Source organism: Oryctolagus cuniculus, chromosome 7, assembly GCF_964237555.1.
Source record: "Oryctolagus cuniculus chromosome 7, mOryCun1.1, whole genome shotgun sequence".
NCBI classification, from domain to species: domain Eukaryota; kingdom Metazoa; phylum Chordata; class Mammalia; order Lagomorpha; family Leporidae; genus Oryctolagus; species Oryctolagus cuniculus.
Window position 1 is genome coordinate 7,988,802 of NC_091438.1, and position 432,517 is coordinate 8,421,318.

The following is a 432,517-nucleotide window of genomic DNA, read 5'->3' on the forward strand; positions in this document are numbered from 1 at the left end:
CTCTCTCTTCCTTTCAAATACATATATTTTACAAGGTGTTTCATTTTCAGTGGGTATATAAGGGCCTTCTGAGCACCCTAACGTTATATACCATGTGCATGGATTGCTCAGTAATGAGTGTCTTACACATACACAAAACATGATCTCCTTTCCTTACAGTAGCTAAGATCTTGGCCTAGTAGCTAAGATCTTCCTTAGTTTCGCTTGATGGAGCCGCTTCTGCATCAAACATCCAGGACCCAGACTGTAACTTCAGGCTACACCATTCTTACTGTCTCTGGTGTAAAATCACAAATTTCCACAATAACTACCTCACAACCCCTCAGTGTGTTCAGTGTATTTAGAGATGTGCCGCCCTCTAGTGGTGAGTTGATGCAACAGGAAAACCACGTTGCTCACCTATGGGTGTTTCCAACGATTAAGGGAATCCCATGTTCTTCGCATTCAGGCTCATCTTCTCTTCTGACTTCCACCCATTTCACTCACCACTCATCAAGATATGCTTAGTTCTCAGAAGTCCTACCTTTCTAACAGGAACAGAACCAGACTTTCAAAGTTGCATTCAGATTTGCTAGAAAACTGTTCTGTAAACCATATCAACAAATCCTGTGGTGTTCGTTGGGTGTAGACAGTGGCCACTGTCTATACTAGGAAAAAGGGAGCCGGTGTCGTTGTGCAGGTTAAAAATGTGGCTTGAGACGCCAGCATCCCACAGTCAGAGTGCCAGTTCGAGACCAGGCGAGTTCACTTCCAATCCAGCTCCCTGATACTGCGCCAGGAAGGCAGCTGATGTTGGCCCAAGGACGTGGGCTCCTGCCACCCATGAATGAGACCTGGGTGGAGTTCCTGGCTCCTGGCTTCAGCCTGGCCCCAGTCCTGGCTGTCGCAGGCACTTGGGGAGTGAACCAGCAAACGCAAGATCTGTCTCTGCCTTTCAGATAAATAATCCTTAACACGTTCTACCTCCCTACTGACAACAAACAAGAGGAGGGCTGCCTACATTTAGACACGTTCCCAATGACTGGGTTAGGAGCAATTCCCAGAGCTGTGTTTACTGCCCCACTCTTTCTCCCCTACTTAAGTCCCGGCAACCCGGAGCGGCTTGGCTACTCGGCAGCATCTGCACCATACCGCTCCACCGACAGCCACAAACACACCCGCGTCTCCCAGGACTCTTTCTTCAGTTAACTGCTAAACAAGGGCAGTTTTACTTCCCACCATGAATGGCCACATGTCCATTTCCTGGGAACTTAAACCATGAATCAGTCAACTGGGTACAACCTAGCGGTTAAGATAATACTCTCATATCAGGCCTGGCATTGTGGCATAAAGAGTTAAGCTGTCTCCTGCAATGCTGGCAACCCACATGGGTGCTGGTTCGAGACCCAGCTACTCCACTTCCAATCCAGCTCTCTGACAATGCGCTTTGGAAAGCAGTGGAAGATGGCCCAAGTACTTGGGCTGCTGCATCCACGTGGGAGACGTGCTAGAAGCTCCTGGTTTCGACTTGGCCCAGCTCTGGCCATTGCGGCCATCTGGGGAGTGAACCAGCAGATGGAAGATCTTTCTTCCTCTGTAACTCTACCTTTCAAATACATAAATAAATAAATCTTTAAAAAAAGAAAAGAAAGGTGCCCATGCCCCATGCTTCCTGACTTGTTTCTTGCTGATGCAGATCCTGGGAGGCAGTGGTGATGCCTCCAAGTAATTGGGCTCCTGCCATCCACATGGGAGGCCTAGGCTAGGTTCTTGGCTCCTGACCCCAGCCCCAGCCATGGAGGGCATCTGGAGAGTGGACCAGCGGATGCAGGTTCTCTGTCTCTAGATCACTGCCGCCTAAGTAACTTAAAAAAAAAAATCAGTCAACTGAGAAGTGTTAAGATTTATTTTTGATAATAACCAGACAAGTAACTTGAATAAGGCACATTCTTCAACATTTGTAGAAACAAATGCAAAGGCAGTAAGAAAGGGGAACGCACAAACTCTGGCATTAATACCGGCACAGCCCGTTTTTCTCATCAAGTACAAAACAGCAAGATTCAGTTAGGTTCCAAGACTTTGGTCAGAAGGACGCAAATACAGAGCTGACGCATCACCAGCTCCCGCACGTGCCACGCTTGTCCCAGGATAATGTCAGCGCTCACTGTGTTTCTGCTGTTGAACAGATCAAAGTAAAAGTCAAGCAGCTGCAAGCTGTCACAACCCGCGCAGAGGCCGGCGCTGCCCCGCCGGGCACAAGCCGAGAGGGCGGCAGAGGGCGGCTGTGTGCGCCCCACGAACCAGCAGAAGCTTGGGGGCCCCCAGGTGAAACGAGTCCAGATCGCCTTGCTGGTTTCAAACACAGAAATGGCGGCACTACCACCTTCCGTGGTATGGACTCTCTGGCACTCCTCTGCCAGATCCGGGAAACTGACTGGAAGCCTACATCTCCAGGGAAGGGGGTGGGGTGGGGGCGGGGAAGAAACTCAAGTCCAAAGGCAGTTCCCCTATTTGTTTCCACGACTCTTAACGCTCAAGAAGTGACTGATGATACTGATATGAAATATAATAAAGGTTGTTCCGAGATAATAATTCAGTGAGTTTAGGAATCACGTGTGGTTATCAAATCCCCACATTTTTCTAAGTCAAAAAAGGAAATTACCCATTACAATACTGAAAGATGAACTAACACACAAAGGGAAATGTAAAGAACTTAAAAAATGTAAATAGAAATTAACCCAAGTGTACATTAGGTAATAGATTATAAACATTTGTAATTTTTACAAATATAGTTTTATGTTTTAAAAATAATCATTTTACTCATAAGATGACTCAGAGCTAATTCACTGCTACTGAAAATCATTTTGAAATAGTGGACAGAAGACTGACAACAGCCTCTGTTGATTGCACTTACACATGGAAGGAAAAGGGTTTCAAACAAAGACTGAACAGCAGAACAAAGCTGGGACTGTCGGGAGCTGGCATTGAGCGGAAATGCAGAGGAACCATATTGGGCTGGGCGGAGGAAGCAGCAGCCCTGACTCCACGGTGAGCCGTCACTGACAGACGTGGACCGAACACGCACACTGCTTCCTGTGCACACGTGAGGTAGCACGGGCCAGCTGGCCCACACGACAGTTCCACAAGGCACCACTGGCACTGTGATGTCACACTCGCATGCAAGGGCGAGAAATACAGAAAACCTGCGTTGAATTCATGAAGAGTTCTCTTCAATTTCCTCTCACTGTATACCGGATGGACACTGATAGTACATTCACTAAGTCTTTTCTCAGACCCACTACACGATTCCTCCAAAGACCCAAACGTAAACGACTTCTCCAGGTCTGCCCCACACTCGCTGAGCGCAGCTTCAGGCCATGGTTAAAGTGGACTTACATGCTTTTCCTGTGACAGATATTTGCAGAAACATTCCTTCCCATGTCTTTGTCAACATTGTACGCATCAACAAAGAAACTATCCTTAGTGTTTCCTAAAATCCTTCCACACTGTAATCACGACTTCTTTAAAAAGAAAAAAAATAAAAATAAAAATGGGTGTCTGTGTGAGCTCTCATAGAATCAGATGAAAACCTAGCTGAAACATTGCAGGATCGTGGTGACAGTCCACGTAATGGAACAGACGGAACAGAACCCCTGCTAGGGCAACACCGCTTGAGTCTACTTTCAGAACTCAGATGCTAACCAGCAATGACTGTCCCCTCACAGAACACGGCCCAGCAATCAATACTGGCCATTAAAGCATTTCAAAATCTACGATTTCTACTTTCTCTAAGTATAACATCTTTAACATTTCTCTACTTCCTAATCTTATGGTACTTCCAACCAGCTGGTCAAGAAATGAGCTAGGTTATATAATGTTCCATCACTATGTAGCAAATAGAATTTACACTGATGTCAAAGTGACCATATAAAATCTACTACTAGATTAAGATCTGTTCTGCTGAAGGGGCACTCAGCCTCTCATCCCAGACAATTACAGAATTCCATTCGGGGAGACAGAAATAATGATGAACAGAAGTAATCAAAAGCACCAGAAACTTCTGCCCATTAATGCTAGCTTACACATGCTGCTGTTCACTTAAACATCATTAGCTTCCACAAATAGTGCATCTATGCCCTAAACCTGCATTTTATCCTCTTCCTACGTGTTTTAATACATTCATTTTTTTCCTATCCAGTTCCTGTCCTCTACTTTTCTTCTTGTTTCACTTACTCAATGGTTTTTAGACTTTATTAACCAGAGAAGCTTTTTGTTGTAATGAAATCTTACAGAGAATCCCAATATCAAGGATAAAAGAGTCAAAGGGAGAAACACTCTGGGGTAAGGGGTGGGGGGCGCTGGCTGACACAGCTGAGGGTCACTGCTCTGAAGAATTCAAGAAAGCGGAAGTAAAGATACAGCCAGCTGGAATTCTGTCTCCTCCCCTTATAAACAACTTCCCCATGGATTCCAATTTTTAAGAGCCGCCTTTGAGTACAGCTGCTTTTACCTCGGCTCATTAACGGAATAAAAGCGTAGTGCTTCGCGTGTAGTATTTCGGTAACTAGTTGATGGTGTCGATTTTTATTTCCTTTTTTCATACTCCTCAAAAGTGCAAGTTAGTAGAAAATGTGATCCCACAAGCAGGTTATGAAAGTGAGTTTTAAAATACTTAGCAGGTGAATGAGTTTTTAAAACGACCATGGCCCCACAACTCTAACTGCTTTCATCCACGTCCAAACACCACCCAGAAGGCTTGTTACTCTCACTCAGGAAAACAAAAACCACTCTGCAGTTTCCTGTGCGATGATTCTGTTGCTATAACTTTGGGATTAAAGATGATTCCTCAGTTTCATAGACCATGCTGTATTTCAAACCTGATTTGCTTTATAAAAGGCAAAGGAAAAAAAAGGTCAATATTTAGCATCGTAGATTAGAAAGAATTATGGCAGAAAATGAAAACCTTTGTCTGTGCTTCCCAGGCTGTTTTTCTGTTTGCCAGCCCCTTCCACACACACACAGACGGCCTTACGCACTCTGCCCACGCCTGGGCCCCCCAGCACGCCCCGAGCTGAGCTCACAGCAGGCACCCCCGCTCCTCTATGCTCCTCACGGGCTGCACGGGCAGCACCAGGTGTGAGATCCGGCTCCACAGCCCACTCAGCTTGTCGGAGTCCATGTGGTTGAAGGAGCTGGGCGTGTCCGAGTTGGTAAACTTGGCCCAGAGCAGATCCCTCACCTTTTCCTCCGTCTCCCTCGGGCCCACGCTTGCTTCCAAGGTCTCCTCCTCCAGGAGGACGGTCAGGACCAGGGCCACGTCTTTGAAGGCGGCATTCTCATGGTCACAGTACTTGTAGAAAATCAAAGTGGAGCCTGCAGGAAGGGATTCGAAGCGGTGGACCACGGCAGCCTTGTGGCCGTTCTCGAAGCCCGAGCTCAGCTCCAGGTCCACCCACAGCTTGACCGTGTCGCTGTCCTGCGAGGCTCGCTCGGCCCCGTCGAGCTGAAGGGCAGACACCTGCTGGGAGGAGGTGTAGGCATCCGCGACGTGGTGGCTCAGGCACCTGAGGGTCTCCCGCCCCTCCCGGGCCGCCGTGAATATGACGGTGGCCGGCTCGCTGGGCTCAGAGGCGTTGAGGTGTTTCTGCAGGAACTTGCGCCCTCTCTGCCACAGGAAGGGGCTCTGCCCTGGGAACTTCTCCTTTAACTGGCTGAACTGAGCCAAGAAGGCCTCCAGGGCTGGGTTTTCTGGCACGTGCTGGGCTGGAGAGGAGTAGTAGCTGTTCACAGAACTGAGCACAAGGGCCGTAACCAGGAGGCCCAGAAAGACAGGACCTGCCAAGGGATGAGAGCAGAGGTGAGGAGGGAGAGCGCGAGGCGGAGACGGGCCTGGGGCAGAGGGAAGGGATGCGGGCCTGCCGCCAGGTCTTATCGTTATCGGCAGGGCTCACTTTCTTCTGCCTAAGCCATCGCAGCTTTTTTTCGACCAGATATACTTTTCTTCTCATCTCTCCTCAGATTTAATTATTTGAAGATATAATACAAGGGGGCCTTCAAAAAGTTAGTGGAAAATGCATTTTACAAAAACTATGCATAAATGTTTTAAGTTTTTTTCTACACCAAAGTAAACATCTTTTAATTCCATTTTGCCATGGGCGTTTCGAAGCCCTAACTGTGTTTGTTAAAGGCAGAAGCGAAGTGCGTGTGTTTCATGTTGTAACTAACGATGTGACTTTAGAAATGAGCTATCAGGATTTTCTTTCACTTTGAAAAAATACCTACCACCTACAGCAGACCAGTATTTTGCAGGAATCAAAACCTAAAAATGCCACTTGAGACATTAATACCCTAACTGAAAGGGAAATTTTAGTTTCTTATAAGCCCATCCTTCTGTGGGAATTTCCATATTATTAAGCACAGCAAAATATCAGTGAGCACCTCTAGTGAAAAATCCCTAAACTCTATTGTTGTACTCTGCTGTTACTATCAAACATTTAAAAAAAACATGTATTAGTACAGTGTTAAACCTGTTTAAATTGGGACCGACACTGTGGCGTTGTGAGAAAAGCTGCCGCCTGCAGTGCTGGCATCCCACAGGGCCCCTGGTTCCAGTACCAGCAGCTCCACTTCTGATCCAGCTCTCTGCTATGGCCTGGGAAAGCAGCAGAAGATGGCCCAACTCCTTGGGCCTCTGTACCCGTGTGGGAGACTCAGAAGAAGCTCCTGGCTCCTGGCTTCAGATCGGCACAGCTATAGCCATTGTGGCTATTTGAGGAATGGAAGACCTCTCTCTGCCCTCTCTCTCTGCCTCTCTGAAACTTTAAAAAAAAAAAAACAAAAAACAAACAAACAAACAAAACTAAAATTGTTAAATTTCTAGGTGTTTTCTAGTATGAATCAACTCTACACTGAAAGCGTGTGTTCTCACCATAGCTCCACAAATCCTTTTTATTAATCTTTCGTATGGTGTCCTGTGCATTCTCTTTGTTTTCCTCTAGTTTTTGTGATTCCTGTCCATGACTTCTGGCGTCTGGGGGGAAAAGGAACAATATTATTTTCAGACTGTACACCAATGAAGACCGTGTGTCCCTTTTATTTTTCCCACCAAATTGTTCCACCAAAAAGATTTCGACACTTTATATTCTTTTGTAAAAAGTAATATTATAGATGACCTCATTCCACTATATTTTAAGTTACTTCCCATACATAAACCGCATTTTTTGAATAACATTTTCTCTTCAACCAACAGTGAACCCACATAATGGTGAAATTCTGATGACAGATATGGTCTATAGAATCACATTTATTCACCCATTCAAAAAATATTCATGGGGGCTGGCATCATGGCACAGTGGGTAAAGCCGCTGCCTGTGATGCCAGACTGTCAAATGGGCACTGGTTTGTGTCCTCGCTGCTCCATTTCCAATTCAGTTCCCAGCTAAAGCCCTGGGAAAAACAGTGGAAGATGGCCCGAGTGCTCAGGACCCTGCCACCCATGTGAGGGACCTGGATGGCCACCCACATGGGAGACCCAGAAGAAGCTCCTGGCTTCGGCCTGCCTCAGTCCTGACTCTTGGACCATCTGGGAAGAGAGCCTGCAGACAGGAATCTCTCTCTCCCTGTCTCTCCCTCTCTAACTCTGACTTTCAAATATATAAATAAATTTTTTTAAAGATTGATTTATTTATTGGAACGTCAGAGTTACACACAGAGAGAAAAGGAGACACAGAGGGGGAGAGAGGTCTTCCATCTGCTGCTTCACTCCCCACTTGGCCACAAGGGCCGGAGATGCACAGAACCATAGTCAGGAGCCAGGAGCTTCTTCCAGGTCTCCCACGTGGGTGCAGGGGCCCAAGGACTTGGGCCATCCTCTACTGCCTTCCCAGGCCACAGCAGAGAGCTGGATCAGAAGTGGAGCAGCCGAGACTTGAAGCGGCACCCATGTGGGATATGGGCAATGCAGGTGGCGGCTTTACCCACCACACAGTGCCGGCCCCATGAATAAATCTTTAACGAAGTATATTCCTAGAGTTGATCTGTGTGCTTATTGCCAGAGGTACACGATGAGTGCAAAGGACACAGCTCTGCTCCCTCTCCAGTTACGTCTACTCTGGAGATGAACGAATGACAGCCCTACCGGAGCAGCCAGGATCTGACCCCCGCGCCCCGTATCAGAGGGGATCTGGGCCAGGCTCAAGGGCCTTCATCTGTGAGACACCCAAGTTCTCGGAGAAGCCCCTGACCTGTGCTGCATCCTCCGTAACAGCACCACACCCCTGGATGCTCCTGCGTAGATTCTTACCTGCTGCGGGCTGTCGCCTCCTCAACGCGTCCCGGCTGTCCAGACCTGCGCTGCGAGGACCGGGACCGTGGGCCTCCTGGGAGGCTGCGGCGGGCGCCCCCAAAGCAGCCGAAGCTCCGTCACTCGCTCCCTCGGGGAGGGCCACAGAGCTGCTCCCCGGCTGTGCACCTGCTCTCCCTACCTCGTCGCTTGGAGAACAGTTGGGATCCAGACACAGGGGTTCTCCCCCCAGACTTCCCCAAGGCACCTGATGTCCTTGTTCTCCATCCGGGACACTGGGCTTGCTCTCAGGTTCTGCTGTAGCCTTGGGATGGTCTCCAAAGTCTGCTGGACCCGGGCCCTCTGCTGTGCCGCCTGCGTCTGCACTTTCTGGACCCTCTGGGTGCCCCTCTCTGTGGTCTTTGTCAAGATCAGAGGCAGGAGGCAGGGCCTGAGCCTCTGCAGGGGGACTTGTGGTGACTGTGGTCTCCTGCGCGTGAGAATCCACTGACGGCTCACTTTCCAAATCCTTTGGAGAGTCTACCGGGATAAAAATTCACAATTTTTATTGGAGAAAATGTCTTCCTATTTTTATATTTCAACAAGGTCCTTGATAAACAACTATATTTGTGGCTATAAGGCATCTTCCTAAATATTATTTCTCTGGGCTCTCAATAAAGATAACACTAATGTAAAACTATTTCAAGTGATCAAACCAATTCTTGGTAGTATTAAATATATCCCTTCCCTAATAAAAGGCAATGACCATCAGCGGCAGCTAAAACTATTCGTGTAAAAGGTCAATCCAGACCGAAAACCGAAACCACTGATCAACCTTAGCAGCACAAAAACAGGAAAAGCCAGATACCATCAGTAGCAAGGACACGATTCCTCCTGTGAGGTGTTCTTGCTCAACAACTGGACTGCAATCGCATCATCTTTTAGGACTGACCACCAGTTCCCCAGAAACGCAGGGTAGAGGAACGTGTCTAATCAAGCTTCAGGAATGCAACCAGCACAACCCCGAATGTGGGAAAGTCCAGGAACAAGCCTCTGCTGGGCTGGGGCTGCGGACGCTGCGGGCACCTGCACTCCCTCTGGGCGCTGGTTTGGGTCCCAGCTCCCCTGTTTGCCATCCAGCTCCCTGCTCTTGTGCCTGGGGTGGGGGTAGCCCTGGTGCTTGGGCCCTGCACTCAAACAGCAGAGCCAGAAGCAGCTCCTGGCTCCCGGTTGCAGCCATCTGGTGAGTGAACTAGCAGATGGAAGATCACTCTCCCTTTCTGTCTCTGCCTCTCTGTAACTCTGCCCGCCTTTCAAATAAATCACTAAATCTTAAAAAAATAAAAAATTTGTTTCTTTAGTAAAGACAAGAAATAGAAACGAATGACAGAAAAGGGTAAAAAAGGCGGGTGATCTATTGAGTGATCCCATCAATCAAATGTTCTGAGTGTACAATGATGCTTACATTCTTAGATAAATCATGACAGAACATTTAGGAGACCATCAACTTCATTTATTTTTCAGATAGAATGAATATCTTGGTTGTGATAATGATATCTTGGTAAATTTTTTTTTAATTAATTGGATCTTTCAGGGACTGCCATTGTGGCACAGTGAGCAAAGCTCTCACCTGACACTAGCATCCCATATGGCCACTGGTTCAAGTCCCAGCACCTCCACTTCCAGTCCAGCTCTCTGCTAATGGCCTGGGAAAAGCAGTGGAAGACAGCCCAAGGGCTTGGCCTCCTGCACTCACATCAGAGCTGGATGAAGCTCCTGGCTCCTGGCTTTGGCCTGGCCCAGCTCTAGCCGTTGTGGCCATCAGGGAGTGAACCAGCTCCCAGATGAAAGAGCTCTGACTCTCCGTAATTCTTTCAAATAAATAAATCATTTTAAAAATAAGAGGCTGGCATTGTGGCACAGCATGTTAAGCCTTTGCCTGCGATGCCAGAATCCCATATGGGGGCCAGTTCAAATCCACTTCTGATGCAGCTCCCTGCTAATGCACCTGGGAAATCAGAAGATGGTCCAAGCCCTTGGGCCCCTGCCACCCACACAGGAGACTTAGATGGAGTTCTAGGCTCCTGTTCTGGTCTGGCCAAGCCCTGGGCATTGTGGCCATTTGGGGAGTCAATCAGTAGATGGAAGATTCTCTCCCTCTCTGCTGTAACTCTGCCTTTTGAACAAATAATTTTTTTTTCCAAAGAGGGGAGGATGGCATTATGGCACAGCAGCTTAAGCTACCGCCTGCACTGCTAGCATCCCCTATGTAGTGGTTTGAGATCTAGCTGCTCCACTTTGATCCAACTCCCTGTGATTGGGAAAGCAGTGAAGGATGGCCCAGGTGCTTGGCCCCTGCCACCCGGGTGGGAGTCCCAGACAGAGTGCCCGCCTCCTGGCTTCAGCTTGGCCCAGACCTGGCCGTTCCAGCCATTTGCAGAGTAAACCAGAGAATGGAAGATCTCTCTGTCTCTCTCTCTCTCTCTAACTCTTTCAAATAAATAAATACAATTTTTAAAAAATGATAATAAATAAAAAATACAGAATCTCTAAGACATAAATTTTTACAAATAACATGATATGTTCTGAATTTATAATAATCCTCAGCAGAAAACAAAATTAGCATTATGTTGACAATAGTTGAAGATGGATATTGAGAACATAAGGAATGTTATACTGGCCTACTTTATAGATTTAAAAACTTCCATGGTACAGTCCAGCATGGTGGCATAGTGGGCTAAGCCTCCACCTATGGCACGGGCATCCCATATGGGTGCTCGTCCATGTCCCAGCTGCTCCTCTTTCCATCCAGCTCTCTGCTAAAGGCCTAGAAAAGCACTGGAAAATGGCTCAAGTGCTTTGCCCCTGCACCCTTGTGTGAGACCCAGAAGCAGCTCCTGGCTCCTGGCTTCAGATCAGTTAGTGCAGCTTTGGCCACTGCAGCCATTTGGGGAGTGAACCAGCACATGGAAGACCTCTCTGACACTCCATCTCTCTTTAACTCTGCTGCTCTCAGACGAACAAATATATTTTTAAAAAATAAAATTTCATTTTTTTAATTATTGTTTATTTGAAACTCAGAATTACACAGAGAGTGGAAAGGCAGAGAGAGAGAGAGAGAGAGAGAGAGAGAGAGAGAGAGAGAGATGCCCTCCATCCGATGGTTCACTTCCCAGCTAGCCACACTGCTGGAGCTGGGTCCATCCGAAGCCAGGAGCCAGGAGCTGCTTCCGGGTCTCCCACAAGGTGCAGGGCCCCAAGGGCTTGCGCCATCTCCTGCTGCTTTCCCAGGCCACAGCAGACAGCTGGATGGGAAGCAGAGCACCCGGGCCTCAATCCGGCACCCATAAGGGATGCCAGCGCTCCAGGCCAGGGCGTTAACCCGCTGTGCCACAGCACTGGCCCCAAAAAGAAAACTTCCAGAGTAAAAGATTTTAAATAAAAATGTCCACTTTCCCTTCTGAAAAATCTACTTGGATTATTTTGACCCTCTCATACATTCCTATAGGATGAAGAACTTAAGTTCCAGCTTTACCCATAACTAGTAACATTCCCTCCAGCTTTATTTCACAACTCTAAGGATTGTCTGTCATCTCCTTTTAAAGATGCAGTGTATTTGCCGATATCAGGGCTGTACTGTTGAAGTCTCCAGAACATTTGTCTGCTCTATAATTAGGATCTGGCACTGTGGCTAAATTCAGTCGATATGAAAGAACAAGGCTAATCTAACAAATTAATCCACTGAGTGTGATTTCACTTCAGACCTCCAGGTTTCGGTCCCAGAGCCCCTCTTTCGGCCCAGCCCTAGTTTCCTGTAGCACAAACCCCAGTACTGGCCTAACTAGCATAGCAAGTAAAGCTGCCACCTGCAGTGCTGGCATCCCACAGGGGCCCTGGTTCCAGTCCTGGCTGCTCCACTTCTGATCCAGCTCTCTGCTATGGTTGGAAAACCAGCAGAAGATGGCCCAAGTCCTTGGGGCCCTGCAACCGTGTGGGAGACCCAGAAGAAGCTCCTGGCTTCGGCCTGGTTCAGCCCTGACTGTTGAGACCTTCTGGAAAGAGAGCCTGCAGACAGGAATCACTCTCTCCCTGTCTCTCCCTCTCTAACTCTGACTTTCAAATATATAAATAAAATTTTTTAAAGATTTGTTTATTTATTTGAAAGTCAGAGTTACACAGAGAGTGGAGAGGCAGAGAGAGAGAGAGGGAGAGAGAAAGAGAGAGAGGTCTTCCATCTGCTGGTTCACTCCCCTGATGGCCGCAATGGCCAGAGCTGTGCTGATCCGAAGCCAGGAGCCAGGAGCTTCTTCTGGGTCTCCCACATGGGTGCAGGGGCCCAGGGACTTGGGCCATCCTCTACTGCCTTCCCAGGCCACAGCAGAGAGCTGGATCAGAAGAGGAGCAGCCGGGACTTGAAACGGCACCCATATGGGATATGGCCACTGCAGGTGGCGGCTTTACCCACCACACAGTGCCGGCCCCATGAATAAATCTTTAACGAAGTATATTCCTAGAGTTGATCTATGTGCTTATTGCCAGAGGTACACGATGAGTGCAAAGGACACAGCTCTGCTCCCTCTCCAGTTACGTCTACTCTGGAGATGAACGAATGACAGCCCTACCGGAGCAGCCAGGATCTGACCCCCGCGCCCCGTATCAGAGGGGATCTGGGCCAGGCTCAAGGGCCTTCATCTGTGAGACACCCAAGTTCTCGGAGAAGCCCTGACCTGTGCTGCATCCTCCGTAACAGCACCACACCCCTGGATGCTCCTGCGTAGATTCTTACCTGCTGCGGGCTGTCGCCTCCTCAACGCGTCCCGGCTGTCCAGACCTGCGCTGCGAGGACCAGGACCGTGGGCCTCCTGGGAGGCTGCGGCAGGCGCCCCCAAAGCAGCCGCAGCTCCGTCACTCGCTCCCTCGGGGAGGGCCACAGAGCTGCTCCCCGGCTGTGCACCTGCTCTCCCTACCTCGTCGCTTGGAGAACAGTTGGGATCCAGACCCAGGGGTTCTCCCCCCAGACTTCCCCAAGGCACCTGATGTCCTTGTTCTCCATCCGGGACACCGGGCTTGCTCTCAGGTTCTGCTGTAGCCTTGGGATGGTCTCCAAAGTCTGCTGGACCCGGGCCCTCTGCTGTGCCGCCTGCGTCTGCACTTTCTGGACCCTCTTGGTGGTCTTTGTCAAGATCAGAGGCAGGAGGCAGGGCCTGAGTCTCTGCAGGGGGACTTGCTGTGACTGCGGTCTCCTGCGCGTGAGAATCCACTGACGGCTCACTTTCCAAATCCTTTGGAGAGTCTACCGGGATAAAAATTCACAATTTTTATTGGAGAAAATGTCTCCCTATTTTTATATTCCATCAAGGTCTTTGATGGACAACTATATTTGTGGTTTATAAGGCATCTTCCTAAATATTATTTCTCTGGGCTCTCAATAAAGATAACACTAATGTAAAACAATTTCAAGTGATCAAACCAACTCTTGGTAGTATTAAATATATCCCCTTCCGTAACAAAAGGCAATGACCATCAGCGGCAGTAAAACTATTTGTGTAAAAGGTCAATCCAGACCGAAAACCGAAACCACTGATCAACCTTAGTAGCACAAAAACAGGAAAAGCCAGATAGCATCAGTAGCAAGGACACGATTCCTCCTGTGAGGTGTTCTTGCTCAACAACTGGACTGCAATCGCATCATCTTTTAGGACTGACCACCAGTTCCCCAGAAACGCAGGGTAGAGGAACGTGTCTAATCAAGCTTCAGGAATGCAACCAGCAGACCCCGAATGTGGGAAAGTCCAGGAACAAGCCTCTGCTGGGCTGGGGCTGCGGACGCTGCGGGCACCTGCACTCCCTCTGGGCGCTGGTTTGGGTCCCAGCTCCCCTGTTTGCCATCCAGCTCCCTGCTCTTGTGCCTGGGGTGGGGGTAGCCCTGGTGCTTGGGCCCTGCACTCAAACAGCAGAGCCAGAAGCAGCTCCTGGCTCCCGGTTGCAGCCATCTGGTGAGTGAACTAGCAGATGGAAGATCACTCTCCCTTTCTGTCTCTGCCTCTCTGTAACTCTGCCCGCCTTTCAAATAAATCACTAAATCTTAAAAAAAAAAAAAAAAAGACAACTTTTGTTTCTTTAGTAAAGACAAGAAATAGAAACGAATGACAGAAAAGGGTAAAAAAGGCGGGTGATCTATTGAGTGATCCCATCAATCAAATGTTCTGAGTGTACAATGATGCTTACATTCTTAGATAAATCATGACAGAACATTTAGGAGACCATCAACTTCATTTATTTTTCAGATAGAATGAATATCTTGGTTGTGATGATGATATCTTGGTTATTTTTTTTTTTTTAATTAATGGGATCTTTCAGGGACTGCCATTGTGGCACAGTGAGCAAAGCTCTCACCTGACACTAGCATCCCATATGGCCACTGGTTCAAGTCCCAGCACCTCCACTTCCAGTCCAGCTCTCTGCTAATGGCCTGGGAAAAGCAGTGGAAGACAGCCCAAGGGCTTGGCCTCCTGCACTCACATCAGAGCTGGATGAAGCTCCTGGCTCCTGGCTTTGGCCTGGCCCAGCTCTAGCCATTGTGGCCATCAGGGAGTGAACCAGCTCCCAGATGAAAGAGCTCTGACTCTCCAGAATTCTTTCAAATAAATAAATCGTTTTAAAAATAGGAGGCTGGCATTGTGGCACAGCATGTTAAGCCTTTGCCTGCGATGCCAGAATCCCATATGGGGGCCAGTTCAAATCCACTTGTGATGCAACTCCCTGCTAATGCACCTGGGAAAGCAGCAGAAGATGGCCCAAGCCCTTGGGCCCCTGCCACCCACACAGGAGACTTAGATGGAGTTCTAGGCTCCTGTTCTGGTCTGGCCAAGCCCTGGGCATTGTGGCCATTTGGGGAGTCAATCAGTAGATGGAAGATTCTCTCCCTCTCACCTGTAACTCCCTCTTTTTTTTTTTTTTTTTATTTTTTTTGACAGGCAGAGTGGACAGTGAGAGAGAGAGACAGAGAGAAAGGTCTTCCTTTGCCGTTGGTTCACCCTCCAATGGCCGCCGCGGCCGGCGCGCTGCGGCCGGCGCACCGCGCTGATCCGATGGCAGGAGCCAGGAGCCAGGTGCTTTTCCTGGTCTCCCATGGGGTGCAGGGCCCAAGCACCTGGGCCATCCTCCACTGCACTCCCTGGCCACAGCAGAGGGCTGGCCTGGAAGAGGGGCAGCCGGGACAGAATCCGGCGCCCCGACCGGGACTAGAACCCGGTGTGCCGGCGCCGCTAGGCGGAGGATTAGCCTAGTGAGCCGCGGCGCCGGCCTGTAACTCCCTCTTTTAAATAAATAATTTTTTTTCCAAAGAGGGGAGGATGGCATGTGGCACAGCAGCTTAAGCTGCCACCTGCACTGCTAGCATCCCCTATGTAGTGGTTTGAGTCCTAGCTGCTCCACTTTTTTTTGACAGGCAGTGTGGACAGTGAGAGACAGAGAGACAGAAAGAAAGGTCTTCCTTTTGCTGTTGGTTCACCCTCCAATGGCCACCGTGCCTGGGGCGCTGCGGCCAGCGCACCGCGCTGATCCGAAGCCAGGAGCCAGGTGCTTCTCCAGGTCTCCCATGGGGTGCAGGGCCCAAGCACTTGGGCCATCCTCCACTGCACTCCCTGGGCACAGCAGAGAGCTGGCCTGGAAGAGGGGCAACCAGGACAGAATCCAGCACCCCGACCGGGACTAGAACCTGGTGTGGCGGAGTCGCAAGGCAGAGGATTAGCCTATTGAGCCACGTCGCTGGCCAAGCTGTTCCACTTTGATCCAACTCACTCCCTGTGAATGGGAAAGGATGGCCCAGGTGCTTGGCCCCCTGCCACCCAGGTGGGAGTCCCAGACAGAGTGCCCGCCTCCTGGCTTCAACCTGGCCCAGACCTGGCCGTTGCAGCCATTTGCAGAGTAAACCAGAGAATGGAAGATCTCTCTGTCTCTGTCTCTCTGTAACTCTTTCAAATAAATAAATACAATTTTTAAAAAATGATAATAAATAAAAAATACAGAATCTCTAAGACATAAATTTTTACAAATAACATGATATGTTCTGAATTTATAATAATCCTCAGCAGAAAACAAAATTAGCATTATGTTGACAATAGTTGAAGATGGATATTGAGAACATAAGGAATGTTATACTGGCCTACTTTATAGATTTAAAAACTTACATGGTACAGTCCAGCATGGTGGCATAGTGGGCTAAGCCTCCACCTATGGCACGGGCATCCCATATGGGTGCTCGTCCATGTCCCAGCTGCTCCTCTTTCCATCCAGCTCTCTGCTAAAGGCCTAGAAAAGCACTGGAAAATGGCTCAAGTGCTTTGCCCCTGCACCCTTGTGTGAGACCCAGAAGCAGCTCCTGGCTCCTGGCTTCAGATCAGTTAGTGCAGCTTTGGCCACTGCAGCCATTTGGGGAGTGAACCAGCACATGGAAGACCTCTCTGACACTCCATCTCTCTTTAACTCTGCTGCTCTCAGACGAACAAATATATTTTTAAAAAATAAAATTTCATTTTTTTAATTATTGTTTATTTGAAACTCAGAATTACACAGAGAGTGGAAAGGCAGAGAGAGAGAGAGAGAGAGAGAGAGAGATGCCCTCCATCCGATGGTTCACTCCCCAGCTAGCCACACTGCTGGAGCTGGGTCCATCCGAAGCCAGGAGCCAGGAGCTGCTTCCGGGTCTCCCACAAGGTGCAGGGCCCCAAGGGCTTGCGCCATCTCCTGCTGCTTTCCCAGGCCACAGCAGACAGCTGGATGGGAAGCAGAGCACCCGGGCCTCAATCCGGCACCCATAAGGGATGCCAGCGCTCCAGGCCAGGGCGTTAACCCGCTGTGCCACAGCACTGGCCCCAAAAAGAAAACTTCCAGAGTAAAAGATTTTAAATAAAAATGTCCACTTTCCCTTCTGAAAAATCTATTTGGATTATTTTGAACCTCTCATACATTCCTATAGGATGAAGAACTTAAGTTCCAGCTTTACCCATAACTAGTAACATTCCCTCCAGCTTTATTTCACAACTCTAAGGATTGTCTGTCATCTCCTTTTAAAGATGCAGTGTATTTGCCGATATCAGGGCTGTACTGTTGAAGTCTCCAGAACATTTGTCTGCTTTATAATTAGGATCTGGCACTGTGGCTAAATTCAGTCGATATGAAAGAACAAGGCTAATCTAACAAATTAATCCACTGAGTGTGATTTCACTTCAGACCTCCAGGTTTCGGTCCGAGAGCCCTTCTGTCGGCCCAGCCCTAGTTTCCTGTAGCACAAACCCCAGTGCTGCCCCACCAGCCTTACCCTCTCGAGGATCCCTAAATCCACTGTCGGCCATGTCTGTGTCCTAGCTCTTCAGACTTGGGGATCCTTTTTTTAGTGTCTAGAGTTCCTTGTGAAGATGTCTTGCTTTCTTCTGGCCCCAAGTCCCAACAGGCTCATGCTTCCGGTAGACCCAGGAAACAAGGTAAACATACAGTGACTAAAATAGAATGAGAAAAATTAAATGACTTTTTATCCATTCAGGAAATGCCCCCCCACCCCCACCCCCAGCATTGCTTGTTCAGTCTGTCTGGTTTGTGCTCAGGTTCTCTCGGACTCTGTCAGTGAAGGGAAGCGACTCCCCATCTTTGGCCACCCACAGGCCAAGCTGACTGCCCTGGGTGCTAGGACGTGCACGTCTGGAGCTGCAGCACTGCCTCCGAGTAGCTTTCTCACGCTGTTCTTTTATGAATAGAAGGCAGCTATCTTTTTACATAGGATCTTCTCATGTGATCAGAGAGGGCCGAGAAGAACCAAGAAGTTTTTACAAAACATATCAAAGAGGCAGTTTATTAGCAGTAAACCCTTAATTATATCCTTTCATAGTTAAATCTTATTTTCTGTCAAAAACAAACTCATCAGGCCGGCACTGCGGCTCACTAGGCTAATCCTCTGCCTGCGGCACCAGCACACCGGGTTCTAGTCCCAGTTGCCCCTCTTCCAGGCCAGCTCTCTGCTGTGGCCCGGGAGGGCAGTGGAGGATGGCCCAAGTGCTTGGGCCCTGCACCCACATGGGAGACCAGGAGGAAGCACCTGGCTCCTGGCTTCGGATCAGCGCAGCACGCCGGCTGTAGCAGCCATTTGGGGGGTGAACCAACGGAAGGAAGACTTTTCCCTCTGTCTCTCTCTCTCTCTCTCACTGTCTAACTCTGCCTGTAAAAAACAAAACAAACAAACAAAAACAACCAACATAAAAAAAAATAAAAATAAAAACTGATCAGTAAGTTTCCAGACCCTCAGTATCTATAAAAATGAGATTCAGGGTTACTCTAAGGACTATATCCCCCAGCACAGAAGACTTCTGTAATGAGTCATTTTTTTTGACAGCCCAGTTGACAGTCAGTTAGCCTTGTTGTGTGTTTTTCTCACAGTATTCTTTTGTAAAACTTAATTTTACAAATTACATCTTTTAATCCAAAAGTCATAGCAAATGCCCGGTGTGGAGTAAGAACTCCACTATTTACATAAAAAGCCTGTAAAAGCCTGAGTGGCTGTGAACAGTGACACTGGATCTAGCAGGAGAGGGGAGGGGTGGGGCCGACCCCCTTCCCTGCTGGTGTGCACACCCAGACCACCTCAAACTTGGAGCGGTCCTTGTCACCCCTCTTATCTTGTCCCCGAGACTGGGCTTTCAGGCTCCTTTAACTTCCCATCATATGAGACAGTGAGGTTTCTTCTCTATCCTACTTCATGATAGAAAATAAAATGTTGCCAGTCCTTTTCAGGTTTCTTTAAAAAATATATTTTTTCTTTAGAGCTAAAACCAAGAAAACAGTGAGGACCAAGTTTCCTGTGTATCAGTGATAAAAATTCTAGAAAGCAGAGATGCTAAGCACAAAAACCACAAGGTATCTAGTAATAAAACTGAGAAAAACTAGTAATAAATCTAGCAGGCAGCAACAACTTCAGAGAGGTGTGTGCCAAGTGCACCTCAATAAAGTTGCTTTCTACAAAAAGACCTTCAACTACCTAAGTATAAAACTACTGAAGGATCTAAAAAATCCTCAGAGACATCAGGTGCATACAGACAGACTCAAAATCACTGATGCAATTTCCAAAATCCATAAATTCAATGTAATTTGAAACAAAATTCTCAAGTTTTTTTGATTACTGTTGCATTCTAGTGGAACAGACAAGCTGATCCTAAAATCTACAGAGAGCGAGATCATTCTGAGGGAGAAAGGAGTCTCTCCCTTTGCCAGATTTCCACTTGGTTAACTTGTAGTGATAAAAACAACGGGGCACTGGTGCAAAAACAGACAGTACACAGACTAGAGAGTCGAGATCCACACACACGGAGCGGAGGAGACTGGCTATCTGCCAACAGAGAAGGAGCCGTTCGGCAACAAGTGATTATTCAAATGGGGAAACTTTTTACCTCCCACCTCACACAAACATCAATTCTAAAGATGTAAAAAGCAAAAACAGACTCCGAGAAAAAATTACCAAACATCTGTATAACCTCGTGTTCCCTAAATAAGGCATAAAACAAACCAAAAAGGAAAATTTGACTAATGTGATGATCGTTCACTTTTAATCTCTACACAAGATATCAAAGGGAAGTCACCAATTAGAAAAAAGTCTGCAGATTAATATCCAGAATACACAAATAAGTGGAAGACAAATGTTATGCAAAGGTGGGCAAAAGGGATAAACAAAGATTTGAACAAAGAGAAAACTTCAAAGTCTAATAAATACGTATGGAAAGTAATCAAGGAAATGCAAAATGAATGAATGATGAGCCACTGTTCACAACCATGAGACTGGCAAGAAATTAGAATTCAGGCAATGCTGGCTTCGGTTAAGGATTCAGATACAGGGAACCATTAGACCCTACTGGCAATGAAGCAGCCTGTTACTGCAACTTTGAAGAGCAACACGGCAAGTCAAGGCAAGGCACGCATACTCCACAAACCAGCAATCAGCTTTTAGATGTACGCCAGATAAGCCCAGTCACATGCCCAAGGCTATCTTTCACAGGATCGCTGAACATGAGGAAAGATGAGGAGCAGGCATTCGGCCCCGAGGTTAAACTGCAGGATGGGGAGCCAGCACCCCTTATCAGCCTGCAGCCCGGATCAGAGAGCTGGCTGCATTTTCAACTCTAGTTCCCTGCTAATGCGTAACCTTGGAACAGTGCGGATGGCTCCAGTGGGTCCCTGCCACCTGTCTGATACATCTGGATTGAATACCCAGCTCTACGAGTCAGGCATTTGCCCACTGCACCACTGGCTGGACAGAAGCTCTGGTATGTCTGTCTGTCTCTCAAAGAAGTCTGAAACCATGGAGTTAAGAGATATCCTTATAAGCTGAGGAAAAATTGGAACCTGGAGGTTCACTAATGAGGGAATTTTTTTAAATTATGGTGATGGACATTTAGCTTAGCAGTTCATATGCCCATGTCCCACACTGGGGGTATGTGGGTTTGATACCTGGCTCTAGCTCCTGACCCCAGCTTTGCATTATTGCAGAACCTAGGAGGCAGAAGTGATGGCTCATGAAATTGGGTTCCTGTGTGACAGACCTGAATTGAGTTTCCAGCCCCAGCTGCTGTGAGCATCTGCAGAGTGAACCAGTAGGCAAGGGCTTTGTCCAGCCGGCGCTGCGGCTCACTAGGCTAATCCTCCGCCTTGCGGCGCCGGCACACCGGGTTCTAGTCCCGGTTGGGGTGCCGGATTCTGTCCCGGTTGCCCCTCTTCCCGGCCAGCTCTCTGCTGTGGCCAGGGAGTATAGTGGAGGATGGCCCAAGTGCTTGGGCCCTGCACCCCATGGGAGACCAGGAGAAACACCTGGCTCCTGCCGTCGGATCAGCATGGTGCGCTGGCTGCAGCGCGCCAGCCATGGCGGCCATTTGGAGGGTGAACCAACGGCAAATAGGAAGACCTTTCTCTCTGTCTCTCTCTCACTGTCCACTCTGCCTGTCAAAAAATAAAAAATAAAAAAAAAAAAGAGCTTTGTCTCTCAGGCATATTTATCTTTAAAACTGTGGCATAATCTTATATTTAAAATGAACTGATTATCTCAAAAGTTGTAGCAGAATTACAGCGTTTACATAAAATTCAAGAAACATAATACTACAGAGTAACTCAAATAAAGCAACAAAATGAGTCAAATACCAATACATGCCATAAAATGAATGAAAAAAAAAAAGACTGAAATAAACCACACACAGAAGACTGTCAAATGATTCTATTTATAGGAAGTTCTAGAATCAGCAAGTGATTACGATCTATGGTGTTAGAAAACCAGCGATTACTGAGGGAAGGAGTACAACTTTGAAAACAGTATGAGAAAATCTTTCTCAGTAACAAAATTTTTTCATGTCTTTATTGAAGCCATGGGTCCATTTGTGATCATATAAAAACCTGTACAATTATCAAAAACTTTATTTGAAACAAACAGAACTGAATCCCTTCAAAATTTTATTATTTGTAAGTGGGCAGTTAGCCCAGTGGTTAAGACGCCCCTGTCACATCACAGTGCCTGGACTTGATCCCCCGGCTCTGGCTCTTGACTCCAGCTTCCTGCTAATGCAGACCCCAGGAGGCAGTAGGGATGACTCAGTAACTGGGTTCTTGTCACTCACATGGGAGATCCAGATTACATTCCTGGCTCCCAGGCTTTGGCCCTGGCCCAGCCCAAGGCATTGCAGGAATTTGAGTGAACCAGTGTAGTGCTCTCTAATAAATGAATTATAGAAATATAATTTTAATAATGCATTCCTTAGTGACTGGGTTGCAAGTAAAATCTACAAAGGAACCATCACACATAATCATAAATCTTATACATACTTCATAGACACTTTGCCTGTCACACACCCATCCCGTGCCTTCATTCAGCCCCTTTGTCATGTTCATAGTGGAAAAGGTATTCACTCACAGCTGCAAGGAAGAAGTGTAACAAACACTGAGAGTTTTTAAAATTTTTATTTATATTAAAGGTTGAGTTACAGGGAGGGAGGTTCTTGACACATTCTCACCAACAGCGACATGGGAGGGTCTCTGGGAGATGTGGAGGCCTCTGGTTCAGAGGTGGTGACCCTTCTGAACTGCATGCGGTCCAAATCAGATGTATTAAGAACCTCCAGACTGGGTAACAAGAGGCAGATGAAATGGGATTGCTGGAGATTTTCTGTAGCTATAGGAAGGAACATTCCATAAGCATGTCCAAAAAAGGTAACTTTGCTAGTCTGCAACAAGAAACTGATGAAAACCTATGTAATTCATTCGGCACCAAAGTCATCAGCTTTTGGTGAATCCCTTACAAGTTCAATTGTGAAATGCTGATTTGCCCCATAGGTAGAAGTGATGATGGTTCGTTTTCCAACTTAAATGAAATTCAGCCTCATCACCAACAGTCACCTCCACTTTCCGGTAACCCTAAAATCTCCAACAGAAATTGATCGCCTTGCTTTAACTGTGCATCAGGGCCTGAAACAGGTTCAAGTTGTAAAGTTTCATTCTCCATCAATGGGGAATGCACTGGAGGGTAGGCTGGGATGCCGTCTTTAATTTTTATTTCCTGAGACTTTTCTACAAAACAAAGGGTCACAAATTTGTCTCCCTGTGTCCTTCCCAACTTTGGCCGCCCTGCACTTTTAAGATGTACCCCACTGCTTCATCTCACTACACAATGGCACATGCTTTAAAAAACCTTTGTCCTGCAGTCACACAACCAAGTTAGAAGACTCCAAAACACAAAGTGAAGTGCTGTAAGGGTAACTAAAAATTGATGTGTAGTTTGTTTATATATAAACTTGATACTAATGAATTTTTATTCAGGCATTTTTCTGGCTCTGTTTATTGTTTACATTACTGTATATGATTTAAACACAAACACAGGGGGCCGTGCTGTGGCGCAGTGGGTAAAGCTGCTGCCTGCTGTGTCGGCATCCCATATGGCCACCGGTTCGAGTCTCAGCTGCTCCACTTCCGATCCAGCTCTCTGCTGTGGCCTGGGAAAGCAGTAGAAGATGGCCCGAGTCCTTGGGCCCCTGCACATGCCTGGGAGACCCGGAAGAAGCTCCTGGCTCCTGCCTTCGGATCAGCGCAGCTCCAGCCGTTGCGGCCATCTGGAGAGTGAACCAGCAGATGGAAGACCTCTTTCTCTTTCTCTGTGCCTCTGCCTCTCTGTAACTTTGCCTTTCAAATAAATACATCTTTAAAAACAAAAAATCACAAACACATAAATGGAAAACATACAAATCAACTTCCTTTCAGCACTTGCTTCTGCAAAACTGAGTGTCAACTACAGAAGTTTCTCAAAAAAAAAACTAAGGTGGCAAAATGGTAATATATTTGAGATTGGGTACACAACTGTTTTGCTACTTTGTGTACTTTCTGTATGTTTGGTGCACTGATTTTTCAAATGAGTAATAAACTAGCCTCTGTAGGAAAAGTATCAAAGGAAAGACCTGTGATGACAGCTCTCCGGAGTTCAATGAATACGACCTCAACCACAGCCTCCCAGTTTTGCTACAATCAGCTGGGAGGAGACAGGACAAGGAAAAGCAGCCTGCAAGAGCAGACCTGTGGCTGAGAGCACAGTGGAACCTTACTTATTCTCCACTCCATCCGCAAGCCTCCAGTGTTGCCAGGGGGACCCAGGAACAGAAGAAGAGAACATGGAGGCCTGGACGATACCTGAGGAGCAGGGAAGGAGCAGGTACCAGGAGGCACCAATCTTTGTATTTGTCAAAAAGGGAGAAAGGGAAATTAGAAGTTTCAACAGCTAAGGGGCAGGTGTTTGGTCTGGGAGTTAAGACTACTGCTTGAGATGCCCATATCCCATAGCAGAGTGCCTAGGTTTGAGCCCTGGCTCCACTCCTAATTCCAGTTTCCTGCTAGCGTGCACCTTGGGAGGCAGGCAGCAGGCAATGGCTCAAGTAGTTGGGTCCCTGCCACCCACATGGGAGACCTGAATTGAGTTCCTGGCTTCAGGAAGACCCAGTCCAAGATATTGTGAGCATTTGGAGGGTGAACCAATAGATGGAGGAGCTCTCTCTCTGCTTTTCAAATGAATAAAATAAAAAACTTAAAAGCTTAGCAGTGGGGCAGCGTTGTGGTGAAGTGAGCAAAGCCATCACCTGCAGCACCAGCATCCCATACGGGCCCCAGTTTGAGTCACAGCAGCTCCACTTCTGATCCAGCCCTCTGCTAATGGCCTGGGAAAAGCAGCAGCAGATGACAAGTGTTTGGGTCCCTGCCACACATGTGGGAGACCTGGATAAAGCTCCTGGCTCCTGACTTTGGCCCGGCCCACCCCTGGTCAACGTGGTCATTTGGGGAGTGAACCAGCAGATGGAAGATCTCTGTCTCTCCCTCTCTCTGTAATGCTTTCAAATAAATAAATATATCTTAAAAAGAGTCCAAATCAGGACAGAATTAGAACCCAGCTAGCTACAAGGCTGTACTTTTACTTTTGTATAAAGCATTTGAAAAGTCCAGGAGACCAGGTACTGCCACAGGAGACTGGAAAGACGAAAGGGGCAGAATCACGTCACTGAGCCATGCAGACCGCCAGCTGCATCTCGGGAAGCCATGGACTTGTTTCTGCCCACCTGCTTGTCGGGCCTTCCTTCCTTAACTCAGGTCCCTCTCCAGATCATGTGTCATTAGAACTAATTTTATCAACATACTTACATTTTAACAAAATTCACTACTCATACTAACTATGGGATATTCTGGAATAATCTGTAACATTTTAAACCACATGAAGTTGTACCTAAAAGACCTAAGCTGAAAAACTACAAATACTTTCTAAGTTTTCTCCTTTGCTCAATTTTATGAGCTCCACCACATAATGCTGATTTCTGAGCGCTGACTATACAGGTATGTGATATTATTCACATTTGAAGGCAAAATAACTTTAACCTTAAGGTTAATATGTATGCCTTTCTATTGCCCATAGTCTACATAGCTTGTGAGGAGGTCTAGAATATCTTGATTAAATGGTCTGTACCAGTAGAGCAAAGTACAGCAAGTACAGGCTGAGTCCTCCTTATCTGAGCTGTGTGGGACCAGAAGTATTTCAGGTTTCGGTTTTTCAGATTTCAGAGTATTTGTACAGACTTTCAGACAAGCACCCTTGACCAAAAACCTAAAATTCAAAACCTGACACTCAATTTTCAGATTCTGGAGCATTTCGGATTTTGGACTAGGGACAGAGAACCTGTAGCACTAGCATGCAGTAGGAGTGCTCAGCTCCCATCCTTTCAAGATAAATACACTATGGACATGCTGCTACAGTTTCTCAAAGTCTGGTCCATAAAGTGGTGGTGTGAGAATTTCCTAAGGTACTATTTGTGGAGTGTTTCTTAATATGTGTCCTTGGAGCATGAGCATTCTCTAACCAATGAAAAAAACAGTCCCACCATCCTCAAAAGCTCTATCTTAAAGTAAATTTTCACTTTTTTTAGGAAGAGCCTTTAGATAGCGAAGGAGTTCTTAATTAAGGGTTAATGATAAACTAACTCGTCTTCAGTCGGTTCAGCAGTCCACACAGTTTATTCAGCAACGTAACAGAAGAGAACCTCCAGGATGACAGACATAAGGCAGGTACAGGGTGGATCTCTGGGTTACATTCTTTAGACAGACTAACAGGTAACTTTAGCTTTTACAACATATTGCAAGTATGACTTGTTGCATGCCAACAGCCATTCATTCCCCACTATTCCCTCCTGGAAGAGCCCCACCCAGGCAATGCCAAGCCCCAGCACCCCTTTGCCAGCTTTCCCAGGCTCCCCTGTGAACCAGACCAGTACCTTCTGATGAGATGGAAGAAGCAACGTGCTAGAGACTGTTGAGACAGATTTTATTCCCAACTGAAAGATGACTTGAAAGGACAAAGCCTCTGCTCCTTACTTCCACCCTTTGGAAATGCCTGGTGCAGCAACAAGCCATATGGTCATCACTGAGGAAATATCCATGAGGACAAAAAGCAAACAAAGATCCCAGAGGGGAAGCCTCGGCAACACTGTGGACCCGCTACTTAAGCCCTGGATTACCCAGCATCTTAAATGCGATTTCAAAATTGTCCAGTGGCCTCTGAGATGTTTTCAGCAACTCTGTCTCAACTGCTTAACTTCAACTCATTGTTCCAAGTTCATGTTCACATGAACATGTGAAGGCCAATGTCACCAACGTCCAGCAAGATTTTCTTAACTTCTAAGAAGGCAGACTCCCGCAGACTGCTCATAATTTTTAAGGAATCAGGTTTGATAGTTCTCTTTGTCACATAGCTGATCAGTAACAGTAGTCTTCCATTTCCAGGGTAGGGGACACAGCAAGTTAGGCACCCACAAAGACAGGATAGAATTTTTGTGGAGCCAAGTTAGTGCAGACATTAGTCTACATTAGTTAGTGTGGCATTTCTACAAGGTTTTGAGTAACTTATGGAGGTTTTACCCAACACAATGTAACTTCTCTGAAGGTGACCAATTATCAGTATGGTCAGAGCCACAATAAGGACGGGCCAAACAGAGCCAATGATGAATAAATGTTTATATATGAATAAATTATAGATATATAGCCAATGATCAACATGTAAGAGATAAAACTTAGAACAATGTAGTTTCTTACTAAGATTTTCAGAACAATGTAGAATCCAGCTACAATGAGGATGTGTCCCTACAAAAGTTATTACTAGAAATACCATTATAAAGTACGTAGTACAGGTTCTTCTCTAAGACTCTCTTGCCATACGTCAGTGATTAGGCTGTGGAAATTTTTGGGTGGGACAAGCTAGTTCCAATATATCACTGATAGAGGAAATAGATTATTCTGGTTCTAGATGAACAGTCTGGCTGGAATACTGCCTAAATTCATGCTGAACAAAATGTATGTGGGCCACGGAAGCAGATCCAACAGCTGGTGCAGTTCCCCAAAGTACTGAGAACCTGGGTCAGATTTAAAAAAGTTATTTTTCCATATTTGTGGAGACTCTAGAGTCTCCATGATCTTGACTGTCACAGAAATTACTTGCTTTGACCAAGTTTTTTGTTTAAAGTTTTGTCGGTTCTGGTCAAGATCAACTGTAAAGCAGGGTTAAAACCAGCAATTCTGGAGTCATGGATCCTTTTCCTAACCAGCGGAGGACCCAGAAGAAATGGGTGACAAGCTTTTTCAAAGGTCCACCTGGTGAGGTTTTGTGGAGCCCACTCAAGGGGGAAAGACCACGGAAGAACAAGGCTTCTATTAGCAGGATTATCAGGGTAACACTCGGGGCAATAATCAGCCCTGTTGATGCGGTCTAAGAACACTTGGTAACACTCATTTTCAACAAGCTCAGTTTGGTACAACCAGTGGCCTAGTTCTAGACTAGGGAACCACTGCTGTCCGCAATCAGGGCAATGCGAATTATCTGAGAACATCTGGACCTACAAAGACAGCACAAGTAGCAATGTAACAGCAAGAGGCAAATATGACAAAGACAGATACCCAAGTGACCAGTCCTATTACAGGTTTGCTTTAGTGATCTCTCAGTTCAACCAACTTTACTTGGAGAGGGTTAAATCTGGCTTGCACCCTGATAAAATGCTTCAAGATTTTGTAGTCTATGTTTCACTCAATTGTAACGCAGTCTCTGACCTCAGGGATCAATCCAGTCTATAAAGTTATCAGTCACTTACTAGCAGCCCAGATCTCAGAATAGCTCCTTCAAATCCCAGCTTCTCAAGAAACAACAGGGTTCTAGCCGAGGCTGGTGGTATCGCACTGAGGCACTTGGCTCACTGTAGATAAGGTTCTGTCTGCTTGGTGAAACAGCAGAGCTGACTGATCCAATGGGTCTGTTGTCAGCACCGGTACTCTTGCTGTTGTAAACGTACCCAAGTCTTAAGGCCTTGGCACTTTACAGAGATGTAAGGGGGTCAGGAAGACCTGGCAGAGTCCTCTTGAGCGTGGATCCAGTGGAGTTTGTCTTGGGAGGACCTTAACCCGGGCCCAGTCTGAGAAGGAGCTGATGCCGAGTTGGTTGCAGGGTCTGGGAATGCGTCACACACCTGTAAATGATAAAACTTCAGACGACTCATATGGGCTTGGCAGTTGCTCACATCATCAGAAACATGCATGTGAAAACTACTTGGGTCACTGTGGATAAGAACTGTCTCAAGGGTTTTCCCTCGTCAATTTAATGCGGGTTCAAACTAATTTGTTTCGTGGGAGTTATTCTTATGCTCATATGGGCATGAGAAGGGTTTTGGATCATTTATGATTGACAATAGCACCAGTTACTTTTTGGAGGGGTGCTGTGTTTCCTTTTTCTACTCCTTTTGCACTTTAGGAATAATAAAGTCTAATTATGCTTATATATTAGTAAAAGCTTGGAATTGCTGCATTTTTTGTGTATCTCCTCTGTGAAATGGGTGCCATATATGGTATTCCCATAATGTGTGGGACACATGACTGATGACAGCCTTGCCATAATAGACTTGAATTTGTCCATGGAAAAGCTTACAAAAATGTTAGATAATCACCAGAAGTTGGATGAAATCCTTTTGAAGCCTGTAAAGAAACTAACCGGGGAACATCTCATTGCAGTTATTTTTACAGGTTTATGCATATGGTCATTTTGAGTAAGCAGAAAGGCATAGCCCTAAGGATTAGTCCCAAGTTGTTTTTGAAAACTGCACAGCCAATCAGCTGGAATTTGCAGATGCTATCATTACCCTTGTACAGCCTCAAGACACTAACTGTAACCCGTAAACAATGTGGAATAACAGGATATAGGGAATAACCTAAGGAGGGTCACAGATCATCAAAGTACAATATATACTCCCTCTGTCTCCAGCGTTTCCATATATTCTGAATGAAGCTCAATCTTGTGAGAGTAAAGGGATGGCCATGCAAAGTGTGGTGTTAAAACTGCATAAATACTGGGGCCGGTGCTGTGGGTAAAACTGCCGCCTGCAATGCTGCCATCCCATATGGGTGTCCAGCTCAAGCCCCAGCTGCTTCACTTCCCTGCTAATGTGCCTGGGAAAGCAGGGGAAGATGACCCAAGTGCTTGGGTTCCTGCCACCCACACTGGAAACCTGAATGAAGCCTGGCTCCTGGCTTTTCCCTGGCTGTTGTGGCCATCTGGAGAGTGAACCAGCAGATGGAAGGCCTCTCTGTCTCTCCCTCTCTCACTGTAACTCTGCCTTTCAAATAAATAAATAAATCTTAAAAAACAAAAACAGGAACAGAATAACCATATACAGATCTGGCTTGAAAAGGAGGCGTTATAGCCATGGTTGTTTCAATCAAAGCCTTTTCCTTACAGACTGTCAGGAGGAGCTGTGATTCTCAGAATTTAAAACAGCAACTGAAGAGCCTCTGACGGTGCTACGTTACAGGACTCATATTTTGATAGGAACCTGAAAGATGAACTAGAGTCAGCCTAGATGAGCTTTTTGAGATTCGTTAACAACATACGGGTGAGGACGACCAACTCAGCTCCTGGGGCGGAGTGGACAGGGCGGTGGCTTCTGATTCTTCCACTTTATATTTGGTGGTGACAGCTTAGGAATGATCGATTCCCCTGAGGTGTGTTGACAAAGCAGCACCAGGTGCTTTCATCCCTGAAATTCAACCTTGGGTGTCTTGTCATGATACAGATGACTAATAAAACTCACAGACATGAAGCGTTTTAACATAGTGCGAAAGTTATGACTGAGTCTGACATTAAAAAGACATTGAGTTTTTAATTTCCAGGGTGAAAAGAGGAAAATGAAACTAAAACCCAGCAAGATACTATTTCATATCTACCACAGTGGCAAAAATTAGGCTTGACAACAAGGACTCCACATACTCTGGGCAAAATCATCTCTCCCCCAGGATTCCACACCTCTACTGCCGGCGTCTAGAGAAAGCCCTAAGGCTCCAAGTGCTCAGAATAACTCTACCCCCAACCCCCCAACATCAAGCCAGCACCCGAACTGCAAGTATTCCTCAATCAAGGGAACTCCACAGTCCATATACTTCAGCCAAACTAACTGCCTTTCCCCCGGCCCTTCAACTCAGGAAGATGGCCGAAGTGCTTGGGCCCCTGCACCCACACAGGAGACCCAGATGAAGTTCCAGGCTCCTGGTTTTAGCCTGGCCCAGCCCCAGCCATTTGGGAACTGAGCCGGTAGATGTAAGATGTATCTCTCTCTGCCTCTCCCCGACTCTGTAACTCCGCTTTTCAAATAAATAAATCTTTTTTTTAAAAGGATAAATATGCAATAAAGAAAATCAGGAAAAAATAAGTACAAAACTCAGGATAATTGCTACATCTGATGGGAGGGACAGGGATGGATGGAGGAGACATTCGGTGAGTCTCAAAGATAATCATAATTTTTCCTCAGGTGGAGCCAGAAGAATCTTCACTATATCTAACTCCTAATAACCACATCTCCATTTGGGAAAAAAAAAAAGCGTATAATGGAAAGTGAAACTCGCAATGGGATACAGAAAGACAAAAACCAGTTTCTCTGCTCAGAGGCGAAGCAGGTGACATGACTGAGATAAAGAGGAACCCTACAGAGAGATATTGATCTTTGTTTCTCACGAAGTTCTAAGCAATCTTCTCTTCAAAGAAAAGTGGAAAAGGTTTAATGCCGGCATGGCATACTCCACAAAGGCAGGAATCTGTGTGCAGGGAGGCTGCTACTTCACACAGCACTTCAGAAATGAGAAAAATGCACTGTCCCTCCAGGCAGAGGCAGCCCGACAACCTCACGCGGTCCGTGGTCAGCACTACACAGTAACCCTGTTACCCCACTTTTGTTCTGAACACTTTATATATATTACCTCAATTAACCCTTACAATAATCCAATGAGGGATTATGATCCTCATTTTGTGGTTAATGAAATAAAGTTAAGTAACCTGACCAACATCATATAGGCAGCTGCAGAGAAACCAGATCTGAACCCAGACAAACTGGTTTCAGAAACTGTACTCCCAACTGCCATATAAAATAATGCCTTTTCTAAAGCAGTGACAGCTAATCTTCATAAAGTCTTTTCATGAGCTGTTTGCAAAGCTACAAGACACTCTTCCATGTATATACTCAAGTGGAGATGAGGGAAATCACCCTACATAAATTTTCCACTTCCACACAAAAAGATCCAGAATAAGTTTCAGTCTTAAATCCCTCAAAATTGCACATAAAAATTTTTAAATGTAAATTTCTTCTAGAAAGATGTTCATATTTCGTTGGACTCCCAAAGGAATCTGAAATGGTTCAGAACCATTAGGCATTAACAGTTCCTAATCATTTTATTATCAAAGGCAACTTGTATTCCTAGCACCACTCCCTCCCCTCCAATCTCCTTTGAAAGCTATCCAAAAAATTTGCACTCTAGTGAAAATTTAATTCTCATTTTCATGAATCAGACATGTAAATGTGCCCATCAGAACTTCCAATAAGATAAAAAGCTTGTTGAAGGCTGGAAAAGATTTAGCTGTCCTGAACTGACGTCCTTCCTCAACTCCACTGGCATCACAAGCAGTTGATTTAAGGTACGATTCGCAATTAGACTAAATTTCAAGGTCTGGCCCATTTCTCTGCCCATATCCATTCTCACATGCTGAAAATACCTCGAGAACTTCCATTACTCTACTGATATTAAATATGATTGTTTAAGTTATTGAGGAAACCACCACATGCTGGGACTGATGCCAAGTATTATGGCTACAAAGCAAATCTTTTAGGACTTTAAGATGTCCATCAAATCAAGAATGGAACTATGTTTTGGGTGGAGTCTAACAGCTTTTAGATGAATTAAAAAAAAAAAAAAAAGATTGCTTATGGAGATCAGAGGAAATTTAGAAAGCCCAAAGGTGTTAGAATACCTATGTTTTCGGCAGGCGCCGTGGCTCACTAGGCTAATCCTCCGCCTTGCAGCGCCGGCACACCGGGTTCTAGTCCCGGTCGGGGCGCCGGATTCTGTCCCGGTTGCCCCTCTTCCAGGCCAGCTCTCTGCTGTGGCCAGGGAGTGCAGTGGAGGATGGCTCAAGTGCTTGGGCCCTGCACCCCATGGGAGACCAGGAGAAGCACCTGGCTCCTGCCTTCGGATCAAGTGGTGCGCCAGCTGCAGCGCACTGGCCGCGGCGGCCACTGGAAGGTGAACCAACGGCAAAGGAAGACCTTTCTTTCTCTCTCTCTCTCACTGTCCACTCTGCCTGTCAAAAAAAAAAAATATATATATATATATATTTTCAAACAAACCTTGTGAACAAAAACAGTGGGCAAAAGATCACAAAGTTCAAAGAGCTGCACTACCCCCAAAATAATGCACAAAAACAAAACACGAATCGGGCTTTTGTTTGTAAGAACTAATGTATTCTGAAACTTCATTAGGCGAAAATGTAGAAAAGAAAATGGCACTTTAATATAAAAATAGAAAACGCAGTTCTAGTTAATCTACTGAAATTTAACATCAAATAACCTTGGCAGCTTTATAAATACTAAATAACTACCTTCCCAAAATATTCTGATCCTACTTCCTTCTTTGCTATTAAGCAAACTCAGATCTGCCTTTGAGAGACAAAAATTCCCTCCTTTTTAGTGGTAGGATAGTTTCAGATTGGGTCAGGATTGTGGCGAGTTTTCTAGGCAATATAGCCCTTGGACTTCAGCTTCAAACAACTCACAGGACATATAAAACGAAACCTAGGTACACAGAAAAACTACAAATGCTTTCAACCATCTTGAATACCCGTTTTAAATATTTTCTTCCATCAGGTATCATATCTTAAGGCTATTCAGTGATCCTAAAGGTCTCTTTTGTATGCAATTCTCCAATAAGTCAAACATACAGTGAAATCTTAAAATAGATTTATATTTTCTAGCTAATTTTGAATTTGGATTATAGGAGATTACAGAATATAAAAACAGAATCTTCTTTTTTAATTCCCATAATCTAAATTTTTTGTTGAAAATAGAAAAGTACACCTGAATAAATCTTCAATTTTTTGTGAGAACTCCGTTTGATTTGGCAGTCTTGAAAACACTGAGAAGACAAGGCATAGCCATCTTCACTCAGTACTATGAAGCACACACAGTGTTCCCACTTACGAACATAGGTCAAATGAAAAACAGGATCCAGAAAACAGCTGTAGAATGTTCTCTCTCATGCCAGGAATTGACAAGCAAAACAGGTGTGTGTGTGTATCTGTGTTTTAGCATACTTTCCTGGCAGTGGGTGGGTGGGAGAGAAAGACCATAAGGAGAATAGCTTAGAAATATATGGGTACATTTCCATCTAAGCCATCCTAAAGGACCAAAAGTCCACAATTCAAATTCCTATATTTTTACTAGCTATTTGTGTCTGTGTTCAAAACTATGCATCTATGTCTTACCCATTCCTCTGTACCACAGCCTGGCATTACTATTCTCACACTCAATTCCCACTAACTGGTGATTTATTCCAGATTTTTGAAAGAAAGCTTGAAAAAGTACTAAACTAGGAACAAAAAGCAATGCCATTACTCCTTAGGGAATTGTTTTTTACAGACTAGATGCCTGGAGTAGTTGTTACTAAACCCTGAGTACACAAACTCTTCTGTCCCTACTTAGCCCTCTTCCTACCTCCTCCCAACCCAGGACCCCACACTGCGTTTAGTCATTACTGTTCTTAGTCTCCAATCTTGACAGTTCTCAGCCTTTACTTGTCTTTGGGACCTTGACATTTTTTAATACTGGTCATTTCGTAGAATGTCCCTCAGTTTGGCTTTGTACAACATTGTATTATGATTACAAAGAGGTTATGTATTTTGAGCAAGAATAACAAAAACCACAGAAATGATGTTTTGTTTGCATAAATCTTCTACCGGTGATGTTAACAGTGATCAGTTGATCAATGTGGTGTCTCTATTGACCACTCAGTATTTCCCTTTCCAAGTTAATAATTGCCTCAGGGGAGAAAATCAGACCATGTAAATAAGCTGGTTTTCTCAAACTTCCACCCACTAGCACCACAGGTGGATTTTTTGGACAATAATCACTATGGTGCTATTTGCCTAATGGTGACTTTTCCATTTTCCTCCTTCCTTCTATGTTTACTGATTGGGATTCTTCTAAGAAGAGTTCCTTCTCCTCTGCTTACTCAGCTATCGCAGTGGGGACTTCTTTCTTTTTATGGGTTAAAATCCTATACTTCACTATTCATTTTGTTGCTCAAACTGTCCCAACTTGGTCTTTGGGAACTCCTTCAATCAGGTTTTTGAAGCACCCTCATAATTGTTTCCTTACTAAACTAACTAGCGAGGAATCATTAATACCACTTGGGAACTTGTTAGAACTACAAATTCTTGGGCCCCACCCCAGGACCCACAGACCAGAATCCTTGTGTCTCCTGCAGGAATTTGTGTTTTAACAATTTGTCAGAGGATTCCGGTGCTCACTACCATGTTTAAGGGGCATCACTTTAAAGCAAAGTTAGTCTACCCTCATTATAAACCCTAGTTTAAATTATGTCCAGTTAAACAAAGGAAAATTTAGTCCTAATAACTCCCCTTGTCTATAAATCATATTTTTCGGTCGGCACCACGGCTCACTAGGCTAATCCTCCACCTGCAGGGCCGGCACCCTGGGTTCTAGTCCCTGTTGGGGCGCCGGATTCTGTCCCAGTTGCTCCTCTTCCAGGCCAGCTCTCTGCTGTGGCCCAGGAAGGCAATGGAGGATGGCCCAAGTGCTTGGGCCCTGCACCCGCATGGGAGACCAGGAGAAGCACCTGGCTCCTGGCTTCAGCTAGGTGCAACGCGCCGGCCATAGCAGCCATTTGGAGGGTGATCCAACCGAAGGAAGACCTTTCTGTCTCTCTCTCTCACTGTCTAACTCTGCCTGTCAAAAAAAAAAAAAATCATATTTTTACTATTTTAAGTAAAAAGACTACAAATGAATGGCTTCATCTCTTAACACACTACATACTTCCCTATTTTTATTATTTTCAAAGTAGTTATAAAGTACAAATACTATTACTTTTATAGAAGTTGAAAGTCATCCTCCAGGATCAATTTCTGTGCACATATGTGACTCAACATTCAAATAGTCAGTCTACAAATACAGAATTCAAACAGCTAAAATCAGACTGCCTAGGCCCAAATGAGACTGTCCTGCTTCTGACACGATGAACTCATTCTGTGCCTCTGTTTTCTTAACCACAAATGGATTAACACCATCTAGACAAAAGAGACAGTGTGAGCGTTCAGCCAGATAATGTACAACACTTGCTATGGAGAGACAGTGTGAGAGTTAAGCCAGATAATGTACAACACTTGCTATGGGGGCACGAAGTAAGTTTTCAAATAGTTCACCATTATCACTCCAACTACTAAAGAAAAACACAGCTAGAGTTTTTACTTTCTGGAATGGGGAAAGCAAGTGGAAAAGTTCTGCTGCTGCTCCACCAACTGGTCAGAATAAAGAACCGGACAGGCCGATTCGTATGATTAACAAACTAATGATTTAAATTCAACTTTTTAGGTATCATGGTCAAGGGACAGAGAGAAACAGGAAAAACATCTTGATTTGTTTGGAATTTTGGTGAATTTTTGTCCTTTCTATTTTGATTACCAAAATCATGTGCCAACTCCTTTAATATTAGTGAGGAGGAAAACCCAATCAATAATGTTTCCAATGACTGCATCCTTAAATATTCCACTTAGTATTCCAAATGACCCAATGAATTTCCACTTAACTAGGGAGTAAACGTGCTCACGGTGACAAAGTGAACTGCTGAGTCACACTGCCAGAACCAAGCTGACTGTGAAGTCCACGTTCACAATGCCAGAGACCTCCTTATTCCCAAATATTGATCTGCTGTGTAAAATCTATGATAAACTATAACTACCGCGTTGAATTATCTCTTGTGGGACACTTTAATCAGCAATTCATAAAATATGGAAATAATGTGAAACTTTGACAGAATTTTAGATGCAAAAATTTTTTAAAAAGCCAAATTTTAAAATTTCTTGGAGGGGCTGGTTCTGTGGCATAGTAAATTTAAATTCTTTGGAGGGGCCGCTGCCTGCAGCTGGTATCCCATGGGCACCAATTCGAGTTCCAGCTGCTCCTCTTCTGATCCAGCTCCCTGCTGATGGCCTGGGAAAGCAGCAGAGGAGGGCCCACACACTTGGGCCCCTGCACCCGCGTAGAACTGGCTTCAGATCGGCCCAGCACTGGCCGGTGCATCCATTTGGGGAGGAAACCAGCAGATGGAAGAGCGACTGAATTCTAACTCTCTCTTTCTCTCTCTATTTCTCTCTCTGTAACTCTGCCTTGAAGTAAACAAATAAAATCTTTAAAAAGAAAAAAATTCGTGGAGACTGTAGAATCTCCAAGTCTGCTTTCAGGGCTGGCTTGGAGCATAACCTCCGGGCAGACGAGGCGTCCTGAGCAAGGCATCCTTCAGAAAATTCAAGCTGCACCTCAAAGAAATGTGGGTGTAACGGGGTTTAAGCAAAAATGAACTGCATCCAAGACACAATGCACTATTAAAATACCTAACAAGCTTCTATTCGCTGAATTCTGGTTACCTCGTTAATTATTGAAGTTGTCCGGCCAGTATTATCTGTACATCGGGACAGAAACTAAGTAAAATGAGTCACGCAAGGTTGCACAATACACCTGCAGCAACACCGATAACCAAGTTGCGGACTCTGCATTCCGCATAGTTAACATCACTGCAGAAGTTCTCTCTTAACGCTTTCATAGCGAACCTTAGTGTTTCCAACTGTTCTAATCCCAAGGGCTTCCAAGAACCTTGAAGTTCTCTACCCTAAAGTTCCTTTTTCGGTAAATAAGTGTCCCTGGACCATTAATAGATTAATCATGTGCTTAAAAAGACAAAACTGATAAATATGGCTGACTGCCACAGCCGGCCTTCGTTTTTTAAAAATAAGGACAAGGAAAGGCGCCCTCACATAGACCTAAAATTGAGAAATGTAAAACCTGCGGACAGGTAAAACACGGCTAGTTTATTTAATCAGAGGAAGGTAACTCATTTCTGGAGCTGTGTACACAGTATGAAGTTTAACAGGCAAGGGGCAGGCGCTGTGCCGAGCGGGCTGAAGCCGCCGCCTGCGGTGCCGACATCCTGTCTGGCCGCCGCCGGTTCGAGTCCCGGCTGCTCCACTTCCGATCCAGCTCTCTGCTATGGCCTGGGAAAGCAGTGGAAGATGACCCACGTTCTTGGGCCCCTGCACCCGCATGGGAGACCAGGAAGAAGCTCCTGGCTCCTGGCTTTGGATCAGCCCAGCTCCGGCCGTTGCGGCCACTGGGGAGTGAACCAGCGGATGGAAGACCTCTCTCTCTGTCTCTGTCTCTCTGTGTCTGTTTGTCTGTCTCTCTCTCTCTCTGCCTCTCCTTCTCTCTGTGTAACTCCTTCAAGTAAATAAATCTTTAAAATAAAGGAGTTAACAGGCACTACTCCCTCGAGGGACGAAGAGGTATTAAACACTACCGCCAGCAGGACAGTCAGTAAGAAGTCACCAATGTGGTCAAGGCGGCGTCCGGCTACAGCTCCAGACCCGGTCTATTTAGCTCCAGGACGGCTCTCTGAAAAGCTGTTTCAAGGGTTAAAGTGACGAACGCCTGGGCCCCGGCGGGCACGGCTGTTAAGGGAGGCGTCGCCACCGAACCCTGGTCACACTGCACGTTCAGCTTTCGAACCTTCAAGGAATGCTGTCTTCGCTCTTCCGGCTCCAATCAGGAACTCGCTCCCACTTTCGCCCGCTTATTAGACACCAGATCCTATTTCGCTTGTTTTTCTTTAACTCCAAAACCAAAAACATGCCCTCAACCTACCTCGTTCACTGCGCGGTAGGAGGTGGGGGTGGGGAGGGAGCGTTTCTCAAGCCCTTCCGAGAGGAGAAGACACGCAAAAGCGGTGTTTCCGTCCCGTCTACTCACAGATCCCGGCGGTTTCCCACTTGCAGAGCCGTCAGTCCGCGCCAGCAGAGCCCCTCGGAGCTTCTGTCTGCTCGAAGACGCCGGGCTGCACCCCACTGCCGCCGCGGCAGAACGTCCTGCGTCGTGGCTCACGTGACTGTGAGCTCGCTTGGCCGCGCCCGCGGAATGCCGGGACGGGCGGCCCTCGGCCCCGCCCCCGCTCCGCCCAGGCCACGCCCCTCCCCTCGCCCGCCAGGCGCCCAGGGCCCGCCCCGCCCCCCGCCGGCCCGCCTGCCGCTCCGCCCCTCCCTCGGCCCCGCCCCGCCAAGGCCCCGCCCCCTCGCCCCCGCCCCGCCCGGGCCCCGCCCCCGCCTGGCGCCCCGCCCAGGCCCCCGGGACAGCGGGAGCTTACGCCCAATGGCACCCGTGCCCCGAGGGGCCGCCGGACCACCTGCCCCGATGCCGACCAGCAGTCCACACACTGGAACCACCCAGGAGGCCGACACACGGAGCAGGATGGCGGCAGGCACCGAACACGACCCGGAAGCCAGTGTCGGGGCTGCTTCGTCTAACACTTGGCTCCTGAGCGCCTTATCGCATAATTGAATGATGTGTGCGGGGATGACGTAGCGAGAGCGGATCGAAAACAGCGATTATTACGGCCGTGACACTGAGGGCTGTGAGCAGTTTACCAAGAACGCAGTGGGCTAGGGACAACGTCAGAAGCCCTGTCCCTAGCTTCAAGGCAACGCGCAAGAAGTCGTGGATCGCTCTCCGCTCCCCTCTACATAGCTTTGCTGACATTTTTCCCGCCTGTCGCCTTTAAGAATGGGAAGTGGCCGTATCCAGCTCTAGGTCTTCCGTCCACTTCCCCCTGTGTAACACCTGGCGCTGGCGCTGTGGCGCGGCGGGGTCAGCCGCAGCCGGCGGGGCCAGCGTCCCCAGGCGTCCGGCCGAGTGCCCGCTGCTCCTGCCCGACCCAGCTCCCGGCCGGTGTCGCTGGAGAAGCAGCAGACGGGTCCGTGCAGATGAGGTCTACCGGCCTCGCCTGCCCACGAGGGCCACCCGAGCGTCCCAGCGGTGGAAACCTCGCTCTGACTCTTCGCAACAAAACCGCCTTGTCAAAAGGGACCTATTTCTATTAATTATACCCTAGTTATTTATTTCCCTGACCAGGAACGTATTATGCACAATGCGTTCACTGAGACCTTGTCTTTAAATAGCTTGTTTATATGTACCCAAACAAGAAACTCCTGCACAGAAACTATGTGAAAGTAAGTTCCATTTTAAATAGTGGCTCTGTATCGTGAAAACAAATTACCTATCTCACCCTTCTCCAAACTTTTGTTTTTATCACGAGCAAGCCAGATAGGATAAAGGATTGTAAAACAGGTATGTGATGGGTTTTGTCCCCGCCTGGTAACTGAATGCCAATCTGATTGTCTAGTTTTTTTTTTTTTTTTTTTTCCTTCAAAGGTTTACTTAAAAACCCCAGAGCCACGGGGTCCTTTGGGGTTTTCCTCTCTTGGAAGCCCCCTCCATGCCGCTCCAGCTGGAGGTCATTGATTCTCATCTTGTTAAATCTCAAAAAATAAAATAATAAAGTAAAATAGCAGCTTTGGGGGGGCATCTGGCCTAGCATTTAAGACTCCTGCATCTCCTCCTACTCCAGTCTTCCTAACAATGCTTACCCTGAGAGCAGTGGCGATGGTGAAGTCGCTGGGCCCGGCCACTCACGTGGGCAACGCAGGATGAGTTCCTGGCTCCCAGCTCTGCCCACCCCGGGGTCCCTGTGGGCATCTAGGAGAGTGAATGACCCCTCACACAGCTCCTTCTCTCTGCTTCTCATATAAAATCAGCTGCTTTATTTAGAACTCCAGTGTTGTGACAGGATTCTAGACCTAGCCCTAACAGCTAGTTATGTGAACTAATGCCATTCAACATGAACTATAAATTTTTTTTTTTTTGACAGGCAGAATGGACAGTGAGAGAGAGAGAGAGAGAAAGGTCTTCCTTTGCCATTGGTTCACCCTCCAATGGCCGCCATGGCTGGCGCGCTGCGGCCTGCGCACCGCGCTGATCCGAAGCCAGGAGCCAGGTGCTTCTCCTGGTCTCCCATGGGGTGCAGGACACAAGCACTTGGGCCATCCTCCACTGCACTCCCGGGCCACAGCAGAGAGCTGGCCTGGAAGAGGGGCAACCGGGACAGAATCTGGCGCCCCGACCGGGACTAGAACCCGGTGTACGGGTGCCTCAAGGCGGAGGATTAGCCTAGTGAGCCGCGGCGCCGGCCTGAACTGTAATATTTGATGTGTATCTGCCTCAATATGTGGTGTTAGAGTTGACCGCCCGAAAAACGTCACCAAGAGACACGTCTCTTATGCAAACAGCACAGGGAAGTTTTTATTGATTATCCAGCATGCTGGGGCTGTCTGATCATCATGAGCAGAGCAGCCCCGAATAACCAAAGGTTAGGGTTTATAAAGGCAAAAACCGCAAAATTGGGAGGGTGGAGAGAATACACGGTTGCTAAGCGGTTGCTAATATCTTACAATCAGCAATTATGACCTTAAGACATAGACAAATCACATTTTCATTATTAGCTCAGGTAACCCAGGTGTAACCTTTTTAAGCTTGAGCAATCATGCTAGGGGTTTTTGTGCGTTGCCAAGGGTGATGTAGTGCACTGCTATTGTCCGACTATTTGAGATCACAGTTTCAGATCAGAGTCTCGGGGGGGGGGGGGGGGGGGGGCTTTCCCAGAGTGGAGTCTCAAGTGCTCCAAAATGGAGTCCCTACTGTCAAGGTGCTACTTTGTTTTATTTTTCACAGCTGTACCAGGAAGGTTTAAACCTGTAAGCTTAAACTTAACTTTTACACCTGCACATATACAATTTTAACTCTTCAGTGGCAGGCACTCCGAGTCACACTGTCTTCATCTTTGCTGGCACAGAAGTTTAATAAATATTCTTTGTAATAAGCATTTCTTCTCTTTTCTCTGTTGATTCACTGAATTCTCCACACTACAAACTCCTGAACTGCTTTTAACACCCAGAATTCAGGCTTCCTCAAGGCGTTGAGGGCCAGACAAAACCTTTAAAATATTGGTTGAGTCTACAGTCTCCCTAACGTCACCTCTTTGGGTCACCTTTATGGTCTGGAGAGCACCAACAGGAGAATACTTGGCCGGCGTTTGGCTTTACTCCACAGTGAGGGGTCAAAGTCTGCAAGCTTGCTGGGTGTGGGGGACGGTGTTGGAGCCAGGATGATGTATCTGACTATTCTGGGGAAAATTCTACGCCAGTACATGGGCTAGTGTTAGTTACTGTGAGGTTCTCATCATTCGTATCTTGGAAAACCTCCCGTTTTAATGACAAAGTAAGATGTACTGATTACTCAGTAATCTGCGAATCTCACCTCTGATGGGTCAGGACACAGAACCTCTCCTCTTTAACAGGCCCCCCAAATCTACGTTTTACAAGCCTATATAGAAGTCCGTAGTCACCTGTACCGGTACATGTTTTAATAAGCCTCTTAATGTATGCATTAATGCTCATCATATGAACCTTAGTAACCCTATAAAATTTACATCTTTTAATAATTGTAGTACACCTGTTAAAAGAGCTTTCATTATTACGTGGTAATGAGTAAAGCAAAAGCCACCTCACAGAGAAAGCAGTACTTACTTAACACATAAATAAAAGCCAGGTATCACCAAGTGCCAGTACTTTCCAGTATTTTTGTCAGAAATCAGTCAAGTGCACAAGTCACTCCCAGCATCAAATGGATCGCAACGTTACTAAGAAGGCGTTCGGTTCTCACGGCACACAGGCAGCGCCAACAGCCTCCCTAACAAAGCCAGGAGCAGGCGCACGTCTGCTACCAGCACGCTTCGCCGACGGAAACCCACCCAGCGAGAACGCCAACATGTCGCACCTGTCCAGCAGGTGTTTTGCGTTTAGCCCTGGGTAGCCTTCTTCATTAGGGGTTTGAAACTAAAACTCGCCCTGAACAGATGCCCTAGGCAAAAAGTATCTGATCCTCTCACCGTCGTGGGGGCACAGCCAGGTAGCTGTCAATCAAAAAAAAAAAAGTGGGGGAAGGGGTTCCAGAAAAAGTGCGCAGCAGGCGGGGCGCGAGGACCCTTGCACTGGCGCTTGCAAGTCGGCCCGGCCCGGCCGCGGCTCCTTCGCCCCGCCGCTCCCTCCCTCGCGGCCCAGGACAGCGACGTCTTCCTCCCCCTTCTCCTCCTCTTTGGTGCCTGCAGCCAAGAGGCGGGAGTGACCCTCCGAGCAGCTGACCCAGCCAGGCACTGCCTCTAGCACAGCCCGCAGGACACACCATGGGCCCAGGGGCAGCTTCGCGGCACAGCAGCGACGACGCAGGCGGCGGCCCCGGCGACTCTCAGCTGCCTCCCTGACCACCGCGACCACCGCTCGACACCCCCCCACCCCCAAGAGGCGCCATCGCCACCGCCGGCGGGAGACTCTCGGGACCGCAGAGCCATCTTCGCAATCCACTCGAGCTACGTCAACAACCATGGCGGGCGAGGGGCGGCGGGCGGAGCTGGCGCGGGAGGGGTGGGGGCTGTACGTCACGCCCAGGGCCCCTCTTCGGGAGGGACGGCCTCGGCTCGCCCCGCAAAATGGCGGCGGCGGTGACGCGCCTGCGCACGGAACGCTTCCGTCGCGCCAGGGCCGACGGGAAGTGAGGTTTTCCGAAGAGCCGCCAGAAGTGTACGGCGACTTCGAGCCCCGGGTGGCCAAAGAAAGGTCTCCGGCGGGAAGGCGAGTCCCGTCAGAAGAGTTCCGGCCCGGTTCTGGGAAAGAGGAATTGAGAGAAAGCGCCTACTACCTCCGGTCTCGGCAGCGGAGGCCGCCGCGACCCCGGGACGCCGGGGAGATGAAGACGCGAAGGGCGACCCGCCAGCTGCAGCAGCAGCAGCATTCCCCGCAGCCCCCGGCCCAGGCGTCTCCGATTACGACGCGGAGAGGGCTGCGAGACTCTCAGTCCTCTGAAGGTGCGCGCGGCGGAGGGAACGGTGCCGCCGCCGGCGGGGCGGGCGCGCGCCATGGGGCCCCCTCGGCCCGCGGGTCGGGGAGACGGGGCGAGGGGGTCGTGCGGGCCCCCTGCGCGGGGCCGGCGAGCTCTGCGCGTCCCTGGCCATCGCTTCAGGGGGGTGGGGGTCTCCTCCCGGGCCGGAGGGGCCGGCGGGGCGGGCGCGCGCCTTGGGGCCCCCTCGGTCCGCGGGTCGGGGAGAAGGGCGAGGGGGTCGTGCGGACCCCCTGCGCGGGGCCGGCGAGCTCTGCGCGTCCCTGGCCATCGCTTCAGGGGCGTGGGGGTCTCCTCCCGGGCGGGGCGCTCCTCCGGCTCGCTTTCGTTTCAGTTCCCGCTGATGGGTTCTGGCGGAGCCACTTCCATTTCCTTTCGTGCCCCGAGGAGTCGGGATCGGATCTAACGCTCTAGTCCGTTCCCCTCCTCCATCCGCGTGGGGAGGGAGGGACGGGAGGTGGGGGACGGAGAAGGGGCGCTTCGCGGGAGAGTGCGGTGGCTGAGTGGAGACCCCGCCCCAAGTGCTTGCACTGAGATGGAAGTGAGGACCCGGGCTGCCCCCTCGGCGGCCGCTGGGCAGGGGGCGTGTGTCCGCGTGGCCCGCGAGCGTGCGGCACAGGAGTGTGGTCAGCCCCCACGGTGTCCGCGCGGCCCGCGAGCGTGGGGCACAGGAGTGTGGTCAGTCCCCACGGTGTCCGCGCGGCCCGCGAGCGTGGGGCACAGGAGTGTGGTCAGTCCACACGGTGTCCGCGCGGCCCGCGAGCGTGGGGCACAGGAGTGTGGTCAGTCCCCACGGTGTCCGCGTGGCCCGCGAGCGTGGGGCACAGGAGTGTGGTCAGTCCCCACGGTGTCCGCGTGGCCCGCGAGCGTGGGGCACAGGAGTGTGGTCAGTCCCCTCGGTGCCCGCGAGCGTGGGGCACAGGAGTGTGGTCAGTCCCCTCGGTGTCCGCGTGGGGCACAGTCAGTGTGGGTCAGTCCCCACGGTGTCCTCGTGGCCCGTGAGCGTGGGGCACATGAATGTGGGTCAGCCCCCTCGGTGTCGGCGTGGCCCGCGAGCGTGGAGCACAGGAGTGTGGTCAGTCCCCACGGTGCCCGCGAGCGTGGGGCACAGGAGTGTGGTCAGAACCCACGGTGTCCGCGAGCGTGGGGCACAGGAGTGTGGTCAGTCCCCTCGGTGTCCGCGTGGGGCACAGTCAGTGTGGGTCAGTCCCCACGGTGTCCTCGTGGCCCGTGAGCGTGGGGCACATGAGTGTGGTCAGCCCCGCGAAGCCCGGCCCTCGCGCCCACGCCCGGCCGCCAAGGCGCGGGCAGGGGAAGCTGAGGCATCTGTGAGGTGCGCACGGGCCCTGTGATGCAGACAGAGGCCGAGGGTCAGCCTAGGTCAGCCCAGGTCAGCGGGCCGGCTGCCGGGTCGTCGCGTATCTGTCAACAGTCGGCTGACGCCTTTGAAGACTTCTTGGTCTCGGGTATAGACACCCAAGACCGTCTGCCACCTCTGTTAGCCTCTCTCTCTCCGAAGATTAGAGACTTGTTGAAGGCGAGGGCCCTAACACATTGACTAAATAGTAACTTAGGGACTTGTGTTAATTTTGTTTCTCCTCCCCTGCTGGGCACCTGGTAGGCCGGCTAAGCACCTGTTACCTCGTGTTGACTCCCCCCCCCCCCCAGCCTGATGCAGTGAGCACTTTTCTAAAACATATAAAGAATCGATCTCTATTTTAGTATATCTTCTCAACATTTCACTCTTCCAGCTGCTCTCTTCATCATTTTTGACACTATAGTCCATCTTTTCTTTTAAAAAATGGTTGTAAAGAGAACAATTTCATGTATTTCATAGGTACAATTCTAAGATAACCATTCTTCCCTCCCGTTTAATTTTCTAAAGTATTTTCTGTTGTACAGCAACAATAGCGACTAGTTTATTTTTATATTTGTATGAATTATTTATACCCTGTCCCATACAAGAATTCTAATTCCTAAGTAAACCTAAGTGTGTGTTTCTAAAGAAATTGATTATTTATATTTTTGTTATATTTGCATATTGCTGTTAAATATGCATAACCTGTGTCATTCTCTCCAATGTCACATATTCTGAATGTTAACTCTGGTTCTGTCTGTTCTTTAGAAGATGAACCATCTTCCCAAACTGTTTTAAGTCAAACAGACTCAAAGAAAACTGTCAGGAGAACACAAGAGATTCCAGGTAAGCGTAACTTTTTGTTTTTCTGTTTATCTGCCAACTTTTTCTTAGAAGCAAGGGAGCATCATTTTCTCCTTTTTTAATGATTTCTTTCTTTTAGAAGCAAAGTTACAGAAGTGGGGGGAGACAGAAATTTTCCATCCTCTGGTTCACTCCCCAGATGGCTGCAATGGCCAGAGCTGGACCCGAGGAGCCAGGAGATACATCTGGGTCTCCCACAGGAGTGACAGGGACCCAAGTATTCAGGCCATCTTCCACGGCTTTCCCAGGCACGCTACCAGGGAGCTGGATTGGAAGTGGAGCAGCCGGGACTTGAATTGGACACCCATATGGGATGCTGGGATCACACACAGGGCTTAACCCACTATGCTGCAATACTGCACACACACACACACACCCTTTTGTTTTTTTCTGGAGGGAGAGCAAGCTGTCACCTACTGACTTATTTCCTAAATGCCTGGCTTGGCCAGGGCTGGGCCAAGGGCTGAATCTGGGAGCAGGAACACAGTGCACATCTCCCACATGGGAGGCAGGAAGCTGGAGTCGGCCGCTAGAGCTGGGGTTTAAATCCAGGTACTTTGATGTGGAATGTGGCCGTTTTAACTCTAGGCTAAACACCAGCTCATTTACTTATTTGAAAGGCAGAGTTACAGAGAGGCAGAGAGAGAGAAGTCTTCCATCTGATGGTTCACTCCCCAGATGGCTGCAGTGGCAAGGGTACAAGCACTTGGGCCGTCTTCTGCCGCTTTCCCAGGCCACAGCAGAGAGCTGGACTGGAAGTAGAGCAGCCAGGACGCAAACTGGTGCCCATATAGGATGCCGGCACTATAGGTGGAGGTTTTACCTGCTACACTACAGCACTGGCCCCTCCAGATTTTTAAAATGCACATTACAGATGGCCGTAGTGGTATAGCAGGTCAAGCCACTGCTTGGGATGCCCACATGCCATTGTCAGAGTGCTGGTTCAAGTCCTGACTCCTGCACATCTGATCCAGCTTCCTGTTGGTACATCCTGAGAGACAGCAGATGATGGTTTAATTACTTGGGTCTCTGCAACCCCACATGGAGTTCCAGGTTCCTCTTGGCTTTGGCCTGACCCAGCCCCGGTTATTACAGGCATTGGGGAGTGAACCAGCATATGCCAAAACTTCTTTCTGTCTGTCCCTCTCTGTCAGCCTGCCTTTCAAATAAATAACACTTTGGGTGCTGGCATCGTAGCACAGCAGGTTAAGCCACCATCTGTAACGGCTGCTCCACATCTGATCCAGCTCCTTGCTAGTGTGTCCAGGAAAGCAGCAAAAGATGGCCCAAGTGCTTGGGCCCCTGCCACCTACATGGGAGACCTGGATAGTGTTCTAGACTCCTGGTTTTGCCCTGTCCCAGACCCGGCCATTTGGAGAGTGAACTAGCTGATGGAAGATCTCTCTGTCTGTCCCTCTTTCTCTATAACTCCGCCTTTCAAATAAATAAAATAAATCTTTAAAAACAAAGACAAAGAAATACTTTTAACAGACATTAAAATTAAAATTTGGTGGCTGGCGCCGCGGCTCACTAGGCTAATCCTCCGCCTTGCGGCACCGGCACACCGGGTTCTAGTCCCGGTCGGGGCGCCGGATTCTATCCCGGTTGCCCCTCTTCCAGGCCAGCTCTCTGCTGTGGCCAGGGAGTGCAGTGGAGGATGGGCCAAGTGCTTGGGCCCTGCACCCCATGGGAGACCAGGAGAAGCACCTGGCTCCTGCCATCGGATCAGCGTGGTGCGCCGGCCGCAGCGTGCCAGCCGCGGCAGCCATTGGAGGGTGAACCAACGGCAAAGGAAGACCTTTGTCTCTGTCACTCTCTCTCTCTCACTGTCCACTCTGCCTGTTAAAAAAATAAAAAATAAATTAAAATTTGGGGAGAGAGGATGCTCGACCTAGTGGTTAAGGTGCCACTTGGGATGCCCACATCCCTTACTGGAGTAACTGGGCTCGAATTCTGACCCTGCTCCCAACTCTAACTCCCTGGTAATGCTGACCCTGTGAGGTACCAGCTCAAGGCTCGAGTAGTTGGGTCCTGCCAATCACGTGAGAGACCTGAATTGGGTCCTGCCTGACTCCCAGCTTCAGCCTGGCCCAGCCTCATCTGTTGGGGTCATTTGGTGAGTGACCCAGCAGCTAGGGCTCTGGCTTTCTCTCTCAAATAGATACATAGATGATTATTTTATATATATAAATGGTTTTTTAAGTATTGAAAGTATTTTGAAAAGCTGGGGAAAAGATTAAAATCAGATTAGGGGCATGCGCCATGGCGCACTCCTCCACCTGTGGTGCCAGCATCCCCATATGGGCGCTGGTTCTAGTCTTGGCTGCTTCTCTTCCTGTCCAGCTCTTTGCTGTGGCCTGGGATAGCAGTGGAAGATGGCCCAGGTGCTTGAGCCCCTGCACCCGCATAGGAGACCGGGAAGAGGCACCTGGCTCCTGACTTCGTATTGGCACAGCTCCAGCCATTGCGGCCATTTAGGGAAAGGAAGACCTTTCTCTCTGTCTCTCTCTCCATGTCTGTAACTCTACCTGTCAAAGAAATAAATAAAATCTTTTTTTTTTTTTAAGATTAAGTTCAATTAGTTATTCTTTGTCTTTCAGTTCCATTTCTTTGCAATCTGCTTGTTTATTGATATAAGGAAGGTCACACAATAATAAGTGATTACAGCTCTATTGAAACTGAACATTCTTGGTTTTTATTACTCAGATCCTGGCTTATTTGTATCTAATAAGATTATACTGTATAATTTGAACTATTCTATTCTTGATTTGGAATCAATTTCAGTTTCAAATGAACAGTTATTTGCTCAATTAACTTATTGAAAGATTTATTTATTTGAAAGACACAGCTTCAGAGAGAGGGAGCCCTTCTATCCAGTGGTTCATTCTCCAAGTGACCACAGCAGCCAGGACTGGGCCAGAGTGACGCCAGGAGTCAAGAATTTCATCCAGGTCTCTCATGTGGGTGTCAAGGGGCCTAAGCGTTTGGGCTGTCATCGGCTATCTTCTCCGCTGCATTTAAAGGAAGCTGGACCAGAGCTCTCTGCTATGGCCTGGGAAAGCAGCAGAAGATGGCCCAAGTCCTTGGGTCCTTGCACCCGCATGGAAAACCCGGAAGAAGCTCCTGGCTCCGGATCGACGCAGCTGTGGCCGTTGCGGCCATCTGGGGAGTGAACCAGCGGATAGAAGACCCTTCTCTCTGTCTCTACCTTTCTCTGTAACTCTGTCTTTCAAATAAATAAAATAAATCTTTAAAAAAAAGGAAGCTGGATCAGAAGCAGAACGGCCAAATCTGTAACCAGCACTCTGATATGGGATGTAGGTGTTGCAGCCAGTGGCTTAACCTGCTGTGCCATGGTACTGGCCCCTGCTTAATTCCTTTAATAGACCATGTTAGTGGTTTTAAGATTATAAACTGGGGCCAGCACTGTGGCACAATGGGTTACAAGCCCTGACCTGCAGTGCCAGCATCCCATATGGGCTATGGTTCAAGTCCTGGCTGCTCCACTTCTGATCTAGCTCCCTGCTAATGCACCTAGGAAAGCAGCAGAAGATGACCCAAGTGCTTGAGCCCCTGCACCTCTCTCTTTGTCTCTATTTTTCTCTATAACTCTTTCAAATAAATAAAATAAATATTCCCCCCAAAAAGATTATAAACCATCTTAGAAAAATGTTATATGGAAAGCTATAATCAGATTTTGCAAACCATTTGAAAAAGCCGTAATTTTGAACTTATTTACAGTAGATTCAGTTCTGTGTCCCTTACACTTGAAAAAACAAAAATATATTAATTTTTCAATCCAAAATAAATTTTAAGGAATTACAGAGTTAAGTGCTGGTGTAATGAAGACTGTTGAGCGCCAGCCTAGACCATGGTAATACTGTTAGAGGCTGAGTAGCTTTTATCTGAAATGGTTGGGACCAGAAGTGCTTGAGATACTTTGTTCAGATTTTGAAATATTTGCCTGTATATATAATGAGATTCCTTAGGGATGGAGCCCAAAGTTTAATCATGAAATTCATTTATGTTTTGTATATACACTTTTTGTACATAGCCTGAGGTAATTTTATACACTATTTTCATCATGACCTGTCATATGCAGTTAGCTGTGGAATTTCCAGTTTGTGGCATCACGTAAATGCTCAAAAAATTTCGGATTTGGGAGCATTTCAGATTTTCAGGTTAGGGATGATCAACTTGTATATAATCAAAAATCTCGAACAGTCTTTGGAATGTGTATTAGGCCTGTATTTCAGGGCTGCTAATGAGGCACACGGCTTGCATAACGGGGAGAGAGCAGAGGACTCCTGCCTTGAGCCATGGACTTTGTATTATTTACCCTGGGTAACTCATGGGGCCGCTGGAGACATGAGTTGCACAGGCGAAATCACTTTGTACACTGGAAAACATAGATCATAAGGGATTTGTTTTTATCATAGAACTTTACAAGAGATGTGAGGTTCATCAAATTTTGCTTAACATATATTTCCATTTCTCAAGAAATCTTATCATATAAATGGAAATTGAAAAGACACAACCTTTCCCAGTATAGATAATGGATTGAATGGACCCCCCTGCCCATCCTCCACCCCGTGTCAGTAGCATAGTGCAGTCAGTATAATCAGCAATAAAGATATCCCCATCTGGGGCTGGCACTGTGGTACAGTAGGTGCCAGCATCCGTGTGGGCATTCCACTTCTGATCCAGCTCCCTGCTAATGTGCCTGGAAACGCTGTAGAAGTTGGCCCAAAGGCTTAGGCCCCTGTACTCACATGGGAGACCCAGAAGAAGCTCCTGGCTCCTGGATTCAGCCTGGTCCAGCCATGACCATTTGGGGAGTGAACCAGCAGATGGAAGATCACTCTGCGTTTTCTTTTCTCTAACTCTGCCTTTCATATAAATAAATACATAAATCTTTTTTTTAAAAGAGAGAGATGTCCATATTTGGGAGATTTGTGAGACTCATTGTCTCTTCCTCTGAAAAGATACTTTTTAAAATCTAACTACAGCTAATATTTGGCATATTCCCACTTCATGCATTTCAATAAAAGGAAAAACAATTTAGGGAATTATTAAATAAATGCTTGTAAAGTGTTAAGAAATAATTTAAATGGGAGTAACTTCTTGGTGGAGATCTGTGTTAATTAGAAGTTTAAAGATAGGCCCTTTTTCCTTGTAAAATTGTATACTTTAAATTTAACTTTGGCTTTCTTTTTCCTTTTTTTTTTTTTTTTTTTTTTTTTTAAGATTTATTTAATTTGAAAGGCAGAGTGAAGGAGGGGGAGAGACAGAGAGATCTTCCATACACTGATTCACTCTCCGAATAGTTGCAACAGCCAGGACTGGGCCAGGCCGAAGCCAGGAGCCAGGGACTCCATCCATGTGTTCTGCATGGGTGGCAGGGACTCAAGTACTTGAGCCACCTTCAGCTGCTTTGCCGGGTACATTAGCAGGGAGCTTGATGGCAAGCAGAGCAGCCAGGACTCGAGCCAGGATGGCAGCATTGTAAGCCCCGGCTTAACCCACTGTGCCACAACATCGGCCCTTAGCTGGTTCTGAAATAGCACTAGAAGTGTACATGGGCCACTAGTGTTATCTGGGAGGAATTTATGCAAAGATATCTTCAGAATGTAAGACCTGGGCCAAAGGATCATATTTCAGCCTGGTAAAAACTGTGTCATTTGTTAACCTGTTTTTAGAAAACCTGAAATATTGATTGATTATATTCATACTAGTTTAGAGTATGGATATAGTTTGAAATCCCAGGTTGCTTAATCAATTCAGTCTATATATATATACATACATATACTATTGCACATCTATAGCCAGATTCACTCCTTCTGGGAATCATGAAAGTAATTTTATAATCTAAAAATTATTAGGACAAATGTCATTTACTCTTCCTACCATTAAATAGGCATTTTTGTCCTACCAGTTGTGATTTCCAGCCACATGATCATAAATATTTTTGAATACCTATTGTTTTGTCAAGAAGGCTTGATTCTATAGCTGCATAACATTCATTCATTCTCCAGATTTTTATGTGTGTGTGTGTGTCTCCCTCTCCCTCCCTCCCACTCTCCACTCTCCCTCCCTCCCTCCCTCTCTCTCTCTCTGTCTCTCTCTCTTTCTATACACACACACACACACACACACACACGATGAGGCAAAGAGAGAATGGGAGAATACCTCCAATCCAGTGATTCACTCCCTAAATGTGCACAACCACTGGGGCTGGGCTGTTGCTCCCCCATTCGTGGAGGAACGATACAGGACCCTGCGCTGTTCTTTTGTCTGCTCGGCCCTTCCCGGGTTTGCTGCTGGTTCTTCCCAGATTGGCTGCCGATCCTTCCACCTCCATGGAAGGGCGGCTCCCCCTGCCACTTTCCCCACTTCCGCGGGGGAGCGGCACACCGCCGGCCGGCTCTCTCGGGGGCTGCTCAGGTGTTATCCGGATGTTCCCCTTAGATGTTCCTGGTGCATGTTGTCTCTCTCCTCCTTTATAGTCCTCTTCCACCAATCCCAACTCTGCTACCCACACGCCGAGTACGCTGCTCTCCTCCAATCAGGAGCAGGATCAGCTCCTGCAGGTCATCACTCAAGTTGGCGAGAGGCAGCTGCATAGAAGTTGTTTACTCCCTTCTCAGCGCCATATTGTGGGAGAGCAGATGCATAGAATAAGTCTAAATTCCAGTAACTTAGTCTAGTCCGAGTTGCTCCCCACACTGGGCCGAGGCTGAAGCTGGGAGCCAGGAGCCTGTAACCCAGGTCTGCTGCATGGGTGGTGGGAACTCGAACCATCACTGTTGTTTCCCAGGGTCTACACTAGTAGGAACCTGAAGTCAGGAACCAGAGCTGGGTATCAAACCCTATTACAGGGAACAGGTAGAGCTGCCAGGCTAAATACTAGTCTCATCTAACAGTTTCTAAACATTTTATTTAGTGTTCTTTTCCTTTGGTGCAAATCTGGTCTGCTGAGGAAAAGCTGAATTTCTCCATCAAGACCATGATTTTTAAAAAAGAGTTATTTATTTGAAAGGCAGAGTGATAAAGACAGAAGGAGATCTCTTTCATCCCCAGGTTCACTCTCCAAATGCCCAGAATAGCCAAGGCTGTGTCAGGCTGAAGTCAGGAGCCAAAAATTCCATCTAGGTCTCACACATGGGTAACAGGAACCCAATCGAGTACGTGGGCCATCATCCACTGCCTCCCTGGCACATTAACAGGAGACTGGATTGGAAGCATGGAGTAGACAGGACTTGAACCAGGCATTCTGATACAATATGCAGATGTCCCAAGTAGCAGCTTAGCCCACTGTGCCCCAGTACCCTCCCTGATCATAAATTTCATATGGCAGGAAGCTTGTCTCTGGTTTACTGTTGTCACTAGTTTGCAAGAGGCTGTCTCTTAGCGAAGAAGCCTGTCTCTGGTTTTCTAGAAAGCTGCATAGGCTTTTGATACATAAATATGGGAATGATTGCATAATCAATCTAGTGTGTTTCACATTTTACTTACTTTTAAATGTGTTCTCTTCCTGTATTAGTGTTGAGTGAAGATCCTGTAATCAGCCTCTGTAGACCCCCTCTAAGAAGCCCACGATCTGGTAAGAGATCGCTTTGACTGTTAAAACTTTTCTACAAATGTAGAGGACTACACGTATTCAAAACTCAAAATGGAGATTTAAGGAAATTCACTTATAAATAATCTTTTTTCTCCCTTTTTAAACACAGATGTAGGTCTGTTGAGTACTCTTTTCTGCACCTTCTTGATTCTATTTTTATTTAGCATATGTCAGGAGATTCATACCAGTATAAAAAAGACTTCCTTTGTTCTTTTTCAATGTTTATTTCTTATATGTTGATGTGGTTATTTGTTGGTAACAAGACTGAGGCTTTGTGGCTAAGAGCTGCAGACTTTCCCTGCCTGTTACATTTCTTTTTGACTAAAACTTTACAAAATATATTTACAATATATAATGGGTTCATGACTCTGAAAGAAAAGTATTAAGATCACTCAAATAAATCTACTTCTACTTAGTTTTCTGTGTTTATTGGATGCTTTATCATGAGAACTAAAAAGGAAACTTATCTTTATGTTACGTTTCTGCTGCTTCTCAGCCTTCTCTTTAAGAATTACGTTTTTTTTTTTTTCCAGTAGATGGTTGACTCCTTTTAAATGCTGTAATGATAAAATCTGTTAAGGTTTTGATGCTGAAGCTGTGGTCAAGAACCATATGATGCATTTCCTGTACCATTCTAATCCTTTCCTTGTTCTCTCTTGCAGATTCAGCAAACAAAACAAATGAAAATACTAAAATGAGTGAATTAGGTTCGTTTATCTTTTAATTCCTACAGGTTGTTTTTGAGAGTTCTGCTTATCAGTAGAATGCAAGAGTACACGTTTGGGCACTGGCTTTAGAATGTTACTTCATTCATTATCTCAGCTTGTAGGTACTGTCCTGATCTTACTACCCTTGCTTTTTGTTCTGTCTGTAATTATCTTATTTAAATTTATACAAGAGTATGGTAACAAATGAACTTAGTTTTGATTAATATAAAGAGAATAGATTTCACATATTTCATAGGTACAGTTCTGAGATGATAACCAAAATTCCCTTCCCCCCACTCCCTCTCTCAGTCCCCCTCCTTTCTTCCTTTTTTTCTTTAATTTTTTCAAAGACGTGTTTTCAATCTCTGTAATCACGGGCTCAGTTTGCCACTAACATGATATTCAACAAGTGAAAGGTAGGAAGATATCACACAGTTCCACAGGAGTGCATACAAGGGCTAAAAACAGCAATCATAAACAAGAGGTCTGGCTGGTCCCTATGCATCTTTTTATATTCTGTATTAACTGCCATATGCCAGAGAAAACATATGATATTGGTCTTGTCTTTCTGGGACTGATTTGTTTCAATAAGTGTGATAGTTTCCAGTTGCATCTGTTTTGTTGGAAAAGCGAGGATTTCATTTGATTTCATTTATTTACGGCTGAGTAGAATTCCATAGTGTATGTGTATTATACCACATTTTCTTTGTCCAGTCACCAGTTGATGGACATCTGAGTTGCTTCCATGTCTTAGCTATTGTGAATTCAGCTGCAGTTTTCTGGGGGTACAGATAGCTCTTTCATGTGCTGATTTCATTCCATTTGGGTAAGTTCTCAGTCAGGAGTAGGATGAGGAGGGCATCCATTTGCAGATTTCTGGGGAATCTCTATTCTGTCTTCCCTATGGTTGTACTAGTTTACATTTCTACCAACAGTGTATTAGAGTACCTCTTACCCCACAACCTCACCAGCATTTGCTGTTTTTTGATTTTTGGATGTTAGCCATTCCATCTGGGGTGTGGTGAAACCTCATTGAGTTTTTTATTTGCATTTCCCTGATGACTAGTGATCCTGAGCATCTTTTCATTTATCTGTTGGCCATTTGAATTTCATCCTTTAAAAAATGCCTGTTCATGTCCTTTGCCGTTTCTTAAATGAATTATTTGTTTTGTTGTTGTTGAGTTTCTTGAGCTCTTTATATATACTGGATATTAATCCTTTATTAGTTACATAGTTTGCAAATATTTTCTCCCATTCTGTCGGTTGCCTTTTCACTTTGTTGAGTGTTACCTTGGCACTGCAAAAGCTTCTTAACTTGATGTAAACCCATTTGTCTCTTTTTGCTTTTATTGCCTGTGTGTCTGGGTCTTTTCCTATGCCAGTGTCTTGCAGGGTTTCCCCAATGTTGTCCTCTAGTGACCTGGTGGTATCAGGTTGTAGATTTAGATCCTTGATCCATTCTGAGTTGATTTTTATATAAGGTGTAAGAGTTAGGGTCTTGTTTCATACTTCTGCACGCATAGATGCAATTTTCCCAGCACCGTTTGTTGAAGAGACTGTCCTTTCTCCAGGGATTGATTTTAGCTTGTTTGTCAAAGATTGGTTGGTTGTAGCTGTGTGGATTAATTTCTAGGGCTTCTGTTCTGTTCCAGTGGTCTACATGTCTATTTTTGTGTGAGTAACAAGCTGTTTTGATTATAACTGCCCTGTAGTATGTTCTTTTTTTTCTTTTTTCAGATCTTATTTATTTATTTATTTGAGAGGTAGAATTACAGACAGTGAGAGGGAGGGACAGAGAAAAAGGTCTTCCACCTGCTGGTTTACTCACCAGATGGCTGCAACGACTGGAGCTGAGCTGATCCGAAGCCAGGAGCCAGGAACTTCTTCTGGGATACCCATGCGGGTGCCTAGGCCCAAGCACTTGGGCCATCCTCCACTGCCCTCCTGGGCCATAGCAGAGAGCTGGATCAAAAGAGAAGCAGCTGGGACTAGAAGCAGCACCCATATAGGATGATGGCGCCGCAGGCGGAGGATTAACCTACTGAGCCACCGGGCCAGCCCCCATACTGTGTCTTTTATTTATTTATTTTCTATTTTTGACAGGCAGAGTGACAGTGAGAGAGAGTGACAGAGAGAAAGGTCTTCCTTTACCGTTGGTTCACCCTCCAATGGCCGCTGCAGCCGGCGCACCGCGCTGATCCGAAGCCGGGAGTGAGGTGCTTCTCCTGGTCTCCCATGCGGGTGCAGGGCCCAAGCACTTGGGCCATCCTCCACTGCACTCCCTGGCCACAGTAGAGAGCTGGCCTGGAAGAGGGGCAACCGGGACAGAATCTGGTGCCCTGACCGGGACTAGAACCTGGTGTGCCGGCGCCACAAGGCGGAGGATTAGCCTATTGAGCCACGGTGCCGGCCCCGATACTGTGTCTTGAAATCTGTATTGTGATACCTCTGTCTTTGCTTTAGGTATTTGGGATCTCTTGTGTTTCCATGTGAACTTTAGCATCATTTTTTTCTAAATCTGAAAAGAATGTCCTTTGTATTTTGATTTGGATGGCATTGAATCTGTAAATTGATTTTGGTTGTATGGACAATTTGGTGATATTAATTCTTCCAATCCACAAACGAAAGATTTTTCTCTGTGTGTGTGTGATCTTCTATTTCTTTCTTTAATATTTTGTAATTTTCGGCCGGCGCCGCGGCTCAATAGGCTAATCCTCCACCTGCGGCACCGGCACACCAGGTTCTAGTCCCAGTCGGGGCGCCGGATTCTGTCCCGGTTGCCCCTCTTCCAGGCCAGCTCTCTGCTGTGGCCAGGGAGTGCAGTGGAGGATGGCCCAAGTGCTTGGGCCCTGCACCCCATGGGAGACCAGGAGAAGTACCTGGCTCCTGCCATCTGATTAGCGCGGTTCGCTGGCTGCAGCGCGCCAGCCATGGCGGCCATTGGAGGGTGAACCAGCGGCAAAAGGAAGACCTTTCTCTCTCTCTCTCTCTCTCTCACTGTCCACTCTGCCTGTCAAAAAAAAAAAAAAAATTTTTGTAATTTTCATTGTAGAGATCTTTTATATCCTTGGTTAAACTGATTCCAAGGTATTTGAATTCTTTTTTCCTTTTGTAGTTACTGTGAATGGGACTGATCTTGCCTCCTCTTTCTCAGCAATGGCATTGTTTGTGTATACACAGGCTATTGATGTTTGTGTGTTGATATTTATATCCTACAACTTTACAAAACTCTCTTATGAGTTCCAGTAGTCTCTCAATGGAGTCTTTTTTTTTTTTTTTTTTTTTTTTGACAGGCAGAGTGGACAGTGAGAGAGAGACAGAGAGAAAGGTCTTCCTTTGCCGTTGGTTCACCCTCCAATGGCCGCCGCAGCCAGAACGCTGCGGCCGGCGCACCGCGCTGATCCAAAGGCAGGAGCCAGGTACTTATCCTGGTCTCCCATGGGGTGCAGGGCCCAAGCACTTGGGCCATCCTCCACTGCACTCCCGGGCCACATAGAGAGCTGGCCTGGAAGAGGGGCAACCGGGACAGAATCCGGCGCCCCGACTGGGACTAGAACCCAGTGTGCCGGCGCCGCAAGGCAGAGGATTAGCCTAGTGAGCCGCGGCGCCGGCCAATGGAGTCTTTTAATTTCCTTACATATAGGGTCATTTTATTAGCATTTGTTAAATTCACATTGTCAAGAAAAAGATAATGATTTAATAATTAAGATTTTTCTCCTTAATTTAGAACCTATATTGAGATATTTTCAATAAAAATTAGTGTCTTTTGCCATGTGTGTTGATCTGGATTAAAATTTTTTCAGCATTTGTCTTGGTATAGGACATAGAATGCCAAGATCTTGGCTTTAAGTGGACCCACATTAAATGTGGTTGAACTTAGTTTTAAATTTCCTTTTCTAAACTTGTAGATGAGGCAAAAAGAGGAAACTGTCATTTTTCTTTATAAGTAGTTGCAACTTCCTCTATTAAATTCATCTTTTGCTTAAGCTCAGGCTGATTTCCTTAGAGATTAAGGATTTGTAGTATATGGGTACTGAAAATGATCCTCGCAGTGTGCAGTTGCTCGTGTGTACTTTAACCCACCAGTTTCCCAAGGGTACTGTTTAAAAACTCAGTGTTTTAAGCCATACATTCTTAGTTGGAAAAGAACTTGGAGTTGAAATAATGCAACACTTTTCCTTTGTATGCAAGATTAGAAATCATTTTTATAAATGATGTATAATACAAACTACTTAAAAGTGCTTTCCATTTTAAAGTAGTTTTCTGTGAGATTGATATTACTTGTATAGTGATATTAGTAGTACATTTTGAAGTATGAAATGACCATTCATGGGGTTTGAATACTAGTGATATCCTCAGACTTTAATCTCTCCTTCACGTGGCCTCATGATGACTCTGTTCTCAATATAGACTGAGCTTCCCTATTCCAAATAATCGGAATGTTCCAAATCCAAAAGTTTTTGAGCATGGACAAGACACAAGTGGACAGTTCTGTAACCTGAGACTGTTTCATGCTCAGAGTTCTTTTGTTATAGAAAATTAGTTTCAGACTACGTGTGTAACAGTTGTACATGAAATATAAGTGAATTTCATGATAGGTTTGAGTCTCATGCCCAACATATGTCCTTATGGATGTGCAAATACTCCAAAATCCAAATAAACCCCAAATCTAAAACGCACCTGATCCCAAGCATTTCAGATGAGGGGTGCTCAGCCTGTAGTATGATTGACCACGAACAGTCTTCAAGGTGTCCGTACCAGGAATCAGGAAACTATGTTCTCAGGGTAAAAATCTCCCCATGATCTGTTTTGTATAGTCTGTGAACTAAGGATTATTACATTTTCAGAAAAAAATTCTTGTGACAGACACTGTATGTGGATTACAAAATCCAGAATATTTACTGTTTGACCCTTTATGGAATCAGTTTGCCAACCTTTGATTTGTATCAATGGCAGGACTAAAGTTTGCAAATCACCTAAATTGCACTTGGTTATTCTGAGAGTAAATACAGTTGTTACTATACTTTCCTGGATGCCTATTTATTACACCATTCCTACTAGCTCATGTTGACAGCAGAACGAGAAAGGAAATAAAACTCTTGTCTTCTGTCTAGTCTTCTCTTGATGAATCACAGCAACTGAACTTCTGGTATTTTCTTAGCTTCGCCCCAGACAAAACACAGGTTTTGTTTCCTTGAGTCCCATTTATTGTATTTTCTTGAGTACCATCACTCCTCACTCCAGGCGCATCCCTTGTGTCCCTGGAAATAGTAAGAGCTGTAGCGGAACTGTAGATGCTTTCAAAATATCCAAGTAATTTTCTGGGTCTCAGAGGCTGGGATATAGCTGGAATTTGGTATTTTCCTTTAAATAAAAAAATAACGTGGCCACACAAAAAAAGTGAACAGAAAGAAGTTGGCTTCTACCAAAGAAAGTAATTGACTGCAGGTGATTTATTCTTAAACATAAAGGTCAATTTGGTTGGGGTTGTTGGAAAAGTAACTGCTCCTCCTTAACAGCGTAGTTTATTGCCATTTATCCGTGTATTTATTAGAGCCACAGCCTTTGTAATCTCTGAAAGTAACTTGTTGTTGGGGATGTTTTTGCCCCAAGTAAGATTTTAATTTCTCAAAGCTTCTGCATGAGCATAGGGAAGAGTAATACCTTTTTTTAAAAAAAAATTTTAAGTGCGTTAACCTTCTACACATAGCCACCAGTTTTAAAATAAAGGAAGCTGAGTAATGAGAAGGAAATGAAATTGTAGTCATAGATGGCTATGATTCTTCATCAGATTGTGTTTAAATATTTATGTATATGTTGTTTGCAGCTTAGGTTAAAATCATGAAAATGAATGAAATGGTTACTTGTGGAAATTTTCATCTTTTTATTTTTATTTAAAAGGCCAACTTAGAGAGAGAGAGAGAGAGAGAGATCTGCTGGTTCACTCCCCAAATGACTGCAACAGCTGGAGCTGTGCCAGGCTGAAGCCAGGAGCCAGGAGCCTCTTCTGGGTCTCCTACATGGGTGCAGGGGCCCAAGCTCGTGGGCTGTTCTCTGCTTCTTTCCTAGGCACATTAGTGGGGAGCTAGATCAGAAGTGGAGCACCTAGGACTTGAACTGGCGCCCATATGGCTGCCAGCATTGCATGCAGCAGTTTAACCCACTGTGCCACATCGCTGGTCCTGCAAAATTTCCTCAATGATGTTAAGGATATCAGATAACTTTTTTTTTTTTTTTTTTTGACAGGCAGAGTTAGACAGGGAGAGACAGAGAGAAGGGTCTTCCTTCCGTTGGTTCACACCCCGCCCCCCAAATGGAATCAGATAACTTACATGAAGATGTTTTTGAAAACTAGCATCTACAAAGTTGTATTTTGGACTTAGTAAGATGATGACTGACTTTTTTAAAGCTTCTGTTTGCATGCTATATTAGTAAAGAAATGAATGATATAAAACTGAAGCATTATCACAATGATACTGAAACAAAGAGTTTATTTGGGAATAGTGGGGGATTGCAGTCTGGGTTGTATGTGCTGTAGTGTTGCAAAGGCACACCGGAGAGGGCTGGGCAAGGGGAAGTCCACAGGGCTGTGTTGAAATAAACCTCACTGGCTACAGGAACTCATTGCAGGAGTTGGTGATTACTCATTTGTAAGACTGAGATATCTTCATAGAAATGACTCAGAAATTTTTAAGGATTTTTTTTTTTTTTTAATCTGAAAGGCAGAGTGACAGGGATTACAGAGAGCTTTTTCATCCACTGGTTCACTCCCCCAAATGACCACCGCAGCCAGGCCTGGGCTAGGCTGAAGCCGGAAACCAGTAACTCCATCCAAGAGAGCAGGGACGGGACCGACACACTGGCGCCATTGTCTGCTGTTTCCCCGGAGCGCTGGCAGATTAGCTTGGATTGGAAGCAGGGTGGCCAGGACTTGAGCCCTGACTCCAGTATGGTGCGCCAGTGTCACAGTGGCGGCTTGCCCTGCTGCGCCACAGTGCCACCCCTTACCTGGAGTGTTTGCACGTGCAGATAGGCTTTGTGCTCTCAGCACGCGCTCACACAGCCTCCCAGTCACTCTGTTTGGCGTGGGTTGCTCCGTTGTGGTACTGACAACTTATGCCCCCTTTTAAAGAGCAAATAGAAGTTAAAACTAAGTAGAGATGGAAGCTGAAAAGAGACATCCTCAGCTTTTTGGAGCAGTCTGGACCATAGACTTGTCCCCGTTTGATCACTCAGCAATGTTTCAGTGTAGTTACGCAATGCTCGCGTTTTGGCATATCGCCCTTTATTTTATGTTAAAGGGGTTGGGGTTAGCAAAGCCCGAGTAAACATACTGCATTTAAGAGTTGACGTTTTCTGCTCGTTTATCTCTGTTCAAATTGTCAGTTGCCCTGAGAAACAGTGATGTGTACGGGCCTACTGGAACTAGAGAGGGTGTCTGACCTGACTTCCTCTCTGGCTGCACAGGGCACTAGAGAACTGATCTGTCAGTTCAGCAGGGTGAGTCAGGCTTCGCACTGAGTGTGGGCAGCCTGGCAAGTAGAGTGAGAATGCCAGCGCCAGGGGATGGAGTATGTGTCACTGCACGCACAGACGTGCGACTGATGGGAAATTGATTCTAGTTTGTGTTGGGCTTATTTTTGAGATAGAAGGAAGTAGATTCTTCATGATTTAATAGAGTTTATTTACTGTGTCTTGGTGTTCATTTTCATAAATTACTCTTATTTATAAATAAATAAGTTACTATTATTTAATAGAAAAGTTACTCATTCATAAATAAGCTTTAACTTTTGATGTTTTATACAACATGTTTGTTTTTCTCTTCTAGAAGCCACCATTATCCAACCAAAGGTCAATTTCTCTGAAGAAGGTATTTCTTTTTAAGTATCATGCAGTATATTATAAGTATTTTTCTTTGTGTAAGAAGCTATTTTGGTAGGTACATAGGAAGTGAGAGCAGAAAATGGTATCTTTTGCTTCAGAAAAAAAGTTTATACTTACCTGAACGAATAAAACAGAATATAGCAGGTAGACTGAAGGACAGCCTTTCTGAATTTTAAGCTTTTATCTGAGTTCAGTTTAACAAAGCTGGTGTTTTTTGTTTGGGACATGTGATGTCCTTTGATTGTGGTATTAAAATGAGAACTTTTCCAAATTTTTATAACCAGTCTATGTTTGAAAAGTACAAGAGTAGATTTTAGTCCACTGTTGAGCCTGTACAATCCGAGATTAGTCACCTCCATACTGAAATGTTTGTGTGTGTGTGTGTGTGTGTACACTACCCTCCCCAAAGTGCACATTTAGCAGCACACATACAGTCCCCACTGCTCTGGTCTAGATTTAGTTACTAAGTGGTTCCCTCCCCCATGGAGTAGAATTGTTGCACTGTTGAATGCTCATGTGTTCAGTTTTACTCTGTATTAAATCCCTGATAGTCTGTTAGCTACAACTCTGAGTATTTGTTGAGGAGATAGTCATGTGCCCCAGAGAACACAGAACAGTCGAGCTACTTTTAACTCATTTAGGACTTTGTGATTCAAAACAGCGAGCATAGTAAATAAGCAGCAGTTCTCTAGCTGATCTTCTAAACGTCTTCATTTTGTTGAATTGCTTGTTTAATTCCAGTGTTTTGAGCACTAGAATAACGACTACCGTGATATATTGTTGGCTTCTCTGTAGGAGAAACTGAAGATGACGATCAGGAGAGCTCTTTCAGCGATGTCACCACTGTCAAGGTCAGATCCGGGGATTCTGTTGACTCTGGAGGTAATACTGCTTTCTGTATGTATGACTCTTCTCATAGGAGCTAACCTTTAGGTAAAATAGAAAGGTACTCTTTAAATTTTCTTTTTGAGAAAAATACTTCCAGGTTTTTGTTTTTGTTTTTGTTTTTTAACTAATTTGTTAAGGATAGGCATTTGGGCTAGCAGTTAAGATTCCTGCATCCCGTATCAGAATGCCTGGGTTAATCCGACTCCAGATCCTGATCCTGATTTCCTGCCAGTGCAGAACCTGGGAGGCAGCAGTGATGGCTCAGGAATTGGGCTCCTGCCTTGCATGTGTTTGAGTTCCTAGCTCCTGGCTAGGCTGTAACCATTGCAGGCACTTTGGCAATGAGCCAGCAGGTAGGGAACACCCCCCTCTCTGGGTGTCTCTCTCTCAAACAAAAAAATTGTTAAAAACGTACAAACTTTGCTTTTGATTATCAAAGTCATTCCTTGTCTGTTTCACATGGCTGAATAATAACTAAACAGACCATGAGATGTCATGTACTATCTAAAGAAAGAAAACACTTTTCACCTACTTTGATATTTAGGGAATATTAGATATTTGTATTCTCCAAAGAATAGTTGCATGTTTTAATTTTGTAGAGAAACTGATCATATTGCAAGTGAGACTCATCACACTATCAGAATTGTTACTTATTTTTAGGAAGTTCTTTAAGATTTATTTGAAAGGCAGAGTTACACTTTTACAGAGAGAGACTGACCTTCCATCTGCTGGGTCACTCCCCAGATGCCAACAACAGCCAGCCCTGGCCAGGCTGAAGCCAAGAGTCTGGAACCCATCTGGCCCTCGCACATTGAAGTAACACCTTGACAGTAGGAACTCCATTTTGGAGCACCTGAGACTCCATTCTGGGAAAGCACCTTCCCTCTCCCACCATGAGTCTCTGGTCTGAAACTGTGATCTAAAACAGTCAGACAATAGCAGTTTACTACGTCACACTTGGCAAAGCATAGAAACCCCCTAGCATGATCGTTCAAGCTTGGAAGCGGATAGGCTGCACCTGGGTTAATGATAAAAATGTAATTTATCTATGTCCTACATAGGATTTAAGCCGAGAGCTGGATTAATGTCAAGATTATAGTTGAAATTGTTAAGAGTATAATTGATATAGTTTCTCATAGGCTTTAGGTCAGCTTGACCCCAGTAACCATGTATTCCTCCCGATTTTGTGGTTTTCCGCCTTTATAAACCCTGTTGCTTTGGGCCTTGGGGTTAAGAGCTCTGGGGCACGAGCCCACTCTCCACCACCGGCAATAAAGGACCATCAGATTGTATCAGTGTGTGCTGCTCCTTTGTTTGCACTCGCTCAGGAACAGCAACATGGGTGGCAGAACACAAGCATTTAGGCCGTCATCAGCTGCCTTCCCAGATGCATTAGCAGAAAGCTGGATCAGAAGCAGAGTAGCCAGCACTCCAACCAGTGCTCGAGTAGGCAATGTGATGTCTCAGAGAAAAACATACTAATTTGGGGGCTGGCATTGTGGCAGAGTGGGTTAAACTACCACCGGTGACACCGGCATCCCATATGTGCACCTGTGTGAGTCCCAGCTGCTCCACTTCTGATCCAGCCTCCTGCTAATATGCCTGGGAAAGTAGTACAAGATGCCCCAATTACATGGGAGATCTGGATGGAGTTCCAGGCCTGGACTGGCCCAGTCCTAGTTATTGTAGCCATTTTGGGAAATAAATCAGTGGAAAAAAATCTCTATGTGTGTGTGTCTCCATCTCTCCCTCTTTCTCTGTAATTCTGCCCTTCAAATAAGGACATTAATCTTTAAAAAAAAAAATACCTATTTGGGGCTTAAGAGCATTCTGGGCAATTTTTTTTTAAAGATTTATTTATTTATTTGGAAGAGTTAGAGAAGGAGAGGCAGAGAGAGAGAGAAAGAGAGGTCTTCCATCTGCTGGTTCACTCCCCAATTGGCCACAACGGGCAGAGCTGAGCTGATCCAAAGCCAGGAGCCAGGAGCTTTTTCCGGGTCTCCTAGTGGGTGCAGGGGCCCAAGGACTTGGGCCATCTTCCACTGCTTTCCCAGGCTATAAGAAGAGAGCTGGATTGGAAGTGGAGCAGCCGGGACAAGAACTGGTGCCCAAATGGGGTGCTGGCACTGCGAGCGGCAGCTATACCCACTACGCCACAGTGCTGGCCCCTCTGGGCAATTTATAAACCCCATAATGAGTAACTGTTGGGGTCTTAAGCCTGAGGCTGGCCCCTGACCAGCAGGGAACAATACAAGCACTCCCCGACAAGGTGAATGGGAAGGGTAAGGTCGACGGGTGAAGAACACAGCAAGCACCTGTGAATTCTGTCGAAGCAGCAACTACTTTATTGAGGAAGTGTGCAGGCTTATAAAGCTTACGAAGGACATGCGCAGCAGGGGAGCCAATCAGCGAAAAGGTCACGCAGGCGTGGGTGGACCACGCACAGGGGCACCTTAAGCAAAGTATAGGGATCACGCACTGTGCACGTGTCCAGGACCAAAGCAGACCTATCCCTGCCGGTGGTCCAATCTTATGTGGCTTAACCGCAGCAGCTGCAGACACGCCCTCGAACATCCGTCAGGCACCACGTTGTAATGGAGGTTTTAGGCAGTGCCAAATGAGTAACTTTATGTTTTAGTCCTGTGGAAAAGTAACTCTTCCCTGCCCCCTCCCCATCCCTTGAGCCTTCCTGGAATTCCTGAGTGTACTTCATTATTCCACTCTCAGAATAAGCCCAGACGCTGGTTTATGGGCATTTGGTATCTGAGCACGTCCCACCCATCCTTTCCCCCTTCTTTGCGGATACGAAATCCTGACAAGGAGAAATGCAGCACCTGAGCATGACTAAGAGCTCTGGAGCCACACGCTGGGTCCCAGTGCCGCACTTGCCAGGTACACACCCTCAGATAACTGCCTGTCTTCCACGTTCCTCAGTCTCCCATCTGGGTCATTATCTCATGTATCCAAAGCCTTTAGAAAGTCTGGCACATGGTAGACACTCAAATTAAGTGCTGTCATTAGTTTCTTTTTTTTTTTTTTATTTTTTACAGGCAGAGTGGACAGTGAGAGAGAGAGACAGAGAGAAAGGTCTTCCTTTTGCCGTTGGTTCACCCTCCAATGGCCGCCACGGCCGGCGCGCTGCGGCCGGCGCACTGCGCTGATCCGATGGCAGGAGCCAGGAGCCAGGTGCTTTTCCTGGTCTCCCATGGGGTGCAGGGCCCAAGCACCTGGGCCATCCTCCACTGTACTCCCTGGCCACAGCAGAGGGCTGGCCTGGAAGAGGGGCAACCGGGACAGAATCCGGCGCCCCGACCGGGACTAGAACCCGGTGTGCCGGCGCCGCTAGGCGGAGGATTAGCCTAGTGAGCCGCGGCGCCGGCCTGTCATTAGTTTCATATATGTGTACCTGAAGCTCTAAAAAGTTAGATACCAAGTAAACTATTCATGTAGCCAAGAATTAGCTACCATTGCTGCCAGCATATAGCTATTTGGAACTACATAAATCCCAGGTCCTGTGTCTTTTTAGAATTCTAGTAAGTCCTTGTGCCCTTTTGAAGCATACATACCCAAATGCAAAAGAAAACTCTAGCTCAAGAACAAAATATTGAGAAATATTAAGAAGAATACTAGTTTCCTAGGTTTGTTCTGGGCCAGTCTTCACTAAAGAGATATAAGACAATCCATAGGAATGTAGAAAGAAAGTGTCCAAATTTCATATGCACTTATTTTTTATTTCATTCATTTTACATGTATATTTTTGCTTTACAATATACATACACATAACACATTAGTTAATACATTATTTCTAAGTGCATATATATGTGTGTGTGTGTATGTATATATGTGTATATATATATATAGTATTGCTAGAAAAATGCTTCAGGGATTGATGATAAAAAATGCTTTTTAGCTTTATATATTTTCACTGCATAGAGACAGAGATAGTTCCTCAAATTCTGGCAACAGCTAGGGCTGGGGTAAGCCCAAGCCAGGAGCTGGAACCCAATCCAGGTCTCCCAAATGGGTGACGGGGACCCAAGTACCTGGGCCATCACCAGGATGTGCGTTAGCAAGGTGCGCTGCAGCAGAACTGGGACACAAACCCAGGAATTCATGTACGGGACCCAGGCATCCAAGTGCTGTCTAACCACTGAACCAAATGCTCCCCAAAAATATTTTTAGCAATAGAAATAAATACATTGTCAAAAAGTTTTAGCCACCATACTTTATGTGTCAAATGCGGTTTCCAAAACAACAGTCTCATCACTTCTAAACAAATGTAATTTTAAATTATTTTATATGGAAAAAATTTTTTTGGTTTTTTTGTTGGTTTTTATTTTTTAAGATTTATTTATTTATTTGAAAGAGTTACAGAGACAGATCTCCATCTTCTGGTTCACTCCTCAGATGGCCACAGTGGCTGGGCTAGAACACACCACACCGAAGCCAGGAATCAGGAGCCAGGAGCTTCATCCAGGTCTCCCACATGGGTGCAGGGGCCCAAGCACTTGGGCCATCTTCCAGTGCTTTCCCAGATGTATTAGCAGGGAGCCAAATTGGAAGTGGAGCAGCCAGGACTCAACCCAGTGCTCATTTGGGAAGTCTTAACTCCTTTTACCACAATGCCAGTCCCCCAAAAAAATGTTTTTAAGAGTAGACTAAAGCACATAATGTATTACCTACTTGAGAGAAAAAAATTTTAAGGCAAAAATGGGTATTAATGGTTTCAAGAAGACCTATTGTTATACACTTTGAAAAACTATCCCCAACTCAAGTATTTCATTATTTCCTTAGCTCATGCCCATGTTCCGTATCTTACAGGTTTTCTTGACAGAATAGTTGGAGGAGGGTTGGTGGCTGGCGCAGTGTTAGGATGCTATTAGAGATTCCTACTCCCACATCCGCATCCCTGGGTTCACGTCCCCGCTCTGCTACCAATTGCAGCTTCCTTCTAATGCACATCCTGGGAGGCAGCACCTAAAGACTTGAACGGTTGTGTCACTGCCGCTCATTGGAAGACCCAGATCTTGTTCCTGGCTCGTGGCTTTGGCCTGCTCTAGTCCCAACTTTTGCAGACATTTGAAGAGTTGAATGGCAGTGGGAGATCTTTCTGTCTCTCTCTCTCTGGCTCTCTGCCTTTCAAATAAATAAATAAATAAATAAAACTGTTTTAAATGAAGAAGTTAGGGGGCTGGCAGTATGGCACTGTGGGATTGAACTGCTGCCCATGGCACTGGCATCTCAGTGAGTGCTGGTTTAAGGCCCAGCTGCTCCACTGATGCACTGGGAAAGCAGTGGAGGATGGCTCAAGTCTTTGGGCCCCTGCACCCATGTGGGAGACCCAGATAAAGCTCCTGGCTCCTGGCTCCAGCATGGCCCAGTCCTGGCTGGTGTGGCCATTTGGGGAATGAACCAGCAGATGGAAGATCTCTCTCTCTCTCTTTTCTATAACTCAACCTTTCAAATAAAATCTTAAAAAAGGCAAGATATAATTGATTTTTAGATAAAATATGGTTCTTTAAAAATCACTGTTTTTTGGTAAATTATGTGCTGAAGTATTAGATTCCCTAGGATTTATCTATTTTTGCTCTTTTGACTAAATATTCATTGTTCTCTTATAAAATGTGCATTTTTAAAGTCATGATTTATAGTACATGTTTTGCTTGTTTTTAGATCACACCACCAGATCATCTGGTCATCATCCAGAGTCATTTTGGCAGTCACCACAAAGTACGTACAGACGTGTTAACCGGAGTATCCATAGGCCTGGTCAAGCACTGCTCTCACTTTCTCAGAGTTTTACTTCCTTTACTTCATTCAAGAGCCAGGCAAGAGTCCCATCACTGGTCTTGAAACAGAGCCAGGACTCAGACCCGGCACTTGGAAATGGGATTACAAGCATCTTAACCTGTGTCTAAACTGTTAAGCCAAATGCCTGCTTCTGGGGTGGGTTTGTTTGTTTGTTTGTTTTTAGATTGATTTATTCATTTGACAGGCAGAATGAGAGAGATGGAAGGAAAGAGAGAGAAATTCAGCAAATGATCTTCTATCTGCTGGTTTCTTCCCCCGATGACTGCAATATTGCCGATCGAAGCCAGGAGCCCAAACCACATCCAGTTGTCCCACGTGGGTGGCAGGGGTCTAGGTGCTTAGGCCATCAGCTGCCACTTTCCCAGGCCCATTAGCAGGGAACTGGATCTGAAGCAGAGCAGGCGTGACTCAAATCGGCATTCCCATGTGGCAGGCACTTAACCTACTGTGCCACAATACCAGCCTCTTCTGTTTCTATTTTTGAAGATCCTCTTTTGCAATTTAATATAAGTGAAATTTATACATGCACAACCTCGTTTATTATCTCCCTACCTCTCTAATTTGTTTCGAGTTATTTTATATTACAAACCTTAGTTTCCATTTACAAAACAAGACCGTTTTCTGTGATTTGTTCAGTGTCTTTGTTTGCACTATAAATGTATGATTGCTTTTAGATTGGCTAGTGTAGTGGTTTGAGCCTACCTATATAGGCATACTCTAGTAGTTATAAAATGTTTTGTGTATGTGATTGTAACTCTTGAAAAAGTGTGCAAGAATGAATAAATCATAAAGCACATGTAGTAAAAAAATGGATGGTAAACCAAGTGGTAGGCATGTGAGTATTCATTACAAAAGTCTTACAACTTTGCTGAGACTTCTGTCTCTGCCTGTCAAGTAAACAAATACATAAAAAGTTTGAAGTGATTGGGAAGAAATGTACTGAGTGCCAGCAGTGATTTGTTCAGGATGATAAAATCATTAGTGACATTTTTTGTTTTAGTTCATTATTTTTGGTATTTTGAAATTATCTACAGTAGATGTATGTTTCTTAGGTTAAGCAAAATAATACTTTTAGGATTTTTCTGGCATTACATTTTTAAATCAAGTCCTAGAATATGAGTTACTTATTTTTTTTTTCAAAGATTTATTTATTATACTTGAAAGTCAGAGTTACACAGAGAGAGGAGAGGCAAAGAGAGAGAGGTCTTCCATCCACTGGTTCACTCCCCAGATGGCCACAATGGCCAGAGCTGCACCAATCCGAAGCCAGGAGCCAGGAACTTCTGCATCTCCCACATAGGTGCAGGGACCCGAGGACTTGGGCCATCCTCTACTGCTTTCCCAGGCCACAGCAGAGAGCCAGATCAGAAGTAGAACAGCGGGACTAGAATTGGCACCCACATGGGATGCTGGTGCTTCAGGCCAGGGCCTCAACCCGCTGCACCACAGCGCCAGCCCCCCCAAAAATACATATTTTAATATCATGGTATCCCTAACACTTAGTGTTTTGAACATAGTAGGTACTTAACAAACATTCATGAATTTTATGTTATGCATTCCTAGAATGGTACCTTTTTATAGATAGCATGTATTTCATTTGAATTCAGAAAAAATAAATTTCCGTTGATACTTAATCAAGAGTGGGTAAAAATAATTTACTTCTTCAAAGATAATTTGAACATCTACTTTTTTGTAATTTTTAAATGTTATTTTCTAATTATTCCATTGTACCATTTTAGCATTATCCTTAAATACCATTAAAGAACTTGAAATAACATTTCTGCATAGCTACTTTGTAATGTCCACAAATTTACATATATATTACATACTGTTCTATATGGCATGATATTTAGTATGGACTGCCTGTACATGTATCTCAACTACTTTCAGATACATGACCTTGATAAAATTACGAGTTTGTAAAAAAGATAATGATAGTATCTCCCACACATAAAGCATAGGAACTAAGTAAATTTACATTTGACACCTGGTAAACATATAACACATTGTCATTATTTTGATGGTAATGATCCTAAAACTGAGTCCTTGTTATTGTCCACTTGCTGGTCATTTTAAAGTTTAGGAAGGGGAATACATACATTTAGTGTTTATGTTTGGGATTGGTGAGAGAAGGGTTTGACTTTTTGTATGTGTTTGGTATCTGCAGTAGTGAGCAGTGTCTGTATAGCCTATTTTTTGTTTCTATTCCGAGTGTTTCTGACCTTACCCCTGTCTCCTGCCTCAGGTGGAGATGTCAGAGCCCGTGACAAGCAGCCTGCAGTGCTGAGTAAGTGGTTAGTGGCTGCCCCTCTCTTCAAGCGGTCAGTTCCAACCCCACGTTACGCTGCCAACAAAAGATCCTGTTGGAATTTTAAGTCATCTTACCCTCTTTGCTTTTCTTCTCTGACACACATCGGTACTGCATGTGGTAATTGCTCTGGGCAAGAGGTGGTGGTGAACTTTTCCTCCAAGTCATTCTCATAGACCCCTGCACAGGACTTACACACAGTTTTTTCTGTTGGGTGGCGATGCATTTGTTTTGCTACCTGTTTTGTTATAAAAAGTGATTCAATCCTTACTGATACACTCCCTTGAAATTATCTTTTACTTCTCAAACTATTGCTTTCATTGTTTTCCTCTCCTACTTTATTTAGACTTCCTGATAGATATATAACACAAGAATATAATATGTTAACTTTCAAAGTATATGAAATGATATTTTGATATATGCATTTGCTCTAGGCTCGGGATATCAAAAAAACCCTCAGGAATGGGGCGAACAAACCTTAAGAATGAGGGTTGGGATGCAAAGTAAGTAGCTCATTTGCTGTTTTTCTTGATTTCCTCACATACAGAAACATTGAGTGCTTTGATATGCATTTAGGTCACTTGTGATTTTACAGATGAAGGGTGACTGTGATTACCAGTTTAGGGATTTCCATTTCCTTGGATAGGTAACATAGGACTGGGTATAGAATGTAGGAAGGTACTTCAGAAACTTCATGGAAAATGAAATTAACAGAGAAGTTTATTTTGGTGTGAAATCCATGCAGAGATTTTTTGTAATTTTCATTTTCCAGTGAACTTTCTGAAGACCCTTTGTGAACAGTGGTGTGAGACAGTGCGTAATGATGGGTCTAAATGTGACAAGCTGTCAGTTCTAGCAGCATTGCAGTCTGTGTAGGATAGAAAATTCCACTTTTTTACAATACCTGCTTTTTGTTATTAGCAGACTTTTTAAAATAACCATTTGGAGACTCTTTTTGAAGGTTATAAAGAAAAACAAGATACACTGCTGTAGTGATGTCATTTACCAAGCCAGAAATACCTAAATTAACCTTATCTTCATAATGAAAAGTCCTTGCATGAGAAAGAAAATCATGGCTTTTCCATTTCTAACCAATGAACTTGTGAATGGCTCCAATTCTTTGGCTTTGTTTCTTTTAGCCAAAGTCACTAAAATTGTTAAGATATAAAGAAAACACTTGGATTAATCAAAGAAAAAGAGTTTAAATATGAAGTTTATAACAGAGTACAACTAAGAAAGTAAATTTATTTAAATTACTAAAATAGCTAATTTTTTTGTAGATTTATTTTTTTATCTGAAAAGCAAAGCTAGAGAGAGAGAGGGCGCGACAGAGAAATCTTCCATCCTGTGGTTCACTCCCTAAATGGCCACAGCCGTCAGGGCTAGACCAGGCCGAAGCCAGGAGTTTTATCCGGGTCTCCCACATGGGTACAGAGGCCAAAGGACTTGGGCCGTTATCTGCTGCTTTCCCAGGCCGTTAGTAGGGAGTTGAACTTGAACCGGCACCCACATGAAATGCTGTCATTGCAGGCGGCAGTTTGACTTGTTATGCCACAGCACCAGCCACAAATTACTAAAATAGCTAATTTTAAAGACATTTACAGATCAGCTACTACAGTTTTTTTCCTGAAAGACCTAAGTAGCATATTTGAAAATTATTTGGGTCAGTGTTGTCACAAACATTTGTTTCTCTGTATGATATGTATGTATAAAATAAGCCTTTTCAAAAATTCCTGTTTTATAGCCCTCATAAATCAGGTGATCTGACTTTTGCTAGTCATCACGAGTATCATCACACAAAATAGCACTTCAGCATTTTCACATGCATTATGTCATTTGATCTTTGCAGCCATGTAGAGAGATATTCAAGGTAAACATCTGATAGGTTTGGGATGTTTTGTGTGGTTAGATTTTATAGGTCCTTTTTTTTTTTTTAGCAATACAGTTGTAACTTTGGTGGCCTAACTTAGAAGCTTCTTAATAAAGTTTCCTAAGCTAAAAACTAGTGATTAAAAAAGAATATGTCTCTTAGAGTTAGGATTGATGTCATTTTCTTACTTGGGGTGTTGTCATATGAGCAAAAAGTATTTTTATATCTTTGTGGTGCTTTTTTTTTTTTTTCATAAGATTTATTTATTTTGTTTGAAAGCCAGAGTTACAGGGTGAGAGGGAAGGAGAAGAGAGAACCATCTGCTGGTTCATTTCCCAAAAGGCCGCAATAGCCAGGGTGGGTCCAGACCAAAACCAGGAGCCCAGAGCTTCTTCCTGGTCTCCCATATGTGTGCATGGATGCAAACACTTGAGTCGTCTTCCACTGCTTTCCAGTCGTGTTAGCAGGGAGCTGGATCGGAAGAGGAGCAGCTGGGACTGGAACCAGCGCCCATATGGGATGCCAGCACTACAGAAAGGAGGCTTGACCCGCTATACCCCAGTGGTAGTAATTTTATTATTCTTGTTTTATGCAGTGTTTCTCAAATGAAAGCTATTGATAAACTCCAGGCAGATCACATATATACAAAAGTTATGAAACTGGGTCTGGCACTGTGGACTAGAGGGCAACAAAGCCACCACCTGCAGTGCTGGCATCTCATATGGGCACTGGTTTGAGTCCCAGCTGCTCCTCTTCCGATCCAGCTCCCTACTAATGCACCTGGGAAAGCAGCAGAAGATGGCCCAAGTACTTGGGCCCCTGCAACCATGTGGAAGACCCAGAAAAAGTTCCTGGCAGCTTCAGGTTAGTGCAGCCCAGCCACTGCAGCCAGCTGGGGACTGAATCAGCAGATGGAAGACCTCTCTGTCTGTCTCTCTTTCCAACTCCGCCTTTCCTTTTTTTTTTTTTTTATATAGAAATTATTTTTTTTTTAAGATTATTTATTTCAAAGTCAGAGTTACACAGAGAGAGGAGAGGCAGAGAGAGAGAGAGGTCTTTCATTTGATGGTTCACTCCCCAAATGGCTGCAACGGCCAGAGCTGCGCCAATCTGGAGCCAGGAGCTTCTTCCGGGTCTCCCACATGGGTGCAGGGGCCCAAGGACTTGGGCCATCTTCTACTGCCTTCCCGGGCCATAGCAGACAGCTGGACAGGTAGTGGAGCAGCCGGGTCTCAAACCGGTGCCCATATGGGATGCCAGCGCTTCAGGCCAGGGCGTTAACCCACTGCGCCACAGCGCCGGCCCCCCAACTCTGCCTTTCAAACAAATAAAGCTTAAAAAAAAAGTTACGGAACTCCAGGCAAATGACACAAGGCGGTACTGGTAAATGTAGCCATACACATAGGATAACTCAGCCTCTGATTCAGAACCCTATCTCTTGCCATCCCTTTCCTCCCATTGAGATTTTTTTGTTTTAGATTTATTTATTTGAAAGGCAGAGTGACAGAGAAGGAGAGACAGAAAGAGATCTGTCATCTAGGTTCACTCTCTAGATGGCTGCAACAGCCTGGGCTGGACCAGGCCAGGCCGGCTGAAGCCAGGAGCCCAGAACTCCATCCTGATCTCCCACGTGGGTTGCAGGGACCCAAGTGCTTGGGCTATTTTCCACTGTCTTCCCAAGCATATTAGCAGGGAGCTGTATTGGAAGGAGAGAAGTAGAATCTCAAAGCCACACTCCAATGTGGAATGCCAGAGTCACAGGCAGTGACTGAACCCACTGCACCACAATGCAGGCCCCTTGCTTACATGTTAAAGTCTGCTACTACGAAGGATGCAGAGGAAAAGAAATGGCCGGGACACTTTTTTTTTTTTTTTTTTTTAAGATTTTATGTGTTTAAGAGGCAGAAATACTGGTCCCTGCCACTCATGGGAGACCTAGATGGAGTCCTGGCTCCTGGCTTCGTTGTAGCCCTTGTTAGGGATGGAAGATCTCTTTTTGTCTCTGTCACTCCCTTTCTCTCTGTCATTCTGCCTTTCAAAGAAATAAAATTCATCTTCAGATCACATAAAAATTGAATTTTATATCAAAACATCTTATCCAGAAGGCTCAGTAATCCATAATCCACATTTTATCCCTTTCCCCTCTCCAGCATCTTCACCAGGCAACAGTGCGGAATATGGCCGTGTTTCAGACGGTACAATATGTTTCCTTGTATTACGGTGTGCTGATCTCCTTCGTCCTCTTAACTTCGTCCCAGAAGTTTACCTGTCCCATTAAGTAATCCTGGCTGAAGTACATGAGCGCTTCCTCACAACTGAGTCTGAAGTGTATGCTTCGTATCAGAGCGCGGCACGCGGAGCCTAACTCTGCGGGGAGCAGGCTGCGTCTCGGAGCGGCAGCCTCACGGGCACGCTCCTCTGCTGCTTCCGGCTGGTCTCCACTTTCTCTTCGTGCTGCTTGTGTCTTCTTCCTGCAGTGGAAACAAACACGGAAACTGTGAAACCTACGTTTACGTTAACCGTCTTTTTATTTCTCCTTTCATTAGATAACAGGATTCAGAAGTCAGAGCTTGGATTCAGAAACCAATCCCCGGTAGCCTCCAGCCAGCGTAAGTTTGTCAGTTTTTATTGAATGAGTCTCTAAAATTGGTGGTCCATAGTTGAACAGTAAACTATGAAACAACATCTGGTTTTCTCCTTTGCTTGTCCAGAGACCAAAACTAAAGGTGCTTTAACTGGATTGGAAGCCTTACTTCTGTAAAGCCTTGGGACAGATTCCTTTAATTTGCTAATCCTGTTATCCTGAAAATGTGTACTAAGAAAATTAGCAGTTAATCTCAAAGTTTGGTCTCAGATACCACTTTGTACTAGTAAAGTAGCCCAAAGATCTTTTTTTGTTAAAAAATATATACATTATACCCATCTGCATTTACTTAGGAATTCAAGTTGAGAAACATTTTTAATGTTTATTAAGTTTTTTAATGCTTTTGTAAAAAGAATGACAGGTTATTTTGTGTTTTATTAGAACTCTTTAATACCTGAATTAATAAAGTGTCCCTATGTTCTTTCTTTCTTTTTTTTTTTTTTTAAGAATTATTTTATTTATTTGAAAGGCAGTTACAAAGAGAGACAGAGATAGAGAGAGGGGTCTTCCATCTGCTGGTTCATTCCCCAAATGGCCGCAGTAGCCATAGCCAAGAGCTTCTTCCAGGTCTCCCACTTGGGTGCAGGGCCCCAAGCACTTGGACTGTCTTTGGATGTTTTTCCAGGCCTTAACCAGAGAGCTGGGTCAGAAGAGGAGCAGCCAGGACTCAAATAGGCAGCCGTATGGGATGCTGGCACTGCAGGTGGTGGCTTTACCTGCTGCGCCATAGCACTGGTCCTCTCTGAATTCTGAAATTTGCTTCTGCATATTCAGCCTGTTACAAAATATTGTTTTGGCTGACATATCTTCAGAAAATCAACTCCATACAAATATGAAGAATTTAATACCCTTTTCAGATAATTGTAGATACTCTCTGATAATCTCTGAAACCCACAAGTGATATTTGTTCAATGTTATTTTGAAGTATGAAGGTATACCAGTGAACTTGTACTCTATTACATTAAAATTAATTCATCTTTATTATACTTTGAATGGAGTATCATGCACTGGACATTTGGGTAATACTGGTTCACTAATATATATAGATCTTCCCAGTGCTGACACCTTCATAACATAATGTAAAAGATCACATTTGTTAATACTGCCAGCAAACTTTAAAAAAGCTTTTAAGTGAGGCTGGCGCCACGGCTCACCAGGCTAATCCTCCGCCTGCGGCGCCGGATTCTGTCCTAGTTGCCCCTCTTCCAGGCCAGCTCTCTGCTGTGGCCCGGGAAGGCAGTGGAGGATGGCCCAAGTGCTTGGGCCCTGCACCCCATGGGAGACCAGGAAGAAGCACCTGGCTCCTGGCTTCAGATTGGCGCAGCACACCAACCGTAGCAGCCATTTGGGGGGTGAGCCAACGGAAGGAAGGCCTTTCTCTCTGTCTCTCTATCTCACTGTCTAACTCTGCCCGTCAAAAAAAAAGCTTTTAAGTGTTTGGAGCTACCAAACTCACAGTGGCAAATTTATATTTCCAGAGGCCTAATATTTACTTGAAAACTTGAATGTTAAGTCCGTTGCCAGTTGTTTTCCCAGAAGTAATAAGCTTAATTTGTTCATTTAAAAAGAAGTGTGTAGCAAATACCCAAGTCTGACTTGCTCTGTCAGGTGAAAATGGTATTGCGTGAGAAAAGCACAGAGTCGTTTTGCAGCTCAGGTGCACAAAGTTCTTTTACTTACGACAGCCTTTGTACTGTGCTATGCAGTGGAAGTACTCTGTCTGCTTCCCAGTTCTTCACACAGAGTACTGAGGTGGTAGTACTCGGGACTGGGATTTAACGAGGGAATGGGGACATTAATTAAAACTGACCGTCCCCAGAAAGAGCTCTAGTACAAATACCCTCAGGCAATCAGCAACAGGTGTAAAAGTGTTATTGTTACTATCATAATATAAACTGATTCTATGAAATAGTTTTATAAACTGAAAAGTACTAAATTAATATAAATTGATATTATTATCAATAATTAGGAATGAGTTGGAAGCTAAATTTTACCGGTGTTAACTTGCATATCACAAAAAGGTAGGCATTAGTGCAGTTAATATAAGGAACAGCTAGCTGTTATGAGGGTACGTCAGAAAGTTCATAGAAAATTTAATTAAAAGGGAAGTTTTATTTTGAGGCAAAATAAATCCTTGCCTCATTTTTTTATAATGTACACTTTCCACAAACGTTTTGAAGACTCAAATATGCATGGAAATGTTCACTTTTATTACAGCCTTTTCTTTATCCCCTTTATTTACTTCAGAAATATTCTGCCTTGGATAATAAACCGTATGAACTACTGATTTCTAAATTAGAAATTTTTATAGTGACTTTTAGTACTATTGACCTCCCCAGCTGTCAGCAGTGGCAGTGATCGTTTTGCTTTATAAAGTGTGCTCCTCGGGCCTGTCTCCCTCTTCACGCCGGGGAGGCGGGTGTCTGAGGTCCCGGAGCCTGGGGAACCGGTAGTTACGGGCGCCTTTGTCTCGGCAGAAGCGAGCGGACCGGCGCGGGAAGGGAGGAAGTGGTGCTGCGGCCTGCTGGCCCTGCTGGCGGCTCTGGCCTGCGCGGCGCTGTGGCTCTGGCCCGCGCCGGCTCCCGCGCCCGAGGCCGCCGCGGTGCGGCAGTTCCAGGCGCAGATGCAGCAGCTGAAGCGCAGCTACCGGGGCCAGGACGAGGCGCTCTGGAGGAGGAGCCAGACGCTGCTGGAGCGGCACCTCAACGCCTCGCGGCCGCGGCCGCAGCCCGCCATCCTGCTGCTGGCCGCCGCCCGCGACGCCGAGCCGGCCCTGCGCTGCCTCGGCGAGCGCATCGCCGACGCCTACTCGGCCTTCCGCAGCGTCCGCGCCATCCGCATCGACGGCGCCGGCCAGGCCGCCCGCGACAGCGACGCCGTCAAGCAGGAGGTGGACCGGGAGCTGAGCGAGGGCTTCAGGAACGGCCGGAACGCGGCCGTGGTGCACCGCTTCGAGTCGCTGCCCGCGGGCGCCACCCTCATCTTCTACAAGTACTGTGACCACGAGAACGCGGCCTTCAAGGACGTGGCGCTAGTCCTCACCGTCCTGCTGGAGGAGGAGACGCTGGGCACCAGCCCCGGCTTGAAGGAGGTCGAGGAGAAAGTGCGGGATTTCCTGAGAGCCAAGTTCACCAGCTCGGACACACCCAGCGCCTACAATGATATGGACGCAGACAAGCTGAACGGACTCTGGAGCCGCATCTCGCACCTGGTCCTGCCCGTGCAGCCCGAGACCGCCCTCCGAGGGGGCGCCTGCCTGTGAGGGTCGAGAGGAGGAAGGCGCGCCTGAGCCTGAGAGCTGGCGGGCCTGCTGACCAGACGCCAAGTGCAAAGCTCTGTGTGAAACCGCTGGTTTCCTTTGAGGAGGTGAAGTCCTCTGTAAACATGGGACATCTAAGTCATGTGTCCAGCCAGCTCACGATCGGTTATTTGAGAGGCACTCCCTGCTGACGCTGAGAGCGGGGTCAGGGGATGCAGGTCTGGCCACACGCGGCCCACCGAGCGCTCCTGCCGAGCTGCCGGGGGTGGCCCGTGGGAGGGATGAGGCTTCCTTCTGGGGAATCAGCCTATTCCTTTAACTTGGATTGCTCACGGAGTTTTGTTGAATTATTATTAGTAAGGCAGCTCCCTAAATGTAACCGAGGGTTTTCCCATTATGTTTCCTTTTAGGGTCATTCAGACATGAGTTCCTCAGTCAGCTTCTGCTTATAGGAACAAGTGTAATGAAAGGTCATGTGTGTGTGTGCGTGTGTGTGTGTGTGGATTCTATTTTCCGCTTTGTTTTTGAAGGGTAGAGAGGCGGCGGCAGCAAAGGGAGAGAGAAGTGGTGACCTGGGGAAGGGTGGAGGTGGATTTGCAGGAAGACATGTTACAGTAAGCCCCTGAGGTAGGATGGTCAGCACAGGTGTCTGAACTCCTCCCTCAGCCAGTTCTGCTGGGGCTTGTTTGTTACACAGCCTTTTCTCTCTCCCCTCTCCTCCCCACCCCTTCAAGAATGTCCTAGACCTTTCGAGGTTTCTCAAAGCCTGTGTATCACAAGGCTTAATATATTTGCTTATTTGGCCCTGAAAAGTGGGTAAATCCCGAGCAGTTTACTTTGTACTTACCCTGAAGCTATTGCTTTGAATTAAGAAATGTAGTTTCAGGAATTTAAACTTTCTTCACCAGCTATTCCTGGGCTGCTGAAGACAGATGTTAATTTCCTGCGCAGCCTCCTTTAATCACACTCCGTAGCAAACAAAGATGTACTATGCACGTGACAAATTCTGTTGAGTGCCTCAAGCCACAAACATAGTGACCTTACCACAGAAAAAGAATGGTAAAACTATTTCTGTACTGTTACAGTATTTTAGTTGTAACTTGGCTTCCATAAGTGAGCTTTCTCATCTGTCAACTGCTTTGGTTTTCTTAAAATCTTTTCAGTCTCAGTCTGCCTCATTTTGTCATTAGCCATAGACCCTCAAATGAAAATATTCTTTTTAAAGTATTAGAGCTTCCTCATTTACCCTCTGAGGGTCTCACAACTGGTAATAGATAATGGGCTAAGTTTTGCCACTGAGAATTACCAGTTTTTGTAAATTGATATCCCTGATTGTAGTTTGTTCCTATCAGAAGTCAGATCATCTGATTTGTTTTATAGAGGATTATAAAACAGGAGTTTTTGAAAAGGCTTATTTTATATATATATATATTATACAGAGAAACAAATGTTTTTATTAAATGTCTCACTAACCCAAATAATTTTAAAATAATATGTTACTTCTAGCTTTCAGGAAAAATAATTGCAGTAGCTGATCTGTAAATGACTTTAAAAGCTATTTTAGTAATTTAAATAAATTTACTTTCTTGGTTTGTACTCTGTGTATTATAAACAATGTTTAAACTTTTTTCTTTGTTTAATCCAAATGTTTTCTTTACACCTGAAAATTTTAATGGCTTTGACTAAAAGCCAGAGAATTGGAGCCATTCTCAAGTACATTGGTTAGAACTGGAAGAGCCAGGCCGGCACTGTGGTACAGTGGGTTAAAGCCCTGGCCTGAAGTGTCAGCATCCTATATGGGCGCTGGTTCTAGTCCCAGCTGCTCCTCTTCCGATCCAGCTCTCTGCTGTGGCCTGGGAAAGCAGCAGAAGATGGCCCAAGTCCTTGGGCCCCTGCCCCTATGTGGGAGACCCAGAAGAAGCTCCTGGCTCCTGGCTTGGATCGGCACAGCTCCAGCCATTGTGGCCACCTGGGGGGTGAACCAGCGGATGGAAGACCTCTGTCTCTACCTCTTTCTGTAACTCAGTCTTTGAAATAAATAAAATAAATCTTTAAAAAAAAAATGGAGAAGCCAAGATTTTTGCCAGGACTTTAAATTAAAGATGGAGTTAACTTCGGTATTTCTGACTTGGCAATTGAATCTACAGCAGTGTTTCCTTATTTTGCTTCATTGCCTTCCAAAAGAGCCTCATTAGATTTTTTTTTCCTAATCATCCCTTTTCCTGAAATTTTAACATCAGACATATACTTATGTATCTGTTTATGAACTATATATATTTTTGTGCTTTTACAAAATGGGCTTTTTTTTGAACCTCCCAGAACTTTTACCCCCACTGGGGATGCGTGATCAAGACTATCTGTATTTTAGATAATTTCTACCTAAATCATTATTCTGTTTTCCATTCATATTATAATCCTTCTAGAAGGAGGAATTTACTAAGTCACCAGCTTGAAAATAGAAAGGAGGGTCTACAGGAAGCAGGCACTGCTGTGTTGGTGACAGCAGTGGCTCTGGGGAAAACCACAATACAGTACTACATTGGCTGATTGATTTGAGAGACAGAGAATGATCTCCCATCTGAGGGTTGGTTTTCCAAATGCCTCTAATGGCCAAGGCCAGGTAGGAGTCCGCTACTAACAGCCGGGAACTCACTTGAGGTCTCTGGATGGGGTGACAGGAACCCCATCACTTGACCCCTCACCTGCTGCTTCCCAGAATCTACAAGAGGAAGCTGGACTTGGAATCAGAAGCCAAAGTGGGATGTGGTTGTCCCCCCTGGTAACTTACAGGCCCCCTGCCTCCTGAGCCCTGGAAGTGACGGAGGTGATAAACGTGTGGGTCCCTTGCCATGCATTGCCCTGTCACATATTAGCATACTGCCACTGCCATACGCTTAGCTTACCGAAAGCAGGGCATTGTCATCGCTGATCTCAGTGCTCCGTCTCAGAGGAAGCCCTGCCTACGTAAGTACTTGCATTGTTCCCTGCAGTCCTTTGTCCGTTACTCCTTTCCAAAAGCTTTATAAACTGTCAGCTTGAATGTAGTGTACAGTGAATGGGGAAAAGGAAGAAGAATCCGAGTGGTGGGGGGAAACTGGCGCAGTGAGCGTGAGTGAGGTCCCCAGGGAGAAGGTGAGTGTCCAGGGGAGAGACTCAGAGTCCAGGAGGTCTCACGGTGAGAGTGGGCATTTGGAGTTTTCTTAAAATAGCTAGCAGGTTTATTTTTTACTTGAGAGTCAGAGTTACACAGAGGAGAGGCAGAGAGAGAGAGAGAGAGAGGTCTTCCATCCGATGGTTCACTCTCCAGATGACCGCAATAGCCAGAGCTGTGCCAATCCGAAGCCAGGAGCCAGGAGCTTCTTCCGGGTCTCCCACGTGGGTGCAGGGGCCCAAGGACTTGGGCCATCTTCTACTGCCTTCCCAGGCCACAGCAGAGAGCTGGATAGGAAAAAAGAGCAGCCAGGACTAGAACTGGCACCCACATGGGAGGCTTCAGACCAGGGCGTTAACCTGCTGCGCCACAGTGCGGCCCCTCCTTGCGTGTTTTTACATTGCCTAATGGTGTTATAATCCTGATAATATGGCTATGGGTGTGGAGGGAAGAGGGATAAGAAAAGTACTTGAGAGAACTAGAATTAGAACAGCGTTGAGCCTTGCATGTAATGATCAGGACTCGGTAAAGTACTGTACTACTCTTGGCTCATGCATCTTCTCTCTCCAAAAACCAAGCACAAAGTGGCAGACTGAGTGCTCATCACTGTATGTCTATATGATGATTGTTAGCAGTGTGAAGTGGAGAGTGTCACACATAATTAGACAGCAATTGACTAGAGAGTAAACACCTTGCCCAATCAGGAAAGGAGAAAAGGAGGGCTGGGAAGAGGCCTGGAAAAATACTGACTCCAAGACAAGAAACATCGGGGTCTGAAGACTGATTTTTTTTTAAAGATTTATTTATCTTTTAAATAAATAGGCAGTTACAGAGAGGAGGAGAAACACACACATGGATCTTTGATCCACTGGTTCACTCCCCAAATGGGCACTATGGCCAGAGCTGGGCCAGTCTGAAGCCAGGAGCCAGGAGCTTCTTCCAGGTCTCCTACGTGGGTGATAGGGACCATCTTCTGCTGCTTCCCCAGGCACGTTAGCAGGGAGCTGGATCCGGTGCCCACATGAGATGCCAGCACTGCAGGCGGCAGCTTTTACCCACTATGCCACATCACCAGCTCCCAGAGATCGATTTTGGATGTAAACTTCCTCAGTTATTCTCCTGGCCACTGGAGGGCCTCTACCTATTAGCAGCGCCCCCTTGAGAATGAAATGCCAGGAAAGTGCCCGCTGAGAAGAAGGTGTGGTTATACACAGCTGTCAGACACAGTGTTTAGCTAACAGGTTAGGATGCTGGCACCACCAGTGCTGCCCCCACCTTTTTTTTCTTCAAGATTTTATTTATTTGAAAGGCAGAGTTACAGAGAAAAACAGGTCTTCCTTCTGTTGGTTCACTTCCCAAATGGCCACAACAGCCAGGACTGGGCCAGGCTAAAGCCAGGAATTTCTAGGTTTCCTCTGTGGACTGCACTTTTTTTTTCATAAAGATTTGATTTTTATTTGAAAGAGTTACACAAGGAGAGAAGGAGAGGCAGACAGGTCTTCCATCTGCTGCTTCACTCCCCAATTGGCCGCAACGGTTAAAGCTGCGCCGATCCAAAGCCAGGAGCCAGGAGCTTTCAGGTCTCCCCCACAGGTGCAGGGCCCAAGGACTTGGGCCATCTTCCACTGCCTTCCCAGTTCACAGCAGAGAGCTGGAACAGAAGTGGAGCAGCTGGGTCTTGAACCAACACCCATATGGGATGCTGGCACTGCAGGCAGAGGCCCTACCTGCTACGCCACAGCGCCGGCCTCAACTGCACACCTAATTTTGAATGTATGGGTTTGACCTAGATTGAGTTCCCAGCCCCTGGCTTCAGCCCACACCATTGTGGGCATTTGAGGAGTGAGCCAGTGGATTGATTAGGAGCTCACTGTGCCTGCCTGCCTATCGGCTAAATAACATAGAAATGGTTTAAAATGGGGAAAATCACGTAGCCACTATCTTACAGTGTGGTGGGCTGCAGGAATTAATATATACAAAGCACATTGGCCGGCGCCGCGGCTCACTAGGCTAATCCTCCGCCTTGAGGCGCCGGCGCACCGGGTTCTGGTCCCGGTCGGGGCGCCAGATTCTGTCCCGGTTGCCCCTCTTCCAGGCCAGCTCGCTGCTGTGGCCCGGGAGTGCAGTGGAGGATGGCCCAAGTGCTTGGGCCCTGCACCCCATGGAAGACCAGGAGAAGCACCTGGCTCCTGCCTTCAGATAGGCGCCAGCCGCAGCATGCCGGCCGCGGCGGCCATTGGAGGGTGAACCAACGGCAAAGGGAGACCTTTCTCTCTCTCTCTCTCTCTCTCTCTCTCTCTCTCTCACTGTCCACTCTGCCTGTCAAAAAAAAAAAAAAAAAAAAGCACTGAAAATGTGCCTAGCATTTCAAAAGGGGACAATGTTAACCACTCTTACTTATTTGAAATCAGAGAGCTATCGCATTTACTGGCTCACTCCTCAAATGCTAGCAGTGGCCTAGGGTAAGCCAAGCTAAAACCAGAAGCCAGGAACTCCAGGTCTCCCATGTGGGTGACAGCAACCTGACTAGTTGAGCCATCCCCTGCTGCCTCCCAGGGTGCACCTGAGCGGGAAGCTGGAACCAGGAGCAGGGCCAGAACTCGAACCCAGGCACTCCAGAGTGGCTCGTGCGTGTCCCAAGCAGCATCTTCACTACTGCACTAACCACGTCCCCCCATTGTTGCCCACCAAATTTTTACCACCACCAATTCTCCCCTTCTCTGTGGCGTCAACTGTGGCTGCCTCCCACGTCGACCTTCTCATCATACAGAGTACTTGGGATTTTTTTCCCAGTTACCACTTCCATTGCAAACTACAGTTTTCACTAAACAAAGGGCCTTGATCCACCCTCCCCCAAGATCAAGGGAGAACAAGAAAGCTTTTCCATCACACACAGAGCTCCTCCCAATGTCCACGGCTCCTCCTCAATCAGCTTCACGGTCCTACTGTCATCCTTAGGCACCTCTTTCTTTGATTCCAGCAACAGTAATTTGCTGCTATTTTCCACGTGTTTCTTAGACTGCCCTGTGTTGAGCACAGAGTGCCACTCTGATCCTCCTTCAAGGAAGAGTTCAGTGCACAGTGCTGGGAGGCCTCCACTGTCAGCTCTTCATGGATTGCCCCGGCTGTGGAGAACCACCTTGTGTGAGTCCGTGCCTGGGGAGGAGGGAGTGGTGCACATCCAGTGACTAACTGAGGGCATACAGAGGCTTGGCTTGCTCAGCCATTGCACTCCAGAGATTTCCACCCCACCCCCGCCCCGCCCCTGGGGTGGTGAGTTAGGGGGATGGCTGAGACTCTGAGGCCTATGTTAAACATGACTTCCTCTCCCCCACCCCGCTTCCTTCTCCTTTCCACAGGTGTTGCTACCAAAGATACTCTAAGAGCCTGGGGCAGGCGCTGTGGCATAGCAGGTAGAGCCGCGGCCTGCAGTGCTGGCATCCCATATGGGCACCGGTTTGAGACCCGGCTGCTCCACTTCTGATCCAGTAGAAGATGGCCCAAGTCCTTGGGCCCCTGCACCTGGGTGGGAGACCCAGAGAAAGCTCCTGGCTCCTGGCTTCAGATCAGCACAGCTCTGGCCATTGCGGCCAACTGGCAGTGAACCAGTGGATGGAAGACCTCTCTCTGTCTCTCTCTCTGTCTCTCTCTCTCTCTCTGCCTCTCCTCTCTCTCTGTCTCTCTCTCTCTCTCTGCCTCTCCTCTCTCTGTGTAACTCTGAATTCAAAGAGAACCCCACCCATGTGGCACTCCCACTTTAATGTAGTCTATAAGTTGAGTCAGTACACTTAATATACACCTGGCACTGCGCGTGTAGCATCTCACTTAGTCCTCCTCCGGGAAGAGGGTGCGGCCTCCTTGTTGCAGAGAGGAAATGAAGACTCGGAGCTGTGCTGTTGATAACTGATAGCGCCGTGATTCCAACTCCAGAAGCTCTATTTTGATTGCTATTTGAGAGGCAGAGAACCAGAGTTGTCACCTGTTGGTTTACTCCACAAATGTCCATAATGGCCAGGCCTGGACCAGGGCCTGAACTTAGAGCTGGGGACGCGGTTCAGGTCTCACACGGGTGGCAGGGCCCAGCTGCTTCTGCATCAGCATCCAACTGGAACTGGGAGCTGCAGCCAGGCTCTGAAAAAGGTTTAATAACCAGTCCTGGGAGCTACATTGTTTTCTTTTTAAGATTTATTTTATTTATTTCAAAGACTGAGTTACTGAAAGAGGTAGAGACACAGAGAGAGGTTTTGCACCCGCTGGTTCACTCCCCAGATGGCCGCAACGGCCGGAGCTGTGCCAATGCTAAGCCAGGAGCTTCTTCCGGGTCACCCATGTGGGTGCAGGGACCCAAGGACTTGGGCCATCTTCCACTGCTTTCCCAGGTCATAGCAGAGAGCTGGATAGGAAGAGGAGCAGCCGGGACTCAAACAAGTGCCCATATGGGATGCCGGCCCTTCAGGCCAGGGCTTTAACCCACTGCGCAACAGTTCTGGCCCCAGGAACCTGCATTCTTTTTTTTTTTTTTTTTACAGGCAGAGTGGACAGTGAGAGAGAGAGAGAGAAAGGTCTTCCTTTGCCGTTGGTTCAGCCCCCAGTGGCCGCTGCGGCCGGCGCACCACGCTGATCCGAAGCCAAGAGCCAGGTGCTTCTGGTCTCCCATGCAGGTGCAGGGCCCAAGGGCTTGGGCCATCCTCCACTGCCTTCCCGAGCCACAGCAGAGAGCTGGACTGGAAGAGGAGCAACCGGGACAGAATCCGGTGCCCCGACTGGGACTAGAACCCGGGGTGCCGGCGCCACAGGGGGACGATTAGCCTATTGAGCTGCAGCGCCGGCCGGAACCTGCATTCTTAATCATTCTACATCGTGTCCCATCATTATACCCACTTAAATTGGAAAAATATTAAAGTATATATTACAAACTGTAAATATATAATAAATAATAAATATGAGTTGTGGAAACATTTCCTGATACATTGACTTGTTGGATTATCTGGTGGAACTCATATCTCCATGGAGAGAAAAAATTGGGGCTGGCATTGTGGCACAGCAGGTTTAGCCACTGCCTGTGACACTGGCATCCCATACTGGGAGCCAATTCAAGTCCCACCTGCTCTGCCTCTGATCCAGCTCCCTGATAAAGTGCCCGGGAAGGCAGCACAGGTATCTGAGTCCCTGTCAGGCACATCGGAGACCAGGATGTAGTTCTTGACTCCTGGGTTCAACCTGGCCCAGCCCAGGCCATTGCAGCCATTTGGGGAATGAACCAGTAGATGGAAGATCTCTCTCTGTCTCTCTCTCAAAAATAAGAAAAAAAGACTTAAAATGTTTGGAATTCTATTGGGAATAGTGGCTTTCTAATAATAAAGGCCTATAATGATTCTGATTTCCTGATATGAATTGAATGTAGGTTGAACTATATATAAAGTCTCTATGCTGATTCTATAAAGTTGGCAAAGGTTAAAACAACTGAAAGAAGTACAAGCCCAAAGTATTAAGCTTGACGTCTCCTGTGAAAGAGTCTTTATGTCTTGTAGTCCACGGGCCTGCCCATCGTTCAGGCCATAGTTGAGTGATGCTGCTTGAAAAATAACACCTCGGGGCCTGGCGCCTGACGCACTAGGTTAATCCTCCGCCTGCGCCGCCCGCATCCCATATGGGCACCGGGTTCTAGTCTTGGTTGCTGCTCTTCCAGTCCAGCTCTCTGCTGTGGCCCAGGAAGGCAGTGGAGGATGGCCCAAGTGCTTGGGCCCTGCACCCACTTGGGAGACCAGGAAGAAGCACCTGGCTCCTGGCTTCGGATGGTTGCAGCGCTGGCCGTAGCAGCCATTTGGGGAGTAAACCAATGGAAGGAAGACCCCCCCCGTCTATAACTCTATCTGTCAAATAAAAATGAGTAACTTTAAAAATAAGAAAATAAAAATAACACCTCAGTGGACAGATTCCAAGCAAACCTTCTCCTTTGGACAAGTTCCAAAGATTTATGTTTTCTGCTGTTCACTGGTAGGGTCCAAAGACCAAAGTTCTGCTCCTCTGAAAAATTTTTACTGGCCTTGGAGAAGCAGGTCGGCAGAGGGGACGGAGCCGCGCCACGCACGGGAAACGTGGCCAGCTCCCATCTCTACGTCCCCATCAGTTTCACCACTGAATCAGCAGCTCTCTTGTTGTAATCGTCTGGGTATTTCCAAGGTGGCCCCTTGACCTCTGCTGTTTCCCTGAGATCACTGTGTGTGTGTTGGTTGGACTATAGGCTAAGTTCAGATTTAGTTCTAAGCAACTAATCTTTTGCCCTTCTATCATCTGTTATCTTGTTCCTCTAGAAAAAGGACACAAACATCAAAATTTACAGCAATCTCAACAGCTACCTTAAATCCCTCACAAAAGTGTTCAGGGAGGGATATAAGTATATATATTTGTGTGTGCTAGAAGTTGTCTGTTAATATGAATAAGCCGTAAATCAACAAGAAGGATGATGGACAAGGCTAACAACATGTAGCTCTCACACTATAGCCAGCTCCCATAATTAGAAAATTGTCTGCGTTCTTTTTTGTTTCAAATCCTCATCACAGCAGAGTTTAAGTAAAAAAAAAAAAAATGAACTTCCAGCTTACCAGTTTCTTCAAAGCATCAACCCTGCTCAAAACAACGCTAGCGGCACAGTAGAGTTAAACTGCATACAGTACAGACGGGCAGGAAGAAAGCTAGCGAGCAAGTTGAACAAGCAAAGCCTGGAATAAGGTGCTGGGATAATGAGAAAGCCTGGTAAAGTTCACGTCTCAGACACTATGAGGTCATGCTTCAGATAGCAAAATACTTGTGGCGCCTGTCATCTGGGTTCCCCAAGTGCTTTGCTGACATTATCTAACAGCAAATATTATTACCCCCACTTTATAGGTGGAGAAACTATGTGATACTGAGAGATTAAATGACTTGCTTAAGCAAGCACAGTGAGTTGGGGATGGAACAAGAAATGCCAGGAATCTAATCTGCTTTTCTGTTTGAATCACTAGGTCTGCTTTCTAGATACCAAAAGACATTTATTGACATACATTTTCATTAAGTGTGCTTTCCTAAACCGATTGTTATCTTTTGTAAACAATTCAATTAAATATTTGTGTTGTAGATCATGGTTGCCTTTTTTGTAGGGCAAATTTGAGTGGTAAGTTAGAAACATTTTCCCAGGTTTGAAAAGATGTTCACATTAAGTTTAGGGTATTGAATACAACACACTTTATTTTTTACATAGTTATTTAGGGGCTGACACTGTGATACAGCAGGTAAAACCTCTGCCTGCAATGCTGGCATCCCATATGGGCGCTGGTTCCAGTCCCGGCTGCTCCTCTTCTGATCCTGCTCTCTGCTGTGGCCTGGGAAAGCAGGCTTGGGCTCCTGCACCTGTGTGGGAAACCTGGAAGAAGCTCCTGGCTTCAAATCGGCCCAGCTCCAGCCGTTGTGGCCATTTGGGAAATGAACCAATGGATGGAAGATCTGTGTGTATGTTTCTTCTCCTCTCTATAACTCTGCCTTTCAAATAAATAAAAAAAAAATCTTAAAAAAGAAATTTATGCTAGGAAAACATATTTATTCCTTTTGAAAAGCAGAGTGAAATAGAGATAGAGTGAGAGACACAGAAAGAGAGAGAGAGAGAGATTCTCCATCCGCTGGTTCATTCCCCAAATGGCCTTAACAGCCAGGACTGAACCAGGCTGAAGCCAGGAGCCAGGAGCTTCTTCTGGGTCTCCCACCAGAAGAGCCTAAGCACTTGGGCCATCTTTTGCTGCTTCCCCAGGTGCATAAGCAGGGAGCAGCACCGGAAGTGGAACAGCCAGGTCTCAAACCAGCATCACCATATGGGATGCCAGTGTTGCAGGTCATGGCTTTAACCCACTGAGCCACAGCACCAACCCCGTAAAACACACTTCAGATCACTAGTACAGAACCCTACTGAAATCACATCAGTGAGTGCCCAGAGTCCCAATGGCTAGTGTGTGTGTGTGTGTGTGTGTGTGATGTTATTTTGGGGGGCATGGTGCACAGGAGTTTTTCTATATCCCCACCTAACTCAGAATTGTCCGTGAAAATACTGTAATGTCTATAGGATTTATTATGGGGGGAGGGAGCAGTTCTTGGTTACTGTCTTCTCCCAATTGTTACTCTCACTGTTATCCCATATCCCAGCTCCTGTAAATCTTTTATAGTTCGCATTATCAATATGAACTTTCAGTGTGTGCTTAAGTTACTACTTTTTTTAAGATTTATTTATTTATTTATTTGATTGGCAGAGTGGACAGTGAGAGAGAGAGACAGAGAGAAAGGTCTTCCTTTACCGTTGGTTCACCCTCCAATGGCTGCCGCGGCCGGCACACTGCGGCAATCTGAAGCCAGGATTCAGGTGCTTCTCCTGGTCTCCCATGCGGGTGCAGGGCCCAAGCACTTGGGCCATCCTCCACTGCACTCCCGGGCCACAGGAGAGAGCTGGACTGGAAAAGGAGCAACCGGGACAGAATCTGGTGCCCTGACCGGGACTAGAACCCGGTATGCCTGCACCGCAGGCGGAGGATTAGCCTATTGAGCTGTGGCGCCAGCCAAGATTTATTTTATTTTATTTTATTGCCTGAAGGCAGAATGAATGACGGAGAGAGATATCTCGCATCCCCTGGTTCACTACTGAAGTGGTACAATGGCTGGGGCTGGGCCAGGCTGAAACCGAGAGCCTGGAACTCCCTCCAGGTCTCCCACGTGGGTGCAGGGGCCCATATAGTTGGACCATCATCTGCTGTTTTCCTAGGCACATTACCAGGGAGCTGGAGCAGAAGAAGAGAAGCCAGGGGTCAAAATAGCTTCTGACATGGGATGCTAACGTCTCAAGTGGCAACTTAACCTGCTGAGCCACAGCACTGGCCCCTCATGTTGTTACTAATGACAAAAATCATAAATAAATATAAGCTGCTCATAATCCAGTATTACTAAATACTTGCGCTAAAAGCAGGCTATAATCACAGAGTAAAAATAAGGTTTTATAATAAGTGCATATAAACTGAAACTATATTTAAAATGTAAATTTCACACATTTCTCCCTCACTGTGACCCGAGCTCAGGATTAAAGTTGCTCATAGGAGATCAAGTTAATTTAGGGTCAATAGCATATAGACATCCATGGAACAAACATCCTTGCCTCTTCCCTTGTGGACTGGCTAAAAAGGTGGCCAACTAGTGGGCGGGAAGAGGGATCCTCAACTCAACCCAACAACCATTTCTCACTTCAGTCACTCACATCATTTTGGGCAAAGCTCAGAATTCCACACCGCAGGGCGTTCAGCGGCTTTGTGCAGCTGCATGGTGTGGTGAAATGTTCTGGATTCAGACGACAAAGTTTAAGTTCTAGCTCTCCCACTCTCAACCTTGTGACCATGAGCAAATCACTTCCCTTCCCAAGCTTCAGCCTCCTCCCTGTGAGGGACGGATGAGGGTAATGTTACAGATTTTATGAGAAGTAAACCAGACGTTGTGTGTGCAGGGGCTGAGGTCAGCAGCGGTGGTACAGGTGTTGACTCTGTGTGTGTTGTATTAGTTACAAGATAACCACTTACATATCACAATATTGAGAATTAGAAAGCCCATGCATTTATTAAATAATCAGCATATGTTGAAACAGTGTGGGGGCCGGCACTGTGGCATAGCGGGTAAAGCCGTCACCTGAAGTGCCGACATCCCATATGGGTGCTGGTTCGAGTCCCAGCTGCTCCACTTCTGATCCAGCTCTCTGCTATGGCCTGGGAAAGCAGTGGAAGATGACCCAAGTCCTTGGGCCCCTGCACCCACATGGGAGACCTGGAAGAAGCTCCTGGCTCCTGGTTTTGGATTGGTGCAGCTCCGGCCGTTGCAGCCAATTGGGGAGTGAACTAGAGGGTGGACTACCTCTCTCTCTCTCTCCCTTTCTCTCTCTGTGTAACTCTGACTTTCAAATAAATAAATAAATCTTTAAAAAAGAAAACAGTTTGTACATTTGCTTTGCCCAAGTTTCTCAATTCATGTTTAACCATAAGAGTTTGGGGTCAGCCTTGTGGTATTTTGGGTAAAGCCTCCACCTGTGGCACCAGCATCCCATATTGGGCACTGGTTCATGTCCTGGCTGCTCCACTTCCAATCCAACTCTGCTAATGGCCAAGGAAAGCAGTAGAAAATGGCCCAATTCCATGGGCCCCTGCTATACATGTGGGAGACTTGGATGAAGCTCCTGGCTCCTGGCTTTCACCTGGCCCAGCCCTGGTCATTGCAGCCATCTGAGGAGTGAACCAGCAGATGGAAGATCTCTGTCTCTCTGTCTCTGTCTCTGTCTCTTTCTATCTCTCTCTCTCTGTAACTCTGATTTCCAAATAAATAAATAAACCTATTACAAATGAGTTAATGCAACCACTTACATTTCCAAAATCAGCTACTCGTCTTCAACATCATTCTTATTTCTGTCTGTGAATTTCTCAGCTGCTTATGATACTTTCTGGCCCTCTTAATGCAATAGGATTTGTAACCAAATGCTCACAGGGTCTCGTTCCTCGTTCAACAGGTGGGTAGCACCGAGACCCGGGATTCCAGAAGTGTTTTGAGTGGCTGGTGAGCCTCACTAAACCTGTGGCTCTTCTCCCAGGCTCAGCACCCAGCTGCCTTTTTCTATTTTTGCAAGGGTCACAGAAAACCTCCTGTCAAAAGTGTAAAACTTTCCACCGCCTGTGAGTGCGGTGGTTCGCCCCTTGCAGAAGATGGCCCGGCTTAGTGACAGAGAACCTCACGCTGACTTGTCCTTCAGCTTTTTTTAACATCGCAGCTGTCTTGCTACAAGAGTTTCCATTGCGTATTTCGTTCGCATTATTAGTCCGTAAATCAGCAGAGAAACAGAGAGATGCTTTAAAGAGAGACACTCTCCTGTGACTTCAGAGTGTTCATGGGAAAAGGGGGTTGATGTAGCCACAGGGATTAGTGCATCTGTTAGCAACACTATTCAAGGGGATCCTAACAGGGAGAATACTAGAGAAAAAGGGGCATGCGACATCAAAAGAACCAAATCTTGGAAGTTTTCTGGTGGTTAAATACAGAAGAATGTAATGTTTAAAACTTAAAAGCATTCTAAAAATCACACACTTCAGGACTCCTGTCCTTACTTAATCTGGGGAGGGTAAGACAGAGTTAATACTCAGATGCCAATATACTCGTCGTCTCATTCACAAATCTTAAAGAAATCTAACAAAATGGAAGCAAATCACAGACCAAAATCTGGCCTCAGCCTAATCAGGCTTTCTTCCAAAAGTTAACTAGTTTATGTATTGTTACGTATTTTACTTGCATAAAGAATTACTTTGTTTTTAATTTACATAAGCATCTGACTACAGGCATTCTTTAAACAACTTGCTTTTTTTTTTCATTCAACAATGCTTTTTTAGAAAGTTTCTGAGGTGGACCTATTTTTTCTTATGTCTCACAGTTGCTGAATGAATGAGTCTTGGATTCTAAGCTTCTATTAAAACAAAAACAGAAGCAACCTCACATTGGTGCTAAATCCTTACTTTTGACCCTACCAGAAAGAAAGAGAGGGGGAAGAAACTCCCTCCACAGCCCGCCTGTATTCTGAGAGCACTTCCGCACTCCCCTTGAGGGATTAGCCATCGACAGTGAGGGTCTTCCAGATCATTCAATCCCCCAAGTGACCTTGATCTGAACAACCAGATATATACAAAGCAGATTTTGCTCTGCCTGGGATTTCCCGCTAATTCTTCCTAGTGTACTTCACTGATGAGCAACTCACCCATCCACCCATTGCATGCATGTTTACACTGTTAGCTAAAGGCATTGTGCAGTTTTAAACTGCTTTATGTTTTATTTTTGATTGTAAAAAATTAACTTTGTAAAGGACATCTCTTTCCTTTTCATGTCAACTTCACACGCTCCAGAAGGCACCTCCTAAATCCTCATTACGTTTACCAACCACTATGAACGAATGACTCAAAAATAGGGTGTGGGGGCCGGTGCCATGGCCTGGTGGGCTAAGCCTCTGCCTGCAGTGCTGGCATCCCATATGGGTGCTGGTTTGAGTCCTGGCTGGTCCTCTTCTGATCCAGCTCTCTGCTATGGCCTGGGAAAGCAGTGCAGCATGGCTCAAATACTTGGGCCTCTGCACCCACATGGGAGATTTGGAAGAAGTTCCTGGCTTCTGGCTTCGGATGGGCCCAGCTCCAACCGTTGTGGCCGTTTAGGGAGTGAACCAGAAGATGGAAGACCTTTCTCTCTGTAACTCTCTCTCTCAAATAAATATAAAAATCTTTAAAAAAAAAAAAAAAGGGGGGGGGGCCGGCGCCGTGCCTCACTAGGCTAATCCTCCACCTTGCGGCGCCGGCACACCGGGTTCTAGTCCCGGTTGGGGCACCGGATTCTGTCCTGGTTGCCCCTCTTCCAGGCCAGCCCTCTGCTGTGGCCAGGGAGTGCAGTGGAGGATGGCCCAGGTGCTTGGGCCCTGCACCCCATGTGAGACCAGGATAAGAACCTGGCTCCTGGCTCCTGCCATCGGATCAGTGCGGTGCGCCGGCCGCAGCGCGCCGGCCGCGCCGGCCGCGGCGGCCATTGGAAGGTGAACCAACGGCAAAGGAAGACCTTTCTCTCTGTCTCTCTCTCTCACTGTCCACTCTGCCTGTCAAAAAAAAAAAAAAAAAGGGGTGTGTGTGTGTGTGTGTGGGAGAAAGTGTAGGTTCTACCACTGATTTAGCTGTTTATTCCATAGTTTCATCAAATCTTCAAGTCAGACTCTATACCTCATAAAAGATATATACTAGCATTGTGGCGTGAAGGTGAAGCTGCCACTTGCCGTACATCATCCCATTTGGGCATCGGTTCAAGTCCCAGTTGCTCCACTTCCAATCCAGCTCCCTACTAATGTGCCTGGGAAGACGTGGGAGAAGCTCCCGGCTCCTGGCTTCAGCCTGGCCCAGCCCCAGCCATTGCAGCCATCTGGGAAGTGAACAAGCATATGGAAGATCTCTCTCTCTCTCTCTCTCTCTCTCTCTCTCTCTCCCCTGTCTTTCTCTGTAACTCTGCCTTTTAAATGAATAAAATAAATCTTTTTTAAAATTTATTTGACAGATAGAGTTACACAGTGAGAGAGAGAAACAAAGAGAAAGGTCTTCCTTCCGTTGGTTCACCCCCAAAATGGCCACTACGGCCAGAGCTATGCCGATCCGAAGCCAAGAGCCAGGTGCTTCCTCCTGGTCTCCCACATGGGTGCAGGGGCCCAAGCACCTGGGCCATCCTCCTCTGCCCTCCTGGGTCACAGAAGAGAGCTGGACTGGAAGAGGAGCAACTGGGACTAGAGACGGAGCCCATATGGGATGCCAGTGCTGCAGGCGGTGGATGAACCAAGTGAGCCGTGGCACCAGCCCCAAATCTTTTTTTTTTTTTTTTTTAAAGATATATACCTTAAAACCAGAATCCGCTGGCGCCACGGCTCACTAGGCTAACCCTCCGCCTTGCAGTGCCGGCACACCAGGTTCTAGTCCCGGTCAGGGCGCCAGATTCTGTCCCGGTTGCCCCTCTTCCAGGCCAGCTCTCTGCTGTGGCCAGGGAGTGCAGTGGAGGATGGCCCAGGTACTTGGGCCCTGCACCCCATGGGAGACCAGGATAAGTACCTGGCTCCCGCGGCGGCCATTGGAGGGTGAACCAATGGCAAAGGAAGACCTTTCCCTCTGTCTCTCTCTCTCACTGTCCACTCTGCCTGTCCAAAAAAAAAAAAAAAAGAAAAGTATCTGATCTTATTCCTGAAGAGTGATGCCTTGACTTTCTCAGATGGTAATACATATCTTCCCTAGCAGTAAGACAGAACCAATCTTTTTTAATATTTACCAACAAGAGGTTGTAAGGAAATTAAATGAGGTAGGGGTGGGCTTTTGGCTTAGCAATTAAGATGCTGGTTAGGATGGACATGTCCTAAATCAGACTGCCTGAGTCTGAGTCCAAGCCCCACCCCCAATTCTATATCCCTGCTAACCTGTACCCTGGAAACCAGTGATGTCGCAAATAGTTGGGTTCCTGTCCTCCATGTGGGAGACGTGGATTGGGTTCCCCTCTCCCAGCTTCCATCCTATAGCTGTTACAGGTGTTTGGGAGTGAACCAGCAAATAGGAGCGCTCTCCTGTCTCTGTCTGCCTCACAAATAAAGTGTTTTAAAATTAAGTGAGGAAGGGCCAATGCTGTGGCACATCAGGTTAAAGCCACCGCCTACAGTGCCGGCATCCCATATGGACACTGGTTTGAGTCCCGTCTGCTCCACTTCTGATCCAGCTGTCTGCTAAGGCCGTAGAAGATGGCCCAAGTCTTGGGCCCCTGCACCCATGTGGGAGACCTGGAAGAAGCTCCTGGCTCCTGGCTTCGGATCAGCACAGCTCCAGCCATTTCGGTCATCTAGGGAGTGAATCAGTGGGTGGAAGTCCTTTTTCTCTCTCTCTATCTCTGCCTCTCTGTAACTCTGCCTTTCAAATAAATAAATACATAAATATTTAAAAAAGAAAAAAAAGAGGTTGTTGTCAGCCTCTGTCAAATAGTAAAAAAATAAATAAAAAATAAATAAATAAAATTAAGTGAGGAAAAGGGCCCCACTTTAATTTTGCTAGACCAAATTTACTCGGAATTTCTCATCTTCCAAGCTATGATTCTACTCTCTGCAATGATCAGGTAGCTTCATGTTAAGAAGGGTGAGATTCTGAGCCACTGGTGAGCTCAAATCCAAACTCCTGTTTTTCTAGGGGGTAGACAAACACCACTTTTTACTGATGTATTTTATCTATGACTACTAATGGCTGTATGCTCAGATAACTTCATGGTTTTGTACTGGAGTATCTGGCCCACAGTGCCCCAATCATAGGTCCTCCTGTGGAATCCCAGAATCTCAGGGCCATGCCTCTGAGCTGAGTCATGGGCTCGATACTGAGTGGCATCCGTTGGGAGACAAACACCGTGCTGTTAGGCTTCTCCAGTGCAAACGAGACTCTGCTCACATAGTCCAGTGCAATCTTACCAGAGGCACATTCCTGCCAGGGTTTTCTTCGATAGCTGTCAGGATGATGAAGCAAATGAGCCACAGTCCACCAAAAGCACTACAGCTAGGTGTCAGACCCACTTTCTTGCTGATACCTACTGATCTGCCCTGGTTTGCTTGTGTAAATACTAAAATAATTCTATACAGATTGGTGATGGACTGCTGTCCTTAAGCTCCTGATTCCTGAGATCTACCAACCAAGAAGTTTACACTCAGCCCAATGGGGTGGGGCGGGGTGGGGGTGGGGAGAGCTCTCATCCTGCTACACTCTGATTGGCTCCCATTCTTACTGGTTAGTTACATTTTGGTATTAATCCTTCCCAACACGAATGTGCACCTAAAGGTAAATGAAATAACAAATGCGTATGCAGTCACTAGAGTTTACAGATACCACTTCTGGGTACATATGCTGCACAGCGAATTATCCTGAAACTTGGTGGCTCAGAATGACAATGTTTACGTACAAGTCTACATGAGGGTAGGACTTGGTGGAGCAATGTACCTTGGCTCCAGCTGGTGTTAGCTGGGATGGCTTGCAGGCTGGTGTCATAGTTAATGTCATGTGTCAATCTGGTTAGTTCACGATACCCAGATATTTGGTCAAACATCAATCCAGATGTTGCTGTAAAGGTAGTGCTATTTTGTTGCTGTTTTTAAGGTAGACTTTGAGTATGAAGATTACCCTCCACAATGCGAACGGGCACCGTCCAACGTGTTGAAGGACTTCAGAGAAAAGACTGAGAAAATAGCAGACTGCCTTTGGACTTGAGCTTGCAACGTCGGCTTTCCCCCAGATCTCTCACTGGCTGTCTCCCCTGCAGAGGTTGGACTGGTCAGCCTCCACAATGCTTGAGTTTCTCAGGAGGGCACTGACTAACATAGCTGGAGACTAGACCCACCACTGCATCGTGAGCCTGGCAGGCAGTGCCAGGAAGACTTGAGCTAATTGAGACCAGGGGTCCCTGGGGTTTCTTGGCATGTGGCATTCCAACGGGGCAGCTTCCAGTGAACTTCTTTCATGCCGGATCAGAATTCCCAGTGTGTCCCTGGAGACAGCACAAAGCAGAATCCGTATTGCTTTTGATGACCTCGCCTCTGAGGACACACTGCTGTGTGCCCTTCTGCTGGTCTACTGGTCTACTGTTTGAGGGAGTTACAAAGTTCTCACCAGGCTCCAGAGGAGGAAACACAGAGTCCATCTCGCACTGGAGGGGTGTCAGTATCACACTATGCGAAGAGCCTGTGGGATGAAACATACTGGTGTAGCCATCTTTGGAAATATATATATATATTTTTTTAGAGTAGGTTCTTTTTTATTTTTTTATTATTTTTTTATTATTATTTTTTTTGACAGGCAGAGTGGACAGTGAGAGAAAGAGACAGAGAGAAAGGTCTTCCTTTGCCGTTGGTTCACCCTCCAATGGCCGCCGCGGCCGGCGCACCGTGCAGATTCGAAGGCAGGAGCCAGATGCTTCTCCTGGTCTCCCATGGGGTGCAGGGCCCAAGCACTTGGGCCATCCTCCACTGCCCTCCCTGGCCACAGCAGAGAGCTGGCCTGGAAGAGGGGCAACCGGGACAGAATCCGGCGCCCCGACCGGGACTAGAACCCAGTGTGCCGGCGCCGCTAGGTGGAGGATTAGCCTATTGAGCCACGGCGCCGGCCTGGAAATATATTTTCTGTTTAGAATTACTATTACTCAAGACTCTAACTTTTAGAGTGGATCTACTTATTGAATAATTTTTCTTTTGTGACTGGAAATATTATTAAAGAAAGACCTGTGTACATGGAAACTTAATTGGAGGTTTTAAGGCCCCTATATTTTAGTATCTTGATTTTTTAATTTTTTTAAAAGATTTATTTCTATTTATTTGAAACAGTTACAGAGAGAAGTAGAGTCAGAGGGAGAGGTCTTCCATCTGCTGGTTCTCTCCCCAAATGATCGCAACAGCCAGAGCTGAGCTGATCCAAAGCCAGGATCCAGGAGCTTCTTCCTGGTTACCAATGCAGGTGTGGGGCCCAAGGACTTGGGCCATCTTCTACTGCTTTCCCAGGCCACAGCAGAGAGCTGGATTGAAAGTGGAGCATTCAGGACTTGAACCGGTGCCCATATGAGATGCCAGCACTGCAGGCGGAAGATTAACCCACTGCACCACAGCACCGGCCCCTTGATTTTTTATTTTTAGTCACATAAATTAAGTCCAAAGTAACACTATGAATTTTTCACATGACTATAAAGGACTAGAAAACTATCTTATAAAATAATAGTGAAATCAATAAAGTTACCATAGAAGATAATTTTTAATACATTAAAATTTTAGTTTTTACTTGAGATGCAGAGAAGAGGAGAAACAGAGACAGATGGAGAGAGAGCGCGTTTGCTGGTTAATTCTCCAAATGCCCCCTGTAGCCGGGCTGGATGAGGCTAAAGCTGGGAGCCAGGAACTAAGGCCAGGTCTTCTACATGGGTAGCAGGAACCCGACGACGTGAGTCATCGACACTGCCTCCCGTGGGCTGCACTGGTGGGAAGCTGCAGCCAGGTATGGACAAACACAACTCCAGCATCTTAACTGCTATGCTCAGTGCCCGCCCCCATGGAAGACAATCCACTTCAACAATGTTAGTATTATTTCAGCATTTCATTTCTTTTTTTTCTTTCTTTTTTTTTTTTTTTTTTTTTTTTTTTTTTTTTTACAGGCAGAGTGGACAGTGAGAGAGAGAGAGAAAGGTCTTCCTTTTGCGTTGGTTCACCCTCCAATGGCCGCCGCGGCTGGCGCACTGCGGCCGGTGCATTGCGCTGATCTGAAGGCAGGAGCCAGGTGCTTCTCCTGGTCTCCCATGGGGTGCAGGGCCCAAGCACCTGGGCCATCCTCCACTGCACTCCCTGGCCACAGCAGAGAGCTGGCCTGGAAGAGGGGCAACCAGGACAGAATCCGGCACCCCTACCGGGACTAGAACCCCGTGTGCCGGTGCCGCAAGGCAGAGGATTAGCCTAGTGAGCCACGGCACCAGCCAGCATTTTTTTTTAAAGATTTATTTATTTATTTGAAAGTCAGAGTTACAGAGAGGCAGAGACAGAGAGAGAGTTCTTCCATCTGCTGGTTCACTCCCCAGATGGCCGCAAGGGCCGGGGCTGGGCTGGTCTGAAGCCAGGAGCCAGGAGCCTCCTCCAGGTCTCCCATGTGGGTGCAGGGGCCCAAGGGCTTGGGCCATCTTCTACTGCTTTCCCAGGCCATAGCAGACAGCTGGATCAGAAGTGGAGCAGCCAAGACATGAACTGATGCCCATATGGGATGCCGGCCTGCAGGCGGCAGCTTTACCCACTACCCCACAGCGCCAGCCCCAACAGTGGGAATTTTTGTTCACTTCTAATAGCCATAAAAATTGGTACAACAACTTTGGAGAGTATTTTTGAAAGATGCAATAAAGTGCAAGGTGTGCCTATGACCCAACAATTTCACTCAGAATCCACATTCTCAAACTTGTTGTTACTGGACCATAATAAGATGAAGAGCTGGTACAGGATGTAATCAATGACATAACTAAGCATACTGCTTCGGTTAGCTGACCTTTCTAAGACAAGACTATCTGATGCAGGAAGAGCTATGTTGATTTTTTTTTTTTTTTTTTGACAGGCAGAGTGGACAGTGAGAGAGAGATAGAGAGAAAGGTCTTCCTTTGCCGTTGGTTCACCCTCCAATGGCCATTGTGGCTGGCGCACTGTGGCCGGCGCACCATGCTGATCTGAAGGCAGGAGCCAGGTGCTTCTCCTGGTCTCCCATGGGGTGCAGGGCCCAAGTACTTGGGCCTATGTTGATTTATAGTCTGACATAGCTCCTTATCCCAGCATATACTGTATTAAACAGTTCACAGCTATCAGAAACCAAGGTACACAAGGAAAGTAACTAACAACATTTTTTATGGAAGCATTGTGTATTATAGCAAAAAATTGAAAATAATGTGTTCATCAATAGGAAAATATATAAGCTGATATTCACACAATGAGATACTAAGCAGCAGTTAAAGTAAGTTAAAGAAAACCTCACAGAACTGGTACAGATTACTTAGGGATGCCTACAAATGTAGTGAAGAGTTTGTAAATGCTACAGAATAAAAAACACTGAAATCAGGAAGGTGGTCACATCTGAGGGAGCAGAGGGGGATTCATATATGGTCAGGATGACCACAGGAAGCTTCAGCTGTGTTGGTGACGTGTTAGTAAGTGTGGGTACATGCAGGCATTATTACTCGTTATAGTTTGCATTTCTAGGTGTTACATAATGTGCTAAAATGAAAGTAAATAAGAAAATATCATTTTTAAAATTTATGTGAGGAACAGGCAACATGGAAAAGGAAAGAGGTGTGAGAATAGAAGCTCACCCAGGGGCCAGCGCCGTGGTGCGGTAGGTTAATCCCCCGCTTGTGGTGCAAGCATCCCGTGTGTGTGTGCCGGTTCTAGTCCTGGCTGCTCCACTTTCAATCCAGATCTCTGCTATGGTCTGGGAAGGCAGTGGAAGATGGCCCAAGTCCTTGGGCCCCTGCACCCACGTGGGAGACCTGGAAGAAGCTCCTGGCTCCTGGCTTTGGATTGGCACAGCTCCAACTGTTGAAGCCAATTGGGGAGTGAATCAGTGGATGCAAGACCTCCCTGTCTCTCTCTCTGCCTCTCATTCTCTCTCTGCGTAAGTCTGACTTTCAACTAAATAAATAAATTTTTAAAAAAGAAATTCCCACTGCTGGGGACAGACACTCATTTCAGTGGTTATGCTGTCACATGGGATATGCACATTTAAATCCAAGTACCTGTTTTTATTTTTTTAAAGTTTCTTCTTTTATTTTTATTTATTTGAAAAGCAGAGCAGCAGATACAGATACAGATAGAGATAGATCTATCCAGTGGTTCCTTCCCCCAAATGCCTGCAACAGGCACGGCTAGGCCAGGCAGTAGCTAGGAGCCTGGGATTCAATCCAGATCAGCAGTGGGGTGGCAGGGACCCAAGGACTTGAGCCATCATTGGTGTTTCCTGGGATGTGCACTAGCAGGAAGCTGGATCAGAAGCAGAGCTGCCAGGACCTGCCCAGGTACGCCAATATGGGATGTGGGCGTCCCAAGCGGCAGCCTCACTGGCTGTGTCACAACGCCTACCCCAGTGAGTGCCTGGGGTAAAGTGCTGGCTCCACTCCCAACTCCAGCTTCCTACGGTGCATGGCTCGAGTACTTGGGTCCCTGCCACCCATGTGAGAGACCCAGGTTGAGTCTGCAGCTCCTGGCTTAGGCCTGTCCCAGCTCCTGTGAGAAAGAGAGAGAGAGAGACAGGGCACTCCCATTTTCAGATTCACTTCTCAAATACTCCTGTGCCCAGTTCTGGGCTGGAGCTGGAGCCAGGAGCCAGGAATATAGTCCCGGTCTCCCATATGAGTGGCAGGAGCTGATTACTGAGTAATCATGGCTCCTCCCACATCAGTGGGAAGCCGGAGTCAGGAGAAGAGCTGCAGCTGGGGATTGAACCCAGAACTGCACTTCCCAGGTGCATCAGCAGGGAGCTGGATGGGAAGTCGAGCAGCCAGGACTTGAAGTGGTGCCCACATGGGATGCTCGTGCTGCAGACTGGGGCTTTACCTGCTACGCCACAATGCCAGCCCCGCCACTTTTACTTTTACTTCTACTTTTCCTTTTCTTTTCTTTTTTTATTTGACAGATAGAGTTAGACAGTGAGAAAGAGAGACAGAGAGAAAGGTCTTCCTTCTGTTGGTTCACTCCCCAAATGGCTGCTACTGCTGGCAGTGCGCTGATCCAAAGCCAGGAGCCAGATGCTTCTTTCTGGTCTCCCATGCAGGTGCAGGGCCCAAGTACTTGGGCCATCCTCCACTGCCCTCCCGGGCCACAGCAGAGAGCTGGCCTGGAAGAGGGGCAACCAGGACTAGAACCCGACGCCCATATGGGATGCCGGCGCCGCAGGCGGAGGATTAACCAAGTGAGCCACGGCGCCGGCCCCTCCACTTTTTCTGAACACAAATAGTAGAGTACTATTCATGTGAACTTCTTTGTACAACAAGAATGATTTTGCAATGTATAATGATTCTTTTTTTAATATTTATTTCATTTATTTGAAAGAGTTATGTAGAGAGTTAGAGAGAGAGGAGAGAGAGAGGTCTTCCATCCTCTGGTTCACTCCCCAAATGACTGCAATGGGCGGAGCTGAGCTGATTCGAAGCCAGAAGCCAGGAGCTTCTTCAGGTCTCCCACGTGGGTGCAGGGGCCCAAGGACTTGGGCCATCCTCTACTGCTTTCCCAGGTGCATTAGCAGGGAGTTGGATCAGAAGTGGAGCAGTCAAGACTTGAAGTGGTGCCCATAGGGGAAGCCAACGCTGCAGTCCGGGGCTTTAACCCGCTGCACCACAGCACTGCCCCAGTATAATGAAAAAAAATTTTTTTTTTTGACAGGCAGAGTAGACAGTGAGAGAGAGAGACAGAGAGAAAGGTCTTCCTTTTGCCGTTGGTTCACCCCTCAATGGCCACTGCGGCCGGCGCACTGCTCCGAAGCCAGGAGCCAGGTGCTTCTCCTGATCTCCCATGCAGGTGCAGGGCCCAAGGACTTGAGCCATCCTCCACTGCACTCCCTGGCCACAGCAGAGAGCTGGCCTGGAAGAGGGGCAACTGGGACAGAATCCAGCACCCCGAATGGAACTAGAACCTGGGGTGCCGGCGCCGCAGGCGGAGAATTAGCCTATTGCGCCGGCCGGTATAATGATTCTTTAGTTAATCGGTTCCTTGGATTCTCCAGTAACCCTTAATGTCCCTCGTACTGTCCTCTACTCTGCTGCCACAGTTGCTGTACCTTTCAGGCCTGAAGTCAGCCCCAGGCTACTCGACCTCCCAGATTCTGGTGCAGGTAAACAGCTCTCTGTGCTGTCTCCAGCAAGCCCCAATTGCTAGCTTGGGGTACGCGGCAGCTCCGTCTGCACCCAGTGCTTCACCTCTATGAAGAAATCTTCAGTGCTGTGAAACTAGAATTTATCCATTCTTTCCTATCAGTGACCAGGTGGAAGGGTCTTTCATAAGGGGTCCAGAGGTCACTTAAGTGGGCTTATATTTCTCCTTTGAAAATGTGTATCCTGGGGCTGGCACTGTGGTATACCAGGTAAAGCCACCGCCTGCAGTGCCCGCATCCCATATGGACCCCAGTTTGAGTCCTGGCTGCTCCACTTCCAACCTAGCTCTCTGCTGTGGCCTGGGAAAGCAGTAGAAGATGGCCCAAGTCCTTGGGTCCCTGCACCCATGTGGGAAGATTCTGAAGAAGCTCCTTGCTCCTGACTTCAGAGCAGCACAGCTCCAGCTGTTGCTGCCAATTTGGGAGTGAACCAGCGGATGGAAGACCTCTCTCTCTTTCTCTCTGCTGCCCCTTTTCTCTCTGGGTAACTCTGACTTTCAAATAAATAAATTTTTTAGAAAAAGATAATGTACATCTTGAGGGTCCATTGTCACAACTTAATTTGGTTGCTGTTACCAATTTGTCTTAGGACCTCACTCGATAATTCCAATTTTAATATCCTTGTATAGTCAAATACAGTTAAATGCCACTTTTATAGAAATTCCTCTCTGTGTTTGAGACATTTAATTGGTTGAGTGTTCATGTACACAAATTCACAAGTACATACAAAATGATACTATCATCATCATCTATCTATACAACTATTTTATTTTATTGTCATAGAAAGTTCTTACTGATCAATTTTACTTTTTCTGCAATTCTGACCATCAGAATACCAAATCCCCTAGAAAATTTCAAAACTAAACACAAACACTGAGTCTAAAAAAAAAAGTAACAACTAAAGCCATCCTTAACTTTGGTGTGTGCACAGTTAGACTGGCAGACAGCTGGGGCTCTGACTGAAAGGTGAGGGACAAGATTACAGAGTAGGTTTGCCACTCAGTCTTGACATTTCATTAGGACTATTTCTAATGAACCCTGACATATAACTGTATTCGGTTAACAACAAATAGTGAATGGGGATGGCGCTGTGCCATAGGCTGTAAAGCCGTGGCCTTCAGTGCCAGCATCCATATGGGTGCCAGTTTGAGTCCCAGCTGCTCCACTTCTTCTTCTTCTTCTTTTTTTAAATTTATTTGACAGGTAGAGTTATAGACAATGAGAGAAAGATAGAGAGAAAGGTCTTCCTTCTGTTGGTTCACTCCCCAAGTGGCTGCTACGGCTGGCGCTGTGCTGATCCGAAGGCAGGAGCCAGGTGCTTCTCCTGGTCTCCCATGGGGTGCAGGGCCCAAGCACTTGGGCCATCCTCCACTGCCTTCCCGGGCCACAGCAGAGAGCTGGCCTGGAAGAGGAGCAACCAGGACAGAATCTGGTGCCCATATGGGATGCTGGCGCCTCAGGTGCAGGATTACCAAGTGAGACACGGCACTGGCCCCGCTGCTCCACTTCTGAGCCAGCTCTCTGCGATGGCCTGGGAAAGCAGTAGTAGTTGGCCCAAGTACTTGGGCCCTTGCACCTGTGTGGGAGACCCAGAAGAGGCTGCTGGCTTTGGATCGGCTTAGATCTGGCCATTGTAGCCATTTGGGGAGTGAACCAGCAGATAGAAAACCTTTCTCTCTCTCTCTCATCTCTATATCTCTATATCTCTATATCTCTACCCCTACCCCTACCCCTACCCCTACCTCTACCTCTACCTCTATCTCTCTTTAACTCTGCCTTTCAAGTAAATAAATCAAATCTTAAAAAAAAAAAAAAGAATGACACCATTATATTATCATAGGCTATCTCGCCACTATTTCTCAACATGTTGTCTAGAGATCAATATCAAATTTCACATTCCCAGGAGAAAAAAAAATGACTATTCACTCAAAATTTGGCTAAATTAACAAATATTCAATTTAATGCAATAAAAATTGAGTGCCTATGTAAGACACTGATTCAACTTGTTAAAAATAACCAGTATTTCTTTTTTAAACATTGATTTTTATTTATTTATTATTTGAAAGGCAGAGTTAAAGAGAGAGAGAGAGAGAGGTCTTCTATCCTCTAGTTCACTCCCTAATGGCAGCAACAGCTGGAGCTGGACCAATCTGAAGCCAGGAACCTGCAGCTTCTTCCAGGTCTCCCACGTGGATGCAGGGGCCCAAGGACTTGAGCCATCCTCCACTGCTTTCCCAGGCCATAGCAGAGAGCTGGATCGGAAGTGGAGCAGCTGGGACTTGAACTGGCGTCCACGTGGGATGCCAGCACTGCAGGCAGTGGCTTTACCCGCTGCGCCACAGTGACAGCCCCTATTTATTTATTTTAATTTTATTTGAAAGGCAGAGAAAAGGGTTGGGGGGAGAGAGACAGACACAGAAACAGAGACACACATGCAGCAAGAGAGCCTCCATCTACTGATCCACTTCCCAAATGCCTACAGGAGCCAGGGCAGCGCCACACCCAAGCTAGCAGCCTGGAACACAGTCCAGGTCTCGCATGTCAGGGAGGGGCCCACGCACTTGAACCACCCCCTGCTGCCTCCCTGGTAGCTGCATGAGAAGTAAAGGAGTCAGAACTTGAATCTCACGTTCTGATACAGGGCGCGGGAGTCCCGAGTGCCACCTTAACTACTGTGCCAAACGCCTACCCCAATCACCAACATTTCTCAACATCAGTTACGTGCCTTTCCGTGTTTTATTCCTTTTAATCCTCATAGAGCTCTATAAGATAACTTGCATTGCAATCTCCAGTGTATAGACACAAACACGGAGGCACAGAGGTCAAGTAACTTGACCTAAGCAGTGTGGCTGGTAAGTTTCTAGCTAGGCTTCAAACCCAGTCCTGTTTGACTCCAGAGTTCACGTGCTTAGTCCAGTATAAGGAGACAAAGGGCTTTACAATCTAGCACGATGATGATGTGTAAGGTAACGCAGACTATCCATGGTAGACAGGGCCCTAAGGGAGACGCACAGCCTTATGGAGTTCAAGGGCGGGAAAGTGCCTGCGAAATGTGAGCCATGGTGCCATTTTTCTGTAGCAGGTAGTCTCTGGGCTGGTACTTAAAGACTGTGGCAAAAACTGCACTGGGGTCATGCACAAGGCTCCCACGTGTGTGGCAAGGACCCAATTACTTGAGTCATTGCTGCTGCCTCCCAGGGTCAGCATTAACAGGAAGCTGGAGTCAGGGTCAGGAGCCAGGGGAAGAGAACCCAGGCACTCCAAAAATGGATGCAGGTGCACTAACAGGTATCTTAACTGCCAGGCCAAACACCTGCCCTGATAGGGGTTATGTACAATCCTAAGACGACCTGACAAGGCAGCTGTCACGAGCTTTGCTTTGCAGACAATAAGATGGACGTTCCTGAGAGGTCACAGGGTAGGTGAGTGCCAGAGCCAAGATGTGCATCAGATTCTTCCCGACATCACACCACTGCTTTCCTGCCTGTTACTGCCCTGCTTCAGGGAGATGGAAACACAGAGTGGTGCCATACTGAGAAAAGCCGCGATGGCTGAGGTGAGAAGTTTTTATTTAACTTGGCAGGTTGAGATAGGGCAGGGACAACACTCAAGCTGGAGTCTGGGAATTCTATGAAATCATTGGGTCAGTGGGAGTGAAATGGCTGAGTTAGAAGCAGTGGTGCAAGTGAACAAAAGGGGAGGATATACAAGAACTCTACACTGATGGCATTTAGAGACCTTGAACTCTACAGTGATGGTATTTAGAGACCTTGTAATCGCAGGACAAAGGCAAGCACACAAAGAGGTATAGGGCCGCCGCTGTGGCACAGCAGGTAAAGCCACCAGCTGCCTGCGGTGCTGGCATCCCATATGGGTGCCGGTTCCAGTCCCGGCTTCTCCACTTCCGATCCAGCTCTCTGCTATGACCTGGGAAAGCAGTAGAAGATGGCTCAAGTCCTTGGGCCCTGCACCTGCGTGGGAGACCTGAAAGAAGCTCCTGGCTCCTGGCTTTGGATTGGCCTAGCTCTGGCCATTGCGGCTGTCTGGGGAGTGAACCAGCGGATGGAAGACTTCTCTCTCTCTCTCTGCCTCTACCTCTCTGTAACTCTGCCTTTCAAATAAATTAATTAATTAAAAAAAAAAAAGAAGTATATAACATTTCTGAACTTTTGAGCCTCTTGGTTCTCAATGGCCAGCAATAGAAATGCAGGGGCCAGGGGCCGGTGCCGTGGCTCACTAGGCTAATCCTCCGCCTTGCGGCGCCGGCACACTGGGTTCTAGTCCCGGTCGGGGCGCCGGATTCTGTCCCGGTTGCCCCTCTTCCAGGCCAGCTCTCTGCTGTGGCTAGGGAGTGCAGTGGAGGATGGCCCAAGTGCTTGGGCCCTGCACCCCATGGGAGACCAGGAGAAGCACCTGGCTTCTGGCTTCGGATCAGCGTGGTGCGCCGGCCGTGGCGGCCATTGGAGGGTGAACCAACGGCAAAAGGAAGACCTTTCTCTCTGTCTCTCTCTCTCACTGTCCACTCTGCCTGTCCAAAAAAAAAAAAAAAAAAAAAAAAAGGCAGGGGCCAGGAAGAAGAGCTGGCTTTGTAGGAATGCAGAGAGACAAAATGGTAAACTTTAGTCATGGTATAGTGTTGGACAGATTACTTCATTAGAACCCATTTCTTATTTTTTTAAAAGTGAGTCTACTGAATAAAGTGGTTGTACACATTCAGGAAAACACCATGAAAAACATCTCCACTGCTTGATACCTCAAAGATGGGAAAATTCAAATAGCACTTTCCTTAGGTGATGTTTCTGGCTACCACGCGGAGGGCTTGGGATCTCCCTATTTCCTGTCTTCCCCCGGGACACACTACACGTTGCACACGTGCGTGGGACTGCTGTGCCTCCCCACTCAGCTCCCACTCGGGCCCTACAGACAGGGGCCAGTTCGGCGTCATTTGCAGAGAGATGTCTCCGACAGGGGACGGAGTTCCCCACGCACAGACCGGGGACGTGTGGACACACATCCCAGAAACGGCGCCGACCCCTGAGGGTTTCTCAAGGCCAATGCCGACGAGGGGGGACTCCGTTCTCCTTGCTCTCCTCTTACGCCGTTAGCCAGGGCCCTGGAACCCCGGCGATCAAAGCGTCACAGACAGCAGCGCTAACTGCATGCAGCGCCGCAGAGCTGCAATGACCCCGAAGCCGACTGGGGTGTGCGATTTATCCGGACGGCGAGGGACGAAGCCCCGTCAACTCTCCGAGGCAGACTTCAGAGTTCATCCCTGTCAAATCCCCAGTCGGCCTCCTCCGCCCGCCCGGGGTGAACTGCGCAGCCAGAAGGCCCAATTAGCGGGGTGGGGGTGGGGGGTCTCCTCTGCGGATAGATTTTGGCTCCTCCCGAGTCCCGCAAGGCTCAAACCTCGCCACACCAAACATGGCCGCCTCGCGAGTCCCCGCCCCTCGTCCTCTCACCTCGCGCCCGCCTTCTGGCCACACTAAACGTGGCCGCCGTCGAAGGTTGCATTCCTGAGGAGCCGACTCGGGACAGTTCTCGCGAGGCTTGCCTGGGCCGCGACTGCTCCCGCCCTGCCTCGCGCCGCCGCCACCGCCGCCGCTGCCGGCGCCGCTCCTCCTCCGTGTCAGTTGTTGGGCTGTAATGGCGACTGGGCCGCCGCTGCCGAAGTGACTCCCGGGCGGAGGGGGGAGCGGGGCCAGCGCTGCGCCAGCGGGAACTGCAGAGCGCCGCAGCTCAGGGGCTGGCTCGCCGCGGGGGCAGGGAGGCCGCCCTCCGCCTCGCCTTCCTGCCCTGCTGACCGGCGGAGCCCGGGGGCCGGTGCGAGGCGGGCACTCGGTGCGTCCCCGGAGCGGGGAGGCCACAGGCCGGGCAGCCCTGGGGCCGGTCGGGGCGGCGTCACCGCACCCTCCGCCAGGCCCCGCGGGATGCACCGTGGGAGCCGAGGGCGGAGGCGACACTCTCAGGTGAGCCGCGGGAGGACCTGGCGCAGGGCGCCCGCTCGGTCTCGGCAGCCTCTGTCCGCGGTCCCGGGTCCCCCCGGAGGCGGGGCGCGGCGCGGGGAGCCCCGGCCGGGCGCGCAGGGCGGGCCCCCGGGTGACTCTCCCGGAGGCCCGGGGCTTGCGGGCGAGGGTCGTCCTGACCCCCGGGTCCCGGGTCCCTACCTGCCCGCGCGGCTGCAGAGAGGCGCGGTCCGGCTGCCCTCTGGTCCGCGGAGAGGTGTCCCGCCTGCGTCTCGGAGATTTGGGGAGATTCCTGGGGACTGGCCGCGGTGGCGGCGCTGACCGGTCTCGGTTCCCTCTCGGTGAGGTCGGCAAGGCCAAGTACGGCGTAGGGAAAACTTTGAGGTGCCGGGATGGCTTGGGGGGGGGGGGGGAGAGCGAACGGGCCGTGCGCTGTGCAGGGAAGTTGGCAGGATTGAATTAGACGCAGCCCAGTGCGCTCAGGGGTGCTTAGTGTCGCAGGCGTGGGTTGGCAGGGGCCTGGGTTTCGGTTTTGCAGCTGGGAAGTTGCCCGTAGGGGCAGGTGTTGATGGGGTGCTCTGGGGAGAGCGCAGGTGATGGGGTGGCGACCCCTGCACTCCCCCTGGGTCTTGTTGTGAGAAGTCGTTGGCGTTGCCATGCGAGCCGCGCCTCCCGCCCTGTGTTTAAAGGGAGGGCAGACCTGGTACCGAGCCGAATGGTTTTGTGGAAGCAGTGATGCGAGTCCAGAAGCTGCCCTTCATTTTTTAAATTTATTGGAAATACTGTGTTTAAGCAAGGCCGGGTGCTGCTGACGACCGGCGATCCTGACCTTGGGGGATCAGCTCTTAGACCTGTGCTGGAAGTTACTTCCAACTCATGGGCTTGTAACTGGTTTTGGTGCGCTGAGTTGATGGCCAGTGTAATGAAATAAAGCCGAGCTACTGAGCTGTGGTCGCGTTAGATGGAAGATACTTTGATCAGAAAGTGAAGGTTGCGCTAGAATACATTGTATGTGTGGATATGTCCATGTGTATCCCGCCTTCCCGGAGGAGCAGAGCTTAGTGCGTTTGGAGATGCATGTGTGAGTTCCCCCGAGTTTCTGAGCTGTGTTGGTGTGTTGAGCTACGTAAGAAGGCTGATACTTGAGCAATCAGCCTTCTGCGGAGTCATCAATTCATGAATCATAAAGTTTTGAACTCTTTTCCGCCCCTGAGTCTTGGCCCATTTTGTATCGCTTCTGTCATATGGGCACAACGACAGAGATGTGGCTCCTGCATGATAGCCATTCTTGTTAAATTGCTATAAATTATAGCGAGAGCAAAATAAAAAACCGTTTTCTGGAATAGCTGACATCACCTTTTCGTGTGCTTCCATATACATTATTTTATTTTGTCTTCACAGCAGTCTCCTGAGGTAGATATGCAAATTATCTTTTATGTTGCAGTTGTGCAAACCAACAGCGAAGTTCATTTACTTACTTGACTGCTACTTTAATTTCTGCAGATAACCTAGGATTAGTTTTATTTTAAATTAAATATTAATATAGATTCTTCTGTCACTTGATCTTATTTTTAAATATAAAAGCATTCTATTTTTGTTCCTTTTCACATGCCATTTGCTCCTTGTGTTGATGATTGTCAGTTCTTTAAAAAACAATGGTTTTGTAATATTTTGTTAATTATTAACAAGTCATGAAATTGTTATAATGGATCACTGTCTCCTATATGTACTTTTTGCCTGAACAAGGTTCTTAAGAAATTATATTTGATTTATTGTCTTTCATTTTGTTCAGCTGTTCAGTTCTGTCATTTTTGATTCTTCAAATCATTTATATTCTTGGTTATGTAAAACAGATATTTAAGCCACATGATCAATAGCATAACTGAGAAGTAACTTCTTGATAAATGTTGTTGTAGAGAAAACTGATGAATTACAAAGCTGTCTGCAGTTGGCATTGTCAGTTTGCAGTGTGGCACAAGTTGTGAAGTAGTTTACTGCCTTTTCTCATGTCAAACAATTTTTAGTGGCACAGATAGTAAAAAAAAATAAACAAAACAAAAAAATTAAAAGCTTGCATCATGTTTTTTTCTGTGCTGATGCTTGTTCATTGTTGCCGTAAGTGTAGTTTTACACCCTCTCGGGTATTTGGGGTTGTTATATGCCTTTCTCGTCTGCTGTGTAAATTCCATGACGACTGTTCACTGCTGTGCACCCAGTGTCCAGCATGTAGTAAGACAGTCAGCACATTATCAGTCAAATAAATTGAATGAAGTGTGGCCCCAGGACAATATTTTACAAATAAAGCAAAATCTGGTTCCTGGTTCCTGGGCACATCTCAGCTCTTCTTAGGAACGTGCTCTGGGGAGGTATGTTTAAATTTGCTAGGTGGCAGGGGAATGTTAGCCTGGGCTTACAGAGCCACTGAGAATGAGCCGCAGGTGGGTCTTGAACATTTTACTGACTGTTTTGATGACTTGCCCAGGTGCCCTGGCAGTAGGTGCTGTGCTTCAGAGAAAATAGAAGCTAAGGCCCTAGCCTGTCACACCAGAGCTGTGATTACAGGTTCCTGATGCCTGAGTCACGTCTGAATCACAGCATTGGGAGTTTTAAATCTTAAAGATCAATACGCACATTTTTTGCATTAGAAAACAGAGGATCCTATAGGGATCTTACCCATCTTGGAAGAACCCACTATGCACCTGCTAAGTCTACATTTGTTTACTGTGTCTGATCAGATCAGAGGGGAATTGTGATCAGCCTGGCCGTCTGTTTTGTACCAGTATTAATTAAAAACTGAAAACTAACCTCTTTGCATGATCTTAGAATCTCCTCTCCTCTCTCATTGAGACTATAGATTGCTCTAGGTAGTACAACCTTCTGAGACAATTTGACATTATGTATCAAAATTTAAAAAATATGTATTTGGGGCCTGGGTTGTGGCATAGTGGATCAAGCTGCTACCTGGGATGCCAGCATCCCATGTGGGTGCTTGTTCGAGCCCTGGCTGCTCCACTTCCCATCCAGCTCCTGCTAATGGCATGGGGAAAGTAGTGGAAGATCCCTGCACCCATGTGGGAGACCTGGATGAATCCCCTGACTCCTGGCTTTGGCCTGGCCCAGCCCCACCAGTTGCAGCCACCTAGGGAGTGAACCCCAGCAGATGGGAGATCTCTTTCTGGATCTCTCTCTCTTTCTCTCTCTCTCTCTCCCTCCCTATGTGACTCTCAGGTAAATGAATACATCCTTTTTTTTTTTTTTTTTTTTTTTTTGGACAGAGTTAGCAGTGAGAGAAAGTTCTTCCTTCCGTTGGTTCACCCCCCGCTCCCCCAAATGGCTGCTACGGGTGGCACTGCGTCGATCCAAAGCCAGGAGCCAGGTGCTTCCTCCTGGTCTCCCATGCGGGTGCAGGACCCAAGCACTTGGGCCATCCTCCACTGCACTTTCGGGCCACAGCCGAGCCATGGTGCAGGCCCCAGTGAATATATCTTTTAGAAAAAAAATTAGGCGCCGGCACTGTGGCTTAGTGGGTGAAGCTGCCGGTTGCAGTGCCGGCATCCCATGTGGGCGCTCCACTTCTGATCCAGCTCTCTGCTATGGCCTAGGAAAGCAGTAGAAGATGGCCCAAGTCCTTGGGCCCCTGCACCTGCGTGGGAGACCTGGAAGGAGCTCCTGGCTTTGGATTGACACAGCTCCAGCCATTGCTGCCATCTGGGGAGTGAACCAGTGGATGGAAGACCTCTCTCTCTCTTTCCCTCTGCCTTTCAAATCAATAAATAAATCTTAAAAAAAAGTCATTAGTTGATTTCATTGTTAAGAAAAAAGTATACCTGTTCTTTAATGGAGTAATTTAGTTTTTAACTCTTACATAAGTAAGTTTTAACATAGCATGAGAATAAATGTATAACTATTCCCTTACTAATGGACATTTTCATTATGTTGTTGAAGAATTATATATTCAATTATATAATGCAAAAATGAAAAATTTTAAAATTATATGCTGTGAGCCACTAAAAAGTTTTTAGTAGGTTTCAGGATCTTTTAAAAAATATTTATTTATTTGAAAGTCAGAATTAGAGGGAGGGCGGCGCCGCGGCTCACTAGGCTAATCCTCCGCCTTGCGGCACCGGCACACCGGGTTCTAGTCCCAGTCGGAGCGCCGGATTCTGTCCCGGTTGCTCCTCTTCCAGGCCAGCTCTCTGCTGTGGCCCAGGAAGTCAGTGGAGGATGGCCCAAGTCCTTGGGCCCTGCACCCCATGAGAGACCAGGAGAAGCACCTGGCTCCTGCCTTTGGATCAGCGCGGTGCACCAGCCATGGTGGCCATTGGAGGGTGAACCAACGGCAAAAGGAAGACCTTTCTCTCTGTCTCTCTCACTATCCACTCTGCCTGTCAAAAAAAAAAAAAAAAAGAAAAAAGAGAGAGAGAGAGGGAGAGACAGAGGGGGAGATCTTCCATCTGCTGGTTCATTCCCCAAACGCCTGCAGCAGCTGGCACTGGACCAGCTGGAGTCAAGGACCTGGAACTCTCTGAATCTCCCATGTGGGCAGCAGGGACCCTTGAGCCATTATCTGCTGCCTCTCAGGGGCACTCGCAGGAAGCTTGAGCAGAAGCAGAGGTGGAATTGAATCTAGGAGGTATCAAAGCAGCGTCTTAAATGCTGTGCCAGGCGCCTGGCCCCACGTGTATTTCTTGGGAGGGGGAGCAGTGGAGTTGGTGCAGGTTAAGCTGCTGCTGGTTCGAGTCTTGGCTGTTCGGCTTCCAGTGCAGCTTTCTGCCAACGTGCCTGAGAAGGCAGCAGATGATGATGCAGGTGTTTGGGACGTGAATCGGTTCCCACATGGGACTCAGATGTCACAGGTGTTGGCTTTACCCGCTGTGCCACAATGCTGGCCCTTAAATAAATCTTTTTAAAAATATATTTTTGAGTCTATTTTTTTCAAGATCTACAGATTTTGGAACTGGTGCTGCGGCTCAACCAGTTAAAGCCCAGGTGCAGTGCTGGCATCCCATATGGGCGCTGATTTTAGTTCTGGCTGCTCCACGTATGATCCAGCTCCCCGCTAATGCACCTGGGAAAGCAGCAACAGATGGCCCAAATGTTGGGCCCCTGCACCATGTGGAAGACCTGGAAGAAGCTTCTGGCTCCTGGCTTCAGATTGGCTCGGCTCCAGCCATTACAGCCATTTGGGGGAGTGAACCTGCTTATGAAAGACTTCTCTCTCTCTCTCTCTCTCTCTCTGTATCTATCTCTGTAACTCTGTCTTTCAAATAATAATAATAATAAATGATCTACAAATTTCATTAAGAGAATATTACATGATTAGGTCCTGTTTCAACACTTGTTGATGGAAGTTTTAATAATATGTATTTTTAATAGATTTATGACTTTTATTTCCTTTTTAAAAAAAATATTATTTACTTGAAAGGCAGAGTTACAGTGAGGCAGAGGCAGAGAGAGGTCTTCCTCTGCTGGTTCACTCCCCAAGTGGCCGCAACTGCAGGAGCTGGGCCAATCAGGAGCCAGGAGCTTCTTCTGGGTCTCCCACATGGGTGCAGGGGCCCAGGGACTTGGGCCGTCCTCTGATGCTTTCTCAAGTGCATTAGCAGGAACTGGACCTGAAGTGGAGCAGCTGGGACTCGAACCAGCACCCATATTGGATGTCGGCACTGCAGGCAGTGGCTTTACCCTCTATGCCACAGTGCCGGGCCCTAAGTTTTATTTCTTAATTGACAAAGTAAGCCCATAGGCTAAATTAGTGTTTATTTGTTTTGTTTTCCTTTTTTATTTTTTTGAGCCCATAATTTAAGAAACTAAATTATTTATTTGAAATGCAGGGAGACAGATCTCCCATTTCTGGTTCATTCCCCAGATGCTCACAACAGCTGTTGCTGGACAAGTTAAAGCCAGGAGCCAAGAAAATCTGGGTCTCCCATGTGGGTGACAGAGATCCCGTACCTGGGTCATCGTCACTGCTGCCCTCCAGGGTGCACATTAGCAGGAAGCTGGGATGGCAAGGGGACCCAGAACTCAAACTCAGGGCACTCTGGTCTGGAGTGCAGACGTTCTGAGCAGAGGCTTAACTGCTGCACCAAACTCCTGCCTCAGAGCAGTGTTTCTTAAACCCAGGCCTCTCGAACTTGGACTCAGCTACCATGCAGTGGTGTAGCGAATTCACCTGGACACTGGGAGATTTCGAGGATTTCAAGGGAAGCATGGTGATGTTTGACGGCTGTGTGATATCTGTGGAATTGAGGTAGCACATATGAGATTGTGCTGTGATTATTTCCATGACACTGTGTCTTCAGAAAGCCAGGCTTTGGCTGGCGCCGCGTCTCACTAGGCTAATTCTCTGCCTGCGGCGCCGGCACCCCGGGTTCTAGTCCCAGTCAGGGCGCCGGATTCTGTCCCGGTTGCCCCTCTTCCAGGCCAGCCCTCTGCTGTGGCCTGGGAGTGCAGTGGAGGATGGCCCAAGTGCTTGGGCCCTGCACCCCATGGGAGACCAGGAGAAGCACCTGGCTCCTGCCTTCAGATCAGCGCGGTGGACCTGCTGCAGCGCGCCGGCCGCAGCAGCCATTGGAGGGTGAACCAACGGCAAAGGAAGACCTTTCTCTCTGTCTCTTTCTCTCACAGTCCACTCTGCCTGTCAAAAAAAAAAAGAAAAAAGAAAGAAAGAAAGAAAGCCAGGCTTTGAGCTTTGAGGCTGGCAGCCGGCATTGCGGTATAGCAGATAAAGCCGCCTCCCGTGATGCCAGCACCCCATATGGGTGCTGGTTCATGTCCTGGCTGCTCCAGCTGCCTGCTTGCACAGCTGGAAAAAGCAGCAGAGGATGGCTCAAATGTCTGGGCTCCTGCCAGCCACGTGGAAGACCCAGATGGAGTACCTGGCTTCTGGCTTCAGCCTGGCCTAGCACTGGCTGTTGTAGACATCTGCGGAGTGAACCAGCAGATAGAAGGTAGCTTGCTCACTCTCTCTCTCCCCCCCTTTTTCTGTGACTCTGATTTTCAATAAATAAATACATCTTTTAAAAAAGCAAAACACTAGAGTGGGATGGGGAGGCAGGCTAGTAGTTGATGTGACAGGATGCCCATGTGCCATGTGCTGGGTTTAAATCTGGCTCTTTTCCATTATTTTTTCCCTTAAAAAAGTGGAGCACATCTGCTTTTTCAAAATTCAGAAACATATACACTGAAAAAAATGGTTCCTATCCTAGACACTCACTCTCCCTCCTCGGAGTTAGCCAGCAGTAACAGTTTTGTGTGTATCAGGGAAGCTGTTTTACACCTTAAGGCAAAAAATAACCCTGGTTTGAAGACACTAAGATACTTTTTTGGGGTATGTTCCTTGAAATTCATCTAGGAGACAACTAGGTAGTGGGTAAGTGAAGTGTGGGCTTATTTTTAGTTCTTTTTTTCTTTCTCCATTTTGGTTATTCCTGATCCTGTTCAGTGCTACAGTGTTCCTTAAGACTGCTGATACCTTTAGACTGTAGTTTCCCTCTGTTTTATGTCAGTGTGGGGCATTGTTTTCTGTTACTGTCACTTTGCCTCTTATGCTGCAAGGATCAAGATAGTACTGAATGTCACATAGTTTCTTACGGGTTTCCTGAATTGCACTATGTCAGCTTTGTTTTTGTAAAAGTTGTTGAGGCTTGTATTTTTTTTCTTTTTTAAGAAAGTTTTATTTATTTTCTTAAAAGATTTATTTTTATTTATTTGAAAGAGTTATAGAGAGAGGTAGAGACAGAGAGAGAGGTCTTCCATCTACTGGTTCACTCCCCAGATGGCTGCAACGGCTGGAGCTGCGCTGATCCGAAGCCAGGAGCTAGGAGCTTCTTCTGGGTCTCCCATGTGGGTGCAGAGGCCCAAGGACTTGGGCCATACTCTACTGCTTTCCCAGGCCATAGCAGAGAGCTAGATGGAAGTGGAGCAGCCGGGACTCGAACCGATGCCCTTATGGGATGCTGGCACTGCAGGCTGGGGCTTTAACCCACTGCGTCACAGCACTGGACCCAAGAAAGTTTTATTTAAAGTAAAAATACTATTTGGAAGGGGGTGCGGGAGAGAAAAACAGAAAAATCTTCCATCTGCTCCTAAATACCTGCACCGGCCAAGGCAGGCCAAAGCCTGGAGCCTGGAGCTCCATCTGTGTCTCCTGTGTGGGTGGCAGGGACCCAAATACTTGAGCCATCATCTGCTGCTTCCCAGGGTGTGCAGTGGCAGGAAGGTGGCTTGGAAGTGGAGGTGGGACTTGAACCCAGGTACTTTGATATGGGATGCAGGTGTCTCAAGTGATGCCAGAGCACCTATTTATTTTCTGATGTTTTTAAAATTTTCTAAAGAAATATTTGACAGAGAACAGAGAACTCCCATCTACTGGTTCACTCCCTAAGTGTCCAGAACAGCTGGGGCTGGGTCATGCCAAAGCTAGGAGTCTGGAACTCAGTCTGGGTCTCCCCCGTGGGTGGCAAAGCACCCGACTACTAGAGCCATCACCTGCTGCCTCCCAGGTCTGCATTAGCAGAAAGCTGGAACAGAAATGGAGCTGGGGCTTGTACAGAGGCAGTCTGCAGTGGAACGCAGCTGTTGAGGCCAAACCCAACCCCAGGCTCTTGTTGTATGTGTAAACAGCTAATGCTAAACTCAGGTCATTTGTACGGATATACTGTTCTGTATTACGGAACTATTGGTTATTCTGGGAATTTACTTAGAATAATAGATTTGACTTGGAATATTTTCTGTTTTTCCTAGTCTGGTCCCTACTAAATTTACCATTTGAAAATAGATAGTAAGACTCATAGGGTTATCTGTTCTTAACCTTTCAGGCAGAGACTGTTACTATGTAGGATCTGATACATATGAGAGACCTGAAATGTAGGAAAGAGATGGGAAAGGATTTTCTGTGAAGAACCGAAGCAAGATCATTTCTTTCATCTTTTAAACCTAGTGCCTGGCACTTGGTAAAAGCCCAGTAAATACTGAGCAGAATGGTGCTATGTGCCTGAAATGAGAACACTGTCATAAACTTGAAAGGAGTGTTTGCTGCTAGAAAATTCTTGAGAATGGCTATTTCATAGTCATATCGTAGTTGTCTATATACCCCAAATAAGATGTATAAGAAATACATTCACACTTTTTGATATCAATATTACTTTATACGCTTGAGTTACTGAGGACTTGAGCTCTTGTTTATCTGGGACGTATCTTGATATTTACTGTATTCAGACATTTTAATGTACTTATTTTTGTAATGATACACATTTGATGTTAAGAAATAATATTTTAAGTGAAAATGACTGTATTTCTTTAAAAAAAAACCAAAAAAGTAACACTGTTTGACATTTTCCAAATCTTCTTGTGTGGCTTAGTAGAAGACATCTAGCTCTCATCTGCTACTGCATTCAGTCTTTTGTGATATGTCATGTGTCATATGGCCTTTGGAAAACTCCATTATACACTCACAAGAAAATGGGAATAAAAAGACAAATGCTGTCTTCTTATTGTGGAAATAGTTTTGACTTTAAAGACATGTTGGAAGGGTGTCAGAAGCCCTCAGAGAGTCCTAGAACACTCTTTGCGAGCTGGTGGTGTAGATGGTTATGTAAGTTCAGAGCAGACAAAGTCCTTACAGACACAGTCGCCTCCTCGTGTAGGTGTTTCTGGCTTCTGCATCTGGATGACTGAGGGAGGGAATCCCTCAAGTGTGTGTTTGGGAATCATCATGAGGTGGCTTTTGGAGATGAGGTCACCCAGTGAGAGAATATAGTGTTAGAAAAGAAAAGAGTGCTGTTTAGGACATTTGCCATTCTATGGGTCTGCTGTGTATCTCACTTCCCATGTTGGATCATTCTCTCCCTTTTTGATTCTATCAGCTAGTATTTGCAGACACTATTCTTGTTTATGTGATCCCTTTGGTTCTTAGTCCTATCATTACGATCAATTGTGAACAGAAATTGATCACTGGGACTAGTGAGATGGCATTGGTACATGCCACCTCGATGGGATTGAATTCGAATCCCCTGGTATGTTTCTAACTCTACTGTTTGAGGTAAGTCAGCTTGAGCATGTCCCGAATTGCACATCTCTTCCCTTTCTTATTCCCACTCTTATATTTAACAGCGATCACTTTTCAGTTAAGTTTCAGCACTTAAGAAGAATTGTGTATTGATTACAGTATTCAACCAAAAGTATTAAGTAGAACAAACAAACAAAAAATACTAAGAGGGATAACATATTAAGCTGTTCATCAACAGTCAGGGTGAGGGCTGATCAAGTCACCGTTTCTCATAGTGTCCATTTCACTTTAACAGGTTTCCTTTTTGGTGCTCAGTTAGTTGTCACCTATCAGGGAGAACAACTGGTATTTGTCCCTTTGGGATTGGCTTATTTCACTCAACATAATGTTTTCCAAATTCCTAACAGGGATCACTTTTCAGTTAAAATTTAAACACCTAAGAATAATTGTGTGTTAATTACAGAGTTCAACCAATGGTACTAGAACAACAACAAAAAAATACTAAAATGGATAAATGTCCTAAACAGCACTCTGGCCTCATAATCAGCCCTTAAGGCATGCGGATCCGGCTGAAATGCCCATGAGAGTATTTCAGGCATGGAAAGCCAAGACACTCTGGGGGAAAAAAAAAACCTAAATGAAAGATCTCTACGAGTGAGATCCCAGTGGAAAGAATGGGTCATCAAAGAAGGAGGTACCTTTCTCTGAAGGGAGGAGAGAACTTCCACTTTGACCATGGCCTTGTCTAAATATGATCAGAGTCAGTGAACTCAGGGGGCTTCCATAGCCTTGGCAGCTCATGACAAGAGCCTAGGGTGATTACTGATGCCATAAACAAGAGTGTCAATTTGTTAAGTCAACAACAGGAGTCACTGTGCACTTACTCCTCATGTAGGATCTTTGTCCTTAGTGTGCTGTACATTGAGATTTAATGCTATAACTAGTACTCCAACAGTATTTTTCACTTTATGTTTCTGTGTGGGAGCAAAAGCAAACTGTTGAAATCTTTACTTAATGTATGCTAAACTGATCTTCTGTATATAAAGAGAATCGAAAATGAATCTTGATGTGAATGGAAGGGGAGAGGGAGTGGATAAGGGGAGGGTTGCGGGTTGGAGGGATGTTATGGGGGGGAAGCCATTGTAATCAATATTCTGTACTTTGGAAATTTATATTCATTAAATAAAAGTTAAAAAAAATGGAAAAAAAAAAACAAAAAAAAATAAGAAAAGAAAAGAGCCCATTGTCAGAACCTTTTGAACTTCAAGATCTGAAGCCAGGAGCCAGGAGCTTCTTCTGGGTCTCCCATGTGGGTGGAGGGGCCCAAGCACTTGAGCCATCTTCCACTGCTCTCCCAGGCCAGAGTAGAGAGCTGGATCTGAAGAGGAGCAGCCAGGACATGAACCTGTGTCCATATGAGATGCCTGCGCAGCAGGTGGAGGCCTAGCCCACTATGCCACAGCGCCGGCCCCAAATGTGGTTTCTGTTACTCCTTGTCATATTTGACTTTAGTCTGAACAAAGCGCTAATGTTCATATATGCTTTGGCTTCTGCATGAAGCAAGTTGTTTCTCTACAAGTTGCCAGTTCATCTCATTGTAAAACAGATATTGGAATAACACTCTTAAGTCTCTTAAATGAATGATAAAGGTATTACATTTTAAGAAAGTTGCAGTATTGTAAAGAGACAAAGTATAGTAAAGTAATGAATACTGTACTATTGGTTTTGGAAAACAATGTAAGGATGTAAGAAAGGGCGATCTTTTACAAACGCAGATGTAGGTGCCCGTGTTGTGGTGCAGCAGGTTAAGATGCTATTTGCAATGCCAGCATCCCCTATCAGAGTGCTGCTTTGTGTCCTGGCTCCTTCAGTTCCTATCCAGCTATCTGCTAATGCGCTTGGGTTGGGAAGGCAGCAGATGACGGCTCGGGGATTTGGGTCCATGCCTTCCTTTTGTGAGACTCAGGTGGAATTCTTGGCTCATGGCTTTGGCCTGACTCACACCTGGCTGTTGCAGCCATTTGGGTGGTGGATGGAAGATCCATTTCTCTCTCTCTCTCTCCCTCTCCCTCTCCCTCTCCCTCTCCCTCTCCCTCTCCCTCTCTCTCTCCCTCTGTTTCTATAAAATAATCAATAACATTTTAAAAACAGAAACACAGATGTGATCACTTCCTATACCTTGCATTATATTGATCTCTTCCTGCTTCACTTCCTGTCAGTTTTCTTCTTGAACACATGAGCCATTTTGGTTTCCAAACGATGTCGTGTTCTTGCCTCAGAACCTTCCCACTTATTGTTGCTGCTCCCTGGCAAGTTCTTTGCTGACCCTAGTAATTCCTTTATCCATCCTTCAGGTCTTAGCAGATGAAACTTTCCGCTCTGCTTCCCAGATTAGATGAGTTCTTTGTTACCTGTTCCCACAGCAACTGCATTTTTCCTCATTTTGATTCCATTTGAAATACTTGAGTATCAACACTTAGGTTCCTTGAGGGCAGGAACCATGTTCTTTTCATTGCTGTGTCCCCACTGCTTAGCCTTACTTGCACCTACTGCATACTTGGCACTCAGCAAGTGTGAATGAATGGCACAGATCTGATTTTCTCTGGCTGTGGAAGAATGCTGTCACGCAGCAACGAGGGGACTGAGGAGCTGGCTAAAGCGACTTACTGTGCTGTTTAGGAAGGAAGGGAGAATAATAAACTTTATCTCTGGGTGTGTGTGAGAGTCCTGTCCTTTGGGGTGAGTTTGACAACAGTTGAGGCACATAAGCTAAAGGAGCATTTTCTAGAGAAGTGAAAGTGCACTGACATTAATGGAATAGAGGTTTTAAAGAGTATAGAATCTGAAGTAGGACGGCAAGGTGACTTGCGATGATGAGATTAGGAGAGAAGCTAGAGGATTATGCTGTAGATGGTAGCTGAGCTTGAATATTAAAAAGCATTGTGGGGAAGACTATTAAAGGCTTTCAGAGGTTAGAGAGATCTAGATTTGATTTGTAGTTCTGTTACTAGCTGAATGACCTTGGGTTAGTCTTATAGTTTCTTTATTATGCGGGAAACAGTATGGTTTTGGCCTACATAGAAGAAACATATAGTGGCTTTCATTATTGTTGGTCATCCCCCTTGTGTTTCTATAATTTTGGCTTCTGGCTTAAAGGGAACGTTCCTGTCCAGTATTCTGGTGGTTCGGAAGACAAATATTCTCTGATAGTTGGATAGGATTAGCTCTCTCCGCTCGTGCTCATCTTTATGGAATCAGCAGTTTTCTTGGAAACTTAGGCTTCAGGGAGTAGAATTGAAGATAATCTCTAGAGCTGTAGATTGCAAATCTGGCACTATTTTGGAATCCTTGCAGACCTTTAAAAATACAAGTTTTTAGGGTCCTTCTTGGACCTGCTGATTGAGAATCTCCTGGAAGTTGAGCCTGGGCATTCTTAACTAACCTTAGCCTGTTGTTCAGATCGGTTTTCCAGAGCTGCTTCCGGCTGCTTGGAGGAAGGCATTGTGTGGCTGCTCTGAAGCTCACTTGACGTGGGAATGATTGGGAACGTTATGTGTGAGTTATTTGGGAGCATTGTCGTTACAACAGAGTTAAAACTGGCTGTAGAAGTGGAGTGGGGAAGTGTAACTTTGAAGCACTATATTTAAAAGACATTTAAATATAAAGGAGACTTCCTGCGTCTGTGTTTACCTTGGATTAAACAATTAGTAGATATGATGAATTTATAACTAACTGAAGGTCATTTTGACAGACTAGCATCTTTATTATTTATTTATTTTGACAGGCAGAGTGGACAGTGAGAGAGAGAGACAGAGAGAAAGGTCTTCCTTTTTCGTTGGTTCACCCCCCAGTGGCTGCTGTGGCCGGTACACTGTGCTGATCCGAAGGCAGGAGCCAGGTGCTTCTCCTGGTCTCCCATGCGGGTGCAGGGCCCAAGGACTTGGGCCATCCTCCACTGCCCTCCCTGGCCACAGCAGAGAGCTGGACTGGAAGAGGAGCAACTGGGACAGAATCCGGCACCCCGACCCGGACTAGAACCCGCTGTGCTGACGCTGCAGGCAGAGGATTAGCCTATTGAGCCGCGGCGCCGGCCTATTTATTTATTTTTTAATTTACATGAAATGTAGAGTTACAGAGAGAGGAGAAAAGACAAAGAGATTGATTGATCTTCTATTCACTGGTTTACTCCCCAGATGACTGCAAAGGCTGGGGCTGGGCCAGACTGAAGCCAGAAGCCTGGAACTTCCTCAGGTCTCCCATGTGGGTGCAGGGGCCCAAGCACTTGAGCCATCTTCAGCTGCTTTCCCAGGGGCATTAGTGGGAAGCTGGTTTGGAAGTGGAGCAGCTGGGTCTCGAACAGGTACCTATATGCGATGCCAGAGTCACAGGCAGGTGCTTAACCTGGTAGGCCACAATGGCGGCCCACTGGCCTCCAAAGGTAAATAGTTTGCATATTGTCTTCAATACCAGTTTGCAGCATGTGTCCTAACATTCTTTTTTAAAAGAAACTAGGTATGCTATATTTCAGTCAATGTATATTCACATGTTCAGAATTTCCAGTGTGATGGAGGTTTTGGGTCTTGAGAGAAATTTTATTATGTTGTAGTTTTATTCATAGAGGTACCACCTTTTTTAGATACAGAAACGTGAGTAACGGAAAATCAAACTTAGTCTTGTTTTTTTTTTTTTTGAGCAGGTAGTCGTAAAGATGTACAGTACAGATTTGAAGAGTATATTTTAAAAACAAAAATTAAAGTGAGGAAGGGCAGAGAGGAAGTCAGATAAGAGATTTTATGTGGAAAACAGAAAATAAGTGAATGGGAAAAATGTTAAAAGGAAATTGGTGAATGAGAAAGGGGGAAAATAAACTACTAATATTTGAAGAGAATATACCAGATTTGTTTTTTCAGTGTGTGAATATAAATATTTCCCTAATTTTAAACAAATTTTCTTAAGTGAGACTATAATAGTGGATTGGAAAACCAGGGATTATTCCTATTAAATATTTTAAAAATATTAAAAGCTATTAAAAATATCTTATTGCCTTACTTTTACATGTAGGATTTTAGGAGAAGGAATGGTATGGTATGAATATTTGGAGGAGTATATTAAGCTTGCTGATTAGATTAATCACATATGATCTGTTGGGTGGAGAAGGCTGCATCCTAGAGTCCTTGTTAGTGTTTCCATGTAGGTCAGGTAGGGTTCGGGTTTGCTAGGAGGAGGTACTTGAGGACATCACTGTACTTCCAGAATGAGAGAACTTGGTTGTCTAAAGAGATGGAGTTGTTATTTTCCTCCTCCTCTTCCACATTTAAACAAATTTATTTAAAATACACAGTTTTCATGTATTTCGTATATACAGATTTAGGAACATAATGATACTTCCCACCACACCCTCCAGCCCAGCCCATGCTGCCACCCTTCCTCCTCCTCCCTGTGCATTTAGGGTTTTTTTTTGTTTTGTTTTGTTTGTTTGTTTTGTTTTGTTTTGTTTTGTTTTGTTTTTTTTGGACAGGCAGAGTTAGTGAGAGAGACAGAGAGAAAGGTCTTCCTTTTCCGTTGGTTTACCTCCCAAATGGCTGCTGTGGCCGGTGTGCTGCGCCGATCTGAAGCCAGAAGCCATCTCCCATGTGGGTGTAGGGCCCAAGCACTTGGGCCATCCTCCACTGCCTTCCTGGGCCACAGTAGAGAGCTGGACTGGAAGAGGAGCAACTGGGACAGAATCCGGCACCCTGACCGGGACTAGAACTCAGGGTGCCGGCGCTGCAGGCGGAGGATTAGCCTAGTGAGCCGTGGTGCCGGCCAGCATGTAGAGTTCTTAACAAGGCAGCTGTGTTTGCAGAGTTGTAGCCTGGCACTCAGCAGTGGTACCCCTCTGGTAGTTCCCACAAAGAATTTTTTTTGGCTCTGATTATACCATTCCTCTTAAACTGGATTTAAAAAAAATATTTATTTATTTTGAAAGTCAGAGTTAGAGGGAGAGATAGAGAGAAAGAAATCTTCCATCTACTGGTTCACTCCCCAGATGGCCACAACAGCCAGCAATGGGCCAAGTCAAAGCCAGGAGCTTCATCCAGGTCTCCCACATGGGTCACAGGGGAACAAACACTGGGGCATCTTCCATTGCCTTTCCCAGGCCCTTAGCAGGAAGCTAGATCAAAAGTGGAGCAGCCAGGACATGAGCTGGCACCCAAATGGGATTCTGGTGTCACAGGTTGTGGCTTTACCCGCTGCACCCCAAGACAAAGATTTTTTATCATGAGGTTGAAGCCGCGGGCCTGGTAGTTAATCCTGGTTCAAGTGGGTAGCTAGGAGAAATGTCTTCCCTATTTGAGTAGTTTTCTCCTGCTCAGTGAATCTAGATGGCAGTGTTTCATTGAATGAATGAATTATATGTGTGTATATGTAATGAAAAACGCTATAAAAAATGAACAGAGTGCTGTGGGACATGGATGAAGTAATAATTTGATTAAGGAACAATCTGAGAAAAATTTTGGTAGACATTAGAATTTGGCCTTGAAGGTTTTCTGTGGGTTTCCAACCAGACAGAATATAGGAAAAGAGGATATAGAATAATGAAGTTTTCTGTGTTCAGAAGGTGCACTCTAGGCGTGGCTGTATGATAGGAACAGTTGGTATCCATGAGGATGGCAAGGGATGAGACCGTCAGTGTTGGGAAGAGCTCCTGGTGTCGTCGTGCTAAGCAGTAGGGGAACTTGATCCTACAGTTGATAATAACTGCAAAGTTACAAAAGCAGAGTTGCTAGTTCTGGTTTAGAAAGATAACTTTGGCCAAAGTTTGGAGAATGGATTAGGAGTAAGATAATTTAGGAAGTTAACCATAAATTAGGCTAAGACTGATTTTCTGAACAGAGGCAAGAGAGAGAAGGATTATAGAGATATCTTTCCCCCTAAGTTTTATTTATTTATTTCAGATGAGAGAGAGAGAGTGCAAGCTAGCTCCCATCTGTTGTTTGACTCCCCCAAACACCTGTAATGGCTGCGGCTGGGCAGGAGCCAGAGCCTGGAGCCAGGATTGTAGTTGAGGTCTCCCACGTGGGTGGCATGAACCCAGTTACTTGAGCCAGCACCACTGCCTTATCACTGCTGAGGGGGATTCTTGGGGACGACGTTAGAATCTGGGCTTGACGATTTTTTCGTGGGTTTCTAGCCAGACGAAATGCAGGCACAGAGGGGCAGGTGGTGTGATGCGTGTGTGAAGCTGGTGCTTGCAATGTTCCAGTCCCAGCTATTCCGCTTCTGACCAGGCTTCCAACAGATGTGTAGGGAAGGCAGCAGGAGGTGGCCCAAGTGCCATGGGCTCCTGCCACTCAGGTGGGAGACCTGGATTGAGTGCATGGCCTCTGGCTTTAGCCTGGCTCATCCTGGGCTGTTGTGGCCATTTAGGGAATGAGCCAGCAGATGGAAGATTGATCTCTCTCTCTCTCCCTCTCTGTGGCTCTGCCTTTCAGATAAATCTTTGAAAATTAGTTATATATTAAAAGGGGATTTTTAGATAATAAAATGTTCTGAATGTTTAGGAAGTGTACTCTAGTGGAATCTGAATTAATGTGAAGACTTGTGAGATTTATCATGCCATCACTGCTGCCTCCTAGGTCTTCATTGGGAAGAAACTGGGATCAGAAGTGGGAGCTGGGAACTGAACCCAGGTCCTTCAGTGTGGAATGCAGGTGTCCTGAATGCTAGGCTAAACACCCTTTCATCTTACTTTTTTTTTTTTTTAAGATTTATTTATTTATTTATTTGAGAGGCAGAGTTAGAGAGAGAGAGAGATAGAGTGTGTGTGTGTGGGGGGGGGGTCTTCGCTTTGCTGGTTCACTCCTCAAATGGCTGCAATGGCCAGGTCTGGGCTGATCGGAGGCCAGGTGCCTGCAGATTCTTCTGGGTCTCCCATGTGGGTGCAGGAACCCAAGGACTTGGGCCATCTTCTACTGCTTTCCCTGGCCACAGCAGAGCGCTGGATCAGAAGTGGAGCAGCTGGGACTTGAACTGGTGCTCATATGGGAAGCCGGCACTGCAGGCGGCTTCACCTGCTACACCATAGTGCCAGCCCCTCATCTTACTTTTTGATTTTAAAAAATGTAAAAGATTTTTGGAGGCATAATCTATATTGTCATAATAGAGAAATATTGTGAAGGTAGAAATGACTCGGTAACTCAGTGTATGTGATGGAGTAAGGGAAAGGCAGGCATGCCAAAGATGAGAACAAGAAGGAATGATTTTGAAGGTAGATGGTAATGAATTTATTTGGTTTTAAACTTGATAAAATTGAGTTGACAGTGGTATTTGGAAATAGGCTTTCAGGTTGAAAACTTAGATTCAGAGCTCAGAGAGAGATTTAGGAAAGAAATACGACAGTTAGGAAACAGTAAAAGCCATGAAAATATGAGTTTGCCTCAGAAGAAGGAGTTAGAAAAGAAGCGCCCTGGTAATAGAATCTTGGGGAATGTTAGCAGTGATGAACTTAGTAGACGGAGAGAGGTCATCCAATCAAGTGGGAAAACAGCAGGTGGTAAGGGAGACAGGAGAGGTGAGTTTTACTAATCCCAGGAGTAGTGAACGTTTCATAAAGAAAGTTTGAAATTCAAAGTGTTAATGCTAGTAATATAATGCCCATCCATTGGAACATCGTGATACCAGAAACGCATATTTCCTAGATAGAGTGTTAGACTGTGCCCTGGTTTTTGTTTTGGAAAAAGAGATTTGTTAATTGAAGGACTATTTATAAGATCCGGAATTTAAAATATGAAGTGAAAACTTTACCAGTAGATTAAGAATCATGATTTTTGGTGATTAGGAAAAGCCCTGCATGGATCTCTGAAAGGAGACTGTCACAGAGTTTTTGAAGTTTTGCATGTTTCTCCCCTAAACAGTACTACCCTTAACACATTTTCTGTAGTATATTTGAAATGAATTTCAGATGGGTCTGCCTACCTAAAGTCTCCTTTGGATGAACTATATTCTCCCTAACAAGGGTCTGTGTGGCATCCCAGCTGTAGCTGATTGGATAAGGAGTGAGGATTGATGGAAGGGGAGTCTATCTAGTCCTTGGTAAAAGAGATGACAGAATTTTAGAATTGTGAAGCGTCTGAGCTGATGTGAGGTGCTATGCTGCAAACTCATGATGAAGAAGCAAGAGGATGATCAAAGAAAATAAGTGGGAAACCATGTGGCTTCCAAAGAAAAGGAAAAAATGATCTTGTTCTTGACAGTTTTCCAGTTCCTGTATTATCATTTCCTCTTTTTCTGCCCTGAGAATTCACACTTGTAGCACATTCATACTTATTTATTGATTTTAGAGACACACACAGAGAAAGCTCCCATCTGGTAGTTCACTTCCTAAATACAGCAGGTAAGGCTGGGCAAGGCCCAGGCTGGGAGCCAGGAACCCACTCCAGCTTTTCCATTTGGGTGGCGGGAAACCAGCTGCTTGAGCTGGCACCTGCTTCCTCCAAGAGTCTACATGAGCTGTAATAAGGAGTAGAGCTGGAACTTGGAACCGGGTACTCTAATAAGGGGTGTGGGCATCTTAACTGCTAGGCCAAATGCCCACCTTTACTTTTCTCTATTTTGTAGTTTCTATAATGTAATTATGTACTCTTGTTTCTGGTATTCCTCACTTAATGTATTTGTGGTATTCAACAGGGCACATCTTAGATCCTGTGGCCACAGTTAGTACATTCACCTTGTTAATGGCGAATATGCTGTAATTTTAAAAAAATATTAGGTATTGTTGTGACCAATTCTTTTTAATTTATTTTTTTGAAAGGTAGAGTTAGAGAGAGAGAGAGTGAGTTAGAGATCTTCCACCCTCTGGTCACTCCAGATGGCCGCAACATCTGGAGGAAAGCTCCACTTCTGATCCAGCTCCCTGCTAATGTGCCTGGGAAAGCAGAGAGGATGGCCTAAGTGCTTGGGGCCCTGCAACCAAGTGGGAGGCCTGGAGGAAGCTCCTGGCTACTGGGTTCAATCTGGCCCAGCTCTGGCCCTTTGTGGTCATTTGGGGAGTAAACCAGCAGGTGGAAGATTTCTCTCTCTGTTTCTCCTCTTTCTGTATCTCTGCCTTTCAAATAAATAAATAAGTCTTAAAAAAGAAAAAAAAGATGGGCAACAGACATGAACAGGCAAAAAAAAAAAAAAAAAAAAGGAAGGATTAAAAGAGAATATGCAAACTATCTTAATGGTTATATTAGGAATTTAAAAGTAGGGGATGAGTTTTTCTCCCTCGATTTTCCAGACCTTTGGTGTTACTATTACATGACTTTTATTACAGAATAATTCCTCTATATTCATGGGAAAATAGAACTTTTGTCATTAATCCAAATGCAGATCATATTCTTTTCTGTTTGAGTCATGATATAATTTTTCTGTCCATTTTTTTGTTGTAGTAAAATACAACATAAAAGTTACCACCATAACCATTTTTTTAAAAGTAATTATTTGAGAGGTAGAGTTACAGACAGAGGGAGGGGGAAACACAGAGAAAGGTCTTTCATCCACTGGTTCACTCCCCAGATGGCCACAACGGCAACAGCTGTGCTGATCCGAAGCCAGGAACCAGGAGCTTCTTCCAGGTCTCTCACTGGGGTGCAGGGTCCCAAGCACGTGGGCCATTTCCACTGCTTTCCCAGACCATAGCCGAGAGCTGGATTGGAAGAGGAGCAGCCAGGACATGAAGTGGTACCTATATGGGATGCCAGTCATTGGCAGAGGCTTAACCTACTACACCACAGCACCAGCCCCTGCCTTAACCATTTTTAAATGCACACTTCAGTGATATTAAGTACATTCATGTTGTACAACTATTTCCACCATCCATCACCATAACTGCTTTCTTCTTGAAAAACTGAAGCACCATACCCATTAAACAACAGTTACCCATTCCTCCCTCTGCCAGCCGTTGGCAGCTACCATTTCTGGTTTCTGTCCTGTGATTTTAACTATTCCAGGTACTTCCTATAAGTGGAATCATATAGTATTTGTCTTTTTATGACTGCCTTATTTCACTTAGCATAATGTCCCCAAGGGTCATCATGTCCCAGGAGCATTAGCAGGGAGCTAAATGAGAAGTGGAGCAGCTTGGATTCAAACCAGGGCTTAAGTGGGATGCTGCCATCTCAGATGGCTACTTAACCTGCTGCGCCACAACACCTGCCCCTATTTTTAACTTTTTGAGGAACTGCCATACGGTTATCTGCAGTAACTGTACCATTGTGTATTCTCACCAACAGCACACAAGAGTTTCAGTTTTTCCACATCTTTTCCAGCCCTGTTGTCACATTTTTTTAAAATAATAGTTATCTTAATGTGTGTGAAGTGGTCACAATATAATTTTTAATGGCTTTTCTAAGGAAAAATAAAATTATTGAATGACTGGAAACTATTGAGATTATAAAGATAACATTTTAGAGATGATAGATTTTTTTTAAACTTTTAGAAAGAGCAATATAAGTCACAGTATTTTCTTTACTAACCTTATTATTTATTTGAAAGACAGAGATAGATACTTCATCTGATATTTCACGTCCCAATGCCTGCAGCAGCTAAGGCTTGGCCAGGCTAAAGTCAGAATCCAGGAACTGGATCTGGGTATCCCATATGGGTGGCAGGTACCTGGCTACTACAGCCACCACTACGGCCCACCCTAAAGTGCACATTAGCAGGAAGCTGGAATTGGCCGCGACCCTGGGTCTCAGCCAGGAACTCTGCCATGGGATGTGGGCAGCTTACCCGCTGTACCAGATGCCTGCCTCCAGTCTTACCCTAATCCCGATGTTCAGTGAGTCCTGTCGATGTGGTTGCAGGTAACTGGGCAGGATGAGGAGCAGCAGATCAAAAGAGGTGCCTTTACCAAATCCAAGAAACTCTCAAAGCAAGGATACTGTTCAAGGTATGATTTTTTTTTTCTTAACTGTGTTTAGTCCCTTATTTAGGTCAAATTTGTTAAAATCTGGGCTAATCAATAAATGAAAATTATAAACTTTGATTTATAAAAAAAGTTTTAAATTTAAATTTTAATATACATGATACCTCATCTTCAAAGGCATCTGTGGTAAACTGTCTTGTCAAGGAAGAATGCATCCTTTCTATTTATTTATTTTTAAATAATTTATTTGAGAGGTAGAGTTACAGACAGAGAGACAGAGAGAGAAGCCTTCCATTCGCTGGTTCACTCCTCAATGGCTCAAATGGCCAGAGCTGAGCCAATCAAAAGTCAGGAGCCAGGAGCCTCTTCTGGGTCTCCCATGCAGGTGCAGGGCCCAAGCACCTGGGCCATCCTCCACTGCACTCCCGGGCCACAGCAGAGAGCTGGCCTGGAAGAGGGGCAACCGGGACAGAATCTGGCGCCCCGACCGGGACTAGAACCCGTTGTGCCGGCGCCGCAAGGCAGAGGATTAGCCTATTGAGCCATGGCGCTGGCCTAAATAGTATAATATAACTCCTAATATAATCTAGACATGTAGTGCATAAACAACAGAATAGTCTGATTGAACTCTTTTTTAAAATCATGCATTATAGTTAACCTTTTTTTAAAATATTTTTTTATTTGAGAGGCAGAGTTATATGGAGAAAAATAGAGAGATAAAGAGATAGATTGCATTCACTGGTATTGCACCCTGAGTGACTGAAGTGCCAGGGCTGGGCCAGGCCGAAGCCGGGAGCCAGGGGGTGTTTTCCAGGTCTCCCACATGGGTACAGAGGCCAGCCCAGGCACTTGGGCCATATTCCACGGCTTTCCCAGGTGCATTATTGGGGAGCTGAATCAGAAGTCAAGCAGCCGGAATGTGGACTGGGCGCCCACATGGGATTCCGGCGTCACAGGCAGCGGCTTACCCTTCCATGCTACAACACTGTCCCCTAGAGTTAACTTTAATGCATAATATTTTTTGGTGGAGATTGGCAAACTTTGTGAGATCTGGAGAAAGATTATTTGGTTTCTGAGGAACCTGGAAATGAAATAATGTGAGGAATATTTGGGGAAATAAAAATATCCTGGAAAAGGATGACTAATGGGAAATATGTGGCCTTAAACTATTTGAAGGCCTGTCATCTGAAAGATTTTATCTTTGTTTCTACTGATAGACTGAAGTCTGAACTAGTTTCTTTTTCACATTATAATGGAAATACAATGAAATGTAAAACTTTGTAGTTTTTCAGCTCATTGGGATAAACTGAATATATTGTTTGTTTTTGGAGATGTCTGATGTGAGTGTGGTAGGGGTGTTGGTCCAGCTCTCTAAAGAACTAGTAGTGTCAGTGTCTATTAAACCCTAAACCATGTTTGTGTTGGGAAGCTTGACTTTGCAGAGTAGTCGTTAGGGAGGCAAAGCATACTTTGACTCCACATGAGGAGTGGTCTTTCTACTAAAGTAATCTTCTAACTTTTGAATGCATTTTGGGACTTACTAAAATTGAGATTCCAAAGTCTACTTCTGAGATTCGGATTCACTAATTATCAATTTCCTCTGGCAGACATAACCACGTCGTGGGATGCACTTTCTCAGTCCAAGGCTACTGTAAGTAGTCTTAGCTTCCATTTACTCGTTTCTGATTTAAAATTGATTTTCTGTTATGATTGAATAGATTCAAATGTTTTCTATAGCCTTTTCTTGAAAATTATATACTATATGAGGGTACTTTAAATAGTTTGTGGATAGTGTATGTTATACTAAAACTGTGCAAGGATTTCAAAACATTTTTGCACCAAATAAATTTCTTTTAATTCAGTTTTCCATGGACTTATTGAAGTACCCTCATGTATCACACAATGAACAAACATGACAGCTGTTAAATAGTAAAGGATTAAATAAGGCACTATTTTAGGTATTGGGAGCATTATACCAGGGAATATGGAAAGTACAATAATTTATAACTTTTTCTTCACCTTTAGCAACTGGTGTTGGAGCTTTAAAGTGATACATTTTGGAAGGTGGTGCTGTGTTTATATTGAAGCTCATTGTCAAGGAGGAAATAAACAGCGCTAGCTTCTTGAGTGGGTTGGGCATTACCTGCTTTTGTTTTGTTTTTGTTTTTGTTTTTGTTTTTTTTTCCTGGCAGTAACATACAGTTTTCTCTGGTACTAACTAAGAAATGGGACTTTGAGCCACTTATTCCCATTTGTCTTCTGCCCAGTGTTATCTGGAGGTTAGGAATGCAAATTGGGCAAGTGACACAATGAGGAGACTTCAGAAAGTTTGTGGAAAAATAAGCTTATCTTTTAATCCTATTTTCCATGAACTTTTGCAAGCACACTTCAGTCTCTTCACTGGAAAACCCTTTTCTTTTTTATTTGCTCTCTGGGCAAATTACCCTTACCGTATTTAGTACACCGTCTGAATTTGAATCACTCTTTCTTTCCTGTCTGAGTACTTTTATGGTGTTTTCTTCTACTCTTTAGACTGCTTTGAAAATGAATCTAGAAAAGATACATAAACCAGATTTGATCCAATGCAGGATCAGATTTTGTTTAGATATAGATATAGATACAGAAATAGAAATATAGATATAGATACCAGTGTATATTGTCTCCTAGGCAGGTGTTAAACATCTGTTATAAAGAAATCATTTTTTTAACCCCTTAATTTAATTTAGAGCTAAACTATTAATAGTTGTTAAAAAATACTGTATTTTTTTGAAGATTTTTAAAGATGGTGGGGCTCATAATTTAATAGAAGGAAAGCCTCATGCAGAACTATTAGTATGTAAAAGATATTATTCCCCTTTTTTCTTATGAGAGATTGACAGACAGACAACGAGGTGGAGAGGGAGACAGACTTTACTCTGCTAGTTCACTCCCCAGATGCCTGCAGTGGCTAGCACTGGGCTCAGACTGGATCAGGAACTCAATCCAGATCTCCAGTCTGGGTAGCAGAGACTAAAATACCTGAGCCATCACTTGCTGCCTCCTGGGTCTGAATTAGGTATTCTGATATGGACATGTGCATCTTGGTGACTCGGCCAAGTGCTTGCACCTGTTCCCATTTTGAAGTACAGTACACTGCAAAAATCTGAAAGAAGATAAATGAAAATTTCATACAAGGAATTTATCTGTGTGATAGGATTTTAATTAATTTAATTTTGAATGTTTTTGGCTTCCTAAATCTTATCCTGTAAGTATGTAATTCTGTATTATTTGGAAAAAATTCTTTTTTTAAAGTCATTGAGAACATTGGTAGTTATACTAAAAGTTGACTTAATATTACAAAGTAAATGTGAAACCTGAGTTCTAGCTTGTGAATTTTGTCCTTATTTTATAGATACAAAACTGTAAAATATTGTGACTGTTTGAACAATCCTAAATTTTTTTTTTAAACTTTTTTTTCTTTTATTTATTTATTTATTTATTTTAATTTTTTGACAGGCAGAGTGGACAGTGAGAGAGAGACAGAGAGAAAGGTCTTCCTTTGCCGTTGGTTCACCCTCCAATGGCCGCCGCGGCCGGCGCGCTGCGGCCGGTGCACCGCGCTGATCCGAGCCAGGTGCTTCTCCTTGTCTCCCATGGGGTGCAGGGCCCAAGCACTTGGGCCATCCTCCACTGCACTCCCTGGCCACAGCAGAGAGCTGGCCTGGAAGAGGGGCAACCAGGACAGAATCCGGCGCCCCGACCGGGACTAGAACCTGGTGTGCCGGCGCCGCAAGGCGGAGGATTAGCCTAGTGAGCCGCGGCGCCGGCCCACAATCCTAAATTTTAATTCAGCTAAATCACTCTTTCCTCATTTGTGCATGTAAATTGTACAAGATATATTGCATAATGACATGTCACAAAAAATGTCAGATAATTTATTGCTTTCAAAAAACTCAATGATTAAAATAGTTCAGCAAGACAAATAGGAGACCTTTGAATACTTCATAATTTTTTTATTTTACTGTGCAAATTTGGGCAGCATTGTGGCAGCTGTTATAGCTGAAGTAGTAAGTGATGAAGATTCTAATACTGCTTAAAGACCTTCCCAAGTTTTTTCTTGATTAGAAAAGAAAGATACTGGGCAGTATAGTGTTAACTCTGTAATCAGTGGTAGCTGGTTTATTTACAGAATTAACTGATGTGTTGCGATGGTGTTTAAACTTTAGCTGAGACACATTGAAAACAAATTGGAAGTAGCCCCCACCAGTACAGCTGTGTTTGATTCTGTCATGGATGCCAAGAAGTTTTCTGCAAGTGGTACCCGAAAAATAAGTAGAAAAGGTATGTATAAAGTTAGTTCTAAAGATATATTACATATGAATTTTTCTTTGTTTTGTTTTAATTTAGTTTCTTCTAAAGTCCCTGTGTTTGCCAACAGCTGTATGTCATCAGTCATCAGCGTTTATTTCTCCTTTGGTTATGAAGTGGCTTCATATTCAGTGACTGTAGATGCTGTTTCACCGTCTTTAAACCAGGGACTTTTGTACTGTTACTTCATCTTTGACAATGAGTTTTTGTTTGTTTCTTGGTGATAAGAATTTGATTTTGAGGTTTTGGGATTATGTATGTCTGGTTCATTTTTTTTTTATTTACAGGTATAATATATCTCATTGAAAGTAAAATTCAGTTGACTTAAGAGATGTATTTTTTGTTGGATTTTAAAAATCATAGATGGAATATCTTCCGTACAGATACTGTCATAGATTGACACAGTACAAATATTTTCTTTTTATTTTTTATTTTATTTTTTTATTATTTATTTATTTATTTATTTATTTTTGACAGGCAGAGTGGATAGTGAGAGAGAGAGACAGAGAGAAAGGTCTTCCTTTGCCGTTGGTTCACCCTCCAATGGCCACCGCGGCCGGCTCACTGCACTGATCTGATGGCAGGAGCCAGGTACTTATCCTGGTCTCCCATGGGGTGCAGGGCCCAAGGACTTGAGCCATCCTCCACTGCCCTCCCTGGCCACAGCAGAGAGCTGGCCTGGAAAAGGGGCAACCGGGACAGAATCCGGCGCCCCGACCGGGACTAGAACCTGGTGTGCCAGCGCCGCAAGGTGGAGGATTAGCCTATTGAGCCGCGGCACCGGCCTCTTTTTTTTTTTTTATTTATTTGACAGGTATAGTTATAGGCAGTGAGAGAGAGAGAGACAGAGAGAAAGGTCTTCCTTCCTTGGTTCACTCCCCAAATGGCTGTTACAACTGGCGCTGTGCCGATCTGAAGCCAGGAGCCAGGTGCTTCTTCCTGGTCTCCCATGCGGGTGCAGGAGCCCAAGCACTTGGGCCGTCCTCCACTGTCCTCCCGGGCCACAGCAGAGAGCTGGCCTGGAAGAGGAGCAACCAGGACTAGAACCTGGTGCCCATGTGGGATGCCAGCGCCACAGGTGGAGATTTAACCAAGTGAGCCACGGCGCCGGCCCCAGTACAAATATTTTCTATACAAATCTTTTGTATGTTTGAGGCTTTGGTTGGTTTCCTAATTGGTTTTGCAAAAACCTTTAAGTTAGTATTCTTTACCCAAACTGTGATTTTCTTTTTAACCTGTGAGTTTTTGGATTTTGTCTGGTATTTATGAATTGTGAATTGCAGCCATTGACAAAAGAATTTTATATATAGAATTTATTTTAGACTGTGCAGAATATAATCGTTCTCTATTTATTGAGGTGCTATAATAATTTAATATGAATTTTTTCGCCTGTTTATATAATATCTAAGTGGAAATGCCTCCCATAAATCTGAGTGATTTTGTTAGGCACTACTCAGAGTCAGAGGTGGTTGTGTTTTACGTCATCTGTTCTCACAGATTTCCTTTCCTTTAGATGGTAGATGCCTGGACGATTCCTGGGTTAATGCTCCAACTGCCAAGTCCTCTAAATCACGAAAAGAGAAATCCCGTCGTCCTCTCAGAGCTACCACCCTGGAGAGTAACGTGAAGAAAAACAATCGTGTAGAATTTCGTGACCCTTTGGTTTCCTACAGGTTAGTATTCAAAAAAAGTTTCTTAGGGTTACCCTGTAGTGTTTATAGTAAGATTATAATTAGTTTTTAATGCAAATATTACCTTTTTCATTCTGAATGATATATGGCAAAAATATTTTATGTTATGAAATATAGACTACAGTATACTCTTTTATAGATAAATATTTGGAGGGAAGAAATAGTAGTATTTACCCCAGACAACCAACATTGTAATTTTAAATAGGTTTGCTAGGAACAAATTGTTTAGTCTCTGGAAGTGTGGCTATTTTTTCTTAATATCTCAGATTCAGAATTCTACATAATGAATTTTGTGCAGTTGATTGATGCTTTTGTAGTAGTATGCGTCTACAGTGTCTTTCTTGATGGAGGTATAATGCGGGTTGGGCTGGCATGGAGGCATGGTGGGTTAGCCAGCGCTTGTGATGCTGGCATCCCATCTTGCAGCACTGGTTTGAGTCCCACTTCCAGTCCAGCTTCCACTGGAGCACCACTGAAGGCAGCGGAAGCCACCCTTGTAGGAGAACTGCATGGAATGTCTGGCTCCTGGCTTTGGCCTGCTCCATACCTGGCTGTTGCTAGAATTTGGAGAGTGAACCAGTGGATGCAAAGTCTTTCTCTGTTGCTTTGCCTTTCAAACAAACAAATAAGTTAAATCTTTAAAAGACAAAACAAACAAAAAAAACATGAACTGGTTTATTATTTTGTTGCCAGTGGCTCCTTTTAGCAACTTAGATGTTAAAGACTGATGTGTGAACTTCGATAAATTGTAGTATAAAATGGCTTGCATTTTAACATAGTTTATGATATTTAGTTAATAAAATAATGGAATTTTGTACTTGAGAAACATATTTACTAATGATTAAATATGTTTCCACTCTTAGTATTGGCAAATAGTCATATGAGTAAGTAGTAAACATGAGATCATGTTTCTTCATTTTGTTTGTCAGTATTTTTCATATTTTAAAGTATCGACCAGTAAATCAAGGTGTTTCATGATGATGCTTGGTAAATCTAGGTATATATTTGTACTCTTAAATTTAAGATAAATAATTTAGGCGAGGCAATGGATTATGCAATTTTTAATGTTACATTTGATACAGTTTTGAAATATCTAGGGAAAATATTCAGTTGGTATGCTGAAAATATAAATTTGAAAGTTGTCACTAGTATTGAAGTAATAGAAGTGGTGAAAAAAATACAGAGAGAAAGCCAAGGATTTAATCTAGGTAAAAGTTCACAGCTTAGAAAAGGAGAAATGTCGGGGCCGGCGCTGTGGTGTAGCGGGTAAAGCTGCTGCCTGCAGTGCCGGCATCCCATATGGGTGCCGGTTCGAGACCCAGCTGCTCCACTTCTGATCCAGCTCCCTGCTATGGCCTGGGAAAGCAGTGGGAGATGGCCCAAGTCCTTGGGCTCCTGCACCCACATGGGAGACCTGGAAGAAGCTCCTGCCTCCTGGCTCCAGATCAGCGCAGCTCCGGCCTTTGTGGCCATTTGGGGACTGAACCAGCAGATGGAAGATTTTCTCTCTCTCTCTCTGCTTCTCCCTCTCTCTCTCTCTGTGTAACTATGACTTTAAAGTAAAATAAATCTTTAAAAAAAAAAAAGAAAAGGAGAAATGAGAAAGTTGAACAATTATCACAGTTCAGAATCTCTATACACAGAAATACTGACTTGCCTGGAAGCATAATCCCTAATAGTGTGGAGACTGACTTCCTGACTCTTGTTCATACATACTCTGATACGGTTCTTGCAAGAATACTACTTGATAGTTAAAATTGTGTAGGAATTGTAAAGAAGAGAATATCTGGACCATAGCTGAGAGTGGAATGTCCTTCTCTACTTTTATTATTTAAACTCTTCTATGACTTTCTGTATGAAACATGCCAGATCTGTTTCTACCTCACTCCATTTTCTAGGCCTTGTTAATTAATAATATGTGCTCCCATGATAGCATGTAACCTCTGTTATAGCGTTTTCATGTCCTGTTATATTTGCATTCCATTTCTGCTCCGTACACCAGCCTATGTGAGGGAATAAATCTTGTCTTATTCTCTGAGCATTAGGTTAATACCTAGCACGTACTCAATATTTAGTAAACAGTTTCCTTAACATTTTATTATAAAAAATTCCAGATTTATGGAAAAGTTGAACAATTGTGTAGTGAATACCCATCCACATATTCAAAAAGTATTTGATGTGTGAGGGAATGAACGACTATGTGAAATTAAGTTGGGGCTGGTGCTGTGGCTCAGCAGGTTAACACCCTGGCCTGAGCACTGGCATCCCATATAGGTGCCGGTTCGAGTCCCAGCTGCTCCACTTCCTATCCAACTCTCTGTTGTGGCCTGGGAAACTAGTAGAAGATGGCCTAAGTCATTGGGCCCCTGCACCCGCGTGGGAGACCCGGAAGAAGCTCCTGGCTCCTGGCTTTGGATCGCCGCAGCTCCAGCTGTTGCAGCCAATTGGGGATTGAACCATCGGATGGAAGACCTCTCTCTCTCTCTCTCTCTCTACCTCTACCTCTCCTCTCCTCTCTCTAACTCTGACTTTAAAATAAATAAATAAATCTTAAAAAAAAAAAAGAAAAAGAAATTAAGTTTTGGAGAGGCACAGAAAGAGCTGTCTAAGATGCTCATAATGGGTGGATGTGAGTTGGGCTGAAACCCTGAGCCAGAAGCTCAATCCAGGTCTCTCTGTGGGCGGCAGGGACTCAGTGACTCGAGCCGACACCGGCTGCTGCTTAGACTGCGTGGTAGCAGGGAGCTGGAACTGGGAGTCAGAACTGGGACCCGAGCACAGGCACTCTGATGAGGCACGCGGAGAATCCCAGTTGGCATCCTAACCAGTAGGCCAGGCACCTGCCTCTGTTTATTTGTTGCATAGTTTACTGATTTGGGGGGCAGAATTAGAGACCGAGAGCTCCCGTGTGCTGGTCATTGCCCAAGTGTGTGCCAAGGCTGGGGCTGGGTTTGGCTGGAGCTAGCAGCCAGGAATGCAGTCCAGGTCTCCTGTGTGGATGACAGGAACACAATCACTTGAACTCAGGTACTTTGATATGACAACCTCTAGGCTAAACACTCCCTAAAGATACTAATTTTAGACCTAAATAATTTTGTTTATTTACAAGGCAGAAAGGAAGAAAGAGAGACTTAGAGAGGAGACACAGGTCCCATCCTTTAGTTCAGTCCCCAAATGTCTTCAACAGCCGGCGCTCGGCAAGGCGGAAGTTCAGATCTGGGAAGCCGGCCGAGGTGTTAACTGCTGAAGCCATCACGTACTGCCTCCCAGGGTGTGCATTAGAAGAACGCCGTAATTAGGAGTGAAACTGAAACTCAGGCCCAGGCACTCCGTCTGTGATGCCAGTGTCTCAGTCAGTGATTAACCATTAGGGCGAATGCCCACCTCAGAGCCACAGGGTTTTAACCGTCAGTGGTGGCAGTCTGTCTAGAGGGTGAAAATGACCCCGTGTAGTCTGCTCTCTGGTGGCAGCTGCAGGACTCATTGCTCAGCCCCAGTCCACGCACACAGGATCTCAGGCTCGATGGCAGTCTGACGGGAACTGTAGACTGTCTCCTTGGGGAAATACACAGGCCTTCATGATTCCCATGCTCTCTCACTGCCAAGGATTGTTTGTCTACATTAGCCTCCCTTTTAATAAACCACTTTCCTACAGTAAAGCTTGTTAGAATGCTATGTTAAATAAAAGTTGTATCTGATGGAGACGTTTGCTAGTGTTTTTGTGAACAGATAATGCAAACTTTATAAGTGCTTTGACTTTTTCCAGTCTTTGTTTACTCCTGAGTTTCTTTCTTTTTTTTTTTTTTTAAGATTTATTTATTTATAAGTGAAAGTTACAAAGAGAGAAGGAGAAGGAGAGAGAGAAAGAGAGAGAGGTCTTCTGTCTGCTGGCTCACTCCCCAATTGGCCGCAACAGTCAGAGCTGTACCGATCCGAAGCCAGGATCCAGGAGCTTCTTCCAGGTCTCCCATGCAAGTGCAAGGGCCCAAACACGTGGGCCATCCTCTACTGCTTTCCCAGGCCATTGCAGAGAGCTGGATCTGAAGCGGAGCAGCCGGAACTCAAACCGGTGCACATATGGGATGCCGACACTGCAGACGGTGGCCTTACCCGCTATGCCACAGTGCCGGCCCCTACTTCTGAGTTTCTAGATAATGGTCTCCATGGTTTGAGGCATCCAAAAAAATACTCCATGGTTAAGAGAGGTTTAACTTTACTAACCACATTTATTTGGGAAATATTTATTGTACTTTCTAATTTTATTTCTATCCTCAATCTATTTGTTAATTTGGCACATTATTTAGAAGTTACACATGTAAGATGCCAATATTTGAGAACTTTTTCCCTGTTAGTTAAGATGCTGGGGCTGGCGTTGTGGCACATCAGGTTGAGCCTGCAATACCAACATCCCATATGGGTGCTGAATCACGTTCTGGTTCCTGCACATCTGATCTGGCTCCCTGTTATTGTGTCAGGGAAAGCAGTGGAGGATGGCCCATGTGGTTGGGCCCCTGTATCCATTTGGGAGGCGTGGAAGGAGTCCTAGGCTCCTGACTTCAGCCTGGCCCATTTCCAGCCGTTGGGGCCGCTTGGAGAGTGATCCAGTGGTAACAGACATCAAATAAATACCTAAAGTTGGATTATAATTCTATTTTGGGGGGCAGATATTTGGCCTAATGGTTAAGACACCATATCCCACATTACAGTACTGGGTTAAATTCCTGGTTTTACTCCTGACTCCATCTTCCTACTGGTGCAGACCTGGAGAGACATTGGTAGTGACTAAAGTTAATAGGTTCCTGCTCCCACTTGTAGTACCTGGATTGAGTTTCTGGCTCTTAGCTTTGGCCTTGGTCCAGCCCTGGCCGCTGGGGGCACTGGGGAGTGAACCAGTGAATGAGAACTTTTTCTTTCTATTTGTCTCTCTTTGCCTCTCAAATAAATAAAAAAAGTTTTAAATGTCCCATTTCCTGGAATTCTCAAATCTCTGCACACATATTTTGCTATTCAACTTAATAAAGAGATGTTGAACGTTGGGTCTTAGTATTTTTAATTAGTATTACTATTTTTAATTTACTGGAATTTCTTGTGTTTTTAAGTGTCTCATATAAACTTAAAGTTTCTATTTAGTTTGTATGATTGGTTTCATTTTGACTAGTTTTGTACTCTTATTCACAATTTTTAAAATTATTTACTTCATGATAGAGAGCTCCCATCTGCAGGTCCAGTCCTCAACTGTCTACCATGGTCTCAGGGCTGAATTTGGGGGCCAGGAGCTTAAGCCAGTCTCCTGCGTGGGTGGCAGGAGCCAAAGTACTGAGCCATCACTGCTGCTCCCAGGGACCGTGTTAGCAGGAAGCTGGAGTCAGGAGCCAGAGCTGGGAATCCAAGCACTGCTATGTAGGATATGGGCATCCAGATTGGAGTCTTAATGGCTGGGCCCAATGTCTAACCCCAAAATAATGGTTTGACATATGTATACATTGTAGAATTGCTAAGTGAAGCTATTTAAGATATGAGTTACCTCACATGCTTATCATTGTTTTATGGTGAGAGTATTTCAAATGTACTACTTTAGCAGTATTCAATTAAATAGTATATTGTTATTAACTGTGGTAACAAAGCTTATTTTTTATTATAGGGAAATCCATGGTGCACCTTCCAGTTTAAGTCCCAGCTATCTGGACTCAAAACCTGTATATTGTGTAGATGTTAATGAAGAAAAGGCTGAGAGTGGGAACCGGATGCTAAGCAGTCGAGAAGAACAGAATATGCATTGCTGTGATTTTGACAGCTCTCAATCCTTCGTTACGAATGATACAGTTGTTAGGTTTTTAAATGATCGACCTGCAATTGATGCATTACAAAGTTCTGAATGTTTGATTAAGATGGGACCTCCTCTGAGAATTGAAGAAGAAATGCCCAACAGAGCAAAACTAAACGAGAACAATTTGAAGCCTTCCATGAATAACATGGGCCAAGATATTGATCCAAAAGTGTTAAGGCTGACTGACTCTTCTCCATCCTCTGCTAGTACTTCCAGTTCCCAAAGATTAGACATTTTAAAGAGGCGGCAACATGACATCAAACTGGAAAAACTCAAGGAGCGGATTAGGAAGCAGTGGGAACATTCAGAAGAAATAAACGGCCGGGGCCAGAATCTGGGTCATATTGACCATCCGGTAATGGTTGTCAGTGTTGATAACTCAGTGACAGCAAAGGTCAGGAAAGTGGCAACAGCACCACCTGCTCCCACGTACAAAGGTTGGTGATCAGGCTTTGTACCCTTCTCTCTCCTCCTGCCTCCTTGCTTCCCTTTCTCCCTAGGATGTGTTTGCTTAGAGAAGATCGTCTTTAGAACAGAATTTAATTTCTCAGATCAGCTGCCTAAGAAATTACTTCAAGATACATGTTAAGAAATACATACAGATTCCTAGATCTTACATTGGACCTAAATCAGAATTTCTGGAGTTAAAGTCCAGAATTAGATTTTTAACAAATATTTACTTATTTATTTATTTGAAGGAGCAGCAGAAAGGGAGAGATAGAGACAGAGAGGCAGGAGTGAGGGATGTCTTCCATCTACTGGTTCACTCCCCAAATGACTAATGGCTATACCAGCCGGGCTGGACCAGGCCGAAGACAGGAGCCAGGAGCTTCTTCCAAGTCTCCCCTGGGGGTGCAGGGACCCAAGTAAGGGCTCCACTGCCTTCGCTAGGGCCAGGGCAAAACCAGGAGCCAGGAACTCTATCCTAGTCTCCCACATGGGTGGCTGGAGCCCAATTACTTGGGCCATCTTCTGCTGCCTTCCCAAGCACATTAGCAGGAAACTGGAAGTAGAAGTGGAAGATGGTCGAGGTCCTTGGGCCCCTGCACCCGCATGGGAGCCCTGGAAGAAGCTCCTGGCTCCTGGCTTCAGATTGGCACAGCTCTGGCCGTTGTAGCCAATTGGGGAATGAACCAGTGGGTGGAAGACCTCTCTCTCTCTCTCTCTCTCTCTCTCTCTCTCTCTCTCTCTCTCTCTGCCTCTCCTTCTCTTTCTGTGTAACTCTTTGAAATAAAGAAATAATCGTTTAAAAAAATGCACAAAACATAATGTGGTACCCCATAGAGGAAGGGAGAACAACCTCTTAGCCCCCTTTAGCCATGTTGCACCTTTTTCATGGCTGCCACCCAGCTTCTGTCATGTGGGCACACAGAGAAAGGCTACTAACTTGGCATGTGTACAGACTGGGTGTGCCAGTGGCAGGTTTCCCATGGTGCCCTGCTTGAGACCAAGACTTACATGCATCACTTATTGTGTTTCTGCTTCTTCTCTGCTCTGTGATACAAACATATTGCAAATCCCAAAAATACCTGAGATACCCTACTGAGAAACAGTGATACGAGAAAGAAGCGTTTATGTTTATCTGACCTGAAACGGATAACAACACAGAAAGTCAGGCTGCGGAGCAGCTGGACAGACAGTGGTGCGTGAAACGTCTCACAGAGTGTGGTGGCAGAATGACCACCATCCAAGAAGTGGAGAAACAGGACGAATGAGCTACTGAATCTCTCTGCTGCGAGTGATGAACAGAAGTTACTGAAAAATAGAAATACACTGCGTGAAGATCAAAGTGACGATCTCGATTGTATATTCAGAGTGGCTCCATCAGTGTCGCAGTGAAACATGCCATTACTGATCATGAAACAAGGGAAGTTATATCATGAGGAACTGAAAATTGGAAGGAATTGTGAATATTCAGCAGGTTGATCACAGACATTTAAGACAAGACACAACATCCTTAAAGCTTTATGGTGATGAAGCACCTGCTGATCATGAAGCAGCAGAGAACTTTGTTGACAAGTTTGCCAGAATCATTGCTGATGAGAATCTGACACAGAACAACTCTACAGTGCTGAGGAAGCATCACTGTTTTGGAGTTCTTGTTCCCAGAGAAACAGTGACTACAGCTGATGAGGCAGCTCCTACAGGAATTAAGAACACCAGGACAGGATAACTGTGCTAGGATGCGCGAACTCAACAAGCGTGTGTAAGGGTAAACTTGCTGCGACAGGCATGAGTGTGTGTACTCGCTGCTTTAGAGGAGGGAATTCTTTCTTTGTTTTTTGAATAGAGTGAATTTCTTGCCCGTTTTTCTAATAAAAAGGCATAAATTATCAGGGACATCTTTTCTGATTAGTTTCACATTTTGTACTAGTGGCGCTTGTGCTTATACCAGGGAAGCTGGACTGGACAATGGTTGCAAGGTTTTGTTGTAACTTGGCCGGCGCCGCGGCTCACTAGGCTAATCCTCCGCCTTGCGCCGCCGGCACACCAGGTTCTAGTCCCGGTCGGGGCACCGGATTCTGTCCCGGTTGCCCCTCTTCCAGGCCAGCTCTCTGCTGTGGCCAGGGAGTGCAGTGGAGGATGGCCCAAGTGGTTGGGCCCTGCACCCCATGGGAGACCAGGAGAAGCACCTGGCTCCTGCCATCGGATCAGCGTGGTGCGCAGGCTGCAGCGCGCCAGCCGTGGTGGCCATTGGAGGGTGAACCAACGGCAAAAGGAAGACCTTTCTCTCCGTCTCTCTCTCACTGTCCACTCTGCCTGTCAAAAAAAAAAAAAAAAAAGATTTTGTTATAACTTGATAACTGTTCTGATCTGCCTCCAGCTGAAATTCTCTCTCTCTCTCTCTCTCTTTTTTTTTTTTTTTTTTTTTTTTTTTTTGGACAGGCAGAGTTAGAGAGAGAGAAAGGTCTTCCTTCTGTTGGTTCACCCCCTTAATGGCCGCTACAGCTGGCGTGCTGTGCCAATCCAAAGCCAGGAGCCAGGTGCTTCCTCCTGGTCTCCCATGGGGTGCAGGACCCAAGCACTTGGGCCATCCTCCACTGCCTTCTCGGGCCACAGCAGAGATCTGGACTGGAAGAGGAGCAACCGGGACAGAACCGGTGCCCCGACCAGGACTAGAACCCAGGGTGCCGGCACTGCAGGTGGAAGATTAGCCTAGTGAGCCATGGCGCTGGCCCAGCTGAAATTTTTAGCAAAATAAAGTTTATGCCATGTATTTTCCCCTAAATGTGTCTTCACTAATTTAGCCATATGGCCAGGGTATCCTAGGTCAGGGGTAAGGAATGTCCCTCCTGCCTGCTGTGTAAGCCCCACAAAATCATTTAATCTGGCCCTGCCAAGGAAAGCACAGGGAGGACCTGAAATTCAGTCAGTCTATAGCAGGTGAATTTTTAAGTTGATAATTTTGATAGCCCGTGAATGTTATAAATATCCAAATTTCCCTGGGCAGAAAAGTTTCCCCACCAATGCCTTATGTCAATGAAGAGTAAATATAAAAAAAATTATAAATTATTATTTATTTGAAAAGCAGAGTGATAGAAAAGGGAGACAGAATGAGAGAGCGAGAGCAGCGCTTCCATTGCTGGCTCACTCAGCGAGAGCAGCACTTGCATTGCTGGCTCACTCCTCGGATGGCTTCAACAGCCAGGGCTGGGCCAACTGAAGCCAGGAGCCAGAAATGCCTTGAGTCACCCACATGTGTGGCGGGGGCTCCGGCACCTACTGAGCCTTTACTGGCTGCCTCGGACTATTGGCTGGAGCCTGGATAGGAAGTGGAATGGCCAGCCTCCACCAGGATCTCTAATATGGGATGCAAGTATCCCAAGCGGAGACTTAACCCACAACACCACAGTACCTATCCCCCTCCCCACTCCTTGAAGTTTTTTTAAGATTTGCTTGAAAGGCAGAGTTACAATGAAAGGGAGAGAGAGAGATCTTCCTCATTTGGCCTCAATGGCCAGGGCTGGGCCAGGCTGAAGCCAGGAGATGCATCTGGGTCTTCATGTAGGTGCAGGTACCCAAAGACCTGGGCCATCTTCTGCTGCTTTTCCAGGCACATTTTTTTTTTTAAAGATTTTTTATTTATTTGTTTGACAGGTAGAGTTACAGCGAGAGAGAGACAGAGAGAAAGGTCTTCCTTCTGTTGGTTCACCCCCCAAATGGCTGCTATGGCCAGCACTCTGCGCCAATCCTTAGCCAGGAGCCATGTGCTTCCTTCTGGTCTCCCATGCGGGTGCAGGGCCCAAAGACTTGGGCCATCCTCCACTGCCTTTCCGGGCCACAGCAGAGAGCTGGACTGGAAGAGGAGCAGCCAGGACTAGAACCCGGTGCCCATATGGGATACCGGTGCTGCAGGCAGAGGATTAACCAAGTGAGCCACGGCGCCGGGCCCTCCCAGGCACATTTAGCAGGGAGCTGGATGGGAAGTGGAGCAGATGGGACCTGCACCAGCACCCATATGGGATACCAGTACTACAGACTATAAATATACACAAAGTTTGTTTATGCATGGGATTTCTAAAAATATTGTATAAAATTACTTTTAGGCTATGTATATAAAATATATAGGAAGCATAAGTGAGATTTTGTATTTAGACTAGAATGTCCTCCCCTGAATATTTCATTAGGTACATTAAAATATTCCAGAATCTGAAGTAATTCTGGTTCCTGACATTTTTGATAAGGGATACTCAACATGTAGTGCCTTTTATCTAACACCTCTAAAGTGCTTTTGCCAATTTTTGACTCTAGCCTATTTATACTAATCCTTTTTTTTTTTTTTTAAGATTTATTTATTTATTTGAAAGAGTTACAGAGAGACACAGATCCTCTATTCACTTGTTCACTCCCCAATAGCTACAATGGCTGGAGCTGGGACAATCTGAAGCCAGGAGCCAGGAGCTTCATCTGGGTCTCCCACATGTGTTTAGGGGCCCAAGCACTTGGGCCATCTTCCGCTGCTTTCCCAGGCACATTAGCAGGGAACCGGATCAGAAGTGGAACAGCATGGACTTGAACTGGTACCCATATGGGATGCTGGCACTGCAGATGGCAGCTTACCCTGCTTTTTCTGTGCCACAGCACTGGCCCCTAAACTGATAGAATTCTACAAATATTGGTTGCCTTTATTTTTTTATAAATTGAGCCCATCTTAAAATAGAAATCTTTATAATATTTTGGTTATTGTCCATATTCAAATTTTTGAAAATTTTCAAAATATCAATTAAAGTTCAGTATATTTTTCTGAAAAGTAGTGATTAAATTTAAAGTGTACAATCAGAATGGAAATTCCTGGGAAATAGCACATATTTAATGTTTCTTGAGATATTGAACAAGTATATTTTAAAGACCTATTTTTAACACTTGGGGTACATTTTGCCCATATAGACAACAGCCTATCCATTTGTTCAGCCTTAGGCAAAAACAGACAGATGGTGGTAATTAATGTCTGTGTTTAAGATAAGAAGAAGGAATAGTGTTGTCTCTTAACCTTGAGAAGGGTAATTTGTCATTGAAATCTGTAATTTATGATTGGCATTCATTTATTACTTAATTTTGGTGCTCTTCCATTTCTAGTCTTTTTGAATAACTGTATATAATGCTTTAATCTCACTGAATCCAAACAATATATGTCAACCATTTTGTAGCTGTGCATTCCTCTCTTAAAAGCTTGTAAACATGTTCAACATCACTGGATATTAGGGCAGTGCGAAAAACACAATGAGCTGCTGCTTTATTGGTTTGACTTTAATAAGGAAAGTTAGACAACAATCATTATTGGTGGGGATGTGAACAGATTGGAGCCTTGATACCTGGCTGGTGCGAATGTAAATGCTACAGCTGCTTTTGAGGACAGCTTGGCAGCATTTCAAAAGATTAAACATAGACTTACCATGACTAAACAGTTCTACATCTAGATGCAAAACCCAAGGGAATTGAAAACATGGCTGCACAAAAACCTGCACAAGAATGTTCATGGCAGATTTATTAATAATATCCAAAAAATAGAAACAGTCCAAGTGTCCATCAGATGATGAGCGGTAAACAAAATGTTGATATGTCCACACAATGGAATATTACTAGGCAGGCAATAAAATGGAATAAAATCTTGACACATGTTACATGATGATTGAACTCTGAAAATATTATGCTGAGTGAAATAAGCCAGATGCAAAAGCCTACATGCTGTATGATTCCATTTCTATGATGTGTTCAGAATAGGCAAGTCCGTAAAGATAGAAAGTCGATCAGTAGTTGACAGGGATGTATGGGGTCATGTGGGTTGTGACCACTAATAGCCACAGGGGTTTTTTTTCAGGATGATGAAAAGTTCTGGGATTAGTAATGATGATAACTGTACAACTGTGAATATGATGGAAACTGCTAAGTTTTACGTTTTGAAAGAATATCTTTTTTGTTATTTTAATTATATTTCATAAAAACAATCAAATCTTTAAAAAGCAACTTTGGTAAGAATGTTCTGTGTTGTTGATATATATTAGGTTTCAACCCTTCAGAGACCAGGATTCGAACACCTGATGGGAAAGTGTGGCAGGAGGCTGAGTTTCAAAACATGAGTAGAGAACTGTATCGAGACTTAGCACTTCACTTTGCAGGTGAGAGTGGAGCTTTTTTATGTTTTGAATATTTTATCATGCATGCCATTTAATTTAACGATATTTAAACATGAAATTGTCACCGAACTAAAGGTGCTTGCCTGCTCTAACTGCATTGTATACTAAAGTAGTAATGGTTTGAATTCCAAGCCTTTCTTAGCTTCTGGGTTCTGCTCCAGGGTTAAAATTAGCTGTGCGACTAATGAGACAGATCCAGGCTATTTTTAAACTGAGAGTGTCTGGACTGCCTCATTTGAAGGAAACATAGCAAGTCTAGCTAGAGTTTACTTGAGTCAGCCTTTGAGATCTTTGAAGTGGTCAGTGATTTGACAGGCAGCAGGTAAGATAATCACATTAGGGCAAGATGCAGGAAGAAGAGGGTTATAGGAAGGGAACAGTGTTAGAGAATTGAAAGTGGGAGGAACCTGTGGGAGATTGGAAGGGAAATCAGAAGAAACCATGTTAGTACTTAGTGAACACCTGGCCTGATAGGCGAGATGAAGTGGAGGTTCAAAGAGCAACATTCCCAAGGTTGGAAGCCAAGATTCAAAACCAATTCTGATTCTAAAGATTGAGGCCTTCCTAGTAAGGCTCATGGAGATTTTACTAATGGGTTTTTGTGGCATTAAGTATCCAGTCCAGTTTTCATGTTGTTTCTGTTAAAGTACTCTATTCAGAAAGTTTTTTCTCCCATGGGGAGGAAGTATAATGTAACTAAGAGCAAAGATTGTGCCAGGTGTTATGGCACAGGGGGCCAAACCACCATTTGGGATGCCCACGTCCCATGTCCAACTGCCTGGTTTGAGTCCCTGCTGCTCCGCTTCTGATCTAGCTTCCTGCTAATGTGCCTGGGCCAAAATGGATACTTGGGTCCCTGCCACCCACGTGGGAGACCTGGACGGAGTGCCTGGCTCCTGGCTTTGATCTGTCATAGCCCTGGCTGTTTTGTGCATTTAGGGAGTGTACTACTAGATGGGGGATCTCTCCCTCTTTTTGTGTCATGCTGCCTTTTAAATAAGTAAGTTTTTTTAAAAAACTGAAAGATTTGGAATTGGTTTCTAAGGATCAAATTCTTGGTACTTGCTGTGTATATTAGCTATGTTACATAACTTTTTAAAAAATGTTCTTGTCTGTAAAATAGGGATAATAACAATATACAGGGTGTTTCATTCACAAAGTTCATAGAAAATGAACTGAAAAAAATTTGAAATCCACATCTAGTTTTCATTATACACATTTCTTGTGAAGTTTTCTTTTTTAAAAGATTTATTTTATTTGAAAGGTGGAATGATAGAAGGAGACAGAGTGAGGTCTTCCATCCACTGTTTTACTCCCCACATGGCCACAACCATCTGGGCTGGGTCAGGCCGTACTCAGGAGCCAGGAACCCATCCAGGTCTCCCACGTGGATGGCAGGAGTTCACACACTTGGGCCATCTTCTGCTGCTTAACTAGTCACATTAGCAGGGAGCTGGATTGGAAACAGAGCAGCTGGAACCTGATCCTGTGCTCTGCTCCGCAATACTGGCATTGCAAGCAGAGGCTTAATCCACTGCACCACAGCGCCAACTCTTCCTCCCTCCCTCCCTCTTTTTTTTTTTTTTTTTTTTTTTTTTTTTAAGATCCCCTCACCTCCTTATTTTAAAGGCAGAATTAGAGAGGAGAGATAGGGAGAGAAACGAGAACATTGGCCATGCTGAACCCTGGAGCTTCTTCCAGGTCTCCCAAGTGGGTGGCAGGGGTTCAAGTACTTGGAATATCTTCCGCTGCTTTCCCAGGCATGTTAGCAGGGAGCTAGATCGGAAGTAGAGCAGCCAGGTCTCAAACTGGTGCCTGTATGGGATGTTGACATCCCAGGCAGAGGTTTAACCTGCTACACCACAAGGCTGGCCCCACCAACCCTTTCTTGTGAATTTCTTGAAGATGCCTTGTATGTACGGGTTTCAGAAGTTTTTATACATGATAAATATATATATATATTTTTTGACAGGCAGAGTTAGTGAGAGAGAGAGACAGAGAGAAAGGTCTTCCTTCTGTTGGTTCACCCCCCAAATGGCCACTATGTCTGGCGTGCTGCGTTGATCCGAAGCCAGGAGCCAGGTGCTTCCTCCTGGTCTCCCATGCGGGTGCAGGGCCCAAGGACTTTGGCCATCCTCCACTGCCTTCCCGGGCCACAGCAGAGAGCTGGACTGGAAGAAGAGCAGCCAGAACAGAACCGGCACCCCAACCGGGTCTAGAACCTGGAGTGCCGGTGCTGTAGGCGGAGGATTAGCCTAAAGAGCCGCGGCACTGGCCCGATAAATATGTCTTTTAATTTCATCTTCCATAAATTTTTGAAAGTGTTCTCATATATCATAGAATAGTATCATTATAGACTAGTAGAATATGTCAAAAAATTTTTTAAGATTTATTTATTTGAAAGGCAGTTATAGAGAGAAGAAGAGAGGTAGAGGGAGGGAAAGAGATATCTTCCATCTGCTATTTCACTCTCCAGATGGCTGCAATGACCAGGGCTGGTTCAGGCTGAAGCCAGGAGCTTCTTCCAAGTCTGTTGTGTGAGTGACAGGGACCCAAACACTTGGGCCATCTTCTACTGCTTTCTCACGCCGTGAAAGGGAGCTGGATCAGGGGTAGAGCAGCAGGGACAGGAACCGGCGCCCAAATGGGATGCTGGCACTGCAGGTGGCAGCTTCACTCACTGTGCTACAACTCCAGCTTCTGCCACAGTGCCATCCCCTCAAAGAGCTCTTTTTTTTTTTTTTTTAAGATTTATTTATTTGTTCGAAAGTCAGAGTTACACAGAGAGAGGAGAGGCAGAGAGAGAGAGAGGGAGAGAAAGAGGTCTTCCATCCGATGGTTCACTCCCTATTTGGCTGCAATGGCCGGAGCTGTGCCGATCAGGAGCCAGGAGCTTCTTCCAGGTCTCCCACGTGGGTACAGGGGCCCAAGGACTTGGGCCGTCTTATATTGCTTTCCCAGGCCATAGCAGAGAGCTGGATCGGAAGTGGAGCAGCCGGGACTCGAACCGGTGCCCATATGGGATGCTGACACTGCAGGCCAGGGCATTAACTTGCTGTGCCACAGCGCTGGCCCCTCAAAGAGCTTTTAAAGAGGTTTATCTGTTATATTCTGCCTTGTCTCTTGTTATGAGTGAACTCTGTGTTCCTATCTAAGACCAATTCCTCTGCTTATGTTTTAGATCCCATTTGTTCTTGTGTATTAAAGTGTGTTATTTCAGCCCTGTTTCCTCCTTTTGGATCATCAAGTTTTCCTTCTCTGCGTGGTCATACCTACATGAGCCATCATGAAACACTCCGTCTTTGGGTCCTACTCTGTCCAGTTGGTGTCCTGTTTCTTCCTTGTATTTATAGCAAAACGGCAGAAGAATTGCCTTGTGTTCCTTATCTCCTCTGTTTCTCTTCTGGCCTTTCTATTAGATGTTTGCCACTATTTCCTGGGAGACTGCTGTTGTCAAGATCATCCATGATTTCCAGACTGCTAGATTCAGTGTTTAATACTCATTTGTCATCTTGACCTGTCAGCAGCGTTTGACATGACTGATGACTTCTTTCTTGAAACTTTTCACTTGACATCTAGGATGCCCTGACTATCTGACTTTTCTCTTCGGTCCCTTGCTTCTGTTTAGTTGATTTTTTTCCTGATCAACTTCCTGATCTCTAAACTTGGCATGTCTCGTGTTTGGGTGGGCAAGAGGCTGGCTTGCGTGTGTGCATGCACCCTTTCTTTCTCTCCCCTCCCTCCTTTCCTCCTGCTCCACCCTTCTCTCCTCCTGGCTTCCCTTTCTTCTTTTCACTTATCTGCATGCATCAGCTAAGGGTGATTAATCTCAGGGGTTTAACTCTTCTCAGTGGCTAGTAATTCCCAAATTCATGTCTGTGTCCCAGACCTGCTCTCTGAATGCAGACTTCCATACAGTTGCTAACTCCTGTCTCCCCTTGAATATATAATAGATCTCTCAAGCTTAATAGATCCGAAATAAGAACTAATGGAGGTCATGATACGCCACTTAAACTTGCTGCTCTGATAGTCTCTCCATGGTCATTAATCTTGACTTGTCCATGACACCCCCCCCCCCCATTTCTTGCATGCATTATGTATACTACTATAAATATATATGTATGTATAATACCATATTTATATGTCTACATATGCATAATACTATATATGTGTATAATACAAAACACGTATCTCTACAATATAATCACTTTTTCCACCTCTGTCATTAACCACCTAGATGTAAGCCACCAGGACTCTTATCTGTGCTACTGCAGTAGCCTAACTGGTCTCTGCTTCTTTTTTTTTTTTTTTTATCTTTTATTTAATGAATATAAATTTCCAAAGTACGACTCATGGGTTACAATGGCTTCCCCCCCCATACCGTCCCTCCCACCCACAACCCTCCCCTTTCCCATTCCCTCTCCCCTTCCATTCACATCAAGATTCATTTTCGATTATCTTAATATACAGAAGATCAGCTTAGTATACCTTAAGTAAGTATTTCAACAGTTTGCTCCCACACAGAAACATAAAGTGAAAAATAATAGATGATTTTTTTTAAATGATGATGAAATCAGATCAGACCTATTGTCATGTTTAATCCCAGTGAGAGTCAAGTTGGGAATTGATAATTTCTTTTTCTTTTTTTTTTTTTTTTTTTTACAGAAGATCAGTTTAGTGTACATTAAGTAAAGATTTCAATCGTTTGCACCCCCATAGAAACACAAAGTGAAATATACTGTTTGAGTACTCGTTATAGCATTGGTCTCTGCTTCTGATGAATGAGCCTATTCTAATCACAGCTGTTGGAATAAGCTTGCTAACTTTTAATTTACACCATGTATTTTCTTTGCTCTAGAACTTCCCATGTCACTCTTGACTAAGACCTGAACTTCCTTCTAATGGCTCATTAAACCCTACGTGATCTGGTTTTCAGGTGTTTTATGACTCTAGTTCCTACTCCTCTTCTTTTGTTCATTCCACTCACACTGGCTGCTTTGCTGTTTCTTAGACACTAGGTTTGCTCCTGCTGTAGGGCCTTTTATTCATACTGATTTCCTCCCTGCCCATAACACACAGTTTTTTTTTTTTTTGGACAGGCAGAGTGGATAGTGAGAGAGAGAGACAGAGAGAAAGGTCTTCCTTTTGCTGTTGGTTCACCCTCCAATGGCTGCCATAGCTGGCACGCTGTGGCCGGCGCACGCGCTGATCTGAAGGCAGGAGCCAGGTGCTTCTCCTGGTCTCCCATGGGGTGCAGGGCCCAAGCACTTGGGCCATCCTCCACTGCACTCCCTGGCCATAGCAGAGAGCTGGCCTGGAAGAGGGGCAACCGGGACAGAATCCAGCATCCCGACCGGGACTAGAACCCGGTGTGCCGGCGCCGCTAGGCAGAGGATTAGCCTATTGAGCCGCGGTGCCGGCCAACACACAGTATTTTAAAGTAACTTTGCTCAAATGTGAGGCTAATTTTTCAAATTTAAATGAATAGTCAGAACACTCCTCCAGGTGGGATCTTTAAAGCGTTAGTAGTAATTTATGTGTCATATTTTGACATGTTTCACTGACATAACAGTAAAAATCCCTACTTGATGAATGCTGTATTGAATATTTTTAGAGATATTATGTAGACATTTTTAAATGAAATAAGAATGTGTGAAAGTACTCTCCCCTGAGATTCTACATATACAAGCAGTGATCTTGGCTTTGCAGGCATTAATTACTGTGCAGCTTCCCATTTGTGAAATGAGGTAACTTTCTCAAGGGTTTTCTGAAACAAAATAAAAACACAAGGAATTGGAACTTCACAGTTGGAATAGTGGTAATCTGTAAATCTTTCTTTAAGAGGAGTTGACCTTGGTAGTTTGTGGTCATAGAAATAGCCTCAGTGAAAGTTTCTTCCTTGTGCCTGAATCATGTACTTTCTTTTTTCTAATTAAAAAAAAATTTTTTTAAGATTTATTTACTTGTTATTAAGGCGGAGAGGGAGTTCTTCTATCCGCTGGTTCACTCCCCAAATGGCCATAACGGCTGGAGCTGGGCCAATCTAAAGCCAAGAGCCAGGAGCCTCTTTCGGGTCTCCCATCGGGTGCAGGGCCATCTTCTACTGCTTTCGCAGGCCACAGTAGAGAGCTGGATCAGAAGAGGAGCAGCCGGGACTAGAACCAGTGCTCACATGGGATGCCAACACTGCAGGCAGCGTCGGCCCCAGATCATGTACTTTCTACAGTAGTTCCCACCTGGTCTGCTGTCTGCAAGGGGTATTTTCCAAGACTCCCAGAGGATACCTGAAAGTTGAATAGTACTGAACCCTGTACATACTATGATGTTTCCTAAACCTGCATACCTGTGAAAAGTTGAAGTTGTAAATCAGCACAGGAGGAGGTTGACAACAGTTACTTAAGCTAGATTTCAGCAGCTTCAGCAGATGATTTGTTCCCTTCAGTTGAGGCCTTTCACCTTTTCATTTCAAGGGAGCACTTCACAGCTTCTGTTTGTTGTTCTCAAATTGCCAGTATCACTATCCTCAGGCTTTGAGGCCATCATTAATAAGGTAGTTATTTGAACACAGGCACTTAGATACCATGACATGACAGCCTGATAACCAGAGTGGCTGCTGAGGTTAATAGGAGAGTGTATATAGTAGACATGCTCACTAAAGGAATGGCCTGGCCTGGCCTGGCGAACACAGAGCTGGCTGATGAGAAATTTCATCAAGCTGCTGACAAAAGCATGCATCTAAGGCTTATGAGTTGTTTATTTCTGGAATTTTCATTTTAACATTTTTGGGTAGATGAAACTGTAGGAAGCCGAACCATGAATGAGAGCGGGGGGACTGCCATACTCATTTTTCTTACTTAGGGAGGATGAATGGTTTAGTGGAAATCATTATACTACTTCCTGTAAATGTTTCTGCTTTTCAGATGATATTTCTATAAAAGAGAAACCTGCTGAAAAAAGCAAAGAGAAGAAAGTAGTAAAGCCAGTACGTAAAGTCCAAAAGGTAACACAGTTACACAGTCCGGAGGGCAAAACAGGTGAGTTTTCCACTGTCGTGTCCCACCCAAAGTTATCTGTTACTGAAAGAGAATATACGTGGATGTAAATATCTGTTACCAAATGCCCTCACTGTTGGGCACACACAAAATTCATCACATGTTATGTCTCATTTTGTGTGTGTGTGTCTGTGTTTAAGTACAGTTGACATAGAATAAGTGTACATATTTGGAATATGTGATTTGATAAGTTATACATACATACAATCGTAAAACCAATTCTTCCCCAGATGTTCATCATATACTTACCATGCCTTATATCCCAGATGAATTTTCTCAGTTCCCTTCCCAAATGGCTTCAACAGCTTGAGCTGGGCAAGACTGAAGCCAGGAGCCATTAGCTTCATCCACGTCTCCCATGTGGGTGTCAGGGGCCCCGACATCTTCCACTGCATTCCCAGGCACACTAGCAGGGAGCTGGATTGGAAGTGGAGCAGCTGGGGCACGAACCAGCACCGTTTGGGATGATGGTGTCATATGTGGAGGCTTTACATACTACACCACAATGCCGGCCCCTAGAAGAGTTTCCTTATTATTCTTAATAGAAATTAACTATATTAAAGTAATGATTTTTATGTAGTAGATTTTTATGTATAAGGGGATTATTTAATATTGTCACTAAAGGGGCCGGCGCCATGGCTCACTTGGTTAATCCTCCACCTGCGGCACTGGCATCCCATGTGGGCTCCAGGTTCTAGTCCCAGCTGCTCTTCTTCCAGTCCAGCTCTCTGCTGTGACCCAGGAAGGCAGTGGAGGATGGCCCAAGTGCATGGGCCCTGTACCCACATAGGAGACCAGGAAAAAGCACCTGGCTCCTGGCTTTGGATTGGCACAGCACTGGCCATGGCGGCCGTTTTGGGGGTGAGCCAACGGAAGGAAGACCTTTCTCTCTGTCTTTCTCTTTCACTGTCCACTCTACCTGTCAAAAAAAAAAAAAAAAAAAAAAGATTGTCACTAAAGCCCCTTCCTTGGGTCTCATGAGAGAATAAATATTCCACATCAGAGCTAAGTCACTCCATGCCAGTATTGGTCAGGCTGGGCTCTGAATAGATAGAAATTTAATAAAAGAGAATTCTCTAGCTCCATAGTGATTAGCATTTTGTTTTAAAGATTTATTTTTTATTTGAAAGAGTTATAGAGAGAGGGTGAGACAGAGAGCTCTTCCACCTGCTTGTTCAATCCCCCAGTGATTGCAACAGCCAGGGCTTGGCCAGGCTGAAGCCAGGGGCTTCATCCAGGTCTCCTGTGTGGGTGGCAAGGGCCCAGACACTTGGGCCATCTTCTGCTGCTTTTTCATTAGCAGGGAGCCAGTTTGGAATTGAAGCAGCCAGTTCTTGAACCAGCACCGTTATGGGGTGCCGGTGTGGCAGGCAGTGGCTACTGGGTACAGTGATTAACATTTCAGCCTAGATCTAGATTGTCTGGATTTATAACTTGTTTTATTCCTTTGATAAGTGAATTAATTTAGTATGCCTTGGTTTCCCTATATGTAAAAATGAGGAAACAATTATAGATATCTTAACCGGTTTATCATGAGAACTAAAAGTTAATATCTGAAAACACTCAAAATAGTACTTTGGCACATGATAAACAAATGTTAACTATGACTCCATTGACAGTAGTAACATTGCTGGCTATCCTGAAAATGGCTATTTGGAATGTTGTGTTCACTTCAGTGAATAATTTGGGCCAAGATAACGGAGAAAGTCAAGAACTTATAACTTTGTTTTGGAGACATTCTGAATTTATACATTCATTCCTCAAACAATTTGAGCACATGCTGGATATGAGGCACCATGCTATTCTAAAGTTTAGACAACACAGTGATAAGCAGGGTGCCTTTGTGGGTTATATGTATCTAATATGTAGACATGTAGTTAGAATTAAGTGTAGTGAACTATGAGGAGAGATCACAGTAAGTTAAGAAAATACAGAGCAAGAATGATTGGGCACTGATTTCTGAATTAGTTGTCTGTTTTTCTGGTCATAGACGCATCAATAGGATGACAAACAACATTTTTTTGATACCCATTAACTAGATATCATAATTGAATGATAACTGGCTATAAATAATTAAAAAATAAAAAATTTCAAGAGCATTAATTACCTGAGTGTTAATTAAACTAATATTTAAATTAAAAACAAGCAATATATTTCTTGTGGTACTACACAATATTGTTGGCTGGGGACATAGTCTGAAATGGAGCCCAGGGACCACTATAACTTATAAACACTGATCTTGATTATATTCATCCTGTTTTATGATAGACTAATTCTTACATATGCACTGTGGCAATGACCTTGGAGAGTCATTAAATGTGCTAAAACTGTGTTAATTTTTTATCTAGTAATTCTATCAATGACTGCGTGAGGCTGTTCCAGAGAATTTAGAAGCAACTACTCAGCATATTCAGAAGCCAGTATTTATAAATAACTTCCTGATATATTTGTGTTTGCTTATTTTTGATTCAGAAAATTAAGTTGAAAAGAAACCTGTTCTCTCATTTTACTCAAGAACATAAAAGTTTCTTTTTAGTAGATTGAAGTATAGGTGTTGTGGCACAATTTGCTAAGCTGCTATTTGGGCCAGCCACATCCCGTCCCACGTCAGAGTGCATGGTTTGAGTCCTAGCAGCTCCATGCTTCTGATCCAGCTTCCCGCTAATGTGCCTGGGAGACAGTGAATGATGCTCCAAGTATTGGGTTCCTGCCACTCTTGTGGGTGAGGGGATGCAGTTCCTGGCTCTTGGCTTGAACCTGGCCTAGGCTGTTGTAAGCATTTGGGGAGTGAACCAGAGGATAGAAGATAGGTCTCTCTGTCTCTTTCTTTCTCTTTGTCACTCTAATTTTCAAATAGATAGTAAATCTTTTTTTTTTTTTTAAGATTTATTTATTTATTTGAAAGGCAGGATGACAGAGAGGCAGAGGCAGAGAGAGAGAGGTCTTCCATCTGTTGGTTCACTCCCCAGAAGGCTGCAACAGCCAGAGCTGCGCAGATCCTAAGCCAGGAGCTTCCAGGTCTCCTACGTGGGTGCGGCAGCCCAGGAACTTGGGCCATCTTCTGTTGCTTTCCCAGGCCATAGCAGAGAGCTGGACTGGAAGTGGAGCAGCCAGTCTCAAACAGGTGCCCATATGGAATGTCAGCCCTGTAGGTGGCGGCTTCACCTGCTACACCACAGCACTGGCCCCTATAAATCTTTTTTTTTAAAAACAGGTTGAAGAATAAGCTGAAAACTCTTCAAATATTTGAGGTATACCTAAAAAAATTTCTAAAATAAACAACACACCTTTATAGTTCATCTTTTTTTTTTCTTCAAGATTTCTTTATTTTAAAGTCAGAATTAGAGAGAGAGGGAGAGACAGAGAGAGAGATCTTGCATCCTCTGGTTCACTTCCCAAATGGTCACAACGGCCAGGGCTGGGCCAGGCTTGAGCCAGGAGCCTGGAGCCATTAGCTTCTTCTGGGTCTCCCACGTGGGTGCAGGATAGCACTTGGCCATCCTCTACTGCTTTCCCAGGCCCATTAGCAGGGAGCTGGATGGGAAGCAGAGCAGCCAGGACTCTAACCTGCATACTCGGTGGCTTAATCCACTGTGCCACAGCACTGGGCACTGGCCCCTATAATTCATCTTTTTGTTTTCAAACTGTACTTTTGAATTTAAGTGCATATTAAAGAATCTCTGAATAGAATGGCTTTTGTTATAAATATAGTAAAATAGTATCACAGAGCGCTGGAAATGATAAAGATAAAAGCACTACTCTGAAATTAAGTACTAGTATTACTTTGTATATTTCTTTGTAGGAGTTTAAAAATCTTATTAGTATGGGATTGTAATACTTGTATACATAAATTTTTTGTGTATTTAAAATGTTATTGTTTTCCCTTGGCACCTTTTCCTAGGAACATTTCTGTTGTTTTTGATGGCAGCTGTCATTTGTGATGGCTACACTACTATATTCCCTCTAGTGAGGCAGAAGGAGTTGTATGCACCATTCAATATGGAGGTTATTCTGGGATAAAAAATGCTAATAGTCAACATTTTCATTCCTTTTTTCTTTCTTTTAGATTATTTCTATTGTATAAATTTCTGTTACTTGGATTATTTGATCAAGGGGAATTAGCACTGGGATCCCTGACATATAATATGTTTTGTTTTTTAAAAAAACTACCCAACTGATACTTCACCAAGCAATATGTTAGTAAAGAGACAAAAGGAAGCCCCGCTGCCGCTGCTCAGCCCCAGCCCGTGCGTGCTGCTGGCCTGGCCGTGGTGGCCTAGCACTTTGAACGTGTTGGCCATCGCCCTCAGAGTTCTTGCCCGGGAGAGAATCCAACAGCGAATCCCCGCAGCACGCTGAACCTCGTGGAAGGGGTGCGCCTTTCCCAGGAAGTAGGGGACTCTGGGATGGAGAGCTGTTCTATGCAGATGCTTTTCAAAGATCACTCCCTACCCTCACCCCTGCAAATCTAAATTCCAGCCCACATCCTAGCAGGAGACAGGGCTGGAAGCCTGCCAGCACGACTAAGCACAGCAGCCGCTGGCTGAGCAAGTCTCCACGTCCCAGGTGAAGAGTCTTCACTCACTTGCTGCCGTAACAGTGGAATAGGAGAAAAGGGTTGGAACACAGGCCAAGAAGTCTGTGCCCTCATTGGCAGCCACCTGTGGCCTGGTAATAAAGAAGGGATTGGTTTGGCAAGAACTTGTTTACAGCACATTTGCAAATCTGAGGTTGCCTGCCTACAGTACTAGTTGCCTAGGGGAGGATTTGGTGGAGATACCCAGTGCTCCAGTATCTTCCTTCAGTCTTGGATGCTTGATTTAATAATCGCTTTATTTTAATGTTGATGTAAGTATTTCAGCCTCCGTAAATTAGGAATTTATATTTGGGTAAGGCCCACAGTGCTAGTCCCCTTGCTCTCGGATGTAGGCCTGCTTCACCGCCCGCAGGGTCCTAGCCGCCAGCCTGCGGGATCTCAGAACCCCGGGCTGTGTGCACATCTCCACGGGTGCCACCTCCCTTGTATTCGTAGGATATTTTGTCTGTATTGTGTTTGGATAAATAAACTGTTTATGTGAAAAACAGATAAGGAGCATGATATTGCAATTTGTTGAATTGTAATTTTGCCAATACTGGCTATTAATGTAAAAATTTTTTTCTTTTTAATTAGGTTTGAAGTGTTATTCTTATTTTCATTGGTATTCAGTTTCTTATATTACTTTGTGTTTAAACATTTATAGATATTTCATGTTTGTTTTTTACATCTTAGAAAATTCTCATGTTTGTTTCTATTTTATAAAAAGTCTTCCACATCATTTTTTTAAGTGACTATGTTGCGATGGTGGTCTAGTCTATGGCCATACCTCCCTGAACACGCAGATCTTCTCCGAGATATTAATTTTCTTATAGTCTGAAATTTGTAGATGAAAATTTTTTTCTCCTAGCAAACAGATATATTTATTGGAACACAGTATTACATTTATGAACTTTTATTTGAGGGCAATTTAAAGTATTGATGATAATTGCTTTTGTGATGTCATGGTTTATACATAGTAATATAGTCTAAACAGCTATAGCTGTAAAATACTAGCTCTAGCTGTAAAATACAATGTGAAAGTCCCTGTAGTCCCCTTCCAAGGTGATCAGTGTTAGTTTTCTCAAATTTTTTTTTCCTTTACTTAACTTAAGTCATTCATTCATTTGGCAAACACACTTCTTCATATCCTGTATATTGTGCTAGTTATTGCTAAGCCACTTATTATAATTGAGACGTTTTTGTCCTATGCTGAATAACATTTTTTAATTCAGGGCCTTAGTACTGAGGTTTCAGGAATCATTATCATTTGGTACTTTAAAACATTTTATACTTACTTGAGATGTGTGGGTAAGTCAAGATACAAGCAAATTGTTAACTGATTTTAGTGACTTTGGGTTAAAAATACAATTATATTCTACTCTAGTAGAAGAAGATAAAATTAATTATAAAACCTGGACTTAGAGTTAAAGTTTTAGTTTTAAATTCAGTGCAATATATATATATATATATATATTTTAGGTAGTAGTCGTTTGATAAGTACATCTTCTTGGCGAGATGGACAAAAATTAGTAAAGAAGATTTTGGGACCTGCACCCAGAATGGAACAGAAAGAGCGAAGAACAGCATCAAGTGACAGAAGTGGAAGAGAAAGAAGTGCTAAACCTGGTGAGTGGTTGTAATTAGAATTTTTGAGGAAAACAATGGGAGTTTGCTTGTGGGTGCGTGGAGAAGAAAACACCATTGAGAATGCTGTGGGACTTGGGTGTACAGTCGTGAATGTGGCTCGCAGAGGGAGGTTCTGCTGGACTTGTCTGTGGACAGCCTCTGCACGCGGATCTTGTGCCCATCTTTCCCACGAAGTCTGTTTTATATTGTATTAATTTCATTTGTGACTGTCAAGGCATTATTTCAGCTGATCCTGTTAGACTCATAGAGGGCCCTTCAGAGAAGTGAGTCCAGTCTGTCTCAGCCCAACGAACGCAAACACAGGCATACATTTATAAGGCTGGACTTTTTTACTTGACAGATTAGGAAGCAGACTCTGAGAGAAGTATTTTTCTCAAGGGTATGGAGTCAGAGGGTGGCAGAATTTAGGGCAGGGTTAAGAATTATATTTGACCCTCAAACCCATTGCTTTTCTCTTTTTGAAATATTTTACATGCTGCTTAAAATTACTAGTTACTTTTTTCATGCATGCTAATTTTGGGAAATGACTATAAATAGCTACAGGCCAGCTTTCTTTCTTTGCAGCAAAATTTACCTCGATTTATTTGAGCTTTGGCAGTGGATTCAGTGAGAAATGCAGTTGCAACTTGTGTTTTAGTATATGGAAATCAATCTACACTTTGTATTTGCTCCTCTCCATTTTTTTTTAGATTTATTTATTCGAAAGTCAGAGTTACACAGAGAGAGGAGAGGCAGAGAGAGAGAGAGAGAGAGAGAGAGAGAGAGAGAGAGAGAAAGGTCTTCCATCTGCTGGTTCACTCCCCAATTGGCTGCAACGGCTGGAGCTGTGCCAGTCAGAGCCAGGAGCTTCTTCCGTGTCTCCCACGTGGGTGCAGGGGCCCAAGGAATTGGGCCATCTTCTACTGCTTTCCTTGGCCAAAGCAGAGATTGAAAGTGGAGCAGCCAGGACTTGAACTGGCACCCATACTGGTTTCTGGCACTGCAGGCAGTGGCTTTATCCACTACACCATAGCACCGGCCCCTTGCTCCTCTACATTTTCATCTGTCTTGCAAATAAAAATTAAGCCATGTCAATAAATATTTAGATGATGAAGTGATTTTTTTTTTTGCATACTGTCTTTAGTTTAGTTTGTTCTGTCATTTATTAAGCAGAGCAGGGAACCTTTTTTCTGCCAGAGGTCATTTGGATATTTATAACATCATTCGTGGATCATACAAAATTATCAACTTAAAAATTGGCCTGCTCTAGATTTAATGAATTTTGAGTTCTGCCTGTAGTTGTCTTGGCAGGGCCAGGCCAAGTGGTTCCGTGGGCATTACATGGCCTGTGGGCTGGATGTTCGCTACCCCCACATTAGAGAATTGTGGACGTTTAACATTTATTTAGCAAATAATTACTGAATACTCATTGTGTAGCAGATACTGCTCTAGTGTTAGGGCTCCAGAATAAGCAAGAGATAAAGAGGCATTCTGGCAGGAGAGTGTACTGCGTATGCCTCTTACTGAAGTTCGTCTTCTTTTCTAGAAGTATGGTGAAAGTCTAAAAAATACCTGAAGTTTTGTTTTATAAATGTTGTTTACATATGAAAGCAGTCATATGCAAGATCAGTTGTAACTTTTGCTCTACCAACCGGAACTAGAAATTAAACTTTCAGAAGTACTATAATGAACTCAATAAAATCTAAATATGGTACCATGTCATGTAATTGTGAAATGAGTCAGTGTTAGAGAATTTTCAGGAATATTAATATTTTAATGCCTTTATTTGGATTTGGCATGCATAGTCTGATCTTTGTAAGACTTTTAAAATGTTATTTTAAAAGCATTCTTGGAGCTGGCATTGTGGCATAGCAGGTTAAGCTGCTGCCTGTAACACTGGCATCCCCTGTGGACACTGACATCCCGTGTGGGCGCCGATTTGAGCCTCAGGCACTCTACCTCCAATCCAGCTCCCTCCCTGCTAATGCACCTGGGAAAGCAGTGGAAGATGCTCCAAGTACTTGGGCCCTTGTACCCATGTGGGAGACCAGGATGAAGCTCTTGGCTCCTGGCTTCGATGTGGCCTAACCCTGACTGCTGCCACTTGGGGAGTGAACCAGCAGATGGAGGATCTCTGTCTCGTCTCTCTCTAACTCTGCCTTTCAAATAAATAAATAAATACACCTCAAGATTCAATTCCTTGATTATAATCGAGATACCTTTTAAGAACTAACAGGATTATTCATTTTTAACAGCTTTTTGAGGGATTGTGGAGGCAGGGGATTAGTAACATTAAATATGCATGTGAGAGAAATCATTAATGCTCTCATCAGCCATAAGGTCTGTCCTTTGTTCAGAAACATTAAAAGATGCATTTTTTTTTAAATCCCAAGGTAGTTTTTCAAAAGATTGAAATTTTTCTTTTACTGCTGTAAAAAACAAGAGTTTTCTTTGCTTTTATATTATTCTTTAGAAGACTTGGGTATTTGAATTTACGTTTATGATAAAGTGAACTTCTCCGATTTTCTTATTGGTGCAGTAAACGTTAGGATTGAATACAGAATTTTAATATATTACTAACAGTTAATCCTTTGCAGGGGGTCATATTGGAAAAGCCGAATCTGATTCCAAGTTGGATGTGTCACAGAGACATCTTCCCCGAAGCTCAGAACGTTCCAGAAGTAGGACTCGATCTGAAAATAATATAAAGAAATTAGCTCCGTCTCTTCCAGATAATAAACAGGAGGAAAACACTGCCTTAAATAAGGACTTCTTACCTGTTGAGATTCGTGGCATTCTTGATGACCTACAGTTGGATTCCGCGGTCCAGACGGCAAGGCAGGAGGCCGGGGAGTTACAGAATCAGAAGTCATCAGCGCCAGTACCAGTTCCCAGAAGTCATAGCCCAGTAAAAAGAAAACCCGACAAAATAACAGCTAACGAAGACCCCCCTGTTATTTCCAAAAAGCGCCACTATGACACGGATGAAGTACGACAGTACATTGTTCGCCAGCAGGAGGAAAGGAAGAGGAAGCAAAATGAAGAGAAAAAGGCTCAAAAGGAGGCTACTGAACAGAAGAACAAACGCTTGCAGGAGCTCTATCGGAAACAGAAGGAGGCCTTCGCTAAAGCACGAGCCGTGCCTCCTGCTGACCCAGCAGCGAGCAGGCGGCTGCAGGAGACTTACTCCAAATTGCTGCTCGAAAAGACCTTGCTTGAAGAGGCGTCCCATCAGCACGTCACCCAGGAAGCACAGGTAAGTGACAGGAGTGCAAAGGGGCGTGGTCATGGTTAGGAACAGTGGATACGCTTTGTTGTACCACCTGAAAATTACCCACCACTCCTCATATTGGACATATGCTCAGATAATATTTAAAACAATCATGACTTTTTGTGGAATTTGTTATTAGTAAAAAGAATAATATAGATATGGTAAAAAATAACAACTGAAATAAGAGTTTCCTACACTGTTTGTTATTGGTATCTTTTCATTATTATTAGTTAGAGCCCTGTCTAGTTTTCATGGTAGTTCTGAGCAAATATTCCTAACTAGATTATGCTGAGGAAATACTTAGTTTTGTGATCTGGGATGAAATTAGAGAATATCCTAGTTTAGTGTGTTATGTTTTCAAGAATAACAACTGAGTATTATGACATACTGTCCTCACCCCCCCTCCCCCAGAAACCTTTTGTTTAAGGAATACAAACTTCATACATTTCTTTTTTTTTAAGAAAGTGTTTTTTTTAAAAGATTGATTTATTTATTTGAAAATCAGAGTTACACAGAAAGGTGAGGTAGACAGAGAGAGAGAGAGAGAGAGAGAGATAGAGGGTCTTCCATCCATTGGTCCACTCCCCAATTGGCTGCAATGGCCAGAGCTATGCCTCTCTGAAGCCAGGAGCCAGGAGCTTCTTCTGGGTCTCCCATTTGGGTGCAAGGGCCCAAGGCCTTGGGCCATTTTCTACTGCTTTTCCAGGCCATAGAAGAGAGCTGGATTGGAAGTGGAGCAGCCGGGTCTTGAACCAGCGCCCATATAGGATGCCAGCACTGCAGGCAGCGACTTTACCCGCTATGCCACAGCACCGGCCCCCTTCATCCATTTCATAATTACAACTTTAGGAACATGATGATTTTTCCCACCATACCTGCCCTCCCACCTACTTTCCCATCCCTCTTCCTTCTCCCTCTCCTATTGTCATTCATATTTTTTTTTTACTAAGATCTGTATTCAGTTAACTTTAAACACATATGATTAACTCTATGCTAAGTGAAGAATTCAACACATAGTATAAAAAAAATGTTCCTCAACAGCCAAGACAAGGGCTGTTCAAAGTCATTGCTTCTCAAAGTGTCAATTTCACTTCTGTAGATTACCTTTTAGGTGCCATATTAGTTGTCACAAGGCAGGGAGAACATGTGGTATTTGTCTTTTTTGGATTGGCTTATGACATGCTGTTTTAAAGACCTTATAGGCTGAAGCTTCAATAAATCCTCACAACCCTGAGAAGGGTCGGTACTGTGTTATTGCTGTTAACCAAGTTAAAAAAAATTGAGGTTTGTAAAGGATATTTCTGGCTGGCGCCGCGGCTCACTAGGGTAATCCTCCGCCTGCGGCGCCGGCACTCCAGGTTCTAGTCCCAGTTGGGGTGCTGGATTCTGTCCCGGTTGCCCCTCTTCCAGTCCAGCTCTCTGCTGTGGCCCAGGAAGGCAGTGGAGGATGGCCCAAGTGCTTGGGCCCTGCACCCCATGGGAGACCAGGAGGAAGCACTGGCTCCTGGCTTTGGATCGGCGCAGCGCGCCAGCTGCAACACACTGGCCATAGCGGCCACTTGGGGGGTGAACCTATGGAAAAAGGAAGACCTTTCTCTCTGTCTCTCTCTCTCTCACTGTCTAACTCTGCCTGTCAAAAAATATATATAAAAAAATAAAAATAAAAAGTAAAGGATATTTCTTCCTGTTAATTATGCACTTAGGATTAGGTGCCCTTGTTGGGTTTTGGATGACATTTGCTGTTAATTATAATGTTAAATGTGCTTTGGTTTTGTTTAAGGGAGACAACCCTACCTTTTATGATCTTTGTAAAGCTGAAGTGATTTAAAGATTATCTCATGTGCTACCTGAACATATCTTTGTGAGTCAGGTAAATTTGATATCTTTTTTTTCCTAGGCCAGACCAGGGTATCAGCCTTCCGGAGAATCTGATAAAGAAAACAAAGTACAGGAACGTCCCCCAAGTGCGTCCTCCAGCAGTGACATGTCTCTGTCGGAACCTCCACAACCTCTTGCACGGTAAAAGGGCAGAAGGAAATTGGATTTAAGATTCTTTCCATAAATTCACTGTGTGGCCTGTGTTTAGTGACTGTTCTTGACTGACCTTCCATGTGAGCCCAAGGGCAGAGAGAGGCTTCTTTAGAAATTGGTTAATATCTTCTTTTGGATACTTCGGCGTGATGTCCAGCTATGCCTGAATTTACTGCCTGTGTGCTCTCCTCTGTTGTTTGAATTTTACCTGTCCTTTAATGTAATTAATGTAATTCCTTCTGTAGTCAGAAGTGTTCTTGCCTTTCCTGAACTAAACACACAATAAAAGTGTGTTGGATGAATTAAATACAGTGAAAATAATGCCTTAAAATATTTGTGGTTGAGGCCAGCGCTGTGGTGTAGCAGGTAAAGCCGCCACCCACAGTGCCAGCATCCCATGTGGGCGCCGGTTCAAGTCCTGGCTGCTCCACTTCTGATCCAGCTCTCTGCTGTGGCCTGGGAAAGCAGTGGAGGATGGCCCAGGTCCTTGGGCCCCTGTACCTACATGGGAGACCTGGAAGAATCTCCTGGATTCAGATTGGTGCAGCTCCAGCCGTTGCAGCCAATTGGGGAATGAACCAACAGATGGAACACCTCCTTCCCTCCCTCTCTTACTCCCCGCCCCTCTCTGCCTCTCCTTCTCTCTCTGTGTAACTCTGACTTTAAAATAAATAAAATAAATCTTTAAAAAAAATAAAGTATTTGTGGTAAATAGCTTTTTTTTTTAAGATTTGTTTTTATTTATTTGAAAGACAGTTACAGAAAGAGGTAGAGACGAGAGATTGGTCTTTCATCCACTGGTTCACTCCCCAGATGGCCACAATGGCTGGAGCTGTGCTAATCCGAAGCCAGGAGCCAGAAGCTTCCTCCAGGTCTCCCATGTGGGTGCAGGGGCCCAAGAACCTGGGCCATCCTCCACTGCTTTCCCAGGCCACAGCAGAGAGCTGGATGGGAAGAGGAGCAGCCGGGACTAGAACCAGCACCCATATGGGATGCCAGCGCCCCAGGCTAGGGCTTTAACCCGCTGCACCACAGCACCTGCGCTGTGGTAAATAACTTTTAAAAAGACATTTCTATATCCATAATTATTCAAAAATTTCTTCATATGACATACCAATTTATTCATCTTGTCCTTTAAGAGCTAGGTTTGGATATATGTATGAATATGTGAATTGATTTCAGAATCTGGACTATTTTATCTTAAACTTTCTTAAGAAAATCTTTTTTTTACATAATGTTTGTAATAAGTAAAAAAAATCTACTTGATTATGGAAGTCAGGGTAATTTTGAGATTCCATAGTTATGAATTATACTTTATAGTAACCACTTTGGGAAGAGAAAGATTTTGAAACTGGGACTGTACAGAAAGATCCAGTTACTTTCCAATTTTGAATTAATACACATGGCTCCCACCTGCTCCTCGAGAAGGATAATGTTGGTAAAAACATTGATTATTTCATTGATGTGAGGCAGTAATCTAAGAACTTAGTATGTGTTATCTTTTTTTTTAAGATCTATTTCATTTGTTTGAGAGAGTTACAGATAGAGGAGGAGAAACAGAGAAGGGGGGGCAGGGGGCCTTCCATCCACTGGCTCACTCCCAGCAGCTGCAGTGGTCAGGGCTGTGCTGGGATCCAGGAGCAGGAGCACCATCTGGGTTCCCATGCGGGTGGGAGGGGCTCAGTCACTCAGGCTATCTTCTCCTGCTTCCCTGGTGTGTTAGTGGGGAGCTAGATCAGAGCGGGAGCAGCTGGGACCGGGGCCCATACGGGATGCTGGCGTTTCAGGCAGTGGCTTTACCTGTCGCACCACGACATTGGCCCCTGCATGTGTTACCTAACTTAATCCTTGTACTAGCCCGAGTTTGGCACTCATGTTCCTGCTTAACAGAAGAGGTAATGGAGGCTGAAGATTTAACTGTGTTTTTCAAAAGTGGAAACTAGTGGTGAAGCACCTTGCTCCTGGCTTCGGATTGGCGCAGCACACTGGCCGTAGCGGCCATTTGGGAGGTGAACCATTGGAAGGAAGACCTTTCTCTCTGTCTCTCTCTCTCACTGTCTAACCCTGCCTGTCAAAAAAAAAAAGGTATTTATTTTATATTTTATTTGAAAGTCAGAGTTACACAGAGAGAGAAGGAGAGGCAGAGAGAGAGAGAGGTCTTCCATCTGCTGATTTCACTTCCCAGGTGGCCGCAATGGCTGGAGCTGTGCCAATCTGAAGCCAGGAACCAGGAGCTTCTTTCAGGTCTCCCATGTGGGTGCAGGGGCCCAAGGACCTGGGCCATCTTCCACTGCTTTTCCAGGCCATAGCACAGAGCTGGAGCAGAAGTGGAGCAGCTGGGTCTCAAACTGGCACCCATGTGAGAAGCTGGCACTGCAGGCAGCAGCTTTACCTGCTATGCCACAGCACTGGCCCCTTCATAAGCTTTTAATCTCTGTAGTATACCTTTATATACAGGGAGTCTATGGTCAGTAAACATCAGCAAATATATATAATGCTGTTAGGGTATCTTTCTGTACTCTATGTATTAGTCAGATTTCATTACTTCAACACGTAGCTGAGAGGATCTACCAGAGAAGAAAAATGGTTTAGTTTGGCTTACAGTTTGGGAGGTTCACAATCCAAAATCAGGTGTCCCCATGAGTCTGGAATCTGATGAGGGTGGCATACAGAGGAAGGATCACACGGTGGTGAGCCAGGAAGCACAGAGAAGTGGAGGGGCTTGCTCATCTTGTGGTCCTTCCTTATAAAGCCACCATAACTCAGCAGTGGGGATCCACCCCAGTAGTCTAGTCCAGTTCTGTTAATTCCCCGCAGCCCCTCCTTCAGACACCACAGTTAGATCAATCCTGCGTCACATCATCGGTGCGTGACTTCAGGACTTCAACATCTGCATGATCTGAGGAGCAGATCCTGTTCAAATCATAGCCCTCTGTCTTCAGACTGTATGGGCATCCTGTGTTGTGTTGTATATTCATAACCAGAACTGTTTTGTGTTGTTTGATGTTATTAATTTGTTTAGAAGTCAGCTGTAGTGATCTTGTTTCTTTAGTATTCCCAGTGCTAAGTATCAGTGTTCAGCATTAAGTAAATATTTGTTGATTAAATATTCTGTATCCTGTCTGCATTAATGTTTAGTAGTGTTAAGCATTTTTCTTTCATGAAAATTTTAAAGGGAAGCATAGAACCAATGTAAAGAGTTTTCTTCAGAGATTTAAAGATTTTTAATGCCTTCTCTTTGTTTAAAAAATTGTTGTCTAAGAATACAGTGCTTAACAGTGTGTATGGTGGGGCCGGCGCCGCGGCTCACTAGGCTAATCCTCCGCCTAGCGGCGCCGGCACACCGGGTTCTAGTCCCGGTCGGGGCGCCGGATTCTGTCCCGGTTGCCCCTCTTCCAGGCCAGCCCTCTGCTGTGGCTAGGGAGTGCAGTGGAGGATGGCCCAGGTGCTTGGGCCCTGCACCCCATGGGAGACCAGGAAAAGCACCTGGCTCCTGGCTCCTGCCATCGGATCAGCGCGGTGCGCCGGCCGCGGTGCGCCGGCCGCGGCGGCCATTGGAGGGTGAACCAACGGCAAAGGAAGACCTTTCTCTCTGTCTCTCTCTCTCACTGTCCACTCTGCCTGTCAAAAATTAAAAAAAAAAAAAAAAACAAAAAAAACAGTGTGTATGGTGAAATCCTGTTTTTGTTCAGACACTACCATCAAAACACAGCATACATATTGAGAAAGACTGGAGGGAGGTAACTTTAAGTGGACTGTTAGTAGCAGCTCTTTGTGATCGTTTAGCTTTGAGTGATCATTTTTGTCTGTTCTTGTTCAGTGCCTGTGTGTTACTCTTAGAATCAGAAAAAAACCAAAACTTAAAAAAAACAAAAGGGTGGTTTAGTTCTGCCAGATACGGTTTTGCTGTGTTAACTATCATATTGTGACTTTCATTTCCAGAAGGGACTTGATGGAGCCTACATGGATGCAGCCCGACAGGTTGAGCCCACGAGTTCATTCTCAGCCACAGCCTCTTGTTGGAACAGCTGGAAACCTACTATCCCATCTTTTGAGTCTAGAGCATGTAGGAATTTTGCACAAGGACTTTGAATCTGTTTTACCAACTAGGAAAAATCATAATATGGTTTCAGGGCCATTAACTTATACACCTCAACCGTATCTGCCCTCACCAGCTGCGCATTCCGATGCCTTGTTAAAACCTAGTGCCAGCCAGTATAAGAGTAAACTGGATCGCATTGAAGCCTTGAAAGCAACAGCTGCTTCCTTGTCTAGCAGGATTGAAAGTGAAGCCAAGAAATTAGCTGGAGCCCACATTAATTATGGGTCAGTGTGGAACACTGAATATCGCGTGCAGGACGCTCCTCAAGAGGACGGGCCATGGAGCAAAGCTGCAAGCCCCCCTGTGAAAGAAGAGACCGAAGACGTCTTCTCTGCACGAATCCAAAAGATGCTGGGGACCTGTGTGTCTCATGCAGCTTTGGATGACGATCTTCCTGGGGTAGGCAGCCTTAGTGAATTTAAAAAGCTTCCTGAGATGATAAGACCTCAGAGTGCCATAACAAGCCTCAGAATGAGATCCCCTGGTCCCAGACCCGGAGGGCTCCTGGCGCAGTTGTGTAAGAGACAGACTGACTCTTCGAGCTCCGACATGCAGCCCTGTTCTCAAGACAAGGCCAAAATGTCTCTCGGTTCCAGCACAGATTCTGTCAGTGAGGGGCCTCTTCTTAGTGAGGGGAGTCTCTCCGAAGAAGAGGGCGGCCAGGATGGACAGCGCCTTTTAAAGGCTTCTGGTATCTTGAAAGAAAAGGAATTTTGTGCTGGAGAAAGAAATACTTACGAACCTATCAAAGAGTTTCAGAAGGAAGCTGAAAAATTCCTGCCACTTCTGGGCCACATAGGTAGCACACAAAGCAAAGGACCGTGGGAAGAATTGGCTAAAGGAAGTCCGCATAGTGTTATTAATATTTTTACAAAATCCTATCAGTTATATGGAAAAGGTGAGAAAAACAAGTAAGGCTTGTACTATTTGTATGTTGTTGTAAGATAAATTATTTCAGTATATATGTATTAAATGCCACAGTACCCCTCCACACTATGTACCACAAGTGGTAGTTAGAAATACAGGAGGCCTCTAAAAGTTTGTGGAAAATGCACACTTAATTCCACTTTCCACTAATTTTTTTTTTCTTTTTTGACAGGCAGAGTGGACAGTGAGAGAGAGAGAGAGACAGAGAGAAAGGTCTTCCTTTGCCGTTGGTTCACCCTCCAATGGCTGCCGCGGCCGGCGCACTGTGGCCGGCGCACCGCGCTGATCCGATGGCAGGAGCCAGGTGCTTCTCCTGGTCTCCCATGGGGTGCAGGGCCCAAGCACTTGGGCCATCCTCCACTGCACTCCCGGGCCACAGCAGAGAGCTGGCCTGGAAGAGGGGCAACCGGGACAGAATCCGGCGCCCCAACCGGGACTAGAACCCGGTGTGCCGGCGCCGCAAGGCAGAGGATTAGCCTAGTGAGCCGCGGCGCCGGCCTCCACTACCTTTTTATATAATTTTTGTATTTTTAATTTAAGAGACAGACAGAGATTGAGAGCTCCTGACCACTGGCTCACTGCTAAATGCCTGTTACAGCTGGGGCTGCACCAGGGCTAGAGCCAGAGCTGGGAGTACTCTCCAGGTCTCCCATGCAGGCGCCACCCCTGCTGCCTCCCGGGTCTGCATTGGCAGGAAGCTGGTGTCCTGAACCAGGCCGGAAATTAAACTCAGGTGACCAGGTGTGGGATGCTGGCATCTTAACTGCTAGGTGAAATGCCTGCCCTTCCACTAACTCTTTGAAGCCCCTTCATGTATATAGTTTTTTTATTAGAAAAATTCAGAATTTTTGTATAAGATATATACTTACGTACACATTGTTCCTTGTCCATTATGAGGATAATGGAGACTTATATTGTCTATGATAGTCATCCTCTAAGTTATCTGCAAGTATCCACTAGAGTATTAGTAATTAATTCAGTAAAACTTCATTTTTCAGTTGTTGTTATAAACTTTAGACAATTCCTAGGTGATATTCAGGACTTGGTATGTGCCAAATGTATACTAGGCTTTCTGTGACCATGGTTATGTATTTAAATAGAAACTATATAAATTGCTTAATACAGTGACTTGGGAATCTTGGAAATACACTTGTCAGGAATTAGAGGGGCAATATAATAACATTTCTAATATGAAAATAACTGTATTCTTGTTTCTCAAAACTAATTTTAATAGCAGTTGGACTTTGAATAATAATGTAGCTTTATACTTGCATCCTAAAACAATAGCATCCGATGTTCCTTTTTTTACTGCTGAAATTCTGCCACACACCTTATTATTTCTATAATAGACTCAGTTCCTTCCTTCAAGTCCCTCTCCCGGTTCTTTCTGCTGTAGTTGGATTCTGCACATCTTATACTAATACAACCTTAGAATTCCAGGTTGGAGATTTCTACTCTATATAGAGAACAGAAGAATTGATCCCATCTGTTCTTCTTATGCTCAGATGGGTGTCATATTGCTGTTTTCCTAGAGTTTATGTTTGGACACTTCCTTGTGATCTCAGGCAGACATTTATATTCTTTTTTTTTGAACACAAAATGTAGTTTTTACTTAAGCAGTTACATGAATGAGACTGTTTTAAGTTTCTTCACTGACAATCCCATTTTAACTATTGACATTTATATTCTGTTTTTGTTTGTTTGTTTGTTTAGCCACTTATTTCTGTTGGTGCTGATTTAAAATTTCGGTTTTAAAGGTGATTTCTTTTGATGAATGTAAAATACTTAAATAACACCCTTAGTTTTTTTGTTTGTTTTGTTTTTTAAGATTTATTTTCTATTTATTTGAAAGAGTTACAGAGAGAGAGAGAAAGAGAGATCTTCCATTTGCTAGTTCACTCCCCAAATGGCCGCCATGGGCCAGCCTGGGCCAGGCCAAAGCCAGGAGCCCAGAGCTTCTTCCGGGTCTCTCACAAGGGCTCAGGGGCCCAAGCCTTTGGACCGTTTTCTGCTGCTTTCCTAGGTACGTTAGCGTAGAGCTGGATCCGAAGTGGAACAGCTGGCAGTGGAACCAGCATTCATGTGGGATGTTGGCGGAGGCTTAACCTGCTGTGCCACAATGCTGGTCCCAACATCCTCAGTTTTATAGGAAATTTTGTTTGTTCTTAAATTCTTCTATTAGATTTTTAGTAAGATTTTATAGTTGTAGTGAAATACTTAGAGATGAAAGAATATGTTATTTGGGATTACTTCTGGAGGGGTAAAGAAGTGATAGGGAGTTGGAAAATGTAATTGAAGCTGGGTAATAGATATACTGGTTTTACTGTGTTGTCTCAGTTTTCATGTGTGTTTGAAGATTTTCATAATCAGTTTAGAATATGTTGTAGATACGAAGGTAAGATGAAAAGAGACACCAGGAAAAGCACACTGAGATAGCCCTGCGTCCATGTCGCTGATCTCCATGCTGCAGAACGCTTTGCTGGGATTTTGTTTGGTTTTTGTTTCACCATGCTTCGATTACTGCTTTTGACAGGATTTGAAGACAGGTTGGACAGAGGACCATCAGCCTCACGGCCCCTTAGCGGTGCTTCCTATGAAGATGATTTTGTCTCCTCTCCAGGGAGTGGGACTTTGACTGAAAGGAAATCAACTCTTGAACTCAAGTATGAATATATTGGCAATATATAATAAAGTCTTGAGAAAAATGTATAAATGAAAACTGTGGTCTGAATATGAGTTGAATTTTACTTGTTTAAAAATAACATGTAGAGGATCTATAACATACCAGGACGGACATGAGCTCTGGGTTTAAAACCTGGCTTTCCTCATTAGTTGTAATTATATGTATTACTTAACTTCTCTGTGTCTTGTTTTCTGTGTAAAACTGGGTAACTGACAGTACCTGCCTGCTTCACAGCATTGTTCTGAGTTTTCAATGAAATCGAAAATACTTAGAACAGGACCTAACACATAAAGAACAGAGTGTAGATTTTTAAATCAGTCTGTGACCCCAGTGAAGACAGAACTGGGAAACTCCCCTGTGGTATACTGTTGTAAAAAGCTTAAGAAGTGGTTTTCTGTGATCAAACTGAGAAAGATCAGATAGATACTTGACTCCATGTCACAAGTAATAAGTAATTTAGTTATTTTTTCTTTTGTAAAGATCTATCCATTTATTTGAAAGGCAGAGATATGCACGCGTGCACACACACACACACAGAGAGAGAGAGAGAGAGAGAGAGAGAGAGAGAAAGACAGAGATCTATCCATTGGCCCACTCCCCAAACAGCTGTAACAGCCAGGGCTGGGCTAGGCCGAAGCCAGGAGCTTCTTCCAGCTCTCCAGTGCGTGCATCTTCTACTGCTTTCCCAGGCCATAGCAGAGAGCTGGATTGGAAGAGGAGCAGCCGGGACTAGAACTGGTGCCCATAGGGGATGCTGACAACACAGGCAGATGATTAATCTACTGCACCATAGCGTGGGCCCCCCATAAATATTTTTAAATATATTTTAGGTACTTTAGTTTTAGCTGTAAGACTTTACTTTTTTTAAAAAAGATTTATTTATTTATTTATTTGAAAGAGTTACACAGAGAGAGGAGAGGCAGAGAGAGAGAGAGGTAGAGAGAGGTCTTCCATCCAATGGTTCACTCTCCAATTGGCTGCAACTGCCGGAGCTGTGCCAATCCAAAGCCAGGAGCCTGGAGCCTCCTCTGGGTCTCCCACGTGGGTGTAGGGCCATCTTCCACTGCTTTCCCAGTCCATAGCAGAGAGCCAGATTGGAAGTGGAGTAGCCGAGTCTCGAACCAGCACCCATATGGGATGCCGGCACTGCAGGCCAGGGCGTTAATGCACTGCGCTGCAGTGCCGGCCCCAAGGCTTTCCTTTTTCTTTACTTCCTTGTCCTTTTTCTCTGCTAGTGCTGGTGGGAGCAGTTTGGGCATCCAGGAGGACCGTGCCAGCAGGAAGTCTGCCTGTGATCTCTCCTCCGTGGACGCTACCTCTCAGCATTCCTCAGAAGCCCATTCTGCCGCGTCGTCTCACTCTTCTGCTTCTTCCAAAGGAAAGAGGGGGCGAAAGGGGAAAACAGAATGTAAGTGGACATGATGGCTTTTTCTCTTACTAATGACTTTGTGTTACTGATCTAAAGTTATGGCTTGATTTCTTTATGATAATAATGTAATTAGCTTTCCTATTTATTATAGCAATACCTTTTGATATATAGCTTATAAATCTTTATATTAATGCAAAAAGAGTACATTTGCTATGATAAAAAACTAAGAATTCACAGGGTGGGTGTGTGAGTGGTTAAGATGCTGCTTGGGATGGCCACATCTATATCTGGCCTGTGTTTGAATACCAACTGTAGCTTCTGATTCCAGCTTCCTGCTAATGCACACTTTAGGAAGCATTTAAAAGACAAATGCGGCTGGCACCACTGCTCAATAGGCTAATCCTCCGCCTTGTGGCGCCGGCACACCGGGTTCTAGTCCCGGTCGGGGTGCCAGATTCTGTCCCGGTTGCCCCTCTTCCAGGCCAGCTCTCTGCTGTGGCTAGGGAGTGCAGTGGAGGATGGCCCAAGTCCTTGGGCCCTGCACCCCATGGGAGACCAGGAGAAGCACCTGGCTCCTGCCTTTGGATCAGTGCGGTGCACCAGCCGCAGCGTGCTGGCCACGGCGGCCATTGGAGGGTGAACCAACGGCAAAAAGGAAGACCCTTCTCTCTGTCTCTCTCTCACTGTCCACTCTGCCTGTCAAAAAAAATAAAAGACTAATGCAAATATTACTGATTTGCAACTGGTTTTATTAAACTTAAGCGTGTCGTGCACATCCATGAGCATCAGTAGACTCAGTAACTCAGGTATCTTTAAACTAGAGATAGGAGAAGCTTCATCCCAGGCCGCTATCAGGGAGCCGGATTGGAAGTGCAACAGTGGAGGCTCAGCCTGGTGCCCACGTGAAAACATCACAGACAATGGCCGAACCCCCTGTGCCACAGCACTGGCTCTGCAGCAGCCTCTGAAGTCACATGATGTCCTCTGGCTAGGCGATGATTTTGTTTCCAAATTTGTTTTCTTCTAATTGTAAAGTTAAACCCTTTTCATGGAATTAAAGAGGTGGGAAGCAGGGCTGGGGGGAGAACTGGGTTAATCTAGAAAACCTGATAAAAATGATCACCCTGTGAACTCTCCATTTAAAAATTTTGATTGTGGTAATATATACATAATGTGAAAGTTACCATTTTAACCATTTTCAGGTATTTCCTTCAGTTACAGTCTCATGATTATGTAACCATTACCACTATTCCACCTCCAGACATTGTTTCATCTTCCCATACTGAAACTCTGCACCCATTAAGTAGTGTCCATTCTCCCCTTTTCTCAGCCCCTGATAACAACTGTTCTTCTTGACCCCACATTTCCCTGTTCTGGGTGCCTCGTTTAAGTGTAATCCTATAGTTTTTTTCCTTTTGTGACTGACTTATTTCATGAAGCATAATATGTTCAAGGATAATCCATGTTGAAGCCTGTGTCAAAATGTCCTTCCTGGCCATATGAGTGCTGGTCTGGAGCCCAGCTATTCCATGCCCTTCCAGCTCCCTGCCGATGAGCCTGGGAGAGCAGTGGAAGATGTCCCTGTATACCTGGGCCCCTGCCACCCGTGTGGGAGACCTATATGTAATCCCGACTCCTGGCTTGGCCTGGCCCAGCCCTGGCCATTGCAGCCATTTAGGGAGTGAACCAGCAGATGGAATCTCTTTCTCTCTGTAACTCTGCCTGTCATATTAAATAGAATAAATCTTTTTAAAATAAAAGGTCCTTCCTTTTTAAGGCTGATTAATAAACTGTTATTTGTGTGTCCACTATTTTGTTTATCCAGCCTCCCATCAGTGGACGTTCAGTTCTTGAACGTCATGAAAATTTCAAAATACCCTTGTCCTTTTAAAAGTATTCTGGTCTGTTCTTTTAATTATTCAATAGCATAATTCAATAGAAATCTAAAGATTATATTAGTAACCTCTCAGTAACTAACATTGGGAATCAGCTTCATACTACATTTACTTTTCAGGGTTGAATTCATTCACTGGAAGTGTTCAGAACTCACTTCTTGATGAGGAGAAAGTGCCGTCCGGCTCAGAACGTGGCTCTCATCAAGGCAGGAAATCTGGGACCAGCAGCAAGCTCTCCCTCAAGGACTGTGAGCAGACCGTGGACACGGAGAGCACTTTGGAGGAGCTTTCTGGGCACTCTCTGAGGTAAAGCAATGACCATTTCATACTTCAATCCACATTCGATTGGTGGTATAGAGTCACTGATGGCCAAGGAGTCTGGAAGATTGCCGCTTCGCAGTCTTACTACCGTGCTCCTCTGAACTACTACAGAATTCTTTCCTTTTTAAGTAAACTTTGTAACTTTATGTATAGCCCTGGTCTATGTGTTTTTTAAAATATAGTCATCTCTCCCCTCAACTGTTCAGTGTCTCCTTCAAAATCCTCTGCTCAGGTGCAGCCCGCCTTTCTAACTCGAATGCCGTTGCCTCCATTTCCTTGACTCAGTCTCCTGAGCAAACATCTACCTCGCGCGAGGTGCTCGGGAGATCCCAGTGAGGCTGTAGATCAGCGCTGCGCACCTGCTCTGTTGGAAGTATCTGTGCTAGATTCCACCAGGAAGTAGCTTATTTCTCTGCAGATTGTGTTCTCACTGTATTCTTTTTTCCGCACAACCACTTAGCATCCCTTGGGTCTTGTTTGTCTGCTTAGCATCCCTTGGGTCTTGTTTATTTGTTCTTTTAAGCTTTTCTCTCCTGCTCAAACTACTAGACCACTGAAGCCTATTTTGAAATCTCATCTTTATACTGATCATGGAGCTTGCGTACTCCATGTTTTCTTCTCCTTTTTACTATGATCTGTTTGTAAGCTTATGGCTTACAAGTAACTATCAGGTATTGCTTTCTGTACAGTTCCTAGTAACTTGTCCATGTGACTTTTTGTCTGTGCACTAGTTTTGTCCTTTTGGAAACTGAGGATCTGAGAAAATACAATTTTTTTCTTTTTTAAGTAACTTTTTTTTTAGTATTATTTGATGTACAAATACAGATATCCATTTTAATGCCTTCATGCTACAAATAATACTTCATCCTTAGCACCATCACTGCTATATTTTTATTTATTTATTTAAAAGATTTACTTATTTATTTTAATGATTTATTTATTTTATTTGAGAAGCAGAGTTAGAGAGGGAGAGAGAGAGAGAAAAGTCTTCCAACTGCTGGCTCACTCCCCAAATGGCCACGATGGCCAAAGCTGGGCCAATTGAAGCCAGGTGCCAGGAGCTTCTTCCAGGTCTCCCACATCCTCCACTGCTTTCCCAGGGCATTAGCAGAGAGCTGGATTGGAAGTGGAGCAGCCAGGACTTGAACTGGCACCCATAAGGGAAGCCAGCACTTTAGGCAGAGGCTTAACCTATTGCATCACAGTGCTGGTCCCCATCACTGCTATATTTAAAACTAATTTTGTTTGTGATTCTAGAACTCAGAAAACTCAACCTTCTTTGAAGAGATACCCTGATAATTTATTTGACAAAACCTATCAAGTTAAACATTTTTAAAATAGGATCAGTATCCAGATAAATTTCTTAAATGCTCCACATTGTAGTCTGGCTCACCTTTCCCTACCCATGGAGATCCACAATGGAAAAATAGTTCCAGGCTTCAAAGCCATTTAACCTGTTATTTTGTTAACTTATTTGGCTTTGGACACACCTCTGTCCTTTGTTCCTTCTTCCCCTTTTTCAAATGTATTACAATTGTTGGAAATAAGCTTTTGGACGCGCTAGGTGAGTCTTCTCTGCAAAGCCTGTATCAGTTCCTCTTGTGAACCATAATGGGAGGTGCAGATAGAGTACTTTGTCTGATGTTGTATTGGAATTTCTCAATTGAGATTGATTACAATAATTTTTTATATTCCATAAACAAAATTAGCACTGTTAGAAATACTATATGCCCCCCTTTCCCACAGTTTGTTTTTTTTTTTTTTTTTTTTTTTTTTTTTTTTTTTTTTTTTTTGACAGGCAGAGTGGACAGTGAGAGAGAGAGACAGAGAGAAAGGTCTTCCTTTGCCGTTGGTTCACCCTCCAATGGCCGCCGCGGCTGGCGCGCTGCGGCCGGCGCACCGCGCTGATCCGATGGCAGGAGCCAGGAGCCAGGTGCTTTTCCTGGTCTCCCATGGGGTGCAGGGCCCAAGCACCTGGGCCATCCTCCACTGCACTCCCTGGCCACAGCAGAGAGCTGGCCTGGAAGAGGGGCAACCGGGACAGAATCCGGCGCCCCGACCGGGACTAGAACCCGGTGTGCCGGCGCCGCTAGGCGGAGGATTAGCCTAGTGAGCCGCGGCGCCGGCCCCCTTTCCCACAGTTTTGCTTTCTGCAGTTTCAGTTACCTGTGGTCAAGTGAGGTCCAAAAATATTCAATAGAATGTTCCCCAAATCAACGATTTGTAGGTTTTAAATTGCGTGCCATTCTGAGTGGCATGATAAAATCTCTGCCATCCAGTTCTGACTTCCAGAGGATGTGAGTCATTGGCTTGTGCAGTGTGTCCACACACTGCTTGTCCCTTAGTCACCTACTGGCCATTTCAGCTCTTAGAGCTGTTGTCACTGCATGGAACCACAGTGCGGAGATTCACGTAACTCTTGTTTTACTTCATAATCACCTCAAAGCTCAAGAGTAGTGATACAGGCAGTTTAGATATGCCAAAGAGAAGCCGTGAAGTGCTTCCTTTATGGGAAAAGGCAGAAGTGTGTAATAAGGAAAGAAAAGAAATCAAATGTTGCGTTTGCTAAGGTCTACGATAAGAGTGAACTTTCTGAAGAAGGAGAAGGGGATTCATGCTACTTTCGCTGTCACACCCCCAAGGACAGAAGGGTCAGCCAGAGTGAGTTAATTGCTTAGTGGAGATGAAAAAACAGAAAACTGGGGAAGTAGAAGAAAAGAGGTAGTAGCTCTCAGGTCTGGTTCCAGAAACTGTCCAAGGCACTGAAGTCTCAGAGGGAGTCCTCCATGGATAAGGGAGGACGATGGTGGCATTTCTTTAAAATGTCAGTGGTAACTAAAGATCAAGGTAAACAAGTGAGTGCCTCTCAAGACTGTTTTTTCTCAAATATCTTCATGCTGAGGACAACGAAAAATTTTACCTTTGAAAACTATCTCATAAATTTTATTGGAAGCTAAAAACAGACTTTTTCTTTTAAAGATTTATTTATTTGAAAGGCAGAATTAGAAAGAGAAAGAGGGAGAGACAGAGACAGAGACAGAGAGAGGTCTTCCACCTGCTGGTTCACTCCACAAATGGCCACAATGGCTGGAGCTGGGCTGATCCGAAGCCAGGAGCCAGGAGCTTCTTCCAGGTCTCTTTTGTGGTTACAGGCGCCCAAGCGCTTGGGCCATCTTCCGCTGCTTTCCCAGACACAATAGCAGCGAGTTGGATTTGAAATGGAGCAGCTTGGACTCAAACCAGTGAAAATATGGAATACCAGTGCCCATATGGGACGCAGATGGTGGCTTTACCTGCTGTGCCACAGAGCTAGCCCCAAGGTTTATTTTAGAATAATGGAAATATGTTAACTGCAAATACTTTATAGATTATCTTTGAATAATTAATTCAATAAATAAATATTCAATGCAAGGCTGTATGCTTAATATTATGAAAAATAATACCTTTGATGAATTTTCTGTCACAAAGAGGACCTAGACATGGGCTTTGTATTAAATGTCTTAATTGTGAAAAATCAAACTGTTGAGAGATTACTTAATAGAAAGTTTAGAAAAAAGATATAGTATTAAAAGATAAATAAATGAACTTATTATGTATTTAGAGATCAATAATGTGAAAATAATTTTTCCTTAAGCTTACAGAGGAGGGAATGACAATTTCTGTTATTTCTTAACTTTTAATAGAGTGTTCTTTTTCAGAGGTATTTTAAGACTTTTATAAGATGTCTTTTACATATATGGCTATAATCTTATTGCTTATTGGTCTGACTATTTTAGAAGACTTTTCCTTATACAAGAGTAGTGAGTTGGTCCTGACACGTGTACCTTGGAGGGGAGAGAGTTGAGAGCCAGTTTAGTTAGGATAGTCCCTTTCCATTGTGTCCAGGGCAGGGTTTGTGCATGGCGTAGCCACCGCTGTAAATCCAGACACTAGAGGAGTACTCAGGTCCTCGTTCAGCCAGGCAACTGTCGAATAAACAAATTCCTAGATCATGACTTTTAAAGCCGATATTGATAAGGCGATGTGTGTTTTTCTTGAAAATTCTCTAGCTATTTCTCAAAGTAGTTTTCCTTTCGTGAATGTCTTCTAGTGTCTCATCAGACAGAGGAAGATCTCCGAAAACTCCAACTTCTCCCCTTTCTCCAAGTTCCCAGAAACTGTTTGACCTTCCAGGAACTTCGCTGGAGAGATCTAAATCCTCGGTAGTGATGCCTTCAGCTGCAGCAGGTTTTACGCCTAATGCCGCTTTCATGGATACAAATCTGGCTGCCAGCAAAATAGCCACCGAGACGGCATCAGCACCAGGCGAGTGTAGCTGCGTGCAGTTCCCATCCCAGGAATTCCTTTGCTTTCACCTGAGCCATAGGAAAATGTTTTTTTTTTTTTTAAAGATTTATTTCTTTATTTGAAAGTCATTGTTACACAGACAAAAGAGGCAGAGAGAGAGAGAGATGTCTTCCGTCCGCTGGTTCACTCCGCAGCTGGCCACAATGGCCAGAGCTGCGCCGATCCGAAGCCGGGAGCCAGGAGCCTCCTCTGGGTCCCCCATGTGGGTTCAGGGGCCCAAGAATTCGGGCCATCCTCCACTGCCCTCCCAGGCCATAACAGAGCTGGATCGGAAGTGGAGCAGCCGGGACCTGAACCAGGGCCCACATGGGATGCCAGCACTGCAGGCAGAGGCTTTATCTGCTATGCCACAGCGCCGGCCCCAGGTAATATTATTTCAAGTGAATGTGATTATTCTTTGAAGTATTAAAAACTGTGCAGGAAATTAAATATTGAAAAGTATGAGAGATTAAATAGTGATTTAAAACAGATTAGTTAAAACACTCCTGGAGAATATGTCCCGTATATGCACTCTTAAGTGTTTATAGGTATATATGTATGCATGTATATATATATATACACACACACACACACACACACACATACACACATAAAAGAGGGAAACTATTAAAATACGTCGTTCTAGTAAGTCATTTTCTTTCCTACATAAGAAAGCAACCTCATTTTGGGTCTTCAATGGGAAATACATTTTAGAAGTCTGAGGTGCTGTTTCCTGTGAACTTCTGCACTTGACAGTTGTTATGTCTTTCCAGGTGCTAAGCGCTTTTCCCCTGCTGGCCTCCAGCACCGGATGACAGCAGAGCTCAGTTATCTGAGTGCCCTTGAGGAGTCTGTGCGTCAGCTGTCAGATGTAGAGAGAGTTAGAGGCATTTCACTTGCTCAGCAGGAGAGTGTGTCTCTGGCTCAGGTCATAAAGGTATTTGTGGAGTTTTTTTCTTCTTCTTCTTCAGGTTTATTTATTTATTTGAAAGGCAGAGCAGCAGAGAATTGTCCTCTAGTTCACTCTCCAGATGGCTGCAGCAGTCAGGCTGGGCCAGGTCAAAGCCAGGAGCCCAGAAATCCATCCAGGTCTCCCACATGGGTGGCAGAGGCCCAGGTGCTTGGGCCATTCTCTGATGCTCTCCAGGCACAGTAGCAGGGAGCTGGATGGGAAGCGGAGCAGCCGGGATCTGGCCCAGCACTTCGATGTCAGATGGCAGTGTTGCACACAGCAGTGTCACCTGCTGCACCGCAGTGCTGCCCTGGAGTTTTCTTCTTTAGCTCTCTGTAAATTTTCCTTATCTTTGTTACTTAAACTGGTCTGAATGATGAGTTAAAAAAGTATTTTTAAACTGCCAAACAGAAAAAAATAGTCTACTGTATGAGGGATCTTTAAAAAGTCCATAGAAATGCATCTTATGAAAAAATATGCATGGATTTTTAAACAGTTTTGTCCCAAAATTTATGTTTTTAAAATCAAAATATTTATTTGTTTGAAAGACAGATGGACAGAGACAGAAGCCCCAACTACTGGTTCTTTTCCAAATGCCCCCAACAGCCAGGGCTGGGCTGGAGCCAGATCTCAGAGCTGGGGACATAAACCAAGTCTCCCTCATGAGCGGCTAGAACTCACATCAGGCAATCTGATAAAGGACGCCGGCATCTCAAGGGGTTGCACCAACTGCCCAACTCCAAGCATCATTAATACTCTGTTTCTACAAGCAGTTTGAAGTACCATTGTGTAACACCTGTAAATAACTCCGGGAGAAATAGTGCATAGAGTACTGAAAAGAAGTTGAAGATACAGTGTTTGGCAACAGAGCAATAAACCATTCTCTTTTAAATGTTTTCTGCTTTTAAAAAAAAAATTATTTATTTAAAAGTCAGAGTTACACAGAGAGAGGAGGCGAGAGAGAGGTCTTCCATCCACTGGTTCACTCCCCAATTGGCTGCAACGGCCGGAGCTGGGCCGATTCGAAGCCAGGAGCCAGGAGCTTCTTCTGGGTCTCCCAGATGGGTGCAGGGGCCCAAGGACTTGGGCCATCTTCCACTGCTTTCCCAGGCCACAGCAGAGAGCTGGATCAGAAGTGGAGCAGCCAGGACTTGAACCAGCACCCATATGGGATGCTGGCACTGCAGGCAGCTTTACCAGCTACGCCACAGCACCGGCCCCCTAAGCTTTTTTTTTTTTTTTTTTGACAGGCAGAGTGGACAGTGAGAGAGAGAGACAGAGAGAAGGGTCTTCCTTTGCCGTTGGTTCACCCTCCAATGGCCGCCGCGGCTGGCGCGCTGCGGTCGGTGCACCGCGCTGATCCAAAGGCAGGAGCCAGGTGCTTTTCCTGGTCTCCCATGGGGTGCAGGGCCCAAGCACCTGGGCCATCCTCCACTGCACTCCCTGGCCACAGCAGAGGGCTGGCCTGGAAGAGGGGCAACCGGGACAGAATCCGGCGCCCCGACCGGGACTAGAACCCGGTGTGCCGGCGCCGCTAGGCGGAGGATTAGCCTAGTGAGCCGCGGCGCCGGCCCCCCTAAGCTTTATTTTAATGAAAGTGTGAAATAAATTACTCATACATTCTTACTATTTTCTCTTTTCATTGATAAGTCAGAGGTGATTTTTTAAACTTCTTGTTTGTATCAGAGGAAAAGATAATGAGATCGGTTTCATAAAGCCACAATAATGTGAATTTTTCTTTAGGAAATAAAATTCAAAGATCTAAGCATTGTTCTTCAGTGAGAGTTCTGTGTATCTTTCTAATTTTTCTTTTTAAAAATAATTCAGTTTCATTTTATTTGAGAGGCAGAGTCTGAGAAAGAGCTACCATCCAGTGGTTCACTCCCCAAATGGCCAACAGCCGAGCCTGGCTGTGTGGAACTGGGAGCTGGGCACTTAATCTGATTTCCATGTGGGTGGCAGAGAACTAAGTGCTGAAGCCATTACCTGCTGCCTCCCAGATGTGCCTTAGCAGGAGGCTGGAATCAAGATCCTGGCCAGGACTTGAACTCAGGCGCTGAAGTTAAGTAGTGGCGTAACCAGTGCACTGACACCCCGCTCCACCCTATCCCTGCTGCAGAGTTCATAGATTTTAAGCATGCATTTTTTATGAGTTTTGACCAGTGTACACACTTAGGTAACAACCACCCTAATCAAGATAGAGAACATTTCCCCATCACTCCAGAAAGTTGACTTGTGACCATTTTCAGTTAGTCTTCCTAGGAAATAATTCCTAGCACAGTAGGTTTGGTTTTGTTGTGTAGTGTTTCTTGCCTATTTTAGAATGTCATCTGAAGGGAAGTATACTTTGACCCCTGTTGTGTTTAGCTTATCTTATTCAACATTAATGTAAGATTTATCCATGTTATTGACCAATAGTTTTTTAAAATTTTTCTTTTTTGCCTTGTAATGTTTCATTTCTGTTCTCCTGCTATGTACATTTGGAGTATTTCCATATTTTGCTATTATAAATGTTTCTACTATGCACCTTTTTTATGACTCTTTGTGTACAGCATATGCTTTGATTTTTCTTACATAGCACATAAGAAATAGTTGCTTGGTTCAAGTGTGTTGAGTATTTGAAACTTTGTAAGAATCTTCTGTACTGTTTCCCATAATGATCCTAACATTTTATACTCCTATAGCAACATAGGAGAGTTCCAGTTGTTCTTTTCATTGCTCTCATTTAGTGTCACTGGTTTGTTTTTTTTATTGTAGTAATTCTAGTGAGGTCAGATAGTAACTCATTGTGACTATAATTTGTTTCCCTTAATGATGAGGTTTGTGATCCTTTTTTTTTTTTAGTTTATTGACCATTCTTATTTATGTATATTTTTGTTAATGTCTGTTTAATAATCTATTGCCCATTCACAATTGGATTACCTTTTATAACTATTGAGTTATTGGAATTCTTACTATATACTGGGAACAAATCCTTTTGGGGTTTGCATCCTAGTCCTTGACTTACTTTTTCATTTTTTTAAACTGTGTCCTTGGGGAAATAATTTATTTATTTGAAAGGCAGAGAGACAAAGAGATCTTCCATTCCGTGATTCACTCCCCAAATGCCCACAACAGCCAGAACTGCCCCAGACTGAAGCTAGGAACCAGGAACTTCATCAGGGTGGCAGCGACCTGAGTGCTTGGGTCACCATTTGCGACCTCAGAGATGTATTAGTAGGAGGCTGAGTAGGGACTCTGTCCCAGGCACTCTAATATGGGCTGACGACATCCGAGTGAGTGGTTTAACCTCCTGTATGTACCATGAAGCCCACCCCCTAGACTGTGCCTTCTAAGGAGTAGAATTTTCTAATTTTGATGAAATCTTTTTCTTCTGTGGTAGTGCCTTTTATTTTCTAAGACATCTTTGCCTACCCTAATGTAGTATGATACTCTAACAAAGATATTTTCCTGTGTTTTTTTCCAAAAGCTTTATAGTTTTAGCTTTTATATTTAAGTGTGTGATCCTTCTTCAGTTTGATTTTAGAATTTAGTGTGAGCAGGGGGTCAAACTTTATTGTCCCTAGATGTGGCTATTCAGTTGTTCTAGCCCCGTTTCTGAAAAAGGCTTACATTACCTTAGCGATGCTGTGTCAACGATTGACTGCTTACGGAGATCTGTTTCTGCGCTCCATTCTGTTGGTCTCCTTATCCTCAGTGCCAGCCCATATTGCCCTTAGTACTGTGGTTTTATGGTAAGGCTTGGGATGACAGTGTGATTCCTCAAAATCTGTTTTTCTTCAAGATGATTTTGGCTATCCTAGCTTTTTTTTTTTTTTTTTTTTTTTTTTGACAGGCAGAGTGGACAGTGAGAGAGAGACAGACAGAAAGGTCTTCCTTTGCCATTGGTTCACCCTCCAATGGCCGCTGCGGCCGGCGCACCGCACTGATCCAAAGGCAGGAGCCAGGTGCTTCTCCTGGTCTCCCATGGGGTGCAGGGCCCAAGCACTTGGGCCATCCTCCACTGCACTCCCTGGCCACAGCAGAGGGCTGGCCTGGAAGAAGGGCAACCGGGACAGAATCCGGCGCCCCGACCGGTACTAGAACCCGGTGTGCCAGCGCCGCAGGTGGAGGACTAGCCTAGTGAGCTGCGGCGCCGGCCTATCCTAGCTTTTTATTTTCACAGTCCCACATAATTTTTAGAATTAGTTTGTCAGTTACTACTAAAAAAAAAAAAATAATAACCCGGTGGGATTTTGATTAGAATGGCATTGAATCTATAGATTAGTCTAGGAAGAACTCAGTATCTTAAGAGTATTACATTTTCTTTTTATTTTTTTAAGATTTATTTTATTTATTTAAAAGAGTTACAGAATGAGGTAGAGACAGCGAGAGAGAGGTCTTCCATCTGCTGTTTCACTCTCCAGATGGCCACAATGGCCAGAGCTGCACCGAACTGAAGCCAGGAGCCAGGAGCTTCTTATGGGCCGCCCATGTGGGTGCAGGGTCCCAAGGACTTGGGCCATCTTCTACTGCTTTCCCAGGCCATGGCAGAGAGCTGGATCAGAAGAGGAGCAGCCAAGACTAGAATCAGCACCCATATGGGATGCCAGTGCTTCAGGCCAGGGCTTTAACCCGCTGCGCCATTATGAACATGATATACTCTTCTATTTGTTTAACTTCTTTAATATCTCTCAGCAATATAATTTTCAGTGTAGGGGGTCTTACACATTTAGAGATAAACCATAAAGGTTTATTCCTAAATACTTTTGATGCTATTGCAAATGAAATTTTTAAAATTTCATTTTCCGAATGTTCTTCCCAAAAACTTAAAGACAGTTCTTTGTGTGAGACTGTCCTATAATTTACAGGAGTATAGCACTCCTGCATCCTTCTCACTAAATAACAATAGTGGAATCTAGGAAGAGTGAGAGCAGAAATGCGCTACACATTTCCGAGTGCTCCTGATGGCGGCTGTGTAGACTGATGAGAACTCTGCTGAGCATCACCAGGATACGGAAATGGCTTTTTGGCAGTGGAGGGCCACGCTCTCCTAGAACCTGAAGAAACACTGAGATTTTCTACCATATAAGCGGTACATTATAGTTCTGTGTTGCAAGATTTGGGCAGGGCATTATATAACTTTACATACAGCCCAACCACCTCTAGAGACCCTTCCTTATTATTTATTTAGCACTATTTCAAAATAGATGAAAATATCCATTTATGGATAGCATTGTATGAAATAATAGCAAGAAGGAGTCCTGGTGATAAGATTTTTGGGAGCAATATTTTTTATTAAACTACTCCTTTGAAGTCAACATAAAACAATCAGAGTTGTAAGATGTGAAATATTATCTTTATTTTCCCATTTAGCACATATTTTTGTCCTTCCCAAAGAGTTAGATGCTGGGACCAACCTTGTGGTATAGCAGGTAGCTGCCGCCTGTAACACCTGCATCCCATATAGGATCTGGTTCAAGACTCAGCTGTTCCATTTCCCATCCAGCTCCCTGCTTAAGTACCTGGTAAAGCAGCAGAAGATGGCCCAAGTGCTTGAGCCCCTGTACCCATGTGGGAGATCCAGAAGAAGCTCCTGGCTCCTGGCTTCGGCTTGGCCTAGCCCTGTCCATTGCAGACATTTGAGGCATGAACCGGCAGATGGAAGATATCAGTCTGTCTGTCTCTTACTATTTCTGTGTAATTCTGACTTTCAAATAAATAAATCAGTCTTTAAAGATGGCTTTTTACAGGTCATTAGCAGGTAGCTGGATGAGAAGTGGAGCAGGTAGAACTTGAAAGGTGCCCATATGGGATGCCAGTGTCTCAGGTGGCAGCTTTACGCACTATGTCACAACATGAGCCCCAGCATTTACCTTCTGATTAGGTTTTTATATCAGTTCTTGCTCTTGCATACTTTGGAAATTTTTTATATTCATACATTATTTGACTCTAAGCTTTAATAATTTTTATTTGTTTTATTTGAAAGGCAGAAAGATAAAAAGAGACAGAAATCTCCCATTCACTGGTTTACTCCCCAAATGCCCCCAGCAAATTATACTGGGCCATTCCAAGGCCAGGAGCCAGAACTTAATCCGGTCCTCTTTTTTTTTTTTTTGACTGGCAAAGTTAGACAGTGAGAGAGAGACAGACAGAGAGAAAGGTCTTCCTTCCATTGGTTTACCCCCCATCAAATGGCCACTATGGCTAGCTCGCTATGCCGATCCAAAGCCAGGAGCCAGGTGCTTCCTCCTGTTCTCCCATGTGGGTGCAGGGCCCAAGCACTTGGGCCATCCTCCACTGCCCTCCTGGGCCACAGCAGAGAGCTGGCCTGGAAGAGGGGCAACCGGGACAGAATCCGCCTCCCTGACCAGGACTAGAACCCAGGGTGCTGGCACCGCAGGCAGAGGATTAGCCTAGTGAGCTGCTGCGCCGGCCTCAATCCAGTCCTCTTACATGAGTAGCAGGGACCCCAATACTAGAGCTATCACCTGCTGTCTCCTAGGGTGCACATTGGCAGGAAGCTGGAATTGGGAGTACAGCACTCCTGCCATGGGCTGTGGACCATCCCACACATTGTCTTAACCACTATGCTAGATGTCGTCAATATTTTGATAAATGATGCATGGCTGATGACTGTCCTGTTTGTTCTCTTTCCTTAAGGCTCTAATTAGTTGCTCCTAATGGTTTGTGTATGGAACGTAGCAAAGTGTTCATTGTAGTCACTATACTAAGAGTTCTGCATCTTGACCATTTCTTTATTTTGAAGGCACAACAGCAACGCCATGAAAGAGACTTGGCCCTTTTGAAACTGAAGGCTGAACAAGAGGCTCTGGAGTGTCAGAGACAATTAGAAGAAACCCGAAACAAAGCAGCTCAGGTATTGGTATTGGCTTTTTAAGCCTTAATTTATATCTTAGAAATCACTTCAGCATTGTTGTCATTATATAGGAGTGAGAAAGAAAAGATGTATGTAATATTTCAGTACTTTATATGGGATAACTTCATGTCATTTGATTCTTGTAGCAACCTTGCGAAATAGCCAAAAATTATATCCAATTTAGAGATGTGGTAACTGAGGTACATAATGGTGACCTGTCCATAGACCCATCACCGCCTGAACGGTGTAGTTAAGACTCAAACCATGAAATCCAGATTGTAGTCAATTATTCCAAGCACAGTCAAGGCATTTGATCCATGAAACAAATTTATAAACTTGGAGAGGAGACTGAAACATGAGTTGTTTTTTAATCCTCCTTTTATTTATAGGTCCATGCAGAATCACTACAGCAGGTGGTTAAGTCACAGCGTGAAGTAACGGAAGTCCTGCAGGAAGCAACGTGTAAAATAGCAGCTCAGCAGACAGAGACGGCTCGCCTCACCACGGATGCGGCGCGCCAGATCTGTGAGGTAAGAACCACTGAGCACCCAGCTTGCTTTAGCTCTTTTTAGGCAGTCTAAGTACCTTTGTTATGACCAGAAATGGGTCTGACATCTAGCTAATGCCTGCTTTAAATGAGTCACAAATTTAGTGGGGGCTCATCTCCTGGTGAAGAAGAGGCACCAGTATGGGGCTGTGTTGTGTATGTCCGTGTTAGAGAGGGGGAAGATGGAGAAGAGCTCTAGCTGTCTGCCCTCTGGTGAGCTCTGTAGAAAAGAGCGGACTGGACCGATGCACTGGTTAGAAACAATGACATACATACGTTTTTAAGCATATGGTATATATTGTCCTGTAGGATCAGCACTATAATTAAGAAACAGAATTTTCTGCCACTCCAAAAAGTTCCCTGTATGCCTCTTTGTTGTCGGTCCCTAATGTCATCCCAGAGAGACACCAATAAGCTTTGTGTGGAAATGCTTCATTTTGTCCCAGAATGGTATTAGTGTCTTGTCTTCTGCACCTAGGGTAAAGTCACAAATAGTTTTGTTGTTGTCTCTATACAGGATCTCATAGACACAGTTTTACTTTATTTTAGCAATTAAATTTTAACACAGAAGTTAGGACCGTTTGTGGAATGACTCAGTTTTTAAAAATCCATGAATCTGCTGTATGTTTGGTACTGTGGGGTACCCACATATGCTTGTACAAATAAGTATAAAAATTGAGTCTTCCTCAAGGAAAATCTAAATGTAGTAAATAACATTAACAGAGTTCAAAAACACTTTTAAGTCTTCAGTAGAAGGAGAAGCTTAGAAGCAGCTATTGAATACATAGCAGATGAATAATACATAAAGAAAGTGCAGTAGTGGTTAAGAGTAGGGAAAATGTACTTCATGCCGTATATTAGAAAATATTTAGAAAGAAAGTAATAATTTAATTGATTCTTGAAGATTTAATTTTTGGTTTATTACTTCTCATTGTAAATTGAAGATTTTCTGTCTGATTCTTAGATTATTATAACTTGGTAATGATGTACTACAACTTTTAATTTTTATGAGATGAGGCTGAGATTTAAAAAGGCTAAGTGACTTGTGCATAATATTTCATCTGTTAGTGGCAGATTTCCTTGCTCTCGGTCTAGTGCTCGTTCTAAGACACTGTGCTCCTCCCCTTCAGTACTTCTGTGACATTACCGTTTTATACCTACTTTTGCCTTTGTTACGTGTGTTCACATTTAGATGGCAGAGTTGACTCGAACCCATATCTCAGATGCCATCACTGGTCCAGGAGCTCCCCTTGCGACACTGTATGATCACCAGCGGCAGCACCTTCCAGAATTCATGAAACATCTGAGGACCAGCGCTGAAACAGATAGGTTAGTATTCACGCATTCAGCTAATACGTGATAAGTATCCGTTATCTCCTGGGCACTATTCTGGGCACCTGGAGTGCAGTTCCAGGCATACAGTCCGGTGGAGGAGAGAAACCTTAGACAGATATTCGGTCTAGTGAATGAGCACAGGAAAACAGATAAGTGTTCGGAAAGAAAGGAACATGTCTCAGGTACGTAGTACAGGAATTTCAATATCCTGGGAGTGCAAGGAAGTAGTAGAAAGAAGGGACATGTAATATTTAGGAAAAGAAAAGTAAACTCGTGAGACTGGAGGCAGCAAGCAAAGAGGAGAATGGGGTGAGATGGTGTGAGACCCTGGTGGGGCCTCACAGACTTTAGCATTTTGGAGTTTGTTATGGCAACAGTGAAAAGTCATTAAAGAGTTTTTTAGGCAGGGCTGGGAGACATGATCATGTGTGTGTGTGTTTTTAAGTACTTTTTTTTTTTGACAGGCAGAGTGGACAGTGAGAGAGAGAGACAGAGAGAAAGGTCTTCCTTTGCCGTTGGTTCACCCTCCAATGGCCGCCGCAGCCGGCGCGCTGTGGCTGGTACACCGCACTGATCCAAAGGCAGGAGCCAGGTGCTTCTCCTGGTCTCCCATGGGGTGCAGGGCCCAAGCACTTGGGCCATCCTCCACTGCACTCCCTGGCCACAGCAGAGAGCTGGCCTGGAAGAGGGGCAACCAGGACAGAATCCGGCGCCCCGACTGGGACTAGAACCCGGTGTGCTGGCGCCGCAAGGCGGAGGATTAGCCTAGTGAGCCGCAGCGCTGGCCCTTTAATTACTTTTTAACTATCTCATTAATAGATATGAAGTCTATTCATATTCATTGATACTAGGAGTAATTTTGTATTTATTTCCCTTAATAAAGGGGAAGATATTAATTAATGTGTTACATTTTCTTTTCTGTTCAACGCCTTTCTTTCTCAAATACTTTTTAATAGTTATTTCTTAATTTCCATTCATTCCAGGACTTTAATTCATATTACTGTGAGGGAATATTTAAAATCTTTAACTTGTTGAAGACTTTGAATGTTTACTCAGTTTTCATGTTCTTTGTAGGGTCAGTCCGTCTGTTTCACTCTCCCAGAGTAGAGAAGGCACCCTTGACTCAAGGCATCAGAAGTATTCCCCTTCATACGATAGTTACTCTGAGTCGTCACGATACAAGAATCATGATCGAAGGTGAAGATGGTTTGATTTTTTTTTTATCAATAAGGTTTAGGAAACTCTGAAAAATGTTTGAATATTGCTTTTCTTTGAAGTTTTATTTTTGTTTCTTTAAATAGAGCCGCACCTGCCCTTCAACGTACTGTCTTCCCACATTTAGTCAGTTTCTAAAATAGTTGATTCTTGCTAAACTACTAATCCTTAAGTGCCTAGTTGTATAAGCACTGTGCAAGTTGTTTTTCCTACATTTAGTCTCTTGACAGCAGCTTTCTAAGGAAGATAATATTATCTTCACAGATTTGGGAACTGAGGCCCATAGAGATCTTAAGAAACTCACACGAAGGTCACAGAATAGATAGTGTCAAGCCAGTGAGTTGAACATTGATTTATCTGGCTCTAACATCTGTGATTATTGCATATTTCCTAGTTAGCATTCATATTTCTTGACATTATCATATATACATTTTATAATATTATTGTTTGTAGTTTTTTTTTCCTAAGATTTATTTCATTTTATTTGAAAGAGTTACAGAGAGAGGTAGAGACAGAGAGAAAGGTCTTCCATCCACTGATTCACTCCCCAGATGGCCGAAACGGCTGGAGCTGCCCCAATCCAGAGCCAGGAGCTTCTTCCGAGTCTTCCAGATGGGTGCAGGGGCCCATGGACCTGGGCCATCTTCTGTTGCCATCCCAGGCCATAACAGAGAGCTGGATTGGAAGAGGAGAAGCCGGGACTAGAACTGGTGCCCATATGGGACGCTGGCGCTTCAGGCCAGGGCTTTAACCCACTGAGCCATAGCGCCGGCCCCTTGTAGTTTTCTATTATGGCTCTGCCCTCGGCTTTTAAAATCTACTTCATAACATTCTTAAAGGCAGGATACCAACATAATCAAGTATGATAAACACCTTAATTTAGAAACGTAAATCATGTGACTAAAAAGTATAAAAGTAAATGTGGGATAAATACCAGCAGTTATCGAGTACCTATTATGTGTCCAGAACTGTGTGACTTTAATTTATTGACACTTACCTTCACTAAGCTGCATTCATTTCTAGATTACTGCAATCGGTTCTTTTCTTAAATGTTTGTTTATTTATTTATTTGAAAGGTAGAGTAATGCACACAAACAGAGAAAAAAATTTTTCCATCTGCTGATTCACTTCCCAGCCCACAGCAGCCAGAACTGGGCCAGGCTGAAGGCAGGAGCCTGGAGCTCCATCTGGGTCTCCTTCCCTTGCAGGTGGCAGGCACTCAAGTACTTGAGCCGTCATCTGTCTCCCCGGGGTGCGTTAGCAGGGAGCTGGATCGGAAGCCTGGAGTAGCCGGGACCTGAGCCAGACACTCCAGTGTGGGATGCAGGCATCTGAAGCAGTAACTTAACCTGCTGCACCGCAGTGCCTGCCCCTGCAGTGGACTCTGAATTCTCTGATCTTTCCTCACTCTATTCATTCACCGCATGGTAACCTGAATGGTTTTTCTGAAATTTGCAGCCAATTTGGTTATTCATCTGTTTGACACCTTCAGTATTCTCACAGAACATTCCAGGTAAAATCCAAATCATTTAGTGTGGCATAAAAGTCCCTTTATAATTGAACATTTGGTCCATCTCCAGCCTTGTCTCTTGACCTTTCTTTTATTATAATCCACTCTCTATAACTGCTTGGAAATATCTAAAAGAACCATGCTCTCTGTTTCCCCTGTCTTTATGTACAATGCCCCTTCTCTCCACACCCTCCACCCTCCTTTTCCTGTAGCCTACTTTTATTTGCTCATCAAGAATCTGTGATGTCCCTGCTTTAGATATCCCTTCTGTGTTCTTCCATGGCACTCTGGATAAAATGATTACAGTCTTGTTCACCTTCCATATTTTTATTCCCTTATTTATCAGTTATGTAAGCTAGAAGCTCTTTTAAAGAGAAGATTCATTTTATTTATATTGAAGGGTACAGTTACAGAGAGAGAGGGATAGAGAGAGATATATAGACAGAGAGAAAGAGAGAGGGTATTCCATCCACTGATCTATTCCCCAAATGCCCATAACAGCCAGGGTTGGGCAAGGCTGAAGCCAGGAGCCAATAGCTTGTTCTGGGTGTCCCATGTAGGTACAGGGGCCCAATCTTCTGCTGATTTCCCAGGTGCATTAGCAGGGAGCTGGATTGGAAATGAAGCAGCCAGGACTCAAACTGGCACACATATGGGATGCCAGTGTTGTAGGTTGCAGCCCAACTGGTTACGCCCCAACAGTGGCCCCATTAGAAGCTCTTTGAAGGTTTAATTTTTATCACCTTCAAAAGAAATCCGCATCCATTAGTAGTTATTTTCTGTGTTCCCATTCTGGCAACCGTTAATCTCCTGTCACTTTCTATATGAATTGCCTATTTGGCATCATATATATGATCCTTTTGTGACTGGCTTCTTTGACTTAGCATGATCTATGTGTAGCTTGTATCACTACTTAATTTATATGCCAAATAGTATTCTGTTACGCAGTAGGCCACATTTCACTTATCCATTCATTAGCTGATGGGTGTTGACTGTTGTGAATGATACTGTCAGCATTCATGTACAAGCTTTTGTGTGGACATATTTTTATTTCTCTTGAATATATACTTAGAAGTGGAACTGCTGGGTCACATGGTAACTCTTTATTTGCCTTTTTGAAGAATTTAACTTGTTCAAGAGTTGCAGTTTTCCAAAGCAGCTTCACGATTTTAGATTCCCGTAAGAAGTTTAAGATTTTCTATATCCTCACCAATACTTGTTAGCGTCTTTTTGATGATGGCTGTTCTGGAGAGGGGGGCATGTGTAGTTACACCCCCAAACATAGCAAAGTTCTTAGCATACAAGAGGCAGTAGTATACTACGTGTTCATTGAGTAAATCATTGGCATATAGCTACTGAGTGACAGAATTGGGATTCAATCTGATAGGTACCTTTGTGACTTCAAGCCCTTACTGTTTGCTGTATTATATCTTCTATAGCTTTATATAAGAAAAAATGGATTAAGCCAGACAGCTGCATTATATTCTGATAAATACAGCATGAACACAGGGACAGGAATGACCAACATTCCTTGACATGTAACGTTGCCCAAGGGAATATGTAGCATTAAAGAGAAAGGAACCAAAACAAACCCTAGTGAGCACCATCACTTTAAGGGAAGTCAGAGCAACTAAAACCAAGCGCAGGGAGAGCTTGTTCGGGAGGGAGGTGGGCAGAGAAGGGGTGAGAGTAGAATTGTGCGCCGTAATAAAGAGGGATCATTTCTTCACCATTACATGTGAAGTCATTCAGGCTTTCAGAGAAAATGTGACTCATACAAAATCTTCAACTTCCTTTCATCCAGATTACCCTAACGTTAACATTTCACTACATTTTCTCATTTTCTTTAGTAAATAGAGGTTTTTTTTTTTTTTTAAAGATTTATTTGTTTGAAAGGGAGAGTGACAGAGAAAGAGGGAGAGAGCGATACCTTCTATCTGCTCCACTCCCCAAATCCCTGCAACAGCTAGGGCCGGGCCATGTTGAAGCCAGAAGCCCAGAACTGCTTCTCAGTCTCCCACATGAGCACCTAACGATCGTGTGCTGCCTTCCCACGTGCATCACTGAGTGAAGTGAAGCCAGCACTCCTGTGTGGGAGAAGGGCGTCCCAAAGGATGGCTCAACCTGTGCTGCCGCAGTGCCAGCCCGAGCAGAGCTCTTACAGGAGGTGGAGGCCAGCATCTTTCAGTGTGTCAGAGAGAGAGAAATTGTCTGTTAGATTTGGCAATCTAGATAGTTGGTCAGGAACAGGGCTAGTAGAGCAGCTGGGGATGCAAGCAGGTTGTGGTAAATTATGATGTTCATGAAAAGAAGGAAATGGGCAGACTGAGTCGAAGCCCCTTTTCCCAGAACTTTAACTTTCAAAATAAAAGGAGAAAGAGAAGGGTAGTTTAAGAATGGCGGATGATTGCTGTTATGTTTATTTCAGGATAAAGCTTTCCTCTCTCCTATTCATCTTTTTCAGAATAGTTTATTCTCAGACTGCGGTCTACTTAACTTTTTATATTTTATATTACATTTTTCTTCATTTCATATCTTGATTAGAATATATAGTCCTTTGGCCAGTGAAGTTTACTTTGAAGTTGTGATTCTTATTTTATTGCCTTTTAATTTTTTCTGTAATGTCCATGAACAGAAGCAGTAGTGGTAGCAGCCGTCAAGAAAGTCCGTCTTGCAAGGAAACTGAGAAGAAACTTCCAGGTGAAAAGCTGGAGAGTCTGGCGGAAGAGCAGGTTCCGACTGCTGTGGATGACTCTCTGCGGAGCGATAGTGTCCCTTCGCTTCCTGATGAGAAAGGTAACCCTGCTCGCACATGTGTGCGTGATCATTTGTTTGGCAGCTACAGGAAAGGTGGTCCTTACCATAGAGTTGCAGATGGTTTGACTGAATTGTGTTCTGGTGTTGTCTGGAAAGTAAAGTTAAAAAAGACACGCTTGGGTATTTGGCTGGGAATATTTCTAGGCAGTGTGGAAGGTGTGTCCTGATTTCTCACTGCTTATAATAAAAGGAAGGTATTGTTAAGCAAAAAGGAACCATTCTTAGCCTATCCATATTGTAAAGAATGAAAAAACGTGTTCTAGAGAGAACACCAAGGGTGTGGATGGCCATTCACTCTATGAAGAGATTACCTATGGGTTTGATCAGTCATCTCTGCAGAGGCCAGGAATAAAGATGACGTTGTTCCCCAAAGACACTGCCAGTTTGAACTAAGGAAGACAGGTCCCTCAGAGGACTGGGATCCTGTAGGACAGGAAAGCAGAATTTTCCATCTGTGAACATACTTTACCCTTCAAGAAAAAGGAAGAGTGACTCCTGGGGCAGATCGGAGATGACAAAGGCCGCTGCTGTCTCCACAGGCCCAGAGCACGCAAGCCCAGGTGGCAGTGGTATCTTCTCTGTTTCAGCAGCCGGGGTCACTTCATCTTTAGGGGCCCGTCTGCCCTGCCCGTGGCCTTAAGGATTGAGGCCACCACCAAAGTGGGCTTACAAGATGGGGCTGCCAGGGAGGGCACTGTGGCGTGGTGGGTGGGGCTGCCACCTGTGGTATCCCATATGGGCGCCGGTTCAGGTCCTGGCTGCTCCACTTCTGGTCCAGCTCTCTGCTATGGCTTGAAAAAGCAGTAGAAGATGGCCTGAGTCCTTGGACCCCTGTACCCACATGGGAGACCCTGAGGGGGCTCCTGGCTCCTGGCTTCTGATCTGCTCAGCTCTGGTCATTGCAGCCATTTGGGGAGTGAACCCGCAAATGGAAGACCTCTCTCTCTCTCTCTGTCTCTGTCTGTCTCTCTTTCTCTCTCTGCCTCTGCCCCTCTGTAACTCTGCCTTTCAAATAAATAAATAAATCTTAAAAAAAAAAAAAAAGAGATGGGGTTGCCACTGTGATTGGCCCAGAGGGCAGAGCATCAAGCCCAAGATGATTTGGCTCATGGAATTTACCCTGCGAGGGTTTATACTTGCTTGGGACAGATTACCTCTTTGTTCTTCACAGTTTCTCCCCTTTGGGTGGGAATGTCTGCTCCAAGCCTGTCCCAGTATTGTTTTTGTTTTTGTTTTTGTTTTTGTTTTTGTTTTTGTTTTTGTTTTTGACAGGCAGAGTGGACAGTGAGAGAGAGAGAGACAGAGAAAAAGGTCTTCCTTTACTGTTTGTTCACCCTCCAATGGCTGCTGCGGCCGGCACGCTGTGGCCGGCGCACTATGGCCGGCGCACTGCGCTGATCCGGAGCCAGGTGCTTCTCCTGGTCTCCCATGCGGGTGCAGGGCCCAAGCACTTGGGCCATCCTCCACTGCCTTCCCGGACCACAGCAGAGAGCTGGCCTGGAAGAGGGGCAACCAGGACAGAATCCGGCGCCCCAGCTGGGACTAGAACCTGGGGTGCCGGCGCCGCAGGCGGAGGATTAGCCTAGTGAGCCACAGCATTGGCCCCCAGTATTGTATTTTAAAAGCACATAACTTGTCTGATTTTTGGATTCATAGCTGGACAGGAATGTTGCCTCAGGATGGAAACATGACTTGAGTTTGACCCATTTCAGAAATGGATGAGGACTTAGGAGATTTGGACCTGGAGTTGATGTCAGAACTTAGGTCAGCTTCCACCTTCTTCAGTGTCATTATACCATACAATTATAATACAGCTAGATTCATGTGTTACAGGCTGCATTCCCTCCAAAGATCCTCCAACATCTCGGTTGATACTTGTGTGAGCTTGTTTAATTTACATGTTAAAATTTACTTTTTGTGATACACAGTCCCAGGATGCACAGCATCATACAAAGCATACAAAATCATATATAACAGTTCATTCACTTTGAATGTCCCTGTTGGTAGTCAGCTACTCCCTCTTCCCCCAGATACCTGCAATCATTAATCTGTTTTCTATCTAAGAGTTTTTCTTTTTCAGAATGTTATAACAATGAAATAATACAATATAGCCTTTTGTAGCTTGTTCTTCACTTAGTAAAGTACATTAAAAATTCATATATGTTGGAAGAATCAATAGCTTGTTGCTTTTAATAACTGAATAGCAGTTAGTTGTATGGCTGTAACTACACATTTCATAAAGGACATTGTAGTTTCTTCCACTTCATAGCAGTTATGTATAATGATACTATGAACATTAGTATATAGGTTTTTGTGTAGACATAAGTTTTCATATCACTTGATAAATACTTCAGCATGTGGTTGCCACTTATGTGGTAAGTCTTACACTACACAGTGAAAGTGTCATCCACCACACCATTGTTCTCATTGGCAATGAGTATAAATTCCTATTGCTCTGTACTCTTGCCACCGATTTTTTATTTTCAGGTTTTTGGATTTTATATATTCTAAAAAGCATATAGTGGTATCTCATGTATTTAATTATTTATTTAAGATTTTACTTATTTGAGGGGCAGAGTTACGGACAGAGAGAGTTCACTCCCCAAATGGCCACAATGGCCGGAGCTGGGCTGATCTGAAGCCAGGAGACTTCTTCCGGGTCTCCCATGTGAGTGCAGGAACCCAAACACTTGGGCTGTGTTCCACTGCTTTCTTAGGCCGTACGCAGAGAGCTGGATTGGAAGAGGAGCAGCTGGAACACCAACCAGTGCTTGTAGTGCAGGCAGAGGCTTAGCCTACTACCCCACAGCGCTAGCCCTTGGAACTCGTTTTTCAAATTGAGCTGTTCACCTTTCTCTGTCTCTCCCTCTCTCTGTCTGTAACTCTACCTGTCAGATAAATCTTTAAGATTGAATTGATCAAAATCATGCCTATTAATCGCTACTGATCAGTTGTATGAATTTATATCTGATCATCACATAAAGAGGCAAAAGGCTAATTGAATAACTGTTGAGAACAATTACAATGATAAAATCTAGTTTCTCCACGTTCTTTTTTAGATTCAACTTCTATTGCAACAGAATATTCCTTCAAATTTGATGAATCCATGACAGAAGATGAAATAGAAGAAAAATCATTTCGATCTTTACTCCCTTCTGAGAGTCATCGCAGATTTAACATGGAAAAGAAAAGAGGCCATCATGATGACTCTGATGAAGAAGCGTCCCCAGAAAAGCCCTCGCTGTCTTCTGCCAAGGTTTGTTTAGTTTATCTAAGGAGGTGAACGGTTGTGGATGAGGCAGGAGGAGGGTATGTTTAAACTTGAACTTAACTGTCAACTTACCACAGTTAATTCCCCAGAATACCAATTTTTATGTTTTTCCTGTAAAATCTTATTTCCCTTTCCTTTCAAAGTGGATTACAAATATATTCCTGGAGTGATACGTGAAGGCTTTGTTGTTCTTAGCTATTCTGTATCTGTAGCTTTCTCTCTTGCTTCAATCTTTTTTATATTTTTTCCATCAAAAAATTTATACGTAGAGTGGGCATTTGCTGTAGCAGTTACGATGCTGCTTGGGACACCCACTTGCCTGGATTCGAGTCCCAGTTCCACTGTTTGATTCCGGCTTCCTGCAAGGCACACCTAGGGAACAGCAGGTAATGGCTCATGGAGTTGGGTCTCTGCCACCCGTGTGAGAGACCCGGATTGAGTTCCTGGTTACTGGCTTTGGCCTGGCCCAGCCTCAACTGTTGGAAACATTGGGAGAGTGAACCTGTGCTAGGGAGCATTCTCTCTCTGCTTTTCACATAAATAAAAAACTAAATTACATTCATTCTTCTTATCAAATCTTGAACTTTTTTTTTTTTTTTTTTTAAGATTTGTTTATTTGAAAGGCAGAGTGAGAGGGGGTTGGAAAAAGAGATCTTCTGTCCATTGGTTCACTCCCCAAGTAGCTGTAGCAGCCATGTCTGGGCCCAGTTGAAGCCAGGAGCCTAGAACTCCATTCATTTGGGTGTCCCCTGTGAGTGGCGGGGACCCAAGCACTGAGCCATCTTCTGCTGCTTTCCTAGGCATGTTAGCAGGGAGCTGGATTGGAAGTGGAGCAGCCAGGACGTGAACTTATGCCCATTTGGGATGCTGGCACTGCAGGTGGCAGCTTAACCCGCTGAGTCACAATGCCAGACCCAAATCATGTACCTTTTAGATAACAGGAGCAAATTATTAACTCACTGTTTTGTTGTTGTTGGTTTTTTTTTTTTTTTTTTGGAAGACAGTTACAGAGAGAGGTAGAGACAGAGAGAGAGGTCTTTTTTCTGATGGTTCACTCCCAGATGGCCACAACAGCCAGAGGTGTGCTGATCCTAAGCCAGGACCCTCTTCTGGGTCTCCCATGTGGGTACAGGGGCCCAAGGACTTGAGCCATCTTCTACTGCTTTCCCAGGCCACAACAGAGAGCTGGATTGGAAGAGGAGTAGCCAGGACTAGAACTGGTGCCCATAGGGGATGCTGGCACTGCAGGCCAGGGCTTTAACCAGCTGCGCCACAGCACCGGCCCCTGTTACCCCACTTTGTTCGCTAGAACAGTACCTGTGCTACAATGGCTGTTTATTAAAATTTTATTGGCTGAATAAATTAACAGGTAAATTTTAAGTCCTCTTACATGCCTTTTTAAAGAGTGTTCTTTTCGGACCAGCAATGTGGCATAGCGGGCTAAGCTGCTGCCTGTAATGCCAGCATCCCATATAGCCGCCTGTCTAGTCCTGACTGCTTTACTTCTGACCCAGCTTCCTGCTGATGGCCAGGGGATGCAGCAGAAGATGGCCCAAGTGCTTGGGGCCTGCACCCCTGTGGAAGACCTGGAAGAAGCTCCTGGCTCCTGGCTTCAGCCTGGCCCAGCCCTTGTCTTTGCTGCCATTTGGGGAGTGAACCAATGAATGGGAGATCTCTCTGTCTCTCTCTCTCTCTCTCTGTCTGTCTCTGTCTCTCTGTCTCTCCCCCTCCCCTTCTCTGTAGAAATAAATCTTTAAAATAAATCTTTTAAAAAATGTTCCTTTACATTATTGGTGATCTTGAGAGAGAGATTTTACTTTTGTGAATGAATACCTCTTTTAATGAAAGTATGTCCAAAAGATTTAAAAGACATCAACTTGAGGTAAAGTGTCTGCTTTAGGAGCTGAGCATGCCATTCTCAGGAGGACAAGACAGCTTTTCCAAGTTTACCATGGAGATGGTTCGGCAGTACATGAAAGAGGAGGAGATGCGGGCAGCTCACCAGTCCTCACTTCTGCGGCTCCGAGAGAAGGCCCTGAAGGAGAAAACCAAGGCTGAGTTAGCCTGGCTGGAGCATCAGAAAAAGTGAGCCCTGCACGAGCTTCCTTTCCACTGTTGTGTTTCTTCTTCCATGAAAAGAAAATGCTTTGCAGATATTTTTGTTTCATTTGCTTTGATCAAGCATTCTAAGATCTCCCTAACACTCATGGAACATGCTCCTTTCATTTCTTCCATAGCTCAGCTGACTCCTCTTATGTTGTCATTTTACACTTAATTCCTCTAAAATGTCACCTTTCCAAGTCTTTCTATCTTTAAAGCACACAGTTTTGGGCTTTATGTATGTAATCAGTAAAATACTTGCTGGGATATGAGTTGCTGCATGAAGTAACTCTTCTCCACCTTGGGAAATGTTAAGTGGATTTATAGATTTTTTTAGTACTCAAGAATTCTGAGAATTTGATGTCCTCTTTGTCTCTCTGAAACGATCATCTGCAGACATCTGCGAGACAAGGGAGAGGATGATAAAATGCCCCCGCTCCGGAAGAGGCAGCGCGGCTTGCTCCTCAGGTTGCAGCAGGAAAAGGTGTGTGGAAGAAGCGGCCTCTCAGACTCCTCGTGCTACCTTGCCTTGTGGATGCGTTACTCTGCCAGATCCTTTTTCTTGTTATCACCTTGAATGGGATTTAAGTTCTACTGAACCACTGTTTATGCCTATATTAATATAATCAGAGGGATTGTGTGGTAGTGTTTCTCCTAAATCAGGATTGCATGTTACTGCTAACACAGTCAAGCTTTCTGCCTTCATGTTATACATAGAAAGTACTCTCTTGAAATGTGCATTTAAAAAATTGAGATATGTGAAAAAGAGTCCTTTTGGATTAATTTTTTAGTCATTTTTCCAAAACTTTTTTTGATATATTAATTACAATTTTGCAAATTCTTAGTAGACTTAGAAAGACTTCACTTTCGAGCCTGGCAAGGCTGCTGGTGGTGCAGTGGTTAGGAGCTCAGGCTCTGGAGTTGGATCACCTAGTCTCACGTCCCAGCTCTCCTAGTTACAGGTTCAGAACCTTGGACGCGTTTCTTCATTTTCTCTGTGTCTGGAAACCAAGGATGATAATAATAATAATAATGTACTTTATTAGGGTTGTTGGTATGAATAAGTTAATATATAAAATAAATTTAGGGCAGACCTTGGCATAATGGTATGCATTCTATAAATGTTAGTTACTACTATTTAAAGATGTATTTATTTGAAAGAGTAATGGTGTCAGGGGGAGACACAGATGTTTCATCCACTGGTTTACTCACCAAATGGCCACACTGGCTGGGAGTAGGCCAGGCTGAAGCTAGAAGCCCAGAACTCTGGCCAGATCAAGTCTCCCACATGGGTGGCAGGGACCCAAGTACCCAGGATGTCATCCATTGCTTTCCCAGGCACATTAGCAAGGGAACTGATAGGAAATGGAGCAGCTGGGACTCTAACCGGCCCTTTGGTATGGGATGCTGGTTCATGAACAACAGCTTAACCTACTGTACCACACACCAAGCACGCCCCAGTTACTACTGTTTAAACCCCAATCTAGTCTTTTGCAACTGTGTAATCATAGTCAGGTTGAAGTAACTCTCAGACTTCATTTCCTCATCTGTAGGAGTAGGATAATACTTCATATGGTGTTGTGAGGATTAAATAAGGTTGCACTTACTAAGCATGTTTCAGTGTGCCTGGTAGATTCTAGATTTCTTTTCCCTTATTGATGAGGTATTGTCAGGGTCTAGCTACTGTGTTAGATGATTTAGGAACTTAATTATTTGAGTCATTAAAGTCATTAAATTATTGCTTATAGTTTAAAATCATCATAGGAAACATCACTGATATAAATCTATTTAATTTTTTTATTTTTAAAATATTTATTTTATGGCCAGCACCGCAGCTCAATAGGCTAATCCTCCGCCTGTGGTGCCGGCACACCGGGTTCTAGTCCCGGTCGGGGCGCCGGATTCTGTCCCGGTGGCCCCTCTTCCAGGCCAGCTCTCTCCTGTGGCCCGGGAGTGCAGTGGAGGATGGCCCAAGTGCTTGGGCCCTGCACCCCATGGGAGACCAGGAGAAGCACCTGGCTCCTGCCTTCGGATCAGCGCAGTGCGCCAGCTGCGGCGGCCATTGGATGGTGAACCAACGGCAAAGGAAGACCTTTCTCTCTGTCTGTCTCTCTCTCACTGTCCACTCTGCCTGTCAAAAAATATATATATATATTTATTTTATTTATTTGAATGGCAGAGTTTCCGAGAGAGAAAGAGATCTTCCTTTTACTGATTCACTCCCCAAATGGCTGCAATGGCCAGGGGTGGGCCTGGCCAAAGCCAGGAGCTAGGAGTTTCCTCCTGGTCTTCCACATGGGTGCAGGAGCCCAAGTACTTGAGCCATCCTCCACTGCTTTCCCAGGTACATTATAGGAGCCGAATGGGAAGTGGAGTAGCCAGGGCTCAAACTATGGATGCGAATGTCACAGGCTGTCGCTTAACCCATTATGCCACAATGCTGGCCCTTCAGTGATGATATGAATTTGAAAAAAATGAAAATTCTGAACTCTATTATCCCCAAATAGTCTTTTCAATTAAATAGTGTTTTTCAATTAAAAATGGTTTTAAAATAATATTTTCTTAGTTTAAATAAGGAAATAACTTTCTACACTATTATAATAGCTTTTTGTTTATGAAAAAGAATAAAAACTGGGTTTATACATGTTTTCTCCCATTCTATGGATGTTCTTTTCACTTTCTAGACAGCATCCTTTATAGCATAAACTTTTGTTTATTTGAAAGGCAAAGTTAGAGAGACAGAGGGGGAGAGAGAGAGATCTTCATCTGTTGGTTTACTCCCCAGATGGTTGCAGTGGCTGGGGCTGGGCCAAGCTGCAGCCAGGAGCCAGGAGCTTCATCCGTGTTTCTCACGTGGGTGCAGGAGCCCAAGGACTTGGGCCATCTTCTGCTGCTTTCCCAGGCCATTAGCAGGGAGCTGAATCTGAAGTGGAGCAGCTGGGGCTTGACTGGCGCTCATATGGGATGCCAGCGTCACAGGTGGCAGCTTAACCCATTATACCGCAACGCCATCCCCAGCACAGACTTCTTAATTTTAATATATATAGTGTTTTGTTTCATGTGTGTTAATAGCACATTTTCTCAGTTTTTGTTAGTTTGAAAATAGATTTCTCCATTCTGAAGGATATTTTAGATAGTTATAAAATTACTTCTTTTAGCACTTTTAAATCTGTCTTTTCCATTATTTACTACTTTGCTTTGTTTTTGTGGAAAGGTCAGTTGTCTTGCTGTTATTCTTTCGAAGGCTCCTTTTAAGATTTCTCAGAAATTGTCTTTGATTTTTCAGTAGTTCACTATAATGTGTCTAGGTGTGGTATCTTGTATTAATCTATTCAGGGTTTGTTTAATTTCTTGAATCTGTAGGTTGCTTTATGTAGTTAGGTGTTTAAAAATTACTTCTTCATGTGTTGCTTCTGTACCATTCTTTCCTTACTTTTCTTCAGGGACTTCAGTGAAATATACAAAAAGGGTTTTCCAAAGCCCATGGAAAACATGAATCATGAAAAGCCTGTACGTGAATTTTAAGTCTTTTTGTGCCATAAATAAACATCTCTTAATTCCATTGTCCCACAAACTTTTTGACCATCTACTTCATCTGTCTTCTACTCAGTTTTGTTTTTCTTTCATTGTGTAAGAAAATCAAACAGGAAACACTGTGCTTCAACTTAGAAAATTTTTGTTGCCTTAGTTTTTGTTGGCCTATCTTTGAATTTATTAGTGTGCCTTCTGCTTTGTCTACTGTACTGTTAAATCCATACAGTAGATTATTTTTTTAAATGCTCATTTATTTTATTTATTTGAAAGGCAGAAAGACAAGATCTCGTATCTGCTGGTTCACCCCCAAATGCCCACCACAGCCAGAGGGCTGGGCCAGGCTGAGCCAGGAGCCTGAAACTCAACCAGGTCTCTCATGTGACTGTCAGGGAGCCAGCTACTTGATCTGATACCTGCTGCCTCCCAGGGTGTGCATTAGCAGGATGCAGGAGTCAGGAGCAGAGCCAGGCCCTAAACCCAGGCACTTCCACAGAGGATGCTGGTATTCACAGTGGCGTCTTCCCTGCTGTGCCAAACACCAGCGCCCAGTGAGTTCTTCATGCGAGTGTTTTAAAATCCCATTGGGCCCATTTTGTTGGTTTTGGTAGATTTTAGTTCTTTCTGGAATTTTCTGCCTTGTCGGTTTTTCTTTTTAACACGTTGATAGAATTTTTAACTTCCTTGCCTGGTAACTCCAGTATTTGGCCACTTGCAGGTCTGTTACCCTGTTATCTGTTTGGTTATTATCATGTATTCCTTTCGTTGCATGCCTGGTAATTGTTTTTTATTGAATTCTAGGCACTGTATATAGATAACTTCTCCTCCTAGAGAGGACTTAATCTTTCTTCTGCTGTGCAGTTGGTGTGGTCATCTGTTCATGCAATCCATTCAAGGTTGGTTAGGGTTGGGCTCAGAGTTGGCAAGCCTCAGTCTGCTTCTGCTGTGCATTGTGGACCTCCAGGGATTTCATGTGAAACCCATATAAGCCTTTTTGTATTCGTTACAAGAGACTGGGGATTTCTGCTTTACTTTTGAGAGATATCTTGCTTAGCTCCAAAGCCATCTGCCCTGCTTCAGAACGGTAAAAAATGCTGAGGAAAGTGTGAGTTTCAGGCCTCTAAACATCTCTGGTTTTATCATTCCAGTGCTGATGGTAGTGTTCACTGGTGTAATCACTTCCAGAGCAGTTGATTAAACTGAGAATGTAGGAGGCTGGTGCTGTGTTGTAGTAGGCTGAGCCTCCACCTGCGGCGCCTCATCCCTTACGGGCGCCAGTTCTAGTCCCGGCTGCTCCTCTTCCGATCCAGCTCTCTGCAATGGCCTGGGAGAGCAGTAGAGGATGGCCCAGGTGTTTGGGCCCCCTGCTCCTATTTGGGAGACCTGGAAGAAGCTCCCGGGTTTGGATCGGCCCAGCTTGGCTGTTGCAGCCATTTGGGGAGAGAACCAGCATATGGAAGACCTTTCTCTCTGTTTCTCCCTCTCTCCGTATGTAATTCTACCTTTCAAATAAATAAAATCCTTAAAAAAAATTAAGGATGTATACAAAATACTTCAAAATTTCATGGAAACTGAAATTAAAAGATACGTTTTGGTACAAAAATATTTTGAAATCTGTGCATATTAGGAGTCTTAAGAAATTTTATAGAAAATGTCATTGTGAAAACCTATGCATGAATTTCAAAGTTTTGCATCAAAATAATCTTAAGAAGAATTTTTTCTTTTAAGTAATTCATGTAGGAGGAGGACTCTGCAATGTAAATTTAGAGGTTTTTTCTTTTCAAGATTTATTTATTTACTTAAAGGCAGAGTTGCAGAGAGAGAGTCTTCCACCCACTGCTTCACTCCCTAAATGGCCACAGCTGCTGCAGCTGGCCCAGTTCATTGCCAGGAGCCAGGAGCCAGGAGCCTCCTCCAGGTCTCCCATGCGGGTGCAGTCCCCAAGGACTTGGGCCATCTTCTCCCGCTTTCCCAGGCCATAGCAGAGAGCTGGATCAAAAGTGGAGCAGCTGGGTCTTGAACTGGTGCCCATATGGGATGCCGGCACTGCAGGCGGCAGCTGTAGTGTTCAGTGTTTCTGGCAGCACTGTTAAGTAGAAACAATCCTTTTTTGAATGTAGTTTTCAGGAGGCAGTGCTATGGCGTAGTCGGATAAGCTGATGCCTACAATGTTGGCATCCCACTTAGGCAATGAATCAAGACCTGGCTGCTCCACTTTGGTTCCAGCTCCCCGCTATGTACCTGTGAAAGCATCAGAAGATAGCCCAAGTGTTTGAGCCCCTGCACCCATGTGGGAGACCCAGAAAAGGCTCCTGGCTCCTGGCTCCTGGCCCTGGCTGTTGTGGTCATTTGGGGAATGAACTAGCAAACAAAAGATTTTGTGTGTATGTGTGTCTCCCCTTCTTGCTGTAACTTTGCCTTTCAAATAAATAAAAATAAAGCAGTTTTAAAAATTGTTTTAAGGACCATAAAATGATTCCTCATGTTTGACCTGTTTATCCTACTTTTAAGAATCTCTCCTAAAGAAGTAATTCATAGTATGAAACGATTATAGACAATAAATCATGATTTTGAATAGTGAATAAGTTCCAAGAATTTGATAATAGACTAGTGGTTATATATATTAATTATTTTATTTGACAGGCAACTGTTAATCGGTAGTAAGACCAAGTGGCTGGACTGGAAAATGTGAACCATGTTAAGTTCAAAAAGAGATAGGAAATTATTGGTCTGTTATAATTTTAATTATTTAAGGGTTCATATTAAATTATTTTAGAGTGATGGAGTTATGTATAACTAAATCCCTTCCTCTCTACTTTAGACATTTTTGGTGTTGCTACTTTTATCTTGAAACACTGTGTATTTACTTCTGATATATATATGTGATGATTGAATTTTGTTTTTAAAAATCTACACTTGACTGTTCCAAATCTCAGGTTCTCTCTTAACTTTTTAAAACTTAGGCAGAAATAAAACGTCTTCAAGAAGCCAATAAGGCAGCTCGGAAGGAAAGACAGCTGATTCTTAAACAGCAGGAGGAGATAGAAAGGATCCGACAGACCACTATCAAACTGCAGGAGAGGCTGAAGTCTGCAGGGGAGAATACACTGGTGAGTGTTCTGTCTCATGTTGCTTGTTGATACCTTACCATATATGCCTGCTGTTCCAGAATGTTGGGTGTGTTCATTCAAGCCATATGATACAAGAATGAGCTAGCGCAAAGGTCTATGTATGTGCCATCATGTAGAAATGAGAGCTTTTATTTTTTCCCATGGAATATTCAGTTTTTGAAAGGGGCACATGATTGTTCTATTAGCCTTAACTGTTTTACTTATGGGGTGGGAGTTTGGTCTGGCTGTTAGGATGCTGGCTGGGATGCCTGCATCCGGGTCCTGACTCCAGACCCCCATTCCAGCTTTCTGCTACTGCAGGCTCTGGGAAGCAGAAGGCGATGGCTCAAGTAGCTGAGTTCCAGCTCCTGACTCCGTTCTTGCTTAGCTCCAGCCAGTAGTTGCAAGTGTTTGGGGAGTGAACCAGTGGATGGAAGCACTCTACTTGTGCTCTCATCAAAAAAATAAATAAATAAATAAATAAATAAATAAATAAATAAATAAATAAATTGGGACAGAGAGCTTTGCTGTTATCAGTTTAAATTTATTCTTCTGAATTAGTAGGAGAGACAGTTGTGCTGTTTATTTGATACTTACTTCAGCTATCTAATTTTAATATGATACAAGATTCAAAGGAGATGATCAGACAAAAAATTTGGACCAGTTCTAAGGACTATAATATGGTAGTGTACTACTTGTTGGAAAACCTAGATATCCTCCCAAATTCTTTCTACGAAGCCAATATCACCTTAATTCCTAAGCCCGGAAAAGACACAACAGAGAAAGAAAACTACAGACCTATCTCCCTGATGAACATAGATGCAAAAATACTCAACAAAATTCTGGCAAACCGAATCCAACTGCACATCAGAAAGATCATTCACCCGGACCAAGTGGGATTTATCCCTGGTATGCAGGGATGGTTCAGTATTCGAAAGTCAATCAATGTAATACATCACATTAATAAATTGAGAAACAAAAATCATATGATTATCTCAATAGATGCAGAGAAAGCATTTGACAAAATACAACACCCTTTCATGATGAAAACCCTAAGCAAATTGGGGTTAGAAGGAACATTCCTCAACACAGTTAAGGCAGTCTATTATAAACCAATGGCCAGCATCATATTGAATGGGGAAAAGTTGGAGGCATTTCCATTGAAAACTGGCACCAGACAGGGATGCCCACTCTCACCATTGCTATTCAATATAGTCCTAGAAGTGTTAGCCAGGGGCCATCAGGCAAGATAAAAAAATTAAAGGGATACAAATGGGAAAGGAGGAAGTTAAACTATCCCTATTTGCAGATGACATGATACTATATATAGGGGACCGGATAAACTCCTATAAGAGACTATTGGAACTCATAGAAGAGTTTGGTAAAGTAGCAGGATACAAAGTCAACACTCAGAAATCAACAGCCTTTGTATACACAGACAATGCCAGGGCTGAGGAAGAACATCTTTTTTTTTTTTGACAGGCAGAGTGGACAGTGAGAGAGAGAGAGACAGAGAGAAAGGTCTTCCTTTGCCGTTGGTTCACCCTCCAATGGCCGCCGCGGCTGGCACGCTGCGGCCGGCGCACCGCGCTGATCCGATGGCAGGAGCCAGGAGCCAGGTGCTTTTCCTGGTCTCCCATGGGGTGCAGGGCCCAAGCACTTGGGCCATCCTCCACTGCACTCCCTGGCCACAGCAGAGGGCTGGCCTGGAAGAGGGGCAACCGGGACAGAATCCAGCGCCCCGACCGGGACTAGAACCTGGTGTGCCGGCGCCGCAAGGTGGAGGATTAGCCTAGTGAGCTGCGGCGCCGGCCCCGAGGAAGAACTTCTAAGATCAATTCCATTCACGATAGCCACAAAAACAATAAAGTACCTTGGAATAAATTTAACCAAGGATGTCAAAGACCTCTATGATGAAAATTACAAAACACTAAAGAAAGAAATAGAAGACAACACAAAAAAATGGAAAAACCTGCCGTGCTCATGGATTGGAAGAATCAATATTATCAAAATGTCCATTCTCCCAAAAGCAATTTACAAGTTCAATGCAATACCAATCAAAATACCAAAGTCATTCTTCAAAGACCAAGAAAAAACTATGCTGAAATTCATATGGAGAAACAGGAGACCGAGAATAGCTAAAGCAATCCTTTACAATAAAAACAAGGCCGGAGGCATCACAATTCCAGACTTCAAGACATACTACAGGGCAGTTGTAATCAAAACAGCCTGGTACTGGTACAAAAACAGATGGATAGACCAATGGAACAGAATAGAAACACCGGAGATCAATCCAAACATCTATAACCAACTCATATTCGACAAAGGACCTAAAACCAACCCCTGGAACAAGGACAGCCTCTTCAACAAATGGTGCTGGGAAAACTGGATGTCCACATGCCGCAGTATGAAGCAAGACCCCTACCTTACACCTTATACAAAAATCCACTCAACATGGATCAAAGAACTAGAGATGCGCCACGACACCATGAAACTAATTGAGAGCATAGGGGAAACCCTTCAAGATATGAGAATAGGTGAAGAATTCCTGGAGAAGACCCCACAGGCACGGGTAATCAAAGATAAAATAAACAAATGGGATTACCTCAAATTGAAGAGTTTCTTTACAGCAAAGGAAACAGTCAGGAAAGTGAAGAGGCAACCAACAGAATGGAAGACGTTATTCGCAAACTACAGAACAGATAAAGATTAACAACTAGAATCTATAAAATTATCAAAAAATACCACAGAATCAAAACAAACAACCCAATAAAAAAATTGGCCAAGGACCTTAACAGACATTTTTCAAAAGAGGAAATCCAAATGGCCAACAGACACATGAAAAAATGCTCAGGATCCCTAGCCATCATGGAAATGCATATCAAAACCACAATGAGATACCACCTCACTCCGGTTAGATTGGCTTACATACAGAAATCAACCAACAACAGATGCTGGCGAGGACGTGGGGAAAAAGAGACACTAATCCACTGTTGGTGGGAATGCAAACTGGTCAAGCCACTATGGAAGTCAGTCTGGAGATTCCTCAGAAACCTGAAGATAACCCTACCGTTCGACCCAGCCATCCCACTCCTTGGAATTTACCCAAATGGAATTAAAGGGGAGAAAAAGCCATTTGCACCTCAATATTTGTTGCAGCTCAATTCACAATAGCTAAGACATGGAATCAACCTAAATGTCCATCAACGGATGACTGGATAAAGAAACTCTGGGATATGCACTCTATGGAACACTATACAGCAGTAAAAAAACAATGAAATCCGGGCATTTACAACAAAATGGAGGAAGCTGAAAACATCATGCTGAGTGAAATAAGCCAGTGCAAAAGGGACAGATATCATATATTGATTCTCTTATCTATATCAGCATTAAGTTGTGGATTTCTGTTTCATTTGTGGTTATAATCTGTTACTGTATTATTTGGTGCTCACTTTGTCCAAATTAAGAAAGTACAAGCTCATTCATGCAGATTTCTGTATCTTCTCTATGTGTCCCATCTGTTTTTGAATACTTGTGTGTTTCTGGAACAATAAGAGATTTCAAGGTCATTTTATACTTCCCTTGTCCCAGCCTTAAAATCAATCATTTCTCCAACAAGGAAAGTTATTTAGAAAGCAAAATTTGGTGGTGAATATGCTAATTGTATTTTAATTTTGATCTTACTATACAGAAAATCTTGGGAATATATAAGTATATGTAGATACAGATAAACATGTTCAACATGTATTTTATATATATGATGTAGAAAATAGAATTAAATGATGGTTTATTTTGATGTAAACAGTTAAATTTTATGCACATGATTGGTGTTGAAAATTTTTCCATGGGTTCATGTAAAATGCATGTTATGAAACAGCTATACATGAATTTCAAAACCTTTTAAACTAGAAGTTATCTTTTCATTACATTTCATAAACTTTTTGAAGTCACCTTGTATATAAAATCATGAGCTCAGATTGATAACCTCCACTTTCATTCCACCACAAGGTTTTATTTTAATTTTTTTATCTGAAAGAGAAATCACACATATTTCATTTGCTGGTTCACTTCCTAGATCCCTGCAACAGCTAGGGTTAGGCCAGGCCAAAGCCAGGAGCTAGAACCTCAGTGTGAGTCTTCTACTTGGGTGACAGGAACCCAACTACTTGAGCCGTCACCTGCTGCCTCCCAGGGTCCATCTTTGCAGGAAGCTGGAATTGGAAATGGAATCAGGACTTAAACCCAGACACTTCCATATCAGATGTGCTGTCTTAACTGCTAGGCTGAATGCCCACCCAAGCTGTTATTTTTCACCATTTTTAAAAATCATTTTGAAATATGTGATATGTTTTTAGTACCTTAAGTGACATCTTCAACTCTTGATAGAGGCATTGTTTTTGAGAATGAACTTAGCTTTGAATTGACAGTGTTTATGTTCAGTAAACTTTTGCTTCTTGTTTGCAGGACTCTCACAGTGATGATGATATGAAAGATAATAAAGCAGCTAGTCCTGGTCCAACTGACTTGGAGACCCGCAGTCCTTCTCCTATTTCAATCTCCAGCAGTGAAACCAGCAGCATTATGCAGAAGCTGAAGAAAATGAGAAGCCGCATGGATGAAAAGTAATTCATTTTTATAAAATATTTAGATTACTTTGAAACAATATTTTATTATGCTTGAAACAAATAATATTTTAATATGCTTCATTAGATTACAGTGAGACAGGAAAATATATTATGGATTAAGTAACATTTTAGCAGAATTATTAGATCAGGCTAGAACTCAGTTACCTAGATGTTATTTATAAACAAATTGGTTTCTTATTTTTTTAAAGTATTCTTTGCACATAAACTCACGACAATATTTTTTCCTTTCTTATATTAAAAGAAAAAATATATGTACCATCTTGGGGGAGCAACCAATTGTATATACTGACATTTCATCATGTTTCTGGCTTATTCAAATAGGAGAATAGAATTGTAACCTTGTGGGTAGATGTGAGTTGCCAAGCTAAAACAAAAAGACCGAAATTCTCCTGGGGTGTTGAGTGATTTGGCACTCTAACTTTTTTCTAAAAGATTTCTAAGAATTTTTTTATTATTTTTTATTATTTTTTTGACAGGCAGAGTGGACAGTGAGAGAGAGAGAGACAGAGAGAAAGGTCTTCCTTTTGCCATTGGTTCACCCTCCAATGGCTGCCACGGCTGACGCACCGCGCTGATCCGAAGGCAGGAGCCAGGTGCTTCTCCTGGTCTCCCATGGGGTGCAGGGCCCAAGCACCTGGGCCATCCTCCACTGCACTCCCGGGCCACAGCAGAGAGCTGGCCTGGAAGAGGGGCAACCGGGACAGAATCCGGCGCCCCGACCGGGACTAGAACCCGGTGTGCCGGCGCCGCTGGGTGGAGGATTAGCCTATTGAGCCGCAGCACCGGCAAAAATTACTTTTTAAAGACTTGAGAAAGCTACTCCTACTTAGATGTAACTCAGTTATATAATATAAATGACATTTACATAATTTTACACTTAATTTACATTAATTTGTATAAGTTGAATTAAATTAGTGTACATTTAATTAAATGCAGTTGTAAATTACCTGCTTGTGGACTCTTCCCTTGCCTGAGCCATGTCCATCAGATGTGTAGCTAGCTTCCTTGAAGCCCATTAAACATGAAAGAGAACCATCAGAAATGTTCGCTGACCGCTGTTGTAAGTTAGCAGTTTGAACCGCAGATTGAACTTGTGTCTATATCCTTTGGCAGGATTGGGTACATCATCAGAGTTACTGATGTGCTATATTTATATGTGACACCAACCTGTGATATGATTAGTTTTGGAACAAACAGTTGTAACTGAAACTCTTACTTCCTGTAAGGGTAGTTCAAAGTGTTAATAGAAAATAGAATGGGGAGTGGGGGCAAGCGCTATGGCATAGCAGGTAAAGCCACTGCCTGCCTGCCGGCATCCATTTGGACACCAGTTGAAACCTGGCTGCTCCACTTCTGATCCAGCTCTCTGCTGTGTCCTGGGAAAGCAGTAGAGGATGGCCCAAGTCCTTGGGCCCCTGCACCCATGTGGGAGACCTGGAAGAAGCTCCTGGCTCCTGGCTTTGGATCAGCACATCCCCAGATATTTGTGGTCATTTAGGGAGTGAACCAGTGGATGGAAGATCTCTCTCTCTATATCTCTTTCTGTGTCTCTCCCTCCCTCTTTCTCTTTCTGTCTCTCTCTCTCTCTAGCTCTGCCTTTCAAATAAATCTTAAAAAAAAAAAACACCTGGAGCCAGCACTGTGACTTAGGGGGTAAAACCACCACCTGCAGTGCTGGCATCCCATATGGGTGCCAGTTCTAGTCCTGGCTGCTCCACTTCCGATCCAGCTCTCTGCTATGGCCTGGGAAAGCAGTGGAAGATGGCCCAAGTCCTTGGGCCCCTGCACCCATGTGGGAGACCTGGAAGAAGCTCCTGGCTTCAGATCAGCATAATTCCAGCTATTGTGGTCATATGGGGAGTGAACCAGCAAATGGAAGACCTCTCTCTGCCTCTCAAATAAATAAATGCTTTAAAAAAAAAATGGTATTGCCGTGCCGTGGCTCACTAGGCTAATCCTCTGCCTTGCGGTGCCGGCACACCGGGTTCTAGTCCCAGTCGGGGCGCCGGATTGTGTCCCGGTTGCCCCTCTTCCAGGCCAGCTCTCTGCTGTGGCCTGGGAGTGCAGTGGAGGATGGCCCAAGTGCTTGGGCCCTGCACTCTAATGGGAGACCAGGAGAAGCACCTGGCTCCTGGCTTTGGATTGGCACAGCACCGCCATAGCAGCCATTTGGAGGGTGAGCCAATGGAAGGAAGACCTTTCTCTCTGTCTCTCTCTCTCTCTCTCTCTCACAATCTATCTCTGCCTGTCAAAAAAAATCCTAAGTGACAAATTGAATTTAGATTTATTGACTTTGTTCTAAATCTTGTTATTTTTGTAGAATTCAAAATATTAGTCACCTGGAATATTTTGTATCACTGTTCTGTTCTTTGTCCATTCCTGTGGTAGCCTTTTGAGAAGTCTATAAGGAGACTAGGCCTTGAAGCATTCAGCGAGTACTTTTTTATTTTTTAAACATTTTTAATAAAAGGTTATTTATTTGAAAGGCAAAAGAGGCAGAGACAGACAAAGATATCCCACCTCTGGTTCACTCCCCACTACCTGCAACAGACCAGGGTAGGCCAGGCGGAAGCCAGACCAGGAATTCAGTCTGGATTTCCCATATGGGTGGCAAGGACCCAACTACTTGAAGTGTCACTTGCTGTGTCCAGGGTGAGCATTAGCAGGAAGCTGGAATGGAGAGCAGAACCCAGGCACTCTGCTGTGGAGTGCAGGTGTCCCGAGCCCAGCTCAACTGCCATCACCAGTGCCTACTCGGAATCTATTTTTAAGATTTATTTATTTGAAAGCAAAGTGACAGAGAGGGAGAGAGAGACGGACATATAGACAAAGAGAGATCTGATCCACTGGTTCATTTCCCAAATGGCTGCAATGTCCAGGACTGGTCCCGTCTGAAGCCAGAAGCCCAGCACTCCATCCAGGTCCCCCACATGTTTGTCAGGGACCCACATACCAAGGCCCTCTTCTACCTTCCCAGGCACATCAGCAGGGAGCTGGACCAGAAGCTGGACAGCTGAGACACAAAACCACACTCTCATGGGGATGCTGGGTCACAGTCCATGGCTAAACCCACTACACCATGTCGGCCCCCCAGTCCAACTTTTTTTTTTTTTTTTTAAGATTTTTATTTATTTATTTGAAAGGCAGAGTTACAGAGAGGTAGAGAGAGTAAAAGAGAGGTCTTCAATCTGCTAGTTCACTCCCCAAATGGTTGAAGCAGCCAGAGCTGAGCCAGGCAAAAGCCAGGAACAGGAGCTTCTTCCGGATCTCCCACAGGGCCACAGGGGCCCAAGGACGTGGGCCATCTTCTAATGCTTTCTCAGGCCATAGCAGAGAGCTGGATGGGAAGTGAAGCAGGCAGGACTTGAACCAGCACCCATATGGGATGCTGGCACTGCAGGCGGCAGCTTTACCTGCCAAGCCACAGTGTAACCCCCCAGTCCAACTTCTTGATCTGTTGTTTGAAGCAGTGTAGTTGTGCTTGTGGTAGGGATGGGTTAAGAGTTGAGGTATCACTAGGCTAATCCTCCACCTGCAGCGCCGGTACCCAGGTTTCTAGTCCCGGTTGGGGCGTCAGATTCTGTCCCGGTTGCTCCTCTTCCAGTCCAGCTCTCTGCTGTGGCCCGGGAGTGCAGTGGAGGATGGCCCAAGTGCTTGGGCCCTGCACCCCATGGGAGACCAGGAGGAAGTACATGGCTCCTGGCTTCAGATCAGCACAGTGCGCCGGCCGTGGCGGCCATTTTGGGGGTGAACCAACAGAAGGAAGACCTTTCTCTCTGTCTCTCTCTCTCTCTCACTAACTCTGCCTGTCAAAAAAAAAAAAAAAAAAAAAAAAAGAGAGAGAGTTGAAGTAGCAAAGATGTTCAGATGATGGTGTTGAAATTTGAGGATGATCTAGAGTATTTTCCAAAATGATGTGTTAAAAAGGAAAATCATTATGTATTTTTTTTATCTCCGAACAAAACAACATAAAAACTAGTTCCTAAAACCCATTTATATTACTAAAGCTTTAGAGTTAGATTTTGTTCAACAGTGTTGGAGTGTCACCTCAGTAAATAAAGAATTGATTACTTTTGTAGTTATTTGCTATAGTAGACGTATAACAATAAAAGTATTGGAACCTTTGCTACTTTGTAACCAGGCACTATCTGTTCCATAGATTTGCCAAGGCAGTTAAACCTATTTTATTGATTTAAAACTGCTTCTCAATTTGTTTAGCTAACAGTATGGGGGAACTTTTTCATTTATATACTATATATATACATGAAATATCTGTATATATTTTATATATATGGAATATATATAATATATATACCCTTGCTTATTGGTAGCTCTTTGGATTTGGACTTTTATGATGGACAGTCTTCTGAAGTATTCATACCATTCTGAAAGATTTTTCCTTTAATGTTCCACTGAGAAAATAATGCCTTTGTTAAAATTAATATTTCTAATACATGGCTTTTCTTAGCCTGTTCATTTAATTGACATTTTATAATTTTATAAATTATTTCTGTTTTTCATTATGATGAAAAGCAAAAAAAAAATCTCAAAATGTAACAGTCATAATAATGAAAATTTATTGATAAAACATGTGAAGTAGATTTAAACCACAGACTGTTCTGAATAGCATCAAATCTTCTTAGTTTTATTTGTAAGTGAAATTTGAGTTTTGTCTATTACTCTGATGGACATTATTTACAATATAAGTGGATTCCTTGTAATCATCAAACAGATTTATAAATAAAAAGTACATTGCAATTAATTCTTCCTGTTATTTTGTCAATTTCATTTCAGGAAAATTGTTTGTAGAGCAAATGTGATACTGGAAGAATATTGTTATCTTTTCAAGTATTTCACTACTTAAAATAGGATGCTGCATTTTTTCTTCATTTCTTAACAGCAGCTATTCTTTCTTACTATTTATTATGTGCTTGTTTCCTCAACAGTTATTTATTGAGTAATGTATGAATAACTAGATTCTGAGTGATACAGCGATAAACACAAATGCCGCCCTCAGTGGACTCTGGCATTGGGCACAGCAGTTAAGACACTACTTAGGGACACCCACATCCCATATCAGAGCGTCAAGTCCCAGTCTCACTTCTGATTCCAGCTTCCGCTGATGTGCACCCTGGAAGGCAGCAGGTGATAGGTGAAGTCCCTGACATTCATGTGGAAGACAGATAGAGTTCTGGGCTCCTAGCTTTGACCTGGCCCACCTTGGCTGTGTGGGCGTTTGGGGAGTGAACCAGCAGATAGAAGATCTCTCTGTATGTCTCTGTCTCTGCCTTTCAAATAAAAAATAATTTTTAAAAAAAGAGTTACACCCTAGGTGGGAAAACAGAAGAATGATGGGTAGGTTTAGAGAAGTATATATATAACAGTCACTATGAAAATTCAGAATAGAAGGAGAAAGCTTTACTGACATGAGTATACCAAGGAATTTTTCATAGATCAGTGGTCAGAATTAAATGTATTTTTTAACTGGGAAGTACTTTGTAGCATAAGAAGAAGCAACAAAAGAGAAAAGCATATAGTGGGTTTTTTGTTTTCGATTCTTCATTGCAGAGCAAAGTAGTGTAGTCAGAAAGCATCTTAAATATGGCCTTGGGCCATTTTCTACTGCTTTCCCAGGCCATAGAAGAGAGCTGGATTGGAAGTGAAGCAGCCGGGACTTGAACCAGCACCTATGTGGGATGCCAACACCGCAGCAGCAGCTTTACCCACCATGCCAAAGCACTGGCTCCTTAAATATTCCTTTTACACTTAGTAGTTTGCTCAGAAAAACAGTGAGCAAGATGAACTGATTGGGGCCGACACTGTGGCGCAGTGGCGCAGTGGGTTAACACCCTGGCCTGAAGCGCTGGCATCCCATATGGGTGCTGGTTCTAGTCCTGGCTGCTCCTCTTCTGATCCAGCTCTCTGCTGTGGCCTGGAAAAGCAGTGGAGGATGGCTCAAGTCCTTGGGCCCCTGCACTCGCAGGGGAGACCCGCAGGAAGCTTCAGGCTCCTGGCTTCAGATCGGCGCAGCTCCAGCCGTTGCAGCCAATTGGGGAGTGAACCAGTGGATGGAAGATCTCTCTTCTCTCTCTCTCTCTCTCTCTGCCTCTCTCTGTGTAACTCTGACTTTCAAATAAATAAATACATCTTTAAAAAAGGACAAAAAAGATGAACTGATTTGGTTTTAAGTAATTCATCAAAAAGTTAAGCAGATAAATCTTTTACTACATTGCTCTCTAAGCATATTTATGATATTGTTTAATTAGTATTGAAATCTTTATCATTAATCTGCTGAGCGTACATGAAGGCATTCCAAGGGAGGGCTTTTGATAGTCCGTGAGAGAAGACAACACAATTAGAATGATTTTCAGGATTCGTGTTGTGGGAAAGCAGGTTAAGCTGCCACTGGGAAGCTGGCATCCCATACCGAAGTGCTGGTTTGAATCCCAGCTGCTTCACTTCTGATTCAGCTACTTGCTGATGTGCCTGGGAAGGCAGCAGATGATGGCTCAGTGCTTGGACTCCTGCCACGCATATTGGAGACCAAAATGGAGTTCTTGGCTCCTGGCTTCAGCCAGGCCTAAAACCTGGCTGTTGCTGCCTTTTAGAACATGAACCAGTGGATGGAAGATCTGGCTTTCTGTCACCCTGCCTTGCAAATAAATAAATAAATCTTTAAAAATTACTTTCAATAATTTGTTAAGCATCATTGTGTTAAATTAATTTTCTTGTATAGGTTCTGGTCTAAGTGTATTAGCTGAACAAAATCTGATATTCTGATATTGTGTTTTTGTTTTCTGCATTTCCTAGGTCAGAAATAACAGACTGTATTTGTTTACTTAAGTGTATGTAAATTATGTGAATGTTTAAGTGATAAAATAGATTTTGTTACAGGAAACAAACAACTGAACTTCATTTTCTTTTAGGGTCAGTACTATCTATATTCTCATTTATCTTCCTCAAGGACTCAAATGAGCCCACTTTAAAATTTAAAATACTATGTAACATTTTAATGTATATCAGTATAGAATAAAGGCATTATAGATCCAGAAGAAATTTTAAATTTTAAGTTCTTGCCTTATTTAATATCTCTAAGAATTGAAGTATTTTTGGAGTTAGATGTTTCATTTAACATTTAAATGGTTTTATTCTTTCAAATTACAGCGTAACTTTAAAATCTGTTGGAACACAGTGCACAGTAGCTCACTGGTGGAAAGTAAAGTTCTCATTTATGTCACAGGGTCTAGCAGTGTGTTGAGATATTCTTTAAAAGTGGGAGTTACTTGCAGAATTTTAAAACGTTGTAACGAGAAGGGCTCTTATGAAGTCACGTAGTATAGCCTCTTTTTTTACATGAGGAAGTTAAGGCCAACAGAGGTTCCAAGGTTGAGTACTTGTCTCAGTTTACAGGGCAGAATAGCAGAGCTGGTACTAGAACCCTGCTTTCTGGACTTCAGCTTGTTAAGATAAATTAAGTTACTTTATGGGGCTGGCGTTGTGGCATAGTGGATTAAGCGCCTCCTGTGACGTCGGCATCCCATGTGAGCACTGGTTCGAGTCCGAGCTGCTCCACTTCCAGCCCAGCTCCCTGCTCATGCCCCTGCGAAAGCAGCAGAGGATGGCCTGTGTGCTTGAGCACCTGCCACTCATGTGGGAGACCAGAAGGCAGTTCCCAGCTCCCGGCTTCAGCTTGGCCCAGCCGTGGCTATTGCAGGCATTTGGGGAGTGGGCCAGTGTCTCTCCCATTCTCTCTGTCGCTTTGCCTTTCAAATAAGTAAATCAATCTAAATTAAAAAAAAGAAATACATGAAAACTAAAAACTACATTGATGACTTAAGTTAATATTCAGTTGGAATTGATCCTTCTAAATTGTATTTGTCAAAACCAGAGAAGTGCTGGAGTTGAGTTGAACAGCATTACAGTAGAAGTTAGAGAATAAGACTGTGACTTTAAAAGCAAATGAATTTCTCATGTGTTCTCTAGGTTCAAACATAAGAACATAATAATTTCCATACTAGATCTACAGTGTGTCTAATCCTAATATTACCATCAGAAATCTTGATAGGGGGATGCTTTGACATTGACCATAGAATATTAGTAGCATTTTCTGTAGTCATTTGTGTCTCCATAATTCATAAATTTTATTTATTTGTTACCTGTGCAGTAGCTTATATTGTTACTTCTAGTGTGAATTACTGGTGTTTTATCTCTACTTTATTCTGCTTTTAAGGATACTTTAGTTCTAGAATATATACATTATATATATATATAAAAGACTTATTTATTTGAAAGGCAGAGTTACAGAGAGGCAGAGAGAGAGAGAGGTCTTCCATCCACTGGTTCACCCCTCAAATGGCTGCAGTGGCCAGAGCTGGGCTGACCCAAAACCAGGAGCCAGGAGCTTCTTCTGGGTCTCCCACGCAGGTGCAGGGGCCCAAGAACCTGAGCCATCTTCTGCTGCTTTCCCAGGCCATAGCAGAGAGCTGGATCAGAAGTGGAGCAGCCGGGAATCCAAATCAGCACCCATATGGGATGCCGGAGCTACAGGTGGTGGCTTAACTTGCTATGCCACAGCGCTGGCTCCTATATTATTGTTTTTTAAGAGTTTTTTAATTATTAATTTGAAAGGCAGAGTTTCAGAGAGAGAGATATCTTCCACTGGTTCACTCCCCAAATGGCTGCAATGGTCAGGACTGAGCCAGGTCAAAGTCAGGAGTCAGGAGCTTTATCCAGGTCTCCCATATAGGTTGCAGGGACCCAAACTGGGGCCATCTTCCACTGCTTTCCTAGCTGCATTAGCAAGGAGCTGGATTGGAAGTGGAGCAGCCAGGACTCGCACTGAAGCCCATATGCGATGCTGGCACTGCAGGCAGCACCTTAACCTAGCACGCCACAATGCCAGATCCTAGCATATATTTATGTTTAATAAGGAATATGTGTTTTGGGGAAGAGTTCTAACTTTCAATTAAACTTTTCTGATGTTCTTTCTAAAGCTATTTTATTTTCATTTTCTATTAGCTGTTTATTTTGTTCATCATTTGTACACTAGAGCTTTTGAATATGCTTAATTTTTGTAAATGAATGTCAATCCTTGTTCTAATATAAACTTATTGTTCTGTATTGGGCTGGCCAAAAAATTTAAACTGAATATTTTCACAGTTTATTTCACATGTTCCACTATTATTTTACTTTTTGTACTAGGTCATGCATGCATTTAGCAGTTACATACCTAAGAGGGTGGGTAATATTTGAATGTTATAAATAGATTTCTGAGCCTTTTCTAAGTAAATTTGTTTTTGTATAATATTTTGATAATTGACATCAAAATGAGTTTTTTGTACATTCTTAAAGAATGGCAAGGAGAATTACAGTGTCTTACTGAAATTTGGCAACAATATTTTTCCTTGAACTTCAGTGCAGAAAATCAAGGGAATCCAGATATTAATATGTGTGTGTATGTGTCTATAAGTAAGTGAAGGGGAGATAAAGTACTGTGTTATTAAAATAGTCTGTTATCCAAAGATATGAGTATGCAAGATTGTATATACTTCTAAAATCTAAATGAGTGGCTGGATTCATACCTGGATTTTCTCACTTCTGTGGCATACTGATACCACGCCTTGCCCTTCCAAGGCAATACCTGTTGCCTTGTTCTGTAAGTTATTGTTGTGTGCATGTGAACAGAAGCATGCTCTGTCAAAGAGAATTCACCTTTCCCAACAACTGGTAGACTTATCTTTGTGTATATTTTATGTACAAAGATCTATTTACTGTTACAAAGAATAATTATGTTTTTCTTTTATAACTGTAATATATGGGATTTTTTCTTATCTTTAACCTTATGATTGAACTGTCCATAGCATTTTTTTAACTGACAGTATTTATTGAAACTAGCTCACTTTATTCTTAACTGTACATCCTGATATGTTATAGAATGGGTATTATATTTCGATAGTAACATTTAGGGCAGGGAAACTTTGTGAGATTTAAAGCAAGATACCTCCAAGTAAGTCCTGATAATAGCAAGCTTTATGTTGTAAAAGTTAGCAAGACATTTTCCTGTAAGTGAATTTTCTAAATTATGTTATTTTCAAGCTAGACTTTGGTGGTAAGGTTCAGACTGCAATTTAACACTTTGTGGAATTTCAAGATTAAAATACACAATAAGGTACAGATAAAAATCAGTTGCTCAGGATTGCATATGTGTGCTAATATACTAGATTCATGGCTGTAATTGTTGTACTGTATGTTAAAGCTGATTTGAAAACTTATTGAGCCTCCACAGTGTGCTTCTTATTGCTTTTACTCACAAACAAGTAAATTTAACTAGAAATATAGATCATAGCTAAGCTGCACTTGAGGAGAAAGGCATGTTTATTTGGAAATTGTGGGTATGATCTATAAAAGTACATTTTTATGTCATATGGAATGAAACACGTGCTTTAATTGAGCAACTTATAATGTTTTTCAGGAAGCGTGTTAAAAGTTCTTCACTCAGCTCTGTGCTTTCCCTTTCTCATTCTTCCCGCCTCCTGATCTCTTGGTTTAAAATCTTCCTCCTTATTTTGTAGACACTGCTCTCCTGTTCACTACTTCTTCTCTGTCTTTACGTCTCATCACTGGGCCTCTCTCAGTGTCTGTTTTCCCAACCTTCATCCCAAATTCCAGCTGTATATCTACAACCAGTTGGTCAGGTAACTTTGCACCTTTTTCAGTGCACTCTTTGATAGAGCATGCTCTGTTCTTTTTGTTTGTTTTGTTTGCCTTCTTTTCCTCTCTCTCTTTTTTTAACAGCCTGGAGGCCTGTTGTCAAATGTCACATAGATTTTACCCTTTTTTTTTTTCACATTAATTTGACATGACTATTCAAGAAGTTGAATGACAGTTCCTCTTGTGCTTTTTATTAAGCGTTTGTTGGATGTGTGAATGCATTTTTGTTGGTTAGCTACCTAGTACCAGTATTATGAGCAGTCCACCTTTATTTAGCTGTGGCATCTATATTTGAAGGAAGCTTATTATCAAACTCTAAACTAACCAAGTAATTTCCGCTTGAATCAGTTATTTCTCTTAACTCTTTGAGCCTAAGATCAGGTTAAATTGAGAAATTTGAGGGATTTGATGCATCCTTTTACTCAAGTAAATAAATGACTCATGTTTATGTACATTATAAGGTGTTTAACTAGTAATCAGTGTTCTGTAAAGAAAGATCTGGGCATCTCTTAGGTGATGGGAACCAAACTCACTAGACCTGGAGCCAAGCCAGACAGAATTTGAAAATAAAAGTAAAAAAGGGACATGAACATGTTTTTTTGTTTGCTTGCTTGTTTGGGGGCTTTGGGGTTTGTTATTTTTTGGTTTTGGTCTTTGTTGTCTTGAGTTTTGTGTGTTTTCTGGTCTGAGACTTCAGAATAAATTTCTTTTGTTATGAAAAACAATCGCCTATGATAAATGAGTATATAAATTATTAACAGTTATGATTATCAAGATATTCTGAAGTTTTCTCTGAATTTAGTACTATTTTTTCTTGGCTAATTTACAAACCATTAGAAGTAAAGCGTAGATTGTCTCATTTTCTGAAGAAATTGACTCCTCAAAGCTTCTCTAATTTGAAACGTTTTCCAGAGAGAGGCAGTGTGAATGTTCTGCTTTGGCACAGCTTATTGATAAGGAAATGAGTGGTAGGGTTCTCAGTGAGATCTCTCCCAGTAGATGGGCGCTCTCACTGTTCTTCGTCATGTGACCACAGGTTTCTGACCAAGCGAGAGCAGAAACTAATGCAGCGGCGACAGCATGCAGAGGAGCTCCTGGAGTGGAAGCGGCGTTTAGATGCCGAAGAGGCAGAAATTCGTCAAATGGAAAAACAAGCTTTGGCAGCCTGGGACAAAGAATTAATAAAACCCAAAACTCCTAAGAAGGAGCTGGAGGGCCAGCGAACAGAACAGAAAGGTAATGAATACTAACGCTTCAGACTGCAAGCTGAAGCCTAACGTAATGGAAAGATCCGTGTCATTACTTTTTAAATGCAAATGATTAAGGATGGAGAATACAGTGCAACTGCAGATGCCGTGCAACTTCGGAAGGTGAGAGATGCTGTGAATCACTTTATGCCAGTTCAGTTCTCAGAACCTGGAGTAAATGAGTACATTCTTCTAAAAAATAAAACTTAACCAAACCTTAGTTGGCAAAAAAGGGAGCTGTCGTGGTCCTCTGCCTGCTAAAGCGGTTGTACCCCCAGTAGCTGATCATGTTTCTATAGAGACCTCTTCTGGCTTCATCACCATATTAGACTTTCAAGTGGGGTGGGAGTTGGAATCATTGCTTTTCCATACAGAGGAAAAACAGATATTTCTCAACTTGTTTTATGAAGTTACTCTATAACTCTGCTATTAAATCTTATCTATCATAAATAAAATATTAGCACACCAATCCAGCTATACTCATGTGCAAATCTAATATTTCATAGCCAAATGGGGTTTAACATATATTAAAAAATTGATAATACAGTGAGTTAGCTTAAATTTATTAAAGGAGACAAATTACACGTCAGTGGATTCAGAAAAGGCATTTGATGAAATTTAAAAAGGATATGTGATAACAAAAATAAACCTCAGATTAAAGTAGTCAAAGAAAGGAACTTTCTTTACTCAATAAATATTATATATTAATAAAAAAAAACCTAACCTAAAGCAAACCATGCTTAATGATGAAACATAAACAACTTTCTTTTTTAATTTGAAAATAAGGGAAAGATGCTTATGTCTTCATTTAAATATTGTGTGGAAGTTCTAGATAGTTTATTACAGCTAGTAAAAGAATTAAAACTATGCGGAATGAGAGGAAAAAGCAAAGTTCTCAAAATTTACAGTTGGCAAAGTTATTATGTACATAGAAAATTCAGAATTTACATATAATTATTAGAAATAACAAGAGTGAGTTTAGCAGGGTTGCTAGTTAGAAAGTCCATAAACAAAACTCAATTTATATGGCCGGCGCCACAGCTCACTAGGCTAATCCTCCGCCTGTGGCGCTGGCACCCCGGGTTCTAGTCCCGGTCAGGGCACCGAATTCTGTCCCGGTTGCTCCTCTTCCAGTCCAGCTCTCTGCTGTGGCCCGGGAGGGCAGTGGAGGATGGCCCAAGTCCTTGGGCCCTGCACTCTAATGGGAGACCAGGAGGAAGCACCTGGCTCCTGGATTTGGATCGGCACAGCGCCCCGGCCGTAGCAGCCATTTGGGGGTGAACCAACGGAAGGAAGACCTTTCTCTCTGTCTCTCTCTCTCTCACTGTCTAACTGCCTGTCCAAAAAAAAACAAACAAACAAACAAACAAACAAACAAAAAACCAAACTCAATTTATATATGTCTGTAGAGCAGCAAAAATTATTTTAAAAAACAAATTTTAAAAAAATATGAAGTGCCTAGCATTTCACAAAAAGTATCAAAGGTCTTTATGGAGGAAAATTTAGAATTTTATTGAAAAAATTGAAGAAAGCCCAAATCAATGGAACATTATTATATACTCACAGATAGGTTCACTGTCATAGGATGTTAATTCTCCTTGAATTGATCCGTAGATTGAAGACACTTTAAATCGGATACCCAGCAGGGTTTATTTGTGAGACTTGACAAGCTCATTTAAAAATGTGTATGAAATGGCAAAGGACCAAAGCAAAGACATTTTTAAGAATAACCACAAAATACATTAACTTACTTTATAGCTAGTAAGACTTCTAAAGATGTAGTAATTAAAACAACATGATATCTGTACAGAGATAGATAAATAGACTGTGGAACATCCCAGAAGATGATCTTTGCCTTTGTGGAAAGCCGACTTATATGTGACACAGGGAGCTTTGCAGACCAGTGGAGAAAGGAGGAACTATCCATTAAATGTTAGCAAGACGAAGTAGTAAATTCAGGTCTCTACCTGACAATATGAAATAATTGTTCACTGATCATTTTAGATAATTAACATTTCTGTTTCTTTGTCTTTTCAGATTTTTATTTTTAAAATTTTGTTTTATTTTTAATTGATGCATAAAAATGGTACATTTTTATGGAATGCCATGTAATAATTTTCTACATATATACATTGCATAATGTCTAATCAGGATAAACATACCTCCTTCCCCAAACATTTAACATTTCTTTATGGTAAAAATCCTTTTTTCTAGTTTTCTTTTAAAGAAAAACATGCAGTATACTGTCATTATCTATGGTCCCCTTACTGTATATGTTTGAGGTTTTTTTTTGGTTTTTTTTGGTTTTTTTTTTGGTGGTGGTTTTCTTTTCTATTTTTTAATTTTTTTTTTAAATTTTTCTCCCCCAAAGAAATCTTTCATTTAAGGAATACAAACTTCATGCATTTCATTAGTACAACTTCAGGAATATAGTGATTCTTAACAACATATCTGCCCACATGGGTGCAGGGGCCCACTTTTCCTCTTCTTCCTCCCTCTCCCATCCCGAGTCCCGTTCTCCACTAAGATCTATTTTTGATTAACATTATACACAGAAGACCAACTCTGTATTAGGAATTCAACAATTTGCATGAACAAAACCAACAACAACAACAAAAACCGTTCTTCAAGGGCTGTTCAAAGTCATTGCATCTTGAAGTTAATTTCACTTTTTTTTTAAAGAACCCGGTGTGCCAGCGCCGCAAGGTGGAGGATTAGCCTATTGAGCCACGACACCGGCCAATTAACTTTATTTTTTAAAAGATTTTATTTATTTATTCGAAAGTCAGAGAGTTACACAGAGAGAAGAGAAGCAGAGAGGGAGAGGTCTTCCATCCGATGGTTCACTCTCCAATTGGCCATAACGGCTGGAGCTGTGCCGATCAGGAGCCAGGAGCTTCCTCCAGGTCTCCCACGTGGGTGTAAGGGCCCAAGGACTTGGGCCACCTTCTGCTGCTTTCCCAGGCTATGGCAGAGAGCTGGATCAGAAGAGGAGCATCTGGGACTAGAACCAGCGCCCACATGGGATGTTGGCACTTCAGGCCAGGGTGTTAACCCGCTGCGCCACAGCACCGGCCCCAGAAACACAATTAACTTTAAGAAGCACCCAAGCTCAGGCATAATTATAATACAATTCTTTGAGGACTGAGGTCCTGCATGGGAAGTTAGTGCACAGTGATTCTTGTTGTTAATTTAACAGTTAACACTTTTATATATGATGTCAGTGATCACCCGAGGCTCTTGACATGAGCTGCGTAGGCTATGGAAGCCTTTTGAGTCCACAAACTCCATCAGTATTTAGACAAGGCCATAAGCAAACTGGAAGTTCTCTCTTCCCTTCAGAGAAAAGTACCTACTTCTTTGAACACTTCTTTCTACTGGGGTCTTACCCACTGAGGTCTTTCATTTTTTGCCACAGTGCCTTGGCTTTCCATTCTTGAAATGCTCTTGTGGGCTTTTCAGCCAGAGCAGAATGCCTTTAGGGCTGATTCTGAGGTCAGAGTGTTATTTGTAGTGATTGTCAGTCTATGAGTCTGCTTTGTGGATTGCTTCCCATGTTGGAGCATTCATTCATTTTTAATTCTATCTATTATTATTACCAGACACTTATTTCTATCTATATGATCACTTTAACACTTAATCCTATCAATATAATCACAAAAACACTGATGATGTTATTTTTACTATCTAGCCTAAGGGGATTTGGGGTCCCATGGCAAATTTTTAAACTGTACCATTAGTAAAAAAAAAAGTATGGAGGTACCTCAAAGAAAAAAACTGGTAGTAGAACTACAATTTTGATCTACCCTTAAAAGTAAGTCCATAGGAATATATGCAGAACTATATACATCTTTACAGTTACAAACTAAATATACTTCATAATTACAACTTTAGGAACATGGTGATTCTTCCCACAGTACCTGCCCTCCCACCCTACTCCAAACTCTCTATCTCTTCCCTTTATTATTCCCATTCTTACTTTTTACTGAGATCTATGTGACTTTGTACACATATGTTTAACTCTGTGTTAAGTAAAGAATTCAACAGATAGTATATATTTAAAAAAAAAAAAACAACTGTTCCTCAACAGTCAAGACAAGGGCTGTTCAAGTTATTGCTTCTCAAAGTGCCAGTTTCACTTCTACAGATTTCCTTTTAGGTGCTCTGTTATTTATCGCAGGTCAAGGAGAACATATGGTATTTGTCTGTTTGGGACTGGCTTATTTCACTACATATAATGTTTTCCAGATTCATCCATTTTGTTGTAAATGACCAGATTTCATATTATTATTTTTTTTACCATTGTGTAGCATTCCTTAGTGTACATATCCCATAATTTCTTTATCCAGTCTTCAGTTGACAGGCATTTGGGTTGATTCCATGTCTTAGCTATTGTGACTTGAACGGCAATCAACACTGGGGTGCAGATAACGCTTTCATATGCTGATTACATTTCCTTTGGATAAGTTCCCAGGAGTGGGATGGCTGGTTCATATGGTAGGGTCATATCCAGATTTCTGAGGTATCTCCATATTGCCTTCCATAGTGGATTTACCACTTTACTTTCTCACCAGCAGTGGATTAGGGAACCTTTTACCCCACATCCTCACCAGCATTTGTTCTTTGTTGATTTCTGTATGAAGGCCATTCTAACTGGGGTGAGGTGAAACCTCATTGTGGTTTTAATCTGCATTTCTCTGAAGCTAGTGATCCTGAGCATTTTTTCATGTGTCTTTTGGCCATTTGGATTTCCTCTTTTGAAAAGTATTTGTTTAAGTCCTTTGCCCATTTCTTCACTGAGTTGTTTGTTTTATGTCTAAATGTCTAAATGCAACTAGTGATATTATGCTAGAAACAAATATAAAGTGTCAAATTTTAATTTTCCCATTGTCCAAATTGTGTATTTTTTGTTTTAATTCTCTCTTTCTAGATTTAGTGAGTGAAGAGGAATTCCCAGTACCTTCATACTCTCACCAAAACAGTGAAAGCTCTATTCCGGAAGAATTAGGCAGTCCTGCTGTTGACTACATCCCATCTGAGTCTATAGCACAGGAGCAGCCAGGGAGTCCCGACCATAGCATGCTTACGGAGGAAATGGTTTTTTCACAGGAACTAGAGTCTTCTACCTCTCCTAGTAAACATGTAAGTCAATATGTATTTTGATATATTGAAGCATCTTTAGAAAAAAATAAAGGTATATTAATGTGATTTTTTTTTTTTTGAGACTTATTTCTTTGAAAGGCAGAGTTACTGAGAGAGAGGGAGGGAGAGACAGAGACAGATAGATCTGCCATCCTCTGGTTCAGTTCCTAAATAGACACAATGGCTGGGACTGGGCCAGGCCAAAGCCACTAGCTAGGAGCTTCTTCCCTGTCTCCCACATGGGTGCAGATGCCCAAGCACATGGGCCATCTTCTGCTTTCCCAGGTGCATTAGCAGGGAGCTATATTGCAAGTGGAGCAGCTAGGATTGGAACCAGTGCCCATTTGGGATGCTGGCATTACAGGTGGTGGCTTTACCCAGTATGCCACAGTGCAGCCCTGATGTATTTTCTTGTGAGAAAAAAAAAACACAATTTTTAGCACTCAGGTTGTAGCTATCCTGGATGTCAATAATGACACCATGTAGAATCTAATCAATTTATAGGAAATAATAAACTAATAATATTGTGTCAAAATGCAGTTTGGTTGTAAATTCCTGGAAGGCAGGAATTATGTTACCAGTAAATTATCGCTACAATGAGCCTGTTATCCCATAATAAATAAGAAGTCACGGCATGATAATTAATCAGAAGCTAGAAACACAGAGCGCACTGTTTGCATGTATGTGCACCAGGACCCTGCAATACAGTGTTTTCAGCATAATGTGGAAGAGGCTGCTGACTCAGCAAGAAAGAGTTTCCCTCCAAAACTTTCTGGTGTTTGATTTTTCCAGAGGGCACGTTCAGTTAATTCTTCACATTCCCATTGAAAATGAAGACTAACAAGGGACAGTCTACTCTGAACTGAGACGGATGTTTTCTAAAGGCAGAGAGGTTTTAATAATGTCTGGGTTCACTAAGTACTTAATGCTGTTGTGTGAGTTCCTTAATATACTTTATAAAATCAAGTTTAAAGCAACATGAAGTGCTTACTTAGCGAGTGCCACGTAGTATGCTAAAGTAGCCTACATAGATTATCCCATTAATCCTGGCAGCAGTCCTATAAAGTAGATACTGTTCTCATGCCCACTGTAAAGGTTAGCAGGTTAACAAACCTGCCCCAAATTAAAGGGGTAGGAAGTGATGGTAGCAAGGAATCAAATCAGGCATTCTCACTTCTGCTTGATGTTAGAGTGAAAATTTTTGTCTGTTCTAACAGTCTTTTGTGAGCAGTCTTATACTGTTACCCGCCCTTCCATAAAGGAAGTACAGAAAAGTAAAATAAGGGAAGGGGTTGGAAATATCACTGACATAATAGCTACTACTCGGGGCCGGCGCTGTGGCACAGTGGGTTAAAGCGCTGGCATCCCATATGGGCGCTGGTTCTAGCCCTGGCTGCTCCTCTTCTGATCCAGCTCTCTTCTATGCCCCAAGTCCTTGGGCCCCTGCACCCATGTGGGAGACCCAAAGGAAGCTCCTGGCTCCTGGCTTTGGATCAGTGCAGCTCCGGCCATTGCAGCCATCTGGGGAGTGAACCAGCGATGGAAGACCTCTCTGTCTCTACCTCTCTCTGTAACTCTTTCACATAAATAAAATAAATCTTTTTTAAAAAATAGCTACTCATCCCTTTTTAAAGCATCCTCTTTTTACAACTTTATTTTCTGTTTAAAAAAAATGAAGTCCTGGGGCCGGCGCTGTGGCTCACTTGGTTAATCCTCCACCTGCGGCGCTGGCATCCCATATGGGTGCCAGGTTCTAGTCCCGGTTGCTCCTCTTCCAGTCCAGCTCTCTGCTGTGGCCTGGGAAGGTAGTGGAGGATGGCCCAAGTGCTTGGGTCCCTGCACCCGCCTAGGAGACCAGGAGAAGCACCGGGCTCCTGGCTTTGGATTGGCGCAGTGCCAGCTGTAGCGGCCATTTGGGGAGTGAACCAGTGGAAAGAAGACCTTCCTCTCTGTTTCTCTCTCACTGTCTATAACTCTACCTGTCAAATAAAAAAATAAAAAATAAATACATTAAAAAATGAAGTCTTATCCGTATGTGGTTATAAACTTCTTCTACCTTTTATATTATCTAATACTCTGTAAATATTTTTAAATTCACTAGTGTCTCACATTTTAAATAAAATTCTACACTGTATCACAAAACCGTTTTCATTTGGTTTTCTGTGTCAACAGTCACCTCCCAAAAGCTGCTCATCTGTGTCAAAGCAGGATTCTAGCAAAGGGAGCCCTAGGCCTGGAGGACAGCATCGCCTGCCGGTCAAGTCCCATCAGCACTGTTACAGCTGGTCAGATGAGTCGTTATCCATGACACAGTCAGGTAAGACTGATAAGGAGGACTTTCGGCCCTCTGGACTGTGGGCAGTATTTTAGCTCCTCTTTAATAAGCTTTGTGTATATGCCAGTATACTGTTAACCTTGGATGCATTCATAAAGCTTTCTTCTTGCCAAGAGTAAATCATATATTTTTCTGCTCGTTGTTGGTAATTATGACAAACTGCTATATTCTTGTGTGTTAGTGGATGGTGACTTATTCATCAGACACTCACTGAGTGTTTTCTGTGTGAGACACTGCCTGAGTATTTCCCTGGGACTCTGTGCTTCAGCTTGTCCTGTTAGGCAGCACAAATCACACAACACTTTGCTCAGCAGGTCCCGCCTACTAAACTATAAACGAAATAAATCTTTGAGAAGAAGTTTTACTGTTCATTCTCTTAATACAACTCTTTGAGGACAGAGGTTCTGCATGGGAAGTTAGTGCACAGTGACTCCTGGTGTTAATGTAGCAATTAACACTCTTAGGTATGACGTCAGGGATCGCCCGAGTTTCTTGACAGGAGCCGCCTAGGCCACAGAAGCCTTTTGAGTCCACTGACTCCTTCAGTTACTGTATTGCTTTTTGGGTTCATTTTTTGTTTCCTTTTGAGACTAGTAAAGAAAGTAAAAAGTGGTAATTTTTTTAGGTCTTGGATCCTGTCCTGTCCCCCTTCACTTCCCATACTTCAGACAACAGTAAATCATTGGATTTTCTCAGTCCCGTGTTTATAGGTCTCCTTTATTCTCTGAGTAACTGCGTAATATTTCAAAGGGTAGATGGACTGTAGCTTATTTAACTTTTCCTGGTGGTGGTCATTTAGATTTTCTCAAACTTTCCACACTTGCAGATAGTGCTGTGACAAGCATCTTCCTTTTTGTTGTGTGGTGTGGATAAATATTTTAAAATTCTTATTGACTATTTCAATAGGGAATCTATTTATAGAATTGTTATGTGAAGCCAATTGGAGAATACTGTCTTTCCTATTTACCTGTGGAAACTTGATGGTATTTCTGTGCCTGTGCTTCTGTGTGCTCAGGTGAAAGGTTACTGCCAGTGGAGTGCCGTGTCAGACAGGCACTGGACGTGCTAGGGAACACGGCTCTTGTGTCAACCCTGGTACTTCCTGGCAGCTCTGTTCAAGTTTCTTTCCCATGTTGGATTACCAGTTTCCATCTGTAGAAATGGGTTACACACCGAGGATTAATGCTGATATTTGTAAAATCCTGTTTTGTCGGTAAAATGTAGTCAAGAATAGTTTAGAAGAATTGCTCTGAGATTTCTAACCTGCCAGCGGAGATTTCTGACCTGTAGATGCAGCCTGCTTCTTTGTGATGACTTCATTATGGCCAGCATTTGTGGAAGTGGTAAATTTTAATAGAGTGAGCTTCTATAAAACCATTGCTTAAGTGATGGAGAGTTGACCAACCACATTAATATAATCAACATTTTGTCAAATCATCAGAAAGTTAATTTTTAAAATGAAGTTAATCTTTATTCTGTTCATCAGGCATTTTATCTTTACAGATTTCAGTAAGTGAAATTATCATTTGCCCATTACTTCCCATCTCCCTGACCTTCCAAAAACACCATAGGGGAGTCCCTAAAAGCAATACTGTTTTCATCCAGAGAGTTGCTTGAGTTAAGAAAAAAATCTGGAGTCTTGTAGGTGTTACTGATGATAAGTGACAAGTGCTGTGCAGTAATAGTGGATTTAGGCAGATACAGAATGTATTCCCATTCACTGTCATAGACTTTTTCAAAAAGATTGATTTTGAAAAGCAGAGTAAGCAAAACAGAAGAAACAGAAAGATTTTTTATCTACTGGTTACTCTCCAAAGGACCACAGATAGCCAGAGCTGGGCCAGGCTGAAGGAGCCTGGAATTCCATCCGGATCTCCCACATAGGTGGCAAGGACTCAAGTTCTTGAACTATCATCTGCTGCTTCCCAGGTGTTTTTACAGGAAGCTAGGTCAGAAGTAGGTATAGCCAGGACTTGGACTGGCACTCTGATACAGATGCAGGTGTCTCAAGCAATGGCTTAACGATGTGCCACAACACCTACCATGCTGTCATAGTTTTATTTAGTTACAGTTGCCCTTTATTTGTTTCTTTAGCACTAAAAAATATAAACTTTGGGGGCCAGTGGTGTGGCATAGAAGGTAAAGCTGCTGCCTGTGGTGCCAGTATCCCATATAGATGCTAGTTTGAGTCCCTGCTGCTCCACTTCTGATCCAGCTCCCTGCTAATGTGCCTGGGAAGATGCCCAAGTGCTTGGGCCCCTGCCACCCACATAGGAGACCCAGAAGAGGCTCCTGGCTCCTGGTTTCGGCCTGGCCCAGCCCTGGCCATTGCAGCCATTTAGGGAGTGAACCAGTGAATGGAAGATCTCTCTCTGTCTCTGCATCTCTCTCTCTCTCTCTCTCTCTCTCTCTCTCTCTCTCTCTCTCTCTGTGTGACTCTATCTTTCAAATAAATATATCAACATTTCCCAAAGTCTTTCATTGAAAAGCTCCCAAGTTTTTATCAACTGCTATTAAATTTTGTAATCATAGATGGTAAAGATTTTTATTTAGAAAATCATAGCTGGCATTTGCAATTTTTAAAATATTTCAGTTTAAAATAATCATCTGGGGGGCAAAGTTGAAACTAAGTCTGTGGGAACATAGTGGTCCCCAATAAAATGCTATCAAACTGACAAGTTTTCTGAGCACAGAAATCTTCGCCTGAAGACTGCGCACTTCTAGATAGAAAGTTCCAGATTGAAACTTCATCTTAGAAAGACTGTGATTTTGAGCTCAGTCTGCCCTCCTATTCCCAGTTGTACTAGAATCATCAGTTGAACTGTATAAAGCCCTCTCTGTGGGCCTTTTAACCCTGAAGCCAATGGAACAGTTTCTTCAGAGAAAGTGTGAGGAGACACTCCCCTCACCACTGCCTTTTTTAAAACATGCTATTTAACACATGGCAACATAAAAAAGTTTGTTTTGTGTGTTATTATTTCCACCATTACTTAAAAATTATTTTTTATTTTACATATAAAAATTGTGTACATTATGTACAAAATGATGTTTTGAAAAATAGAATGCTACATTGAGCCAATTAATGTGTATTATCTCAGTTGTCATTGTTTTAAACACTTAAAATCTCTCTCGGTGATTTTTCAAAACACATTTCATTACTATTAGCTGTAGTAACCATGTTATTCAATAAATGTCTTAAACTTATTCCTCCCGTATAACTGACGTTTTTTGACCGGCATCTTCCCACCCTGCTCTCTACTTCTGCTCGTTCAGCTGTTTTAGACTCCAGATGTGACTGAGGTCATATGGTGTTTCTCTGTCTGTGTCTGGTTTATTTCACTTAGTGTGTGTCCTCCAAGTTCATCCATGCTGTCAGAAATGATGGGATTTCCTCCTTTTTTGAGTCTGCATAGCATTCCATTGTGTGTATCTACGACATTTAGTTTATCCATTCATCCATTCATGGCCACTCAGGGTAGGTCCCCGTCTGCATTTTTTTGAGCTCTTGTAATACTTCAGGCACTGTACTACATGTCTTTCATCCCTTATCTAATCTCATCTCTACCAGCTATAGAAGTTGGTCAGGACAAATCACCTAAGTAGTGATCTAGGATTGAAAGATAGCTTTTGGGACTGTTGTTGTGGTATAACCGGCCACCACGTGCAGTGCCAGCATCCTACATGGGCACTGGTTAAAAGCCCAGCTGCTCCACTTCCCATCCAGTTCCCTGCTAATGTGCCTGGGAAAGTAGCAGAGGATGGCCCAAGTCCCTGGGCCCCTGCACCCACGTGGAAGATCTGAATGAAGCTCTTGGCTTCAGCCTAGCCCTGCTCCAGCTGTTGTGACCATTTGGGGAATGAAACAGTGGATGGAAAATCTATCTTTCCCTATCGCTCTGTAACTATGCCTTTCAAATAAATAAAATAAATCTTTTTTTTAAAGATAGCCTTTGTATTACTTCATCTCATCAGAATATTGATCAATAAATAACAAGCTTTGCCCATGGTAAGGGCTCAGTATGATACCACTACTTGTGTGAAAGAATTATGACTTTCTTAAGCATACCTTGAGTCAGTGTTGCAGAAATGACAGGAGCTCAGATTTCTTTATCAGAATCTAGATATCTGGTTCTCACTGTTAAAAAAGACTATAATCGTTATGCTTTCAAATTTCATAACTAGTTCTTACACAACTTAATCTGAAGTACCTATAAAAACCTAGTTCTGTGATGTAATGTCGTGCACATCTGAGTGTTTAGATTGGTATACAGTTGTATTGCTGTGGTAAGGCTAGTAAGTGTCTCATTCAACATCAGTATGTGGAAGCGTTGTGTGGTTCCAGGAGGAGGTGTGAGGAACAGTCATGTTTGTGTAATTTCCATGTGTAGTGAGGTAAGCCGTGTCTTTAAATGATGCCTGTTTGTTTTCATAGCATGTGTGTGACACAGTGTAATGAAGCCTTTTTCATGATGTTGCTATGACTGGACATCTCGTGAGTGTGTATGAACTGTTGGGGGAGAAAATAAGATATAGCCAGCTTCATTTCAGTTGTTTCAAGTATTTTAAGAACTTTTAAAGAAAGCTTACAGCAGAATGTAATTTCTCTTCTTTAAGTAGAATTAAGACATCAGCTTAATAATTCACAATTAATTTGAAATGGTAAAATTCCAGTTTGTTTTTAATATGACTTAAAAACTGTTAAAGTATATATTAATCACTTAGGGAAAGGACTATTATTTGTGATTATCTTGTCATTATACTTCTTACCAAGACAGGGTGCTTTGAGATTTCTTTCAAATTTGGCAGTTAGAAAATGAAAATAAATAGGAAAGACCAAGAAAACTAATGAAGAGGAATTTATGAGAAAGGAAGAATGCATTTTGCTAATAAATTTTGTTCAGAAACTCTGATTTCTTCATTTTAAGTATTACATTGACTTTAAATGGAGTGTTAACTTATACTTTTTCATTGGTAGTTACTGAGTTACCTTTATTCTTTAGTTAAAACTAAATAAAATATTTTGTATCTTTTGTAGAAACTACATCTGACCAGAGTGACATCGAAGGCAGGATCAGGGCTCTGAAAGATGAGCTGCGGAAAAGAAAATCGGTTGTGGACCAGTTGAAGAAGGAGCAGAAGAAAAGACAAAAAGAAAGACTGAAAGCCCAAGAAGCCAGTCTGATCAAACAACTAGAGGTTAGACACAGGAAGGAGGGGGTTTCGTATCAGAGGTTAATGTATATGTGAAGCCCAAAACGTTTTTAATGTTGTAAATAAAGTAATGGATTAGGATTTTTCAGTTCTTAGTGCAGTGCATGTTTTATTGTAATTGTTCAAAAACAAAAATCTGAGGGTATGTACGCAAAGTCTTGCCTAGAACATTAAATTAAATATTAAACTTAGATATTACATATTAAAATAAGTGTTCAGATAAATGTTAGAGTACTGTAAGGTCTTTTTTCCTAAATAAGAAAGATTAGACCTATGAAAGAAAGATTAATGTCCTTGCCCCCTTACAAAAGGAGTCACTGGATAAATGAATAACTGTAGATATTAGAATTATTACTCTCTTCTTTAGGAAAAATGGACTCATGTCACAGCTTACCAGTACGAGTGTTTATACTGTTCAGATGGCTCCTCGATTATTGCTCTACATTGGGTTTGTCTCCCGAGCTTTAGCAACCAGATTGTGTCCCACGCTGGCAACCTGAGTCCAGTCTTCCTCATGTTCTCTCCTATCCAGTTAGTCGCCAGTTCTCACTGATTCCTTTCTGTGTAGCTTCTGTATTCCATTCCTCTGCCGTCAAGCTGGTCGAGGCGTTCATGGCTTTAAGTGTCCTGGCCTGTGCTGACTTTCTGTTACACATATTCTGCCAGCCTGGTGTTCCTGAAGCACCACACTTGATACAGAATTGACTGGAAAGGTCTGCTCATCGCAGGAATCCCTTCTCATGTCGTCACCAGCTCTTTCTAAGTACTTCAAGTAATATGAAATTTTAAATTTTCAAGGCAGTTGGTTTCGTTAGTAGACTGTAAATGCTCTGAGTAGTAGAAAACTCTTGTTATGTCTAGCCAAAATATATAAATAGTAAGAGTTGTAAAAGGAGAGGTTTTAGCCCAAAAAAGAGAGCTATAATAGATGGAGAGCTCTTCTTAGATTTCACACAAATTATAATTATGGAAGTTTATTTACAGAATGGTTAATAACCTGAAAAAATGATTTTGTAATCCTGAGCTGTCGTACTCCCTACCACCACCCCCCTTCAGAAGCACAGCCCCAGCGCTCCCCCTTGAGACGCTTGCCGCCACTGAACTCGGAGCAGTGACTGAGCCCCCGGAAAGCCCGAGGGAGGCGACGGGGTGTCCTTTAGAGAAGGATAAGAATTTCAGGAGGTCTTCTGTGCATTCCTGCGCATGAAACTTTCACAGATCGGGACTACCATTTCTTAACTGATAGCAGGACTGCAGTTCCGTATCTTTAGCCAGTTTGGAGAAGACACACAAGAGACCAGGTGGAGCTCTCAGAAATGATGTAGGGCGGTGAGGAGCGTTCGCGTTGCAGCTTCTTTCTCGTCTGCGTGCTTTACCATCAGCTATGCTATCTTATAGTAGAAAACAGTTTTTAGAAATTCTGCCTTAATGACTCCTCTGATTTCTCTAAACTTAGTCATATGATGAATTCATTAAGAAAACTGAGGCGGAGCTTAGCCGAGATTTGGAGACATCACCGACAGCCAAGCCTCAGATTAAAGCGTTTTCTTCAGCTTCTGAGAAGCCCAAGATCAAGCCCCTCCCACTACACAGGTAGTAATTTCTGGTCATTTATCCACGTTCTGCCTTGTTTGAGGAAAGGAGAAGGAAAGATTTTTAGAGATTATCTTTAAGTAAACATGAAACTGTAGAAGCAAAAAATACTATTTTTCTTTTCACTAAAATAAAAATGCTATAAATAATAAATACATTTAGGTCTGAAGCTGTTACCCCTGCAGTCTGGGGTGCAGTGGAAATGATGCTCTCCAGCATTGCAGGTGGCAGCTCGTGAGCTGCTACACCCAGTGTTCAGGCGTAGTCTGCAGCGTCTGACCCAGTAATCCCCCTCCTGGAAATTTAGCTTGAGAAAATAAGGGGTACCCAAAATCTATTTTATGAATATTTTAATCATAACTATTTTTATTAACAAAATACTGGAAACAAAAATAGGTAAATAGCTCAGTGAATTCCGGTTCTATTTAAGTAATAGAATGTTTTGTAGCTATTAACAGATGTAGATGACACTAAGTAGCAACTCTAGCGTATGCAATGTAGTCCATTGAAAATCCGGGTTGTAATATTTATGTGTTAAGCTCTGGGTAAGGATGAGGCTGGTCAGTACCACTGCACACTGAAGGACACCACAAAAGTACAGTGAGACTGGTAGATCATCAAGGCTGAACAAAACAGGACGCTGCTGGGGTTAGCAGAGGCGGCGGGGACAGCAAAAGCCCAGTTGCAAAAACCTTGCACTCACTTATTCTTAGTATTTTGTATTTTAGCTTTTAGAAAATGTAGTGTTTTAGCTGGCGCCGCGGCTCATTAGGCTAATCCTCCGCCTTGCCTTGCCAGCACACCGGGTTCTAGTCCTGGTCGGGGCGCCGGGTTCTGTCCCGGTTGCCCCTCTTCCAGGCCAGCTCTCTGCTGTGGCCAGGGAGTGCAGTGGAGGATGGCCCAAGTGCTTGGGCCCTGCACCCCATGGGAGACCAGGAGAAGCACCTGGCTCCTGGCTTCAGATCAGCGCGGTGCGCCGGCCACAGCGTGCCAGCCGTGGCAGCCATTGGAGGGTGAACCAACAGCAAAAGGAAGACCTTTCTCTCTGTCTCTCTCTCTCACTGTCCACTCTGCCTGTCAAAAAAAAAAAAAAAAAAAAAAAAAGTAGTGCTTTTGAAGGTTTTTAAAACTGTATTTGGGGATTTTTTTGGTTTGTTACAAAAGTCATACAGGCTCATTGCAATAATTTAGTATTACCTGAGTTTGAACTCTAGCTCCAGTACCAGCTGGCAACCTATTTAACCTCCCTGTGCTTCCGGGGTTTTGTTTGTTTGTTTGTTTTTTATTTATTTGAAAAACAGTTACAGAGAGAGGTAGAGCCAAAGAGTCTTCCATTCCACTGGTTCACTCCCCAAATGCCCGCAACGGCCAGAGCTGAGCTGATCCAAAGTGAGGAGCCAGGAACTTCTGGGTCTCCCACGTGGGTGCAGGGGCCCAAGCACTTGGGCCATCTTCCACTGCTTCCCCAGGCCACAGCAGAGAGCTGGGTTGGAAGTGGAGCAGCAGGGACTCGAACTGGCACCCACATGGGATGCCAGCACTGCAGGCCAGGACTTTAACTTGCTGTGCCACAGCGCCGGCCCCTGTGCTTCAGTTTTTTAATAGAGATTTTTATACCTGTTAAACAGGGATGATGATTATGATAATAATAATAAAACCTGATTAATATACTTGTTATGAGGGTTAAAAAAAACTTGAACAGGACCTAGTGCACAGTAAGCATTCCTGTTATCATTAGTGACTGGAGTAGCAGGAAAAAACAAAAAAAATTAAATCATGTCTATGCCAAAGTAGCAAATATCCACTATTAGAAATGTTTCCTTCTGAAATTTTTATGCTTCGATTTTTTTAAAGATTTGTTTATTTATTTGAAAGGCAGAGTTACAGAGATTTAGTAAAGGCAGAGAGAGAGGATTTTCATCCTCTGGTTCACTCCATGGCCAGATCTCTGTTGATCTGAAGCCAGGAGCCAGGAGCTTCTTTCAGGTCTCTCCTGTGGGTGCAGGGGCCCAGGGACTTGGGCCATCTCCCACTGCTTTCCCAGACCATAGCAGAGAGCTGGAACAGAAGTGGAGCAGCCAGGACTTGAACCTGCGCCCATAAGGGATGTCGGCACCAGAGACAACAGCTTTACCTGCTATGCCACAGTAGTGTCCCCTATGCTTAGATTTTATTTGTATTTTTATACAAATAATATATATACACACACATTTTTCCATTACATTATAAGCTTTAAAACTTTTAAATTATATTTTTAAGATTTATTTATTTATTTGAAAGGCATAGTTAGAGAGAGACAGAGAGAGTGAATCTACCATCAGCTGGTTCACTCCCCAAATGACCGCAATGGCTAGAGCTGCGCCAGTCCGAAGCCAGGAGCCAGGAGCTTCTTCTGGGTCTCCCACATGGGTGCAGGGGCCCAAGCACTTAGGTCATCTTCTACTGCTTTCTCAGGCCATAGCAGAGAGCTGGATGGGAAGTGAAGCAGCCAGGACTCAAACCTGCACCCATATGGAATTCTGGCCCTACAGGCAGTGCCTTTACCCACTACACCACAGCGCCAGCCTCTGAATTTATTTATGTGAGACGTAGAGCAACAGACAGAAAGAGGGAGAAACAGAGAGCTCCTCCATCCACTGGTTCACTTCCCAAATGGCCGCAACGGTTGGAGCTGGGCCAGTCCAAAACCAGGAGCCAAGAGCTTCTTCCGAGTCTCCCGCGTTAGTGCAGGGCCATCTTCCACTGCTCTCCCAGGCCATCAGCCTGGGAAGAGGGGCAGCCAGAATATGATCTGGTACACGTGTGGGATGCTGGCACTGCAGGCAGAGACTCAGCCCACTATGCCACAGCGCAGGCCCAGCTCTAAAAATTTTAAATGTGGTATACTGATGAATGGCTTTATAGTTCTCTTAATCCAGCTACTAGAAAAAAATTAATTGTATTTATTTTAAAGGCAGACAGAGATAGAAACTGAGTGGGAGCTCATCTGTTGGGTTACTCTCCCCATGGCCTCAGCAGCCAGAGTTGTGCCAAGCCAAAGCCAGTAACCAGGGGCTGAATTCAGGTTAACCACGTGGTTGGCAGGGACTCAACAACTTGAATCATCACTGCTGTCTCTCAGGGTACACAGTATAGGAAGTTGGAAGCAGGAGCGGAGCCAAAGCTCAAACCCAGGCACTCTGATATGGGGTTCGGATGTCCCAAATGGTACCTTGACTGCTGTGTTTAACACCAGCCACAAGTACTCAGATATTTTAGTCTGAGAGTGACAGTCAGATGTGTGTTTACAGAGATCTTTCTGATCCCAATATAAAGAAAAGATAAAAAGAAGTAAGCTGAGAAGAAGAAAGCATGCTAAGCCAGATGTCAAATAAGCAGTAGTAATACAAATAAGAAATAGATGTATTTTAGGAACACGTATTTCAGAAGTAGACTTGAGTTAAAGGCCTGATGGAGAGGCAGTCGTTTGACGCAGCAGTTAGATGTCACTTAGGATGCCCACATCCCATATCGAGTGCTTGGGTTTGAGTCCCGGCTCCACTCGGCATCCCAGCACCCTGCTAATGCACACCCTGGCAGGGAGCAGGTAATGACTCAAGTCCTTGGGTCCCTGCTACCCATGTGGTCAACCCAGATTGAGTTGCTGGCCCCTGGCTTTGGCCTAGCCCAGCCCCAACTGTTGCAAGCATTTAGTTTAGGGAGTGAACTAGTGGGTGGAAGATACCTTTCTCTCTGTGTGTGTGTGTGTGTGTGTGTGTGTGTGTGTGTGTCCCCGTTCATGTCTATGTCTTTCTGCCTTTTAGAGAAATAATTTAAAAAAAAAATTCCAGATGGGGAAGCAAAGAAAATCCACAGTGACTCCCATGTTTTCTCCTAGGTAGCTGATCGGTTCAGCATTCCATTAACCTAAATGGTGGCTTTTTTCTCAGAAGCTTATGATTTTGGTTTTAAATGTTAATTTTGAGATATCATAGTTCATCTAAGTAGAATTATCCAAGAGGCTTGTCAGGATTAGAAATACGAGGATAGTCCATGCATCTGTAGTGGCTGAAGCCGTGAATATACCAACATCATGCAGAGAAGATACCCCTTCAGAGAAAATAAAAGGGAGCCAAGTACATTATGGTAAAATAGTAACATGGTGAATGTGAGCCTCTCCTCTTCACTGTAAGGAACGGAGGACAGCAGCAGGAGGAGTGAGGACTTGGGAGGAAGGGAGTTTGTTTTGGAGGCATGCGTAGAAGCCGAAAGGAATCTCTGGATGGAAAGCTGGAGAAAAGAAAGACAGCAGGTGCTTGGGCAGTGCTGTCTGTAAGGCTATGTGTAACTAGCTCTGAGGATGTGAGACGGTACACCTTTTCCTCCCTGCAGCCAGGAGGACTGTGGGTACAGATAATTTTATAGGTGGAAAGGTTGCGGGAGAGAGAGGTCATGTGTGCCTGATGCCTCTTTGTCTGACTGAGAGAGGCGAGATCATCTGCAGAGAGGAAGAGAGCCAGGATTGGGCTTAATGAACAGAGCAACGACTGAACTAGTCACTTGTGGAGAAGAGGAAAGAAGTTGTCTAAGAATGTCCCCTTTCTGTTGCCGTTTATTGTAGTATCAGCAAGATGCTTATTTCTGCTCACCACACTTTTCTGCTTCAGGTCTGAAACAGCGAAGAGCTGGAAGTCACTTACAGAGGCAGAGCGCTCCAGAGGGTCCCTGGAGTCTATTGCTCAGCACGTCGGTATGTATCCAGAAAAAATTACTTGTATCTGCAGTCTAAGGATTTGTGCAAAGCCCTACAAATCTCAATCTCTTATAGCCTTAATTTTTTTTAATTTATGTAAGTGACAGAAACAGAGCCTCAGTTTGCTGGTTCACTCCCCTGATGCCCACAATGGCCAGGACTGGGCCAAGTCAAAGCTGGGCACTGGGCACTCCCCTGCAGCTTTTGAATAAAAAGTGATTTTCTTAAATAAATCAGTATGTTAGATTAGTTTCATATTTTCAAGTCATATACTAGTTACAAATAAGTTACATGAATCAGTCTTGACAGGCAAGAGTGGACAGTGAGAGAGAGACAGAGAGAAAGGTCTTCCTTTGCCGTTGGTTCACCTCCCAGTGGCTGCTGCGTCCGGTGCACCGCGCTGATCCGATGGCAGGAGCCAGGAGCCAGGTACTTATCCTGGTCTCCCATGGGGTGCAGGGCCCAAGCACTTGGGCCATCCTCCACTGCACTCCCAGGCCACAGCAGAGAGCTGGCCTGGTAGAGGGGCAACCGGGACAGAATCCGGCGCCCCGACCGGGACTAGAACCTGGTAAGAACTGAGGCATGAGTGTATCATCAGCATCTCTGAATTCCCCCTTAATCAGATTTTGTATCTGATTCTGTATATTTTCAACTTATGTCCCAGAATAAATAAATGGTTATATATATTTCTAAAGTTTAAAAAATAAGAATTATTGAAAATCAAACATAATTCAGTAAGGAAGTTACAGGCACTTTAAAAAGTGCCTGGGAGTACCTGCTGTGGTGTAGCAGGTTAAGCTGCCATCTGCAGCCCCAGCATCCCATATGGGCACTGGTTTGAGTCCCAGTTACTCCACTTCTGATCCAGCTCCCTGCTAATATGCCTGGGAAAGCAAAAGAAGGTAGCCCAAGTCCTTGGACCCTTGCACCCATGTGGATACCTGGAAGAAGCTCTTGGCTCCTGCCTTCGGATTGGCCCAGCTCTGACCATTGGTGGTCATTTGGGGAATGAACCAGAGGGTGGAAGATCTCTCTTTCCTTCTCTCTCTCTGTATGTAACTCTGCCTTTCAAATAAATAAATAAATCTTAGGGGAAAAAAAAAAAAAAAACCCTGCCTAGCACTAATAATAAAATAGAGATTTGAATTCAAATTTTTTTAAAGACTTATTTATTTATTTTGAAAGAGTTAGGAGAGACAGCAGAAAGAGAGAGAGAATCTTCCATCTACTGGTTCACTTCCCTGGTGGCCGCAATAGCCAGCACTGGGCCAGGCTGAAGCCAGGAGCCAGGAGCTTCTTCTGGATCTTCTACTTGGGTGGCAGGGGCCCAGGTACTTGGGCCATCCTTTGCTTCTTTCTGAGGCCATGAGCAGGGAGCTGGATCAGAAGTAGAGCAACCAGGATTCAGACTGACATCCTGTGGAATATAGGTTTCACAGGCAGCGGCTTTACCACAAAGCTGGCCATTCCAAACTTCCAGTTCTTGGCCTGGGGGCAGGCTTTTGACCTAGTAGTTAAAAAGCCACTTGAGCGGCTGGATCATTGAATGAAGTGTGTAGGCTCAGGTCCCAGCTTTGCTCCTTGTCCAGTTTTCTGCTAATAATCAGGTTTGGTTCAAGTACTTGGTTCCCTGTCACTCACCTGGGAGACCTGGATTGAATTCCTGGCTCCTGGCTTTGCCTTGCCCAACCCTAGCTGTTTGCAGGTATTTGGGGAGGGAACCAACAGATGGGAGCTCTATGTCTGCCTCTCAAATAAATCTTGATTTGTTAATTAATTTTATTATTATGCTTACTTTGGAAATTTAGCTATGAAAGTGGTCTGTCTGCAGAAATGATCTTTTTTCTTTTCTTTTTTTACATTTGGGAGCTTAAAGTCTCCCCCCAAAACTCATTCATTTAGTGATATAAATAGCAGTATAGTTGTCCCTCCATTCTTTGTTTTCTGTTTGAAGGATGAGTGAACATGTAGTATCTATCATACAATTCTGTTTTTGCTTGAGGATTATCATACAAAGCAGTGGTCCCAGAAGCTCAAATCTATTTTTCTTCACTTTATAAGACAATACTTAAGAAATTATGGGGTCAGCATTGTGGTGTAGCAGTAGAAGTTCAAGTTCTGGCTACTCTGCTTCCAATCCAACTTCCTACTAATGTGATTGGGATGACAACAGGAGATGGCCCAAGTGCTTGAGCCCCTGTAAACCATGTGGAAGACAGATGGAGCTACTGGCTTTGGCCTGGTTCAGCCCTGGCCGTTGCAGCCATTTGGGGAGTGAACCAGCAGATGGAAGATCCGTCTCTCTGTGTCTCTCTTTCAGTCTCCTTTCAAATAAATAAATCTTTTTTAAAAAGTAGTATATTTTAATCAAAACAGTTCATATTTATTGACCAGAGTGTTCTTTCACTTACATTTGGCTGTTGTTTAAATTTAGATCCTAGAAATTGAAAGATTATGATTAATTAATTTTGATCTAGTGATTTTTTTTTTTCTTCAAGGTACTTCATTGTCAAGTTCTGAGAGATCAGTATCAGAAAGGTCACTGCCTGCCTATGCGAAGAGGGTGATTGAATTGGACAGTCGAACAGAAGAACGTTTGCAGACCCCATCTCCTGTTCTCAGGTTGTCGAGAACAGCCGGAGCGGAATCTGGAGATTCTTTAGAAAATGTACCTTCATTACCTCTTCTTAGAGAATTAAGTATCCCTGGTGGAGTTCTTGATGGGTCAAACGCCAAGACTGAAGAACTTAGTCAAAAACCAGAAACACGAAAACTAGAACATGCGAAATTGGAGGAGACTGGGATTGAAGGTGACTGCTCTAAACCTTCGGAGAAGTCAGATGTCTTACTGCAGCTGGACCTAGAACAGGGAGACGCATCTGGAAGTCTCTCAAATAAAGATCTTCCTTTGGATTCTGTAGATGTTGAGAAAGATTTAGTTAGATTAGTCATTGAAAATCTTCATACAAAAGAGGAAGTACTGAAAGAGAGACGGTCAGATCAAGATGTGGATCGTGGTCCAGCCATCCAGTCAGAAGACGTCCATGGACAAAAGAACAGAGAGGAAAGGGGTCTGCCTTCATCGCAGCATCTTTTTACTCCTAAAGAGGCATCATACTCCGAAGAAATTGAAGCATCTTCTCTCAAAAGAGAAATCTCCGCTGAATTGTACAAAGACGACTTTGAGGGGTCATCTCCGTCACTCAGCAAAGACTCCCAGGTTTGCAGAGAAAGGTCTCAGTCACCGGGGAGCTCCAGGCACAGAGCCGCCAGCTTTGGGAGTGAGGATGAAGTCAGCGAGTGCCTCAGTGAGCAGAGCCTCTCCGTGCATAGCAGCGCCCACTCTGAGAGGCTGCTGGAGCTCAGGTCCCCTCCTGAGCTCGTGGGAAGTCCGGAGCGCGGCGATGCGGAGCGAGAGCGGGGAGCCACTCCGTCGCCCGCCCCGGCCTCCGCTGCTGCCGCGGGGGAGTTACTGGATTTCCACATCGGTGACAGGGTGCTGATCGGCAATGTTCAGCCGGGGACTCTGCGATTCAAGGGTGAGACTCGCTTTGCTAAAGGATTTTGGGCTGGAGTGGAACTGGATAAACCTGAAGGAAATAACAATGGAACCTATGATGGCATTGTGTATTTTGTATGCAAAGAGAAGCATGGCATTTTTGCTCCTCCTCAAAAAATATCTCACATTCTAGAAAACTTTGATGACGACACAGACATAAATGAAGATGACTGTTATTCAGATGAACAGTATCAATACTATAATCAGGAGCAGAAAGCCGCAGAGGGTCCACGAGACAGAGAAAAAGATGCCGCTGAATATTTTTATGAGGAATCTCTCCCTAGTACGCATGGTGTAGAAGCCTCAGTGGACAGAGATAAAAGCCTTAAGATAGAACCAGATCCTATACAGGAGGTTTCTGGGGTACTTGAAGGCCGTGTTCTCCAGCAGTCGTTAGTGGATTCACTGGTTTCTTCCAAGGAAAACAAGGACCTTGTTTGTGGTGTCGCAGAAAAGGTTTCCACTGGTGTAGAAGAGGAAGCTTCAGACAGCACCTGCTCCGGAGAACTAAAGAAGCAGCAGCAGTTTACAGAGAAGGAAGAGAACCTATGTTCTGAACCTCCAGAAAAGCTTTCTACCCCGCTTTTGGACCTTTTAACAAGAGAAAAAAACCAACTGGAAGCCCAGCTGCGGTCATCACTAAATGAGGAGAGACAGTCCAAACAGCAGCTGGAAACGGTCGGCTCACTGGCGGACAGTTTACTGAACGGGTTTGTGAAGGACACCGTCAATCAACTACAGCAAATCAAGAAGGCCAGGAATGAGAAGATCCAGCTGAGCAACCAGGAGCTGCTTGAGGATGACCAGCAGGAAGTGCCACCCCCAGGCCTGTCCCAGAGTCCGGAGCAGCAGTCCCCACGTGTCCCAGGTGGTCTCTTAAGGTCTGAACTGGAAGACGAAAAAGAAGAGATTTCCTCTCCAGATATGTGCCCCCGACCGGTAAGTGTTTCATCTACACAAAGTGTCAGTTTTCCTTACTGTGTGGTGCTGTCTGATTCTCTAGCTCCTGGTAGATATTTTCCCTGACTGGCTGATTAGTAGGGACAGGTCACTGTACCAGGTTTCAAGGGCCTTGTCGCAGTTTTCCTGTCTGCAGTGTGATTGTCTTCTGTTACATCATGCGTAGTCACTGTAGGGTTGTCACAAACACCGGCAGGTTCCTGGGAACTAGAACATCCATGTAAGCTGCTAGGTTGACACTCCCGGTGTGCCCTCCAACGGGAGAGGTCACCTTCCAGGTTCACTGGGCACACTTGCTCTGTGGCGCTTTCCCGTGGCTCTCTACTCCGTTCCTTCTTGCCTCTGAAGTCAGCAGCTCACACATCTGCTCAGTCATGGTTGCCCTGCAGCAGTTGCCATGTGTGATGTGGATCTGATAAGACTGAAGTAGATCTACTATGACATATATTCAGACCACCAACTTGTGTAGATGACCCCAAGGGCAGTCAAGCAAAAGTAATGATTTTGAGTAACTTGGGCCACATAATCGCCAAAGGTGAGAAATTCCATATCCCATTTCCATATGCTAGGGACAGTCCTTCAGAAACAGAATAATGATGACACAAAAAGGGAAAAAGCAAATACTAAACAGTTTATAAAGTTTAAGAACAAGTTTTACATAAGTGAATTGTGGGAACAGAATAATTTTTTCTTAAATTGTTTTTTAGTAGCCAGCCTGTGGTTTTAACTTTATGTGTTTACAGGGAAATGTTAAGTGTAGTCTGTCACCTTGTCCAGTGATCTGAGGACACTAACTGGTCTGTGTTTGCACGGTTCTATAGGAGAGCCCAGTGTTTGGTGCCAGCGGGCAGGAGGAGCTTGCCAAGAGACTCGCTGAGCTGGAGATCAGCCGTGAGTTCCTGAGTGCTCTAGGAGATGACCAAGACTGGTTTGATGAAGACTTTGGTTTGAGTTCTTCCCACAAGATTCAAAAAAATAAGGCAGAAGAAACGATTGTGCCTCTCATGGCAGAACCTAAAAGAGTACCCCAAAAGCCGTGTGAAACAGTATTGGCCGTCCCACATACTGCAGAGGAAGTAGAAACTCTTGTACATGATGCAGCAGAAGAGCTCTGGAAGTGGAAAGAACTAGGCCGTGACCTCCACAGCGTCAGTATTCCTACAAAACTGCTTGGCTGTGCCAGTAAGGGGCCAGATGTGGAAAGCACTAGTAAAAGGGTCTACAAACAGGTGTGTCACACGGAAAGTTTGCTTTCATCTTCTGTCCCATCGTCTACACTTCGAATTCTTAGCCATTGTATTTTATTTTTCTCTCTCTATCAAGGTGGTTTTTGATTTAACAAAAGAGATTTTTGAGGAAATATTTGCTGAGGATCCCAACTTGAATCAGCCTGTCTGGATGAAGCCATGCAGGATCAACTCAAGCTATTTCCGACGAGTGAAAAATCCCAACAACCTTGATGAAATTAAGGTAAACTGCGAACTATACAGTATCTCCTTTTTGATTTGCTGTTTATTTACACAGGTCTATAAATGTCCCAAAAGCATATATTCTGTATTACTCATCATTATGCCCTCAGGGCCTGTTCCATAGTGTGTATTTAGTAAATATTTGTTCTGCTTTCTCCAAATCCTCACCAGCACTTACTACTTTCTGTCTTTTTGGTAATAGCCATTCTAACTGGGATGAAGTGCTACCCCATTGTAGGTTTTTTTTTTTTTCTTTTAGACTTATTTTATTTGCAAGGCAAAGTTAGAAAGAGAGAGAGGGAGAGACAGAGCTAGAGGTCTTTCATCCACTAGTTCATTCACCAGATGGCCACAATGTCTGGAGCTGGGCCAATCCGAAGCCAGGAGCCAGGAGCCAGGAGCTTTTTCCGAGTCTCCCAAGTGGGTGCAGGGGCCCAAGCACTTGGGCCATCTTTCACTGCTTTCCCAGGCCATCAGCAGGGAGCTGGACCCGAAGCAGAGCAGCCAGGACTCGAATTGGTGCCCATGGAGACTTAGCCTGCTATGCCACGGCAGCAGCCCCTCATTCTAGTTTTGTGCCTCCCTGTTGACTGGTGGTAGTGAGCATTTTTCATGTATTTGTTGGTCACTTGTATTTCTTCCTTTAAGAAACGTCTGTTGAGATCCTTTGTCTTTTTCTTACCTGGATTGCTTGTTTTTGTTATTGAATGTTTTGAGTCCCTTATATATTCTGAGTATTCATTCTTTGTCCAGCGAATAGCTTACAGCTATTATCTCCCAGCATACTGGTCGTCTCACCACTCTGCTGATTGTTTTGCCGTTCAGAAACTTCTTACTTGACATAATCCCAATTGTTTAGTTTTGCGTTTGTTGTTTGTGCTTTTAAAGTGCTATCCAAAAAAATCTTTGTCTGCAACAATGTCTTAAAGTGTTCCCCTGTGTCTTCTAGCACTTTCAGTTTTGAGTTTTACATTTTGGTCTTTGTGCTATCTCATATCTCATGTATGATAATACTCACATATGGTTAGAGCAGAGATTCGACTTCGTGTGCGGATGCATGTGTGTGATGTAGTATCTCCAGTTTTACCAGTACTAGTGACTGAAAAGACTGCCCTTCCTCCAGTGTATGTTCTTGGCCCCTTTTGTCAAAACTTCACTTGGCCTTCTGCAATTCACTGAATCCACGAGCAATGGAAGAATGATCATGAAGGGAAACCATGAATCTTGAATTTGTGTTAAAAAAAAAAAAGAACATGACTTTTAACAGTTATTTCCTACTTACATACAATTCATAATTTAATAAACAATTGGTACATATCCAGCAAGATAAATTACTGCAACTCATAGAAGTTGATGGAATTTAGAGAAAGGTATAATGTTGTAGAGGGACAAAGGAAAACATGTGACAACATGCCAGCCCTACACACTAGGTGCTACCTTTCCACCTTTGACTTTGGACGTTTCAAATAGCTAATGTGGTATTTTGGACTGTGTAAGATAATAATATGATATGTAAAAATATTTTGTTACCTTAAAGACCTTTGAAAGGATTAGGTGCCCAGAAGCTATCAGGACTTTGGATTTTGAAGTCACATGGGAAGTAGACCACTCTGCTAGTCACAGGTTTCCCTAATTCAGCAAAGGTTATCTATCCGGAGCAGGGCTTGTCAAACTTCAGTGTGCTGGGAATAGCCAGGGATCCCATGAAGATGGAGATGCCTCATTGGCACAGCGGGGTGAGGCCTGAAGTTGTGCATCTCTGCCCAGCTCCCAGCTGCTGCTGCTGCTGCTGCTGCTGTGCCCGGGACCACTCAGCTGCTAGGCTTTAGGATTGTTTCCAGAGTTATTTGATGAGAGGCAGCTTTGAACGCTCCATGCTGACAGAGCATCAACATGTGCTCATGAGATGTGCCTGTTTCAGGAGTCGACACTGGCCCGTGGACCAAATCCAGTCCCCTGTATGTTTCTAAGGCATCTTTTTGGACCATAGCCATGCCCATTTGTTTACATATTATCCATGGCCTATTTTCTGCTACAGCATGGACTTGAATAGTTGTGGCAAAAGCCAGGTGGCCCACAAAGCCTAAAATATTTAATGTGACCCTTTACATAAGAAATTTGCCAGCGCTTGGCATAGAGTCAGTAGCTTTTCAAAACTCACTGTCTGTTCCATTCCTTCCACCTTTCCATGATTGATGACTCCTCAAACGTAACGTGTGTAGGAGTCTGTGTAGGTGAGAGTGGTGGACTCTGGGGCACATTGGGAGTTCTCAGTTGATTCTCATTCATACGTGTGTCCATTTCCCCATTAAGAATGTTGTTTTTAGGCCGGCGCCGTGGCTCACTAGGCTAATCCTCCGCCTAGCGGCGCCGGCACACCGGGTTCTAGTCCCAGTCGGGGCGCCGGATTCTGTCCCGGTTGCCCCTCTTCCAGGCCAGCTCTCTGCTGTGGCCAGGGAGTGCAGTGGAGGATGGCCCAGGTGCTTGGGCCCTGCACCCCATGGGAGACCAGGAGAAGCACCTGGCTCCTGGCTCCTGTCATCAGATCAGCGCGGTGCGCCGGCCGCAGTGCGCCGGCCGCGGCAGCCATTGGAGGGTGAACCAACGGCAAAGGAAGACCTTTCTCTCTGTCTCTCTCTCTCACTGTCCACTCTGCCTGTTAAAAAAAAAAAAAAAAAAAAAAAAAGAATGTTGTTTTTAACAGAAGCAACTTAAATCCAGTGAAACATCCCAGCAGTTTTCAGGGTGCGTGCATCACTGTGGCATACGGTAGATGTTGTGCACTAATTTTAATTTTGAAGTGTCATTTTGATTTTTAAGGGTGACAGTTCAAATCATGGTACTTCAAAGTAAACCACCCCAGACAAAGGCTTATGCTTTAATCACAGCAGTATTCCCAAAGATTTCTGTGGGACTTTTCAGGCTTACAATTTTATGTTTCTTCAGTAGTTGTACCTGCTTGAAGTTAGTTATGGCGATTCTTGGGAAAAGGGAACTCTAACGAGATTTCTCTTTGCAGATTCATCAGTAAGTTTACTTTAATATACTGTGTAAAAACAAAAATTCTTTAAATGAATAAACTAAACATTTGGAAGGCAGCTCTGCTCACCACTATACCACCAACGCACACATAAACTAAACATTTGGCATGCTTTTCCCATGAAATTGCCAAGTGAAAGTCTTAAGTGGAAGAAATGTATGTGATCTTGTGTCAGAAGTATTTAGTTATTAGCCTGCCCTGTTTAGTGCCCAGCAAACACATGAATCTCAGGAACTTCGTTGTGTTTCATTTGTTCCTCTTATTTCCACAGAACTTCATAGCAACCGAAGTACTAAAGTTATTCAGTCTTAAAAAGGAGCCAAACAACAAAACAGACTGGCAGAAAATGATGAAATTTGGAAGAAAGAAGAGAGATCGAGTGGATCATATCTTGGTCAGTATGTCCAAGCACACCATTTTTATCTCGAGCATATCTTCTGAAATCAGAATGTAGATGGATTCCAAACGGAAAAAGGATATGATTGATCCTAAGTCTATAAGATTAATTTTAAAAATTTTTCTGTTTGTTTATTTAAAAAGCAGAGAGAGCAGGCTTCCCCCAAATACTCAGAGTAGCGAGGGCTGGGCCAGACCAGAGCCAGGAGCCCAGAGCTCAGTGCGCGTCTTCCACATGGATGAGAGTGGTGCACACTGACAAGCTGGAATGGAGAGGAGCCAGGAGCAAATCCAAGGACCCTGGTACAGAGTGCCAGCGTCAGCAGCAGCAGCTTAACTGCCACACCCCCACCCCGATGGTAAAGTCGTACCGCTCCCACACGCTGCATTCCTCCCTCACCCCCGTTTTGGAAATTGCCTTCTTTTATACTTGGTAAATATTTAACGTAACAGTACTTAAGAAATCAAAACTTGCATGGAAGCAGAGTTTAAGACTGTAGATTGAAAACACCGGTGTGGATTCTGGGATCAGGCTACCTGAGTTTAAATCCCTGTTCTGCCACTTACTTCGTGTGTAATCTTGGACAAGTTTACCTAACCTTTTTGTGCTTCATTTCTATCTACCAAATGAAGATGATATTAATAAGTACCCACCGGAACAGATTATTGAGGATTAAATGAGTGTTTAGATAGAGTCATACACCGATTAATGACAGGTACGTTTTATGAAATGTGTCATTAGGCAGTTTCATCACCGTAGGAACATCAGACAGTATACTTAAGCCTAGACGGTGTAAGTCAGTCATTTCACGTGGCCTCTTGATGCTGCCGAGACACGTGGGAAGCGTGAGGCGTATACAGCTCCTGCCAGAGTAACACAGCATTTTTATTGAAAGCTTTTATGTATTTTGTTTAAAGCTTGTATGTATTTATTTGAGACAGTTACAGACAGAGTGAGGGAGAAACAGAAGGGTCTTCATCTGCTGTTCACTCCCCAAATGGCCAGAGCGGCCAGAGCTGAGCTGATCTGAAGCCAGGCGCTTCTTCCAGGTCTTCCATGTGGGTGCAAGGGCCCAAGCACCTGGGCCATTTTCCACTGCTTTCCCAGGCCATTAGCAGGAAGCTTGATTGGAAGAGAAACAGCTGGATTCAAACCACTGGCGGCCATGTGAGATGCCTGCACCGCAGGCAGAGGCTTAGCCCAATCCTCCACAGCACTGGCCCCCACAGCATACTGGTTAAACAGTGAACTTCCGTTTTCTTATAAGTAGAAGAGAAATAACACTGATAAATAATGATAAAAAGTACAGTGTGTCACATACATAAGCCAGTAACATAATCTTTTTTTTTTAAAGTTTTATTTATTTATTTGAAAGTCAAAGTTACACAGAGAGAAGAGAGAGGCAGAGAGAGGTCTTCCACCTGCTGGTTCACTCCCTTGTTGGCCACAATGCCCGGAGCTGCGCTGAGCCAAAGCCAGGAGCTTCTTCCGGGTCTCTTACGCGAGTGCAGGGTCCCACGGACTTGGGCCATCTTCCACTGCTTTCCCAAGCCATAGCAGAGAACTGAATCGGAAGTGGAGCAGCTGGGACTTGAACTGGCACCCATATGGGATGCTGGCACTGCAGGCGGTGGCTTTACCCTCTATGCCACAGTGCTGGCCCCAAATTTTTTTTTTTTTTTTTTTTGCTAACACTTTTTAATTGACAAGTCATGATTGTAAACATTTGTGGCATGTGATGTTTTAAGCATACAGTCTACAATATGGAATGGTTAAGGTGACATATCCATTTTTATGGTAAGCCATTGACATTTACTGTCTTAGTTGTTTTGAAACATACTTATGAGGGGTCTTCAAAAAGTTCATGGAAATGTATATTTATGAAAACAGAACACATGGGCTTCAGTTTTTTTCTTGTACCAAAATAAACTTATCTTTCAATTCCACTTTCTGCAGACATTTTGCAGTGCTCTCCTATTATTGATTAGTCACCCTGCTATGACTCAAAATTGATTCCTCCTGTCTGTCTGAACCCTTTGGTCAGCAACTCATTTCCTTCCTCTACCTGCTCGGCCTCTGATAACCATCATTCTACTTTGCACTTCTATGATCTAATAGTATTTGTCTTTCTGTGCCTAGCTCTTTTCACTTAACACAGTATCCTCTGTGTTCATCCATGTCACAAATGACACAATTCTCTTCTTTTTTACATTGTGTAGTATTCCATTGTTTATAAATACCACATTTTCTGCATCCATTCATCCCTTGACGGACACTAGGTTGATTCCGTAGCCTGGCTGTTACAAATAAAGCTACAGTGAATATGGGAATCCAGATATCCCTTTGACATACTGATTTCAGTTCTTTTGAATATATGCCCGCAAGTGTGGTTGCTAGATCATATGGCAGTTCTGTTTTTAGAGGAACATTCATACTGTGTTGCATAATAGTTGTACTAATTACCTTCCCACCAATAGTGTATGAAGATTACCTTTTTTTTTTTTTTTTTTTTTTTTTTTTTTTTTTTTTTTTGACAGGCAGAGTGGACAGTGAGAGAGAGAGACAGAGAGAGAAAGGTCTTCCTTTTGCCGTTGGTTCACCCTCCAATGGCCGCCGCGGCCGGCGCGCTGCGGCCAGCGCACCGCGCTGATCCGATGGCAGGAGCCAGGAGCCAGGTGCTTTTCCTGGTCTCCCATGGGGTGCAGGGCCCAAGCACCTGGGCCATCCTCCACTGCACTCCCTGGCCACAGCAGAGGGCTGGCCTGGAAGAGGGGCAACCGGGACAGAATCCGGCGCCCCAACCGGGACTAGAACCCGGTGTGCCGGCGCCGCTAGGCGGAGGATTAGCCTAGTGAGCCGCGGCGCCGGCCTGAAGATTACCTTTTCTCTGCATCATTGCCAACTCTTTATCTTTCAACTTTTTGAAACAAAGCCAAAATAACAGAAATGAGGTGGTAGGTAGCTCATTGTGATTTTAATATGCATTTCCCCAGGGATTAGTGATGCTACACATTTTTTAATGTACCTATTGGCCATTTATTTGTATGTCTTTAAAGGCAGAGATACAAAGAGAGGTAGAGACAGAGAAAAATCCTCCACCCACTGATTTGACTCCCCAAATGGCTGCAACTACCAGGGCTGGGCCAGGCTGAAGCCAGGAGCCAGGAGCTTCTTTCGGGTCTCCCACATGGGTGCAGGGCCCCAGGCACTTGGGCCATCTTCCATTGCTTTCCTGGGCACATTAGCAGGCAGCTGGATACAAAGTGGAGTAGCCTAGATTCAAACCACCACCCACAAGGGATGCTGGTGCTGCAGGCTGGGGCTTTAACCCGCTGAGCCACAGAGCCGGCGCTTTTGTATGTCTTCTGAGAAATGTCTGTCTAGGTCTTCTGCCCATTTTTAAAGATTGAGTTACTGATTTTCTTGCTGGTGAGTGGTTTGAGTTCCTGACATGTTTTTCATGATGATCCCTCCCTTCACAGAGGTGTGGTTGGCAGATGTCCTCTCCCATTCTGGGGGTCTTCTCTGCACTTGGCTGTTCCCTTCACTGCGCCGAAGCTTTCTAGTTTGATGCGATACCATTTGTCTGTTTCGCTTTTGTCGACTAGGCTTTCGTAGTCATTTGTAAGAAAATAGTTATTCAAGCCTATATGATGGAGGTTTTTTTTTTTTTTTGGACAGGCAGAGTGGACAGTGAGAGAGAGACAGAGAGAAAGGTCTTCCTTTGCCGTTGGTTCACCCTCCAATGGCGGCCGGCGCACCGCGCTGATCCGATGGCAGGAGCCAGGTGCTTCTCCTGGTCTCCCATGGGGTGCAGGGCCCAAGCACTTGGGCCATCCTCCACTGCACTCCCTGGCCACAGCAGAGAGCTGGCCTGGAAGAGGGGCAACCGGGACAGAATCTGGTGCCCCAACCGGGACTAGAACCCGGTGTGCCGGCGCCGCAAGGCAGAGGATTAGCCTAGTGAGCCGCGGCGCCGGCCGAGTTTTTCCTTTCCTCATTGTGTGTTCTTGGCACCTGTGTGCGTTTATCCCTGTGCCGTCTCCTCTGTCCTGTTGGTCAGTGTGTCTGTCTCACGTCAGTGCCAGTGTGTTTATCCCTGTGCCGTCTCCACTGCCCCACTGGTTAGTGTGTCTGTCTCACGTCAATGCCAGGCTGTTTTGGCAATTGCTTTATAGTATATTTTGGAGTCAGCTGTGTTCTTTTCGCTCATGACTGTTTTAGGATACTGGGAAGTCTTTTGTAGTTCCATATGAATTTAAGGATGGTTTTTTTTCTGAGGCAAACATTTGGCCTACCAATTAAAATGCTGATTAGGGCACCTTGTCCACATCAGAGCACCTGGATTTTTTTTTAAGATTTATGTATGTATGTATGTATGTATGTATGTATTTGCATGGCAGAGACAGAGGTCTTCCATCCGCTGGTCACTCCCTAAATGGCCACAAACACTGGACCTGGGCTGATCCAAACCAGGAGCTTCTTCCAGGTCTCCTACACAGGTGCAGGGGCCCAGGGTCTTGGGCCATCTTCTGCTGCTTTCCCAGGCCATCACAGAGAGCTGGATTGGAAGAGGAGCAGCCAGGACTCGAACCAGCACCCCCTGAGTACCTACATTCGATTGCTGGTTTTGGCTCTCCTGTTTCCAGCCTCCTGCTAAATGCAGACCTGTTACTGCCACCTACATGGGAGACCCCAACTGAGTTCCCAGCTCCTGTCTTCAGCCCTCTGGGTGCTGTGGGCATTTGGGGAATGAATCAGTGGGAGGAAATAGTCTGTCTCTCAAAATAAGTTTAAGAATTGTTTTTCTATTTCTGTGAAAAATGATACTGGAATTTTAGAGACAGAGAGAAAGGTCTTCCTTCCGTTGGTTCATTCCCCAAATGCCCACTCTGTGCTGATCCAAAGCCAGGAGCCAGGTGCTTCCTCCTGGTCTCCCATGCGGGTGCAGGGCCCAAGCACTTGGGCCATCCTCCACTGCACTCCCTGGCCACAGCAGAGAGCTGGACTAGAAGAGGAGCAATCAAGACTAGAACCCGGCGCCCATATGGGATGCCGGTGCCACAGGCAGAAGATTAGCCAAGCGAGCCATGGTGCCAGCCCCTGATACTGGAATTTTTGATAGGGATGGTACCGCATTTTCAGATCACTTTGAGAACTGGATATTTTCACAGTATGAACACAAATACCTTCCCATTTATTTGTTTTCTTCCATTTCTGTCATCAGTGCTTTCTAGTTTTCAGCATTCAGGTCTTTTGCCTCCTTTAAATTTACATCTAAATATTTTTCTGTTGTGGCTGTGGTAAATGGGATTGTTTTCTTCATTTTTTTTTGAGTAGTTCATTATTATTATTATTATTATTATTATGAAGAAACACTGCTGGTGTTTGCATATTGATTTTTGTGTCCTGCAGCTTTATTCAACTTGTTTTGTAGTTCCAACACCTTTTTGTTGGACACTTATAGGATTTTCTATGTGTAAGGTCGAATCATCAAATATGACAGCCTACAGTTTCACTTCTTTCCTACTAGGATGACTTTTACTTCCTTTCTGATTGTTCTGGCTGGAATTTCTAGTACTATGGTGGAAAGCAGGGGCAGGAGCAAGCATATCTTAGAAGAAAAGGTAGGGGCCGGCGCTGTGGTTCTAGTCCCAGCTGCTCCACTTCCAATCCAGCTCTCTGCGATGGCCTGGGAAGGCAGTAAAAGATGGCCCAAGTCCTTGGGCCCCTGCGCCTGCGTGGGAGGCCCAGAGGAAGCTCCTGGCTCCTGGCTTCGGATTGGCGTAGTTCTAGCCATTGTGGCCAATTGGGGAGTGAACCAACGGATGGAAGACCTCTTTCTCTCTCTCTCTCTGCCTCTCCTCTCTCTGTGTAACTCTGACTTTCAAGTAAAAAATAAATCTTTTAAAAAAATAAAAAGGTGTCAACTTTTCACCATTGAAAATGACGTTTATCATAGATGGCTTTCATTATGTTGAGGTACATTCCCTCTGTATCTACTCTGTTGACAGTTTTTTTTTTTTTTTAAGATATTTTATTTATTTGAAAGGCGGAGTTACAGAGAGGCAGAGAGAGAGAGAGAAATATCTCCCATCTGCTGATTCACTGCTCAAATGGCCACAATGGCCAAGACCTTCCAGCTCCCCACATGGGTGCAGGGCCCAAGCACTTGGACTGTCTTCCCCTGCTTTCCCAGGCACATTAGCAGGGAGCTGGATTGGAAGTGGAGCAGCCAGGACTCTTAACTGGCACCCATATGGGATGCCGGCACCACAGGTGGCAGCTTTGCCACAATGCCAGGCCCTGTTGACAGTTTTTATCATGAAAAGGTGTTGAGTTTTGTCAAATACTTTGTCTGCATTTATTAATCTGATTATATGATTTTTATCCTTCATTTTGTTAATGTAGCTGTGTACTTGTGTATGTTGACGCATCCTTGTGTTTCAGGGATAAATCCCACTTTGATTGTGGTGAATGATCCTTTTATCAACCTGATTCTTTTCTTTTCTTTTTTAAGATTTATTTATTTATTTGAAAGTCAGAGTTACACAGAGGGAGAGGAGAGGCAGAGAGAGAGATAGGTCTTCCATCCCCTGGTTCACTCCCCAAATGGCCACAATGGCCGGAGCTGCGCCAATCCGAAGCCAAGAGCCAGGAGCTTCTTCTGGGCCTCTCACACGGGTGCAGGGGCCCAAGGACCTGGGCCATCTTCTACTGCCTTCCCAGGCCATAGCAGAGAGCTGGAGCAGAAGTGGGGCAGCCAGGACTCAAACTGGTACCCATATAGGATGCCAGCACTACGGGTGGCGGTTTTACTGCTACGCCACAGTGCCGGCCCCCAAACTGATTCTTAATTGCCGTTTGAAACCCCTGTAACATGATAAATCATTACAACAGACATTTCATGATAAACAGCTGCTCCTTCCAAATGCATTTTTTAGCAGCTGCTGGGGCTGGGAAGGTCCCTAATCAGTCTAGCTCTACGTGTGTCTTTAAAGGATTATTCGAGCAAAACACAAAGAATGGTGCTTGGGACATAAACCCCTCTATCAGCCGAAAAAGAGGAGATCTCTTTCAACTCTCCTTTTTCATTCACCATCCCTTGGTCCCACACAAAAGCGTTGATTAATTACTAGCTAAGAATTTGAGCTGTTTTTAGCAGTGCAGTCTCAAAGAGAATAAGAACAAGTAATTAGATCAAGTATTTGTATGTCCTTTATGTATGGTGACTGGAGGATCTCCCTACTCAAGATAGAATCTCAAATAGCAAATTTTATAGTGAAAGCATCCAGCTCATGATCCAATCTCCGCTACAGCCTGTGATCTGAGATTCAGCAGCTCCGGAGTTTCTGCTTCTCATTGATAAGCCTTCCTCATAGTTAGCCTGAGTTGGCTTTTGTGAGCAATTACAGCTTACGCTACAGCTTCGGGGCTTTATTTAACAACTGTGAGGCTGTGTACACCTGTTCCCTGGAGTCTTCTCTCCCTGGTAGCCGTAGGTGCACTAAAGGCGGTGTTGTCACCACACCAATTACCCTCTTTCACTGGCTGTTTCCTCGGGCTATGTACCATGCTGCAAAGTCTGCAAATAGAATTTCCTAGGTTTTGTGTCACAGGGATTGTGTGTGTGTGTGCGTGCGTGTGTATGTGTATGTTAAGGATTTATTTTATTTATTTGAAAGGCATAGTTACAGAGAGAGGGAGGGGAGAGAGGGGAAGAAAAAAAAAAAGAGAGGGAATCCTCCATCTGCTGTTTCACTTCCCAAATGGCTGTAACGGCCAGGGCTGGGCCAGGCTGGAGCCGGGAGCCCAGAGCTTCCTCCAGGTCTCCCACATGCGTGCAGGGGCCCACGCACTGGGGCCATCTTCTGCTGCCCTCCCGTGTGCATTAGCAGAAGCTGGACTGGAACCGGCACCCAGGCAGGATGCCGGCACCGCAGGCGGAGACTGAACGCACTACGCCTCAACGCCGGCCCAGGATGGGCATTTTCTAACTTGCTGCCTTCTCGATTCTAGGTCCAGGAGCTGCATGAGGAAGAGGCACAGTGGGTGAACTACGATGAGGATGAGCTGTGTGTGAAGATGCAGCTGGCTGATGGGATCTTTGAAACCTTGATCAAAGATACTATCGATGTGCTGAATCACATCAGTGAGAAACAGGGGCGAATGCTGCTTGTGTGACATCTTGCAAATAAATCGAACACTGAGTGCTAACGTGAGTCCCGGGCCTTTCTGCCTCCTGATACCCCACCTCCATCCTAGCAAGAGTGCTTCCGGACCTTGTACCTGTCCCTGAGGACTACTGGCTTGGCGTTCACGGGACAGTGCGGTGGAGCAGGTAGTGCAGCCTTTGCCTTTAGAGACTGTCCACTGCACTGGTTGGTTCTTTCTAGTGGGCAGGGTCGCACGCCTGGTGTGGAGGTGCAGTGTAGTCCTACGCCTCTCGTTGGCACCCGTCCCAGGTCTCCAACGAGGGCTGACGCCCTGTGTGCTGACGCTAGAGGATCACTTGAGTCTGAAGCCAGGCCAGAGAGACGCGTGGATAAATGCATCTTAGAATCCTGGTCTCTACCATGGAAGTGCTAAATGGACATAGAGGTTTTAAACAGTATTAAACCCTTAATCACTTCTAAAATAGGCAAGTTCAATAATGGGTGCCTATTTCCCATTCTGGAGTTTATTTCTTTTCTTTCTGAAGAGCATTTTCTCATTATTACGGATGAGCAGCACCAAGTGGACTGAGACATTAACGGAAACAAGCGGCAGCCTTGCTCTCTGAGCGCCAGCTAAGGACTTCTCAAGCCTTTGTGCCGTGTTTCGTTTCCTCTGGGCACGGAATCAGGAATGCCCCCACGGAGACTGGCTCCAGGACGGTGGCAGGGCTGGCTCTCCTCACCCAGCGTCGCACCCCTGCACTTTCCCGACTCGTGCTGAGCCTCTGCCAGCTGCCCCACAATCACAGCTACTCAGGACCATCTCAGGCATCCAGGCATGGCAAAAGTGGAAGTAATTCATTTTGGCCTTCAAACCTTCAATTCCCATCTCTCCCCGAGAAGTCAGAGATGCTGTTACTTGAATGATTTAGGAAACGCGTGTGTGCACCAAAGACAAAAAGATATTGTCTATTGTTTGTTGTGCTTGTTTTGCGCTATGGAACCTTATTTTAATTTATTTTAAGGTAAATTATTAAGCTGAAAATGTGTGTCGCTATTCAGAAGTGAAAGATTCTTCTTGTAATAGTGAAATTTCTGTCTTGAAACTTCTATGGTTCATAGTCTTTGCACAGGAAACCTACAGTTCTAACAAACCCGTACACATCTCGAAGAAGTCCGTTGCATTCAGTGAAAAGGAGATGCGAATTCCAAGAGCACCTGCGGCAGCAGGTATGGTATAACAGGATTTAAGAGACTTACAATTTGATGCCTCTCTTGCAGATTTGCTTTCACAACTATTACCTGTATCTGAAAAAAATATCTAAGACTCCAGCTGCTACATTAGAGCATGAAGATGCTCTCCCAGGACCTCAGCACGCTGCCTTCCTGACGGTTTCCCCTGTCAGTCCTTTCTCTCTTCACGGAGTCTAGAAGAATGTGGATAATCTTAGGCGTGAATGCAAATGCCTTAATACTGGCGGTCCTGACTAGAAGCATGATACAAGACATCCACTGGACGCGTATTTCCAAACACCCTGGAATGCTACAGCTTGGAGACGTGGTAGACAGACCCCAAAGACGGGGTCACCTCCAGTGCGCACACTTCGTTTCTGCCATCTTCCCTCCAGACTTGCCTTTGCCTCTCAAATGTCTCACTATGCACACCTCCATCCCTCTTTGATTTCATCTTGTCATTATGAGACACTTACTGAAGTAATCATTGGAATATTTGCATTTTGCACAGTGACTGGTGTGATAGCTCTTGACTAGTACGGAAAGCACTGACATGTTGTGACTGGGTCTCGGGAGACGCTGATTAGTGTGTTACCAGCATTTCTTCTGGGCTTTTCACGTTGCGCAGTAGTCTTGTAGCCATAAAAAGCAAGTTGACTGAGAGAAGCGAAGTTTCCTTAGGGTTGTTGACCAGTAGTATGGAAATACCGTTTTCACGTGGCCGAGGAGAAGCAAAGGCCTTGTGTTCCATTTGGTATTTGGAACACAGGAAAACATCTTGTCTACATGCTTTCGCCATTAGTAGGACCACACTGTCCTTGTGATACTGAAACTTTACAGCTGCTGTAAATTTTTTATACATTAATAACAAAATACTACAACAGGAACATGGGTTGTTTTTCTACGTCTTCATTATTTGGACCTAAAGTCAATTTTTAATTTTAAACAAGTTCATGACGTGATTCCAGAAAAGGAAAAAACAGAACGATATTAAGTGCGTGGAATCAGCAGTGTGGAGTTAGAGCTCCCCTGAGCAGTGCTGCCAGGGCGTGGCCGCGGCCGCCCTGGCCCACCCCTGCTGCCATTACTGCTGAGACGCGAAACCAGGCTGCCTCTTGGCTAGAAATGATTATCCGTACTTTGGAAGCAAATCAACGAAAGAATCGATAGATTTTATTATTGTAACTATTTGGATCTAATTGAAGTGGATCTACTGTTAGGATTAGGAATGACACATGTTCCTTAGTGGGATCTTTTTAATCAAGCTCTGCCTCTTACCCGAGAACCCGACGGTTCCCTTTTCTGATCTTTGTTTCTCCTCCCCACACCCCCACCCTCTTTCAGTCTGTCTTCGTAATTCCTCTAAGAAGATCTTTGCATCAGCAGTAATACCTTTTAGAATAGCACTATCAGAATTTAGTAGTAAACCAACGTATAGACTTCAGAGTCCTTTCTGAGTCCAAAACAGTTTGTGCTGTCCAGGGTGCTTAACTCTGGGTTCAGTAAGTACAGGGTATAGATTCCCTCTTCAGGTCTAAACAGGAATTTTTACTCTAGGGAAAGTGGGGCGAGCTCAGCAGTAGTTAATACGGAAGGTAATTGGTTTTTCTTTTACCTGAAAGAAAAGAGAATTCCTCCTGTGACTGCAGCTCTCTGAGAAAGTACCTTTCAGAAGAGATTTCATCGCTCATAAGAGTGTTGTGGCCTATTGATAAAAACAATTTTGTTCACTTTCTTGTCTTGAAAAAAAGTGGCCTTAGCTTTTTGCAATACTTGAATAAAGTGTGTACTCGCAAAGGAATTTCTGTAGCACAGCATCAGAGACTCATAACTTTTCTGCAAGAAATTCAGACTTACATCTTCCTTTTACTACCTTAACAATACTAGTGAATAACACATTAACTCAAAGAGCAAATGATAGCAACTACAATGATGTTTAATGCAAATTGTAGGGATTACATGTTTACAAATCATCTTAAACTGGTTGTGCAGCAATTCAATAAAATATCTTTGTATTATAAAAATGTGAAGAAACAATTGTAAACTGATGTAAAGGAGGTTCTGTCATTTTAATTAACCTGTGTGTGACAGCTTTTCCTTTTGGACTTTGCAAAGCCTTCTTGGTAACACATTGCAAAGCGTTCTCTGGGGGGCCTGGCCTCCTCGCGTGTACTGTACTGTGCAGACATGAAAAAACAAACCCGTTTACTGTGTGCGTGTAAATAGCCTGGGCATCAGGCCGTTTTCAGCCAACAGTCACACCCAGTGCAGCCATGCACAGCAGACTCAAGGGTGTGGCGTGTAAGTATGATCTGTAAAATAACCGGGATGCATCCCCATGTACACCTGTGTACATAGATTTGTTAACTAAAATGTACTTTAAGAAAGGGTAAAATCTGTAAATAAACTGATTTATAAATTAACTTCATGTCGGATGTTCATTTCCCCCCTCTTGAGCCAACTTCAGAAAGTGCCTGCCTGGGAAATGCGCGTTTTCCTGATCGCTTGTTAGGTCGCGGGGCACTTACGTCTGGGCGGGAGAATAAGGTGAGCTGTGCGTGGGAGCTGTTGACCCTGGATGGACACCATCAGCCACACCTTTGAGCAGCTGGGCTCTGACAGGCCGTCATGCCTTCATTCGTTGGCTCAACAGCTGGTCCTTGAGCCCCAAGTGCTCTGGGCACCGTGCAGAGGAGAGAGCAAAGAAAGAGACCTGGTCCCCAGCATGGCGCTTCATGTTTACTGAAAGAGGCGTCCAAAACCGATGCATGGCAACTGTAGCACATGAATGCATGGCCGATGTAGCACCCAGGACAGGCGTCGGGGTGTATTCAGAAAAGGACCTCACACGGGTCGCGGTGAGTCGGGAGGCGTCCAGAGACAGCTCTGGGCTGGACACTGATGGGCTTCTCGCTAATTCACGACACGTGTCACTCCTCACTAATGACCAGAGCCTTGATCAGTCTTGCAAGGCAGCACACAGCAAAGTCACACACGACTGAGCAAGCTACAAAGGAGAGAAGAGAGTATCCCGTGTCTCCAGACACAGAGGAGAAGAGGAGGATCCCAAGGATGGACGTGTATGGCGCTCAGGGTAATGAACAGTCCCGGCCCAACAGACGAGAAGTACCCAGCTCCTCCTGAGTTCCTCACGACCGTCTCTCACCTCCAGCCCCTTACAGAACCATGAGCGTGAAAGAAATCCTCAGAGAAAGACTGACGCCAAATTTCCGCAGATTCTAAAAAATCCTTCGACTCCTAAGACTGGTCTGTGAGTGCACACCGTGTGCCAGCTGCCCCGGTGGTGCTGTGGACACAGAGCAACCACAGAACCTTGGGGAAAATGCCGGGAACCTGCGGCCTTGAATCAAAATCGAAGGAAATGGTGAGAAGCACAATGGTGAGTTGCAAAGCCAGCACAGAGGAGAAACCAGCAAGATTGGAAGCTGCAGCGCTGGCTGCCACAGAAAATGGTGAGAGGCAGTGTGCTGCCCGTCACTGGGTGGCTGCGCTGTACTGCCAAGGCCAAGGTGGGCAGGCGTGACCTGAGGTTGCTGAGAAGGCGGCGTCCACGCAGAGCAAGGGGAGAGTCTGGGGGGAGGGGAGGGGACGGGAGGCCCATCTTATGCCGAGAGAACATGTCCATTGTTCTGTTGCTGGGGCTGTGAGTGGGCGCCTTGGTAAGACTGGAATCTCTTCACATATCTGGACAGATGGCAAAGGGCTTTCTTTTTTTAAAAAACAGCACAGGTGGTCTCTGTGTATGGCCCACTGGAGTTCCTGGCCTTGACCTGGCTCAGCTCTGGCCATTTAGGGAGGAAACCAGTAGATAGATCTCTCTCTCTCTTTCTCCTTCTCTCTCTCCTCTCCTCTCCTCTCATTCTTTCAAATAAATACACCTTTAAAAAAAAATCACTCCAGCTGTTGACACAGTATAGCATCCATGAAACAAGAGTAGGGTGATCTGAAAGAGGAAGGAGAGGGGCCAGCACTGTGGCTCAGCGGGTTAACGCCCTGGCCTGAAGAGCCCGTATCCCATATGGGCGCCGGTTCTAGTCCCAGCTGCTCCACTTCCAGTCCAGCTCTCTGCTGTGGCCTGGGGAAGCAGCGGAGGATGGCCCAAGTGCTCGGGCCCCTGCACCCATGTGGGAGACCCGGAAGAATCTCCCGGCTCCTGGCTTCAGATTGGCACAGCTCCAGCTGTTGCAGCCATCTGGGGAGTGAACCAGCAGATGGAAAACCTCTCTCTCTCTCTCTCTCTGCCTCTCCTTCTCTCTGTACCTCTCTCTGTCTTTCAAATAAATCTTTGAAAAAGAAAAGGAAGGAGAGAAAGGCTCTTGACCACTGAAAGCGTGGTAGCCGGAAGTTAAAATTCAACAGAGTCGGGACGTAAGTTGAGGAAACCTCTTAGGAAGTAAAGCAAAAAGATCAAAACAGAAGAGAAGCGGTGAACTTAGAACCAATCCAGGAAATCCAACCTCCAATTAATTGGGTATCTGACAAGAGGCAATTATACCAAGGAGAACATTCCAGAATGTAAACAGGTGAGTGCCCAGGCCAATGAATGAAAATAAACCACACGAAGGCACATCGGTGGATAACACAGCCATCCCAGCCATTCTAAAGAGAAACATAAGAGATCACGAAGAAGGGAATAAGCGGTATCATTCATTCTTGAACAGCAACACTGAAGACCTTGGAAACAGAGCAACAGGGGCCGGCCCTGTGGCACAGTGGGTTAAAGCCCCAGCCTGAGGCCCTGACATCCCACATGGGCGCCGGTTCTTGTCCCGGCTGCTCCACTTCCGATCCAGCTCTCTGCTATGGCCTGGAAAGCAGTGGAGGATGGCCCAAGTCCTTGGGTCCTTGCACTCACGTGGGAGACCCAGAAGAAGCTCCTGGCTCCTGGCTTCGGATCAGCGCAGCTCTGGCTGTTGCGGGCAATTGGGGAGTGAACCAGCAGATGGAAGACCTCTCTCTCTCTCTCTCTGCTTCTGCCTCTCTCTGTGTAACTCTAACTTTCAAATAAATAAATAAATCTTAAAAAAAAAAAGGCAACATTTTCAGCTTTCAAGCCTATCCTTGACTGATGTGAAGATAAAATACGGTGTTTTCTGAGATGTGAAGTCCTCACTTGCCATTCTCAGAGACATCAGCCACGACAAAGACTTGGGATCCAACACGGGGACTCCAACCCAGGAAAAGCATGCGAGACCCCCAGGATGGCAGCTACTCCCACTCCCCTCCAGCTTGGCTGGAGGCACAGTCATGGTCACAGGTGAACACTGGCCACTGTGATGTCACTGCCCTGGGGGGCTGAGCTAAGGCTGTGTCCTCCCTGTTGTCTTATGAGTCAACTCAGCCACACTGTGACGCCCAGGTATGTGGTCAAACGCCAGGCTAGAGGTCCCATCAAGAAGCCTCTAGGGAGGTGAAGACTTTGAGGGGCCGGTGCCGCCGCTCATTAGGCTAATCCTCCGCCTTGCGGCACCAGCACCCCGGGTTCTAGTCCCGGTCGGGGCACCGGGTTCTGTCCCAGTTGCCCCTCTTCCAGTCCAGCTCTCTGCTGTGGCCCAGGAGTGCAGTGGAGGATGGCCCAAGTGCTTGGGCCTTGCACCCGCATGTGGGAGACCAGGAGAAGTACCTGGCTCCCGGCTTTGGATCAGCGTGGTGCGCCGGCCGCAGCGGCCATTGGAGGGTGAACCAACGGCAAAGGAAGACCTTTCTCTCTCTCTCTCTTTCTCTCACTGTCCACTCTGCCTGTCAAAAAAAAAAAAAAAAAAAAAAAAAAGACTTTGAGTGAAGCAGATCCCCTTCCCAGTGGGGTGGGCTTCCTCCAGCCGGATGGAGGCCAGGAGGACCAGCGCCTCGGTGCCGCCTGCAGCCTGTGCTGCCAGTCTCAGCCTTGCCGGTGCTGGCATCTTAAAATCACGCTCCGCCTCCGCTCACATATACGCGAGCATCTTTGGAAGTTTATGGAAAACGTGAATTCTGGAAAACCTATGCCTAGATTTCAAATATTTTGTGGACTAAAATAAGCTTATCTTTAAAAAAGTTTTTTTTTTTATGTGAAAGGTGAAGTTACAGAGAAAGGGAGAAAGAGAGAGAGAGAGAGAGAGAGGTCTTCCATCTGCTGGTTCACTCCCCAATTGGCCGCAATGGCTAGAGCTGGGCTGATTAGAAGCCAGGAGCCAGGAGCTTCTTCTGGGTCTCCCACGTGGGTGCAGGGGCCCAAGCACTTGGGCCATCTTCCACTGCTTTCCCAGGCCACAGCAGAGCTGGATCGGAAGTGGAACAGCCGGGACAAGAACCGGCGCCCATATGGGATGCCAGCACGGCAGGTGGAGGCCTAGTCTACTATATTACAGTGTCAGATCCTAAACTTATATTTTTAAAAAATGTTGTGGGTTAACGCCCTGGCCTGAAGCGCCAGTATCCCATATGGGCACTGGTTGGAGTCCTGGCTGCTCCACTTCCGATCCAGCTCTCTGCTGTGGCCTGGGAAAGCAGTGGAGGATGGCCCAAGTGCTTGGGCCCGTGCACCCATGTGGGAGACCGGGAAGAAGCTCCAGCCATTGCAGCCAACTTGGGAGTGAACCAGCGGATGGAAGACCTCTCTCTTTCTCTCTCTCTGCCTCTCCTCTCTCTGTGTAACTCAAATAAATAAATATTTTTTAAAAAATGTTGATTTATTTGAAAGACAGGGGGACAGGGTGCGCTCACCTGCTGGTTTGCTCTCCAAATGCCCAGGCAGGCAGGTCTGGGCCAGGGCTGAAACTAGAAGCCGGGAACTCCATCCAGGTCTCCCGTGTGAGTGACAGGAGCCCAGTGACGTCAGCCATCACCCAGCTGCCTCCCGGGGTCTAGGCTAAACGCCTGCCCCTACACCTTTTTTTTTTTTTTTTTTTTTTTAAGATTTATTTATTTGAAAGGCAGAGTTAGAGACAGAGAGGTCTTCCATCTGCCGGTTCACTCCCAAATGGCCACAATGGCCGGGGCTGGGGCAGGTGTAAGTCGGGAGCCAGGAGCTTCTTCCGGGTCTCCCACGTGGGTGTAGGGGCCCAAGCACTGGGGCCATCTTCTGCTTTCCCAGGCACACCAGCAGGGAGCTGAACTGGAACTGGAGCAGCTGGGACTCGAACCAGTGCAGTGATGGGACACCAGCGTGGCAGGCAGCAGCTAAAACTGCTGGCCTAGACTTCTCTAGGACACAGCGCTGGCCCCTAGACTTCTAATTCCATTTTCCATGAACTACACACACACACACACGTATGTATACACATGCATTTCCCAATGGTTCTGTCGGGAACCTTGAGTCCTACAGGAAGCCAGCAGCTCACGTCTGCACCCAGTGACTCCAGAGACAGTGTATTCTTCTGAATTCAGAAGTAAGCCCTAGGACAGCGATGCTGCAATGAAACAGTTAAGTGTGGTGCCCCTGGCAAGGGGAGATGGAAGGAGAGGGCAGAGGCGTGTGTCCTTAGTTGCACAGACTTTTCTGCCGTGTGCCAGTTCCCGGATGGTGATTCGTACTCCCTCTCCCACAGAGCAGAGCGCTGGGACCAGAGCGTCTGCAGCCCGTTTTCACCGACGTTCCTGCTAAGTGCTGCAGGAGGCACAGTCAGGTAGAACGACACTCTCCTTCTGACAGCCTAAAAACTCCCTACACTGTCCTCTGCTGCAATTCAGAAGTTAAAAGTGAGCTGAGGCTCTTCGAGCTAAATATTTTTAACGCCAAGAATCAGATTAACTAAAAAGCTTCACTTTCATATGTAATGTAAGTGGTGTGCCTCAGATCCACCCATATGAGCATCCCATATGAGCACTGGTTCGAGTCCCGGCTGCTCCACTACCGATCCAGCTCCCTGCTAATGGCCTGGGAAGGCAGGAGAAGATGCCCAAGTGCTTAGGCCCCTGCACCCACGTGGGAGACCCGGATGCAGCTCCAGCCTCCTGGCTTCGAACTGGCTCAGCCCTGACTGTTGTAGCCATTCGGGGCATGAACCAGTGAATGAAAGGTCTTTCTCTGTCACTTTGCCTTTGAATAAATAAGCAAGTCTTCTTAAAAATAAAGATGTGCTTCCAATGGTGGGCGGATGGTATGGAAAAAGAATTGTCACGGCGTGTCACTAGTGACGTGTGTGCGCCAGCCTCTGTCACAGAGGCCACAGTTTCCTACCTGGGCCCTGGAACGACGTCCTATTAAAATGTGCTTTGTTGTCATGATACCGGCAGCTTGCTTAAGTGGATGCTACGTTCCCTTGAACAACAATACCAATGAGAAATGTATTTTCACGTGCCCTGTTTTCCCACCTTGAGATGCATGACCAGATCCCCAGGCAATACAGCGCCCATCAACAAACGGTGAGACCGAAACAGATCACGGGCGAGGCCAGGGACTACGTGCTAGTGGCACAGCGGTTTCAGACCCAGCAGGGTCACCTCCATTCTCTCTCTGGCCTATTTCACTAAATGTGTGATAGGTTTTTCAAACAGGAACCGCGGAACCACTCCAGTTGCAAACATTGCAGCACGAGGCGGCACGCGCGCGATGACCCATTCCTAAGTACAGTCAAAATGTTTTCTTAAATAATGATCATCTGCATGGCCTCCTCGCTGGGCTGGGAACGCTCCTGTGAGACAGACAGCTCAAACAATGACGCGAGCCACATGGAATCTGAGCTCCAAATCCCTCCTGCAGGCCCCCGAGTTGGACAAGTCCCTGCCCCCAGGAGTCCCAGGGAACTGCCCGCAATTCCTGCTTCCGGCTGTAGTGTTAATTCCACTTCCGGGAAATCCACTTTGCAAAGTGTGCATGACAAGGGGGTTGTCTTGGGAAGTGTTTGTGTTATTTTCATTATTTTAGGCGAGCGGAGGATCAGCTGGCTTTGGATAAAGCGAAACCGTTGAAGAGTTTTCTCAGTGAATGGAAGGAAAGAGGCTCATTTCTGGTGTCTCCATCTTTGCTAATAAAAAAGAGCTGAGGCTCTCCACGTGTGACACAACCACGAGGAAAAGCAGGTTCTAACGAGGAGGGACTCAAACAACAAAAACACTGACAAGCAATCATGCACGACAAAGACACAGGATCGCAGTAGACGGTTCTTAGAAGAAGAAATACAAATGACCAACAGATGCGTGAAGAAACGCTCACTGTCCCTAGTCAACGGGGAGATACAGAACTACTGTGAGGGGCCGCGCCCCGGGCGTAGTGGGTTAAGTCTCCATGGGCACCGGTTCAAGTCCCAGCTGCTCTGCTTCTGATCCAGCTCCCTGCTGTGGCCTGGGAAAGCAGTAGAAGATGGCCCAAGTCCTTGGGCCCCTGCACCTGCGTGGGAGACCCGGAAGAAGCTCCTGGCTCCTGGCTTCAGATCAGCTCAGCTCCGGCTGTTCCGTGAACCATCGGATGGAAGACCTCTGTGTCTGTAACTCTACCTCTCAAATAAATAAATAAGTATCTTTTAAAACACTTACCCCTTCTTCACATCGTCATCAGCACCTGTTACTTCCAGAAAATGAGCACGTGTGGAGAAAGTGTTTGATGCCGGGCTGGGGGAGGAGGAGGTATTCTGTCCTAAAAGGAAAAAGGCAAAGAAATCATCCTTCTCATGTAACACCATCTGTAGACGTCGCTGGCAGCGCCGCGTGGCCCAGGGCCCTCCCTCCCCAAGTGGCCAGGGCCACTGAGACGGCTAGAAGAAGCGGGCATCCTGGAGGCACCGGGTAGCCGGCGGTTGTTGGGGCTTCCCAGGAAGCCAGCGCTTTGTCCTCCCTGACTGGGGATGGGGTGTGGTGTTACAAGAGGGAGATACCACCACCAGGCAGCAGCCCCCGGGGGCTGGGTGTGTGGGACCGCAGTCATCAACCGCCCTGAGAGCTGGGGTCACGCGCCAGGACGCCCACGCGTGAGCAGCGTGGCAGGACCCCTGAGCCCGGGAGGTAACACCTGAGCCAGGTGTGGAAAGATCCGAGGGAGAAGCCGGGGCGGGGCGCCAGCGCACAGGCCGGTGAGGAGACAAGGTCCGGGGGCGGCCTCAGCGGGCTGGGCTCGGGGGAAGCAGCAGCTCCGAGGGGGTCTGGTGGCCGCCTGGGATTTAGCGGAGCCTCGGGGTCTCCCCTGGCAGGGCTGTGGGCAGGCGCGCAGCAGTGCAGGCGTCATCGTCCCCCCCTAGTGCCCCGAGCGGCGTCATTCATTCATTGGTTTGGTGAGCGTGGTGATGGAGCCGGGTCTTGAGGGGACATTTCCCGCTCGCATAGTGGGGCCAGAAAATTCTCTCTTCCCTCCTGCGCCTGGATGGCTCCCTCTCAAACCGCCCAACTGCTCTTCAGACACGCCAGCAAAAAGAAAACAGTAGAGGGCGCTCCTGAGCAGGCTATGCTGCGCGCTCTGAGTCTATCAATCATTCCATTTGATCCTCTCAACCTTAGAAGATGAGCCCCGCTTTACAGGCCAGGAAACTGAGGCTTGAAAGGTTCAGGACCTCGCACTCCCTGGACCCACCCGGGCCTGTCTGACCCCCCAGGTAGCCTTCTGTCCTCTGTCTACTCGGGTCCCTGTCCCTTCTCTCCTTCTCCCTCCCACTTGTTCAGAACAGAACGGAGCCCCTAGCACAGGCTCCACTTCCAATTTCAGCTTCCTGCTAACATGCACCCTTGGGCGCAGCAGTAATGACTCAAGCACGTAGGTCCCTGTCACCCTTACAGGAGACCCGGATTGAGTTCCCGGCTCCCAGGGTCGGTCTGGTCCAGCCCTGGCATCATGGGCATTTGCAGAGTGGACCAATGGGTGGAAGAAGATCTCAGTCTGTCTCACCATCTTTCTAATACATGAAATTAATTTTCAATGTCAGTGTGGTGGCACTCTTTCCTCCAGCCTCTGGCCTGGCCCCCGTGGGGTGGTTGAGAAAGGACAAGCAGCATCGGTGAGCCTGTGCAGCTCTGGTTTCACTCAAAGCACACATCACCCTGGGAAGCAGGTACCATTAGTGCATCTGTCAACACGAGATGACTAAGGAGGGCCCAGCCGCGTCAGCTAGGACAGGTGGAGCTGGATGAGGGCTGTGCATTGTGTCTGTCTACGGATTCCCGCCAGCATGGGACCTGCTTAGATCCTGAAGCTGTTCTGTTCTGCTGAGAACAGGCCTCTGAAGCCGACTTCCAGGTATTAGAGCAGAGAGAGTGGCTGTCAGAGAGAGAGAGAGAGAGAGAGAGAGAGAGAGAGAGAGTCCATCTGCTGATTCACTCACTCCCCAAGTGGCCACAAGGGCCAGAGCTGGGCCAGGCCAAAGCCAGGAGCCGGGGGCTTCTTCCAGCTCTCCCATGTGGGTGCAGCGGCCCAAGTACTTGAGCCATCTTCTGCTGCTTTCCCAGGTGCATTAGCGGGGAGCTGGATCAGAAGTGGAGCAGCGGGGACTTGAACCTGTGCCCATATGGGAAGCCGGCAATGCAGGCAGTGGCTTTAACTGCTATGCCCCAGCGCCGGCCCTGGAGCCGGCACCTTGACCAGCCCCTCAGAGAGCCTCTGTGCCCAGGGTTTTGTCCGCAAGGGCTCAGTCCCACCGCGTGAACTCAGACCCCAGGATCCGCCCAGCCAGGACCGAGCCCAGAGGCCAGCTTTGACATCTGGCTCTGTAGGAATCCCTCGTGCCTTCCTCTGCAGCCCCACCTGTGCTGACGTGGCCACACTCAAGCTGGCTTTCGAAATGAGGGGGAAGGCAGCCTTCATGTCTCAATATGGGACATAAACTCTCGGCAAGGCAAGGTCTATATTTAGACCTTTAAAAAACCTACCCCGAGAAATCTGCATGTGTGTGTGTGTGTGTGTGTGTGTGTCTCAGGGTGTGGTGGTGTTAGTGCAGGAGGGGCCAGCGCACTGGCACAGGCCCCAGGCAGAAGGATTTCAAGGGGAAGCAGAGAGCTCTGAACGGGGCGGTGAGGCTCGCCAGGCTCCTGCCAGCCACAAGGACCCCACTGTGGGCACTTCTGCCCAGTCTGCCCACCCCTCCCTTCCAGCTCAGCTGTGCCCGCAACCCAGGACTTAGCATTATTGGGGGGGGGCACGGGGGTCTCTGTTGCTTCTTATTTTGGTACCGCTTCCTTCCAGCTCTGTGCTTGGGGATCTTCTGCCTCGGGCAGCTTCCTAGACTCCTGGGCACAGCCCGCAAACGGACACGGAGCATACCATGACACAGAGGCTCCCCAGCGTGCGGGGGAACCCAAAATCGGCTGAGCTTCTCTGTCACTCGCCCAAGGCCACAGCACTGACCTGGCTGGGCTGGGATGCGCGGCCCGGGTTCTGGCCTTGAACTGCTATGCGGGGTGCTCCGGGCCAGCCTGGGGACGCCAGTGCGGCAGGGCCTCCGGTAACACGGCACCAGGGCTTGCTGGAGGCAGTGGCAAACACCGTACCTAGAGAAGAGCTTTTGGAGAACAGGACCTGTCGCCCAACGTGCAGCCTGCTGAGTGTGTGTGTGTGTGTGTGTGTGTGTTGGGGGTGCCGGGGCGGGACTGGACCTCTGGGAAAGCCCATGACTCAGAACACGAGGTGAGCCAGTTTCAGGGTGGGAAGGGAACCCCGAGCCAGGCTGCCCGGGGCTCACGCCCTGCCCTGCTTCTCAGACCCACCCGAGCGTCCGTGGGGCCCGGGGAAAGCCCCACGGAGGCCACACACCGTCTGGCTAAATGTTTGCGACACGCAGTCACTGCGCAGCCCAGCCACCTGCCAGGCTGTGGGTTCTCCCCCTCCTGCCTCACACCTGAGGCGTCACAGTGACGCAGGAGGCCGGGTGTGAACGCGGGAGCGCGTGGGGAGCGCAGCCCGCACCCTGCTCCAAGGCCCCTCCTGCGGGGCCAGCGGGCACTGGGCCTGCGTCGTCCAGCCCTGCCTACACCTTTCCCCAAAAGCTGCCTCGTGGCCACTGTTTGGGCCCACTTGGGTGGCACTCTCACCCCAGAGGAAGTGGGGGACGATCCCTTCCAAGCCTGGGACCCCGGTCTGGGCCCTGAGCAACCGGCTGGTGGGATGCCTTCACCGAACTGGCCCAGGCAAGGGAGGGGCCGTGCCTGTGAGCCAGAAGCCCAGGCTTCCGTGTGGCCACGTGAAGTGCCGGGGGCGTTACGGGAAAATGCTGCACACCAGGGCTCTTCAAAAGTTCGTGGAAATGCATATTAGAAGATAAAACACTGTGTGGTTTCCAAACATTTTTGTGTCAAAATGAACGTTTTTAATTCCATTTTCCAACACAGTTTTTGATGTCCCCTTTTATATGAATCTTGAACTCCAGGGTGAATTTGGGGCTGGAAATAGAAATGGTTTGAGGGTGGTGTTTTCAAGACACAGAACTCGATGGGCTGTGGGCTGTCGCCGCGGGGCTCCGCATTCCAGGGGTCGCAGGAGGAGACTGGCCACACCCTCCTCTGTGGTTCTGCCCACTGCATACCCATGTGGCCAAAGGAACTTAGCCAATACAGCTGAGGTTAGGAAAGGGAAGGAGGGGTAGGAAGCAGACATGTAGCCCAGTGGCGAAGACACCGGCTTCCCCATCGCAGTGTCTGGGTCTGATTCCCTCTTCTCCAAATGCTTCGCACAACACCTGACCCAGCAGAGGGAAGATTCCTTCTCTCCTCCTGCCCACCCCCCATCACTCTGCCTTTTAAATCAATCATCTTCAAAAAATAAAAAACACACACAACCTCTTGGATGAATTTTCTCCCTTCCCCAGGGGCAGTCTTGCTCCTTTCTCTTCCCAAGGAACCCGCGGCTTCCACTTCCGCTTATCCCTCCCTCTGCTCCAATCCCACTTCTGACAGTGCTGCTGCTCTGTCACTGGTACCCCCGCCCCCTCGGTGCCCAGCCTCTGGGCCACACCTGACGGGCCCTCCCTCTCCAAGCCCCTTTCCTTCTGCACTGTGTGGGTTCATTTCTGCTGTGTCCGGCTTGAAATTGATCTCACAGGTGTGCAGGTCCCAAGGCCGGCAGGGGGCTCAGTGGGCTGAGCTCCGGGTGTTAGCAGGGCTGGTTTCCCATCCAGGCAAGCCCCTGTGTGCTTGCTCATTCAGGCTGTTGGAAGAACTCGGTCCTTGGGGCTGTAGGTCTTGGCACTGCCTCCCAGGGTTTGCATTAGCACGAAGGCGGAGTACAGAGCTGGAGCTGGATTCGAACCCAGGTACTCGTTATGGAATTCAGGTCCCTTAACCACTAGGCCAAACACCCACTCCACTGTTTCCAGTCCCCTGGAGCTGGGACTATGAGCGGTCTCTGGATTCAGGGCGGGCTCTGGAGTGTGGTTACTCACTACACGTATCACCTGGCGCGTCTTCAGTTTCCGTGTTCCAACCCTGCTTACCCCATGCACTTCTCGGGACTGTGGCGCACTGCCCGAGTGGGAGTCATGATGCTTTGTGGACAGAGTCAGCCACATAACACCCGGCCAGGGAAGCTGCAGGCGCCCGGGAGGCACCCGCCCAGCTGCAGTGGCCGCTGCGTCCTGAGATCTCTCCCTGCCAAGCGCAGGCAACGACACCCACCTCTGCCCAGACCCCAAGTTGCCCGAGAAACCCCCTGCGTGAGCCTGGTTTCCTGACCCCTGGAGCAGAGGTCACAGAAATCTGTATAGGACCTGCTGTCCGGGAACGCCTGCAGCCACAGTGCTTGTAGCCGTCATCTGTGTCACCCGTGAAGGCTGGGGAGGGGGGAGGCCGATTCTGCCTGCAGTTGTTGAATGTCTACGTGCCAGTGACAGGAAGTCCCCCAACGGGAGTGCAAGGCCAAAGCTCTCTGTGGTGTAGGGCTCTGATGCATAGCTGGTATTTTTGTCTTTAAGATTTAGAGAGATGGGCTGGCGCCGCGGCTCACTAGGCTAATCCTCCACATTGCGGCGCCAGCACACCGGGTTCTAGTCCCGGTCGGGGAGCCGGAGTCTGTTCCGGTTGCCCCTCTTCCAGGCCAGCTCTCTGCTGTGGCCAGGGAGTACAGTGGAGGATGGCCCAAATCCTTGGGCCCTGCACCCCATGGCAGACCAGGATAAGCACCTGACTCCTGCCATCAGATCAGCGCGGTGCGCCGGCCCTGGCGGCCATTGGAGGGTGAACCAATGGCAAAGGAAGATCTCTCTCTCTCACTGTCCACTCTGCCTGTCAAAAAAAAAAAAAAAAGATTTAGAGACAGATCTTCCTCCCAGCGTGTCACTCTCCAGATGCCCACAACAGCCAAGGTTAGGCCAGGCTGAAGGCAGAAGCCTGGAACTCTATCTGGGTCCCCCATGTGGGTGGCAGGGGCCCAAGCGCTTGGGCCATCTTCTGCTGCTTTCCCAGGTGCACTAGCAGGGAGCTGCTTCAGGAGCGGAGACGCCAGGACTGGAACTGGCGCACCTATGGGATCCTGGTATCACAGTGGTCAGTTAACCTGCTGAGCCACCCACAAGGCTGGTTCCTTACGAGTAGGTGGTTTTGGGAAGGGCCACTCTATAACAGTTTGATACACAGGCTCACTGTCACCACGGAGGGGCAGCAGGCACCAGAGAGCTCAACGCGCTGTCCAAGGTCAGACGCAGGACAGCTGAGCACCTGGGAGTCCAACCAGGCCTGTCTGGCTCCAAGCTCCTGCTTGCTTCTCCCATGTGACTCTCCCTGCCCAGGTCCAGCCAGTCTGCCCGCTTTCCAGGAAAGGAGAGGGGCTGGCATTTACGCACCGGGGCCATGGTCTGCATTTGCAGACAGCCGAGAGCCTCTTGGTGTGGCTGGACCAGTGCTCTCTCGGGCAGCCCTGGCCAGCCAGAGGTCTGGACGAAGCACGTGTGCCCCACAGAAGCCACGCAGATTCAGCTCTCCTGGTCACTGCAGACAGAAGGACCTGGAGATACCGGCAGGATTAAATGCCACCTTCTCCTCCTCCTCATCTCAGACCCCCAGTACCACGAAGCCAGCCTGTTTTTTTCCCCCAAAATTAGAAGCAGGAAACAACAGAGGGGCTGGTGCTGTGCTGCAGTAGACTAAACCTCTGTCTGCAGTGTCGGGCTGCTCCTCTTCCGATCCAGCTCTCTGCTGTGGCCCGGGAGCGCAGTGGAGGATGGCCCAAGTGCTTGGGCCCTGCACCTGCTTGGCAGACCAGGAGAAGCACCTGGCTCCTGGCTTTGAATCGGTGCATCTCTGGCCACTGAGGCCATTTGGGGAGTGAACCAGCGAACGCCAAGACCTCTCTCACTGTTTCTCACTCTCTCTGTCTGTAACTCTACCTCTCAAATAAATAAACTCTTAAAAAAAAAAAAAAAGAAAGAAAGAAAACGACCAGGAGCAGGAAAGTGGGATAGAATTCCTCGGGTCTCACAGAAACGTGCATACTGTGGAAGAGAGACACAGAAGCTGGGCCCAGGACACAAGGAGGGAGAGGGACGGGCAATGGGCACAGTGGTTAGGATGCTGGTCGGGATGTCTGCTTCCATATTGGAGGGCCTGGGTTTGAATCCCGGCTCTGCTCCTGATTCTGGCTTCCTGCCGATGTGCACCCTGGGAGGCAGTAGGTGAAGGTTCAAGTCCTTGGGTCCCTGCCCCCCACATATGAAATCCAGATCACTTTCCAGGTTCCTGGCTTCAGGCTGGTCCCGCCCTGGCTGTTGTGTTCATTGGGGGAATGAAATGGTGCTGGAAGATTTCTCTTTCTCTCTCTCTCTCTCTCTGCCTAGCAAGTAGATGACAATAAATAAATATTTTTAAAAGAAAAAAATGTAAAAGACACAAGCAAGTGTTTATAAAACATTTACTATGTGGGCGTTCCCACACAAGAGTCACTGTGTGGGGATATCCCATAATTTGGGACATGCTGCAGCCAAATCAACACTGGCTTGCGAGGCCATGGAGCGCCTCCCTCCTCACGCTGCCTTCGGTGATGTCGCGTCGGGCGCACGGGCTCAGCCGCCATGGGAGAGCCAACCCCCGGGGAATGGCAAGTACTGCCGATTAGAGCTCACCCCCGTGCCTGCAGAGCAAGCTGTGCCGCATTTTCCAGGACACAGAAGGCTACACAGTTACGTAAGAAGGCTACAAAGCCCCATGTGTGTCACTGTTACCACAACCTTCAAGTAGACAATGAGAGACAGATGGCAACAGGGACAGCGGAACCGCTCCCAGATATGGTCAAAGACAGAAGGGTCTGTATTTTAGAAATCTGTGAGCCTGAGGCGGGATGGGTGTGAAGAGACGCAGGTGCAGGTGGTCACAGCCGCACTGCTAGAGAGCAAACGCGGAGAGAGCAGTCAGAGACGAAGGACATGTTAACGCAGGGGGAGATGGCACCAGCGGCTGCTAACTCCTCCATTCCTCAGGAAAACATCTTTACAGGGCCAAAGGAAGAAAACGCCCTCTCTGCAGCTACTGAAAACAGCCTCCCAGAATGAGGCGAATAAGGACGTTTTCGGTGAATAAAATTAAGAAGACTCATTATCAGCACAGCGTCTGTAAGAAATGAAAAAGTTCCCGCTAAAGGAAAATACCCAGTGCGAGTGACAGTCAGACCTTTAGGAATGCGTGGCACTGGCAATGACCATGAGCTAGGTAATAGGAAAGACTATTTTCCTAATTTTCTTTAAAATACTTATGACTATTTGATTAACAGATTTGGGGGGCCAGCACTGTGGCACAGCGGGTTAAGCCACCATCTGCAGTGCTGGCGTCCCATATGGGCACCAGTGCAAGTCCTGGCTGCTCCACTTCCGATCCAGCTCCCTGCTGATGTTCCTGGGAAATCAGCGGAAGATGGCCCAAGTCCTTGGGCCCCTGCACCCACATGGGAGACCTGGATGAAGCTCCTGGGTTCATGTCGTCAGCCTGGCCAAACCCTGGCTGTGTGGCCATTTGGGGAGTGAACCAGAAGATCAAAGATTCTCTCTCTCTCTCTCTCTCTGTGTGTGTGTGTGTCTTTGATTCTTCTCTGTAACCCTTTCAAATAAATAAATAAATCTTTACAAAAATAAATAAAAATATGGGGCCGGCACTGTGGCATAACAGGTAAAGCCACCGCCTACAGTGCTGGCATCCCATACGGGTTCAAGTTCCAGCTGTTCCACTTCCGAACCAGCTCTCTGCTCTGGCCTGGGAAGGCAGCAGAAGATGGCCCAAGTCCTTGGGCCCCTGCACCCACATGGGAGACCTGGATGAGGCTCCTGGCTCCTGGCTTTGGATCGGCACAGCTTTGGCCTTTACAGCCAACTGGGGAATGAACCAGAGGACAGAAGACCTCTCTCTCTGCCTCTCTGCCTCTTCTCTGTGTAACTCTGACTTTCAAGTAAATAAATAAATCTTTAAAAATAAATAAATAAAAAGATTACCATAGATAAAAGGGGCATTTTTGTAATGATCAAAGTATCAGTTATTTAGGAAGCCATTCCAATGGTAAATGTCTACGTTCTAAATAACAGAGCCTCTGACTACATGTAGCAGAAGTCAAAAGGAGAAGAAAAACAGGCAATTTCACAATCCCAATAAGAGAATTGTAATCTGTATCTCTCTTCCTCTCTCTCTCCATCTCTCTCTCTCAGCAATTAATAGAACTAAACAAAAAGTCAATAAAAGACAAAAGGGTTGAATGACTTTATCAACCACCTTGTCTAACCCATTATAGAATATGACACTGTAAAATCTTAAGTGTGTATGGTGTGTTCACCAAGACAGGCCAGATGCAGCCCTCAAGAAATTAGGAAGGCGGGAGAGAACGAGGGGACGCAACGGAGGCAGGCCGGAGCCGCTGCCGTCGCCATGACCCGCGGTAACCAGCGTGAACTCGCCCGCCAGAATAATATGAAAAAGCAGAGCGACTCGGTTAAGGGAAAGCGCCGAGATGACGGGCTGTCTGCTGCCGCCCGCAAGCAGAGGGACTCGGAGATCATGCAGCAGAAGCAGAAAAAGGCAAACGAGAAGAAGGAGGAACCCAAGTAGCTTTGTGGCTTCGTGTCCAGCCCTCTTGCCCTTCGCCTGTCTGCCTGGAGCCAGTCCCACCATGCTCGCGTTTCCTCCTGTAGTGCTCACAGGTCCCAGCACCGATGGCATTCCCTTTGCCCTGAGTCTGCAGCGGGTCCCTTTTGTGCTTCCTTCCCCTCAGGTAGCCTCTCTCCCCCTGGGCCACTCCTGGGGGTGAGAGGGTTACCTCTTCCCAGTGTTTTTTATTCCTGTGGGGCACACCCCAAAGTATTAAAAGTAGCTTTGTAAAAAAAAAAAAAAGAAGAAGAAGAAAGAAAGAAAGAAAGAAAGAAAGAAATTAGGAAGGCATTAAAACCATACAAACTTTAAAATATGACCGCAATAAAGTTAAATTAGAAAGAGTTGTGGCACAGCGGGTCCGAGCTGCTGCCTGGGATGCCGGCATCTCATATTGGAGTGCTCGCTCAGGTCCCGCTACTCTGTGCTTCTGGTCCAGCTCTCTGCTGATGTGCCCAGGAGGCAGCAGATGGGAGCCTCAGCACGTGGGCTCCTGCCACGCACATGGGTGATCTGGATCGAGTTCCTGGCTCCTGGGTGCTGTGGTCATTTGGGGAGTGATACAGCGGATGGGAGATCTCTCTCTCTCTCCCCCCCCCTTCATTTCAAATAATAAATCTTTTTTTAAAAGATTTTATTTATCTGAGAGGTAGAGATACAGACAGTGAGAGGGAGAGACAGAGAGAAAGGTCTCCCATCCACTGGTTCACTCCCCAGATGGCCGCAATGGCTGGAGCTGCGCCGATCTGAAGCCAGGAGCCAGGAGCTTCCTCTGGGTCTCCTACATGGGTGCAGGGGCCCAAGGACTTGGGCCATCTTCTACTGCTTTCCCGGGCCACAGCAGAGAGCTGGACTGGAAGAGGAGTAGCCAGGACTAGAACCGGCGCCCATATGGGATGCTGGCGCCGCAGGTGGAGGATTAACCAGTGAGCCACGGAGCTGGCCCCCAAATAATAAATCTCTTTTTTTTTTAAATTGCAAGCCAGGGACAGGGAAATATATTTGAGAGCAGAGTAGAAGTTCACAGGCACGAACGTGAAGGCTTCTTGCCATGATGATGTTGCCGGAGGAAGCTGATCCTAAGGAGGAGGCTGGTCCAGACAAGCTCCCTGGAAAGAGCACCTGAACTCAGACCTCAATGATGAGATCCAAGAGAGAACCTCGAAAATTCACGGAGGTTGCATAGTCTGAAAAAAATAAACTATGTATGAGTTCCAAAAAAGTTCTTGCATCCAAATAATCTTTTAATTCCCTTTTGAAGTCCTCAAGGGAACAAATGAATGGGTTATAGGTTGAAGAGTGTCTCTCCGACAGGTGTTGGAGACCGCACACTATGACCTCCTCTGGCAGCGTGACCTCCACAGAGGTAAGAGGTCAAGGTGAGGCCAGAGCGGCTCAGAGCGCCTGCGGCTATGCAGGGGCCCTAGCACAGATCCGCAGGGGCAGCCCTCAGAGGAACCGACCCCCGAGACGCTTCGATTTTGGACTTGTGGCTGCCAGAACCGTGAGACGACACATCTGTGTAGCCAAGGTCACAAGTCCTGGGAGCCAGGGATAAGAGGGGTGACAGCTCCGAGCTGCCCAGTCCGACTCCTGTTAAGGAGCCACAGGCTGAGTGGCCAGGCAGAGGGGCCGGGGAGCACCAGGCCTGGGGCAGGAGCCGCGCTGTTCCACCCAGCAGACTTTGCAGCTGGGGCGGGGGAGGGAACCGGTGCACAAAAGCAGGACTCGCACACTTCCGGGGAGATGGCATACACAGGCTCCCATCGACAGATTCTTCCGGATTCATTCATCATAAAGATTGCATTCCAGTCTAGCACACTTGGTTGGTTAGACGTTCTCATTCTGTAGTAACTTTTCAGTTTGCACAGAAATTACCCAGAGCTCAAAGCCAAGTATAAAGGAGTCATTCATAGTTCATTTCCAAAGAAAGAGCCTCCCGTTCGCATCCAAAGCTCTTATTCAGAGAAACAACGTATTGCCAAGTGATGGTGTTAGGGTCTAAAAAAAAAAGCCCACCGCCCGAGGAACGACTCCAAGAGACTTTTTCTCTCATGCAACCAGCAAAGGGTTAAATTTATTGATCCAACATGTTGGGGCCCTCTGACAAGGACAGAGGAGCCGTGAGGAACTACAGCATAGGGTTTATAAAGGCAAAAACCGCAAAATCGGGAGGGGGGAGAGAATACACGGTTGCTAAGCGGTTGCTAAAATCTTACAATCAGCAATTATGATTTTAAGACATAGACAAATCACATCTTCATTATTAGCCCAGGTAACCCAGGTGCAACCTTTCTACTTTTAAGCTTGAGCAATCATGCTAGGGGGGTTTTGTGCGTTGCCAAGGGTGATGTAGTGCACTGCTATTGTCCGACTATTTGAGATCATAGTTTCAGACCAGAGTCTCACGGGGGGGGGGGGGGGTTGCTTTCCCAGAATGCAGTCTCAAGTGCTCCAAAATGGAGTCCCTACTGTCAAGGTGCTACTTTACTCTGTCTTATTTTCACAGCTGTACCAGGAAGGTTTAAACCTGTAAGCTTAAGCTTAACTTTTGACACCCACACATATACAATTTTTAACTCTTCAATGGCCCGATTGGATACAGTCGGTCGCGGTAACACGAGGGAAAGGCTGTGAATGGATGCTGCGTGGGGCCAATGATAGTCTTTTTTTTTTTTTTTAAGATTATTTATTTATTTGAAGGAGTTACACAGAGAGAGAATGAGTGGCAGAGAGAGAGAGAGAGAGAGAGAGAGGTCTTCTGTCCTCTGGTTCACTCCCCAGTTGGCTGTAAAGGCCAAGGCTGGGCTGATCCAAAGCCAGGAGCCAGGAGCCAGGAGCCTCCTCCAGGTCTCCCATGTGGGTGCAGGGGCCCAAGGACTTGGACCATCTTCTACTGCTTTCCTAGACCATAGCAAAGAGCTGGATAGGAAGTGGAAAAGCCGGGACTCGAACTGGCGTCCATATGGGATACCGGTATTGCAGGTGGCGGGTTTACCTGCTACGCCACAGCGCCAGCCCCATCCAGTGATAGTCTTAAGCTGGCCCAGCGGGGAGGGAGACGGGGCAGAGAGGCAGGCCGCTGGCATGCAGGTGGATTTTCTAAGTGGGTGAAAAGACCCTGGGGGTTTAGACAGGGCAGGAAGGGCTCTGGGAGAGGCTCAGAGGGGACAGCCCCGGAAGACGCCTGGCCCTGACAGCCTAGCGCAGCGTCCATGTCCTGGAAACCTACTTCAGATAGGAGCTGGGGTAAGCGCCAGTGCAGCGGAGCGCTCCGGGTCCCTCCCTGACCCAGCTCTCGTCCTCAGAGTCTCCGAGGGGCACCCTCATTACCGTAGTACACTGTACAGTGACGCATCTCTAATTCGCAGATTCTGCTCCTTCCGTATCCCAAACGTGCAGCTCTGGCTGGGGCTGCCAACTCCAGCGCTGACCCAGCTCCCACAGGAGTGCACAGACTGCCCGGGAGGAGCCAGTCACCACACCTCATCTCCAGATGAGCTAGGGGTGGACACACACGACCAACCGGGGCCTGGCCAATCGGAGTTCCCCCCTCCCTGTGTTTCTTCTAGCTGGGGTTGGGAGAGAGGCCCTGCATTTTCTCTCTGACCTGAAAGATGAGAGACGGCCTCTGGAAGCAGCCAGGCTGAGAGCATAAAGCAAAAAGTAGAAGAGAGAGAGAGAGAGAGAGAGAGAGAGAGAGAGAGAGAGAGAGAGATGGCCCCGCGGTGTCTCAGGCCCTCAGGCCAGGGCTGGCTTCCCCAACCCTGGATCCAGTCCTCCAAGGCCACCAGTCCCCTCTCCTCCTTTGGCTGGTTGAGGTTAGGGTCTTGTTGAGTGCTGATGGCCGATGTGTTCCTTTATTCAGACAACTACCAGAGCCCCAGAGCCCCAAGGCTGACCAAGACACACACCCCGTGCCCCTGGGTTTGGACATCCCCTTTGCAATCGTCTTGCTTCCTCTGTGCCAGCCCCGACAAATCAGCTCCAGCTGATACCTCCAGACCAAAGCGCTGTCTTCCCACTGCTGAAACAGGGTAGGATTGGCCAAGACCTGGCTAAAGTTCTGAGGGCAAGTGGCAAGGAAACAACATGACATAATCATGTACCAACCCGACAGGATTACCCCGATGTCTTTTTTTTTTTTTTTTTTTTTTTTTTTTTGACAGGCAGAGTGGATAGTGAGAGAGAGACAGAGAGAAAGGTCTTCCTTTGCCGTTGGTTCACCCTCCAATGACCGCCACGGCTGGCGCGCTGCGGCTGGCGCACCGCGCTGATCCGATGGCAGGAGCCAGGTGCTTCTCCTGGTCTCCCATGCAGGTGCAGGACACAAGCACTTGGGCCATCCTCCACTGCACTCCCTGGCCACAGCAGAGAGCTGGCCTGGAAGAGGGGCAACCGGGACAGAATCCGGCGCCCCGACTGGGACTAGAACCCGGTGTGCCGGCGGCGCCGCTAGGCAGAGGATTAGCCTAGTGAGCCGCGGCGCCGGCCACCCCGATGTCTTCAGTGAGCTTGCTTCATGGGCTGCAGGCCCACTCTACTACAGGAGCAATCTTGACATTGCTTCAGCGGAACCCTGAGGATGTGGCAAACGGTTTTAGGAACCCAGCCTGGACTGCCTGCTTGCTAGCTGCGAGACCGACCCCACGTGGAGGGCGTTGTTTTAAAAGTTAACTAATTAAAATGCCGGTGCTGTGGTGCGGCGGGTTAGGCCACCGCCTGCAATGCCAGCATCCCATATGGGTACTGGTTCAAGTCCCGGATGTTGCACTTCCAATCCAGCTCCCTGCTGGTGTGCCTAAGAAAGCAGCAGAAGATGGCCCAAGTGCTTAGGCTCTTGCACTCACCCGGATAAAGCTCCTGGCTCTTGCCTGGCCCAGCCTTTGGCCACGGCAGACATCTGGGGAGTGAACCAGTGGATGGAAGATCTTTCTCTCTGTGACTCCCATTCTCTCTCTGTAACTTTGCCTTTCAAATAAATAAATCCATCTTCAAAAAATTAAAGTATAACAAACAAAATTGATCTACTGCTGCAATGCAGTACCAATGAGAATACCAGCAGGCTTTAAAAGTTTTATGTTTTACTTTTAATAAATAGCCAGATTATAAAATTCATATAGAAATGCCAGGAACTGGTCTAACCAAAACAAATTTGAAAATGAGCAAGAAGGGGGCTGGCACTGTGGTGCAGTGGGTTAAGCTGTCATCCCTCACGCTAGCGTTCCATATAGAGGGCTAGTTGGCTTTCAGGCCAGCTGCCTGCTAACGCACCTAAGAAGGCAGCAGAAGATGGCCCAAGTGCGGGACCCCTGCCACCCATATGAGAGACAGGGATGGAGTCCCTGGCACCTGGCCCAGCCTCAGCCATTGTGCCCTTCTCTATGTAACTCTGCCTTTCATATGAATCTTTTTTTTAAATTAATTTATTTATTTGAAAGTCAGAGTTACAGAGGGGGGGGTCTTCCATGAAGGTACAGGGGCCCAAGGACTTGGGCCATCTTCCACTGCTTTCCCAGGTCATAGCAGAGAGCTGGATCGGGAGTGGAGCAGCCGGGACTCGAACCGGCACCCATGTGGGATGCTGGTGCCGCAGGCAGCAGCTTTACCCACTACACCACAGCACCGGCCCTCATACAAATCTTTTAAAAGAAAAAAGAACCACCTCAGTCCATCATTAATCCCTTCACAAAAATAGTGCCCCGAAGACCTGATTCCCTCTTGTAAGTTCTCACTTCCTGACACCGTTTGCACGGAGGAGTGAAGTCTCCCTACGAGTCTCAGTGGAGACAATCCACACACGGACTGTAGTGATCTGCGTGTTCAAACCTGCACAAGAACAGTCAGAACCAGAGCAGGCAGTTGGCACAGCAATTAGGATTCCGCCTGCGGGGCCTGTGTCCCATATTAGGAGCCTGGTGTGGATCCCGCGTCCTCCTGTTGGATTCAGCTTCCCACTAATGCAGACCCCAGGACACAGCAGAAGAGCAGACAAGTCCTGGGTGCCTGCCACCCATGGGAGACCCAGAATGAGTTCAGTAGATGCAAGATCTCTCCACCAACCCTCCCCCCGCCTTTCAAATGAATTTTTTTTAAAAAAAAAGAACAGTTGTAACTGCTTTACTAATGACAGAAAAAAGTAAAATAGCTAGGTTCCATCAATAGCAGAATGGACAAACTGTTGCATATTCATTCATGTTCCAAAGTTCATGGAAAAATGCATATTATAAAAAATGCTTGGATTTCAAAAATTTTTGCGTCAAAATCAACTTATCTGATGAGTCATTTTCTCATGAAGTTTGTGAAGTACCCTCATGCATACTACACAATAAAAAAGAAAAGAATTATTGTATCAGTGTCGCTCCCCCTCTTCGCAGAGGAACGACACAGGACCCTGCGCTGTTCTTTTGTCTGCTCGGCCCTCCCCGGGTTTGCTGCTGGTTCTTCCCGGGTTGGCTACTGTCCCTTCCACCTCCGTGGAAGGGCGGTTCCCCCTGGCCACTTTCCCCACTTCCGCAGGGGAGCGGCACACCGCCGGCCGGCTCTCTCGGGGGCTGCACAGGTGTTCCTTCAGATAGATGTTCCCCTTAGATGTTCCTGGTGCATGTTGTCTCTCTCCTCCTTTATAGTCCTCTTCCACCAATCCCAACTCGGCTGCCCACACGCCGAGTACGCTGCTCTCCTCCAATCAGGAGTAGGTCCTACAGTTTATTGGTTGAACTGGAGGCAGCTGTGTAGAAGCTGTTTCTCCCTTCTCAGCGCCATATTGTGGGAGAGCAGATGCATAGAGTAAGTCTTAATTCGAGTAACTTAGTCTAGTCTGAGTTGCTCCCCACAATCAGTACCTCTGAAAGCTGAACACAGACTTGTTACGTAACAGCAAATCCACTCCTAGGCACATACCCAAGAGAAAAAATGGAACACAAGCTCACTAAGAAACCTTGCACATGGATGTCCACAGCATCATCACTCGTATCAGTCAAAGGCAGAAACAGCACTCAGGCCCGTCCCCTACTGAGGATAAATTCTGAACCTAACTCTGCACAACTGCGAACAGAATGAATCTCAAAAACACCACGCTGGGGGCCAGCGCCGTGGCGCAGTAGGTTAATCCTCTGCCTGCAGTGCCAGCATCCCATACAGGCGCCGGTTCTAGTCCCGGCTACTCCTCTTCAGATCCAGCTCTCTGCTACGGCCTGGGAAAGCAGTGAAAGATGGCTGAAGTGCTTGGGCCCCTGTACCCATGTGGGAGACCCAGAGGAAGCTCCTGGCTCCTGGCTCCTGGCTTCGGATGGGCGCAGTTTCAGCTGTTGTGGCCATCTGGGGAGTGAACCAGTGGATGGAAGACCTTTCTCTCTGCCTCTCCCTCTCACTGTCTGTAACTCCACCTCTCAAATAAAATAAATAAAAATTAAAAGAAGAAAAACCACCATGCTGGTGCTGGCGATGTAGTATAGCAGTTACAGCTAGCACCTGCAGTGCCGGCATCCCACACGGGCGCCAGTTCAAGTCCCGGCTGCTCCAGTTCCCATCCAGCTCTCTGCTATGGCCTGGGAAAGCAGTGGAAGATGGCCCAAGTCCTTGGACACCTGCACCCACCTGGGAGACCCGGAAGAAGCTCCAGGCTCCTGGCGCAGCTCCGGCCATAATGGCCATCTAGGGGGTGAAGCACCAGATGGAAGACCTCTTTCTCTCTCTCTGTCCCTGCCTCTCTGTAGCTCTGCCTTTCAAATACATAAATAAATCTTTAAAAAAAAACATGCTGAGAAAAAACGGCTAAGCAGAAAAAAAATACTTCCTTTGCCACTTAAGCAAAGTTTTAGAACAGGTACAACTAAACCGTGTGACCTAAAAGCAGCTCAGATGAAATACATGAAATGTGTTCACCTAATATAAATTTTAAAAATTATATTCAAAAACAGTAGATCAGAGGTTGGCTGAGCTGGTGCTGGTTTTGGGCATGTAGGAGCAAACTGTCTTTGGATCTGGAATGTTCTGTATTTTGACTGTAGTGTTGGTTACATGGGTATGTACATTTCTTCGAAACACACTGAAGTGTTCAGTTGTAATGGATGAAGCTGTAAATCTACCTCAGTAAGGCTGGCATTAAAAAACGTAATACGGCCGGCGCCGCAGCTCACTAGGCTAATCCTCCGCCTTGCGGCGCCAGCACACCAGGTTCTAGTCCCAGTCGGGGCCCCGGATTCTGTCCCGGTTGCCCCTCTTCCAGGCCAGCTCTCTGCTGTGGCCAGGGAGTGCAGTGGAGGATGGCCCAAGTGCTTGGGCCCTGCACCCCATGGGAGACCAGGAGAAGCACCTGGCTCCTGCCTTCGGATCAGCGCAGTGCGCCGGCCGCGGCGGCCATTGGAGGGTGAACCAACGGCAAAGGAAGACCTTTCTCTCTGTCTCTCTCTCTCACTGTCCACTCTGCCTGTCAAAAAAAAAAATAAAAATAAAATAAAAATAAAAATAAAAAAAACAAAAAAAAATAAAAAACGTAATAAATGAGCATGAAAAGTTTGTTTAAGAGATAACACGAGGTCATAAAGTTAGACGTTTCTGTCCACATCACGGACTCCCCAGAGGAAACACAGCAGGCAGTGCTGAGAAATTCAATGTCCTAAAAGTCTCTCTCTCCATCTGGTCTTCTCCCCACCAAGTCATTTTTAAAAGAACCAGGACCAGCCAGGAGAGCCCCCTGGAGAACCCGCAGCAAAACAGGGTGCAGACGGACTGGTGCCGTGGCTCAATAGGCTAATCCTCCGCCTTGTGGCGCCGGCACACCGGGTTCTAGTCCCAGTCGGGGCGCCGGATTCTGTCCCAGTTGCCCCTCTTCCAGGCCAGCTCTCTGCTGTGGCCAGGGAGTGCAGTGGAGGATGGCCCAAGTGCTTGGGCCCTGCACCCCATGGGAGACCAGGAGAAGCACCTGGCTCCTGCCTTCGGATCAGCGCGGTGCGCCGGCCGCGGCGGCCATTGGAGGGTGAACCAATGGCAAAAGGAAGACCTTTCTCTCTGTCTCTCTCTCTCTCACTGTCCACTCTGCCTGTCAAAAAAATATATATATACACAAAATATATATTAAAAAAAAAAAAACAGGACGCAGGCATTGACGGCGGCATCGGCAGGCGAAAACCACACACTTGAAATGACCGCTGCGCCCACTTTACAGATGAGGAAGCGGAAGTTCAGAGAGACTGAACCTCAGCTCTCCTGACTGCAGAGACCAAGCACTCATCTGGCAGGGGGGTTCAGGGAGGAGGGGGACCCTCGCCTTAGCCCAATGCCCTCTTTCAACCCGGCACTGCTCCCTCTGCCCACGCGCGCACACGGTGCGCCTTCCAACACGCTTGGACACCGACACCCTTCCCCCCTCTGCGGGCCAACCCTGAGAATCTGCTGTGGGAATGGGAAAGGGTTTATCAATCCTGTCCTGCAACACACAGTGTTGCACTTTATTTATAGCTGTGTGCATGTATCTGTTACACAGGAGCCTTGATAGGAGGTCATTAGCTCTTCCCTGTGTGTGTGTGTGTGTGTTCACCTGTGCTGGTGCACGGTGCGGTGTTCCCCTTGCATTGCCAACAGGTGAGCTAGGGATCAGGGAAGCCCTCCCAGAACACAGGATTCTGCCCCAACTCTCCCTTTCACAGCTGTCCCCTCCTCAACACTACGATGGCGACCTTGGAAAATCTGACAAAAATGAACTCTTCCATGCCCTTACCTTGCTCTGTGGCCTTGGACAAGCCCCCCCACCCCACCCCACCCCGGGCCTTAAATTCCTCTACAGATACAGAGTAAGGCAACTGGACGAAGTGTCCACAGGACAGAAGGAGAGGCTGGGGAGGAGCTGTCTGTCTTCCTCCTCTGCTGTCCGTTCTCTCTCCATGTGCACTCAGGACCCCCTCCCCCAGGAGGCTCTCCAGGGATTCTGCTTTCTGTCCTTGTTTCCATGGCTCTGCGGGGTCCACGTGCAGGGGCCCGGCACGGGGTGCAGCGTCCGCCCTTGTCTGCTCTCCTCTCGCCTGCCTGTTGATTGAGGTGCCAACATCCACGCACTGCACGGTCAGGGCACCCTCACCCTCTGGCTTGACTGGGCTTGGCCAGTGGGAGGCGCTGGCGAGGGATCCAAGGACGGGGAGAGTGAGGAGAGGAAGTTGTACATTCTCAGGGCCCGCCCCAGCTTCCCTGTTCTCGGCACTTGGGGGCACCAGTGGTTACGGCGCCACTGGGGCAGCCCTCTTCCTGCCTCCAGCTCTCTCCGGTTTTCCTCAGAGCCCCCTCCCCTTCTCCCCTCTGGTCGGGGAGTAGGAAAGGGCTCGGCGCTGCCCCAGCCCCAGGTTAGCTCCCTGTGCCGTGCTACGCCTCTGCGAGCAGTTCTTCCACGAACCCCCTCAGCAAACCTTTGGTGCCTGCTCCTTCCCGCCACACCCAGCACAGACCCTCCCCCTTCTTGCCCATGTTGCAGCATCAGGATCTGCACCTAGCAATGAAGATGCCTGTAGCCCACACCAGGGTGCCTGGGACTGAGATCCGCCTCTGCTCCTGACTCCAGCTTCCTGCTAATTCAGACCCTAGAGGCAGGGGGATGGCTCAAGGAACTGGGTTCCTGTCAGGGGAGACCTGGGTTGTGTTTGGGTCCTGACTGTGGTCTCAGTGGCATTTGGGGTAGTGAACCAGCAGATGGGATTGGTCTCTCTCTCGCTTTCTCTCTCCTTCCTCACTGCCTCTCAAATACTTACTCACTAAAAAAGAACCAGGGTGCTGGGGCTGGCCCTGTGGCGCAATGAGTTAAAGCCCTGGCCTGAAGTGCTGGCATCCCACATGGGCGCCGGTTCTAGTCCCAGCTGCTCCTCTTCCAATCCAGCTCTCTGCTGTGGCCTGGGAAAGCAGTGGAAGATGGCCCAAGTCCTTGGGCCCCTGCACCCGCATGGGAGACCTGGAGGAAGCTCCTGGCTTCGGATTGGCACAGCTCCGGCTGTTGTGGCCATCTAGGGAGGGGGAGTGAACCAGCCGATGGAAGACCTCTCTCTTTCTCTCTGCCTCTCCTCTGTGTAACTCTTTCAAATAAATAAAATCAATCTTTAAAAAAAAAAAAAAAAAGAACCAGGGTTCTGAGCTCTCTCAGACCTGGCAGTGTCTCTTCTCAGGTGCTGAGCACTTGTGTCCGGAGCCTCGTGCGAAATGACTAAGTGGGAAGTTATCCCGTGCTCTGCCACCGGGAGACATATTGCGCCAGTACTCTCCTGTTGCTCATCCTCATTACCTGCGTTTGTGTATGTGTTGCCTTCCTCTCCCCATGCATCTCATTTCAAATTCCCTCTCTTTTATTCACGCATGCGGGATGACTCACAAGCGGGAAAGTCAACAGGGCTCCTTGCTGTGGGAACAGGAGAGGGCCCACCTCCCGGGGCTCACGGGAGACCACAGGTGTGACATTTGGAAGTGCTTAGACAGCAGCTGAGACTGAGCCGGCCCTGTCCTGACTCTCACCGGATGGACGCAGCTCAGCCCACTCTCTAGTGTGCAAGGGGGAAGGGGGCCGGGCAGGAATTCCTAAGCCCACTCCTCACTTCCAAGGCTTCTGTCCACACCCCTTCCCCCTTCACACCCCACCGCTGAGTACGAGTCCTTCTCTGACTCCTTTCATGCCGGGGGGGGGGCGGGGGGGGGGACAAGCAGAGCAAGCTGGGATTTTTCCGGTTTGCAGCTCTTCCATCAAGCCCAGAGGTTTGTGAATGGGGGCCTGGGGTGGTGGGGAGGGTGCTGCTTTGGGCCACGCCCTCCGCCTTGCTAGCACCTATTTAAGCTTCAAGACTCTGTTCCAACAAAGGCTCCCAAGCCTTTTACAAGCTGAAAATCCCTGCTTTGATGAGGGAGTGAAGCCTCAGCCTCTGAAACTCCCAGTCCTAATCTCCCTCGGCCCTGCTGGCCTCCTCTCCTCCGCTCAGACAGCCCGAGTTCCTCCCCACTCCTGCCAGCCAGCACAGCTTTGTGTGCTTATCTGGGGGTGTCCCTCCCAGGCACAGGCGGAAGCAGCAGACACTGTCAGCTTCATTCCCAGGCCCCGGGGGAGATAAAACTGCAACACTGTGTCCCCACCTGCCTGTTCTTTGGACTCCTGCTGGCACTGGATCGGGCCACTTCAGTGCTTCCAAGCCCTGGCATCCACTGTACCAGGGGGCCGCCCCGCCTGACGGCTCTGGGCCAGGCTTGGTCCCAGAGGTCCCAGGGGCTACAAGGCAGCAGCAGCTCTACGGGACTGAGTGAGTCCCAGGGAGGAAACCCCAGCGGCTGGAACTGAGGCTGGGATACGGAGGCACAGGAACACGTGAAGGGAGCGCCCTTCCTCCACAAGCCCCCACCTCCAGACCCCTGCCTGGAGCGCACTGATCTCACACTGCCACAGACCCCCCCCCCCCCACACACCACATTTGGGTCTTGGGCTCAAATACCACCTCCTTAGAAATGCTTTTAAGACCAAGGCAAGAGGGGCCGGCATCTGTGGCTTAGCCTACAACGCCAGCATCCTAGACTGGCTGCTCCACTTCTGATCCAGCTCCCTGCAAACGTGCCTGCGAAAACAGCGAGGGACGGTCCCAGAGCTTGGGTCCCTGCCACCCGCGTGGGAGACCCAGAGGAAGCTCAGGGTGGCCATCTGGGGAGTGAAGCAGAGGATGGACGTTCTCGCTCTCTGTCTCTCCCTCTCTCTGTAACTCTTTCAAATAAATAAATAAATCTTGAAGAGGAGGAGGAGGAGAAAGAGGAGGAGGAGGAGGAAGAGGAGGAGGAGGAGGAAGAAGAAGAAGGCGAGGACTCAGGCAAGAAAAGCCCCAACCTTGGGCCCTGAGCTCTCTGGTCCACTTTCAGCCATGTCCCTTTCTACACAGCAAGAAACCCATAAACTAAGCGGATGCGTCCACCTGGAGTTCCTGCCTCTTGCTGCCCCCCCCTTTTTAAAAAGATTTATTGGGGCTGGTGGATTAAGCTGCTGCCTGTGATGTCAGCATCTGTTTTGAGTGCCGATTTGAGTCCTGGCTGCTCCATTTCCGATCCAGCTCCCAGCTAATGACCCTGAGAAAGCAGCAGAGGATGACCCAAGTGTGTGATCCCCTGCCACCCACGGGCGAGACCTGGATGGAGTTCCAGGGTCCTGGCTTGGCCTGCCCCATTCCCAGCTGTTGTGGCCATTTAGGGAGTGAACCAGCAAATGGAAGATCAATCTATCTTTCCCTATCACTCTGCTTTTCAAATTAATACATCTTTAGAAATAAAATAATATTTATTTGAAAGGCAGAGTGATAGAAAGAGAGAGAGAATCTCTGGTTTGCTGGTTCACTACCAAATGGCTGCAACGGCCAGGCCTGGGCCAGCAGCCTGGAGCTCCATCTGGGTCTTCCTCCTGGGTGGCAGGGGCCCAAGTACAGTATCATCTTCCCCTGTTTTTCCCAGGTGGAGCTGGAAGGAAGCAGAGCAGCAGGTACTTGAACTGCCACTCCAGTAGTAGGTCTGGCGTTGCAAGTGGTGGCTTAACCACCGTGCCACAGGCCAGCCTGCTCTCACCCCTTCCTTGAGCAGACTGTGGGCACCTGAGACCTAGCACTCACTGCCCCAGCGACAACGGGTCTGCACGAGTCCCCACGGGCCTTTCTCCCCAGTGTCTGGCCCCTTGAGGAGCCGATGCGTGGTCAAGAGGTGGCTATCTGTAGGCCGTGTGAACGCGGCTCAGATGTGCAGCCTGGGGTGGCACAGGTATGGGCACAAGGCTCTGAAGTCTGGGGTGGAGCTGGGGTACGTAGGAGGAGGAGGAAGCCAGGGGGCCAGCGACCATCTACCCTCCCAGCCACCACATTCCAGCACACATCTCAGAACCCAGGGACTTGACCACGTGGCCTTGGGCTGGCGCTGCGGCTCGGCTAAGCCTCCGCTTGCAGGGCTGGCATCCCCATGGGCACCGTTTGTGGAGTCCTGGCTGCTCCACTTCTGACCCATCTCCCTGCTAATGGCCTGGGAAAGCAGTGGAAGAAGGGCCAGGTGCTTGGGCCCCTGCACCCACGTAGGAGACCTGGAAGAAGCTCCTGGCTTCCGCCTGGCCCAGCCCTGGCCCAGCTCTGGCCATTGTGGCCATTTGGGGAGTGAACCACTGGATGGAAGACCTCTCTCTCTTTCTGCCTTTCAAATAAATAAATAGAATTTAAAAAGGAAAAAAAAAAAAAACAAGAAAAAATGTTGCATTCCAGGTTATTATAAACATACACATTTTAGAAATAACAAGATAGGAATTGTGTGTGACTTTATGTAGACACCATGCATGCATAGGTCTCCGGTAATGAGAGGTGGGCTTGTCCCTGACCACCCTGTCCAAAACAGCCCCCCCACCTCGATCCCACCCAAACGCGAGTTTCTTCATTGCGTAGTCACTGCCATCCGATCTGCACCACCGGAACCCAAAGCCCCCCGCCCCCGGCCTCTGTGTCCTCGCCTCATTCCTGGCACCTGCGGCAGCTCCGGCCCTTGGGCCTCCACCCAGACGTCTGGCCCCGGGGAAGCGGACAAGTCTGAGCAGGAAAATCCACTCGCACCTTGCTCCCCCGAGCACCACACGCGAGAGGGGCCGAAGCGGCGGACGGCGGCGGGGGTCCCGACGGGAGGAAGCCCCCTACCAACACCCCGGGGGTGGCCGGTCTGCAGAGGCCCCCCCACCCCGGTCGCTGGCGCCTCGGGAGGGGCGGGCGCGTGCACCTGACGGCTCTGGCCGCCACGTTATCGGCCACTACCCTGCCACGCGCCCCTCTTCTCTGCCTCCGACTGCAAGTCACCCCGTCCCATCGTCGGCGGGGTCCCCTGGAAACGCGGGAACCGCTACCCCCGAGTCCAACGGACTCCCCTCCCGTTGGATACGGGGGCCGCGAGAGGCCAAATGTCCTCCCCGAGTCCCCGCGGCACTCTCGGGCGGGCGCCTGGCTCCTTTCGTGTGGGGCTTGGTGGGGGGCTCCCAGACGCCCACGTTCCCAGCCCCCCGGGGTCTTGAGGGCGGGAAGCCGGCGAGCGCGGCTCAGCGCGCAAACCGCACGCCGGCTTCGGGAGGCGCCCGGGCCCGCCCCAGCGAGGGGCGGGGCCGCGCTGGGGGCGGGGCCGGGGCGGGGCCACGTGGCTCCGCCCCGCGGGCTGAGGCCCGAGGAGCCGCGGCACCGCCCCGGCACCGACCGGTCCCAAACTTGCGCGCGGTGGTGGGCGCAGCCGCCGAGGATGAGGAGGTGCGGCCGCCGCTCGGGGCCGCTGCTGCCGCTGCTGCTGCTGCTCGCGGCGCCCGGCGCCCTGGCGGCCCCGCGATCGGCGCTCTACTCGCCCTCCGACCCGCTGACGCTGCTGCAGGCGGACACGCTGCGTGGCGCCGTGCGGGGCTCCCGCAGCGCCTGGGCCGTGGAGTTCTTCGCCTCCTGGTGCGGCCACTGCATCGCCTTCGCCCCGACGTGGAAGGCGCTCGCCCGCGACGTCAAAGGTGAGCAGCCGCGCCGCCCCGCCACCTGCCCGGCAGGGGCCGCTACCCCCGCGCCCCACATTCCTCCGCACCTGGCCCCCTCCTCCTCCCCGCACCCCGCACCGTCCTCACTCCCGCCCCTCCTCCCAACCTCAGCTTTGCCTCCCGGCCCTGTGCGCCCTACACTGCTTGCCCTGCGCCCCCTGGGCCCCCACCCCTCGGAGGGGTCCTCGTGGCTCGTGTCCGGCCTTGTGGGCAGTCCCCTTCCTCTCGCCCCGGACCCTGGCCGCATCCTGCCTCCCCTACCACCTGTCTCCACCCCGGGGCCGGTCCACACAGCTCTGCACTTGGCTCAGGCTGCTCCTTGCAAACCCGGCCTTCCAGCTCCCCAGTTTCTGGGCCAGCTCAGTCTGACTGTGTCTTAGTTCATGCTCGCTCTTAGACCCGAAATGGTTCGGCTTCAGGTGCCCACTCACTGGTCTGGCCACGAAAACCCTTCGTCCTGCATAGCTAGGGGCCATGGGTTGTGAGCCCGCCATTCATTTAAGAGCAGCCTGAGGGGTAACGGGACAAGAAACCACCGAAGTATATGGGGAGAGAGAGGGATTGAGTTTTGCAGGTGTACCCTATTACAGATACGTGAGCATTGCGCCATGCCTGGCTAACAACAGTAAGAAATGTTTACCGACACCTCACTGATGAGCCCTGGACACAGGCACCTCACAGCTCCCATTGGGCAGGAGTGGTGCTGCCGATCCGCCGCCCCTGGCAGCTACATCCAGATTGTGGTGCCAGGTCATTGAGCGAGAGCCACGGGCATCTTCCGGAACAGGCGTCTTTCGAGAGAAAGGAGAACTGGAAAGGAGGCTGTGTCTCCTGGTGTGCTTGCAGGGCGGTGACCGAAGTGGCTAGACGGAGCCCTGTGTAGGTTGTCGTGGGTGTGGGCCCAGAAAAGGCCTTTTTATTTATTTATTTTTTTAAAGATTTATGTATTCATTTGTTTGAAAGACAGAGTGACAGAGGAAGAGACAGAGTAAGTTTTCCATCTGCTGCTTCACTCCCCAAATGAATGCAGCAGGCAGGCCTGGGCCAGGCTAAAGCCAGGGGCCCAAGCACTTGGGCCACCTTCTGCTATTTTCCCAGGCACATGAGCAAGGAGCTGGATGGGAACTGGAGCAGTAAGGATTTGAACTGGCACCCTGCTTAGCCACTACACCGGCTCCTGGAAATTTCTTTTTTAAAAAAAATGTATTTGTTTATTTGAAAGAGTTACAGAAAGTCGGGGAAAGACACAGAGCAGAGAGATATCTTCTATCTGCTGGTTCACTCCCTAAATGGCTGTCATGGCTGGGACTGGGCTAGGCTGAAGCCACGGGCCTGGAACTCCATTTGGGTCTCCCGCATGGGTGGCAGGAGCCCAGGCACTTGGGCCATCTTCTGCTGTTTACCCAGGCACATTAGCAGGGAGCTGCAGCCAGGACTTGAACCTGCGCTCATATGGGATGCTGGTGTCACAGACAGCAGCCTAACTAGCTGTGCCACCGCACCAGCCCCCTGGAAAAACTTTTCTGAACAAAACTTAAAAACCCCTCTGCAACCTGCATTTCACATGGGCGTGCATACCTCCTTGGCGCCATCGCCATCGTCCAAACGTGCCGTCTCCCAGCAGCCCTCACACTCACATCTGGCCAGGGCAGGAGGAAGGAAGACGTGGGCCAAGGTACAGAGCACAGGGCAGCAGTGTCGGAGGACACACTCAAAGAGGTCTGTGCTGGCTGCGTTTGGACGCAGGTCAGGGCAAAGATTAGTTTCCAGCTGACTCAGGTGTTTGGACTCCTCGCAACCCAGAGTTTTCCTCTGAACTGCACATCCAGATGCCGGCCCCGCCTGCCTCTTGGCGGTGATTGCCACTTTCGGAAGCGGTCGGTCTCTCTCCCGTGTGTGGAGTGAGTCTCTCCCGGAAAAGTAAAAGCAGAAACCTGACCGTGAAAGACAGTGGAAGGCGCAAGGTCCAGAGATGAACCGGGGTGCATAGGAGCTGGGAGATGGACGTGGAGATGAGGTCTCCGGTGAGGCTCGGAGGTGGGTGGCCCTGAGTCAGGGTCACGGTCAGGGGAGGCACAGTCTGGTACCGGCCGGAAGTGCAAAATGTCCTCTGCTCCTACCCTAAGGGGTGTTTCCTCGCCAGGCCGTGCTCAGAGGCTAGGGCTGGTCTCACCCCACTGTGGGCTGAAAACGCCTGGCTGTGGCCTAGACCAGGGCTGCGTTCCCAGCACCCTGGGCCGTGTGAGCCTGGCACATGCCCTGGGCTAATGGTTCAGGTGTCTCGGGGCGGGGGGTGGGGGGGTGGGGGGAGAGAAGAAGGGAATTTTGCAATCCTGCCCAGCTGGCTGCAGGCATCTAATCTGACTGGATAGGGCTCCTTTCTTCTACAACTTGGGTGGTAGGTTCCTGGGGCCAGTTGCTGCCCAAGGGAGGGGGGGCAGAGAGCTTGACCTGGCCTGCCCCCGTCATCCCCCTCTACTCCCATTGTCCCACCAGGAGTCCAGTGTAGACCTTCATCACTATTCACTGGCTAATCATTCTGCAAATATTTATTGAGTGCCAAAGCAGTGTTTATATTACAGCTAGGAAATTGAGCTGCCCACAGCAGGAAACTTGGCAACCGTGGGGAAGCTGTGTTTGAAGAGGGCCAAAGGAGTGGCTAAGCCATTTCTTGTGGTAGGAATTCAGGGACAGGGAGAGGCAGGGAGGACTGATCTGGTCACCGAAGGCCTTCATTCAGGCAGTCACTCATGACATTTGCCTTATGCCAGCGCTTTGCTAAGTAAGGGCCTTTGTTGTGTGTAATCTTTACCTGAGAAAATACCCAAGCCACTGTTGACCCCATTCTTTCCTGCTGTCCGGAGCCTGGCAGAGGGCCGGCGAGGGGGAGAACGACACGTGCCGAGCCGTGGGGATGAGACTTGGGAGGCGGGCGTGTGTGCACGACAGCGGGGAGTGCTGGTTTGGCCCCCTTTCTCCTCCAGGGCACACATGATGCCTCCTCCTTGTATCCCTGGCACACCCGGCAACAGAGCCTGATCCGGCATGGGAGCCCACGGAACACTCGGGGTGGCCGGTGGCCTGAGCCTCCCGGGCTTCCAAGTGGGGATGTGGGCCGTGGAAACTTGTGCAGGTGCAGAGAGCCTCCTGACTCAGATGTAGGTGTCAGCCAGGCCCGGGGGTAGGGAGGGGGTTTCATCCGTCCCATGACCTCACTGCCCAGAGCCTTCAACCAGGAGGCAGGAAGGACGTGATGGTGACCGCATGGCCCCGAGGAGCTGGGCATGGATAGGCCAATTCCGGGTCTGGAGAAGTTCCGGAGACTCGGGCCCGGGAGGGGCCGCTACCTGGGACAGCAGCAGCAGGAGCCCCCCTCTCCCCCAACACTCACAGCTGTCTGGGCTTTTCCTGTCCCCAGCCTCCCCTCTCTCGTTGCCCGTATACTTGGGAAGTACAAATCCTCCGCCCAAGGCAGCCATTGCAATGGATTTCTGTTCTCCCCAAGAACAGTGCTGGACAGAGCCTTGCTGGCCCCCTGGTGGTGTCCGGCCTTGGGGGGAGGGTGGCCTTTCAGCCAGCAGACACTCCCAAGGCTCCCGACCCCTACTGAATGCAGCCTTGCGACACGAGCAGGACAGGAGCCCGGGCTGGGTCCCCTCGGGCCCTTGTCCCGTCACCGGTTAAAGGGCAACACTGCAGCAGATGGCAAGGCCCCAGCCGGCGCCTGCTTGCTCACTGCACGGTCGGGCTCAGGGTGAGGTCTGTTAATGAATAGGGCAAAGAGAGAGCATTTCTGTGCCCGGACTCCCACACGGCTCTGAAAGGAAGCAACAGGGCTGGGCCAGAGGGCCAGCACCTGCTATCTGGTGTGCTTCTCCCCTGCTGTGTGTGGTGGGGGTGGTGGGGTGTGGTTGGTCGCTGAGCCAGAAGGTTAGTGGATTCAATTCTTTTCTCAGCTACCTGCTTAAGTTTTTAATTTGCCTTTTATAAAGGGTCTTTTAAGAGAGAGAATAACTTTTTTTGAAATCTTAGAAGCTTCTGTACATGCGTAGGCATCTTTGGTTCATAGGCCTAATTTGGGGCCCTCCTTGCAGTTTTAAATGTATTGTTTAAAATTTATTTGAAAGATAAAGAGAGACACACACATATATGGAGAAAGAAAGAGGTATTTTTAAAAAAAAAAAAGATTTATTTTATTTGAGTTACAGAGAAAGGTAGAGCCACACACAGAGAGAGGTCTTCCATCCACTGGTTCACTCTCCATATGGCCGGAGCTGAGCAGAGCCAAAGCCAGGAGCCAGGAGCTTCTTCTGGGTCTCTCGTGTGGGTGCAGGGCTCCAAGCACTTGGGCCATCTTCTACTGCCTTCTCAGGCCATAGCAGAGAGCTGGATCGGAAGTGGAGCAGCTGGGACTGAACTGTCTGTCACCCATATGGGATGCCGGCACTGCAGGCCACAGCCCCCGCCCCAAGAAAGATCTTCTGTCCACTGCTTCACTCCCTAAATGTCTGCAGCTTGTGGGGCTGAGCCAGGCTGAAGCCAGGTACCTAGAACTCAATCCAGGTCTCCCACTTGGGTGGCAGGAACCCAAGTACTTGGGCCATTATCTGTAGCCACCTCCCCCCCAAAAGGTGCACATTAGCAGGAAGCTAGAATCGGAAGCAGAGCTGGAGCCCAAACCCAGGCACGCTGATAGGGGATGTAGGTATCCCACGTTATACCAAATGTCTGCCCCAGGGCCTCATTTTATTTTTAAATATTTATTTATTTATTTGGAAGTCAGAGTTTCAGAGAAAGAGGGAGAGAGAGAGAGAGAGACAGAGACCAATCTTCCATCCATTGGTTCACTCCCCAAATGGCCACAATGGCCAGGAGCCAGGAGCCAGGAGTTTCATCCAGGTCTCCCACATGGGTGCAGGGGCCCAAGCACTCGGGGCATCTTCTACTGCTTTCCCAGGTGCATTAAGCAGGGAGGTGGATCGGAAGTGGAGCAGCTGGGACGTGAACCGATGCCTATATGTCACAGACAGTGGCTTTACCTGCTATGCCACAATGCCAGCCCCTTAAATATGCTTCTTAAAATACAATAATGTTGGCCGGCGCCACGGCTCAATAGGCTAATCCTCCGCCTTGGCGCCGGCACACCGGGTTCTAGTCCCGGTCGGGGCGCCGGATTCTGTCCCAGTTGCTCCTCTTCCAGTCCAGCTCTCTGCTGTGACCCAGGAGGGCAGTGGAGGATGGCCCAAGTGCTTGGGCCGTGCACCAGCATGGGAGACCAGGAGAAGCACCTGGCTCCTGGCTTCGGATCAGCACAGCGGTGCCGGCTGCAGCCTAACCTGAGGCTGCTTTGCAGCAGGGCCGAACCAGGGGCTTAATTCTTACCTTTGTAAAGGCAGGCATAGCTGGAAGGTGGAGTGCTTTTGGGCAATTGATTTCCCCTTTGGTCTGGTCTGTCAGAGAGGAGATAAAGGCTGCGAGGGAGGCACCACAGATGGAAGCAAGAGTCTTCAGCAAGAAAGAATTCAGGTGTGAGACAGCGCAGAGTGGTAAGGCTTTATTGGGAACAGGGCACCCGTCAGGATGAAGGGACAGAGAGAGGGCGCCCAGTCACTGGGGCTGGGGAGAGCGAGGTTGCGTGGTTGGATGGAGAGAGTACACCTGGGCAGGCCAGGCGGGCGGCTCAGCAGAGAGCAGAGGGCTAGGGGCGCCATCCGTTTGGACTCCCTAGGTTTTTAGGGGAGTCTGTTTACCCACCTCCCCCTCTCCTCCAGGACAAAGGATGGGGAGTCCTGGAGGGAGAGTTTGTTGGCTAAAAATTAGCAAAATTCCTCCCCAGATTTGCTGGACCCCGGCAGAGTAGGGGGGCTTCCCTTAGGGCTCTGTGAAGGTTTTGCTGCCCCATGTTATCAGGTAACCCCTTTGGTCCTGAGGAGAGAATTCTGGGAGCTTTCCTTGGGGGAAGGGCTGGGACCACCTGGGAGGTTATCAGGGTCAGGGCAGGACTTTGGAGTGCCAGATGGGGGGCTTCTGGGGCTTCCCCAGTGGGTGCTGGTCTTCAGGCCTGTCACACACACACATGGACTAATTTCTGACTTCCTGCCTGACAGTGCCCCAAGATCCTTTCCCAGTGTCCCTTTGCTGCCTGAGCTTACACAGGTGTCTTAAGTTTTCAGTGGCGAGTGCTTTAATAGCTCCCACACGCCTGACCAGTGCCTCGCAGTCAGATGGTGGCTTTGGCTCTGAGGTCATCTTGTCCAGCTCGGCCGATGATCCCCGTCCCCCCGAGAGCCAGCCTCACCCCTGCAGGGACTGCCCTTCACCGGCAGTTTCTGTGTGACCCAGCCGGACGCCCGAGGCCTCCCTGCAAGACCCAGTCCTGGTTTTTGTCATTCTTGCCGGTGACTCATAGGGTACTGCAGAACCGAAAAGGGTCCCCTCCCAGCACATGCTGACTCCGAATTTGAAAGCCAGACAGAATGGGGCTCAGGACAGAAAGAGCAGAGGAAGAGGAGGGACCTCAGGAAGCCCCTCTCTGTGTGCCTCCAGGGGTCTCGGGGGCCAGGGGTCACCAGCAGTGTCATCAGGGCCCTGTTGGCAGCGAGCGGAACTCTGCAAAGGCAAAATGAAAGTGAGGTTCGCGTGAAGATCGCGGATGGCTGTAACCTGATTTTCGGATTGATTGGTGTAGCTGAGCAGGAACAAAAAGTAGACGGGCCATTTCAAAGTCACTTTCCTTGTAAAGGTTAAAGAAGCGGAGACTTCCTGATCATGCAGGCTGCAGCTGGCCTGCTTGTCAATCCGGCTATCTTCTCTCTCCCTCTCTGTCTCCCGGGTTCCCACAAGGTCAGATCCATGAGACTCACTTCAACGCGGCCGTGGGAGTGACTGCTTCTTGGCCAGTCTCTCAGGCCTGGTGCAGGAGCCCCGGTCACATCAGTGGCCTCCTGTAGAGCTGTGACGTCCTGGGGTGATGAGTGGTCAGGGCCACAGCGACCCGGGTCAGTCCATGGCTCATCAAGTCCTTGGTCAGGACTTTCCCAGCATCCCACTGGCCCCAGCCTCCACTTCCGCCTGCCCCTGGGGCTGGGCTGGTCTGGTGAGTGCCCAGGGACTCAAAGCGAGAGACAGGCAGGCAGAGATAGCTACCAAGCATCGCTTCCCCCGTCCTCCGCTGCCAACCCACCCACCCTTCCTGAGCGCCCTGGAAGCTGATAGAGTGGCTCGGAAGCTGATAGAAGCTAATAGAAGCTGATAGCGTGTCCCCGGAAGCTGATAGAGTGACTCACTGTGCAGGCCAGAGCCCTACTGAGACTTGGGCAGAGGCTCAGATCTTGGGTTCGGGTCCCAGGTCTGTGTGCGTTGGGCTCAGCTATCTAATCGCTGTATCACACACCAAGGAGAGCAGGTTTAGAGATAAATGCCCACTTGCTCTCCTGATAGTGTTGTGGGGAGCACTAACCTGGATAGATTGGGTATAGGATAAACTCTCAGCGCATTTGCTGATACCACCTCAGCAGGAGTTCGGTCTAGGCCCTTCCAGTTGAAGCATCTTCAACTAGAAAACAAAACCGTTTTGTAATCGGAGCAGACAACACCCATAGAAAGGTGACACCCTGACCCTGGTGAGGTGCAGGAAGAGGAAGTGGGGTTTGGACAAGCTTGGCCTGCTTCCTCCTTCTGTGATGGTGGAGTCAGGTGAGGGTGGGCCCTGCTGCTCCCTGAACGCCAGCCTCCTGTTCCTGAGCCATCCCACCCAGAGTCTCCATGCCTCACCAGCCTCTGACACTGGCCTGGAGAGGAGCAGGTGTGGTCCTCCGTCCCCTGCCGAGTGGCCCCGAGAGACCCTATGCCTGTGCTCATACCCGATGGCGCGCACTGGCAGAGGGACCTATACTTTCCTCCCGCGCCTGGTCTTCCCTTGGGGTGCTGGGCTGCTCTTGCCCAGGACCCACTGTGGAAGTCTGTACTCCTGTGGTCTTGCTTCACCCCTCATGCCTGCCATCACAGGGGGCCGGCTTTTACCTTGCCTCCCCCTGCACGGGGACCTGAGGGAGGGCTGAGGCTGAGCGCTGCTGAGGGCCGGCCCTGGCCCGGGTCAGTGATGTAATTCTACAAACATGCGCTGCGTACCTGTCATGTGTTGGGGAATGGGGATGCTAGGCGGTGAGCACGGGAAAGCACCATGACGTCTGTCGATGGGCAGGATGGTGAGCCAGGTCCCTGAGCCCCGGGGCCTGTGAAGTGGCTCTTCCTGGAGGAAGCGCTGTCCAACCTGAATTGTGCCTGATGCCCAGGTTGAGTCGGGGGGGGGGGTGCGCTGTGGAGGCCCTTTCTTCTGGGGCGTGGTCTGGAGATGGGAGAGAGCCCTGTGCGGCCTCCAAGGGTGGCGGGGCCAGGGGAGGAATTGCCGATGCCTGGAGATTCTCCCAAAGGCAAGGGGAGCCACCAAAGAACAGTGATGGAAGGTGACAGTCGGATCCACGGAGCACATTAGAACTCCTGGGGGCAAGGAACCAGGTGCCCCAGCCAAGGCAGGACAATGCAGGGAGGCTGGGCAGGGGATGGGAGGGAGAGTGACGGAGGTAGTGGCAGTTAGGATGAGCAGATGCGCGTGTGGGCGGGCTGCCTGGTGCTGCCCCTGCCAAGGGGTGCAGTGGGGGCAGGAGCGGGGTGGCCCCGGGCATCGGAGCAGGCCCCGACTGCACCTCTCTTTGTGCGGCGGCTCACCACCAGCTTGCAGTGTTTGGGCCAGCTTAAGTGGTGCCCTTACGGGCCAGGGGAGGGGCCTGGTGAGGCCGAGGTTTGGGCAAGTTGGGAAGACGGAGTGCTTGGATGTGGCTGGCCTGTCTCTGCTGAGGGCCTCTTTAGAGTCCGTCTCTGTTAAACACTTCCATGCACTCCCTAACCCTTCCCGGCTCGCTGCCCTGCAGGCTCCCTTAGCTCCAATGGCCAGGACAGACTGCCAGCAAGCAAGGGGCGGGGGTGGGGAGGCTTCCTGTGTGCAGCTTCCTGTGTGGCTTTCCTCTGCGGGGTGGGGCAGAGTTAGCTTGGCTCTCCCTGCTTCTGTCTCATGGCAGTAAGCCTGCCATTCCTGCCTTGGGCATGGAGTCTGCCTGGGCTCTCAGGCCTTATGAAATAGTGCTATGTCCTGGCTGGTTGACGGGCGCCTTATCCAGCTGTGTCAGGGTGGGTACAGGGTGGGCTGCCTGTGAAATCCCCACCCCTGGGTCCCTGTGCTGGAGTTGCGCGTGTGTCCCAGGGCAGCCCGGGGCCCCAAGCTGAGATGGGGACAGCCCTGGCCCCTCTCTGCCCCTATCTGTCCCGGCCTCCCCTCCCCTGGGAGCCTGGTCTCCCAGAGCCCCGCATGGCCTGGCTGCTCCCTCCCTGGCCTTCCTGCTGTGTTTCCTGTTCCCTGGACTCAATTTCCTGTGAGGCCCGTGCCGTGGTCCGGAGGTCCGGTATCACAGCTGGTGTGGCTTCACGTGGGTCTTGTAGGTCTTGCCTTCCAGCCGGGGCCCGCTTTCTGTAGGCCAGAACCTTGGCGGGTGCTCCGGGGGCCCCCGACCTGGCGTCACACCCACCTGGTTTGCCAGTTGCTTTCTGCTTCCCAAGTCTTGGCCTGTGCCATTGGTCTCCCTGCCAGAAAGCCCCAGAGGAGAGGGGCCTGGGCTGGTTGGGGGAGCCGTGCTGATCCACTGCCAACCTCAGGCCTCGAAGCTTCTTTCCCTGTGGCTCCTGGATTCCAGGTGCCTTCGTCTTCTTCCCCTGGATTTCCTGCCTCCACATCTGGCGCGGGACCCAATCCCCCAAACCCTCTGCCCCGCCATCCAAGGAGGGCTGATTGCCAGTACACCTGGCCTAGAATCCCCCCCGGGGTCCACTGGGGAGGTCATCCCACCCCCATGCATGCCTGCCCCCCACCCTTCAAGAATTGACCGCCTCCTGGAGGGCTGCAGGGTGGAGGCCACACCAGAGCTTGGGGGAGGCGGGGCAACTTCCTCTCTCATCTCTTTCAGCCCCCAGCCCCGCCCTCACCCGCCACCCCGCAGAGCAGTGGGAGAACACAGATACCATTACAAGGCAACATTACTTGTGCTTGTTGAACTGCGTCCAAAGCACGGCACATACCCCCATTTTTAAAAAATATTTTTAAATTTTTTATTTATATGAAAGGCAAAATGAGACAGATATCTTCCATCCGCTGGTTCAGCCTCCACAGCAGGCTGAAGCCGGGAGCTAGGAGCTCCATCCGGGTCTCTGGTGCAGGTGTCCATGTACTTGGGCCACCTTGTGCTGCTCTCCCAGGCACATTAGCAGGGAGCTGGATCGGAAGCAGAGCAGCTGAGATTCTAAGTGGCGCTCTGGTATGGGATGCTTAATTCGCGATACCGTGACACCAGCCCTGGGGCTAGTACAGACTTTCTGAGGAAGGGGTGCCCTAGCTCAGAAGAGCTGCGGGGGTAGGGCAGGTGGGCGTTGCCTGGGGGTGTGCCCCCCCCACCCCGTTTCTTACCCCAGGGTGTTGTCCTTTCAGATTGGAGACCAGCGCTGAATCTCGCTGCCCTGGACTGCGCCGATGAGACCAACAGTGCGGTGTGCAGAGACTTCAACATTCCTGGCTTCCCGACTGTGAGGGTATGTGGGGTGGGCACAGCTCTGCGGGGTGCCCGTGCTTCTGAGCCTGACCGGTTTCGGTCCCAGCCCCCGCTTGACCAAACAGCCATGGCAGAGGCAGGAAGATCGAGGTTTGTCTGGTTTGGAAAAATCCTCCCAGGCTAAGGGAACCGACCCCGCGGGGCTGTGTGGGGCCGGGGCTCGGCTGTTCAACTTTCAGCCATGGGCCGGGGAGAGCACCCGGGCAGGGTCTCCTTCTGTTCTTCTGGCTGACCTCCAAGCCCTAGAGGTCTGACCTTACTCTTTGAAAACCTGGATTCAGGTGCTGACCCATCCCTGGACAATAATAGACCCCACGGGCCTATCGGTGCTCCGGACAGGACCCCAGGGACACTGGCGGGCTCCCCCTCACCAGCCAAGGGCTATGAACCCCAGGAGCTCAGAAGCGACCCGTCAGGGTAGAAGTGCCCAGGCCTGAGGTGCCAGGGCTCCCTGGCACGGCATGGGGGTCATCACAGCCAGGGCTTGAGGGCTCTGTCCCCCAGGCACTGGTGGCGAGTGGCCCGAACTCTCTGTCTGCCCACCCCGGGGCATCTGAGCAAAGTCCAAGGCCCTCACATGGCAGCGAGAGGGCTATGGCCACAGGGAGGGTGGTGCCAGCGCCCAGACCGGGCTGGAATCCTGCGGGTTTTCTTCCAAATGAGAGACGCCAGATCCTCTACCCAACCTCCGATGACACGCAGTACACCCCTCCTGCCTGAATACCATCAAGAAAAGCAGTCTCCTTCCCAGCCCATAGGAATAAGCAGGAAATGCCTTTCAGAGCCGAAATGCCACGTATTGTCCCCAGAACATGATATCTCTGAGCTCAGGGACCTCAAGTTCCAAAGCATGGACCGGAACAGCCTGATTACCCCAACGGCATTCCTCTGGAAGGCACGGCCCCCGCGCGCGGCCCCCGCACGGCCCCTGCCTGTGCAGCGGAGTGTGGCTCTAACTCCACGTGTCACTTCCTGGAGTCCAGTGACACGCTGCTGGATTCCGGGGGCTCCCCAGCCCAACAGGACGCCCTTCCTACGCTGTCTGGCTTAGCTGAGGCCAGGCCAGGCTGGGGCACAGGGCAGCCAACAGCGGCTACCACACTGTTTAGTGCTTCTCGGCCCTTCCTTTACAGTCAGAGCCCTCCCGGCCAGCCCTGGCCCAGTCCTCAGCCCCAGGATGCGTAACTGGGAATCTTGAAATGGAGCTGAGCAGGGCCAGCCGCCCTCAGGGGAAGCTGCAGGCAAACCGGCGTGGTGGTACCTGGAGCTGAGTTCCCCAGGCAGTGCTCTGTGTCAGCACAGTGGCCGGCGCTCTGCAGGGCCTGGCACCTGGGGCTTCCCATTTCTGCCCAGGAGAGGCGGGGCCCTGGGGGCTGTGAGGGCGGCAACCCAGGCAGGTGGCAGTGCAGGGCCCCTGTGCACCCACGAGTCACGCAGCGCACGCAGCCTGCATGCCGCAAGTGACTCGTCATGTGCGTAACCGCCCAGCTGGTCTGGGAGGGCCCTGCCCTACTCTCCTTGGCCTTCTCCTGCCTCCAGACGGGCTGGGCCTACCTGGCCAGGCCAGTCCAGACGTCATCTGTCCCCAGAGACTGGCGTCATGGCTTCCTCCTGGCAAGGCCTCCCCCGCCTCTCCCGAGGAACCTGTAGCTCGGTTTCGGCCAAGTGAAGCGCTCAGGGTCAAGTGCTTCAAGCTGCCCCCAGGGTCTCTGTCCCGAGGCAAGGCCGGGTGTGGGGGCCTCTGATCCTGTGTATTTTCCCCTGGAGCTGCAGCAAGCAGGGCTCATATTACAACCCGAACCCAAAGTAGGTTTGTACCCAGCATTGCCAAAACACAAGTCTCAGAAAACAGTATTTGTTCTAAGCGCAGTACGCGCTGGTATTTTCTGTTTTGTTCATTTCTTTAAAAAAAAAAAAAATACCAGCTGCGGTTCACCAAAATTCATTCTGCAGCCTGCTTCCAGGCTTCCTGGTAGTGTTTGGCAAACACCGCGCAGACGGATTCCAGAACTCTGGAGCCGCCCACCCGCCCCGCTGAGAGCTGCAGAGCCTGTAGGCATGGAGGCGGGGCTCCCTAGAAAGCAGGCAGACCCTGGAGGGCCAGCCCCGGCTCTTACCTGCCTAGAACACCCGCGTGGCAGGGGGAGGAGACAGTGCTGCTGCTGCTGGTGTCGCGGGGACAAGCCACCCCGATGACCTCTGTCACTGTCCTTTTCCTCTGCCTGCTCCTTGCCACCGTGAGCAAACAGTGAGCTTCCACCAACCCAGCCTGTTTAGCAAACACCGGGCCAGGTCCCGTCAGACTGGAGCTGGGGCCCCGGCCGGGCGAAAACAAGGCTCGGCAGGGAGGGGCCGCGCAGCCCTGGAGGCTGCACACCTCGGCAGGGGATTGCCCCTTGGTGAAGAATGGCGCAGGCCCCTCGGTGCCCGGAGGCTGGGCTGGACCGAGGCAAGCACTGGGGTGGGAGAGGCCGGGTCTCATCCCTTTGCGAGGTTCCGTGGAGAAGGATGGGGGTTTAACTGTGTCACTTCACAGCCGTGGGCCTCAGCTTCCTGGTCTGAAAAGTGGGGTGATAGCATCTGGCCAGCATGATGTAGGCTGGGGTTTGGTAAATGTCCGTTTGCTCCCTCGCCTGTGGCTGCTGCTTTCTCGGCAGTGTGCCCCGAGTGGAAGCGTGCCGGCTGCCCAGCGCTGTGCACAGCATCACCGGAGACGCCCCAGGCCTGGCGCACGTGCCGAGCGCCCAGCTGGCGGCCCCTTCTCCGCCTCATCCACCTGTCTGCCCGCAGCAGAGGGGTTCCTCTGGGCTCCCCATCCCCCGTCTGCAGACTTCGACTTCCCTTAAGCTTTTTTTTTTTTTTTAATTTTTTTTTGACAGGCAGAGTGGACAGTGAGAGAAGAAAGGTCTTCCTTTTGCCGTTGGTTCACCCTCCAATGGCCTCTGCAGCCAGCGCACCCCGCTGATCTGATGGCAGGAGCCAGGTACTTATCCTGGTCTCCCATGGGGTGCAGGGCCCAAGTACTTGGGCCATCCTCCACTGCACTCCCTGGCCACAGCAGAGAGCTGGCCTGGAAGAGGGGCAACCGGGACAGAATCCGGCGCCCCAACCGGGACTAGAACTCGGTGTGCCGGCGCCGCAAGGTAGAGGATTAGCCTAGTGAGCCATGGTGCCGGCTTAGTCTTAGCTCCAGGACAGAATCCGGCGCCCCGACCGGGACTAGAACCTGGTGTGCCGGCGCCGCAAGGCGGAGGATTAGCCTAGTGAGCCGCGGCACCGGCTCCCTTAAAGCTTTGATGTGAAAGCTTGACTTCAGTGGCACCGCTGGTCACCGCGTGTTCCCTGGGCAGCCGTCCCTTAGATGCGTAGCGACCTGCCTTGCGCCGCCTGGGCAGAGGCTGGAGGGCTTCCAGGAGTAAGGCGTGAGAGGAGAGGGCCCGGCGCCGACTGCTCCCACAGTGAGAAGGCTCGCTCCTGCAGGCTCAGAAGCCGTGCTTCCTCTTGGGCCGGCGCCCGCCTCCACCGCGGGCTTTCTCAGGATGTGTTTTAAGAAGAGGGCAGAAACGCGCCCTGACTAGATTTCCCCCTGAGCGCCCAGGATGATCAAAGACAGAGATTCCCCAGCCAGCTGGCGGATGTCTGTTGAGTCCTGCAGGGTCAGACCCCCACCACCACCTGCGCCTCCGGGTGGGGAAGGGGCCGGCAGCCGCTTGCACAGTTCAGCCTGAAGCGCCCTGTGTCTGCAGCGTGGGCAGTAGCGGGGCAGTGGAAAGGTAATCTGGGGCTCGGATCCCAGCAGGCCTCAAATGCAGTGAGTTCCGACCTCATTTGGGGGCAGTGGAGAGATGGGAGGAGGAGCAAGACAGGACAGAAGCTGTGAGTTAGAATCTCAGGGAGGCTGGCGCCGCGGCTCACTAGGCTAATCCTCCGCCTAGCGGCGCCGTCACACCGAGTTCTAGTCCCGGTCAGGGCGCCGGATTCTGTCCCGGTTGCCCCTCTTCCAGGCCAGCTTTCTGCTGTGGCCAGGGAGTGCAGTGGAGGATGGCCCAAGTGCTTGGGCCCTGCACCCCATGGGAGACCAGGAGAAGCACCTGCTCCTGCAATCGGATCAGCGCGGTGCGCCGGCCGCGGTGGCCATTGGAGGGTGAACCAACGGCAAAAAAGAAAGACCTTTCTCTCTGTCTCTCTCTCTCACTATCCACTCTGCCTGTTAAAAAAAAAGAAAAAAAAAAAGAATCTCAGGGCACCTGAAGGGAGCACCTCTAGGGGCGGACGCAGCCGTCCAGGTCCTGCGCAAGGCAGGAGGTGGGGAAGGTGAGGGCTGTTGTATCACTAAAGGTCAGAGTCACAGAACCTCCGCCCCCCCCTCCCATGAGGGGGCTGTGGGGGCGGGAGGCGGCACAGGTGGAGAAGCGGGCTAGGGAGGGTGAGTCAGTCTCGCATGTGGGGTGGCGGGGCGGTGCGCCCTGACACCTGGGTGGAGGCGGCCGGGATGAACCAGGGTGTGGAGGGTTCTGGGTGCGAATCATCTGAACAAAGCAGGCAGCTGTGGCAAAGGGGCATCCACAGGGTTGTCCTTGGTCCCTTGGTTCACGCACCGGTGGCGACACGCCGCAGCTTGGGCTCCTCCTTGGCGACGGTGCCTTCAAGGATTTTTAGAGCAGAAGAGGGTCACCGTCCGAGGTGTGGCTGCAGGAGAGCCTTGGGCGGACGTGGCCAGGACAGTGGGCGCGGGAGAAATCGAGGGTGAGGCCAGGATGTAGGCAGGGGTGGCCCAGAGGGCTGCTCGCTGTCAGCCAGGGGAGGGTGGTGACGTGGAGGAGAGCTCCGCACGAGGAAACAGGCCACTAACGGCTGGCCTTGGAGGGGCAGCGGGCAGGAACAGCCTCGGGCAGGCGGACCAGTCAGGGTTCTGGGAACGGGTTCAGCCTGTGGGGCGGGAGCTGGGGCCAGGGTGCTGGGAGCAGATGAGTGGGGCGGGTGGGACGGAAGGGAAGTGGCACAGCTGGAGGGGGGTGAGACCCGTCTTTGTTCTCCTCCTCCTTCCCTTCTGCCCTTTTTCTTCCGATGGAGAGGCGGGGCGGGGGGGGGGGGGCTAGAGCCTGTTTGTAGGAAGGGGGAAGGGGAAGTGATGGCGGCGATTGCTGGGTAGGGTAAAGTTCCTGGGAGGCGGGGCTCAGCTGGTGAGGGTTGTAGACGGTAGATGGGCACGGCGGGGAAGTGGGAGTTCCTGTGCCCCCCCACCCCCGCCGTGGGCTCCTGGTGCAACTCCAAGCTCCCGTGGCAGCTCAACTGGGGTCCAGGGAGGTGCCTTCCGGGGCAGGTAATGCCAGTTTCTTTAAACATGTTTTTAAAATTTGTTTATTTCAAAGACACACACACACACACGCACGCACACACACACAGCTCTCCCATCCACGAGTTCATTCCCCAGATGCCTACCACAGCCAGCGGCTGGGAATTCAGTCTGGGTCTCCCCTGTGAGTGGCCGGGACCCATCCGCTCGAGCGACCACCTGCTGCCTCCCAGGGCGCACGCTAGCAGGAAGCTGGAGTTAGGAGCAGAGCTGGAACTCAAACCCACACACCCACAGGGGTGCGGGCATCCCCAGAGCGCCCTGACCGCCATGCCAGATGTCCAGCCCCTTTTAGATGCTGGCACCAGCTCGGCTGTGGGTGAGCTGGTGGCTGATGGAGAGGCTCTGTGTGAGGTTCCAGTTCTGAAGAGGGCGGTGGCAATGAGGCGGTCAGCATCTTCCGATTGCTGCACACACCGGGTCCTTTGCTAAACCCTCAGAGGCAGGGAATCCTCCCAGCAGTCTTCACAGCAGGCGTCATCCTCATCTTCAAGAGGAGAACATTAGGGCTCAGAGAGGTTGATGGGCAGCCTCAGGTCACACAGCACGACTATAGCAGAGCTAGGCGCAGGTCTGCCAGACCTCAGGGCTCACTCTCAGCCACGCACGTGGGAGGAGGCAAATCGCCATGCTGTGGAGGGGAAGCCCCAGGTAGCAAAATAGCCCTGCAGTGCGGGGCCACTCCCAGCCTCAGCCTCTACCCAGCCAGCTCCCCCTGAGCCAGGAGAGCTCAGGCAGCGGCAGCCCAGGCGGAAACCCAAAGTGCAAGGCCCTGTCCTCTGGTCCGTCCATCCTCTCACCCCAAGGAGGTGACAGACTAGGCCCGGGGTGTTGTGTACATGGCCAGAGAGGACAAAAGCGATGGGTCAAATTGGGCCCAGAAGCAGGCTTGCTTCCCCCCACAGCTCAGCCCTGGAGGGGGCGTGGCTGGAGACAACTCCCTTGTGGAGTGCATCTGCTTTGCCAGGCAGGGGGGGAGTTGCTGGGAACGGAGACACGGGAATCGAAGCCCATTTTTCCAAGACGTGGAAAGAGGCAGGCAGGAAGCTGACGTTTCCCGCGGGATGTGTCAGCAGCAGTGGTCTTTGTTCCCGTGTATAGCACGTGTCTCTCAGCAGCCACGCACCACACACTGGCGCTTTATAATAAAAGTCCGCGTCCAGTAGTGCCTGGGGGCGGCTGCTGCAGGTTCTGGTGGGGGAGGGGTCCACAGCCGTCAGGAGGCACTGGATGTGAGGACAGTAGGCAGGGGGTCCGGGTCTGGGCCCCTGTTGCCAAGTGTCAGGTGAAGAAGCCGCGCGCTGTTTCGTGGTGGTGACCGCATCCACGTCTCTCCCCTCCACTGACTCCATGTGTCTACCTGCAGTTCTTCAAGGCGTTTTCCAAGGATGGCTCAGGAACCACGCTGCCAGGTGGGTGTCTGGGCTCTGCTCGTCCTGTTGGACCTGTCTCCCTTTCCCACTAGGGTTTCTGCGGGGTTGGGCAGGGTGGCGGTGGAAAGGAGCCCTGGCGCCAGCAGGGTCCACACGGGTGTGGGTGAGGGCCAGCCTGCCTTATCTCCTCTGAAAAGCTTTGCAGGTGTCAGGGTGAGGGGTGGGGGCGCTGTGTTCCCAGAACAGCCCTCCTGCCCAGAACGGACACAGCCCCCTAAGGTGACGCGGAGGGACTGGCGCGAGGCTGAGCGCTGGGTCGTCTCCCGACACCCCCTGCACCCGTTTTGCCTTCCCAGTGGCCGGGGCCGACGTGCCGACGCTGCGGGAGAGGCTCATCGACGCCCTGGAGACCCACCGTGACACGTGGCCCACGGCCTGCCCTCCCTTGGAGCCTGCCAGGTATTCTGGGCTGGGGCGGGCTTAGTGCACTATGGGCCAGGGTCCCAGGCCTGGGCTGAGGGGTGGTTGGCACCCCAGGGTGGGGAATGAGTGTCAATTCTTCCTGCTGCCTTTGCGGCAGGGCCCAGGGCTTTGGGAGCGAATGAGGCTGGTGCCAGGCTCCCTCTGGCTACAGGTCCTGGCCCAGGGGCCTTCTGCTCCTGGAGCTGGCTGGTAGGTGCAAGGCCCTGTGCAGCCAGGCGGGAAGGCCGAGCAGGTTCAGGTTCATGTCCCACCTGCTGCAGCCCCCACCTCAGGGGTGTTTGGGGCTACAGCGAGAGTTCACGCCCTCTGACCCAGGAAGGCCACTGATGGTCAGAACGGGCCCGGGGAGGAGAAAAGGAGGATGCTATGGTTGAGAGGGAAAGGGCAGGACCCTGTCTGGGTCGTTTCCTGAATTGTGCTGGTGGAGGCGGGGCCCTCAGCTCCCTGTGCTGTCCAGCAGCCGGTGCACTGGCCACGTCCTATGTGCCCCAGCCAGGCCAGCTTCCCCATGCCCCTTGCCTGGGAAAATAGGACAGTGAGGTAAATGGTGTTTTGCCCAAGGTCCCCCAGAGAGGGAGACGGATGAAAAACACCAGGTCCTCCACGTCTGGAGGAGAACTCAGGACGCGCTGTTGCCCGGCTCCAGGGACACTTCTGGGAAAAATCAAGTCCATGTCCTGCAGGGACTCCTCAAGGGAGCCCTGCCTAGAACTCAGTGAAGGTCTCAGGAGCTGAGAAGCCCCCCCACCCCAGGCAGGTGTGGGAAAGTGATCTGAGGGGCTGCCACCTGTACACTCAGGCCCCCGCCCGCCCCCACCCCGCCCAGCACCTCCAAGTGCGCTGTCACTTGCCTGGGCTCCAGCATCCGCCCGTGTTGCACCTGTTCGGAGGTGGCTGCTGCCGTGTCACCAGGTCCTGCAGAGGGAAGCGGGGTCCCAGGCTGAGGGAGAAAGGAGGTACAGTCTCCCTTCTGCCGCGCACTCTCCTGCTGGCCCCTGAAGCGTGTGTGACGGTGGGCTGGCTGTAGCCAAGGAAGGAAGCAAATCGCTTCCACGTTATTTTCTGTTGGAACTTTGAGGTTTATTTATTTATTTGTTTATCTGAAAGTCAGAATTATAGAGAGAGAGGGAGAGACAGAGAAAGAGGTCTTCCATCCGCTGGTTCACTCCCCAAATGGCCACAATGGCTGCGGCTGGAGCTGGCTGAAGCCAGGAGCCAGGAGTTTCATCCGGGGCTCCCACGTGAGTGCAAGGGAGGGTCCAAGGACTTGGGCCATCTTCCACTGATTTCCCAGCATGAGCAGGGCACTGGATGGGAAGAGGAGCAGCCAGGACTCGAACCAGTGCCCCTATGGGATGCCGCCACTGCTGACAGCAGCTTAACCCGCTACGCCAGAGCACCGGCTCCAGAAAATTTTTAAAACAATATATAGGTTAATTAGAGATTAATCCTCTGATTTGCCGAGACATTAAAACTTGCCTTTCTATTTATTTGCACCTGGGCCTCGGGGGTCCCTAAAGCGAGGCTGGCTGAGCTCCCAGATGGCCAGTCCCGGGCCTCCTGGTTCCTCCTGGTTCCTCGGCGCCTTTCCCAGGCCTGAGCGGGAGAGGCAGGCCTCCAGCTGGCGCCTCTGCACACTTGAACTCATCTCTGATGGGTTCTAATCACAGTCTCCCAGGGGACCAATAAAGACCACATGTGCTAAGCCCGGGCCTTGCCCAGAAGGGGGAGACACCCGGTCTCCAAGCGTCCCTCTCCGGCCCCGCCTCCTGCTCACTCCGGACTCCTTTAAAAGAGACAGGAAAAAAATACCTAAAACACAACACAGACAGCGGGTCAGCTGAGGAACAGGGTGAGGTACCGGCAGCGTCCTTGGAGACCAAAGGTTGCTGTGCCCCTACCTGGTGCTGGTGGAGGGAGCAGCGGGAGCCGGGAGGCTGTGCCCACTCTGTCGCGTTGCTGGCTGGGGAGAGTGACCGCCAGGATTGTGTCTTGCAGGATGAAGGAGATCGATGGCTTTTTTGCAAGAAGCGACAAGGAGTATCTGGCCCTGATCTTCGAGAAGGAAGGCTCCTACCTGGGTCGAGAGGTGAGCTGGATGGCTCTGGGTGAGCTGTGTCCAGAAGGCTTTCCTGCTAATGTCACGGCTCCGCCTCGGCCACTTCTTACTGGCACTGGCCTGACCCCTGCTGGGAGAAGCGGGGAAGTGTAGAGACTGGATGTTTCCATTGAAGACCTTCAGGGTAGTCCCTTTCCTGGGAAGCCACACCCCACACCCGCTGTTGGTGGAGCGTGCACTGCGCCGTCCATACACATTGTTGCTAATCACCACTCAGGAAGATGGTCCCGTAACAACACCGCACCTCTAGTAACTTGTTAACACAGGGCTTTGAACCCAGTCTGGCTGGCTTCCAAGCCCATGTTGTCGCCTTCCCGTCCCACCCCACAGAACGGGATTAGCTATTTGGAGAGGAAGGGGGCATCAGAGCTGACCCAGCCCCTCATGAGGAAGTCGGGGTCCCTGGCCGGGTGAGGCACCTGTGGGGTCTGTCCTCCATCAAGCTGCTCAACTTTGTTGAGCCTCATTTCCCTGTCTGTAAAGTAGAAACAGTAACCTTTCTTCACAGTACTAAGCAGGTAGCAGGTGCTTTAAAAGGACCCGGACCCTTGCCTGAGGCACAGGGCTCTGCAGAGGTGGGACACCCCAAGGTGGTGGTGCAAGGCGAAGACACAGGTGTGGGGATGCAGTGGAGCCCCGAGGGTGGCCCTGGGTGGTTTTCCTGCTGAAAAACCTCATTCAGCACAGCCCATGGTGCCCGGGCAGGAGGCTCTGCGGCAAGAATGGACGTGGATTGGACAAGGGTGTGGGCCCCAGGGGACCAAGGCCAGGGCCCAGTGTCGATGCATCATGCTTAGCGGGGTCAGTGTGAGAGGCAGGACAGCAGAGTGGCCAAGAGCCCAGGCTCTGGAGTCCGACCCGCCTGTGGCACGCGCCAGCCTTGGGTCCAGGAGACAGGATTTTACTTCTGAGCCTCAGGTTCTTCAACTATAAAATAAGAGCTTTTTTTTTAAAAAAAAAAAAAAGATTTATTTATTTGAAAGGCAGAGTGACACACATACAGAAGAAGAGTGACCTCTTCCATCCACTGGCTCGTCCCCCAAGTGCCTGGAACAGCCAGGGCTAAGCCCAGGAACTCCATCCAGGTCTCCCATGTGAGTGGCAAGAGTCCAAGGACTTGGGCCGTCGGCCACTGCCTCCCAGGTGCATTTGCAGGAGACTGGATCCGAAACGTGGAGCAGCCAGGACTTGAACCTGGCACTGTAATGTGGAACACGGGTGGCCCAAGTGGCAGCTTTAGCCACAGCACCACCCTACTACGTGCTAAGCCTTGGTACAAGCATTTTTTATAGAATTAACCTATTCTGTTCTTGCAACAGCCCTCTGTGGGTGGCATTAATTGGGCAAGTATGGAGACCGAGTCATGGAGAGGCGTGGCCCCACGGAGCCAGGATACAGATGCAGGTGGCACACGGCTCGGCCCGTCCTAGTGTGAGGGGTCCGTGAGATTATCTGCATACAGGATGTGACACGGAATTTCTCTTCTTTCTAAAGATAGGATCAGCACATGTGATAAGTATATTTTTTTCTGATTAGCCATATATACAGAGACGTGAACCCACAGTTTTAGCTCTTCCAGACTGCTTGCATAGGAAAGAGAATTGCATCCAGTTGGGCCTGGTGAGGCCAGGCGCACGGTCTCCCAGCTCCGAGGCCCTGACTGGGGCAGTGTTTGGCACTGATTGCCCAGATGTGGCTGGTGCTGTGAGTCCCTCATCCATCCATTGGTCTCCTCTGTGAAAGGCTTAGAGTTGGGGCTGGCGGGTAGAGTTGTGGTGTAGCGGGTAGAGCTGCCTCCTGGGACGCCACCATCCCACATGGGCACCGGTTCAGGACCTGGCTGCTCTACTTCCTATCCAGCTCCCTGCTAATACACCCAGGAAAGCAATGGAAGATGGCCCAAGTGCTTGGGCCTCTGCACCCAGGGATCTGGACAAAACTTCTCTTCGTCCTGGCCCAGCTTCGGGCTTGAGGCCATTTGAAGAGTTAACCAGCAGATGGAAGGTCTCGGTCTCTGTCTCTCTCTCTCTCTCTAATTCTTTCAAATAAGTAAATAAATCCTTTAAAAAAAAAAAAAAACAGTAAGAAAGGCTTAGAGCTGGGACGAGTACAGCTGCCACCCTGGTGCCTGCCCAGGGCGCTGAGTTGGGGCTCCGCTATGGCTCCCTCACCCAGTGGTGTGACAGTCTCCTGTCTTCCCAGGTGACCCTGGACCTGTCCCAGCACCAAGGCATGGCGGTGCGCCGGGTCCTGAACACCGAGAGTGACGTGGTGAGCAGGTTCGGTGTCACCGACTTCCCGTCTTGCTACCTGCTGTCTCGGAACGGCTCTGTCTCCCGCGTGCCTGTGTGAGTGCCTCCTCCCCCTGCCCGCCCTGGGAGACACGCCCCTTCTCCGGGGAGGGTCTTCTGAGGACTGGCACTGCCCCCCCTCCGCGGGCAGGTTGCGGGCCTGGCAAGGGCTCAGCTCCGCCTGACTCTGCCTCCCTTTGGCTTCCTAATTGCAGAAAAGTTCATTAGGAGCCAGACAATAGGCTGTTCCAGCATGCCCAGAGAAGACAATCAGGCCGGCTCAGCCCTCTGTCAGGCTCCCGCTGCCGAATGGCCCGTTAAATGGCGCCAGATGGTGCCTGGGTGCCCTCCCTGGGCACATGATTGATGTCTCAGGAGCCGGGGAGCCAGGGAGAGCCAGGCTTGCCCGAGTGCCCAGGGAGCGTTCCTCGGGGCCCGGCCCCAGGCAGGTCCCTCCGAGAGGCCAGGGGGCGGCGCTGGCCACCGGGGCACAGGGCGGGGCTGGGGCGGGGTGGGGGGGAGAGGCATTGTCCCCTCCTCGCCGGGAGCTGGTGGAGGGGAAAATTGGTTGTGACGATGCCGCTCTCCAGCCATCTGCTCGTCAGCAAACACTGGGCCAGGACAGCGGAATGGAAAGCAGTGCTCGCCGATGCCAGCTCCCCTGGGCCAGCCTGTCACCGTCACTGCCACTGCCACTGCCACCACCGCTGCTGGGCCCACGCCCCTCCCGCCTGGTGGCTCTGAGCCTGTGTGTGGCAGGCAGTTTGTGCCCGGAAGCGTTTCTGGCCATCCGGGGCCCCTCTCCACCGGCAGAGAGAGCGAGAGCAGGCGGGCTGCAGCAGGGTTGCTAGTTACGCTGTGTTGTTAAAAGTCACAAACCCGACTCCTATGGCTTGGGGGAGGGGGCAGGCGTCCCCTCACCTCCTAGTACCTGCAGTGAGCAGGCGGCTTCCCACCCCCCACCCCACCCCCACACACCCGCACCCACACTCCCGGCCCTGCCACCATCTGGGCACGTGCAGGGCTGACCTTGTCCCCACGGCGGCCACCTGCCCTTGCAGCTACTGTGTACCCAGCACCTGGCACCAGAGGACCCAGACTGAGACGTTCCTGGGCCCAGCTTTTCCCAGTGGAAGTTCAGCGTGGGGCTGGAGGCCAAGGGGTCTTCCACGGCTCATGCAGCCCCCGGGGGCCTTGATGTTGATGTCGCAGGGGAGACGGAGCGGGCAGTGTCAGGGGAGCCGCCTTGCTTCTTCTGCTGCCGTGGGCGCCCCGGAGCCCCGTTCCTGCGGCCTCACCGCCTCCCCTCCGCGGCTCTCCTCTCTCCCAGGCTCAAGGAGACCCGGGCGTTCTACACGGCCTACCTGCAGAGACTGTCTGGGCTCACCAGGGAGGCCTCGCGCTCCACGGTGGCGCCGACCACGGCTCACAGGATAGCGCCCACGGTGTGGAAATCTGCAGATCGGTAAGGGCGCGCCTGGGTCCCTCCTCCCTCCCCCAGCACGGATGGCGCTAGACACTGAACCCAGAAATGCACAGGCAGCACCTGCTATCGGGGGGCCTACAGCATCCGGGAAGACAGCTGGCTCACGGGAACGCTGTGCGTGGCCCGTACCCCCTTCTCCCCGAGGCTCCTCGGCCCTGCTCTGTGGCAGATCCCCTGCCTGGCTGGTGGGGAGCACGCCTCTCGCCGGGGTCCCAGCACCCAGCCGCCTGCCTGCCGAGCCTGGGCCCGGGTGCCCAGTGCAGGGTCGGGAAGCGGCCTCCAGGGGGCGCTGCGTGAGCGCATCAGGGGAAGGAGGCCTTTTGTGTCCCGGCAGCAGGGTGGCACGCGCGTGCCCGTGGAGCGCGTTCTCAGTAAATCAAGGGGCGAGCAGAGCGCCTGCGGGGCGGGGGTGGGGGGCGTGGGGGGGCTCGCTAGGATCCTCGTCCAGCTCCTTCCAGCTGCCCTGGGAAGCCGACGCTCGGAGTGGCTTTACGAGCCGCCGAGCTCTGTGCTGGGCACCTCTGTGTGCCCTGTGGCCACTTCCAGAGGCCCCACAGGGGGTGGAGTGGTCAGCTGTGGCCCGGGGAGGGGCAGGGGCGCGGGACTTTGCTCTGAGTCCGGCAGCAGAGAGCACGTTGGCCCTGACAGACAGACACACCCCGCTTCCCCTCCCGTCGCACCCCCAGTTCCCAGCTAATCCCTCGCTCTGGCTTTTGGGGCACCGTGGTGCACCCGCAACCCTCCCCCAAGGAGTGGTGGGAGGGGCTGGCCCAGGGCAGGATGCAGAGCCGGGGTGCACGGACCTGAGCCTCGCGGCTACTGTCTTCACCAGGAGCAGCCGGGGGTTTCCTTTTGTGTTTTATTTAGTCCTCTCAGCAGCCTGCCTGTGGGCAGTGTAGTATTAATCCTTGTATAGATGACGAATCAGGGGCTCAGAGAGGCTGAGTCATTTACCCAGGGTCACACAGCAAATCCCTGGCAGAGCTAAGTGCTGGCTGGTGGGACCCCTCTTCTCCCCCTGTAGCCCCAGCCCCCACCCACGGCTAACGCCCCCCTTTCTCGCCGTCTTCCTCGGGTTCCTCAGCTCCAAGGTCTACATGGCTGACCTGGAATCCGCACTGCACTACATCCTGCGGGTAGAAGTGGGCAGGTTCTCGCTCCTGGAGGGGCAGCGCCTGGTGGCCTTGAAAAAGTTCGTGGCAGTGTTGGCAAAGGTGAGCGCGGTCGTGTGTGTGCACCTGCAGGCGGGCGCCAGGCCAGACCCTCCTCCCCAGAGCTCCCGGCCATCCCAGTCCACCCGAGGCTGCTGCCCGCCAGGCTCAGCCAGCCCCGGGCAGGGGTGGGTGGGACAGAGTCAGATACCCAGCGCTGGAAGTCCCAGCTGAGCCAGTGGCTGTCCTACCTGCCTGCTGGGACCCGCCCCCTGACTGAGCCCGAGGGTGGCCCCTCCCTCCTGAGGCCTCCTCTCGCCCACTCTGCAGCCCCACTGCAGGGCCCGGGGAGCTGTAGCGATTTGCAGTAGGTAGCCAGGGTCCAGGGTGGCAGCGCCTGCGCTCCTTGTCTGCCATACTCCCCCTCTGACGGGGACCTGGGGCTGCCGCTGCCTCCTCCATCCGGTTCCAGATCCCGTGCCCGGGCTGCCCTACTTCTAACTCTTGCCCGGGCTGCGTGCTGCTGAGTCAGATGTGGCTCCAGTCCCCTTCCTGGACAAGTGCTGACTCAGCCACCCTCCGCCCTGCACCCCCGCTCTGCAGTCGCCCAGCTGCCCTGGGCGGGCGTGATTTGTGCCTCTCCGAGCAACTTCCTACAGCCGCTCCCTCTTCCCTGCTGCCCCCCCCCCCAGCCCACTTGACGGATCGGAGGCCCGTGTGGTTACACAGAGGGGGCCCTGTGAGAGGCCGTACAGCCTAGGGTCTGTCCACCAGGACCCCCCTCCCCCCAATTCCAGGATCAGAGCCCTTCCTGGGCCTGGGCAAGCAGCTGCAGCCACAAAGGCGGGGAGTCTAGAGCGCACCCTGGTGCTGGCCCTGGGGACGGTCCCTGGAAGGCACCCATGCACCCCCGGAGATGGGGAGTGCCCCGCCAGCCCCAGCACAGTCCCTCATCCCAGGGACAGGGTTGTGTGGGTGCCCCTCGTGGCTTTCACTTGTAATCAACGCTGGCTTTTGCCTTGGCAAGCGTGAGGGGAAAGGGTGAGATCCAGAAAACACTTGGGCTGGGTGCACGCTCCCGGTGGTCCCTGCTGAGCCTGCACCCTTAGCAGGTGCTCGAAGTGAGTTTGGGGTGAAGGTGCCCACCCTGCCAGGAGCCAAAGCCCTCAGGGAGGCCAGGGACACCCCACAATGGGAGCAGAGGGACCCTGGCCCTCCCTGTGGGTAGCTTCTTGCCCCAGGATCGTCGCCGCAGCAACCCCGTCCCCTGAGCTGTGACAGGCTGGCCCTGCCCAGTGCTCTCTGCACCTAGGCCTGGTTTGCCTCCCCACCTCCATGGCGCGGGCCCTGGCACCGTCTCCATTCCATTGATGAGAAAATGAAGGCCCAGAGCATAACACATCGGGCCCAGTGTCCTCGGGCCAGCGCCTGGGCGGCCCAGCTGGGGTTCACACCCACGTCCCGTCTGCCCCGTGAGCGTCAGAGCTGAGGGGGAGCGCTCACCCTGCCTCCAGCCGGGGCTGCCACCGTCAGCTCTCGGGCACCCAGCCCTGCCGCAGCCTGCACGCCCTGGTATGAGTGCCTGGCAGGCGCTGGCCACTGGGGGGCGTGTGGTCACCAGGCTTTTCCAGCTCTGTTGGTCTTGCCCCTTCCCAGGCAGGCCCGGAAGCAGGGCTGCCTTCCACGGAAGGCGAGCTGGCACGGTGTGGACAGCCACAGCCCGGCCCGGGCGGGGGGCCCCCTGAATTTGGTGGGGCTCCTTAAGGGCCTGTCGGAGCCCTTAGTCTGCCCGCAGGTGTGCTTTCCCCAGAACCCTGGTCTCGCTCGGTTTCCTTTGCTTCTTTCCTCTGTGGGCTTCTCAGGGTCTGGTCCCCTCCCCTGCCTCCTGGTGGGCTTATCTGACCTGCTGTCTCTCGCCTGCCCGCCCCCCGCCTCCGGTGTGTATGTATGTGTGTGTGTGTGCATGAGTGTGCACGCACGCCCACACACCTATTTATCCCCTCCCAGGAGCCCCTGTGGTTTTTAAGTGCGGATACTAATCAGATTTGAGTCGACTTATTGTCAGGGTAGCTTTTCATGCTCCCCAGAGGCTCCTGGGAGTTAGCATCAAGATTTGGATCTTGCCTGTAAGGCCCTTGGACAGGCTTACCCACCCCACCCCCCAGCAGCCCGTGAAATACAAAGCAGAGGTCTTTGGCCGGCCTGGCCCAGCTGGTGGGTCAGCAGAGGGCCCGTGACCCAGGGCTCCCGGCAGCCGGGGGAGTGGGACAAGTGTCCAGCCTCTTCCCAGGGCTGGCCCTGAGCGTGGGGGTGGGGAGGCCTGCAGGGTCGCCCCTCCCCCCCCACCTCACTGGGTACCCCATTAGCACGGGCAGTGAGGAACCCACACTTGTGCCTTAGGCAGAATGTTTTCCTGATGGCTTGGGGAACATTCCAGAAAGCCCACGTTGGCCTGCTTGTGCACGGGACTCTGGGACTCTGGGGAATTGCTTTTCCCTCTCAACTCGTGCTTGTCGCTCCCTGCAGTACTTCCCCGGCCGGCCCTTGGTCCAGAACTTCCTGTACTCCGTAAACGACTGGCTCAAGAGACAGCAGAAAAAGAAAATCCCCTACAGTTTTTTAAAAACTGCCCTGGACAGCAGGAAGGAGGTGAGTGTGCGAGGCCATGAAAATTTCCCCTTCCTTGATTGTTATGGGAAGCAAGGGGTTAATCTCTGACCCCCCCCCTCTAATTTGCATTTGGATCCTCCCTTTAATGATGGATGCACCTACTGAGTTGTCTGCACCCATCCCTCATTCTGTCCAACAGTAGTGGGAGGTGGCGTTGCCCCTACTTCGCGAGTGAGGTTGTCTGAGCTCACCCAGCCGGGCATGTGGTTGGGCTGGGCTCAGAAGCTGGTGCAGCACACAGAGTTTTAACCTCTGCACGTGCTGCACTCCCCAGCGTGGTCCTCTCCGGGGTCACCTTTGTGGACCCCTTGTACTGCTGGTTGCAGAAGCGGCTGCCGCAGCCGGTAGACACAGAACCTTGTGGGCGTGTGGGATGCAGAAGCCTGAAGGGACTGGGCGGGGGGTGGGGGCACCCTGTTGCGGCTGGAGTGGGGGGCTGCTTGGTCTGAGTGGCAGGTTTCCAGAGCTGCTGCTCCTTGCTGGGTGGTGCTGATGGAGAGAGGGCCCCTGTGTGTCTCGGGGCTGTGTGTGCTGGCCCGTGCGTCTCCACCGCCACCTCTCCCATGCTCCTGCCCGGCCACAGCCCCACTCAGCCCCGCTCCCCCGTGTGTCCCTCAGGATGCTGTCCTGGCCAAGAAGGTGAACTGGATTGGCTGCCAGGGCAGCGAGCCACATTTCCGGGGCTTCCCCTGCTCCCTGTGGGTCCTCTTCCACTTCCTGACCGTGCAGGCCAGCCGGCGAAGTGCAAACCACCCCCAAGAGGCAGGTGAGTCCGGTCCTGCGGTCCCCAGCCCCGGCCCCTGCCACCAGTCTGTGCTTAGAGGACAGGGCAGACACAGTCGTGGATGCCAGTGAGTCTCTGCAGGGGCAGCCGGCCACACAGGGGCAGCCTGGAACCCGTCGCTGGAGGGGAGGGCTGGGAGGACTCACCCGGGCCTGGGCTGCCTCTTGCTGGGCAGGGGGGGCCCTCACACTCGGAGCCCTCTCCCTGGCTTTCCCCCAGGCTTACAGCTTGCTTTGTTTTCAGTCTTTGTGAAAAAGAAATTGTGATTCCATTTTTTGTACTCTTGAAGGAAAAAATTGTTTCACAGTTAGCTGCTACCCATTGGAGAGTAAGTTTCCAGGGGACGCTGGGGTAGGCGTCTCCCCTCCGCCCTGCTCCCCACAAACTGCACCTGTGCTCTCGGACCTAGGCCGTCACACATCTGCGGTGTCTTTTTTATAAAAAGATTTATTTTAATTGTTTGAAAGGCAGAGTGGCAGAGAGAGAAGAGGTGTTGTATCTTCTGGTTCATTCCCCCAAGTGACCACAACAGCAGGGGATAAGCCAGGCTGAAGCCAGGAGCCTGGAACGCCATCTGGGTCTCCCTCGTGGGTGCAGGGCCCAGGCACTTGGGCCATCTTCCACTGCCTTCTCTGACTCATCAGCAGGGAGCTGGATTGGAAGCGGAGCACCCGGGGCCGGGACCGGTGCTCCTGTCTGGGATGCTGGTTTTGCAGGCAGCGGGGTAACAGGTGCATTGCAGCACCGGCCCCACACGCGCTACTTTACTGACTGGAAGGACAGCATCCACCTAGGAAGCGGGTTTATCTGGGGCCCTGGCCCAGCCTGGAGGCCACAGTGGGAAAGAGGCTGTCCCTGCCTGCACTGGACTGTGAAGGGTGAGGCAGGTGCACAGAGCGTGCCCCGAGGTGCCGGGGTGAGACCCATGGGGCGGGGAGTGCGGAGCCCAGAGGGCAGGGGGTTGGGAGGTGAGGGGTGAACAGGGGCTTCCGCTGAGGAAGAGGGGCATCCTGGACAGAGGCACAGCTGTGTGGGGAGCCAGCATCCGTCTGTCTGTCTGCCAGGGTTCCTGGGGCATCTCCATCTCTCCCGGGGCAGGAGAGAGCCCGGGGAGGCTTCTCTGGGGAGGAGCTGGTGCTGAGGTTGTGGGGAGGGAGGAAGAGCCTCCTGGGCTGTCCTGGCACCCACGGCCAAGGGGCTTACACACCCTCTGGAGGCTGGGAGTCCAAGGTCAAGGTGCCTCCGGGGTGCTGGGGCCTCAGAGGCCTCTCCTGGGCCACCGACAGCAGTGTCTTCCCTGTGTCTCCCCTCTGCCTGTCTGTGCCCACAGTTCATTTAGAAGACCACCAGTCACACTGGATTATGGTCCACCCTAACGACCCTGTTCTTTCCAGTCACCTCCTCAAAGGTCCTGTCCCCCAGCACGGCCACACTGAGGTGCTGGGGTTGAACATGGGAACCTTGGGGGCCACAGCTCGGGCTGTAACACAGGCCGCGGGCAGCAGGTGCAGGGAACCGGTGCCTGTGTCCAGGGGAGGGGGCCGCGGGGAGGGGGCTTTGGGGATGGGGAGTTCCGCACCTTGCAGCCTTGCTGAGGGAGGGTTTGGGCCTGGGCCTTGGCAGGATACGGAAACCATCAAGGCTTAGAAAGGATGCTGGGTGGAGGGTGGGGCAGCCGGTCTGGAAGCTGGGGTCGGGGGCTGGGCTGGGTGTGTGGGGGAGGAGGAGGCAGAGCTGGTGGGACCTGATGATGCCAGACTGCAGGGAGAGGATGGGCAGGAGGACGGGGTGGGCTCCAGCAGCCTGAACATCCACAGGGGGCCGGTCCCAGGGAGTGGGAGGGTGGGATCCCCACTGTCGGCACCCATCAGACGGCCCAGCATTGGTGTGCACGGATCCCAGGAGAAGCACAGCATCGAGAGATCAACTTCCAGTCGAGATCATATGAGAATGCACGGTGGTAGCAGCCCCGGGACCGGCTGGACTCCCAGGGGGAAGCAGGGAAGAGTGTGAGGACCAAGCCTGGGTCCCCCCACCCCTTCCCGCAGCACCCACAGGGCGCTAGGAGCAGGCGCCTGCGAAGGGGCCCCCCTTGCCATTTCGAGAGGGCTCCAGAATGCAGGTGGCAGCCAGTGTGGACGCAGTACAAGATGCAGGGTGTGGGGCGAGAGCTATTGTGGGGAGTGGTGGAGATGGCGGCCCGGTCAGATTGGGCTGGAGAGAGCCCGAGGCAGGCTACGAGAAAATGGGCCTGGGGTCTGGGTGCAAGGGAGTGGTTCTTCACTGTAATCGCTTCCCCCGCTCGGGAGGATGGCACGTTAAGGGAGAAAGTAGTGATACAGGAAACGGAGGACGTAGTCACGGGAGTGAAGTCCCAGAGGTGAGAAGGCACGTGACCCTGAGCAGGAGGGGAGGTGGGGGCTGCCGGTCCAGGTGCGGGGTGGGTGGCAGGTGGGGAGCTGAGAGGCGAGGCGTGAGCAGGTGCGGGCACTGACCCAGCCACAGCCCGGAGGGCGCTGAGGTCCCGGGAGATGGAGGGGCAAGGCTGCCTTGAGAAGGACTGGGGCCTGAAGCCCCAGCAGCAGCCCCTGGGGAGCAGGGAGTCCTGTGGCTGTGTTTGGGGGACAGTGGTGTCTTGGGGGAGGGGCCTGATTTCAGTGAGAGCAGGAAGGTGGGGGCCGTGCACAGAGGCACAGAGGCCTTGGCCATGGCCTGCCCAGAGGGCTAGGGACCAGCAACCAGGGAAGGTGGAGGCAGGGTGAGGATGTGCAGGCGAGGCTAGGGCTGGGCGTGGGTACTGTGGCCCCAAACTCCTCCAGCTATAGCACCAAGCATCCTGCTGGAGAGCTGGGGCATTGCTCTGAGTACAAGCGAGGGGGGCCTGGGGTGCAGGAGTCTGGGAGGAGATGAGGTCCCTCTAAAGTGACCCCACCCTGAGGTAGGGAAGTCGCTGACAGCGCCCCCAAGGGGTGGGCCCCTGTACATGAGGTCCTCTCCCCCTGCAGTCAAGGGCCAGGAGGTCCTCCAGGCCATCCGGGGCTACGTCCGCTTCTTCTTTGGCTGCCGAGAGTGCGCGGGCCACTTTGAGCAGATGGCTGCTGCCTCCATGCACAAGGTGGGGAGCCCCAACGACGCCGTCCTCTGGCTCTGGTCCAGCCACAACAGGGTCAACGCCCGCCTCGCAGGTAAGGAAGGGCCGGAGTCCCCTGCGGGGAAGCGGGGGGCACTTGGGGGCCTTGGGCCAGGTGAGCGAGGGGCACTTAGTGTCTCGATCGCACCCTGTGCTGCTCAGCTTCCCTGTGCTCTGCCAGCCCTGATGCAGCCCAGCGGTGGCATCAGACCCATTTTCTGGATGAGGAAACCAAGGCGTGGACCCCTGAAGACCCTGGTCTTCCCAAACCATCGCCCTTTCTTTCCTCTGCACCAGGACCCCTCTCTCTGGTCTGCTGGGTCCCTCTCTTGCCTCCCCTGTTCCGTTCTCTGGCTGTTGGCCCCTTACACAAACTCACAGGAGGAGAGAGTTGCGGGTTCCCACTTGCTGGGAAGGGTCGAGTGTTCCAGTAGGCAGCTGGGAGAGGCCAGGGCCTGGTTCCTCTGAGGGAGGCCTTGTCTCCCGCATTTCCTCCATTGTCAGCAGTTTCTTTCCGGTTCACAGGGGTGGGATGGGACAGACAGGCAAAAGCATTGAACTCCAGGCCTGTAGGGCGAGGAGGGAGCCATCTGTGGACAGGAGGCCAGCCTGTCTATGGGGAGAGGAGTCCACGTGGCCGTGACTGTAGCACTCCCTGGGTGGGAGGCTTGGGGGAGGAGCCCGAGTGAAAGAAGCTGAACGGAGCAGGTGGCAGTGCTGGCGCCTAGGGTCTCCCGGGGCCTCCTGGTGGACTTTGAAAGGAAGACACGTGCCTATCTCCCGCCTGCCCCGCCCCGCCCAGCCACCAAATGCTCTGCTTGACCCTCCAGCCCCGTGACCTCGTGACCTCGGCTGCCCTCAGCTGCAGCTGGAGGACCAGGAGCCTTGGTCTCTCCCCAAGGGCCCCAGAGCAGGCCGTCCCCCACCCTCTGCGGGGAGGGGGCCTGGCCCATCACAGGGGCAATTAGCGCGTGCAGGCTGAGCCTCACGGCCTCCGAATCTACTTGTTGCCCCCGCCCCCAACGCCGCCCTCCTGCTGCGGCTGGCTGCTTCATGATCCCTGGTTTCTGTCTCCTGGCTGAACCTTTGGGAGAGGGGCTTCCTAGGGGAGTGTTCCCTGGTGGTGCTCTGCTCCACGTACTGACCCCACCTGGGGTCCCAACAGCCTGTAGCCAGACTACTGCCCCATTCTGCCAAGGACCCCCAGGCCTTCCCCTCCCCCACTCCTGGGAGACCCCTGACCCAAAGGCTGAATGTGGGTGAAGGAGGGTGCCATGCATAGTGAAATCTTGTCTTAAAATGATTTTCCCTTTAGCTAGTGAAATGGAGTGTATTTCCACTTCGGAAAATTTGGAAATTTTCAAATAATCTAAAAAGATACTTTCAGACCAACCAAGGACTGCAGGACAGGTCGCTGAGACCCTGGCCCTGGGGTTCAGGTTGGTGGTCACGTCAGCAGAGGGGGACAGTGGCCAACACACCAGGGGCCGAGTGGGCAGGTGCCCCCAGTGCCCGCGGGGGCAGGCCAGCTCTGTGCCTGGTTCTCTTGCAGCCCATTCTGGGGAGGAGGCGGGCTGCAGCCTGCCCCAACCGACCTGTGTGTGCTTCCTCTCAGGCGCCCCCAGCGAGGACCCCCAGTTCCCCAAGGTGCAGTGGCCGCCCCGTGAACTCTGCTCCGCCTGCCACAACGAACTCCAGGGCACGCCGGTGTGGGACGTGGGTGCCACTCTCAACTTCCTCAAGGGCCACTTCTCCCCTGGAAACATCGCCCTGGACCCCCCTCCAGCTGGGCGGGCCCCCCGGAGGGGGCCACAGGCTGTGGCGGCTGCCCCGAAGCTGGTGGTGGGCGCCCTGGAGTTGACGACCGGCAACGCCACTCTGGGCGCCGAGCAGGCCGAGGAGGCGGAGTCCCCCGGGGCCACTGTCCCTGGTGCTGCAGCCCAGGGACCCGAGGCGGGTCACCCCGAGCCAGAGCCGCAGGGGGCTGTGCTGGGGCAGCGACGCCTGAGCAGGAGAGACACGGGGGCTGTGCTGCTGGCCGGCAACCAGCCCCGGGGCCCTTCAGAGCTGAGGCGTGTGGGTCGCGGTGCTGAGCTGCTGGCCGGCATCCTGGAGGAGGAGCCCAGGGCGGGAGCCAGGCGGGCCCCAGGCCAATGGCTGCAGGTCTTGGGCGGCGGCTTCTCCCACCTGGATGCCAGCCTCTGCGTGGGGCTCTACTCCCTGTCCTTTATGGGCCTGCTGGCCGTGTACACCTTCTTCCGGGCCAGGATAAGGGCCCTGAAGGGCCATGCGGGCCACTCTGCAGCCTGAGCCACTGCGCATGCGTGCGAGGGGGCAGGAGCAGCAGCCACCACCTCACCGCTCCCGTCCCACCAGCCCAGGACGGTGGGGTGTCCGCGAGAACCAGTTACCCCATGGGCCCCCCTGGGGCTGCTGGGAAGGAGAGTTCCATGGATCAGGGTCCAGGCTCACCGGCCCCCACGGGCAGTGGTCTGGGGCGGCTCAGCCCCTCGCCTCTCCACCTGCGTCCTGTTTCCCAGCTCATCTGAGGTCCTACCCCATTCCCACCAAAGCTTCAATCTCTCTTGCTTGGTCTTGGGCAACTGAGGCCAGGGTTTCCAAGGTACTGCAGCCAGAGGAGGGTGCCCCCACCCCCGGCCGGGTGGGCTCGAGTCAGACTCCACAGCGCCCTTCTGGACAGGAAGTGGCCTCTGTGGCAGCCCCTCAGACTTCCTGGGGGTCTGGGTCCCTGGGGTCTGCCGCAGGGCGTGTCGGGTGGGGTTTGTGGGGACCTGCCTGGCCGAGTTGGCCTAGGACAAGGAGGAGGCTGGGGTCGACAGTGCCTTGGTTCTGGGAAGCCACAGAGAAAGGTGGTGGCTGCAGATGTGTTTGGCTTGGCCCCCTTGGGCTTCGTCTCCCCCCCTGAGCTGGGTCTTGCCTTTTTACTTTGGTCCCCAAATCGATGCTCACGTTGGATGTGGAGGTTGTGGGGTTGAGGACGGCGTGGGAGCAGCTTCCCTCTCGGGGCTCCCCCTCCCGCTGGGGAGGGGAAGGAGGGCAGTGCTGTTCCCACGCTTGCTTCCCACTGCACCCCCCACCGCTTGGGAGGGCTGTGGAATAAATTATTTTTGTTAAGGCAAGCTTCAGTGTGTGTTCTTCAGCCTGCGACTCTAGACACCCAATGTCCAGGTGTGAACAGGATGCATGGGGCTCAGCCACCCCTGGGTTTCCCCAGGACACAGCTCCCGGCCATGGTGGTGGGGGGAGGTAGGAGGGTGTATCCTCCCGCACTGTGCACGGAGCTCTGGGTGCCCAGCTCCTGCAGTCTCCACCCCGCACCGGGACTCTGGGACCCCCCCCCCGGCCACCCCTCCTGGGCCAGGCCTTGGCTGGCTGCTCAGCAGGGAGGAGACAGCGGATTAGGGAGCCTGCCCCTAATCCTGCCTGCTGGGTTTTACCAGGATCAGAGCAGCTGATAATGAACCTCATTAAGGGGGAGCAGGAGCCCCAATCCGATTTGGGGTTTTCTCTGACATCTTCACTCTACTCAGATGGCCTCAGCACTGGTGGGGGGGTGGGGGAAGCAGGTGGGATGCCCAGGACACTCCCTCTGCCGGCAGCTGGGGTGGGGGGTTGGGGGCAGGGCTCTCCCACCCTGTCCCCTGCCCATGTCACTCACTTGACCTCTTTAGCTGCTGAGCTCCTGGGTGGATTCCCTCCCAGAGCGCTGCTCCCAGCCACCCGCCTGTTCCCTCCCTGGTCCTAGGCTGCCTCCGCTCTCCTGCTGCCCTGTCAGGCACTGGCTGGGTCTGGGAAGCTGACAGGTAGGATCCCACGGCCAGTGTTCAGGTGTGCCCTCTGGGCCAAGACCACTGATCACCTCCCCCCCCCCCCACTACCTGGTTGCCCACACAATGTCAAGTGCAGAGGATTTTAATGTGAGAGGCACAGAGAGAGCACTCCCCATCTGCTGGTTCACTCTGCAAAGGCCCGAGCACAGTCCGCAAGCCAGGAGCCAGGAATGCCACGTGGGTCTCAGGTGAGGGACCCCAGTCCCTGAGCCTCCACCTGCTGCCTCCCCAGCGCGCTCCATTAGCAGGAAGCTGAGCTGGGACTTGAACCCAGACTCTCCACCATGGGGTGCAGGGGTTCCTAAAGGCGGCGCAACCACCGCGCCCAGCGCCTGTCCCGAGACCATGTTTTTGAAAGCCGGTGGCGGGTGTTCCCCCATTAAGGCTGTGCTGGAGCAGCGGCGGGCGGGCGGCCGGGCCCCCGCAATGCCTGGGCCTGGGGCGGCCCTCACAGAGCTGGCGGTGTCCTGATTGCCCTGGTCCAGGGACCCGTCCGCACAGCTGCCTGTCCCGGCCCCGCTGATTGATAGGCGGGGCTGCAGCCTTTCACCTTGATTTCCCCAGGGCTCTGTGCGTCCTCAGCGTCGATAAACCAGCGTCGCCCACCAGCTGGTCCCCTCCCCCGGCCGCTCTGCCAGGCTGGGAGCCCGCCTGCTGCTCGCTACGGCCTTTCTGGATTGTCTCTCTGCGCCTTGAGGTGCTCCCGTGGCGGAAAAGGGTCCCCAGGGGCACCTGCCTAGCCTAGCAGAGGCCCCTTGTTCTGGGGCCTGGCTTGCCACCTACTGTGGGTGCAGGGACGATGTCCCCAGGGACACCTCCGCGCTGGGCTCAGAGAGAGGAGCAGGTGTTGGCCGGCAGGAACAGGTAGCACCGGCAGCGGGAGGAAGCACACCCGAGGCTGACAAAGACGGACACTGTGGACCCAGGGCCTCTGCACAGACATCTCTGCCCTCCAGGGCGAGGGAGGCTCTCTCCCTGCCGCCCTGCACTAGCAGCTGAGGTGCGGAGCTCTGCTTCCAGTGGGAGCCGCAGATAACAAATGAGACCAATTTGCAGATTGGGTTAAGTGCCTGGAAGGCGGGAGGCCAGCAGGGAGGTGACAGGAGGCAGCCGAGCCCTACTGGGGGACACAAAGCCAGGAGCTGGAGGCCGTGGGGTGGCTGGGCCTGAGGGGTTGCTTGCTTCAGCATTCTTGGGGTCCAAACGGAGGCCGCCCCATCTTTGGGCAGGCGCCTCCTCTGCAGCCTTGGCAGGGGTGTGGGTGAAGGAGGGCAGCAGGGCCTACAACAGCTGTTTGCAATCCAGGCTGGCCTGGAAGCGAGCACACTCGGGACAGGCCTGGGTTCCAGTCCAGCTGCAGCGCAGGCAAGCGGTGTGACCCCTGCAGTTAGCTTGCCTCCTGCAGGGCCTTTGCCGGCACCCCGGTGTGGATCAAGCAGCTCCCTCACCAGAGGCTGTGCCATGCTGGGCACCCGGGTGCTTCTTCACGCCTCCCGTCTTAGTGCGCACGATCTCAGGGGGCCGCCTTGTGCTGGAGCTGGGGCCACGCTATGAAGAAGGCAACGCCGAGCCCCAGCAGGTGCCCCGCCTGGAGTTTGAGGCTCACCTGGGAGGAATAGGCCCGCCCCCTCAGTCTGCCTCAGCTGTAGCAGATCCCTTGCTGGGTGAACGCCTAGAACACCTTTGATTTTGCTTCTATCTTAAAAAAAAAAAAAAAAAAAAAAAAGCCAACAAACTCATGAAGAAGCCAGAGGAAAATAGAATCTAATACTCTTTGTGAAAGGGTAAAAACACTGAAAGATATAGAGAGTTCAGTCACCTTGACATCATTTTTTTTAAGATTTATTTATTTATGTGCGAGGCAGAATCACAGAGAGTGAGGGAGAGACAGAGAGAAAGAGAGGTTTTTCCATCTGCTGCTTCACTCCCCCAAATGGCCGCAATGGCTGTAGCTGGGCTGATCTGAAGCCAGGAGCTTCTTCCGGGTCTCCCACATGGGTGCAGGGGCCCAAGGACTTGGGCCATCTTCCACTGCTTTCCCAGGCCATAGCAGAGAGCTGGATCAGAAGCGGAGCAGCCGGGACACGAACCAGCGACCATGTGCGATTGCCTGCATCACAGGCAGAGGCTTAACCTACTAAGCCACGGGGCCAGCCCCCTGCTATTTCTTTTGAAAGGAAGAAAATGACAAGGAAAATAAATAGGATGAAAGGATCGTAAAGTTCTGTTGTAAATAAGAGGAGCACTGACGCCCATCTCAAAATAATGGGCCAAAGCACCAAAGGAGAGATGCACTTTTCTTTTTAAGATTTATTTTTATTTATTTGAGAGAAAGAGAGAGGTCTTTATCCTCTAGTTCACTCTCTGAATGGCTGCAATGGGAAAGGCTATACCAGGCCAAAGCAAGGAGCCCCTAACTCCATCCCGGTCTCCCACATGGGTGCTGGGGCTCAAGTACTTGGGCCATTTTCATCTGCTTTCCCAGGCACAGCAGAGCTGCGTGGGAAGCAGAGTAGCCAGGCTTCAAACCACTCTCCAACATGAATGCCAGTGCCTCCAGGGACAGCTTATCCCACTGTACCACCCATAGATTCCACTTTTTGCCTATCCTTGGGAGGATATAATAACAATAGTAATAATAACATAGTAATATAGTGTTAGCCAGAGTGAAAGGAAATGCAACGTAACAGTTATCTATTGCCATGGGACGCCAACTCCGATGGAATGCAGTGGTTTGCACATGAACTTGTAAAGTGAGCAGAGCTCAGCTCAGAGCAGCTTGTCTCCGGTCCGCTCCGTGGGTGTGGCTCAGGTGGCACACTGACCTGGCCGTGACTAGGGGCCTCTCTTCCCTCCTAGGCTTCTGGTGGGTGGCTGGACTGCCTCCCAGCATGGGGGCTGAGCGCCAAAGCAAGAATCCCAACAGAACAAGGTGGGGTGGGTGACATTTTTAGAAGTCAGCCTTACTTTTGCTATTCCCTGTTGCTTGAGTCCAGTGCAGCTACTCACCCATGAGGAGACACAACGGCCCATGCGGTTCACGGGGAGAAGTCCTGGGGTCCACATTCTGACCATGTGAGGTGGGAGATACTGTTGAGGCCTCCTCAAGAAACTGTATTCCAGGGGCTACACCGTGGTGTAGCGGGTAAAGCCTCTGCCTGTGGCGCCCGCATCCCATATGGGTGCTGGTTCAAGTCCTGTCTACTCCACTTTTAACCCAGCTCCCTGCTATGGGCTGGGAAAGCAGCAGAGGATGGCCCAAGTCCTTGGGCCTCTGCACCCACGTGGGCGACCTGGAGGAAGCTCCTGGCTCCTGGCGATAGCATGGCCCAGAGCCGGCTACTGGGGCCATTCAGGGAGTGAAGCAGCAGATAGATTTCTCTCTCCTTCTCTCTGTATCTCTGACTTTCAAATAAATAAATAAGTAAATCCTTAAAAAAAAGAAAGTGCAGTCCATCTTGGGTCTTCTCAGACACTGCTATTGGCAGCATAAACTGATACAACCTTTGGGAAATGTGTAATTTGTAATGGAATGTAACTGGCAATATGTTTTAAAAGCCTTAAGAAAATATATAACCTTTGATCCAACAGTTCTATTTCTGGAATTTATCCTAAGGAAGTAATAGAGGATATTTACTAAGATTTGCTACATGATGAATATTTATAATATCAAAACAAGATTAACCTAAAGTCCAAAATGGGAGGTTGATTAAATTCTGATACATCATTACAATGGAATACAACACACACATTAACAATCATTTGAATGTATATTTTTAAACCTGAAATTACTTTCACAATTATTTAAGAGAACACATCATGTTACAAGAATGGTTCGGGGGCCGGCACTGTGGCGCAGTAGGTTAATCCTCTGCTTGCGGCGCCAGCATCCCATATGGGCGCCGGTTCTAGTCCCGGCTCCACTTCCCATCCAGCTTTCTGCTAATGCCTGGGAAAGCAGTAGAAGATAGGTCAAGTCCTTGGGCCCCTGCACCCGCATGGGGAGACTTGGAAGAAGCTCCTGGCTCCTGGCTTCAGATCGGCTCAGCTCCAGCCCTGTTGCAGCCAGGTGGGGAGTGAACCAGCGGATGGAAGACCTTTCTCTCTGTGTCTTCCTCTCACTCTCTGTAACTCTACCTTTCATGTAAATAAATAAAATCTTTTAAAAAGGATGGTTTAGAAAATTGTGATCTTATTTTTGAAAAATAAAATGCACGATTACTTAGGGATACCAAATATGTGAGTAAAACCAAGAATGTGCAAGCCAAAATGTTAACAGTAGTTAGTGGTCAGTACTGGTGGGATTTGGAGTGTGTGTTTTCCTTTTTACTTACCTGTATTTTCTCATTCAATAGATATGTACACTTGTACAGTTAAAAACATTTAAAGGGCCAAGCACGTGAACTGTCAACTCATAAAAGAAGAAATACAAACTCAATAAATACAAGAAGCAACATTGTACTTCAGTAATAATAGAAGTGGAAAATGCATGCAATATCATTTTCAGAGATCTTATTTATTTATTTCAGAGGTAGAGTTACAGACAGAGAGAGGGAGAGACAGAGAGAGAGGTCTTCCATCCACAGGCTCACTCCCCAGTGGCCGCAATGGCTAGAGCTGGCTGATCTGAAGCCAGGAGCTTCTTCCCAGTCTCCCATGTGGGTGCAGGGGCCCAAGGACTTGGGCCATCTTCTACTGCTTTCCCAGGCCATGGCAGAGAGCTGGATTGGTAGAGCAGCCGGGACATGAACCAGCGCCCATATGGAATGCTGGCACTGCAGGCAGAGGCTTAGCCTACTACGCCACAGCGCTGGCCTTGCAATATCATTTTTTATACCTCAAGTAAGAATTCAGTTTGATGCTGAAAGGTTATCATATTAATTGTAAAGAAATTGGAAAAATAATACAGATATGGCAAGACATGCCCACCTAAAAATGTCTATTCCCTTTGGTTCAGTAATTTCATTGCTGAAAACCTGTAATAATCAGAGATATTGGTGAAAACCTGGATGACCTTCAAGTCATCAAACAGAAGAGCTGCCCACATGGGCCCTTTCCTATCCAAAGCTGCAGTCCACACCTCTCCCTTCTCCTTCTCCGTGTGCGTGCAGTACCCTTGCGTTTGCACGGTTGATTCAGATGCGGGAAAGTACTTCCCTGAACTGACGTGTCTAACTAGGTGAATCATGTTCTACGAAAAGTGGGAGAGGAAGTGAAGAACATTCCCAGTATCTGACATTCAGGCAGACCACAGCTGTGTCTTGAGGATGGACCTGGCTGGCCTCACTCGCTTTCCTGCACGCCCAGCCCACAGCACGTGGCCCTGGTTTAGACTCGGCTGGGACACCCCTCCCTCTGCAAAGTGCCCTTGGCCACCCAAGCCCGAGCTGGGTGACCATCCCTGAGGTCCCAGAGCACCAGCTATTGTCGCTGTCAGCTCTGTGTGGGTGAACGGTTGTCCTCTCTCACTGCAGCCCCTGGGTTTGACAGGGCACCTGGCGTGTAACAGGGGTGCAGCTACTGCCGCCTGCGCGAACACGGTGCTCCACTTCTGATCCAGCTTCTTGCTAGTATGCCGAGGAAAGCAGTGGATGATGGCTCAAGTGCTCCCAGCTTCTGGCTTCGCCCTGGCCCAGCTCTGGCCATTGCAGCCATTTTGGGAGTGAACCAGTGGATGGAAGATCTCTCTCTGTCCCTGTCTTGCCTCTCCCTGTAACTCTGCCTTTCAAATAAGTAAATAAAACCTTAGGAAAAAGAAAAGGGGCGAGGAGAGCTTGAAGGCGTGGTTTGCCAGACCGTGCACGTGGACGAGTTCCAGCTGTGTGCGTGCTCATTTTCAGTGTCTGCCTTTGCTGCTACTTGCCGTGTGCAGGGCTGGGATGGGTGTGGACACCGAGAGCCAAGTGACAAAGGACAACCAGGAAGCCCATGCCGGCAGGAGCTGCCTGCGCCAGGGGCGGGAGGTGCTGGACACTGGGCACTGAGCCCTCGGAGGCACTGCCTTGCCTTGGAGAACCACGCAGCGAGGGCATGGGCCATTCTCTCCAAGGGCAGCAGTATTCAAAGCCCTGCCTTTCTCATTTTTTGTTCCTTCAAAAAACACTGTGGGGCACATGCTGTGGTGCAGCAGGTTAAAAATCCTGTCTACAGTGTTGGCATCCCATATGGGCGCCGGTTCGAGTCCCAGCTGCTCCACTTCCGATCCAGCTCTCTGCTGTGGCCTGAGACAGCAGTGGAGGATGGCCCAGATCCTTGGGCCCCTGCACCCATGTGGAAGACCTGGAATAAGCTCCTGGCTCCTGCCTTTGGATTGGCCCAGCTCCAGCTGTTGCAGCCATCTGGGAAGTGAATCAGTGGATGGAAGACCTCTCTCTCTCTCTCTCTCTCTCTGCCTCTGCCTCTGCCTCTGCCTCTCTGACTCTGCATTTCAAATAAATAAATCTTTTTTAAAAAAATTGTAATTCCATTAATTGTTTTGAATATTAAGACATGCTTAGAATACTCAGAAAATCAGAACAGTGGAGTCAAAGTGGCCCCTGCCTGCCGGTCCCTGGCACGCCCTTTCTGACCCACTGGTTGTGCACATGGGGCAAGGCACGCCCAATTAGCTGGCGTGGTGCTGGGCCCTTGTAGGTGCTGCCACGCCAGCACACGCAGTGTGGCGCCACGGTTCCTGGGTCCCTGCCCTGGTCGCTCCCGCCTTCCTCTGGCTGCCCCGACTCTCCGGGTGGGTAGCGTCCAGCACCTGGCCTTCCTCTCCAAGCCTGGCACCCACAGTTTCTTTTCCCTCTCCCTGAAGCCAGCAAACTCCTCTTCCCCACCTCCTGAATGCACTCTGTGCTCTGGCAACTCTCCGCCCTCCCTTCGGGGGGGGGTGGGGTGGGGGGAGGCCCTGTCTGCAGGACTCCAGGCTCTCCTTCCTGCCCTGGCCCGTGGCCAGGGGGCGCTTCCTACCTGCCCTCCTTCCTGTCATTCAGTCTTGGAGAATCTCCCTCGTCCCTGCAGGGTGCTGGCCAGTGTCCTCGCTGAGACCCCGCTCACCTCCGTGGGGCCCCAATGTGCTTTTCCTCATTTCTCTTCCATCACAAATCTCAGTCCTGAGGCTGACACCCTTTGCAACCTTGGCAAGTTCAGCTTTTCTGATCTTCAGCTTGTGTCATCAGAAAAGTCGGTTCAGTGACATGGAGGCACTGGGGGCACGGGGACATATGGGAGTGAGGCCCCTGACCCCACTGCCATGGCAAGGCTACAGGAAGAGACAGACACCATCAGAGATCGTCACAAGAGATGAATGAACAAGGATCACACCAGGGGATGAATGCTATGGGTGACGGTCTTCCTAGGACATAAAGATCAGAGAGGTGGTCTGTGGTGATGCATGGAAAGCTTGTTATGTAAAGACAAAGGATCAAAATTAATCTACAGTCGGGGCCAGCGCTGTGGCGCAGCAGGTTAATGCCCTGGCCTGAAGCGCCAGCATTCCATATGGGCACCAGTTGGAGACCTGGCTGCTCCATTTAGCCCGATCTAGCCCTCTGCTATAGCCTGGGAAAGCAGTAGAAGATGGCCCAAGTTCTTGGGCCCCTGCACCCACATGGGAGACCTGGAAGAAGCTCCTGGCTCCTGGCTTTGGATTGGCACAGCTCTGGCCATTGCAGCCAATTGGGGAGTGAACCAGCAGATGGAAGACCTCTCTCTTTCTTTCTCTCTGTGTAACTCTTTCAAATAAATAAATTTTTTTAAAAACCACAAGATTAATCTATAGTCAATGTAACACCAAAGTCTACTTGGATTTTTTAGTAGAACTCAACAAACTCATTCTGAAATTTATTGGATAATTAAAAGTCCCTGGGTTGCTGAGTCAGGTGTTTTTTTTTGGGGGGGGGAGCAGAGTAAGATTTGTCCTATGAGAAATTACAGCATCCTACAAAACTCTCATAGCTGACAACTTGCAAAGTGAGATTTTTTAGTGCAGCAACCAACAAATGGACCGATGGGTCACAATAGAAAGACCAGGGGAAGACCCATGACTACAGGGAAACAGCGTACAATGAAGGTGGCATCATAGATCAGCAGGTGGGCCGACGGGCACGGAGAAGCTGGCTCGCTTTGCACAGGAAACACCTGGGCCTCCCGCTTACACCCAAGGTGGACTGGAGGGAGTTAGGAACCTAGACATGGAGCGCACAAATCACGGCAATGGTAACAGAAAACATGGGAGGCCAGCACTTTTTTTTTTTTTTTTTTTTTTTTTTTTTTTTTTTTTACAGGCAGAGTGGACAGTGAGAGAGAGAGAGACAGAGAGAAAGGTCTTCCTTTTGCTGTTGGTTTACCCTCCAATGGCCGCCGCACCGCGCTGATCCGATGGCAGGAGCCAGGTACTTATCCTGGTCTCCCATGGGGTGCAGGGTCCCAAGCACTTGGGCCATCCTCCACTGCACTCCCTGGCCACAGCAGAGAGCTGGACTGGAAGAGGGGCAACTGGGACAGAATCCGGCGCCCCGACCGGGACTAGAACCCAGTGTGCCGGCGCTGCTAGGCAGAGGATTAGCCTAGTGAGCCACGGCGCCGGCTGGGAGCACTTCTTAAACAGGACTAAAAGCACACGCCCAAAGGTCCACGGTTCGCGGACCCCTGTGTCGTGCTGAAGAAGACCGGCAGCAGAACTGGCTGTGTCTGAAACCGAGGCTGCGGGGCTGGCGCTGTGGCATAGAAGGTCAAGCCACCGTCTGCAGCACCAGCATCCCACGTGGGTGCTGTGTCGGAGTCCCGGCTGCTCCACTTCTGGTTCAGCTCCCCTGCTAATGGCCTGGGAAAGCATTGGAGGATGGCCCAGGTGCTTGGGCCTCTGCACTCACGTAGGAGGCCCTGAGGGGACTCTTGGCTCCTGACTTCAGATCTGCCCAGTCCTGCCTATGCATTGCAACCATTTGGGGAATGAACAAGTGGATGGAAGATCTCCCTCTCCCTCTCCCTCTCCCTCTCCCTCTCCCTCTCCCTCTCCCTCTCCCTCTCCTTCTCTGTCTCTCCCTGTCTCTCTGTAATTCTGACTTTCAAATAAGTAAATAAATCTTTTAAAAACAGTTTGCAAATATGATTTAAAAAAAGAAATAAAACTGCGGCTGCCGTACTGCTGGGCAGCCCCCAGACAGACCTGTCCAGTAGGCCTGGCAAGAGGCTCTCCCAGTGCACTATCAGGGTGCTGGGGTGAGTGACTGGGATGACACAGCGCCAGGCGTGCCGATCAGCTTGGCCAGCCCTCTCCCAAGCACGGGTCAGAGGTCCAGCCCTGGGCTCCCCGAGACCAGGCTCAGTCATAGCCCGCTCAGCTCGGCTCAGGCCCTGAGCGCCAGCCCTGAACGTGTGTGGCAGGATGCACAAATTACTCTCCCGGAACAATTCCCTGCAGGCCTGTTCCAGAGCCCGGAGTGTGAAATGCGCCTTCACGGTGGATTAGCAGCCCAAAGGAAGCTGTCACCTCCCGCCCTGGGGCTAATTCTGCTGCTCTTGGCAACAATTCCTTTTTGACATCCAGCCTGTGGCTGGAGCAACACTTCTGCTCACCACCATCCTATTTCATGGCTAAAAAGACTGAACTGATGTTGTAGGTGTGTTTCGGATGGGGTTGTTAAAGGCCTTGCAAATGTGTTTTAAGAACTGGCTCCAAGGGGCAGGAACTTACTGTGGTTAAGCTAGTAGGCTACTGGGGTTAGGCTACTGGGGTTAGGCTACTGGGGTTAGGCTACATCCTGCACTGGAGTGCCTGAGCTTCCTGCCAGTGCACACCCTGGGGGGCAGCAGGTGACCACTCGAGTGCTTGGGTCCCTGGCACTCATACGGGAGACCCAGACTGAGGTCCCAACTCCAGGCTTGAGCCTGGTCTAGCCAGGGGATGAAAGATATGTTTCTGCCCGTCTATCTGTGTCTCTCTGCCTTTCAAATAAAATGCAAATAAATGCATAAAAACTGCCTCCAGGAGGCCACAGTGACAGGTGCCTCGGTTTATGGGACAGTCTCCTAAGAGAAACTCTGTCTCCTTCCATGGGATAGCTGGGGGTAGCCTCCCCTGAGGAGGAGCAGAGGGGGACAGGAAGGTTGGTGAGGTGCCCAGGTGGCAAGTGGAGGGGGTAGGGGGACACCTGTCTGTGCAGGCTCCGTGGGATGCCCAGGAGCTGTGGGAACAGCCGCCCCTGCTCCTGGTAGGGTGGGGCAGGTGACGCGAATACAGGCCAGAGGGTGCACCAGGAAATCCTAGGGGGCAGGGTAGGGGAGAGGAGAGGAGAAGGGTGACAGAGGCACTGAGAGACAGCGGCAGGACACGGGCCTTCAGGGACAGCAGCGAGGGCGGCAGGTCCCACGAGCTGAGGGGCTGGTAGGGCACTTCCGCTCAGGCAGCTTTGAGGAAGAGATCTGTAGGGTGGGGAGGCCCTGGTCTGGGGGGGCCCCCTCTGTCCCCAGATGCTTGCTTACCTCTCCAGCTGCCCCTCCAGACAACCCCACGGGCACACACACACACACACACACACACACGGGGCAGTGGGCCTTGGGGGTTCCCAGGTCGCAGGCTCTTCACTCCCAGGCCCTTGTGTGTGGCTACTAATTTCCACCTGTCAGCCCCTGCACACCCGTGAACACTGGCCAGGGCAGGGGTGCCGCACTTCCGCTGGCTCTGCTGGGGGCAGGGCTGTGAGTCACCCCTGCCAATGGGCTGCAAGGGGAAGTGACAAGTGGCACTTCCATGCCAAGGTGCCCAGTTTCTCTTCTTCCCTCCACACAGCGCAGGCAAAGTCACCATGAAATGTTGGTTGGTGCCCCCCGCCAACCACCGCTGTCCTACTGCACTGCCACTGAGGTTTTTAGCTGAGCCGGGGCACCATTGCCCTCGGGCCTTCTGCACACCGCTGAGCCGCCCCCAAGTGTCCTCGCTTCAAACTCCGCAGTCTGGGCTGGTTTCAGCTGGGCAGCTCTTCTGCAGGTTTTGCCAGGGTCATTAATGTGGCTGCATTCAGCTGGCGGGCAGGCTGGGCTGAACCCTGGGACAGCTCGCTCGCTCGCTCTCTCTCTCGCTCGCTCTCTCACTCTCTCTCGATCTCTCTCTCTCTGTCTCCCTCCTCAAGCACTCCATATGGTCTCTCCAGCAAAGCACTTGGACTTCTTACATGGATGAGGGCTCAAAGCTCCCTAGAGAGTCCACCTTCTAGGACTGACCCCCGGTGCCCACATAGGCAGTTCTGCTGCATTCGACTGATGAAAGCAAGTCACCTGCCCAGGCTCGAGAGGGGAGCCCTTTGCATGGGCACAGACCAGAGACATGTGCCTTGGGTCACCTGTGGACACACTGTCATGTGGATTTTTCATTTTTAAGATTGATTTATTTGAAAGAGTTATAGAGAGAGAGATGAAGAGACAGAGAGGGAGAGAGAGATATCTTCCATCCACTGGTTCTCTCTCTGAATGGCCGCAACAGCCTGGGCTGGGCCAGGCTGAAGCCAGGAGCCAGGAGCTCCATCTGGGTCTCCCACAGGGAGCTCAAGCACTTGGGTCATCTGCTGCTGCCTTCCCAGGTGCATTAGCAGGGAGCTGGATCGGAAGCAGAGCAGCCGGGAGTTGAACCAGCTCCAGTATGGGATGGCGTCTTAACCACTGGCCCCTCACGTGGTTTTCGGTTGGTGTAAACACCCAAGGTCTACTCCAGGTGGGAGAGTGTGGCGTGCTACACACAGTGTTGTGTAAGGGTGTGATCGCATAAATGGGAGCCAAATGTTTTAGGGTGATTCCTTGGTGTCTTTTCAGAAAATAATTAGAAATCTAAAAATCAGTTAAAACTCAGTTGCCCCCTTTGAAAAAGCCAAGACCTACTGCTGCATTTTGGCGATCACTTCTTCTTATTGCAGGTTAAAGACGTGGCAGAAACAGCAAACGGCTCCTGGTGCTAAAGTCATTTTGACAGTATTTACAATTTCAGTGCTAACTGTAAAACACATGTAACATACACGTGCACCTTTGGGGGGAAATCAAGTTTTCAACTTGGAACTGTTCAGAGGCAAACGTGGGACGTAGCAGGCCTGTTGCGGACGTGCCTAAAACGGTGCCAGCCACCTCTGAGAACAGAGAGCCCCCCACAACTGCTGTGATGACCACGCACCTGAGACGGCAGCGGCAGGCGTGGGGCATCCCCGGGCTGGGGGAGAGCTGAGGTCACGAAGGCCGGGCCTGCAGCCTGAGTCCAGCCACTCCAGGTCTTGGTTTCTGAGTCCCTTCCCCAGGCCTCTCCCGTGCTCGGGAGCCCTCGTCCCGGGAGACCACGTGGGGATGTAATGAAGTCCGCAAGTGCCACCGTGGAGCAGGAAGTACATAAACAGCCAGGGACCATTACGGATGGGAGGTAAACGGGGCCTGACAGCTGCACAGCCGTGAGGATGCAGCCGGCTGACCCCAGCAATAACAGGCCCAGGCACCTAAGCAGGCCTGACAGAGTCACCGTCGGCTGCTTGGCTGCGGCTGCCCCAGTGCCTGCATCTACATTCCTGGCCCGCAGCCGTGCATGGCGTACAAACCCATCCGTGCACTCCCGGCAACAGACACTAAGGAGCGAGGGTGGCGTTTGGACCAGAAGTGAAGTAGCAGCTTGGGGTCCGCACATCGCATAGCAGTGCTGGGCTCCAAGTCCCGGCTCCTGATTCCAGCTTCCTTCGATGCAGACCCTGGGAGGCAGTGGTGGTAAGACAAGTAGGCGGGTCCCTGGCACCCGTGTGAGAGACCCGGATTGAGTTCCTGGCCCCAGCTTCGACTTCGCCTAGCCCCAGCTGTTACAGGCATTTGGGGAGTGAGCAAAACAAAAATACTTACTAAGCAACCGTAATACACGGAAATTTGAGAGTGAACAAAGGGACCCGGGCACTTCACAGTACCGCCTGTAGGGGGCGCCTCTGTAGGGCCAGGTGCTGAGCAGAGACCCTCCTCACCCCAGGACTCCCAGCGGGCAGGTGGCGTCTGTCCAGCGATCTCGCGCTGGTGATCCGTGGACATCGACAAAGGTTTCTCAGTCTTACAATTGCACTGATGCCAGGTGCCACCCTGCCCCACCCATCTTCATCACATTCTACCCTCTCCAGGGCCAGCCACCCGCGTGTGTCTCCGCACCTACAGGCCAGCTGCGGCTCCCGCCTGCCCGGCCCTGGATCCACTCCAGGCCTGGTGGTCTCCCGCTCACCTGGGCCCTGCTCCACACCTCACCGGTGTGGATCCCCCAGCCTGAGCCTGTGGGGCTGCCGTGGGCACCCCCACCGCAGGGTGGACTAGGAAAACTCCAGGTGCCTCTTCCCGCCGGCCACTTTGAGAGAGCCCGGGGCCTGTGAGTGGTGACAGAAGGGTGGTCCTAGGGCAGGGACAATGGGCTCCCCAAAGCCCCCCGCCCCTCCCCGCTCCCCTAGCTGAGGACCGGCACTGGCCAGGCCCCGGGTGGAGGTACTGGGCCGAGCTAATCACCTAAATGGACGCGGGCTGTTGAGAGACAGGCTCTATTCCCTAATAGAATTTGCCCTCAAGTGCAATTTAATTTTCTCTGAGGCGGTCTCCAGCCCCTCTGCTACCCTCCCCCTAGGCAGACCCTCATTCCCCAGGCTTCCAAGGGGGCACAGAGCACCTTCCCGCAGAGGAAGGAACAGAGGGGCTGCCTCGGGCGGCCGCGGCCGTGGCCACGCGGGCCCCAGCGGGGAGGTCGGCCCTGCAGCGCCTGGGCCCCCAGCCCGGCCCACACCATGAAGGCACAGTCTCCCCCTGACCTCTGGTGAGTTCGCATGCTTCCAGAATTCTCTTTGTGCGGGAGCGGAGGAGGGCGTGGGCGACGCGGGGCTGGGTCCCACGCTCAAGGACCCCCTGTGGAGGGGCAGGAAGTGGCTCCGAGCCCCCCCTCTCCCAGTGGGGCCTCTCCTGGGCGGGGTTTCCCTCGGGCACCCCCAAACCCAGACCTCAGAGGACAGGGCCCTGACCGCTGCTGTGGTCAAGGGGCGGAAGCCAGGATCTGAGGGGTCATCTCCCGCCACCGCCCCCGTACTCAGGGTCGCCTCCCCTGTCTCTGGGGGCTGCGGGCAGCTCCCCTGCCTGGGCACAGAGGCTCAGGGCGGTCTGTGCAGGTTCACGCTGCTCCTGGGCCTCCCCTTGGGGAGGGATGGGGTGCAGACCACAAAGAGAAGCCACGGGGTGAGGATGGGAGCTGGGGGAGGGGAGGGGCCCGCGGGCCCGTGAGACGGCTCGGCTTAGGGAGCCCAGGAAGCAGCGTGGGCTGGACTTCGGCCATCCAGAGACCTGTCCGTCTCCAGCCCTGTCCTCTTTACCCACCTCGCCCTGGGGAGGGAGCGCCGGAATTCCTTTTTCTTTGCCATCAAAGCCTTGAAAAGAGCAGAGGGTGGGCTGGGGCTGACAGGGAATGGATGGGTGGAAGGTCAGGGTCAACTGCGGGGGGAAGAAGGGCATTCCTCAGGCTCCGCCACCTGCTCTCTGCAGCTGAGGCCTCATTGTGTGGGCCGAGGCTGGGCGCTAGGTTTGGGGCGTCCTCCCTGTCCACTCACTCTGCGGACGCTGGTGCGGGAGCTGGAGGAAGGACACCCTGTCTGCGTGCGTGTCTGTGTGAGCGCATTCCGTGTGGTCAGAACCCAGCAGGGAACACCTGCCACGCATGGTGTAATTTTACCTTTTCCAGGAGCCACACTGAAAGGAGAAACAGGTGAAATTAATTTTAAGGGACTTTATTTAACCCAACATATCCAAAATACTGCCATTCCAACATATATTGAAATTTTTAACAATCTTCATGAGATATTTTACATTCTTTTGTTTCTACAAAGCCTTCGAGATCCAACACATAGTTTGCATTTGCAGCACACAGCAGCTCTGTCCAGCGCTGGTCAGTGTGCCACGGCCACACATGGCTGCAGGGCTGCACAGGGGAGTCCCTGAATGTTCCTCACAGTACCCAGAATCTCGGGGTAACACATCAGAAACGTGGAATCTTAGCCCCAATACCTCTGTCACCAAACCCGCAGAGATTACATGCCCGGGGAGTCTGGGGAGCTGTGTGGAGCAGGGGGAAGAATGACACTTGGGGCCTCCACAGTGGCATATAGCAGGTAAGGCCATTGCCTGCAGTGCCGGCATCCCATATGGATGCCGGTTCAAGTCCCAGTTGCTCCACTTCCCATCCAGCTCCCTGCTAATGCACCTGAGAAAGCAGTGGAAGATGGCCCAAGTCCTTGGGGCCCTGCACCCACGTAGGAGACCTGAAGGAAGCTCCTGGCCCTGGCTTCTGGCTTCAGCCTGGCCCAACCCCGGCCAATACAGCTGTTTGAGGAGTGACCCAGCTGATGGAGGATCGCTCTCTGTCTCTCCTCCTCTCTGAAGCTCTGCCTTCCAAATAAAAAAAAAATCTTAAAAAAAAAAAAAAAAGACACTTCAGGAGCACTTGCCTTGGGAACTTAGGTGTTAGCAGCCCATGTAGACAGGAAAACAGGTTCACCTTCCACGGCCACATAACATGCCCAGGTGTGGATCAGAGCCGGGGTTCTGGTCCCCTGCAGAACACTTGCCCGGGGGAACTCCTGCAGAATTCCGCTGACCCCCAAAGCGCTCAGTCTTTCTTCCTTGACTGCCCAAAGTGGCCACAGTCCCAGGGCCGACATCCCTTTCCTGCAGGCTCGGGGCAGAGAGGTACTGTGGTCCAGGGAGCGCTCTTCCTTATGATCCAGGGCTGTGACTGCAGGAGGGGCCGAGCAGTGAGACCCAACAGACCCCATGTGCCTGTCCTTGCACACTGGAACTGTCCCCACTCTGTGCCAGCCTCGTCCCTCCATTGTCAGTACCGTCAGGTAGGAAACGCTCACTGTCCCCTTTGTCAACTAGCTCAGTGGGGGCTTGGGGCATGTCCCACTCTGGCAGCCTGCAGCCCGGGGAACAGACGCTGCCCTCTGCCCTGGTTCCTGAGTCCAGAGCCTGGCTCTCCTCCTGCGGCCTCTGCCCACACCTGACACTTCCTTCTACAGTTTTTGGTTGCATGTGGAACCGCTGAGTTCAGCTCCTGCAGTAAAAGTCTCGCCAAGACGATGACGGGGAGGTTTTATAGATGAGTGTTGCCACCTGCAGCTGTTTGCAGTGGAGCCAGCCCGGGCTTTCTGCCCCTCTTCCACCCATTTGTAGCATCCTCTGGGGCTTCTGAAAAACAAAACAAAACAAAACAAAACAAAAAAAACGGATCCTTCAGGTAGGAGCTCAGCATTGGGTCCCTGGGCTGCAGCCCGGTACAGGCAGCTCTTGTGTTCCCTCGGCTGGGAAGAGGTGGGAATTGGCTGTGCCCCCCGCCCTAGGAGGCTTAAGCAGAAGAGGGTGTGAGGGCACCCAGCACACCATAAAGCACTAGCAAGATGTTGGCCACCATGTTCATTCTCTTCTAAATATTTTTATTCGTTTGATTTATCTGAAAAGCAGAGAGACAGAGACCAAGAGGTCCTCCATCTGCTGGTTCACTCCCCAGATGCCCACAGCAGCCAGAGCTGGACTGAGCCAGAGGCTGGGAACTCAGTCTGGATCTCCCATGTGAGTGGGGGAGACCCACGTGCTGGAGCCTGCCAGGGTGCGTGTTAGCAGGAAGCTGGAATCGGGAGTAGAGCTGGGATTCAAACCCAGACACTTCGATAGGGAAGCGGGCATCCCAGCTGGCCACTTCTGCTGCAACACTCCAGCACCCGCCCCCAAGGTCGGCCTTGAATTGAGGCCGGGTGGGGAGGGGACCAAGGTGCCAGCTTTGTGGCTTCAGGAGTCTTTTTAAATGACCTTGGAGCTGAGGTCAAATCAGAACACAAAGACAGCGGTGCTGCCAGGTGGGCAGGTGGAATGGCCTCTGAGAAGGCCTAGAATCAGCCCAGCACCACCTGCCTGTCCCCTCAGCAGGAACAAGCCCCGGACACGGGGCCTCCTTCCGGGAGCTTTTCACAAGAGCTACAGCTGCACCTGGGAGCCATCCTGGCCCAGCGACCCTGCACGTGGCCACGTGAAAGCATGAGTCTCCCCCTCCAAAGGAGGACAAAAAGCAATCCAGTGTGCCTGTGACCATGCCCGTGGCTGTGGGCTCTGTCCCAGCCGTATTCCTAGGAAAAAGGAGCCCCCCACTTCTGGTCTTTGCTTGAAAACATCCAAGAGACTTTCTTGGCCCCTCACATTAATATGAAACACATGAAAGAAAAGAACAGAAAAAAAAAAAAAAAGGCAGGAGTGGGCGCTGTGGTGCAGCAGGTGAGGCCTCTGCTCGGGATGCCCACATCTCATATCAAAGCTCCAGTTCGAGTCCTGGCTGCTCCACTTCCCATCCATCTGGCTGCTCATGTGCCCGGAAGGCAGCAGATGATGGTTCAAGTACTCGAGACCCAGATGGAGTTCCAGGTTCCTGGCTTTGGCCTGGTCCAGCCCTAGCCACTGCAATCATTTGGGGAATGAACCAGAGGATGGAAGATCTCTCTCCGTCTCTCTTCCTTGTGCTCTGCCTTTCAAACAAAGAAAAAAAAAAAAAAGAAAAAGGCAAAATACTGCAGAGAGGTACATAAAACCATGAAGGCAGCAAACACATCCAGGGAAAGAGTTTGCCGGGTGCTGCGGGTGACACTGTGGGTGACACTCTGCAAAGAGATCTCGGAGGACGAGGTATCCCCATTCAGCCGGTCAGAGAGGAAGGCAGGCAACTTGCCAACAGTCACCCCAGTTAGGATGAATCCAGGGTGGGATGTGAACTCAGGTAATCCGAGCCCTGGCCCAAATCACAGCTAACCCAGTTCTCAGACTCCTTCCACGCCAACGGCGGCAGGTGCACCTGCAGAGACTTGCTGATGTCGTCTCTCAGGATTGCTGCTTGTCCTTGAGCAACATGAGCTTGGCCTCTCTGCACTTGGTGCTCCACATAATTATCTTCCGGGGCCCATCATGCCGCTGGCAGACAGTAGGTGCTCAATGAATGCATGGATTAAGGAATGGTCTAAGTACCCTAGACTTTTTTAAAAAATTTATTTGTTTATCTGAAAATCAGAGAGTTAGAGAGCAAGAGCGAGTGAGCGAGAGAGAAAGAGAGAGAGAGGGAGGGAGGGAGGGAGGGAGAGATAGGGAGGAAGGGAGGGAGGGACACACAGAGAGGGAGATGTTTCATTCATTGGTTCAGATGCCCACAATGGCCAGGGCTGGGCCAGGCCAGGGCCAGGAGCTTCATGCCAGTCTCCAATGTGGGTGGCAGGTGCCCAGACAGTTGGACCATTTTCCACCGCATTCCCAGGCTGTTAGCAGGGAGCTGGATCAGAAGTGGAGCAGCCAAGACATGAACAGGTACCCATATGAGATTCTGGCATCTCAGGCAGCAGCTTTACCCACTACAGCACAATGCCAGCCCTACCCTTGATTTGTGATAAAAGATCAAAATAATTAACTCTACAATTTGAATGAGACCAAGTTAAGTTCCCTGGTTTGTTCTGCAGCTTCCCTGTGCACACAAACCATGGGGTGCGACAGCTGCACAGAGAGCTCTCAGGGAGTTGGCCTCACTGGGTCATGTGCCCTGCATGGTCCATGGCCAAGCTGCATCCGGGGACCTCCCAATCAGAGTTACTTGATGATGCATTTGGGCAAAGAGGGGGCCACACTGCCTGGCCGATGGGCTGCTTCCCATCTGGGCAGCCTTGGGCACAGCACCTGCCCTGTCTGTGCCTCACTCTGCTTATCTGTAAAACGAGAGTAGTAATTGCACCTGCCCTGAAAGGGGGGGCAAGGATTAAATGAGAAACTCCCCTTGGAGGGCATCAGGACAGGGCAGGCGTGGCTAGCCGGTGCTGCTTTCCCTCCCCTAAATATCCCAGTGCCCTTCTCTCACCCTGTTTCTCAGGCACTCACTGAGTCAGAATCTTGGAACGCAGATGCCCCCCAGTGCGGGACCGTCTCTTTGCGTGTCCCTTCAATTCCCGTGTCAAGGACACAGGGTAGGCTTCAGATGAGCAGTGACCAACTTCTGATCAGCACCCTGGTGGGTGAGATCCCTGCAGGGTTCTGGGAAGAGAAGGAGACAAATGACAAAGTGGTGAGCCCACGAAAAGAGCCTGTGACAAATGACTGGGAGGACTGGCTGGACAGATTGGGAAGAGCAAAGGCCCCTGTCCTTTTATTGGAGAACTCCTTGTGGCTCCCGGAACAAGACAGTGGCTCCCTAGGGGCTGGGCTGAGGGTTGGTCTCCCTGGTTCTCTCTGCTGGGATGAGTAATATGGACCAGGGCAGGGGGTCTGTATCAATCTAGCCCAGCAGAAAAATGAATGAAAATTGAATTCCCCACGGAGAATCGGGGAGCTGTTATCCAGACAGAGATAAATCAAAGGATGCCGCGGAGCCGGGGAGAGCAGGTTTCCAACAGCAGGAGAATAATTAAGGAAACAGTTTCAAAATGCAAATGATGGAAGAGGGTTTGAGAGGATGAGGACAGGGAGGAGATGATTAGAGGAGGGGCGGTGAGATTTGTTCCTCGCGCGAGAGAGGCTGGAGTTCAGGATTCCTGGCATCTGAGGGTGAACTCTCCCACTCTGTGAATCTCACACCGTGAGGGTCAGAAGACACTCAGTGTGCTGTGCAGAGTGGAAGGAGCACCAGGCTGAGAGTCAAAAGGCTGGATTTAACTTTCAGCTGGTTCTGCAGCTTATTAGCTGTGTGACCTTAGGCAAACCACTTAACCTCTCTGTTTCCCGATAATCACATCCTAGCCCAAGCAGAATTATGAAGATCAAAGAAGGTAAAATACGTGGAGGGAACTGTGTACGATGTAAAGACTTAGGCAAATGCAAGCTATAATCGTTTTTCCTACACTGAGTTGCTCCTCTCACAACTGCATCCACTGCCATGTTGGGTTTGGTTCTCAGAAATGTGATATATAAAGGACTAGTATACTGGCTGGTGACTGCCTTCTCTGGCAGCATTTAGATCGGAGGAGAGCCACACTACCACTGGCCCATCCCCGGTACCCGCCGTCCTACTGGGTGCTAGCCCCTAGGCTCAGGGCTGAGGTTGACCGGTTCTGTGGACCATTGTTCTAGGCAGGTTACCTGGCAAATCCCTTCCTTCCCACCTTGCCCCAGCCTTGGTAGAAAAACCTACGGGGTCAGCTCAAAGATTTCAATCCCCACGAGGACTTCTGTGCTGTGCCACAGGGGAAGCATCTGACCTCTCTCACAGTCAGCTGTTCTTCCAGCCTCCAGCGGGCGGGGACTCTGTTAGCCTTAGTTTCTCACATCCACCAAGTGGTATAAGAATGCCACTTGCTAGATCGTTGAAATAGATGGACTTGTGTGGGTAGACCAAGTATCTTGACACTGAACTTCCAATAAATAGTGGTAATTGTTATTACCACCATATGCATTATGTTGTTGTTGTTATGATTACTATTATTATTACCCGCAGTAGGCATTAAAAAAAAACCCTGTGTGTTTAGGGGAAGCTCTTCACTTGGGTTTGTTCAGTTGTAGACGGGAAGGCGGAGGCCACTGGAGGGAAGTGAAATGTGGCAGGTGCAGATGTTACTGGAAGATCTTGGGAGTGAGACTTCCCTATCAGGAAGCAAATGCCTCTTACAAGGGTGGGAACCTTTTTTTTTTTCTGCCAAGGGCTGTTTAGATATTTATGACATCATTTGGGGGATACACAAAATTATCAACTGAAAAACTTGCCTGCTGTACACTTACTGAATTTTGAGTTCCATCCGTGGTGGGCCTGGCAGGCTGGGCATTCATCACCCCTGAGAGACAGTGGATAGGGCACATTTGGGCTGAGCTGCATTGTATATGTGCAGGTGCAAGGGAAACAGACATCCAAGTAACTTCCCAGGGCTCTTCTGCCAAGGGATGGGGTGAAGCCAGCAGCCCCTGGATCAGCCCTGGGCACAGGCGTCTCCTCCACAGTAACGCTGGTCCACACCCAGTGCCAGCAGAGAGACATACAGTGGGAAGAGGCAGGGCCCCAGCAGGTTCATACCCGGGGAGCAAGAGTGGCAGAGAATATTTTAAAAATATATTTTAAATGATAAAAGGATTGACCACATATGCTGTGCATTTCACCCCACATGTTATCTTTTACTAATATTACTAGAAAATATATACAAGTTACAGCAAATCTAAGAAAAAGAAAAGACAGTTCCATAATACATCTCCCTAATTTTTCCTAATATGCTTTTGAGTAATATTTTGATATAGATATTTCCTTCTGTTTTTCCCAATGTAACAAAACATTTTATTAGTTTTTCCTGCACTATAAAATAATGTGTTTATTGAGAAAACTGAAAAACAAAAGAATAAAATAAAAATAGCCACTGTACAGATAATCAGTCTTACATTTTAGGATCTTTTTATATGTATCCTTCTTTATAGAAAAAGACCCTAAACTTCTGTTTCATGTTGCTTTCCCACTTCCTAATAACTGTCAGACACGTTGTTTCGTTATTGACCGTCCTCTGTTGCTCTATTTCTAATGACTTCATAATGTTTCTCTTGCTCTAATTTCGTTAATAATTTAATTTACTAAATAATCCCACATTGTCAAATAGTTAGGTTATTCTCTTTTTAAAGTGCTAAGAAACATCCTTGCCACTGTATCTTTATTAACAGCCTTGATTTTTTTCTTGGATAAATTTCTAGATGAGTTGGGTCAAATGCATCACACTTTTAGGTAATAAACCAGATTGTAAAAAAAAAAAAATCAAAAACAAACCAGCTCTCAGAAAGCATGCCTCTTATTTGCATACCCTTATAGGAAATTGTTCTTTAATAATTTCCCCAGACCCAGCCAACAACCGGCATTATCAGTGCTTTTTTACTGGACTAACATGTTTAGAACCAAACACTACTGTGTCCTGCTTTTTAAAATTTCAGTATTCCACCAGCATGCCCATGTTACTAGATTCCAATAGTTGCAATGACTGTGTAGCATACTCTGAGCAAATTTAATAGCCTTCACCAACCCAGTTTTCTTTTGTTTGAAATGTAGGGCTTTCCTTTTCCAAAACATGATGCGGTAACACGCATCTTCATGCGTGAAACTTAAAAAAAAAAAAAGTCTGGATTGTTTATTGAAAGTAGGATTCCATGAGCTAAAGTGCATGAAAATTCCTGGGTCCGATACGTGTGGCCGAATTGCTTTCCCTCGGATCCCGAGGCTCGGACTGCACAGCAGCCCCGCCTTCGAGAGCACCAGCTTCGGGGGCCTCCGTCCAGTCTGCCCCGTCGTTCCTCGTGCTTGCTCTCCTGTTGTATTTCTGGGGGAAACATTTCGGTAAAGCTGCGTGCTCTGTTTTTTGTTTTTCCGTGCATTTTTCCGACCTGGCGCACTGGGATCACCTCGCAGGTACCCAGGGAAGCGACGGTGCCAGCTCGGCCCCAGGACACGTGGAAGTCACTGTGACCGCGCCGGGGACCCACGCCAGGCAGCGCCGGCCGCCCCCACCCACACCCACGTTCCTCCCTCGCCGGCTGAAAGGTGGGCAGGTGTCCCTCGCTGGGGGACGAGGCCAGGAAAAAGAGGACGGGGCTCTCTGGAAGGCTGAGGAGGGCGCACAGCCCCTCTTCCCGTGCCAGCTAGGCACCACGAGGCTGGGAGAATGCGGCTGTCTTCATCCCTGGAACGAAATTCGGGGTGGGAGTGTCGCGGGCGCGGAGACCCCTAGAGGGGCCGGGTCTCCAGGCAGGAAGGGTGGGCTTCCCCGAGTCTCCGAGGCTCCAGCCTTAGGCCCTCTGATGTACTTCCGCCGAAAACTCGCGCTGGGCAGCCTATGTTTTACGCGTTTCCACGCACGCCTTGTATTTATGGGAGTCCGGAGAAGGCGCCCACGAGAAGCAGCCCAGCGCCCCGGCGGGCCGGGGAGCCCCGGGGGCTGCGCGCCCGCCGCCGTCCTGCGCGCACGAGGGCTGGGATTGGCTAAGGCGCCCGCGCCTGCAGCCGGCGAGGCGGAGCTGGGCCGACACCCCCCGGGCGTCCGGGGAGGCCCCACTGCCGAGGGGGACGCGGGGTCCCAACTGGGCCGAAAGGGAAATTCAGAGTCCCCGCGGCGGGCAGGGGCGCGCGGGGGAGGACCGCGCCCCGCCACCACCGCGCGCTGCCCCGGCCGCCGCCCGCGCCGTGACTCGCGCGTTCTGGGCCGAGTACGGGCTGTCCCTGGCCCAGCCTCAGCCAGACGCGGGGGAGAGAGAGCAGGGACTGGGAAGTGCCGGCCAGAGAGGAGTTGGCCAGAGATGAGGAGGAGGAGGACGGATGGAGTCATCCGGTGACGGAGCGCGCCCAGTCCGGCGGCGGAGAGAAGCCGGGGGACCGCGAGCGCGCGAGGGGGAGACGGCCACGCGTTCCTGGCCCGCGGAGGGTCTTCCCCGGCCTGGTTCCGAGCAGGGGGCGGGTAGCACGCGGGTGTTGGGCCGGGAACCACCCCTCTCCCCGGGGGAGGCCGCGCGGAAACCGGCCCGCCCGGACCACCTGCTGCCGCGGCCCCGCTGGCCGCAGTATTTATGCCCGGGGCGCGAGCCCGCACGCGGGCCGCGGGGAGGGTGCCGCGAAGCCCCGCCCCACTCCGCTCGGCCCCGCCCCCGGCGCGGCCCGCTCACTTGGGGCGCCGGGGGCCCCCACTCCGGCCGGGGTCGGCTGCCCGCCGCCGGGTGGGGGCAACTTGGCTGCAGGGCGGGCCTCCCTGCGGAAAGCGACGTCACGGCCGCTCCTGCAGTGTGAATGAATCAAAATGCCCGGGTGACCGCGGCCTCCCGGCGGCCGGCACGCGAAGGGTGGAGGGGGAGGGGGCGCGGGCGGGCGGGGGGAGGAGGAGGAGGAGGAGGAGGAGGGGAGAAAAGCCAGAGCCGCAGCAACAGCGTCTCCTCTACCCGGGATGTGCACCAACCCCGGAGAGCGAGATCAAAGGCGTCCGAACCAGACCGAGCACGGCCGGGGGGAGGGGCCGGCCAGCCTGTGGAGTCCTCCCCGAGAGGCCGAGGGCCCGGCGGCCACCGTGACTTCCGCGGCCTGCTCGGGCTTTTTATTATTTTCCAATCTCTGAGTCCAGCCAAGAGCGAGCGAGCGAGCGAGATCTCCGTGGACTGCGCCTGGCTGGCTCTCGCTCCGAGATGATGCAGAGCGCGGCTGTCCCCGCGGAGGGGGCCGTCAAGGGGCTCCCGGAGATGCTCGCTGTGCCGATGCAACGTAAGACACCCCCTTCCGCGCCCGCCGGACTCGGTCCTTGGACCGCGGGCAGCCTCTGCGGGGCGGGCGGGCTGGGGCGCAGAGGCGGCCGCAGGGCAGGGGCCGCGGCCAGGGTGCGTTCCAAGGGCCTGGCTCTTGGCTCCTTGGGGTCGAATGTGGAAGCCACCTGGGTAGCGCTCGTGGCGGGTCGAGGATGCGCGAGCACCGCACCTCCAATACCTGGTTTCTCTGGGAACGCGGGAGGAGAGTGCTGTTTGGGGACCTCAGCGGGGTGAGCTGCAGGCCACAGGCGTCAGGGCGAGCAAGGGTGGTCTTCCCGGGGGGGCCATGTTCTGGGCTCACAGGACCACTGTGTGCAACTTCACCCCAGCCGGCGGGAAGTTGAAGAGCCAGTCCCACGCCCCTCGGGGCCGGCGGCGCGGAAGCCCGGGCCGCACGCTCCGTCCCCGCGGCCAGCGCGCCGGGCGTGCGCGCCTGGTGCGTCCCCAGCCGCTGCTGCCTGCGGCGCCCGCCGCTTGAACCTTCGGGAACCGACTGCTCCTGGGGAGGGAACCTGCTCATCACATTCCAGCTGCGAGGGGAATGCGGAGGGGGGAGAAGCGCGGGCCGAAGTTGTGGACTCGGGGGTCAACCCCGGCGCAGACCGCTCAGCACGGCTCGAGTTTGGAGGGGAGAGACTGGGGTGTGTGTGAGCGTCTCGACAGCCTGGCCGCTTCTCTCCCGCGCTCGAAATTAACCAGGCGGTGCGCGCTCCGGGCGGGTGTGTCCCCAGGTCTCTATGCATGGAGGGGTGTGCGCGCGCGCAGATATTTTCCCGGAGGGAATCTGTCTCCGTCCCTCACTACTGGAGACTCCGCGAGGGAGAATCCGTGCCGGGCCGGAACAGGTCCCAGAGCTTGGCGCGCGCGCGCGCCTGGCGTGCACAGCCAGAGTCCTGCCGCGTGCCTTGCGCGTCTGGCAGGGCGCTCCTGGGCACCGCGGACACCGACTGTTCTCTGGTTCCTGGGCACCGCGGAGAGACCGGTTGGCTGGCTCAGGGGGCTGTACTCCTGCAACTCCTTTGGTGGGGCAGTACGTCCTTGGGGTGTAAGTAAGAGCGGGCTCACGAAGGAATGGTGACCACCTACGAACCAGGGCGCACGAGCGCGCCCTCCTGCGCCCTGGCTCTCCACGGCAGGGTTTCTGTCTCGACGACGCCTCGAAGGACGGGCTGGCGAACGCGTGCCCTGGGAAGTTTTTGAGAAGGTACTACAAAGAGGAACTTTATTTATCTTATTTAGATCGACCACATCCTACAGTTATTATTTGTCTTTCTGTGCCAACCAGTGTAGGACTGCGGCGCGCTTTGGAGAGGCCGTGCGTGGCTAAGGCTTCGTGTCTAGCGGTCGTGGCCCGCAGGTGGCCTGCCTCTTGGAGCTGCAGAGAAGGTCCCTGGGCTCCGCTCTGCGGGTCTGGGATGCCCGACGCTCTGATGGTCGCACTTCAGTGTCTCTTACTCGGAGACAGCTTTGGTGTTCGAGGGCAGAAACGCACTTGTCGAAAATGCCCAGAACTCGCCTGCAGGGCTGTCGCTCGCCGGGGCTCTGGGCCTGGGTGGAAACTGTGTCAAACTTAATGAGGGAGAAAAAGGCATCACCCCAGGGTAGCCTAGGGAGGCAGTGCAGAACCAAGAGGGGCGGCCAGTCTAGCCTGGGTTCTTTCGGCTGTGGGAGGAGACACAGCCCCCCCCCCCCGTTTCAGGGACTTTTTACCACCCGCCCCCCCCACTCCGAACTTTGGGATGTGATTGTCGCTTTTAGCTTAACGGCCAGCGGCTAAGCTCCTAGGGCCAGGAACCCGGGGATAAATGGGCTGGGCCCTTTCCCTACAGATACACAAACACTCTTGCTCCTGGGACAGGGCCCTGGGGTCTGGGGGTACAGGGAGGAAGAGGGGTAACGGGATGTGGAGTGGGAATAACAGATGGGCCCTCTTCTGGGAGTCCGTCCAGCCCCTTAGCTGGAGGGCCTGGGGCGCCCACTGCCCAGCACACACAGGTTCCCCATCTTCGTCTCCCTGAGCCGGCAAATGGAGCTCCTGGGGCAGAAGTCTTGGGATTCCCCTGGACCTCTGGCGCCCTCGCCTTCAGGGGCGTTCTAGAAGTTCAAACCCAGCTTGTTCCCGCAGCAGGGGCTATTCCTTTGCTGTCTTACTTCAGGAGAATGTTGCCAAATAACGTAATTTATGTCCCTTGGGCCCACACCCCTGCGCTCTTCCTTCCGACTTCATCCCGCCTCTGCTGCTGCTGGACCCCTGGGTAGCAGGGTCGCACCACGCAGAAGTCATGCGGCCCCGGAGTGGTCCTCAAAGCGCCAACAGTCTCCGGGCCGCCCATCCGGCCCCTGCCCGGCTCGGCTCGGACAAGCTCTGGCAAGCGGCAGGAGGCTGGGGGTGACCCCAGGAGCAACCTGGCTGGAAAAGTAGAGCCCCCCCCCTTTAGATTTCGGCTGGACCCGCTGCTCCCTCCTGGGCGCGCGCCTCCGACACCCACTCCTTGCTCTGGGAGGCTGGGACTGTGGCCAGAGCGTCCTAAGGCCCTTTGGAAAGGGTTCAGTGTCTTTTTGGGGGCTTGGTAGATGGGTTCAGAAAGAGATGTCATCGGACACTGGCGGGTCCCAGCGGCTTGGCCAAAGACTTCAGGGTAGCGGGGTCTCTCAGTGCAGGCACAGTCCTGCTCGTCCTGGCCACCTCTGGCGAGGCGTTGGGGACCCCGGGGTCCGAGTCCCCATGGCGTCCGACCCCAGACATCGTTGGGGAGTGGGGAGCGGTTCTCATGCCGCCTCTGAAACGCTTGTCGGGGGGGCCCCCCCGCAGTCCCCTGCTCGCCTCTGGGCCCTACAGGGCCCTCTAGCCCCCTTACCTAGACTCCGAGGAATGCGGGGACATGGGGGGGGGGGGGATGGGGCGTGTATCCGTCTGCTGCACCTGGGTTTGACCCGTCTGCTCCGCTGTATTCCCTATTACCGAGGGAAGGACCAGGGGGCACGGACGGCCCCCGAGCGCCCCATGGAGAGTGGGCCGCAGACCCGTGCGAGCTCGGGCGGATTTTCTGTTTGGTAGGGTCTGCGACTGTGTATCCTGTCTCCTCTACCCGGGGCTCCAGATCTCGTGCAGGCCATTCCCCAGGGGCGGCGCGGACTGTGTCTCCCCGTTCCTGCAGGGCCTTGCTGTGCTAAGGGAAAAGTGCGGATACAAATGTGTGCGTGTGCGCTTGGCCAAGTGCATGCGTTCGGAGAGAGTCTACCGGATTCCGATACAGAAATTCCGACGGCAGCCCGGGGCGCCGCACTGCTCGGCCTTGCGCAAGTCACAAAAACAGCGCCAGGCACGAGCCGGTTTCTACAGGGCAGGCTGGCTCTTCCCGCCGGCCGTTTGCGCCTGGCAGGTTGGGGCTTGGATTCCCTGCCCGCTGAGATCCCGCCTCAGCCCGCCCTCCCCGCGCCCGGCCAGGGCTGTGCATTGCCCAGAGCGGAATTTGGAGAAACCGGGGGTGACTGCGGAAGCGCCTCGCTAGCTTGTGCGGGTGGCCGAGGGCGCCCGGGGGGGCAACAGGGCTCCACCTCCTCCCTTCCCTAGCCTGGGTGGACGAGGGAAGCCCGCGGCGCCGCGGTCCGGGCGCGCACGGGGTGCAGAAGTAATGATTAGATCGCGCCCAGGACCCGGCAGTCGGAGCGGGTAAGGGGCCAGGGTCTGCACTGAGCCGTCCCCAGTGTCCCAGAGGTCAGAAAGTTGGGACAGAGACGAGAACGCGGAACCTAACCCGAGTCTGTCGTCTCGCTTGCCCGCGGTTCAGGCTCGCGGACGCCCAGAGTCAGGCGGGACAGAGGGAGAGTGGCGTCCTCGGGTCTGGGAGCTCGACCTGCGTGACCTGGCTGCGGCCGGTGCAGGGCTCCTCCGTCCCGCGGCCACGCTCCAGCCTGGGTGGCCCCAGGGAGCAGAGGCGGAATTCCTCAGCCAGCGTGGCTGCGCCCCTGCGGGCGGCGCGTGGGCGCGTGGCCCGCGTTTTGGGGTGGGAGGCTCGCCCGTGGAGGCAGCTGCGGGCAGGGCTGAGCTCGCGGGACGCCTGGCTTGCGCGCTCTAGCCCTGCAGCCCAGGATCGAGGTCGCGGCCCGGAAGGCGGCAAAGGCAGGGCTGGCTCCGTGGCCGTCGCGCGCCTCGGTCCTTTCTCCGTCCACGCCGCGCTTTGCGCCCGGCCCTCCCTTGGGCTTGGTTCCTGGAGCAGAGCAGTCCCGGACGCGGCCAGCCTGGCACGGGATTGCGGCCCCGAGGAGAGGCGCGGCAGGTGAGAGCGCCGACAGCCCGCGCACCTGGAGGAGGCCGGGCCGAAACCTCACTCCCTACCCATACCCCGCTGCACGACACCGGCGTTTGGGCCGCATCGACTCAGCCCCGACGCCCACGGAACTGGCTTTTCCGTGATTTTTGAACCCTTGGGAAGCGGCGCGGCCGTTTGGGGAGCGGCTCCTCCTCCCCGCGTCGGGGGAGGCCGCCGGAGATTCCGCTTGACCCGCGCGCTCAAGGCTTCGCCACCGGTCCTGCTTGCGCACTGGAAAGGTGGCAGGCTCAGGGGAGACGATGGCTCTATCTGGGAGGCCAGTAATGCAAATGAGATTTGACCACAGGAGGAGGGAGTCGGAGAGCCGGGGCGCCGGGCTAGGCGAGACGGCGCGGGCCGGGAGTTGCGCGCACCGCACGGCGGAGAGGCCGCGGCTGGCCTGGCACCTGGCGCGTGCTTCTCCCGGTGCTGGCTGCTCTAGGTGAGACCCCCGCCCCCAACAGGGCCGACGTGTTTTTTAAAGGGCCTGAAGGGAACTAACGAAGGAGAAATGGAATAGCTAAAAAAGCCAGGCGAGATGAAACCGGGAGCGTCAGGAAGTTACACGGGGGTGGGCCTAGGCGAGGTGGACCTCCCCCTCGGACCTGCCAGAAACAAAGGGAGGGCGAGGCAAGAATGCAGCCTGAGCGCCCGGGGATTAGCGCCAGGCAGCCCTCGGGGCTCCTCGGAGGCCCCCCACACGACCGCAAATCTCGGGGTGGGCGCTCTAAACCCAGCGCTCCTGGAGGGGAGGTGGGGGCGGGGCGGCAGAAGCGGACAAAGCGGCGCTTTCCAGGGAGTAGACAAAACCACGGGCCACTGGGGGGCCTCTGAAGAGCGACCCGCTGACCCCGCTGACCAGGTGTAGACAGCCTCAAGTGCTAAATATTTGCATTGTCCTAACTGCCTATTTGCCTCGGAATGTAGTGGCCTTTCGCCGCGTCGGTCAATTAGCGATCGCTAAGCGCCCGCATTAGCAGAGCCACCCCGAAGCAGCGCGGGGGCGGCGGGGAGCGGACACGCGTCCTTCCCGTGGTGCCGCCCAGGTTCCCTCTGGGCCGCCCGTCGGGGTGGATCGGAGGATCTCTCTCTCTCTCTCTCTCTCTCTCTCTCTCTCTCTCTCTCTCTCTCACATTAGCAATGTGGATGGGAGGGGAAGAAGGGACCTTGCCGTTTGCTGCATCAGGAACCGAGCGTGGGAGTGCACGCAGGCTCGGAACCCCATGAGCTGATGATGGTGGCCCACTGCGTGCGTGGCAGCTCCGGACCCACGCCTGCACGGCCTGCAGCCAGCGTGGGGACAGGGCTAGCCTTCTGGTAACAATCTTCGGCCTGTTCTCTCTTCCTGCAGCGAGTGCTAGACGTGAGTGACCAGGCTCTGCTACTTCCAGGAAAATTCCACCGTGTGTTTGGGGAGGAGGCTTGACTGCTTCTCCCTTTCGCCTTCCTCCCCCACGCCTACCCTCTGGGGAATTCACAGCACCACCAGGGTTGACTGGAAGTGGGTGTCCAGCAGGCTGCAGAATGGTCACCCACTTTGTAGAAGCCCCGGAGTGGAAGCACGGGTGCTGCTGGGTTTAGGTCAGACGCCACCACCAGGGACCTGGGCTCTTCCCTGCTGTTTGTGGTAGGAGGAAATCAGCTGAGAGCAGATGCTCTAGTGAGGCCGTCACCTTTTTGGGGTTGTCAGTTTTGTAGGGACCGTGATCAAAATGGAGCACCAGTCAACCATTTTGAGGCACTGGCTGCTGGCAGCAGGTGCACACACAGGTGGGTTTAATTGGCGAAATGGAAATGGATTCTCTCCTGCACAATGTGTTTTGGGTTAACCGTATTAGTGACCACGTAGAACGCGGGCTTGGGAGGTGAGTTTGGACTCCTGGGGTTATTGGGTGGATTTCCCTCCTGCCATCTCCCCGCCCCCTTCCTTCTGTCAGTCTAGTTCTGGCTGCCGATGTTTTACTGTGGGACCTCACCCCCAAATGCCTTCAAAGGACAATTTGCTTTAATTATATCGTTAGAGGGTTGAGGGATTGGTTCTGGGGATAGCTTAATTGACACAAAACTTGCAGCCAAATTAATCGAAAGTTTCTTCTCATGAGGGCGAGGTTGCCAAACATATGGAACACTGCTACAGAATGAGACATCAGAAAAACACAGGATGGAGACGAGGCACTGATTAAATGTGAAAATGGAGTGGAGATTGTGATGTGTCTGTGGCAGTTCCGTACATCATCATGGATTTGTTTAATGCAATTTTGTATTTCTTTTGCTTCTACGGAGAATATTCGCTATCCTAGTGGAGGGTACTAATTCTGTGACAGTGTATCATGTGGAAGATAATCCTGTTCCTGCAAATACATATTTTCATTTTCCATTTCATTCACTGCCAGGCTGCTTCTATTAAAATGTTACCCACATGACAGCCTTAAACCCGATAGCATCGAAATTGTCTTCAGGATACTTTTGAATGTGCTCTTTTATTGAAGAGGTTACTGTTTTTGAGCTGTCTAAACAGAAAAAGAACAAAGGAGATTTTCAAAGGGACCCAAGCCACCGAGTAAAACAAATAGGACCGGTTGTGGGGGAGGCTCCCGCAGGGAAGTGGAGGGAGGGTCGATTTCAGGTGTGACATTTCCAATATGAGAAGGCCAGCCTGGCTTTTTCTTTTCCCCCTAATTGATTGTTAGCCATTTGTCAAGACAAACTACACAAAAAGGGAAAAAAAAAAAAAAAAAAAAAACTAGAAATTAGGTAGCAAGACACTTGTAGATCGATGTATTTTTTAGTATGCAAATGTGAGTATAATTGTGATAGACATTACGATTTATCTTAAAAAGAATGACAATTTTTTGAAATTAGAATTTTCCCAATACAGTAGTCATTGGCCAAGCTGCCCATGTTTAGTGCTCCTATTACTATCACAAAATACCAGAGTGCAAAGTGTGTCTTTTTCACTTAAGCCTTAAAGAATGAGTAGTAGAATTTCTGTGTTTCGACTGTGGTGGTCATGAGGTTATTCCAACTAGTTCATGGAAAACCACTACAAGGGATTTTGGAAAATCATGTCTTGGTCGTGTTGGTTTAGAATAAGAAAAAAAATGAGAACAATTAGACTGTAAATTGCTCAATAAAAATGATCTGTTTTGAATGAAAAACAGAGAGCCAGAAAGGGACAAACCAACATGGTTTGCCTTGGATAACCAGATCCCGATCTCGGGTTTGCAGCCGCTGTGTGTGGACCTGCGGCTGCTGAATCAGTCCTCGGTTTCTTTGCTCAAGATGATCAGGTGACATAGAAGGGGGAGGGCTGTGCCCAGAAAATAGATTTTTATTGTCAGCAGAGACAGTGGCAACTTTGAATTGGAAAATTGCACTTTTATAGTATTTATCCAGGAATAAGTGTAATTGTAGGATACCTCTGTGATCGGTCATGGGCGTGGATATTCCCGAACTAAGGTGAGTTGAGGCAGGTGCGCTGTAACTTGGCAGGCTTTTGTCCCCAATACGCTTTCTAATTAGTCATCCCCAAACTAAAGCCCCCCAGCCCCCCCGCTGAGAGCATTCCCCCCCCCCCCCAGCTTGCTTCTTTCTCGTCTGGGGAACCTGAAGCCCTGTAGCACACTGTCTGCCGTCTGCCCCTTAGGTGTGGGAAAGGAATGGAAAATCCTAAGGGAAATGTTTTGCACGCTATGTCAACTGTATACGTGTTTTGTTAAAGCCCCATTTGACTTCTGTCAGTGAAGACAGTTAAATAAATAATCGTTTCTGGAAACATAATCAGACAAACAGAGCTCCAAGAACTTCCTGGGGGAGAAGTCAGTGGCAAAAGGATTTGGGGTAAAAGTTCCAGATCCAGGTGGCTTTGGTGAGCGCTCGTGGAAGCAATAGCCTCCGGTCAGTGCTGGAATCTGTCCCCTACAAGGAAAAATCTAAGCCCAGTTCAGCCCCAGCTGTGTCCCAGGAGGAAACTGCCTCCTATTCCCTTCATCTTTTAAATGCAGGGTGTGTGGGAGGAGTCTGGGAGCAGGCAGATTTGAAAGTGACTGAGCTGGGAGGGCTGGTGACCTGCAGGCACTCAGAACACAGGGTCTGGGTGCCCCTGTTGCAGACAGAGCTGTGAGCAGCTGGCTGGGGCCCTCCTGGTGTCCCAAGAGGAGTTTCCAGGCCCGATGGGAGTGCTGTGGGGTCTGTGAACTTGAACTTGAACCCTGGTGGCATCTCCAGTGGCCCCTGGCTCCTGATCTTGAGCAGAGCAAGGAAAACTGTCCTAAGGTGTTAGGCTGCCAGGTCCAATCAGGAAACAAAAAAGAGGATTTCTGTTCTTCCAAAAGGCAGTTACAAAGCAGTGCCTCCCAGGGTGGCATGTCAAGTTCAGACTGCACAAAATGCTGATCTGATCTCAGAGCGTGGTTAGGTGGGCAGGATCCCTACCAGTGCAAAGCAACTTTAGTGCTGAAAGCTGTAAAATAATGCATCCGCCTCCTGGTTCTGGTAGAAATATCTGAAATTGCAATTCATCTCCCCAGCAAGGTTCACTGTGATTTCAGAAGTCATTGTCAAAAACGCTGGTTCTAGTTTCAGACTTCTTAGCGGCATTTCCCTCCACCCTGTTGATCTGTGTGACCAAAGAGGTAGGAAACACCATTTTTCAAAGAATTAAAATCGATCAAGCTAACACAAACCCTCTGGGAGGGGTTTCATGGTGGCCCCTGGTTCCTTGAGAGCAGTTTCTTGGAAATGAAGCAACGTGAGTGGGGAATAAAAACGCCTAGCACTTGGCAGACCCCGCCGGAGGGGCGTGGGCACTGTGGTCGGCCACAGACGGCGTGACACCTTTCCATCACGGCCGCTTCCCAGCGTTCCGCAGCTTCACCAGTGGAGAACTTGACACTTAAAAACGGAATCCACGTCCTGATGGACCGCTCGGGGAAAATATAGCCCAAGGAGGCCCCTGGCATGGCACTTAAGGTGCTTTGCAGCCTGCCCACCAGGTTGGGCTGTAGAAGCTTCCTTGATGAGAAGTAGACCATAGCTACCATGCAAGGGACTGTAGGCATTTCTCATCACAAGTAGCCACTTCTCCTTCTGACGTTTGCATGCCCCTAAGAAAAATACCAGAAGCCTCCCGTGTTAATCTGAATCCAATCCACTCCCTTCCCTGGATCCGTTACAGCAACGGGGAAGTGAGCAGCTGACCGTGGAGCATGGACAGCGGTGTTAGGGAGGTTGGTGCTCCACACACGATGGCTACCCAAGAGACTGGTGTTACTGTCCCCAGGGCTCAAAGTGAGTCATATGTCCAAGATCACATACAGGGATCAGAGGACCAGCACTCAGGTCTGACGCTGATGTAGTTACTGTAAACCATGTGGCAGACCTAAAGGGTTGAAAGTGTAAACTCTACAAAGAACTGCAAGCTTTCACTCTTACCTGCGATGTTGAATCCCCTCCCAAAGGTATTTGAAAACTCATCCTACTCCCTCCCTGCTGTCTGTCACTCATCCCCTGCCCAACCGCTTAGGCTGGACAGCTCCCTCGTTCAGCTGCGACTCCAGAGACAGCTTCAGGGGGACCGGCTGTTTCCAGAATGGCAGTGTAGTGTGTGTGTGTGTAGTATGTGGATGCATATCCTGCACGCATGTGTCTTGGAGTGGATGGGACTAGGTAATGGTATGTGTGGCCATGTGAGTGAATGTCTGTGTCTCAGTATCTTTCTCTTTTATAAAGATTTGTTTTATTTATTTGAAAGGCAGTGAGAGAGAGAGAAAGGGAGAGAGGAGGGAGGGAGATTTTCCATTCCCCAAATGGTCACAAGAACCAGGGCTGGGCCAGGCAGAAGCCAGGAGTCTGGAACTCCATCCTCGTCTCCCACATGGGTGACAGGGGCCCAGGCACTTGGGCCATCCTCTGCTGCCCTCCCAGGTGCATTAGCAGGGAGCTGGATCAGATGTGGAGCTGTCAGGACTAGAACAGGCGTTCCAGTATAGAGTGCCCGTGTTCCAAGTGGCGGCTTAACCTGCTCCCAGCACTGGCCCCGGAGCTTACCTTTGTTTATTTGTCATTCTTCCTCTCTATGTGTCACACACATGTCCATGTTATACCTGCTTGTGTGTATATGTAAGTGAAAAAGGCACTTCCAAAAGTTCACAGAAAGAAGACAATTAAAAGATAAGTTTATTTTGGTACCAAAAAATTGTGAAATCCAGATGGCTTTTTCATAAGACACATTTTCCATGAGCTTTTTGAAGACTGTGTGTGTGTTGAGTCTGTGACTGGCAGAGTTGTCTGTGAGTATGTGCAGGTGTTACCCTGCTTGTGTGTGTGTGTGCACGTGTGTGTGTATGAAATCTGTGACTGACGGAGTTGTCTGAGTATGTGAGTATGTGCTATGCCTGTGTCAGTCTGTGAGTGTGAATGGATGAGAGTGAGGGTGTGGGTGGAGTCTGTGACTGGCAGGCTGTCTGTGAGTATGCGCAGGTGTTATTTCTGTCTGTGAGTGTGTGTGTATGAGTGTGAGTGTGTGGCAGGGCTGTCTCTGAGGGCTCAGGTCTGTGCCTTGCACCGTGGCACTCAGCAGAGGGGCCCTACTGGGGGCTGGTGCTTTGTGCCGAGGCACATCGGACCCTCCCGTGGCTGTCCCAGGGCTCAGCTGGCTTCCCTGCCTGTGTGTACCTCTGCAGAGCCCCACCCAGGATGCCCCTGTGCAGTGGGATAAAAATATGCGTCTCCATGGAATGACCCTGCTCCCAGGTCCTGTGCCTGTCGTAACTTATTGTAGGCAAATACCTAGAGGCTTAGGTTGTTCCTTGAGTATGTTTCCAATGGGTTACATGTCTCACTAATCGAGCTACACGGGGCCTGTGCCCCCTGGAGTGTGGGGTCTGAGTTCATCCTCCTCCCCACAGGGACAGGCCTGACCTTGACAGTGTCATCAACAAGCCAGCCCCTGGCACCTGGGGGCTTCCTGCTCCCAGCGCTCCCCTGGGCATTCGGTGTCCCTTGGCTGTGACACATGCCCCTTCTGCCTGGAGGACCTGTATTTAAGCCTTAAGCATTTCCATCGGCCCAGCCGTGAGGGAGCACAAGAGGCCGGCGCCCTGTGTGTTTCCTTGTCCTGTATGAGGGTGCTTCTGGAGGCATGGGACACTGGAATTTAGATCAGTTTATTGTGGTGTCAAAAAAAAAAAAATGGAAATCCATGCATTTTTTCATGATATAAATTTCTGTGACCTTTTGAAGACCGCAGGTGCACAGAGCAGCTTGTAAATTTCCTGTGTCTCCACGTCCCTCTCTGAGATGTCAGGGCCAGGCCAGGTAGGGTGGTGGGTCAGGCCCCTGGGCACTCAGGTGGGCTTGTCCACCTTAAGGAAAGCAGCGGCATGGGCTGTCAGTTCAAGGCCCACCTTGGGACCCTGGGCGCGTGGCTCCACCTTCCAAGCCTCAGTTTCCAAATCTGTAAAATGGGCCTTGTAGGTGTCCTGCTCCTCCAGTGGTACACGTTCCTGAGGCGTCTGTGGCTCGGGGTGCCTGCTTGTACCGTCATTGCTGCTCTGTTGTGGCTCTTTTAGGCCATTTCTAAATCATCTTTGAAAGCCATCTTCTTTCTATCTACAGTGGATTTCAGTGGGAAGAATCACTGTTATGTAACTTGGAACCATTAGTGTGTCCCTGACATTTTTACCAGGCTGGAGGCCTCCCCGGGTGAGGAGTCTGGTGTGGGCAGTGTGGCCAGAGGGGCAGGGGCGTCCCCCTGCTGCCGCCCGGCTCCGGCCTCCTGCGCTCACCGCCGGCCCCTGCATACATTAGCCCTAATGTATTCACCCTTGAATACTCATCATATTAAGGCGCCGGTAGATACCTTGCTGCAAATAAATTTCATGCGCGCACATCGTCGGCCTGGGCCGTGCGTTTGTGGCAGGGAGGAGAAATACAGCCGTGTCTGGTGGGAGGCAGGCCCACCAACAACAGTTAGGCAGGAACCGGACCTTCCCTCCCGAGAGCTGCGGAGAGCTGGGCTCACCCCCTGCCCGGGCATTTAGGCCTTCGGAGCCGGTGCCCGGACGTCCTGGGGCTAGGCGGGCACCCAGTGCATGGTGGGCATGCGTGCTACGCGATGCTGCCAGAGCCGACCTCCCGCACGCTCCGCCGCAGGCAGAGGACCCACACCCTCCCCCTGTGCAGCCCCTCCTCAGCTCAAGGTGTCCTGGCTCACCGCTGTCTGAGCTGCCCCTGGCTCTGGACACCCCCTCCCCCAGGCCTCCTCCTCATCTGTCCTGCCCCGCTCAGAGCCCACTCCTCCCTCAGTCCCTAGGCTCCTAGGAGTGCACTGGTGGAGGCCAGCAGGTGCGCCCCGCAAGGCTGTGGCGCAGGCGCTGTGCGGCCCAGCGCTCTCCTTCCCAGGGGTTACCGCCCTGTCCTGCCTCCTCGCCTCCTTTCACAGGGGTGGGGACCCAGGCAGAGAGGGGCTGAGGCACTGGGTCACAGTTAGCAGGCAGACCTAAGCTGCGTCCGTCCCGTCTGTTCCCTCTAACCCCCGGGGAGTTCCCGCGGCCGTCCTGGGCACTTTGCCGGGTCCTTCAGAGCTCTTGGGAAGTACTTATGGGTAAGACAGTTCCCTCCTCAAGGAATAGAAAAAGCCCCACGCGGGCTTACCACAAGCGGGGGGCGCGGGTACTCAGTGTGACTGCCCACAGCCTGCAGGGTGTGGCCCGAGGAGGGTGTCGGAAAGCAAGGTTGATGCTTTAAGTCAACATTTTAAAATTCCATCTCAACCAGCAAACGTGACGGGCATTCAGAAACGTGCCTGCTTGGTCAGGGATTCGGTGTGCAGGAGAAACTAATGAGCTGTTTTTTTTTTTTTTTTAAGATTTATTTATTTATTTGAAAGAGTTACACAGAGAGAGGAGAGGCAGAGAGAGAGAGAGAGAGAGAGAGAGGTCTTCCATCCGATGGTTCACTCCCCAGTTGGTCGCAATGGCTGGAGCTGCGCTAGTCCGAAGCCAGGAATTTCTTCTGGGTCTCCCATGTGGGTACAGGGACCCAAGGACTTGGGCCATCTTCCACTGCTTTCCCAGGCCATAGCAGAGAGCTGGATCGGAAGTGGAGCAGCTGGGCCTTGAACCGGTGCCCCTATGGGATGCCAGCGCTCCAGGCCAGGGCGTTAACCCACTGCACCACAGTGCCGGCCCCTAATGAGCTGTTTTCAAGTGAGCTTCTCTGCAAGTACTTGGCCAGCTGTCACTCCCTGCTCAACATCTGTGGGGTTTCCCTAAGGGCCCCTGGGGCCAGCGCTGTGGCCTAATAGGTTAAACTGCCACCTGCAACATAGGCATCCTGTACAGGTACTGGTTCGAGTCCTGGCTGCTCCACTTCCTGCTAATGGGCCTGGGAAGGCAGCAGAAGATGACCCAAGTGCTTGGGCCCCTGCACCCATGTGGGAGACCTGGAAGAAGCTCCTGGATCCTGGCTTCAGTTTGCCCCCGCCCTGGCGTTTTTGGCCATCTAGGGAGTGAACTAGTGAATGGAAGACCTCTCCCTCTCATGCTTTCAAATAAATAATACATCTTAGAAAAGCAGGCAGAGACTGTTCCCACCCCCTGGAAGAACCACCTTAGCATGGGGAGGGCCGCGTGGAGACTGTTAGCAAGAGCGCTGTGTCTCAGGGATGGGAGGCCCGGGGTTGCCCGCCTTGCCAGTGCCACACACTGCCTGTTCTCGTTCTCGTCCTTAATGCTTGCTCGCCTGTTACCTTCCTATTGGGAAGGAAATGGCTAGAGATGCTGGCCCTATTGGTTCATCCGATCGTGGATACCTGACCGTTTCGCAGATTTTTGGAACAGGCAGTGACTCAAAATGCTCTCAGATCCCAGGGGACTCCTTGGTGACGATGGGTGGCTGAGACGCAGAGCATGAACAGAAGTCGCTCGGGTCAGGACTAGGATGGGGCAGTGGTCAGGGCTCCGACGTGGACACAAGCTCTACGTTCCCTACTGAAGCAGAAAGTGTGGCTTCCCGCCCTGGGGCTGCTGGGGGGAGCTTCCAGGATCCCGGGAGTCCGGCCCCCAGGATCCTGTGGCCTTGGCCCTGGCCCCAAGGGGAGCCACCAGGCTCTCTGCGTTGAATTCAGTTCCCTCCGCCGTGCACCCCATGGGCAGGCTCCAGAAGCCGCAAGGGAGTCCGGAAAAGCCGTCTCCACTCTCCTGTCACAGCACAGGGAGGCAGGTTCAGAGGGGCCGTGGATTCAGCAGATCCGTGCTGGCTGTGCAGCTCATTAGCCAATCCGTGCTGGCTGTGCAGCCCATTAGCCAATCCGTGATGGCCAGTGCAGCCCATTAGCCAATCCGTGATGGCTGTGCAGCCCATTAGCCAATCAATCCGTGATGGCCGATGCAGCCCATTAACCAATCCATGATGGCTGGTGCAGCCCATTAACCAATCCGTGATGGCTGAGCAGTACATTAACCAATCCGCGATGGCCAGTGCAGCCCATTGGCCAATCCGTGATGGCCGGTGCAGCCCATTAACCAATCCATGATGGCTGGTGCAGCCCATTAACCAATCCGTGATGGCTGAGCAGTCCATTAACCAATCCGCGATGGCCAGTGCAGCCCATTAGCCAATCTGTGATGGCTGGTACAGCCCATTAACCAATCCGTGATGGCTGAGCAGCCCATTAGCCAATCAGGGTTGTCTCCTGGAGCTTCTCCTAGCCACCTCTGTCACTGCTCCCTGCCCCCATGTCACTGGCTCTTCAGGCTGGAGGGGCTCTGGGCCCAAGCCCAGGCAGGCTTCACTCTGGGAACTGGGATTTTAGCTACCGCCAGTGACAATGTCATGCGAACAGCAGCGAATGCTGTTGGGCCTCTTGGCCAGGGAATCGTAGCTGGCATAGGTAGGGTTAGCTGGTGCTGGTAGTGTGGTGTCCTTAGAAACAGGTGGCCCCTCTGGACCAAAGTCACCACTAGCCACAAAACACAGCCTGGCCATCAACGCAAGGGTTGAATTTCAGTCCCTACCTGCCTTCTTGACCCGGCTCCTTTGTGCAGTGCACGACTTGCACAGCTGTGTGCTGCGACCTTGGAGTCTGGGTCACCGCGGTTCCCCCCACAGGCAGAGTGGGGAGGCGTCGGCACAGAGCCCGGGCTGGCGGAAGGCTCACGCTGCCTCTCTCTGCTCTCCCCCACAGAGATCCCCCAGTGCGCCGGCTGCAACCAGCACATCTTGGACAAGTTCATCCTGAAGGTCCTGGACAGGCACTGGCACAGCTCCTGCCTCAAGTGCGCAGACTGTCAGATGCAGCTGGCCGACAGGTGCTTCTCCAGGGCGGGCAGCTTCTACTGCAAGGAGGACTTCTTCAAGTGAGTCGCCACCTTCACTCTCCTTGGTTCCTTCCATGCAGTGCGGTGGGGTGAGGAGGTGAGGGGGGGGTTGGTTTCCGGGGATGGGAGGAGCCCCCCGCCGGGCACTGCTTCTGATCGCTGGCCCCATCTTGGCCTCACCTCAGCTCTGCAGGGGATGAGGGTGGGGACCGGGGGGAGGGCCTGGTTCAGCCTTCTCCAGGGCAGCTGACAAAAGCTGTCTTTGCCCCTTCCAAAAGCACTTGCCCGCTGTCTGTCTGTCTGTCTGTCTCTCTGTGTCTCTGTCTCTGTCTCTCTTGATGCACTGGCCCCGGAGCACTTGGTCACGCCATCCTTGCCATCCTGGGGACTTTGGAGCAGGTGCTTTTGTAAAAGCATATTTATTGATTTATTCGAAAGGCAGACATACATACACCTACCCTTCCATTGGTTCACTCCCCAAATACCTGCAACAGCCAGAGCTGGGAACTGGGTACCCAGGCCGGGTCTCCCATGTGGGTAGCAGGGACAGAACTGCTTGGGCCACCGCTGGCTGCCTCCAAGGGTCTGCACTAGCAGGAAGCTGGAATGGGGAGCTGAGCAGGACTCCAAACCCAGGGCCTCCCAAGCAGCCTTGTAACTTGCACCAAATGCTCGGGGAGTTGTAGGTCTGTGCCTCAGCTCGGGGGCGGCCAGTGTCATCCCTTTGAATGACAACACGATGAAGGTGTGATGGGTGAGACTCTGCCCGGGGGCTGGCGTGTGGCTCAGCAGGTTAAGCCGCTCCCCAGGACCCTGGCATTCACTTCTGATCCAGCTCCCTGATACTACACCTGGGAAGGCAGCAGGAGGTGGCCCAACTGCGTGGGTCCCTGACACCCACTTGGGAGGCCCAGATGGAGTTCTAGGCTCCTGGCTTTGGCCTGGCCCAGCCTCAGCCATTGTGGCCATTTGGGGAGTGAACCAGCAGATGAAAGATCTCTCCCCTTCCCCCCTTCCCCCTCCTCCTCTCTCTCTGCCTTTCAAATAAATAAAAGTGATTTAAAAAAAAAAAATGACCCTGCCTGGGTTTGGACCAACTTATTGGCTGTGTACTCTTGGGAAAGTTGCCTACCTTCTCTGTGACTCAGTTTATTATCTGTAAAATGGGGTTGCTATAGTATTTCCTGTCTCAGTGTGGGATCCCAGGACTGTCCTGGGTTTTTCCTGCTGGGGTCGGGTCCACCAGACAAACACAGTTGGAGCTGTGGGTCAGGGTGGAGGGACCGCCCAGAATCTGGCTTGCACGGCAGTTGTTCTGAGACCTCTCTGCTAGGAGCCGCCCCCCAGGTCCTCAGGCCATGCCACTGGGCCCGAGCTCAGCTGCCCCAGAAACCCTGCAAGGCCTGGGGACGGTCAGCCCCCGGAGCCAGGGAGGACGGGGAGGGCTCGGGTCTCAGCGCAGACCCCAGAGCCTTGGCTGATGTGACTTTCTGAAGGTTCTGCAGCCCCTCACTGCTGGATGTGCGCCCGGGGGTGCACGTGGAAGGTGGCCCCTCCCTTTGGTTTTCTCCACCTGTGCCCCTTGCTTGTTTCTTTCTCTCTAGTTTTATGCCTGCTGCCCCTCCCACCCACGTCCTTTCTTAGTGGGCACCAAGAGTCGGCCTCTGGCTTCCTCCCTCTGGGGTGCCATGGCCAAGCACCATGGAGCTTGTGGGGGGCCTGGATGGGGTGAATTTCATTGTGTGTGTGTGTGTGTGCGTGTGCACCTGTAACCTTGGACCTGCATGAATGGCGGGCCTGGGGAAGCACGCAGGAGGGCCTGGCCCTGCAGGTTGGGCGAGCTGTCCCGGCTTCTGGGATGAGGGCACCAGCCTCAGTTTGTCCTTGTCCCCTTGGACAGCTATAACCCTGAGCTCCAGGGCCAAGGCAGGAGGCCACATCATCTTACCCTTGTGAGGACAGGGCAGGTCTGAGCCCAGGGCCCACTGCGATGCTGGCTGGTCCAGCGGGCAGGTCAGGGCAGCCTGTGGGGTCCAGGCAAAGCCTCCCTTAAACTGCTAGCATTGCCCCAGGGCCTGTCTGGTGTGTGGGCCCTGACGGGCTGGCTGTGGGTTTGGGAAAGGAAAAGGAGGTGGCAGGGAGGGCGACAGCAGCCCTGGGGTCTCCCTGGGCCCAGGAGGGGTCCAGAGCACGGGCACAGGCTAGGGAACAAGTAGCACAGACTCACGAGTGGAGATTACAGCTCCTCGCCCAGGCTGGGGCTCACCCCACCATGCCCTTCATGTGGGTCCTTTGTGGGGCTTGCCCTGTGGTACCCTCCTGATGGCCCCTCCACCCCCATCACCTCTCAGCAACCCACCAGCCTTCCCGACGCATCCTACCTCACAGCTCGCTGCTTCACGGGCTCCCTTCTGCCTGCAGAATGTTCTAGAAACACGAGTGCCGGCAGAGCACGTCCGGTCCCAGGCCACCGCCTTCCTTGGGCACTGGACTCCCAGTGGCTGGATGCTCCCTGTGCCCAGGCCTGCTCCGCACATCCCCCCCTCTGCGGCCTGGCCCTGGCTGCTTCACCCTCCAGGGACAGTGGCCACTCCCTCCAGGGCTGTGCATCTTGCCACGGCTGCCCAGAGCCAGCTCGCGGTGCTGGGGGTCCCCATGGAGGCATGGTCCCCGCTCGCTTCTCTTTCCGGGTCATCGGCACACTCTGCTCTGTTTTGCTCACGTCTCCTGCACCTGTTTCAGCTCCTTGCTGGCCTGAGGAAAAGGCCTGTGTGTTATTCATGGTTCCGTCCCCTGCGTAAGCACCTGGCCCTGAGCCCTGTCTGCGGGCTGTTGCTGAGTTTGGTGGAACAAGGAGTAAATTACAGAACGAATCTACCAGCGCGTGGGCAACAGCGTCTGTGTCTTGCTGCCTCTGCTAGGCCCAGGCCATTCCCCAGGGCTGCCCTGCTTCATAGAGTGGCCTCTCTCAGGGCCCCGCCCTTCCTAGAGCGGGGGAGCTGGCCACAGGCTTGGTGCTGAATCCAGGCCGCCAGCCCCGGGACGGGGCACTGTGTGAGGGGAGTGTAAAGCCAAGTGATCATCCCCGCTGCCCACAGGGGCCAGTTGGCCATGGACAGTGAGTGCCTTTCAAGTCCCCAGAGGGGACACTGACTTGCGGTCTCCCCCAGCTTCCGAGGCCGTGGCTGTTGGTTCAGGAAGGCACAGCTGCAGGCCCCGACCCAGGTGAGGACAGGGAGGGCTGGCTGTCCAGGTCGGGGTGGCTGTCCAGAGTTGGGGTGGCTGCCCAGGTCGGGGTGGCTGTCCAGAGTCGGGGTGGCTGTCCAGGTCGGGGTGGCTGTCCAGAGTCGGGCTGGCTGTCCAGAGTTGGGGTGGCTGCCCAGAGTTGGAGTGGCCTTGCCTCCCCTATCCCAGGGGTCTTAGGACCCATTGCCCACTTGGAGCTCAGGGGCAGCTGCTTCCCATTACTGATCATTAAATGTCACCGGGTACCTGCCTTCAGATGGGACATTGAAAGCCCCCCCGGTGGGGATGCTGTGAGCAGAGGGGGCAGGAGGGTGCAGGAGGAGGTGGTACCATCCCTGGAACCCATGGTTCTCCCTGGTCTCACGCTCAGCTGTGGAAGCCACCCTCTGGCAGCCAAGGGAGTGGGCCAGCAGGGGCCATATACCAGGGCGTTGCCAAAGGGTTGTGGAGAAACCGAATTGAGAGGAAAGTTCATTTTGGTGCAAAATTTTTTTGAGAATTGTGTATAATCTTTATATAATATGCATTCTCATGAACTTTCTGAAGACTTCTCATGGATTTAAATTTTCAAAAAAGATTTAATTTGAAAGGCAGAGTTAGAAAGAGAGAGAGAGAGAGAGAGAGATATCTTCCATCTAGTGGTTCACTTCCCAAATGGCCAAAACTGCTGGGGCTGGGCCAGGAGCCAGGAGCCTCTTCTGGATCTCTCATGTGGGTACAGGGGCCCAAGCACTTGGGCCATCTTCCGCTGCTTTCCCAGGCACATTCGCAGGGAGCTGCATAGGAAGTGGAGCAGCTGGACTTGAACTGGTGCCCATATGGGATGCCAGTGTCACAGGCAGTGGTTTTGCCCATTATGCCACCATGCCAGCCCAGCCCCTCAATTTTTAGAAAAATATTTATTTATTTATTTGAAAGCCAGAGTTACAGAGAAAGAGAGAGCAAGAGACAAAGCTGGATAGATCTTCCATCTGCTGATTCATTCCCCAAATAGCCCATGGCCAGGCCGAAGCCAGGTGCTTCATCCGGGTCTCTCACGTGAGTACAGCGGCCCAAACACTGCTGCTTTCCCCAAGTCCTTAGCAGGGAGCCAGGTCAAAAGTGGAGCACCTGGGACTTGAACCCGCGTCCATAAAGGACGTCAGCATCACAGGCTGTGGCTTAACCTGCTCTGCCACAGTGCTGGCCCCTCGGTATCTTTTTTCCACCAAAATAAACTTTCCTTTCAATTCTGTTTTCCATGAACTTTTTTTTTTTTTTTTTTTTTTTTTTTAGTATTTTATTTATTTGAGAGGTAGAGTTGCAGAGAGAGAGAGAGAGTGAGATTGATTGATTGATCTTCCATCTGTTGGTTCACTCCCCAAGTGGCCACAGTGGCCTCAGAGCTGGGCTGATCCGAAGCCAGGAGCCAGGAGCTTCTTCCAGGTCTCCCACGTGGGTGCAGGGGTCCCTACCGCTTGTGCCATCTTCTGCTTTCCCAGCTGGATGGGAAGAGGAGCAGCCGGGACATGAACCAGTGCCCATATGGGATGTCAGTGCTGCAGGTGGAGGCGTAGTCTACCGTGCCACAGTGCCGGCCCCTCCATGAACTCTTTGAAGGAGCCTCCTACCTGCATTGAAGGTTAAAAATGCTCTCAGTTGCAGGGTTGGAGTAACCTGGGTCAGGGCCAGGGAGGGCCCCTTCCCCATGCTCCTTGCAGGCAAAGGGAAAGAAGAAAGAACAGGTTCATTTCTTTTCTCTCTCTTTTTTTTAAAGATTTATTTACTTGAAAGTCAGTGTTAACACACAGAGAGAAGGAGAGGCAGAGAGGCAGAGAGAGAGAGAGAGGGAGGGAGGGAGGGAGGGAGGTAGGTGTCTTCCATTTGCTAGTTCACTCCCTGGATGGCCACAACCGCTGGAGCTGAGCCAATCTGAAGCCAGGAGCCAGGAGATTCCCTGGCTCTCCCACGTGTGTGCAGGGGCCCAAGCACTTGGGCCATCTTCTACTGCTTTCCCAGGCCATAGCAGAGAGCCAGATCAGAAGTGGAGCAGCTGGGACTTGAACCGGTGCCCACAGCGGATGCCAGCACTGCAGGCGATGGCTTTACCTGCCACGCCACAGCACCAGCCCCGAGCAGGTTTATTTCTGATACCAGCTCTGTAGCCCTGTTCAGAGGCAGGGCAGATCAGTTGCGTGGTTCTAAGCTCTTGGCTCTGTATTTTAATCTCTGCTCACAACAAGGGGCAGGGCCACTGCTTTGCACAGTTTGGGGGGGCCGTCCCCTGTTGCACGGCTGTGACTTCTGCAATGTGAAGGGTGCCCCTTGGAAGGGGGTGCAGGGAGGACTAGGGAAAGGAGGAGGTGGGGCCTCTCAGAGTTGCCGGGTGGGGGACGTGGTGATCCTGGTGACTGGCAGCAGAGGGCGGTGTTGGCGTGCACACAGCCGGAGAAAGAAGTATTGTTGGGAGGTTGTACGCTGTGGTTGTTGCACTGTCCTTTGGGGGCTGCCGGCCTCTGTCGTTGACTGCCTTTTGCTGTTCTTTGTTGGTTTTGTTTCGTGGGTGCTTGGCTGGCCTTTCTTCGGAGGAAATAAATTCCCAGGCCCACAGGAGAGGCATGCGTTGGCGGCTGCAGCCCAGTGGGCTGTGTGTTCTGCACCCGCCCTGGGAGGCGCTGAGGCCTCAAGAGAGCCCGCTTCCCATGCAGGGGCCGTTCCAACGCCTGACGCAGCTTCAGGTTGCGAGCTGAAGGCCAGCAGCTCCTTGGGAGCACTTGCTGGGCGGGTCCTTTCCATCCGTGTGGTCTAGCGGGTCCCAGGTCCTGTATCTTGTTGGAAAGGGGGCAGGGTCTGGGTGAGTAGGGTCTGGGAGTGGCCTCCCGGGTCTCTCCTCATGACCACTGAGTTCCTGGGAGGAGACCTGGCAGCAGCCTTAAAGGCAGGGCGCGGACAGCACAGGCTCGCTGTTCCCGGAGCTGAGTTTGAGTGCTGGCCGCATCAGTGGCCTGCTGGGCGCCCTCAGGCCAGTTCCTCAACATCTCTGAGCACCCGGGTCCTTGGGAAACATGGGACTTGTAATTGCATCTGCTGGAGAACTGGCCTGCCACAGAGGAGCACTTGGCCACAGGAGCCACTTGGTGAGCAGGGTGCTTGGTGGAGGCAGACGTCTGTCCTGTGTTTCGTGAGTGGTTTATCAGGAGGCAAGCAACGAGGCCTTTCCGAACCCCAGTCGCTGGTGGGTCCTTGCAGAAAAAGGAAATGAAGGAAGAGCAGGTTTATTTCTGATGCCCGCTCCGTAGCCCTGTTCAGAGGCAGGGCAGATCAGTCGCGCGGTTCTCAGTTCTTGGCTCTGTATTTTTTTTTATTTTTTATTTTTATTTTTTGACAGGCAGAGTGGACAGTGAGAGAGAGAGAGAGAGAAAGGTCTTCCTTTGCCGTTGGTTCACCCTCCAATGGCCGCCGCGGCCGGCGCGCTGCGGCCGGCGCACCGAGCTGATCCGATGGCAGGAGCCAGGAGCCAGGTGCTTCTCCTGGTCTCCCATGGGGTGCAGGGCCCAAGCACCTGGGCCATCCTCCACTGCGCTCCCTGGCCACAGCAGAGAGCTGGCCTGGAAGAGGGGCAACCGGGACAGAATCCGGCGCCCCGACCGGGACTAGAACGCGGTGTGCCGGCGCCGCTAGGCGGAGGATTAGCCTAGTGAGCCGCGGCGCCGGCCTGGCTCTGTATTTTAATCTCTGCCCATAATCAAGGAGCAGGGCCGCTGCTTTGCACAGCTTGGGGGTGGTCCCTGCACAGGCTGTGTGACTTCTGCAGTGCGCAGGCTGCCCCCTGGAGGGGGGTCCCAGGAGGCACAGGGAAACGGGCAAGCTCACCCTCCCTCATGAGCTGCAAAGATGTGTCCAGTGCGTGCCCAGGGGTTTTGAAAATCTGCATCTCGGGTTTCTGGTCCTGAGGTGTGGCCAGGTGACCCGCAGCCCCGGAGAGCCAGGCTGGGCGACTTCTCCTGGCCTCCTCCGGTTGCCCAGAGCTGCTCAGTCGGGAGCGGGGAGGCCGGCAGAGGGGGCAGGGCAGCAGGCGCACGATAGACACGCCGGGTTGATTTGCACAACGATTCGGGGAACAAGCCAGCCATTGACTCTGATATGAAAACAGACATAGGCAGAGACTCGGAGGTTGCTGCCAGCCAGAGGCTGCCTGTGTGGATGGTAGGCGTCACCATGCCCCCAAGACTCTGGTGGGACTGGGGGGGAGGTGCCATGTGGCTGGGGAGCTGGGTGGGTCCCTCTCCCTGCCAGCCAGTCTCCAGGCGGCGAGGCTGGCGACCAAGGGCAGGTGGGCAGTGTCCAGGGTAGGGAAGGCAGGCCCGGCCTGCAGAGTCGGTGTTGTGACCCCGGGGCATTCGACCCCAATGGGCCTTGCTCCGTCCTCTGTGCACCGGGCGTAAAGTCCTTGGTGTTTCTGTTCTCTGAGGATTGAGCAGGAGGAAGCCAGCGCTTAGCCGCCGTCACCGCTGGCAGCTGTTTGGGTTGGGTTGTGATGATCTGCACACAAATGCACAAGCACACGCGCCCACATGCACAAGCACACGCACACACATGCACACGTGCACGCTCACACACGCACTGCTCTCGCCAAATATGCTTCAGGAAGCCACAGAGGGCGGGCCTCTCTGATGTGTGACTTCCCATAATTTCCCAGTGGTTTATAGTCCAATTCCCTCGCCAAGCAAAGTCAACCTTTTAAGGTAGCAATCAGAGGGTGTAGACGGTGGGCGTGCTGGGGACATCTGTAAGAGTCAGACCCCCTGGCGGGCGGCGGGCCCACACGCATTTGTGCCGGCTGGAATCAGCGTGGAGCAGTCACTCAGCCGGGCACTGATGAGGCTGCGGTGACCTCTCTGCCCACCCTCTTGGAGCTGGCCCTGGGCGGAGCCCCTGGCCTCCGTGGCAGCCGCATCTCAAGGATTTTCCTGGCTTGGCGCATTCTGTTGGGAGCCAGACAGTTGCAATCAGGCAGAGAATCTGGGCTGTGGGACTGCGGTTACGTAAGGTGGGGTCCGGTCCTGAGCTGCAAGAGGTGGGCGGCGTCCTCCCCAGCCAAACTCATTAATGAGGCTCAGCCCGCCCTGGCCACTCAGGCGCCCCATCCTGGGATGCCGCCCGTGCTGTGTCCGCACCTCCACACCCCTGGGAGCTCTCAGCGCCGTCTCCCTTTCCCTCCCCAGCCAGCCTCTCCTTCCCACCAAGCCCATCTCTGCCCGCCGTCCCCTTGGCCGCTGGAGAGGTCTGGGCTCAGTGCCCAGGGCCCGTGTTCTAGCTCAGCTTCGTCTCCCACTGGTTAAGGTCAGAGGGAAAACTAAGCCGACCGGCAAGGGTGGTATAAATGAGAGAATGCCCATGCAGTGCCCGGTGCGTGTTATGTGCACGATGCCTGTTTTGGAAACATGAGGCAGGAGACAGGACTCTGCAGAGGAGGCCAGTCCTGCTGGTCCCATTGTCTCTGGGAAGCGGGGGAGACTGGTGGCCAAAGGGGAGGGAGAGTTGGGCCCTGTCCGGTTTTCTGCCACTCAGCTCGCTGTGTGACCTAGGGCAAGTCACTGCCTGTCTCTGGGCCCCAACTTCCTCCTCTGTTGGCCAAAGTCTCTGGTTCTAATACTTTCCCAGTTGCCTTCCCCTCATAATACGGAATGCTCTTTAAAAATAAAAAAGCATTGTGTCTTTAAAAATAGCAAGCAAGTCACAGGTCGCTGCAGGCAGCTCTGAGGGCCAGGGAAGTGTCTGTGTGCTGGTGACAGGTGTCCCCGCTTTCCAAGGCTCTCCTGAGCTCTGGCGCATGACCCTGGTGTGTGTGTGTGTGTGTGTGTGTGTGTGTGCGTGCGTGTGCAATGGAAGCCAACCGCTCTCGGCAGAACTTTATGCGCCCGTGACATGGCCGTGGCCTCGGAGTGGGCGGTGATATATGTTGGAAATATTGGTACATACAGTAACAGTAAATATCAGCCACACACCTGTCAAGTGTGGTGATGGATAAAAGAAATACATGTGGGGAGGTGTCAGCCGGGGGGAAATATACAGCCTGCGGTAAATCAGCGCCAAGCAATTAAAGCAGAAAATCAAGTTATGCAGTATTTTGTTTGCTCCGGTTGGCGCACGGCACCATGGCAGCTCCCAGCCATGGGAGGACGGCACAGGCTTGGGCTGGTCCCCGCCGACTGCCTTCCAGTGACCCCGAGTAAGGGAGGCAGGCAGCCCTGGGAGTGCGCACTGGGCTCAGATCCCGACTGCACGCTTCATGGCTACGAGGCCTCAGTTTCCCCATCTAAAAGTGGGAAGTGCGTAACAGGTGTTTATGAGGGGTGGGGGCGATGGCCACTTGCGTATTTACTCAGCATGTGTCCCAGGCCCGGCAGTGCTGGAGGTGGGAGCTTCAGCAGTGAGCAGAGAGATACAGGCCCTGCTGGGGGTCGGGGGGGGGCCTTCTGGAGAGGGGGCAATGACAGACAAGCAGGGCACGCGCTGCGCCCCCGTTGAGAGCATGCTCTGGTGGCAGTGGGAGTGGTGATCAAGGAGTGTCCCCCTGAGAAGGTGACATTGAGGGGACAGGGTAGAGAAGGCAGAAGCAAGCGGTGCAGGGTCCGGGGACAGAGGAGGCAGCCAGGGGCCGCTGTGCTGGGGTTGCTGTGAGCAGAGCCGAGCGCTGGGAGTGGGCTTGGAAGGGGAGCGAGGGGCTGAAGGCCACAGGGCCCTGTGGGTTGTTCACTGACCTTGACTCTGATTGAGAGGGCCCCCCAGCAAGCTTTGAGTGGGTGTGTGCAAGGGGGTGGCCGCCGTGTGTGGGACAGACTGTGGGCACGGGGCTGCAGCCAGGAGCCCCGCAGAGGCAGCCGTGGGGGTGTGAGATGTCCGACGCCTGCTATGCTTCTGGGGGATTCGCACACAGAGATTTGGAGTGAGGTGCAAGATCTTGGCCTGAGCAATTGGCGGAACCAAGTGGGCAGCCGGGGGAAGAGGTGTGGGCCAGGGAGGAGAGGCGGCCGCAGCCCCAGCCCCAGCCCCAGCCCCAGCCCCAGCCGGAGCTGCACCAGGAGCAGGGCCTGTGGCCAGGAGCCCGTGTGGCTGGAAGGTCTGGGCGGGTGGGAACTGATCCTGGGCTTGGTCATGCCCTGGACGCGGGTACCTTGGCCGAGTGCCAGTTGGGTTTGCACTGGCAGGGCTGTGCACCACCCCGGGGGTGGATTCAGACGCCTGGGAGCCACCCCCAGGGACTCTGCTCTGCAGCCAGGGAGCAGAGGTGGGTGGTGGCTGGAGGAAGAGGCGCGGTCAAGAGAGGGTGTTTTAAGTGGCAGAAATAGTAGGCTGCCGGGAGCCTATTACTGATGACGGAGGCGAAGAGGCCGGATGCTAGGAGGATCCGAGTGGGTGAGAAAGGTGTGCTCTGGGACTTGGACTTGGACTTGGACAGGAGCTACCACCGCAGGGAGCCCAGGGAGGCACAGGTGCTGGGGCAACAGGAAGCCGGCCGGCCACGAGGCTGGGGCTGGAGGCAGAAGGTCGGGAGGCAGCAGTGTGTTGTGATTTCGCCCCCATGTGGCAGCTCCTGGTGACGCCTGGCAGAGAGTGGCTAAGGATCATGGAGGCGGGGACGCTCAGGAGAGGGTAGAGGGCCACCAGCCAGGAGCCTGTGTCGCCGAGGACTGAGAGCCATGAGGCTGTGGCCGGGGTTCCTGAGGGCGACTGTTCAGGGAGACACACAGTAGGTGCTTGGGGATTGGAGCGGCCTTCCTGAGTAGCGCCTTGGTGACCAAAGTGTGGTCACCTTACGTGAGTCTGACCACGGGACAGAACTTAGAGATGTGCCAGATATCGGTGGTGGAGGGTGTATGGTTCTTGAAGCTTCTGTACTTGCAGGGCCTGCCTGTTGCTGTCAAGTTCATCCCCGCCCCCGGGGGTGGCCCAGCCAGGCCCGCTGAGGGTAGATAACAGGACACAGCTCAGGCCGGCACTGGAGCAGAGGCTGAGACGCGGCACCAGACCTGGCTGCCTCTCTGGAAGGCTGCGATGTCTCAGGCGCTGCCCCGGGCCAGCCCGGGGAGCGGGGCAGTGGTGTGCAGGTCCCGGGGGCGGGGGGGACGTTGGGAGAACGCACCTGGGGGTGGAGTTCTCCCTGGGCAAGGCCAGCATTGCAGGCTGGGAGCTCTGTGCTCAGGGGCTCAGAGCCCCTCTAGTCAAGTTCAAGTCTAGGGTGACGAGTGTGACAGTGACATGGGGGGGGGGGCGGACAATTCCACGTTCAGGAAGCAGAGGGTCTCGGTTTGTCCTGGGCCTCAGGACCCTTCTGAGGAAAGCTCCGGGGGGCAGTGCAGGAGGGAGTCAAGTGCCGGTCCTTCCCTCCCCACTCCTGCGCGCGCTGTAACAAGCAGTTTGCTCATTTGCTCACTGGTTCATTCATTCATTTGGTCTTTTTTTTTTTTTTTTTAAGATTATTTATTAGAGAGGCAGAGTTACAGAGAAAGAGAGAGAGGTCTTCCATCCGATGGTTCACTCCCCAAATGGCTGCAATGGCTGGAGCTGGGCTAATCCAATTCCAGGAGCCGGGGCTTCCTCCGGGTCTCCCACATGGGTGCAGGGGCTCAAGGACCTGGGCCATCCTCCACTGCTTTCCCAGGCCACAGCAGAGAGCTGGACAGGAAGTGGAGCAGCCAGGACTGGAAGCGGTGCCCATATGGGCTGCCAGCACTGCAGGTGGCCCCCATTCACTGGGTCTTTGTTGCTGCCTGCAGGGATGAGGAGAATTCTCGGTGGTGGTGTTCAGCTGGGGGGTGGGGGGTGGGGATAACACGGTGCCTGGGCCGGTGCTTCCCGGCAGGTTCCTCGCCGCTTTGGATCAGCTCCAGCTGCCTTCCTGGGGGAGGCTGGCTGTCCCTGGAGTCAGTGGGGGCTCAGTGACAGGTGGAAGGACTGCCGCAGTGGGGAGTCCCTTCCTGGCCAGGGGCCTGTGGCTGTGTTGCTGCTGCTGCCCTGGGAAGCAGCCACATTCCCGGGTCTACTTCCCTGGGACTCGGGCTGGTCTCCGATCTAGGAGCTCGAGGACAGTGTCGTCATCACGTCCGCGTCGTCCGAGGACGGCTCCCGAACGGGTCCCATGGCTCTGACTGCAGGTGGGGCGGGGGTGCTCCACAGGCCCGGGCCAGGTCGGGGGGATGCCCCATGGGCTTCTGGGGTGCAGGGGGCCCCCTCGGCCAGGGTCCTGCTGGCCGTGCTCCAGGGGAGAAAGGTAATGAGGAGCGACTTCCACTTACCATCGGTATAAATCCCACAATCAGGAAAATTGCTTCAATTGCTAAGAAACGCTGGTGGGCAAGTCCATTTATTTTTCATTTTTCTTGTGCACTTGCCACCCGCGTGCATGAATCACTGTCGGTCTGCAGATTAAATTTATACCCCGTTATCTTTCATGTCTCTGGTGCTCGGGTGTCTACTGGGCTCCTGGCTTCTGAAAGCCGCATCTGCTTTTAACAGGGAGAGATGTGGCCCCCTTGTGGGAGGGGCCGCTGGTGGAGGTCTTCGCTCTGTTCCCAGGGTGGGGGTGGGGTCTCCCTTCAAGCCCTCTTGCCTCAATTCTGCACCCCTGTGTTTTGGCCGCCAGGGTAGGGTTTGACTTTTGGGGAAGTCTCTTCTCTCAGGTCTCTTCCGTCCCAGCATTTTGAGCAAAAGGTTAGAACTTGACCTTGGGATTTGGGTGGTCCAGTGGGAGGGTCTGCAGTGAGTGTGGGGACGTCAGTTCAGAGACAGGGCACGCTCTCGTCTGCTAGTTCACTGCCCAAATGCCCATGGTAGCTAGAACTGGGCTGGGCCGGGAACTCAATCCAGGTGTGCCACGTGGGTGACAGGAACCCATCACCTGCTGCCTCCCAGGGTCTGCTTTAGCACGAAGCTGGAGTTGGAAGTGAAGCCGTGGCATGGACCCAAGCCCTCTGATGTAGGATGCAGGCACCTGCACCGCTGGGCTAAACACCTGCCATGTGTTGTTTCACTCCAACACTTGCCTGGTGTGTTCGCCAGGACTGGGTAGGAAAAGGCCTTTTGTAAACCTTGCCTGCTAATGCAGATGCAGCCTGCCTTTCTCTTTGTTCTCCAAGCGCACGCACGCACGCACGCACGCACAGGCTGGATGGGGCACCTGCCTCCCTCCCTCTGTGGTACAGGTGATGGGGCAGGGCCAGAGACGGGAAGTCTGGTTCTCACCGTGCTTTGTTCCACCTTCAGAGTTAACCCTCTCCCTGTGTGCCCTCTGGAAGCATGCTTCTTTATTCACTGATTTCTTTATTTTCTTCATTTGAGAAACAAGGGGAAAGGGAGAGAGAGAGAGAGAGAGAGAGAATCTCCCATCTGGTGCTGGCTCTGTAGTGGGTAAAGCCGCCACCTGCAGTGTCAGCATCCCATATGGGCGATGGTTCATGTTCTGGCTGCTCCTCTTCCGATCCAGCTCTCTGCTGTGGCCTGGGAAAGCAGTGGAGGATGGCCCAAGTCCTTGGGCCCCTGCACCCATGTGGGAGACCTGGAAGAAGCTCCTGGCTCCTGGCTTCGGATCGGTGCAGCTCCGGCTGTTATGGCCATCTGGGGAGTGAACCAGCAGATGGAAAACCTTTCCCTCTGTCTCTCCCTCTCTTTGTCTGGAACTCTACCTCTCAAACAAATAAATCTTTTAAAAAAATCAGTCTACCATCCACTGCTTCGTTCTCCAAAAGCCTGCAACAACTCTGGCTGGGCCAGGTCAAAGCCAGGAGCCAGAAAATCATCTGAGTTTCCCACATGGGTGGCAGAGACCCAAGAAACCTGAGCCATCCATCTCTCACTGCCTCCCATAGTGCACAGTAGCAGGAAGCTGGACTTGGAAGTGGAGCTGGCACTTGAACCCACACACTCCAGTAGGGGATATGGGAGTCCCAAGCTGTGGCTTAATGCCTGCACCAAATGCCCACCCCCAGGGTAGGATTTTGAACAACGTGGCAGGGTGGGGGGTTCACATCCCATCCTGAACCTCAGGCTAAGGACTCCTCCCACACACCCACGCTACCTGAAGATGGCTCAGCCCCCTCATCCCTCAGCACCTCCTGTCCTCCTAGCAGAAGAAGAGACGCTCCTGGCTCTTGGAGGGTTACCCATTGTAGACACAAAGGCTTCCCTTTCTCTGGGACCCCCGACAGGGGCTCCGGAAGCCCCAGCTGGCCACGCTCACCGCGGCCCCCTCCCGCCCTCGGCAGGTATCATTACTGCGTGCAGAGACCCATCATTCGGCATTAATCTGGGATTCATCATGATAGCCGTGACCATAATTAATTTATTTGGTATTAATGTGGATGAAATATGTACTGTCCTTTCAGGGGAAATCAGGCTGCCTATAAGCATTAGTTAAAAGGACCATTAAAATCAAACCGTCCCCAGATCCATTAGGCGAAGTCTCTCATCCTGAAGAAGATAAAGTTCTGCTGTGTGAAATGTCATGAATAATTAGGTTGATTGCTGTTTTAAACTCTGCCCCTGCCTCCCCGGCCTCCGCCTCCCGCCTGGGGCGGGGCGGGGCCCCACAGCAAGCACCCCTCCCCACCGCACCCCTGCGGCCCCCTGGTTGCCCTCCTGCCTTATACGGGGTGTCCGTGTGACCACAGTGGGCTTCTGGGCACCCGACAATCCCTTCTGTTTGTCTGTTTCCCCTTCCTTCCCAGCCTTAGTACTGCTGGCTCCAAGAGCTCTGCACACTTCTGGCCTCCAGGATGTGCAGGGGCGGGGCACACCCGCCCACCTGCCTCGCAGGCCACCACTTCCTGGGCTGTGCATGGGGGTGGGGGTGTCGTGGGGGGCCTCTGTGCGTGCCCCCTGCAGGGAGAGGCTCAGAAGAGGAAGGCAGCAGAAGAGCCAGGCTCTGCCCATGGAGGGCTTTGACCTTGGCTGTGGGGCGCTGGTGCGGTCACCGACAGCGCTGTCTCCTTCCACGCGAGTCCCGGGCCTCTTCCTGCGGGAGTGCGTGAAGAGGTGCGGTGAGGCTGAGCAGGCAGGAGGTGGAGGGCGGAGCCTACCGCCCTGGGAGCTACAGGGTGCTTGCCAGGGCCCTGGACTATGAGCTAGGGGAGAGGCCCTGGCGGCCCTGGTTCTGACCCAGCCCCTCCTGCGTGAGCGCAGAGCCAGCGGGAGGCAGAGAGGCCCGCCTGGTGGGCCCCAGCGGCTGGGGAGTGGCACGGGAGGCCGTCACCCTGACCCTCTGGTGCTGCCCCCAGGCGCTTCGGCACGAAATGCACGGCCTGCCAGCAGGGCATCCCCCCGACCCAGGTGGTCCGCAAGGCGCAGGACTTCGTCTACCACCTGCACTGCTTCGCCTGCATCATCTGCAGCCGGCAGCTGGCCACGGGTGACGAGTTCTACCTCATGGAGGATGGGCGGCTGGTGTGCAAGGAGGACTACGAGACAGCCAAGCAGAACGGTAAGCGCTCGGTGCACCTGCTGCTGCAGACCCCAGTGCGGGTGGTGCCCGAGTCCCTGGCCCCTGCTGGCCCACGGCCTCTGCCGGAGCTCTGCGGAGAGTTATTCCTGAAAACTGCTGAGGCCTGGGGCCAGTGTGGGCCCCGAGAGTGGCCCGGTCTCCCAGGCTGGAGGCAGTGCTGCGGCAGCCAGGGGCCTCCTCTCCCGCCATCCCCGCGCTCTGGCCTCCCCGGGTGGACGGAGGACTTTGCTGGCCTTCCTCCGGACATCCTAGCCTCAGCCAACTCATACTGCTGCCCCCACGTGCTCATCTACTCTGGCTCCAAGCTGGGGCTCTGGGGTCAGGCATGCTGTCACAGAGAGCAGGTGGACCCCGATGCTCCCCTCCAGACGGTGTGAGCTGCCCCAGGCCCTCGGCTGATTCTCACTGTCAGAGACCTCCTTTGCACCCAGAATGCTCTCGGCCTGGCACTTCCTGGTGCTGTGGACAGCTCAGTAGAGAAGGGTGATGAGCGTGGCCTTGTCCTAATCTAGCTGGGGAGGCAGGAGGGACTCCGTGGGCCCCACAGCTGTTAGCGAGGAGCATTTGCACCAGAGCAGAATTCTGAAGGACAAAGGATGCCGGGATTTGGCATCTGCGGCTCGGTGGGCGTCCCTGTGAACTTGGACATCCCCTGGCGAGCCGTGTGACTGGCTGAGCCGGGGCTGCTCAGCTGTGTTTGGGGAGAACATGGGGCTGCCCCCTGGGGTTTGAATAGGGAACGGCCTGTGAAAAGGGTGTCATTTAAGGAAAAGACCCGGTGGGAGAGAAATGCAAACTGGCAGGTGAGGTCAAAGCAGCTGCAGGTGTCTGGTGTTGTCCCCAGGTGCCCACCCCCCCAACCCCAGCCATCCCTGGCTGGCAACAGGCCCTCGGTGCACAGCGCACGTCTGTCTGTGTGGGATGTTTGTTCTTTCGTGTTGTCCCAGCTCCTCCTCGCTGCTTCTTCAGTGTCTCGGTTCCTTCCCTTGAGCTAAACAAAGGATCTGATGTCAGCCATTTGCACCTCCGTGGGACTCATTTTGTTCGTTATTTCTGTCTCCCTGGGTATTTGCATTTCCAATATAATGAGGTTGCATTTGATGCCAGGGACAAGTTCTTGGAGACCCTGCATAATTCAAAACTCACATCTTTTAAGACTGATTTTCCCACGGGAATTAATGTGAAAAGTCGTGGGGGAGGGGTGTGGTCTAGACGCACATAAATGCGTAGCCAGGAAGCGCATCTTTGCCGTAATGCTGCTTTTTATTTTCTCAGCATTATCTCTCCTACCTGGCAGAAGGCTCTCTCCTAAATTAACAGCCCGGGGCAGCATGGTCGCCGCTGGGCCTTCCTCATAGCGTTTTTATCACATTCCACTTCCGTACCAAGGGTATTGATTTTTGGGTACATTTTTCAGCACGGCACTGCCACCGCTACTTAATGAACACTTGGATGACATTGTTATAGGATATAAAACAGATTTTAAATTATAATAACAGTGAATGTTAAAATAACAGCACGGTAGTCCCATGATCACCAGAACGTGCCATGCATGTGACGGCCACCCACCAGGGCGCCGGGTCCTATGCCAGTGGCGCCGCCCTCAGCTGTCGGGGAAAGAACTTCTAACTCATGAGGCCAACCTGTTTTGAAATTAGTTGATTATGAATTTCAGCATTTGTGGTGGCTTCAGTATTTCACATTGTACACAGAAAGACTGTGAACAATTTTCTGAAGGGTATGAAGGTACTTCAAGAAGATCCTAGAAAAGCAGGGTTTAAAGACCCATTTACTGGGGCCATTGCAGCGGTACAGCAGGTAAAGCCGCCATCTGCAGTGCCGGAATCCCATACGGGTGTCTGTTCAAGTTCTGGCTGCTCCACTTCCCATCCAGCTCTCTGCTAAAAGTCCGGGAAGGCAGTGGGAGATGACCCAAGTCCTTGGGCCCCTGCACCCACGTAGAAGACCTGGAAGAAGCTCCTGGCTCCTGGCTTCGGATAGGCGCAGCTCTAGCCATTGTGGCCACTGAGAATGAACCAGCAGATGGAAGACCTCTCTGCCTCTCCTTCTCTCTCTCTGACTCTGACCTTCAAATAAATAAATCTTATAAAAAAGATCTTTATTTTGGTACAGAAATTTTTGAAACCCCTGCAGTTTTTTCATGATATACATTTCCATGAACATTTTAAAAAAATATTTATTTTGAAAGGCAGAGTTACAGAGAAGCGGGGGGGGGGGGGTGTCTTGCATCTGCTGGTTCACTTCCCAAATGGCCTCAATGGCTGGAGCTGGGCCGATCTGAAGCCAAGAACCATGAGCCTCTTCCATGTCTCCCATGCAGGTGCAGGGGCCCAAGCATTTGGGCCATCTACTGCTTCCCCAAGTCATTAGCAGAGAGCTGGATTGGAAGTGGAGTAGCCGGGACTTGAACTGGCGCCTCTATGGGATGCTGGTGCCACAGGAGGATCCTAAGCTACTATGCCACAGTGCCAGCCCCTCCATAAACTTTTTGAAGACCCTCCCTCATATGCATGGATTTCTTTTTTGCACCAGAATAAATTTATCTTAGAATTCCATTTTCCATGAGCTTTTGAAGTGCCCTCATACGATTTCATATTTGCATAATTCAAATTTGTGCCAAAAGCTGTCCTAATGTAAACTCTCTAAATACAGGAGAAGGGATTGATTTCCCCATAATAGAATTTAAAGCATAGCCTTCTGGAGGTGTCCCTCTCCCCTTTTTGGAACCGATCTCTAGGCAGTGAGCCTCTGCCTCTGGGAGACAGGGGTGGGCAGGGTCCTGGGATGACAGTGGCTGTGCCAGAGGAGGAAACAGCCCACAGAGAAGAGAGGACGTTGGGCCTCGAGCCCCCTCTGCGCGTGCACAACCACTTCGCTCCTGGAACACCCCACTGCCCGGAGGGTGCAGGACTGCCCAGGGTGGCACTGGAGACGTGTGTGTGTGTGTGTGTGTGTGTGCGCGCGGGCGGGACGGGGGGAGCAGATGGCGAGCCAGGGAGCAGAGAAGAGAGGCGGGGCCAAGTTCAGACTTTTATAACAGCCCTTCAGAGGGTATGCTGTTGGTGAGCATATCCACCTCTCCCGGTGTTTAACATTCTGCCTGAGTTTCCTGCCCAAATTATATTCAAACCAGGCCAGGCATACAGTAAGTGCTTAATAAATGCTGGCTACTCTTTGTTCCTAAGAGTGAGTCTTCTTGAATGTTGAAGAAGCAGAGGTTGAGGAGGAAGGCAGGAATGTAGCAAAGATATTTTATTTTTAAAAAGATTTATTTATTGGGAAAGAGGTACATAGAGGGAGAGACGGAAGTCTTCCATCCGCTGGTTCACTCCCCAGATGGCTGCAATGGCGAATTACCGGGCCAGGCTGAAGCCGGGAGCTTCTCCTGAGTCTCCCACGTGGGTGCAGGGGCCCAAGCACTTGGGCCATCTTGTACTGCTTTCCCAGGCCACAGCAGAGAGCTGGGTGGGACTGGAGCAGGTGCCTGTTTTACCCGCTGTGCCCCAAGCTGAGCGGGAGCTGAGGGACACAGCTGGCAGCTTGACCGGGTTGGCCCCCAGGGGCACTGCGCACGGAGGGGGCGGCCTCCGTGTGGGCAGAGGAGCAGCAGGCTGTGAGGTTGGTCTGTGCAGCTGCTCACTCCGTGCCCGCCCCCGAGCGGCACACACAGCGGAGCCCAAGGCTTGTCTGCTGCGAATCCAGGGAACACTTCGTGTGTCTCTTCTTGCTGGTGCCCTGAGGGCACCTAGACGCTGGTTTTCAGATTTTGACCGTGACCCAGAGGGAGAACCTCATTTCGCATTTCCGCAGTCCTACCCACGCCAGAGGCAGACGGGTGTCGTGGGGCAGTACCCGTCCCGTTCTGTTCCTCCTGCTTCCTCTCTGGTTTCCATCCACTCGGTTGACTTCAGAATTCGCCAGTAGGCTCTGGACCAGGGTTTGATCCGCAGTCTCTGCCTAAGGGGCCTGCTGAGCGTGCAGCTCACCCAGCTGTGCGCCCGGGACGGTGGGGCAGGGGCTCGGAGGGGGCGAGGCCTTGTGGGCAAGGGTGCTTGTCCAGACAGGGACGTGGGTCCTGCTGGGCGGGGGCGGCCGGAGGGGGCCTGCGGATGGCGACCTGCCCGCTGCCCCAGGGCCCAGGCAGGAGGGCGGGCGGCCCGGTGAGAGGTGCCTCTCCCCGCAGACGACTCGGAGGCCGGGGCCAAGCGGCCGCGCACCACCATCACGGCCAAGCAGCTGGAGACGCTGAAGAACGCCTACAAGAACTCCCCGAAGCCCGCGCGGCACGTGCGCGAGCAGCTCTCCTCGGAGACCGGCCTGGACATGCGGGTCGTGCAGGTGAGCGGCCCCGGGGACTTGGACGGGGGCGCGCGGGGCGGCCGTGGGCGCGCCGGGCGGGCACCCACCTGGCTGCTCTCGCTCGCGCGCACGCGCGCACCGCAGGTCTGGTTCCAGAACCGACGGGCCAAGGAGAAGCGGCTGAAGAAAGACGCGGGCCGGCACCGCTGGGGGCAGTTCTACAAGAGCGTCAAGAGGAGCCGGGCAGGCGGCAAGCAGGAGAAGGAGAGCTCTGCGGAGGACTGTGGGGTCAGTGACAGTGAGCTGAGCTTCCGAGGTGAGCAGGGCCGGAGGCTCCAGGCCGAGGCCCCCGGGGTGCGGCAACCCCCAGGTCCTGGCCGCGCCTGCCTGGGCACAGCCCTTGCCCCAGGACTGGCGGCCGAGGCCGGGGTGGGGGTGGTGGGCAGCCCCTAGGAAGAGCCCTGCCCCTGAGCTGTGAAAGTCGGGCTCCCTGCCCCCCCCCCTTTCCTGTCTACTGGGGCCCCCTCACCGGCCCACACGGCTGTAGACCAAGGGCTGCATCCCAGTCTCGGTCCCCAGCCTCGCCACAGGCCCCTTCCCCTGGGGAATCAGCAGTGCCGGTGCATGCCAGATGGGGGCACTGGCTTCACCTGGGACACCCCTTCCCGCCCCACTCGGTCCACGCAGCGCGCCGCACACCTGCTTTGCCGCATGCGCCACGTTCCGATCCGTGCATCCGCGAGATTGCAATGACTGCATGTAATTCCTGAGAATTCCCACTTGCTGGGCCCTCTACGGGGGTGGGGGTGGGGGACCGCCCTGGGGGTGGGGCGGTCAGAAACCTGCTTTCCAGGTGGCTCTGTCGGCTTGATTGGCTTCCCTCAAGCCTCAGCTGCCCTGTGTGTTGAGTGGGGAAGAGTAGCTCTCTGCCCATCTCCGGGTGCTGCGGGCCACCAGCGGGTGCAGCCGACTGTGGGTCCTATGGGCCTTCCCCTTTAGAGGGCGTGAGCCCCGCCCCCATCCAGCTTCAGGAGTGGAATCAGGGGTGGCCTCGGAAAGACCGGGGTGGGTGTTGGTTGAGGTTGAGGAGGTCTGACGTAGGGACCGACGCACAGGCCTGGGTGGAAGCGGGAGGGGCCGTCAGGACAGAGAGGAGGGGGCTGTCCTGGGGGTCAGCTTGCTCTCAGGACACAGGGCCCGCGGACCTGATGCCCTTGCTCCGAAAGCCCCTGGCCTCCTCCGGGCGCCTGCCTCCCCCGGGGGAACGGACGAGAACATTCAGCCGTGTCCAGTGATTCTGGGAGCCGGGCCATATAGAACCCCTTGTTTCCTGGACTCCACCTGCTCTCCTCTGGTGGGGAGAGGAGTTCCTCCAGGTGGCAGACATTCCATATTTGAGCCCCTTAATAGAGTCTTTAAGGAACGAGAAGCCGTGTTTGCTTGGAGGCACTCTTCCGGGTGGACCAGGACTCTGCACACACGGCTACGAGTGGGCTGCCCCGACCACAGCCACCTGCTGTGCCCCACCAAGGCAGACAAGTCCTTGTCTCAGCTGGGAAGTTTTCAGAGTAGCTCCTGGCCGCCCCTGGCTTCCACCTGTGGTGTGTGTCGCTCCTGAGAGTGCACACGTCACCCGGGCCCGGCGTGTCTCCAGCCTCCTGGGCCCCAGGATCTTAGTTCTTGCTGGGGTTCCTCCCGTGGGTCCCCTCGGCCTGGGTTGGTCTCCGGATGCCCGGCCCGCGTGCTGGTGTCTGACCTGCGCTTGGGCGTCTGTCCTGGGCCTGTGCGTTCCTAGGTCGTGAAGGGCAGGGACCGCCGAGTCCTGGCAGTTGACAATAAACCTGCGTTCTTTTGTCCACAGAGGATCAAATTCTCTCAGAACTTGGCCACACCAATAGGATTTATGGCAACGTGGGGGACGTTACAGGCGGACAGTTAATGAATGGGAGCTTCTCCATGGACGGGACCCGGCAGCCCTACCAGGACCTGGGAGATGGGAGCCCCTATGGGGTCCCCCAGTCTCCGTCCTCCATCTCCTCCCTGCCCACCCACGCCCCTTTGCTCCATGGGCTGGATTACACGGTGGACAGTAATCTGGGTGTGGTGGCGCCCGCAGGGCAGGGAGTGAACCACACGCTGAGAGCTATGGCCGGGGGGCCCACCTCCGACATCTCCACGGGGAGCAGTGTAGGCTACCCCGACTTTCCCACCAGCCCGGCCTCGTGGCTCGATGAGATGGATCACCCTCCTTTCTAAACTTCTCCCCGCCCTGCCTGGCCTTTGGGCTTGAGAGAGAGCGTCTTCAAGGATCAAAGAGACTTTGCTTTTTCGGGATCAAAAATGTGCCGGTGGGGATTTCCATTATTTTCAATGGATGCGCTCCGCCGAGCCCCAGCAGGCTGGCAGACCTAGCTAGGGCCTGGTTTCCGTGGGGGAGGCGGTGGGCAGGCTGTGGCGTCTCCAAACCTGGCCTGGAGCTGGGAAACCCCTCGCGCTAGGGCTGCTGGCTTGGCGGCTCGCCTCCCCCACCCCACCCCGCCCCGCCCATGCACCTCCCGTCCGGCTTGTAGGCTTTGGCTGCTCAGTGCTTTGGTGGCACAAGGTGACACTGACAAGGCCACCCTGGCCCCCCGGGGACTCTGCTCCAACAGGTGCGTCTCACGCCAACGCCTCCCAACCCAGTGCTTTCACCAGAAATCGAGATTCCTGGGGCACAGGCCCTGGTGTAGAGTCAAAGCGATTTCTGGAGCAGCCCTCGCTTCCAGAATAAACACGCTCACCGTTTGGATGGCTACAGTTTGAAACTAGAAACATGCCCCTCTGCTCTTCTATTTATTTATTTTTTTCTGTGAAAACACGCTTTTTTTTTTTTTTTTTTTTTTTTAAGCTGGAAGTACAGTCCAGAGGATATTTGCCTGTATGGGCTTCTCAAGAAATCCCTTCTGTCCCCGGATCCCTGATGGCAAGCCTGGTTCTCACTGCAGGTGACTCAGGCTGGAGCCGAGCGCCCGGGGCACCACGCGGGCTGCCCGAGGAGCCCCCTGGGTGCACACTGTGCCTTTTCAGTTTGCTCAGACATTTACTCCCCAAGCCAGGCCGTGGGGTGCAAAACGATCAAAGCTAAGCCGTGGAGAGGACAGAACGACAATCAGTGAGAACAGGTGTAGGCGCCTGGGATTCCACGCGTGCAGGCTCCTAGCCCTACGGGCGAGGCCAGGCCCCGAGGCCCCGTGCTTTCGTAGTGAGATTGAGAGTCTGCCGGGAGGGAGTTGCTTTGGGTGAGTTTGCAGGTCAGGTTCCCCCTCTGCTTTGCCGTTTTCACCGGCTCCATTGGAGGACAGTCTTGGTTGCTTCCAGGAACAAGGGGTGCTGGCTGTTCTGGCCACCTCGGTTGGGAGTCGTCACTGAGGGAGCAGCCTTAGGATTGTCCAAGGGGTTCCAGGTGGTCCGTGGGCTGCCTCTGGGTGGCTGGCTGGACGTGAGCCGAGGAAGCCAGTGGCATGCAGGGACTCCCTGCTTTGAGGTTTGCAGCGCATGTTACAAAGCCTGCAGCGCGTGGTTGCCCCGGGAGGCACCAGCTCGGATGGTGCTGCAGCTCCCCCCTCTGCACCCGCATCTGGCCACCAGCAAGCTCCCCACGGGCAAACTGGACTGTAACCAGCTGGCGTCAGCCCTGCCCCCTTGGGAAACAGTGGTTGGCTGCTTCCAGCCTCTTGTTCTCTTCAACAAGACGGGCACAGCAGGGAGGGTGAGGAGGCGCTGCCCCTCTTTCACATGATGTGATGGGGCCGGAGACCCCGAGAACCCCTTCATTCTGGGGGCAGGCGGCCAGCAGAGCCGTCGGCACGTGGCAGGCAGGGGAAAGGAGTAATGGCAGGTCCCCGTTGTCTGCTGCGGCTGGACTTGAGCCCCTCTGGAATGCCTCATCTGTCTTCAGGCCGCCTTTGCTCTGATCCGTTTTGCAGTGTAGCCCTAACTTTTGGTGTGCTACAGCTGCTGTGGTCTTTTCGCGGAGTCTGCAAAGGTAGATCCTTTTCTTGAGGTCCCGCGTTCACGCTACCAGTGTGTTAAGCCCGTCCAATTTCTGTGCGATTGGGGAATGCCCTCGGTGAACCCTGGGCTGGGGAGAGGGATGGAGGCGCGAGTGCAAGGTGACAAACCATGCGCAGGAAGAGAAATGCAGCCGTGTCTTCTGAGGACAGCTTCTTAAACACACTGTCTTACAAGGCTGCTCACAACGTGCAGAACAGCTGCACTGGGCGATGACCCAGCTGCACAGCTGCCCTGGCCGGACCAGCCTCAGCGTGGCTGTGCCCCTCAGTGCCTCCTGTTTTTGGTGAGTGGTGGATAGGGCGAGCGAGCAGGCTTTTCCAGGGGGGCATCCCTGCCAGGGTGGCACCGTGTAACAGCAGTTGAAGCCGATTTTTTTTTTTTTAACACTTCATCAGACTCCCAATTCAATGCTGGGAGCCTGGGAGGCTTTGCTTGTTCACACCAACAAAGTAATTCTCTTGCAGAGCGGAGTGAGCAGTGTGGCTGGCTGGCAAAACCCTTGAGAGCGCGCAAGCCAGCAAACCGGGAGGGCTTCCTGTGCCCCGAGCCGCCTCCCTGGAGTGCAGCAAACACTGGTGCCCGTGTAGGAGCACAGCCACGGGGGTCTCGGCTTTACGTGGGCTTCCCTGCAGGTGGGGTTTCTGTCTGCAGCACTGGTGCCACAGTGATGAATATAAAACGGACAGCAACCACCATGCCGATAACATCATTCCTGCAAATTCATAGTGGAACATGAGGGAAAGAGAGCAGAAATCAGACTTTAAAAGAGCATTTGGCTGTATCCTTAAAGTTCTTTTTTTTTTCTTAAACAATTGCTGAGCCTTTTTTTTTTTTAAATTTTCATTTTATTTGAAAGGTAGAGAGGCAGAGATCTTCCATTGGCTGGTTCATTCCCCCAAATGCCTACCGCAGCCAGGGCTGGGCCAGGCCAAAGCCAGGAGCCTGGGACTCGTTCTGGGTCTCCTGCGTGGGTGGCAGTGACCCAAGTACTTGAGCCATCACCTGCTGCCTGCCACGGTGTGCATCAGCAGGGTGCTGGGACAGAAGTAGGGGAGCCAGGAGAAACCAGTGTAAAACCTAAAATCTAATAAAATACTTGAGTGTGAGGGCTGCTCTATGAAGCTCACCTTGCACGGAAGTCTAAGACATCTGTAGACCAGCAGACACATTCCCCCTGGAAGCGTGCGTTGGTTATTTTGAGCCACCTGTCTCCTGGCCAGAGGGGGCTCAAGGCTCCTGATGGGCAAAAGCCGGGTGCTGGCTGCCAGTGTGCTGTCCAGCACCCACCTGCCACACGCCGCCCCCGACAGTCTGGTTCTAACCTCGGAGATGAGGACCACACCTCCTCGGCCTGCAGGGTCTGGAAGGCCTGGGGAGGCTCGTTTGTAACCATTGCACTTTAAAAACTGGAAACTGTGAGATGAAGACAAATTCAATTAAGCGGAAATGAGTTTTGTTTTATTGCCTGCTGCTGAACGGCTCTGGGCATGCTGGAAGCGAAATAAAAAGCACATCCCTGGCTCTCTCTCTCTCGGACTGGTCAGCTGGCCCTTGCTGCAACTGCTCTGGCACAGTGACCACAGCCAAAAAGAGAGAGCTCAGCAGTCATCCCATCCACACCCCGCTTGGTAGGACCACACGAAAAGCACAGTTTCATGCTGCTAGCTCTGGTGAGGAGGCAGCGGCGGGCCCGGGAGGTGTGCCAAGCGCTCCTTTGCCGCAGGAGGCAGAGCACAGGTGGCCAGAGCAAGGACACCCCCCCACGCGCCCCCGCTGCCCACCTGGAGACGAGGACCCCCGTGTACTTGCTCATTTGAGGACTCTGCTCAGCCAAGCAAGCCGGCTCAGGGCTCAGGGGCCCGGCAGCCGTTCTGAGCTCACGGTCAGACCTCAAGGCCCCGGGGGCCCCCGAGCCCTGGACTGCTGCCCTCATCCCTCGCACTGTAAATTTTGTACAGTTGAAGAGAAATGGAGTCTCGTTTCCTGGGAAAAAGAAAGAGGAAAACAAAAGGCCCCACCCGTCTTTATTTATTGCCATGTGACTTTGGAAAACAAGCTGGTGCGTTGTCTGTCTGTGCCTCCTGTGTGTTGGCATGAGATGTGTTCGGTAAGCCTGTAAAATAAACACGACGTTCTTTAGAATCTGGCGGCTCCGGCTTCTCATTTGGTTCTCTGGAAGTCTGTCTGTCTGACGTCAACGGAACAGAAAGCTGAGCTGACATGGGGTCCTTTTATCCCCACAAGGGAATCAAAAGACGGCTCTGCAGGCAGGAGGACAAGTACTTCCGGCCAGGAAATGGAAGGGCGCCGGGAGGAGGGGCTCTGGGCTTTTGAGCGACTTCTTGGACAGGATTCCCTGCTCCGAGACTAGGCAGCGGGCGGAACAAACTCAGACCACGTAACTGTCAGCTATTTATCCTGTTGCATCTTGTTTTTAAAGATTTATTTGAAAGGCAGCGTTACAGAGAGAGGGGGGAGAGGGAGAGATCTTCCATCTGCTGGTTCACTCCCCAAACGGCTGCAACGGCTGGGGCTGGGCCAGGCTGAAGCCAGGAGCCACAGCCAGGTCTCCCACACAGGTGCAGGGGCCCAAGCACTTGAGCCATCTTCTGCTGCTTTCCCAGGTGCATTAGAGGGTGTGGATTGGAAGTGGAGCTGCTGGGACTCAAACCAGCGTCCATAAGGGCTGCTGGTGCTGCAGGTGGTGACTTAATCCGTTATACCACAGGGCTGGCCCCTATGCTGTTGCATCTTAAAGCTGTTCACACTGAAAAATGTTCTCCCTAGAGACCACCTGCAAACGTGCCTGTTTGGGCGAGGGGGAGAGGGACATCACCTGCTGCCTGCCACGGTGTGCACTAGCAGGGTGCTGGGACAGAAGTAGAGTAGCCAGGAAAAACCAGGGACCTCAGAGTCCCCAGGGCCTCTGTTCAACCAGGGAGCGTTTCCTAGGAAAATCTCTGTCCGGTGTTCTCTCTGCAGCAGACCCAGTGTGCGGCTGCGGAGGCTGGAGCAACAGAGACTTTCGACTAAAGATGACCGTGATGCAGCGTTTCCGTAGGGCCGGGGTTCGGCTGGGCAAACACCAGCAGGCGCCTTCCCCGCCAGTGATGGGACAAGATCCAGATCCACCCGTGTGGCCCGATACAGTAGCATGTGTGGAAACTGGACTAACAGTGTAGTTCCGCACACAGCCAGCCAGGCTTCCGGTGCCCGGTAGCGACGTGGCCTGGGGCCACTGCGGACAATGTGGCTGGGACACATTTCTGTGCCGGTGCGTGGAGCTGACGGAGGCTGCCAGGCTGTGCAGGGTAGCTGCTCGTTACGCTGGGGTGCCTGAGAAAGGCTCCCGGGACTCCGCAGCAGCGGCAATGCTAACTTTTCTGCCGTCTGATTTTGCGTGAGTCCCCGTTTTCTCCTTTCCAGGGCACAGACAACTTTGAGAAAAAGAGAAAAAGTGCACGCTTCGGTGGAAAGCAGGAGGCTCTGGGCCGTGTTCTCTGTCCAGCGCTGCCACCAGGCTGTCGCGACTTAACATAAGTCCTAGACCCACTCTGTGCCCCAGTCTTTCAGGGGAGCCCCCAAGCCCTGCTGTCCTTGGCTACACCCCCCTGGTGACCTGCCAGGGCTATGTGGCAAGGGAGGGGGGACATGATGAGGGCATCAAGCGAGAGGAGGGGTGTTGGCAGGGGACACGGGGCGCTGGGCCTCAGGACTCCTGTGCTTTGCCAGCTCAGTACCTTAGTGATTGTGGGGACACTGACATGGCTCCCAAGGGCCCTGCTGCTTCTAAATCTGGGTACTCCAAGGGTGCCTGAGGATTCGGGCCACTATGCACTCGGCACCACGTCACTGGGTGGCTGAATTCATTGGGCATGTCTTAGGCCCCTCATCCTCCAGCCTGCCTGTCTTGAGTCTCCCTTCCCTCCTGTCTGTTCAGCTGCTTAGAGGAGAGTAAAGGCAGGCCATCCCCGGGCAGAAGGACTCCGGGACCCACTTGGGAGACTGCAGGGAGGCCCGGCAGGCAGCGTCTCTACCGCTTTCCTGTGCTTTCTCTTCGGGCCCAGGGTTCCACTCGGTGCACATCACTGTGGAGAGAGAGGAAAGGCCAGGCGGCGTGGGGGCACCTGTGGTTTGTTGCTAAGCTAGAATGAAATCGTGAGGATGCTGTGTTGGCACGTGTCTCCTTACATCTGCTGTTCGAGACGGGGCTCTGAGGGTCCCCCCAACAGCCAAAGGCCAGCTTCCATCTGCCCTCTGCAGGAGCTGCTCCAGTGTTTCCATCCAGAGTGCCTGGCGCCTCCCCCGGAGCCCCGAGCCCGGCTGCACGGCGAGCACTGGCAGGCCTCGGCCCCGGCCAGGACTTGGCCCAGGGCAGCCACAGGGGAGCAGCAGCCGGGCCAGTGCTGCTGCACGAATGCCCGGAGTTGGGAGGGAGGGGAAATCCGGGTTTATGAAATGGGCCAGGTCCTTAGGAAGAGGGAAATGTTTACTATCGTCCTTCTGAAAGGAGTAAGGAAAAGAAACCATCAAACTATCACACAAATAAGCAGGGGTCTTTTAAGTGACGAGCGTCTGTCCTCGGTGCATTACTCACAATGGTTCAGCGGAAGCAGCTGTGGGCCTCCTATGTGGTGTGGGTCTCTGAGAGCCGACCTCGTCACTCATCTTCTTATCTTCGCCAATGTGATCTCAGGGCATCCTCACAGTTTCACCCTTTCCTTTCGCTGGCCCTCAGACACACAGAGGGGACGTGGGAGTTATATACCAATGGCTACGTTATTTTGTAATTCAACAGAACAGGCCCCAGGCTGGACCGGACAGGAGCACACGTTCCCTTCTCCCCACGTGGATGTGCCGTGGAAGCGGCCCTAGGGTGGGGGACAGGCTGCCCTGGGCCTGCCCCGCCGGCAGGTGCCACAGCCACTGCCCTCATTTATTTATTCAAGACTGATCTTTCTCTTGCTCGCCAGCCCTGGCCCACAAGCTCCTGTTGGCTGGGAGGGGCTAGGGGATTTGGGAAAGGCTGGGAATTGCTTTCTGAAAGATAAAATATAGATCCAAAAAAGTGGTCTTGGCACACACTTGAGTTGGAAATAAGCATTTTTTTTTAAAGGCCATTAAAATGGTAAATAGGTTTCAACAGATGGCTTCTGCACAGCAGTGGGAAGCCCAGGCAAGGACTTCGGGGTTAAAACTCGTATTTTAGTCACCTGGGACTCGTTTATTATCCCAGAAAAACAAACATCCATAAAGTCGACAGCTCTCCCTCTCCAGTGGAGTCCTTGAAGGCTGCCCCCTCACTGGCCAGCTGATAGTGACCTGGGGAATTCACAGTCACTTTTCTGACACCTGTCAAATGCAGAGCTTAAAGCTCACTCGGGCTGGAGGAACACAATAACCAAGAAACTCTATTACTGGTGGGCTGGGACTTTACACTCAATATGCGTGCTAGCGGTTGTTTTTTTTCTAAATCATTTTAACATTTAATGCTTCTCAATTAAAGTGATTTCCTGGAGTGGATGCCAAGCTTCGTTTAGAATGCGCATTAACCACTTTCTGTATCAGTAGTTAAAGGCACTGGGGGATTTAAACAGCAATCCACGAGTCCGCTCAGTCAAGGTTTGGCGGAATAAAGCAGATTATAAACAATAATATATGTCTTTCTCTTCTTTTTCTGGAAGGGGTCCAAACTCACAAACAGAGCTAAAGTGCTATAAACATGGCCAGGACTAAGCTTTGGGCTCACAAATGTACTCCATGAGAGCCACGCGCACCAGCGGGGCCACTTCTTACTCTGTGCGCACGCGTGTGTGTGTGTGTGTGTGTGTGCGCGCGCGCGCATGTACTTTCAGAGAGCTTTTCATTACAACAGAGTGTCCATCAGCTGAACTTACCTTCCAAACATTAAAATGGAGACCATGACGGCTGCACAAATGGGAGAAGGAGTAAATGCTGGCTGCAGCATGGACGATTAATCTGTGGCTGCTGCCCGGGGCAGCCCGTGGGAAGCCACCTCTTCACCGCTCTGTGCCGCCAGGGTCCCGCCCGCTCTGCCACTGCACTCAATGGCTTTAGGTTCAAGTGGTCATTTTTCCTGCTGTAAAAGACCCCCCCCCCCCCAAGGTGTCTAGCGTTCAGAGGCAAATGCCTCTCGTGGGGGCAGCTCCTCCATGTTTCCCACCTGGTTTTTAATCTCTGGGCTCATTTGCTGACTCATGCCCATTCTTCCTAAGACACGAGGAAGGACCCCAGCAGGGAAGAGTCTGTCCTGAACATAGACCAGCACGTGTACTGGGACACCTCGCCCTGGTTCCGAGGCCAGGAAGGTTTCTCTGCATTGCAGGAGGGAGGCCTGCAGAAGTGACCCCGTGCACACATCCCCAGAGGAGGGAAAACCGTCAAATAATGCCTTTACTTTGTACCCGCGTCAAGAAGAAGCTACATGACAGAACACAGGGAAGAACACTTTGAGACCTCACATACAAAAGTAAAAATATTAAGGAAAAAGCACGAACTCCCGACACCTATGTTGATCCATGCAAGGATCATGCCTTTCTGGGAGGACTGTGACAAGAGTACTTCAGGGATAAGTGAATAAAGATCAGGTGAAACAGCTTCCCTTGGTCAGTCTTTTCAAGTAATGCATAGTTGAAAAACTGATCCTACTTGGCGTATAATGAACGTTAGCTGCTAAGTAGACCAAGGGGGTTTTTTCCCCTTTGAGTCACACACTACGCTTTGACCCCAGATTTTGATGAAGGAACTGACTGGTTGCTGAAATGACTGAAAGCGTTCAAGGTCAAGCTCCAACGATGATCACACTCATTTCCCAAATCACAAGCCTACATGGCACTGCACTAAGGGCTAAGGAGAAAGCCCAACGGGTGTGTGCAAAGTTCACAGAGGTGCGTGGCATTGTGGGTAATGCTGCAGCCTGCAATGCCGGCACCCTGAGGGCGGCACTTCATGTCCAGCTGTTCCACTTCTGATCCAGCTCCTTGCTCATGGCCTGGAAAAAGCAGCAAAAGATGGCCCAAGTGTTTGGGTCCTTGTCATCCACACGGGAGGTGCAGAGGAAGCTCCTGGCTCTGGCCAGGGCCCTGATCCACCCCGGCTGTTGTGGCCTCATGGGGAATGAACCAGTGGATGGAAGAGGTCTCTCTCTGTTTCTCCCTCTCTCTCTCTGCCTTTCAAATAAACAAATCTTTAAAAAAGAGAAAAATGCCAATTACTTCTACTTTTACTATTATTCCAAAGTTCAATGAAGATTTGTTTGAATAAAGCCCTGCTGATAATTCATTGAAGCTAACAATGGTTGTACTATGTATTATTTATGTATTACTAAGAAAAAAACCCCACTGCCAATGCAACTACAGTACACCACTGCTTGAAAAAGTCATCGAATATTCGATATATTAAAATCCAATGTGATAAAAGAAAAAAATATCCTATGCATTTCAGAATTGACCAACTATAGTATAACTACTGTGAAAACATTAACCCAAATCACCTTTAGAACTGGGATCAGAAAATCATTCATAACAAGATCATCACATTTAAACAACATTTTCATTACTGAGTTGGAGCTAGTGGGTTACGCATCTATGAAGGTAATTTCTTAGGGCTCTGAAGTTTGATAAAAGCTTTCATTTTCAACTTGCATGCGAAGTGTGGAGTCTCGCGTTCATCAGTCGCAGCCGTTTTCTGGGACACGAAGCCCTCTGCACCCCACGCTCAGCTCCGCCACACTCACACGCCCGGCTCACTGATCTCAGAGCTGCGGTGCTGTACGTGCAGTGACAATCCACACACACGCAGCTAACCCTGGCAGGAAGCTACGAAGTCCCTATTTGATAGAAAGGTTCGCTGGGTTATAGTCACCTTTTAGCTGGGAAATGCTGACACGTGAAAAAAAGATGTAATAGATAGAACTGCACATACCACACCTTGGCTGTTACCCTTCTACCTGACAAGCATGAGAGAGAACAACATGTAGCCAGTTGGCTGACTTCTTCCATCTTCATCAGACATAGTTATAATAGGCTGAAAAGTCACGATTTTCTATGAGCCTTTTCAAAATATCTCATGTGACATCTTGAGAGGTCACATTTAACTGATGGATCCATGCCAACGGGATGAGGCCATGGTAAGCTCTGAAGAAACACCTGTCGGTTGAATGGAGGAAGAGTTTCGAACTCTGGGGCGCCGGGCGATTTTACTAACCTGAGGTTTGTGTCTGAGATTCCTCCTCGTGCTGAGGGTGGCGTTCATGCTACTTGTAGCACTATCTACTCTATGCGGCTGCTGTGGAGGGCTCACAGATGAAGTCATGCCTGGGAGAGCATTCTGAGAAGTCAGACGGGCGGGGCACACATAGTCATGCCTCAGCAGCCACAGGGAACCAACAGCGTGGCTCACTTCTGCCCAGCAGCAGGACTGGAGGTCAAAGGGTTGAGGGCCCAGCTTCTTGGCCAGTGCCCCTAATGATTTCCCTCTGCGGTGGGGACCGAGAAGCCACAGTCCATGTGTTCACTGAAATCTTGGCTACTGGTTTTTTAAAAAAGTGCCTTTCCCATTCCTCCAAACAGGCATGCAACACCCCATCTACATCATGTGGGAGAAACTGAAAAACGGGGTTAAAACTCTGACAACTGGGTTACCGAGACTGATCATTCTTCAAACAGCGCGATGAGGAGCAGAAAAAGGCTCTGAGTGGATCCACAAGCCCACAGAACCGTGGAGGGGCTCTTCAGGGGGACCTGGGAACTCCTCAACATCCCGAGTCCCCTGAGATAGGAGGGGATGGGGCTCACGGTCCCTCCAGGCGACCTGGTGCTCTCCAGGGGTAAAGGACGGTGTGTTGGAAGGAGGACTTCACAAGGGGTCTGGGGACGCACACTCCTTTTCTCTTGTTGGCCTGCGTGGTGGATGTTTCTGATTCTCTTATTCCTCACGTTTCACCAGAGTACATCACTGCTGTGAGAGCAATAGTGACTTCTGGATGAGGGGACCGCGGGGAAAGTAAATGACAAGCAGGAGTCAATATCAAAGACAGAACGAGGCGCCAGTGGTGTTCTGTAACTTCAGGAATGGAAATGAAGAGAGAAAGCAACAGATCTCCTTTTTGTTCCCAAGGACACAGGGAAATGGAGCCAGGTGTGTTTCTGTGTGCAGATATACCTCAATGGAGTTGGCTGTCACAACAAGAAATACAGCAGCGAGGCAGAGGCAGAGGCTTAACCTACCACGCCACAGCACCGGCCGCGGCAGCTCAATTTTTAAAATGCTCATGAGCACTGAAAACAGCCTGAATCAAGGATGAAATGAAGAATTCCGACTCGAGCACACAGTAAAGGAACTGAACAATTATTTACTTCTTATTGAACCATAATTGGAAATGAGCCTTCAGAAACGGATTTTCTGTGATGTTTTCTTTTTTCTCTTTTATTTTTTAAAGATTTATTTATTTGAAAGGCAGAGTTACAGACACACACACACACGTCTTCCATCCACTGGTTCACTCCCCAGATGACTGCAATAGCCAGAGCTGTGCCAATCTGAAGCCAGGGGCCAGGAGCTTCTTCCAGGTCTCCCACGCGGATGCAGGGGCCCAGGCCTTGGGCTGTCCTCCATTGCTTTCCCAGGTCATAGCGGAGAGCTGACTCTGGAAGTGGAGCAGCCGGGACTAGAACCAGCGCCCATATGGGACGCTGGCACTGCAGGTGGCAGCTTTACCTGCTATGCCACAGACAGGCCCCAGCATTAGTTTTAACAGGCTTAATTCCCTTTATTTTTCTTGTGTAAAACCTTACGCTGTAGCTGCAGCTGGAGCTTGGGTCCTCTGCACAGAACTCTGGTGAGGGTCTTTACAGGAAGTCAGCGACTTCCTGATAGGGAGACTTGGTGAGCCCTGCTCAGAGGTCAGTGTCAGACAGCTGTGGGTCTGTGACATGGCATCAAAAGCAGCCTTGGCAAAGTTGCCCTGTGGTGGCAGTGCGGCCTCAGACTAAGGTACAGCCATCACCAACGGCAGCCGGCAGCAGCAGCTTCTTGGGGACAGAGTCTAAGGTGGCGGGCATGAGGCCACAAGCGCAGGGCCACAGCGGCAGGTAACCTCGCAAGGCACAGTGTGGCATTTGCCAATCTTGTTCCCCCAGTAGCCTCTCTACTTGGGCACAAGGGAGAGCTTGGTCAGGATGACGGCCCCACGGATGGTGGTGGCCACCTCTTTGGAGCACTCACACCCAGGCTGAGCTGCCCACTGGAGTCCCAGCACATCTGTTTGGGAGGCGACACAGTTTTCAAAAACTCATCCTGGGGGCTGATGTTGTGGCATAACGGGTTAAGCCACCTCCTATGATGCCAGCATCCTATATGGGCACTGGCTCAAGTCCTGGCTGCTCCACTTCTGATCCAGCTCTCTGCTATGGCCTGGGAAAGCAGTGGAAGATGGTCCAAGTGCTTGGGCCTCTGCACCTGTGTGGGAAACCTGGAAGAAGCTCCTGGCTCTTGATCAGTATAGCTGTGACTGTTGCAGCCATTTGGGGAGTGAACCAGTAGATGGAAGATCTCTCTCTCCCTCTCTCTGTCTGTTAACTGCCTCTCAAATAAATAAATACATCTAAAAATAAAAAAAATTTAAAAATCTAAAAAAAAAGAGACCAAGATCCAGCGTTCTCTGACATTCATGAATGAAACCTTCCTCTTAAGACACAAGTAGATATCACAGATTATTATACAATAGTAAGATTTTTGAAAATTCAAGTACTTGTGATCAAAGAATAGAGATTTTGAAAACTTATTTTAGAATGTACCTGATGGCTATTTTTAGTGATAGCTTTGAATGTAAAATTTAAACCTTTAAAGTTACTAAAAACCAAAATATATTGTTTAAAACAAAGTTTTAAATGTGGCAAAACAGATAATAAAAAGGGCCAGTGCTGTGGTGTAGTGGTCTAACCCTCCACCTGTGGCTCCAACATCCTGTATGGGCACTGTTTGTGTTCTGGTTGCTCCTCTTCCCATCCAGCTCTCTGCTAATGTCCTGGGAAAGCAGTGGAAGATGGCCCAAGTACTTGGGCCCCTGCACCCATGTGGGAAATGTGGAAGAAGCTCCTGGCTCCTGGCTTCAGACTGGTCCAGCTCTGGCCACTGCGGCCATCTGGGGAGTGAACCAGCGGATGGAAGACCTTTTTCTCTGTCTCTGACTCTGCCTCTCAAATAAATAAATAAAATCTTTAAAAAAATTGTTTGAGAAATATCAAAGTCAAATTGTAAAATGGAGATAAAAAGGAGTTTCTTGATGGCTTCTTGCTTACACAACTACCTTAAACATCTGAAATGAATAATTTTTGATTTGCTAATATCCTAAAAGTACATAAGATAATATCAACTAAAAACTGCATGCAATATCTTGGTCACTGTTACTATAATTAATGTAGAATGTTTCTTAAAAACCCATGCAACTGAGTGGAACATGGGGGAGGAGAGCTAACCAGTAGGTTGCAGTGCAGTTAGGACGGTGTGAAAGAACAGACAATGAAGAACAAACTCTTAGAATTGCAGTAACACGCATATCACTCCCAAAGATAACTCAGAGATTATTCAAAAAATGAGTCGTCTTTGTGAATGGTTTTGGTTTACAAGACAGAAAATAAGTGAGGCTAGAAAAATCACAAAATAAACATCATTAAAATATGCCTTATTTCTGTTCCGGAGGGTCTTGTTCCAGAAAGACAGGTCGGCTTAAGCTGATGCAAATCCTGTCCACTGGTGAGGGCCCCACTAGGAAAGTTTACTCCTGTCGTCCTAATAACACTTGCTAGAAAAATTATCTTTTGAATGCTTATCTTTGCATCTCGACTCACTTCTCACTTTAATTCTCTTTAACGACAACTATCTACTTGCTTTTTAAAAAAGGTTTATTTTATTTACTTGAGGGGCAGAGTTGGAGAGAGAAATAGGGATAGAGAGAGGTCTTCCATGTGCTGGTTCATTCCCCAGATAGCCACATGGCCTGGGGCTAGTCAGGCTAAAGCCAGGAGCCAGGAGCCAAGGAGCTTCATCCAGGTCTCCCAGGTAGGTGCAGGGTCCCAAGCACCTGGGCCATCTTCTGTTGCTTTCCCAGGAACATTAGCAGGGAGCTGGATAAGGAAGTGGAGCAGCCGGGACTCGAACCAGAGCCATATGGGATGCCAGCACTGCAGGCAGTGGCTTTACCGTTATGCCACAGCGCCAGCCCCTCTATCTGCTTTACATACGAAGTGTCATGGAATCCCCCCGATGAAGTTCTTGATGCTTAAAGGGGAAAACAAGAGAGTCAGTTTCAACAGCAGCATGTTCTTTCAACACTGTGGCATGCTTGTTTGTGTTTCCAAAACAAAATAAAAGCTGTTCTGGTATGCAGCAATATCTTCAGCAACAAACCAGACAGCCCCAGAGAGACCTAACAGCTCAGGCCTGAGCTTCTTCCAGAGATTACGGCGACGCACGGCAGGGACACCACAGCCAACTCTGTCAGGGTCCTGCCGAGATTCTGTCCTTGTTTTGAGGAATCCTGACCCAGCCAACAACGAATTCTCCAGAATCTGTTTTAATCCTAGAGCGAGGCCACTGAGTAGTATTTTGAAATGCCCAGGGTTTTGAGATTTTCAGTAAATCAGGTTATTGTTCAGATTTCTACACCCCTCATGTGACAAAATCCTGCCTTTTCTTCCGTGTTCTTTTTCTTAACACCCTTCTTTCTTATCTTCCCCATTCTGTCTGCCAAAAGAACAGACATGGTAGCTACCTATTCAGACCAGCCGCACATAATATTACAAGGTCGTTTGATCACCGCCACATCGAGACTTCATGAAACTTTGCCCAATCATCAGTAACAGTGCTCTTGGTCACATTTTGCTTCTGCGGGATTTTTAAAAGAGCGGCCATGTTTAATACTGTGAAATACGACCTGTCTCCTCCTTTCTCCACCCTCCGGAGCAGTGATAAATTCCAGAGCACGCTCAGCAGAATTGGATTATATTATGCACAGTACACACGCTCACCACCAAAACTCACTCCGGAATGTATGCACGGAGAGTGAATTGCTGAGACTTCAAAAATCCCAGTTCGTCAGAACTGATTTTATTAGCCAACGCACACCAAAGACGGGTGGTAAAGAAGCAGTATTCTCGCAGCTTTCATTCAACACTGAAGCCCTACCCCATTACAGACTATGCTTTCCCAGTCTTTTGGTTAGGCCTTGCCAGCCGTGTGCCGCTGCAGCACCGAAGAAACCGCTTTGCAGCCCGTCACCTCTTCCGGCAGGCAGCCGTCCTGGTCTCGGAGAGTGGGGTCAGCGCCAGACTGGAGCAGCAGCTCCACGATATCCAGAAACTCACAGGCGGCGGCTGAAAGGAAAATCAACAGACAGGGAAGCAGGTTCACCGTGAGCCAGGGAAAAGGCTGGTGGCAAGGCAAGTGCTGAGCGGTAAGGAGTGCCTATCTACCGGCATTCCGCTGAGGACTGTGGCGTCATCACACTGGGCCTTCACATCTTAGGAAAATCAAACACAGCTTTTTGGCTGCCCACAAACACACATGAACAGTTTTTTTTTTTTTTTTTAATTGTGAAGCTTCTTCCTTCTCTTCTTTAAGGATAAAGGGAAATTTTTAAAAAAGATTTATTCTTTAAGGATAAAGGAAAAATTTTTTTTAAAAGATTTATTTATTTATTTATTTGAAAGACAGAGTAATAGAGAGGCAGAGGCAGAGACAGAGAGAGACAGACAGAGAAAGAGAGAGATATCACCCATCTGCTGATTCACACCCCAAGTGGCCACAACTACTGGAGTTGGGCCAATCTGTAGCCAGGAGCTTCTTCCGGGTCTCCCAGTTGGGTGCAGGGGCCCAAGGACTTGGCCCATCTTTCACTGCTTTCCTAGGTTCATTAGCAGGGAGCTGGATGAGAAGTGGAGCAGCCGGGACTTGAACCAGTGTGCCCACATGGGATGCTGGCACTGTAAACAGCAGCTTTGCCCGCTACATCACAGCACTGGCTCCGGAAGTTTTTAATTTTTAAAAATCATTTATTTGAGAGGTACACAGAGAGAGACCACTTTCATCCACTGATCTACTCCTTAAATGTCTGAAAGGGCCAGAATGGGGCTGGGCTGAAGCCAGGAGCTCAATCCAGATCTCCCAACCACTGGAGGACATCACTGCTGTTGCCCAGGGCTTCCATTAGCAGGAAGACACAGTCAGGAGCCAGAGCTGGGTACTGGGCCCAGGTACTGAAATATGGAATGAAATGTCTTAATGGGAGTCTCAACTGCTAGGTTAAATACCTTCCCCAAGAACCTGTCTAAAACAATAAATAGCACCAACAAGTGTCCCTGATATATCCTTGGCATAGGAAGGGGGGGGGGGTGGAAGGAGCTACAGATATCAAGAGTTATTATCGGGGCTGGCATGGTGGCACAGTGGGTCATGCTGCTACCTGCAACACCAGCATCCCAAATGGCAACTGGTTTGTGTCCCAGCCGCTCCACTTCTGACCCAGCTCCCTGCAAATGCACCTGGGAAAGCAGCAGAAGATGGCCCGAGTGCTTGGGTCCCCACCACCCATGTGGGAGACCTGGAAGAAGCTTTTGGTTTCTGACTTTGGCCTGGCCCATACCTGGCTGTTGCAGCCATTTGGGGAGTGAACCAGCAGATGGAAGAACTCTCTTTTTTAGTTTTTTTAAAAGACATCAAGAATTTGGCATGGGATTGCCTCAGGATGGACAAAGCACAGGGTTAGCACAGTCACCTATTCTGCAGATGTATGGATACGTAATTTACGACAAAGCTGCATCACTGGTCAGTGAGGAAATTAGCTCTAATAATTACATGGTGCTGACGCCACTGGGCTAAAGGCAAAAATAGGCAACTCGTGGAAGAGGAAACATAAATGACAATGAACATATGAAGAGGAGCAACCACACGTGAGCAATCAGGAGATGCAAAGCTCTGAGAATGCCAAGCATTTGGAGGACCAGGGCAAGGCACCGCCAGCCCCAGGCTTCTGAGAGTGTTCACTGGTGTGGATACTCTGGACAACTTAGTATTTCAGACTGCACAAAGCCTCCAACCCTGAATCCCACTTCTAGTTCCATGCTCTACAGAAAGCTTTGCAGGTGTTCTCCAGGAGGTATTTGCAAGATGTACACAGCAGTACTGTTCACAACAGGCCCCAAGGTGAACAATCCAAATGTTCATTAACACTAACATGCCAAAACAGAACACAGTTCACTTTAAAATGAAATCCCACACAGCACTGAAAACTAATGAACTACAAGTTCACCTAAAATGGATTTCTCTCTGAAACAATGTTAAAGAAAAAAAGTCAAAAGAATACACAGGGTATGATTCCTTTTAATTGAAGTTTAAAAATAGACAAAATTAAACACTGTTGTTCAGACTTCCAAGTACGCAGTGAAACTTTAAAGGAATAATTAATATAAAACTTAGAATAGTGATCCAGGACGTGACAGGAGAGCCATGTGCCTGCAGAGCTACATACAGGGGTTTCAAAGATACTACTGAGGAGGTTCTATTTTATTTACTTATTTTAAAAAGATTTCATATCTGAGAATTAGAGTTACAGAGAAAGAGGGATCTTCCACCTCTGATTCACTTCCCACATGGCTGCAATGGACAGGGATGGGCCCAGCTGAAGCTAGAAATTCCACGCAGGTCTCCCACATGGTGGCAGTGACCCAAGTCCTAGGCCATTGTCTGCTCAGGCAGGAAGCTGGCCTGCAAGCAGAGCAGCCGGTCTGCAGCTGGTGCTCCCGTCTGGGACGTGGGATGCTGCCATCACAAGCGGCAGCTCAACCCAGTGCATGCTGGCCCCAAGGGTTTATTTCTTAGGTGGTGGCACCTTTTTCTAAGGCCACATTTTAAGTCCTTCATGTAACTATATATTCTTTTGTAATGTGGTACAACAATAAGAAAGTTCCAAAGAAGGGAAGGCCGGCTCTGGAGCTTGATTCCACAGCCCTTTTACGGAGTGCTCTCTGCACTCTACCGCTAAGGATACAGGGACGGTTTCTCTCGAGAACCTATACAAATTTGGAAACAGCCCACTTTAATACAAAAGAACGATAAACACTATGGCAGAGACACACACACTGCAAAGGCACTGGAGAAGGCAGAAAGTGGGGGCTTAGGAAAAGCACACGAGCTGGTGTAGAAGCTGGCTTTGCAGAGTAGCATGAAATCCTTTGGCCACTGCAGCGGGAAAACACACCAGCAGAAGCAGGAAAGTATCTGCTGACTCAGGCAGTAAGAGCGAGCAGAAAGCAGACAGGCAAGGCTGGCAGCGTGGCGCAGGGGCTGAGCCAATGTCTGGTGTCTGCACCCATCTGAGCACTCGTTCTGAGCAGGGGCTGAGCCAATGTCTGGTGTCTGCACCCCATCTGAGCACTCGTTCTGAACCAGTGCTGGCCGTTCCACTTCCGATCCAGCTCCCTGCTAGTGCACCCGGGAAGGCAGCGGAAGATGGTCCCAGTGCTTGGGCCCCTGCCACCCGTGTGGGAGAGCTAAACGGAGTTGCAGGCTCCTGGCTTGGGGAATGAACCAGCAGATGGAAGATATCTTTCTATCTCTGTCTCTCCCTCTATCTAAGTCTGCCTTTCAAACAAATAAATAAATCTTAAAAAAAAAAAAAAGTAAGGAAGGAGAGAGGCTGGATTGAAGTCAAAATCATGTACAGTCTTGACTGCCATACTAAGAAGTTTGGGTCTTACTGAGTGATCCACAGATAGGAACAAGGAGGGAAGTGGCATAATTCAGCCTCCGTGCTAGGATGGTAATTCTATAACGAGTGACTGAGGGAGCCAAAAAATTTGTGGCAGGTGAGCCAATTAGGAGACCGTGGTAGTCCCTTAGGGTCTTGAAAGTAGCCCATGTCAGCAGGAATATAAAGAAGGGCATGAATAACGGAGCCATTGAAATTCAAGTAGGACACAGAGCAAAGTACTGGCTGTGCTGCAAGAAGTGAGGCAATCAGAAGAATCAAACGTGACACCCTGTTTCCAGTCTGGGGGACCACAGATGTCTGACATTATCTCTAAAATCAGGAACTACGGGCAGTTGTAGTCAGCTGGGTAAACCGCCGCCTGCAACACTGGCATCCCATGTAAGCTCAGTGGTGCCAGGAAACAGCTTTGTTGGATACGCAGTAGGTAAAATGTGAATCTGGAAACAGCTCATGCCTCACACACTATTCTCTCTATCTGCACTGTGTAATGTGACTTCCTGAAGACCTATCTTTTGAGCTCAGAAAATTTAGCAATTTTTCTGGACAGTTTTCTTTCTTATTTTCATTTATTCGAAAGGCAGAGAGACAGAGATTGACAGACATAGATCTTCCATCTGATGGTTCACTCCCCAAATGACTGCAATAGTCAGGGGTGGACCAGGTCAAAGCCAGGAGCCTGGAACTCAATCTGGGTCTCCCATGGGGGCGGCAGGGACCCAAGTACTTGATCCACCATCTGCTGCCTCCCGGGGTGTGCATTAGCAGGAAGCTGGATCAGAGATGGAGTGACCAGGGCTGGAACCAGGCACTGTGACAGGAGACCAAGAGTTCCAAGCAGCGACTTAACCACTGTATCACAGGCCTGCCCCGCTGTCTGTACAGTTTTTTAAGAGGCAGCTACTCAGGTCCCACTTGTATGGCTGACCACACTTCACAGCCATCCGTTCTCCTGTGTAAAGGAAGAGGGTTTCTCTCCCCCTGGCTTACTGAGGCAACATTCACTTTTAAAGAATTCAGTACACTCTGACAGTGTCTACTTGTGTAACTGCCACCACGGCCACGACAGGACACGGCCATCACCACAGAGGTTCCCTGCTGCCTCGTGCTGTCCTCCAGTCTGTGCTCAGCCACAGCCTCTGGCAGCGCTCGACTGTCCCCGTGCACTGGCCTTCATATACCACACAGTTTTTTGTGTCTGGCTTCTTTCACTGAGCAGACTGCCATGGAGATTCGCCCAGGTTGCTCCTGCAAGTGTCAGTATTACTCCCTCTTCATTGCCGAGTATTATTTCATCATGTGGATGCATGCAGGCGTCTGGGTTGTTTGGCTCTGACATTATCAGTAAAGATCTCTGTGTGGACCTGGACACCTTTTGGGTATGTATCCAAGAGTGGAACTGTGGAGTCACACAGCAAGTGAATGTTTATAAGAAACTACCAAATTTTTCCCAAGTCTGCTTATGTGCTGATCATCTTTCTTTCTTTTTAAGATTTATTTATTTATTTGAAAGGCAGAGTTAGGGAGAGGCAGAGGCAAAGAGAGAGAGAGAGAGAGAGAGAGAGAGAGAGGTCTTCCATCTGCTGGTTCATTTCCCAAATGGCACAGCAGCTGGAGCTGGGCCGATCTGAAGCCAGGAGCCAGGAGTTTCTTCCTGGTATCCCACATGGGTGCAGGGGCCCAAGCATTTGGGTCATTTTCCGCTGCTTTCCCAGGCCACAGCAGAGAGCTGGACCAGAAGTGCAGCAACCAGGTCCTGAACCGGCGCCCATATGGGATATGGCATGGCAGGCGGGGGCTTTTCCCACTATGCCACAGTGCTGGCCAGCTGGTCCCCCTAAATAATTTTTATCAATATTTTTAAATTTCTGAAGAGTTTTATAAACCATTGTACACCAAATTAGATTCAAATGGAAGACAGTCTCTCATAAAATAGGACAAAGTTAAAGATATACTGCCTAGTAGAAGATGGCCCAACTGCTTGGGCCCTGCACCTGCATGGGAGACCAGGAGGAAGCACCTGGCTCCTGGCTTCAGATCAGCATAGCTCCGGCTGTTTCGGCCATCTGGGGAGTGAACCAACGGGAGGAAGACCTTCCTCTCTGTCTCTCTCTCTCACTGTCTGTAACTCTACCTGTCACATAAATTAAAAAAAAAAAAAATCTTAAAAAAAAAAAAGATATACTGCCTAGGGACCAGTCCTGTGGCACAGTGGGTTAAACAATGCTGAGGCCTGCAGCACCACATGGACACTGGTTCAAGTCTCAGCTTCCAGTCCAGCTCTCTGCTGTGGCCTGGGAAGGCAGTAGAAGATGTCCAAGTGCTTGGGCCCTGCACCTGCGTGGCAGACCAGGATAAAGCTCCCGGCTCCTGGCTTTGGCTTGGCCCAGCCCTGGTCACTGCAGCCTTTGGGAAGTGAACCAGCGGACAGAAGCTCTCTGTCTCTCCTTCTCTTTGTGACTGCCTCTCAAATACATAAGTACAACTTAAAAAAAAAAAAAAAAAGACAAGACACACTGCCTAGTATAAAGCAGCTGTGAGAAGAGGGTGTTTATCCTGCACATAACTAGCTACATGACTTCTTCTGAGCAATAATTATTTAGTCTTTACAGAACAACTAGAGCTTTGACTTATTGTGAGAAACACTTTGTTGGGTTTTAAAACAAGACCTTTCAGCAGTATCAGAGGAAGAAGCTTCCTAGTGCTTAACTTGGTGCTACAGGGGCCAGCACCGTGGTGGAGCAGGTTACCCTTCTGCTGGCATCACACACCAGTTAGAGTTCTGGCTGCTCCACTTCCAATCCAGCTCCCTGCTAACACCTCTGGGAAAGCAGCAAATGGCCCAAGTGCTTGGGCCCCTGCACCCAGGTAGGAGACCTGGAAGTTCCTGGCTTTGGCCTGGCCCAGCCCTGGCCGTCGTGGCCATTTGGGGAGTGAACCAGTGGATGGAAGACCTCTGCCTGTCTCTCCCTCTCTGTATCTGAAAATTCTGATTTTTAAATAAATAAATAAACAAATCTTAAAAAAAAAAACAAATCTGTACTACAGGACAATAACCACTCTCATCTATCAGATCATACTTCACTCAAATCTAACTCAACATTTAGCATGAAGGTCAGGGCTAAACAGAAGGAGACTACGGCTGAAGACACTACAGAGGGCCAGCTCAGACGAAGGGGCGCTGATTTCATGCGTGCCGGATGATGAAATGACCTTTCCAGCAGCCACACAGAATCTAATCTATGGAGCAAACCCAGGAATGAAGCATGAAATCTGAAGTTCCGCTCTTAGAGGACTAAAGCCAACCAGAGAGGAAAGGCTACCTGGGGTATACAAGTTTCCTAACTGGACCGAAGGGAAAACAACTTTCGTTCAAGTCTAACTATAAAGTGAGATTTAAGTTTGGAGTTTCAGAGTCGCAAAACAGTACTTTCTGGGGGAGGGATGTGGTATCCATATGAAACCAGTTTTATGAATAAATGCCTGGGATTTACTCAGACAGATTCATAGGAGCGTTTAAGCAGGAAAGAAGCTGCAATTGAGAGAAAAACAGGAAGAGACTGAATGGGTTCTGCTGTGTTTTTAAAAACGCATACATGAAATACGCGACGTCCGTTCTCTTTATATAAGTCAGTCAATACTATTTTTCTAAAAGGACAGAGTCCTTTCATTCCACACGGGTGAATCACACCCCGACAGGAGCAAGACACTCACAGCCTCTTGGAGATGCACTGTTGGGTAGGCGCCCATTATGTCTCTGTTAGCACAGAGCCTGCTGTCACACACAGGTGCCCAAGGAATATGAAGGCACTTCAAAATACCCATGGAAAAGGACATTAAAAAGTTTATTGTGACACATAAAAAGATTCTGAAATCTTGCAGAGTATTTTTCTTAATGTGCATTTCCAAGAACTTTTTGAAGATTCCTTTTATTCATGGATTTCAAACTAAACTTAACACTTCCATTTTTCCATGAACTTTCTGAAGTATCCTGGTAGTTGCTGGAAAACACATTTCATACCAACTAGATGGTGAGCTCCCTGAACATGTGCTGGTTCACATTCTCAGCACAGTGCTGAGATTTTTGCTTGAAATTCATTAGTTAATTGATTTCTCTCTCTGGCATCTTCAGTGAAGCATGCAGTCGGAGTCGTCTTTCAGAAATGTGTAAGCTGCCCAGCCCTCGAGACAGACAAAGGGAAGGGGGAGGCGAGAGGATGAGCAGCAAGGGTGCTAGCATTTCACCAAATTACTGAAGGGATACACTGGCACCCACAATGTGCTGAGAAATACAAAACAGTCATAAGCCCATCTTGGAAAAGCCTGAGCAAGTCTATAGGGATTAGAACAGTTGTTGAATTTATGGTACCCTGGGAACCTCTATTTGTCAAGTGCCATGGAGGCAGCCCTGACACTGGCACAGGTGAAGATGAATTTTCATTCAGAGCAGTGAGCCTTCTGACTCCATTAATCCTCAGGGTTTTGATGATGAATTTCTTTCTTTTTTATTTTATTTATTTTCACTCTAATGCCTCCTCCCACGGCTGTGTAACAGTGTGGCTGGAATAGAACAGATGGCGCTTTACGTGGAAGACCGAAGGCTCATGAGGATACAAAGCCTGCCCACTCTGAAATCACATGACTCCACGTACGAGGAAAGCCTTGATTTCCCTTGGGAGACACAGATGCAATGATATTAATATTCCCAGTGGAGGAAGAGGAGGGGAAGGCTAACAGGCCATTTATAAGAAAGACCACACTTATACCAATATACTCTTCAGCAAGGACCACAGTTAATCACAAAATAACGGAAGGACCAATATCTGACGATTCAAAAACACCCAGGTAAAACGTAGGCAAATAATGGTTTTGGTATGCCACAGCACAAAGACTGTCTAGAATGAACTAGTAAGCGCACACAGTGGTAGAATCCTGGCCTCTAGTTAACCTGTGATTGGCTCTGACCCAGTTTTAATCGGAAGAAGCCAGGATTTACAACCTGCTTAAGGATGGAGTTTGACAACTGCTATAATCAGGAGAGCTGTCAACACAAGGACAGCTGTCAAGCCCAACCGTAATTCATAAAAAATAATAGCTAAGCCCTCAAGCACATCCTCAACACTGCTGGATTTAACCACACTTACAGGTTTATGAAACTTGCAAAAATAGGCTTAGGGCCCTAAAATCAAATCAAACAATAATAAAAAAAAGCCACTGAGTGCCCACTAAATAAAAAGGGTTAAATAATATTAAGTAACTAAAAGGACAAATCATGCCCAGCATATTCCCTGGCATACAATAGGTGCTTAATAAATGGTTATTATTATTATACACAAGACTGTCTGACTATCTTAAACTCTGGCAAAAAGTCCAGTGACCTAGTTTAAAACACTCTAAATTAAAAACAAATCACTCCAAAATGATTAAATTTAAAATGCGAATTTTGGGCAGGCACTTGGTGCAGCAGTTAAGCTGCTGCGTGGGATACCTGCCTTCCACATCAGAGTGCCTGGGCTTGAGTCCTGGCTCTACTCCTGATTCTGGAATCTGCTAACATGCACCTGGGGAGGCTAAAGGTAAAGGCTCAAACAGATCCCTGGCCCAGTTCAGCCTTGACTGCTGGGGGCAACTGCGGAGTGACCCAGAAGATGAGAGATCCTTCTTGCACCCTGCCTTTCAAATAAAATACATTTCTATAAGTTTTATGAAACATTACTGAGCTGTCAAAATATTTTAGATTTATATACTTATGCTCAAATTTCTGACCAATGATATTATTTTACTGTTCAATTATTTTAACACATATATTTGTTTTGTTCTTCCCACAAGATTAATATAATCTAAGAGAGAGAAATGAAAGTTGTTTTCCTAGATCAATTTTGAGTCCTATTCCCAAGTCATGGATGCTTTTTATTTATGTCTAAACTCTCAGTGAACAGAAGTAAGGCAATAAAAGTACATGCATGGAGAGAAATCGATGTATGTGTTTATTCACAAGTACAGTTTTGAAAATTAGCCTTGAGCCACTAAGATGACCAGTGATAAAGGTCTTTTATTTACTTTATTTCTATAGAAGATTATATTTCATAAAATAATGTATGTTTTAAAAAGACCCAGGAAAGTACTTACTTAAGAAATTATGAACAGAGGATTGAATGTGAAAGTGTCTTGGTTCTACTACCTACAACTGGCCTCCCTCTGTCAATGACACATCACTTCTCTAGACTCCAGTTTCCTATCTGCAGGTGGAGGAAAGCAACATTCAACTCAGCCACTTGTTGGGAAGACTAAAGAAGACTACACAATCAGGGACAGAAGGGGGCGGTGTTTGGTACTGCCTGGGGTGCCCACATCCCGCACCCCAGTGCCTGGTTTGGGTCCTGACCCCTCTGCTCCTGATCCAGTTTCCTGCAAATGTGTACTACAGAAGGCAGATGATGGCTTAAGGACTTGGGTCCCTGCCATCCACATGGGAGACTGGATGGAGTTCTGGGCTCCTGGCTTCAGCTTGGACCAGCCCTGGGTGTTGCATGCATCTGGGGATGAACTAGTGAATGGAAGATTTCTGTTTCTCTCTTTCTGGTTTTCAAATAAAAAATTTAAAATATACAGGAACACTACAACTTATTCATCTAGGTTTAGATGTTCTTTATGTTCAAACTTTTCATTGGAGTATAAAATACACATAGAAGGCCGGCGCCGCGGCTCACTAGGCTAATCCTCCGCCTAGCGGCGCCGGCACACCGGGTTCTAGTCCCGGTCGGGGCGCCGGATTCTGTCCCGGTTGCCCCTCTTCCAGGCCAGCCCTCTGCTGTGGCCCGGGAGTGCAGTGGAGGATGGCCCAGGTGCTTGGGCCCTGCACCCCATGGGAGACCAGGAAAAGCACCTGGCTCCTGGCTCCTGCCATCGGATCAGCGCGGTGCGCCGGCCGCAGCGCGCCGGCCACGGCGGCCATTGGAGGGTGAACCAACGGCAAAGGAAGACCTTTCTCTCTGTCTCTCTCTCTCACTGTCCACTCTGCCTGTCAAAAAAATAAATAAATAAATAAAAAAAATAAATAAAAAAATAAATAAAATACACATAGAAGAGTACCAATGTCATATTTGTAAATTTTCTTAAGAGGAATCTATCCATATAACTGGCACACATGTAAAGAATAGATTATTATTAGACTCTCAGAAGCGACACTGCTGTGTTAACCCATTCCATTGCTATCCTACCCACTTCCACCAAGGTAATCATTATCCTGCCTACCAACACTACATGAGTTTTTCTTGGTTTTGACCTTTCTATAAAAAAGAATAGCATGCTGTATGTGGTCTTCTGTGTCCAGCATTTGAGCTCAACAGTACACTTGTGAGAGTCAACCAAGTTATTACATGGTGTTGTAGTTCATTCTCACTGCTCTATGGCATTCTATTGGTTGAATACTGTAATTATTCTGATATGATCTTGTAATTCTTAAACTTGAAGATTCCAAAGTTTTACCAATCCTGGGAATTACCAGTAAATATCAATTCAAATACGGAATCTCCTCGAATCTCTCCTTCTGGAATGCCTACTAAAAATGCTCATTCTTCTTTTAATGTCTCTATTACCCTTTCCAAGTCAATCTTTCTGTGCTGCCTCTTTTGGAAATTTCTCTATTTTTCAGCTCACCATTTTCCCCCCACTTGTCCCAATTCTTCACTTTAACCCACACATTATAAAATTTCTGGGGGCCAGTGCTGTGGCACAGAGGGTAAAGTTACTGCCTGCAGTGCCAGCATCCCATATGGGTGCCAGTTTGTGTCGTCCTGGCTGCTCCTCTTCCAATCCAGCTCTCTGCTGTGGCCTGGGAATGCAGGTGAAGATGGCCCAAGTGCTTGGATCCTTGCACCCACAGGGGAGACCCAGAAGAAGCTCCTCTCTCCTGGTTTCAATTCAGCCCAGCTCTGGCCATTGCAGCCATTTGGGGAGTGAACCAGTGGGTGGAAAAATCCCTCTTTCTCTCCAATAAATCTTTTTTTTTTTTTTTTTTTTTTTGACAGGCAGAGTGGACAGTGAGAGAGAGAGACAGAGGGAAAGGTCTTCCTTTTGCCGTTGGTTCACCCTCCAATGGCTGCTGCAGCCGGCGCACAGCGCTGCCGATGGCAGGAGGTCTTTTAAAAATTCTGCATTTTTCCATTTATTTAAGTTCTATTTGGTTCTTTTTCAAACCTGCCTGTTCTCTCCTGGAGTGCCTTGTTCTTCTGCTCATGGTTCTTTGCCTGTATCCAGACTTACTGTTGTGGGGAGCAACCCGGACTGGACTGAGTTACTGGAATTAAGACTTATTCTATGCATCTGCTCTCCCACAATATGGCGCTGGGAGAGGAGAAAACAGCTTCTACGCAGCTGCCTCTTGCCAACTTGAGTGATGACCTACAGGAGCTGATCCTGCTCCTGATTGGAGGAGAGCAGCGTACTCGGCATGTGGGTAGCAGAGTTGGGATTGGCGGAGGAGGACTATAAAGGAGGAGAGAGACAACATGCACCAGGAACATCTATGAGGAACACCTGAGCAGCCCCCGAGAGAGCCGGCCGGCAGTGTGCCGCTCCCCTGCAGAAGTGGGGAAAGTGGCCAGGGGGAACCGCCCTTCCACGGAGGTGGAAGGGACGGTAGCCAACCCGGGAAGAACCAGCAGCAAACCCGGGGAGGGCCGAGCAGACGAAAGAACAGCGCAGGGTCCTGTGTCGTTCCTCCGCGAAGACGGGGAGCGACATAATGGTGCCGTGACTCGGATATGAAGCCTAGGCAGGGTTTAGTGTCGTTCCTCCACGAAGAGGGGGAACGACATACTGTGATCATTTCTACTGAACAGTTTCACTGGCATTCCTCAGCTGCGATCTTGTGGTTTACTGTCTGCTGACACTCAAGCGTGCACTGTGATTCAGGACTGCGAGCTTCCTCTAAACAGGTCTTTATCTGTGGGAATTCTGTGCTTCTGGGCTAAAGATGTGTCCCTCAAGGGAAGTTTAGCGTCCACATCTGCCAGATTCCTTGGGAGAGGGTACATCAGCCCAGGACATCTCCTGTGTTAATTTCTTCACTTGAGGATTACTGAAACAATCAGAGGGTATAAATTCATCCTCCAAACTTGTGGGCAGTGGGGCTTTTCTCTTCCCATCCAAATACTGGTCTGAGGCATATAAGCGTCTTTGCCCTCCCTTTCTTCACCGCAGAGTCAACTTTTTTTGATCTAATTCATTGCTTTTTCTTTGTCTGAACTGAGGATAAAGCCCTTATGGGATCCTGGCTTCCTTGTGGAGTCTCAGTTCCAACTGCTCTGATTCAAGAAGCCTTATTTCTAGGTGGTGTTGTCACTGAAACCCAAGCCCACTGTCTTCCCGGACACGGTGTTAGCTCATACACTTACCAGTGGGAGGTGAAGGAAACTGGGGACATCTTTTGAAAAAGATCTGGTATCTTTTACCCAGCAAATAGTAGGTATTCAATAAATATTTGTTCAATGAATGAAATAGTAATAAGGTAATTAATACTTAAAGTCCTAACAGACTCTAAGATATAGCCTATTCCTGTGAATTCTAGGTTCACAGCTTCTCTTTCCTTGGCAATGAACATTATTAGGTTTTTGTATATCCTTCCAGAGATATCTTATGCACTTACTAGCAAATACATAAAGATATCTGCATGGTAGCACACTAAATACACCGTTTCATAACTTCACCCTACAACATATCGGATTTTCCATGATAGTACATAAAGAAAGCATAGCTTACTTTGAAGCCAGCTAGTAAGGTATTCTGAGAAATTCCTACCACAACTTCATTTTCCGTATCTCAGGCTTTACGGAAATATTCCTACATCCGTAGGAGCATGCACCCCTAATGGTTAGCTAAGGATGACAGGGTGCTTCACCTGGGTTCCCAGGTGCACATTCACTCTGGTTTGGCTCCTGACAGTTTCTACACAGTAGAGAGAACAGGGAAACACAGCACTGAAAAATGTCAGTGAATGAATGAAAGATGGAATGAGGGCATGGACATAAGAACTCACTCAGCAGACACGTGCGTGCACGGCAGAGGATGTCCGGCCAGCTGAGCAGAGCTCCAGACCTCACAGAAAATACTCTGGAGCTGGACAAAGTCGGTCTGTTGAAGCAAAGGCAGCAGAAGGGGCGGCCCTGAGTTTGGTGCTGCAGGCCTCACGGTCACTGTGAAGTTTCCTCTTTTTTCTTTTCTGACTCTGTAATGGGTTCACTTCTGCCTGGTTGCCCTAGGTGGCCATCACAGATGCAGGAGTGGACAAGAGGGTGTATGGGTTGGGCATTTGGTATGGTGGTTAGGAAGTCACCTGGGACAACTGCATCCCATATGAGAGGACCTGGCTGTGAGAACTGGCTCTGCTCCTGACTCCAGCTTCCTGCCAATGCACCCTGGGAGGCAGAGGTGATGGCTCAAATAACTGGGTCCCTGCCACCCACGTGGGAGACCCAGACAGAGTTCCTGGCTCCCAGCTTCGGACCGGCACAACCCAGTCCTGGCTATTGTGGGCTACCAGGGAGTGACTCAACATATGGGAGAGTTCTCGCTCTTCTAAATAAATAAATAGAAAGTAAGGTACAGAACACTCAGCTCTCCGTAATTCTGGAGGAGGTACAGGACAGGAACACCACGTAAACATGTTGGAGAAGTGAGATACGAGCAGTGTGGAAGCAGGGCTGGGAAAGCATCCCTTTTTTCTCTTCTTTCCTAGTAAATCTGGAGATACGGGTTTGAGCTCCTGGCTCCCACAAGCAAGTTTATTATAACCCCTTTTGGTTTTGGTTTCCTCATTTATAAAAAGAGGGTAACAATAAAGAGGACTGTTTGTAATCAGAAGTCTACAGATTACTTGTATACTATTTAGTATATACATACTTTAAATGGTTCTTTCAAAGGCATTTGACAACATAAAGTACATGTGTATGTATGGACATATCTAATTTTAATTAACAAATATTTCAAGCATGACATACAATCTAATACAGAGACTAATAAAACAAAATTTGGGCCATTGTAAATAATGCTACAACAAATGTTTTTTAATCATATCTAAGTATATGCATGCTTGGGAGTTTTTATAGTATGTATCTAGAAGTGGAACTGCTGGATTGTAAAGTATGTGTAACTTCAACTTTATCAGATCTTGCCAAGCTCATCACAAAGTGGTCGTGACAGGTGACACTCATCAAGCCTGTGAGAGTTCTTGTTACTTCACGTCCAACACTAGGACTTGTACATGTTTACAAACTGCCAACAGACCACTGTGAAACGGGGTCTAAATACGTGAACCTGCATTTTCTAACTGCTGGGAGACAATTCTCCAAGGGTCTCTTGTGTTGCTGTACATCTGGTATACAGAAGTACTGATGGCTTCTATGGCAGACTGTCTTCCCAAGGATGTTTATGCAGTGGACAGACTGGGGGAACAGACATAGTGTTTCCTTCCAGAGCACAGGGGAAGGTTTTTATCTTATTACTGTACAGAATAATAAAGGGAATCTTGCCAGGCAAAAGTTGGGTGGGAGTTGGGTAGGGGATGGGTGTTGTGTAGGCAGTTAAGCTGCAGCGTAGGATGTCCTCATCCCGTATCACAGAGCCTGGCGTGAGACTCGGTCACTCCTTTTCTGGTGCAGCTTCCAATGTGCCTGGAAGGGCGCAGATGACGACTCAGTACTTGGGTCTCTGTCACCCACGTGCGAGATCTGGATGGAGTTCCTGGCTCCTGGTTTGGCTTGCTCCAGCCCCAGCTACTGCAGGCATTTGGGGAATGAACCAATGGATGAAAAAAATCTCTGTCTCCCCCTTTTCTCTGTCACTCTTTCAAATTCATAAATCTTTTTTTTTTTTTTTTTTTGACAGGTAGAGTGGACAATGAGAGAGAGAGACAGAGAGAAAGGTCTTCCTTTGCCGTTGGTTCACCCCCCCATATGGCCACTGCAGCCGGCGCACCGCACTGATCCGAAGCCAGGAGCCAGGTGCTTCTCCTGGTCTCCCATGGGGTGCAGGGCCCAAGGACTTGGGCCATTCTCCACTGCACTCCCTGGCCACAGCAGAGAGCTGGCCTGGAAGAGGGGCAATCGGGAAAGAATCTGGCGCCCCGACCGGGACTAAAACCTGGTGTGCCGGCGCCGCAAGGCGGAGGATTAGCCTAAAGAGCCGCGGCGCCGGCCCAAATTAATACATCTTTTTTTTTTTTTTTTTTATTTTTTGACAGGCAGAGTGGACAGTGAGAGAGAGAGACAGAGAGAAAGGTCTTCCTTTGCCGTTGGTTCACCCTCCAATGGCCGCCGCGGCTGGCGCACCGCGCTGATCCAAAGCCAGGAGCCAGGAGCCAGGTGCTTTTCCTGGTCTCCCATGGGGTGCAGGGCCCAAGCACCTGGGCCATCCTCCACTGCACTCCCTGGCCACAGCAGAGGGCTGGCCTGGAAGAGGGGCAACCGGGACAGAATCCGGCGCCCCGACCGGGACTAGAACCCGGTGTGCCGGCGCCGCTAGGCGGAGGATTAGCCTAGTGAGCCGCGGCGCCGGTCTCCAAATTAATACATCTTAAAAAAAAAAAAAAAGCTGGGTAGGTTTGTGTGTAGCTCCTTACCAAACAATGGAGTTCCCTAAGATTAGGATTCCTAAGCTATGCATAATACCCTATATGTGCGGTTTGTAACAGGAAAAATGACAAAAACATGCAGCTCATGCTGCTTGCTGTGCAAAGTGTAGCAAAGCCTTTTGTCTGATTCAGGAATTTTGTTTCTTCTGCTGATGAGCATGAAACTATCAGGTTAACTTGTTAGCCTGCAAGTAGGGTACAGTCTAAGACTCTTCTCAGTTAGGCGTGAGGCTGAACGTCCTTTACTGTGGTTTGTTAGCTATCTGGCTTTATCCATTTGCACTGGCTACCCCTATTTTTTTGGTCTGTTTTTCTATTGGATTGTCTTTGTTACTAACTGGGTAAGTGCCCATCACATATTCTGAATACTGATCCTATCTAAGTTATTTGCATTTAAATATCTTCTTCCTGTCTAAATCATGTATTTTTATTTTACTTATAATACCTTTTGTTTTAGAAAAGCTTAAATCTGTAATGTAGTCAAATTGTCACAATTTAGATTATGGTCTGTCCTTTCTCATGTTTTGTTAAAAAACCATTTCTTACCCCACATATTCTCTTAAAAGTTAAAAAAAATCAGCTTTCCCTATTTATACCTATGATTCATCGTAAACTTATCTAAGTGTGTGGAGTAACTTGTTTTCGTTTATTGCTGTACAATAAAAAACCCAAACCCTAGTAGCTTAAATACAGTGATGGCTTATTACTATTATCATTATTATTATTTTGCAAATTTACGGGTTGACTAGATGGTAAAGAACCAGTTTTTGGGCCGGCGCCCCAGCTCACTAGGCTAATCCTCTGCCTTGTGGCACCGGCACACCAGGTTCTAGTCCCGGTCGGGGCGCCGGATTCTGTCCCGGTTGCTCCTCTTCCAGGCCAGCTCTCTGCTGTGGCCAGGGAGTGCAGTGGAGGATGGCCCAGGTGCTTGGGCCCTGCACCCCATGGGAGACCAGGAGAAGCACCTGGCTCCTGGCTTTGGATCAGCGCGGTGCGCCGGCTGCAGCGCGCCTGCCGTGTTGGCCATTGGAGGGTGAACCAACGGCAAAAGGAAGACCTTTCTCTTTCTCTCTCTCTCTCTCTCACACTGTCCACTTTGCCTGTCAAAAAAAAAAAAAAAAAAAAAAAGAACCAGTTTTTGGTATTGTTAATTTTCTCTATTATTTTTCTATCCTCCATTTACTTCTACTCTATTATTTAATTCAATCTCTATTATTTCCTTCTGTCTTCTCCAGGTTTAGTTTGCTATTGTCTTTCCAGTGTCTTAGGGAGGATGTTAGCTTATTGATTAGAGATCTCTCTCTTAACACAGGATTTACAGTGACACATTTCCATCTGAGTACTGCTTTAGCTAAATCTTGAAGGTTTTGGTGTGTTATGTTCTTCATTCTCGTTTACCCCAAAGTATCCCAATTTCCTTATTTTTCTTCCTTGATCCACTGGCTTTTTAAGAGTGCATTTCAATTCTACATACTTGTGAGTTTCTCATTTTTTTCCTGCTCTTAATATCTAATTTCATTCCACTGTTGTTGGAGAACATACTTTGAATGACTTCTATCCTTTTAGATTTACTGAGGTTTGTTTGTTTGTTTGTTTGTTTTTGACAGGCAGAGTTAGACAGTGAGAGAGAGAGACAGAGAGAAAGGTCTTCCTTCTGTTGGTTCACCCCCCAAATGGCCGATACGGCTGGTGTGCTGTGCTGATCCAAAGCTAGGAGCCAGGTGCTTCTTCCTGGTCTCCCATGCGGGTGCAGAGCCCAAGGACTTGGGCCATCCTCCACTGCTTTCCTGGGCCACAGCAGAGAGCTGGACTGGAAGAGGAGCAACCGGGACAGAACTGGTGCCCCAACCGGGACTAGAACCCAGAGTGCCAGCACTGTAGGCGGAGGATTAGCCTAGTGAGCCACAGCGCCGGCCTGAGGTTTGTTTTATGGTCTAGCATACAGTCTATCTTGAAGAATGTTCCATGTGGACTTCATAAAAATATATCTTCTGTTATTTTAAAGATGTCTGCTAGTTGTGGTTGGTTTATGGTGTTATTCAAATTTTCTACTTTCCTGTTTATATTCTGTTTTGTTACACCCATTGTTGCAGGAGAGATTCTAAAGTCACAAGTATTTTTGGGCAATTTTTGTCAGTTTTGCTTCATGTGTTATGGTGCTGTTATTACATGTATGATGACTACTGTAGCTTCCTGACAGAATGACCCACTTCTCACTATAAAATGCCCCTCTCTATCCAGTACTATTGTTGTCTGTATCAGCACAGTAAACATCACCCTTCTCAAGGCTGCTGTGTCCATGATGTCTTATTCCAGCCCCTTACCTTCTTTTTATTTTAAAGATTTATGTATGTATGTACTTGAAAGGGATGGGACGGGAGAGAAGGAGAGAGGGGAAAAGGGGAAAGAGAGAGAGAGATCGGTCTTCCACCCACTGGCTCACTACCCAGATGGCTACAACAGCTGGGGCTGGGCCAGTCTGAAACCAGGAGCCAGGAATTCCATCCAGGTCTCCCATGTGGGTGGCAGGAATCTGAGTCTTCAGCCACCATGTGCAGCTTCCCGGGCGCATTGGGCAGGGGGCTAGATCAGAAGAGCGGAGTAGAGGATTTGATATGAATGTGGGTGTCCCAGGTGGGCAGCTTAACCTGCTGTGCCACAACGCCTGCTCCCATCCATTTATTTTCAAACTCTCTTTGAACCTAAAAGGTATCTCCCGTAGACAGCATATAGCTAGATAATACCAATCTATGCCATTCTCACTTAATGTTATTATTGATACAGCTGGATTTACATCCGTTGTTTTACTTTTTGTTTTCTATGCAGTTTTCACAGACTGAAGCTGACTATGGTAACTGAAAGTCATAGAAAGCAAAATCATGAATCAAGGTAAACTACTGTAGATCCAGAAAGAATCTCTCACAGGAGACACACTAGACGCCGCAGTGACAGTGTTCACTGACAGTCCCAAGAGTGAAGTAACGAACGTCAACAGGGCTTGGAGGAACCTCCATTCCTGTGCATAGAGCAGAAATGCTTAATTTCAACACAACTCCGATTTTATAGGTTACTGATCTACTTTTTAGATTAACAGCAAAAAAGCATGCTATCTCTGCTAGGTGCCAGGTGATTTTCTGAGGGTTGGTTACACAAAGTTGAGGTAAATAGAGAAAATATTCAAGTTTGATTATTTAATAATTTAGAAATAGCTTACCATAATGTAGAGCTGTTTGACCTTCATTGTCCTGTAAAAGAAACAAACATTTTAGAAGTCTAAGTACCTGCAAAAGTATGAAAGCACACAAACTAAAACAAATGCATCTGCTACAGCAAACTTCCACAGGTTCATCAGACCCAGGAAAGCAAGCCCTCAGTTCTTTGAGGCGAACAGTAACTTCTAGCCAAAGCTTTTTACCTTGAAGAACAGAACAGAATG

General features: G+C 48.7%; 8 protein-coding genes, 1 long non-coding RNA gene and 1 other non-coding gene across 28 annotated transcripts in view; 5 read left to right on the forward strand and 5 right to left on the reverse strand.

Moving 5' to 3' along the window:
* Positions 1-1,867: 1,867 nt before the first annotated feature.
* On the reverse strand, positions 1,868-38,402 carry TOR1AIP2 (torsin 1A interacting protein 2). Of its 6 annotated transcripts, XM_051858256.2 has the most exons (7): positions 27,949-28,087; positions 17,583-17,760; positions 13,047-13,553; positions 8,282-8,800; positions 6,908-7,009; positions 5,219-5,814; positions 1,868-2,154 (listed from the first exon to the last, which is right to left on the reverse strand). In XM_051858256.2, exons 2-7 carry the CDS (start codon positions 17,614-17,616, stop codon positions 2,134-2,136), a joined length of 1,779 nt encoding a protein of 592 aa, XP_051714216.2. In that variant the 5' UTR covers positions 17,617-17,760; positions 27,949-28,087; the 3' UTR covers positions 1,868-2,133. The 6 variants fall into 6 exon arrangements, with proteins under 6 accessions (XP_051714216.2, XP_051714213.2, XP_051714212.2 ...); XM_051858253.2 differs by lacking the exon at positions 27,949-28,087 and adding an exon at positions 38,200-38,402 and having other exon boundaries at positions 1,868-5,814; XM_051858252.2 differs by lacking the exon at positions 27,949-28,087 and adding an exon at positions 38,095-38,235 and having other exon boundaries at positions 1,868-5,814.
* LOC100008867 (torsin 1A interacting protein 2) lies at positions 25,803-38,339 on the reverse strand. The gene is given in 2 exon segments (NM_001082132.1): positions 25,803-28,320; positions 38,095-38,339. A coding segment is annotated over 1 exon segment (396 nt). The 5' UTR covers positions 27,691-28,320; positions 38,095-38,339; the 3' UTR covers positions 25,803-27,294.
* A 139-nt stretch (positions 38,403-38,541) lies between the features above and the next one.
* TOR1AIP1 (torsin 1A interacting protein 1) lies at positions 38,542-80,039 on the forward strand. Of its 7 annotated transcripts, none has more exons than XM_017345538.3 (12): positions 38,543-43,198; positions 45,356-45,433; positions 52,995-53,054; positions 53,735-53,779; positions 61,608-61,649; positions 62,459-62,545; positions 68,225-68,281; positions 70,608-70,649; positions 71,105-71,173; positions 74,691-74,735; positions 75,087-75,149; positions 77,662-80,039. In XM_017345538.3, exons 1-12 carry the CDS (start codon positions 42,718-42,720, stop codon positions 78,444-78,446), a joined length of 1,854 nt encoding a protein of 617 aa, XP_017201027.3. In that variant the 5' UTR covers positions 38,543-42,717; the 3' UTR covers positions 78,447-80,039. The 7 variants fall into 7 exon arrangements, with proteins under 7 accessions (XP_051714223.2, XP_051714226.2, XP_017201027.3 ...); XM_051858262.2 differs by having other exon boundaries at positions 77,665-80,039; XM_051858267.2 differs by lacking the exon at positions 38,543-43,198 and adding an exon at positions 44,474-44,696.
* Positions 74,602-110,185, reverse strand: LOC138850471 (uncharacterized). Its single transcript, XR_011390263.1, has 2 exons — positions 109,760-110,185; positions 74,602-75,011 (listed from the first exon to the last, which is right to left on the reverse strand). It is a non-coding gene; the product is annotated as an uncharacterized lncRNA (long non-coding RNA).
* CEP350 (centrosomal protein 350) lies at positions 109,296-268,242 on the forward strand. 5 transcript variants are annotated; one of them, XM_051858261.2, is made up of 40 exons: positions 109,424-109,561; positions 123,764-123,930; positions 131,399-131,484; positions 133,068-133,111; positions 135,666-135,780; positions 137,321-137,480; positions 143,140-143,762; positions 149,829-149,942; positions 156,881-156,994; positions 163,068-163,214; positions 165,812-166,470; positions 168,383-168,504; positions 172,459-173,516; positions 176,079-176,208; positions 177,464-177,636; positions 179,612-179,798; positions 183,904-184,118; positions 184,913-185,076; positions 191,840-191,950; positions 192,340-192,480; positions 193,690-193,826; positions 194,907-195,029; positions 199,193-199,353; positions 202,434-202,630; positions 204,546-204,730; positions 205,142-205,229; positions 211,240-211,386; positions 215,851-216,008; positions 226,604-226,726; positions 227,779-227,978; positions 232,920-233,131; positions 235,304-235,448; positions 240,502-240,662; positions 242,134-242,270; positions 246,917-246,999; positions 249,504-251,503; positions 252,346-252,753; positions 252,848-252,994; positions 256,305-256,427; positions 264,450-268,242. In XM_051858261.2, the coding sequence occupies exons 3-40, from the start codon at positions 131,412-131,414 to the stop codon at positions 264,612-264,614; spliced, it is 9,450 nt and encodes a 3,149-aa protein (XP_051714221.2). In that variant the 5' UTR covers positions 109,424-109,561; positions 123,764-123,930; positions 131,399-131,411; the 3' UTR covers positions 264,615-268,242. The 5 variants fall into 5 exon arrangements, with proteins under 5 accessions (XP_008262073.3, XP_051714221.2, XP_008262072.3 ...); XM_008263851.4 differs by lacking the exon at positions 123,764-123,930 and having other exon boundaries at positions 109,296-109,433; XM_008263850.4 differs by lacking the exon at positions 123,764-123,930.
* LOC127493703 (uncharacterized) lies at positions 253,226-275,701 on the reverse strand. Of its 3 annotated transcripts, none has more exons than XR_007924157.2 (4): positions 275,540-275,701; positions 275,294-275,393; positions 259,311-275,147; positions 253,226-258,921 (listed from the first exon to the last, which is right to left on the reverse strand). It is a non-coding gene; the product is annotated as an uncharacterized protein (transcript). The 3 variants fall into 3 exon arrangements; XR_011390262.1 differs by having other exon boundaries at positions 256,857-257,552; positions 257,665-258,921; positions 259,311-275,393; XR_011390261.1 differs by having other exon boundaries at positions 259,311-275,393.
* Positions 275,702-284,507: 8,806 nt separating this feature from the next.
* Positions 284,508-285,065, forward strand: LOC100349925 (small EDRK-rich factor 2). Its single transcript, XM_002715010.5, has one exon. It carries the CDS (start codon positions 284,567-284,569, stop codon positions 284,744-284,746), a length of 180 nt encoding a protein of 59 aa, XP_002715056.1. The 5' UTR covers positions 284,508-284,566; the 3' UTR covers positions 284,747-285,065.
* Positions 285,066-299,955: 14,890 nt separating this feature from the next.
* QSOX1 (quiescin sulfhydryl oxidase 1) lies at positions 299,956-334,946 on the forward strand. The gene is made up of 12 exons (XM_002715011.5): positions 299,956-300,284; positions 310,843-310,943; positions 317,686-317,731; positions 318,049-318,151; positions 320,174-320,264; positions 322,497-322,642; positions 323,916-324,050; positions 325,156-325,285; positions 327,749-327,871; positions 328,511-328,658; positions 331,682-331,861; positions 333,422-334,946. The coding sequence occupies exons 1-12, from the start codon at positions 300,032-300,034 to the stop codon at positions 334,114-334,116; spliced, it is 2,151 nt and encodes a 716-aa protein (XP_002715057.2). The 5' UTR covers positions 299,956-300,031; the 3' UTR covers positions 334,117-334,946.
* Positions 334,947-359,545: 24,599 nt separating this feature from the next.
* On the forward strand, positions 359,546-398,414 carry LHX4 (LIM homeobox 4). Its single transcript, XM_002715012.5, has 6 exons — positions 359,546-359,892; positions 375,435-375,606; positions 391,068-391,270; positions 395,496-395,650; positions 395,756-395,927; positions 397,473-398,414. Exons 1-6 carry the CDS (start codon positions 359,817-359,819, stop codon positions 397,865-397,867), a joined length of 1,173 nt encoding a protein of 390 aa, XP_002715058.1. The 5' UTR covers positions 359,546-359,816; the 3' UTR covers positions 397,868-398,414.
* A 6,922-nt stretch (positions 398,415-405,336) lies between these two features.
* The window catches only part of ACBD6 (acyl-CoA binding domain containing 6), a 205,269-nt gene continuing 178,088 nt past the window's right edge, over positions 405,337-432,517 (reverse strand). The window contains exons 7-8 of one of the 2 annotated variants that reach the window (XM_051857044.2): positions 432,296-432,326; positions 405,337-407,832 (exon numbers count right to left, since the gene is read on the reverse strand). In XM_051857044.2, the coding sequence (XP_051713004.2) occupies positions 407,777-407,832; positions 432,296-432,326 (87 nt within the window). In that variant the 3' untranslated portion in view covers positions 405,337-407,776. Of the gene's footprint in view, positions 407,833-412,770; positions 413,059-432,295; positions 432,327-432,517 lie in introns of those variants that run through there. The other variant, XM_002715013.5, reaches the window with a different exon arrangement.

Coding starts and splice junctions, on each gene's coding strand:
- TOR1AIP2 (XM_051858253.2), bottom strand. CDS start 17,616: ATGGCCGACAGTGGATTTAGGGATCCTCGAGAGG. Junction 13,554..17,582: donor ATTTAGGGATCCTCGAGAGG/GTAAGGCTGGTG, acceptor TTATCCCGGTAG/ACTCTCCAAAGGATTTGGAA. Junction 7,010..8,281: donor GAGGCGACAGCCCGCAGCAG/GTAAGAATCTAC, acceptor TTTTCCCCCCAG/ACGCCAGAAGTCATGGACAG.
- LOC100349925 (XM_002715010.5), top strand. CDS start 284,567: ATGACCCGCGGTAACCAGCGTGAACTCGCCCGCCAGAATAATATGAAA.
- TOR1AIP1 (XM_017345538.3), top strand. CDS start 42,718: ATGGCGGGCGAGGGGCGGCGGGCGGAGCTGGCGCGGGAGGGGTGGGGG. Junction 53,055..53,734: donor TCTAAGAAGCCCACGATCTG/GTAAGAGATCGC, acceptor TCTCTCTTGCAG/ATTCAGCAAACAAAACAAAT. Junction 75,150..77,661: donor CCCGGTAGCCTCCAGCCAGC/GTAAGTTTGTCA, acceptor TTGTCTCGGCAG/AAGCGAGCGGACCGGCGCGG.
- QSOX1 (XM_002715011.5), top strand. CDS start 300,032: ATGAGGAGGTGCGGCCGCCGCTCGGGGCCGCTGCTGCCGCTGCTGCTG. Junction 318,152..320,173: donor CCTCCCTTGGAGCCTGCCAG/GTATTCTGGGCT, acceptor TGTGTCTTGCAG/GATGAAGGAGATCGATGGCT. Junction 324,051..325,155: donor GTGTGGAAATCTGCAGATCG/GTAAGGGCGCGC, acceptor CGGGTTCCTCAG/CTCCAAGGTCTACATGGCTG.
- CEP350 (XM_008263851.4), top strand. CDS start 131,412: ATGAGGAGCAGCAGATCAAAAGAGGTGCCTTTACCAAATCCAAGAAAC. Junction 179,799..183,903: donor CTTTCTGGGCACTCTCTGAG/GTAAAGCAATGA, acceptor AATGTCTTCTAG/TGTCTCATCAGACAGAGGAA. Junction 242,271..246,916: donor AAGCCCCTCCCACTACACAG/GTAGTAATTTCT, acceptor TTTCTGCTTCAG/GTCTGAAACAGCGAAGAGCT.
- LHX4 (XM_002715012.5), top strand. CDS start 359,817: ATGATGCAGAGCGCGGCTGTCCCCGCGGAGGGGGCCGTCAAGGGGCTC. Junction 391,271..395,495: donor CGAGACAGCCAAGCAGAACG/GTAAGCGCTCGG, acceptor CTCTCCCCGCAG/ACGACTCGGAGGCCGGGGCC. Junction 395,651..395,755: donor TGGACATGCGGGTCGTGCAG/GTGAGCGGCCCC, acceptor CGCGCACCGCAG/GTCTGGTTCCAGAACCGACG.